Genomic DNA, 576716 nt, shown 5'->3' on the forward strand with positions numbered 1-576716 from the left:
AGCTTTTTTGGGATTGAACCCTTAAATGCAAATCTTGCTATATTACTACACGCACAGTCATATAAATATCGGAAAAACCCTCCCAAAAAGGGTAATTTTTTATTCAGACAGTTGGTTGGTCTGGTATGAGTTAATTTGCATTCTCCCCTCCAAGCCTTAGGGTGCCGGTACACAGGTGTAGGGTAAGGTGCAGAAAATCAGCACAAATTTCTGTACAGATTTCTGTGCGCTTCTGCAACAAAAACCGCATGAGCAGAGCGGGCGCGATATCCGCCAGGGGCCTTCTGGCACCTGGGACTAATCGTAATGACCAAGAATAAAAATATTAGGTCAGTTTTAATGTATAGGAAACGGTGTTAAAAAAAAACTAATATAAAACTGTTGCAAAATTGTTTATTTTTTTATAATTCCACCCCATTTGAAATTTGTTTCCGCTTCCCATTCACATTGTATGCAACTATAAATGGCGCCATTAGAAAGTACATCTTGTACTGCAAAAGACAATACTTTTATTACCTAAATTGCCCAAATTGCTGTTGCAGAGATATCTTAATGAATATGCTAATTAGGGTCTCGCTGCACGATTTGGGAATACTTTTTATACTTCTTTTTGCAACCCTTTAAGAATCTCCATTGGGCTGAGACTACATGTACATTATTTATGTGACGACATCAACAAACTCTCAGAAAATGACAGAATGTTGGAAATTAGTGAGTGTCAGAAGTTGCAGTTGTCCAGTTCACTTAGCAAATGAAAGGTGAGGTGTGACAAGTTACAATGGACATCGGGGTCACTCGTTGTTTGATACAATATTGAGACATGGGGTCCATCCTGATAGACAGTATGTGTTAAAGAGTCCAACAACTGCTGGAATATTTATGTTTTCTTTATAATTCAGACACAATCTTCAGTCTCCGCAGTCTTCACAGAGAACCTTCTCACGGACCACAAGTTTCTATATATGGTAAATGTAGGCTATACAGTATGTACATAGGGGAAGTGTAGTCTACATAGTGTGTGTATATAAGGTAAGTGTAGTCTACATAGTGTGTGTATATAAGGTAAGTGCAGTCTACATAGTGTGTGTATATAAGGTAAGTGTAGTCTACATAGTGTGTGTATATAAGGTAAGTGTAGTCTACATAGTGTGTGTATATAAGGTAAGTGCAGTCTACATAGTGTGTGTATATAAGGTAAGTGTAGTCTACATAGTGTGTGTATATAAGGTAAGTGCAGTCTACATAGTGTGTGTATATAAGGTAAGTGTAGTCTACATAGTGTGTGTATATAAGGTAAGTGCAGTCTACATAGTGTGTGTATATAAGGTAAGTGCAGTCTACATAGTGTGTATGCAGGATAAGTGAATCTTTATAGTGTTTGTGCATAGGGTAAGTGTAGTGTATATATTGTATTATACGATAAGTGCAATGATTTTAGTGTATGTGTAGGGTAAGTGTAGTCTATGTAGTGTGTATATAGGATTAGTGTAATCTATAATGTGTCTGTATACTAGATAAGGCTAGTGTATATAGTGTATATATAGGGTATGTGTAGTTAATATAGTGTGTACACAGGGTAAGTGTAGTGAATAGAGTGTATTTGTAATGTAAGTGTAGTCTACATAGTGTGTACATAGGATAGGTGTAATCTATATAGTGTGCTTATAGGATAAGTGTAATATATTTAATGTCTGCATATAAGGTAAGTGTAGTATATTTAGCGTTTATATAGAATCTATATAGTGTCTGCATATAGGATAAATGTAGTGTATATAGATTATATATAGGGTAAGTGTACTGTATATAGTATATATATAGTGTAGTCTATGTAGTGTATATATAGGATAACTGTAGTCTCTAAGTTTTATATATAAGATAAGTGTAATCTTTATAGTTAGTCTGTATATTGGGTATGTGTAGAGTATATAGTGTATGTATAGTATATATAGTGTTTTTATAAGGTAACTATTGTGTGATTTATACAGTGCCTGTGTATTGGCTAAGTGTAATATATATATTGTATGTATATGGTATATGTAGTCTATATAGTGTGTACATATGGTAAGTAGTGTGCATATATGATAGTTATTCTACATAGTGTCTGTATATAGGGTAAATGTAGTGTATATATGTTATATATGTAGGGTAAGTGTAATGTATATATTGTATGTATAGAATAAGTGTAATTTATATAGTTTCTGTATATTGGGTAAGTTTAGTGTATATAGTGTATGCATATGATATGTCTCATCAATGCAGTGTGTATATACGGTAAAGTGTAGTGTGTATATATAGGATAATTAATCTATATATTGCCTGTATATAGGGTAAGTGTAGTGTATATAGGGTGTGTTTAGGGTAAGTGTAGTGTATATAGTGAATGTGTAAGGTAAGTGTACTCTACATAGTGTGCACATAGGATAGGTATAATCTATATAGTGTGCTTATAGGATAAGCCTAATCTATTTAATGTCTGTATATAAGATAAGTGTAGTATATATAGTGGTTATATAGGATAAACAATTTATATAGTGGCTGCATATAGGATAAACATAGTGTATATAGTTTATGTATAGGGTAAGTGTATTGTATATAGCATATCTGCATAGTGTATTCTATGTAGTATGTATATAGCATAAATGTAGTATTTATGTTTTGTATATATGATAAGTGTAATCTTTATAACTAGTCTGTATATTAGGTATGTGTAGAGTATATAGTAAATGTATAGTGTATATAGTGTTTGTACAGGGTAAGTGTTGTTTAATTTATATATTATCTGTATATAGGGTATGTGTAGTGTGTGTGTGTGTATATATATATATATATATATATATATAATATGTGGGGTAGGTGCAATGTATATATTGTATGTATAGGATATGTGTAATTTATATAGTTTCTGTATATGGGGTAAGTTTAGTGTATATAGTGTATGTATATGATGTGTAGTCATTATAGCGTTACATATGGTAAGTGTAGTGTATATAGTGTGTATATAGGATAATTCATCTATAAAGTGCCTGTATATAGGGTAAGTGTAGTATATATAGTGTTTGTATAGTGTGTGTATAGGGTAAGTGTAGTGTATACAGTTTATGTGTAAGGTAAGTGTAGTCTACATAGTGTGTACATAAGATAGGTGTAATCGATATAGTGTGCTTATAGGATAAGTGTAATCTATTTAATTTCTTTAAAAAAGGTAAGAATAGTGTATATAGCGTGTATATAGGATAAGCAATCTATATAGTGTCAGTATATAGGATTAATGTACTGTATATAACATATATAGTGTAGTCTATGTAGTGTGTACAGTATATAAGTGTAATCTTTATAGTTAGTCTGTATATTGAGTATGTGTAGAGTATATAGTGTATATATAGTGTATGTAGTGCTTGTATAGAGTAAGTGCTGTCAATATTGTGTGTATAGGGTATGTGTACAGTATATAGTGTATGTATAAGGATAGTATAATGTATATAGTGTACATTTAGGGTACATGTACTCTATGTAATGTATATATAGAGTAATAATAGTCTAGTGTATATTTACGGTAAATGTAATCTATATAGTATATATATCAGGTAAGTTAAATGTAATATATATATATATATATATATATATATACTGTGCATACACAGGGTAAGTGTAATCTATATAGTGTATGTGTATGTATAGGATAAGTGTAATTTTTATAGTGTCTGTATATGCTGTAAGTGTAGTGTATATAGTGTATGTATATGATATGTGTAGTTAATATAATGTGAGCATACGGTAAGTGTAGTGCATATAATGTGTATATATGATAATTAATCTACATAGCATCTGTATATATGGTAAGTGTAGTATATTTAGTGTATATAGTGTTATATAGGTAAGTGTAGTGTATATGCGTTAATTTCTTAACGATAATTTGTTTTCCCTTAGTCCTAACAGCAGCACATGTGGGGGTTTATCCGCCCCAGTGAAACTGGTAGGACAGACGGAATATTTAATGAAGTAAAGTAATCAAATAAATCCACGCCCCCATTACCTCACTATAAGAGGCCAAACCCCCCATACATCAGTGTGTCATAACAAGAAACTCTCAAAAAACAAAGGGAGGGATATTTGTGTGCTGCTGTTAGGACTAAGGGAAAACAAATTATCGTTAAGAAATTAACGCTTCCCTTACGTCCTAACCAGCAGCACATGTGGGGACTTAGCAAGAAGTTAGCCTAAAGGGTAGGGACTTCAATGCTGAATGGAATTCAAAACAGACCGCCCAAAGGCAGTGTCTTCTGATCCCCTGAGGTTGAGTCTATAATGGCTCACAAAGGTAGAATGTGAGCTCCAGGAGGCCGCGGAACAGATCTGTTCCAGTGGAATAAGAGACCTTTCGGCCCAACTAGTAGAGACTGCTCGGGTGGAGTGAGCAGTGACAAAGGCAGGAGGAGGTCTATTCTGGGAAGCGAAAGATTCTCTGATGGCCTCTCTGATCCATCTACTTAGAGTAGGCTTAGAGGCCTTCTTCCCTTTATTCCTGCCAAAGAACAGGATAAGAAGATTCTCTGACCTTCTGAACTCCCGGGATCTCTCAATGTAGATTCTCAAACATCTGGCCACATCCAGAGTATGGAGGGAAGTTTCTTCTGCAGAGGAAGAAGAGGAACATAACACAGGCAAAGACACAACTTGATTAATGTTGTGCACAGAGGGCACCTTAGGCAAAAAGGTGGGTAAAAAACGTAAAAGGACTCTGTCCGGTAAAAATAAAGTGTATGGCTCATACGCCGAAAAAGCCTGAAGCTCTGAAATGCGTTTGGCCGAAGTTACGGCCAACAAAAAGGTTACCTTCCAGGATAAAAACTTAAAGTCCACTTCTTCCAAGGGTTCAAAGGGAGGACCACTCAACCCTTTAAGCACCACTGAGAGATCCCACTGCGGTATAGGTCTTGAAATGCTAGGCTTAAGACGTACGGCTCCTTTAAGGAACCTCTTAATCAGAGGGTCTTGATGTAAAGATCTGCCAAAGGCGGCTGACAGAGCAGAGATCTGTACCTTGAGTGTAGAAGGGCTGAGGCCCTTATCTAGTCCATCCTGCATGAACTGAAGAATAGCTGATACTGGAGGATCCTGAGATGGTACTTGATGAGATGCACACCATAGAAGAAAAATGCGCTTTACCCTGGCGTAGGCCTTGACAGTCGCAGGAGCTCTGGAATGAGACATCGTTCTTAAGACCGCTGCTGATAGCCCTTCAGGCTCTAGAAGGGACTCATCAATCTCCAGGCTGTCAGATTGAGTCTGGATGGATCCAGGCAGAGCTGAGTGCCCCGGGACACCAGGTTCTGCATTGGGGGAAGCTTCCAATATTGCCCTCGGCTCATCTGCATGAGCAGGGTAAACCAAGACCTCCTGGGCCAGAATGGAATCACGGCTATTACTGAGGCTTGGTCCTGCCGAATCTTCATCAATACCCTGGGTATCATGGCGATGGGAGGAAAGATGTAGGCCAGCCTGAACTCCCATGGAATTGACAGAGCATCTACTGCCAAGGGATTGTCCTCCCGATACAGGGAACAGAACGTTTCCACTTTGGCATTGAATCTTGTCGCCATGAGATCTATGTCCGGGCGACCCCACCGGAGAGTGATCTGATGAAAGATCTCCTGATTCAGAGACATTTCTCCCAGAGCTGGGACTCCTCTGCTGAGCTGGTCCGCAACCACATTCAGGGACCCCCGAATGTGGACTGCTGAAAGGTGGGAAAGATTCTGCTCTGCCCAAGACAGAATTAGACCTACTTCTGAGAGTAGACTCTGAGACCTGGTGCCTCCCTGTTTGTTGATGTAAGATACCGCAGTAGAATTGTCTGAGCGAACCCTTACAGCCTTGTTTCTGATAAGGGGGAAAAAATGAAAGAGAGCCATCCGGATTGCTCTGAGTTCTCTCAGATTGGATGACATCAAACGCTCTTGAGGGCTCCAGGATCCTTGAACTTGAAGTTCCTCTAGATGGGCACCCCAGCCTAGAAGGGATGCATCTGTCGTCAACAGGATCCAACAAGGTTGGATCAAGGACCTCCCATCTTTGACCTGTTTCCACCACTTCAGTGAGCGGCGAGCTTGAGATGACAGGGAGCACTTTGTCTCTAGCCCTCTGGGAGTTCGATCCCATAGACTCAGAACTTCCGCTTGAAGAGGGCGAATATGCCACAAGGCCCAAGGAACCGCATCCACGGCTGCTGACATTAGGCCTAACATCCTCATCAATACTCTGATAGTTACCCGGCGGGGAACCATGAGTTGATCTGCAGTCTTGGAAATGCGTAACTTCCTTTCCGGAGAAAGGTAGAGCGTCATTTTGGCAGAATCTATTATGAACCCCAGAAACCTCCTGGTAGTGGAGGGAGAAATCTCTGACTTCTGCCAATTGACAATCCAGCCCAAGCGCTGGAGGAAGGACTGAGCCTGCAGAAGATGAAGATGAAGCGTCTCTACCGAGTGGGCTTTTAGAAGCCAATCGTCCAGATATGGAATGATCTCCAGGCCTCTCAATCTGAGGGGAGCTACTACAGCTATCACCACTTTGGTGAAGATGTAGGGCGCGGTTGTGATGCCGAAGGGAAGCGCGGCAAACTGAAAATGTTTCACCGTCCCTCTGAGACTCACTGCCACTCGTAGATACTTCCTGTGGGCCTGGCACACAGGGATGTGGAGATAGGCATCCCTTAGATCCAGTGTGACCATCAGGTCCCCTGGGCTCAGGATGCTGATTACCGATTTGATGGTTTCCATCCGGAACCGCCTTTTCTTTATGAATCGGTTGAGGTAGCGGAGATCTATGATCATGCGCCAACCTCCTGTGGCTTTGGGAACAAGGAAAACTGGCGAATAGACGCCGGATCCAATCTCTTCTGGAGGAACCTCCTCCAAGGCCCCTTTCCGCCTGTATTCCAGTATAGACTCCTCCAACACCGTTTGCTTCTCGCGTGGAAGTAATCTTGTCAAAACAAATTTTTCTGGGGGAACAGATAAAAATTCTATCCTGTACCCTGTCCTTATTATATTCAGGACCCAGGGATCTGGAACAAACTCTGTCCAGGTATTTAGAAAAAAAGTTAAACGGCCTCCGACTGGGAGGTCTGAAAGAATAGGAGTCAAATTTATGACTGGATCTGACGGAAGGGGAGGGCCGTCACTGGTCGGCTTTATTGTTTTTGTTCCCACCGGAACGATATGATCCTCCCCTCCTGGACCCACGGCCTCGCTGAGGCCTGGATTGGCCCTGAAAGGATCTGGACCCTCTACCCTGCCTACCCCTACCCTTAGGGGTTTGAGGAAGGCATTTGCCCTTTTTATCGGCAAGACCCTCCATAATGCGGTCCAGTTCAGTCCCAAAAAGCCTTCCTGGCTCGTAAGGGAGGCTGCATAAATTATACTTGGAGGCATTATCTGCCACCCAAGGTTTTAGCCATAGTGGCCTCCTACCCGCTGCAGAGAGGGCCATAGCTTTAGAGGCTAATTTTAACTGTTGTGGGCCAGAGTCACACAGAAATTCCACGGCAAGTAGAATGGACTTAAACTGCGCCAGGATGTCATCACGGGATATGCCAGAGTCGATATCCGACTGCACCTGTCGGAGGCGTCTTTGGAGGAAGACGGCTACCTCCGTAGAGGATATGGCCACAGATGCAGCAGCAGCAGCAGTGGAGTAAGACCTTCTCAAGGTGCATTCTACCCGCCTGTCCATCGGGTCCTGTAAGTTGGAGCCGTCATCAGCCGGGACAAGAGTCCTCTTAGACAATTTTGCAATTGCCAAATCAACTTTGGGCACAGTGCCCCACTGGTCAAATTGGGAAGTCACAATCGGGAACATGGACTTGAATCGCTTTGAGATGACCGGTGCCTTCTCAGGATGTTTCCATTCTAGCTTCATTAATCGAGACAGAGTCTCGTCCACTTTGAAGGCCCTTGGCCCCCTAGAGGTGGACTCTGAAGCTTCCCCGGGATCAACATCCTGGTCCCCCGACCGGATGGATCTAAGTAACCTCTGGGTCTTCTCTACAGGAAAGGCGTACCTTCCAGCCTCTTCTTCCTCCCCGCTAGACTCAGAGGAATGGACTTCGTCCACGGTATGGTAGGCTTCCTCCTGCATAGGAGTGGGTCTCAGAGGAGATCGGACACTGGGCCTTCTGGATGACACGGAATCCCTTAGGGTGTTCATTGAGGACTCCACAAAGTCCTTTACCCAGACTACTACGTCCCGTATGGTAGGCTCCGTATCAGGAGGCAGAGGAGGAGGACGGCAAGAGGGACACCTATTAAATTCATAGGAGTCCGCTAGAGGGGTGTCACAATCCCTACACGCCAAATGCTTGCGCTTGGATGACGTCTTGCGCCCAGTCCGATCCCCATCACCGGCAGAGGACATTATCTGCAGAGAAAGAGTTAAAAATGAATGAACAATGTCTATTCATTAGCTAACCAAGGAAGCAGCAAACCTACCAGACACAGGAAAGCTGGTAACTAAAGTAGTCTGCCTCAGAAACCAACCCAAGGCTGCAAACAGCACAGCCTGGAAGGACTGGAGGCTTTATATATTCAAATTTGGCGCCCAAAATGACGTCAGACGCCAGGTTTGAACAAACTTTAATCATTGTTGTTCAGCAACAAACCACCAGAGGGCGCTGGAACACAATGTGTGTAAGTCAAACAGGAAGCTGAAGGCATGAGCTCCGTGCATCCAACATGCCGGCAGCACCAGCTTCATCAGATAAGCTGCAACCCTGAAAGAGAAACACAAGGTTAGCATGAAATCTAAGAGTGTGGCAGCCAAATGGCTGCCCCCGTCTGTCCTGCAGTCCCAAGGACAGAAAAAAACACACTGATGTATGGGGGGTTTGGCCTCTTATAGTGAGGTAATGGGGGCGTGGATTTATTTGATTACTTTACTTCATTAAATATTCCGTCTGTCCTACCAGTTTCACTGGGGCGGATAAACCCCCACATGTGCTGCTGGTTAGGACGTAAGGGAAAGTGTATGTGTAGGGTAAGTGTAGTCTACATAGTGTGTACATAGGTATAATCTATATAGTGTGCTTATAGGATAAGTGTAATCTATGTAATGTCTGTATATAAGGTAAGTGTAGTATATATAGTGTGTATATAGGGGTAAGCAATTTATAGAGTGTCTGCATATAGGATAAATGTAGTGTATATAGTTTATGTATAGGTTAAGTGTATTGTATATAGTATATCTGCATAGTGTAGTCTGTGTAGTATGTATATACTGTAGCATAAATGTAGTATTTATGTTTTGTATATTTGATAAGTGTAATCTTTATAACTAGTCTGTATATTAAGTATGTGTAGAGTATATAGTAAATGTATAGTGTATAGAGTGTTTCTACAAGGTAAGTGTTGTTTAATTTATATATTATCTGTATATAGGGTATGTGTAGTGTGTGTGTATATATATATATATATATATATATATATATTATGTGGGGTAAGTGTAATGTATATATTGTATGTATAGGATAAGTGTAATTTATATAGTTTCTGTATATGGGGTAAGTTTAGTGTATATAGTGTATGTATATGACATGTGTAGTCATTATAGTGTTACATACGGTATGTGTAGTGTATATAGTGTGTGTGTGTATATAGGATAATTAATCTATAAAGTGCCTGTATATATGGTAAGTGTAGTATATTTAGTATATGTATAGTGTATATAGTGTGTGTATAGGGTAAGTGTAGTGTATGCAGTTTATGTGTAAGGTAAGTGTCGTCTACATAGTGTTTACATAGGATAGGTGTAGTCTATATAGTGTGCTTTTAGGATAAGTGTAATGTATTTAATGTCTGTAAAAAAGGTAAGTGTAGTGTATATAATGTGTATATAGGGTAAGTAATCTATATAGTGTCAGCATATAAGATTAATGTAGTGTATATAGTATATGTATAGTGTAGTCTCTGTAGTGTGTATATAGGTGTAATCTTTATACTGAGTATGTGTAGAGTATATAGTGTATATATCGTGTATATAGTGGTAAGTGTAGGGTAAGTGTTGTCAATATTGTGTGTATAAGATATGTGTACAGTATATAGTGTATGTATAAGGCAAGTATAATATATATAGTGTATATTTAGGGTATATGTACTCTATGTAATGTATATATAGAGTAAGAATAGTCTAGTGTATATTTACGGTAAGTGTAATCTATATAGTATGTATATATCAGGTAAGTGTAATGTAATATATATATATATATATATATACTGTGCATACACAGGGTAAGTGTAGTCTATATAGTGTACAGGTCCTTCTAAAAAAAAATAGCATATTGTGATAAAGTTCATTATTTTCTGTAATGTACTGATAAACATTAGACTTTCATATATTTTAGATTCATTACACACCAACTGAAGTAGTTCAAGCCTTTTATTGTTTTAATATTGATGATTTTGGCATACAGCTCATGAAAACCCCAAATTCCTATCTAAAAAAATTAGCATATTTCATCTGACCAATAAAAGAAAAGTGTTTTTAATACAAAAAAAGTCAACCTTCAAATAATTATGTCCAGTTATGCACTCAATACTTGGTCGGGAATCCTTTTGCAGAAATGACTGCTTCAATGTGGCGTGGCATGGAGGCAATCAGCCTGTGGCACTGCTGAGGTGTTATGGAGGCCCAGGATGCTTCGATAGCGGCCTTAAGCTCATCCAGAGTGTTGGGTCTTGCGTCTCTCAACTTTCTCTTCCCAATATCCCACAGATTCTCTATGGGGTTCAGGTCAGGAGAGTTGGCAGGCCAATTGAGCATAGTAATACCATGGTCAGTAAACCATTTATCAGTGGTTTTGGCACTGTGAGCAGGTGCCAGGTCGTGCTGAAAAATGAAATCTTCATCTCCATAAATCTTTTCAGCAGATGAAAGCATGAAGTGCTCCAAAATCTCCTGATAGCTAGCTGCATTGACCCTGCCCTTGATAAAACACAGTGGACCAACACCAGCTGCTGACATGGCACCCCAGACCATCACTGACTGTGGGTACTTGACACTGGACTTCAGGCATTTTGGCATTTCCCTCTCCCCAGTCTTCCTCCAGACTCTGGCACCTTGATTTCCGAATGACATGCAAAATTTGCTTTCATCCGAAAAAAGTACTTTGGACCACTGAGCAACAGTCCAGTGCTGCTTCTCTGTAGCCCAGGTCAGGCGCTTCTGCCGCTGTTTCTGGTTCAAAAGTGGCTTGACCTGGGGAATGCGGCACCTGTAGCCCATTTCCTGCACACGCCTGTACACGGTGGCTCTGGATGTTTCTACTCCAGACTCAGTCCACTGCTTCCGCAGGTCCCCCAAGGTCTGGAATCGGTCCTTCTCCACAATCTTCCTCAGGGTCCGGTTACCTCTTCTATTTGTGCAGCGTTTTCTGCCACACTTTTTCCTTCCCACAGACTTCCCACTGAGGTGCCTTGATACAGCACTCTGGGAACTGCCTATTCGTTCGGAAATTTCTTTCTGTGTCTTACCCTCTTGCTTGAGGGTGTCAATGATGGCCTTCTGGACAGCAGTCAGGTCGGCAGTCTTACCCATGATTGCGGTTTTGAGTAATGAACCAGGCTGGGAGTTTTTAAAAGCCTCAGGAATCTTTTGCAGGTGTTTAGAGTTAATTAGTTGATTCAGATGATTAGGTTAATAGCTCGTTTAGAGAACCTTTTCATGATATGCTAATTTTTTTAGATAGGAGTTTTGGGTTTTCATGAGCTGTATGCCAAAATCATCAATATTAAAACAATAAAAGGCTTGAACTACTTCAGTTGTGTGTAATGAATCTAAAATATATGAAAGTCTAATGTTTATCAGTACATTACAGAAAATAATGAACTTTATCACAATATGCTAATTTTTTTAGAAGGACCTGTATGTGAAAGGTAAGTGTAGTCTATGTATAGGGTAAATGTATGCAGTGTGTATATAGGATCAGTGTAATTTATATAGTGTCTGTATACAGGTTAAGTGTAGTGTATATAGTGTATGATATCACTTCCTGCGTAATATCCATAAAATGTTACATAGTAATAGGAGAAAAGTTCTGTTCTAAATTTTACATTTTAGAAAAATCAAAGCTTGGCCTCCGTCACATAATGCACCAAAAACAAAAAAGCTTTTTCTCTGCAGTGACTGACTATACAAACATTGCATGGTGTGACTGACTATTCAAACATTGCACTCAATATTGTTATAACATTACATGGGTTGAATTCTATTTCATATATTAAATTCACATCTGTTTTGTTAGCCCTTTTGCAGTGCTTAATCCCTCCTTGTTTAGGTGGGTCCCTACACTAACACGTTATACATATAAAGGATATATTGAGGGTAACTGGTGTTATCACTTGCAGTGTGCTCTTACATTATTTTATATACAGTAGTCAATTGTTATAGAGAAACACCAATATACTGCTTATCAGTTTGGCTTTTCAAATTAATAGTGCAAATCAGTGTAAATCATGTTATAAAAAAAAAAAGAGTCTTAGTGTAGGGACCTATCTGAATGAGGTCGCCTTGACGTGGCAGATGGGCTCACACAATGTCAACAGATTGTGTGCTAAGAACCTCATGTTTTTAAAAGTGTGGGTGACAAGATTCTTCTGAGAGTTTTTGAGCATCCATATGTTAAGGAATTAATCAGTTGTCCCTCTTGAAGCATAGAAATGTTCATAGAGATAGATGGCATTGTTTATTTTTATTAAGGCTACGCCATGAGTGGGCAGCACGGTGGCTCACTGATTGGCACTGGCTCGAATCTGACCAATAACAACATCTGCATGGAGTTTGTATGTTCTCCCTGTGCTTGTGTGGGTTTCCTCCAGGTACTCCAGTTTCCTCCTACACTCCAAAGACGTACTGATAGGGAACTTAGATTGTGAGCCCCATTAAAGACAGTTGGATGTTAATGTCTGTAAAGAGCTGCGGTATATAGCAGCGCTATATAAGTGCACACAATAAATTAGGTCTGGACACCTTGGGAGACTTTTTGAAGAGTATGGGTTTCTACTGTAAAATACCAGAAATGCATTTTCATTCAGACATAAGGTGCAGCAAATAATGACTGTTGGGCTCCACGTTTACCCCTATCTTATATACAGGGTGGCCCATGAAAAAGTAGTCCACCTCCAGCGATAGTATGACAAGATGAATGAGCAAGTGGATTGTTATTTTTTTAATTACCCACAAGTCACAAAAGATGCTGAAAGTGGTCCCTGTTCCGGTCTATGCATCTTTGGGCACATCGGATTATGTTGGCCGATACTGCTTGCAGCTCTACAGCAGTGATGCTGCAGAAACAAAAATGTCCTGCTCTTTCCAACAAGATGGGACAACATGCCACACCTCACTGGCACGGATTCATGACCTGTTGATGTAGGAGCAAACTGTGAGCAAGGGGTTATGGCCACCACGTTCCTCAGACTTGTCCTCATGCAATGACCTGTTGATGTAGGAGCAAACTGTGAGCAAGGGGTTATGGCCACCACGTTCCTCAAACTTGTCCTCATGCAATTTTTATCTGTTGGGAAATTCAAAACAGAAAATGTCCGCTAACAATCCACATCCCTGGATGAACTCAAGAAAAATATCACAAACACTATCCGCAACATTACAAGTAGTATCAGCCGACATAATCTGACGTGCCCAAAAATTCGTGGGCCACCCTGTATTACCACTTCTCAACATAGAGAAGGGATACATGATGACCTTTCTATGTGTGTCATTCCTATGCAATGACCTATTTGCGTATATTCTCCTACTAGTGAAATCAATTTTTCTATGAAACCCCACGGTTACTTGCTATGCCCCTGGAATGTACATTACATATAACAATTCTGCAAGCAGCTACATTCCGCCAGGAAGCTGTCAGAATGGCTAGAGCTGCTGCTCAGATTTAGGGGGTCATTTACTATGCTGAAATACTCCTAAATTAGGCTTATTTCAGGCGCAGATGGCGGGTCAATGCTTAGTTGCTGTTTTAGGCATAGAAAGTGGATGCGCTGAAGTTATGCTGAAGTTATGCAGAGGCATGCGCCTCTTCATAACTTCGGCGGATACCCCGCTAGCTACAGGCTTTTATTATGACCGGCGTCTAAAACGCCGGTCCTGATAAATGTGCCCCTTAATTTCAACAGAACTTAAAGAGAACCTGTCACCTCACCACCTGGTGGCCAGGATTGTGGGAGTGCACATAGGTCAGTGCCTTTTCCTATATTAATAGACAATTTAGAGGAGCTCACCAGCAACCTACTGGAGCCCAGTCTTTCAGATACCAGCTGAGAACCAAAAATATATTGAAACACAATTAGACTGGCTCACAGTATTTTTGCATTTATTACACTTAATAAAAATCACAATTATTTACTGTTGTAATTGTAAAATAATAAAATTCATAAAATTAATTGCCCACTAAATAGAAGACATGTCTTAGAAGTATATCAGAATAGCATAAATATATGGGTATTTTGAATGCGGAGCTCACGCATATACCCAACTAGCAGGAGTACTCCAAAGGGATAATAGGACCACTTGATTATGCTGTGTGGTATCGGTCAGTAGCGCATTGGATCCGTACTTTAACAATGTTCAGATGGTTATAGAATAACTTGCTAAATGTTCAACATACCAATCGGTAAGTAGATATCCACCCTGCGGCCCACGGAATGTTCTTATAGTAACCAGAGGGTACTTTGTACCTGTTCTCGTAGCGGTGTCTGCTAGCTACCTCCTGCCACGAGGTACAAGCACCGCTTCTCCTTCTCGGCGTCTCACGTGACCTGACCTGTAGATGGTTTTACTTGGTCGGTGATGACATCCACCTGCGCCTGTCGGAGTAGCGGGATATAGCAGAACTATACCGGTACGGGATTCGACTCCCCTTCACAGGGACTGTTTAGGTGGTGATTCAATCAGTCCTCTTTAGAGATTAAGTCGCTGCCGTTGCCGCATAGATTTTTCTCGGGTGGTTCTAAATGGTAAATAGCACGGATCCTTTTTTGTGTGCTTAGACAGAAATAGCGCACCACTGGCTGGGTCCTGTTCACACTAATTTATCCTAGACGCGTTTCAGAACCGTAGTTCCTTCCTCAGTAGGCATTTGCCTACTGAGGAAGGAACTACGGTTCTGAAACGCGTCTAGGATAAATTAGTGTGAACAGGACCCAGCCAGTGGTGCGCTATTTCTGTCTAAGCACACAAAAAAGGATCCGTGCTATTTACCATTTAGAACCACCCGAGAAAAATCTATGCGGCAACGGCAGCGACTTAATCTCTAAAGAGGACTGATTGAATCACCACCTAAACAGTCCCTGTGAAGGGGAGTCGAATCCCGTACCGGTATAGTTCTGCTATATCCCGCTACTCCGACAGGCGCAGGTGGATGTCATCACCGACCAAGTAAAACCATCTACAGGTCAGGTCACGTGAGACGCCGAGAAGGAGAAGCGGTGCTTGTACCTCGTGGCAGGAGGTAGCTAGCAGACACCGCTACGAGAACAGGTACAAAGTACCCTCTGGTTACTATAAGAACATTCCGTGGGCCGCAGGGTGGATATCTACTTACCGATTGGTATGTTGAACATTTAGCAAGTTATTCTATAACCATCTGAACATTGTTAAAGTACGGATCCAATGCGCTACTGACCGATACCACACAGCATAATCAAGTGGTCCTTTTCCTATATTGTTTAAGCACGACCACCGCTGCTGGATTACAGGGTGGTCGTAACCATGGAAATGAGCAGTGTATAATGTGACAGAAAAATGAATCAAGCCAGCAAAGGCAATATGGACAATAACAATACATTAGTAGTTGCCTTGTATTCAATTTCTCTACATAATAAATGCCATTTTCTGAAGTGAGGCAAGTGTTTTTGCCCAAAGAAAATTTGGTCCTTTTTTTTATTTAGTTTTGTTTGGATGAAACAATATAAAAGTGTTTTTGTGCTTCAGGATATTAAATATTGATTTTTTTTTTTATTAGCAGCCAAAGCAGCCCTCCTCTCTTCTTTATTTTTTTAATTTTTTTATTTTCATTACATAAAAGGAAACATATACATTCTAAACATATCAAATATTTCAATATCACCAAAAAATGTAATACATTTCCATTTTACCCAAACCAATTATTTTATACTACTTTTTTCCATTTACCCTCCCACCACCCTTATGGGGGGGAGGGGGGGACGTATATAATAAAAAATAAATAAATAAATAATTTCTTTCGTCAATCCAGCCCTAAAGTAGCCATTTTTTTCCAAAGTTCATCAATACTTTTTACTCTTTTACTATGGCCCTCCATCACTTGTTCTTCCTTAATCAAGTTATCCACCGCTTTCCTCCACTGTCCCACTGTCGGAGGATCTGCCCCTACCCATTTCTTAAGTATAAGAAGTCTAGCTTGAAATAACACTTTGCAGAGAACCACTCGTATATCTCTATTTAGATTCAGGTGTTCAATTGCCCCTAATATACAAATCACCGGATCTTCGGATATTTGGACCTTCAAAATTACATGTACAGTCTCCAGTATTTCCCTCCAATATCTAAACATCTCCAAAAGCAATGTATTAAATCGGCGTTCTCTCTCTTGCATTTTGAACATGTATCCAAGGCTCTCACACCCATTATCTTCAATAACCGAGGCGATCGATGCAACCTATGCACTACAAAAAATTGTGAGATCTTATGTGAGCCCCTATTGGAGACCGCTGAAAAGCTTCTGAGGGCATCTTTCCATTTATCTTCCGTAAAAGATTGAAGTTCATCCTCCCATTTTTTTCTAGTGAGTATTATAATCCGTTTCTTTTTGTTCTCCATCAATATCTTATATCTTTTTGCGGTTATACCTCCTTCAATTTGCCCTGTTCAAATATCTGACTAAGGTATTTCATCCCTTTTTTTTCCCAGTCTATGTAAATCTTAATTGTTTGCAGTTCCTTGAGATTTATATTTTTCCAAATAGGTGTGTAATACAGAAACCCTTTAATCTCTAATATTTTTTTAATCTCCACCCATATATACTCTAAAAAATTCAATATTCTATTACCTGTGCTCTTTTTACCCAATGTACCCGATTCCAACACCTCCAAGTGGTTCCATTCTTCTTTCCACCCAAATCTATTTATAACTTGTCTACCCGCCAAACCATTTAAAGTGCCTTTTATATGACCATATTGTGATATTAAATAGTAGAAAAACCAATTTGGAACTGCTAGTCCACCCTCTCTTACTGGGAGCTGCAGCACTTCTTTCTTTATCCTGGGGATAGCACCTTTCCAGAGAAAATCCCCCGTTAAGCTATCGAGTAGCTTAAAAATACTCTGCGGTAACCTTAATGGGGCATTTTGGAGAACATAGAGTATTTTAGGGAGAAAGATCATTTTTATCAAATTTACCCGACCCTGTATTGAGATTGGTAAACTCTGCCAGATATGTACTTTAGTCCTAAGTTCTTTTAGTAAGGGGAGTATATTTAATTTTTCATATTCTGCTATGTTTCCAGAAATTTGTATACCTAAATATTTAAAATTGTCATATTTCTCTAACACATGCACCCTTGAATCACTCTGTACTTGTGCATCGCCTAACATCAACATATGTGACTTCCCCCAGTTAATATTTAATCCAGAAAAAGAACCAAACTTATCTATTATATCAATGACTCTATTAAACTGATCCCAAGTGTTGTGCATAAATAATAAAATATCATCCGCATACATCAGAAGTTTTTCTTCTCCACCCTCATATTGAAAACCTTTAATCTCCCTATCATTTCTTATTATACATGCCAAGGGCTCAATTGCAATGGCGAATAGTAATGGTGAGAAAGGGCATCCCTGCCTAGTGCCCCGATAGACGGCAAGAGGCAGGGACAAGCTCCCATCCACCATCACCCTAGCCCTAGGATTATGATATATTAGCTGAATCCATCTTATAAATTCCTCCCCTATACTGACCCTTTTTAATACAGCCCATAAGTACTCTCATTCTATACAATCGAATGCCTTTTGGGCATCCAGTGAAAGTACCGCTTTCTCCCCAGATTGTAGTCTATTAACTTCGATATTTAAGAACAACCTTCTTATATTTGAGTATATCGTTCTCCCGGGTATGAAGCCTGTCTGGTCCTCATTTATAACTCCCCCAATCACCTTTGACAACCTCTCGGCCAAAACCTTTGCCAAGATTTTGACGTCCGTGTTTAGGAGAGATATTGGCCTATATGATCCCGGATCGAGATGCTCTTTATCCTTTTTTGGAATTAGAGTTATAATTGCCTCTTTCATGGATTCTGGTAGATCCCCAGTTTTTTGGGCCTCATTCAATGTTGTTTTTAACTCTGGTATTAACACCTGGGAGAACGATTTATATATTTCGAAAGGGAGCCCATCACCTCCCGGTGCTTTATCTGGTTTTACCTTACTCAGAACCTCTTTTATTTCCGCCATCGATATTTCTTTCTCTAAGTATTCTTTTTGAAGCTAAGATATCTCTTTAAGAGATATCCTATCTAGGTATAGGTCCAGATCTTGTTTTGCATAATGTGCCCTAGATTTGTAGAGTTCCTGGAAATATTCCAGAAACACTTCTTTAATTCCTTCCGGTGTAGTGATTATTTCGCCCCTTTTTATCTTTAATTGCCCCTATCCAGGATTTCCCTCTTTGATTTCTTGCTATACTTGCCAGAATTTTACCAACCTTTTCTCCCTCTGAAGCTAGGCGGATCCCTTGGAAAAGTAGTTCTTTCCTACTTCTCTCCATTTGGTATACCTTTAACTTTTCTTGTTTGTTGTTCATCCCATATTCTCCTATTGTGATCCGTAGGGTGTGCTATACAGGTCATTCTTGCTACTTCAACTTTTTTTCCCAGTACATTACCTATTTCTCTAGTACTCTTTTTCCAATAATTCACTTTTTTAAAGAGCAATCCTCTCAGATATGCCTTAGCAGTATCCCAAACAATTAGCCTACTAGCAGTGCCATTGTTCTCCCAAAAAAAAAATTATTTAGTTCTTCCATTATTGTCTCTTTATTTGTAATCATCATTAGCCAGTGGGAGTTAAACTTAAATAGTGGCAAAATATATATTTTTTTATCAGATTTAATTCAATTACCACTGCACTGTGGTCTGATAGGGCCATAGGCAGATACTTTATCTTAATCCTATTTTGGGATATTAAGTTTTTATTTCCCAGTACCATGTCTATCCTTGACCAAGTTTGATGTGTTTTAGAATAACAGGAATACATGGTTCCATCCGGGTTTTGAAGACACCGGACATCCACCCAGTTAAATTCTTGGGCTAATTTAAAAAAATACACTTTTAATGCTCCTCCACCTCAATACATTAGTAATTGCCTTGTATTAAATTTCTCTACATGATAAATGCCATTTGCTGAAGTGAGGCAAGTGTTTTTGCCCAAAGAAAATTTGGTCCTTTTTTTTTTATTTAGTTTTGTTTAGATGAAACAATATAAAAGTGTTTTTGTGCTTCAGGATATTAAATATTGATATTTTTAATTTAACATATATATTGCTATATCACATCTTTAATAAGAGGAATTAATGAAATTGCTGGACCAATTGATGGGAGGATCATGAAACCAGTCATGGAATGCCCAGTGTATAGGAGTCGAAGACACTCCTTTGTGAGTCCAGAAGACTGGAAAGCAACAAAATAGTCTCCCATTTGAAAGGCTGACCTTTCTCCCCTGGCAACTAGAAATGAGTGAGTTTTTCAAAAATTCGATTCGCCGTTTCGCCAATTAAAAAAAAAAAAAATTGGTTCGATCCGAAAAAAATCCCAGCTAATTACGTTAAAATACGTCTATTTCCTGGCTGCAGAGAGCCTTTATAGTGGTGTAGAACACTGTGCCTTGCAGTTACACGCAAATGGAGTCTGCTGTGGTAGTTAAATAATACTGTGAGTCAGTATGACATGCAGATGACAGGCGTCACTCTTAGAATCACTGCACACTTCACTTATTTGGGCAGTTACGGGGCCAAAACTGACCAAATAACTCAAGTATGAACTCAGCCTTACAGGTCGATGTTAGCGCCGTAGACCTGCAAAAATTAGATATCATGTCTTATTCTTGTCTGTTATGCTGACAAGAATAGGCATTTCTATAAAGGACCATCCGCAATTTGAGGACCGCAAAACACGGCACGTTTGTGTGAACAAGCCCTTTATCTGAAGATATGCTAACAAATCAGAGGCCTTTGGCTAAACCTTCTCAAAGGGGTATTTCGGTAAGTGAAAGTTATCCTGCTCTATCCATTTCTATGGAAGTTCCGGAGATAGGCGAGTACAGTGCTTGGCTATCTCCGGAACAGCTATCTCTGGCTGCCGGGGGTACAGGGCCCTGTTCTTATGATTGGTGGGGGTCCCACTGGTAGTACCCCCACTAACCTGATCTGATAACTTTTTTCCTACCGCAATACCCTTATAAAGGTATATAACTAAATTAGTACATACTGTATATCAACTAATGATTTAATACCTTGTGCAATCCATCTCTAAAAGGAGATGTTAGGATTAATATTAATAAATTATGGGTACACAGGGATGTAATGCCCTGCAAGGAATGGGAATTATGGGTACACAGGGATGTAATGCCCTGCAAGGACTGGGAATTATGGGTACACAGGGATGTAATACCCTGCAAGGACTGGAAATTATGGGTACACAGGGATGTAATGCCCTGCAAGGACTGGGAATTATGGGTACACAGGGATGTAATGCCCTGCAAGGACTGGGAATTATGGGTACACAGGGATGTAATGCCCTGCAAGGACTGGGAATTGTGGGTACACGGGGATGTAAAGCCCTGCAAGGACTGGGAATTATTGGTACACGGGGATGTAATGCCCTGCATGGACTGGGAATTATGGGTACACGGGGATGTAATGCCCTGCAAGGACTGGGAATTATGGGTACATAGGGATGTAATGCCCTGCAAAGACTGGGAATTATTGGTACACAGGGATGTAATGCCCTGCAAGGAATGGGAATTATGGGTACACAGGAATGTAATGCCCTGCATGGACTGGGAATTCTTGGCAAACTGGAATGTAATGCCCTGCAATGCCTGGGAATTTTGGGTACACACGGATGTAATGCCCTGCAAGGAATGGGAATTATGGGTACACAGGGATGTAATGCCCTGCAAGGTCTGGGAATTATGGGTACACAGGGATGTAATGCCCTGCAAGAACTAGGAATTATGGGTACACGGGGATGTAATGCCCTGCAAGAACTGGGAATTATGGCTACATGGGGATGTAATGCCCTGCAAGGACTGGGAATTATGGGTACACAAGGATGTAATGCCCTTCAAGGAATGGAAAGTCTGGGTGCAGAGATGTAATGTGAGGGGACTTGGTGCATTGGGGTGTAATGTCCTGCAGGGACAGGGACTCTGGGTGCTCTCTCCTAGAAATGCAATGTTCTGCAGGGAGATGAGGGTTCATCCCTGGGAAGACTGCGTACTTTGAGACCCCCACTGATATTCAGAACGAAGGGGACTGCTGGAGCCACCTTCAGAGATCTTCCCTGTAAGAGTCATCACTCCTAGAGGGTCATTTGCATATAGTAAAACCATATTTCTCAGCAGTGCGGGCACATATGTACATGGGTACAGATGCCTTCAGCTGCCAAGCGCACATGTAACAGGTCAGTCAGATTAACAGGTACAAATCTGCTGACAGATGCCCTTTAATGGCACCATTTAATATTTCATACAATGTAGTGGGAAGCTGGAAAAAATGTACATGGGTAAAATTGGGGGGAAAAAAATCCTTCCGCCATTGTTTTACAGGTTTTATTTTTACGGTGTTCCCTGGGCGCTAAAACGGACCTGTTTTCATTTTGTTGGTCAGAATGATTACAGTGATAACAAATTTTTATAGTTATATATATATATATATATATATATATTTATATATATATATACTTATGTTTTAATACTTTAAATGGGTTTCTAAGATTTTTGTTACTGATGACCAATCCTCCGAATAGGTCATCAGTATCTGATCAGTGGGGGTCCCAGGTTATCAGTAAAAAAAAAAAACTAAAAAACTTTTAACCACTTCCTGACGGCGCCATTGCCCACTTCCTGACCAGGCCTAATTTTGCTAATGTGACATATGTTAGATTGGAATTCTTTTACTTATCCAAGCCATTCTGAGATTGTTTTCTCTTGACCCATTATACATCATGTAAACCCTTTCCACCCTGGGCCAGTTCACCTTCCTGCCTACATGTGTCACTTTATGTGGTAAAAACGCTTTTTCTAAACCAGGCCATTCTGAGATTGTTTTTTTTGTCACATATTGTACTTCATGACAATGGTAAAATTGAGTCATAAAATTTCATTTTTATTTATAAAAAAATACCAATTGACCAAAAATGTGGAAAAATTAGCACATTTCAATTTCTCTACTTTTATAATAGTAATACCTCCCAAAATAGTTATTACTTTACATTCGCCAGATGTCTACTTCATGTTTGGTTCATTTTGTGAATGCCTATTTTTTTATTTAATTTTATTTTTTTTGGGGGGGGGGGGGGGACCCTCAAGGTATTCAAAACTACAAGAATTAATGGAAAATGGAGATGAAATGTAAAAATTTCACTTTTTGGCATATTATACATTTTAATCCATGTTTTTCCGCTTACAAAGCAAGGGTTAGCAGCCAAACAAAACTCAATATTTATTGCCTTGATTCTGTAGTTTACAGAAACACCCCATATGTGGTCGTAAAACTGCTGTACGGGCGCAGAAGGAAAGGAACACCATATGGTTTTTGGAAGGCAGATTTCACTGGGATAATTTTAAGTTGCCATGTCACATTTGAAGACCCCCTGATGCACCACTAGAGTAGAAGCTCCAAAAAGTGACCCCATTTTGGAAACTACGGGATAAGGGGCAGTTTTGTTGGTACTATTTTAGGGTACATATGTTTTTAAGGTAACAAAAAATAGCTGTTTTGGCACAGTTTTTATTTTTTGTTATTTACAGTGTTCATCTGACAGGTTAGAGCATGTGGTATTATTATAGAGCAGGGTGTTACGGACGTGACAATACCAAATATGACTTTTTGTGGTTGTTTGTTTCAGTTTTACATAATAAAACATTTTTGGAAAAAATGATTTTTTTTTGTGTCTCCATATTCTGAAAGCCATCGTTTTTTTTTTTACATTTTGGGCGTCATGAGATGACTGTTTGAATAGTACTATTTTAGGGTTTCTGTGACTTCTTGATCGCTTGGTATTACACTTTTTGTGATGTAAGGTGACAAAAAATTGCTTTTTAAAAACTTTTTTATGGTGTTCATCTAAATGGTTAGGTCATATGATATTTTTATATGGAAGGTTGTTACGGATGCGGAAATACCTAATATGTCAACTTTTTTAAATTTATTATTTCACTTTAGCGGTATAATAGCAGTTTTAAAGCAAAAAAAACATATTTTAGTGTCTCCATTGTCTGAGAGTGACAGCTTTTTTATTTTTTGACATATTGTCTTAGGTAGGGTCTCATTTTTTGCAGGATAAGGCGACTGTTTGATACTATTTTGGGGGGCATACGCCTTTTTTAATCGCTTGGTGTTGCGATTTTTGTGATGTAAGGTGACAAAAAATGTTTTTTTGCCACAGTTCATTTTTTTTTTACAGTGTCCACCTGAGGGGTTAGGTCATGTTGTATTTTTATACAACAGGTTCTTACGGATGCGGTGATACCTAATATGTATACTTTTTTATTTATTTAAGTTTTACACAATAACACCGTTTTTAAAACAAAAAAAATTAATGTTTTGCAATTGTCTTAGGTAGGGGATAATTTTTTGCGGGATGAGGTGACATTAGATTGGTACTATTTTGGGGGGCATATGCCTTTTTGATCGCTTGGTGTTGCACTTTTAGTTTGGTGTTAGCACAGTTTTATTTTTTTTTATTTTTTTAACGGTGTTCACCTGAGGGGTTAGTTCATGTGATATTTTTATACAGCCGGTCGATATGGACATGACGATACCTAATATGTCTACTTTTATTTTTTTCCTATTTTTGACATTTTTTTTTTTACTTTATTTTGGGAAAAGGACACTTTTTTTTTACTTGAAGCTTTTAATTTTTTTGTAAAACTTTTTTTGTTACTTTTTTGTCTCACTCTGGGACAACTTTTTGGGGTCTGATCCCCTTCACAATGCATCACAATACTTCTGTATTGTGATGCATTGGCTGTAAGTATATTACCAGAGTAATATGGATCTCACAGGGTTACATAGAAGGCAGCCACGATGCCTAAGGAAGGAATTGGGCTGCCTTCCCTGCCATCAGGTCCCCATCACAGCAGCGCGTGGACCTGATTGCTGCTCCGATCCCCGCACTGACATCACACGTGCCGTGGTCAGCGCTGACCGTGGCACATCAAGGGTTAATGCGCCGGCATCACAGGTGTCTGGCTATGAGTGACTGCGGGACCCCACCGCTGATCCTGCACCCGCCCGATCAGCGCGCCGTAATAGTACGGCGCTGGGCGCCAAGTCATGTCCTGCTGCGCCATAATAGTATTATTATGGTATTATGGCGCTGAGCGGGAAGGGGTTAATGGTAAATTTGAGTCAATATGTTTTACCTTTATTTATAAAAAATAAAATCTAAAAGTTATCAAAAATTAAAAAAAAATCACTGTTTTTGTAAATTTTAATCTCTTTGCTTTTAAGATAGATAGTGATACTTTTAGGCCTCATGCACACGACCGTTGTGTGCATCCGTGGCCGTTGTGCCGTTTTCCGTTTTTTTTTTTTCGCGGACCCATTGACTTTCAATGGGTCCGTGAAAAAATCGGAAAATGCACCGTTTGGCAGCCGCATCCATGAGCCGTGTTTCCTGGCCATGAAAAAAATAGGACCTGTCCTATTTTTTTCACGGCCAACGGTTCACGGACCCATTCAAGTCAATGGATCCGTGAAAATCACGGATGCACACAAGATTGTCATCCGCATCCGTGATCCGTGTCCGTTTTTTCCTATCATTTTAATGGCAAACTTGACTTAGATTTTTTTTTCATTTTTCATGTCCGTGGATTAGTCACTTTTTATCTCATTTTTGGGTGAGGTGAAGTTACAAAAAAAGCGGTTTGGTGTCATTTTTCTATGTATTTCTTTTGCACCGTTCACTTGATGGGGTAGATCATGTGATAATTTTATAGATCCGGTCGTTATGGACGCAACAATACCAAATATGTCTAGTTTTTTTATTTTTACATTTTACACAATAAGAACATTTAAAAAAAAAAATCATGTTTTTGTGTTGCCATTTTCTTAGAGGCATATTTTTTTTTGTTTTCTTGCTATGGTCTTGTGTGAGGTCTTGTTTTTTGCGGGATAAGGTTACATTTTTATTGCCATTTTAGGCTACATACGACTTTTTGTTTAATGATTGACAACAAAAAGAATGTGATATTGTTGTAGAGCTAGTTGTTACGGATGCGGAAATACCAAATATGTCAATATTTTAATTTTTTTTTTTAAAGTTTTACACAATAAGAGCATTTTTAGAAAAAAAAATCATGTTTTTGTGTTTCAGTTTTCTTAGAGCCATATTTATTTATTTTTTATTCTGGCTATGGTCTTGTGTGGGGGCTAATTTTTTGTGGGATGAGGTGACATTTTTATTTTAATATTTTAATATTTTGGGCATTTTTGGACACAGCAATGACACCGATGTTTATTTTTTTATTGTTATTTTTTTTTGTAAAATGAGGAAAGGAGGGGGATAAAACAAAATTTATTCTTAGTTTTTTTTCATATATGAATTTTTTGTTATTTTTAGGCTAATTTCACACAAGCGTGTTCAGTCCGGTAAACATGATGGCAGCATTTGCTGCATTGCCGGACTGAACAAAAACCAAATGGACCCCGTTAAATTAATGGGGTCTGTTCTGCTCTTGAGGTTTTTTTTTTTTTTTTGATGGGCAATGGAAATGACGAGCGCTGACTTGAACAGTGCCTAAGACAGATAATGATGCCACACTAAATAGTTAATGATTAACATTCACCGTGTATCTACTTCATTCTGTTCTCATTTTGTAAACGTCATTTTATAGGGACATTATAGATTTAACGGCAATTTTTCTAAAGTTCAAGGAAATTTCCAAAACCTACTTTTTGTAGGGACCAGTTCAGTTCTGAAGTTACTTTGTGGGGGCCTATATATCAGATTTCCCACACCATAAGGCTACATGTACACAAATGTTTGTTTCCGTGTCCGTTTCGTTTTTTTTTTGTGGATAGGATGCAGACCCATTCATTTCAATGGGTCCGCAAAAAATGCGGACAGCACACTGTGTGCTGTCTGCATCAGTATGTTCGTTATGTAGCCATGCAAAAAAAATAGAACATGTCCTATTCTTGTCCGTTTTAGGCATTGTTACAATGGATCCACAAAAAAAACCCGGATGGCATACGGATGTCATCCGTTTGTTTATGCGGATCCGCAATTGGCAGACCGCAAAACACATACGGTTGTGTGCATGTAGCCTAAGACCAAACTTTTTTTCCTCAAAAGTGGGGAGAAAATGTCAGTGCGTCTTATAAGGCAAATACTTGTGAATAGTTACATTATGGAAGTGTTCGTTAGTACACAGGATGTGCGGAGAGTGGTGAATACAGAGCTCCTTGTGCTGGCTGTATTCACTGCTCCCCGGTTTTCTTCCGCCACACGCTGTGCTGTGACCTGATGTTGCACAGTGTAAGGCCTCATGCAGATGACTGTTTTTTTTTAAGGTCCGCAAAAACGGGGTCCGTAGGTCCGTGATCCGTGACCGTTTTTTCGGCCGTGGGTCTTCCTTGATTTTTGGAGGATCCACGGACATGAAAAATGAAAAAAAATATCTAAGTCAAGTTTGTGTCACGGACGGTGTACGAGAAACAAGACAATGCAACATGCATATATGACTCACTGGATCCAAAGCTAAGGAACCAAGGGGAGACCCCTGCACAAGACCTAGCACTTTCCCTGGCTGCTCAGCCTATGCAAAGATCCCAGAGGTGGATGGTTGCATATCCACGTACCTCGACTATATAACCCCTGAACACCCTACAATAGTGAGGGGACACGACCACCGGCTCCCTACACCAGACACGGAGGGAGTCAGGGTCACCTGGGATCCAGCAAACAGAAAATAACAGATAAATGTACAGCACTTAACTTTGTAGCAGACAGCAAAACAGGATCAGCATGCACACACACTCCAGGAAGAAGTATAAGTCGCCCAGTAATGCATTATGGGGCGGAATTTAAAGGGATGCAATCAGTCCAACTACATGACAGCTGAGTGAGGCTAACGAGATGAGGAACTGAATACCACAACAAAGAGAACTCAAGGAGGAGGTTCTGAAAGGCTTCTGTCAGAGCTTCTCAGCTGTCTGGTTGTGACAGTACCCCTCCCTCTACGAGTGGACTCCGGACACTCAGAGCCCACCTTCTCAGGATGGGACCTATGGAAAGCCCTGATGAGACGAGAGGCCTTAATGTCCGTCACTGGGACCCACATCCTCTCCTCAGGACCATAACCCTCCCAATGAACAAGGTACTGGAGAGAACCGCGGACAAGACGAGAATCCACAATCCTAGAGACCTGAAATTCAAGATTCCCATCAACCATAATCGTAGGAGGAGGCAAAGGCGAGGGTACAATGGGTTGAACATAAGGTTTCAATAAGGACTTATGAAAAACATTATGGATCTTCCAAGTCTGAGGAAGATCAAGACGGTAGGCAACAGGATTGATGACAGACAGGATTTTGTAAGGCCCAATAAACCTAGGACCCAACTTCCAGGAGGGAACCTTCAATTTGATATTCTTGGTAGACAACCACACCAGATCACCAACATTCAGGTCCGGACCAAGCACACGTCTCTTATCTGCCACACGCTTATATCTCTCACTCATGCTCTTTAAATTATCCTGAATCTTTTACCAAATAGATGACAAAGACGAGGAGAATCTGTCCTCATCAGGTAAACCAGAAGACCCCTCTCCCGAGAAAGTCCCAAACTGCGGATGAAACCCATGTGCACCAAAAAATGGTGACTATTCAGAGGACTCCTGACGACGGTTATTTAAAGCAAACTCAGCATGGGACAAAAAAGAACACCAATCCTCCTGATTCTCCGCCACAAAACAGCGCAGATATGTCTCCAGATTCTGATTGACGCGCTCCGTCTGCCCATTCGACTGCGGGTGGAAAGCAGAAGAGAATGACAAGCAAACCCCCAAGCGAGAACAGAAAGCCTTCCAGAATCTGGAAACAAACTGCGTGCCCCTATCAGAGACTATGTCTGAAGGAATACTGTGCAATTTGACAATGTGATCAATAAATGCCTGCGCCAGCATCTTAGCATTGGGCAAACCAGGAAAAGGGATGAAATGCACCATTTTGCTAAAACGGTCCACCACCACCAGAATCACAGTCTTCCCCGAGGAACGAGGCAGGTCCGTTATGAAGTCCATGGACAGATGTGTCCAAGGTGGAGAAGGAATGGGTAAGGGAAGGAGAGGACCTGATGGCCGTGAATGAGGGACTTTGGCACGAGCGCAAGTCTCGCAGGCTGCCACAAAACCCTCAACCGACTTACGAAGCGCAGGCCACCAGAATCTCCGAGCGATGAGATCCAGTGTGGCTCTTGCCCCCGGGTGCCCAGCAAGGACCGTATCGTGGTGTTCCTTAAAAATCTTGTGTCTTAAAGCGAGAGGCACAAACAACCTCCCAGGAGGACAAAGATCAGGAGCCTCTGACTGGGCTGCCTGCACCTCTGCCTCCAATTCAGAAAAAAGAGCAGAGACCACCACCCCTTCGGCCAAAATGGGACCCGGGTCTTCAAAATTCCCGCCTCCCGGAAAACAACGCGACAGGGCATCTGCCTTCACATTCTTAACCCCAGGGCGGAACGTGACAACAAAATTAAATCTTGAAAAGAACAAAGACCATCTGGCCTGTCTCGGGTTCAGACGCTTGGCTGACTCCAAGTAGGCCAGATTTTTATGGTCAGTAAACACGGTAATAGGGTGTCTGGCTCCCTCTAGCCAATGGCGCAATTCCTCAAAAGCCAACTTGATGGCCAACAATTCCCTATCTCCCCCCTATTTCTCTCTGCGGAGGAGAGTTTTTTCGAGAAAAAGGCACACGGTCGCCATTTGGCAGGAGAGGAACCCTGAGACAAGACCGCACCCACACCCACCTCAGAAGCATCAACCTCAACTATGAAGGGTAAAGAAATATCAGGTTGCACCAAGATGGGAGCGGAAGTAAAACTCTCCTTGATATTAGAAAAAGCCTTATGCGCCTCTACCGACCAAGAAGAAAAATCTACCCCCTTTCTGGTCATATCAGTGAGTGGTTTAACAATAGAGGAATAATTCAAAATAAACTTCCTGTAATAATTGGCAAAGCCCAAAAAATGCATCAGCGCTTTCTGATTCTCAGGAAGCTCCCACTCAAGCACAGCGCGGACCGTCTCGGGGTCCATGCGAAAACCAGAAGCGGAGAGAAGAAACCCCAGAAATTGAATTTCTGGAACCGCAAACACACATTTTTCCAGTTTCGCATATAATTTATTCTCCCGCAGGATGAGCAAGACCTGACGTAAATGTTCCTTTTGAGTTTTGAAATCAGGAGAAAAAATCAAAATGTCATCCAATCACACTAAAACAAATTTTCCCATCAAATGATAAAAAATGCTGTTCACGAAATGCTGAAAAACGGCTGGGGCATTCATCAAACCAAAAGACATAACCAAATTTTCAAAATGGCCCTCAGGGGTATTGAAGGCCGTCTTCCATTCGTCTCCTTCTCTGACCCTGACTAGGTTGTATGCCCCTCTTAGATCTAATTTGGAAAAGACTTTAGCCCCAACAACCTGGTTAACCACCTCCCGACCGCTGTACGCAGATATGCGTCCGGGAGGTGGTTGCTTTACTCCTCCTGGACGCATATACGCGTCATCTCGCGAGACGCGAGATTTCCTGTGAACGCGCGCACACAGGCGCGCGCGCTCACAGGAACGGAAGGTAAGCGAGTGGATCTCCAGCCTGCCAGCGGCGATCGCTCGCTGGCAGGCTGGAGATCCGAATTTTTTAACCCCTAACAGGTATATTAGACGCTGTTTTCATAACAGCGTCTAATATACCTCCTACCTGGTCCTCTGGTGGTCCCTTTTGTTAGGATCGACCACCAGAGGACACAGATAGGTCAGTAAAGTCGCACCAAACACTACACTACACTACACCCCCCCCGTCACTTATTAACCCTTTATGAACCCCTGATCACCCATAATCACCCCATATAAACTCCCTGATCACCCCCCTGTCAGGCTCCGTTCAGACGTCCGTATGATTTTTACGGATCCACGGATACATGGATCGGATCCGCAAAACGCATACGTACGTCTGAATGGAGCCTTACAGGGGGGTGATCAATGACAGGCGGGTGATCACCCATATACACTCCCTGATCACCCCCTGTCATTGATCACCCCCCTGTAAGGCTCCATTCAGACGTCCGCATGTGTTTTGTGGATCCGATCCATGTATCCATGGATCCGTAAAAATCATGCGGACATCTGAATGGAGCCTTACAGGGGGGGTGATCAGTGATAGGGGGGTGATCACCCTGATCACCCCCTGTCATTGATCACCCCCCTGTAAGGCTCCATTCAGACGTCCGCATGTGTTTTGTGGATCCGATCCATGTATCCATGGATCCGTAAAAATCATGCGGACGTCTGAATGGAGCCTTACAGGGGGGGGTGATCAGTGACAGGGGGGTGATCACCCTGATCACCCCCTGTCATTGATAACCCCCCTGTAAGGCTCCATTCAGATGTCCGCATGTGTTTTGTGGATCCGATCCATATATCCATGGATCCGTAAAAATCATGCGGACGTCTGAATGGAGCCTTACAGGGGGGGTGATCAGTGACAGGGTGGTGATCAGGGAGTGTATATGGGTGATCACCCCCCTGTCATTGATCACCCCCCTGTCATTGATCACCCCCCTGTAAGGCTCCATTCAGACGTCCGCATGTGTTTTGCGGATCCGATCCATGGATCCGTAAAAATTATACGGACGTCTGAATGGAGCCTTACCAGGGGGGTGATCAATGACAGGGGGGTGATCAGGGAGTCTATATGGGTGATCACCCCCCTGTCATTGATCACCCCCCTGTCATTGATCACCCCCCTGTCATTGATCACCCCCTGTAAGGCTCCATTCAGACATTTTTTTGGCCCAAGTTAGCGGAAATTTTTTGTTTGTTTTTGTTTTTGTTTTTTCTTACTAAGTCTCATATTTCACTAACTTGTGTCAAAAAATAAAATCTCACATGAACTCACCATACCCCTCACGGAATCCAAATGCGTAAACATTTTTAGACATTTATATTCCAGACTTCTTCTCACGCTTTAGGGCCCCTAAAAAGCCAGGGCAGTATAAATACCCCACATGTGACCCCATTTCGGAAAGAAGACACCCCAAGGTATTCCGTGAGGGGCATATTGAGTCCATGAAAGATTGAAATTTTTGTCCTAAGTTAGCGGAAAGTGAGACTTTGTGAGAAAAAAACAAAAAAAATCAATATCCGCTAACTTATGCAAAAAAAAAAAAATTTCTAGGAACTCGCCAGGCCCCTCATTGAATACCTTGGGGTGTCTTCTTTCCAAAGTGGGGTCACATGTGGGGTATTTTTACTGCCCTGGCTTTTTAGGGGCCCGAAAGTGTGAGAAGAAGTCTGGGATCCAAATGTCTAAAAATGCCCTCCTAAAAGGAATTTGGGCCCCTTTGCGCATCTAGGCTGCAAAAAAGTGTTACACATGTGGTATCGCCGTACTCAGGAGAAGTTGGGCAATGTGTTTTGGGGTGTCATTTTACATATACCCATGCTGGGTGAGAAAAATATCTTGGTCAAATGCCAACTTTGTATAAAAAAATGGGAAAAGTTATCTTTTGCCAAGATATTTCTCTCACCCAGCATGGGTATATGTAAAATGACACCCCAAAACACATTCCCCAACTTCTCCTGAGTACGGCGATACCAGATGTGTGACACTTTTTTGCAGCCAAGGTGGGCAAAGGGGCACATATTCCAAAGTGCACCTTTCGGATTTCGCAGGCCATTTTTTACAGATTTTGATTGCAAGGTACTTCTTACACATTTGGGCCCCTAAATTGCCAGGGCAGTATAACTACGCCACAAGTGACCCCATTTTGGAAAGAAGACACCCCAAGGTATTCCGTGAGGGGCATGGCGAGTTCCTAGAATTTTTTATTTTTTGTCACAAGTTAGCGGAAAATGATGATGATTTTTTATTTTTATTTTTTTCTTACAAAGTCTCATATTCCACTAACTTGCGACAAAAAATAAAAAATTCTAGGAACTCGCCATGCCCCTCACGGAATACCTTGGGGTGTCTTCTTTCCAAAATGGGGTCACTTGTGGCGTAGTTATACTGCCCTGGCAATTTAGGGGCCCAAATGTGTAAGAAGTACCTTGCAATCAAAATCTGTAAAAAATGGCCTGCGAAATCCGAAAGGTGCACTTTGGAATATGTGCCCCTTTGCCCACCTTGGCTGCAAAAAAGTGTCACACATCTGGTATCGCCGTACTCAGGAGAAGTTGGGGAATGTGTTTTGGGGTGTCATTTTACATATACCCATGCTGGGTGAGAGAAATATCTTGGCAAAAGACAACTTTTCCAATTTTTTTATACAAAGTTGGCATTTGACCAAGATATTTTTCTCACCCAGCATGGGTATATGTAAAATGACACCCCAAAACACATTCCCCAACTTCTCCAGAGTACGGCGATACCAGATGTGTGACACTTTTTTGCAGCCAAGGTGGGCAAAGGGGCACATATTCCAAAGTGCACCTTTCGGATTTAACCGGTCATTTTTTACACATTTCGATTGCAAAGTTCCTCTCACACATTTGGGCCCCTAAATTGCCAGGGCAGTATAACTACCCCACAAGTGACCCCATTTTGGAAAGAAGACACCCCAAGGTATACCGTGAGGGGCATGGCGAGTTCCTAGAATTTTTTATTTTTTGTCGCAAGTTAGTGGAATATGAGACTTTGTAAGAAAAAAATAAAAATAAAAAATCATCATCATTTTCCGCTAACTTGTGACAAAAAATAAAAAGTTCTATGAACTCACTATGCCCATCAGCGAATACCTTAGGGTGTCTACTTTCCGAAATGGGGTCATTTGTGGGGTTTTTCTACTGTCTGGGCATTGTAGAACCTCAGGAATCATGACAGGTGCTCAGAAAATCAGAGCTGCTTCAAAAAGCGGAAATTCACATTTTTGTACCATAGTTTATAAACGCTATAACTTTTACTCAAACCATTTTTTTTTGCCCAAACATTTTTTTTTTATCAAAGACATGTAGAACTATAAAGTTAGCGAAAAATTTATATATGGATGTCGTTTTTTTTGCAAAATTTTACAGCTGAAAGTGAAAAATTTCATTTTTTTGCAAAAAAATCGTTACATGTCGATTAATAACAAAAAAAGTCAAAATGTCAGCAGCAATAAAATACCACCCAATGAAAGCTCTATTAGTGAGAAGAAAAGGAGGTAAAATTCATTTGGGTGGTAAGTTGCATGACCGAGCGATAAACGGTGAAAGTAGTGTAGTGCCGAAGTGTAAAAAGTGCTCTGGTCATGAAGGGGGTTTCAGCTAGCGGGGCTGAAGTGGTTAAACAGGTCCGGGATCAGAGGAAGCGGATAAGGGTCACGAATAGTGATACTGTTCAGCTCCCTGAAATCCAGACAAGGTCTTAAAGAACCATCTTTTTTCTTAACAAAGAAAAAACCAGCGGCAACAGGTGACTTCGAGGGTCGTATGTGTCCTTTTCTCAGACTCTCAGAGATATAAGCACGCATAGCGATCCTTTCAGGTTGGGAAAGATTGTATAAACGAGATTTAGGCAGCTTGGCGCCTGGGATGAGATTAATAGGGCAATCATACTCCCTCTGCGGAGGCAAATCCTGAACTCCACTCTCAGAGAAGACATCCGAAAATTCAGAGAGAAAAGATGGTACAGTCTTAGTAGCAACCTCAGAAACAGATGTCGTGAGGCAATTCTCTCTGCAAAAGTCACTCTAACCATTTATTTGCCTTGCTTGCCAATCAATGGTGGGATTATGTTTAGTGAGCCAGGGTAGCCCCAACACTAGAGGAGTAGGCAAACCGCTAAGGACGAAACATGACACATCCTCAACATGAGCATCACTCACAATTAAACGGATATTGTGAACTATGCCCTTTAATGATTTCTGAGAAAGTGGAGCGGAATCAATAGGCAAAAACAGGAATATCCTTTCCCAATGTGCGTACCTGGAAACCATGAGTTATCGCAAATTGATTATCAATGAGATTGACAGCTGCTCCACTATCCACAAAAATCTCACAAAAAATGCTCTTGCTCTCTAGCGCCACCCTAGCAGGCAGGACAAAACGGGAACTACAAGCAAACGGAAAACCTTCAATTTCTGCCTCAACCCTGCCAATAGTAACAGATGGAACATTTTTAAAAGATTTTTTCCTCGTTGTTTCTTTATTACTCCCAGAGAACTGCCTGAATCTCCTAGAGGGACAAAGATTTGCCAAATGATTTATACCTCCACAACAAAAACAAACCCTCCCATGCGAGCTGAATCTTCTATTGTCAGAAGCAATCAACCCCAGCTGCATGGGCTCCTGCTCAGAAGGGGCTGACAGCGACTGAGACCCCTGTGCACAGAATGGGACCGCTGCACTGTCCTGGGACTGAGTATGACAGGAAGGAGAGATCTCTCCTCTCTCTCTAAGACGCCTGTCAATACGAACGGCCTGAGACATAGCACAGTCCAAGGAAATAGGCCTTTCATGAAAGGCAAATGCATCTTTCAATCCCTCTGAAAGACCATGGCAAAATTGACTTCGGAGTGCAGCATCATTCCAACCAGTATCAGCTGCCCATCTCCGAAATTCTGAGCAGTATATCTCTGCGGATTGTTTACCCTGGCATAATAGACGTAGTCTAGCCAGAGCAATACGATCCGGATCATCATATATCTGACCCAGGGCTAAAAAGAATTCATCCACTGAACTGAGGGGCCGTGCCCCCTCTGGCAGCAAAAAGGCCCAGGACTGAGCGTTACCCCTGAGCAGCGATATAATGATCCCCCACCCTCCGTTCCTCATCACCAGAGGAATGGGGAAGAAGGCGAAAATGGAGTTTGCAAGCCTCTCTAAAACGCACAAAATTCTCACTACCCCCGGAAAACGTATCCGGGAGCGAGATCTTAGGCTCAGAACAAACTCCATGAACGCCAGCTGAACCGGTCACTTGAAGCTGAGAAAAAGTCCTGCGGAGATCAGAAACCTCCAATGAAAGACCCTGAAGGCGTTCAGCCAAAAGTGAAACCGGATCCATGCTTGAGACGGTTTTGGCGGCTTATAATGTCACGGACGGTGTACGAGAAACAAGACAATGCAACATGCATATATGACTCACTGGATCCAAAGCTAAGGAACCAAGGGGAGACCCCTGCACAAGACCTAGCACCTTCCCTGGCTGCTCAGCCTATGCATATGGTTGCATAGCCACGTACCTCGACTATATAACCCCTGAACACCCTACAATAGTGAGGGGACACGACCACCGGCTCCCTACACCAGACACGGAGGGAGTCAGGGTCACCTGGGATCCAGCAAACAGAAAATAACAGATAAATGTACAGCACTTAACTTTGTAGCAGACAGCAAAACAGGATCAGCATGCACACACACTCCAGGAAGAAGTATAAGCCGCCCAGTAATGCATTATGGGGCGGAATTTAAAGGGATGCAATCAGTCCAACTACATGACAGCTGAGAGAGGCTAACGAGATGAGGAACTGAATACCACAACAAAGAGAACTCAAGGAGGAGGTTCTGAAAGGCTTCTGTCAGAGCTTCTCAGCTGTCTGGTTGTGACAGTTTGCCATTGAAATGATAGAAAAAAACGGACACGGATCACGGACACGGATCACGGACGCGGATGACAATCTTGTGTGCATCCGTGATTTTTCACGGACCCATTGACTTGAATGGGTCCGTGAACCGTTGGCCTTGAAAAAAATAGGACAGGCCCTATTTTTTTCACGGCCAGGAAACACGGATCACGGATGCGGCTGCGAAACGGTGCATTTTCCGATTTTTCCACGGACCCATTAAAAGTCAATGGGTCCGTGAAAAAAAACGGAAAACGGCACAACGGCCACGGATGCACACAACGGTCGTGTGCATGAGGCCTAAGAGCGCATTATGATCTGATGCGGTGCAGTCAGATCACAACACAGTGCGAAGGCATTGGATCTGCAAGTGACTGCACTGTTGAAGCAGGAGAGGTAAGTTCATTCATTTATTTTATGTCTCATCTGGGGTCTGATGAGGAATGGGTGTCTGATCTGAGGTCGGATGAAGACTGGGAGTCTAATCTGAGGTGTGATAAAGATTGGCAGTCTGATCTGAGGTCTGATGAAAAATATATATTTTTTAATTATTTTCCTTCTCTAAAACCTAGGTACGTATTATCGTCTTATGGTGCAGGAAATACAGTATATTAGAAAATTACTATAAATAACCCATTTTAGAAAGTGCACCCCTCAAACTATTACAAATTAAATTTAAAAAACTATTAACCCTAAAAAACATTTTCTATTTTAATTCATATTACCAGACGTAACCGCAAAACAAACTTCAAAATGTATTTACCTGAAGCTTTTAGAAATATTCCATATAGGGTTCCATAGTACTACTTGATTCTAACACAGGTCTTAGAAATGAAGGTGAACTTTTAGGGCCTTGAGTTTTTACAGGCACCATGTCAGGTTTGCAGAAGTCTTAAAGTGGACCTTTCATGTTTTTTTTTTTCTTTTTTACATGGAGAGTACCCTCTGCTGATGCTGCCAGAATTTTTCTTTTTTTTAAAGACCCCTCGCAGCGGACCGCTACACAGCCAGGATGAAGGTGAGCTGTTTTTTTCTCAATGGCTGTGATGTGGTCTGCTGGGATTGCACCGTGCCACAGCCAGGGAGAAGGAGAGACCCACTGAAAAACATCTGCTATTTTACTGCACATGTCGGCTGGAAAGACCAATGGGAGGAAGAAGAAGGACGCTCACATGACCCTGAGAGGAAGTGGGGGAGGGGCTTGTCTTGATTGGCTGACAGGCTGACAGACAGCCTGGATGAGCCAATCAGTAGGGCAGCAAGCAGTGAGGTGCCCCAGCAGAATGACCACAACATAATTCTATTTTGGAGTGTGAAAGAGGGTGGATGGGTGTAGCAGTCTGTGGCAGAAAATGATCTTAGGAATAGGGTTGAGCGAACCCGAACTTTGCGAGTTCGGGTACCCGTACCCGAACCCAGACTTTTTCACTAAAGTTCGGGTTGGGTGTTCGGGTTATTTTATTATTTTCCATTATAACATGGTTATAACGGAAAATAATAAAAAATTTTAAGACAGAATGCTAAGTAAAATTGCCATTGAGGGGTTAAAAATAATTTAAAAAAAAACGAAAACTCACCTCATCTACTTGATCGTGCAGCCGGTATCCTCTTCTTTCTGTAGGACCTGCGATGACGTCACCGCGCTCACTACACTACGTGCAGAATTATTAAGCAAATGAGTATTTTGACCACATCATCCTCTTTATGCATGTTGTCTTACTCCAAGCTGTATAGGCTCGAAAGCCTACTACCAATTAAGCATATTAGGTGATGTGCATCTCTGTTATGTGAAGGGGTGTGGTCTAATGACATCAACACCCTATATCAGGTGTGCATAATTATTAGGCAACTTCCTTTCCTTTGGCAAAATGGGTCAAATGAAGGACTTGACAGGCTCAGAAAAGTCAAAAATAGTGAGATATCTTGCAGAGGGATGCAGCACTCTTAAAATTGCAAAGCTTCTGAAGCGTGATCATCGAACAATCAAGCGTTTCATTCAAAATAGTCAACAGGGTCGCAAGAAGCGTGTGGAAAAACCAAGGCGCAAAATAACTGCCCATGAACTGAGAAAAGTCAAGCGTGCAGCTGCCAAGATGCCACTTGCCACCAGTTTGGCCATATTTCAGAGCTGCAACATCACTGGAGTGCCCAAAAGCACAAGGTGTGCAATACTCAGAGACATGGCCAAGGTAAGAAAGGCTGAAAGACGACCACCACTGAACAAGACACACAAGCTGAAACGTCAAGACTGGGCCAAGAAATATCTCAAGACTGATTTTTCTAAGGTTTTATGGACTGATGAAATGAGAGTGAGTCTTGATGGGCCAGATGGCTGGATTGGTAAAGGGCAGAGAGCTCCAGTCCGACTCAGACGCCAGCAAGGTGGAGGTGGAGTACTGGTTTGGGCTGGTATCATCAAAGATGAGCTTGTGGGGCCTTTTTGGGTTGAGGATGGAGTCAAGCTCAACTCCCAGTCCTACTGCCAGTTTCTGGAAGACACCTTCTTCAAACAGTGGTACAGGAAGAAGTCTGCAAGGTAAGAAAAACATGATTTTCATGCAGGACAATGCTCCATCACACGCGTCCAAGTACTCCACAACGTGGCTGGCAAGAAAGGGTATAAAAGAAGAAAATCTAATGACATGGCCTCCTTGTTCACCTGATCTGAACCCCATTGAGAACCTGTGGTCCATCATCAAATGTGAGATTTACAAGGAGGGAAAACAGTACACCTCTCTGAACAGTGTCTGGGAGGCTGTGGTTGCTGCTGCACGCAATGTTGATGGTGAACAGATCAAAACACTGACAGAATCCATGGATGGCAGGCTTTTGAGTGTCCTTGCAAAGAAAGGTGGCTATATCGGTCACTGATTTGTTTTTGTTTTGTTTTTGAATGTCAGAAATGTATATTTGTGAATGTTGAGATGTTATATTGGTTTCACTGGTAAAAATAAATAATTGAAATGGGTATATATTTGTTTTTTGTTAAGTTGCCTAATAATTATGTACAGTAATAATCATCTGCACACACAGATATCCCCCTAAAATAGCTAAAACTAAAAACAAACTAAAAACTACTTCCAAAAATATTCAGCTTTGATATTAATGAGTTTTTGGGGTTCATTGAGAACATGGTTGTTGTTCAATAATAAAATTAATCCTCAAAAATACAACTTGCCAAATAATTCTGCACTCCCTGTATATGGTGAGCACGGTGACGTCACCACAGGTCCTTCTATCTTCATTCAGCAAGACCGGCAATGACGTCACCGCTCTTACCACGTGGTGAGCGCGGTGACGTCATCGCAGGTCCTTTATGCAGGTCCTGCAGAAAGAAGAGGATACCGGTTGCGCGATCAAGTGGATGAGGTGAGTTTTTATTATTATTTTTTAACCCCTCAATGGTCATTTTATTTATCATTCTGTCTTAGGAAAGCTATTATTTTCCGCTCTAACCATGTTATAACGGAAAATAATAAAGTGAAGTTCGGGTCCCCATTGACTTTAATAGGGTCCGGGTTCAGGTCAAGTTCGGGTCCCGAACCTGAACTTTGACCTGAAGTTCGGCCGGACATGGCGAACCCTAACTTCCACGGGTTCACTCATCCCTACTTAGGAATAATGTACAGTCACAATTAAGCTTCTATTCTAGTGTGAGGGACTGTGAAGGAAAACACTAGAAAGAATAATAATTGTGTAGGATAGGAAAGTGCAGGGAAAGCTGTCAGGGAGTGAGAAGCTGAGGCTTGGTGTGCCAGGCAGTGTCTCCTAGCTGGAGTTACTGCTGCAGAACTTCAAAAGCAGTCACCTGCAAGAACATTTGTTTTCCACCACGGAAATGGAATGTAAATTACACTGTGCACAGAAATCAAACTGCCTTCCCTGCACAGTTCAAGTGTTGGTGGGGAGGAATTACCCACACAGGTGTTACCCACATTTTCACCCCTCTGGCCCCTGTCATATGAGATGGATGGATTGTGCAGGGCAAGGGCTTGTTTGTTTACTTTGGTACAATGTTAGACAGAGGCTTCTGCCCAGCAGTGTATTCGGTGATGTCACCGTCTTTAATGGGCCGGCTTTTGAGCTACCCTAGCCGTTTTATAGGCAGCGCTAACGCCCGCCCATCAGTTCACCGGGCTCTTTTGGGCAAAAGCCAATGCCTGGCAGTCCTTATGGAGAGCCCTGTACGTCACCGGAACTCCATATAATGCCTTTGCCCTGCGCGATTTAGCACAGGGCATAGGAGATCTATGAACCCGGACAACCCCTTTAACCACAATAAAAGTGTACAACATGTGTTTTACAATACAGAGGGTACTGTTTTAAATCTGAGTGAAAACATCTGGAATAGTATCCCGAAATATGTGACAGGGCATCTCCAGACAGTTCAAGTGTTTGTGTGGGGTGAAAAAAAAAAACATAACACATGTGACAGAGCGGTGTGTTTTTAACACCTTAAGGACCCAGGACGAGAATACTCATCCTAAATGGCCGGTACTTTGTGCCCCAGGACAAGCATTCTCGTCCTGCGGTCCCCCCCCCCCCCCCATGTGCGGTACCGCAATCAACAGCACAGATACAGCTGTTACTGACAGCCGAATCCCTGCTGCATCCACCAGTATTGATGATAACGCTGATGCCGGTGAATTAACCCGTCATATGCCGCGGTCAGCACTGACCACGGCATATGGGAGGTTTGCGCTCCTTCTCCTTAGCCATGGCAGCCTCAAACCATTCCAAGGCCTTGGGGCTTGGCATGTACGGAGGCCTATGAGGCCCAGCCCCCAGGCTGGGTCTCATAGGCAAACTATCAGTGTATTACACTGTGTAATACACTGATAGTCAATGCAGTACAATACAGATGTATTGTGCTGCATTGAAACAGGGATTAGACCCTGTAATGTTGAAGTCCCATAGTGGGACAAAAATAAAAAATATTAACATTGAAATAAAAGTGTTTTTAACGATAAAATAAATTTAAGTTTGAATTTAAAAAAAGCCCCTTTCCCATAAAGAGACATATACAATTGTAAAAAATAGAACAAAAATAAAAAAACAGACATATTAGGTATCACCGCATGCGTAACAACCTGCTCTAAAAAAATATCACATGATCCACCCTGTCTGGCCAACACCATTAAAAAAAAAAAAAAAAAAAACTGTTGAAAAAAGCAATTTTTGGTCACCTTTTATCACAAAAAGTGTAATACTAAGTGATGAAGAAGTAGTATTTACACTAAAATAATACCAAACTGTCATCTCACCCCGCAAAAAATGATCCCATACCTAAGACCAAAAAATAAAAATAAACTATGACTCTCAGACTATGGAAACACTAAAACATGATTTCTTCTGTTTAAAAAATGCTTCTATTGTGTTAAATGTAAAAAAAGTAGACGGATATTGCTTTGTCCGTAACAACCTGCTCTATAAAAATACCACATGACCTAACCCCTCAGGTAAACACCGTAAAAAAAAAAAGAAAAAAAAAAAAAGCCATTTTTTGGTCACCTTACATCACAAAAAGTGTAATACCAAGCGAACAAAAAGTCATACACACCCCAAAATCATACCAATCAAACCATCATCTCATCCCGCAAAAAATGAGACCCTACCTAAGACAATCGCCCAAAAAATAGAAAAAACTATGGCTCTCAAAATATGGAAACACTAAAGCATGATTTTTTTGTTTCAAAAATGCTTCTATTGTGTTAAATGTAAAAAAAAAAGTAGACATATTAGGTATCGCCTTAGGTATGACTTCAGACCTGAACTGGTCCTTTAATAGTGGGTTTTGGAAATTTTCAGAAAAATTTCAAGATTTGCTTCTAAACTTCTAAGTGTAAAATGTGACTTTTTGAAATATCAACTTGATTATCTGCCTATTTCTCTTGATTTGCGACATTTTAATACCAATAGCACTAAAATTAGACTTTTTACAGTTTTACAGTATAGGAGGTCCTCTCGCTTCCAAACTTGGTTGGATACAGGTGATTAGTTTACTCCTGAGACATCTTTGACAAGTTCTCCAGTTGTCCCCCCTCTTTCCCGCCCTCCCTTCTCCCTCTTACCTTCCCTGTCTTTTGTCTGTCTATGTCTTGTCTTTGTTTGTTGCCTTGTCTATGTGGGTTGACTTTTTCGTGTTTCTTACCATGAGCCACGACTTTAGAAGCACTATATTCGCCTTACTACCATTATGTAATTCAGGTTCTTGACATGAGTGCTTGCTACATTCACTTTCAGCATACTTGGCCTACAACCTACACTCTATGTTCCCTGTTATTACTTTGCTGTTATAAGTGATTGCACTATATGGTACTCGAGACGGCCCACCTTCTTCAAATTGTACCTTGACTAGAGGATTATGCTGTAATGTGTATTAGTCTACTCACTGAAGTCTCTATGTGTACTTAGGGGGCATTTTTTGTTTACATTGCCTATAATGCTATGTTTACTTGCTTTGTCCTTCTTTGCAATAAAAAGAGATTCAATAATAAAATGTGACTTTTTAAAACTGAAATGTGCCTTTTCAGCCAACCCTGTCCAGACGACAGTTGCGACTTTTGAAGCATATTTGCGACATTTCCAGTGGTAAACTGCGACTTTTGTCTCAGACTTTTACTGACAAAACCCTGCTGTTTAGCTCATTTATATCATCCTGTTTTAAAGAGGATCAGTCACCACTCCTGATGTTTGTTTTATTAGCTTCATGCATTCCCCCTGTGATAACAATTCTGGAACATCTATTCTTATGTCTCTATGTTGTGCCGTTCCTTTATTATTTATACTAGAAGTTATGAATGAATTGCTAGCAGTCTGCAGTAAGGGTACAGAGGGGAGGTAACAAGTTGGGGCTGTGTACATGGACAGACTCACTCTATCCAATCAGTGCTGGCATTTTCAGACTGTGCAGGTACACCCTCCCCAACCTGTTACCACCCCTCTGTACCATTACTACAGACTGCTAGCAATTTATTCATAGCTTCTAGTAGTAATAATACAGGAATGGCACAACATAGAGACATAAGAATAGATGCTCCAGAATTGTTATCACAGGGGGAATGCATGAAGCTATTAAAACAGACATGTCAGGAGTGGTGACTTTTCACACAAAACACCACCACATAAGCTGGCTTAATTGTCTGCAACAATTTGAGACATTTCTGCCCATAAGAGGATGATAAATAAGGCGTAATATGCACCAATTTGCTAGCATCACCCACTTTGAAATGTATAACTCATTTCTGGCGGGATGCATTCTTTATGGTGAAAATTGTGGCGAAAGCAGTATGATATATAATATATTTGGTGCAAATGAAAGCACTATTGTTTTTGGCACATTTTACACCATAATTCTGGTGCAACATGCTTAATAAATGTCCCCCACAGTTCGTTAACGTTGTCAAACATGCGTTTACCCATAACTATGTATTTTAGTGTCACTGACATGATTTGCTATTGCTGTCATTGTGTTTAAGAGCTAAGGAACACACTGGTTTACTGCAAACCTTGACTCTCTAGACTTATTTCCCATTGGGATCCACCATGCCTTACCATCCCCTCTGGAGGGCAGCAACACGTGGTGACACCTCAATGATGTCCAGGGTACCCAGCGTAGCATTGAGGCCACTGCACATGCGGATTGGATTTTTAAATCTATGGCATGCCCTTTATCACATTGTTCCGTTTTCTTCAGATTAGCTTTACCAGAGTTTAAAGGGGTTTTCTGGGAGTTCGATATTGATGACCTGTCCTCAGGATAGGTCATCAATATCTGATCCAGTGAGCACCATAGCCTCTTCCTAGGCCAGTGATTTCACATGACCTTGGGGCAGCTCAGTCCCATTCAAGTGGATGGGGTTGAGCTGGAGTACCAAGCACAGCCACCATACAATGAACGGCATTGTGCTTGGTAAGCTCTGAGGAGGCCTCACCGAATAATCACAGCCTATTCAAACAGCTGATTGGCGCCGGGTGTCGGACCCCAACCAATCAGATATTGATGACCTATCTTGAGAATAGATCAATGTTGAAATCTGTAATTAAAAGGTCACTGAGGTTTTAGATATTTTTTTTTTATGTGTAACAGAGTCGTATCATCTGTGTGCTGAGACCCCCCAATTGCTAAAAACCAGAAGAGAGAAGCACTTTTCTATTGTACTCTCTCCTTATTGCAGGGCAGGGAATCCAGATGGGCCCATAGACTCTGCTGGGTCTGTCTCACTTCTCCTGGAGAGAGACAGCATGATATGCAAGTGCTTCTCTTTGTTCTAATGATCGGTGGGGGTCTCAGCACTCAGACTCCCTCCGATCAAAGAATTTAATATATCACTGTGACATATCAAAAGTTTTTTCAAAACTCTATTACACTTTCAATACGCAACTGACGTGTGCTTCAAATGTACTTACGGATTTGGTGCGACTTTTTATTTATGACAAATTCACAAAGTGTTGACTTACCCTAAGAGTTAATGGTGACCTGATGTTTTGGTTGGTTTCTCTCTTTATTGATAATGTTTTTGTGCCGGGTTAAAGGGGAGACCTCATAACAACCTCAATTCTCAGTTTGGTGTTATGATGCCCCATTTAATAAAGAAGAGAATATACAATTTTCATATACAATTCTTTTATTATTGCCATAAATATCTGTACATAATCAGCTTAATATTATATATACACCAAACCCAGTTACTGGCAAACTGTAAGAAAGCTCAGAAATAAGACAGACTGAATGTATAATAGCAGGCCTGCATCACATTCCCATCTGCTCATCTTCTTAGACAACCGCTATATACTGTACATATCTGTTTTACTGAATACTTATATTGTCTTATTAAAAGCAAAGGCTGTATACATGTATGATAAATTATTAAATAGAAAGTCTTTACTAAAATAATGAAGTCCAAAGTTCCTTTATCAAAGATCTATATTACAGCATTTCTATCTGTGATGGCATGTTATATTGTATATTGAGGCTGTCTTCTTTATAACTCATTTAATGCAAATAACTGCTGGCATTAAATTGTCCTTTGTGTCCAATGGCTTACATTATTACATTTCCATTCAGTACCACAGGGGAGCTAGATTCAGTTCTTGGTGATAGCATAGTAAGGAAACACACAATTACTGGTCTTATCAAGTCTTTCCTCAGATAAGATTGTATCCATACTATGCAACCAAGGCAGCAGAGAGTCCTATTCTCTGTCTATAAATATTCTCATTAAAAAGTGCTTATCTTGTTCTGGGTGTATGATAACAAAAGCACGGGATGATGGAATTCTTTGGAGGTTCCACGGTATGAATAGGGTCTTTGAAAACCTGGGAGATTTGACACATTAAAAATGGGAATCATTTATTCCATATTTTTTTGACAGTTGGTCATGTGGCCTTTTGACCACAAGGTGGAGCTGTTGTATAGTATATTATATGGAGCAAAGCCCGGTATAAGAGGCTGATAGACACACAGTTTATTGTACATCCTAAAACAAGGGTAGAAAGCTGTGATTCTGTGTTGTGTTCCATATGAGAATGGTATATACCTTGTCAGTGAACAGAGCCTTCTGCCTCCAGTAAAGGTTCCGATGCTGGCGACTGACACAAACAGTGGGGATGCTAGTTGTTGGACCCCCACCAATCTGATATTGATGATCTACAGAATCGTGAGAACAGATCAACAATATCTAAGTCCCAGAAAACCCCTCTAAAGTCTATGAGCTGTCTCTGGAATTGCAGCTCTGTCCCATTCAAGTTACCCCCCTTAGGGACTTTGGCGCCTAAATGTCCACATCAAAATGGCATCCTTTCAAAATAATACATTCTAAGGGCTCATTCAGACGGTCGTATGCTGTCCGCAAAAATGCGGATCCGTTTTTGGGCGGACAGTTCAGCATGTCCGCAAAAAAAAGGATTGTATTCCATTTTTTTACTGACCCATAGACTTCAATGGGGCCATGTCCTGAATGAGCCCTTAGGATGAACCTTTTTATGTGATTTTTTTTTTTTTTTTTTTTTTTAAGGCACCGATTTGGCTTTCATATGGTACCTAAACAAAACCAGCATCAGTTTAAAGTTTCAGATAGATAAAAATGGTCACAAATAGTATACTATTCAAATTATTATTTTTTTATTCCATTTGTAGCTTAATACAGCCTTAGCCTCAGCAGTCAAGTGCGGTGATTGGCTGCATGGTGAACAGAATTCCCCACTACAGCTAGGAAAGTGCATCATTGCTGCATGATGTGTGTAGCTTCTTTTGTTATTTTAGTGCATTTACTTTTGTTGAGCACACATTAATTCAACTTGGACAACCTCTTTAGTGCCAAAGAGCTATATGTTGAGATTTACCATTAAAGGAGTTCTCCGGGCTACAGATAGTGGTGACCTATGTTCAGAATAAGCCATAAACATATCTCCCAACCGTCCCAGATCCGGCAGGACAGTCCCGGATTTCAGTGACTGTCCCACGGTCCTGGTACGTGGAAGGTATGTCCCTCATTCTGCCAGCTGTCCCTGCTTCCGTAGGAACCAGAGACAGTTGCCTGTAATGAAGAAGCAAAAGCCGCCCATCGGTTCCCTGCTCTATCATTCCTCCCCCTGTCTACACTGCAGGTCTGGGCAGGAGGCAGGGCCAGATGGGAGCTCCCTGTGTCCTGCTGCTGCTGGGAACGAGGTGAATATATGGAGTTTATACCTTTTTTTTTTTACTGCTTATGAAGGGGGCACTTTACTGGGCATATTACTGTGAGGAGGTACAGTCCTGGGCATATTACTGTGAGGGGGGACATATCTGGGCATATTACTGTGAGGGGGCACATAACTGGGCATGACTACTGTGAGGGGGAACATAACTGGGCATAACTACTGTGAGGGGGCACATATCTCGGCATATTTCCTGTCAGGTGGCACATATCTGTCATAACTACTGTGAGGGGGCACATATCTGGGCATAATCTGTGAAGTAGGCACAATGCTGGTATAACTACTGTGTGGTGGCATAAAGGGGGAATAATTATTATGTGGGGGCATTTAGTGGACTGGGTGGGATTAGGTGTTTAGTTATGTTTTGGCCGGAGTTAGAAGCGTGGCCTAGTGCGGGAAAAATTTGCTGCTGCGCACATAGTGTCCCTCTTCCATCTTTTGTAAAGATGGAGGCTGTATATATGTATATATATATATATATATATATATATATATATTTATATATCTGATGTGAGAGAGTAATGGGACTGAGCTGAAATACATTACCTTTGACTGGACGTGACTGGTTGGGACATGGCTGGAAAGCAGCTTGGTTTCTCCCACAAACATTTTCACTGGGTGTTTCTAATAGGTGTTAAAATAATCCCGAACTACCTAAAATGACTATTAATATCACAGAGTTATATCAATTTCATCTGGTACTAGGACCAATGTGAATGAGTATATTATCTAGTGACTACTGGATTATATGTCATCAACGCAGTATGTGGTAGGCATCAATATATAGAATAGTCTGAGAAATTACCAATACTGCTAGATATTTCTAACATTTATAAAATTAAGCACACACATTTATAATGTCTGGCCATCAAGCTAATTCTTATACAGTAGTCCTTGAAGTTACAATATTAATTGTTTCCTGGATGAACATTGTATGTTTAAACCATTGTAACTTGAGTCCATATCTCTATGGAAAACTAGTAATTCCAAAGCCTCAAAAAGTCATCCCAAGTGTTACGACCACTGGTTGTGGAAGAACTAATCGCTTTGATGTTGGGGTATTCCTGAGAGCATTATCTTGGCAGTCCCCTAGTATTGACCATTTAACCCCTATATAGAGATCTGGTCTTTGCTGCAGGGGAAGAAAGGAAGATGGCTCCGGCAGCATGTAGCAGTATCAAAATTTCTTTATTCGTACCTCCAGACACAAATGGCAACGTTTCGACTGTTCACCAGTCTTTATCAAGCCTTTATCAGGCTTGATAAAGACTGGTGAACAGTCGAAACGTTGCCATTTGTGTCTGGAGGTACGAATAAAGAAATTTTGATACTGCTACATGCTGCCGGAGCCATCTTCCTTTCTACACATGTATTCCAAGGCCTGATGGATCAAGGGCCTACGGCTAGGCTGCTGCATTGATCAACGCATTATCTTGAGACCATAAGGTGCTGCTTCTACACTTTCACGCTTATCTTTTGCTGCAGGGGAGTCACCAGGTTGCTACCTCTTGGAATAGTCCTGGTGTAGTTGGCAGATGACCCATGGGCAAATCACTCAGTCCCAGGACAGGTGGCACAGGGGCAGAATAGGCTTGGGAGTCAGGCAGAACACGGTCCACATACAAATGGATCATAGCTCTTTCACAGGACCCAGCAGACTATAAGGACCACACAGAACCTGTTACTCAGGCACAGGGGTAGACACACCACGCTAAATATATAGCAGGGCTGATTCGCCCATTAGAAATTAGCTTTACACACAGAGCACGAGAAGTACTATAATCGAGGAGAGATAAAAAGAACAATAAGGGTCATTTATTCAGACCAGCACTTTAGACGCCGGTTTTAATAACCCCTATAGCTGGCGGATCCGCCAAAGTTATGAAGAGGCGCAGGCCTCTACATAACTTCGGCATATCCAGCGCCAGGCTAAATGTAAGCCAGCTTCCTTGCTGGCTTACATTTAGACCATTTTCTACTCCTGCCCTCCCGTCCCATTCCCTGTCAATTTTTTTAGACCTGGAATAAGCGGGGAGAAGTTGCAGATTGCAGTGCAAATTATCTTTGCTGTGTATTTCTGGCTGATAAATGACCCCCATTGCCCCTAATTCACACATACAAAGCTGACGTTCAAACGCCATGGACCGCCATTCTAACACCAAGATAAGAAAAAATGAAGATTTAAGAAAAATAGGCAAATAACTGGGAAAGGTAAGGCAAGTCCTTATATTTAACATACAGGAATAGCTGCTGGAACTTGTAAATCACTTTCTATGATGAGAACAGGAGGTTCTTTAGGGTCCTGTACAGTACACAGCGTACAAGAAAAATACCAGGGAACCACATTCAAAGGAGCAGCTCATCCTGCACAGACAGAGGGCAGTATATAGCACGTAGTACTGCACTGTACTATAAAGAGGAGCTACTAGACAGGTGTTTTATCAGGAAATGGCCATGTTGATTGGTTGGATCTGAATCTGAGGCAGTGGCCTACCCGGGGGGCGGCTCTCAGGGGGTGTCAGAGACTAGAAGCAATGAGCGCTTCCATCAATACATATGGAAGCGTTCATTGCTGGAGCAGAGGGAGCTATGGTCCTGTCACTCAGCTCCCTGCGCTCTGTCTCTCCAGCACTGAATGGTGAAGCAGGAAGACTTCTCCCCGCTCCACCATTCAGCCTGCAGGCAAAGATCGCGCTGCTGGCATGTGTGGGCGGAGCCTGCAGCCTGGAAATCTGCATAAGCTCCGCCCACACAGTGCTACAGAGCGATCTGTGTCTGTAGGGGAGAGAGGACTGTGAGCTTCAGGACCAGGATAAGGTGAGTAGGTACTGTGTTTTTTTTACAGAGGGCATTTCTACCATGGTGGGGGCACAGAGGGTATTTCTACCATGGAGGGGGCACAGAGGGCAAAATTACTACAAAGGGGGCACAGAGGGCATTTTTACTACAAAGGGGGCACAGAGGGCATTACTACTACAAAGGGGACACAGAGGGCAATGCTACTACAAAGGGGGCACTGAAGGCAATACTACTACAAAGGGCATCACTAGTATTAGGGGGGCACAATGGACCTTACTACCATGGAGGGGGCACAATGGGCATAACAACTATAAATGGGATACAATGGTCATTATAACTATGAAGTGGGCACAATGGGCATTACTACTGTTAAGGAGGCACAGTGAGCATTATTACTATGAAAGTGTACAATGGGCATTACTACTATGAAGGGAGTACAGATTGCATTACTACTGTGAAGGGGGCACAGAGAGCATTACTCATGTGAAGTGGGTGGGCATAATTGTTATGGTGCACCAAGTGTGCATTATTACTATGAAGGGGCACAAAGGGCATTATTACTGGTATGGGGGCACAGTTAGGGCATTACTACTTTGTAATGGGCACAGAGAGGACATAACTACTGTGAGGGAGGCACAAATTGGGCATTACAACTGTGAAGGGGGCACAATGAAGGGATAAGTACTTTAAAGGGGAACAATGTGGGCATAACTACTGTGAAAGTTGTACAGTGAAGGCATAACTACCTTGAAAGGGCACAATATGGCCATAACTACCACAAGAGGGCACATATCTGGACAAAACTACTGTGAAAGTTGTACAATGAGTGCAACACTACTGTAAGGGGGTACCATTTTTTTTAAAAGTATTGGTGGGGGGTGCCAGAGAAAGGACCCGCCCCGGGTGCCAAACACCCTAGGCACGCCACTGGTCTGAGGCATTGAATGTTAGGTCTAGTATCAACTTATGATGGCCCAGAAAATTGTAAGTTGAAAATATTGTATCATTAGGCCACTGTATCTCAAGGGACCACTGTATTTGATTTGACAGGGGTTTTTCTTTACAATGAAGCCTTAGCTATGCAACTACTTTGCTTATGGAATTCATGCCACAGGTGGAGCCCAAAATAAGTGAATGGGAAAAGATGTATAATTGATAAAACTAGGTTGCAATAGTTACACAACCTGGAACATTTGCAATTTTACCTTGAGCAAATATCAAGGTTGCTTTGTATTTCACTACAGACGGAAATAAATTATAGCCTGGCTCAGTAGTAGGAAGTGTCACCCTCTCTTACTGATACAATAGCAATTACTTTGCAAGCTATAATAAGAATTGGGCCTTTTGGCAATTTATATGAAATAGTTAATTAGCTGTTAGCAGGGCCGGATTAAGAGCATCATGGGCCTGGTGCTGAGGATTTTGCCGGGCCTTTTTATGGAAATATATACATAATCATTTAACATGAAGATTACTGTTTTCTAGCTGCTGTGGACTGTGGACAACAGCAGCTAGAAACAGTAATTTTCATAGAGCTGTGTTATGATTTATGGACACAGCACTCAGCATGCTTAGCCAGTCAGATAGAAGGCTGAGAGCTGTGTCTAAATAACATAACACATTAAAGGGATACCGTCACCAGGTTTCACCCCTGTTAGCTAAAAATATGCTGATGTTCAGGGCGTCTTCACGATTCCTAATGTGGGCTTATAAATGTCATCTGTGGGCTTATTTAGCTAAAAAACAGCTTTTACTAGCCTGTCAGTCAAACAAATAAAGTGCCCAAGGGGATGTTAATGGATGCAAGGTGCCGTCTGCACCCGCCGCCGTTCGTGCCCAGCGCCGCCTTTCCAGACTTCTGCGCCGCCTCCCGTCCTCCCCCTCCTGCTGTAAGATCTCGCGCATACAGGGGTTGAGTGAAGTGCCGGCGCATGAGCACTTCGCTGTAAGAAGCCAAATGGAGAAGTCCGCACGGCGCATCAGGCAGAGCCCTGTGCGCAAAATCTTACAGCAGAAGAAGGGGGAGGGAGGGAGGGCGAGAGGCGGCACAGAGGATTAGGAGGCGGCGCAGAAGTCCGGAAAGGCGGCGCTGGGCACGAACGGCGGCGGGTGCAGACGGCACCTTGCATCCATTAACATCCCCTTGGGCACCTTATTTGTTTGACTGACAGGTTAGTAAAAACAGTTTTTTTTTAGCTAAATAAGCCCACAGATTACATTTATAAGCCCACATTAGGAATCGTGAAGACGCCCTGAACATCAGCATATTTTTAGCTGAGGGGTGAAACCTGGTGACAGAATCCCTTTAAAGAAATTACTGTTTCTAGCTGCTGTGGACTGTGGACTAGCAGCTAGAAACAGTAATTTCTTTATGTGTTATGTTATTTAGACTGAGCTCAGTCTCAGCATGCTTAGGCTACTTTCACACTAGCGTTCGGCTGTCCGCTTGTGAGCTCCGTTTGAAGGGGCTCACAAGCGGACCCGAACGCTTCCGTCCAGCCCTAATGCATTCTGAGTGGATGCGGATCCGCTCAGAATGCATCAGTCTGGCAGCGTTCAGGCTCCCCTCCGCTCAGCAGGCGGATACCCGAACGCTGCTTGGCCGTGCGGAGGCAAATGGATCCGTCCAGACTTACAATGTAAGTCAATGGGGACGGATCCGTTTGAAGATGACACAATATGGCTCAATCTTCAAACGGATCCGTCCCCCATTGACTTTCAATGTAAAAATCTGGACGGATCCGTTCAGGCTAATTTCACAGACATTTTTTTTGACAATATAATGCAGACGGATCCGCTCTGAACGCTAGTGTGAAAGTAGCCTTAGCCAGTCAGTAATTTTCATAGTGCTGTTATGATTTATGGACACAGCTCTCAGCATGCTTAGCCAGCCTTCTATCTGGCTGTGCTTCTTGAGAGTCACAGTCCACAGGCTGTTTCTGAGCCTGCTGAGAGCTGTGTCCATAAATCATAACAGCACTATGATTGCCCTGATACACTCATCTAGTTGACTAGTTGGAAGGGAAGGCATCTCACACCTGCTGCAGCCTGCCTCCAGAAGCTCCTGCTGCTGCCTGCTGTCTCCGACTCTCCGTGTGGTGTGGGCTGCCTGTGGCCGAGCGCTGTGGCTGTGGGCCATCACCGTCCTGTGCTGGCCTGGTCGAAACTGTGGTGCAGGAGGGATAATCGCGGGCACACTGAGTTCATATCTGGCGGGCCGGCATTATTTACAGGAACCGCACTAGCTGCTCTGACGTCCTGCCTCCGGATATTCAGCTGTGACGTATATCCGGTGGCAGTGGCAGGACGTGAGAGCAGCTGGTGCTGTTCCTGTAATGACGCGGCCTGCCGGATATGAACTCAGTGCGCCCGCTGTTATCCCTCCTGCACCATGCGATGCCTGTACAAATCTAAGAGGACTTTTAGCGCCGCTCCCGACGGCCTTTTGCCTGGCACGGATGGGCCTATTTTATGGTAGGGGCCTGGAGCTGCAGCTCCATCAGCCCCTACGTTAATCCGGCCCTGGCTGTTAGCCTTCAGTAGATCACCTGTATTCCAGGCATCTCCCCTTAAGTAGTGTTTTATTCTCTAAAGTATTGTAGTCTTCGTGGCAACTACATGTTATTACAGAGTACCATAGTCTAAACTCATTATAAGGCCTAATGCACACAACCGCATCTGTTTTGCAGTCCGCAAATCTGCAAAATACGGACGAGGTCTGTGTGCCATCTGCATTTTTTCTGCATGCCCATTAAATTTGTGGTTTGCATTCTGCAGACATATTCTATCTCTTTGCAGAGTGGACATTCCAATGCGGAAAGGACATGGAAAATCTGTGTGCTTTCCACATCTTTATGTCAAAAAGACAGATCATGTCATTTAATTTCCTGCAAAATGCCGACCACAGGCCCATTGAAGTCAATAGGTCCACAAAAAATGCACATTCAACGTGGACGGTGTCCGTATTTTCAGATCCGCAATTTGCAGACAGCAAAATACATACGGTTGAATGCATGATGGTTAACTAGTAGGTGGAGTTTTACAAATGGCAGATATTGTACTGTTTTAAAGAGCCACTTTACTTTCACACTATTTTATTTCATGTAAAAATATGCCTGCATCCACTTGAAAAAAGCTGTAAATTCATGGCCACTAGCCGTCTCACTTCCACCTAAGGCCCCATGCACACGGCCGTGTTTCACAGCCGTGTGCGGGCCGTGGAACCGCGGCCTGGATCCCTCTTGAGAGCAGGAGCGCACGGCGTCACTGGTTGCTATGACGCCGTGCGCTCCCTGCTGCCGCCGCAATACAGTAATACACTGGTATGATCTATACCAGTGTATTACTGTACTGTGCCGGCAGCAGGGAGCGCACGGCGTCATAGCAACCAGTGACGCCGTGCGCTCCTGCTCTCAGGAGGGATCCAGGCCGCGGTTCCACGGCCCGCACACGGCTGTGAAACACGGCCGTGTGCATGGGGCCTAAGTTGCAGTCCACTGTCCACAGAAGGGATAGGCTCCTTGCTTCTGAGACAAATGCATCTGGCTGTGCAGCTGAAAAAGGGAATAACATGTCGGAAACAAACATTAGGGAAGCCCAAACATAACTGCTCCTTCAGAGCCAGCGTCAGTACCCAGCATACTCGGGCAAGTGCCGGGGTCCACTGCTCCTGGGGGGGGTCCAACTGTGTCTCCTCACTCCAGGGGCATCGCCAGGTCAAAATATTTGTGCTTGAAGCCCAGATGTTTTGACCAGGGCTTTGAATGTTATGGCTACTGGCCAAGGCCACCATCAGGGTAGTACTGCCGTCAGGGGGTGACTGGCTGGGCTGGGGGCTATGTTCATGTCTGTGCGTACTGGTAACAGAGCCTGAAACTGTACTTCATGCATCAGAGCGCTCACCACAGAAGCATCACATGTGGTCAGTCAGGCATCTATCAGGCTCCATGCTGCCCTACTAGTACTCTTTAATCACTAATGAAGTGAGTTAGTGGAGTCTGACTAACATTGGTCAGGCTCCGTCCACCCACATGATTAGTGAATACTACTAGTAGGGCAGCACTGGGGCCTGATAGACGCTGGAATGAGTGGATGTGATGCTGCTGTGGTGAGCGCTCTGACGGGGGCCCGGCAAGAAGTGCAATAACAGTTCCTGCCCCGTTACCACAAACAAGTGAGTGCAGACACAGGGAAAATCGCTATGGACACTATAAAGAGATTACTGAGGGCAGTGGGGGACATTACTATGGGCACTATAAGGGCTATTTAATCTAAGGTTCACATCTGTGTTTTGTTTTTTGTTCTGCTCTAACATGGAAGCAGAACAACGGAAATACCGGAATTGCCACAAGGGGTCCCACATGAATTTGGAGCCGGCCCTTCTTAACAGCTTTGATTGTACAAAGAAGCACAGCCATTATACAAACTTTTTTTTTTAAACTCAGGAATGCTTTAAGCATATGAAGTGGCATTCACATGTGTAAGGCTACTGTCACATCTGCGTTTTTGCTGGATCCGTCAGGGGATCAGCAAAAACGCATCCGGACAATAATACAACCGTCTGCATCTGGCTATATTATCTCCAAAATGAATAAGATGGATCCGGCACTAAAACTATTGTAAGTCAATGGGCACCTAGGACCATCGACTTACATTATGTTTCATGCCGCATCCTTCTTGCTCAGTATCCCATGATGAACACAAAAACTGCTTGTATTGATTTTGTTTTTTCCGGTGCACCCCATTTAAGTTTGTTCAATTGTGTCCCCATTGAAAATGAATGGGGAAAAAACTAAAGCGTTTTACTGTGGTTTTGAGATCCTGTGATGGACCTTAAAACCGTACAGCAAAACACAGATGTGAAAGTAGCCTAATGCTGTGGTCCGTCATGGTAATGTTTCAATCAAATATTCCCTTCTGTGCTTGTATGACTCATATATTCAGCATGGAGCCATTCATAAATAGCTACAGTTTTGGGGTCTTCACAGTAAGAATATTACCCTTTTATTTAATTGTCTAATCTCCCAGTATTTGTGACTTGTACTAAGTTTGTTCTTCTAAGCTGTTTGCATTAATGGCCATTACAGTTATGTCACAAAGACTGAACTGATTGATGAACCAAATTAAATCCTAAAGTTGCAGAAGACTTTAATATATGACTAAGTAGTATTTACTCTACCTAGGGGTGATGAACACAAAGCGTATTTCTTTAGCGAAGACTGTGCCTATGTGCACATCCTCATGTCTGGTCCAGGGGGTTTTGGTTGTAGGTAGTCCTTGTTCCCACACATTCAATATCGTAGATGTCCCTTTTTGAAGTGCACCTGTCAAATGATGCATGCTAACCTGCAGTATGTGTAAGTATACTATAAAGGCAACGGCTAAACTGTTCCAATATTCTACCAAATAAATGGCATATATTATTTTTACAGCACTTTTCTCATGGTCAGTTGTACGTTATTCTGATGTTTTTTACAAGCAGTATTAAGTATAACTTATCTCCTTTACAAAAATAATTCATTGTTAAAGTGTCCTAGGTGACAAAAGCAATAGACATATTGTGTCATCATTATGAGCATCAACCAACTAATGGATTAACAATTTGCTTTGATTATTCAGTCAGTAATTTGGACCCTATAACCTAGCTACTTGCTCCTTTTGTCCAGGTTTTCACACTCTTAAATAGCCGTATTGTGCTTCTATAGTGTGAACAGTAAAGGTTTATTGCCACAAATGACCCACAAGTGGACCCACCTAGAACGCCCAGACTTCCTAGTCATAGAAGTATAGCTTAAAGGGGTTTTCCGGAATTACTATGGTTTTTCACAGATATGATTATGTAGTTCCTTACCTCATGTACATCTCTCATGTTTTTTTTTTTTAAATTGGACTGTCCTAATCTGTTTTACCGTGTAAACACGTCATTCTGGTTTGTTTCAAACCTGTATGTAACACTTCCTATTGTGGTATTCAACCAAACCCATGATGCACTGCTCCCTTCTCTCTCACAGCTCCAGCACCGCCCCCTAACAACACTCAGCTAGTTTAAAGCTCCTCCCACCCAGCTAGTTACATAGACACTCTCATATCACTTTCTAATGCATGGACATGACACCAAAGGAAATATGAAAAAGCTGGATGGACATGGTCGTGTGAATGGAAAATAGGAGCAATAAAGGTTAAAGAAATACGAAATTACAGCTACCTTCATGAATGATTATTTTAAAGGATGTTGATGCAAACAGGAAAAACCCTTTAAGCTTAGGCTAAACTGATTATATGATTTCAACTCTATCAACTAGAATTATGATGACATGCCCAAGGTCTCCTGGTACTTGCAGAGCAGTAGTCACATGGAGGTACATTTAAAGGACTTAATTGTGTGCTATAAATCTATCAGACTTATTTTTTTCTTCAAGTATTGGATGATTTATAGTTTATTGCCATTGTACTTCGGGATCCATTACTTATTCACACCTAGACATACTAGGATTTATCTTTTCACTCAGTTTATGTATCAAGGTCGCTAATTCCTCAGTAGCTTGTGATTTGTCTTCTAGAAGTTCATAGCGAAGGCTTGAAATATCTTGCTTTATTTCTTTCAGTTCACCTGTAATAACAATACAAAAGTCATATGTATACATCATCTTTGGTTCTCCTCAAGTCATCCTCTGATCTGCTCAACGGCAGCATTCTGTTCAATGCTTTATTCACCAAAGCATATATGTTCTTTTATATGAACATATTACTTGCCCAGTATCAATGTTTGTACAAAAAAAAAAAAAACATATCTAAACTGCCCCTGTATTTAGTGAATAAACACTTTCTAAAATTCGCGGGTGCCAGAATATGCTAAAAATATTGATTAAACCTGAGCAGCATTGTGTGTTACAATGCACCCTGAGGTGTCAGATGAGTATAGCACCCTGTGGTATGTGACTTGTTATAACTCATTATAAAAATGAAAGTTCAGAAATGGCTCTGAGACAATTAAAAATGATTTGTGGCTCACTAGATCATTGCTGGTAAAATAATATCACATGGAAATAGCGTGAGCACTGCCTGGGGAACACAGTTAGTTGTTATCCACTGCTGGCTGTTAGGTGACTAATTCTATATTCATCAACCCATGTCGTTTGTTTAATTCCATGCTCCATATATGCGAAAAAACTATCTAACGTATTCCTTATTGTACCTAATATGGTATGGACTTATCAGACTGTAGCTTCTACCATCCTAGTCCTGTGTCTACAACTTGCACTATGATAGTGGACACTTTGCTATGTATGCACTCCATTTATTCTTCTTATGGGAGTGATACCCTCTATCATCAAGTGTCCTTCCTTTTTTATGGAAGCTCTTTGGTTTTCTATCAAGTTCTCCCCTTTATAATTTCCTTTTACTGTATTTAACATTAAACTGTTTCAACTGAGTCTTCCTGCCTCCTATCTTTTCCAATTGTTATATTTTTCCTGGCCTTGCTGTTGGCTTTAGTACAGTTCATACCATGTCAAGAACTTTCTGATCATGACACAACTGACACATATATAAAAAAAATACCTATTAACTGGGTTTTTGTTCATTAAATATAATGTAGTGAGTTATCCTTAAAGCTGGTCCATAAACATAAAATCTATATCGGTCAAATCCGCCAATTTCAGCATGTTCGGCAAGCCATCTAATGTGCATGGGCTCCCCAACTCACTGTCTACATCTTCTGTCATGGGCAATAAGGATCCTAAAAGTTGGATTTCATCTGCCCCTTTTGTTCCTAGGTAGATAAGATGTTGCCAGAGGTGTCTGGCAGTGTTTTTTCTTTTTTACCCATTTACTATAGATGCTTGGCGGAGCCTAGCATACATATGTGTGAGAGGATCGGGTGAGATAGCTGTCAAAGTGTTCGGCTGATGGTCATTTCATATGTTTGGCCAGCTTAATGCAGGCCCTAGACGGTGTTCTTTAAATTCCTGTGTCACACACTGCTCCCTCAAGCTCTCTTCTAGTATTTTCTGAAATGTAACTTTAATAAATCTTTATGATCAGTTGTAGTGAAATCTATCTTTTCTAAAAACCTGCTCCTTACCCAGATATATGGGCAATGTCTTCACCTACTGTGTGACCTATGTTTCTCTCATATCAATCTCTTACACTTGTTTTCACATTACCTATGTTTTGAAAGCCAAACAAGAGGGCATTTCATGCTCTGTTCTTATAAAGAGTGTAAGATAGACATGACTTATTGGACAAGCACATTCATGTTTCGGCTTCTCGTTAGTATTACTAGCCAGGGCCAGGATGATGGGCATATGGGGGTAGGCGCCCGCCTAGGGAGTTGTGTTACCTAGTTGTGTAGCCTAGTGTTGGCAGTGCAAAAACAATAGTTAAAAATTATCTTAAAGGAATTTTTAGGAGGAAATATTTCAGTTTGAATTAAGAAATGATTGACGCTTTGCAAGAATGGGTCAACATGTAGTTCTACTCTTCAGGGATTAAGAAGTTTTCCTGAGCGCTGGAATAAGTGTATTCCAGTAGGAGGAGACTACATAGAAAAATAGTGTAAGTCATTTCTTTGTATTCAACAAAGTGTAGCTCAATAATTCCTGTTAATATATAAAATACCGAACAAACTAACACTTCACTACTGGTCGGAGGACATAGCAGCCTGCACGATCTAGGACATAAGTTAATAAATAGCGGCACAGTGTGCTTCTTTTAGGTGGATGATCGGGAGATTCTCTTTTTGCTACTGACCAGACTAGATTTTACAGTACCCAGGTGTTAGTTTGTTTTGTATTTGAATTATATATGCGGCGGTGGCGGTACAGCAGCGGGAATTCAAACTGTTCAATAAGTCTTGCAATAAGTGTACATACAAGCACCCATTAGTCTTTATTATTGATTGAATCCTGTTAATATTTGAATGCTTCTTGTAACTTGATAAGTCAACCAACCAAAATGTGTTAGGTGGTCAATATGACAGGTGTAGGTGGTAAATGTAAAGCTGTGCGTTATTCTTCTTACCTTCATTCACTTCATCATTTTCTTTGTCCACTTGGGCTCTCACCACATATCGTTTTATAAGTCTTTTCATTATTTGCTGTCAGGGAAAGTGACAAGGAGATACAAAACATGAGTCTCTAGGGAAGTGACAAATTATCCGTGCTTCCTTGTATACCATCACTGATGTGAAGTGATTTCTGAAGGAATTTTTGTGAAATCATTTAGCTCTGCATACACAAGCGCATAATGTTTTTTGGTATACCCCATTATTAAGAATTTACTTACTGAACAAAATATATAGAGCTTGGAAGAACCACTTACTTGATAGCGAGTTGGCTGATTTAAAATACTGTTGAAACTCCGTGACTCAAAAACTTTGGCATTAGACTGGGAGAAGAGGTTTAACTGGAAGAAAAGATATGTGGGTTAGAAGAGACTCTCAAATGATTTTTCAGAGAAAAAATTATATACGTTATATGGCACAAGACCACGGCCTCCTCACAGCTTACCAAATACAGCTCCGTATATTGTATAGCTGCTGTGCTTGTTGCAGCTAGAGCCCCATTCACTTGAAGGAGAATGAGCTATTCTTAGGCCTTGTGATGTCACTGACCTAGAGTAAGCTATGTGAAGCTGCTCACTAGAGCGCCGCAGTCTCTTCAAACAGCTGATTGGCGGGGAGCCTGGGTGTCAGACCCTTGCTGATCAGATACTGATGACCTATACTAAGGATGGATCATCAGTATAAAGATCTATCAAATTAGCCATAATTATCTTAATAGGAAAACCCCTTTAAACCCATTTCATATCCTGCTGTGTAAAAAAAAGCAGTATACTTTAAAACCGATCCCTTTGCCACATTTCTTTATGAAAGACAGATGGAAAATAATGCCAATGTGCAAAGTAAATTCCAGCAACACACCAAAACTTGCCTGCAGCCCCCTTAACACATTAGGTGAGATTTATAATTGAAATCTGCCAGAATTCATGGCAGAATTTATGGCAAAAACAGATTTACATGCCTTGCAACACAATCACCAATTGTTTTAGACACTTTTTAAGCATTAACCAACATGGAGGTGTGACTTTCCAGAAAGGGCATGGTTTCGCAGATAATGGGAATAGATTAAATGCACAACATTTTTTGGTGTAAACTTGTTCTAAAGACGTTCCAGATTTATCCTCCAGCATCAGCCATTGTGACAAATCTGGTGTAGTCTCTTACTATTAAAGGAGTTGGCTAGTTTATATTACTAGCTGCACATTTGCTCATAACAGCACATGCATGCAGCTAGTAATAAGCATTATTAATGCACAGATGTCTGACAGTTTAATAAGAATAATTCATGTTTAAACGCAAATCCCCTGACCTGTGTGCCGGAGATACACTGAGAACATGGACAGAGTCCTCCATCAGAGGCCTCCACTAACTTACACTGGGGACTGACAGGGAAACTAGCACATGCTCCGTTCCTCCCCAGTATAAATACATGGAGCCGAGTGGTGGACGGAATCCTCCATCAGTGGCCATGTTCTCAGCGCAATGCCAGTGCGCAGGTCAGGGGACCTGCATATAAACATGAATTATTGATTTAAACTATCAAAAGTGCTGATAGTTTAATAATGCTTATTACTAGCTGTGTGTATATGTGGTTACCTTGACTTGTGCAGCTAGTAATATAAACTGGATAAACCCTTTAATACAATATTAGTAAATATGTCCCAATCTGTTTGCTATTTGAACCTTTTCATAGTCTCTACATCTCTATTGCTCATATACAGCCAGATACAAACATAAATACATTATGAATGTAAAAAATTGTATTACTGACTGGGAAATTATACTTAGAAAATCTTCTCAAATGATGTGGTCCTGCATTTGCAATTGTACAAAAGATTGTCTCTCACTTGGGAGGACCCAGCATGTTTGTGCATGACACAGACAGTCCATCGATTTAAATGAGAACTGCAGCACGTAACGCTTCATTTACAGTCACACTGCAGGGGAATTGGACGCCTCTTCACTAGAATTCATGCGAAGTAGCTTATATAAGAAGATGATTAAACACTTTAAAAATGTGATTTTGTTTAAACTGCATGTATAGGATTAATAATTTATTAAATTTATATGTAAAAAAGTACAATACATAATAAATATTAAAACTCAGAAGGAAATGCAGACAAGTGTGGATGAACAATACCCCCTAAGACCAGTATGTATATCCATACATGCTTGCAACAAATTGCCTCTGTCTGAGTGATACAGTGGGGACCCCCGCAAAACTGCTGCAGAAAGTGATGATGAATCACACCAGAAAAATACTGGATGCATCAGAGAATCTATCTATCAGCATAAAAGATTATTATGTAAATCTACTCCAAAAAAGGAGTCACCTCAGTGAAAAAATAGTCACATCACAGATGGAATACCACACTCCACACTGGAGGACTGAGGAGACACTGGAGCATGGAGAAGATGCAGCACAGCAGGGGCACCAGTGATCACACAAACAGCTAAGGCATAAAAAAGTACATAGCAATGAAAAGACCAACCTGGATAGGGGGAGAAAACCCGACGACCGTTTCGCTCTCTGGCTTTTGCCCTGTGAAAAAGCCAGAGAGCGAAACGGTCGTCGGGTTTTCTCCCCCAATCTATGTATTGTACTTTTTTGCATAAATGTTTAATAAAATATTTTGTATAAACATCACCGCTGGCATGTTGTGCATTTATAGGAGTTTGTGAATTTGAGGACGTGCGGTGCACACTTTGGCTGGCAGCAGCCTTTTTGTTTGATGTATAGGATTAATGCAGCATAAAATGAGAAATGCCATATGAATGGGCGTATACAGATGGGAAATGGCGAGAGGAAACACCCTGACTGAAACCAATGACCATCTACTGCTGTGACTATTACTATTACCTCACCATAATCTAATAAACTACTTGCATCCTTATACAATAAACTTTATCGGCACTGTCCACACTAGATGGAGTTGATAAAATGCTCGGAGAAATACCCCAGAAAGGAGTAGGGGGACCTCGCCGCCCCACGTGGCGGCCGCACCAATGCCAGACGGGACGGGTGGGGGGATGATGAGGGGGGGGGATGGGCTCCTGGGTTTTGACATTCATGCCAGAGAATTGACGCAAAAATTGAGTTATTCTGATTATAGATGTGTTTCCACATATGCATGTTCTCTGGTATGGCAGTGATACACTGTTTTAAATGATTCGATATACGTGTGTATTCTTTGTGATTAGATATCTGTTTTATCTTGTTTATATTTGGAAAAAAAACAATAAAGATATATTTATATAAAAAAAAAAATGCAGCATAAAATATAGCAAAATGATATATGGGGTGGAAGGATTTATACAATCCATTAGTTCTGCCGATACTAATATTCCTCCTGATGGACAGCAGGCTTTGGTGCCACTGACCTATATACAGGTGAAACTCAAAAGATTTGAATATCGTGCAAAAGTTCATTTATTTCAGTAATGCAACTTAAAAGGAGTTTCATTAATGCAACTTAAAATTAGAATATTCTGAAAAGATTCAATATTCTAGGCTCAAAATGTCACACTCTAGTCAGCTAATTAATCCATACCCCCTGAGCAAAGGGGACCTGAGATTGTGACTTTGGGGTTTCATAAACTGTAAGCCATAATCATCCAAATGATAACAAATAAAGGCTTGAAATATCTTGCTTTGCATGTAATGAGTCTATCACATATGTTAGTTTCACCTTTTAAGCTGCATTATTAAAATAATTATTTTCCGAGTTTCACCTATACATATAATTCAGAAGTCTGTGCTTTCCTCAATGTAAAACCAACAGATGAGAAATTGCACTGCTTGCTATGAGTCTATCATGTAGAATGCAGAAATGCTTTGACACTGAGATGCCAAAGTGATTATTATGAATAACACCAATTTGTGTATTTCAATGCAGGCCAAATCCTGTACTTCAGTAAATTCATTGTTTAATTACTTGGCCATGAATGAAGCTTTACCTCTGTGACCAGCATGAAACAAACATGGCTATATGCCAAGATGCTTTGTATTTGGAGATAATCTCATTAATTTTTCTTGTAGTTTAGTTCATACTGATATTTGACATAAACACACTAAACATTGCAGCACAAAAGAGGGACGGGGTGTAGAATAATTAGTCTTTTTGCAGTTAACAGTCTATTAATAAAATGCTATGTTAGGATGCTGCACGCTGCGCGCAGTTCAGTAAAATGGAAGCATTCAGTCTGTGTACCCTGTCAAATCCTTTTTTAAATATTTTTTTTTAAAAGAAAACATATTTTCTTGTCAATTAAAATAAAGTGACAAAGGGAATACTGATTGGTGTCTCAGATTGTTCTGAGATTTCCTGCTGTGATGGAGACAGAGAGAGCTGCATCATTTAGTGTTTGGCCAAAGAACTGTTCACATAAGTGCTACAGAGAGTTATGGAATGAAATTCTGGTAAACTTGATGTGTGGACAATGTGTTGTCTTTATGATCCCTATATTAACAGATATGGAAATTTCAAGAATTAGGCAACTTTTTTTTTTAAAGCAAAAGTTGTTTTTGTTTTTTTTAATACTCTGAAATTTCTCACTGTCTTTTACCTAAGTTATGTGATTCTTTTTCAAGTTATGTGATTCATTTACTGCATTTGCAAATTAGATGCCACATCTGATCTTATTGGAGGAAGCCAGCAGACCAATTAATTTGGGAAGCACAAAAATACAGGTCATATATTAATATAATTCACTTATATCACATATATAATATAAAGAAGAATAAGTAGACTGCTTTGCTATGTTACAGGGATGCTTGTAGCCCTCTTACCAGCATCACCAACATTGACTTTATAAAAAAAATATATTAAAAGCTTATTTAGTTATATATATGGATTTTTCACTATACGGTATATGTTTTTGTAAAAATGCTTTTGATATATATTTTTTATCTCTATATACTTTTTCAAAGCTTATATGGAAATGTCAGTAGACATGCAGTATTGTTAACTGAGGATCATTCTTTATAATATCACTTTTTGGAGAATATTTGAAAGGGATTTTTCATAATTTTACTACTAATCATAGATTAGACAAGGCCTACAGGAATGCAGTACCCCAAATTAGCACATCTCACACCCTTTACCAGTTTGTGAACACAATAGAACCTTCCTCCCTTAACAAAAGGCTATTTAAAATCACATCTCACACACAATGACAGCAACCTATGACAAGTCACTCAACTTGTTAGCATTTAGATTACCCTTGGCCAATATGTAAAATAACCCTTTCATGTATTGTATATAGCAGATACCAGTATTGTTTAACAAAGTTTCAACTGTATCTTGTTACACCCCCAATGGCCTAAAAGTATGTGCTGTGGAATAAAGATTTCAGATATCGGCTACCTGAGTTGAGTCTGGGTGGGGGGCTATCTCCTGGCCAGTGCAAATAGTATATTCACTTGCAAAGAGAAATATTCACGGGTTGGAGGTCTGATGCCTCATCGTATATCCCTCATAAACCTGCCTGAAGAAAAAATGCTTACAATGTTTTTTATTAATTCTCTGTAAAGGATATATTAGACAGGCAGATTTTCTGGCCGATAATCGCTAACGAGCGTTCATAGTGTTTACCATCTGGCTGTCTAGTACTGCCTCCGATTGCCTGATGAACGAGCAAACGTTCGTTCATCGGGCAATTCAGATCTTTCAGCATGCTAAAAGATCTGGATTTGCCAGTGGCAAATCGTGCAGTGTAATCACGATCTGCCGCCAGCACACCGCTGTCCTGCATGGGGACGAGTGATGGCATAGCGATCACTCCTCCCCATGCTGCAGAGGACATCACTGCATGTAATAACAGTGGTGTCCTCTGCTAGCTGTCTGATGATTGCTGGGAGGGAACGCCTTCCTTCCGACAATAGCTTGCATCGGGGTGTATAAAACACCAACACTTTGGGTCCAACACGGTTGTCCACCTTTTGCCTATTAAAGTGGATTGCATACAATAGAGAAACTGGGTCCAATAAACCAGTTAGACAATACAGCAATATGTTTGCGCTGCAGTGACAGAGGTAAGTTGGAGATAAGACAAGGAAATTGATAATGAAAAAAGTGAGAACATCATTTGTACTTGGAGCTTCCCTTGAGAACCCTATTAGGTAAAAAGAGCACCCATCCTGAGAAGGGAAAACCCATACAAAAATCTGGTTGATATTTTTGAGAAATAAAAACAGGCACTCACCATCCGTATAGTGAATTCTAATTTAAAGATACATTTATTGAAACATATATTTTAAATAAAATAGAAAAAATTAGGACAAAATGGCTAAGACAAAGCAACTAAAAACAATTCAAAATACCCCCCTAAAAATGAAAATAAAAATATAAAATTGAAATTTTTTTGATTTTGCAATTGGTGCATCTTCCACATCTGTAAAAGCCTTTTAGGTTAAACCATCCATGTGAGATAGAGTCTCTGTGTTTTTCCTTTCTTATTGTTGGTGCGACTTTGAGGGATAAACTAGGTGCTCTTCTGTATGTAATATAAGGACCATTAGTGAGTGAGGGACCTATCAATCTATCTTTTAATACATGATGCCAGTGTTTTTTTATAATAGCCCCTATTTTCCTATATTGTGCATTATAAGGTAATATCATCCTGATAGGTTCTTCTGGATTTTGAACTTGAATAAAGAATGTAACTATTTCTAGAAACTGATTTTTGGTAAGTATTACAGATTAATTGATTTGTTTGTATTTTAATCAAGTCTAAAAACTCAATTTGTTGTGTACTAATATTCTCAGAAAATGTCAAATTGTTCTGATTATTATTAATTGATTCCAAAAATATATTGAGTTTGGCTTCAGTTTAATTCCAAATGAAAAGAATATTATCGATATATCTATGCCAGAGTACCAGGCCCTCCCCCAGTCTAGGGATAATATGTTGCTGTTCCCAGTGTGCCATAAAGACATTTGCATAATTTTGGGTGAACCTGGTACCCATGGCAGTCCTTCTAGTCTGAAGATAAAAATTCTGATCCATACATTTTTTTAAATAAAACTCAACCTCTTCTGCCAAAAAATCGATTTGTTCTTTTGGGAGTTGACTATTTCTTTCTAATTGCGTTTGAGGGCCTTTATACCTTGTTCATGGTTTATTATTATATACAATGAGTTTACGTCAAGTGTTCCCAAAATCCAATGTGATTGATATTGCAAATTCTCTACTATTTTAATGATTTGTGCTGTATCTTTAATATAATAAAAGGTTCTCTTTACAGTTGGTTGTAAGATTATGTCTATATATTGTGATAAGTTTGATGTCAGGGAACCTATGTCAGAGATGATTGGCTTTCCGGGAGGGTTCCTTTGGTCTTTATGGATTTTTGAGATACAATAAAATACTGGTAATCGTTGTTATATACCCATTATGAATTAATATTCCTGTTCTTGTAGGATTCCTCTGTCCAAAACATCTCTAGCATATTCCCCAAGTGCATTATTGTATTCCCTAATGGGATCTCTTATTAGCTTTAGGAATGTAGTAGTATACAATAATTGTCTAGTACATTCCGCATCATTTTGCCTCTAAAATCACAATGGCTCCCCCTTTGTCTGCCGGTCTGATAATAATGTTTTCCTGTTTTTGCAACTGTTTGATAGCCTGTATCTCCTGTATATTAAGGTTATTTCTATTTCTTGAGCCATCTTTTAACTTTCTTATGTCCATTTCCAAATTTCATGTCCAATGTCCTGTCTAGGGCACATCTCAGTTTTTTAGTTTTAAATTGGTATGCACATAAACATTTTGTTTTGTATAATTCCTTACTATTGGGTTTTTCAAAAAATGTTTCTTAAGACATCATTTTCTAATACATTTTTCTATCCGAATGAACATGTCAAACTTATTTAGTCGGACAGTTGGTGCGAATTTTAGGCCTTTCTTTAGTAAGCTAGATTGTGCGGATGTAAGTTTTACCGCACTCAAATTTATTATAGCATCATCATTACTATCTATTGTTAATTCCTGTAATTAGATCTTTTTTCTCTTTTCCCTTCCCTCTTCTTGTTCTCTTCTTCTTGTGTCCTGTGCATATTGGTGATAGTGGTGGTTAGGAGTATATGTGTCCCCTCTCCCTTGATTCTGTTGTGTATTTTTCCCATAATACGTTTTTCTGTAATTGTGCTCCTTGGTTCTATTCTTGGTTGGTCTCCCTGTGCCTCAGATTGTATTTGTGTCCCATTGGTGGTGATTGGTAATCTCTTAGTTCTGGTGTCGGTTGTCTTGTTTGGCGTGTGAGAATCTTGTGGTGTGGTGGTGTTCGATAAAAAAAAAAATGGGGGTTAGAGAGAGTTTCATATCTGTTTGCAACTGGGACTTATAGCGAGTTTGATCCCAATTTTCATTAGGCTTCTGTGTAGTTAGAACAATGTGCTGTTCCTTCTGTTGATTTTCCACATGTGTTTTTTGTGAGTCAGTCTTCTTGTGAAGTTTCAATTTTTTTTTACTTTTCTTATCTCCTGTTCAATTGTGCCTAAACTTTTGCATATTCTTTCCTGCCAATTGTTAAACTCTTCATTTTGAGGAAATGTATCTATTGTTTCCTTAATTTTATTTATTTGTTCTGTGGTTTCTTCCAAGATTTAAGTTCTCCTTTTAATATTAAGTTGAATCAATGCTGTGAATTGTGTTATCAACAAGCTATCCCATTCTTTTTTTAAATTATCATTACAGAAATCCTGTGCTGGGGTTGGAGACCCTTTGGTATATTGCCGTTTTCCAAATGGCGATTAAGGGATTTGATTTCCCACCTTTGTTTAAGTTGTTTAATTAAAAGGGTCTCTAATTCTCTAAATATTTCCATCATAGGTCTTTCTTTAGATCTATCCAAATTTAATACATTTTGATCATCAAAAGAAAAGGTTTATACTCTCTGTTTCTGATTTCTATATAGTTCCAGATGTCCATAGTGAAAGGGTAAGGGGAGCTCAACTATATATGGGTGATATTGATTAATCCAGAAATATATATGGTGAATATAGTGGCTCACCCTTCCTTAAACTATGGTAGAGGTGCTCTGTTTTTGGTTACTCACCCAGTCACTGGGAATATAGTGTAGATATTTTTGAGAAGTAAAAACAGGCACTCACTATCCGTATAGTGAATTCTAATTTAAAGATACATTTATTAAAGCATATATCAAAAATATTAAAAATAAAGTTAGGACAAAACAACTAAGACAAAACAACTAAAGACATCTCAAATGCCTCCCTAAAAATGAAAATAAAAATATATCCTGAAGGTATGATTATTGAATGGTCACAAGTTATAGTAGTTGATAGAGCATATAATATACACTCACTGAAGTTGGTGGTTAGCTGTTAATTAGAGTTAAATTATTATATATACTCTATTTCCTCTTATGCAATGAATAAACAGTGAATGGCTTAATGGTGTAGCCTCTATAAACATTGAAACAAAAATAAGCAAATAGTAATAGTAACACAGTTCATAAATAATAGACAGAAAGTATTGCACATGTTTTTATAGATATCCAGATGAAAAAATAAAGATAGGTGTTCTTAATAAATTTTAAATAATAGATCGTTATAGCAAGGTCTTCTTGTGTTCTTCTTATCTTCTTGTGTTCAATATATTTGGAAAATATATATATATATATATATATATATATATATATAGACTGCTTTAAACTGGGTACATAGGAAAAATATTGTTCTATATAGTTGATGCAAAAAGATTAAAAAACTTTGTGTGGGACAAAAAAAAATTATAGATAGCTGCTCCAAGGATAATCCAATTCTCTGTTTAGTGAGGCATATAGTAAATGGTTTTCCATTTCTATTTTTAAGACATTACTTATCATTTTCTTACCACAATATAAATACAATGCCAACAAATATAAAAATATATAAATAAAAACGCAAAAAACACATTTGCGTTTTTATTGCTGTTTTCATACGTTTTTTGTAATTCTAATGCGTTTTTTATTATTTAGCTGCTTCTCCATACTTTCTTAACATTATGAACCACGTGGGACGCCAGCTCCGGCATGTAACCAGCACAGCAAGCTTACTAGCAAGAGGGCCGTCATACAAAGCTCCGTTTGGCAGAAACACAAGGCTGGGTGAGTGGCTGTGCATCAGGTGGGACACCCCTGATGTCAGCCTAAATACAGACCAGTCTCCAGTGAGTAGAGACTTAAAAACAAAACAACTAATACACTCACCCTAACCATTTACTATATGCCTCACTACACAGAGAATTGGATTATACTTATCTCTTGGAACTACTATCTATAATTTTTTTTCCCCCACACCACGTTTTTGAACCCTTTTGCATAAACTATAAAGAACTATATTCTTCCTATGTACCCAGTTTAAAGCAATATATCTATTCCAAATCTATGGAACACAAGAAGATAAAGACCTTGCTATAACAATCTATTATTTAAAATTTATTAAGATCACCTATCTTCATTTTTTCATCTGGATTCCACTATTCTGGATATCTTTTGAACATTTGCAATACTTTATATTATTTATGAACTGTGTTACTATTACTAATTGCTTATTTTTGTTTCAATGTTTATAGAGGCTACACTATTATGCCATTCACTGTTTATTGATTGCATAAGAGGAAATAGAGTATATATACTAATTTTAACTCTAATTAACAGCTAACCACCAACTTCAGTGAGTGTATATTATCCGGCATATATACTACTATAACTTGTGACTATACAATAATCAAACCTTTAGGATATATCTTTATTTTCATTTTTAGAGGGGTATTTTGAGTTGGTTTTAGTTGCTTTGTCTTAGTCGTTTTGACCTAATTTTATTTTATATATTTTAAATATATGTTTCAATAAATGTATCTTTAAATTCAAATTCACTATACGGCTGGTGAGTCACAGTTTTTACTTCTCAAAAATACCTACACTATATTCCCAGTGACTGGGTGAGTAACCAAAAACAGTGCACCTCTACCATAGTTTAAGGAAGGGTGAGCCACTATATTCACTATACTGTATATATTTCTGGAATAATCCATACAAAAACGTACCTCCCTATAACAATTCTCCTAAGATACCTGCCTCAACAGCTGTAAGTTGCTCTATTAAGAGCATGGCCATCATTGCCCTTTCATTACCCGGATGAGGGAAATAATACTTATCTTCTATCTTGAGTATTTTGTCATGGTTTGTTGTTCACTGCTTGTACTTTTTATCCCTTTTTGGTTCTTTATGAACCATCCATTTTTTGCACTCTGACATAGTTTAGGGATTTTAGGCTAGTGCAGATCCATTATATGTTTTCTTCCGTATGTACTAGATTGCTGGAGATGGGACATTGATCTAGGGATTTATATTTTTTTCCTCTAATATGTGGTTATTGGCAACCACCTCAATAAGGTTTTTTGCCTTCCTCTGGATCAATACAGTAGGAATATAGGATGGGTAAAATGGACCTATGTCTTAATTCAACATTATAGAATATGCACTTAAATGGGTTTTCCATGATTTTTTAACTGATGAACTATCCTCTGGATAGGTCCTCAGTATATGATTGGCGAGGCCTCTGACACCCGGGACCCCCGCAGTTCAGCTTTTTGAGAAGGCACCAAAGCTTGTTGTAGTGCAGCGGCCTTCTTGCAGCTCAGCCTAGGCAATATGATGTCACGTTCAGCTCCACTGGAGTGAACAGGGCTGAGCGGCAATACCAAGCACAGCCAGAATGTATGGCACTGTGCTTGGTGAGCTGAGAGAAAGCCGCTGCACTACTGCAGGCTCTGGTGCCTCCTCAAACAGCTGTAAGACCCCCACCGATCAGATGCAATCAGGTTGCATCTACGATCAAGGTTTTATAAGGATATATGATAGTTGTAATGATGCAAATATTCATCCACTTCTTGCAACCTATTGATTGTTAAATAGTGGTTTCATACATAACGCAGCTTTGGAATTTGGGCTGTAACGAACAGTACATTAGATAACACATATTCTACAGAAACAAAACATTCCCTGAGATGAATGAATTAGCATATATTACAGGAGGAGGCACAAAGGAAAATCAAAGATAAATGAACATTTACCCTGGATTTGGAATCGCCCATTCCTATTTCAATGTCTTTCTGCAGTTTTCTTGTTTTACACTTCAGCAAGTTGACAATCCTCATAATAAGATAGACAAAGGATTTAGGGCTTGGAACAATACTGAATGGAGGAGGAAGAGTTTTTCCTTCATCAAAATATGATAGCCATAACTTCGATCGGGCAAATTTCCATTCTACATCACTGTCATCCTAAATGTATAAGAGACACCAAATTTACTTATCATATCCATTACATGGGCTCAAATGACTCAATTTACAATGGAAGAAACAATAATCATTGCTAGTTTGCTGTTGTCCTCTGTTCGCTCTTGAAGAGAAATGTGTATGTGCTGCTTCGTCTTAGCTACGTTATATTCTTCCAGTGTAGTGCTCTCATTAAAGAGGACCTTTCACCAAAATATGCAATACAATCTGACATCACCGTATTATAGAGCAGGAGGAGCTGAGCAGATTAATACATATTTTGTAGGAAAAGATTCAGTAAAACCTGTAATTTATACATTTATATCTAATCTTTTTCTACCTTCTGCTAACAGCATAGGTACAGGAGGGAGGTGCTATCAGTGATAGACAGCACTGTGTGCATAATTGTACATAGAGAGATAGCTGTCAGTCACTGATAACACCTCATCCCTGTACTGATAGCACTTCACGGGACTGCAGATATAAATGTAAAAAAATTACAAGTTTTACAGACTCTTTTCCCACAAAAATATATATCAATCTGCTCAGCTTCCCCTGCTCTGTAACATGCTGCTTTCCGATTGCATTGCATTTTTTGGTGACAGGTTCTCTTTAAGAGAAACAAAATAAGAGTATTGCAGGTTTGATACCTTTTAACGGCTAACAAAAATAGAAGAAATGATGTTACATAGCGATCTTTCGAGACATCACCAGTCCCTTCATCAGGCATACTACAGGAATATATAAAGAAACAGCAATATACAGTCAGGTCTATAAATATTGGGACATAAACACAATTCTAACATTTTTTGCTCTATACACCACCACAATGAATTGGAAATTAAACGAACAAGATGTGCTTTAACTGCAGACTGTCAGCTTTAATTTGAGGGTATTTACATCCAAATCAGGTGAACGGCGTAGGAATTACAACAGTTTGCATATGTGCCTCCCACTTGTTAAGGGACCAGAAGTAATGGGATAATTGGCTTCTCAGCTGTTCCATGGCCAGGTATGTGTTATTCCCTCATTATCCCATTTACAATGAGCAGATAAAAGGTCCAGAGTTAATTTCAAGTGTGCTATTTGCAATTTGGAATATGTGCTGTCAACTCTCAAGATGAGATCCAAAGAGCTGTCACTGTCAGTGAAGCAAGCCATCATTAGGCTGAAAAAACTAAGCAAACCCATCAGAGAGATAGCATTAGGTGTGGCCAAAGCAACTGTTTGGAACATTCTTAAAAAGAAGGAACGCACCAATGAGCTCAGCAACACCAAAAGACCCGGAAGACCATGGAAAACAACTGCGGTGGGAATTATTTCTCTAGTGAAGAAAACGCCCTTCACAACATTTGGGCAGATCAAGAACACTCTCCAGGAGGTAGGTGTATGTGTGTCAAAGTCAACAATCAAGAGAAGACTTCACCAGAGTGAATACAGAGGGTTCACCACAAGATGTAAACCATTGGTGAGCCTCAAAAAAAGGAAGGCCAAATTAGAGTTTGCCAAACAACATCTAAAAAAGCCTTCTCAGTTCTGGAACAACATCATATGGACAGATGAGACCAAGAACAACTTGTACCAGAGTAATGGGAAGAGAAGAGTATGGAGAAGGAAAGGAACTTATCATGATCCTAAGCATACCACCTCATCAGTGAAGCATGGTGGCGGTAGTGTCATGGCGTGGGTATGTATGGCTGCCAATGGAACTGGTTCTCTTGTATTTATTAGTGATGTGACTGCTGACAAAAGCAGCAGGATGAATTCTGAAGTGTTTCGGGCAATATTATCTGCTCATATTCAGCCAAATGCTTCAGAACTCATTGTACGGCGCTTCACAGTGCAGATGGACAATGACCCAAAGCATACTGCAAAAGCAACCAAAGAGTTTATTTTAATTTTTTTTTATTAATTCTTTTTTTTTCAAGTTTTCAAATTTTTAAACAGACCAACAAGAGCCTGATGGCCAGAGTCTGACAATATATAAAGGTAACATCCGATATTCACCCCAACCAAGGGTTAATTACTTGTCCAAGTAATTGGTTAAGCCTATGGCAGCTATCATATATATATATATATAAACCTACACAGAAAAATGCCAGACTGCTTATACTAATCAAATTCTTTATTACAAAAATCACAATATGTTTGCATGATTAAATACAGACATGATTAAAACAAAGTGCAGGAGATAAAAAACGACATCACTGGAGGAGATCTACAGCGGATCCAAGTCCATTATTATTTAACATGATTCTCATTCACTAAAGTGCATGTGCAACAAAATTATGAATATATTATAAATAGTAAACATTTGGACATTTACCCATGCTGTTTCTCCTCCAGGATGGCGCCATCCTGGAGGAGAAACAGCATGGGTAAATGTCCAAATGTTTACTATTTATAATATATTCATAATTTTGTTGCACATGCACTTTAGTGAATGAGAATCATGTTAAATAATAATGGACTTGGATCCGCTGTAGATCTCCTCCAGTGATGTCGTTTTTTATCTCCTGCACTTTGTTTTAATCATGTCTGTATTTAATCATGCAAACATATTGTGATTTTTGTAATAAAGAATTTGATTAGTATAAGCGGTCTGGCATTTTTCTGTGTAGGTTTAAATATATAAAGGTAGTTTTACAGGTCATCAGAAATAACATAGAATAACATCTAATGTATAACAGCCATAGTTATTTCAAATCATAAAGTCTCCTGAGCCACTCCTATAGACTCAATTGTTTTCTGCAAGGTGTAGATTGCTGGAGTGTTCAAAGTGACGGAGGCTATCTAAACATAGGACATAAAATATATCAGAGAGAGAAATTAAGAGAAAAGAGAGAAGAGAGGGGCAGTGAAAAAGAGAAAAAGGGGGAGGGAAGGGGGGGAGTTTAGAGTTCTGCACTTAAAAGGCTAGTCAGGTGAGGCCAGGCAAATGAGATAAGCCATCTAGCCACCATCACAGAGTTTCCAAACACCCACTGTCTTCCAATGACTTTCAAGGTTGCCAGCTCATCATTTCTTCAAATTGGCAAATCTGATTAACTTTCGCCTTCCATTCTTGTACTGAGTGAGTGCTAGTGCTAAGCCAATGGAGGGGTATAATGGCTTTAGCAGCCGATATAAGATGAGCTGCTAAATTGCACTTAGACGGACGGTAGAGGTCAGTTGGTATTGAGAAGAGCACTATTTATATTGTGATCTTGAGTTCAGGTGTTAAGACCTTATTTATTACTGTGTTAACACCCTCCCAGTATGGAGTAATTAGTGGGCATATCCACCAAATGTGAGATAATAAATCTACTCCTTTGCCACATCTCCAGCACAGCCGAATCAGGGGACAGACCCCTCCTATATAGGAACTCCGGGGTTCTATAGCATCTGGAGAGGAGTTTGAAATGGTTTTCTTGAAGGCGTATACATGGTGAAAATCCATGTGAGAAAGCCAGGAGTTTTTTTTTATATACTGATCTGTAAAAACAATGTTTAGCTCTCTCTCCCATTCTCTAAGGTACAGAGGCTTTTTCGCCTCACCCTTGGCTCCCACCAGAACGTATAGTGCTGCAATTTTCCTCTGTTTGAGAAGTGGAGATAGTAATATCTTTTCGAAATCTGTCAAAGGTCTCCCAGAACTGCACTTCTTTTTCAACCCATCGCACACAGCACTTACATATGACTTTGTAAGGAAAAAACCTGGGGAATTTTTTACTCGCTCGGGTAGCCTGCTCATTATAGAGGTCTCTGCATCAGGGGTTAGCTCCCCCAATCTAACCTGTGCTAATGAGGACCAGATCTCCGGGAGGATATCCCTGTTGTTTCCTAAAAAGTCGGGGATAAGGCATGCTGGCAATAGAGGAGATGGGACAGGGGCTAAATCTTTACAGAGTTCTTTCCATGTCTCTTTAATCCCCTTTAACAGGGGATCAAGGTCTTTGTTTTTGTTTGAACTTATATTGGGAAGCCATAGGTGGCTTTGGAGTGAGGGGCTTACACTATAATCAAATATCTCTTTTACATCCGGTTGTCTTTTGGGATAAACCGACTCTAACCACCTAATCAGTTGTATTGCTTGGTAGTATCTTGACACATCTGGGACTCCCAATCCTCCCTTGTCCCTATATCTAACTAGGATGTTGTGTGAGATTCGAGGTCTCCTCCCATTCCACAGATATTTAGAGAAAATTCTCCTGATATCTAGAAGGAATGTTTTTGGTAGATGTATTGGTACCATTTGCATTAAGTATAGGATTTTGGGAAAGACATAAGCTTTAAGCACATTTTTTCTACCCATCCAGGATAGGTAGGGCAAGCTATATTTTTGTAAGATTTGTGTAATGTCTCTTTTAAGGGGTATATAGTTGCATTTGTATAGCTCCTCCAAGTCCTTTGGTATCAGTATCCCTAGATATTTTATTGGTCCCTTGGTCCAGTGAAAAGGAAGGTGGGTCTGTAGTGAGGTTGATCTTGACTCTGGCAATGAGATATTTAGTATTTCAGATTTTGAATGGTTAACTTTGAAGTCTGAAATCTGTCTAAATCAAAAAAAAAAATTAACTAAGTGATCTAGGCCCTTATCGGGGTTAGCCATTAAGAACAGCAGGTCATCTGCTAAAGCAATAAATTTTAGTTCCCTCTTTCCATAATTTATACCCTTGATTTCAGTTGTTTGTCTAACTAGCTAAATGAGGGTCTCTACCACCAGAATGAATAGGGATGAGGATAGTGGGCACCCCTGTCTTGTCCCATTTGTTATTTCAAATGTTGAGGAGAGTGCGCCATTAACTTTCAATCTGGCATGTGGTTGCTGGTATAAAGTGAATATCGAATGTATGAACAGATCAGGGATGGCAAATTTTTCCAGAGTCAATTTCATGAAGCTCCAATTGACCCTGTCGAATGCCTTCTCGGCGTCTATGCTCAGCAGGACCAACGGAAACCTCTTTATTTTTGCAGCGTGTATTGCATGAAAGATACGGTGAGAGTTGTCTTTTCCTTCCCTTCCTTCGACAAATCCAGACTGTTCTGGGCCTATTAAGGAGGGTAGTATTTTGCTTAATCTAGTTGCTAGTATTTTAGCCCAGATCTTTAGGTCTAGATTCAGGAGGGATATTGGTCTGTAACTTTCACAGTCCTGAGGATCCTTGCCTTCTTTATGAATTAGTGTGACATACGATTCTTCTGTCTGTTTAGGAAGATGACCTCCCTGCAATAATGCATTACACACATCAGTGAATCTGGGCATGAGAATATCCTGAAATTTCCTATAATACAGTAGGGGCACACCGTCCGGGCCTGGGCTTTTACCTGGGGGGGGGGGGGAAGCTCTGAATAATAAGACTGACTTCCTCCGTCGTGACTGGGTTAGTCAGTGATTCTGTAGCATCTGGGGGTACTGACGGTAGTTTAAGAGAGTGTAGGAGTTCTTTAATATATGTCTGTCTAATATTTTCTTGGTCTGGTTTTTTTATTTGGTTAAGATTGTATAGCGCCGCGTAAAATTCTTGGAAGGCTTTTGCTATCTCAGGCATATCCTGGGTAACAATGACATCTGTTCTTATTTTGGGGATGTATGTTACGTTTTTTGCCTTTTTCAGCAATGAGGACATCAGTTTACCCCCTTTGTTCCCATGGGCGTATACTTTATGTTGGAAATTTAACACCTGTTTCCTTACCCTCTAGGCTAGGAGTTTGTTGAGTTGAAGTCTAAGCTCTGTGAGTTCCCCTTGTTTCTTTCTGCTTGCAGATAGTTTGTTTAGCTTTTCCACCCTTGCTATTTGAGCTAGTATTGAATACAAAGCCTTTTGCTGCTCCTTTTTAACCCTGGTGCCCAAAGAACTAAAAGATCCCCTAACATATGCCTTGTGGACTTCCCATATGATGGGGGGGAGAGCTGTGTGCGGTGGAATTGATCCCAAAATACAGCTCTAATTGAGTCCTGACCTGTTCGGATTGTAGCCTGTTCAACAGGGACTCATTGAGTCTCTAGTTCCACTCTCTTCTTGGTAGAGATGCCAGGGTGAGGTTCACGTGGCAGGGTGCGTGGTCAGAGATGGTGATGTTCCCAATCTCGGCGACACTAGAGACAGACAAAAGAGAGGTAGATGTTAATATATGGTCTAATCTCTGGTATGAGCCATGTGGGTTGGAATACAAGGAGAAGTCTTTAATGGTGGGGTTGCGGTTCCTCCATATATCTATCAGTTGTAGATCATGCACCTTTTGTAGCCTACTTATATGTTTCTGCGCAATGTGTGACTTGGATGTGGATGAATCAATTTCTGGGTTTAATTCTAGGTCCAGACCTTCTGCAAAAAGTTTAATAGTGTCTAAGGCTTTAGGGAGCCATTGTACAGTGGATGTTTTCGGAGCGTACAAGTTAGCTAGGGTGAATTTACGTGACGCTATTTCTCCCTTCACAACCAAGACTCTACCTTCAGCATCTGTAAGCTGCTGATTTAGTATAAATGGTATGGAATGGTGTATGGCAATAGAGACTCCCTTGGAAGCTGAAGTGGGGTGGGTGCTATGAAACGATTGGCTGAATGGGCGGGATGGTAATTTTGGCATTTTCTTCTGACGTAGATGGGTTTCTTGTAAAAAGGCTATGTGGGAGCGCATTTTTCCGTAGCGCAAGCATCACCTGACCTCGCTTTTGAGGCGAGTTAAGACCCTTGACGTTGAAAGTGGTTATCTTAACTTCTGTCATCCATTGATTTGTTTAGCAGTGAGGATATGAGGAAGTCAAGGTCTCCGCTATTAGTGTGAGAAGTTTGTGTATCCTCTAGGGGAGGAAGGGGGAGGAGGAAGGAAAAATAGAGCAGGGGCTAAAGAGGAAAGAGATAGAAGAGAGGGAAAAAAAAGTATAAAAATGCAAATACTGAGGAATATAGCAATAAAATTATTCAACAAATAATTGTTATCTGGATCTGCTAATTCGGGAGGGGAGGAGGGGGGGAATAAAATAGGGGTGCACCACTTAGCCTGGTCGTTGTACCCCAAGCATGTAAACCAAGCTATATTTGAGATTCTGGTTAGTGACCATGCAATTTTTGCTGATCTTGTCTCCTTCCTTCTTGGGTAGTGGGGAGGGGGGGTAAGGGGGGGGGGAATGGGTAAGGGGGGGAATGGGTAAGGGGGGAGTGATATTCCCAATCTTAGAGTAAGGATTAACAAAAAGGAAGGGGAGGGTGGTTTCAAGCTAGACATACAATTAGGAAGGACAGCTGAAAGCGTGTGCAGGAGGTACACGCGACATTTCAATAGTAAACCAGAACTACAGTAATTTTTAAGACTATTAATAAGAACTGGCAAATTGGAAAGTATAGGCCCGAAGTTCAGAGCCCAGACCATCAATGTGGGTAAACCCCACGTGGGTTGGTGAGTAACAAGGGACAATTATGACTGTCCCGTTAATCTGAGATTTTTAACCCCTTGTTCCTTCTTCAGGGTGGAGGGGAGTGTGCTCTGGGTGCTAACTTGTTTATCTTGGATTTTGCCTTCAGTACTCTCTTTCAGGGCTCCACTTGTGTAAGGTGCGGTAAGTTTGCTGGCTGGGCTACCGGCATCCACGAAGGGACTTCTATCGGATGGATTCCTATGGCCTCCCAGGCTTTCTCCAGGTCTTCTGGGGTGTGGATTGCTATACGTCTCCCATTTTTCAGGATCGAGATGCCAAAGAGATAGAGCCAAATATACAGGATTTTTTGCACCTTCAGCACATCTAGTAGAGGTTTCATGATGCACCTTTTAGCAAGCATGGAGGGTGCGATATCTTGATAAAGGGCAATGTGCACTCCATCATATGTGATCTGCCTTCTGTCTCTAGCTGAAGACATTATGCGAGTGAGGGGTCCCGAGTTTCCACTACATCACCCAGCGAGCTGTCCACATCAGATTCCTCTCCTTCCTCAGTGCATGCTGCTGCCGCCGCCATCTTAGGGCCCGCGCCTGGTGAGTGAAGGGCTTTCTTCTTGAGGAAACGCTGCATAGCTTGTTGGCTCTTTTGGGTTCTCGTGTATCGGGGGGGGTCAGGACCCCTTTCTCTCTCGTACTTGACCATTTTGGAGTGGGTCACCGCTGTACAATTGGTTATATTCGCTTAGGTATGGAGGAGCCGAGGTTTCACACAGCCATCTGCATCAACGGCTAGGCTCCGCCCTCGCAGCCAAAGAGTTTTTTAAGGGAAAGAAGTGGAATGTTATGCAATGGCCAAGTCAATCACCTGACCTGTATCCGATTGAGCATGCATTTCACTTGCTGAAGACAAAACTGAAGGGAAAATGCCCCAAGAACAAGCAGGAACTGAAGACAGTTGGCCTGGCAGAGCATTACCAGGGATGAAACCCAGGGTCTGGTGATGTCTATGCGTTCCAGACTTCAGGCTGTAATTGACTGGAAAGGATTTGAAACCAAGTATTAAAAAGTGAAAGTTTGGTTTATGATTATTATTCTGTCCCATTACTTTTGGTCCCATAACAAGTGGGAAGCACATATGCAAACTGTTGTAAATCCTACACCGTTCACCTGATTTGGATGCAAGTACCCTCAAATTAAAGCTGACAGTCTGCAGTTAAAGCACATCTTGTTCATTTCATTTCAAATCCATTGTGGTGGTGTATAGAGCCAACAATGTTAGAATTGTCTCAATGTCCCAATATTTATAGACCTGAGTGTATATACAATAAGAACAGAGATATGGGGGAATGAATGGACATTTGAAAAAGAACAGAACAACATATCAAAGATCTTGAGAATGAGTCCTTAATTATCTAACAGATAAGGGGTGTGAAAGTTTTATGGCCTCTATGGAAATGTGAAGTGTGGTCAGCATTTCTCTTTTTGTAATTTTGCATTTCAAAATAGATACATCATCAACAAAACCATAGTATATGCACACATTGTGCACCTTGAGTTTAGTAAATTAGCCCAGATTTCTACCTTACCAGCAGAATATGATATATGAGTTTCAACATACAATGCATAAGGTTGGTTTGGTGTGTAGAACTGTTCAGTAATACAAAAAGAATATATGTTTTTTTAAATAAGAACTATTGAAATACTTCCACAAGCAGAGCAGCAGCAGAGTGCAAATGATTATATAATTCTGCATAATGTGAAACAACTAAGTACCAACTGCTCAGGTCACTGTAATGGCTGCCATTAATGTGTGTCACCATGGGAAATCCAGCGTATATTTGTTAGCTTAGAAACAGCTAAATATAATGAACATTTTCTCACTCCATGGTGTATATATACACTGAGATCAGGAATTAGTTCTCATGGTTTAATCTATACATCCTGGTGATTGGTTGGGCACAGCAGCTGTGTGCACAAGGTGCTTATGTGGCCCAAAGGTCCTAGGCTGTTCCCCAAGCCTGGGCCCCACTCATTCTTTACTGTCGAGCTCCCATTGCATACATTGCCTCCACTGACCTGATGGAGGCCAATAGAGTGTCCTATTGCCTCCATCTTTTCCTCATAAGAGAATACGTGGTGCACAATAAACTCATAAACGTAAAAGTTGGCACTCAAATCAGATGATGCATGCATTTACTTCAGCAATCGAAAGAAGAGCATATGAATCACAGTTCTGAACTAGGACCTTTTTTGGAAACTGCAAGACAATGAAGAGGCTATACAGTTGCAAGAAAAATTATGTGAACCCTTTGGAATGATATGGATTTCTGCAGAAATTGGTCATAAAATGTGATCTGATCTTCATCTAAGTCACACCAATAGACAATCACAGTCTGCTTAAACTAATAACACACAAAAAAATTTATGTTACCATGTTTTTATTGAACACACCATGTAAACATTCACAGTGCCGGTGGAAAAAGTATGTGAACCCTTGGATTTAATAACTGGTTGAACCTCCTTTGGCAGCAATAACTTCAACCAAACGTTTCCTGTAGTTGCAGATAAGACGTGCACAGCGGTCAGGAATAATTCTTGACCATTCCTCTTTACAGAACTGTTTCACTTCAGCAATATTCTTGGGATGTCTGGTATGAATCGCTTTCTTGAAGTCCTGCCACAGCATCTCAATCGGGTTGAGGTCAGGACTCTGACTGGGCCACTCCAGAAGGCGTATTCTCTTCTGTTTAAGCCATTCTGTTGTTGATTTACTTCTATGCTTTGGGTCATTGTCCTGTTGCAACACCGATCTTCTGTTGAGCTTCAGCTGGTGGACAGATTGCCTTAAGTTCTCCTGCAAAATGTCTTGATAAACTTGGGAAATCATTTTTCCTTCGATGATAGCAATCCGTCCAGGCCCTGACGCAGCAAAGCAGCCCCAAACCATGATGCCCCCACCACCATACTTCACAGTTGAGATGAGGTTTTGATGTTGGTGTGCTGTGCCTCTTTTTCTCCACACATAGTGTTGTGTGTTTCTTCCAAACAACTCAACTTTGGTTTCATCTGTCCACAGAATATTTTGCCAGTACTGCTGTTGAACATCCAGGTGCTCTTGTGCAAACTGTAAACATGCAGCAATGTTTTTTTGGACAGCAGTGGCTTCCTCTGTGTGTATCCTCCCATGAAATCCATTGTTGTTTAGTGTTTTAAGTATCGTAGATTCGCTAACAGAGATGTTAGCATATGCCAGAGACTTTTGTAAGTCTTTAGCTGACACTCAAGGATTCTTCTTCACCTCATTGAGTAGTCTGCGCTGTGCTCTTGCAGTCATCTTTACAGGACGGCCACTCCTAGGGAGAGTAGCAGCAGTGCTGAACTTTATCCATTTTTAGACAATTTGTCTTACCATGGACTGATGAACAGCCAGGCTTTTGGAGATACTTTTATAACCCTTTACAGCTTTATGCAAGTCAACAATTCTTAATCGTAGGTCTTCTGAGAGCTCTTTTGTGCGAGGCATCATTCACATTAGGCAATGCTTCTTGTGAAAAGCAAACCCAGAACTGGTGTTTTTTTTTATAGGGCAGGGCAGCTGTAACCAACACCTCTAATCTCATCTCATTGATTAGACTCTAGTTGGCTGACACCTCACTCCAATTAGCTCTTGGAGATGTCATTAGTCTAGGGGTTCACATACTTTTTCCATCTGCACTGTGAATGTTTACATGGTGTGTTCAATAAAAGCATGGTTACATTTAATTCTTTGTGTGTTATTAGTTTAAGCAGACTGTGATTGTCAATTGTTGTGACTTAGATGAAGATCAGATCACATTTTATGACCAATTTTTGCAGAAATCCATATCATTCCAAAGGGTTCACATACCTTTTCTTGCAACTGTAAGTACAGTGAGAAATGATGCAATATAGAAAATACTTTTAATCCATATGATGTCCCTGATGGAGGAATGAGTATAAAGTCCAGGCAGAAATATAACTGTGAAAGGTGTTAGTGCTAAAAATGCTCTGTATATATTAGCTCAGTATATACTTGCTAAAGAAAATATATAATGTACAATTGCATATGGGTATTCCATCATGAAATAAAGATTCGTTTTTTAATTATGTAGAATAAGGCTGTATATGTTTAATTTTTGGGGTAAAAAAATTCCATTAATCCATTCACAATGTCATGCTCTTCCATTTTTTTGTAAGATTATTGGGCAGTTTCTCTGCCTACAAGATATTATCACAGATGCTTGGTTTACTTTTGCAGTTCTCAAAACTGGATTTGACTCAGCAGAGATCACATGCCTCTTCTTCACAGCAAAAATGTTATAACATGAACAGAGTTGAGAAAAAGACCTTAATCCTAACTTCTACAAACCTATGAATATAGAATCAACCTAATCAAACTAATATGAAAAGTTGTTATTCTAAAAATCTTCATCTACTAGCATATTATAAGTTATACCAGCAAGAATTAGTCTTTATGTAGAAAACTATGATTTAAATCAAGCCTTACTGACTAGTGATTTAAATCGTGATTTAAATCAGTTTGATTTAAAGAGGACCTTTCACTAGTTTAAAAACTAAACTAACTATATCAGTGGGCAGAGCGGCGCCCAGGAGTCCCCCTGCACTTACTAGTATGTCTGGGCGCCGCTCCGTTCGCCCGGCATAGGCTCCGGTGTCTGCAGCTCCCTCTGTTGTACTGGACGGATTTTTTGTATTAGGCGTGTCCCTTGCTGCAGTACAACAGAGGGAGCTACAGACACCGGAGCCTATAACGGGCGAACGGAGCGGTGCCCAGACATACTAGTAAGTGCAGGGGGACCCCTGGGTGCCGCTCTGCCCACTGATATAGTTAGTTTTTAGTTTTTAAACTAGTGAAAGGTCCTCTTTAAATCAAATCCACCCTGGGTGACAAGGCAGCCTGATGCCGTGCAGAGGCTGTCCAATGCCTCTGCACGCACGGCATCGGGACCTGCCCTCTATGGGTGCCCAGGAGATCCAGCCTCAGGCTCATCTCCTAGGCAACCTGTTAGTGTATTACTCTGTGTAATACACTAACAGGCAATGCATTACAATACAGAAGTATTGTAATGCATTGCAGAGGGGATCAGACCCCCAAGAGTTGAAGTCCCAGAGTGGGAAAGAAATAAAGTAAAAAAAAAAGTAAAAAAAAGTGTTTTTAATAAAAAAATTAAGTTTTAAGAAAAAAAGAAAAAATCAACCCTTTCCTAAGATTTTATAATAAAAAAATAGAACAAAAATGAAAAAAAAAAACACACATATTAGGTATCGCCGCATCCGTAACGACCGGTTTTATAAATATATCACATGATCCTTCCCGTCTCATAAACACCATAAAAAATTAATAAAAACGATGTAAAAAAAAAGCCATTTTTGTCACCTCACATCACAAAAAGTGCAACACGTACAGTAGCGTAGGATTTGGAAGTGTATGCGCAAACAAATTAAAAAAGGTATTTTGGATGTGGAAACGTCACACAGGATATCCCGCAGATAATGTCAATGCTGTCACCAGCGGTAATGAAAAAAAATTACAGGGAATGTCACAGGTGTTTGGGATGAGGAAACGTTATACAGTAGAGGTACCACGGGTAATGTCACTGTCTGCAGCGTCTACGCAAAAAAGTACACTATATGTCACAGATAAATTTTTGAAGCGCACACGTTACACTGCAGATGTGGCCCTGGTAAGGTAACTGTCAGAAGCGGACATCATCTACAGAAAAAATACACTGTATGTCACCTAAAAACATTTTAAGGGCACACATTACACTGCAGATGTGTAACTGCAGTTAATGTCACTGTCCGCAGCGGACACCGTCTATGCAAAAAGTACACTGGATGTTACAGATATTTTTGGGATGCGGTTACAGGAAATATGGCTTTCAGCCAGAACCTCATCCTGATGACCACACAAATATGCCTAATAATTGGACCCAGTGGAATTCACCCATTAAGTATGGCCAGTAGCATTGTGTCCCTTGTTAGCATATCTAAGGCAGGAAGGGCACATTGTAAAAGCAGTTGAACAACATTCTCTTGGCCAAGAGATGGGGGAAGATATTTGGGTGGAGTCTATAGTGGGGGGCTGGGACACAGGAACATATAGGTGAAACTTGGGAGTCGGGCTCTCTCTTCTCTTCCTGGACCCCCTTGGATCAACAGCACTTCAGGAGCAAGCTAAGTCCCCTGAGGAAGGAATACAACTATTCCGAAACGCGTCGGAGGTATTGTGGACCAGAGACGCTTCCGTAGCTTCAGGTGTGACCTCACACGTTAGGTTTCCAGGACAACAACTAAACATTGCTTCCAGGAGTGCGCGCGAGCTACCGTCCGGAGCTACGCGCGTACAACGAGGTAAGCAGAAGACAGCACCAGGAGAGACACTGAAAGAATCTTAAGTGAACAACCGCAAGAGAATTATTGCAAGAAGCGAGGAATGAATCCAGCAGCATGAATAAGTATAATATCCCAGTAGACTTTATATGTGTACATATAGATATTTGTAGTCTGCAATTGTATTACCAGTAGATTATACAGTGGATATAAAAAGTCTACACACCCCTGTTAAAATGTCAGGTTTCTGTGCTGTAAAAAAATTAGACAAAGATTAATCATTTCTGAACGTTTTCCACCTATGTGACCTATAAACTGTACAAAATTGAAAAACAAACTGCAATCTTTTAGGTAGAGCGAAGAAAAAATATAAAATAATATGGTTGCATAAGTGTCCACACCCTTAAACTAATACTTTGTTGAAGCACCTTTTTATTTTATTACAACACTCAGTCTTTTTGGGTATGAGTCTATCAGCATGGCACATTTTGCCTTAGCAAGATTTGCCCACTCTTGGCAAAAACACTCCAAATCTGTCAGATTGCGAGGGCATCTCTTGTGCACAGCCCTCTTCAGATCCCCACAGATTTTCAATCGGATTCAGGTCTGGGCTCTGGCTGGGCCATTCCAAAACTTTAATCTTCTTCTGGTGAAGCCATTCCTTTGTTGATTTTGATGTATGCTTTGGGTCGTTGTCATGCTGAAAGATGAAGTTCCTCTTCATGTTCAGCTTTCTAGCAGAAGCCTGAAGGTTTTGTGCCAATATTGACTGGTATTTGGAACTGTTCATAATTCCCTCTAGCTTAACTAAGGCCTCAGTTCAAGCTGAAGAAAAACAGCCCTAAAGCATGATGCTGCCACCACCATGCTTGACTGTGGGTATGGTGTTCTTTTGGTGATGTGCAGTGCAGTTCAACCTTGGTTTCATCAGACCATAACACTTTTTCCCACATGCTTTTGGGAGTCTTCAGATGTGTTTTTGCAAAATGTAGCCTGGCTTGGATGTTTTTCTTCGTAAGAAAAGGCTTTCGTTTTGCCACTCTACCCTATAGCCCAAACATATGAAGAATACGGGAAATTGTTGTCACATGTACCACACAGCCAGTACATGCCAGATATTCCTGCATCTCCTTTAATGTTGCCACAGTTCTCTTGGTAGCCTCCCAGTTTTCTTCTCGTCTTTTCATAAATTTTGGAGGGACGTCCAGTTCTTGTCAATGTTGTGCAATATTTTCTCCACTTGATGATGACTGTCCTTACTGTGTTCGATGGTATAGCTAATGCCTTGGAAATCCTTTGTACCCTCTCCTGACTGATACCTTTAAACCTCTGTGGACCATGGCTTTTGCTGTGGGATGCGACTAAGAAAATTTCAGGAAAGACCAACTAGAGCAGCTGAACTTTATTTGGGGCTAATCAGAGGCACTTTAAATGATGGCAGGTGTATGCTGACTCCTATTTAACATGATTTTGAATGTCATTGCTTAATTCTAAACACAGCTACATCCTTAGTTAAAAGTGTGCACACTTATGCAACCACATTATTTTTTTTTTTTTTTTTTGTTTTCTTCCCTCCACCTAAAAGCTTTCAGTTTGTTTTTCAATTGAGTGGTACAGTTTATAGGTCACATTAAATTAAGTTCTGAAATTATTCATCTTTGTCTCATTTTTTTACAGCACAGAAACCTGACATTTTAACAGGGGTGTGTAGACTTTTTATATCCACTGTATATGCTGTTTATGCATGAGTCTCTATATGTACATGTAGTAATGGTCAGGTACTGGATGTGAGTTGGTTAGAAGAGTAAATCCAGTAGACTGTATATTGGTGGACTCTGGATATACTGTATATACATACACATTATTAGCCACATTTGCTTAGCATACAGGGTAGGCAGGAACGGAGGTGTCTGTGTGTGGTGGTGTCTTCTATGTATTGTGTTATCTGTATCTTTATGTATAATGTCCATTGCTTTGTCATCTCTATGTTATCAGTAAACTATTTTTATATATAAGTATCTGTGAGGGTTGTATGTTACTCCTGGGGTATATGAAGGACTGGAAGAGGTGTAATAATACACAGAATAATCGGGTTATATGGTAAAGAAGGGCAACAGTCTAGGAATAGAATAGAAGGGACGGAAAACGGAGATAGACATAAATCTCCAATTTCCAATAGGCAAACCTCCCTTCTTCAGATGCGCACACTTTACACAGGAGATGTGGCACGGATAATTTAACTGTCCACAGCGGACACCGTCTCCGAAAAAAGTACACTGGATGTCACTGATAATTTAGGGATGCGGACACTTTACACAGGAGATGTGGCGCGGATAATTTAACTGTCCGCAGCGGCCTATTAGATGCTATTTAGCACTAAAAATATATATTGCTGCTGTCACACACAATAGTCCTTAAAAGGATTTTAGGGTCTCTAAAAAGTTTTTCAAATAAAAAATCTTCCAATAACACTCCCTACACTGTCTGTCCCTTCCTATGCTCAGCTCTCCCTGACTAAGACTGAGCCGGACACGCGTCATCGGGTGCTATATAGCACCCGATGACGCGTTACGGCCAGTCAATCACTGTAATGCCACTAACCAACATGGCTACGGCATTACAGTGAGGGCAGTACTTAACTGCACGTTTCTTGGCTGCGTAGGAGGAGACTCTAGCATTGTGCTCGAGCTCATGCGGTACAAGGCCGAATACCGCCATGTGCCGAGCATCGAGATGCTCGAGCCGAACTGGTGTTCGGCCAAGCATGCTCGATCAACAATAAAAATGACATAGCTTGGCAGGGAAAAGGACCATTGCTTATCGTGTGCCAATGTGCTCTAAGTTTGCCCAATATGTTGCCTCAAAGCAAGCAAATCAATAGGTGGTGTAGTTAAACTAAACAGTTAAAAGATGCACCAAATTTATCATCCACGAGTCTCACTGATTAATTTGGTGCATAATTCTGTCTATAAATATACACATAGGGGGTCATTTATCAAACTAGTGTAAGCTAGAACTGGCTTAGTTGCCCATAGCAATCAGATTCCACCTTTCAAAAGAGTTGTCCAAAATGAATGGTGGAATCTGATTGGTTGCTATGGGCAACTAAGCCAGTTCTACTTTACACCAGTTTGATAAATGACCCCCATAATTCTGCTTAAATCAGTGTTTTGAACACTGGGAATAGCAGAAACAGGGGTTACAGAGCCAACAGTCAGAAAGCTCCTGTGATGGATTTTACTTATGAAGGGGGCAGAGCAGCCTGCATTAGATATCAAAAGGTGCTGTCTGCAGACAGATGATTTTTTTTATAAACACCTATTGGAAAATGTTTAGTTTTTTTTTTCAGCTAAAAATAAAAAAATAAAAAATAGCTTTTAAGCTCCTCAAATACTTATGGAATGGAGTCATTTATCAAACTGGTGTAAAGTAGAATTGACTTAGATGCCCATTGCAACCAATCAGATTCCATCTTTTATTTTGGGCGGCTCCTTTGGAAAATGAAAGGAGGAATCTGATTGGTTTTTATGGATAACTAAGCCAGGTCTACTTTACAAAAGCTTGATAAATGACCCTCTTAGTCTCTGCTGTATTTGTATACGCAATGGGAATATGAGTGAGTTGACATGAATTCAAGTTTCTTTTTATGTAATAACATTATATATATATATATATATATATATATATATATATATAATGAAAGAAGGCCAGCAGCACACCACGGATTTCAACGGAAAACGTGTAGTTTATTCACCCAGAGTCAGCAGCAACTTTTCAACAGCTTGTTGCTGTTTTTCTAAAGCTATGTGCACATGTGTTAGAAACATGCAATTTAAAGGTGCATCAATTGAAAATACAATTAAAACAATTTATCCATTCAAGGGAAAAATTCATAAGATCCATGGTTCATCGTACTAAACAAAATACATAAATTGTGTCCCAAAGTTACAAAATACAGTACATACATTAAGTGTCCGATAAAAATACATAGTGTTTATAATATAGGGCAAGTACTGTAAATATCCCTAATTAGTGCAGGTGTGTTATACATAATCACCACATTAAAAAACTCACAATCAGCTGATGTTCAGTGCAGAGCCGGTATCATGATCCCGGCGGCGTCCCAGTTCAGTCTCTGCGCATGCGCGAGAAATTCAAATCGTGCGATACTACGTGCGCAGAGAGACTGACCAAAAACTACAACAAAGATGGCCAGGTCTGTCCCCCGGTCAGTGTGCGCATGTCCATATGTAGGTATCGGCCTCCCATCAATGGTCACATGATACAGATCACATGATCGGATGTCAACAGATACATAAGCTGTATTAAGAAATCCACATGTTGAAAACTAGGTCTGGACGACTGTATACCCAGGACCCCCACAGAAGAACAAATGTGGGAATCCAGGACCCAGTGTCCTGTCAACCTAATCACTGGCCACACTAACACCCTAACGTGCACATATTGAGAAGGACTGGCGTCCAGCAGCAGCGGCTGTCCGTATCAGCGAACCAATCACTGTCAAGCTGAGGAGGTGGCAACGTCGCAAGGAGCCTCCCTGCGAACCGTCGCCCACTCCAATGGATCACCCCTCCTCCCAAAAAATAAAATAAAAAATCGCACAGGGTGTAAATGCCAGAACTGGATAAATGGGAAATAAAATAAACATTAACATTTTATAGAGAAAACCGTATAGATATAATATATGGGTACACTCCTGGCATTCTCTTGTTGAGCTTCAAGAGGTAGTCACCTGAAATGGTTTTCACTTCACAGGTGTGCCCTGTCAGGTTTAATAAGTGGGATTTCTTGCCTTATAAATGGGGTTGGGACCATCAGTTGCCTTGTGGAGAAGTCAGGTGGATACACAGCTGATAGTCCTACTGAATCGACTGTTAGAATTTGTATTATGGCAAGAAAAAAGCAGCTATGTAAAGAAAAACGAGTGGCCATCATTACTTTAAAAAATGAAAACTTTGAAATTGTCCCTAAGTGCAGTCACAAAAACCATCAAGCGCTACAAAGAAACTGGCTCACATGCGGACCGCCCCAGGAAAAGAAGACCAAGAGTCACCTCTGCTGCGGAGGATAAGTTCATCCGAGTCACCAGCCTTAACAGCAGCTCAGATTAGAGACCAGGTCAATGCCACACAGAGTTCTAGCAGCAGACACATCTCTAGAACAACTGTTAAGAGGAGACTGTGTGAATCTGGCCTTCATGGTAGAATATCTGCTAGGAAACCACTGCTAAGGACAGGCAACAAGCAGAAGAGACTTGTTTGGGCTAAAGAACACAAGGAATGGACATTAGACCAGTGGAAATCTGTGCTTTGGTCTGATGAGTCAAAATTTGAGATCTTTGGTTCCAACCACCGTGTCTTTGTGCGACACAGAAAAGGTGAACGGATGGACTCTACATGCCTGGTTCCCACCGTGAAGCATGGAGGAGGAGGTGTGATGGTGTGGGGGTGCTTTGCTGGTGACACTGTTGGGGATTTATTCAAAATTGAAGGCATATTGAACCAGCATGGCTACCACAGCATCTTGCAGCGGCATGCTATTCCATCCGGTTTGCGTTTAGTTGGACCATCATTTATTTTTCAACAGGACAATGACCCCAAACACACCTCCAAGCTGTATAAGGGCTATTTGACCATGAAGGAGAGTGATGGGGTGCTGCGCCAGATGACCTGGCCTCCACAGTCACCGGACCTGAACCCAATCGAGATGGTTTGGGGTGAGCTGGACCGCAGAATGAAGGCAAAAGGGCCAACAAGTGCTAAGCATCTCTGGGAACTCCTTCAAGACTATTGGAAGACCATTTCAGGTGACTACCTCTTGAAGCTCATCAAGAGAATGCCAAGAGTGTGCAAAGCAGTAATCAAAGCAAAAGTTGGCTACCTTGAAGAACCTATAATATGACATATTTTCAGTTGTTTCACACTTTTTTGTTATGTATATAATTTCACATGTGTTAATTCATAGTTTTGATGCCTTCAGTGTGAATCTACCATTTTCATAGTCATGAAAATAAAGAAAACTCTTTGAATGAGAAGGTGTGTCCAAACTTTTGGTCTGTACTATATATATTTAAATATATATATATATATATCTATATATATATATATGTATATATACACAGACACTGCTCACAAAAAGTTCGGGATATTTGGCTTTCGGGTGAAATTTATGGAAAACGTAAAAAGTTCACGCTACAGTGATCATGAAATTAGGGCATTTAAGTAGAAGAATGGTGATTTCCTCATCTCAAACAAGTTATTAAAATAAAAGCCAACAACAGTGGTGAGTATGCCCGTATGTAGAGTTGAGCGAACACCTGGATGTTCGGGTTCGAGAAGTTCGGCCGAACATCCCGGAAATGTTCGGGTTCGGGATCCGAACCCGATCCGAACTTCGTCCCGAACCCGAACCCCATTGAAGTCAATGGGGACCCGAACTTTTCGGCACTAAAAAGGCTGTAAAACAGCCCAGGAAAGAGCTAGAGGGCTGCAAAAGGCAGCAACATGTAGGTAAATCCCCTGCAAACAAATGTGGATAGGGAAATGAATTAAATTAAAAATTAAATAAATAAAAATTAACCAAAATCAATTGGAGAGAGGTTCCATAGCAGAGAATCTGGCTTCCCGTCACCCACCACTGGAACAGTCCATTCTCAGATATTTAGGCCCCGGCACCCAGGCAGAGGAGAGAGGTCCCGTAACAGAGAATCTGTCTTCATGTCAGCAGAGAATTAGTCTGCATGTCATAGCAGAGAATGAGGCTTCACGTCAGCCACCACTGCAACAGTCCATTGGCATATATTTAGGCCCAGCACACACACAGGCAGAGGAGAGAGGTCCCGTAACAGAGGATCTGGCTTCATGTCAGCAGAGAATCAGTCTGCATGTCATAGCAGAGAATCAGGCTTCACGTCAGCCACCACTGCAACAGTCCATTGTCATAAATTTAGGCCCAGCACCCAGGCAGAGGAGAGAGGTCCCGTAACAGACAATCTGGCTTCATGTCAGCAGAGAATTAGTCTGCATGTCATAGCAGAGAATGAGGCTTCACGTCAGCCACCACTGCAACAGTCCATTGGCATATATTTAGGCCTAGCACACAGGCAGAGGAGAGAGGTCCCGTAACAGACAATCTGGCTTCATGTCAGCAGAGAATCAGTCTGCATGTCATAGCAGAGAATGAGGCTTCAAGTCACCCACCACTGCAACAGTCCATTGGCATATATTTAGGCCTAGCACACAGGCAGAGCAGAGAGGTCCCGTAACAGACAATCTGGCTTCATGACAGCAGAGAATCAGTCTGCATGTCATAGCAGAGAATGAGGCTTCACGTCACCCACCACTGCAACAGTCCATTGGCATATATTTAGGCCTAGCACACAGGCAGAGCAGAGAGGTCCCGTAACAGACAATCTGGCTTCATGACAGCAGAGAATCAGTCTGCATGTCATAGCAGAGAATGAGGCTTCACGTCACCCACCACTGCAACAGTCCATTGGCATATATTTAGGCCTAGCACACAGGCAGAGCAGAGAGGTCCCGTAACAGACGATCTGGCTTCATGTCAGCAGAGAATCAGTCTGCATGTCATAGCAGAGAATGAGGCTTCACGTCAGCCACCACTGCAACAGTCCATTGGCATATATTTAGGCCCAGCACCCAGGCAGAGGAGGGAGGTCCCGTAACAGAGAATCTGTCTTCATGTCAGCAGAGAATTAGTCTGCATGTCATAGCAGAGAATCAGGCTTCACGTCACCCACCACTGCAACAGTCCATTGGCATATATTTAGGCCCAGCACCCAGGCAGAGGAGAGAGGTCCCGTAACAGAGAATCTGTCTTCATGTCAGCAGAGAATTAGTCTGCATGTCATAGCAGAGAATGAGGCTTCACGTCAGCCACCACTGCAACAGTCCATTGGCATATATTTAGGCCCAGCACACACACAGGCAGAGGAGAGAGGTCCCGTAACAGAGAATCTGTCTTCATGTCAGCAGAGAATTAGTCTGCATGTCATAGCAGAGAATGAGGCTTCACGTCAGCCACCACTGCAACAGTCCATTGGCATATATTTAGGCCCAGCACACACACAGGCAGAGGAGAGAGGTCCCGTAACAGAGAATCTGTCTTCATGTCAGCAGAGAATTAGTCTGCATGTCATAGCAGAGAATGAGGCTTCACGTCAGCCACCACTGCAACAGTCCATTGGCATATATTTAGGCCCAGCACACACACAGGCAGAGGAGAGAGGTCCCGTAACAGACAATCTGGCTTCATGTCAGCAGAGAATTAGTCTGCATGTCATAGCAGAGAATGAGGCTTCACGTCACCCACCACTGCAACAGTCCATTGGCATATATTTAGGCCCAGCACCCAGGCAGAGGAGGGAGGTCCCGTAACAGAGAATCTGTCTTCATGTTAGCAGAGAATTAGTCTGCATGTCATAGCAGAGAATGAGGCTTCACGTCAGCCACCACTGCAACAGTCCATTGGCATATATTTAGGCCCAGCACACACACAGGCAGAGGAGAGAGGTCCCGTAACAGAGGATCTGGCTTCATGTCAGCAGAGAATCAGTCTGCATGTCATAGCAGAGAATCAGGCTTCACGTCAGCCACCACTGCAACAGTCCATTGGCATATATTTAGGCCTAGCACACAGGCAGAGGAGAGAGGTCCCGTAACAGACAATCTGGCTTCATGTCAGCAGAGAATCAGTCTGCATGTCATAGCAGAGAATGAGGCTTCACGTCAGCCACCACTGCAACAGTCCATTGTCATAAATTTAGGCCCAGCACCCAGGCAGAGGAGGGAGGTCCCGTAACAGACAATCTGGCTTCATGTCAGCAGAGAATTAGTCTGCATGTCATAGCAGAGAATCAGGCTTCATGTCAGCCACCACTGCAACAGTCCATTGGCATATATTTAGGCCTAGCACACAGGCAGAGGAGAGGTTCATTCAACTTTGGGTAGCATCGCAATATAATGGTAAAATGAAAATAAAAATAGGATTGAATGAGGAAGTGCCCTGGAGTCCAATAATATATGGTTATGGGGAGGTAGTTAATGTCTAATCTGGACAAGGGACGGACAGGTCCTGTGGGATCCATGCCTGGTTCATTTTTATGAACGTCAGCTTGTCCACATTGGCTGTAGACAGGCGGCTGCGTTTGTCTGTAATGACGCCCCCTGCCGTGCTGAATACACGTTCAGACAAAACGCTGGCTGCCGGGCAGGCCAGCACCTCCAAGGCATAAAAGGCTAGCTCTGGCCACGTGGACAATTTAGAGACCCAGAAGTTGAATGGGGCCGAACCATCAGTCAGTACGTGGAGGGGTGTGCACACGTACTGTTCCACCATGTTAGTGAAATGTTGCCTCCTGCTAACACGTTGCGTATCAGGTGGTGGTGCAGTTAGCTGTGGCGTGTTGACAAAAGTTTTCCACATCTCTGCCATGCTAACCCTGCCCTCAGAGGAGCTGGCCGTGACACAGCTGCCTTGGCGACCTCTTGCTCCTCCTCTGCCTTGGCCTTGGGCTTCCACTTGTTCCCCTGTGACATTTGGGAATGCTCTCAGTAGCGCGTCTACCAACGTGCGCTTGTACTCGCGCATCTTCCTATCACGCTCCAGTGCAGGAAGTAAGGTGGGCACATTGTCTTTGTAGCGTGGATCCAGCAGGGTGGCAACCCAGTAGTCCGCACAGGTTAAAATGTGGGCAACTCTGCTGTCGTTGCGCAGGCACTGCAGCATGTAGTCGCTCATGTGTGCCAGGCTGCCCAGGGGTAAGGACAAGCTGTCCTCTGTGGGAGGCGTATCGTCATCGTCCTGCCTTTCCCCCCAGCCACGCACCAGTGATGGACCCGAGCTGCGTTGGGTGCCACCCCGCTGTGACCATGCTTCATCCTCATCCTCCTCCACCTCCTCCTCATCCTCGTCCTCCTCGTCCTCCAGTAGTGGGCCCTGGCTGGCCACATTTGTACCTGGCCTCTGCTGTTGCCAAAAACCTCCCTCTGAGTCACTTCGAAGAGACTGGCCTGAAAGTGCTAAAAATGACCCCTCTTCCTCCTCCTCCTCCTCCTCCTGGGCCACCTCCTCTTCCATCATCGCCCTAAGTGTTTTCTCAAGGAGACATAGAAGTGGTATTGTAACGCTGATAACGGTGTCATCGCCACTGGCCATGTTGGTGGAGTACTCGAAACAGCGCAACAGGGCACACAGGTCTCGCATGGAGGCCCAGTCATTGGTGGTGAAGTGGTGCTGTTCTGTAGTGCGACTGACCCGTGCGTGCTGCAGCTGAAACTCCACTATGGCCTGCTGCTGCTCGCACAGTCTGTCCAGCATGTGCAAGGTGGAGTTCCACCTGGTGGGCACGTCGCATATGAGGCGGTGAGCGGGAAGGCCGAAGTTACGCTGTAGCGCAGACAGGCGAGCAGCGGCAGGATGTGAACGCCGGAAGCGCGAACAGACGGCCCGCACTTTATGCAGCAGCTCTGACATGTCGGGGTAGTTGTGAATGAACTTCTGCACCACCAAATTCAGCACATGCGCCAAGCAAGGGATGTGCGTCAAATTGGCTAGTCCCAGAGCTGCAACGAGATTTCGCCCATTATCACACACCACCAGGCCGGGCTTGAGGCTCACCGGCAGCAACCACTCGTCGGTCTGTTGTTCAATACCCCGCCACAACTCCTGTGCGGTGTGGGGCCTGTCCCCCAAACATATGAGTTTCAGAATGGCCTGCTGACGTTTACCCCGGGCTGTGCTGAAGTTGGTGGTGAAGGTGTGTGGCTGACTGGATGAGCAGGTGGAAGAAGAGGAGGAGGAAGCCGAGAAGGAGGAGGTGGCAACAGGAGGCAAAGAATGTTGCCCTGCGATCCTTGGCGGCGGAAGGACGTGCGCCAAACAGCTCTCCGCCTGGGGCCCAGCTGCCACTACATTTACCCAGTGTGCAGTTAGGGAGATATAGCGTCCCTGGCCGTGCTTACTGGTCCACGTATCTGTGGTTAGGTGGACCTTGCTACAGATGGCGTTGCGCAGTGCACACTTGATTTTATCGGATACTTGGTTGTGCAGGGAAGGCACGGCTCTCTTGGAGAAGTAGTGCCGGCTGGGAACAACATACTGTGGGACAGCAAGCGACATGAGCTGTTTGAAGCTGTCTGTGTCCACCAGCCTAAATGACAGCATTTCATAGGCCAGTAGTTTAGAAATGCTGGCATTCAGGGCCAGGGATCGAGGGTGGCTAGGTGGGAATTTACGCTTTCTATCAAATGTTTGTGAGATGGAGAGCTGAACGCTGGCGTGTGACATGGTTGAGACGCTTGGTGACGGAGGTGGTGGTGGTGGTGTTGGTGGTACATCCCCTGTTTGCTGGGCGGCAGGTGCCAACGTTCCTCCAGAGGCGGAGGAAGAGGCCGAGGCGGCAGCAGCAGAATAGGCCGAGGCGGCAGCAGCAGAAGAGGTAGCAGGGGGAGCCTGAGTGACTTCCTTGGTTTTAAGGTGTTTACTCCACTGCAGTTCATGCTTTGCATGCAGGTGCCTGGTCATGCAGGTTGTGCTCAGGTTCAGAACGTTAATGCCTCGCTTCAGGCTCTGATGGCACAGCGTGCAAACCACTCGGGTCTTGTCGTCAGCACATTGTTTGAAGAAGTGCCATGCCAGGGAACTCCTTGAAGCTGCCTTTGGGGTGCTCGGTCCCAGATGGCGGCGGTCAGTAGCAGGCGGAGTCTCTTGGCGGCGGGTGTTCTGCTTTTGCCCACTGCTCCCTCTTTTGCTACGCTGTTGGCTCGGTCTCACCACTGCCTCTTCCTCCGAACTGTGAAAGTCAGTGGCACGACCTTCATTCCATGTGGGGTCTAGGACCTCATCGTCCCCTGCATCGTCTTCCACCCAGTCTTGATCCCTGACCTCCTGTTCAGTCTGCACACTGCAGAAAGACGCAGCAGTTGGCACCTGTGTTTCGTCATCATCAGAGACATGCTGAGGTGGTATTCCCATGTCCTCATCATCAGGAAACATAAGTGGTTGTGCGTCAGTGCATTCTATGTCTTTCACCGCTGGGGAAGGGCTAGGTGGATGCCCTTGGGAAACCCTGCCAGCGGAGTCTTCAAACAGCATAAGAGACTGCTGCATAACTTGAGGCTGAGACAGTTTCCCTGGTATGCATGGGGGTGATGTGACAGACTGATGGGGTTGGTTTTCAGGCGCCATCTGTGCGCTTTCTGCAGAAGACTGGGTGGGAGATAATGTGAACGTGCTGGATCCACTGTCGGCCACCCAATTGACTAATGCCTGTACCTGCTCAGGCCTTACCATCCTTAGAACGGCATTGGGCCCCACCATATATCGCTGTAAATTCTGGCGGCTACTGGGACCTGAGGTAGTTGGTACACTAGGACGTGTGGATGTGGCAGAACGGCCACGTCCTCTCCCAGCACCAGAGGGTCCACTAACACCACCACGACCATGTCCACGTCCGCGTCCCTTACTAGATGTTTTTCTCATTGTTATGGTTCACCACAACAACAAATATATTATTTGGCCCAATGTATTGTATTCAAATTCAGCGGGATATAAATTTGAGGCCTAGTATTTAGGCGCTGGGTGACCGGTATGGATTTAGTGACAGAATTAGACTTGGAAATGCACAGAAGCGTGTGTGTGAAGTTATTCTGAATGACCCTATGTGCACCTTCAATATGATCTACCCTTTTAGGGATAGATTTCAAATAGCTCTGATATAGAAGAAACCACTAAATTATGAAATTGCTAAATTGGGAATTGTATTTCAACCCAGAACAAGAAATGTGCTTTGACGGACACTAAATATCTTGCCCAGCAACAACAGTACAGCGGTAACGAGAGATTTAGCAGGATATAAATTTGAGGCCTAGTATTTAGGCGCTGGGTGACAGGTATGGGTTTAGTGACAGAATTAGACTTGAAAATACACAGTAGCGGGTGTGTGTGAAGTTATTCTGAATGACCCAATGTGCACCTTGAATATTATATACCCTTTTAGGGATAGATTTCAAATAGCTCTGATATAGCAGAAACCACTAAATTATGAAATTGCTAAATTGGGAATTGTACTTCAACCCAGAACAAAAAATGTGCTTTGACGGACACTAAATATCTTTCCAAGCAACAACAGTACAGCGGTAACGAGAGATTTAGCAGGATATAAATTTGAGGCCTAGTATTTAGGCGCTGGGTGACAGGTATGGGTTTAGTGACAGAATTAGACTTGGAAATACACAGTAGCGGGTGTGTGTGAAGTTATTCTGAATGACCCAATGTGCACCTTGAATATTATATACCCTTTTAGGGATAGATTTCAAATAGCTCTGATATAGCAGAAACCACTAAATTATGAAATTGCTAAATTGGGAATTGTACTTCAACCCAGAACAAAAAATGTGCTTTGACGGACACTAAATAACTTTCCCAGCTACAACAGGACAGCGGTAACGAGAGATTTAGCGGGATATAAATTTGAGGCCTAGTATTTAGGCGCTGGGTGACAGGTATGGGTTTAGTGACAGAATTAGACTTGGAAATACACAGTAGCGGGTGTGTGTGAAGTTATTCTGAATGACCCTATGTGCACCTTCAATATGATCTACCCTTTTAGGGATAGATTTCAAATAGCTCTGATATAGCAGAAACCACTAAATTATGAAATTGCTAAATTGGGAATTGTATTTCAACCCAGAAGAAAAAATGTGCTTTGACGGACACTAAATAACTTTCCCAGCTACAACAGGACAGCGGTAACGAGAGATTTAGCAGGATATAAATTTGAGGCCTAGTATTTAGGCGCTGGGTGACAGGTATGGGTTTAGTGACAGAATTAGACTTGAAAATACACAGTAGCGGGTGTGTGTGAAGTTATTCTGAATGACCCAATGTGCACCTTGAATATTATATACCCTTTTAGGGATAGATTTCAAATAGCTCTGATATAGCAGAAACCACTAAATTATGAAATTGCTAAATTGGGAATTGTACTTCAACCCAGAACAAAAAATGTGCTTTGACGGACACTAAATATCTTTCCAAGCAACAACAGTACAGCGGTAACGAGAGATTTAGCAGGATATAAATTTGAGGCCTAGTATTTAGGCGCTGGGTGACAGGTATGGGTTTAGTGACAGAATTAGACTTGGAAATACACAGTAGCGGGTGTGTGTGAAGTTATTCTGAATGACCCAATGTGCACCTTGAATATTATATACCCTTTTAGGGATAGATTTCAAATAGCTCTGATATAGCAGAAACCACTAAATTATGAAATTGCTAAATTGGGAATTGTACTTCAACCCAGAACAAAAAATGTGCTTTGACGGACACTAAATATCTTTCCAAGCAACAACAGTACAGCGGTAACGAGAGATTTAGCAGGATATAAATTTGAGGCCTAGTATTTAGGCGCTGGGTGACAGGTATGGGTTTAGTGACAGAATTAGACTTGAAAATACACAGTAGCGGGTGTGTGTGAAGTTATTCTGAATGACCCAATGTGCACCTTGAATATTATATACCCTTTTAGGGATAGATTTCAAATAGCTCTGATATAGCAGAAACCACTAAATTATGAAATTGCTAAATTGGGAATTGTACTTCAACCCAGAACAAAAAATGTGCTTTGACGGACACTAAATAACTTTCCCAGCTACAACAGGACAGCGGTAACGAGAGATTTAGCAGGATATAAATTTGAGGCCTAGTATTTAGGCGCTGGGTGACAGGTATGGGTTTAGTGACAGAATTAGACTTGAAAATACACAGTAGCGGGTGTGTGTGAAGTTATTCTGAATGACCCAATGTGCACCTTGAATATTATATACCCTTTTAGGGATAGATTTCAAATAGCTCTGATATAGCAGAAACCACTAAATTATGAAATTGCTAAATTGGGAATTGTACTTCAACCCAGAACAAAAAATGTGCTTTGACGGACACTAAATAACTTTCCCAGCTACAACAGGACAGCGGTAACGAGAGATTTAGCGGGATATAAATTTGAGGCCTAGTATTTAGGCGCTGGGTGACCGGTATGGATTTAGTGACAGAATTAGACTGGGATATGGCCAAAAAATAACCACACTATTGCTGGTTAAATGCACTTGGTGACGGGCGCAGCTTGCCCCTGATGTAGTATATGGCCAAAAAATGAACAGACTATTGCTGGTTAAATGCACTTGGTGTCACAGCTTGACCAACCACACTACTGAGGGTTAAATGCACTTGGTGACGGGCGCAGCTTGCCCCTGATGTAGTATATGGCCAAAAAATAAACAGACTATTGCTGGTTAAATGCACTTGGTGTGACAGCTTCACCCTGATGTAGGCTTTAGCCAGAAAACAACCACACCATTGAGGGTTAAATGCACTTGGTGACAGGCGCAGCTTGCCCCTGATTTTGTATATGGCCAAAAAATGAACAGACTATTGCTGGTTAAATGCACTTGGTGTGACAGCTTCACCCTGATGTAGGCTTTAGCCAAAAAACAACCACACCATTGAGGGTTAAATGCACTTGGTGACAGGCGCAGCTTGCCCCTGATTTTGTATATGGCCAAAAAATGAACAGACTATTGCTGGTTAAATGCACTTGGTGTGACAGCTTCACCCTGATGTAGGCTTTAGCCAAAAAACAACCACACCATTGAGGGTTAAATGCACTTGGTGACAGGCGCAGCTTGCCCCTGATTTTGTATATGGCCAAAAAATGAACAGACTATTGCTGGTTAAATGCACTTGGTGTGACAGCTTCACCCTGATGTAGGCTTTAGCCAAAAAACAACCACACCATTGAGGGTTAAATGCACTTGGTCGCAGCTTGTGCTGGCGCACCACAAGACACAAAATGGCCGCCGATCACCCCAGAAAAATGTGACTGACAAACGGTCTGGGCAGCCTAAAAACAGTGAGCAATTGAGGATCAGCAGCTCAATGATCCACAGCTGCAGATCGATCAGTTAATCAAGTCCTTTGGAGGAGTTAATCTGCCTAATCTCGCCCTACTGTCGCAGCCGCAACCTCTCCCTACGCTAATCAGAGCAGAGTGACGGGCGGCGCTATGTGACTCCAGCTTAAATAGAGGCTGGGTCACATGGTGCTCTGGCCAATCACAGCCATGCCAATAGTAGGCATGGCTGTGATGGCCTCTTGGGGCAAGTAGTATGACGCTTGTTGATTGGCTGCTTTGCAGCCTTTCAAAAAGCGCCAAGAAAGCGTCACAAAAGCGCCAAGAAAGCGACGAACACCGAACCCGAACCCGGACTTTTACGAAAATGTCCGGGTTCGGGTCCGTGTCACGGACACCCCAAAATTCGGTACGAACCCGAACTATACAGTTCGAGTTCGCTCATCCCTACCCGTATGCCCCCACAATTTTTTTTAATGTCTCAACAACTTGTCATGTGGCCTTGAGCATCAATTACAACTTGACAATGACGTCTCATGCTGTTCACAAATTGACATCCCACTCTTCTTGAAGGTAAGCCCTCAGGTGATTGATGTCTTGGGGTACAGAGTTATGAGCATTTACACTGCGACTCTGATCCCATAGGTTTTCAGTGGGATTCAGTTCTGAAGACAGTGCAGGCCACTCTTATTTGAGGTACCCTTGTTTCCAGCAGCCATTCCCTAATGATGCAACCTAGATGAGCTGGCGCATTATCATCATTAGGACTGTGTTGTTCATGCAGGTGAACAATGACTGGATTAATTATGTTATTTAAATAGTATGGGCTTGTCAATGTACCATTCACAAAGTGTAGGGCAGTTCTGTATTGACTAGACACACCTGCCACACTGTAACACCACCACCAAAGGCTTGTGTGGTTGGCGCTCTCCTTGATGTCTCCAACATCGTTGGTGGCCATCATTTCTGTTCAGCGTGAATCAACTTTCATCAATGAACACCACTGAGGCCCTCTATGCCTTTTTGTGACTCTTCCAGTCTTTTTGTATCCCTGTTGGAACCTGCTGACATTCTGTGACACTCTAAGCTCAGTGGCAACTTTTACCTGAGAACATTCTATTGAAGCCTCACAATGGCGAGGTACTGTTGATCAATTGTTAGGTGTCGTCTTGGTTTCATTATGTCAAAATGTGAACAGCATATTGAGGAGGACTGTTTAAATACCAATTCTAATTGAACCAGGAAATTTTGCTGTTAAGCTTCATTGTTATAGAACAGCAAGTTGTGCAAAAAGTACTGAAACATTCAACAGTTGGACATGTGCATTCAAAAATTTAGAGAAGGTCACATTAAGTTCACTTGTAAAGGTTAGAGTGCATTTTAGGTCTTGTAAATAGTGTGTATATATATATATATATATATATATATATATACACACACACACACATACATACATTTTTATTATCTTTAGGTACTGTAATATTTTCATCACTACTTGGTAAGACTGACCCTTTAATTGCTACATTTTAATTCATAGGCTATTTTCTCAATGTTCTACAAATGCACAATTTTCTACAAATGCAGTGCAGTACTCGCCACACAATGTCCTATTATGTATCTGTCAGCCTCGTTTACTTTGATAGCAGAAAACATTTCAAGTGAAATAAATTTATCCTGTCCTATCTAAAGAGACTTTCCCAGCTGACACAAATATAACTCAGATATTTGTTCTTTTTCCTGCCTTTAAAGCAACATTAGTGCTATGTGTGTGAAATGCATTTTGTACTGAACAAATTAAGTTTCTATAGCCAGAGATTTTTCCATTCAATTATTAAATGAAGAGAGGAATTTGGGGATTGTATTATTTGGTTATTGTTTATGTTGCATTTCAGTTTCACTCCCTACAATTATGCTCATATCCGTGAATCAATAGCATTTTATTATCAACAATTAACCAACCTGAAAAAGCACTTAACGTTCGGAAACTACTTTCCAGTAACATGGTTTCAAGCAATAATGGGTCCAAATTGGGTCTCAAACCTACACAATGGCAGAATGCTAATGAGAGTTTGGAGTACACTCAATTAAAAGATGTAATATGTATGCCAAAATACAAACAAGATACTTTAAGTGAAAATTAAAAAATGATGATCCTAGATATATCACATGAGTCAAAAAGTGTGTCACAGAGAGCATGGAACTCTTAAAACATAACTTTTAATAATTCCAAATAAAATCTATTATAGAATATCTTAAACTCCAATTTAAAGTATAAATCCAAATGTGAAAGTAGGTTAGTGGAAAGGGTGTAGAGTTAGCGAGGGAGACTCTTTCCCTAGACAGTACCTGACTACTCAGCCCAGAGACATACCAAAATGTTGAATGCGCTCTGTCCACATTACCTACGCTTACTCAACCCTACTATACCCTATGCCATCCCTAAGCGTTTCCCCCTACTGGGTTCTTCAGGGGATGAAAAGATGATGGGTATATAGAAATGATAATAAAAAATATACCGTATTTTTCGCCGTATAAGATGCACTTTTTCTCCCCCCAAAATGGGGGAAAAATGCCCCTGCGTCTTATACGGCGAATGCTGTCAGTTTTACATCGCAAGCTGCGATGTAAAGCGAGCGGGGACTCGGGGAGGGACTGGGAGGAGGAGCTGGGGGCCGGCAATAGCGGCGGGGCGGTGCAGTCACTGTACTATAGCCCTGCCGCTCCAGTATACTAATATAATATGTCTTATTCAATTAATAGTTATTAAATATGCCCCTTTATTCCTAATAGTACCTTAAATCCTAAGCGCTTCAGTACAATGCAGGCCGGGCGGACGGCAGCGTAACTCCCTGATGTCACGTGCCTGCGCCGCCTACTTTATGAATGAAGCAGGCGGCGCAGGCAAGTGACGTCAGTGAGTGATGCGCCGGCCGCCCGGCCTGCCTGCCTCCATTGTACTGAAGCGGATAGGATGTAAGGTACTATTAGGAGTTGGGTGGCATGTTTAATAACTATTAATTGAATAAGACATCTTATATTTGTATACTGGAGCGGCGGGGGATCTGTGGATGGCACAGTTATGGGCTGGGAGGGTCTGTGGATGACACATATATAACAGTGCCATCCACAGATCCCCCTGTAACAGTGCCAGCCACAGATCCCCCTGTAACAGTGCAAGCCACAGATCCCCCCATAACAGTGTCCATCCCAGATCCCCCCATAACAGTGTCCGTCATCCACAGATCCCCCCATAACAGTGTCCGTCATCCACAGATCCCCCCCAAAACAGTGTCCGTCATCCACAAATCCCCCCATAACAGTGTCCGTCATCCACAGATCCCCCCCCATAACAGTGTCCGTCATCCACAGATCCCCAGTAATAGTGCCATCCACAGACCACCATTAGTTCCAAACCCACCAAACACACAGCACACCTTTTGGTTACAAATATTTTTTTCTTATTTTCCTCCCCAAAAACCTAGGTGCGTCTTATGGGCCGAAAAATATGGTAAATCTCAATGGCGTCAATAACCATACAATATATCCCCAGAAAGCAAAATAGCAAGTAGAGGCGGATATATAAATAACTATGACACGTGTGGGTATAAATACCTAGTAATCATTATACAAAAAAGTCAAGGCTGATCCTAGCAAACAAAACAACAATGGCCAAAATGATACTAACTTGTCCGCATAGTTGCAGACAAGTTAGTATACAGCACGAGCCAAAGGACCACTCACGTGTAATACCAGAAGCTGGGGTGAGGTGACTCCTTGGCTGAGAGATGGTAGTGCAGCAAACATTGGTGGCATGAGTGGTTGTTAAGTATCGGCGGCAGGGCGGGATTTCCTCCCACCACATCAGGTGCATCCGGTCAGTTGGAACGCATGTGGAGATGTTGCTTTCCATAGTTCACAGTGAGTATAGAAGAAAGCGTATCAGGAGTGGTCACGTGAAGCGCTCCGTAATGTTTGTGCGCTCCAGTTGATACATGGCCAATCCCGATGACAGCATTCAATGACAGGCAATGTTGGGGGCAGGAAACAGAAAAGAAGTCACAGTTATAGCAGTATAAAGCGCTATATGAAGTACGTGCGCTCCTTTAATCATGTGACCAAATGTAGTGATGTAATCACTTACGTCCCGGCGCTGCGTTCCATAGGTAGGAAGAGCAAAAGACTGGAAAGTATAGATAAAATAAATTAAATAAAAACCACTATATATAATCAAATGTGAAAAATGCCCTGTGTTTAACCAGATTGTTGGGGCAGATTGTTGATGCTCCGGCCGTCTTCCAACATTTTGTGAACAGCATTTTTCATCATTCAATGGGGAAATTTGTACTGGTGTATCTGGATGACATTTAGATTTTTTCTCCTGATTTCAAGACTCATCGAGACCACCTACGTCAGGTCTTGCTGATTCTGCGGGATAATAAATTGTACGCTAAACTGGAAAAATGTGTGTTTGCGGCTCCGGAGATTCAATTTCTTGGTTTTCTTCTCTCCGCTTCTGGTTTTCGCATGGACCCTGAGAAGGTCAGCGCTGTGCTTGATTGGGAGCTTCCTGAGAATCAGAAGGCGCTGATGCGGTTTTTGGGTTTTGCCAATTATTACAGAAAGTTCATTTTGAATTATTCCTCTGTTGTTAAGCCACTCACTGATATGACTAAAAAGGGGGTAGATTTTTCTTCGTGGTCGATGCGCTTAAAGCCTTTTCTAGTATCAAAGAGAGTATTGCTTTCGCTCCCATTTTGGTACAACCTGATGTCTCTCTACATTTTATTGTTGAGGTGGACGCTTCTGAGGTGGGTGTGGGTGCGGTCTTATCTCAGGGTCCCTCTCCTGTCAAATGGCGACCGTGTGCCTTTTTCTCAAAGAAACTCTCCTCTGCAGAGAGAAATTACGATGTGGGAGATAGGGAGTTGTTGGCCATCAAATTAGCTTTTGAGGAATGGCGCCATTGGTTAGAGGGCGCCAGACACCCAATTACCGTGCTTACAGACCATAAGAATCTGGCCTACTTGGAATCGGCCAGATGGTCTTTGTTCTTTTCTAGGTTTAATTTTGTTGTTACGTTCCGCCCTGGGGTTAAAAATGTGAAGGCGGATGCCCTGTCACGTTGTTTTCCGGGAGGGGGGAACTTTGAAGACCCGGGTCCCATTTTGGCTGAAGGGGTGGTTGTCTCTGCTCTTTGTCTTGATTTGGAGGCAGAGGTTCAGGCAGCCCAGGCAGAGGCTTCTGATCTTTGTCCCCCTGGGAGGTTGTTTGTGCCTCTCGCTTTACGACACAAGGTTTTCTAGGAGCACCACGATACTGTCCTTGCTGGGCACCCGAGGAGCAGAGCCACAGTGGATCTCATTGCTCGGAGATTCTGGTGTCCGGCTCTTCGTAAGACAGTTGAGGGTTTTGTGGCAGCCTGCGAGACCTGCGCTCGTGCCAAGGTCCCTCATTCACGGCCATCGGGTTCTCTCCTCCCGTTACCCATTCCTTCCCGTCCTTGGACGCATCTGTCTATGGACTTCATTATGGACCTGCCTCGTTCCTCGGGGAAGACTGTGATTCTGGTAGTAGTGGACAGTTTTAGCAAAATGGCGCATTTCATTCCCTTTCCTGGGTTACCCAATGCTAAGACGCTGGCGCAAGCGTTTATTGATCACATTGTTAAATTGCATGGTATTCCTTCAGACATCATTTCTGATAGGGGCACGCAATTTGTTTCCAGATTCTGGAAGGCCTTCTGTTCTCGCTTGGGGGTTCGGTTGTCATTCTCTTCTGCTTTTCACCTTTCTCTTCGAATGGTCAGACCGAACGCGTCAATCAGAATCTGGAGACATATCTGCGCTGTTTTGTGGCGGAGAATCAGGAGGATTGGTGTTCTTTTTTGTCCCTTGCTGAGTTTGCTTTAAATAACCGTCACCAGGAGTCCTCTGATAAGTCACCATTTTTTGGTGCATATGGGTTTCATCTGCAGTTTGGGACATTCTCTGGAGAGGGGTCTTCTGGTTTACCTGATGAGGAGAGATTTTCCTCATCTTTGTCATTTATTTGGCAAAAGATTCAGGGTAATCTGAAGAGGATGAGTGAGAGATATAAGCGTGTGGCGGATAAGAGACGTGTGCCTGGTCCGGACCTGAATGTGGGTGATCTGGTGTGGTTGTCAACAAAGAATATCAAACTGAAGGTTCCCTCCTGGAAGTTGGGTCCTAAGTTTATTGGGCCTTACAAGATCTTGTCTGTCATCAATCCCGTTGCCTTCCGTCTTGACCTTCCTCAGACTTGGAAGATGCATAATGTTTTTCACAGGTCCCTATTAAAACCTTATGTCCAACCCACTGTACCCTCCTCTTTGCCTCCTCCTTCGATTGTTGTTGATGGTAATCTTGAATTTCAGGTCTCTAGGATTGTGGATTCTCGCATTATCCGTGGTTCTCTCCAGTACCTCGTTTATTGGGAGGGTTATGGTCCTGAGGAGAGGATGTGGGTCCCAGTGGCGGACATTAAGGCCACTCGTCTCATCCTGGGGGTGGGCTCTGAGTATCTGGAGTCCACCCGTAGAGGGAGGGGTACTGTCATCGCCAGTTCTGCACAAATCACGTGTTTTGGTGCTCAGCGGTAGGGTGATCAACCCAATATAGCGTAGAGAATACCTTTCACGGTGGGGCGTGGGGGAAAATGGTAAAAGGGAATCAGCCTGGCCAAAAGGAGTAACAAGGGAGCAGGTCACCTCCTACAACGTCCCTAATCCTCTCCCTGACTCCTCACCGTATGAGGGGACCCCGATGGTAGGACGACTCATACTCAGGATTCCAAGAGACCCTAAATCGCCCTGGTAATCCCTCACCAAGAAGCAGGGAAGAGATGAGGCCAGGCTGCAAGGAGAGGGGAACACATACAGCATAAGGAGATGGCAGGTAAGCGAAACCAATAACACACTTACCTGCCACAGACACACTGACTGGAACCCGTGCAGTAGTGCTGCTGTCCACACCAACATTAAAGGACACAGCACACACCACAAACCACACAGGAACCAGGGACACCCATAGCTGAAATAAACATGAGACAGGGGAATGTCTAGTAAACATGCTGGACACCAAACATCACCAGACATGTAACACCAAACTAGACATACAAACACCCTGAACATAACCTACTCCATACAAATAGGGACAGGAAGGGAAGGAGACACCGGGATAACACTGATGACCACAAGGGTGGCCCTCACTGGACAGATGGAACACCCTGGACTGGAGCAGAGCTCCAGCACCAACAACAGCTGAAGTACAACTGACTCCAGCCAGGAAACCACAGAAGATATAAGCCAAGTGACTGTCAGGGAGTTAACCCTTACAGCACCAGACAGAGGGAGGCTACAACTTAAATGGGAAGTGCACACACAAGCATACTAAACCACGTAACCACCGGCAACAGTATGTGTGGCAACCATGTCACGGCAGTCACCCAGAAGGCCGAGACACTGCCACCGCATGCTCTCACAGCAACATGTTGCCGCGGGCAACCGCAAGTGTGGCAACAGTGTCACAGCATACACCATAGGCCGTGACAATACCATGGCACTCAATGTAAATGCAAGATTAACAGACTTTTATTTATACATCCAGTTACATTTAATTAGGCAAGGCCAATGATTCGGTCCACCAGTACCTTGATCACGGCCTATGAACCTAAGAGGATCTGGAATTGCTGGATGTCGGCAGAATCTTGTCCTTGCTTAATTAAACGTATCCTCTGGGACCCGCACCTACAATGAGAACGGAGCAGGGAGAGCTGTGGCTGGAGGACCCTGGATTTCCCAAGTTCCGTCCACCACCAAGCGCTGCTCCCCGCTGCTCCCATAGAAGTAAATGGGAGCACGCGCGCGGCCGTTTCGGCGGCCCCATGGAAATGAATGGAGGGCAGCTGCGCATGCGCAGTGTGCCCTCCATTCATTTCCCCACTCCGTTCTCATTGTAGGTGCAGGTCCCATAGGTGGGACCCGCACCTATCGGACTATGGGGGCATATCCTAGCGATATGCCCCCATTGTCTGTGATGGGAATACCCCTTTAATCTTACATCTACATTGAGTGCCGTGGTATTCTCTATATGCTAATAATGCAGTTATTGACACAACGGAATAACTAAGACTACAGGGTATCTTGATGTAATACTATGCATCGAATGAAACTGTTGTATTAATGCAATTTTTCAAGTACAATACATTTGCATTAACTAAAACTGCACAGTATTGATGCAATACAGTGCATGGAATGAAACTGCTATATTAACCCCTTCACGGATTTTCACATACATGTACGTGATAAAAATATGAAAAACACTTAATTCACCATTTTTTATTCACCTTGTCCCCCCCCCCAAAAAAATTGAATAACAGTGATCAAAAAGTCATACATACCACAAAATTGGTACAAAAAACATACAGTTTGTTCTTCAAAGTCCTCATACAGCTCAGTGGTTAGAAATTTAAAAAAGTCATGGCTGTCAGAAAATGACGATGCAAAGAAATTTTAGATGTTTAAAAAAAGTTTATTTTTTGAAAAGTAGTAAAACAAAATAAAAAATATACAAGTTTGGTATCACCTTAACCATATTAACTTGCATACAAGGACGTCATTTTTAGCGCACAGTGAACATCGTATGTCAATTTTGTTTTTTGTTTTTCAATTTCAGCCCATACATTTTTTCCCCATTTTCCAATACAAGACATGATAAATTAAATGGTGCCATTAAAAAAATACAACTTTTCCCACAAAAAAATAAGCCCTTATATGGCTATGTGAATGGGAAATTAACAGAGGTTTTGGATCCCTGAATGTGGAGAGGAAAAAAAATAAAAAGGCAAAAACGAAAATGGGATTGATCTTGAAGGAGTTATTACAGCACAAAGCATTCACCAAAACTACATTTGACGCTATACAATGTGTGCAATGAAACTGCCATATTAATATGGTTTTTACAGTACAGCGGGTTAGCTATACCTGCATGGTATCTTGATGCAATAAAATGCATGGAATGAAATAGGTATATTAATGCAGTCATTGCAGTACAATGCGTTCACTAAAACTGTACAGTGTTCCGATCCAATAAAATACAATACAATGCATTTGCAGCAATATGTAAGCTGTTGATGCTGGTGTTGGCAATAAGCCTCTCAAACACTTATGAACTGTAGACACTTGAGGGTTTTAAGAATAAGGCTATCTGGCTGTTCATTTACAGAAACAAATAGGTTGCAGAATTTGCAGTGCAATGTGAATTTCTCAATTGCAGCAGCTGTATGAACTCTCCCAGTGAACAGTCCCTGCTGCCCTATGCTTTTCCTGATACAAAACACTTGTTAAATATGTCCCTACACTCTCCCTAACAAACCTAGATTACTGGCTTGTGTCTGTAACTGCTTTTTGGCAGACAAAGTCAACACATGTGCTCTCAGATCCCAAGCTAGGCTTAGAATGGACTCTTTCCAGCCCAGTGGCTGAAGGAGCTTCAAAAGTCCTGCCCTGATTGGCTCACAAGCTGTCTGTCAACCGCTGAGCCAATCCGGGACTAGCCCTCACCCTCCTAAGGTCATGGGATCCTCCATCTTCATCCTTCGTGTAGTTTTCCCTGCCAATGTTGTGTGGTGTGTGGAGGTCATTTTGTTTGATGCAAATCTCCAAAACTTCTGATTCATTCAGCAGTAGAATATTTGTGACATTTGTAACAAACTCTAGTTCTTTTTTATTTCGCCCTCATGTATATCAGCAGGGTAGGATTATAGGTTGGACCTGTGTCTTTTTTCAACCTTATCGAGTATGTAACTTCTAAGCATGTATAATTGTCAGTCTTTACAGTCATTCTAGCGTTATGAATCAGGAAGTTGATTATGAGCATTGCTACAATGCCTATGTAGATACAGTAGGTGAGTGAAATGAGCAGTAGAGCATATTAAAAGCCAGACTGTATATAGTAAGATGAATATAGAGAGACATTTATCAAACTGGTGTAAAGTAGAACTGGCTTAGTTGCCCGTAGCAACTAATCAGATTCCACCCTTCATTTTCCAAAAGAGCTGTGCTATGGTCAACTAAGCCAGTTCTACTTTACACCAGTTTGATAAAGCTCCTCCATTGTTTTTTTTTTTAATAGAACATAGAATGATCATTAGCAATGCAACTTTTGAAACTGCAATTTATAGAGACCTCCTGTTTGTGTTTAATTCTGGCAATTCAATGTAAATCGGATGATTAAATTAATAACTCTATCAAGATACAATAAACGTACAGGTTAAAACAAAGCTTACCAAAAGTAAACATATCCTAACCACGTATATGGATGATATTAATTTTTGTTTCAATACTTTGTCCTGTACCCTGACAAAAATAGACCTGGAATGCCATGGGAAATGTGCTCTCCTTAAAAGCTTTTGACATCTTACTTATAAATAAAATAAAAGCAGTATTGAAGCCATCATTTACGTCTCAGTGATTAAATACAGCAGGACCACGATGTGAAGTCATTCTTTTTAAAATACAGCAATAACTATGGAAAATGGCACATTCAGTTAGAAAACACAAGCAACTGAGAATAGAATTACCTCAATTTCTTGATATGAGCTGTTAATCATGGCAATCAGCATGTTCAGAAGGACCACCACCATTGTCACATTGTAGATACCATAAAGAACATAGCCGATGTTCTCTATAAACTTATGGTCGTATTTCAGAACCACAGATGTTACTTCAGACAAGCCGAATATGGACCAGAAGAGTGTTTTAAAGCTCTCCTCAACACTTAAAAGACAAGAAGACAATTAATGTTATGTACAACTTTGCTTACATTGTCAAGATTTTTTTGGTACATTTTTATTGATGAGTAAAAAATTATGAAAGTTAGCAAGGAAGGAAAATAAAGGCCTTACATGTGAAAATCAACCAGCTCACTGCTTTTACCTTTCAACTTGAATTAAATATTAGAGATGACACTTGAAGCATAGCTGTCGTTTAACAAGTCATATTAATAACTTTTGCAATATACTTTATTAAGGACATATATGTAATTTTATTTAAAAACTGCATCTAAAGTGTCCCCTTAGAAACACTCTCAGCATTCTTCTGAACATTGAATACAGCTCCTCAGGCTGCCTCCGATCTCTCTGCCCATCACTGCCTCCCCAAACCAACCTATTTTAATAATTACTATGATTTATATTGAATCCCTTCCCTGCCCTTCACCTATATATTCTGCCTCCAGCACTGAAGGCTGCAGCCTTGCTCCTTTCCCTATCTTCCCACTGCTAACCAGAAACGCACTGAAAAGTATAGAAAGTAGAGGAATTGCTGTGGTCAGCCCTGACAGCATTGTATGCCTTTGTTTAGTACTTACTGTATACTGCCAAGCTGTTCTCTATCTTCCTAGCACTTACTAGGTAATCAGGGACAGTGCATAGAAATAGAGAATCGTGCTGCAGTGAACGGTAAGTGCTAAACATAGACATACCATACATTTATTTCAGGGCTGATTGCTGCATATCTGTTCCTCTCTATATTCCTATTGAGTTTCTGGTTAGCGCTAGGAAGATAAGGAGAGGAGTGGGGCTGTAGCCTTCAGCACTGACTGCAGATGATATAGGCAGGGAATCAATATAAATCATAATAGACCCCTTATTAAAATTAACTTAGTTGCACATAGAATAGGGAGACAGTGACTGGTGCACAGAGAGCAGAGGCAGCCTGAGAAGCTGGCCTCTGCATCCTACAGTAAGTGGTATTCAATGCTAAAGGCGGAGGCTCAGAGTACTGCTAAGGGGGCATATCAGAGGTAGTTAATACATAAACTAATGCAATAATTGCATTAATAAACTTACACAAATTTCCCTAATAAAGTATATTACAAAAGTTAATTACATAACTGTCCTTACATATTTTTTAAACAAAGAAGTTTAAATGACAGTTACACTTTAATAACTAACTGCCAGGTTTTTGACAGTACACTCAAGTGAAATTATATATGAAAACTTAAAGGGGTTGTCTGAGTTATTTTTTTGTTCTTTGTAGGTTTCTAACTAGTCAAATCTCCAGTTGCTGGTTTCTCTGATTTCACTGAGGATCACATGACCTGTGATGTCAGCTTCTCTCTCTGCTCGGATGATGTTTCATGTACAAAGCCTAAGAGATCAGATATGAGCCTGTACACGAGACATCACTGGGCTGGCCACGCCCCCCTGCTCTGCCGTCTGCTTCTGCTCTTTGCCCTGTGTCTCCCTCCCATTGGATACTTCAGGAAAGATTAACCCTATCAGCTGCACAGACTCGGGGCTGAAGGCTTTACTGAGTAGCTGCAGGCAGTGAGGAGACAAATGCTAGGCACAGGAGCTCACAGACTAGAGGAGTTCTGTACAAGAACAGGTAGGGGGAAGATCCTGTGTGTATCAGGAGTGTCATTGTACATCTGGGACTTGTAGTTTTATACATACAACATGCTGCTGAGTATCCCAGCAGGCAGACATGTCACTCAGGGCAGCACTTATATTCACTCCCTTTGCAGAGCAGGGGGAGGGGCAGAGATTGTTGTTATTACAGGTAAACAAAGGGCCAGAAGAGATCCAGGAAAATGAGGAAATATATTTTTTTTACCTAAAACTTGCTTAGCTTAGTTATATATTGCTGCCCATCAGATTTGCAATGCTATATATATATTTTTCATAACTCAGACAACCTCTTTAAAGGGGTTGTGCAGCCAGTACACATTAATGACCTATTCTCAGAATATCTGAGAATATCTGATCAGTGGGGATCCAACTCTATAACATAAGCTAGACACACACATTAGATACATTGCAAACCCATCAATTTTGGATGGATGAGCTAACGATCAAGGCATGGGGTCAGCCTGTCTAACCCCCAACTGTATTTACCCAGAAAATACTTGAAAATACCCAGAAAGTGCTGTTACAGTGTATGTCAATTTTTTCCCTCTTGCCTAAGGGTGCTTTCACACAAAATGTTTTATTCGCAGCTCAGAATCCGTTTTTTGAGAAACTGGATCTGTTCCAAAAATTTATGTAAACTGATATCAATTTTTATGAAATACCTTTTTCAATTTCTACCTGAAAACAAGGCAAATATAGTAAAGAAAAAAAAAGTGGCGTTTTGAATGGTGTGAAATGTTATTGGTTGAATTTTGCCCTTTTTTGGAAAACATGTCAGTTGGAGATATTTTTTAAACATAAAAAAGGGAAAAAACTGAAACTATTGTATGCAGTTTATCAGATCTTCCTATTTTGCTGGATGGAATAGTGCAGACAACTTGCCTGCCCATCCAGTTAAAAAACAGGAATGCAAGCTAAACAAAACGTATGTACTTTTGGAATGTTTTTTCTACAGAAGGATGTGTGTGTCCATTAAAAGTGTCTGTTTTCTACTGTTTCTATGTAAAACAGATACATTTAATGGGAAATAAAAAACACTTGTGTTAACAAAGATTCACTCATATTTTCATTATAAATGTAGTATGCAAAAGGTAACGTTAAGAGATCTGAAAGACAACTTATCATAGGGAATAATGTCAAGTTTTATCGGGGAGTTTGCTTGACAGCCATGAGTGCTTTCTTCTCCATTCCAGAGGTGTCTGTTAAAGGGTTTTTTCCAAGTGTTTTATACTGATGATGGATGGGTCATCAATATGTGATTAGTGCCCTGCCAATCAATCATTTGAAGAGGTGTGGTGCTTCAGTTAGTGCTGTGACCTCCTGGCAGCTTAATAAGCACAGCATCGTTCATTGTATAGCGGCAGTGCTTGGTATTGCAGCTCAGCCCCATTCACTTGAATAACACTGGGATGTGCCAAGACCATGTCACCAATGAACTTGGCATCACTGGCCTAGGAAGAGGCTGCAGTACTCACTAGAGTGCTGCAGCCTCTTCAATCAGCTGATCATCAGGGGGGGGGGGGGGGGGGGGGGGGGGGGGGTCGGACCCCCATCTATTAGATACTGAAGACCTATCCTCTGGATAAGTTATTAGTATAAAACACTCAGACAAAACATTTAAAAAACATTACTGTATGGTTTATATTCCTATGTCTGTTATTCCAACATGGGCAAATTTGTAGATTATCTCCCATTAACAAACCATATTTTCTTCTTTAGAGTAGACTTGAGAAGTAGTGGGAGTCACTTTGCTCATGTTATTAATTCAGATCTTATTTCTTGAAATGTACATCTACCCATAGTTTGTATTCTACTCATGTGTCTAATTGTTGAACCAGAAAATGTGTTTTTATAAATAATAGAAAGCAACTTATAAAAAAATAAGCATTACGAAACCAGACAAAATATAATACTTACGTTGTGAAAGCAGAATTCACTTTAGCTCCAAGGTAGTAAGAATACAGGATAAACATCCCAATCATGAATGCCAGGAACACCATAATAAAGAGGACCATGAACTTAAAGATGTCCTTCACAGTTCTCCCAAGTGATATTTGTAGAGGCCCAAAACTTTCATTGGCTGGTAGGATGTAGGCTATTCTTGAGAAGCTCAGAACAACAGCTATTGCATATAGGCCTTCCGATATAATCTGTGGATCAGACGGCAGCCATTTATCTCTGGCTGGAAGAAATCAAATACATGGTAAGTAACTACAATAAATAATACTGGAGACAAATCTGATCAGTGTCTTAAGGGATGGCTTTAAGAGCAACATCCAATTTCCCTCTTCCTAGTTTACATTCTGGAAATATATGAGATATCTCTTCAGTGAGCGCTGGATGTCTAGCAAAGGATGGAAGATTTATGATGTGCTTGTTTAAATTAAATCCCATCAAAGTAGACTTAGATGTATGATGGTCTTACCAACCGTGATCTACATTCTTCCACCAAGCAGTGTATTCATTCAGAAAACATTTATTACACACAAGAGCATTTCTAAAGGTCACCATACTATAGAGTTAGAATGAACCACTGCACTCCTAACCAGTATATAAACATACAGATCATCTTTATTTGTAGACGACCATTTACCAATTTTCTATATTTGTTTCCATGCCATTTCTTCCTTTATGATCGTATGTCAACAATGACTAGTTTCCTTCCCTTGAAATCATTTTCTATATTTATTATATATCAAATAAAAGACAAAAATTCCTTTCCCCAAATGTTTATTTACTCTGATGTCTTCACAGTCACTTGAGGGGAACCTGTAAAAAGCTAAACCACTGCCAGAATGAAGTTCTGACAGGCTTATTGCTACATAGTCCAATAAATCGAGATGGAGGCAGCATGTCCGGTACAAAATGTCCCTTTATTGGGAGCCGCTACAGTGAATACATGTGCAAGAGGTAGTTACGTTTCGGCTGACCCACAGCCTTTATCAAACACTGTGGGTCAGCCGAAACGTAACTATCTCTTGCACGTGTATTCACTGTAGCGGCTCCCAATAAAGGGACATTTTGTACCGGACATGCTGCCTCCATCTCGATTTATTGGACTATGTATACAGGAGCCCTGATGGATCTTGGACTCCAGGTGGGCTGTTGCATTCCGGATGACCACAAGTTCTGGTGAGTGCGACTCCACAACATTTTTTTCACACAGGCTTATTGCTACAAACAGCTGTATTTTACTCTAAAATGCTGCAGTGCATACAATAATAAAGAACTGATACTGTGCAGTATCCATATGTACATGATACGACAAAATACTGAGAATTACACCCAGTATACAGGACAAGTGTCCATATATACAGAATAAGAGCAGATACAGAGAATTACACCCAGTATATAGAACAAGAGAAGTGGTACTGTGCAGTGTCCATACTGCATATACAGAATAAGTGCAGATTCTGAGAACTACTCCCAGTATACATTACCAGAGAAGTGGTACTGTTCAGTGTCCATGTATGCAAAATAAGAGCCGATACTGAGAATTACAGCTAGCATACAGCACAACAGAAATTGGACTGTACAGTGTCTATATATTCTGAAAAAGTACAGAAACTGAGAAGTACACCCAGTATACAGGACAAGAAATGTGGTACTGTGTAGTGTCTATATATACAGAATATAAGGCAGACACTGAGAATTACACCCAGTATATAGGACAAGAAATGTGGTACTGTGCAGTGTCCATATATACAGAATAAAAGCAGACACTGAGAATTACACCCAGTATACAGGACAGAAGTGCTACTGTGCAGTGTCCATATAGAGAGAGAATAAAAGCAGACACTGAGAATTACACCCAATATACAGGACAAGAGAAGTGGTACTGGGCAGTGTCAATATATACAGAATAAATGCAGACACTGAGAATTACACCCAGTGCACAGGAGAAGAGAAGTGGTATTGCACAGTGTCTATATATACAGAATAAAGGCAGATAATGAGAATGATACCCAGTATACAGAAAAATAGAAGTGGTACTGTGCAGTGCCCATATATACAGAATAACAGCAGATAATGAGAATGACACCCACCATACAAGGCAAGAGAAGTGGTACTGTGCATTTTCCATATACGCAGACTATCAGCAGGTAGTGAGAATTACACCCAGCATACAGGGCTAGAGAAGTGGTACTGTGTACCATCCATATTTACAGGATAAGAGCCGATACTGAGAATTATACCCCACATACAGGACAAGAGAAATGGTACTGTTCAGTGTCCATATATACAGGATAAAAGCAAATACTGAGAATTAGACCTTGCGTAAAGGGCAAGAGAGTGCAGTGTCTATATATACAGAATAAGATCAGATAAAGTGAATTACACCCCCCCATAAGTATATACATATTTACAGAGCAGATACTGAGAATTATATCCCACATACAGAACAAGATAAGTGGTACTGTGTACTCTCCATCTACTAAGGTGGACTTAGACGCTCAGTCCCATTCTTCAGTTGCCACCGGCCCCATCTACTGTTAGAAGTTACAGTTACAGGGAAAGGACACACCACTGAGACACAGTATAAAGCAAACATGATTCTTATATAGGTAAATCATAAGAGACCCCAAATCCCAGTTGTCATTTAATATACAACTTGTTCAATTCTTGTGGTTATGATAGCAATTGTAACTGGATTGAAAACTGGCTGAAGGACCGTGTCCAGAGAGTTGTGGTTAATGATTCCTATTCTGAATGGTCCCAGGTTATCAGTGGTGTAGCCCAAGGTTCAGTGCTGGGTCCCCTATTATATAACTTATTTATTAGTGATATAGAGGATGGGATTAATAGCACAGTTTCTATTTTTGCAGGTGACACCAAGCTATGTAGTACTGTGCAGTCTATGGACGTTGTCCATAAACTACAAGCTGACTTGAACACTCGTTGTGTTTGGGAAAAGGTGATCTTTTTTTTTCTCCCTGGCTGTGACGCTCTCCGCTGTGATTGAACGGCGCTACAGCCATTGAGAAAAAGGGCAGTCTCTTCCACTCTGTACCGATGCTATTCATTAGCATACCAGACCGGAAGGAACAGGGGGCACAGCGGGGGAACGGAGCGCCAGACAGAAAAGCTAGTAAGTGATCTGACATGCCTGCACTATGCCCCACATAACCCCCTACTTATTTCATAATGTCTGGACCTACAAAAGGTCCAGACACCAAAATTCACATCCCCTCCCTTCCCTTGGTTGAACTTGATGGACTTATTTTTTTTCAATTGTATTAATCATGCAATACTGGGAGTTGTAGTTCCATAGCAACTGTTGTAGTTAATACTGTGAAATCTTTTTAAAGATTCTACACAATAAATAAATCTTACTATTTTTTTAAGCAAAATGAATACACAAAAGACTAGCAACAAATATGCATTTATGTGTTCCCAATATCAGTTATTCTGTATTCAAAGAAGCGATCAATGACACTTCTTTTCTTGGACAATAGATTTAGTGGTATTGACCTTGAAGTTTGTCTAACATCATTCATCTGCTCCTTGTATATTCAGAATTTCTGAAATGCATGAGGAGCAAACTTTTCAAATGTCCTTGGCAATCTTTAATTTATGTAGGCTTTTATTTTCCCTTGGTAAAGTATTTAAGTATTATAATTTATTTTATTGTTTTTCTATTAATAATTTATCCTTTTACACTATATTAATAATTATGGATGTTGGGCATGTTTTCATTTCACTAGGCAGAAGCTATTTTCTTTACTATTATTATAGCAGCATTATATTTCTTCCATTCTACAGGACTCCAGATGGCGACTAAAATGGCGACTTAGAATTGCAAAATGGCGACAAGACTATATAGTCTAGACCCTCTGCTGCTCTGCCGCTTTAAGAAGAACGGGATTTCATACAGCAGCCAGACGGCAATCCAATAACAGAGCTCCGCACAGTACAGAGCTCTGTTATTAGTGAGGAGACTGCTGATTGGTCATAGTATGATCCGTGGGCTGCCCTGCCATTGGCTGCTCCTCTCACCCCACCCCCATTCTCCCGCACTGAACACAGTAGCAGCTTGCTCTTCAGTCATGAAAACGGGGAGCCCACTCCATGCCGACTGCTCCACAGAACAGGTTAGCTTGACAAGTTTTTCAGCACAAACTTAACATTCCACAAACAGTCACCCCTGCGTTGCCGCTGCTAAAGGCTAGGGTCTTTACGACCCTGATAATACTCACTGGGCCACTGCTGGTGCTATGTGTGAGCTCCCTGCATGGGCTCACATAAATTATCTTAATAAGGGAAGAAAAGGGTTAAAAGGAGCCCCACGCTGGTCAAGACACTAAAAAGCCAGTGAACCATATATCTCTTTCAATAGTCCGTGATTAGTAGGAGGAGATAACCTCCCCTCCTGCTAAGCACGGACTATTGAAAGAGATATATGGTTTACTGGTTATTTAGTGTCTTGACCAGCGCAGGGCTCCTATTAAACCTTTACATACTTACATTAGTGAGTGGCGAGATGACTGATGATCACCTCGCCACTTGATAATGGCTGCCGCTGCCCAGTATCCCCCCGCCTACCAAACTCTCTCTGCGCGTCTCCTATTTTATGCTGAAGTGTGTGTGGGGGGGGGGGGGGGGGGTGTCTTCTGGTGTGAGCCCAATAAGTGCGATTGTGACCAGTTAGATCAGTTGGCGCATGTGCAGTGGTATGAGGGAGCACTCCGCCATTTGTACAGCCTACGATGCGGAGATGCCACCACACTGTGGAGGCTCAGGTGTGGCTGGCAGTGAAGGTGTTAAGGCTGCAGGGCTGCCGGTCGTTAAAGTAACGAGCCTGCTATAACAGGCTGATATAAGGGGCAGCTGCGCAGCTCACCTGCTCCTTGCAGGACTCTGATCATGCACCCTCCCTATCCGCCCTTCCCGAACTATGGGCCCACTTACTGGCTACAGCCCCCCTACTACAAACCCAAGGGGCCCTACTGGAAGCCTCCCAACAAGGGGGCCCCAGGGCCCATGAAGTCTGCCCTTCCCTTTGACTGCCTGGATAACTACCGGTGGGCTGTAGGCCTTGCTCAGCCAGCTGGGGCCAGAGTTGGTGCTGACTAGGCCGCTCTTACAAAAAAGAAGTAAGGGTTCAGGTGAACCCCAGAGTGGACGCGTCTGTTCAGTGTTCACTGGGGCCCCGTACGCTGAAGAGCCGTAAGGGATGGCCCCTACTGTGCCGTGCCACACCTGGGCAGCATGCCGGACTGAGTATTGTCACCCCCAGTCCGCTTTCCCTGCACCGTAGCAGTGTACCCAGACTGTCAGACGGGAGACTGTTCACACTGCCCCCTGCCCAGAGGAAAGAGGGGGAGCAGCTGGAGGAAGACTGGGAGAGCAATACTGGGACCAAGAGACCCACAATCCAGGTGAGACTGCCGGCAGAGGACAGGAATTTCACAACGGGGGTGAAAGGGTACCCTAAAAAAAACTTGTATTCCTGCTTAGTAATTGCTCTGAAGTTACTGGTCATCACCTGTCCCCACCTGTCTACTGGTGGTAGAGTGCCGCTAAGTGGTCAACCCTGCATCCACAACTTCTACATCAGACCTTTCCTAGAAGTACACGTATAACCTGCACTGATCCTGTATTATACTCCAGAGCTGCACTCACTATTCTGTTGGTGCAGTCACTGTGTACATACATTACTTATCCTGTACTGATCCTGAGTTACGTCCTGTATTATACTCCAGAGCTGCACTAACTATTCTGCTGGTGCAGTCACTGTGTACATATATTACTTATCCTGTACTGATCCTGAGTTACATCCACCCCAGCTGCAGATTGCATCGCTCCGCTCCTTATTCTTTGCAGTCTCCGGTCTGGCACAGTCCTGCAAAGTGCCAGAGTCTGCTAAAACAGCTCTAAGTACATTTTTTAAGGCTCCTACAAAACAAAGCAAATGTAAATTATTTCCTTAAAGGGGTTTTCCCATCTCAGACAATGGGGGCATATCGCTAGGATATGGCCATTGTCTGATAGGTGCGGGTCCCATCGCTGGGACCCACACCTATGTTGAGAACGGAGCACCAAAAGTAAAGGAGGGCACACTCTGCATGCGCAGCCGCCCTCCGTTCATTTCTATGGGGCCGCTGAAAATATCCAAGTGCTGGCTCGGCTATATCCGTCTGCCCCATAGAAATGAATGGGAGCATGCGTGGTGCGCTCCCATTCATTTCTAGGGGAGCAGCGCTTGGTGGTGGACGGACCCCTTGAAATCCAGGGTCCTCCAGCCACAGCACTCCCCGTTTCGTTCTCGTTGTTGGTGCGGGTCCCAGCGGTGAGATCCGCGCCTATCAGACAATGGGGGCATATCTTAGCAATATGCCCACATTGTATGTGATGGGAATAGAGCTAACATTGTTCACACATATTGTGTGTATAAGACTGTCCTAAAACTGCCTCCTTTGCATTCATCCCAGACCACCACCCAGTGCCACCAAGCCACCCACTGCTCCCTGCCACAACGACCAGATGTCCCTGTTCAATTCTTACTGCATTAAGTTTTACAGAATCTACTGCTCCAATCCCTATGTGACAGATGTGGTGCTTCGAGAAAGGTGGATTCAGTCTGAGAGAGAAATTTTAATTTAAAATGGTCAAATTGTCAGGAACAGTGAGGGGGTGTAATGAAGTACGGTGAGCCTCAAGATTAATGGCTGGGGTGTGAAGGAGGAACAGTGTTCTTGTATATTATAATATATTCTTTATCCATAGGGAGTATCTTTAAGTAGCTCATCTAGACCAATCTCTAACACACAGCAGGAAAGCCTGCCACTGCTTGCAAAGCCCTGGCGATTACCGCCTTTGGCAAAGAGAACGTATGGCTTATTTTGGTAGTAGCTATATTTTTATCCATAGTGGGCAGTATTATAGTAGTCACATTCTTGTACATAGGGGACAGCAGGAAAGCCCGCCACTGCTCACCTACGCAGACAGGAAGGACCGCTGCTGCACAACCAGGAAAGCCCGCCGCTGCTCACCTGCGCAGACAAGAAAGCCGCCAGTGCTCACCCACACAGACAGGGAAGCCCACCACTCCTCACTTGCAAGTTACAGTAAGGAAGAATCTGGTAAGACGCATTACCAGTAGATACTGATTCTTGTGTATTGTCTGGCTATTACCGCCTTTGGCAAAGAGAACGTATCGCTTATTTTGGTAGTAGTGATATTTTTATCCATAATGGGCAGTATTATAAGTAGTCACATTCTTGTACATAGGGGGCAGCAGGAAAGCCCGCTGCTGCTCACCTACGCAGACAGGAAAGACCGCCGCTGCTCACCTGCGCAGACAAGAAAGCCCGCCAGTGCTCACCCACACAGACAGGGAAGCCCACCACTCCTCACTTGCAAGTTACAGTAAGGAAGAATCTGGTAAGACGCATTACCAGTAGATACTGATTCTTGTGTATTGTCTGGCTATTACCGCCTTTGGCAAAGAGAACGTATCGCTTATTTTGGTAGTAGTGATATTTTTATCCATAATGGGCAGTATTATAAGTAGTCACATTCTTGTACATAGGGGGCAGCAGGAAAGCCCGCTGCTGCTCACCTACGCAGACAGGAAAGACCGCCGCTGCTCACCTGCGCAGACAAGAAAGCCCGCCAGTGCTCACCCACACAGACAGGGAAGCCCACCACTCCTCACTTGCAAGTTACAGTAAGGAAGAATCTGGTAAGACGCATTACCAGTAGATACTGATTCTTGTGTATTGTCTGGCTATTACCGCCTTTGGCAAAGAGAACGTATCGCTTATTTTGGTAGTAGTGATATTTTTATCCATAATGGGCAGTATTATAAGTAGTCACATTCTTGTACATAGGGGGCAGCAGGAAAGCCCGCTGCTGCTCACCTACGCAGACAGGAAAGACCGCCGCTGCTCACCTGCGCAGACAAGAAAGCCCGCCAGTGCTCACCCGCACAGACAGGAAAGTTCGCCACTCCTAACTTGCGAGTTACAGCAAGGAAGAATCTGATTAGCCGCATTACCAGTAGATACTGATTCTTGTGTATTATCTGTCTATTACCGCCTGTGGCAAAGAGAACGTATGGCCTATTTTGTAGTAGTGATATTTTTATCCATAGTGGGCAGTATTATAGTAGTCACATTCTTGCATATAGGGGGCAGCAGGAAAGTCTGCCGCTGCTCACCTACGCAGACAGGAAAGACCACCGTTGCTCACCTGCACTGACAAGAAAGCCCGCCAGTGTCCACCCGCACAGACAGGTAAGCCTGCCACTCCTCACTTGCGAGTTACAGCAAGGAAAAATCTGGTAAGCCGCATTACCAGTAGATACTGATTCTTGTGTATTGTCTGGCTATTAACGCCTGTGGCAAAGAGAAGGTATGGCTTATTTTGGTAGTAGTGATATTTTTATCCATAGTGGGCAGTATTATAGTAGTCACCTGTGCAGACAGGAAAGCCTGCCACTCACATGCGAGTTACAGCAAGGAAGAATCTGGTAAGCCGCATCACCACTGATTCTTGTGTATTGTCATTTAGGCAGATCAGGTAATTATACATCATTGTTATTCACAGGCTACAACACTTATCTTAGTATGGAAACACGTAAAATCACAGACTTTTTCAAAGATCAATCCTCCAGAGAGTCTTGTACCTCTTCACTAGATCATCAAAATTCAAGTGAAGCCCTTTCATTAGTCACAGACAACAGTTCATCTGATCAACCATCAGATCAAACAGCCAGTAGTGGGACAAAAGGTTCTGCCAACAGAGCTGAGCGAAATTTTAAAAGTTTATGGCTTTAGGAATTTGCTTGGCTTAGATATAATAAAGAGAAAGAAATGATGTACTGTGAGTTTTGTTCTAAGCCTGGCCCAGATATTGCTGGCAAAACAGATTTTTATCAAAGGAACGCATAATTTCAAGAAAGAAACTATAAAAAAACACAGAGAGAGTCAGAAGCATAGAAATGCTCGTGACAGTATCATAGCCAGGTATGCCCCAACAGAGACACCTTTAGCCCATTCTGTATCTAGAGCCTGTGAAAAAATGGCCGAAGAAGATTTCACAGAAATGAAGCTTAAATCTAATGCAGCCTACATGATTGTACGTGAAGAGCTACCATTTACAAAGTTTGCCTCTCAAATCTTGCTTATGAAAAAAACCCGGAATGGATATATCCAAAACGCATGATAACGACACTGCATGCGCTGAGTTCATTGGTTGCATTGCGGATGAATTAGGGGCCCAAACAGTAAATAAAGCTAGCAAGGCCATTTACATTTCAGTCATAACAGACTGTGGAACAGATGTAACAGGAAGAGAAAATGTGATTGTGTACTTAAGGAACATTTTGTCTGGTATACCAGTAAACAGTCTTGTTGAATTAGCTGAGCTTCAGCATCGTCATGCGCAGGGATTATTTAAAGCAATAACATATATACTTACTAGTGCAGACCAAAGTAAGCCAAATTGGTGGCAAGATCAGCTCAGTGCTTTTGGTGCAGATGGAGCTAGTGTTAATATGGGTGCGACAGGTGGTGTAGGTGCACTGATAAGAAAAATATATACTCTCATGTCACTGCTTACCACACAGGCTGGAACTGGCCATGTTGAGCACACAAAAGTGTCCTCCTATCATTCAAAAAGTATATGACCTGTTGCATCTTGTTTGGAAGACTTATAATTTTAGTTCCAAAAGTCAAAGGGAGTTGAGAGCAATTGGCACAGAGTTAGGCTATAAAATCCGCTGTCCTGGGGCAGTGAAGACCCAGTGTTGGCTACCTCATATTTTTCGTGCACTCTCAGTCTTCATCTCCTTGGATCATGAAACAGGACAGTACACTGCTGTACATTATCACATGGAACACCTTGCTGCCTCGTCCAAAAACAGTGATATAGAAGAGCTAAGCACATTGTACAGCAAATGGAGAACATAGGGCCAGATTTATCATGACTCTGACAGCTCACTCCACTTTCACATATGGCTAAAGTTTTAGCCAAGTCAGATTTATGATCGGCCCTTTAAGACTGTAGTAAATGTGGTTTGACGGTAGCAGTTTATCCGTCAGTAAGCAGCTTTACAAAAGTCGCACGTTTTTACAAAAAAGTTGCATGTTCTATTAAAAAGTCTCATAGGATAAGCATGGTCCTCACTGGAGTGGAATTGCGCATTTTTTTGTGACTTTTTTTGTGATTTTTTAAATAGTCCCAATAGTAAATCTGTCTAGAGATTCATTTACATAAGAAAACACGCCCCACTTTCAGAAAACTGGCGAGCATAGTGCAGAGCAGAAAAAAGTCGCAAATTTGTGTGCAGTTTTAGCATATGCAGAGTTTTTTGAGACTTTTTCACTCCATTATTCTGACTTGAGCTAATGATAAATCTGGCCCATAGTGTTTGTTGGATTCTGTCACTTTCTCCATGACCTCTTTGGAGAAATCTCAAAGTTAAGCCTTAGTCTTCAGAAAAATTCTCTAATATTACCACAAGCTATCGCTGCTATTAAAAGTTGTATTATGACAATAGAAAGCATTAAAGAAAAGCCACTGAGAAATGGGAAACTGCAGAATTTTTTCCTGCAAATAGCTGGTAAAGAAATGCATACCCAGACAACGGTTGCTAAAAGGCGGGATAAAACCACAAGTTTTACATGCATTCAGTTTCAAAATATTCAACTGAAAGAAAGCCATTCCAGTTTTATGGATATCCTTAAAGAACATAAAAAAAAAAAAAAGCAGTAGCGGTAACAATTACAGAACTGGAAAAAAGATTTGGAATGATGATAGGGAAAGACCAGGAGGGTCAGAAATTATCCGATGTTTCTCTTGTCACGATTCTTGGCCTGAAGACTTCATCACGTATGGAGAAGAGGAAATTGACATGCTAATACAGTGGTATAAGCCCATCTTGTTAGAGATTCACTGTGATTTGGAGGCAATCCACAGTGAGTGGAGATTGTTAAAATTCTTAATTAAAGGCCAATTTGCAGACATGTCTTACAGCAATTTGTGGGAGGTAATCCTGACGAAAGAGCCTTACTCCACCGACTACAAAAATGTTTTACATTTGGTGAACATTATGCTTATATTTCCTATATCAGCTGCACAGTGTGAACGAGGCTTTTTTGGGCAAAACAGAATAAAATCACAAGTACGCAATTCATATTTCTATACTGGAGGCTTTAATCCGAATTAGCTCAGAAGGCCCTTCACTTGAGCTGTTTGATCCCGAGCCCTGTGTGAGATGCTGGTTTGGAGCCAAGAGGAAGAGGAGGCCTCATTATTCTGGATGGCCAAGTGACACTGACTCAGAATCGGAGCAATAAGTTGTCTATTAAAGGACAGTAAATAGTTTTAAAGTTTTTGTTGGCTGTAAGAAGAACGAATCCAAAAGAATATATGGGCAACTGCACAAGGTAAGACAAGTCTTTTATTTTTTATTATAATTATATGTATTTTACATTCGGCGACAAAAAAATTAATTTGGCTCCTAAATTTTTCAGATTAGGAGCCAATAGCTCCTTGAGATTTTTTTTTGGTCTGGAGCACTGTTCTATAGTCCCATATACTGAACAATTCTGTGTACTAGGGAATATATGTATCATATGGAGTCCAGTGGGACATGACACTTTTCTGTTATATTCATATATCAGGGGTAGGCAACCACCAGCACTCCCAACATGCTCGCTCCATTCATTTCTATAGGAGTTCTGACAAAAGCCAAGCAAGTGCGCATGCTGGGAGTCATAGTTTTACCACAGCTTGAGTGCCAGAGGTTGCTGATCCTTGTCATACAGTATGCTTTAGATTCTACCGTATAAAAGCTGAGGCATACAGAGGTTCAGAAGAGCCCCATAGAAGTACTGCATTTAGGTATATACATTAAGTGCCATATTACGACTCCAGACAACTATATTATACACCTATAATATGTCTTTCTAGAAAGCTATTCAGACTCTTTTTAAAATAATGTAAAGGAGTTGTCCCAAGAAAAGGTATTACTATACAATGAATAGGGCATTTAAAATGAAATAGAATTGTAATAAAAATAAGGTATACATTATATTTTCCACTTTGGTCCACTTTCTCCTGCATTCAGTGGTGGACCAGATGTGCTCTGTAACGTCCCTGATCCTTTCATCCTCTCAGTGCTGGCATACTGTAGTGATCTCATAGACCACCTTTCATGAATTTGTCCCTACTTGTAAATTTTTAGTAGGAGAATTGCTAAAACTATGTTTAAGTAACAATTTTCTATAAGGCGTTCTCTCCCCAAGGGGAGATAGTACCCCCTAAATCCTATGCAGGAGAGGAATGAGTTATAAAGAGCTGAGCACTCCTGAGAGATACAGATGCTTGATGGTCACATGTGACAAGCTGCTGCCCGTCATACAGTAGGGCCAAATTGGATGGTCATAAGATGGTACAATAGCTTTGGTTTAACTGGATGAATTTAGGACACGTAGAAACCACAAAGGTTGTCAATTTCTACATAAAGAAATTGATTCTTACTTGATACTGTCACTGTGCGGTTCACCGTCACGTGTGTTGCCGTGCAGGCTGGCTGCACGACTTTTGTGTACTGGCTGCGGGCGATTCCGTGCAGGCTGGTTGCTTTTGGCTGCGTGCTGGCTGCAGTGTCTAGGGATTCTCTGCCCGTGTACGTGTTTACCCCTTTGACTGTATCTGTATTTCTGTCCCAGTTCTGTATCCGTGTATGCTGGTTGCCAGGGTCTACGCCCATCCCTGTATTCGCCTGTATGTTGTTCCTGTGTATCTTTAATCTGGTTCTGTTGGGGTTAACTTTCCCTGGCTGCTGTGCCTGGGTGTGGCTTCCCAGGTGCTGCGTTACCCTGCTATATAGTCCTGTGAGCTGTGGTTCTAGGTTTAAGTCTTTGTCTGTCTGTTCTGAGTCCTGTCTGTGGCTGCTAGGTGTAGTACCTTGCTTCTTTTCCCGGAGGTTTTCACTTACCCTTCAGTGTGGCGTCACCTGGTTTTGCATCAAGTGTCTGTTCTCTAGTGTCTGTACTCCGGTTCCTGTCCTGTTATGTGCTTTGCCATGTTCTGCTCTGTACTTGTCTATCTTATGTATTATGTTATATGTTCCCTGTTTTCGCCTAGCAGAGCGTATCTGCATCTGAGCGCCTAGCAGTGTGTAACCGCATCCGTTATCTGTTCCTGCCCTGTACAGGTTTTCGAAAAATGAGAATATTGTGCAAAGTTCATTTATTTCAGTAATGCAACTTAAAAGGTGAAACTAATATATGAGATAGACTTATTACATGCAAAGTGAGATATTTCACACCTTTACGGATAGAGTAGAGTTAACACTCCTGTTTTCTGAGATTTCTGAGTTATGTTATCTAATCTAAGCAAACACCTTCAATTGCTTTTCAATTGCTTTTGTCTCAAGATAACGCGATGAGTTAAGAAATTTGAGTTAAGAGCTGGAGTGCTAACCCTGCTACATCTGTATTTGTTATAATTTGGATGATTATAGCTTATGAAACACCAAAGTCACAATTTTTAGGTACCCTTTGCTCATGGGGTATAGATTAATTAGCTGACTAGAGTGTGACACTTTGAGCCTAGAATATTGAACCTTTTCACAAAATTCTAATTTTAAGCTGCATTAATGCAATTCCTTTTAATTTGCATTACTGAAATAAATGGACTTTTGCACGATATTCTAATTTTTCGAGTTTTATCTGTATGTTTGTTTAATATCTCCTCCGGAAGGGGGCTCCTGGCTTCCCCGGAGGGGGAATCGCTAACCTGTGTGTACCTCTGATTCTGTTTGTCTGACCCGCTGGACGTTTCACCAGCCTGTTCCTGGCAGTTAGGGGCCAAGCATTCCGAGACCTTCCTGGAGGTGCGACCAGTGAGCCCTCGGCCCAGTCATCCCCACCATCTGTGAAGTATGGGGCTCACTGGTTCCGCCTTCCGGGTGTTGCTGTGGTCCTCCGGTACTCTTGATCCAGTGGTATCATTACCACTTCTGTTTACCTGCTTTTCTTTCATGTCTATACCTGGGGGAGAGAAACAGAACTGGATCGCACATCCACAATGCTATGCTTTGATCTAACTTGCTTATCAGCGCTATATTAAAGTGTACAGCCCCCCACACTGCATGCTGTACAAGAGGCATTCGTGTACATTTTGATCAAAAGGCATAAGCCCACTCACCACGCCAAGGTCGCCTCTTTGAGTGGGACCTACTCTGACAAATAGGCGTAGTACAGTGCGGCGACAACGTGGCACTGCCCTAGCAGGCGGCAGGACCCAGGAGTCAGACAGCAACCCTATCTGATAATGCCACCCATGGCACTGGGCCCTACTAACCCACCAGCACAGCACCAGAAAAACAAAGGCCACTACGCAGTACTGCACAATCTGAACAGTTGTCTAACACAACATGTTCTTTGCTATAGAGCCTCTAGGTGTAAGGGCAATGCCCCTGTTGCTCCTAAAAGCTCATTTGCATATATTAAAACATCATTTTTCTCAGCAGTGCAGGCACATATGAACATGGGACCAACAAAGATGCCTTCAGCTGCCAAGCACACACTGTATACAGGTCAGCCAGTTTCATAGGTAAAAATCTGCTGACAGATGCCCTTTAAACAGTGGGTTTCAGAGGTTTCTCTGATACCTGCCATTATAAAAGGGAGGCAGGGACCTAGCTTAAGTGATGTCTCTAAAATTGAATATTGGGGGCCACTAAGGGGTTTAAGAAGTTTTCTTTCCAAATACATTTATCATCTATGGTAGTACATTAGAAAAAAGATTGCACCACTCACCTCTTTATTCCAAAATAACGATTAAAAGCACCATAGCAGTATACGATGCCGGGTACATGGAAAGGCGATGGCCGTTTCACACACATGCAAGGCCCACAGGAAGCGCAGGTGCGTGAAGCGGCTGTCACCTTTCCATGTACCATACATCCTGTACCGCTATTGCGCTTTTAATCATTATTTTGGAATAAAGAAGATTTTTAGTGGTGAGTGCTGACATCACTGAACGCTTATACTGCTGATATGTGCACACACTCCAGGTCCAGATGAATGTGGTTGGAGCTGGTTGCTGTGCAGATCCTTGCGTTACAGTGCTGCAGTGACGCTCAATGTCTCTTCCTTTGCTAATACATTTATCATCTATGCACAGGATAGAAAATGAATGATCAAAGGAGGATCCACTGCTGGGACCTCCACCGATTACTAAAATGTGGGTCCCAAATCTGACCTGTCTGCTTAGTTATGCAGTGATACATCAACTGCCACCATTATCTTCGGATAACTATTCTATTCTCCAGAAATGTACAACAGAACGTAATGAAGTTTTCCATTTCTTTTTTGCCTGGATGCTATGAAATACAGCGTATGATAAATCTTTGTTGTACTAATATAAACACATGAACTAGTAGGACAGGATTTTTCACTTTCAAAAGGTGAATACTTTTCCATTTTCGTTCATGAAATCTTTTAGTAAGAGATAGTGGGAGTTTCCCAGCAGACAAATTTAGAAAAGACAAGTGGGAGGCTGATACAGTACATGAAGAGTGAGACACCAGCCTTGCACATTTGTTAGTGATTATTTTTTCTATATATTTTATGGGAATTTCCATTCAACCTAATACCCTTTTATTCCTCCCCATTTTAAGTGGATGGTAAATTTCCAAAATCTGTTGGACAGTAGGGCTTCAGAAATGAGATATCTGTCTACAAATTTGTGCATAATCTTTATTTCTTTGTTTTAGCACACTTGGTACACTGCTTGTGATCCAAAGCCTAACGTTCACTAGATCAGAGACTCCTGTCGTCTTATGTCTCTGTTGCCAAGTCTTGTTAATCTCACAACGTCTTAAAGTGAAGTCACATATTCAGGTTTCCTGATGCAGCTGTGGAAGCCAAAAATCAGGAATGGATGATAAAAGGGGAGAAAGTGTTAGGCCTCTTTCACACGACAGTATGTCCATTTCAGTGTTTTGCGGTCCGTTTTTCACGGATCCGTTGTTCCGTTTTTTGCTTCCGTTGTGGTTCCGTTTCCGTTCCGTTGTTCCGTTCCGTTTTTCCGTATGGCAAATACAGTATACAGTAATTTCATATTAAAAATTGGGCTGGGCATAACATTTTCAATAGATGGTTCCGCAAAAAACGGAACGGATACGGAAGACATACGGATGCATTTCCGTATGCATTCCGTTTTTTTGCGGACCCATAGACTTTAATGGAGCCACGGAACGTGATTTGCGGCCAAATATAGGACATGTTCTATCTTTAAACGGAACGGAAAAACGGAAATACGGAAACGGAATGCACACGGAGTACATTCCGTTTTTTTTGCGGAACCATTGAAATGAATGGTTCCGTATACGGACCGTATACGGACCGCAAAAAACGGCCCGCAAAACGGAAAAAAAAAACGGTCGTGTGAAAGAGGCCTTAAGGACAGATTCTACTTTTCTTCTTTTTTTAAATCACTCCAAGTTTTGGCTTTTAAAACTGTATCAGGAAACCTGAATGTGTGGTCGTACCTTTATGTGGGCTCCCAGACATATTCTCCACACTACTGAAATAACAAGCATGCTTAATGAGCGAGTTAAAGTTGATGGGTGAATGATTATTTGGCCAAGAGCAATACAATATCTAGAGCTTAAAAGAAAAGCTGTCTATTGAACATCATTTCAATTCCTTAAAGAAATTGAGTAATTTGAAAATTACTCAATTACAAATATATAGATTAACATGCAGAATATTGTAAATGTGTAAAAGCTGAATTTTTAGTCCATGTCCAGAGTTACACTTTCACAGACTGTATTTATCTTCTCTCTGTGACCAAATGGCTTCTCATCCTAACACCAGAATTACTGAAAACATCAAAGTGTAAAATGACAGAGTTCAGTATTCACAATGTTTGCCGTCAAATGAACCCAGTGGATTTTAAATGCCTTGTGGTAAACAAGAATGTGTTGCTTAAAATACTTTCTGTTCCCATGGGGCAGTATGTGTCTCATTATAGTGCTCAGTATAAATTAAGGAAATATCATGACATTTACAACATGTGTATATCTTCAGCAGATATCAAAAGCTGGATAATGTCAGAAAATCCACGCATAATCCAAGGATTGTCCCAACACTTACATTTTCATTTCTTCATTGTACAATTAACGCATATCTGTTGGTATACAGTGCTGACCTGTGTAACAAAGCTACTGGGTGCACAAATGGAATTGTATGTAGGACAGAGGAATTCCCAGTGCCCACTGTTCCCATTTCTGGCAAGAGAATACAAGACCAATTTAATTTAATTTAATTTTTTTACTGCTCACGGAGGAGAGTTTTATGTTACAGATAACAGAATTGTTATCTACAAGTGGTCCCTCCGGTTACAATAATAATTCAGTCTAGGACGACCATTGTGAGATGAGAATATTGTAACTTGAGACCATAATTCCATGGGACACTAGTCATTGGTTCTGGAGCCCTAAAATGTAATCTCAAAATAAGAAAAATATTAAGAAGTAATACACACAGAGCAAGCCCTTACATATAACAGCCAAAGATAGCTGCTGGAAGTTGTAAATTACTTTCCATGCTGAGGAGCTTCTTCTGAGTCCTGTGCCTTACACTCATTGGGAAATTTATCATGAGTGGAATTTTGCTCTGAGTCTGTGTTGGTGTAATTTGTGCCAAGTTTATAAAATGTCGCATGGTGTTTGATAAATTTACCATATCGTTAAACCCAACATTTTTTCCTAGAAATGACAATACCGTTTTTGTTTGCTACTCCCCTACTGGAGTAAGACTGTGCCCTTTTAAGGTTTTCTAAAAAGTCCCAGTTAATAAATCTGGTATCTACCTAACACAGCTCACTCATTTTACCACTTCCTTATGCAAAAGTCCTGACAGCAGCATAAAAACACAAAAAAAAATTGGGTGGGCAAACAAATTGCAACTTTATGATAAAAGTTTTCTGGTGCAAATGGATCAATTCTCTCTACAGTGTACCAAAAAAAACTAACATGTAGGTACCCTCACCTGGATTCTATAGGAGCAGTAGGTAAAGTGTGGTACAGAACAGGTAGTACTGCATGCTGAATGCTGGAGCACATGCCATGTGCCACACATGTAAGTGTCTTGTGACAAGTGGGCATGGGTTATCATTAAACAGGCATGTATTTGTGGGAAAGGGACATACCTTAAGTTGTACCACTGCATCCTAAAATTATGCCAAAATTTAGGTGTTAAATTCTGATGCAAAGTAAACCAACCGATAGCTGTATAAACTCGCACCAAATGTATCATTCAACATCAGCCACTGTGATACATTTGTCACATCTTTAGACTACGTTTACACTGTAAACTAAATCTAAATCTTAGCCAGTATTAGTAAAATCTGCCCACTGTGCAGTATATTGAAAATATTGCAACCTGAAAACATTGTACATTGAGGGACCATTTTTCTATGTGTTTTTGCAAGAGCTGGCAAACCATAAAATCCTACAAAGATGCGAAAGGAAGCACTCAAAAGTCTTTGTTCATGGAGTTATATCAAAGCCATAACTTGCTGCCATCCACCATTCATCACACAGCTACTGGATGTATCAAAACCAGAACCTTGGACTAAAAGCAACACATACTGAATGCTGGGATAGCTAATAAAGGCCTACACGCTTCATCTAGTCAGGGCACTAAAGCAGTTTTAGATAATCCCATCTCAGAAGCCCCTTTTGGAATGTCTGATTTACTACTTAAAAGAAACTAAACCTTAAAGGGCTGTCAGTTATCTTTTCTGACCACTCAATCTATAGATGTTAGCTTTACTTTTGTGACAGCTCATAGACACTTATTTAAAGGGTAAATACGTTTTAGAGCTTCTCACATATTAACTTCTACTTTTTCTGGGGGCAGAGTGAGGATCCATTCCATCCTCCCAATGCTCTGGTCTTCTCATATTCACTTCTACTGCCCTGGTTTGTTGCCCCTCACCCAGCAGTTCTCCTCAGGTTTGGAGGTGTGTCTAAATACAGGAAGTCTTCCAGTACTGTACTGGTCTAGACTTCCTTTTCCATACTTATAGGCCAATCACCAGTGAGCCTTATACTACTCCTTGCTCCTATCCTCAGCACACATGGTATGTAAGAGACAGTTAATGCTTACAGCACACAGATCTAGGACTCAGAATGCACATTATCATTACAGCATAGACAGGGAAAAATAATTGCAGGTTACAGAAGACAGTTTATGGAGGAGAGGGAGAGTTTATGAGGGGAACTCAAGGACACATTGATTACAGCACAGATGGGCAAGGACTATGTAAACTGATGCAGAGTCAGTCCAGTGAAGGATGCTGACTAAACATGCTAAAACCAACACATGCACAGGCACTCAAGCACTTCATAAATTAATTATATTATGACTGGAGTAAGAAATGCACTTGCTATATACTGGAGGGAAGATGTGGCTGTCTATACACAGAAAACAGCAGTCTGAGATGCTGTGCATTCTGCAGTGTTCAAGCGCTGACCCCTGGATGGGGTAGGGGCCTCTGCATTAAGCGCAGAAGCACACTGAGCTCTGGAGCCAGCCAGAGAAGAAAGACACACCCACTTCCTTCAGTCCATCTATGCTGCTAAGGACCAGATTCACCTAGTAACAGTTAGTGGACAACAAAATTGCTAGAAGGGAGACCCCTAGGAGCAGAGAGTTCCAAAGTTATGACCATTTTTTATCAAAGTGATTTACAGATTTGGTCAGGTTCCCCTTAAGTGACCTTTGAGAAATTGTTAAGTTAGTACCTATTTAAGCTAAATTCTTATTAGTTTGATAAGAATTTAACTTAAATGATTAGATAAGAAAAGTAAGTATAAGAGCTACAGATCAAGCAGTCAGAACAGCTCACTGATAAATATGCTGAGAAGGAGATGCAATGAAATGGAAAGCTGTAGAGGAAAAACTGTTGAAGGCCAATTAAAAATAAATAAATATTTTAGCTTAAAATAAATAGAATGTAATATTAAAAAATATCCCCAAAGATGTCTATAGCGTATAAGCTGAAGTTGAGATCAATAATGGGTGTAAGGTTACATTTTAGGAAAACTGACTAAATCTAAGAATAGTATTAATGTTACATGACTCTTGATTTAATATGAAGACATGCACTGGGCCTTGGTATCTTAAGTAAGGTGTATAAGGGGATTCATGGGACCACCTCTGTTGAAGAGGTTGGTTGATACCAATTCCTGCAGTTTTGCTGACAAAGAAATCTGCTTGGCTTTTTAACACACTAGTTATTTTACATTTGTAGTGAACGTATATTAAAAAGTGAATAGATTCTATTTTCTGTTTACAATTAGTTCATTCTTAACAGCTAATCCATTCTGTTATCCTGGGACACAGGATTGTAAGATGTATTGCTGCATAACTAGACAGATTTCCCATAGAGGAGGCTGGGAAAGTAGGGCAGAAACTCATGTGAAACCGTAATGGCTTCCACATGGATTATCAACCACATTTTCTAAGTATAATTTTTACAATTTGAAATAAGAAAACAACTCTATTTTATTTTATTTATTTATTTTATTGTAGTATTTTTATTTTAGATTAAATGTTTTCACTCTGGACATTTCGTATACCAAAGTAATAAAATATAATATAAAAAAGTAAAAACATTTTTGGTGAAGTCATCTAAGAACTCAGTTTAAAAGGAATCTGTTCAATTTTGCCCTCCAAACCCACTGCATTACCTTTATAGAAGGTTGATGTGGTCCTTGATGTTGTTCTTATACAGAGTAACATAGTATATAAGGCCGAAAAAAGACATTTGTCCATCCAGTTAGGCCTGTTATCCTGCAAGTTGATCCAGAGGAAGGCAAAAAAAAAAAACCTGTGAGGTAGAAGCCAATTTTCCTCACTTACCCTAAGTTCACACCTGAGCATTTTACAGCGCGTTCAAACGCGCTGTAAAACGCTCAACACGTGAAAACCAATGCTTCCCTATGGCCCTGGTTCACACTTGAGCGTTTTACAGCGTGTTTGAAGGCGCTGTAAAACGCCCGACGCATAAACAAGTTCTTGAGCTTTTTTTTGGCCGTTTGTCGCGCGTTTTGGCCATAGACTCATTGGACAACACTGCAGTCAATCACACAAACGCGCGTCAAACACGCGTTTACTATTGCAAAAAACGTGCATAAAAACGCGCGACAAATACGCGCGTAAAACGCGCGTCTCAGAAACGCTCAGGTGTGAACCCAGGGTTAAGGGCGAAAAAAAATCCTTCCTGACTCCAATCAGGCAATCAGAATAACTCCCTGGATCAACGATCCATCTCTAGTAGCTATATCTTGTAATATTATTACACTCCAGAAATACATCCAGGCCCCTCTTGAATAGTGTTGAGCGTGAATATTCGAATTAAGAATATTTATCTTGAATATCGCAACATCGAGAATTCGCGAATATAGTGCTATATATTCGCTATATCGAATATTCGTCATTTTTTTACATCTGAAAACATGATTCCTCCCTGCTTCTTGCTTGTGGGCCAATGAGTCATTGGCCCACAAGCAACTTAAGCAGGGAGGAATCATGACTTTAGATGGGAAAAATTAAGAATATTCTAAAAAACTAATATTTAGCACTATATCGAATATATTCGTTTTGTAGAATATTCGTATATATATTTTTTCAATCTTTACAGTTGTTCTACTTCGGCATACTCCTCCCAGACAAGCGTCCTCGTCACCATGGGAACGCCTGGGGGTTAGAATATACCATCGGATCTGAGTTTTCACGATCTCACTGAGAATATATAGCAATATAGCGAATATTCTAAAAACAAATGTAGAGCAATTTAGCTAATATAGTGCTATAATCTTCTCTGTCTAATAGTTGTAATTTTTTTCTCATCTGAAGTTCAGATTGGAAAAAAATTACTACTATAAAAAAAAAAGATTATAGCACTATATTAGCTAAATTGCTCTATATTAGTTTTTTTTTCCGAATATTCGCTATATTGCTATATACTCTTGTTTTAGAATATTACGAATATTCTGAAAAACGAATATAGCACTATATTAGCTATATTGCTCTATATATTTGTTTTTTAGAATATTCATAATTTTTTTTCATCTGAAGTCATGATTCCTCCCTGCTTAAGTAACTTAAGCAGGGAGGAATCATGACTTCAGATGGAAAAAAATTACGAATATTCCAAAAAACTAATATATAACACTAAATTCTATAGTGCTATATATTCGTTTTTGACCCACGCCTGTATTGATTGCGATATATTCGCATATTACGCGATCATTACCTTGCCGATTTTTCAAGTAAAAAAAAAAGTTTAATATAACGAATATTCGAATTCGCAAATATTCTACGAATATTCTACTAAATATTCATAATATTGCGAATTTGAATATGACCCCTGCCGCTCATCACTACTCTTCAACTCTTTTAGTGAACTCACCATCACCACCTCCTCAGGAAAGGAGTTCCATAGTCTCACTGCTCTTACTGTATAGAATCCTCTTCTATGTTTGTGTAGAAACCTTCTTTCCTCCAGACGCAGAAGATGTCCCCTTGTCACAGTCACAGTCACAGTCCTGGGGATAAATATACGATGGGAGAGATCTCTGTACTGACTCCTGATATATTTATACATACTTATTAGATCTCCCCTTAGTCGTCTTTTTTCTAAAGTGAATACCCTAATTTTGATAACCTTCAGGGTATGGTAGTTCCCTCATTCCAGTTATTTATTTAGTTGCCCTCTTCTGAACCCTTTCCAGCTCTGCTATGTCTGCCTTGTTCACAGGAGCCCAGAACTGTACACAGTACTCCATGTGTGGTCTGACTATTGATTTGTAGATCTATCCAAATCCATCTGTAGCAGTATTCTGTCCTCTTCCGTGTCAATTACTTTACACAGTTTAGTGTCATCTGCAAAAATGTATATTTTACTGTGCAAGCCTTCTACAAGATCATTAATAAATATACTGAAGAGGATAGGGCCCAATACTGACCCCTGAGGTAGCCCACTAGTGACAGTGACCCAATCCGAGTGTGTACCATTAATAACCACCCTCTGTTTTTTATTACTAGCCAGTTACTTACCCACATGCAGACATTTTCTCCCAGTCCGAGTATTCTCATTTTATATACCAACCTTTTATGCGGTACAGTGTCAAATGCTTTGGGGAAGTACAGATATACGACAACCATTGATTCGCCGCTGTTAAGTCTAGAACTTACCTTCTCATAGAAACTGATTAAATCTGATAATTGATTTAAACTGATCATTGAGGTGCTCCAAGATAGCATCTCTTAAAAAACCTTCAAACAGTTTATCCACGATGGATGTTAAACTTACCGACCTATAGTTTCCAGGCTCTGTTTTCTGACCCTTTTTGAATATTGGCACCACATTTGATATACGCCAATCCTGTGGAACACTCCCTGTCAGTATAGAGTCCTTAAATATCAGAAATAAGGGTCTGGCTATGACATTACTTAATTCTCTTAGGATACGGGAGTGTATGCCATCTGGTCCTGGCGATTTGTCCATTTTAATCTTTTTAAGATGCCGCTGTACTTCTTCCTGGGTCAGACAGTGCACTTTTAATGGGGAATTTACTTTTACATTCTGAATTTTATCTGACAGTTTATTTTCTTCAGTGAATACAGTGAAAAAGGTCTTCTTAGACTTTAGAATGTAGTAAAAAAAACAACAATATTCTGTTCTTCCAACGTATGTGGTGTCTCAAGTCAAGGAGGCCAGCAACTTCTCCTTGGAAGTCAAGGTAACCCTGCCCAAACCTTGCCCCTTCTCCTGTGATTGACATTACTAGCACTAAAATACGGGAGGCCAGTGGATTATGTTTGCAGTGCTGATAATCAGGGGTGGACTGGGAACTTAAAGTGGCCCTGGAAAAAATACTAAAAGTGGTGCCGTTTTGTAGTTAGGTCCAAATTAATTGAAGGCAGGGCCAGCATAACATTTTGTAGCACATTATACCACCCTAACAGAGCCAAATACCACAGTCCATCACAAAATACATCCCCAAAACCTTTCACTGGCTGGCAGTGAGGAAGGCCCTGGCATCCCTCCTGGCATTGGCCCACTGGGATATTTCCCTGTAAGGTCTATGGCCAATCCGTCCCTCCTGATAATGTCAAAAATAAAAGGGGCAGATCTTGGGCATAGTTATCTTGACTTCCGGAGAGAATTTATTGTCCTTTTTGACTGAAGACAACTCATTAGCCTACAGTGGGAGCACAGAATATATGTCTAAGAAGCTCATCATGGACCACATGAACCTACTATAAAGGTAACCCGGTGGGTTTGGTGGGCATAATTGGGCTGACACATTCCCTATAAGTATGTTAGAATTGCATCAAATAAAAAAAAAGAAGAAACTTGTTCCATATTTGCACATTTGTGCTTAGGTTACTTCATTATAACATCTGCAATAAATGTTCCCAAATGAGTGTAAAATAAATCTATAAAGATATGTCATGTTAACTACAAGTGTACCATGGGAATAATTGTTGATATATACGTGGTTGATACAGAGTGTTCCTCAATGAAGTGAACTTCTGCCGGTCAAGGGAACAGTCAATGATTACAGTTGCATACATTGTTTTTTTAATTATTATTTTTATACCAGCAAGCAGCTGAGTGAAATATCCCCTGGGTATACAAAAAGACATCAGGCAACCTGCTACTTCTACTTATCAGAAAAAAAGTAACAGTCAAATGCTTTGATCAATTCATTGTACGCTCAGAATCCATGTCGCAGAGCGTGGCCGAGAGCAGTTTGATTAATTACAAGCTTTTCCAATTGTGTTTTTGTGTCCTAGTCTAATGACAGCCAATGTAAGTAACTGGATACAGATTGTCTGTGATTTATTAACATAATAATTACTCGGGGGGTCTGCCACTCACTGTAATTCATAAAAAGCATACATTCAGAACATAAAACAAACAAATCCTGGATTCAGATATCAATAGACAAACGATCCCTGCCGTACATCATATAACGTTATTAAATTAGAGGGAGTGTAATAGGGGCTAATGCAGGAAATGGAGTGAGTGGTCTGATGTGGTCTATTTACTTAATGCTAATTTGATAATATTACTTCATCTTCCGACTGCACTCAGAATTACAGTGTTGTATGACATTTGCTGCTAGTACCTAGTGCCATCTTTCAGGGCATTTGTATTACTAATGCAGTTAAAATATTCTGTGTGTTGCCTGAGGCTCTGTTTACATTGGCATGATGGGTTCTGTTTTTACAGGAATCATAATGGATCCCTTTCATAATTGATCCCCTTGATGTAGAAGGGTCTATCAGATTTCTGTTTGGTTCTGTGTACTTTCGTCACTAACTTCCAACTGATCGGCAAGAGTGTGGGGTGTGAGACACCTGATGATTAGCTAGTGATGGCCTATCATCAGGAATAAATACTTTAATAATAAGTAATTTTTGTCAATTTATATTGCTGTAAAATACTGTGTTGTACATGCAATGCAATTACCTAGATACAGGGGCGGACTTTTTAACCATGCAAACCAAGCTAATGATTGGGGCCTCAGAGACCATGGAGGCTCCTGTTGCCCACATGCGGTTGACTGAAAAAATGTAAACCAGGAGCAGGGGCACAGTGGTGGAGGGGGTCCCTTCTCAGATGCAGAGAAGTAGCAGAAGTACTCAGGCTCACTGCTAAGTTGAGAATGGAGCTTAGTGGTGTAAATGGGTGCAGCTTAGCAGTGTGATGGGAGCCCCCAGATATAACTTTGCTTGGGGCACAGAAATGTCAAATCCTCTCCTGCCTAAATATCAAACTTAAAGCAAAATTTCAAGAGATTAAGAGTATTGCTAACCATTAACCCCTTCCCGCAATATCGCGTACATGTACGTGGTGGAATGTGGTGCCTTACCACATCCTCACGTGCATATACGTGATCTGATCAGGCGGGTGCAAGAGCTGCACCCGCCTGATCCGCAGCACGGGACAGGCTGTTACTGCTGCATCCACCGGTTTTGGAAATTTTCTTAAAAAATTTAAGAGTTGCTTCTAAACTTCTAAGCCTTCTAACGTCCCAAAAAAAGAAAATGTAATTTACAAAATGATCCAAACATGCAGTAGACATATGGGAAATGTCAAGTAATAACTATTTTCAGAGGTATCACTATTTGTTTTAAAAGCAGAGAAATTGAAATTTTTAAAATTGCTAATTTCTCCAAATTATTTGTAAATTTGGTATTTTTTTTATAAATAAAAATGAAATATTTTGACTCAAATTTACCACTGTCATGAAGTACGATATGTGATGAGAAAACAATCTCAGAATGGCTTGGATAAGTAAAAGCGTTTTAAAGTTATCACCACATAAATTGACACGTCAGATTTGCAAAAAATGGCCTGGTCCTTAAGGTGAAAAATGGCAGGGTCCTGAAGGGGTTAAGGGACTTTGAATCTCACACGCTGGTTCCCTGGGAATTGTAGTGTCCCAGCTCTCAAGCCATCATCAGAGTTATCATCTGACATGTCTTAAGGGAGTACTATAGTTTCAGCATTTCCAACTTTCCGATTTAGTGTTTCATTTACAGTGAACACCCATTTACAATGGGTGTTCAGTCACTCAATGTTTACGTCCAATGAGGTTTAACACTGACAAATGTAAGGTTATGCACATAAGAAGCAATAATGCAAATCACCCGTACATACTAAATGGTAAAACACTCGGTAACACTGACATGGAAAAGGACCTAGGAATTTTAATAAACAGCAAACTAAGCACTAAAAACCAGTGTCAGGCAGCTGCTGCCAAGACCAATAAGATAATGGGTTGCATTAAAAGGAGCATAGATGCCCGTGATGAGAACATAGTGCTACCACTTTAAGAAATCACTTGTCACCGCCAGATCTCTGAGAAGCTCTGACAGACGTTCTTCAGTACCTCTTGCTTGAGGTTCTTTTGTTTTGGTTTTGTTTTGTCATCTAGTTTCCCTCTCTCAGCTGTCATCTAGTTACACTGATTGCATCCCTTTATATCCCCTCCCATACTGCATCACTTTGCGGTTTATACAACTTCCTGGATTGTGCTCACTGCTAGATGCTGCAACTGCTGGTTCCACAGATAAGTCTTTTCCTTTATTTGTGTTTTCCTGTTGGCTTGATTCTAGGTGACCCTGACTCCCTCCGTATTAAGTGCAGGGAGCCGGTGGTCGTGTCCCTTCACTATTGTAGGGTTTTCAGGTGTCACTCAGTCTAGGTATGAGGGCATGCAATTTTCTATCATTAAGATCTTTGCATGGGCTGAGCAGTCAGGGAGAGCTCTAGGGCTTTTATAGGGTTCACCCATATGTTCCTTAGTTTGGGATCAAGTCAGTTGGATCTTTATTTGTGACTTCTAGTTTCCTGCAACACCATCCGTGACATCACTAGTCAGATCACACATGGAGTACTGTGTACAGTTCTGGGCTCCTGTGAACAAGGCAGACATAGCAGAGCTGGAGAGAGGGGCAACTAAAGTAATAACTGGAATGGGGCAACTACAGTACCCTGAAAGATTATCAACATTAGTGTTATTCACTTTAGAAAAAAGACGACTGAGGGGAGATCTAATTACTATGTGTAAATATATCAGGGGTCAGTACAGAGATCTCTCCCATCATCTATTTATCCCCAGGACTGTGACTGTGATGAGGGGACATTCTCTGTGCCTGGAGGAAAGAAGGTTTCTACACAAACATAGAAAATGATTCTTTACGGTAAGAGCAGTGAGACTATGGAACTCTCTTCCTGAGGAGGTGGTGATGGTGAGTTCACTAAAAGAGTTCAAGAGGGGCCTGGATGTATTTCTGGAGTGTAATAATATTACAGGCTATAGCTACTAGAGAGGGGTCATTGGTCCAGGGAGTTATTCTGATTGCCTGATTGGAATCATGAAGGAATTTTTTCCCCCTTAAGTGGGGAAAATTGGCTTCTACCTCACTTTTTTTTTGCCTTCCTCTGGATCAACTTGCAGGATAACAGGCCGAACTGGATGGATAAATGTCTTTTTGTTCGGCCATATATACTATGTTACTATGATAAAAGGGTGCATGGCTCGGTACAATACAGCTAACAGAAATTTCTTGTAAACACTAGCCAGAACTATATTTTTACCCTCTAGAACATGGATGTCAAACTCATGGCCCTCCAGATGTTGCAAAACTACAACTCCCAGCATTCCCTGATAGCTGCAGTATGCCCAGGCATGATGGGAGTTGTAGTTTTGCAACAGCTGGAGGGCCACGAGTTTGACATCCCTGCTCTAGAAGTAAACAATGAAATATACTATTTTATGACTGAAAGCAAAGCCCTTAAAACCCACAATGAAATGATATAGACAGTCCATTGGAAAAATTTTAAATGAGTTTTCTGAGACTATACTAAAGTCTTGTAAACCCCTTTAGTAATAAGTTTTATATGCTGTAACTGTAATACCCCTTTAAAGTGGATCTGTTAGCTTAAAGGGGTTTTTTGGATTCGTTATAATCATGACCTACTGTTATGACCAGCGGGTGAGAACCAGCTGCCCCACATGACCAACTCCCTCTTAGGACACCAGTCGTTCGTCACACGATACCACTGATGGTGAGGAGAGACTTTCCCAAGGGGAGTACCAGGTGGTATCTCAGAGGGGAATTGGAAAACAATGGAATAGGGACCAGAGTGTGAACCCACTGGACTGACCTCCAGGTGACAAAATAAACTGTGGATGCTGGGAGGCCAGAGACGGAAATGCAGTCAAGGTATGAAGGCAGAAGTCTGCACAAGGAACTCTGAGACAGACTGCAAGCTCTGCTCAGAGCCAGGAGAGAGATGCTGGCGGCAAGAATGTAGACCACAGCTAAGAACCCCACTGCCTGCTCCTGTCAACACGGCTAGGGTGGCCAGACATCTGGTTTTAGGGCGGACAGTCCAGTTTTCTGGCTGCCTGTCCGCAATCTGGCACAGGGCCTGGACGCAGGGATGTCCTCCTTTGTCAGTTGAAGCATTGTGCTGTATGAGCATAAGCTGCAACTACAAACTGATTGAGGCTTCTCTAACCCCAGTCACTCACTAGAGCCCATAGACATGGCTCTCTGTGGCTGACTGAGGGTAAGAGAAGCACTCCGGGCTGCCCCAAGCTCACCCCCCCCTCTTCCAATTCTCCCCCCCTTTTTCCGGCAGTAGGTTGGTGAGGTCCAGCTTTATGGGGTAAAGCCAGTGGCCACCCTAAGCATACAGCAGCGGAAAGGAGTGAAGAAGCCTGGTGCCTGTACCTGCATGTGGGGACAGAATAGCAGGTACAAGGAGCTGGGTTAACAACCAACCTTAGGATAGGTCATCAATATCAATATCCAATCACTGGGGGCTTGACACCCCTCATCCCCTTGATCAGCTGTTCCCTGCAGCCTCCAAAATGCAGTGACCATACCGAGTTACTACAGCTCAGCTCCTATTCAGTTCAATGGGAGCTGAGTTGCCAATACACTTTCAACAGAAATACAGTTTATGAGGCTGATGTTTTCATAAGGAGAGCTCCCACCGTCCTCACCACTTCCCGCTCTCCTCAGAGCTATCCCCCTGTCAGTCAGTGCTCTCCTTATGAATACACCAGACTGTCCGCTGTATTCTTTCAGAGCTTTTAGTAGCTAAATGGCTCAAGGTTTTTTGCGCCATTTTGTCTACTCGGAGTATGGATCTGTAACATATTGCTGCTTTAATTAATGTCAAATTAAATGCTTAATGTCAAAAGATCTAAAAACAAGTTAGTAACATGATTCCTCTGAAGCTGGTTATGTGTCTCTTTAACTTAATGGGCCAGATTTATCATGACTCTGACAGCTCACTCCACTTTAACATATGGCTAAAGTCAGTTTTAGCCAAGTCAGATTTATGATCGGCCCTTTAAGACTGTAATAAATGTGGTTTGACGGTAGCAGTTTATCCGTCAGTAAGCACTTTTACAAAAGTCGCACATCTTTACGAAAAAGTTGCACGTTTTTATGAAAAAGTTGCATGTTCTATTAAAAAATTTGTGCGCAGTTTTAGCGTTTGGGACTTTTTTACTCCATTATTCTGTTCTGAGCTAATGATAAATCTGGCCCAATGTTTGTAAGTCTCTTGAAGTAAGTCTTAGGCCGAATGCACACGGCCGTTGTTCACGGCCGTGAGCGATCCGTGGAACCGCGGCTTGGATTCCTCCTGAGAGCAGGAGCGCACGGCGTCATGGGTTGCTATGACGCCGTGCGCTCCCTGCTGCCGCCGCAATACAGTAGCACACTGGTATGATCTATACCAGTGTGTTACTGTACTGTGGCGGCAGCAGGGAGCGCACGGCGTCATAGCAACCAATGACACTGTGCACTCCTGCTCTCAGGAGGAATCCAGGCCGCGGTTCCACGGACCGCTCACGGCCGTGAACAACAGCCGTGTGCATTCGGCCTAAGGCTACTTTCACACTAGCATTTTTGGCGGATCCATCATGGATCTGCAAAAAAACTTCTGTTACAATAATACAACCGGCTGCATTCGTCAGAAACGGATCCAGTTGTATTATGTCTTCTATAGCCATGACGGATCCGTCTTGAACACCATTGAAAGTCAATGGGGGGGGGGGGGATCCGTTTTCTATTGTGCCAGATTGTGTCAACGAAAACAGATCCATCCCCAATGACTTACATTGTAAGTCAGGGTGGATCTGTTTGGCTCCACTTCGTCAGGCGTTTTAGTGTCCGCCTCCAGAGCGGAATGGTGACTGAACGGAGGCAAACTGATGCGTTTTCTATTCAAAATGCATTAGGGCAAAACTGATCCGTTTTGGACCGCTTCTGAGAGTCCTGAACGGATCTCACAAACGGAAAGCCAAAACGCTAGTGTGAAAGTAGCCTTAACTGCCATCACTGCCCTTGGCTTTGCAATTAAGGATAGAGCTACACTTTCTGCAGTAAGGGGTTATGCACACAAGCAATTAGGGCTGCAATGATCTATACCAGTGTACCACTGTACTGCGGCGGCAATGATCTATACCAGTGTACTACTGCACTTAGAAGAAATCCAGGCCGGTATCACGCGGTCCGTGTTCCACGGACGTGTGCATGAGGCTTTACATTGGCAAGTGACAACCTAGTATTGTTAAATACCTTAGGACACGGACTCACAAGTAAAACACGATCATGTATAAGAATTAACAGGTCGAGAATTATGAGATAAAATAATGTAGATTAAGGCCAATATACGTATAAGACTTCATCACTGTATTACTGTTCATTGTGTTATCCGTTTAAAGAAGTTGCCTGGGAACAAACTTCTGCTATTCATTGTGCCTCCTCAGCCAAACCTCTGACTTAAGCCTCATTCACACGTCCGTGCTCAAATCGGTGAGCAGGTGGTCAGTGATGCATCCGTGAAGCTGTCCGTTTTTTTACTGTCCATGTGCTGACACTGAACAGCTGAATAATAAGTTTCAAATAATCTCTTCTTAATCATCAGTGAAACGCGAATGCAACACGGATGGCATCCTTGTTTTATCCGTGGTTTTCACGGACCCATAGACTATAATAGATGTGATGGATCCGTGAACACGAACAAAATAGAGCATGCATCCGTGCTAAAAACACTGACCCATGGACCGTGCTAAAACACTGATGTCTGAATACACACATTAGAGTGAATGGGGACGTGTGCTGTCTGTAGAGAACACGTGCAGCACATGTCCGTGAAACACTGACGTGTGAATGAGGCTTTACTAATAGACTTGCTCTGCTCATATGTCCTAATATTTCAAGTTTCTAGTCACATAAGTGGTTCTTCCCCGCACTCTGCATTTATGCTGACATCACAACCAATACTCCTATCATGGCATGCAACAGAATCCCTAGCCAAATGTCATGATGTTAGAACATCTGACAGTAATGTGGGCTGAAGACTGGCTTCAAAGCCAGTGCTTACACCTCTGACCTCCAGGAAGTGATCACACTTGCTGGCTGAGTGTTGTGGCTACAGTTCAGAAACGCCTACAACCCAGAAATTCGGGTTGTAAGCAGCGAGATGGAGTGGCAGTGGTAGCACGGGGCTTGAAGAGAGGACGCAACAAAGGTAAACCTGTATGTTCTGCAGGTGACATAATGATGTTTGAAAACATAAGATTTTAAATAGTCCTGGACAACCCCTTTAATGCCTTAGTGACCACCAAAACGCCTTTTTTACAGTGGTCACTAAGGGGCCTTAGGCTGGGCGTCGCCGCGTTTTTACAGTGACCCAGTCTAAGTGATGCACGGGTCTCCTGTGCATCAGAAAATTGGGGCACGGCTCTAGCATTAGAGCCGCGCTCTTGCTCTAGGGGCCAGACAGGCAGGAGTGCCGATCTGGGGCATTTAACCCCCTATATGTTGCAGGCAATAGCGCTCATGGCATGTAAGTGTTTACAGAAGGCGCAGACTCCCTCTGTCTCCCGTCAGCTCCCCGCAAATGAGAATGCGGGGTGCCGATGTCAGTGCAGGCAGGCCCGGGCCTAGTGAAGACCCCAGGCCTATCTTGAGCATGGCTTTTGTGTCGTGATGTCACACTCAAGTTAAGATCTGCTACATCTGTACACACTATATATCGAAAATTACATAAATATGGGGTTCTTACCGTAAGTGAAATACTCTACTTCAGGAGGAAGTGTGACCAAAGTTAGATCATTTTCTTGGATATTTTTGTCCACATACTGTTGAGCTTTGGAGGCCTGCATGAAAGCTAGCAGCCTTGCAGTAAAAGCTGCAATAAAAATGGAGAGCATTCCAAAATCCAGGACATTCCACAGCTGCAGGACATATTCCCTGGGTCCTTCCAGCCACAGCTCCTTACACTCTGACCACATCATTCCTACAGAAACAACAAGAAATCCTCAGTGGTTCCATTATTCTGGATTGTGGAGCATGCTAACCTAAGCGATAACCTCAACATTTACAATGCATGTCTTTGATTCAACATCTGCATCTTAAAAGGGTTCAAATTCAAGCAAAAGTAAAATATCTGAGACATTTATTGATTTCAACTTAGAGGGTCACCTTGTGCATTATTTAAAAGATCTGAAATTCAAGCATACGAATGAGAGGGATAGCATCTGGATTGTATAAACTAGGCACCCCCAGAAATATAGAGCTAACCACTAAGGACAGCTTTATTATGACCTTAAAAAAGCTAATGCAATACATTTAGTAACATTTATACAACAGTACAATGCTGCCCTGCCACACTGCAAAATACAGAAGGAAAATGTAATTTACTGAAGCTGCCTTGTAGGACACACTTTTATTGCCTGATATTAAGACCTGATGGTATGAGAAGAAATAGTATGCTTCTGATTATTGTAAATGCCCAATATAAATCATCCAAATATAGGCAAATATGTCCCATCAAAAGTGGCCCCATGTTGTAGGTGGGTCCATACTAACAGAAGATGGGGCAACATAAGAAGGCATGGCCAACACAAGTACTGTAGGCAGGGAGAACACAATTAGATGGGGCCTGCAATACCATAGTGCAGCACAAAATACCACCCCAATAGAACCAAATATCATTGTGCGGCACAAATACTGCTTCATCAGAACTAAATACCACAGTGTAGCGGATGGTGGTACAGTTAAATTTAGGAGAGCATAGGTGCATAAGAACCTTATGTTCCCAGCATTAATGATGAGAGCATCAGATCATTATATAACTTGTCATGAGGAGGGCTCAGGTGGCCTCCTGGGTATCAGCCCACTGGGAAATTTCCCTGTAGGGACTATAGCCAGTCCATCCCTGAAGCAAAGCTGTGGGCCTAGAATGACAAGGAATTATTTATGGAGCCATAGTAAACAATGAGGAAGTGTAGGAATTCCAATTACATACTGGTAAAGGAAAACTGCACAGATTCACTCCATTTCTAGTGCTGAACACAGATCCTCCATGCAAAAACCCCATGAATAACATATTCGCAATTATAACAATTTATAAGATTTCTTTTAAAACTTTCTGTACATCTAAAATGGTGACTGTTTTCTAATTTCTGTAGTCTCATTTCCAACACTCAAAAAGTTGACGATTGCGTTTAAGATAAAATTAAATTTTTTGGACATGGCCCCCAAGTTGCTGTTTGTGTTTAAATGAACTAAACAAGATAAAAAGTAACCTACCTAAAACCCATACCATGATGAGCATTTCTGTCCATGTGAATCTTGTGGTTTTCACTCTGAAAATCTGCTTTGGGTATTCAATGACTGTGATGTTTGGTAGGGTTTTAATGCCTTCAAATCTGTCTGATGCATTGAAGACAAGCAGGCACAGGAAAATGATAAATGATGCAGCATGTGCCACAAACTTCATGAATGGACTGCGGAGAACCTTGCCTAGCTAGAAAAAAGAAATGTGGTTACTAGTTGACAGGCATAAAAGATAGGGCAGAGGAAGTGTAAAACATGTACTAATAGCAAAAATATATGTCGTAACATTTTATCAAGCTCTTCCAAGACACTAGTTAAACTTTCTCATCAATTTGAGAGCTAAGGTCAAAAGAACTAGAAATGTGTACACAAAAGGCAGACATGCATGAAAGTTTTTAAGTGTTTCACTGCTACTGACCTTTACATTCAATGAGAAAAAATAATAGTGTTGGACTCCATCTGTGCTTTATACAACAGATGTACATGGGTTTGGAAAAGGTCAGACATTTTTATAAGTATACAAGAAAAGATTGTATTCCCTTTCAAATCCTACACTAAGTTGGTGGCCGCACTACTAAGCATTTCTATATAAAGAGCATCTTGTGGGTCCTCTGGTGACTTTACAGCACTACCTTAAAGGGGTTTTCTGGGTTTAGGATATTGGTTGCTTATCCTCAGAACAGGCCACAAATGTCAGACCAATGTGAGTCCACCTCAGCACCTTTGCTGGTCAGCTGGTTGCTCTTCATTATTTACATGGGTCCATCTACCTCCCAACGGTGCAGGATATTGCAGCCCTGTCCCTATCAAGTGAAGGCATGCCACATGTAAACAATGAAGAAGCCACAGTGCACCCACAGATGATCGCCCCCCGCTTCGGACTAATATTAGTAGCCTATCCTTAGTATAGGCCATCAATATCACAATATACTTAACCCAGAAAACAACTTTAATGCCCTGTTCACACCACATGTTGAACCTACATTTGCCATGTATGAAGAAGATATGAAGAGATACTGTATACAATTCAAGAAAAGTCAAATGTAACTACTACTGAGTGATCAGTCTAGGTATTAAAGGCTATCATTAGAAGAAGAGGAATTAATTACCCGGCTGCATGGAGCAATCCAGTAACCAACAGCGAGAAATGGTAGGCCCAAGGCAACGACCAGTACAACCAGACATTTGGTGGCAATAACTTGTTCTCGTAATCCTGAGAGGTTTTCATACCAGATTGTTAAAAGCTGCTGTTGGCAATTGGGGTGTGCCACAAACTGAAACACAACAAAAATAATGATCGATTAACCATGGAGTCTGGATTTATCCAGGATATCTGTATTGTGAAAGTTTATCATAGAAAAATATGCATTGTCTGCAGTTACCATGTTTTAATTTAAATGTGATTACTATAGGAAATAAGAACATAAACTGTTGACGCAGCATCACGAAAAGCTGTGAACCATTACCATACAATATCCGTAATGTATGTGTCAAATATGCATGACTGCAGCAGCTAGGTTCATATGCACAATCCTGCTGCTTACCTAGTGCCGCCTTTAGGAAGATATATAAATTAGAAATGAGTTGCATGGTTTGAACAAATGTTTGAAGTAATGAGCGTGAGCAATCTACACAGAAGCATACGCTGGAATACATTTGGAATCTTTTCTCATCTATACATATTCACTATTTAAATAGTAGCTCCACATCTACAGTACACAGAAGCGAAAAGAAATTCATGAGACCCACCAGACTCAAACATCCTGATTGAAAGATGGAAATGACTTTTTATTAAAGCAATACTCCAGGCAAAAACTGAAAACACAACTATTGCTCAGACACCAGTACGCCCAGTCTCACAGGATCATGCAGCAAGTCATTTTCTATACAAGTGCCCAGGTGAATTATCAGGGACCTGAGCATATGGGCAAGCTGCAGGATCTGCCTTCCAGAAGACACCAACGAAACCCCTGATCAGTAGGGTACAGGTATGCAAGACTGAGGTTGTGGTGGCCATCTCTGCACTAAGCAACAGCTTTATTTTCAGACTGTGTCCGGAAGATTACTGATGAAAACCTGTCATGACTCTGACATGTCTGTTTTACTAGTAATTTTATTCCCCATACAATAATGATTCTGGAGCATCTTTTCATATAATTCCAGCCCACGATCGGTGGGGATCATAGACTCTCCCTACCCTATGTTGTCCCCAACCTGCGGCACTTCCTCATTCAGGTAAACAAGGTGGTGCTGCAGTTTCCTGCATAGCAAGTGGCTGGGAACACTAATGTGTAGGCAAGACCTTAAAGAGGACATAGCGGTAAAGCAGCCCTTTTATTCTCAGAATCACAGGATACGACTAAAACATATCCTAGTGTTGGGAATAACCCTTTACACTGTATCATATTGCCACATTTAAGTGCAGCTTATACACGGATGCCATTCAGGCCATATCACCTCTATTACAGGACGTTAAACACATGGAGGGAAATTTATCATTGTCTTTACCCGACTTTTGTGGCATTAAACAATCACGAATTATGGCACACGTCATATTTGCTCCATAGTTTGCAAGCTTATCAGGTTCTCAATTCTTTTTCAAAGTGATGAGAAAAGGGGCAGGGCTTATCAGGATGGGTGGAGCCCTTTCATGGACCTCTAGATTTACTTGCTCTAGAAATGGTGCAGGTTACATAAACACTAATGCCAAAGCAGCAAGATTAATCCCATTTATCACACTGCTAAATTAAAACGTTACTTTTATTAGAAACTTGATTAAGAAAATATTATTAAGGACAAAGAAAAAATGTTTTACGAAAAAGTATATATACAGGAGTATAGACACATCCAGCAGTTTTACTAGAACAGAATAAGAAACTGTGGAAGATATAGCTCATGCCTAAGCAGTCTGTGGCTGCTGTAGATTTGCCGAGGGCCAGAGATGTGCCTAATTTATGAAGTGGCATATTACTCCAGCACAGGAAGATCAAGACTGGCTTATGGGAACACCACGGTGGGGCAAAAGACCTGCCATGACATCTTCAGCTTTGTTGGCTTTGATTTTCAGCTTGCCTTCATAAAAATAAGTTAAAGGGGTTGTCCGGGTTCAGAGCTGAACCCGGACATACCTCCATTTTCACTCAAGCAGCCCCCCTAACTTGAGCATTGAAGCTTCATGCTCCGATGCTCTCCTTTGCCCTGCGCTAAATCGTGCAGGGGAAAGGCATTTTACGGAGTTATGGTGACGTACCGGGCTCTCTATGGGGCTGCCAGAAAGCTCAGTGACGTCAGCAGCACTGATGGGCGGGTTTTAGCGCTGCCCTAGTCTGTAAAACGGCTAGGGCAGCGCTAAAGCCCGCCTCAGCAGAGCCGGTGACATCACCGAACACACTGCTGGGCGGAAGCTTCCGCCCAGCAGTGTGTTATTGTAAACAAAAGAGCCCTTCCCCTGTGTGATCTAGCGCAGGGCAAGGGAGCGCATCGGAGCATGAACTGCTCCAATGCTCATGTCAGGGGGGCTGCCTAGGTGAAATTATGGGTATGTCCGGGTTTAGCTCTGAACCCGGACAACCCCTTTAATACTTAAACGGCACTGTCACACATACTTAACTAGAGGTGAAAAAGAGAATTCAAATTGTGTTTTTTTTTTGCCATATGTGACTGATCAGACCAGAAGGTGCATTACATATATATAGTTTTTAGTTTAGATATTTTTTTCATCAACAGATTGGAAAGATGGATTGAAAAACTGAAATTTTGAAATGTATGGCATAAATAGGTGTTACAGTTTCATTAAGTGTTAGGCAATTGTAAATTGCCGTGTTTGTAAGAGGGGAGGCGGGGCCCTACAGCCTATTTATACCTGCAGGCACACAGCCACAGGTGCGGTACGTCGACGTTACATCCCTCCCAAACCCCCCCTCCCTTTTTCTTAGGGCACTTCATATTAGGGTTGCCCCCTTTAGGCTGCCCTTCTACAGCAGTTCCGGTGTAATCCTGCTGCTAGTAGGTTGAGTTAGGTAGAGTGTGTTCTTTCATGAGGCGATCCAAGCACAAATAAAGGTTAATCTTTCTGACATTACAAATTTCCACAATTCTTCCTATACCATGTACTCATGGTTTTCACAGGTACTAGACCAATTACAGATCTAGCATGTGTATCAGAGCTGCTGTGAACAACCTTTGCACCTGTCTGTCCATCACATGACCATGGACAGATTCTTATCTACTGAACGAAACATTCTACAGAATCAGACATCTTGAAAAATTTACACAGGAAGTAAATTAGTAAATGGTATAACCTTTTATACAAGTCATAACATAACTTTTTTTATACATAACATCCCTTTGGCTGCCTGGCCAATTTTTCACACTTTTGTAAAAAAAACTAATAAAACCTGAATAAAAACAAAAATTATATTTTACCCCATAACCATATTTTAAGGTAGACACCTGGTACATTTTGAAAATAGCAAGAAAAAACTAAAGAAAATTTTGTGCACAGGTCCCCCTAAATTTGCATAGTCAGGACACTCCTGTAATATGAAGAAAAAGGCAGCACGGATGACTCCCCCGGATCTGGAGTCATGAGAGACTTCAGTAACAAATTTTTAATAGGTCCAGTGCCTTGGAATTTAAAGTAAAACATAACCTTTATTTACATGTATATATAAAAAAACTCCATGGTGTCCTCTGAGGGCTTGATGAAGCGCAATCTGCACGAATTGCGTCCCCCCCCCCCCCTCCCTGCGAGGACACCATGGAGTTTTTTTTATTCATGTAAATAAAAAAGTTATGTTTAATTTTAAATTCCAAGGCGCTTATCTATTGAAAATTTGTTACATTTTAAAAATACCACACTGAACCTAACTTCACAGGCGCCTTCATGTGATTTACATCAAAACATAGTGTTTTGTATAAAATGCAAACAAACTCATATTTGTGACTAAATGTGTGCACACTCAAGTTTGAGGTGTCCAGAACTCCTGCATGTCACTTATGCCCATGATTATATGCACATACCTTCTGTGACATAGCAAGGGTTTTTTTTTTGGGAAGGCAGGTATTTTCCTCCCAACATGGGCGGCTGGGCTGATTTCCAGCCAGGTTGAGATCAAATACCGGACCGGAGTTTAAGTGTCGGTGTGGATTTTGGCAGCACCTGGCTGTCCTTTAATTTCACCTAGAATAATCAGTCTGGTATAATTTGAAAGTTATGAATAAAGGGAATGCATCATATATATTTTTTTTTATGCTAAATCATGCAGTTTTCACACTGATCTCTAGGCCTAAATTATGGGAAGACTTTCTACTGTGTGCAGGTAACTCTGCAGTAGCCATCTCATTTTCATCATAGACAGGATTACAATGACAGATATCGCCTGTGTATAGATCAAGTATAATAGGATCAGTTATTTACAACAGGTGACATCTATACTTCCTGACCTCTACACAGGTCACAGAGCATGCTTACATGCTACAAAAATCAGGTGTGTACACAAAAATCATGGGGCCCCATAGCAGAAAATAAAACTTGCAGAATTGGGCCCCTCTCTCTTTCTCTCTCTCTCTATATTTAAGTATATATATATATATATATATATATATATATATGTATGTATATACACACAGTCGAGTTACATTATTATGATTACTTCTTACTTTTCAACGTTGACAATGCATAGCTGGGTATATAAGGTATGTGATGGACTGTCTGCACACATATCCCTAGTGGCAGTCATGGGTACAGGGGGCAAATTAGCATAGTTGCAAAAAGGGATGATTATTGGCTTTTGTGCCAAGGGTAGCAGTATTTTTGAAACTGCGCAGTTTGCGCATCACTGCAAATAAGCGATATGGAAACTGCAGAGCACCACGTGTCATTCATGTGAGAGGTGAATGTCAGCTATGAAGGTGTATCATGAGGGCAGACCAACATGATACACTGGAGTATCATAACCCCAAAATAAACCGGGGGCTACCAAAAGGGTGTCTAAAACAACAGTTCAGTGAACCCTACTGCATATGTGAGTCCTTGCACCTCTGCTAACAAAGTCAGCAAAAAGGGCTTCAATTTTCATGGTAGTATCAGAATTGGACCTCTTGATTGGCAAAGGGTTGCCTTCTCCGATGAGTCACATTTCCTGCATTGTTGAATGGATGGACATTGGTGTGTTAGATGAGAAAAATCAGAGAACAAACACCGTGCAACCATTGCTCAAAGAACACAAGCTAGTGGTGGCAATGTTATGGTTTGGGAATGCTTTTGTGAATGAATGAATCCTTCCATGCATATCACGTTTACCCATACATGCTGATTCTCTTCCCTGAGGCAGATGGGATCCTCCAGCAAGACAATACAACATGTCACGCGGCTTGAAATATCCAACATTGGTTGGAAGATTGTGGCAAAGATTTTCAAGTACTACCCTGGCCCCCTAATTCCCCAGACTTGAACCCAACTGAGCATATGTGGAACCATCTTAATCATTATGTTCGCTTTATGGATCCTCCAACATGCGCCCTCTAGCAGATGTGAAATGCACTGCAGTCGGCATGGCCTTATTGAGTCACTCCCAACCCGTCTAGCTGCTGTCCGTGCTCCAATCTGGATATTAGCTAGTGGTCATAATAAAGTGATGCAACTCTGTGTATATATACTGTATATATGTGTATATGTGTATATACACATACACTTCTCAACATTGAATTCAAAAGTTATGGAATTATGGAAATCATAGGATTGATAGACATGCTAATGATATGCAAATACTAAGAAATAGAAAAAAAAATATTCTAATCATCTCCATTTATTCAGTTTTATTTATTTATTCATCAAATATGAGCGCCATGCGCAGAAATGCACGCACTTACTGTAAATGCCTTGGCATGCCATTAATGAGGTTAACACTGGTTGTCTGGGGAATGTTCTGCTACGCTGAATGCACTTGGGTATGCAAATCATCAAAACTCACTGCTGGCAGGTTCCTTTGCAATTGCCGTCAATGACGTCCCAGATGTATTTAATAAGAGAAAAGTGCTGAGATGCTGCATGCAGTGGCGTACCGCCCATAGAGGCAGACCACGCCATTGCTATGGGGCCCGCGGCACTGGGGGGCCCGTAGCGCAGAGAAGGCCCCGCCCACACTATTTGGCCCCGCCCACTGACATGCCGCTATAGCGCTATGCGGCTGCTTTTATTCTCAGCCTGCCCTGAGCCAACTATTCTTCCCCCCCAGCTCCCAGGGCCCCCTCAACCCAGGAGAAGTTAGAACGCAGCCGGATAACTAAAATAAGATTTACAGGGGGCGGAGCGGAGGACGGCGAGAGGAGAGGCCCTGCGTGACGCGGCGAAGTGAGGAGGGGCCTGGGGGAGCGGCTTCAGTTGAGGTGCGACGCAGGACTTTTAGTCACGTACCTCACTGTGACCTCCTGCGTCGGATCTCGCGAGATGACGCGATGACGCGGCGCGGGAAGGCACAGTGAGCGATCCTGTACCAGGATGCCACAAGCTGTCCTTAGAGAGGTAAGTATTCATTTTTTTATTTTTTTATGTACCCTACGTTCTACCCTTATTGCAGAGGCACTGGGGGCACGAGAGGAGGACCACTGACAGTACTCAGTCAGTGGTCCAGTGGACATCATAGTATTAATAAGAGTGGAGAGGGGGACATTATATTAATAATAAAGAGGGGGACATTATATTATTAATAAAGAGGGGGGCATTACATTATTATTAATATAATGGCCCCCTCTTTGTTATTAATATAATGGCCCCCTCTTTGTTATTAATATAATGGCCCCCTGGGCCCCTCTTTATTATTAATATAAGGGCCCCTCTTTATTATTAATGTAATGGCCCCCTCTTTGTTATTAAAGTGGGGGCCATTATATTAATAATAAAGAGGGGCCCTTATATTAATAATAAAGAGGGGCCCATTATATTAATAATAAAGAGGGGCCCATTATATTAATAATAAAGTGGGGGCCATTATATAAATAATAAAGTGGGGGCCATTATATAAATAATAAAGTGGGGGCCATTATATAAATAATAAAGTGGGGGCCATTATATAAATAATAAAGTGGGGGCCATTATATAAATAATAAAGTGGGGGCCATTATATAAATAATAAAGTGGGGGCCATTATATAAATAATAAAGTGGGGGCCATTATATAAATAATAAAGTGGGGGCCATTATATATAATAAAGTGGGGGCCATTATATAAATAATAAAGTGGGGGCCATTATATTAATAACAAAGAGGGGGCCATTATATTAATAATAAAGTGGGGGCCATTATAATATACAGGGGGAATAATATTATGGGGAATGGGGGACTATCTGTCTGGCTCTAGCACAATATTGGGGGGCAGCAGGAGGAGTTGTTGAGACACCAGGAAGGAGAGGTTTATAGTAAAGTGAGGAACCTAAATTTTTTTCTGTGAAACTCTGCAGAGACGAGAAGCGGCTGAAAGAAGGTGTCATGGCGGTCTTATCTCTGGATGAAGACGTTGAGAAAAGTCTACATCACAGGAGACGTCACTGGATGTAACAGGTATGGGGCGGCATTCTCCTGTAATAATATTATCCATGCACATATCTGTTTCTCGGTAGGGTAAGGGGTAGATAGAATTTGACCCACACTGCCTCAGCCCGGCCCCAGACTTCAGGTCACACTGTACGTGTTCTGAATTCTGGGGCCTCACCCATCTACAACATTATCTGTACTCAGAGAGTTATCACTGTGTTACATAGGATTGCTAGTGATCTACTACAGTATTTGTTAAAAGGGGCGTGCCCAGGGTGGGGGGGAAGTAGGAAGAAAGCACACTGTCCTGAGAATTTTGGGGGGGGGGCATTAGGGGTTGGGGGGCTCATAGAGGACAGTGTGCTTTCCTCCTACACCTACTAACCCCTCTAACTCCTTGCTGCTAATGCTGAGTGTGCACATAGCCACCAAATGATATTTCACCAACCAGCCAAACCCCCCGCCCCCCCCCCCCCACACAAACACATGCGTATATGTGCACACTCAGCAGCAAGGTGTTAAAGGGGTTTGGGGTAAGAGAAGTGATGACAAAATGGCGCAGGTAGCAAAGGGGTTAAGATGTGGGGGATGGCTTACGTCCGGCTTTAGCACAGTGGACAGAGGCAGGAGGAGTGATGTGTATGCGCTCCTGCGCTGCACTCGGTCAGTTGTGTGGCATACATATTGTGCCCTGTGTCCACTCTGCTAAAGCCTGGCAAGTGACATGCCCATTATATGAAAATATAAAAAAATAAAAATATTTATCCCTAACAGTTTCTGTAGGTCATGTATAAATTTATTTAATGGGGGTGTGGCATGGGAGGAGCCAGGTCAGGAAGTGGGAGGGGCCATGGTGGGTAGTGGGCGGGGTTAAGGGGCCCAATTCAGATTTTTGCTATGGGGCCCAGTGATTTCTATGTACGCCCCTGGCTGCATGCCATGGTGGCACATTTCAGCCATGCACACTGCTCACAGTAACAGTAACATAAGACCTCCTTATGCCCTTTCTTCTTTAGTCTGAAGTCTTGCAGACATTCCTATAGGGAAATTCTCTGAGCATGGAACATGTCTGCTTGAAGCTCCAAGGACTCAGTGACACATTGGATGGTTTCAGAAAGACCATTTCCATTGACGCAGGTCACCACCAAGGGTTTAATCAGGTGCTGGGAGGTTCATCAAGGCCTGATACAGAAAGCTTCCTGCCGAACCAAAATCTATAAAGGGTAGAACGGTAAACTGTGTACCACCATAGGGCAGAAATACTGGCAAGATCAACTTTGGAGAGAATTGGTCTCCACCCAGACCCATCTCCTCTATGGTCCCTAGGCTCAAAAGTCCGGCCTTGAAAGGCCAAGTGCAGACATAATGTGCCTTGGTACCACAATACAGACAGAAGTCACTGGAGCTCCCGCGTTGGCGCTCCTCTTCAGACAATTTGAGGCTATCCACTTGAAAGGGCTCCAGGACTGAAGTAGAAGATGGATGAGTCAGAGATCTCTGGAATTGTGGTACCAACTGAAGAGACTCTCTCTCACTATTTATTTATTATGTTCTTGGTGTAGTGTCCCACATATGTGTGTATGGTCCACTCCAAATTGTTATGTATGGTATGATGTCATTTTACACTATTTCTATGCTGCTGAATCCATATTACAGACTGGTAACATGCATTACATACTTCCACCACTAGGGGTCAGCATCACACCATTTATATAGTGCAGTTACAGGAAGTTAGAGGGAGATGAGGAGTTGGGAGTTAGAAGGATGGAGAGGAGACTAGCCCGGAGAACCAATTTACCTCAACCTTTGAGTCCAAGATTAGGGCTATCTGATCCTACACTGTAGATTACTCTTCCGGGCTTTAAAGTGGATTATCACTTTAAGGACTGCAATCTTTTAGAATAATGAAGCAGAGAGTTTGCCTGTCGTGAGGGAGATCGCCCTTGGGTGGCTGGATTACTGAACTATAGACAATTGGCAAAGGAAGATAACTGCCGTTTATCAGGTTTTAGTCACCTTCGCATTAGGTGGAGAGTTTCTAAGCTAAAGATTGCCCACCATAACCAAGGACAGAAAGGCCATCTGTCAGAATACTTACTTACAGAGGATCTAAACTACTATTGAAAGGCTGAGTGACAAAAGCAAGATCAGGAACCAAGTACAACTAAGAACATCACCTCTACTAAAGTGAGCTAGAGCTAACCTCTACACTTCATCTCAAGGAGCCTGCTAATTTGGACTTGCAGCTTTACCCTTTTTGCCATCTGTATGCAAGACAAAGTTATGATATTGGATGCCTTATTACATTTGACAAGTAAAGTCCCTGTTTTAACTACTGCCTCATTCTTCTGCTCCATAAAATGAACTACTACACCATGGGCTCACCACCACTACACTCACTATCCCCTTTCAGATGAACGAGTTCCACTCTCTGGACTTGCAGCATGAGCATTTAGCAGCTCCTGTCCTGACCTCCTAGTTCTGACAGAGTCGCATGGCATTATATTGATTTATGATGCTATGCAACCCTTAGGGCTCTTTCACATGAGCGGATGCCGTGCGGGTAATCTGCTGCGTGAAAGAAAGCCAAGCCCCGTCCCGGACAGCAGAGGCACGGAGCATTAACATGATTATTAATGCTCCATGCCTCTCTGTGATCTTTTTACTAGAAAATCACAGTGAGATAAAGTTGTCACCGTGATTTTGTAGTAAAAAGGTCACAGAGAGACACAGAGCATTATCAATCATGTTAATGCTCCATGTAGCTGCTGTCTGGAACGGGGCTTGGCACTCTTTCACACAGTGGATTACACGCACGGGATCCACTTGTGTAAAACAGCACTTAGAGTTCTGGAATGTATTCGATAACACTGACTGCATTATGTCAGTGTTATCCTCTGATGCCACACAAAATACCAGGGACTCCTTACACTGTTGGAAAATGGACTGGCTGGGCTCCATAGCAACCACGGGGTCTGCCTCCACTGACAGTATGCCTCTGTCTCCCACCATAAAAGCCCAAGAGTTCTCAACCAGTCTTCTTTCCATGGGGCTGCACTCAAAATACAGGAAATCTTCACATATTTTTGGCCTAGTGGCCAGTGAGAAAACTGCATGATTTTATGATTTTACAGTGACATGGGAAATAAAAAATAAAAAAATCTATAAACATATAAACTTAATTTAAACAACAGATCATTTTCTAATGATACATTCCCTTTAATGCCTTTGGCATGTGCAGTACCCCAGAGCAAGGGGATATCTGCAAATAGTTTATTTCTTTATGTTAGATAGTTAATACGGTTGAAAAAATACATAAGTCCATCAAGTTCAACCAAGGGATAGGTGAGGATGTGAATCCCAGAAGGAATTGAGACTCAGATTTCGTTTTCATAAGCATTAATGTTGTTTACTTTTAAGAATGCATCTAAACTAATGGATTCGTATCGCCCCATCTCTCTTCTCAACACCGATTTTAAAATATGTGCTAAATTACTTGCAAACCGCCTAGGAAAGGTTATCGCGAAGTTAATACACCCAGACCAATCAGGGTTTATACCCAAACGCCAGGCTCAGACGAATATTCGACGGACATTACTGAACATGCAGATGGTAGGGGAGGGTGCCCATTCCATCCTGTCCTTGGACGCTGAAAAAGCGTTTGACAGGGTGGAATGGGCATACCTATGGAAGGTCATTTACGAGTTTAATCTGGGAGAAAAATTTATCAAATGGGTACAGCTTTTATATAAGAACTCGAAAGTTAGGATAAAAATTAATGGAGAAATTTCAGAACCAATACCTTTGCAGAGGGGAACTCGTCAGGGGTGCCCTCTCTCCCCATTATTGTTTGCTATATTTGTGGAACCATTGGCTTGTAAGGTCCGGGTAGATGAAAAAATAAGGGGGTTTGGGGGAAATGGTGCATTGGATAAAATCTGCCTTTATGCAGATGATATTCTGTTTTTTGTGGAAGGAGGGGTACCAATGATACTGTATTTGATGGAAATAGTAAATCAGTTCGGCCTTATCTCCGGCCTTAGGGTGAACTGGACAAAGTCGGTATTACTTCCAATTGGCCAGGAAATTGGGCCAGAGGAAATCAAGGTCAAAATTCTGAAATCCACGGAGTCGTTTGAATATCTGGGCATTAAAGTTAGCTCAAGGATACAGGAGTATTTAGAACTTAACATTGAGCCTCTTCTAAAAAGAGTTAGGGAAAAAACAAGTACCTGGCAAAAATTGCTGATACGACAAGTGGACCGAATAGCGATAATAAAGATGGTCTTATTACCACAGATCCTGTATGTTATATCATCCTGCCCAGTCTGGATAGGGGATCACTTTTTCAATGCATTAGAAGGAGTGATAAATGATCTTATTTGGGGGAGAAAAAGGGTCAGACTGAAACAAAAATATTTATGGCTAGATGAGGAAGATGGCGGCCTGTCCGTCCCATGCTTAGGGGTTATTATTTTGCATCCCAGCTTCAATGGTTAATGATGGCGGATGACAGACTGCGCCGCTTTTTGGAAGGGGAACTGAAGGGTCTCCAATATAATATCATTAGTACCTTAGAAACAGGAATGATAAAAATAAAGGGTAGGCAGTGCCCAATTAATAATATGATACACTTAATTTGGGTTAATGTTAAAAAATTATTAGGAATAAATCACTCATTAGAGATCTCCCCCATCTGGGGAAATATAAATTTGAAGGAATTTTGGAAGTTTGAAGACTTTGTATTTTGGGATAAAAAGGGTGTTAGGTTTGTGCACCAGATGGTGGTGGAAGGAAAGTTGAAGACACCAGAGGAAATGGGTCTAAATATAGATAAAGATTGTCTCACATGGCTTAGATATGCTAGATTAAAACATGCTTTCGATAAAACGGAGAATAGAGAATATTTTATCACGAAACACTCAGATTTTGTTGAATTTTGTTATCAGGGAATAGGGAGTAAAGTTTCAATCTCACAGATTTATAAAACAATAAAGAAGGGATTGGGAGTGGTGATTAGATTTAATAGTGAAAAAAAATGGACACGAGAGGTCGAACCCGCAATTTTAGATTGGCGAAGTATATATAAAAATGTTAAAAGGAGTACAATTTCCAGTGGCTTCCGACTGACGCAGTTTTTTATCCTTCACCGGACCTATGTTACCCCCATGGTATTGAGTAAGATGTACAGAACAGGAGAGGCAAAATGTTGGAAATGTGGAGAGGAAAGGGCTGATTTTGTGCATCTGATCTGGTTCTGCCCGACTGTACAGGGGTATTGGGTTAAAGTTTTTGAGGACCTTGAGAGAGAGACAGGGAGACCTGTACCTCTGGGGATCATAACGGCAGTCCTGGGTGACATTAGAATAATGGGGGGAGATAGAGAAAGCAAAAGGAAATGGGAAAAAGGGCTAATGCTGGCACGTGTTGTGTTGGCCAGAGGATGGGGAGCGGATCGCCCGCCAAGTGTGGTAGAATGGAAAAATCTATATGAAAGGGTGATGAGCTATGAGAAAGTCAGGCAGGTGAAACTAATGGGTAATTAAATGAGGAGTAAGGAGGGGGAAATATAGAAATAGAAATCTAGATATAAGTTTTAGAAAAGAGGCCATGGAAAGGAAATACTTTGAGGACACTCCCAAGACAACCAAGTGGGTGGGGGGGAGGAGGGAGGGGAGGGCGGGCAAGGGGATAGGAGGGGGGGGAAAGCTTTTTCTTTTTTCTTTTTTTTTTCTTCAGGGTTACGGTATAATTAATAAAAAGGGGGAAAAGTTGCTAGGGTATGTTCTTATTGAATATGAGGATGTATATTTGTGATTTTTGTATTGACTATTTCCTATCTATGTTTTTCTGTTTTAATGAGAAGAAGAAAATGATAAATAAACTTTGAATTTAAAAAAAGAATGCATCTAAACCCTTTTTAAAACTGTCCACTGGTCCTGCTGTGACCACGTCCTGAGGAAGTCTATTCCACAGATTCACAGTTCTTACAGTAAAGAAGCTTTGATGCTTCCGGAGACTGAACTTTTTCTTCTCCAGTCGGAGGCAGTGCCCCCTTGTCTTTTGAGCACATTTTACATGGAACAGTTTTTCACCATATTTTTTATATGTCCCATAGGGGTGGGCGATATGGCCTACAATCTGTATTGCGATATAATTTTAAGCATGTGCGATATGCAATACAGTCCTGATCAAAAGTTTAAGACCACTTGAAAAATGGCAAAAAATTATAATTAGCATGGCTGGATCTTAACAAGGTTCCAAGTAGAGCTTCAACATGCAACAAGAAGAAATAGGAGTGAGACAAGACATTTTTTGAGCATTCAATTTAATGAAAACAACGAATAAACTGAAACAGGTTGTTTTTTAGCTGATCAAAATTTTAGGACTACATCTCCAAAAAAAAACTAACCCCCCCAAAACAGAAATCCAACTTCCAAACATGAACTCAGTAATGAATAGCTCCGCCGTTATTGTTTATCAATTCAAAAATTTGTTTCGGCATGCTTGATGCAAGCGTTTCCATGAGGTGAGTGGGAACATTTCTCCAAGTGGTGAAGACGGCCGCACGAAGGCCATCTACTGTCTGGAACTGTTGTCCATTTTTGTAAACTCCCCTTGCCATCCATCCCCAAAGATTCTCAATTGGATTTAGATCAGGGGAACACACAGGATGGGCCAAAAGAGTGATGTTATTCTCCTGGAAGAAGTCCCTTGTCCTGCAGGCATTGTGTACTGTAGCGTTGTCCTGTTAAAAAACACCCAGTCGTTACCACACAGACGAGGGCCCTCAGTCACGAGGAATGCTCTCTGCAACACCTGGACATAGCCAGCGGCCGTTTGACGCCCCTGCACTTCCTGAAGCTCCATTGTTCCCCTGTGGCGCGTAGAAAACATCTCAGGTGGGCTCTGCTTGTCATGCCAGTAACGTTGAAAACCATCAGGACCATTAAGGTTATATTTTTTCTCATCAGAGAATAAAACTTTCTTCCACCTTTGAATGTCCCATGTTTCGTGCTCTCTTGCAAAGTCCAAACGAGCAGTTCTGTGGCGTTCAAGGAGACGAGGTCTTTGAAGGTTTGAGGTTTTTTGTTTTTGAAGCCCTTCAGTCTCAGATGCCGTCTGATGGTTATGGGGCTGCAGTCAGCACCAGTAAGGGCCTTAATTTGGCCCTTACAAAAGTCGAAGATCGTCCAGTGTCTTGACAGACAGCCAATTGGATCCTCCGGCTCAGTGCTGATGAAATTTTTTGGGGTCTTCCACTTGACTTTTTTGTACCATAACCCTCAGGATCATGTAAGAAATTCCAAATGACTGTCTTACTGCGTCCCACCTCAGCAGCAGACTACCTGACAGAAAATGACAATTAATCCACATCTTTTCACAGATTTGGCCTTTTAAAGGCATGTGGTCCTAAAATTTGGATCAGCTGAAAAACAACCTGTTTCAGTTTAATCGTTATTTTCAATTAATTGAATGTTCAAAAAATGTTTTGTCTCACTCTCATTTCTTCTTGTTGCATGTTGAAGCTCTACTTGGAACCTTGTTAAGATTCAACAATGTAAAATATGATTTTTTGCCATTTTTCAAGTGGTCTTAAACTTTTGATCAGGACTGTATATTCTATATTTTGGGGGGGTTAAACTTTTTTGTTTTTTTACTTTTTATTTAATAACCCTTGTCCTATTCACCATAATAGAGCTCTATTACAGTGAGTAGGACTTCACACTCTCCCTGCTGCCCTGTGCATAGTGCACACGGCAGCAGGGAGCTGACTATGGTATCCAGGATTTAATCGTGTGGAGTGGTTGCCCGCAATTAATATAATACTTATAAGAGGGGGAGTAGAAGGGAGGGGCTGTGGCCACTGCGCCACCAAGGGAATATAGTTAATATGCCTGAATACAAACGTAGCCTGCATGTGCCGGCCATATCCCATACCTGGCCTCTATTGCTGGCCGCCGTGATCCGCCGCAATTAACCCCTCAGGTCTACAGTTAGCCAATTGAGTATATTACTGGATGTACTAACAGCCCCAGCAGACGTTATCTAGAGTCAACAAAGCGGCAGTAGGCCTTCGCCCATAATGTTTACGATGGTCAGCTCCCCTGCAGGCCCTCAAGAATAATTTTTTCAATGGTCAGCTAAGCAGAAGGCACTCTCCCATAAGAGTCTGGTCAACACAATCCTCACTGCCGGGGGCACGTAACTAATTAGCACGGAGGAGTCTCCTTGGTTATCGGAATTAACAAAACAAATCGCTCCACCAACTCAGAACGGCCATGCACCACCACCCACAGAATCGAGAAAGAGCTATCAATCCTTTCCGTGTCCGGGTGAGGTTTGCCGTGTTGAGTCAAATTAAGCCACAGGCTCCATTCTTGGTGGTGCCCTTCCACCAATTAGTTTAAGTTTCAGCTTTGCAATCATACTCCCCCCAGAACCAAAAGACTATGATTTTCCGGAAGCTGCGGGTCATGGGAATAACGCCGCCGGATCGTCTTCGAACCTCCGACTTTTGTTGTTGATTAATGAAAACATTCTTGGCAAATGCTTTTACTGTGGTTCGTCTTGCGCTGGTCTATGAATTTCACCTCTAGCGCCGCAATACGGATCCCTCTTAATAATGGCCCCAGTTCCGAAAATCAACAACATTTTTGGCAGAACTTGCACTTTATATACAAGTAAAAATACAGGAAAGGATGTTTTCATACAATTTTTTCTCTAAAATTGATTTAATCTTTGGTTTTGTGCATATTATTGTGAATCTGTAAAAGTGGCATACTAATCGGACAACATCGTACCCAGCAGCGACATGGGAGTCCAAGATGCATCCAGACATCCTCCCCATGCTGTTCCCGAACCATTTCGGTGGTGTTTCCACCAATTTCTGACCTTTTCCTATGAACCAGGCACCCACCCCTCTTCAGCGCAGGGGTTACCTGGTTTAATGCTCGGGTTCTCCCATTGACTTCCATTATACTCGGGTACTTGGTCGAGCACCCGAGCATCCCGACGTGTTCGGCCCGAGCCCCCGAGCACTACGGTGCTCGAGCAACACTAGTTTACAAACAATATCTCTTAACAACCATCAGTTAAAAACGCATTACATACGGACTTGCTTTCAGATGCAATGCGTTTTTCACTGAAGCCCCATTCACTTCTATGGGGCTAGGGCTGTGTGAAAAATGCAGAATATAGAACATGCTGCATTTTTCACACAACGCAGAACTGATGCGTGAAAAAAACGCTCATGTACACAGACCCATTGAAGTGAATGGGTAAGGATTCAATGCGGGTGCTACAAATTCACGTCACACATTGCTCCCACGCAGAAAACTTGCTTGTGTGAAAGGGGACGAAGATTTTGATATCTAAGCTCTAAACCTTATATTCTAGCCACGGCATATATTTAAAGTCATGATATATTACATATGTCTTTGGCAGAGTACAGGTTGAGGGACTGATGACTCTTCTAAACATTTTTTTTTTTTATGTAACCTCAACTATACAGTCGGAGAGATTTATAAAAACTGGTGCAAAGGAATACTGGCTTAATTGCCCGTAGCAACCAATGCTATGGTGGAATCTGATTGGTGGCTGTGGGCAATTAAAAAGCCAGTTTTCATTTGCACCAGCTTTGATAAATGTCCCCCAGTCTCTCTGGTCTGTCAGCATTTTAACTTGGAGATTTTAGAAGTGGCTCACTGAGGCCATGGCACATGTTTCGTGAGCACTTTTAATAGTGATATAAATTATTTCCACAATACTTCTGATATAATTGATTCCTTGATTATGGACCCATGGGGTAAAACTGTAAACTTGAGGCACTGTTTCAGAACTACAATGTAAGGCCTAGTTGACACTTCAGTGATTTGATCAGTGATTTCCATCAGTGATTCTAAGCCAAAACCAGGTGTGGGTCAAAAACAGAACAGGTACAGATCTTTGCCTTATAACTTATGATGGCAGTCTCACATTTGAAGCTGTAGTGGATGGTGAAATATGGAGCCTGAAAGTCAAAAGTTTAAAACATTGTTACCCTTTTTCTCAGTGTATATGCAAGAAAATGTAGACTAGCACATTCATAATTGCAGATGCATATCCATAAAGCTAACATGCCGGAAGCAAACAAAAAAGGTATGGCAGCACAACATTTCACATACAAACAATAAAACTAAGAAATAAGAATCATTCTAAATTAGAGTGCTATTATACCTACTATAAATGAAAAAAAATAGAAGCTTTTGACGCCTGGTAGATGGGCCCGACACATGTTTGATAAAAAATTGCGCAAAGAGCTTCTATTTTTTTCATTTAAAGTAGGTATAATACCACTTTAAGTTAGAATGATCCTTATTTCTCAGTTTTATTGTTTGTATGTGAAATGTGCTGGCATACCTTTTTTTTGAATTATCAATAAAGACTGTTACTTTTAAAAAAAATATTGGGTATAAAGTGTATGACAGCTCAAGATGTCATCGGCGCAGGCGCACTGAGGGAGTTCTGAGGAGACGAGCCTCCTCATCTCAGTGCGCCTGCGCCGAACGAACAGAGGCGCGCGATTTTTGAAATACTGACAGGGCTGGCCGGAAGAGGAGATCACGGCTGGCCCTGTCAATCAACACGACGAGGGGGCGGTTTTTTGCAGCGGCTACCAGCAAGTAGACGCCCTACTTGCTGGTAGAGACCTGATTTGCATATTATAAAACTTCGTTTTCTTAAGAAACGGCCGAATGAAAGTAAGTGACAACATTATATTCTCATATATCGCGCTATAAGTTATGTAACTAGCCCAAAAAAAAAAAATTGCTTTAGTGGGGTGACAGAAGCCCTTTAAGTACCTGACACTCCCATTCTTAATTAACACTGGGCATGTCTGGTCGTTATGTACCCAGCTGGCGACCGTGAGAAGGGTTTGGGCGACCCCCTGGACATCATCCTACTGAGAAGTTTCCTGGTAGGATCTATGGCCAGTCAGCCCCTGTCTGCAACAAATCTTCCACCTGTGAATACTGTATGTTCCTATATCGTCTGCAAATCCTTTGAATGTCCAGCACGTGATTCTACATTTCCCTTTTAGGGGAAATGTAAAAGCAGTCTCAACCTCTTTAGTAAATCACTGCTGTTCTCCAAGGGTTGAGAAGCTTAATCCAGCTGTCTTTAATGCTAAAAGGGATTGAGTACTATGTTAACAGCTGTTCAAAGTTCAGTCACTTTTCAAACTCCATTATTTTCTGAGGTGGTCCTCAAGCTGAGATCTTGGGGCTACTGCTGTAGGTGTATGCAGCATTTATGCAGGTGCACACAGTACAGCTTATGAACACGTTTTGACAGAGACTCGAATGCTGCACGTCCATAGAGTGTAGTAAAAACTGCTACAAATACATAGCCATAGACACTTTATACAGGTCATGACTAGAGTTGAGCGAACACCTGGATGTTCGGGTTCGAGAAGTTCGGCCGAACATCCCGGAAATGTTCGGGTTCGGGATCCGAACCCGATCCGAACTTCGTCCCGAACCCGAACCCCATTGAAGTCAATGGGGACCCGAACTTTTCGGCACTAAAAAGGCTGTAAAACAGCCCAGGAAAGAGCTAGAGGGCTGCAAAAGGCAGCAACATGTAGGTAAATCCCCTGCAAACAAATGTGGATAGGGAAATGAATTAAAATAAAAATTAAATAAATAAAAATTAACCAAAATCAATTGGAGAGAGGTTCCATAGCAGAGAATCTGGCTTCCCGTCACCCACCACTGGAACAGTCCATTCTCAGATATTTAGGCCCCGGCACCCAGGCAGAGGAGAGAGGTCCCGTAACAGAGAATCTGTCTTCATGTCAGCAGAGAATTAGTCTGCATGTCATAGCAGAGAATGACGCTTCACGTCAGCCACCACTGCAACAGTCCATTGGCATATATTTAGGCCCAGCACCCAGGCAGAGGAGGGAGGTCCCGTAACAGAGAATCTGTCTTCATGTCAGCAGAGAATTAGTCTGCATGTCATAGCAGAGAATGAGGCTTCACGTCAGCCACCACTGCAACAGTCCATTGGCATATATTTAGGCCCAGCACACACACAGGCAGAGGAGAGAGGTCCCGTAACAGAGAATCTGGCTTCATGTCAGCAGAGAATCAGTCTGCATGTCATAGCAGAGAATGAGGCTTCACGTCAGCCACCACTGCAACAGTCCATTGGCATATATTTAGGCCTAGCACACAGGCAGAGGAGAGAGGTCCCGTAACAGACAATCTGGCTTCATGTCAGCAGAGAATCAGTCTGCATGTCATAGCAGAGAATGAGGCTTCACGTCACCCACCACTGCAACAGTCCATTGGCATATATTTAGGCCTAGCACACAGGCAGAGCAGAGAGGTCCCGTAACAGACAATCTGGCTTCATGACAGCAGAGAATCAGTCTGCATGTCATAGCAGAGAATGAGGCTTCACGTCACCCACCACTGCAACAGTCCATTGGCATATATTTAGGCCTAGCACACAGGCAGAGCAGAGAGGTCCCGTAACAGACGATCTGGCTTCATGTCAGCAGAGAATCAGTCTGCATGTCATAGCAGAGAATGAGGCTTCACGTCAGCCACCACTGCAACAGTCCATTGGCATATATTTAGGCCTAGCACACAGGCAGAGGAGAGAGGTCCCGTAACAGACAATCTGGCTTCATGTCAGCAGAGAATCAGTCTGCATGTCATAGCAGAGAATGAGGCTTCACGTCAGCCACCACTGCAACAGTCCATTGGCATATATTTAGGCCCAGCACCCAGGCAGAGGAGGGAGGTCCCGTAACAGACAATCTGGCTTCATGTCAGCAGAGAATCAGTCTGCATGTCATAGCAGAGAATGAGGCTTCACGTCACCCACCACTGCAACAGTCCATTGGCATATATTTAGGCCCAGCACCCAGGCAGAGGAGGGAGGTCCCGTAACAGAGAATCTGTCTTCATGTCAGCAGAGAATTAGTCTGCATGTCATAGCAGAGAATGAGGCTTCACGTCAGCCACCACTGCAACAGTCCATTGGCATATATTTAGGCCCAGCACCCAGGCAGAGGAGGGAGGTCCCGTAACAGAGAATCTGTCTTCATGTCAGCAGAGAATTAGTCTGCATGTCATAGCAGAGAATGAGGCTTCACGTCAGCCACCACTGCAACAGTCCATTGGCATATATTTAGGCCCAGCACACACACAGGCAGAGGAGAGAGGTCCCGTAACAGAGAATCTGTCTTCATGTCAGCAGAGAATTAGTCTGCATGTCATAGCAGAGAATGAGGCTTCACGTCAGCCACCACTGCAACAGTCCATTGGCATATATTTAGGCCCAGCACACACACAGGCAGAGGAGAGAGGTCCCGTAACAGACAATCTGGCTTCATGTCAGCAGAGAATTAGTCTGCATGTCATAGCAGAGAATGAGGCTTCACGTCAGCCACCACTGCAACAGTCCATTGGCATATATTTAGGCCCAGCACACACACAGGCAGAAGAGAGAGGTCCCGTAACAGAGAATCTGTCTTCATGTCAGCAGAGAATTAGTCTGCATGTCATAGCAGAGAATCAGGCTTCACGTCACCCACCACTGCAACAGTCCATTGGCATATATTTAGGCCCAGCACCCAGGCAGAGGAGGGAGGTCCCGTAACAGAGAATCTGTCTTCATGTCAGCAGAGAATTAGTCTGCATGTCATAGCAGAGAATGAGGCTTCACGTCACCCACCACTGCAACAGTCCATTGGCATATATTTAGGCCCAGCACCCAGGCAGAGGAGGGAGGTCCCGTAACAGAGAATCTGTCTTCATGTCAGCAGAGAATTAGTCTGCATGTCATAGCAGAGAATGAGGCTTCACGTCAGCCACCACTGCAACAGTCCATTGGCATATATTTAGGCCCAGCACCCAGGCAGAGGAGGGAGGTCCCGTAACAGAGAATCTGTCTTCATGTCAGCAGAGAATTAGTCTGCATGTCATAGCAGAGAATGAGGCTTCACGTCAGCCACCACTGCAACAGTCCATTGGCATATATTTAGGCCCAGCACACACACAGGCAGAGGAGAGAGGTCCCGTAACAGACAATCTGGCTTCATGTCAGCAGAGAATTAGTCTGCATGTCATAGCAGAGAATGAAGGCTTCACGTCAGCCACCACTGCAACAGTCCATTGGCATATATTTAGGCCCAGCACACACAGGCAGAGGAGAGAGGTCCCGTAACAGACAATCTGGCTTCATGTCAGCAGAGAATTAGTCTGCATGTCATAGCAGAGAATGAGGCTTCACGTCAGCCACCACTGCAACAGTCCATTGGCATATATTTAGGCCCAGCACACACACAGGCAGAGGAGAGAGGTCCCGTAACAGAGAATCTGTCTTCATGTCAGCAGAGAATTAGTCTGCATGTCATAGCAGAGAATCAGGCTTCACGTCACCCACCACTGCAACAGTCCATTGGCATATATTTAGGCCCAGCACCCAGGCAGAGGAGGGAGGTCCCGTAACAGAGAATCTGTCTTCATGTCAGCAGAGAATTAGTCTGCATGTCATAGCAGAGAATGAGGCTTCACGTCACCCACCACTGCAACAGTCCATTGGCATATATTTAGGCCCAGCACCCAGGCAGAGGAGGGAGGTCCCGTAACAGAGAATCTGTCTTCATGTCAGCAGAGAATTAGTCTGCATGTCATAGCAGAGAATGAGGCTTCACGTCAGCCACCACTGCAACAGTCCATTGGCATATATTTAGGCCCAGCACCCAGGCAGAGGAGGGAGGTCCCGTAACAGAGAATCTGTCTTCATGTCAGCAGAGAATTAGTCTGCATGTCATAGCAGAGAATGAGGCTTCACGTCAGCCACCACTGCAACAGTCCATTGGCATATATTTAGGCCCAGCACACACACAGGCAGAGGAGAGAGGTCCCGTAACAGACAATCTGGCTTCATGTCAGCAGAGAATTAGTCTGCATGTCATAGCAGAGAATGAGGCTTCACGTCAGCCACCACTGCAACAGTCCATTGGCATATATTTAGGCCCAGCACACACACAGGCAGAGGAGAGAGGTCCCGTAACAGAGAATCTGTCTTCATGTCAGCAGAGAATTAGTCTGCATGTCATAGCAGAGAATCAGGCTTCACGTCACCCACCACTGCAACAGTCCATTGGCATATATTTAGGCCCAGCACCCAGGCAGAGGAGGGAGGTCCCGTAACAGAGAATCTGTCTTCATGTCAGCAGAGAATTAGTCTGCATGTCATAGCAGAGAATGAGGCTTCACGTCACCCACCACTGCAACAGTCCATTGGCATATATTTAGGCCTAGCACACAGGCAGAGGAGAGGTTCATTCAACTTTGGGTAGCCTCGCAATATAATGGTAAAATGAAAATAAAAATAGGATTGAATGAGGAAGTGCCCTGGAGTCCAATAATATATGGTTATGGGGAGGTAGTTAATGTCTAATCTGGACAAGGGACGGACAGGTCCTGTGGGATCCATGCCTGGTTCATTTTTATGAACGTCAGCTTGTCCACATTGGCTGTAGACAGGCGGCTGCGTTTGTCTGTAATGACGCCCCCTGCCGTGCTGAATACACGTTCAGACAAAACGCTGGCTGCCGGGCAGGCCAGCACCTCCAAGGCATAAAAGGCTAGCTCTGGCCACGTGGACAATTTAGAGACCCAGAAGTTGAATGGGGCCGAACCATCAGTCAGTACGTGGAGGGGTGTGCACACGTACTGTTCCACCATGTTAGTGAAATGTTGCCTCCTGCTAACACGTTGCGTATCAGGTGGTGGTGCAGTTAGCTGTGGCGTGTTGACAAAAGTTTTCCACATCTCTGCCATGCTAACCCTGCCCTCAGAGGAGCTGGCCGTGACACAGCTGCCTTGGCGACCTCTTGCTCCTCCTCTGCCTTGGCCTTGGGCTTCCACTTGTTCCCCTGTGACATTTGGGAATGCTCTCAGTAGCGCGTCTACCAACGTGCGCTTGTACTCGCGCATCTTCCTATCACGCTCCAGTGCAGGAAGTAAGGTGGGCACATTGTCTTTGTAGCGTGGATCCAGCAGGGTGGCAACCCAGTAGTCCGCACAGGTTAAAATGTGGGCAACTCTGCTGTCGTTGCGCAGGCACTGCAGCATGTAGTCGCTCATGTGTGCCAGGCTGCCCAGGGGTAAGGACAAGCTGTCCTCTGTGGGAGGCGTATCGTCATCGTCCTGCCTTTCCCCCCAGCCACGCACCAGTGATGGACCCGAGCTGCGTTGGGTGCCACCCCGCTGTGACCATGCTTCATCCTCATCCTCCTCCACCTCCTCCTCATCCTCGTCCTCCTCGTCCTCCAGTAGTGGGCCCTGGCTGGCCACATTTGTACCTGGCCTCTGCTGTTGCCAAAAACCTCCCTCTGAGTCACTTCGAAGAGACTGGCCTGAAAGTGCTAAAAATGACCCCTCTTCCTCCTCCTCCTCCTCCTCCTGGGCCACCTCCTCTTCCATCATCGCCCTAAGTGTTTTCTCAAGGAGACATAGAAGTGGTATTGTAACGCTGATAACGGTGTCATCGCCACTGGCCATGTTGGTGGAGTACTCGAAACAGCGCAACAGGGCACACAGGTCTCGCATGGAGGCCCAGTCATTGGTGGTGAAGTGGTGCTGTTCTGTAGTGCGACTGACCCGTGCGTGCTGCAGCTGAAACTCCACTATGGCCTGCTGCTGCTCGCACAGTCTGTCCAGCATGTGCAAGGTGGAGTTCCACCTGGTGGGCACGTCGCATATGAGGCGGTGAGCGGGAAGGCCGAAGTTACGCTGTAGCGCAGACAGGCGAGCAGCAGCAGGATGTGAACGCCGGAAGCGCGAACAGACGGCCCGCACTTTATGCAGCAGCTCTGACATGTCGGGGTAGTTGTGAATGAACTTCTGCACCACCAAATTCAGCACATGCGCCAAGCAAGGGATGTGCGTCAAATTGGCTAGTCCCAGAGCTGCAACGAGATTTCGCCCATTATCACACACCACCAGGCCGGGCTTGAGGCTCACCGGCAGCAACCACTCGTCGGTCTGTTGTTCTATACCCCGCCACAACTCCTGTGCGGTGTGGGGCCTGTCCCCCAAACATATGAGTTTCAGAATGGCCTGCTGACGTTTACCCCGGGCTGTGCTGAAGTTGGTGGTGAAGGTGTGTGGCTGACTGGATGAGCAGGTGGAAGAAGAGGAGGAGGAAGCCGAGAAGGAGGAGGTGGCAACAGGAGGCAAAGAATGTTGCCCTGCGATCCTTGGCAGCGGAAGGACGTGCGCCAAACAGCTCTCCGCCTGGGGCCCAGCTGCCACTACATTTACCCAGTGTGCAGTTAGGGAGATATAGCGTCCCTGGCCGTGCTTACTGGTCCACGTATCTGTGGTTAGGTGGACCTTGCCACAGATGGCGTTGCGCAGTGCACACTTGATTTTATCGGATACTTGGTTGTGCAGGGAAGGCACGGCTCTCTTGGAGAAGTAGTGCCGGCTGGGAACAACATACTGTGGGACAGCAAGCGACATGAGCTGTTTGAAGCTGTCTGTGTCCACCAGCCTAAATGACAGCATTTTATAGGCCAGTAGTTTAGAAATGCTGGCATTCAGGGCCAGGGATCGAGGGTGGCTAGGTGGGAATTTACGCTTTCTATCAAATGTTTGTGAGATGGAGAGCTGAACGCTGGCGTGTGACATGGTTGAGACGCTTGGTGACGGAGGTGGTGGTGGTGGTGTTGGTGGTACATCCCCTGTTTGCTGGGCGGCAGGTGCCAACGTTCCTCCAGAGGCGGAGGAAGAGGCCGAGGCGGCAGCAGCAGAATAGGCCGAGGCGGCAGCAGCAGAAGAGGTAGCAGGGGGAGCCTGAGTGACTTCCTTGGTTTTAAGGTGTTTACTCCACTGCAGTTCATGCTTTGCATGCAGGTGCCTGGTCATGCAGGTTGTGCTCAGGTTCAGAACGTTAATGCCTCGCTTCAGGCTCTGATGGCACAGCGTGCAAACCACTTGGGTCTTGTCGTCAGCACATTGTTTGAAGAAGTGCCATGCCAGGGAACTCCTTGAAGCTGCCTTTGGGGTGCTCGGTCCCAGATGGCGGCGGTCAGTAGCAGGCGGAGTCTCTTGGCGGCGGGTGTTCTGCTTTTGCCCACTGCTCCCTCTTTTGCTATGCTGTTGGCTCGGTCTCACCACTGCCTCTTCCTCCGAACTGTGAAAGTCAGTGGCACGACCTTCATTCCATGTGGGGTCTAGGACCTCATCGTCCCCTGCATCGTCTTCCACCCAGTCTTGATCCCTGACCTCCTGTTCAGTCTGCACACTGCAGAAAGACGCAGCAGTTGGCACCTGTGTTTCGTCATCATCAGAGACATGCTGAGGTGGTATTCCCATGTCCTCATCATCAGGAAACATAAGTGGTTGTGCGTCAGTGCATTCTATGTCTTTCACCGCTGGGGAAGGGCTAGGTGGATGCCCTTGGGAAACCCTGCCAGCGGAGTCTTCAAACAGCATAAGAGACTGCTGCATAACTTGAGGCTGAGACAGTTTCCCTGGTATGCATGGGGGTGATGTGACAGACTGATGGGGTTGGTTTTCAGGCGCCATCTGTGCGCTTTCTGCAGAAGACTGGGTGGGAGATAATGTGAACGTGCTGGATCCACTGTCGGCCACCCAATTGACTAATGCCTGTACCTGCTCAGGCCTTACCATCCTTAGAACGGCATTGGGCCCCACCATATATCGCTGTAAATTCTGGCGGCTACTGGGACCTGAGGTAGTTGGTACACTAGGACGTGTGGATGTGGCAGAACGGCCACGTCCTCTCCCAGCACCAGAGGGTCCACTAACACCACCACGACCATGTCCACGTCCGCGTCCCTTACTAGATGTTTTTCTCATTGTTATGGTTCACCACAACAACAAATATATTATTTGGCCCAATGTATTGTATTCAAATTCAGCGGGATATAAATTTGAGGCCTAGTATTTAGGCGCTGGGTGACCGGTATGGATTTAGTGACAGAATTAGACTTGGAAATGCACAGAAGCATGTGTGTGAAGTTATTCTGAATGACCCTATGTGCACCTTCAATATGATCTACCCTTTTAGGGATAGATTTCAAATAGCTCTGATATAGCAGAAACGACTAAATTATGAAATTGCTAAATTGGGAATTGTATTTCAACCCAGAACAAAAAATGTGCTTTGACGGACACTAAATAACTTTCCCAGCCACAACAGGACAGCGGTAACGAGAGATTTAGCGGGATATAAATTTGAGGCCTAGTATTTAGGCGCTGGGTGACAGGTATGGGTTTAGTGACAGAATTAGATTTGGAAATGCACAGTAGCGGGTGTGTGAAGTTATTCTGAATGACCCTATGTGCACCTTGAATATTATATACCCTTTTAGGGATAGATTTCAAATAGCTCTGATATAGCAGAAACCACTAAATTATGAAATTGCTAAATTGGGAATTGTATTTCAACCCAGAACAAGAAATGTGCTTGAACGGACACTAAATAACTCGCCCAGCTACAGCACTAGGGACAGATTTAGCGGGATATAAATTTGAGGCCTAGTATTTAGGCGCTGGGTGACAGGTATGGGTTTAGTGCCAGAATTAGACTTGGAAATACACAGTAGCGGGTGTGTGTGAAGTTATTCTGAATGACCCAATGTGCACCTTGAATATTATATACCCTTTTAGGGATAGATTTCAAATAGCTCTGATATAGCAGAAACCACTAAATTATGAAATTGCTAAATTGGGAATTGTATTTCAACCCAGAACAAGAAATGTGCTTGAACGGACACTAAATAACTCGCCCAGCTACAGCACTAAGGACAGATTTAGCGGGATATAAATTTGAGGCCTAGTATTTAGGCGCTGGGTGACAGGTATGGGTTTAGTGCCAGAATTAGACTTGGAAATACACAGTAGCGGGTGTGTGTGAAGTTATTCTGAATGACCCAATGTGCACCTTGAATATTATATACCCTTTTAGGGATAGATTTCAAATAGCTCTGATATAGCAGAAACCACTAAATTATGAAATTGCTAAATTGGGAATTGTATTTCAACCCAGAACAAGAAATGTGCTTGAACGGACACTAAATAACTCGCCCAGCTACAGCACTAGGGACAGATTTAGCGGGATATAAATTTGAGGCCTAGTATTTAGGCGCTGGGTGACAGGTATGGGTTTAGTGACAGAATTAGATTTGGAAATGCACAGTAGCGGGTGTGTGAAGTTATTCTGAATGACCCTATGTGCACCTTGAATATTATATACCCTTTTAGGGATAGATTTCAAATAGCTCTGATATAGCAGAAACCACTAAATTATGAAATTGCTAAATTGGGAATTGTATTTCAACCCAGAACAAGAAATGTGCTTGAACGGACACTAAATAACTCGCCCAGCTACAGCACTAAGGACAGATTTAGCGGGATATAAATTTGAGGCCTAGTATTTAGGCGCTGGGTGACAGGTATGGGTTTAGTGCCAGAATTAGACTTGGAAATACACAGTAGCGGGTGTGTGTGAAGTTATTCTGAATGACCCAATGTGCACCTTGAATATTATATACCCTTTTAGGGATAGATTTCAAATAGCTCTGATATAGCAGAAACCACTAAATTATGAAATTGCTAAATTGGGAATTGTATTTCAACCCAGAACAAGAAATGTGCTTGAACGGACACTAAATAACTCGCCCAGCTACAGCACTAAGGACAGATTTAGCGGGATATAAATTTGAGGCCTAGTATTTAGGCGCTGGGTGACAGGTATGGGTTTAGTGCCAGAATTAGACTTGGAAATACACAGTAGCGGGTGTGTGTGAAGTTATTCTGAATGACCCAATGTGCACCTTGAATATTATATACCCTTTTAGGGATAGATTTCAAATAGCTCTGATATAGCAGAAACCACTAAATTATGAAATTGCTAAATTGGGAATTGTATTTCAACCCAGAACAAGAAATGTGCTTGAACGGACACTAAATAACTCGCCCAGCTACAGCACTAGGGACAGATTTAGCGGGATATAAATTTGAGGCCTAGTATTTAGGCGCTGGGTGACAGGTATGGGTTTAGTGCCAGAATTAGACTTGGAAATACACAGTAGCGGGTGTGTGTGAAGTTATTCTGAATGACCCAATGTGCACCTTGAATATTATATACCCTTTTAGGGATAGATTTCAAATAGCTCTGATATAGCAGAAACCACTAAATTATGAAATTGCTAAATTGGGAATTGTATTTCAACCCAGAACAAGAAATGTGCTTGAACGGACACTAAATAACTCGCCCAGCTACAGCACTAAGGACAGATTTAGCGGGATATAAATTTGAGGCCTAGTATTTAGGCGCTGGGTGACAGGTATGGGTTTAGTGCCAGAATTAGACTTGGAAATACACAGTAGCGGGTGTGTGTGAAGTTATTCTGAATGACCCAATGTGCACCTTGAATATTATATACCCTTTTAGGGATAGATTTCAAATAGCTCTGATATAGCAGAAACCACTAAATTATGAAATTGCTAAATTGGGAATTGTATTTCAACCCAGAACAAGAAATGTGCTTGAACGGACACTAAATAACTCGCCCAGCTACAGCACTAGGGACAGATTTAGCGGGATATAAATTTGAGGCCTAGTATTTAGGCGCTGGGTGACAGGTATGGGTTTAGTGACAGAATTAGATTTGGAAATGCACAGTAGCGGGTGTGTGAAGTTATTCTGAATGACCCTATGTGCACCTTGAATATTATATACCCTTTTAGGGATAGATTTCAAATAGCTCTGATATAGCAGAAACCACTAAATTATGAAATTGCTAAATTGGGAATTGTATTTCAACCCAGAACAAGAAATGTGCTTGAACGGACACTAAATAACTCGCCCAGCTACAGCACTAAGGACAGATTTAGCGGGATATAAATTTGAGGCCTAGTATTTAGGCGCTGGGTGACAGGTATGGGTTTAGTGCCAGAATTAGACTTGGAAATACACAGTAGCGGGTGTGTGTGAAGTTATTCTGAATGACCCAATTTGCACCTTGAATATTATATACCCTTTTAGGGATAGATTTCAAATAGCTCTGATATAGCAGAAACCACTAAATTATGAAATTGCTAAATTGGGAATTGTATTTCAACCCAGAACAAGAAATGTGCTTGAACGGACACTAAATAACTCGCCCAGCTACAGCACTAGGGACAGATTTAGCGGGATATAAATTTGAGGCCTAGTATTTAGGCGCTGGGTGACAGGTATGGGTTTAGTGACAGAATTAGATTTGGAAATGCACAGTAGCGGGTGTGTGAAGTTATTCTGAATGACCCTATGTGCACCTTGAATATTATATACCCTTTTAGGGATAGATTTCAAATAGCTCTGATATAGCAGAAACCACTAAATTATGAAATTGCTAAATTGGGAATTGTATTTCAACCCAGAACAAGAAATGTGCTTGAACGGACACTAAATAACTCGCCCAGCTACAGCACTAGGGACAGATTTAGCGGGATATAAATTTGAGGCCTAGTATTTAGGCGCTGGGTGACAGGTATGGGTTTAGTGCCAGAATTAGACTTGGAAATACACAGTAGCGGGTGTGTGTGAAGTTATTCTGAATGACCCAATGTGCACCTTGAATATTATATACCCTTTTAGGGATAGATTTCAAATAGCTCTGATATAGCAGAAACCACTAAATTATGAAATTGCTAAATTGGGAATTGTATTTCAACCCAGAACAAGAAATGTGCTTGAACGGACACTAAATAACTCGCCCAGCTACAGCACTAGGGACAGATTTAGCGGGATATAAATTTGAGGCCTAGTATTTAGGCGCTGGGTGACAGGTATGGGTTTAGTGCCAGAATTAGACTTGGAAATACACAGTAGCGGGTGTGTGTGAAGTTATTCTGAATGACCCAATGTGCACCTTGAATATTATATACCCTTTTAGGGATAGATTTCAAATAGCTCTGATATAGCAGAAACCACTAAATTATGAAATTGCTAAATTGGGAATTGTATTTCAACCCAGAACAAGAAATGTGCTTGAACGGACACTAAATAACTCGCCCAGCTACAGCACTAAGGACAGATTTAGCGGGATATAAATTTGAGGCCTAGTATTTAGGCGCTGGGTGACAGGTATGGGTTTAGTGCCAGAATTAGACTTGGAAATACACAGTAGCGGGTGTGTGTGAAGTTATTCTGAATGACCCAATGTGCACCTTGAATATTATATACCCTTTTAGGGATAGATTTCAAATAGCTCTGATATAGCAGAAACCACTAAATTATGAAATTGCTAAATTGGGAATTGTATTTCAACCCAGAACAAGAAATGTGCTTGAACGGACACTAAATAACTCGCCCAGCTACAGCACTAAGGACAGATTTAGCGGGATATAAATTTGAGGCCTAGTATTTAGGCGCTGGGTGACAGGTATGGGTTTAGTGCCAGAATTAGACTTGGAAATACACAGTAGCGGGTGTGTGTGAAGTTATTCTGAATGACCCAATGTGCACCTTGAATATTATATACCCTTTTAGGGATAGATTTCAAATAGCTCTGATATAGCAGAAACCACTAAATTATGAAATTGCTAAATTGGGAATTGTATTTCAACCCAGAACAAGAAATGTGCTTGAACGGACACTAAATAACTCGCCCAGCTACAGCACTAAGGACAGATTTAGCGGGATATAAATTTGAGGCCTAGTATTTAGGCGCTGGGTGACAGGTATGGGTTTAGTGCCAGAATTAGACTTGGAAATACACAGTAGCGGGTGTGTGTGAAGTTATTCTGAATGACCCAATGTGCACCTTGAATATTATATACCCTTTTAGGGATAGATTTCAAATAGCTCTGATATAGCAGAAACCACTAAATTATGAAATTGCTAAATTGGGAATTGTATTTCAACCCAGAACAAGAAATGTGCTTGAACGGACACTAAATAACTCGCCCAGCTACAGCACTAGGGACAGATTTAGCGGGATATAAATTTGAGGCCTAGTATTTAGGCGCTGGGTGACAGGTATGGGTTTAGTGCCAGAATTAGACTTGGAAATACACAGTAGCGGGTGTGTGTGAAGTTATTCTGAATGACCCAATGTGCACCTTGAATATTATATACCCTTTTAGGGATAGATTTCAAATAGCTCTGATATAGCAGAAACCACTAAATTATGAAATTGCTAAATTGGGAATTGTATTTCAACCCAGAACAAGAAATGTGCTTGAACGGACACTAAATAACTCGCCCAGCTACAGCACTAAGGACAGATTTAGCGGGATATAAATTTGAGGCCTAGTATTTAGGCGCTGGGTGACAGGTATGGGTTTAGTGCCAGAATTAGACTTGGAAATACACAGTAGCGGGTGTGTGTGAAGTTATTCTGAATGACCCAATGTGCACCTTGAATATTATATACCCTTTTAGGGATAGATTTCAAATAGCTCTGATATAGCAGAAACCACTAAATTATGAAATTGCTAAATTGGGAATTGTATTTCAACCCAGAACAAGAAATGTGCTTGAACGGACACTAAATAACTCGCCCAGCTACAGCACTAAGGACAGATTTAGCGGGATATAAATTTGAGGCCTAGTATTTAGGCGCTGGGTGACAGGTATGGGTTTAGTGCCAGAATTAGACTTGGAAATACACAGTAGCGGGTGTGTGTGAAGTTATTCTGAATGACCCAATGTGCACCTTGAATATTATATACCCTTTTAGGGATAGATTTCAAATAGCTCTGATATAGCAGAAACCACTAAATTATGAAATTGCTAAATTGGGAATTGTATTTCAACCCAGAACAAGAAATGTGCTTGAACGGACACTAAATAACTCGCCCAGCTACAGCACTAAGGACAGATTTAGCGGGATATAAATTTGAGGCCTAGTATTTAGGCGCTGGGTGACAGGTATGGGTTTAGTGCCAGAATTAGACTTGGAAATACACAGTAGCGGGTGTGTGTGAAGTTATTCTGAATGACCCAATGTGCACCTTGAATATTATATACCCTTTTAGGGATAGATTTCAAATAGCTCTGATATAGCAGAAACCACTAAATTATGAAATTGCTAAATTGGGAATTGTATTTCAACCCAGAACAAGAAATGTGCTTGAACGGACACTAAATAACTCGCCCAGCTACAGCACTAGGGACAGATTTAGCGGGATATAAATTTGAGGCCTAGTATTTAGGCGCTGGGTGACAGGTATGGGTTTAGTGCCAGAATTAGACTTGGAAATACACAGTAGCGGGTGTGTGTGAAGTTATTCTGAATGACCCAATGTGCACCTTGAATATTATATACCCTTTTAGGGATAGATTTCAAATAGCTCTGATATAGCAGAAACCACTAAATTATGAAATTGCTAAATTGGGAATTGTATTTCAACCCAGAACAAGAAATGTGCTTGAACGGACACTAAATAACTCGCCCAGCTACAGCACTAAGGACAGATTTAGCGGGATATAAATTTGAGGCCTAGTATTTAGGCGCTGGGTGACCGGTATGGATTTAGTGACAGAATTAGACTGGGATATGGCCAAAAAATAAACAGACTATTGCTGGTTAAATGCACTTGGTGTGACAGCTTCACCCTGATGTAGGCTTTAGCCAAAAAACAACCACACCATTGAGGGTTAAATGCACTTGGTGACAGGCGCAGCTTGCCCCTGATTTAGTATATGGCCAAAAAATGAACAGACTATTGCTGGTTAAATGCACTTGGTGTGACAGCTTCACCCTGATGTAGGCTTTAGCCAAAAAACAACCACACCATTGAGGGTTAAATGCACTTGGTGACAGGCGCAGCTTGCCCCTGATTTTGTATATGGCCAAAAAATGAACAGACTATTGCTGGTTAAATGCACTTGGTGTGACAGCTTCACCCTGATGTAGGCTTTAGCCAAAAAACAACCACACCATTGAGGGTTAAATGCACTTGGTCGCAGCTTGTGCTGGCGCACCACAAGACACAAAATGGCCGCCGATCACCCCAGAAAAATGTGACTGACAAACGGTCTGGGCAGCCTAAAAACAGTGAGCAATTGAGGATCAGCAGCTCAATGATCCACAGCTGCAGATCGATCAGTTAATCAAGTCCTTTGGAGGAGTTAATCTGCCTAATCTCGCCCTACTGTCGCAGCCGCAACCTCTCCCTACGCTAATCAGAGCAGAGTGACGGGCGGCGCTATGTGACTCCAGCTTAAATAGAGGCTGGGTCACATGGTGCTCTGGCCAATCACAGCCATGCCAATAGTAGGCATGGCTGTGATGGCCTCTTGGGGCAAGTAGTATGACGCTTGTTGATTGGCTGCTTTGCAGCCTTTCAAAAAGCGCCAAGAAAGCGTCACAAAAGCGCGAAGAAAGCGACGAACACCGAACCCGAACCCGGACTTTTACGAAAATGTCCGGGTTCGGGTCCGTGTCACGGACACCCCAAAATTCGGTACGAACCCGAACTATACAGTTCGAGTTCGCTCATCCCTAGTCATGACACAAGAGTACATCATGGTAACAATATAACTTTCTGTTCACATTACTGTTTAAACCAGAAAGCATAGTAACAGGACTTACCCCTTTAAATATTTCTGATGAAATAAATAACTAAATGCGCTTCCCATGTCCTTGTTTTTACAAACATCCACTCTAGAGCGCTCCCATATTTAGGATGCCTTGTGGTTTTTGTGTTGTCTCTTTCAATTACTGTACAAAGGAAGGCCGCCCTGTATATTTCAAGAACTTGTTTGATCTTAGCTGTGATAAACAGTTCATTCTGTTCCAGGAAGAGCATCCTTGTACTTGGTCTTACAATGCCAAACATTTCTCACATCATCTCTTATTGTCCAGTCATTTACATTCATGTGCCCCGTGTCCTAACAAAAACTGCAGTCTTACCAGACAAATTCCTGTAAAATCCATACTTCTCTGCACAAAAATGCTTTTCATGTGCAGGATATTAGGCTATGGATGTTCAAAGCAAAGATATACAAAAAAAATCTAATTTGTTTCAAATAACAAATGGTATGATGAACATAAAAGCCTAACTCCTTAATGCACAGTAGCTGGGAGATGGCAAGAATGGATAATCTGAGCTATATATCAAAGTCGCATAGTGCTTTTGCATAGACTTAGTCTGTTGCCGTAAAAGCTTCCATTACATACAGCCGGTGACCTGTTATCTGAAAATTAATTGTCATGTTATATAAAGTGCATCTCTCATGATTACAGTCATCTGTAAGACCAGTGAACAATGACAGGGTTGTCACAACCACTTTCTATGGGGCCTATCATAGAGGGGTTTTCCAGGATTGGAAGCCCCCAGAATTAACCAAAGGGTAGCTTCTGCTCTGGCATTGCTATGATTATGTCATCCATCGTGGTCACCCTGAGTATGTCTATTTTTCCCAGCAGTGCCCCCAGTAGTTATATTTTCCCCAGTTGTGCTTAAAGTACTTTTAATTTCCCCAGTAGTGCCCCCAGTAGTTCTTATTTCTCCCACGGCAGGTGCCCGTGTATTGTGGACATTGGTGTGCAAGAAGCCTTACATTTAGAACTGGCGCTGGATGCGCCCCTTCATAACTCAGGCAGATCCACCACTAGCTTAGGAGTTTATTAACACTGGCCTCTAAAACGCTGGTCTTAATAAATGTGCCCCATTATTTTCTACCACCCATATTCTACAAACAGTTCATCTGAAGAGGGGTCTTATGGGACTAACCAGGACTAAGTTTTCTCTCTTAAGGGGTCCCTGTATGATCTGCCTCTTTTATACTTTATGTACAAACTTGGTTTCCACCTACTAGATGAACTGGCTAACTTGACTTGCCTATGCACAGCTAATCAGCACTGTAGATCAGGGGTAGGCAACCTACAGCACTCCAGCTGTTGTGAAACTACAACTCCCAGCATGCTCCATTATTTTCTATGAAGGTTTCTGATCCCTGCTGTAGATAGTCTTTGAAACAAACAAGATTTCTGATAATAAGTTACTAAAGGTAGATTTATACTGGCAGATTATTGAGTAGATTATCAGGAATGAATGTTCCTGCGAACGTCCGTTCCTGACAATTTACCTGTCTGAGGGTGCAGCAGATCTCCTCCACTGAACGAGCAGCTTGCAGCATGTGTAAATGTGCCTTTATTCTGTGCAACCCATTTAAATGCAGTTCTGCACAATTAGTGCCCATTTTAAATTACCATATTTAGAGTGTATCTGTCTCATAAAAGATACACATGAAAAAAAAGTCACCTGTTTAAGCTATGTTGCACTCATATCCAGCTGCGTAGTACACAGCTTTTCATGTTATAAAAACTACTGAACTGATCAGTCAACCCACCTTTTATTCTGATGGTGTCAATTTAAAACCAGTACAAAATGCTGTTATGGCCTCCTGCACACGACCGTAGGTGTCCCGTTGCCGTATTGCGGACCGCATTTGTGGATCCGCCACACATGGGCATCGTTCCGTGTGCATTCCGCATCACGGATGCGGACTCATTTACTTCAATCGGTCCGCAAATCCAGAGATGCGGAATGGTGCGGAACGGAAGCACGGAACGGAACCCTACGGAAGCACTATGGAGTGCTTCCGTGGGGTTTCGTCCCGTAAGTCTGTTCCGCAAAAAGATAGAACATGTCCTATCTTTTGGCGGAATGGCCGGATCGCGGACCCATTAAAGTGAATGGGTCCACGGTCGATGTTTGTGCATTGCGGCTCGCATTTTGAGGGCCACACACGTTCGTGTGCAGGAGTCCTAATAAGCAAATTGTAGCAGTTTATAGTAATGTGTGCTTTGTTTTTGCCAACAGCTTTTCAAAGCACCTTTACTAAAAGCAAAATGTTTCTTTAATAATGAAAGATTACAGCTTTTCCATGTTTTCTGAAGCTTCCTGGTGAGATACATAGGGAAAGTATGTACTAGAGAGAGAAAACAATGGCTGTTTTATGAGTTTATGATTTTTGTATTAGAAGCAGAAGGGAAGTACAACCACAAGATCAGAAACTAATCAGGGATCTGAGTAATGGTGGGTTCGCATATGCGTTCATAATTCTGTTATACTGTTCCGTTATAACAGGGTTATAGCGGAATTTAAGGACGGAAAGCAAAACAGAACCCTTTAGAGGCAATCCGTTTTGCTCCGTCTTAATACATGTCTATGGGCACAAATAATGTCCTTTTTTTTCCGTCATACATAATGGAACAAAATGGAACCGTTATTTGTGACCATAGAAATGTATTAGGATGGAGCAAAATGGAATGTCTCTAAAGGGTTCTGTTTTCCATTCCGTCCTTAAATACTGTTATATTCCGTTATATCCTGTTATAACGGAACAGTATAACGGAATTACGAACGCATATGCGAACCTAACTAGGATCTGGGCTATAATGAGTGTGTATTGTGGATATGGATCCCTTCAAAATGCACCATCTAGTCAAAGTGGATAAATCTATTAGTATGTAACTACATTTTGAGGATTCAAACAGATTTCAGAGCAGACCAACACAATCATAGTAACATATACTACATATGCAGACCCATCCACAAAGTGGTTGATTTAAACTCTGTACAGGGTCCAGGACAAAACACAATTCACAAATGGTGATATGACACATATTACACAGTACCTACCTTCTTAACTTCATACTTAATGGCTAGTTTAACTCGGCTCAGTGAAGGTCTGTGTCTCTGAGGTTCCGCTGGTTCAGCATCCACATCTCCATTTAAGATAGCCTCGACCTCTTCAGAATCCCTGCACAAATCAAGGACTCCAACCACAAAGTCTTTGCATTGCATAGACAATTTGCGATAGTCATTCTAAAAAAATCATACAAAAAATAATGTTATATAGGGGTCTTGTGAAATTATCTTACATAACACTGCTTACTGTTTGAACATAATAAAAATCTAAAAAAAAAGCATATTTATTAAAGTGATATTCCTATCTTAAAGGGCAGGGGTGTCCAACCCGCAGCTCTTTGCCGCTTCAAGTGCGGATCTTGCAGTGGAGATGGGAAGCAGCTGCACAGCCTAATAGAGAACATGGCATGCACCGCTCTCAGTGCGTACAATGCTCTCTTTACTAGCACAGTGGAGAAGGAGGGAGTCCCTCCCTCCCTCTCCACTGTGACGCGGCTGCCGTTGCCACCAATGGGGAGATAGCAGGGGTGCGGCACCTGAGGGGTTAATTGCCACGGTTCGGCAGATCGCATGCCCTGTTATTGAGGCCGGGTATGTGATACCGCCGCCGCCACCCGCTGCCTCCCATAATTGAATTAATGTGTTAATTACATTCATTGGTGGCGCAGTGCACCCCCCCAAGTATTATAAATTCTAACCATTGGTAACGCAGTGCCCGCCCTTCCCCAAACATTAGTATCATTGGTGGCAGTGGCCACATTGGTGGCAGTTCTGATCGGAGCCCCAGCAGTGTAATCCTGGGGCTCCGATCTGTTACCATGGCAGCCAGGATGCTACTGAAGCCCTGGCTGCCATGGTAAGCTCCCTTATGCTGTGTGTACTATGCACAGGGCAGCAGGGAGAGTGTGAAGTCCTATTCACCCTAATAGAGCTGTTCTAGCCCCTAAGGGGGCTAATAGTAAATAAAAATTGAAAAAAGTAAAAAAAAAAAAAAAAAGTTTAAATCACTCCCTTTCCCAATTTTACATATAAAATTTACAAACAATAAAAAATAAACATATTACATATCGCCATGCCCCAAAAAGTGTGAACTATTAAAATATTAAAAAATATTTTCTATGCGGTAAACACCGTAAAAACCACAACCACGCCATGTATAGCTTGTGGCTCCTGGTAGTCATACTTTTTTTCTGGCTCTTTGTGTCCATAACGTTGGCCACCACTGTTATAGAGTGATAGTATAACACAGTGATGGCTAACCTCTGGGACTCCAGCTGTGGTGAAACTACAACTTCCAGCATGCTCCATTAAGTTGTAGTTTTACCACAGCTGGAGTGCCGGAGGTTAACCATCACAGTATGCCATCACTTTATGATCAATCGGTTGGGCCTCTGGGACACCAACCAATCCTGAGAATGAATCAGCTGCAGTTATGATTTAGAGCTATATCCCCTTCATTAGTTTTCATAGCCCAATTCACTTGAACGGTGGGTATCTAAATCCGTGTAGAGCTGAGTGTCAGAAAGCTCTGTTGTGCAAGGAAAGCAGCGTTAAAGTAGCTTTGCATCCTCTTCATTAATTGCATCAGTGAGCATCCCAAATGTTGGGCTGCCACCGACCATAAAGTATTAACATATCCTAGTGATATGCCATGACTATGAAAGAAGGATTTTTTTTTAAATTATTGGACAAAGTTAAAAAAAAAGAGTCATCCACTAAACAGAAAAAGTCTGCCAATTTAACGGATCAGCTACGGTATCAACATCATAAAAACACGTTAGAGTTCTCTGGGAATTAGGACTATGGCCTCTTTCACACTACCGTTTTTTTTTTTCCGTTTTGCGGTCCGTTTTTTGCGTTCCGTATACGGTCCGTATACGGAACCATTCATTTCAATGGTTCCGCAAAAAAACGGAATGTGTTCCGTATGCATTCCGTTTCCGTATTTCCGTTTTTCCGTTCCGTTGAAAAGATAGAACATGTCCTATATTTGGCCGCAAATCACGGTCCGTGGCTCCATTCAAGTCAATGGGTCCGCAAAAAAAACGGAACACATACGGAAATGCATCCGTATGTCTTCCGTATCCGTTCCGTTTTTTGCGGAACCATCAATTGAAAATGTTATGCCCAGCCCAATTTTTTCTATGTAATTACTGTATACTGTATATGCCATATGGAAAAACGGAACGGAACAACGGAACGGAAACGGAACCACAACGGAAGCAAAAAACGGAACAACGGATCCGTGAAAAACGGAACGCAAAACACTGAATTCAACATACTGTAGTGTGAAAGAGGCCTATTTCTGTAATTCCCACAGCCTACCTCCCTAAATACCTACCTCCCTCCGCTCCGGATCACACGTGTTCATGTTTTGGTCCTCGGACTGTTTACAGTTGGCGGTGCATGGACATGCTCACATGCTCCACTACAGCCAATAACTGGCTTGAGCAGTGATGGTCCACTTGTGACCACATCACCACTGAAGTCAGTTATTAGCTGCAGTGGAGCATGTCATTGGCTGCAGCTGCAGATAGAACCTCAGTCACCTTTTAGAACCCCTTTCGTTCCAGTGCTGTGGATCCCAGCGTGGCACTGGAATGGAAGCAGTAGCATACCTCCAATATAGGCAGAACACGTAGCTTCTATGGGGCCCATGGAGAAAAGAGGTCTGCAGTGGAGGATAGGCCCTGCCCCCTAATTACACTCAGAAAATCTAGCTCCAGTATAGTATCCCTACCATCAGTGGAGAAAGCTAAAGGATCTATGATGATCTCATCACTGGTTCTGTACATCTAGTTAAGGAACTGCATAAAGAATAGTGTTCAGATGGTGTCAAGCGTGTGTGGTGGCAACCAGTTAAGGAGTCAAGTGTGTCTTGCCTACAGTCAAGCATGGTGCTGGGAGTGTCATGGTTTGGGGCTGCATGAGTGCTGCCGACTATGGGGAGCTACAGTTCATTCAGGGAACCATTAATGACTACATGTACTGTGACATACTGAAGCAGAGCATGATCCCCTCCCCTCGGAAACTGTGCCACAGGGCATTATTCCAACATGATAATGACCCCAAAATCACCTCCAAGACAACCACTGCCTTGCTAAAGAAACTCAGGGTAAAGGTGCTGAACTGGCCAAGCATATCTTCAGACCTAAACCTTATTGAGCATCTGTGGGACATCCTCAAATGGAAGGTGGAGGAGTGCAAGGTCTCTAACATCCACCAGCTCCATGATGTCGTCATGGAGGAGTGGAAGAGGATTCCAGCAGCAACCTATGAAGATCTAGTGAACTTCATGCTGAAGAGAGTTAAGGCAATGCTGGAAAATAATGGAGGCCACACAAAATATTGACACTTTGGGCACAATTTGGCCATTTTCACTAAGGAGTGTGCTTACTTTTGTTTAGACATTAACCCCTTCCCGACCGCAATCCGTATATATACGTGATAGCTGCACATACCCCGTGCAGCTACTACGTATATAAACGTTCTGGCAGCTCTTTAATCCAAGCGCTGCAAAGCGCTTAGATTAAAGCTTCTGCCCCTGCCCTGTATGCTGTCACGGACAGCATACAGTGCAGTAATGCCGGCAAGGGACCAATCAGAGTGGCCCCTTGCCGGCAATCGATCCGATTGGTTAGTCTGTGCAGACTAACCAATCGGATCGCGGCAGTGAAAAAGTGCCGGTTTCAGGCTCTGATCTGCGCTCTGCAGATCATAGCCTGAAATCACAGTGTCCTCGTGCCCCCCGATCCGTGCAGCCCCCCCCGATCCGTGCAGGCCCCCCCGATCCGTGCAGGCCGCCCCCCGATCTGTTCAGCCCCCCATCTGTGCCCCATCTTGTGTCCACAGTGCCCCTCCTTGAGTCCGCCCCCTCCCCGCCCCGTCCTCCTGCTGGCCGTGATACCCTCCCCCCCCTTCCAGCGCTGCCCCCCGCTCGGTCCCCCTGCTGTGTTTGATGGCGGCGGCTCCATTCCTGAGCCGCCGCCATCATCAGAGTGTCAGCTCTATGCTGACACTCTGCTGTAACCCCATAGATGCCGCGGCGGCGGCATCCATGGGGTTAATAGAGGGAGAGGGATCCCTCTCTCCACCATCGGGGCTTCTGCCATGGCAACCGGACGCTTTGCAAAAGCGTCCGCCGTTGCCACCTACAGGGCATCTGATCTTATTACACTTTGCAATGCAAGAGCATTGCAAAGTATAGCACAGCCCCACTGGATCTTCAAGATCCAAGAGGGACTTGATAAAAAAAAAATTGAAAAAATAAATAAAAGTAAAAATAAATAAATAAAAATTTAAAATTTAAAAAATAAATTGCCTTTTCCTATAAAAAATGAAAAATAAAAAAAACTACACATATTAGGTATCACCGCGTCCGTAACGACCGTCTCTATAAAGATATCACATGATAGACCCCGTCCGATAAACACCATAAAAAATAAAAATAAAAACTGTGTAAAAAAAGCCATTTTTGTCACCTTACATCACAAAAAGTGCAACAGCAAGCGATCAAAAAGGCCTATGACCCCCAAAATAGTACCAATCAAACCGTCACCTCGTCCCGCAAAAAATGATAACCTATTTAAGACAATCGCCCAAAAAATAAAAAAGCTATGGCTTGCTGCTTTCCAAAGACTGCTTTACCAAGAGCTGATCTACAAGAGCATTGGAGATATTCAGGAGACTAACAGTCTAACTCAGAGTTTTTCCACTGTAGCAGAACTTCAGTGGTGTTTCTGGTGAATACTCAGACACTGTGTTTCAAAAGAGACTGCTTTACCATTAGCTGATCTACAAGAGCATTGGAGATATTCAGGAGACTAACAGTCTAACTCAGAGTTTTTCCACTGTAGCAGAACTTCAGTGGTGTTTCTGGTGAATACTCAGACACTGTGTTTCAAAAGAGACTGCTTTACCAAGAGCTGATCTACAAGAGCATTGGAGATATTCAGGAGATACTCAGGAGGTAATCTGGAGGTGGACACAATCTAAACAAGTAAGATTTGTTGGTTTAAAATCTTTCCCCTCTTTACAATGGCAGACCTGGTTCTGTGCAGGAATTGTTGTGCTTTTATTTCAGGTTCCACTCTTCAGAGGTTTGGATACTGTCTGATCCGTAGACAGCTCTCCATAATGCAGCAGGAAATTACCTTTTTGAAATATGAGATTTTTAAATTAACCACTAAACAAACTCAGGCTGAGAACATTGCAATGCCACTGCCACAGAGGCCCCCTAGAAATGGAAGATGGGTTACTGTAGGTTCTGGTAGACTGAGAGTTGTGGATAGAAGGCATGTCCCACAGTCTGTGGCTCTCCATAATTCATTTGCAGCACTTTCAGAGTGCAAGAGCAACATGGAGGATGGCTCAAGCACAGTGGGTGAGAAACAATCATCTCCCATGCCTAAAGTATGTAAGACTGCAGCCAAAGACAAAAAGGAGAAGGTGAGGATTGATAGTAAGCAGCTGTTGGTGGGCGATTCCATCATAAGAGGTGTGAAGTTTGAGGAGAATGGTGTTGTGAGATGTCACCCTGGTGCTACCGCTAGCAGGGATAGACGATGGATCCTTAATATTGTTAGGCAAGCAAAGCAGGAAAGGGAAGTGGATGTTATTCTCCATCTTGGGACAAACGATCTGGCTTGCAATGAGGTTTCAAAGGTGAAAGAAGCTTTTCACACACTTGGAAAGGATATACGGGAGGTTGCATCAACTGTTTAATTCTCTGCAGTTTTGCCTGTTCATAACCTTCAGCATGACAGGAAGATGCGCATTAAGGAATTCAATGTATGGCTTGGTGAATGGTGTCTGAACCAAGGGTTTGGCTTTGTGTCTCATGTTAGCACTTGTTGGAATGGAAAAGAACTGTACAAGAAAGATGGTTTGCATCTTTCTCTCAAGGAAACGAATGTCCTCGGTGAACAGTTCCAAGTATTTGCTAAGAAGCATTTAAACTAGGAAAGGGGGGCAAAAGAGTGATAATCCAGCAGCCCAACTGCCCCCCGAAACAATGCCAGAAGAGGCCAGTAGCACAAAGGTTAAGAAATGACAAGCTCAGAGTCTTGTCTACAAATGCTCGCAGTCTAGGGAATAAGATCAATGAACTTGAGGCTATAATGGCATCTGAGAATATTGATGTAGTGGCTGTTACTGAGACGTGGTTCAAGGGGAGTAATGACTGGGATACATCAATACCAGGGTTCTCTCTATACAGGAAAGACAGAGAAGGCAAGAAGGGGGGAGGGGTGGCCCTGTATGTGAAAGATAGCATAAAATCTAATTTGATACAAGTTAGCAAGAACAATTTAGAGTCAGTTTGGGTTACCTTGCAGCTTGATAATCATAAGGTAACTCGTGTAGGTGTGATATATAGACCACCTAGCCAAGTCAAAGAATTAGATGATCTACTAGTTGAGGAAATAGCTAAAATGACATTGAAGGGGGAAGTTATCATTATGGGAGACTTCAATCTTCCAGATGTAAACTGGAAAACCAAAATAACTAGTTCTGCCAGGAGTACAGATATTCTAAATTCTCTACTGGGATTATCTCTACAGCAAGTAGTGGAGGAGCCAACCCAGAAGGAGGCCATTTTAGATTTAGTATTCACAAATGGGAATTTGGTATCTGATATTACTGTAGGGGAAAGCTTGGGATCTAGTGATCACCAGTCAGTGTGGTTTACTATAAGTACAATGACTGAGTCACACCACACAAAAACAAAAGTTTTAGATTTTAGAAAAACTGACTTTTCTAAAATTAGATTAGTGGTATACGAGTCCCTATCAGACTGGAACAGTTTCATTGGAGTCCAGGAGAAATGGGACTTCTTAAAAGTGGCACTATTGAAGGCAACAGAAAATTGCATTAGGCTTGTCAGTAAAAGCAAAAAAGGGAAGAGACCACTGTGGTACTCAGCAGAAGTGGCCAAAATCATTCAAAACAAAAAGATAGCATTTAGGAATTATAAAAAAAAAAAAACGAGGATGACAGACAAATTTATAAGATTAGGCAGAGAGAGGGCAAACAAGTTATAAGAGCTTCTAAAGCACAGGCAGAAGAGAAATTAGCTCAGTCAGGGAAAAAAGGCGATAAGGCATTCTTCAGATACATAAATGAAAAAAAGGAAACTAAAACAAGGAATTGCCAAATTAAAAACAAAAGAAGGAAGGTATATGGAAGAATATAAAGAACTAGCTGACTGCCTCAATGAATACTTCTGTTCAGTTTTTACAAAGGAAAATAAAGGAGAAGGACCTCAGTTAGGAAAGGAAGAGGTTCTAAGTCAACTGTCTAACATTAATACAAATAAGTCACAGGGGCCTGATGGGATACACCCAAAGCTATTAAAAGAGCTCAGCGGTGAACTAGCAAAACCATTAACAGATTTATTTAACCAATCACTGGCAACAGGAGTCATCCCAGAAGATTGGAAATTAGCAAATGTTGTGCCCATTCACAAGAAAGGTAGTAGGGAGGAATCGGGCAACTATAGGCCAGTAAGCCTGACATCAATAATGGGGAAATTAATGGAAACCATACTTAAGGAGAGGATTGTGGAACATCTAAAATCCCATGGATTGAAAGATGAAAAACAGCATGGGTTTACTTCAGGGAGATCATGTCAAACTAATCTTATTGATTTTTTTGATTGGGTGACTAAAATAATAGATGGAGGAGGAGCAGTAGACATCGCTTATCTAGACTTTAGTAAGGCTTTTGATACTGTCCCACATAGAAGGCTTATCAATAAAGTGCAGTCTTTGGGCTTGGACTCCCATATTGTTGAATGGATTAGGCAGTGGCTGAGGGACAGTGTTGATAAGTGCAAGATAATGCACCTGGGACATAAAAACCTAAGAGCAGAATATAAAATCAGTGATACAGTCTAACCTCAGTATCTGGGGAAAGGGATTTAGGGATCATTATTTCAGAAGACTTAAAGGTAGGCAGACAATGTCATAGAGCAGCAGAAAATGCTAGCAGAATGCTTGGGTGTATAGGGAGAGGAATTACCAGTAGAAAGAGGGAGGTGCTCATGCCGCTCTACAGAGCACTAGTGAGACCTCATTTGGAGTATTGTGCTCAGTACTGGAGACCATATCTCCAGAAGGATATTGATACTTTGGAGAGAGTTCAGAGAAGAGCTACTAAACTGATACATGGATTGCAGGATAAAACTTACCAGGAAAGATTAAAGGACCTTAACATGTATAGCTTGGAAAAAAGACGAGACAGAGGGGATATGATAGAAACTTTTAAATACATAAAGGGAATCAACAAGGTAAAAGAGGAGAGAATATTTAAAAGAAGAAAAACTGCTACAAGAGGACATAGTTTTAAATTAGAGGGGCAAAGGTTTAAAAGTAATATCAGGAAGTATTACTTTACTGAGATAGTAGTGGGTGCATGGAATAGCCTTCCTGCAGAAGTGGTAGCTGCAAATACAGTGGAGGAGTTTAAGCATGCATGGGATAGGCATAAGGCCATCCTTCATATAAGATAGGGCCAGGGGCTATCCATAATATTTAGTATATTGGGCAGACTAGATGGGCCAAATGGTTCTTATCTGCCGACACATTCTATGTTTCTATGTTTCTCAGACTATAGAGACACTAAAACCAAATTTTTTTGGTTTCAGAAATGCTATTATTGTGTAAAACTTAAATAAATAAGAAAAAGTATACATATTAGGTATTGCCACGTCTAACGATCTTCTCTATAAAACTATCACATGACCTAACTCCTCAGATGAACGCTGTAAAAATAAATAAATGAAAACTGTTCCAAAACCTTACTACCTTACCCCATAAAGTGTAATAATGAATGATCAAAAAATCCTATGTACCCAAAAATGGTACCAATAAAAACCTCAACACTTTCTGCAAAAAAACTATCCCCTGCACAAGACGATCGGCAGAAAAAAAAAAAAAAACATATGGCATTCAGAAAACCAATCCAGCACAATCTGCCTTCCAAAAACCGTATGGCATTCCTTTCCTTCTGCGCCCTGCCGTGTGCCCGTACAGCAGTTTACGACCACATGTGGGGTGTTTATGTAAACCGCGGAATCAGGGTAATAAATATTGAGTTTTGTTTGGCTGTTAACCCTCAATGTGTTAAAAAAATTTTTATAAAATGGAAAATCTGCCAAAAAAGTGAAATTTGGAAATTTCATCTCCATTTTCCTTTAATTCTTGTGGAACGCCTAAAGGGTTAACAAAGTTTGTAAAATCAGTTTTGAGTAACTTGAGGGGTGTAGTTTCTACAATGGGGTCATTTATGGGGGTTTCCACTATGTAAGCCCCACAAAGTGACTTCAGACCTGAACTGGTCCTTAAAAAGTGGGTTTTGGAAATTTTCTTAAAAATTTTAAGAATTGCTTCTAAACTTCTAAGCCTTCTAACGTCTGAAAAAAATAAAATGACATTTACAAAATGATGCCAACATAAAGTAGACATATGGGGAATGTTAAGTAATAAATATTTTATTTTATTAGGTATGACTTTCTGTTTTAGAAGCAGAGAAATTGAAATTTGGTAAATTTGGGATTTTTTCATAAATAAAGGTGAAATATATTGACTCAAATATATGACTATCATGAAGTACAATGTGTCACGAGAAAACAATCTCAGAATGGCGTGGATAAGTAAAAGTGTTCCAAAGCTATTACCACATAAAGTGACGCATGTCAGATTTGTAAATTTTGACCTGGACACTGGGGCATCAATGACCCTTGGTCATGAAAGGGTTAATGGCTGTGTGTTGTGTTAGGCTACTTTCACATCTGCGCTTAACTTTTCTGGTATTGAGATCCGGCAGAGGATCAATAACGGAGAAAAATGCTTTAGTTTTGTCCCCATTCATTGTCAATGGGGACAAAACTGAACTGAACATTCCGTTCTGTTCATTCCGTTCCGTTTGGTTTCTTTCCCATATCAGTGTACTGATATGTGAGGCACAACTTGTAATTTATACCTCATATCTGACATATGAGTGCACTGCTGGCCAGCAACGGGTAGTGGGAGGGGCTATGAATGGGGCATGGGGACCCAAATTAGATTCTTGCTATGGGGCCTAGTGACTTCTATGTATACCCCTGAATGGAAGTGATAAGGTCCCATTCTTGGTCACAAGACCACTTCAGACAATATTGGCCTCAGGAGTGTGCAAAAGCGGAACATGACAACTCATTTCTTAAAGGGAACCTATCAGTATGAAAATTTAAAATAATCTGCAGGATGCCTGTGATAGAGCAGAAGCAGCTGAGCAGATTGATATATAATTTGGTAGGAAAAGATTCAGTCTAACCTGTATCTCATTCATTTAAATTCCTGCGCATTCTGGGCTTTGAAGTCAAGGAGACAGTACTATCAGTGATTGACAGCCTTCCTTCTGTGTATACAGAGATAACTGTCGATCATTGATAGGACCGCCAGCTTGACTTCAAACCCCAGAATGCGCAAAAATTTAAATGAATGAAAAACAAGTTATACTGAATCTCCTCCTGCTCTATAACATGCTGCCTGCAGCTCAAACACCATGCTCAACATGACAGGTTCCCTTTATGTTCTATGCAAGAACATGCTTATGAACTGCCAGCGATGTTTTATACAGATCGTCCTTGAACAGTGAGATTATATCGTAACAATTCAAGTATTAAAGGGGTTGTCTGGGTTCAGATCTGAATCCCGACATATCCCCACCATCTTAACCCTCCGGCAAATCGCACAGGGCAAAGGCATTTTTTGGAGGTCCGGTGACATACCGGGCTTTTCATAGGGACTGCTAGGCGGAGGCTTCCACCCAGCAGTAAGCTCCGATGCTCATATCAGGGGGGCCAGAGGGGTGAAGATGGGAACATCATTGAAAACATCATCAGGAGGTAGGATGTTGTAAGGTCTATCTCTGTCTTGTATCACCATGGGGTGTCGACTAGGGCTGAAATGAGTCATCGATTTAATCGATGTAATCGAGGCAAAAATATCCTCAATGAAGTTTCCCTGCATCGAGGATTCATTTAAATCACATGACCACGAAGGCCTCCCGACTCGGCACTGCGCTGCAGAGCCTTGCGTTCACACATCGTCAGCGCACTGGCTAACGCTGTGTGTGATGTCAGGTCCCTCCTAGTGCATGCTGGGATGAAGATGTGTCTCCTGCGGACTCCATGTGTCAGGAGGGGGGGAGGAATGGGGGCACCTGTGATTTGGCATGGGCGGGGGGAAATGGGGGCACCTGTGATTTGGCATGGGCGGGGGGAAATGGGGGCACCTGTGATTTGTCATGTATAAAATTATTAGGGGGGAGAAGGGTTAATGGGGGCACCTGTGATTTGGCATGGAGGGGCTGATCTGGGGGAGTTGGGGACATGGTGGATGGCATGGAGGCACTTTTAAGAAGGTTTTTCTTAGATTAAATTACTCGATTAATCGTAAAAAATTATCGATAGAATACTGCAGTCCTACCTACAACATTGCGGTGGACGTCCCCTATATTATATTGTGCAGGCTATGTGATTGATTATTATTTATTCTGTATGTAATTTTTTTCTGTTATACCTTATATTTAATTACACTTAGGTTACATGCACACGACCGTATGTGTTTTATGGTTCGCAAATTACGGATCCACAAAAAAAATGGATGACGTCCATATGGCATCCGTTTTTTTTTTGCGGATCCATTGTGACAATGCCTAGCCTTTTGTCCGCAAACCGGACAAGAATAGAACATGTTATATTTTTTTTGCAGGGCTATGGAACAGACATACGGATGCGCATAGCACACAGTGTGCTGTCTGCATTTTCTGCAGTCCCATTGAAATGAATGGGTCAGCATCCTATCCGAAAAAAAAAAACGCAACGGACACGGATACAAAATACGTTCGTGTGCATGAGGCCTTAGTAAATATTTTTAGCACTTAGCCTGTTAAGCCTATTTATTCTCAAAACATTGAATTCACATTGAAACATTGTAGCATCTTTGAAGGCAAGAATAGAAATGGAGAATCCACAATACTTGCTGTTGAAAATAGAAAAATGCCCAGTAGAAACCTCTGATGGAGGCTTTACATGCAAATATCAACAGATATTATGGATTCAATGCCAAAGTTGTAGCATAAATCTACATAATGGTAAATGGACACTCATTTTGTGATGGTCAGGAAAAGGCTATTGTAAAGTGAAAAAACTGTAATGTATGGGAGGGAGGGCTGAAAAGTGAGGGCTAATATTAGTAAGGCACCTAAAGTCAGTTCCTTCAAACCTCATTTCATGTTTGTAAGTGCCATATTTCAAGATGATCTGTAATAGCCATGACAAGTTACAGACACTGTTATGTGGGAATTGTGTTTAAACAACTCAGCCCTATCCACACACCAATTCTTTTTTGTTTTACAAGCCGTGCTCTTCTGAGAGCTGTCAAGTCTTCAAGAAGATTACTTGCCATTATACTGGACTTCAACAAAGGAATCATAAATCCTGAGAGACCTTTTCAGATCAACAGCAAATGACACATACAGGAAAGCAGTGTGGAGCCTTATCCCAGGTTTTCTGAAATACATCCAAGATTTGTCATAGAATTTTTTAAACATTTTACAGTGTTTTAACACTTACTTCCATGTTACTTTAAGGGTGCCTGTCAGCTCCTTTCTCCCTATAAAACTAAATCCAGCATCAGGTATTAGATGAAAACTGTTTTACAAGAATACCTTTGAACAGAGGCCCAAGCAGCGAGAAAATGTACTTTAAAGTGATATGCAATGAGTTTGCAAATGCCCAGTAGACAATCCTGAGTCTGATAAGTGATCTCTCCTCACTACAACTTGCGCTGCGCTGCACTGTCCCCTTGGCCTTGATCGACAGCTTCAGTGCTGGATGTGGCACTTGTACAGTACAGTCACTGATTCCAATGCTCATAGATGGGAAAGTACTGTACATGAGCAGTCTTGAGATTGTATCTCTCATGCTTGGGATTTCAATGCAGAAATCTAAGAAGTAAGAGAGTAATGGAGCTGTGTATCAATACCAGATGGGTGGCGTGGGGTAGGATGCAGTGAGGTAGAGTCTGAGGACTCCTGTGGCTTGGGACCGCCCACTGGACACTTAAAACCTCATTTGTGCATCATAGCAAGATTCATTTTTGGCAATAGGACCTCGGAGACCTTGGGACCCAAAGGCATTCTTGTGAAAATGTTTCAGTCTACTACCACTCTCCCATTGTAGAAGTGGGTAATAAAGGACAGAAAAATACTTTTACTTTTACATCGACTCACATATTTAAAGGGGTTGTCCCAGACTTAACTATTGATGACCTATCTGCAGGATTGGTTATCAATGTCTGATCGGTGTGTAGGGTTGATTACCGGTATCCGACCAATTAGCTGTTCTTTGGCCTGTGACATCACATACATTGGTCACATGGTCTTTGTGCAACTCAGTCCCATTCAGCGTCTAGTGCTGTAATACCAAGCACAGCCACTATACAATGTACAATACTGTGGTTTGCTATACTATGAAGGGACCGCATCACTAGTGTAATTTTGTTACATGTTCTTCCATACTACCTCTTGTTAGAAAATTACAGTGTCTGTAATGAAGTATTCAATTTTCTCATGCATTGTGTAAACCTTTGAATATTTGGCTGATGCAGTAAATTCAATAGCCTTATTGTCTGTGGCTCAAGACATCCACTTTTTTCCAGTACTTCCAGGACCCTGTCTGTGACCTACGGTACAATTGCTGCAATAAGTAACAACCTCTAAGGGTGTCTTTGGGATTACCAGTAATTAAAAATTCTAGCAACATCAAATTGGCAAAACAGTCTTTATGATATAGCATCCTATAATCATGTATGTTCTCTGTATCTGATACTAAGAAGTCATGCTTCTTAGATATTTGATAGCAGTAGCTATAAATGGCAAAAACTATAAAAGAATTTTAATTTCAGCTGCCTAGTAAATACCCACCTTTTTTTTAACTAGTCTTACAGTTTTGGACTGTATAATTTCTTAAAGGAATTTTCCAGGACTCCTATATCGATTACCTATCCTCAGCCTGTATGTCACGCCCTGCCCTGTGAGTGATCTGAGAAGTTCTGTCAGACTTGCTGCACATGAATCTATCTGACAGATTGCTTTGTTGTGGCTTTGGGCAGGATCCCACCCCTCACAGGTTCTGCTCATTAGTTTGTTAGTGATGATATTTATACCTTCCTCTTACTATAGCCCTTGCGGTTTATAGTTTCTCCTGGAGTTCTCTGCTGGTGTTTTGTAGATCTCCTGCTCCCAGTTCGTCTTCAGTTAAGTCCTCCTTCTTTCCCTTCTGTTGGTTTGTACTGGCTAGGCCTTAGGTAGAAGCGGGTTCCTTCATCTTGTGCAAGGAACCAGTTGTCTTTTCGCCTGCTCCCTAGCTGTGGGTTTGTATCAGTTGCAGCAGGGCTTAGGTTTGAGTGCATGAACACTTCTACCATCGAGATTTGCTTATGTTGTTAGCAGTCAGGGAAAGGCTCAGGGATTGTCAGGAGGTGACCTTTCCCTGTTCCCTGGCTTTGGGGCCTAGCATGTTGTTTTGTGTAATTTTGTTGTGTTTGGTTTGCTTCCCTTCCCTCACCTTCCGTGACATTATAAACCGCCCATACAGTCATTTTTTTTCACTTGCTCTGTGCAAAATGGAAGCTGTTGATTCTCTGGTTGATCGCATGCAGGAATTATCTTGGGAGGTAGCAGACCTCCGTAATTCAGTTAATCTCTGGCATCTGGCGCCGCTGGTGGGAACCAGGTCAGCCTTGAACAAAAGGTCGCTCTCCCAGATAGGTTTTCCTGGGGAAGTGATAACTTTGTTCAGTTCAGGGATTAAATGATATTTTCGTCCGATTTTATCTGGAGATGAAAATCAAAGAGTGGGGATTATAATTTCTCTGCTAAAAGGTGATGCTCAGTCCTAGGATTTTTCTCTGCCGATCGGTTTGCAGTCCCTCCGATCAGTGGACGAGTTTTTCAGAGCCCTGGGCCTGATTTATGATGACCCAGACCGGGTCTCTCTGGCCGAATCTAAGCTACGTCGCTAGTGTCACGTGGAACATACGGCTGAGTCATATTGTGCTGAATTTAGAAGATGGGCGACTGACTTGGGGTGGAATGACCCTGCACTCAGTCAGTTCTGTCAGGGGCTGTCTGAGAAACTAAAAGACGCCCTTGCGTTTCATGAAAATCCGGAATTCTTTGGAGGCGGCCATGGCTCTAGCTGTAAGGATTGATAGACGTCTGAGGGAGAGGTGCAAGGTTCCACTCAGGCAGGAGACACTGTCATTTGGGGAATCTGTCCCTCGGGTTACAGTGACACTTGAACCTGGGACTGGAGAGGAACCTATGCAGTTAGGTCAGGTCTCTTCTTGCCATGGTAATAGGAACTCTAAAGTGCAGAGTGGTATTTCTGTGGTAAAGAAGGACATTTTGTTAATGTGTGTCCTTTTATTAAGCCTCAAAGTGTTAACGAAAAAAAAAAAGGAGGGTTCTTTCAAAAATAAAACAAGTTCCCTTACTCTTTGTAGCGTGTAGAGTCAGAACAGGTATATTTGTTTTCTACCTGCAGTACCCGATTCCTCCTGCCTGCCATGGTTGCACTAGACTCTGAAAATATTGAATTAGAAATATTTGTTGACAGTGGCGCAGGGGTTAATCTTGTTGATTATCAATTTGTTCAGAGTCATGGTTTTAGAACTAGCGCATTAAGCAAGGAGATATCAGTGTTTGCTATAGATTCCGCTCCTCTCTCGCAAAAAAGTCTAACTCATATTATGCAGGATATTTATTTGAGGGTGGGTGATTCTCATGTTGAATCTATTTCTTGTTTTGTTCTTAAAGTTTTGCCTGCTCCGCTGGTTCTGGGTTTACCATGGTTGACCAAACATAATCCGACCATCGACTGGCAAACTAGACAAAATCAGTAATTGGAGTGATCTTTGCATGGACAACTGTCTCGGCGCATCTATTTCTGGGGTATCCACTAAGGTGTTACCTCCGTTTCTTTCAGATTTTTCTGACGTATTCTCGGAGGATGGAGATCAGGAGTTGCACCCCCCACCGAGAGTATGATTGTCCGATCAATCTTATTCCCGAAGCAAAATTGCCAAAATCTCATTTATACAATCTTTCCCAACCCGAAAGAGTAGCTAGTGTATGCAGAAGTATATTGCCGAGAGTTTGAGAAAAGGACATAATAGACCATCTAAATCACCTATGGCAGCGGGCTTCTTTTTTGTAAAAAACAAACAAACTGACGGTTCCCTTAGACCGTGCCTAGATTTCCGGGAATCTCATTACTGTTCATGACCCTTATCCCCTTTACTTGATTCCGGATCTATTTGATCAGATTGTCAGTGAAAAGGTGTTTTCTAAATTGGATTTAAGAGGAGCTTATAATCTGATAAGAATCAGAGAAGGGGATGAATGGAAGACGGCCTTCAAAACCCCTGAGGGTCACTTCGAGAACCTGGTTATGTCCTTTGGTTTAACTAATGCCCCGGCAGTCTTTCTGCACTTTATCAATGACATTTTTTTATCATTTGGTGGGGAGGTTTATCGTTGTTTACCTCGATGACATACTGATTTACTCACCCAATATGGAGACTCATCAGGATCATTTAAGACAAGTATTATTGATTCTTCAGGAGAATAAATTGTATGCTAAATTGGAAAAATGTGTGTTTGCTGTTCAGGAACTGCAGTTTCTGTGTTAATTACTTTCTGCCTCTGGTTTTCGCATGGATCCCGAAAAGGTCCGTGCGGTACTAGAATGGGACCGGCCGGAGAATCAGAAAGCTCTGATGCGGTTTTTAAGATTTACTGATTACTACAGGAAGTTCATCTTGAATTATTCCACTATTGTCAAACCTTTGACCGACTTCTCTGTCTGGTCGGAAGAGGCATTACAGTTTTTTTCTGCTATTAAGGAATGTTTTGCTTCCGCTCCCATTCTGATGCAACCCGATGTGTCTCAACCCTTCATTGTGGAGTTTGACGCATCAGAAGTGGGAGTCGGAGCAGTTTTGAAACTCTCTGCTGCCAAAAGGAATTATAATGTTGGGAATATTGAGTTGTTGGCCATCAAATTGGCCTTTGAGGAATGGCATCATTGGCTAGAAGGAGCGATTCATCCACCATAAGAATCTGGCTTACCTGCAATCAGCTAAGCGTCTGAACCCTAGGCAGGCCAGATGGTCATTGTTCTTTACCAGGTTTAATTTTGTAGTCACTTATCGTCCTGGGATTAAAAACGTCAAAGCAGATGCTTTGTCACGTAGCTTTCTTGGGGGGGCGGGGGGATTCAGAGGATCCCGTCTGATTTTGGCTTATGGGGTGGTGGTATCCGCTCTTTATCCCGAGCTGTAGGCAGAAGTGCTGGGGGCTCAAGGTGAGGCTCCTGATTCCTGTCCTCCAGGGAAGCTTTTTTCCCAGAGATTCTGGTGGCCAGGTTTGCGTAAATGTGTTGAGGGCTATGTAGCAGCTTGTGAGACCTGTGCACGCGCTAAGGTAGCTCACACTCGACCATCAGGATCTCTTCTTCTGTTGTCCATTCCATCTCGTCCATGGACTTCATCACTGATTTAGTTCCTCTGGAAAAACTGTGATTTTAGTGGGGATGGACCACTTCAGTAAGATGGCTCACTTTGTACCATTATCAGGTTTTCCCAATGCTAAAACTCTCGCTCAGGTGTTTAATGATAACATCGTGAAATTACACGGCATCCCCTCTGATGTGGTGTCTGATAGGGGGACGCAATTTGTTTCCAGGTTTTGGAAGGCGTTTTGTACTTGTTCGGGTATTCAGTTGTCTTTCTCTTCGGCTTTCCATCCTCAGTCGAATGGACAAACTGAGCGCACTAACCAGAACCTGGAGACTTATTTGAGGTGTTTTGTCACTAAGAATCAGGAAGAATGGTCCTCGTTTTTGTCCTTGGCTGAGTTTGCCTTGAATAACCGTAGACAGGAGTCAACTGATAAGTCACCATTTTTTGGCGCATATAGTTTTCACCGTCAGTTTGGTACTTTTTCTGGGACTGAATCTTCTGGTATACCTGAAGAGGAGAGATTCTTTTCTTCATTGTCTTCTATCTGGCGGAAGATTCAGGTTAATTTGAAAAAGATGGGCGAAAGATATACACGGATGACTGACAAGAGACGTATGACTGGTCCAGACCTGTGTGTGGGTGATTTGGTGTGGTTGTCCACTAAGAACATTACGTTGAAAGTACCCTCTTGGAAGTTGAGCCCAAGATTTATTGGTCCTTACAAAATCTTGGCCATTATTAATCCGGTGGCGTTTCGTCTGGAACTTCCGCAGGCCTGGAAGATCCATAATGTGTTTCACAGGTCCTTTTTGAAGAAGTATGTTGAACCTGCTGAACCATCTCCTTTGCCTCCTCCTCCTGTCTTGGTAGATGGTAATCTGGAGTTTCAGATCTCCAGAATACTCAACTCACGTGTTCTTCAGGGTTCCCTTCAGTACCTGGTGCATTGGAGGGGATACGGTCCTGAGGAAAGAATGTGGGTTCCGGCTACCGATGTCAATGCTAGCCGCCTTGTGAACGCCTTTCACAGGGCACACCCGGATAAAGTTGGTCCTGGGTGCCCGGAGGTCACCCGTAGAGGGACGGGAGTACTGTCACACCCTGAGTGATCTGAGAAGGTCTGTCAGACTTGAAGCACGTGAATCTATCTTACAGATTGCTTTGTTGTGGCTTTGGGCAGGATCCCACCCCCTCACAGGTTCTGCTCTTTAGTTTGTTAGTGATGCTATTTATACCTTCCTCTCACTATGGCCCTTGCGGTTTATAGTTTCTCCTGGAGTTCACTGCTGGTGTTTTGTAGATTTCCTGCTCCCAGTTCATCTTCAGTTAAGTCCTTCTTCCTTCCCTTCTGTTGTTTGTACTGGCAAGGCCTTAGGCAGACACGGGTTCCTTCATCTTGTGCAAAGAACCGGTTGTCTTTTCGCCTGCTCCCTTGTAGTGTTTGGTTTGCTTCCCTTCCCTCACCTTCCGTGACACTGTATCTCAATCACCATGTTCAATGTGACAGGTTAATGTACCTTTATGGTGGTACCTTCAACTGATCAACACAGAATTTTAGACTTAAAACGACATCATGAGAAAAGATAGATATTCACTTTAAGAGTGTGCACTGAAATAACATTTCTTTAGGACCCATTCCTTTAATATACTGAAAGTGTAGTTTGCCTTTTGGAGGAAATATTTTTATTGCACTTCTGACTAAGAGCCAGAGACAAGACTAGGTTGCAGTCAATTAAAAAATTTCACGCATGCCATATGTAGCAACTTCAAAGGGAAAATACGGTTGTAACTCATCATTCACATCTTAATACCTAGACCGAGGATGACACTGAATAAAAGGAAAACTAGAAACATTCAGTCAATCCTGTAAGTGTGTTTAATTTAGAAACCCCAGAAATTAATGTAAGCACAAGATGGTTGTAAACATATGTCAGTGAGGAATAATCCCATGGAATGCACAGATGTGCGGAGCATGACTTCAGCTGTCTCTTTACCTGTTGATTGACCAAACCCAGCAACAGACTACATCAACTACCGTAGTTATATATATTTAAATTTATGTGTATATATATATATATATATATATATATATATATATATACACATAATACTAATGTCTATAGAAAGCCACTCTTTTATCTAGTTGCGATTACATGAGCCAAAGGGATAATGGAAAAGGTTGTATTTGATGTACATGATTATCAACAATGAATGCATTGTATGTGTCAGCCAAACTATAGAGAGGGCCTCTAATGTGGTATATGCAGTCTTAGCTACAGGAAGCATGTTATAGAGCAGGAAGAGTTGAGCAGACTGATATATAGTTTTATCTGATATATAGTTTTATAAAAAGTCAAAAAAAATTGCGGCATAACATATTTTATTAATTTACCTTCCTACTCTTTCTATGCTACAGAATCCAATGGGCTATACTACTGAGTGACTGACAGCTGTCTCTGTATGTGCACACATACAAACAAAGGCTGTGAAACACTAAGGCCGAATGCACACAGCCGTGTTCCGCGGCCGAGAGCTGTCCATGGTATGTCGGGCTGGATTCCTGTTCAGAGCAGGAGCGCACGGCGTCATTGGTTGCTATGACGCCCAACCAATGACGTTGTGCGCTTCTGCTCTGAACAGGAATCCAGCCCGGCATACCACAGACCGCTCTTGGCCGCGGAACATGGCCGTGTGCATTCGGCCTAAGTACGACCACATGTAAATGAATTAATTACAAGAATAGACACCATGTTCATTACGACAGGTTTGCTGCAAGGAAGCTGTTCCTTGGTGGTGATAGGTCAGAGCCTATAAGACCTATTACAGGTATATTCAAATGTACGCCTGCAGGCGGGAGTACTGCATTGGATTCTACTGAATTTTCCATACAATATTGTATTAAATGACATTAGTGTATGGGCAAAGCAATCTAATCATTGCATGTTCAGGTCCTCTAGGGGGGCCTAAAAAAGTTATGAAAAAAGATTTAAAAAGTTTTCTAAATGTAAAAAGGAAACATACAAATTCACCTTCCTTTCATCTGAATAAAAATAAACAATAACAAAATAAAGATCATATGCAGCGCTGCATCCCACAATGCCAAAACTACTAAAATATAAATGTGTTTATCCCATACAGTGAATGCTATAATGGACAAAAAATAAAAATGGACGTTTTGGGTTTTTTCATTGCTTGACCTCCTAAAAACATTTAATAAAAAGTGATGACAAAAGCATACACAAAATGGTATAAATAAAAACTACAGGTCGCCCCCCCCTATAAACAAAATTAGTTCTCACACAGCTCCACAGATGAAAATATAAAAAAGACATGGAGATCAGAATAGAAATATACATTTTTCCAAAGTTTTTTTTTCTTTTCAGTATTAAAACACAAGAAAAACTATACATGTGGTTTTACCACATAGGGAACGCTGTAAAAATGAAACCCGTAAAACTATGGTACAATTGTGTTTTCTTCCAATTCCACCCCATTTGGATTTTTTTTTGTTCAGCTTCCCACTGCATTGTATGCACTATAAAATAATGACATTACAAAGTTAAAATACCAGTGGCCTACTGCATATAGGGTTAAATTGTGTCTTATTTCATTTCCTTTCTAAAGGCTGTAAATAGATTTAGATGGGTAAGGTTAGGTGGGGCTGCTCTACCCATTGCCTCCTGGGGAGGGGCTGAAATTCAGTAAGTTAGTTACAGCATGTGAGAATAGAGAGGAAGTAAAAGCATCCCTGGGGAGGTCAACCTGCCAAGGGAAGTGGTACAGAGCCTAATACCAAGCCCTTAGGAGTTATAGCTGCCATTAAGAAAAGGTGAATGCTAACCCCTTCTCGACATCTGCCATACATGTATGGTAGATGTTCATTCTTTAAAGATGGTGCCCGCTCCGGAGCGGAGAGAACACCATAGCTAGAGGGTGCCTGCTGTTTCATAAGCAGACACCCGCAGCTAATGTAACATGTGTCCAGGACATCTGACAGGCCAGAAACCCGGAAGCGCGGGCTTCATAAGCAGGAATGCCTTCCCTGGACGGAGATCAGGTAAATCATTCCTGGTAAGTAATGAGCCAGAGCCTGTACTAGGCTTCTATAGTCTCAAAATAAAGGACCACTCAACTCCGTGCATGACGTTTATTACATTGTTAAATTATTTACAGTTAGTCTTTATGACTATAGAACGTCTATTTACACGTGCTCCAGTAGCTAAGGCATAACTTAGAATTTATATTGCTTTTAAAACATAACTAAACACACAAAGTGAGACTGATTAAAAATCTCAGTAGTTGTCAGACTTTTGCCCCATATTGTGTCCAGTCTCCAAATGGTTAATTTAGCTGCTGTCAGTATTTCTCAGGCAGCTGATTAAATAGGAAACACTGTAGCCAACTAGTTGTGCACTTCACTGGCTACATAGCTATCTTGTTTCCTACTTTTTACTTATGTAAAGTCAGATCATGATGCAGGCTGTCTGTACCTAACTCCTGTGTCTAAAATACACAAACACATTTACTGCCTCCCGACATGTTTCACCAGCGTCTTCAGGGGATCGGGCAGGTATGTCTGTGGGGGCGGGGACCACCTTTTATTACATAGGTAAGTGCTGTCACAGCGCAGGGTTCCAATATGCAGGGATCTCTTTTCTGTAGCGCTCTAGGGAGGTATAAGGTTAGCGGTAATTGGCCATCTCCTCTCCATAAATCACCCGCTTACCCGCTGGTACCTGCATCATTACGGCTGTTTTGTCTGTAGCGGAGTTTCACGCATGCGCACCTACTTAAAGTTCTCCTTCACTACCTGGCTAGTACTGCGCATGTCACAGGACTTTACTTCTATCTTCTGCTTTTAGCAATAGATCCAAGGGTAATACTCATTTCCATTATACAGTCAGGTCCAAAAAATACTGGGACATTGACACAATTCTAACATTTTTGGCTCTATGCACACCACAATGGATATGAAATGAAACAAATAAGATGTGATTTAACTGCAGACTGTCAGCTTTAATTTTAGGTTATTTACATCCAAATCAGGTGAACGGTGTAGGAATTAGAACAGTTTGCATATGTGCCTCCCACTTGTTAAGGAACCAAAAGTAATGGGACAATTAGACAAAAAAATTCCACTGAAAAAACTAAGATAAAAACATCCTGCACCATATTATATACAAATGTCTGGATGTCCCTGGCCATATTATTGAAGAAAACCACAGAAATAAGATAATAATGCACTTAGTAAAGTAGATGCAAGCACTATATATGGACAAAGTCCTCACTCTGATATGATAATATCTGAGACACTTAGTCAATATATTTTGATCAAAACACATCTAAGCCCGCCTACCGAACGCCAAGGTGGTCTCAGGTCAGGCGGGTCCTACGCTAAACCTACCTAAGCCGTTGGGCTTCTATGTTCAGGAGCGCAGACGCCGCACATATGGTGTGCTGCTCCTAGTCACCTCCATGTGCATCAAGCAACCAATGGGAGGAGGAGCAAGCACACCCATATGTACCACCTAATCAAGGCGCTCTATTGGCTAGGAAGGGCAAAAGTGCAGAGGAATGCTACTCCCAAGATAAAATAGGTGCGCATTCACACTTGAAGGTGCCACTCCCTCAAGCAAATACTACATAGACAAAAAAATTCCACAGAAAAAACTAAGATAAAAACATCCTGCACGATATGATATACAAATGTGCAGATGTCCCTGGCCATATTATTGAAGAAAACCACAGAAATAAGATAATAATGCACTTAGTAAAGTAGATGCAAGCACTATATATGGACAAAGTCCTCACTCTGATATGATAATATCTGAGACACTTAGTCAATATATTTTGATCAAAACATCTAAGCCCGCCTACCGAACGCCAAGGTGGTCTCAGGTCAGGAGCAGCACACCATATGTGCGGCGTCTGCGCTCCTGAACATAGAAGCCCAACGGCTTAGGTAGGTTTAGCGTAGGACCCGCCTGACCTGAGACCACCTTGGCGTTCGGTAGGCGGGCTTAGATGTGTTTTGATCAAAATATATTGACTAAGTGTCTCAGATATTATCATATCAGAGTGAGGACTTTGTCCATATATAGTGCTTGCATCTACTTTACTAAGTGCATTATTATCTTATTTCTGTGGTTTTCTTCAATAATGGAACAATTAGCCTCTCAGCTGTTCCAGGGCCAGGTGTGTGTTATTCCTAAATTATCCCAATTACAATGAGCAGATAAAAGGTCCAGAGTTAATTTCAAGTGTGCTATTTGCATTTGGAATCTGTTGCTGTCAACTTTAAAGATGAGATCCAAAGAGCTGTCACTATCAGTGAAACAAGCCATCATTAGGCTGAAAAAACAAAACAAACCCATCAGAGAGATAGCAAAAACATTAGGCGTGGCCAAAACAACTGTTTGGAACATTCTTAAAAAGAAGGAATGCACCAGTGAGCTCAGCAACACCAAAAGACCTGGAAGACCACGGAAAACAACTGTGGTGGATGACCAAAGAATTCTTTCCCTGGTGAAGAAAACACCCTTCACAACAGTTGGCCAGATCAAGAACACTCTCCAGGAGGTAGGTGTATGTATGTCAAAGTCAACAATCAAGAGAAGATGTAAACCATTGGTGAGCCTCAAAAACAGGAAGGCCAGATTAGAGTTTGCCAAACGACATCTAAAAAAGCCTTTACGGTTCTGTAACAACATCCTATGGACAGATGAGCCCAAGATAAACTTGTACCAGAGTGATGGGAAGAGAAGAGTATGGAGAAGGAAAGGAACTGCTCATGATCCTAAGCATACCACCTCATCAGTGAAGCATGGTGGTGGTAGTGTCATGGCGTGGGCATGTATGGCTGCCAATGGAACTGGTTCTCTTGTATTTATTGATAATGTGACTGCTGACAAAAGCAGCAGGATGAATTCTGAAGTGTTTCAGGCAATATTATCTGCTCATATTCAGCTAAATGCTTCAGAACTCATTGGACGGTGCTTCACAGCGCAGATGGACAATGATCCAAAGCATACTGCAAAGGCAACCAAAGAGTTTTTTAAGGGAAAGAAGTGGAATGTTATGCAATGGCCAAGTCAATCACCTGACCTGAATCCGATTAATCATGCATTTCACTTGCTAAAGACAAAACTGAAGGGAAAATGCCCCAAGAACAAGCAGAAACTGAAGACAGTTGCAGTAAAGGCCTGGCAGAGCATCACCAGGGATGAAACCCAGTATCTGGTGATGTCTATGCGTTCCAGACTTCAGGCTGTAATTGACTGCAAAGGATTTGCAACCAATTATTAAAAAATAACAAGCAAAGTATCTGTGGATCACTACAGCTGAATAATTTGGATCAGGTGCTCTTGGTCTTGGTGACCCACCTAGTCACAAAGAAGTAATCAATATATACAGGTCCTTCCAATTTTTTTTTAGCATATTGTGATAAAGTTCATTATTTTCTATAATGTACTGATAATAAGGCTAACAGCCTGCATTTGTGGGAGGGGCGTCTGGCTATTTATCCCCCCACCTGCCGCTCAGCCAGGCGCCCGAGCCTCACGCATACCTGCAGTATACCTCCACTTCCGACCCGAGTCCTTGCTTCCGGTATCCCGTGCGCACGCACTATCCCGTGCGCACGCACCGCCGACGTCCGGACTGCCGCTCGCCAGGCTATCAGGGGCACAGCTGGCTCCGCTCTAGCTGTGCCCCACGCCTGGCCTCTGGCCCCTGGAGGTTCGAGTTAGGGGCTGCTCTTCCCCGGCATGATCCGCACGCATGTCGGGGAAGCGGCATCTGGTTTGAGCTGTTCTGCCGGTCACACGCCGACACGATTTGGGGAATCATAATTGAGTCTCATTTTAGGTTGGCAGTTTGCGCTTCACTTGCACCATTCAGGTACTTACCGGTTTGCCCCCTGCTGGTGCACGCTTTGTTCACCGCCCCCCCCGGCATGTTGCGCTCGCACGAGTGCGGGCGGCAGGGTTGGGGGAGCGGCATGCTAGTCAGGGAACCGCCGGTCACATGCCGGCTCAGCATGAGAGCCTATGGTGATAAAATTAGTGTCAGAGGTTGTTTGTGCATGTAACCATGCTTTTTGCACGCCTTTAATTCTGGTTTTGGGATGCAGGTTGGCCTCCCGCTTTAGGAGGGGCGCAGTTTATTGGGGTTCCCTGCCAAATCACCTGGGGCTCTGTACGTTTAATTTCAAAGCTTACCTGCCCTGCATCACTATACCTGAATTAGCGATTCGCATGCTTTCACTTTTTCGGTCTCAGGAAACAGTAGTTCTCGTTTTCTGGTTCAAATCTGCTTCTGTCTCCTGGTCTTTACGTATGGCCGGGGTCCCCTGTCCCCCCCGGGATCTCAGTGCCTCCTGGATCGCCCAGGTTGTCAGTTTTTCCTGGATCGTCCAGGTTGTCAATGTTCCTGGATCACCAAGGTTGTCGGGGTCCCTGGATCGCCCAGGTTATCAGTGTCCCTGGATCGCCCAGGTTGTCAGGGTCCCTGGATCGCCCAGGTTGTCAGGGTCCCTGGATCGCCCAGGTTGTCAGGGTCCCTGGATCGCCCAGGTTGTCAGGGTCCCTGGATCGCCCAGGTTGTCAGGGTCCCTGGATCGCCCAGGTTGTCAGCGTCCCTGGATCGCCCGGGTTGTCAGCGTCCCTGGATCGCCCGGGTTGTCAGCGTCCCTGGATCGCCCGGGTTGTCAGGGTCCCCGGATCGCCCGGGTTGGCAGGGTCCCTGGATCGCCCGGGTTGTCAGCGTCCCTGGATCGCCCAGGTGGTCAGCGTCCCTGGATCGCCCAGGTTGTCAGCGTCCCTGGATCGCCCAGGTGGTCAGCGTCCCTGGATCGCCCAGGTTCTGTCTTCGTTTAAATGTCAGTGTCTCTGGATCGCCCAGGTTGTCAGTGTCCCTGGATCGCCCAGGTTGTCAGCGTCCCTGGATCGCCCAGGTTGTCAGCGTCCCTGGATCGCCCAGGTTGTCAGCGTCCCTGGATCGCCCAGGTGGTCAGCGTCCCTGGATCGCCCAGGTGGTCAGCGTCCCTGGTTTGCCCAGGTGGTCAGCGTCCCTGGATCGCCCAGGTTCTGTCTTCGTTTAAATGTCAGTGTCTCTGGATCGCCCAGGTTGTCGGTATCCCTGGATCGCCCAGGTTGTCAGTGTCCCTGGATCGCCCAGGTTGTCAGTGTCCCTGGATCGCCCAGGTGGTCAGTGTCCCTGGATCGCCCAGGTGGTCAGCGTCCCTGGATCGCCCAGGTGGTCAGCGTCCCTGGATCGCCCAGGTGGTCAGCGTCCCTGGTTTGCCCAGGTGGTCAGTGTCCCTGGATCGCCCAGGTTGTCAGCGTCCCTGGATCGCCCAGGTGGTCAGCGTCCCGGGATCGCCCAGGTTGTCAGCGTTCCCGGATCGCTCAGGTTGTCAGCGTTCCCGGATCGCTCAGGTTGTCAGCGTTCCTGGATCGCTCAGGTTGTCAGCGTTCCCGGATCGCCCAGGTGGTCAGCGTTCCTGGATCGCCCAGGTTCTGTCTTCGTTTTCTAAAGCCACCCTTCGGGGTATTCAAAAGGAGGGGAAGGGGTCCGTGAGCCATAGGCAACCTGTGTCCGGTAAATTGTTCAGGGATCTTTTTTTTTTTCGTCATTGGATGGTAATCCTTTTTGGGCCCTTCACTAACCTGATTTTGAAAGCGGCCATGTATCTCACCTTTTATGGATTCCTCCGGCCCGGTGAGGTTCTGGCGGGTTCAAATCGCCATAACCATCCTCTGAAGCAGCATCTGTTATGGGGCCAGGGCCATTACACTCCCCTGCTACCTTCCACCAAAACCATTCAGACGGGACCCCCTTCTGAGGTAAATTCTATCCCACGGTGAACGATTGGTGCCCAGTTCAGGTGCTGCATCAACTGCTAGCCCTCATCCAAGGTTCATCACCAGATAGCCCGCTCCTGCCACACGCAGGCAAGCTTCTCAGCACCCTCAGTTTATATCTTTCGTCCGTGCCCTCGCCCAGGGTCTAGGCTATGACCCCAAGGTAAATTCGGGCCACTCATGTCGCTAGGGGCAGACTCCGCTGCTTCTCGGCATCAGGTGCCAGCTCATGTCATCCGGTCCATGGGGTGGTGGCGGCCCTCCTGCTTCACTAGGTATATACCCAATCCTCGAGTAGAGATATCTCGTGCCTTTCGATCACTGGCTTTGTAGTTTGCAAAAAGTGTTGTACCTAACTGATGTTTTTTGCCCCCTTTTTTCACTGGTGTACCCGCGCCGTGGCTCCCGGCACAATTCAGCCACTATGTTCAGGGCAGGTGTCTCTGCGTGCGCCGACGTTGTCCTAGCCCTGACCATAAATAAACATTAGACTTTCATATATTTTAGATTCATTACACACCAACTGAAGTAGTTCAAGCCTTTTATTGTTTTAATATTGATGATTTTGGCATACAGCTCATGAAAACCCAAATTTCCTATCTCAAAAAATTAGCATATTTCATCCGACCAATAAAAGAATAGTGTTTTTAATACAAAAAAAGTCAACCTTCAAATAATTATGTTCAGTTATGCACTCAATACTTTGTCAGGAATCCTTTTGCAGAAATGACTGCTTCAATGCGGCGTGGCATGGAGGCAATCAGCCTGTGGCACTGCTGAGGTGTTATGGAGGCCCAAGATGCTTCGATAGCAGCCTTAAGCTCATCCAGAGTGTTGGGTCTTGCGTCTCTCAACTTTCTCTTCCCAATATCCCACGGATTCTCTATGGGGTTCAGGTCAGGAGAGTTGGCAGGCCAATTGAGCACAGTAATACCATGGTCAGTAAACCATTTACCAGTGGGTTTGGCACTGTGAGCAGGTGCCAGGTCGTGCTGAAAAATGAAATCTTATCTCCATAAAGCTTTTCAGCAGATGGAAGCATGAAGTGCTCCAAAATCTCCTGATAGCTAGCTGCATTGACCCTGCCCTTGATAAAACACAGTGGACCAACACCAGCAGCTGACATGGCACCCCAGACCATCACTGACTGTGGGTACTTGACACTGGACTTCAGGCATTTTGGCATTTCCCTCTCCCCAGTCTTCCTCCAGACTCTGGCACCTTGATTTCCGAATGACATGCAAAATTTGCTTTCATCCGAAAAAAGTACTTTGGACCACTGAGCAACAGTCCAGTGCTGCTTCTCTGTAGCCCAGGTCAGGCGCTTCTGCCGCTGTTTCTGGTTCAAAAGTGGCTTGACCTGGGGAATGCGGCACCTGTAGCCCATTTCCTGCACACGCCTGTACACGGTGGCTCTGGATGTTTCTACTCCAGACTCAGTCCACTGCTTCCGCAGGTCCCCCAAGGTCTGGAATCGGTCCTTCTCCACAATCTTCCTCAGGGTCCGGTCACCTCTTCTCGTTGTGCAGCGTTTTCTGCCACACTTTTTCCTTCCCACAGACTTCCCACTGAGGTGCCTTGATACAGCACTCTGGGAACAGCTTATTCGTTCAGAAATGTCTTTCTGTGTCTTACCCTCTTGCTTGAGGGTGTCAATGATGGCCTTCTGGACAGCAGTCAGGTCGGCAGTCTTACCCATGATTGCGGTTTTGAGTAATGAACCAGGCTGGGAGTTTTTAAAAGCCTCAGGAATCTTTTGCAGGTGTTTAGAGTTAATTAGTTGATTCAGATGATTAGGTTAATAGCTTGTTTAGAGAACCTTTTCATGATATGCTAATTTTTTTAGATAGGAATTTTGGGTTTTTATGAGCTGTATGCCAAAATCATCAATATTAAAACAATAAAAGGCTTGAACTACTTCGGTTGGTGTGTAATGAATCTAAAATATATGAAAGTCTAATGTTTATCAGTACATTACAGAAAATAATGAACTTTATCACAATATGCAAATTTTTTTAGAAGAACCTGTAAAAGGTAGACCAGGCACTCAAGATATGCAGGCAAAAATAGAGATTAATTAAATGTCGTTTATTGAGCTTCCTAAAATATCATTAATTCATATAGATAGCAATATTAAAAACATATAAAAAATGGCAGCAATACTTCATAAATATAAACAATTCATAGATGTAGCAGCATGAACATTTATCTGACTAGCAGCGATGGATACTAAAACAAAATCCGATGGTGCAAATTATAGCAGCAATAGTTATCAAAGTCCAAATTAATGGGCAACCGCAATATAGTAAAATGCAACGGTGAAAATATAGCAGCAATCGCTCCCAAAGTCCACCTATGGACAGCCGCAGTCCATGCGCTAAGCAAAGTGCGACAGTGCAATTAGTGACAGCAGATCATCAAAGTCCAACCTATGAACAACCACACTCTATCCCTCTAAAACCCCAATATATAGAGTGCGATTGTCCATAGGTTGGACTTTGATGATCTGCTGTCACTAATCGCACTGTCGCACTTTGCTTAGCGCATGGACTGCGGCTTGTCCATAGGTGGACTTTGGGAACGATTGCTCTTATATTTTCACCGTTGCATTTTACTATATTGCGGTTATAAAGCTGACAGTCTGCAGTTAAAGCACATCTTGTTTGTTTCATTTCAAATCCATTGGGGAGGTGTATAGAGGCAAAAATGTTAGAATTGTGGTGATGTCCCAATATTTATGGACCTGACTGTATGTGTATCTGCTAATTAAGCAGCCCATAATCTTTTACCTCATTACTGTAAATTACACATGATTATGATCAAATCTTATTTTTATGAATTTATCTACTATTATGACTTGTGATCTTAAACAGTACTTCACAGTCATGATTATTGACTATATATCACATTTATGTTCATAATTGACCATAAATATACTGTATCCTTGATGGTTATCAAGTTTGGCCCAACTAGTCAATCACTCCGGCCAAACTAGTCAACTAAACTAAGGAAAATAATACATTAACACAAAATATAACATTTGATAAAATTCTTATCAATTTTCAGGTTCACCATAATCTTTATTATTTATAGTTGATCTTATCAGCTGCATGATTGTTACAACAAATCAATGTATGATAACTATGGACAATTATGGACATGATTGTGGTGTATAGTTAATAATCATGACTATGATGTGCTAGCTATATCATATGTTATAACAGTAAATTAATTCATGAAAACAAAAATTTATCAAAATCATGTACAAAATACAGTTTAGGCTACTTTCACACTCGCGTTTGGTGCAGATACATGCAAACGCTTGTATCCGTTAATGACGGATCCGTTTTCATTATTCATTCAAAAATGTCTAAGTCAAAACTGATCCGTCTTGACTTACATTGAAAGTCAATGGGGGACGGATCCGTTTTCAGTTGCACCATATTGTGTCAGTGAAAAACGGATCCATCCCATTGACTTACATTTCAAGTCTAGACGGATCCGTTAGGCTCCGCATAGTCAGACGGTCACAAAAATGCTGCAAGCTGCGTTTTAGTGATCGTCTAAAAAACGCAACGGAGGCTAAATGCAGCCAAAGTGATGCACTCTGAATGGATCCTCAGAATGCATTAGGGCTGAACTGATCCAGTTTGGGCCACTTGTGAGAGCCCTGAAACGGATCTCACAAGCGGACCCAGAAACACCAGTGTGAAAGTAGCCATATTTATAGACAGTTAATCGACATGAATGTGATATATACTCAATAATCATGACTGTGAAGTACTTGTGAAGATCACAAGTCATAATAGTAGATAAATTCATGAAAATAATGGTTGATCATAATCATGTGTAATTTACAGTAATGAGATAAAAGATTATGGGCTGCTTAATTAGATGATAAGGAATCAAAGGTGACTAGAAATCATGAGAATGAGAGATCCACATATAATGGCAATGAGTATTATCCTTGGATCTATTGCTAAAAGAAAGAGAAGGAGATCTTTAAGTAGGTGAAACTCCGCTACAGACAAAACAGCCATAATGATGCAGGTACCAGCGGTTAAGCGGGTGACGCATGGAGAGGAGATGGCTAATTACCACTAACCTTATACCTCCCTAGTTCGCTACAAGAAAAGAGATACCTTCATATTGGAACCCTGCGCTGTGACATCACTTACCTATGTAATAAAAGGTGGTCCCCGCCCCCACAGACATACCTGCCCGATCTCCTGAAGACGCTAGCGAAACATGTCGAAGGCAGTAAATGTGTTTGTGTATTTTATAATATTTCAAAGTGACCCACTAGACACAGGAGGTCAATTGTACGGTTCCAATAGTCAAAGACTATAAATCCTGTTTCTGGTCGTTTTTATTGTTAAAATATAACTTTTATTTGTGGTAGGGGCTGAGGTGTACATTGGCGTGGAGTCGGGAGGGATGCCTATCACCCTCCGAGATCTATCTGGCTGAACTGTGCCTGGAGCCAGTGCGGGGTAGGCCTGAATAAGTGGGCCACCCAAGAGAGTGGAATGAAAGAAGAAGGGTCGGGAGGGTGGGGCATGAAGCAACCGTCCTCAGGGTGAGGACGCGTGAGAAATATATAGTCAGCAGCCCCGCCCACAAATACAGGCTGTAACCAGCCTTAATACTTGTGGTAGGGGCTGAGGTGTACATTGGCGTGGAGTCGGGAGGGATGCCTATCACCCTCCGAGATCTATCTGGCTGAACTGTGCCTGGAGCCAGTGCGGGGTAGGCCTGAATAAGTGGGCAAGAAGACTACCCACGCTGTAGGAGGGAAATAGTTAATCGGACCGACCGACGTGGGAGGTAACAAGGGCCTGAGTGATTCAGGCCGGAGCTGGGCTGATAAATGACCTGAGCGATTCGGGAAGGCACAGGGTAGTTAGAGCCGTGACGTGCCAGGAGACGGCGGAAGAGCAAGCTTGGGTGGTCCAGGATGAGAGAGGCAACGTGGGCCTGGGCGATCCAGGATGAGAGAGGCAACGTGGGCCTGGGCGACCAAGGATGACTGAAGTAGAGCGGGCCTGGGTGATCCAGGATGACAGAGACCGAGCGAGCCTGGGCGATCCAGGAGGATAGAGGGAGAGCGAGCCTGGGCGATCCAGCATGACCGAGATAGGGCGAGACTAGGGGATCCTAGACGACGGAGGCAGAGCGAGCCTGGGTGAACCAGGATGACAGAGTGGCAGAGTGACAGAGTGGCAGAGTGAGCCTGGGCGGCAGAGCGAGCCTGGGGGATCCAGGATGACAGAGGCAGAGTGAGCCTGGGCGGCAGAGCGAGCCTGGGCGATCCAGGATGACAGGAGCAGGGCGAGCCTGGGCGATCCAGGATGACAGGAGCAGGGCGAGCCTGGGCGATCCAGGATGACAGGAGCAGGGCGAGCCTGGGCGATCCAGGATGACAGGAGCAGGGCGAGCCTGGGCGATCCAGGATGACAGGAGCAGAGCGAGCCTGGGCGATCCAGGATGACAGGAGCAGGGCGAGCCTGGGCGATCCAGGATGACAGGAGCAGGGCGAGCCTGGGCAATCCAGGATGACAGGAGCAGGGCGAGCCTGGGCGATCCAGGATGACAGGAGCAGGGCGAGCCTGGGCGATCCAGGATGACAGGAGCAGGGCGAGCCTGGGCGATCCAGGATGACAGGAGCAGGGCGAGCCTGGGCGATCCAGGATGACAGGAGCAGGGCGAGCCTGGGCGATCCAGGATGACAGGAGCAGGGCGAGCCTGGGCGATCCAGGATGACAGGAGCAGGGCGAGCCTGGGCGATCCAGGATGACAGGAGCAGGGCGAGCCTGGGCGATCCAGGATGACAGGAGCAGGGCGAGCCTGGGCGATCCAGGATGACAGGAGCAGGGCAAGCCTGGGCGATCCAGGATGACAGGAGCAGGGCGAGCCTGGGCGATCCAGGATGACAGGAGCAGGGCGAGCCTGGGCGATCCAGGATGACAGGAGCAGGGCGAGCCTGGGCGATCCAGGATGACAGGAGCAGGGCGAGCCTGGGCGATCCAGGATGACAGGAGCAGGCCGAGCCTGGGCGATCCAGAATGACAGGAGCAGAGCGAGCCTGGGCGATCCAGAATGACAGGAGCAGAGCGAGCCTGGGCGATCCAGGATGACAGGAGCAGAGCGAGCCTGGGCGATCCAGGATGACAGGAGCAGAGCGAGCCTGGGCGATCCAGGAAGACAGGAGCAGAGCGAGCCTGGGCGATCCAGGAAGACAGGAGCAGAGCGAGCCTGGGCGATCCAGGACGACAGGGAAGACAGACAAAAGGCGTATGCATGATACCTGAAGAATCCGGGAAGCTGATGAGCAGCTACCTCTGAACGGGAGGACTGAATAAATGACAGCACTGCAGCCCTGTTTGTTATAAGAAAAGATTGCCCAAAATGGTACGTTAGGAAGCCGGAAAAAGGCACAGCAACAAAACCCCGCGACTAAACAACATCCATGGAGTTAGCTACCCCGGAGGGGAAGACCTGTGTTACATCTGGCAGCAGCAGTGGGAGGTGCAGTTTCTGGTTCCAGTCGAGGAGGCATAGAGCGATTGTGCAGCGATTGAAAGGCACTTGTGGGACTAGGGGTCCACTGTAGGTTCGAACCTACTTAACCTGGGCCAGCAGTAGCACAGACGATTGGAACCGCAGCAGCGTCCGCGAGGCAGCACCTTAATGATCACCCCAGTGTCCGGTCTGTCCGCTGCGTTCCTAAAGCTTCTTTCCTCTTCCCCTTTTTTTTTTTTTTTTTTTTTTACCGGAATGGAGAAACAGGCCGGCCAGTCCCGTGCCTGCCAACCAAGGCTTCTCGGCTGGAATGTCCTGCAAAACAAATGAAAAATAGAAAACAATACATGCCATTATACCTAATTACAGTTGTGGATGCCCCCAGGTCCGGTGTACTAAAGAAGAACTTGTACCACTTAGATTTAATATTGTCATTAATCTTAAACATCGCCTTAGGAGAGCAGGGAAGAGCAGGAAGATGCGGGACCGGAGGACCGGGCGGGGAGCAAGGAAGGATGACAGGGGCAGGATGGGCCTGGGCGAACCGGGATGACAGAGGCAGAACGAGCCTGGGCGATCCAGGATGACAGAGGCAGAACGAGCCTGGGCGATCCAGGATGACAGAGGCAGAACGAGCCTGGGCGATCCAGGAAGACTACGGATGATGAGGGAGAGCAAGATAAGAAGCATGGAAAAACAGACAAAAACATGTGTGCGCGATACCTGAAGAAATTCGGGAAGCTGAGCCGCTACTTGGCTGAAACGGGAAGACCGGATATCAGACGGTACTGCAGCCCTGTAAAGAGGAGGCTCCCCCTGCCTGTTCATGATGGAAAAACTTATCAGCACTCAAGTATGGACAATAAGCAATAATCAGCACCCAGGTGCAACACGCCGGTGCCACACGCATGTGCACAGAAGGGGCGGGGCGGGACAGTTCGTGCCAACCCTGAGCATGGGAGGGCGGCACTACAGCGGTGCCACACGCAGCGCCCAGGAGGGCGGCAGACACAGCCGCCAACACGTGTGCACAGGAGGGCGGCACCACGCCACTGCGCCATACACAAATGCACAGGGGGCGGTAGACATACGGCGGATGCACAGGTGCAGGAGGCGGCATGGCGGGTGTCGCAGACATGCGCACAGGACAGCGGCTGAACATGGCCGAGCCGTAAAAAAACGTGGTGTAATGCACCTGCCTGCTGGTCGCACAAAAATCATGCAGAGGCATTTTTTTTTTTCTTTTTTTTTTAACAATTCCATCTTGCTGAGAACAAACAAATGAGTTACTGATTGACAGGATACTCGTCCAATCATAGTCGAGGCCGGATGGGCCTGGGTAGGGTGAGGAGGAGGCCCAACACGATTCGGGGATATATAAATCCCCCTCATCAGGGGAATAAACACTTTATGGCTAGCTGGTTGATTTAAAACCGAATATGGCGCCAAAGACAGTGTTGAAACGTCACTTCCGGTCCGCGTGTGTCCATGCGTTCCAACATGGAACGCAAACCGGAAGTGAGGTGTACAAAATACGGAGCATCTCAATCTATGTAATTTATAATCATTCACCTATACCAGGCTACTATACAGGATAGGCTTTGATCAGTGGTTCTTATTAAAAAGACTGTGACCGGCGGCCGTGGAGTGACGTCACCCCCAGATCTCCGCCCACTTCCGCTCGTTGGGACGCAAGTGGCAGAGCTACGGGGAAAAGGCATCCGTAGACCTAAAATAAAGGATAAAGGGTAAGAATAAACGATACATCTGCTACCTGAGTGAGGGATCCGGCGCGCGCCCCACGCTGGAACGCACGCCGGGCAGGTGACCGAGGGCCCGGGCCCGGCTGGATTCCGGCGTGCGCTCCAAGCTGGAACGCACGCCGAACACATGACCGGAAGCCCAGGCCCGGCCGAGAAGCTCCGCCGGAACACACGCACGCCGGCCCGGGACAGCGCCCAACCCAGAGGACGGGTGGGACCCAGAGAAGAGGAGTACGTGACCGCCGCTCGGAGGAGCCCCGGAAGTGACGCGCTGCGAACCGGAAGTGACGGCCGGACCAAGGAAGCTGCATGAAGCAACCGTCCTCAGGGTGAGGACGCGTGAGAAATATATAGTCAGCAGCCCCGCCCACAAATACAGGCTGTAACCAGCCTTAATACTTCTCTTTTATTAAACAAACATTGCCACAAAAACATAAAAAATCTAAAAATAGATATGGAGGGCAATATAGTGTTAGGGGCTAGGGGTGTACTATCACTACTTTCCAGTAGGTCAAATGATATTAACTCTTATATCTGCAGATAGTTTGCGTCTGTAGTGTCGTCCGACACCAGACACTCTGTGACTTATACTGCACTCAATCCGATTGTTGCCCTAACTAAAGTGCTGTTTATCCAAGTGTCTGATCTCTGCTCAGTCACTCTTAGCGGAATCTACCACCTGCACTTAATCCTTCAATCTGCCCCAATGATTACAGAGGTACACGGCGTCTGCAGATCGCCGTGCGGTTATTCATTCATTTGCCCTACCATCATTTTTAAAAGGCTAAAGATGCAGCTCCCCCGACATGTTTTACCGATAGGTGCGGCGTCTTCAGGGGGATAAGGAGCTAATATCAACACGATTGTTACGTTTACAAGGTCTTTTATACCTATAGGGAGCTCCTATGGCCTGAAATACGGCGCCTCAATTCCTGGATAGTATTGCCTACGTAAATTTTGGGACATGGACAAGATGCTATATATATTACTCCTTTTGTCTTGCAGGTGATCAATTGTCTAATCACATATTCCTTTCCATCAACAGGGTTTGTGATTTTTTTTATGCGTGGGACGTATTTGCAAAAGGAGCAATCCCCACATGGTGTTGATCCACAGTATTTTTCTCTAATCTGATTTTTTTCAATTCCTTTTTCTTTCAGGTGGCTGTGTACTAGATTGTCTTTTAGATTGGAGCCTCTTCTATAAGTGACGCTTGGGTTGACGGTAAGAACTTCTCTAAGATCTCTATCTGTATAATATGCCAGTATTTTAGCAAAATACTGTATATCTCTCTATTATACCCGTCAAACGTTCCAATGCACCGAAAGGTCTCATTTTTCTTGGGGGGGATAGTTGTAAGTAGTTGATCCCTATTTGTGTCTTTTGCTCTATTGTAGGCTCTTTTTAGAGGGGCTGCAGGGTAGCCTCTTTTTTTTAAATTCTCATAGAGATGTCTGCTCTCTTTTTCAAAAGTTATTTCATCAGAGCAATTTCTACGAGCCCTCAAATATTGGCCCGTGGGTATTCCTCTCTTGAGTGGCAGAGGATGCCAACTCATCCAATGTAGATAGCTATTAGTGAAGGTTGGTTTTCTGTATACCTCGGTACCAAGATGTCCATTATCCATAATTCTTATTTTCAGATCTAAAAACACAATTTCTCTATCCTGTAGTTCATATGTAAATCTCATTCCTATGTTATTTTCACTCAGAACCTGGGCGAATTCCCTGAAGAGTGTTTGTCCACCATCCCAAAGAATAAGGATGTCATATATAAAATGTGACAGGTATATGACGACATCCCCTCCGTGAATACTGTGTCATTTTCCCACCACCCCAAAAATAAATTAGCATACGTGGGGGCACATGATGTCCCCATAGCGGTATATTTCCCTTGAAATATACAAAATTGTGCTCTAAAACAAATTCTAACATAGATATTACAAAGTGATTGTGCTGGTGAAAGTTACTGCTTTTTGTGCTAAGAAATTGGTGAACTGCGTTTAAACCCAGTGAATGTTGTATATTACTATACAGGGATTCGACATCCAGGCTGGCTAATATAGTATTTGATGTCATTATCATATCATTAGTTTTCAGGAGGAGATCTTAAGTGTCTTTGATATAAGATGGTAAAGTAGTCACGAAAGGCCTCAATATTTGATCAACATACTCACTAATCCCCTGTGTCAAATTATCATTCCCAGATACTATCGGTCTCCCTGGGATTGGGATTTTTATGCACCTTGGGGAGTGCATAAAAGGTAGAGATAGTAGGATCTTTTTTAACCACCTCCCCACCGCCTAACGGAGATGTGCGGTCCGGAGGTGGCGGCCCTGCGCAGAGTCACGCATATATGCGTCATCTCGCGAGGGCCGGGATTTCCTGTGAACGCACGCGCGGATCCGATCCATGGATCCGTAAAAATTATACGGACGTCTGAATGGAGCCTTACCAGGGGGGTGATCAATGACAGGGGGGTGATCAGGGAGTCTATATGGGTGATCACCCCCCTGTCATTGATCACCCCCCCCTGGTAAGGCTCCATTCAGACATTTTTTTTGGCACAAGTTAGCGGAAATTTTTTGTTTGTTTTTGTTTTTTCTTACAAAGTCTCATATTCCACTAACTTGTGTCAAAAAATAAAATCTCACATGAACTCACCATACCCCTCACGGAATCCAAATGCGTAAACATTTTTAGACATTTATATTCCAGACTTCTTCTCACGCTTTAGGGCCCCTAAAAAGCCAGGGCAGTATAAATACCCCACATGTGACCCCATTTCGGAAAGAAGACACCCCAAGGTATTCGCTGAGGGGCATATTGAGTCCATGAAAGATTGAAATTTTTGTCCTAAGTTAGCGGAAAGTGAGACTTTGTGAGAAAAAAACAAAAAAAATCAATTTCCGCTAACTTATGCAAAAAATAAAAAATTTCTAGGAACTCGCCAGGCCCCTCATTGAATACCTTGGGGTGTCTTCTTTCCAAAGTGGGGTCACATGTGGGGTATTTATACTGCCCTGGCTTTTTAGGGGCCCGAAAGTGTGAGAAGAAGTCTGGGATCCAAATGTCTAAAAATGCCCTCCTAAAAGGAATTTGGGCCCCTTTGCGCATCTAGGCTGCAAAAAAGTGTCACACATCTGGTATCGCCGTACTCAGGAGAAGTTGGGCAATGTGTTTTGGGGTGTCATTTTACATATACCCATGCTGGGTGAGAAAAATATCTTGGTCAAATGCCAACTTTGTATAAAAAAATAGGAAAAGTTGTCTTTTGGCAAGATATTTCTCTCACCCAGCATGGTTATATGTAAAATGGCACCCCAAAACACATTCCCCAACTTCTCCTGAGTACGGCGATACCAGATGTGTGACACTTTTTTGCAGCCAAGGTGGGCAAAGGGGCACATATTCCAAAGTGCACCTTTCGGATTTCACAGGCCATTTTTTACAGATTTTGATTGCAAGGTACTTCTTACACATTTGGGCCCCTAAATTGCCAGGGCAGTATAACTACGCCACAAGTGACCCCATTTTGGAAAGAAGACACCCCAAGGTATTCTGTGAGGGGCATGGCGAGTTCCTAGAATTTTTTATTTTTTGTCACAAGTTAGCGGAAAATGATGATTTTTCTTTTTTTTTCTTTTTTTCTTACAAAGTCTCATATTCCACTAACTTGCGACAAAAAATAAAAAATTCTAGGAACTCGCCGTGCCCCTCACGGAATACCTTGGGGTGTCTTCTTTCCAAAATGGGGTCACTTGTGGCGTAGTTATACTGCCCTGGCAATTTAGGGGCCCAAATGTGTAAGAAGTACCTTGCAATCAAAATGTGTAAAAAATGGCCTGCGAAATCCAAAAGGTGCACTTTGGAATTTGGGCCCCTTTGCCCACCTTGGCTGCAAAAAAGTGTCACACATCTGGTATCGCCGTACTCAGGAGAAGTTGGGGAATGTGTTTTGGGGTGTCATTTTACATATACCCATGCTGGGTGAGAAAAATATCTTGGTCAAATGCCAACTTTGTATAAAAAAATAGGAAAAGTTGGCTTTTGCCAAGATATTTCTCTCACCCAGCATGGGTATATGTAAAATGGCACACCAAAATACATTCCCCAACTTCTCCTGAGTACGGCGATACCAGATGTGTGACACTTTTTTGCAGCCAAGGTGGGCAAAGGGGCACATATTCCAAAGTGCACCTTTCGGATTTCACCGGTCATTTTTTACACATTTCGATTGCAAGGTACTTCTCACACATTTGGGCCCCTAAATTGCCAGGGCAGTATAACTACCCCACAAGTGACCCCATTTTGGAAAGAAGACACCCCAAGGTATTCCGTGAGGGGCATGGCGAGTTCCTAGAATGTTTTATTTTTTGTCGCAAGTTAGTGGAATATGAGACTTTGTAAGAAAAAAATAAAAATAAAAAATCATCATCATTTTCCGCTAACTTGTGACAAAAAATAAAATGTTCTATGAACTCACTATGCCCATCAGCGAATACCTTAGGGTGTCTACTTTCCGAAATGGGGTCATTTGTGGGGTTTTTCTACTGTCTGGGCATTGTAGAACCTCAGGAATCATGACAGGTGCTCAGAAAGTCAGAGCTGCTTCAAAAAGCGGAAATTCACATTTTTGTACCATAGTTTGTAAACGCTATAACTTTTACCCAAACCATTTTTTTTTTTTGCGCAAACATTTTTTTTTTATCAAAGACATGTAGAACTATAAATTTAGTGAAAAATTTATATATGGATGTCGTTTTTTTTGCAAAATTTTACAGCTGAAAGTGAAAAATGTCATTTTTTTGCAAAAAAATCGTTACATTTCGATTAATAACAAAAAAAGTAAAAATGTCAGCAGCAATAAAATACCACCAAATGAAAGCTCCATTAGTGAGAAGAAAAGGAGGTAAAATTCATTTGGGTGGTAAGTTGCATGACCGAGCGATAAACGGTGAAAAGGAGTGTAGTGCCGAAGTGTAAAAAGTGCTCTGGTCATGAAGGGGGTTTCAGCTAGCGGGGCTGAAGTGGTTAAGAGGGTATACCAATTCGTCTTTTGTTATTATATCTCTCAATTTAGCCTCTAACAAAAGGTTCTTCAATTCAGCGGTATATTCCTTAGTGGGGTCATTGGGGAGTATTTTATAGGTCTTTCTGTCTTTTAGGAGTCTCTGTACCATGTCTACATAGTCATCTCTATCCTGGATGACTATGTTGCCCCCTTTGTCGCTGGGCTTAATCACAATATCCTCATTGCTCTTACGTTCTTCTAGCGCTTTCAATTCTTGGATGTTCATATTATGGTCTATGTGATCTTTTCTCATTTTTAAAGCTTTTATATCCTGCGTCACCAGGCTAACAAATCAATCTCTTTAAACTGTGCAAATGGTGGAGAGATCTTTGATTTTGGTTTTAAAGTAGAAAAAGGGGGGTCAGGAATGACACACTGCCCTTCATTCTCTCTTAAGAGATCCTCTAGGGTCTGGACACATCTCTCCTCATTTTCATGCATTTTTCTCAGATTCCATTCTGCTTGTTTGTGTACTTTGTATAAAGCTAATTTGCACGCAAAGAGATTGATATCCTTTATCCATAGAAACTTGTCGCTCTGTGGAACTGGAGAGAAAGTGAGACCTCTATCCAAGAGTGTTCTCTGGGCTGTTGTAAGGGGGTACCTGGACAGATTGATGATCCGTTTATCATTGTCCTCCTCTATTGGTGCACATATTACTATTTGCTGTATCCCCATTTCTCCCGATCCCGCAATTGGATCCCTGCCTGCCCTAAAAAAAGGGGGGCTATAGGTGCATTCATCTGTGTATTTCCTTGTGCTGTTGTAATTGAAGTGGTGAGTGGATTCTGGTTCAAATTGGTTGTCGCATTTACTGACTGCCCAAAGGCAAAGGGTTGTGCAGAAGTGGAGGTGGAACATGATCCAAAAAGTGGACCAGTATTTATATTGGTCATTGTTGTGTTTAGACCTGTATGATGATGTTTTTCCATTGTTGGGGGACATGTTTTTGACGTTTGTCTAATTTCTTGGGTGGGTCTTTTTGGTGGCTGGTATCTCCCTTTGTTTTACGTTTTGTCCCTGTCCTCAAATTCTGAAAACTCCCACTTTGTCTTGAACCCTCTGTCCGAGGTGTCAGTATCAGAGTTCTCTGTATATCTCTGATGAGTATTCCTAATGTTACTTCTATTTTTCCAGATGTAGACCTTAGCTGTCTCGAAATCCTGACGATCTCTAATATATTTTTTGTGTTTACGTTCCTTAATTTCGTTTGGAAAAGATCTATACTTTTCTTGATTTTTTGTTCCAGATTAATAAATTCCGAATGTTGACTAAAATCCTGTATCTCCTTTATTTCCTTCTCCAACTGTTGGTCTAATTTAGTAAAGGAGCTCTTTTCGTATTCCAGTAGATAACTTATTAATCTTAATGAGCATTCAGTTAATAGCTGCTCCCAGCCTTTAGTAAATACCGTGTCTTCCAGATGTGTATTTGGTCGTAGGGGGATGCGTAGTCCTCTGTATACTATTCCCTGCTGTAAATATGTATCAAGGCTAGCTATTTCCCATCAAGCTCTAATATGTTGACTATATGTTTTGTTCAGATTCCTGAACGCAATATTAATATCGGTTTGATTTAATGGGATATTGGTGTTAGAAAATACTTGGTTAGCCTCTATAGTCAGATTTTCCACTTAGTTTCTGTTTCAGAAACCCTGCCATTACGATGTGATAGAAAAGGGCTTGTGATCCAAATTGAGGGATACAGTCATGTGAAAAAATTAGGACACCCTTTGAAAGCATGTGGTTTTTTGTAACATTTTTAATAAAAGGTTATTTCATCTCCGTTTCAACAATACAGAGAGATTAAAGTAATCCAACTAAACAAAGAAAACTGAAGAAAAGTCTTTTCAAGATCTTCTGTAAATGTCATTCTACAAAAATGCCTATTCTAACTGAGGAAAAAGATAGGACACCCTTGCCCCTAATAGCGAGTGTTACCTCCTTTGGCTGAAATAACTGCAGTGAGACGGTTCTTGTAGCCATCTACCAGTCTTCGACATCGGTCTGAGGAAATTTTACCCCACTCCTCAATGCAGAACTTTTTCAGCTGTGAGATGTTTGAGGGGTTTCTTGCACGTACAGCCCTTTTCAAGTCACCCCACAGCATCTCAATGGGATTCAAATCTGGACTTTGACTTGGCCATTCCAGGACTCTCCATTTCTTCTTTTTCAGCCAATCTTTGGTTGATTTACTAGTATGTTTTGGGTCATTGTCATGTTGCATGGTCCAGTTCCGCTTCAGCTTTAATTTTCTAACTGATGGTCTCACATGTTCTTCAAGCACCTTCTGATACACAGTAGAATTCATCGTGGATTCTATGATGGTGAGCTGACCAGGTCCTGCTGCAGCAAAGCAGCCCCAAACCATGACACTTCCACCTCCATGCTTCACAGTTGGTATGAGGTTCTTTTCTTGGAATGCTGTGTTTGGTTTACGCCAAACATGTCCTCTGCTGTTGTGTCCAAATAATTCAATTTTGGACTCATCTGTCCAAAGAACATTATTCCAGAAGTCCTGGTCTTTGTCAACTTTATCTCTGGCAAATGTCAGTCTGGCCTCGATGTTTCTCTTGGAAAGCAAAGGTTTCCTCCTTGCACACCTCCCATGCAAGTTAAACTTGTACAGTCTCTTTCTGATTGTAGAGGCATGTACTTCTACATCAACAGTAGCCAGAGCCTGCTGTAGTTCTCGAGATGACACTTTAGGGTTTTTGGAGACCTCTTTTAGCATCTTGCGGTCTGCTCTTGGGGTGAACTTGCTGGGGCGACCAGTCCTGGGCATGTTGGCAGTTGTTTTGAAAGCCCTCCACTTGTAGACTATCTTCCGGACAGTGGAATGGCTGATTTCAAAATCTTTTGAGATCTTTTTAAATCCCTTCCCAGACTCATAGGCTGCTACAATCTTTTTTCTGAAGTCCTCTGACAGCTCTTTTGCTCTCACCATGGTGCTCACTCTCACTTCAACAGTCAGGAGCACACCAAACTAAATGTCTGAGGTTTAAATAGGGCAAGCCTCATTCAACATGCAGAGTAACGATCTACTAATTATGTGCACCTGGTGTGATATACCTGTGTGAGATCTGAGCCAATTTAAGAGGGAATACATGTGAGGGTGTCCTATCTTTTTCCTCAGTTAGAATAGGCATTTTTGTAGAATGACATTTACAGAAGATCTTGAAAAGACTTTTCTTCAGTTTTCTTTGTTTAGTTGGATTACTTTAATCTCTCTGTATTGTTGAAACGGAGATGAAATAACCTTTTAGTAAAAATGTTACAAAAAACCACATGCTTTCAAAGGGTGTCCTAATTTTTTCACATGACTGTATATAGGGATCCCTTTAGTGATTCATGTGGGGTTAAGCAACTGAAAATTTCACTCTATAAGGGGGGTCATTAATTTTGAGGGTTAACCTCAACTACAACTATAATATTTCAAAGTGACCCACTAGACCCAGGAGGTCAATTGTACGGTTCCAATAGTCAAAGACTATAAATCCTGTTTCTGGTCGTTTTTATTGTTAAATTATAACTTTTATTTCTCTTTTATTAAACAAACATTGCCACAAAAACATTTGTGTATTTTAGACACAGTAGTTAGGTACAGACAGCCCGCATCATGATCTGACTTTACATAGGGAAAGAGTAGGAAACAAGATAGCTACAGTGGGATGCGAAAGTTTGGGGAACCTTGTTAATCGTCAAGATTTTTCCTGTATAAATCGTTGGTTGTTACGATAAAAAATGTCAGTTAAATATATCATATAGGAGACACACACCGTGATATTTGAGAAGTGAAATGAAGTTTATTGGATTTACAGAAAGTGTGCTATAATTGTTTAAACAAAATTAGGCAGGTGCATAAATTTGGGCACCACAAAAAAGAAATGAAATCAATATTTAGTAGATCCTCCTTTTGCAGAAATTACAGCCTCTAAACGCTTCCTGTAGGTTCCAATGAGAGTTTGGATTCTGGTTGAAGGTATTTTGGACCATTCCTCTTTACAAAACATCTTTAGTTCATTCAGGTTTGATGGCTTCCGAGCATGGACAGCTCTCTTTAAGTCACACCACAGATTTTCAATTATATTCAGGTCTGGGGACTGAGATGGCCATTCCAGAACGTTGTACTTGTTCTTCTGCATAAATGCCATAGTGGATTTTGAGCAGTGTTTAGGGTCGATGAAAGATCCAGCCCTGGACATTGGTCTCCAGAATCTGCTGATACTGAGTGGAATCCATGCGTCCCTTAACTTTGACAAAATTCCCAGTCCCTGCACTGGCCACACAGCCCCACAGCATGATGGAACCACCATCGTGCTGCCTTCTGGTGACGAGACTGTGAGATCCAGCCGCCTGGATCTCACAGGCCGGAAGCTGTATGAATAATACTCACTGTATTACTCATACAGCCAATGCATTCCAATACAGAAGTATTGGAATGCATTGTAAAGGATTAGACACCCAAAAGTTCTAGTCCCAAAGTGGGACAAAAAATGTGAAAAAAAAGAAGTTGAAAAAATAAAGTTTTCCCCCCAAAATTAAAATTTTCAAGTAAAAATAAAAAAACGGCATTTTCCCTAAATAAAGTAAAAAAAAAAATGGTAAAAAATAGGGGGAAAAAAAAGTATACATATTAGGTATCGCCGCGTCCATATCACATGACCTAACCCCTCAGATGAACACCGTAAAAAATAAAAAATAAAAACTGTGCTAAATAAACCATTTTTTTGTCACCTTACATCACAAAAAGTACAACAGCAAGATATCAAAAAGGCGTTTGCCCACCAAAATAGTACCAATCTAACCGTCACCTCATCCTGCAAAAAATGAGCCCCTACCTGAGACAATCGCCTAAAAATAAAAATACTATGGTTCCGAATATGGAGACACTAAAACATCATTTTTTTTGTTTTACAAAAAGCTGTTATTGTGTAAAACTTACATGAATAAAAAAAAATGTATACATATTTGGTATCGCCGCGTTCGTATCGACCGGCTCTATAAAAATATCACATGACCTAACCCCTCAGATGAACACAGTAAAAAATAAAAATAAAAACTGTGCTAAATAAACCATTTTTGTCACCTTACATCACAAAAAGTGTAATAGCAAGCGATCAAAAAGTCACACACACCCCAAAATAGTGCCATATAGTGCCAATAAAACAGTCATCTCATCCCTCAAAAATCATACCCTACCCAAGGTAATCGCCCAAAAACTGAAATAATTATGGCTCTCAGACTATGGAAACACTAAAACATGATTTTTTTTGCTTCAAAAAAGAAATCATTGTGTAAAACTTACATATAAAAAAAAGTATACATATTAGGTATCGCCGCGTCTGTATCGACCGGCTCTATAAAAATATCACATGATATAACCTGTCAGATGAATGTTGTAAATAACAAAAAATTAAAACGGTGCCAAAACAGTTATTTCTTGTTACCTTGCCTCACAAAAAGTGTAATATAGAGCAACCAAAAATCATATGTACCCTAAACTAGTACCAACAATACTGCCACCCTATCCTGTAGTTTCTAAAATGGGGCCACTTTTTTTTGGAGTTTTTACTCTAGGGGTGCATCAGGGGGGCTTCAAATGGGATATGGTGTCAGCAAAGTCCTTTCCTTCTGTGCCCTGCCGTGTGCCGGTACAGCTGTTTACGACCACATATGGGGTGTTTCTTTAAACTACAGAATCCGGGCCATAAATATTGAGTTTTGTTTGTCTGTTAACCCTTGCTTTGTTACTGGTAAAATTAGATTAAAATTGAAAATTTGCCAAAACATTTAAATTCTGAAATTTCATCTCCATTTGCCAATAACTCTTGTGGAACACCTAAAGGGTTAACGATGTGTAAAATCTGTTTTGAATACCTTGAGGGGTGTAGTTTCTTAGATGCGGTCACTTTTATGGAGTTTCTATTCTAGGGTTGCTTTAGGGGGGCTTCAAATGGGACATGGTGTAAAAAAAAAGTCCAGCAAAATCTGCCTTCCAAAATCCATATGGCATTCCTTTCCTTCTGCGCCTTGCCGTGTGACCATACAGTAGTTTACGACCACATATGGGGTGTTTCTGTAAATTATAGAATCAGGGCCATAAATATTGAGTTTGGTTTGGCTGTTAACCCTCGATTTGTAACTGGAAAAAAATTATTAAAATGGAAAATCTGCCAAAAAAGTGAAATTTTGAAATTGTATTTCTATTTTCCATTAATTCTTGTGGAACACCTATTTCTATTATGTAAGCCTCGCAAAGTGACTTCAGACCTGAACTGGTCCCTAGAAATTGGGTTTTTGAAAATTTCTGAAAAATTTCAAGATTTGCTTCTAAACTTCTAAGCCTTGTAACATCTACAAAAAATAAAATATCATTCCCAAAATGATCCAAACATGAAGTAGACATATGGGGAATGTAAAGTAATAACTATTTTTGGAGGTATTGCTATGTATTATAGAAGTAGAGAAATTGAAACTTGGAAATGTGCAATTTAAAAAAAAAATTGGGTAAATTTGGTATTTTATTTTATTTTTTACTTCATTTTACCAGTGTCATGAAGTACAATATGTGACGAAAAAACTAACTCAGAATGGCCTGGATAAGTCAAAGCGTTTTAAAGTTATCAGCACTTAAAGTGACACTGGTCAGATTTGCAAAAAATAGCAAAGTCCATAAGGTGAAATAGGGCCGAGTCCTTAAGGGGTTAAAGGGCATCTCTCAGCAGATTTGTACCTATGACACTGGCTGACCTGTTACATGTGCGCTTGGCAACTGAGAACATTGCTGAGAAAAGTTTTAATATATGCAAACGAGCCTCTAGGGGCAATAGGGGCGTGCCATTACACCTAGAGGCTTAGCGCTCTCTCTGCATCTGCCACGCCTTCTCTACTTTGATTGACTTTCGGAGAAGTCCCTGTGAATCAAAGTGGAGAGGGTTCAGCAGTTCAGCCCTGTCGGTATTTCAAAAATCGCGCGCCTGTGTTGATTCGGCGCAGGCGCTCTGAGATGAGGAGGCTCGTCTCCTCAGCACTCCCTCAGTGTGCCTGCGCCGATGACGTCTTCTATTTCGGTGATGTCATCGGCGCAGGCGCACTGAGGGAGTTCTGAGGAGACGAGCCTCCTCATCTCAGAGCGCCTGCGCCGAATCAACACATGCGCGCGATTTTTGAAATGCCGACAGGGCTGGCCGGAGGAGGAGATCCCGGCTGGCCCTGTCAATCAACACGACGAGGGGGCGGATTTCTGCAGCAGCTACCAGCAAGTAGCCGCCCTACTTGCTGGTAGAGACCGAATTTACATATATTAAAACTTCGTTTTTTGCAGAAACTGCTGAATCAAAGTAAGTAACACAATTATATTGTCATATATCGCAATATAACTAATTTCACTAGCCCAAAAAAAAAAATCACTTTAGTGGGGTGACAGAAGCCCTTTAACAAACAATGGCCTATTCTCCTTATGGACCCTGACATCAGGCACACAATATATGAGTACCCACAGCTTTTTATTTTTATTTTTTATATTAATCTTTATTAATTATATTAAATACAGATATATCAAAAAACAGTCTTTTTCCCAATTTTCTTATTCGTTGCAGTATAAATAGTAAACATCAATGTACAATTACATACCCCACTGTGCCTTCCCTGTTGCTTGGTCCTCTCCTGGAGGAGGGGAGGAAGAAAAAAAAAAAAAAAACATTATATATATATTCATCCTTGCTTCTCCCACTACTCCCACCTCCCACACCCACCACGTTTCGCCCCCCCCCCTGCCGCCCCCCGAGTCCACCACCAGCCAAGCCCTCTATTTCAACAATTTCTGCCATTTTTTAGCAAATGCATATTTTTTCTTAATTGATACCAAGTGAAATTCCTCTCTGTCAAGCGAGAGTCTGGTCAAATTCTCCCATTCATTAACTGTTGGCATTGTTCTGGCTCCCCAATGTGCTACAATACATTTTCTTGCAAAAAATAAAAGTTTGGCTGCTACTTCTCGATCTTGAACAACATCTACTTTGGCCATCACTCCCAAAACACAAACCTCAAAGCAAGTCGGGACTTTAAACACATGGTACCTCTCTATTTTTTCGTTCACCATCCTCCAAAATTGCTGAGTTTTTATACATGTCCAAAGTATATGGACATTGTCTACTTCCTCTTCCCCATATTTTTTACAGCTAAATTGTTTTGTTTTATAACATTTTATTAATATCTTGGGGGAGTAGTATAGACAATATAGTATGTTAAATTGCATAATTCTATGAGAAAAATTATTTGACACACTATTTTGGGACTGTATAGCCTTTTCCCAAAATCCTTCCTGTTGCAAATTAGATACCTCTTGCCATCTATAATTTAGAGTAATAACGGCTCTTTTTTTTTGTCTTCTGATTAAGTAAACCTGCATATATCCTGGAAACCAATTTCTTCCTTGCAACTAGCTTGGTGATATTAGCTAAGGGTAATGGAAGGGGGACAAAAAAAAAACTCAAGTCTCTATTTCCAAATAAATATTCATTCTTAAGGTCTTGATAAGTAATTATATCTACCTCTTTCCATATCTGGCCCAGTTTAAAAATTCCATATTTCCATCAGACTTTTTGTTCTATTAATTTTAATTCCCTTAGATGAATATTGTCCCATAGTAGCGTATCTGAATGTAGCCCCTTCTGGGACCATAATTCCTTTACCCTATTCCAGGATTTAATCCACAACTCAAATAAGGGTAGTTTGTTAGCTTGTTGTTGTGAAAAAAAATATCTGCTTCTAGTAATTGAAAAATGCTACAATTTTCCACGTTTTTGTTGAACCCCGCTATCATACTCTTATAGCTATGTGACTACTCCACATTATCATATTTTTGATCTGTCCAGCGATAAAGTAAAGGTCCAAATCGGTAACTAATAGTTCACCCTCTTTTTTTAATCCCCTATTTGTACCTCCTACCCTCCCTAACCCACCCTGCCTGAATGGCCATGGATAACATCAGAACCTGGCCCTCTCTCTTGCATTGCTCCCTCCAGACTAAGCCCAGCCCCACTTCCTCAAATTTTTATATTTTCTTTAATCCATTCTTGTGCCGCCTCCACTGTGTCAAAGAACCAAGTTTTATTCTCCCACTCAACTCTCAACTTAGCTGGAAACATCATTGAATATTTTACGTTATTTGAGCGCAGCATTTTTTTATGTCAATAAATTGACTTCTTTTTCTTACTGTTTTTTGTGCATAATCAGAGAACAACATTATTGCTATACCCGCATATTCTAGTTTGCCCTTAATTCTTGACCTGCGTATAACCTCCTCATCTCTAACCGACAAAAAGTTTATTATAATTGGTCGTGGTCTCATTCCCGGGAAGGGGGAGGGGGAGCCTTGCCGACAATCTATAAACTCGCTCTATAAAGTTTTTATAATCTGAAATATCTAGGCCCAGTTGCTCCCTTAACCAGGTTTGTATGAAGCCGCAAGGATCCCGTCCTTCCACACCCTCCGGAAACCCCAAACATCTCAAGTTGGGCCTCATGGATCTATTTTCCAAATCCAATAGTTTATTTTTAAGTTCTCTATTTTTTCCTTTAGTACACTTTCTTTTGCTATTGTCTGTAACAGGTCCTCAGCCTCAGATGTCCTTTTTTCTACTTCTACCAGCCTGTCTTTATATTTTTGTAAGTCTGTCCTCAGGAGTCCCACCGTTTCCTTGATATTTCCAGTCTGGAGAGAGAGATCCTGTATTGCCAGGTTAATTTTTTTTATTTCTTGGAATATATCCTGCAAACTTGGCCCCTGCTCTTCCTGGGCAGAGGTAATTCTCTTCACCTCTTTTAACTGATTGATACAGCTCCCTCCAGACTGGAGTTCACCTACCAGTGGTATCACATTATATTTCTCTATTAAACAAGTAGGTTCCCCCTCAGGAATTTGAGCTATATCGTCCTTCTTTCTCCTAGGGGGGCTAATCTGTCCGCTTGTGTTAATCAACAATTGTTGTTTCGGTCTGTCTGCTCTCTTAAACATAGGAGAGATCGAGGTATTTAATTCTGGTTGGGTTCTCCCCTTTTTTCCTACCCCCTGTCTAGACAGTTTTTTTTTTTCCTTCTCCACTTTACTTTCTATCCCTTTTTTTTCCTTTTTTTTTCCTTTCCCTCTTTTCCTTTTCTTCTTTACTCATATTTTCTCTTCCCCCTTTCTCCTTTCTTTTCCTTTTTCCCTTTTTCCTAGACTATCCCTCATACCTATGAGCTCCAACAATTGTCCCAATTTTACAATATTAGGCTAAAGTCTCGGCTGATTGTTCAGGGCCAATGTGACAGGACGTCCACAAGCATTAAAAATATGTGTACTCAATCCTCCTTTTTCTTAATGGGCAGCCGGTCACAAAGAGGCCAATAGTTTACCAACACAGACTACTGGAAAATTGTATCCATACATATATACACAATCCAAAGAAACTCTCCTCCAATAATATAAAAATGGCAGCTTTACAGTTATATCTCAAGCAGTCCGTTAGTAAATTGCTCCATGCCGCCCCGTTGATGTAATTAACACAAGTGGAATCACAGTCCTATTAATGTGATCAGCACAAATAAAGTCCCCCTCCAAATAGGGGGACTTAATAAAGTTGCATAATTAAACCATCCCAAATATTCTCAGGTGTTAAAGCATAACGGCTTTCACAGTTATATAGCAGGCAAACAGTTATATAGCAGGCAAACAGTTGATTAGCTTAGTTCATATCATGCGATTAGTATAATTAGCACAGCTGAACTCTCACACCAATTAGTATAACCAGCACCGCTGCGCCCCCAACCAATTGGTATGGTTGGCTCCGTTGGTCAACCCCTGATGTCTCCACGATCATGAAAAATAACAGAACACGTAGTTAGTTCGGTTAATTCATGCCGCAATTTTCATTTCTTCCATCCTCCATCTCTGAGTATTTCAATGCCAGGCCAATTATAATGTACCACTTTTCCACATTTCAGTATAGCTCCCATCCAATCACTACAAACTCCCCTCCAAGCAGAGACAATCTGCACAATGAATGAGTCTCATGCTTACGCACAGTTAGTAAGAGGAAAAGAGTAGTTCTTGTACTTATGCAACCAGCAGCAGACGTCCAGGATTACTGAATAGCAGACCACGTTAGCAAAGGAAAAAGGCAGAGGGTTCAAGGAACTCAATGGGGGGACTTGCCTCTCACCCTCAGGTTCCCACTGGAAAAACCAGCCTGTGCTTCAGAGCAAAAGTAGCAGATATACCCCTCGCCTGCCGCAATCAGTTCTTCCCACTCCGGTTGCCCGCTGACCTGGGGGGGGGGGGGGGGGGGAGGCCGCCCAATGCTCACACCTTAGGGCTAGTTACTTCGCCATCCCATCCTCAGTCCCCCACTCTTGATCACTGGGTCACTCCTGGCACAACAACCGCGGCTCCAATCAGGCTCTAGCCAAACCAGCAGAACGGGAGGATGATGAGCCGCGGCTAGAGCGGCATCTTCTCCGACGCAGTACAGGCTGGAGCTCAACAGTCTAGAGGGAGGTGCGCACGTTACCTACGTATGTCCGCACGCATGCTCCCACCTGGGGGGTGAGTACCCACAGATTACATTCCGAAAGGGCAACAGCCTCAGGGATCTGTTGGTCTACAGCCACTATACTTCTGTCCCCCGTAGTGGGGCTTGGCTGGACCGAAAAACCCAAGGGCTGCTTCAGATGCAGTGGGTGTGTGGCCGGTGGCACCATGCAATGTGGTCCTTTCATAGCACCAATTTACAACGCACTTTCCCAATACGGGACTTTATCAACTGCCGTACCAGGGGAGTAATTTATAAGATCACTTGTGAGTGCTTAAAGGAGTATATAGGAAAGACCAGACGGGAATTCCGCAGATGTATAGGGGAACATATGGGCGACATTAAAAATCCCAGGGACACGGCCATGTCAGGACATGTACACGAATGCAACCCCAGGTGTATCAAGGTGACAGGCATAGAGGTGGTCCAACCCCCGATTTGAGGTGGGCATTGGGACCGCACTCTACTGCAGCGTGAAGCTCGCTGGATTTTTATCCTAGACACCGTAGCCCCCTTAGACATTAATGGACAGCTGAATTTCAGCTGTTTGATTTAACCTATATTACCTTTATCTATTTTTGGATATATATAATTGATGAATCCCCCTCCCCCTCTTTTCCATTTCTTCCATTTATTCATATGTATTTCTTTCATAATTTTTCTTGTCTGGTCACCTCATAAATTATTTTTGCATTCTCTTAGAAAACGCTCCCTCATAGCCATGTGACCACTAAGTGCCGTGGCATAATTCCCCACATATCTTCGGTAATTATTGTGCAGCGATGCCATGGTTACTGTTACTGTCAAGATTGAAATAGCGCAGCCCTACATCAAGGACCACGCATCTACCTGGGGCCGATGAAGCGACCCGGTTGCTCGGCAACCAGGGCAGAGCTGACCGCGCATGTCTCTGCGCGGCCCCGGCACGGTGATGTCATTATTGAGTCACTCGTGTCACCACGTACGGAGCCAGGCCTCGTTCGTAGACCACTCCAGGTTTAAATACAGGCGGGATCTAAGGCCCTATCATGGCCAGAAATTGCCTGTGGCTTAAAGTAGACCTGCGCAGACGGAGAAACAGGGCTTCTACCTACGGCCACCTTCTCTTTTTTGTGAGAGCCTAGACCATATCATAGGTTGTTCCACTCTATTATTGAGCATACTGGCGTTTGGTTTATATACTAATATCCACACGCCTGCTCACTTGTTTTTGACCGGTACCTATAAGTTTCTCGGATGAGTCTTTTTTTCTCATCTAAAAGCGAAACATGCATGTAGGGAAAGGATAGCATAGGGTTAACTAGGGTCAGTTCATTAACCCCTTAAGGACACATGACGTATCGGTACGGCATGTTTCCCGAGTCCTTAAGGACACATGACGTACCGGTACGTCATGTGTTGTTCCGATCACTGCCGTGCGGCCAGCTGTGATCGGAACAAGGTGCCTGCTCAAATCATTGAGCAGGCACCTCAGCTAAATGCGCGGGGGGGTCCCGTGACCCCCCCATGTCCGCGATCGCAACAAACCGCAGGTCAATTCAGACCTGCGGTTTGTTGCGCTTTCTGCAGTTTCTGATCGCTGCGGTCCCTGACCGCGGCGATCAGAAACTTTAGTGTGGCGAAAATATATATTTATCACCCCCCCCCTGCACCTCTGAATGATTTTAGCCCGGTGGGAGGTGCAGGGGGGGTGTTGCGGGCGGTGGGGGCGGTGCGGGAGGCGGGCGGTGCGGCAGGCGGGATCGCGATCCCCCGCCCGCCTCCCATTGAATAATCGTTGGTGTAGAGTGGGTATACCAGGGTGCCAGCACATTGCTGGCACCCTGGTATAAACGGCTGACATCGGTGATGCGATGTCAGCCGTTTAACCCTTTCCATACAGCGGTCCGTACGGACCGCTGTATGGAAAAAGTTAACAGTAAGAGGGAGCTCCCTCCCTCTCCGATCGGGGGGCTGCAGTGCCTTTGCAGCCCCCCGATGGAGAGGGAGAGAGCCCCCAGACAGCCCCCCGCAGCCCCGTCCTTACCCTTCCCCGTCTGCGCAGTTCTGACCACTACTGAGCAGACGGGGAAGGTTCCCATGGCAACAGGACGCCTGCTCAGGCGTCCTGCTGTCCATGGTGCTGAACAGATCTGTGCTGAAAGCATAGATCTGTTCAGGCAAACTGTAAGTAAAATACAGTACAGTACTGTATAGTATATAGTACTGTACTGTATTATACAGACATCAGACCCACTGGATCTTCAAGAACCAAGTGGGTCTGGGTCAAAAAAAAAGTGGAAAAAAAAGTAAAAATCAAAAAAAACACATTTATCACTGATTAAAAATTAAAAAAATAAAATTCCCTACACATGTTTGGTATCGCCGCGTCCGTAACGACCTGATGTATAAAACGGTCATGTTACTTTACCCGAACGGTGAACGCCATAAAAATAAAAAATAAAAAACTATGATGAAATTGAAATTTTGTCCACCTTACTACCCAAAAAAAGGTAATAAAAGTGATCAAAAAAGTCGCATGTACGCCAAAATTGTAACAATCAAACCGTCATCTCATCCCGCAAAAAATGAGACCCTACTTAAGATAATCGCCCAAAAACTGAAAAAACTATGGCTCTTAGACTATGGAAACACTAAAACATCATTTTTTTGTTTCAAAAATGAAATCATTGTGTAAAACTTACATAAATAAAAAAAAAGTATACATATTAGGTATCGCCGCGTCCGTATCGACCGGCTCTATAAAAATATCACATGACCTAACCCCTCAGGTGACCACCGTAAAAAAATAAAAATAAAAACGGTGTAAAAAAAAGCCATTTTTTGTCATCTTACGTCACAAAAAGTGTAATAGCAAGCGATCAAAAAGTCATATGCACCCCAAAATAGTGCAAATCAAACAGTCATCTCATCCCGCAAAAAATGAGACCCTACTTAAGATAATCGCCCAAAAACTGAAAAAACTATGGCTCTTAGACTATGGAGACACTAAAACATTTTTTTTGTTTTAAAAATGAAATCATTGTGTAAAACGTACATAAATAAAAAAAATTGTATACATATTAGGTATCGCCGCGTCCGTGACAACCTGCTCTATAAAATTACCACATGATCTAACCTGTCAGATGAATGTTGTAAATAACAAAAAACAAAACGCTGCCAAAAAAGCTATTTCTTGTTACCTTGCCGCACAAAAAGTGTAATATAGAGCAACCAAAAATCATATGTACCCTAAACTAGTACAAACAAAACTGCCACCCTATCCCGTAGTTTCTAAAATGGGGTCACTTTTTTGGAGTTTCTACTCTAGGGGTGCATCAGGGGGGCTTCAAATGGGACATGGTGTAAAAAAAAAACAGTCCAGCAAAACCTGCCTTCCAAAAACCGTATGGCATTCCTTTCCTTCTGCGCCCTGCCGTGTGCCCGTACAGCGGTTTACAACCACATATGGGGTGTTTCTGTAAACTACAGAATCAGGGCCATAAATAATGAGTTTTGTTTGGCTGTTAACCCTTGCTTTGTAACTGGAAAAAAAAAATTAAAATGGAAAATCTGCCAAAAAAGTGAAATTTTGAAATTGTATCTCTATTATCCATTAAATCTTATGCAACACCTAAAGGGTTAACAAAGTTTGTAAAATCAGTTTTGAATACCTTGAGGGGTGTAATTTCTTAGATGGGGTCACTTTTATGGAGTTTATAATCTGGGGGTGCATCAGGGGGGCTTCAAATGGGACTTGGTGTCAAAAAACCGGTCCATAAAAATCAGCCCTCCAAAAACCAAACGGCGCACCTTTCACTCTACGCCCCGCTGTGTGGCCGTACAGTAGTTTACGGCCACATATTGGGTGTTTCTGTAAACGGCAGAGTCAGGGCAATAAAGATACAGTCTTGTTTGGCTGTTAACCCTTGCTTTGTTAGTGGAAAAAATGGGTTAAAATGAAAAATTAGACAATAAAATAAAATTCTCAAATTTCCTCCCCATTTGCCAATAACTCTTGTGCAACACCTAAAGGGTTAACAACGTATTCAAAATCAGTTTTGAATACCTTGAGGGGTGTAGTTTCTTAGATGGGGTCATTTTTGGGTGGTTTCTATTATGTAAGCCTCGCAAAGTGACTTGAGACCTGAACTGGTCCCTAAAAATTGAGTTTTTGTAAATTTCTGAAAAATTTAAAGATTTGCTTCTAAACTTCTAAGCCTTATAACATCCCAAAAAAATAAAATATCATTCCCAAAATAATTCAAACATGAAGTAGACATATGGGGAATGTAAAGTCATCACAATTTTTAGGGGTATTACTATGTATTACAGAAGTAGAGAAACTGGAACTTTGAAATTTGCTAATTTTTCCAAATTTTTGTTAAATTAGGTATTTTTTGGTGCAAAAAAAATAATTTTTTTGACTTCATTTTACCAGTGTCATGAAGTACAATATGTGACGAAAAAACAGTCTCAGAATGGCCTGGATAAGTCAAAGCGTTTTAAAGTTATCAGCACTTAAAGTGACACTGGTCAGATTTGCAAAAAATGGCCTGGTCCTTAAGGTGAAAATGAGCCCGGTCCTTAAGGGGTTAAGGGAAAGGTTCCGGACGGGGTCGCCCTTGTCAGGGCGGGTGATCTGTGGTTAGAATATCAGGGCCAGTATAGCACTCGTCTTGCACGGCAATTCTAGGGATAATCTCTCCCATACTCAGTCATCCTTTCAGCATCACTATCCAATACAGGGACAGTGTTTTGTCACTTTTCCGGGATCATGCATGCACCACGGAACCCACCAACAAACTGGTAGTACAAACAGTCTTATTTTGATGTGCCGCCGTGCACCTACCTAAGGTCCTACCATTATATTTTTGTGTTATTATATTTTCATTCTCTATCTTTGATTTATCTTAAGGACCATCTGTTTTAAAGATAACAATAATAAAATGTTATGTTTTATCTTCTTACTAATTTTGGATGACTTTCACAGTGTAGCTTTGGTCAATTATAGGTGATCCCCAAGTTACCTCTTTCTCTTTATTCCAAATTGGGTGGAATTGTAAAAAAAAACAATTCTGACAGGTTTTTTTTATGGTGTTCAATATGTAATATTGTTAGATGTTAATAGCACAGGCATTTTTGCACGTGGGGATGCCTATGATGTTTATTTTTTTTATTGGATAAGCATTTTTTTTTTTTTGGGGGGGGAAAGGTGAGTGATTAGAATTTTTTACTTTTTATTAATTCACCCTGGGTGACTATAACTGACAAAAATTAGATTTCCCATTGTGTTCATTGATAGCTATACAGTTATTATTGAACACTTCAATTTCAATATAAGAATACAGTGCTGCAACCTAGTAGCCTGTACTGGTGTATTCACTAATAGTTGGCAAAGCTTGCTTGAGGCTTTAATTTATTAGAGAAGTGTAACAGGTTCCTGATCCCAGCCAAGGAACACTGTTACGGGAGCGGGAAACTCTCAGATGGCATGTTCATTTAACCACGGTATCTGAGGGATGAAATGTATACAATCAGCCTTATAGCTGATCTAACACATGCGCCATGGGTATCTGCTGTTTGAAACTATGGTGCCCACTACACTAGCGAGTAGGCGTCATGTTTAGACACAACGTCCGCCTTGCATGTATGGCGTAGGTTAGCAAAGCGGTTAATATGGGCCAATATGGGTAAATGTGGACCAGTGTGTTCCAAGCATATTTTGTTTCTTATACACTAAGTAGTCTTGTTACTTGCTGTGGTTTTCTCTTGTTATATCTAGAAGGTGCTCCTGTTATTTATCAGCTTTGGAAATCCCTAACAGCAACTCACATCTAGATACTTACAAGACCAGGATCTAATGAGACTGGGGTTAGCTACCATAGAACAGTGTATATTTTGGTACATAACTTTTTAGTGGCCTAACAAATAACATTAATGAAGATTAATGATGTATAAAGACATATTTAGCCCCTATTGGCATCAGTTGACTGCATGTATTACAAGAATGGTTCCTGCATTCTCTAACTGTCCTCAGAAAATCTATTTATTACTAATTCAACAGAAAAAAAAGGATCATGTATATGACGGAAAAAACATAAACCTGACTTTTCATTACCCCAGACCTGGGGGTATCTGCAATTGTATATAGTTATGTATTGTAATGTTATGCATTTTTGTTGTTTGGGTTGTGCATTTCAGCCAGCGGAGGAATGGTCATCAGTGGTTGGCAGGAACACGGTTAACCACTCTGTTTCTCCTCTTGGTAGGAGTGGCCTGGTCCTGCTCCCTTCCAGGAGGGGGAGTTCCAGGAGATAGAGATAGAGAGAGGAGAAGAAGCACATGCCAGTGCTCTTACTCCTAGGAATCCAATATTCTCCTGTGAGACCAACACTCTAGAGAGATCAGCAAATTCTGCTTACAGAAAGCATCCATGAGACAACACAGCAGAGTGATCAGCGAAATACAGCTTTACAGAGACTGCTGCAAGGTGAGGGAGTGTGGCTCAGACATTCATCACCTATACCATCACTAGGCCAAACAATGCTCAAGTCTGAAGCTGACAGTGGACACCTATATCCACAAGTTCCTGCTGGTGCCAATCTGTAATCATCCATAACACCCTAACTTGTGCCAGAAACTATACTTTGCTGCTTGGTGTATCACAAGTTATATTTTGCATAGGAGAGTGTTATATGTTTACTTCTGGTCGGATTCTTGATACTACATACATTTCCACGGCCTGAGGGAGTACACCGCGACATAACACTTCATCAGGGCCACTACCACCCATCCTACCATCCTCTGCACTGGCTTCTCAGGGGCTCACTGCAACTTAAAAACCCATTGTAAGCACCATGTGGGTAAGGCTGCTATCACACAGTCAGTCTTTGATTGGTGTTTTCCATCAGTGACACTGAGCTAAAACCAGGTGCGAGTCAAAAACAGTGAACAGGTACAAATCTTTCCATTATATCTTATCTCTTGGGAGGCTCAACTCCTGGTTTTTGCTTATCATGTCTGAAGGAAATCACTGATCAAATACTGATCGTGAGAATCCGGCCTTAGTTTGAGATAGAATTTTACGCCAGAATTGTGCCAATTTTGGCACAAAATTTAGCATTTTAGTTTATACCTCTTTCTACAAATCCATGCCCTTTCATATTAAGCCATACCCCGATTCAGACTAGGCACAGATAACTTCTCTAAACCTAGATACGCCAAATTCTGCCACATTATTACACAATGTATAACAAAATCTAGGTGCACTCACAATAGCAAAATGTAGGTCAGTGTTTAACACGTCTAGCAAGGTACAACACATTTATCATGCAGTGCTCACTGCTGTGAAAAATATGGTGCACTTTCTACCTGCCTAGCATCCTGTCTAACTTTACGTCATTGGTAATAAAGGTCTTCCACTCTGTACTTTCAATTAGACCATTTTTATTGAAACCTGAGTATCTCTTTTAAGCCAGTCTAACATCGACCTCCACTTTGTTCTGTACTGCAATACAAGCAAGAAACCAGTAAGAGGTCACCACAAACTAGGGAAGCCCTATATGCCGCTCATGAACTGTGCATTTTAATAGCTATAAATGGGAGCTATTTTAGGAACTGTTAGACGATAAGCACCATGAAAGAACAAATGTTTAAAAGCATTATTTTCAGAACAATTGGACCATAGAGCAAATGGAAATATCAGGAGACTTGTTTGCTGAAGCATTTCTTACTGTGAGGAACATCCTGCAGTGTTCACCTTTTGTTTTATAAATGCTTAATATAAAAATCTAGCCCAGGTCAGAGTTATTAATATAAAAATTTTAATAATAAAGGGAACCTGTCACCATAAAATAATCTGCAGGGAGCATGTTATAGAGCAGGAGGAGCTGAGCAGATTGATGTATAAATTTATGTGACAAGATTCAGTAAAACTTGTATTTCATTCATTTTAATTCCTGCTCATTTTGGGGTTTGAAGTCAAGGAGGCGGTCCTATCAGTGATTGACAGCTATAGACACAGCTATAGAGGGACAGCAGTCAGTCATTAATAGGACCGCCTCTTTGATTTGAAAACCCAGAATGAGCAGGGATATAAATGAATTAATTAAAAGTTATACTGTATTTTTTCCCATAAAGATATATATCAATCTGCTTAGCTCCTCCTGCACTCACCCAGACACCATGTTCAATGTGACAGGTTCCCTTTAAACTTAAAATAGAATTAACCTTTGATGAATTTAGGAAATTATATGAATGTAAATTCTGTAACATTACAGATCCCCACTAGAGACCCTATAGTTTTAGAAGGACTTATTCATACACAGGTATCCGTGACCATGTCAACTGCACTGCCAGGCTGGAGAAGAAATCTCCTACTAAGTGTGCATTTACACGACCGTAAGTGTTTTTGCGGTCCGCATATTGGATACCGGCGGTGTGCGTTCCGCATTTTGTGGACTGCACCTGGTCGGTGCTATATAGAGAATGCCTATTGTCCACGATTGTGGACAAGAATAGGACATGATCTATATTTTTTGCGGGGCCACAGAACGGAACAACGAATGTGGATATCACACAGCATGCTGTCTGCATCTTTTGCGGCCCTTTTGAAATGAATGGGTCTGCACCTGTTCCGCAAAATTGCGACATGGATGTGGACCGATTCATATGGTCGTGTGAATTATGGTTAGTCAAAAAAAATGACAGTTTAGTCTGCAACATGCACCAAAGTAGTACATGCCTACGTTGTTTTTCCACTGAAGCTCTTGAACACAATGACAACAATAGCAAATAATGTCAGAGTGACACTGAGATATACATGCGTATCTCAATAAGAATATTATGGAAGGATAATTTATTTCAGTAATTCAATTCAAAAAGTGGAATTTATATTTGATATAGATTCATTACATAAAGAGTGATCTATTTCAAGCGTTTATTTCTTTAAATGTTGATGATTATGGCTTACAGCTAATGAAAACCCAAAAGTCTGTATCTCAGAAAATTTGAATATTGTGAAAAAGTTCAATACTGTAGACTAATGGTGTCACACTCTAATCAGCTAATCAGCACAAAATACCTGCAAAAGTTTCCTAAGCTTTTAAATGGTCCTTCTGTCTTGTTCAGTAGGCTACACAATCATGGGGAAGACTGCTGACTTGACAGTTGTCCAGAAGACAGTAATTGACACCCTTCCCAAGGAGGATAAGTCACAAAAGCTCTTTGCAAAATAATCTGGCTGTTCACAAAGGGCTGTATCCAAGCATTTTAATGGAAAGTTGAGTGAAAGTAAGCATAAGAACAGGATAATGCTTGAAATAGATCCCTCTGTGTGTAATGACTAGGGACTTTCTCAAAACTTTGATTTGGCTTTGTGAGTTACGCCGACCCCATCAGTGAACCCTTCAGATGCCGCATTCATTGCTGATCAAGTCATCTAAAAAAAATAATTATGAAAAATATTCACCATTTTATAGCGAAGAGCTCGCTGTGCCCATATTGGTGGAAGATTCAGCACAAAATTGCCCCTTTTTCCCAATTTTACATATAAAATATATAAACAAAACAAAAAAAAACATATCAGGTATCACCTCATTCAAATATGTCACTGCACACTTATGGGGCCAAAACTGACCAAATAACTCAAGTGTGAACTCAGCCTTACAGGTCAATGTTAGAGTCAAGAAGAAGGGCACTCCTTTTACACCGTTGGCAACTGATTCCACATAGATGTCTACAGAACCTGTTCTATTAAACGCTTGTATAAGTAGAGCCCTTCCTCTAAACCGTCAGAACAATAACCCCAAAAAAACAGATCCTGTCTGTGGAGCATCTGCCTTCACTCAGTCAGCATTTTGTCAGTAATCCATCAATATTGCTAAATCCCCAAAAAACAGGAGTGGATCCAAAACAGAGATTGCACGTGAATGGAATATGTGCATGTCTTCTGTGTTTTGTACCCACTCCTGCTTTGGCTACCAAATCATAAGCCAATTCTGATGCAAAATAGGGACCATGTCATGCAGACCTTACAGCTGTTACATAGACAGGATCCGTTGTGTGTCTCATTTTTCCTTCCTTCTGACAGATCAGAAGAAGGGTCAAATCAATGATGATGTCAGCCAGGCCGAAAGGCAAAAGAGTGGCCCAGTCATAAAGTGGGGAGGGTGGGAACAGCATGAGAAGTCTACAGAGTGGCCCTATGACAGTGTCTGGAGGTGGCAGCAGCATCAGGAGGAGGCCACAGAGTGGCACAATGACAGTGTGGAGGTGGCAGCAGCATTAGAAGGCCACAGAGTGGCACAATGACAGAGAGTGGAGGTGGCGGCGGCAGCAGAATCAGGAGGAGGCCACAGAGTGGCACAATGACAGTGTGCAGGTGGCAGCAGCATCAGGAGGCCACAGAGTGGCACAATAACAGAGTGGGGAGGTGACAGCAGCAACATCAGGAGGAGGCCACAGGGTGGCACAATGACAGTAGGGAGGAGGCAGCAGCATCAGGAAGCCACAGAGTGGCACCATGACAGAGTGTCGATGTGGCGACAGCAGCAGGAGGAGGCCACAGGGTGGCACAATGACAGTGTGGAGGTGGCACCAGCATCAGGAGGCCACAGAGTGGCAAGGTAAGAGTGTGGAGGTGGCAGCAGCATCAGGAGACCACAGAGTGGCACAATGACAATGTGGAAGTGGCAGCAGCAGCATCAGGAGGCCACAAAGTGGCAAGGTGACATAGTGTTGAGGTAGCAGCAGCATCTGGAGACCACAGAGTGGCAAGTTGACATAGTGTAGAGGTGGCAGCAGCATCAGGAGACCACAGAGAGGCAAGGTGACATAGTGTGGAGGTGGCAGCTTCATCAGTAGACCACAGAGCGACCAAGTAACAGAGTGGGGTGGCAATGCCAGTACCAGCTGAAGATGGTGGGTGAAAGGAGGAGCACTTGGCATCAGATGTGTGGCATCAGGTGGGTGGCAGCATCAGAATAGTAGCTGAGGCAGGTAGCCAGAAGAAATTGGTCTCTTTTGTTAAAGTGTTGGTGTGGCACCATGGATGATCTAATCTGATGCATCAGGCATTGGTGGGTGGAAATCCTGGCTGATCCACACCTGATTTATCTTGACAAAGGTCAGTCTCTCCACATTGTGGGTGGACAGGCAAACTATTCTTGGGGTAACTATGGCCCCCGCTGCACTGAACACCTGCTCTGATGCCACACTACTGGCCGGGAAGGACAGCTTTTCCAAGGCAAACTCTGCCAGTTGCGGCCACAAATCCAGTTTGGCTGCCCAATAGTCCAGCGGATCTTCAATGTGGGGTGGCAGGGTGCTGTCCAAGTATGCCACCACCTGCTGGTTCAGGCCCTGCTCCAAGTCTAGCTGCTGCTGCTGCTGGTGAGCAGGGTGAAGAAAGCTGCTCATCAGTGACTCTAGAACCAAGTTGCTGCTGATAGAGCTGGAACTGCTCCTACCCCCCTGCCACAGCAGCCATATAAGAATAACGTGAGCACAGAGGGCCCCCCGGACAGACCTGCGAGAGAATGGACTACATAGGATGTCTCTATAGTAGTTCAGTTTATCCGCCCTCTCGGTGGGTGCAAAAAAAAAGCCATTTTGGACTGGTAGTGAGGGTCCAACAAGGTGGAGAGCCAGAAGTCATCCCTTTGCAGAATGGTGATAATTCGGCTGTCACTACGCAAGCAAGTGAGCATGCATCGGGACCATTTGTGCAAGTGACTCGGAGGGACTCCCTGCCTCCATCTCCACTGCATACTGCCACTGTGTATCTGGGTCCTCTACCTCGTCTTCCTCATCGACCTGTAGCTCCTATGGATGCTCCTGCTCCTCCTCTCCTGTCACCTGTGTAAAAAAAACACCAATGAGATCTATGCGCCAAGTCTGCAGTCCCCTGACCAGACAGATTTACCAGCATCTGTTCCAGGACATGAAGCAGTGGAATGATGTTGTTCATCCCATAGTACTGGCGACTGACAAATAACGTGGCATCCTGAAAGGGCCTGAGCAAACGGCAGGTGTCACACATGAGATGCCACTGGCTGACATTGAAGTTACATAGAAGAGTACTCCTGTCCGCTTGGATCATCAAAATATCGGTCCAACATATGGAGGGTGGAATTCCAACAGGTGGAAACGTTGCATATCAGCCTATGTTGGGGGGTGCTGTTCTGACGCTGCGGCTCAAGGAGGGCGTGATTTGCGGTGTACGAGTGGCTGAAGTGCATGCAAATTTTACTGCCCATTTATGGGATGTCTTGCAGATGGGTGGAAGAATTCAGGAACCGCTTGACAACCAGATTGAACACGTGTGCCATGCAGGGCGCTCAGCCCTCCTTGACGCAGTGCCAACACCATGTTCTTCCCGTTGTCGGTCACCATGATTCCGATTTTGAGTTGTCTTGGAGAAAGCCAGGATTCGATTTCTTGGTGAAGGACACGGAGCAGTTCCTCCCCTGTGTGACTCCGTTCGCCCAGGCAAATGAGGTGCAGAACAGCGTGACACTGCAGTGCCCTGCACATGTGGTATGCTGGAGGGACACTGTGAATTGTCCCTGCAGTGGAGGATGAGGAGGCCGAGGCAGACATTGACGCAGGACGAATGGCATGAGAATGTGGAGGCAGAAGCAGCGTCACCTTGACAAGTTGCAGGTGTGGCTATGCAGGAACCACATTCACCCAGCGGGCCATAATGAACATGCAATGTCCCTGACCGTAGTTACAGCACCGTGCACTTTGGTAGACACCGACAGGTTCAAGGACTGGCCCATCTTCTATTCTACATACGTGTGCAGGGCTGGTACTGCCTTTTTGGCAAAGAAATGACAGCTTGGCACTCTCCACCTTGGCTTGGCACAAGCCATCAGTTCTCTGAAAGGTGCAAAGTCCACCACTTGGAAAGGGAGGGACTGCAGCACCAGCAACTTAGCCAGGAGCACATTCAGTTTCTGCGCTGTTGGATGAGTATACGCATACTGTTATCTCTTCGCAATCGCTTTGGTGATGAATTGCTGACGGAATGACTAACGAGGAGGAGGAGCAGGAGCATCAGATGATGGGAAGGACAGACAGTTCCCTTCGGCTGAGGTGGTGGAGCCTTAACTGCCTGAAATCTGGTGCGTGATGCAGCGGTTGCTGTGGCAGGCTGGACCACTACATCGGAGCCACGTTTCTCCCAGGCCACTTTATGGTGACGCTGCATATGTTGATGCATAGCCGTGGTGCCAATATTGGCACTCTAGCCACGCTTCAACTTCTGCCCACAGATTCTACAAATGGCCATGTTCACCTCCTCCGACGGCTTAACAAAAAATTTCCACACCACCGAGTGAGTGATTTTAATCCCAACACTCCGCACTGACTGACTGCTACTGCCGCTGCTTCCATAAACCCCCAGCACCACTACTTTCCTAGCAGGTAGGCTCCTGCGAAGCGGGTGTTCTACCCCGGGCACATTTTGCTCCCGACCTCCCACTGCTGCCACCCTGCTGACTCCCGGCCACGCTAGTGACTTGCTGGCTCTGCCGCTGCCTCACGCACAAGCTGCCACCTTCTTCTCTCGATGATGATGAAGCCCATAATTCACAGTCTACCAAGTGCGATCAGCTACATCATCATCGAGTACTGTCTGCACGTCACTGATGTCCTCCTCAATGGTTTTTGGGTCAGGAGCCTGACCACTCACAACACCAGTTTCCACGCCACTCTCCTCATCACTACTTGCTCGCCTAGCGGAGGAAGCGGCGGATGACTCCTCCACATCTTGACTGGCCAGTAGATGCTGACTTTCCTCTAGTAGCTTGTAGTCACTGTATAGTGGAGCTGAGCCCACAGCATATAATACTTCTCCGGCTGAGGGAACAGAAAAGGCCAGAGGCAAGTGGAGGACAGGTGAGGGCACAGGGCCTGCGCCCGGGCCATGCCAAAAAAGGGTTGTGTCTGACGAACCAACCGACTTGGCTGGGGGTGTCTGATGTCACTTGGGACGAAGTGGATGACCGAGTCAACCAGGTAAGAACCGATAGGTTGCTGGTCGAGACACGACCGCTAGATGACACCGGGAGCTCAGGCCTCTCGCTGCGACTCCTGCTGCCACGACCCATACTCTGCTGCAAACAGTGCTTGCGCCAGAGACATTTAGGCCTCTGCCACTCGCCGGAACTTCGCCCCCACCCCATTATAGTCAATGGGGACAGAGCGGCAGTCCGGAGGCACACGGTCACTAGCGGCAGGACGGATCCGGACAGGCTGTTCACTCAACGGAACAGCCTTCCGGAGGTCCGTGCCTGCTAGTGTGTAAGTAGCCTTACCCAAAAAAAAAATGTTATAAAATGTCATCAAAAAGTCACGCAAACTCCAAAATGGTATCAATAAAAACTACAGATTGTTCTGCAAAAAATTAGCACCTAAACAGCTCAGTAGACATAAGTATAAAAAAAGTTATGAGGGTCAAATATGGTGATGTAAAAAAAAAAATAAAAAATTTGCAAAGTTTACATTTATTTTTACACTATTTAGAAATAAAGATCCTATACATATGGGGTATCGTTGTAATCGTACTGACCCAGAGAATGAAGGGCATGGGTAAACAAAACGCTGTGGGAACAAAATGTTTTCACCACTTCCCAATTTATGCCATAATTAATGGTGGCATTAGAAAGTACAAGCTGTCCCACAAGAAATAAGCCCTCAGACAGCTATGTGACCAGAAATATTAAAAAATTATGGGTCAAGGAAAATAGGGAAGAAAGATGAAAATGAAAAAACTTACGGTATCCTAAGGGTTAATACCTGGACCCCCTAAGGGGTTCATAAACAAAGAATGAGTTCCACATTCTACTAAATACTACTTCCATAGTCAACTACATGTAATGGCAGAGACTGTAGTACCAGTAACTTGGTCAGGTGCACATTCAGCTTCTGCAACGTTGGATGAGTGCATGCATACTGTTGTCTTTTTGCAATCACTTTGGTGATCAATTGCAGTCGAAACAAGTAACGAGGAGAAGGAGCATCAGGAGGAATAGACGACATTGAAGTCGATGGGAAAGAACGATAGTTTCCTTCTGCTGATGTTGACGAGCCCTGACTGCTGGAGTGGAGGGTGCAAGTGTCACGACCATGTTTATGGCATTGACTCCTTGGGAGCCGCATACAGTTGCCCGCGGTTTGAGTTGTAGTGTCAACCGCAGCTGGAGGCATAATGTTGTTAGCCTCAAGTGCGGTTGCCGCGGATAACAGCTATGTGTGCGGTCCCCTTGGAGTTGTGTGCGTGTATGTATGCACTTTTGTATGTCTGTGTGCACTCTGTTTTGTGTTTGGTGTGCACTGACATCTTCCCTTCACTGTGGCTGTCCGTGGCAACGTTTGGTTGTATTGTGTACATGTGGTGGCAGTGTCCCGGCCTTCGGGCTGACTCCCAGGACATGGTTGCCACCCATGTCGTTGCCTGAGGCAACAGCCACAGTGTGTTCTTGGATTTGGACACTTCCCCTTTAAGTTGTGTTTTCCCTTCTGTGGTATTGGAAGGGTTAACTCCCTTTCTGTGTGTGTGAGTCACGGGGTGTGTCTGACTGTTGGGGGTGGCCTCTTGGCCCTATAAAGCCTCAGTTGTAGTGGGGGCCATCCTTCTGGTCATAGCAAATATACAGGGAGTGCAGAATTATTAGGCAAGTTGTATTTTTGAGGATTAATTTTATTATTGATTCCCTGGATAAGATGTTTTCCCCTTTTCTGTGGAAACACCAGTCCCCTCGCATTGCTAGGAAATCTTTGAAAGCCTCAAGGGAGTTTGAGACTACCAGACATGTATTTGTACTACATTGCTGCCCAATTAGTGTATGCCTCTTGGTGGATCAGGGCAGATGCCAATATTCCTGCAGTGGCATTAGAGACGGCTCTGGTGGGCTCTTATGAGGCATTGGCCAACTTGGTGTATCGGGAGGGAGCGACCTCAGCCTTGCATTACACTGAAGCGATGGCGACAGTGGTGATGGCTTGGAAGCAGTTTGTGGTGACGCACATTGAGGGTGAGGGGAGTGCTACTTGATCCCCGTATATACAATTGTGGCGCACTCAGGAGAAGTTGGGGAATGTGTTTTGGGGTGTCATTTTACATATAACCATGCTGGGTGAGAGAAATATCTTGGCAAAAGATAACTTTTCCCATTTTTTTTATACAAAGTTGGCATTTGACCAAGATATTTTTCTCACCCAGCATGGGTATATGTAAAATGACACCCCAAAACACATTCCCCAACTTCTCCTGAGTACGGCGATACCAGATGTGTGACACATATTCCAAAGTGCACCTTTCGGATTTCGCAGGCCATTTTTTACACATTTTGATTGCAAAGTTCTTCTCACACATTTGGGCCCCTAAATTGCCAGGGCAGTATAACTACGCCACAAGTGACCCCATTTTGGAAAGAAGACACCCCAAGGTATTCCGTTAGGGGCATGGCGAGTTCCTAGAATTTTTTATTTTTTGTCGCAAGTTAGTGGAATATGAGACTTTGTAAAGAAAAAAAAAAAGAAAAATCATCATTTTCCGCTAACTTGTGACAAAAAATTAAAAATTCTAGGAACTCGCCGTGCCCCTCACAGAATACCTTGGGGTGTCTTCTATCCAAAATGGGGTCACTTGTGGCGTAGTTATACTGCCCTGGCAATTTAGGGGCCCAAATGCGTGAGAAGTACCTTGGAATCAAAATCTGTAAGAAATGGCCTGCGAAATCCGAAAGGTGCACTTTGGAATGTGTGCCCCTTTGCCCACCTTGGCTGCAAAAAAGTGTCACACATCTGGTATCGCCGTACTCAGGAGAAGTTGGGGAATGTGTTTTGGGGTGTCATTTTACATATAACCATGCTGGGTGAGAGAAATATCTTGGCAAAAGATAACTTTTCCCATTTTTTTTATACAAAGTTGGCATTTGACCAAGATATTTTTCTCACCCAGCATGGGTATATGTAAAATGACACCCCAAAACACATTGCCCAACTTCTCCTGAGTACGGCGATACCAGATGTGTGACACTTTTTTGCAGCCTAGATGCGCAAAGGTGCCCAAATTCCTTTTAGGAGGGCATTTTTAGACATTTGGATCCCAGACTTCTTCTCACACTTTCGGGCCCCTGAAAAGCCAGGGCAGTATAAATACAGCACATGTGACCCCACTTTGGAAAGAAGACACCCCAAGGTATTCAATGAGGGGCATGGCGAGTTAACAGAATTTTTTTTTTTGCATAAGTTAGCGGAAATTGATTTTTTTTTTTGTTTTTTTTCTCACAAAGTCTCACTTTCCGCTAACTTAGGACAAAAATTTCAATCTTTCATGGACTCAATATGCCCCTCACGGAATACCTTGGGGTGTCTTCTTTCCGAAATGGGGTCACATGTGGGGTATTTATACTGCCCTGGCTTTTTAGGGGCCCTAAAGCGTTAGAAGAAGTCTGGAATATAAATGTCTAAAAATGTTTACGCATTTGGATTCCGTGAGGGGTATGGTGAGTTCATGTGAGATTTTATTTTTTGACACAAGTTAGTGGAATATGAGACTTTGTAAGAAAAAACAAACAAAAAAATATATATTTCCGCTAACTTGGGCCAAAAAAATGTCTGAATGGAGCCTTACAGGGGAGGTGATCAATGACAGGGGGGTGATCACCCATATAGACTCCCTGATCACCCCCCTGTCATTGATCACCCCCCTGGTAAGGCTCCATTCAGACGTCCGTATGATTTTTACGGATCCATGGATACATGGATCGGATCCGCAAAACACATGCGGACAGTCTGAATGGAGCCTTACAGGGGGGTGATCAATGACAGGGGGTGATCAGGGAGTGTATATGGGTGATCACCCCCCTGTAAGGCTCCATTCAGATGTCCGTATGATTTTTACGGATCCATGGATAGGATCTGCAAAACACATGCGGACGTCTGAATGGAGCCTTACAGGGGGGGGTGATCAATGACAGGGGGTGATCAGGGAGTGTATATGGGTGATCACCCCCCTGTCATTGATCACCCCCCTGTAAGGCTCCATTCAGACGTCCGTATGATTTTTACGGATCCATGGATACATGGATCGGATCCGCAAAACACATGCGGACGTCTGAATGGAGCCTTACAGGGGGGTGATCAATGACAGGGGGGTGATCAATGACAGGGGGTGATCAGGGACTGTATATGGGTAATCACCCGCCTGTCATTGATCACCCCCCTGTAAGGCTCCATTCAGACGTCCGCATGTGTTTTGCGGACCCGATCCATGGATCCGTAAAAATAATACGGACGTCTGAATGGAGCCTTACAGGGGGGTGATCAATGACAGGGGGGTGATCAATGACAGGGAAGTGATCAGGGAATCTATATGGGTGATCACCCGCCTGTCATTGATCACCCCCCTGTAAGGCTCCATTCAGACGTCCGTATGTGTTTTGTGGATCCGATCCATGGATCCGTGGATCCGTAAAAATCATACGGACGTCTGAACGGAGCCTGACAGGGGGGTGATCAATGACAGGGGGGTGATCAGGGAGTTTATATGGGGTGATATGGGGTGATCAGTGGTTCATAAGGGGTTAATAAGTGCCGGGGGGGGGTGTAGTGTAGTGTGGTGTTTGGTGCGACTTTACTGACCTACCCGTGTCCTCTGGTGGTCGATCCTAACAAAAGGGACCACCAGAGGACCAGCTAGCAGGTATATTAGACGCTGTTATCAAAACAGCATCTAATATACCTGTTAAGGGTTAAAAAAATCTGATCTCCAGCCTGCCAGCGAGCGATCGCCGCTGGCAGGCTGGAGATCCACTCGCTTACCTTCTGCTCCTGTGAGCGCGCGCGCCTGTGTGCGCATGTTCACAGGAAATCTCGGCCCTCGCGAGATGACGCGTATATGCGTCACTGTGCGCAGGGCTGCCGCCTCCGGACCGCACATCTGCGTTAGGCGGTCCGGAGGCGGTTAAAGGTTAGTGGTTTGAATACTGAATGTGCACAAGCAGACCGCAGTGCTAGGTGGAGGCTTTGAGGTACCACACTTTGTGCTATGGTGCCAGAGGAATTAGGCCCTGATTGATCAAGACCGGTGTGTGCTATGCCAGTCTTGATAGGGCCTAGTCATAAATTACATGCCTCCTCCAGCTGTCCGAGCACAAGTCTGAGATCTATAGCAGCTCATAGTTTGCATAGATTTCAGTAATTATTTATGCCAGTTTCTGGCATAAATAATTATAAGTGTCCCAGGGCAAATTACTCCATCCCCACTATACCCCCTGTTCAGAAACCTGGTGAGGGCAGCATAAAAATGGCAGTTGCAACTGAAATAGTTGCAATGACATTTAAAAAGTCACAAAACCGGGTTTAAAACCTTGTGATAGTATAAAAAACAAAGCAAGCAAAATTCTGAGCCCAACAAAGGATTAGTGAATAATGTTCAAATATTGTTCGTTTTTGGCAACAGAGTGTTGACAGTTAGATAGGGAATTTGTATCGACCCTGCTCTGTTGCCAAAAAGGAAGAATATTTGAACACTGTTCACTAATCCTATGTTGGGCTCTGAAATTTGCTTACAGTTTTTGCGGCTCGGATGCGGACCCATTCACTTCAATGGGGCCGCAAAAGATGCAGACAGCAATCCGTGTGCTGTCCGCATCCGTTGATCCGTTCCGTGGTCAGCACGAAAAAATATAACCTGTGATATTCTTGTCCACATTTTGTGGACAAAAATAGGCAGTTATATTAATGGCTGTCCATGCCGTTCCACAAATTGCGGAACGCACACGGACGCCATCCCTGTTTTGCTGACCGCTGTGTGAATTCTGAGACATAGTACCCACTTATGGCTCCTACTGAATGCAGCAGTAATATTGCCATGTGCATGAGGCCTAACAGTACCCTTTCTTTCTAAAGTAACCATATTAATAATTATTTTATTTCTCATTGCTGTTATGAATCTATGAAAAATAAAATCTACAATATCATAAAATAAAATAAACGTCAAATGTCAATTTAAAGCTTATCTCTAATCTCTTGTACGAAAGCAGAACATATTGAATAAGCACCCCCTCACTCAATTCAGGGGGTTTCCTTGTATACGTAGTCATTGTCAATTAGCCATGTAGGCTGACAGACCCATTGTAAATAATATCACAAGAGACTGTCCACCTGCTCCATTCACTGTACTCTCCGGCTTCTAGCATTAAATGCCTTCACAAGTCTGGAAAAGGTTTATGACTACCAATTTCCTGTGTGTTATGGAGGAAGCAGCAGTTTCAGGACACATCAATAATTTTTACTACAGTAAAAGATGTAATCACGCTATCGCAGTTAAGGCTGAAAAATTCAGTGCTTGGCATTTTTACACTGTTGCCTGTTGTTCCTGTGTGTTTTCTATGAGACAGGGTTTATAATAGTTTTAAAATTGTCTGGTTTAATGTACAGAAAGACAAATGGCAAATGATTGTGCATAAATTAAAATGTTGACTATAGAAGTCTGCATGTATAACGTATAGTTGCAGGATTTACATGTAGCATGCACAAAAAGATTTTGGAACAGATCTTGGAATGTTTTATAGAACAGTTTCTTTAAAAAACAAAATAATGGGAAAAACCGACTAGCTAGGAACTCTGCTTCTGTGTTATGACGAAGACCTAAAGATTTTAGTCAGCCAAAATCTACAGAGCCTATCACACAGTTTCCCATCTACAACATCTACCATTAGGGGAAACATGGTTCTGACAAATTGGATTTTCAATGTCCACTTCTATTGGAAGGGATGGCTGACGACCTGCAGTATAGGAGAGAAAAATCATCCTCTCTCATGATAACAATTATCACTAGAGAGGAATCTATTAGCCCTCACATCATTATGTCGTCAGAAAAATAAAAATGTTCTAGGTCTTGGAATGCAGAGACACAAAAACAGATTATTTTGTAAAAACAAATTTTTCATTATCAAGTTAAAAAGTAGTAAACATAATAAAGAAAATATAAAACTATATAAATTTGGCATCATCGTAATTGTACTGACCCAAGGAATAAAGTTATCATATTACTTGTACCACACAGTGAATGTCGTAAAAATAAATCTCACAAAATCCTAAAATTCCTACACCCTAAAAATAAAATAATTAAAGTCATTTAATATCCCATATGGACCTCAGAATGGTTCTTCAAAAAACTACAACTCGTCCCACAAAATCCAAGGTCTCATATAGCTAAATTGAAGATTTTTTTTTTTTTTTTTATTTTTTTTTTAAATATGACCAATGGAACAGAAAGGGGGTAAAATGTTACTGGTCCCTAAAGCTAAAATTAGTAATGTCATTAAGGGTGGGTTCACATCTGCATTCTGGATTCCGTTAACGGATTTCCGGAATCCAGACGGAAGGACGGATTCATTATACTGCCCATAGACTTCTATTATGACGGAATGCAAAACGGAAGACTTTAAAAGGCATTCCGTCTGAATAGAAGTCTATGGGAATCATAACGGATCCGTCCAGATTCTTTTAGTCAGAACGGAGAAAAAAGTCCTGTCGACAGGACTTTGTTTTCTGTCTTGCATAATGGGAACCAGACTGATCCGTTATGATTCCCATAGACTTCTATGAAGACGGATCAAAACTGAATGCCTCTTAAAGGCTTCCGTTTTGACTTCTGACTTATGGATTCCGTTATTTTCCATTATAACCATGTTATAACGGAAAGCCATAACGGAATCTAGAACACAGATGTGAACCCACCCTAAGAGGTTAAAATGCACTTCAGTCACCTGAGTTGTGTGTCAGATATATTTACCTTAGATTAGACAGAAATTTAAAATCTCGAATTAAGAAACTAACATTTTTGGGAGGGTTTTTCCAGTTTTAACGTGACCGTTGGTGATGTGGGGATTCGCTCTGGTAGTTAGGATTAGCTGGTGCAGCACAGAGGCAAAGTACAAGTTCTTGGTTCAAAACATCAGTGTTTATTCACATGTAAAAGCAAAACAAAAATGCACCTGCTTAGTGATCGTTCACATACATGAAAAGTTCAAATACAAAACAGTCAGCTTTTCTCCTGGGTGTTACGTCACAAATTGTTGGAAGTTCTGCCTTGTCAAGTCCACAGGCAGGCTTTAGGCGGCCTGTTCGCCCTCACAGAGGTCTGAGCCCTCCAGGCGGCTCAAGCCACGGATCCCAACACAGCCCTTAGATCACAGCACACAGACCTCCTGAGCTTCACTGTCAGACGGAGGTAATCCTCATCACCTGGCAGTGCTGGCTGGTTTGTATGCCTGGCAAAACCCGGCCTGGAACATGGGGAGTAGTCACCCACCCAGCACTTTGACTACTCCCAGTAAGAGCCATCCCGGATCAGCTATTACAGCCATACTAAGTATCAAGGTGTCAAACAGCAACTGGTGCTGACACATAAAAATCGGATCTTACTCCACTGAGGCCAGGAACCTCAGTGACACGTATCTATCATCCACGATGATTCCTTGTACCTTCTTACATACCTCACCCCTTTGTTCAACCCTGAGGGGGTGAACACATGCAACACCGTATACTCGGTACAGGGCATCCGCATTTCCCTGCAACCGGCCTGCCCTGTGTTCTACGGACAACTTAAAGTTGTGTAAGGACAGGAACCACCTGGTGACTTGGGCATTTCTCTCTTTGGCCTGGCTCATCCACTTGAGAGGGGAGTGGTCAATCACCAGGTGGAATGTTCTCCCCAACAAATAATAGCAAAGAGACTCGAGTGCCCACTTGATAGCCAGGCACTCTCTCTCCACTATACTGTACCTCGTCTCGGCTGGGGTGAGCTTGCGGCTTAGGAAGTCAACGGTATGCTCCTCCCCATAAATTCCCGCTTGAAGTTGTGTGCCACCAAAACCGGGGACCCACACAGGCAGACTTCAAAGCGGAGAAAGACTCTTCCGCCTGGTCATTCCAGTGAACCATTACTGACTTGCGTCCCTTCAATAACCTTGTCAATGGCGCGGTTACAGTAGCAAAGGTACCCGGTATGTTTTCAACCGGATTCTGGCCTGAGGCTCAGTGACAATATCATGCTGGATTATGGAAGTGCGTCCAGGGAGGTCTGAGAACACGTCCATGTTCCTGCCGATGAACTCCCTGGCCTCCTGAGTCTGTTTAGAGGAGAGGCTGTCAGCAATCTTCACTGTGGCAACCGCTTCCCTTACATCAGACTGAGAGGCCGGAACCTCTCCTCCTAAAAAAACTCGTCCGCGGGCTATCGTCAGTACTGGTCTCCCTATCTTTCCAAGGTTTCAGCAAATTCACATGGTACACCTGCTCCGACTTCCGCTGCCCTGGCTGGTGTACCTAGTAGTTTACTTCTCCAACCGTTTTGAGTACCTCGTAGGGTCCCTAGCACCTAGCCAGTAACTTACTGTCCACTGTCAGTACCAGAACCAAAATCCGATCTCCCGGGTTAAAGATCCGGACCCAAGCCTGCCGATTATACACCCGACTTTGAGCTTGCTGATGTTCCTTTACCAGCAGCAACACAGTTTCCATACATTCCTGCATCTGGTTAACATATTCAATAACACTTTTTTATATGGTTTCGCTATTTCTAACAAACCACGTGGATGTCTGCCATATAGAAGGTCGAAGGGCAAGAACCCAGTAGAGGCCTGTGGCACTACTCGCACTGCAAACATAAGATAGGTCAGAAGGAGGTCCCAGTCCTTCCCATCCTTAGACACTACTTGTTTTAACATGGTTTTTAACGTTTTATTAAACCTTTCTACTAGGCTGTCAGTTTGCGGGTGATAGACGGACGTCAGTATCTGTTTTATGATCAGCAACTTACAGAGTCCCTGCATGACCTTGGAAATATAAAGGGTCCCCTGGTCAGTCAGAACCTCTTTAGGTAGCCCCACTCTGGAGAACATTTCCATTAACTCCTTTGCTATGAGTTTGGCCGATGTATGTTGCAGTGGCACCTCTGGGTACCGAGTGGCGTAATCTAGGACTACCAAGATATGTTGGTGCCCTCTAGCGGACTTCAGTACTGGGCCTACAAGATCCATAGCGATTCTTTCAAATGGAGTCTCGATAATCGGGAGAGGTACTAAGGGACTGTGGAACAGGTGCTGGGGGCTAGTTGTTTGGAAAAGTCATCAACCTTTCTAAACACACCTTTCTAAAACCATTGTAGTATCCGGTCCTGTGTCTTCTGCAGTCCCAGGTGACCCCTGAGAACATGTTGATGGGCTAACTCTAACACAAGTTTTCGATGAGCCTGCGGCACCACCAGCTGTTCAATGGGTTCACCCCGCAGCTGGTTTACTCGATATAGCATATTTTGGTTGACCACAAAACAGGGAAAGATGGACTCTGCCCCAGGTTGTTTGGGTACCCCATCAACTATTACCACATTCTCCCAAGCCCAGGATAGGGTTGGGTCTCGGCTTTGGGCTGTACTGAAATTCTCCCCAGAGACGTTGAGGTCTGCCAACTCAGGTCCCGGTGGCAATTCCCCCACGTCTCCCACCATTACCCTATGCAGGGTTGTCTCCCCCTCTTCCACCAAGGTGGCGGTCACCCCTACTGCTGGCCCTTCGACCTCAGGTTCCCAGGGTTCTGGTCGTCCTCCTGAACAAGGCCAATCTCCTGGGCTCACCCCTGACTCAGGGGCACCAGTTACTCTCACAACCGGCCATAGGGCCAGAAAACCTGGAAAGTCTCTCCCTATTATGAGTTCGTAGTGCAAGTTTGCAGCGACTGCCACTTCGTGGGTTCACCTGCCGGCTACCGTGGTTAAAGTCACCAGCGCTGTAGGATAGTCTTTTAAGTCTCTGTGAATTCCCCTCCCGTCAACTTAGCGGACCGCACTAATGTAGCCCTTACTAGGGTCATCAATCTCCCTGAGTCTAGCAGCGCCTCAGCTTGAGTATCTCCCACATCCACCTGGCACAAGTGGTCTAGAGCCTCCGGGGTACATGTGGCACACAGTTTCATAGCATACAGTGACTGAAGGTAACCACAATTAGTGTCCATGGGCTCAACCCGATGGGGACACTCAGCCCTTATATGGCCAGGTTCCTGACACCGCCAGCAGATTACCTGGGTCCGGCCCATAGTGGGAACCTCCCAGGTGGGTTTTTACATAAACCAATCACATGCAGTTACAGGCAGAAAACACACACATGTGATACAATTAATCAACACAATGGAATAACGTAATCACTCACAGGCAGACAATACCCACCTATGATACAATGAACCAACACAATCACTCACAGGCAGACACTACCCATTTTTCCCTTTGTAGAATAATGATCCGGGTGGGGTGGGGTTCGGTAGATTCCGCTACCGAACTAATAAAACATAACATGGCCGCACACACAATGGAAAGTTAATATAACACAAGTCACCTTGCTGGCAGTTCTGCCTTTCTGTAGTCCACAGCAGGCTTTAGGGGGCCTGCTTCCCCAGAGTGCGGCTCTCAGCCCTCCAGCATGGCACAAAGCCTCAGATCCCGAAAAACAGAAACATCTCTGCTGAGCCCAGCTGCCTATTTAAGGACAGCCAGGTGCTGCCAAAACCCAGACCGGCACTTAAACTCCGGTCCGGTATTTGACATCACCTGGCTGGAAACCAGCCCAGCCGCACATGCTGGGAGGAACATACCTGCCTTGCCAGACACGACCCCTCACTGTGTCACAGTATGTATGTATGTATGTATGTATGTTCCGTGATCACTCAAAAACGCAACCAACCATTGATTTCAATTAAAGTTGGTATACACATCCATTGCTTCCTGGAAAGAAATCTTGGGGTCAGAGCTCTCTAGCACGTACCGTTCCTAAGATATTCCCCAAAAATGCAAATATGGCACATCACATGACCTACATTAGCCAATAGAAGCCTGCAGGTCTTTATCTTCATATCTCAACTGCCATACACACGGTCACCCTCAAAAGACAGACTTAAAAAACCCGTCCCCAGGTCCGCTAATCTTGTTAGGCCATGCCCCCTCCCACTCTGCAGCCGACGGGGATTGAAAAAATGAAGGTAAGGTGACTTTCTCCCTGCAGCCCATGCTCAGACAGCACAGTGCTGCTGTCTGAGAGTGAGCTGTTCAAAAGAACATCCCTGTGTCCGTCCAGGCAATGTGCCAGACGGAGGACAGGGAGTCTGACAGTCAGAATATCCGGCCTAAAACCGGACCTCTGGCCACCCTAATGGCAGGCTGCTGTGGAGGTCACTGTTAAGGGGTAAGGGAATGGTCCGCTATGGAGGTCAGTGTTAAGGGGCAGATTCCTATAGAGGCCACTGTTAAGGGGACGGGGTGTTGTGGAAATCACTGTTAAGGAGGTGGGGTACTGTGGGGGCGACTAATGAAGGGGCGACCGCTGTGGAGGTCACTGTAAAAGGGGAAGGCTGCTGTGAAGGTCACTAATAAGGGGGTAGGATGCTGTGGAGGTCACGGTTAAAAGAGGCAGGCACTGTGAAGGTCTCTGTTAAGGGGACAGGGAACTGTGGAGGTCACAGTTAAAGGGCTTCTGTCAGCCCACTAAACCCTTATTTTTTTTTCCGTTAATATTAATCCCTACACTGCAAGCTCCCTGTACATATGCTAAATATTCATTTTCATTCAGTAGATATTGTTAAAAATCAAGTTTTATAATATGTAAATTACCTTGCTACCAGCAAGTAGGGCGGCTACTTGCTGGTAGCAGCCGCATCCTCCTCTCATCATGACGCCCCCTCCTGCCGTTTGATTGACAGGGCCAGGGAACGGGTTTGTTCTCTACTGGCCCTGTTCGAATTCAAAATATCGCGCCTGCGCCGTACCTTTCTTTAATCGGTGCAGGCGCACTGAGAGGCGGCCTCTCTCCCGGCCGCTCCATCCTCAATGCGCCTGCGCCGGGTGTTGATGTGACGTAAACGGGATTAATATTAACGGAAAAAAAAAATAAAGGGTTTAGTGGGCTGACAGAAGCCCTTTAAGGGGACGGTCTGCTATGGAGGTCAGTGTTAAGAGGCGGGGTGCTGTAGAAGTCACTGTTAAGGGGGCAAGGTGTTGTGGAGGTCACATTTTAAGGGAACAAAGCAGTGTAGAGGTCACCGTGTACAGGTTATTGTGGAAATGACTGTTAACGAGATGGAGTACTATGGAGGTCACTAATAAGGGGGCAGGCCGCTATGGAGGTCACTGTTAAAGGGGCGGGGTACTGTAGTTCTCACTGTTATAGTGGATACTGTCAATATCTTTTAATAACATACACAAACATTAAATGAAATATACCCGTGCGACTTTTCTTCTTCTAATTGTAATACACCTAATACCGACTTGTTTCATCATCTATGGAGCTGCTCGCATATTCAAAACTTGTGGGGGATGGTACAATCCTATATATGAACCACTTAAAATATAATTTTTATTGCTACTCCTCAGTGGCCTATTTTTAAGATATTATTGTTTGGGCAGCTGCTACTAGAAAGAGCATTTTACATCGGTGGCTAGACCTAGAAATTCCTTTTATCCCTTTTATTCAGTCTAAGATAACATTCCTGTTTAATATGGACTGGATTTTTACTTTATCTGACAAAGAAAAACCGATCAACTTTATACTCTCTCTACATCTGTTTAGTCTAAACTTATTTCTCATTTCAAACACACCTCCTGGCAGGGGCGTTGCTAGGGTCTGAAGACATCCGGGGCACGAGCCCACGTGAAGCCACGCCCCCATCCCATGAAGCCACGCCCTCATCACCACTGGGGGGGCCTTCACAGTAGTTATTAACCCCCTTCAGTGAATGGAGGACTGCTGAATGGGGTTAATAACTACAGTGAAGGGCCTAGCCGTCTGGGCAACCCCACAGATCATCCATAACAGTGCCATTCACAGATCCCCCTCCCCATAACAGTGCCAGCCACAGATCCCCCCGCCCCATAACTGTGCCATCCACAGATCCCCCTCCCCATAACTGTGCCATCCACAGATCCCCCTCCCCATAACTGTGCCATCCACAGACCCCCCTCCCCCCACTCACAGGAGTGTACAACTGTACATTATTAACATTTTAAACTGTAATCCTAGTAATCTAATCGATATCCTGAAAGTGAAAATTAAACTTTTGCTCATTCTAGTCTTACTCACAGAGTCACAGGCTCTCTCTCAGCTAGTCAGCTCCAGGCAGTGCTCACTCACTGACGTCATGCCTGCGCCGCCTAGTGGGAGGAGCAGGCACCTGACGTCAGTGAGCGAGCGCCGCCCCCACACTGCCTGCTGTTACCGGAGCTGTAAGACTCTAGTGAGATGAGCGGCTGCAGATGATTTTTCAAGTTAAAAGTTAAGTCTGCAGGCTGGGCAGGCTGATTATTATTACACATACAGTTTTTTAGGGTTAAATATATGGCGTGAGCGGCGGGCCGGCAGCAATACATTCGGAGCACTGGTCAAAACATCCGGGGCTCAAGCCCCGAATGTTTTGACCTAACGACGCCCCTGCCTCCTGGTATCTCTACGAGGTATTACATGGACCTGCTGTACACCTCTTTTAGTATCAGCCAGTATTTGTGCATGGAGTGAGCCACGTCTTAGCTCAGCTCTGGCGCTACAGCTCTGGGACGCCGGCTCAAAGCACATCATCTCACTCGGTTATGACGAAGAATCGGAGAAAGGCGGCTATGGGCAAGGTAACAGTTTTTCTCTGCAACAAATGCTCCACAAGATGGTGGCGGTGGTGCGCTACGAAGACAAGATGAAGCAGCACGTGCAGCAAGCTCTCCTGCAGGTATCCAGCCACGCTCATCTCCTACACAGGGGCCCTTACTACAGTACCCTGCTTCCTCCCCCAACGGCTTTACCTAATAACATGCAGGGAGCCAGTGTGGCAACACCACGTATCAGCCATGAGTCTTCTCTAGGGCAGTTCTTTGTAGAGGATAGGAGACCCCTAGAGTTGTTGCGATACCAAATTTTTTTATTCGGTTTCGATACCATGAAAAAGTATTGCGATACTCGATACCATTCGATACCACGCAAAAAAAAGAAACCAAAAAAAGCCATGTGCATACCGCATTTTAAAAAATGGCGAATCGCACAGTTTTTATTTATTTTTTCTGTTCCGGCGTTCACCGCATTGATTTTTTTTTTATATTTTAATAGTTTGGACTTTTCTGACGTGGCAATATGTAATATGTTTATTATTTATACATTTTATATGTGAAATTGGGAAAAGGGGGTGATTTATACTTCATATTTTGGTGGAGTTTTTTTATTTTATTTATTTATTTTCATACTTTTTATTTAATAACTATTTCCCCCCTTAGGGGCTAGAACCTGATATTTTTCTCATCCCTTGTCCTATTCACCCTGATAGAGATCAGGGTGAATAGGACTTCACACTGTCCCTGCTGCTCTGTGCACACAGCATCAGGGATGTTACCATGGCAGCCAGGGCTTCAGTAGCGTCCTGGCTGCCATGGTAACCAATCGGAGCCCCAGGCTTACACTGCTGGGGCTCCGATCAGAAGCTGCCACTGCACCACCAATGAGGGGGAGGGGAGAGGACCCTGTGGCCACTGCCACCAATGATTTTAATACTGGGGGGTTGAGGGAAGGGAGGCGCACTGTGCCACCAATGATAATTACAGGAGGTGGGTACTGGCAGATCAGCGGCAGTTAACCCCCTCAGGTGCCGCACAGCTCCCTGTCAGAGGCAGGTTGCCGGCAATGCGATTCTGCTGCCGGCACCCGCCTCCTGTATTATGTGTTAGACTACTTTTCCTGGGTCCAAACTCCAGACTTTAAGTATTAGGCTACATAGAGCAGCGCCCAGCGATGTCCCAGCACTTACTATTAGTCCTGGGTGCCGCTCCGTTCACCCGCAGTGCCCTATTACTGTCTACTCTCCTGCTCCACATGCTGATTACTATCGGAGCGATGGGGAGGAGACATCAGCTTCACTAGTGGGGGTTCCTTCTCCCTGGCTGTAGCGCTGTCCAATCGCAGCGCAGGAAGAAGCATTAGTGAAGCTGATGTCTCCTCCCCATCGCTCCGATAGTAATCAGCATATGGAGCAGGAGAGAAGACAGTAATGGGGCACAGCAGGCGAACGGAGCGGCGCCCAGGACTAATAGTAAGTGCTGAGACATCGCTGGGCGCCGCTCTGTGTAGGAAAAGTCGTATCATTGGTGGCGCAGCGCGCCCGCCCCTCCTCCGCCCCTCTCCTCGTTCATTGGTGGCAGTGGCAGCAGCAGCAGCACAGGGGGGAGGGAGGACAGCTTCCTTCTCCCCGTGCTGCTGAGAGAACATGAACGCGCCGACAGCAGCGCACTCATGTTCAGAGATACTAGACTGCGCAGAAGCGCAGCCCAGTAGTCGAAAAAAATGGAAATCCCGGTATCGTATCGATACCGGGACAAAAGTATTGATTGGGTATCGAAATTTCGATACCCGCAACAACCCTACCTAGTACAAGCAGTGCCACTGGATCAAAGATATGGGGAATGTTCAAATGCAATGTACCCACAGCAATATTCTAATTTTAATAACACTGGCACAGATAGACGAGTTACAGAATCACTCCTTAAAGCACTAATGAGTGAACTGAGGTCCTCTTTGCAAGCGGACTTTCATACTATGTTAACACCTTTACAGAAGGAAGTCTCAGAAGTGGGAAATCGCACATCCCATTTAGAAAATAAAATGTCTGAATCTGCTAAAGCTCATAACGAGGTGGTGGATACTACCAATGAAAAAGATGAGGATTTGGTGGCACTCCGTGCAAAAGTGATAGATTTGGAAGACAGGTCTCGTCGCAACAATATAAGATTTTGGGGGATTCCGGAAGTGGTGAAACCTCACCAACTGCACAAATTTCTGATAGACTTTTTTACAGTTCTGTTACCTACAGCATCTCAAACTGAGCTCTTCATCGATAGGGCTTACAGAATACCGAAACCTAAAAGATTGCCAACAGAAATCTGTAGAGAGGTTATAGCACGTATTACTTGGATCTACGCCAGCATCAAAACCTGTTTCACCTACGCAGTTGGAAGAAGAATGGACTACAGTCAGGCAGAGGAACACTTCCAATGACTGAACAAGATCGTGAGCAACTAAGTCTTCCTCAGGTTTCCCTCAGGGAATTTCCTTTCATTGTCTCAGGCCTGTTTGGCTGATTCAGGGACCCTTCTGTATTTCCTCCCTAGTAACGCCACTTTCCATCTGAATTAGGCGTTAGTTGTCCCTTGAGATGGGACCCATGTTCCTTAAGCTATTTCTTGTTGTTTATCTACGTGTTTTGTTTGTTTTTCTTATTTTTTAGCCGGAGAAAATGCTTAATCGCAATTCAAAAATATCTGATAGGATGTACTACGCCAGTGGTTTGGGTAGGTGGGGGTCACCCGCTAGCAGTCTTCTTGACATACCATAATGGTAATTAAATTTACTTCAATTAATGCTAAAGGCTTAAATAGCCCATTTAAAAGATCTCAACTAAGGTGTGATGCACTTAAAACTAAATCTGATATCCTTTGTGTACAGGAGACACACTTGCTTGTGGATGACCTTCACAGGCTCAGGCACAAGCGCTTCCCTGTTAAAGTTTCAGCAACTGCAAATTCCAAAAAGAGAGGAGTTTCTATAGCAATAAGGGATACTATAGCACTTTAGGATTATAGACTCCTACATATATGAAGGGGGTAGATATGTGATCTTAATTTGTGTACTTAATAATGTGTTTTATACTTTAGTAGCTGTATATGCTCCCAATAAGAAACAAATTCTTTTTTCAAAAAGCTTTTAAATTAAAGTAGGGTTGTTTGGGAGGGGGTCTCTCCTTTACATGGGTGACTTCAACTCTCTTATGTAGCCAGAGTTAGATTCCTTAGCGGTCTCTACATCATCATGCCCATCTAAGTTATTCTGGCTCACGCGAAAAGAAGGGTTAGTAGATGTATGGCAGTTGAAACAGTCTACCGAAAGGGATTATAGTTTTTTCTCATCTGCTCACAAGACCTATTCTAGAATAGACCTCTTTTTAACAGACCATATCACCTTTCAAAAGGTATCTTCATGCACAATAGGACACATAGAGTAGTCTGGTCATGCCCCTATTTTGGTTATGATCACTGAGCAATATAACTCTCCTCCTACTATACCCTGGGAAATTAATGGAAGGATTTTGCACTCTTCCAAATATTTACCTAAGTCACAAAAGGCTCTTGAAGAGTACTTCTCCTTTAATAAATTTGTGGGAATCGGGCATTGCCCCTATTTGGTGTGCTCAAAAGGCATTTACACGTGGTCATTATATTAGTATAGCATCAAGAGATACAAAAGATCGGGAAGCACAATATGTGCATCTTACTGACTCTATTATCAAACTCACCCAAATGAACAAACAAGCTTTTGATCGGGGAAGGGAACAGGAAATTTAAGATCTGCATCATAAATTACATCTCCTTCAGCTACATAAGTACAATCTAGCTTTGAGAAGACTCAAAGCAACCTGCTTTAGTCATAATAACAAATCTACGGTACCTCTCTTTTGGCTTCTAGGCTAAAGGACTTACAGGCCAAATCTAAGATACCCTACATATTTGACTCTAAAAGAAATAAGATTTAAAGGGATAGCAGGTTCCATAGCCAGGTTTTACTCCAAATTGTACAATCTAAAGGAGGATAATAAAACTACTCAACCAGGTCAAAAGGCTATCGAAACGTTCCTTAGTTCGGTAAACCTCTCACTAATAACAGCACCCTATTTGGACTCCTTATTGTCAGAATTTACATCAGTAGAAATCACTGCTGCAATTAAATCCCTGAAATCTAATAAAACTCTAGGTTAAGATGGACTTTCTAATGATTATTCTAAACAATTCTCCATTTTAACACCATACCTCCATAAACTTTGAGCATCTGTATAGAACGAGGTGCTTTTAAAACCAGCACTTATTTTAAACCAACTGACACAACACTACGAGCTGCCATTACAAACCCTGGTTGAAAAATATTCCTAAAGGCCAGTTTAAAAGAATATATCAAAATTGTACTAAAGTACAAGATTATCACCAACAGAGTGCATTGATTGAAGGGAAGTTTCTTGAAAATGGATATAAAAAAGTTTTTGGAAGGAATGTAAGGAAGAGGTTATAAAAGAAAGTAGACAAAAAATAGGTGAAAAACAAAAGGAAAAGCAACCGACCCCTATGGAAATGAACAATAAAGAAATGAAACTGTCCTTTAATACACAGTTCAGTAACAGTGCAGGCCTGAATAAAATCACTGTATGTAAAAATTGGTCCGTTTAAAAAAATTATCCAGTTCTTGGAGGGTTGATTCCAAACAAGCCCACTATTATCTATAGAAAAGCTCCTAATATTAAAAATAGATTGGTACACAGCTGTCTACCCACCTGTCAACAGAAAAATAAGAAGTACTGATTCACATGGTGCGTTTTTGTGCAGCTTTCAAAAATCGCACAAATGGAAATAAGCAACTTCGGATTGAGGAGGTAACCTCCAAAAGTGAATAACTTCTAAAATAGAAGGTGAACTAACTTGTGAATGCATGGGGGTCATCTACATGCTGGAGTGCCCATGTGGCCTCCAGTATGTGGGAAGAACTTTGAGAAGATTTTAAAACGCTTATGCAAGAACATATCCATAACATTAAAAAAGGACTAGATACGCATAGTGTATCGCCCCATTTTAAAAGGGGCACAATAAAAATCCACAAGGTTTAAAATTTGTAGGCTTGGAAAAAGTGTGGATGAAATGGAGAGGGGAAGATCCTATTATAAAAATGTATAAAAAGAGAGGTCGAATGGATTTACCGTTTGGGCACATTACAGCCAAACTGGTTTAATGTGGAGTTTGATATTAAGACCTGTCTTAAGGAGGGATAATGGATGTATTGTAAAAATATTTGGGAGTTACATGTAATATAGTTTTTAGGAAGGATGCGTCTTTTTTACAAATGTGAATGCTGTTGGATATGCAGGAGTGTGATTCATGCATCACATGTGTGAGTTGTAAGGGGTTTTCTGAAGTTTTTTTCTTATATGTTAATGAAAATGTTTTATAGTCTGATGTCGGTGGATATACGTTGGATAGGGGTGTCATGTGGATGTGGATAAACTGAATTTATGTAAAAACACAAAATGCAATCGCACACTGCAACCAGCACTCTGCCTTGCCTTTATGCTGGATGTTGAATAAGGCATTGGTGTACATTTTGGCCAAAGCGTAATAAGCCACTCACCGCGTCAAGGTTGCCTTCATGAGTGGTCCCTAACGCTAGTTCCTACCTTTTATGGGCCATGACAGCCACATAAAGTCCAGGGAGCGCGGGTACAGCATGCATGCCAAGCACACTCTGCTTTTAACCCCGTCCGGTGCCATTACAGCTTTCATCGGATCCAGGGATGCAAGTACTCACATGCATCCCTGTGATCTCCAAGCAGTCAAGCACACCTGTCCAGTTAATCTACCCCCTGGAGGCTGGTTTTAAAGTCAGTATAAAACTGAGTCTGCTTATACAGCACCTACCAGTAACCATTAGGTTCCAGGAGAAGTATAAAGTGGGCTCAGCATGCATGTGAGTACTTGCATCCCTGGATCCGATGAAAGCTGTAATGGCACCGGACGGGGTTAAAAGCAGAGTGTGCTTGGCATGCATGCTGTACCCGCGCTCCCTGGACTTTATGTGGCTGTCATGGCCCATAAAAGGTAGGAACTAGCGTTAGGGACCACTCATGAAGGCAACCTTGACGCGGTGAGTGGCTTATTACGCTTTGGCCAAAATGTACACCAATGCCTTATTCAACATCCAGCATAAAGGCAAGGCAGAGTGCTGGTTGCAGTGTGCGATTGCATTTTGTGTTTTTACATTTATATCTTTATTTCGCCATAGGAATCTGCACCTGCTAGGGGTTGTGCGGGCTGAAATTTTCCATATTTTTCTCTTTGTAAACTGAATTTATGTTGATTTTATAGTATAGAAAGATTATCTCTGTTGTATTTTAACTATGTTTTTTTTTTAAAATCTTTTAGCTAATGCCCACCTGATTATAAAAGGGTGGGTTGTAAATTTAGTATAGAGTAGCCCCTGACGAAGCGAGAGCGAAACCCGGGTCGGGTAGGCAAGTAATCAGCAGCACTCCTCATGATTTTCTTTACATTGAATTGTTTTAACAATGTGAGTATAATAAAGTGTGGTTACTGAAAGGTTGGCAGTACTTCACTATGTTCAGTTCTCTTGTATAACATCCAGAAGATAGAAACATTGACCGTGGAGAGAGCCCAGACCTGGAACCCGGTGATCAATCACATCTGAAAGACACTTTCTACATACAGTACCTTCATTTACTGCCACTTCTATGGAAGAATTTTGAGCTGTGCAGTCTTATATATGAAATTGAGGACTGAGTGCGAATTTGAACCTACTTCACCATAGACCTGCTGAGCTCCAAGCAACATTGCGGTTTGAGACTTTTTATCTGTTGAGACCGTTGTGTGCATCCGTGGCCGTTGTGCCGTTTTCCGTTTTTTGTCGCGGACCAATTAACTCTCAATGGGTCCGTGGAAAAATCGGAAAATGCACCGTTTGGCAGCCGCATCCGTGATCCGTGTTTCCTGGCCGTGAAAAAAATAAGACCTGTCCTATTTTTTTCACGGCCAACGGTTCACTGACCCATTCAAGTCAATGGGTCTGTGAAAAAACACGGATGCACACAAGATTGTCATCCGCGTCCGTGATCCGTGTCCGTTTTTTCCTATCATTTTAATGGCAAACTTGACGTCGATTTTTTTCTCATTTTTCATGTCCGTGGATCCTCCAAAAATCAAGGAAGACCCACAGACGACAAAACAGTCACAGATCACGGACCTACGGACCCCGTTTTTGCGGACCTAAAAAAAAACGGTCGTGTGCATGTGGCCTTACAGTTAAATTATATTTATTATTGTAAATTGTCCCCTTCTCAACCTTGGTAGATTACTTTCAGTTGTCCAATAAAGAATTCTACAAATATCTACAATTACGATCCTTTTGGGGCTCCCTTTCGCAAGCCCCGAGAAAGGCTACTTCAACTTTTGAAAGGTCTTTTTTTGGTGCATCTGACTGAACTCAAGGCTTGTCAGAAATGTATAAATTACTTTTAGACCATAAGTCTACAGATAAAGTAGCGGGGTTGGGGAAATGGACATCTGAACTGGATCTATCCAATGAAGAACAAATTTGGCATATAGTATTCACGGCAGCAAATATATTTTAAACCTGTGCAACTCATCTCGAATCTACATGTAAATTGTTATACAGATGGTATATGACACCCCAATGTCTTTCTCAGTTCTATACGGAAGTGTCAGCAAGAGATGTGAGAAAAGTCTAGGTGACATTAAACACATTTTTGGGGATTGTGAAGCTCTTATTAATTAATATCTGAGATAGTATATTATGATTATTGAACGACATTTTGGGTTATCCTATATCCAGAAACCCAGCACTCTGTTTATTACTTATAGGGATTGATGATTTCCCAAGAATAGCTAGGGTCATTATATTGCATGTACTCACTTCAGTGAAGATATTAATAGCTAAACAATGGCCCTCCACTCAAGCCCCTACACTCAATGATGTGATTCGTAGAATAGGCTATAATTGGTTAATGGAAGGTACAATGGCGTCTTGTAGTGGTTCTTATGATTCCTATTTGAAATATTGGAGTAAATGGCTGAAAGTATACCCAAATTAACACCTTACCACTTATTTGGCTCTAATTAAATTATCTCAGTGGTTATTCCATTCCATAACTACTGTTTGTTTTTTCCGGTGCTAGTTGTGTTGATGTTTTCTGTTTTCCCTTTTCTTTGCCCCTATCCCACCCTCCCTACCTTCCCTATTCTTTCATCTATATCAACGGATCTACCCATCAATCGAAGGCCTCATGCACACGACAGTATTTTTTCACGGTCCGCAAAAACGGGGTCCGTAGGTCCGTGACCGTTTTTTCGTCCGTGGGTCTTCCTTGATTTTTGGAGGATCCACGGACATGAAAAAAAAAAGTCGTTTTGGTGTCCGCCTGGCCGTGCGGAGCCAAACGGATCCGTCCTGAATTACAATGCAAGTCAATGGGGACGGATCCGTTTGACGTTGACACAATATGGTGCCATTTCAAACAGGATCCGTCCCCATTGACTTTCAATGTAAAGTCTGGAGTCCCTTTTATACCATCGGATCGGAGTTCTCTCCAATCCGATGGTATATTTTAACTTGAAGCGTCCCCATCACCATGGGAACGCCTCTATGTTAGAATATACTGTCGGATATGAGTTAGATCGTGAAAACTCATTTCCGACAGTATATTCTAACACAGAGGCGTTCCCATGGTGATGGGGATGCTTCTAGTTAGCATATACTACAAACTGTGTACATGACTGCCCCCTGCTGCCTGGCAGCACCCGATCTCTTACAGGGGGCCGTGATCAGCACAATTAACCCCTCAGGTGCCGCACCTGAAGGGGTTAATTGTACTATCATATCCCCCTGTAAGAGATCAGGGCCCCCCCCCTCCCCAGTTGGAATATCATTGGTGGCCAGTGCGGCCCCCCCCTCCCTCCCTCTATTGTAATAATAGGTTGGTGGCACAGTGTGCGGCCCCCCGCCCCCCCTTTCCTCCCTCTATTGTAATAATTCAATGGTGGCACAGTGTGCGCCCCCCATCACCCCCCCCTTCCTTCCTCTATTGTAATAAATCGTTGGTGGCACAGTGTGCGCTACCCCCCGCCCCCCCTCCCTCCCTCTATTGTAATAATTCGTTGGTGGCACAGTGTGCACCCCCCTTCGGCCCCCCCTCCCTCTATAGCATTAACAACATTGGTGGCAGTGTGCGGCCTCCCATCTCCCCCCCCCCCCGATCATTGGTGGCAGCGGAGTTCCGATCGGAGTGCCAGTTTAATCGCTGGGGCTCCGATCGGTAACCATGGCAACCAGGAAGCTACTGCAGCCCTGGTTGCCATGGTTACTTAGCAATAGTACAATAGTAGAAGATTCATACTTACCTGCTGGCTGCTGCGATGTTCGTGTCCGGCCGGGAGCTCCACCTACTGGTAAGTGACAGGTCTGTGCGGCGCATTGCTAAATGAACTGTCACTTACCAGTAGGAGGAGCTCCCGGCCGGACACAGACATCGCAGCTCCCAGGTAAGTATGAATCTTTTACTATTGTACTATTGCTAAGTAACCATGGCAACTAGGGCTGCAGTAGCGTCCTGGTTGCCATGGTTACCGATCGGAGCCCCAGCGATTAAACTGGGACTCCGATCGGAACTCCGCTGCCACCAATGATGAGGGGGGGGGGGGGGAGATAGGAGGCCGCACACTGCCACCAATGTTGTTACTGCTATAGAGGGAGGGGGGCTGATGGGGGGCGCACACTGTGCCACCAACGAATTATCACAATAGAGGAAGGAAGGGGGGGCCGGGGGGGCGCACACTGTGCCACCAACGAATTATCACAATAGAGGAAGGAAAGGGGGGGCCGGGGGGGCGCACACTGTGCCACCAATGATTTATTACAATAGAGGGAGGAAGGGAGGGGGGCGGGGGGCCGCACACTGTGCCACCAACGATTTATTACAATAGAGGGAGGAGGGGGGGCGGGGTCCGCACACTGTGCCACCAACGATTTATTACAATAGAGGGAGGAGGGGGGGCGGGCGCACACTGTGCCACCAACGATTTATTACAATAGAGGGAGGGAGTGGGGGGTCTGCCCCCTGCTGCCTGGCATCCCTGATCTCTTACAGGGGGATATGATAGTACAATTAACCCCTTCAGGTGCCGCACCTGAAGGGGTTAATTGTACGGATCACGGCCCCCTGTAAAAGATCGGGTGCTGCCAGGCAGCAGGGGGAAGTCTTGTACACAGTTTGTAGTGTATTCTAACTAGAAGCGTCCCCATCACCATGGGAACGCCTCTGTGTTAGAATATACTGTCGGATATGAGTTTTCACGAAGTGAAAACTTAGATCTGAAAAAGCTTTTATGCAGACGGATCTTCGGATCCGTCTGTATGAAAGTAACCGACGGCCACGGATCACGGACTCGGATGCCAATCTTGTGTGCATCCGTGTTCTTTCACGGACCCATTGACTTGAATGGGTCCGTGAACCGTTGTCTGTCAAAAAAATAGGACAGGTCATATTTTTTTGACGGACAGGATACACGGATCACGGTCTCGGCTGCAAAACGGTGCATTTTCCAATTTTTCCACGGACCCATTGAAAGTCAATGGGTCCGCGAAAAAAAAGGAAAACGGCACAATGGCCACGGATGCACACAACGGTCATGTGCATGAGGCCGAATACTGCAAATGTATGCTTACAATACCTAATGTACTGATGTTATAATATGGGTGGCTGGGGCCCCCGTCTGGGCCTGGTCATCTGGGGGGGGGGGGGGGGGGGGTCTGTAAGTGCTCTGTATCTTAACAGAACTCATATTAAGGCTCCAGTGCAGTGTCTGTCTTTAGCTGTTTTCTGTGGAGAGCACTCCACTGCCTCAGTCCGTCAGCATCCGGGCACAGGCAGTGAATGGTGACCTGTGACCTGGACAGGAAGCAATGAATATCAGAAGCTGTAGCAGCGGAGAAGCCTAGAATATCATCTTCCCCTGCTTCATCTGCACCAGGTTAACCTCCAGCATGCCTGTAAGTACAGTGCATAGCTCTGTGTATACATGTCTGTGTATATACTGTGTGTACATGTCTGTGTATATACAGTACTGTATACACATGTCTGTGTATGTATATATTGTGTATACATGTCTGTGTATGTATATATTGTGTATACATGTCTGTGTATGTATATATTGTGTATACATGTCTGTGTATGTATATATTGTGTAAACATGTCTGTGTATGTATATATTGTGTAAACATGTCTGTGTATGTATATATTGTGTAAACATGTCTGTGTATGTATATATTGTGTACACATGTCTGTGTATGTATATATTGTGTACACATGTCTGTGTATGTATATATTGTGTACACATTTCTGTGTATGTATATATTGTGTACACATGTCTGTGCGTATATATTGTGTACACATGTCTGTGCGTATATATTGTGTACACATGTCTGTGCGTATATATTGTGTACACATGTCTGTGCGTATATATTGTGTACACATGTCTGTGCGTATATATTGTGTATACATGTCTGTGTGTATATATTGTGTATACATATTGTGCATACATGTCTGGAAGTTGGGTAAACAGCCCCAGGCTTATGATACACTTAATCCGCCCTGAGTGGCGGTGTAGGTCAAGTGCAGACTCTTCTATTAGATACACAGTCTGAGCAGCGAAAGATATTTCTCTAATATCTGTTTTTTAGCACAAAGGGCACTGGGGAGCAGTGAATTTCACATTACTTTTTATTTCAAAGCCAGTGGCCAGCAATAAAATGATTTGTATATATCACTGTTAGGGCCCTTGCACACGACCGTATGCCCTCCGAGATATACGGCCCGTGAGCGGGCCATATGTCCTGGAGCGGCATTGATCGTGCGCACGGGAGCACAGAGCATCATAGATTACAATGATGCTGTGCACGTCGGGCCACCCGCGGGACTAGTGTCCCGCACTCATAAGATCGGATCAATGAGGGACAATAGCACTGCGGGTGGCCCGACGTCCACAGCATTATTGTAATCTATGATGCTGTGTACTCCTGTGCGCACGATCAATGCCGCTCTGGGACATATGGCCCGCTCACGGACTGTATATCTCGGAGGGCATACGAGGCATAGAGGCCTTAGTGTAATAAAGAAGTTCCCAAGCCACAAACTGTTGATGTATTTAAAGACTGATTTGTATCTAAAAGTATGTAAGAAATGTATCTTTATTCAGCACAAGCTTCTGATTAAATATACTATGCTGCATTAGTGCTAATATTCCTTATTGCTGAGTTGCAGTGTTTGCTATATTCATTATTTCCCAGTGAAGAGAACTGTACAGTGATACATTTTGGGGCCAAATAGTCAGTTTTTTTCAATACAACAGGCGCAACAAAACAAATGGGAAGAGTTCCCCCTTCAGCATCATAAAAGCAAACCTAATATGCCTAGGTGAAATATGCCAAAGTTCATAATAAGGACTCCAGTGCTCCTACTTTAGGTATTACCTTATGACATTAAATGGGTTGTGCAGGAATCCTAAAATACAAACACAGAGTCAAATACCAGAAGCGGTCAGTGCCAGGAGATCATATCAGGAAATAAACGGCAGCCAGGAGCAAGGTCAGGGACAATCCAAAAGTCAGAATACCAGGGATCCAAACAGCATGACAAAACATGCCAGTGAGGCTTAGTAAACCAATCACAGGCACTGATTGCCAGCAGCTGCCTGTTTAAATCTCCCTGACAGAGCATGTGATGCTGGAGGCCCCCTGATTGGTCTGATGCCTCAGCTCATTGATATGCTGAGCAGCTCCCATGTCAGTGCGGCTTGCTGCCATGGCAACAGAACTATGCCATCAGCGCCGCCACAATGGGGCCTGCCACAGAAGAACTGCCAGGTGAGTTCATGACATTTTTTCTCAGAAATGCTGCAATCGGTACCAGGCAATTTTAAAGGGGTTGTCAGAGTTAAAGACAAATATTACACTCTGCAAACCTGATGACCAGGAAAATATACATTAAATACGTGAGGTCTAGCAAAAGAAAAAGTGACATGTAACATTCTGTGCCATTGTTCTCATGAATATTTGGGGGTGTCAGCTAAGACTGCCTTTCCCCTCCTTCTGCCCTATCTTAGTTCTCGTTGCTGACAGATCCATCTTCTTATACTGCAGCTCTTCCCAGTAGTCACTGACCTAACACATACATTCTTTCTTCTGGTTACTCCCCTGGCCATTTACATATTTCTGCTTCTTACATTTATACAGGTAAAATATTTTAACAGTTACAGTCCAGTAAACCATACCCCTACCGTGTTAGCTTTCGCTGTGACTGGAATTCCTCTTCTGCTTATTGGGTTATAAAAGTTAATGCTGAGCCATTCCCCATTGTGCCTCCAGTAGCATGAAGGGGGCGTAACTTCATGCTGATAAGCTCGGCCACCTTTTGTACCTCATTTACGTTCTGTGCACAGAGGCAGACCTGCTCCCTCTTGCAGCCCTAGGCTGGTGCACTGAACGTTATCAGAGCAGGCAAAGAAGCTGATGTCACAGGTCATGTGACACTCAGTGAACGGGGCCACTGTAGAAGTTGTTAATCAATTGAATATCCATTACTTTTGTTTAGCTAGAAACATACAAAGAATAAAAGAATAACTTGGACAACCCCTTTAAGTTTGAGGTTTCTAGTAGAAAGACACATTTTCTCATGAAGTGAGAATACTGGATCAGAAAAGCGCACCCTCTTCTGCTTGCTGTGTCCTCAGTATTCTGCTGAACTTGAGCCAAAATCTGCTCCGACTGCTTTGAATACAGGACTGTACTTCAGAAGTGTTGGACTCAATAGAAGGGCAAGAAGCAAAACAAGAACTGAAATCATAATTACATAAAGAGGAGAGGTTGGGTTAATGTTGGATTATTGAAACCAGATGCAAACTCGGCTAGAGAAGGGAATGACACCCAGTCTGTCTGACAGTCCAGAGATATAACATCTCAGGATCTACTCCACTGTCTACTTAATATTCAGTTTGCCCACTAGACTCCTGGGAAGGGGGATTAAGCAGATGAGAATGCCAAGTTCACCTTAAGCCTGGTGCTAAACACAGTTCAAAATCTGGACACAAACTGTGTATCCACTGCTAGGCTTGGCATTGGCTACCTTGTTCAACAAGAGCTGACAAATTTGACCCACAACAACCCTATAACTACAGGGATGCGTCTACAGTGGAATAGCCTCCCCGATAGGTTAATGAGAAAGATCTCCCCTATCAAATCCCAAGCATTATGTTAAGGTGGTATGGACACCAGTATTGCATTCACTAAATAGCTGCTAGCCGGTTGAGTGGACAGGTCGAGTAGTCGTATTAGGTGGGGTCAAAAATAAAGTAGTCCGACAAAAGTACAGAGAGGCAAAGGCAAGAAAATTGTCACTAAACAGTCTGAGGTAAAATACAGTAGCAAGAAAATAGAAGGCAAATTGTAATTGCGAAACCCAGCCAGGTCAAAAACAAGAATACTCTCAAAATGCACAAAATAACCTACTACATATAGGTACTAGGTAGAAGGTACAATAACTGACAATGAGTAGTCTCACAGCAAGATTTAACTAGAGCACAGATCTTAAAAGGGTTGGCCACTTTCTGGTTATTGTTGACCAATGTGTTTGTAAGATGATTATATGACGCTTACGAATATAGTCTTTTTTGAGATTCTGTGTAATTTTCTATACTTTAGAAAGGTATGCCCCCTTGTTTACACAGATTTTTGTAATGTGCATGCAGAGGTCCTGTCCATAAAATGGCTGCTGATGGAGGGTCATGTGACCAGGCAAATCATATCCATGTGATGTCTTTTCTGTTCAAACACACTCCATCTGCACTAAATTCCTAACAGAACAAGTACAGATGGCAGGTGCAGTGTATCTGAATCGAAGAGACATCACATGGCATTGATTTGCATGGTCACATGACCCTCCATCAGCGGCCATCTTATGGACAAGACATCTGTGTGGATGGCACAAAAGACATTGGAACCACATAAAATATAGAAAATGGTGCAGAATTTCAACAAAGACTATATTAGTAAATGCCATTTAATCATCTCACAAACACCTTTGTCAACAATAACCAAAAGGTGGCCAACCCCTTTAATGATTGGCCCCCAAGCCAAGCTTCCTTCTGCCTTTCTGCTTTGTCAGGAACTGCTGTACAACAGGTGGGATCTTTACAACTCAGACTGCACATTCTCCTACCTCTTTCCCTGACTTCTGGAGCACAGATTGGTACAATGAAGTATTGTTAATTTATTTTTAGTTACTTTTTAAATTTGATTCCAAATATAGAAATCAGAATATATACCTGGATTAATTGACTAATCTCCTTAATATAATACATAAACCATCTAACATTAAAGGGATTTTCAGAGATTTAATACTGATGACTAGTGATAAGCGAAGTTATCAAAAATTCGATTAGGCTGCTTCGCCTAATTTCACAAAGAAATTAGCTTAGTGACAAATTACTTCTATATGAAGTGCATTTCTTTGTAATTAGGGGAACGGCAGTTGTACTGCCCCCCTGTCATTCAACAGATTCTTCGATAGATCACTTTTATTGGCCTTTGATATTTCCACATAGTAACAAGTCTGCTAGGATTCAGGCTCAGCTCTTTTGACTCAGTTACTGGACAGCTCCCCTGCTGAATAGTCTGATTCCTTGCCTGTTTGCACTTCCTACTTGCCAGATTATTGTTTCCACCGCTTCTGTTCTCCAGTGTCTCTTCCTGCATGTAAATCGCTATGTCAGCCTTTTGTCACTTTTTGTCCTTGTCTGAGAGATACCAGTTCTGCTTTGATAGCTATACAATGTATCATACAATAACTACTGGTAATTCACTAGCTGCAGAAAAAGGCATAAAACCCACAGCTCCTAAGTAAAGGCCTAACTAACCCACTCCATGCCCTATCATTACACATCCATTTCTAAAATCATGACTTAATCCCATAAAAGTAGGGGCTATTTCTTATCCAGCAAGCATATCTTGTGTAATACACTGTGTCATCAGAAATGAAAGTATTTCAAAACCAAAGTAATATTGAGCAATATGAAGTAATTGAAGTAGCAAACCAAGGGATACCTTAATAATGGTGAATTGAGTGTGCTCAATGGTGCTAACTCAGTGAGAAACATATGTCTGAAAAACCTATAAATCCACAACCATTGCAGGATTTATTAATACTCCATGTCTAAGGAGAAAATACCTGCCTGCCTTCACCATAACAGGATACCAATGAGCAATAAAACACAAAACCGGAATACAGTTGTACAACACGAATAAAAAGTGTCAAAAAAGTGTCAAAAATGAATTGCTCCTAAATGGGACAAACCCAGACACTCAGCATATACAAAAATATAATACAAAAATAATATCCAAAAATATATCTTTATTCAAATCGATAAAACAAGATGCATAAATTGGCAAAGACAAACACAACCACATGGAGAGTGCACAAAACACGTCGGGACATCCAGTTATAGCATTGCAATAGTAGTGGAAAAAGTTGGATGGCGAAACAAGTATAAATAAATACAAAATCAAACCATGTGGCTCCCCCACCAAGATAAAAAAAAACATGATTCCCAACATATACGCAATACAGACCCGGCTATTGGCACCTCCAAGAGACCTCGACACGTGTTTCACAGCTCCCTCAGGGGGAATATCACCATAACAGGTCAAAGATGTAAGCTATCTTCTGTCATTTTGCTTTACATGTTGTCATGGTAGAATTTTTGTATGATCCCTAAACAAAGGATCTAACCAAGTTGTCTACAATGTTCCAAATCTTAAAATTCAGTCTAGGTGTAAAATATCGAGAAGACATGACTCATGGTGGTATGTGAGTCTTCCTTTACCCCTTCCAAATAGCTGAAGACCGCTTTTATTAGCAACACCTGGGTGTTACCCTTACATTCTAAAAATACAAATGAACCAATAGGATTGTGACGTGTGCTTTAACAAAAAGTGATGTACTGGTATATAACCTCATAGTTTGCATCTGGACTCAATAAGGAAACTCAAGGCGGGAAAACCAAAGCTAAGGAATTCCTTTTTCTAGATACATGATGTCACCTCTGTAGCCATCTAGCTTTCATACAAATATTGCAACGAGGTATATCCAACATTTAATTATGTTTAATTAATCCTACTATATCAAGGTACTAAAAGAAAAGAAAAGCTAGCTTTGATTGTTAAAGGGGTTGTACAAGATTAGAAAACTATGGCTGCTTTCTTCCAAAAATAGAGCCACATCAGTCCATTGCTATGTGGTATTGGGGTTCAGCTTCATTCTAGTGAAATGGGCTGAAAATACAGCAAATAACCTGCAGACAAGTGTGGTGCCTTTTTAGAAGAAACCAGCCATGCTTTTCGAACCCTTGATAACCCCTGTGACTTGATAACAATGAGCTGACACACCACAAGTGCAGGAAGTGTTGCCATAGGGTTAAGTCACAGAATTGCTTTTTGTGTCTGTAACTTCCCTTTCCTGAAATTCTAACCCTCAGAAAGAAACTGCTTTTCTGAGCAGCAATAGTAATAACACACTATGATTAGGTACTGTATGTGTCTCATTATATGAAGTGTCTATGCATCTAACTCCAGATGAGATTTTGTAATTAACATGAACTTGATTTAGGCCTCTTGCACACAACCGTGGTTTGGTTCCGCATCCGAGCCACATTTACTGCGGCTCGTGTGCAGACCCATTCACTTCAATAGGGCCACAAAAGATTCAGACAGCACTCCGTGTGCTGTCCACATCCGATGCTCTGCTCCGTGGCCCCGCAAACAATATAGATCATGTCCTATTCTTGTCCGTATTGAGGACAAGAATAGGCATTTCTATAATGGCCCATCTGTTCCGTTCCGCAAATTGCGGAAGGCACGCGGGCGGCATCCTTGTTTTGCGGACCTCAAAACACAGCATATTCGTGTGCAAGAGGCCTTAGGCTTCATGCACACAAATGTATTTTGTTTGTGTGTTCGTTCCGTTTTTTTGCGGATAGGATGCGGACCCATTCATTTCAGTGGGGCCACAAAAGATTCGGACAGCACACTGTGTGCTGTCTGCATCAGTATGTCCGTTCAGTAGCACTGCAAAAAAAATAGAACATGTCCTATTCTTGTCCTTTTTGCGGACAAGGATAGGCATTGTTACAATGGATCCGAAGAAAAAAAACTGATGACATACGGTCCGGACATCATCCATTTTTTGTGCGGACCGCAAAACACATACGGTCGTGTGCATGTAGCCGTATGCTAAGCTATTTGTAGTCTGCTGGTGCAATCAGATGTTTTATGATATGCGTTCTTACGTCACTCAGCCTGCAGGAGGAGACCATGCTGTGTACTTTTGTATATCAGGAATTTACAATATGTACTGTACACTGTGAGCTTAGCTAGATCTCTGTGTCAATCAAACACAATTCTGACTCCCAGCCAACTCATTCTCCCTCTGCTCCAGATTTCCTTTTCTACATTCAGCACATCTGGTGTGGTGTTTCTTCCAGTCGTGAACATCATTAACCTGTTCATCTTGTCCATCCCTTGCTCACAACCAAAGGCAATCTGCCAGTCTCTTCACTTTCCATCTGCTAGTTCAAACTGGCAGGCGGGCACTGCATAGGATACTGGATCTAGATTCTTTTAAGTGCAATGGTCCGTCATATAAAGTTCAAGACTCTTGGAAATATTGGCTGTGTTAACTTTCATCAATGCCATGATTTTAAACAATTGTCTGTATGAAATGACAATAATGTTATGATAGGAAATATCAAGTACACCTTATGCCTTTCTAGAACAGATTGTACAATAAGAGGTCATGTAGTTACAACTGCTGTTCATCAATCTCTTTTCACCTACAAATGCAGCAAGAAATGGTAGTAAAAACAATGTACCAATAACTGTCAAAGGAAAGCTAAAAAGACTTTTGTGGACATATATAGAAGGTTTTGGACTACAGGACACTTGTTATTTTTTCCATTTTATATATTTTTATTTTTATTAATATAATTCTTATATATATATATATTTTTAGTTGATCAACTAATTTGTGAAGTTGAAATGAGAGCTTCAACATGCAACAAGAAGAAATGAGAGTGAGACAAAAAAAATCTGAGCATTAAATTAATTAAAAATAACAATTTAACTGAAACAGGCTGTTTTTCAGCTGATCCAAATTTTAGGACCACGTCCCTTTAAAAGGCCAAATCTGTGCAAAGATGTGGATTAATTGTCATTTTCTGTCAAGTAGTCACACGTTGTGATGGCAAAGGCAAAATAGCTCTCCCTTTTTAAACGTGGTGGGGTTGTTGAACTGCATAAGCAGGGTCTCTCACAGCGTGCCATCACTGCTGAGGTGGGACGCAGTAAAACAGTCATTTGGAATTTCTTAAATGATCCTGAGGGTTATGGAACAAAAAAGTCAAGTGGAAGAACCCAAAAAATGTCTTCAGCACTGAGTCGGAGAATCCAATTGGCTGTCCATCAAGACACTGGACGATCCTTGACCCAAATTAAAGGGAACCTGTCACCAGGATTTTGTGCATAGAGCTGGGGACATGGGCTGCTAGATGGCCACTAGCACATCCGCAATACCCAGTCCCCATAGCTCTCTGCGCTTTTATTGTGTTAAAAAACAGTTTTGATCCATATGCAAATGACCTGATATGAGTCCTGTATCCGGAGATGAGTCAAACGGAAAGGAGCCCAGCACCGCCCCGCGTCCTCCGAATCTCCTCCTTGCTGGCTGACGTCACAGAGCTGGAGCGCCGAAATCTCGCGATGCGCGAGCTAGCGTATGCGTAGTTCGTTCCCTGTGCTGATGCCACTACAGGGAATGAACATGATGCCGACACTGCACATGCGCTAACTCACGCATCGCGAGATTTCAGCGCTCCAGCTCTGTGACGTCAGCCAGCAAGGAGGAGATTCGGCGGTGCTGGGCTCCTTTCCGCTTAACTCATCTCCGGATACAGGACTTATAACAGGTCATTTGCATATGGATCCAAACCGTTTTTTAACACAATAAAAGCGCAGAGAGCTATGGGGACTGGGTATTGCAGATGTGCTAGTGGCCATCTAGCAGCCCATGTCCCTAGCTCTATGCAAAAAATCCTGGTGACAGGTTCCCTTTAAGGCCCTTACTGGTGCTGACTGCAGCCCCATAACCATCAGACGGCATCTGAGACTGAAGGGCTTCAAAAACAAAAAACGTCTTCAAAGATCTCGTCTCCTTGAACGCCACAGAACTGCTCGTTTGGACTTTGGAAGAGAGCACCAAACATGGGACATTCATCTGATGAGAAAAAATTCAACCTTGATGGTCCTGATGGTTTCTATTCGTTACTGGCATGACAAGCAGATCCCACCTGAGATGTTTTCTACGCGCTACAGTGGAGGGGGCGCCCAAAGGTCTGGGGTGCTTTTTCCTTCAGTGGAACAATGGAGCTTCAGGAAGTGCAGGGGCGTCCAGATGTTGCAGAGAGCATTCCTCATGACTGAGGGCCCTCGTCTGTGTGGTAACGACTGGGTTTTTCAACAGGACAACGCTAGAGTACACAATGCCCGCAGGACAAGGGACTTCTTCCAGGAGAATAACATCACTCTTTAGGCCCATCCTGCGTGTTCCCCTGATCTAAATCCAGTTGAGAACCTTTAGGGATGGATGGCAAGGGAAGTTTACAAAAATGGACAACAGTTCCAGACAGTAGATGGCTTTCGTGCGGCCGTCTTCACCACTTGGGAGAAATGTTCCCACTCACCTCATGGAAACGCTTGCATCAAGCATGCCGAAACGAATTTTGGAAGTGATAAACAATAACGGCGGAGCTACTCATAACTTAGTTCATGTTTGAAAGTTGGATTTCTGTTTTGGGGGGGTTTTGTTTTTATTTGGAGGTGTGGTCCTAAACTTTTGATCAGCTTTTCAGCCTGTTTCAGTTTATTTGTTGTTTTCATTAAATTGAATGCTCAAAAAATGTTTTGTCTCACTCCCATTTCTTCTTGTTGCATGTTGAAGCTCTACTAAGATCCAGCCATGCTAAATATGATTATTTGCCATTTTTCAAGTGGTGTTAAACTTTTGATCAGGACTGCAGTACAATTTAGTCTTTCTCATACATATGCCAGATATTTGAGTGCCTCCCATTCTTCATTTTATTTTTCTATATATAGTTTTTATATATGGTGGGTGTGCCATGGGGTTGTGCACCAAGCAATTATTTCCTATGTAGGTTGAGCCACTAAAACCTCGTTTTAAAAAGACAAAATGTGACATCACTGTTATGGCTCATGCACACGAACGTATTTTCTTTTCGTGTCTGTTGCGGGTTTTTTTGCGGACCGTATGCAGAACTATTCACTTCAATGGGTCTGCAAAAAAAACAAAAATGGAAGTTACTCTGTAAGCATTCTGCTTCTGTATGTCCGTATTTCCATTCCGCAAAAAAAAAAAATAGAACATGTTCTATTATTGTCCCCATTACGGACAAGGATAGTACTGTTCTAGTAAGGGCCAGCTGTTCCGTTCCGCAATATACGGAATACACACGGATGTCATCCGTATTTTTTGCGGATCCTTTTTTTGCGGACCGCAAAATACATACTGTTGTGTGCATGAGTCCTTATGCTGTAGTCTGCCACTCCTGTCCAGGAACATAATTAGGCAAAAGACAGCGCCTATGGAACATATGATGGTGACCATATTGGTTGTGAGTTAGCTTTAAAGAAACGGATATAACTAAATAACTAAGAAACCACTGAATATAACTGAAAAGAAGTAAAGTTAATATATATATACTGTATATACAGTATATGTGTACGTGTTTTTAACTAGAGGTCTTTGAAGGCAAAAACATTTCTGCAAGAGCCACAGAATGTAATAAAGTAGTTGGGCCAGGAACATGGCTTGATCGTCATCCCCTAGGCATGTTTAAGTGCGGGACCTGTAAAATATGCCAGTTCATGCCCACTGGGAAGACCATAACATGCTCAGCCACCCAAAGGGTGTTCACCATTCTGGACTTCATAAATTGTAAACGCAAAGGGGTAATTTATATATGTCAGTGCCCTTGCCCCAAGGACTATATTAGAAAAACCTTCAGGGAGCTAAGGAAAAGGGTGGGAGTCACGTACATGAGTGGCGAGTCACGTACATGAATATCATGCAGGGGACCCTCGCGCACTTAGTTTTTCGGCACTGGAACTTGTCCCAATATCCCAGAGAAAAGGAGACTGGAACAACAAGATATTGCGGAGGGAAGCGGAATGGATCTACAGATGCCGCTCCCAAGCCCCCTCTGGCCTTAACGAAAGACTTACCTTTACCTGTTTTTTGTAAAGTAATCATACCCCCTAGTAACGGAATACGGAAATTAAAGTGGGAGAATCTCTGTTCTCCACGCTTCCCTCTACATTCCTTGAGTAAATAAACACAGTCCGAACTGGTCATGAGTACACGAAGTACTCAATAAACTATATCATAAGGGGTTCTAGCTAGACCATGCTTCACCCAAGTCTCAATATCTAAATTTATCTTAATACATTCTATTGTTCTGATTAGGTGATGACTTTAATCAATAAACTGTGCATCCCCTGACCAGAAGAGCTACTAACTAAGAACAAATTATTTCCTGTTTGATTATTTTTTTCTTTTATATATATATATATATATATATAAGAAAAAGTTCTGGGGCATGATCGAATTTGGGTGTCCTGGGGGAGGAAGTACATAAATAGGCAAATATTAATAGCAAGTTTATTAAGTCATTAATAAAAGTACATTTTAGCCCATCAAAATATATATGACACAAAAAAAATCATCACCCACCCCTCTCTTCTTATCCCTGTGCCCAAGAGCGACCTAATAAGTTAATTTTATGGGGGTAATTTGGTGCTAAACCTCTATGCACCTCCCCTATACCATAACTATCCGGGGAGAAGCTGGAATGCCGTAGCATCGCTAAACCGGAAATGACGTCTGCGGTCCAGCAGACCGGAAACGATGCTTGCGTTCCAGGATATCGGAAGTTGCGGATGGTGTGCGTTCCACACACCGGACATTCGGCTCCCGGAGGTGAAAAACGCGCGCCTGTGCGCTCATTTAAACCAAGCCAGCACAGGGAAGCCCCAATGCCTTATCAAGCACGGCAGGTGGCAGTCCGGACACTATTGGGGCATATCACCAGTAAGTTTTTTTCACCTAGTCTATATGAGTTTCCTTACCCCATATATGGCCTGCCCTACAGTATCATCCAGGACGTAGTATTTACATCTTGTATTATCTATCTAATCATCCTGCTTTGATCCATGATGTTATTCATAACAACTATCAATATTTAACCGACCCCCTGATAAACCATAGTGGGGAAACGCGTCAGGGTTAAAATCGACATCAATATATGTGTTAAAAATTTCCAAGGTACAGGGCTGTACAGGGCAAGACAGGGTAGGCACGGGGACAGGTTGATCCCACCATCAGGGTTAATCCCTGGGCAAAGGGTTAACCTAGGGCAGGCACAGGGAGAGAACCATCCCCAGTACCCACAATAAGTGCCCTAACCTCTTTCCATTCCCCACACCTCCCATAAATGTCATTAGTGCCCCTGGAATTTACACTATCTTATCTATTATTTTTCACCAATTCACGGTGGTAGCTGGGCGATATCTTGTCCTGATATATGTTTTTTGGTCACCCAGTTATCATGGGGTGTTACTTTTTGCTTTTTTAAATTTACATTTTAAAAGGGTCCAACCTCTAGGCTAATATTCACTTCTACGGACACTTATACTATCGTATATCTAATTTTTCTTGGAGCTTTTTTCTGAGGTCTAATGAACCTGCTAAGTGAGGCCAATTTCACATAAGTGTATTCAGTGTGAGCAATACTCTCTGTGTGTCAGAGGTATTTCCCATCCTGAATGCTGCTCCTATGGCACGGCATTATAATGATTTACAATGCTGTGTGTTCCTGCCCCAACCTCAACTCTAATAATTCCTACTGAGAGCATTATAAGGCCCCTTTCACATGAGCGAGTTTTCCGTGCGGGTGCAATGTGTGAGGTGAACGTATTGCACCCGCACTGAATCCGGACCCATTAACATGAGCGGCATCACTTGTGCGTTGCGTGAAAATCGCAGCAAGCTCTATATTGTGAGTTTTTCACGTAACGCAGGCTTCATAAAAGTAAATGGGGCTGCGTGAAAATCGCAAGCAAGTGCGGATGCGGTGCGATTTTCACTTATGGTGGCTAGGATGAAAGTCTATTCACTGTATTATTTTCCCTTATAACATGGTTATAAGGGAAAATAATAGCATTCTTTAATACAGAATGCTTAGTAGAAGGTCAATTGAGGGTTAAAAAAATAAAATTTACTCACCTCTTCCAATTGATCGCGTAGCTGCCGGTCTCCCGTTCTTTCTTCAGGACCTGTCAAATGACCTGTGGTGACATCACTGTGCTCATCACATAATACATCACATGATCCATCACCATGGTGATGGACCATGTGATGAGATCAGTGACGTCACCGCAGGTCCTTTGACAGGTCCTGAAGAAAGAACAGGAGACCGGCAGCTACGCGATCAATTGGAGGAGGTGAGTTAATTTTATTTTATTTTTTTAACCCTCAATTGACCTTCTACTAAGAATTCTGTATTAAAGAATGCTATAATTTTTCCTTATAACCATGTTATAAGAGAAAATAATAAAATTTACAGAATACTGAAACCAAACCCGAACTTCTGTGAAGAAGTCCAGGTTTGGGTCTGGGTACCAAACATGCTGTATTTCTCACACTGAATAAGCTCGTATGAAATTGGCCTAAAGATGTTAGAATCCCTTTAAATGCAGAGTTCATCTGAGCAGTGTTGTTTAGGTGGCAAGCACATTAATTTCCTCAAGAACTATTCAGAGGAATGAAATTGATTATCAGTGGCAGAAGTTTCTGCAACAGAATCTGCTGCACGTGAAGGCACCCTTAGGCCTCTTTCACACGGGCGTCATGTTTTTTGCCCGGATAAGAGCCGGGTGCGTTGCCGGAAAATGCGCAATTTTCCCGCGCGAGTGCAAAACATTGTCATGCGTTTTGCACTCGCGTGAGAAAAATCGCGCATGTTTGGTACCCAAACCCGAACTTCTTCACAGAAATTCGGGCTTGGGATTGATGTTCTGAAGATTGTATTATTTTCCCTTATAACATGGTTATAAAGGAAAATAATAGCTTTCTGACTACAGAATACATAGTATAATAGTGCTGGAAGGGTTAAAAAAATATAAAAGTTAGGTCACCTTATCCTCTTGTTCGCGTAGTTCGTTCCCGGTCTGTTCTTTGCTAGCTGTGGGCTTGGGCTGAATGACCTGTGGTGACGTCAGATCACATGCTCCAATCACATGGTCCATCACCATGGTGATGGAGCATGTGATCTGACGTCATCAAAGGTCCTTTAGCCCAAGCCCACAGCTAGCAAAGAACAGACCGGGAACGAACTACGCGAACAAGAGGATAAGGTGAGTTAACTTTTTTATTTTTTTAACCCTTCCAGCACTATTATACTATGTATTCTGTAGTCAGAAAGCTATTATTTTCCCTTATAACCATGTTATAAGGGAAAATAATACAGTGAATAGACTGTCACCTAGAACCCATGCGTGAAAATCGCACCGCATCCGCACTTGCTTGCGGATGCTTGCGATTTTCACGCAGCCCCATTCACTTCTATGGGGCCTGCGTTGCGTGAAAAACGCACAAAATAGAGCATGCTGCGATTTTCACGCAACGCATAAGTGATGCGTGAAAATCACCGCTCATGTGAACAGCCCCATAGAAATGAATGGGTCAGGATTCAGTGCGGGTGCAATGCGTTCAACTCACGCATCGCACCCGCGCGGAATACTCGCTCGTGTTAAAGGGGCCTAAGGCCTCTTGCACACAACGTTTTTTTTTCTGTTCCTGTTCCGTTTTTGCGGATTCCGTTTGCGGTCCATATGCGTAAACATTCATTTCAATTGTTCCGCAAAAAAAACGGAATGTACTCCATGTGCTTTCTGTTTCTGTATTTTTGTTCTGCTAAAAGATAGAACTTGTCCTATTATTGTCCGCATAACGGACAAGAATAGTACTGTTCTATTAGGGACTGTTCTGTTCCGCAAAATACGGAGTGCACACAAACTGATCCGTTTTTTGCGGGCCGCAAAATACAGAAAATTACATACGGTCATGTCAGAAAGGCCTTAGACTTCTATCACACACAAATTTGGTCTGGCATTTTATGCCAAAGCTACTGGTGTTTTTTTTATACACCACCTGCATTTTTACAGCGTTTTTGTGTTATGTCTGAATGCCTTTTTTCCAGGTGTTTTTCCCTATAGAGGAGGGGTTGGAAAAATGCTTGCAAAATGAAGCCGTTCTTTAAAATAAGCCTATTTTACAAAATGGCAGACACAAAAAAAGGCCACCAAATGTGAAAAAAAGCCAAGTAGCAAAAAAAAAGCTTGGGTGTCCTGCATTTCATAATTCCCATAAACTTTCAGGTAATATCTGGACCTGGATTTTTTTTTGCAAAATAACTCATCAAAAAAAAAGACAAAAGTTCAGAAAGCCATCACTAAAAATCTATGTGAACTGAGAATGTACAGTTGACAGTGTTAAAGAAATAGATATAGCTGAGAAACAGCTGGATAGGACTGTTCAGCAGGTTTTTTTCCTTAAATTTTTTTCACATAGAAAATGATCTTTGAGGGCAAAAACATTTAGTAAAAGCTACAAAGTGCAATAAAGCACTTGGCTGAGGTCTCATGAATCTGCCAAGTAAAAGATAACAGTTTAAGCGGATCTCTTGCCAACTGCTGCGCCATTCACTAGACTGCTGACACCTAGTAGCAGGCACCAACAGTCTATGGAGAATGCTATACTCTCAAATGCCGCTCTTCCTGGCCTATGGCAGCTATTGTATAAACTGTCAGTGAGAAATGTAACTATATTGACTGTGATACACTGTTCAGTTGACAATCTCTCCCCCACCTAATTCTTTCTCTGATAGTACTCATCATTTTCTCTTTTGCTGATATGCATTATTTAATAATAATAATTTAACAATTACTGGTGACACCATTTTCTATGACTCATGAAGAAAAGGCAGTGTGAGGCATTTCAATGGAATGTAAATGTACAGTGAGTATAGTGTATCTATTTTTGCCTATTGTGTTGCTTATGGAATTCGTTCTGAATTTCTGTCTGCTGAAAAAATAACAGTTAAAAATTGTAAACCAACCATCTACATGAGATTTATCATTCTAGGAGAATTCAGCCAAAGCCTGGACTTTCACAATCCACCTCCCTCATTCACCAGTGTAGACTTGGCAAAGCTAGCAGAAGTCTAGCCAATTTTATAGTAAGCTGAACCAAGAATGATGTGAAAAATATTACTATTGAGAAACTGAAAATATAACTGGAGAATGAAATTACTATATTTTATGTGTAGGCAACGCAGTTGCCATATTTGTGGGAGGGGAGGCTCCCACACATCGTATTTATAGCGCTGCTTCACCCTCCCCCCTGTCAGCTACGTCGCACCACGTTCGCAGCAGCGTTGTGCGCAGGTGCAGGTTTACTTCCGGGTCTCGAGCGGGGTCAGCGTCCTCAGCGCTGCGACGCACAGCCTGCAGTGTTCCCCGTTCATCGGTGCGTGTGTCTGGTTCGGGTTAGGGTAAGTTCGGCACTCGCGTGCTCTACCCTCTCACAGCCGAGCCCCACGTCTGGGCAGCAATCAGCTCCGCTACATGCAGCTCGGCACATTCGGCTCTCTGAGCAGCTTAGTTAATCACATGCATACGGCGGAATACCGGCGCTGATTTCATGTTTTACAGTATGGGTGGCAATGATGTTGCTTAGTCGAAAAGGAAAAAAAGGGGGGAGCAGTAGGTCATGTTTGTATCATGTTCCAGGTGTAAATGTTCACTCATTTGTTCCAAACAGGTGTCAGCCTGCGGACTGGGGTTCAGCCTGGTTCTGTATTTCTGTATTCCACCAAAGTCCCTGCACAGATATATATAGGTGCTGTGTTCATGTCAGGTCTGTGGTTTTAATAGGATTTTGACCAGGCTCTATATTTTGGTGTTTCAGTTGCAGTGCCAAGAGGTTACCATCCTTCAAGATCTGGTAAAGAAAATCAAAAAGAAAAAAAAAACACACTTTCAGTCACCACGGGAAAAGGGTGCAGCCATAATTAGATATCACTCAGCCCAAAAAAATAAAAAATAAAATCTTATCATATACAAGGTATGCCTGTGGGTATACGTTGATGTGTTAATACACGCTTACATGCACACACATACACACAGCAAGGACACTCAACAATAGATCCAGTTTCAGGTCGCTTGCCACGTTATTGGCAGATACACCTCATAGATTCAGTTCACAGCAAGTCAGCAACCACTAATCATCTCCGCACACATACCACTACGGTTGACATGACCAGTAGGTCCGGCGTGTGTGCTGACTTGATTGGTCCTGTCACGAGTTCAGGCACGCATAAGTCTGTCACGTCTTCAGACATGATAAAACCCTGTCACGACATCAGGCACATTCGTCAGGTCTGTCACGTCCTCAGACTCGTTTAAGCCCTGTCACGACTTCAGGCACACTCGATAAATCTGTCACGTCCTCAGACTCTATTTAGGTCCCGTCACGACTTCAGGCACAATCGACAAGCCTGTCACGTTCTCAGACTCATATTAGGTCCCATCACGAACTCAGGAACATTCAATAGACTCCTGTCTCTAGCAAGTAGTTCTCCATTACTAGGCCCAGGTTCAATCGGTTGCATGAGCACGCTAGTCACGGCCATCTACAGTCCGGGGGTATATTCCTTTAGTCAGTTTAGTAAACATGGCCATTTAGTAGTCAGTCCACGGGCAGGTAGTTGCGCCTCCCCACGGTAGAGTGTTAGCTATTATGGCTGAACTTATCGTTCCCAAGTGTTACACAGGACGTCACAGGGTGGATAAGGGTTACACAGGGTGGTTTTCCTTTTAGGTAGCACTTATTGTCACCTTGGGCGCGGTGCTTGAGTTCCGTCCACGCTAGGGTTCACCTGAGTGCACGGGACGTAGTCACTTGACCTACATAGATTAGGACAAGATTCACATGGGTCATGTCATTTTAGATAGATCTGCCACAAGATCAGGAACCACTGGGATCAGTTTTCATCCCAAGCAAGCGGAGACCTTCAGTCGGATAGAGATGCCGCCCCATCATTAAGGTCTTGGACTGTATCTAAGATCACGACGGAGCTATAATGCAGAGCGATTCCATTCCCAGCAATCGCCAGGAAGGCTGAACTATTTTGTCTATTACAGTCTGAACCGGGGCCCAGCCAAGAATTATTTTCCATGAACACTATACAAACATTTATTACGCAGTTACATGCCGCGATCAACAATATCGCTTCTTCCATGTCTAGTTTCCAATCTAGACTTGAGGCCATAGAGAACAGAGCCACCACCTCCAGCGCCGCAGTTCAGAGACCACCGACTCAGTCAGTCCCTGAAACCACCTCTGCAACTCTTCACCCAAACTTCCCCAATATTGCGCCATCACACTTCATACCGGCCAATATTAGGCAGGATATCCTAGACCAGTGATGGCGAACCTTTTACAGACTCAGTGCCCAAACTGTAACCCAAAACCCACATATTTATCGCAAAGTGCCAACACAGCAATTTAACCTGAATACTACCGTCCAGTATAGTATTATACCTTCCATGTACTTTATCATTTAGCTATAATAGCTGCCTACATTCAATGTGCTGCCTGTGCTGTTCATAGTGCGCCCTATGCTGGTGAATGGCAGGAAAAGTCTAAGGCATACTGGTACATCATAGACTATTTCCAGGGCGTGGGTGCCCACAGAGAGGCACCCGTACCATAGGTTTGCCATCACTGTCCTAGACGGTAAGGTTGTGAAACTAGCCTCTTTGCTCATCGCTACACGCGAGGTACCGGACAATAAAACCATCGCCTGTGGCGAGGTATCAATCTAAAGTCACGGATGTCAGATTAAACCGCAAGCTCAGCGTCACGGAATTTGTTCTGGCATTTAGCTTGTACCGGGACGTAGTCTGTTCTGTGTCTCCCAATCGTCGCGAAGAATTGGATTTATACCTATATAAAGTAGTGGATTAAGGCCATAAATACAGGGGAACGGCATTCTAGGATTACATAGATCTTTCTCCGCAAAGGCAGCTGCGTAACTCGCACAGTTCCGGCACACGGTTGACTGGTCAGTTATCGACACCGAGCTATTCTGTTGCCATTTTGCTGGGTTAAAAGCCCCCGCTTTTTCCACCTGTGGTTCCCACTCCCATACCGCAGAATGGTGTTCCACTAGCAACCCTAAGTATTCATCCGATAGCACATTGCCCAAGTCCACGATAGGGGTGGACAAGTTAGGCAGGCCTATCAAATACCTAGGTAAGTCGCAGATTTACAATAACTTTAAACCTACAAAAGAAAAACCTCTCTGTCTAGTCTAAACAGAACGCATCACTTGATGTCATCTAATCTATAAACAAAAAATTCAAGTGGAAAAAATATATATAGCAAAATATCACTTTATTCTCAAATAATAAATACGGGAAAAGACAGGGTGGAAAACAGTATACAGAGAGCCATAGGGCAATACACAGAAATGGAATCATGTATAACCATGCAATTAAGCATGGATAACCCACAGGTACAGATAATAGTGGTACATGGATGATCGGAATCCTGGGTGCAAGCATAAGAGGAAATGCCACTAGATAAGTAAGCACCCTACCAAATAATCCCATACAACAATCTCAAAGGGACTTCCGATCACTCATGAACCTCACATCAGCAAGAATTGTACAGGCATATATACACTTGCAGGGATCCAGTATAAATAATATGATAGATATGGTCATTAAATATCATAGTAATGACATCCCACAACTAATGATGTGGATCTGGTGTGGATGCCAGCTGGAGCCAGACGTGAGCACGCCCTATATTATAGTACTAGACGACAACCGTACCTGAGGACATGATGACCATGAGTGTAAGCCCTTAGAGCGCAGACCTCGACGCGCGTTTCGCCTGAACGGCTTCGTCAGGAGGTATTAAGAAACAGATTAGCAGGGTATATATAGTCTATGTGGCTGTCCAATCAAGGTACCTGGATTGTATGCACCTGCGGTCCAGTGTAGTCGGCGCGGAAACATCATGATGTGCGGCGCCATCTTTCAGCGCATCACCGTCCACCCGCCGCGCATGCGCGGCGCATGTGGACGTCACGGAGCGCATTCAGATGACGTCGCACAGCGCATGTATGGGCCGCGACCCACTGGAACGCAGGTGAACCGCAGTAAACGGGGGGTGGATCCTTTGACTACAAAGAAATTATAGTCGATAAAGTGCATATACGACCGTATTGATCCAGAGGGAGGTGATGACATGTGATCCATTTCCCATCAACACCAGATCCACAATCCACCGCAGTGTGACAATGAAAAAACAAATACAAGAATCCAAAAAAACATTGCATCATAATATATAGATTGCAATGATAATAATATAGACCCGTGAGCCATTATAAACATACATAAGACCATCTCGATGTGCAACATTATAATATGTGAAAGGACAACACTAAAACAGTGTAGTATAGAATCACATTAATCTTGTGACAACTCACGTATCATATACAATGCATCAATTATCTATAACTACACATTCAGAAAAATAAATAATAAAGATGAAAAAAAAAAAAAAAAAATAATAAATGATAAATGATAAATGAAAAATAAAAAATATATTAAAAAATATTATAAAAAATAATAAATAGAAATTATTAATTGAATAAAAAATAATAAAAAAAAAAAAAAAAAAAAAAAATTATTAATCATCTGTGTTATACATATAATAATATCATGGCGAAACTATCACCAAGTGGATAATAAAAGGCAAAGGGAAGGATTACATCCCAATAGCCCAAAGTGCATCTATAAGTGATAATGTCATCTGCACCCTAAACGGGTGCCAACATACATGTAAAATCGTGACCTATATACGTCACCAACAGATGTGGGGGTGAGATGTCAAGGATGACCAAGCAGGCCAAAAAAAAAAAAAAAAAAAGAGAAGGCCCGGAGGGCCTCAGAAGGTCATGTGTATCATGAACTAGCAAGTGGGATAGGGTATGGTGCGTTGAGCCCAAAAAACCGCCCATAATGGTTGGATAATGATATTCTATAATGTGGTAATGCGGTCAAACTATACATCGCAGCATCAAGAAGTCACCCCAACCACCCTTCAGTATGAAACAGAGAAGGCAGAGAAAAACACACACTCAAGGTGGCCCATAGATAATGATGTTCTATAATATAGTAATGCAGTCAAACATGCATCATAACATCAGGGAGTCACCTCAACCACCTCTCATTGTAGAAAAAGAGAACCAGACAAAACACACTCAAGGTGGGTAGGCAGGGAGTGTCCAGGGCGCCGCCACAGGCAGCAATGGCTGCCGATGGGGGCGACCGGGACACTCCCTGTCAAGGACAAGGAGAGAGGGAGGGGGGGAAAAAAAGAGAAGAAAAGAAGAAAAAGAAAAGGAAAAACAGGGAAGGGAAAGAGAAGAAACAAGGGGCTATGCACATCACATCCATCTAAGATAATCATATCGGCTGTCACATCAAGAATATGTATACAATATAAATATGCATGGAGCGTGCATGAGAAGCATAACATGAAGGTACAATTTCCTAGAGATGCATCGTGGAGTATCCATCCATGGTAGACCTTTCGTCCCAAAAGTAACTTCTCCAATAGGACCCACCAACAAATCCAAAGTACACCAGATTAGGACAATCTCAAAGAAAGAAAAGAAAAATATTATAATATGAATAATAAAATTAACTATACCCTGATGATTAAAATTCGCGCTACTTATAAAAAGGAGGAGAAGCTATTCGATTCATTCAAGCCGTATGGGGTAACAGTGTCCAAGATGACGATCCATCTCGTTTCTTTCCGGAGCAGCGCTAATTTCACATTGCCTCCCCTGGATCCTAAGTGGATTCTGTCTATTCCCCTTACTGTAAGGCCCCGCGGGTCAGACCCGTGAAACCTACGAAAGTGCCGTGGAACTGCTTGTAATGTGTCATAAGGTATTGCTGCAGCTGCTTTGATTTTGTTAACATGTTCTAAAATACGAACCTTAAGGGCCCTAGTCGTCATGCCAATATAAATCAATTGGCATGGGCAAGTAATCAGGTATATAACTGCTTCGGTGTTGCAGTTAACATTGTGCAGGATCTTAAAGTTCCTGCTACCTGATGAGTTGCTGAAGGAAGAGGAGCGAACCATATATTTACATGCAGTGCATGACCCACATGAAAACGATCCCCATTTGGAACCTTTACTGCCAAATAGGCCACCCAATGTTTTGGGGACATAATGGCTTTTGGTCAGAATGTCCCGTAAGTTACGGGATCTTCTCCATGTAATCTGGGGATATGGTGTCAAGCATACTGCCAAGTCTCCATCCGTTTGTAAAACTGGCCAGTGCTTACGTAGGACATATTGAATGAACCGCCATTTATGGTTAAAAGGGGTAACAAAACGAACCTCAGAGTCCTTATTCTTTTTCTTTTTGATCTTACTTACCAGTAAGGAATCTCTTGTGGTATTTCTGGCTCTTTTATAACCCTGCTGAATCATATGCGTATGATACCCTCTATCAAAGAATCGCCGCGATAGTATAGATGCCTGCTGTTCAAAGTGTTCTTCAGTAGAACAAATCCTGCGTGTCCGTAAAAACTGCCCTGTAGGTATAGCCTGGATTGTTTTAGGGTGGTGTGCAGAGGAGGCATGGAGAAGGGCATTGACAGCTGTAGTTTTCCTAAAAAGGTTAGTGGACAAAAATCCATCAGACCCCTTGATGATCATTATATCCAAGAATTCAACATTGGTAGGGCTGTATTTCCAAGTAAGCTTGATATTGAACTCATTAATGTTAAGACGGCTCAAAAATTCCTCAAGTGCAGGAACCGAGTCCTGCCACAGAAAAAACACATCGTCTATATACCTAGACCATAGGAGTACGGCGTCATATCCAGGGGTGTTATGTACGACCTCTCTTTCCCACAGCCCCAGGAACAGGTTGGCATAAGATGGTGCGCAAGATGCACCCATAGCTGTTCCCTGGAGCTGTAGGAAGAGGCGGTCCTTAAATAAAAAATAATTATGTGTCAACATAAATTCTAATAACACCAAAATAAACTCGACCATGTTGTTGTCATAATCTGTCATGGATAGAAAAAATCTCGACGCCCGCACTCCCTGGTCGTGGCATATAGACGTGTATAGAGACTCGATGTCGCAGGTGACAAGCACCACATCAGCATCAACATGGATCCCATTGAGACGTCTTAACATATCGGTGGTGTCCTTCACAAATGAGGGCAGTGTCTCCACACTCTTTTGAAGAAAAAAGTCAATAAATCTGCCCACATGAGTGCATAGACCCCCTATCCCGGAGACGATAGGGCGTCCGGGTGGGTGGGTCTGACTTTTATGGACTTTGGGAAGTAAGTACAGAGTCGGTTTGATGGGAAAATCGACCTGTAAACCCTGCATCATATTGAGACTGATGATGCCCTGATCGTGGGCATCCCTCAAAATATCATCCAACTCTCTTTTATACATAGATGTAGGGTCTCTATCAATTTTCCTGTAACATTGCTTGTTGTTAAGTTGCTTAAAAGCCTCCTTCTCATACATCTGCACCGGCCATATCACGACATTGCCCCCCTTATCGGCGGGTTTGATAACTATATCACTGAGATCCTGTAGTTCCCTCAGTGCCTGCCTCTGCAGTTTGGTTAAATTGTCTCCCCTAATATGGGTATCCTCGATATTCAGGTCTCGTTTGACCAGTTTTACGAAGACATCCACCGCAGGACACAAGGTCTTGGGGGGAAAAGTACGTGAATGACGGTGCAGATGTATGGGGAGAGAATGAGTCCCAGTCTCAACCTGGTCCTCCAACAGAGATTCTAAATCTCTGATAGCTTGCCTCTCGGCAGGTGACATGGTTGCCGTCATCCCATGACCACGGTTAAAATATTTTTTGTAAAGCAACCTACGAGCAAACAATTCAAGGTCCTTAACCACCTCAAAGTAATCAAACTTACTTACTGGGGAAAAGGACAAGCCCTTTTGTAAAACCTGTTGTTGTGGTGTGGTCAACTGAATAGCGGAGAGATTAATTACCTTTAATTCTTTACTTTCTTCCCGCGGCCATTGCCGTTCCAATATTTTCGTTTCTTTGCTGGGGTGCGCAGATTGTAGCATGTCTTTTCTGTGTCTGGGCCTCGTCCGGTAGCCGAGCGCCCGTCTAAAAAAGACGATGCGCCACATTCCTCTTCAGATATAGAAGATGCTAAAGATTGAGAGCGTGAACGTGGTTCAGATCTCTTGTTAGTTCTCTGCCACCTAAAGACTTTATTCTGCTGATAATCCCCCAAATCTCGCTGAAACTTCTTGGTTTTCATAAGCTGTATTTCTTTCTCCCACTTAGCAAGATCTTCTTCTAAGCTTTTATCAAACGTATCCAGATCTTCCCTAGTAAGGAGTTGCTGGATCTCCTCCTTACAGCCGTCAATGTCCCTCTCCACAGCCTCCAATGATCTCCGATCCACACCAATCAGCAACTCGATAAGGGTTTGTGAACATTTAGTTAAAGTTTCCTCCCATTTGTTCATAAATGTAGGATCCTCTACCTCCAAGGTTGGAAATATTTGTACACGAAGGCCCCGTGGTATGATGTTTTTATTCAAATAATTCTCTAATGCAGCTTTGTTCCACCACAGCTTCGTACGCTTTTTTAAAGCCTCTCTGATCTTATATTTTAACTCCTTAATATCACATTTCTCTGAATCCTGTGCCGTATTTTCGCCGAAAACTGATCCCAGTTGTGACAGCCAATCCTTGTCACGTGATCTAAAATCCATATATGAGGTATTGCCTAAAAGCACAAGATACTATTAAACCTACAAAAGAAAAACCTCTCTGTCTAGTCTAAACAGAACGCATCACTTGATGTCATCTAATCTATAAACAAAAAATTCAAGTGGAAAAAATATATATAGCAAAATATCACTTTATTCTCAAATAATAAATACGGGAAAAGACAGGGTGGAAAACAGTATACAGAGAGCCATAGGGCAATACACAGAAATGGAATCATGTATAACCATGCAATTAAGCATGGATAACCCACAGGTACAGATAATAGTGGTACATGGATGATCGGAATCCTGGGTGCAAGCATAAGAGGAAATGCCACTAGATAAGTAAGCACCCTACCAAATAATCCCATACAACAATCTCAAAGGGACTTCCGATCACTCATGAACCTCACATCAGCAAGAATTGTACAGGCATATATACACTTGCAGGGATCCAGTATAAATAATATGATAGATATGGTCATTAAATATCATAGTAATGACATCCCACAACTAATGATGTGGATCTGGTGTGGATGCCAGCTGGAGCCAGACGTGAGCACGCCCTATATTATAGTACTAGACGACAACCGTACCTGAGGACATGATGACCATGAGTGTAAGCCCTTAGAGCGCAGACCTCGACGCGCGTTTCGCCTGAACGGCTTCGTCAGGAGGTATTAAGAAACAGATTAGCAGGGTATATATAGTCTATGTGGCTGTCCAATCAAGGTACCTGGATTGTATGCACCTGCGGTCCAGTGTAGTCGGCGCGGAAACATCATGATGTGCGGCGCCATCTTTCAGCGCATCACCGTCCACCCGCCGCGCATGCGCGGCGCATGTGGACGTCACGGAGCGCATTCAGATGACGTCGCACAGCGCATGTATGGGCCGCGACCCACTGGAACGCAGGTGAACCGCAGTAAACGGGGGGTGGATCCTTTGACTACAAAGAAATTATAGTCGATAAAGTGCATATACGACCGTATTGATCCAGAGGGAGGTGATGACATGTGATCCATTTCCCATCAACACCAGATCCACAATCCACCGCAGTGTGACAATGAAAAAACAAATACAAGAATCCAAAAAAACATTGCATCATAATATATAGATTGCAATGATAATAATATAGACCCGTGAGCCATTATAAACATACATAAGACCATCTCGATGTGCAACATTATAATATGTGAAAGGACAACACTAAAACAGTGTAGTATAGAATCACATTACAATAACTTTAACTCTGCAGGGTGCTTTTATAGCCAATGTATGTTATTGCATCTGTGCGCTAATTGTTTCAGGGCTCACCCCAAGACAGCATGCCCCCAGAAAAGCCATAATACGGCATGACCAGGCAGAGTACATGTGGACGCGCTGGCTACCTATTTTGCAGACCATCCGGACAAACAATGGGTGCATTTCCTCATCAGTGGTCTTACCGAAGGCTTCCATACAGGTCAGGTATCCTTACCACAAACTACATGCGAATGCAGGAATTTACTGTTAGCCATTAGTAGTCTCATTCAGTCGGAGTTGGAGAAAGGGTATCTGATAGGACCTTTGTGTCAGACCCCATTCAAATGCGAATCAATCCAATAGGAATGGTCGTTGGTAAATTTTCTAATAAAAAACACCTTATTTATGACCTGTCAGCTCCACATTCTTCAGACATTCCAAGCCTCAACGCTCTAATTCCCTCCGAGGAATTTGGTATGAAATATTCATCTATAGACGAGGCAATCCAAGTGATACTGTCTTTGGGCAAGCGTTCATGGCTGTCGAAGGCAGACATAACTGATGCTTTCAAACTGTTATCTATTCACCCCCAACTGTGGCAGTGGCACGGCATTAAATGGGATGGTCTGTACTATTTTGCTAATAGTCTCACATTCGGTTCCAAATCAAGCCCATGGCTGTTCCATCAATTTGCCAAAAGTCTGCACTGGATACTCGAAAACACCTTCAGTGCCTATCACGTAATACATTATTTATACGACTTTCTGTTGATCGAACCTCCATCTCGGCCTCCTAGGGATTTAGGGGTATTAACTGAAGTCTTTAGGAATCTCGGAGTACCGGTAGCTGATCACAAACTCGACGGCCCTCACACTAGGTTGACCTTCTTAGGCATCCAGATAGACACAGAAACATTACAGGCTAGTTTGCCTCAGGACAAATTGCAGAGAGTCAGAGACACGGTTCATAAGTTAGCCCAGGTATTTCTTCTAGAGCAGATCTTCAGAATTTACTGGGGATGCTCAATTTCACCATGAGGATTATCCCGCAGGGCAGGGATTTTATCTCTAGACTCTGACCAAGATAGCCAGGTGAGTTTAGATCAACAGGCTTTGGCTGATCTGATCATGTGGGACTAGTTCCTTTCCAATTGGAACGGCATTTCGTTTTTTACTCCTGCAGTATCTAGCGAGTCTCCGATCCTCCATTCTGATGCTTCTTCGGCAATAGGGTTAGCGGCCATTTACGGCAGTCACTGGCTAGCCAGCTCTTGGCCATCCAAAGTCACGACCATTCCCGGGTTTTCCTGATCTTCCTCATTATTCGACGTCTACCCTATTGTCGCTGCAGCACAGGCATGGGGAGCTCATTGGAGCAAGCACACAGTATTAATATTAACTGATAATGCAGGTCTGGCCACCCTGCTAAAAAAGGGTAGATCAGCGTCCAGAAAAATCATGTCGTTCATAAGGCAGTTCATTTGGTTGGCTTTGGAGCACCAATTCCATTTTCAATGTGTACACATTCCCCGGAAGGTGAATTTAGCAGCAGATGCACTGTCTAGGTGTAAGTTTCAGTTTTTCTTTCAGATCTCACCGGAAGCGGACCCAACACCAACTCCAACACCATCGCACAACCTGTTAGTCATGGATTGAGGGGGCACCTGGATACAGCCAGGGTTCTTATTCAGAAGTCATTATCCAAGAACACGGCAAGAACTTACGAGACGGCTTGGTCCCATTTTACTAGGTTTCAACAGTCTTTTCCGCAGCAGGGTTTGGATCACATACCTATTAGCGTTCATAGCATTTTGCCACTCAGATCTTAAACTTTCCCACGCAACGATCAAGTTATATTTAGCCGGTGTACAACACTATTGGCATATTTCCTATCCAGACAGGTCGTCTTTATTCTTAGCACACCCTATTAAAGCAATCCTAAAAGGAATACATAATACATCAACGGCGATTAAGATTTCCAGGAAACCATTCTCAGGTGAAATGTTTAAATCCATTTTGGTAATGTTAAGTGCAAACCCCTTTGGTTTATAGACTAGCACATTGTTCAAGACAGCCCTTTATTTATGTTTCTACGGGTTCCTGCGACCTGGGGCATTTAAGTGCCCTATCAATGGCAGTAGCTTTGTGCAAAAACAACAACTGAAATGCCAAGGTTCCAACTACGTCCTTACACTTGATCATACAAAAACCACATGACCAGGTGAAACTGTAAAGGTAAAATACTTCCCTGGTGTCCAGTGGCAGTCTTTAATGAATGGTTGGAATTGATCAAATGCCTCCACCTAATTCCCCTCTTTTAGCATACAACTCCGGCCCCCTAAGTATTCAAAAATTCCTAAAGTACATACGTGTTTTATTTCCCAAGTTAGATGTCGATCCGTTAAGAGTAACCGGCCACTCATTCAGAATAGGCGCCGCCTCCGCCGCGTCAAAGAACAACGTACCGGTTCACATTATTAAGAAACTGGGTCGTTGGAAATCGTTATGTTATACTCGTTACATACCCAACCCTAGTCTAGAGATGTCATTGGCTTTTCAGAATTTGCTGTCATAATGTTATTGTAATACAGTTCCTTGTTTTCCTCTACTACTGAGTCTGGTATTTTTGGCCCCTTTAGGCTACCCTTTACAGCAGTTTCGCCACTACTCTTCTGCTATTTTAGATTACTATCACTCTGATAGTCGATCCGAGCACAAGTGTAGGCAACGCAGTTGCCGTATTTGTAGGAGGGGAGGCTCCCGCGCATCGTATTTATAGCGCTGATTCACCCTCCCCCTGTCAGCTACATTGCACCACGTTCGCAGCAGCATTGTGCCCCTCCCACCCAACCCTCATATCATCCTTACTTACAGGGTGGCCCCCTTTAGGCTACCCTTTACAGCAGTTTCGCCACTACTCTACTGCTATTTTAGGTTACTATCACTCTGATAGTCGATCCGAGCACAAATGTAATTAAACAAATACAGGATGGAGCATCTCAAGTGCACTTTATTCTTAGAAGTATGCACTGTTTTACTACATGGTACATAACACATCTCAACAACTTATATTCATAAATGATGTGCAGCTATACTAATTTATGCTGCTATTTAGTAACATAGTACATAAGGCCGAAAAAAAAGACATTTGTCCATCCAGTTCGGCCTGTTATCCTGCAAGTTGATCCAGAGGAAGGCAAAAAAAACAACCCTGTGAGGTAGAAACCAATTTTCCCAACTTTAGGGGAATAAAAAATCCCTTACCTGACTCCAATCAGGCAATCAGAATAAATCCCTGGATCAACGACCCCTCTCTAGTAGCTATAGCCTGTAATATTATTACACTCCAGAAATACATCCCTCTTGAATTCCTTTATTGTACTCACCATCACCACCTCCTCAGGCAGAGAGTACCATAGTCTCACTGCTCTTAGCGTAAAGAATCCTCTTCTATGTTTGTGTACAAACCTTCTTTCCTCCAGACGCAGAGGATGTCCCCTCGTCACAGTCACAGTCCTGGGGATAAAAAGATGATGGGATAGATCTCTGTACTGACCCCTGATATATTTATACATATTAATTAGATCTCCCCTCAGTTGTCTTTTTTCTAAAGTGAATAACCCTAATTTTGATAATCTTTCAGGGTACTGTAGCTGCCCCATTCCAGTTATTACTTTAGTTGCCCTCCTCTGGACCCTCTCCAGCTTTGCTATGTCTGCCTTGTTTACAGGAGCCCAGAACTGTACACAGTACTCCATGTGTGGTCTGACTAGCAATTTGTAAAGTGGTAGGACTATGTTCTTATCACGAGCATCTATGCCCCGTTTGATGCAACCCATTATCTTATTGGCCTTGGCAGCGGCTGCCTGACACTGGTTTTTGCAGCTTAGTTTGCTGTTTATTAAAATTCCTAGATCCTTTTCCATGTCAGTGTTACTGAGTGTTTTATCATTTAGTATGTACGGGTGACTTGCATTATTCCTTCCCATGTGCATAACTTTACATTTGTCAGTGTTAAACCTCATCTGCCCAAGCCTCCAATCTATCCAGATCCCTCTGTAGTAGTATATTGTCCTCTTCAGTGTTAATTACTTTACACAGTTTAGTGTCATCTGCGAAAATTGATACTTTACTATGCAAGCCTTCTACAAGATCATTAATAAATATATTGAAGAGAATAGGGCCCAATACTGACCCCTGAGGTACTCCAATAGTGACAGTGACCCAATCTGAGTGTGTACCGTTAATAACCACCCTCTGTTTTCTATCATTGAGCCAGTTACTTACCCACATACAGACGTTTTCTCCCAGTCCGAGCATTCTCATTTTATATACTAACCTTCTATGTGGTACAGTGTCAAATGCTTTGGAGAAGTCCAGATATACGACATCCATTGATTCGCCGCTGTCAAGTCTAGAACTTCCCTCCTCATAGAAACGGAATAAATTAGTTTGACATGACCGATCCCTCACGAAGCCATGCTGATATGGCGTTATTTGCTTATTTCCGTTGAGATGCTCTAAGTTAGCATCTCTCAGAAAACCTTCAAACAGTTTACCCACAACAGATGTTAAACTTACCGGCCTATAGTTTCCAGGCTCTGTGGACATCATATGCCTATAATGATACATATGTGTGACAATTGGCACAACTACCCTTTGTCTGTATACAAAGCTTCCTGGGGAGGATTTATGGTGTAAAGGAAAAAGATACAAACTATACTGCACGATGTAATAAATCAATATGCAGATGTGCATGGCTGCATTTATAAAAGAAAAATCACAGAAAATAATTGCATTAACACAATAGATGCAAACATTATATATGGACTAAGCCCTCATTCTGATATGATCAAATCTATGACTCTCACCCAATATATTTTAATCAAAACACATCTGTGCCTGCCTACCTGCACCAAGGTGGTCTCAGTCAGGCAGGACCTACTCTAAACCTACCTATGCTGTTGGGCATCTACATTCAGAAAAGCAGATTCTGCACATATAGTGTGCTGCTCCTAGTTACCTCCATTCTGTGTCTATATTCTCCTGGGTATAATGTCCTCCTTTTTGGGGTTATAAAAGTGGCCACCCTATTGCCAGTAATAACAACTGTGTGTGCGCCCAGGCCAGGATGGTTGTCATCCATTACGGCCCAGGCCTCATTCCTCACCGTGCTCTCTCCAGCAGTTGCAATCATTGCACCTGCTGCACTGAATAGGAGAGTGCACATGCTGAGCTTCATCGCTTGTCCTCGTGTACTTATCCCAGCAGATGCGGTTAAATCACTGCGTTGGGGAAGGGGGCATGTCTAGCAGTCGACAATCTCTCACCAGGTGGTACACTACCCAAAAGTAGCCTTTGTTAGTCTTTTTATCGTGATGTGGAGGAATATGTTTTACACCCTCTTATGGGAAGACCCAGTGTCTAATCTAACCATGCTATTAACCTACAAAAGGCCACCTGTCGACTAGACAGTTTACAAATACCACTTGTATGACATCCAAGGTAAACCAAAACTAACAAGTGGAGAATGGTATAAAAAATGTAAATTTATTGATAAAATACAAAAGATGGAGCTACTACAGAATTACAAGAGTACGGAGAAGCACAGGGTCACGGACGCCACAGTTCACCAAAGTGTCTATGAATGATGACACATTAACAGGTACCGAAATAAAGTGCTGATGTGCGTTTAAAGGTGACCAAAATGGCCCAATATGAAGGTTCTACACAATATCTACAAACAAATAATGCAATCAGCCCTGTTGATGGCAGGGGAGAGGCACAGCGTATCCACACATGGCATTAAAACCGTGAAACAGCAGACCATGGAAGTGAAATACTCTGATGGAGATCACAATATAGACAATAGTTACCATGGATGTATGGAGAGACTCACTATGGATACGTGCAGAGTCACTAGCAGGAGTTAGGACAGAGAGATATAAGTGTAGAACGTACCTGAAGACATGGTGGTGAGTGGGCGTGAGGACCCTGAGCGCACAACCTCGACGCGCGTTTCGCCCTACGGCTCCTGACGAATGCATTCCGTTCCGTTTGGTTGCGTTCCCATACCGGAGAGCAAACGCAGCAAGTTTTCTTTCCATCATGGGATGTGGACACAATAGAAAACGGATCCGTCCCCCATTGATTTTCAATGGTGTTCATGCCGGATCCATCATTGCTATTTTAAAGATAATACAACTAAATACATTCATAACGGATGCAGACAGTTGTATTATCAGTAACGGAAGCATTTTTGATGATCTCTGCCGAATCAGGCAAAAATGAAAGTGTGAAAGTAGCCTATATCAGCTGAATAACATAATATGTGAAAACCGCAAAAGAGGTAATACCAAATATTTAATAGTTGCTGAATTGCATACCTAATATGAGTAAAAAATGGAACATTACTTTAAAATATTTCAGAGCTTTGGCAACAACCAGTTTTCCTGACTCAACAAACGCCAAAGAGTATTCTGCTCTGCCAAAAAACAACTCAAACAACTCCCATAGAGCCGAAAACCATTAAGTATAATAGGTCAAGAAGGTTTTTATTAAATGTACAGGGTTGCTGTTGCAATGTTCTCCTTAAATAAACTCACATTTATATAATATGTAATAAAATATTACAAATTGAAGAATAGCACATTGCAAACAAAATTAAACAAGCTGGTGCAAATGTTGGCCTATTAACAAAGTAAGAGGCCATGCAGTTATACACAATGAGGCAGATTTACTAATGATGTCCTACTTGACACTAAGAATGAATATGAATGATTGTAAATTTGGAGTATCATTAATCCTGCCCAAGATTTAAGTTAGATTTCTATCCATGGGCCAAAAATTTGTATGTGCCCCAGAATTGTATCTGTCCACCAAAACATGTGTCTTCACGCAAAAAATAAATAAATTGGGCGCACAGGGACACATTCAGGCCACTCCCCTTTGCTATGAAGCAACACCTATTTTCTGCGAAGCCTTGCCCTTTCTTGGCCATGGTGTAAAAGGCTTACAATAGTGTGTAAAACAGTTGGTAAATTTGGTGGAAAGCAGGCATGCCAGTTTGTTTTATGCAAAATGAAAAAAAATGGTGCATTTTCAATGTAAATCTGCCCCAATATCTCTATTTTTGAAAGTGTAAATGTCAGATTCTTCACAGATATTTTGACTGGCATGTGTTGCACATCTGTCAGCAGGATCAACTCTAAACTATGCATCTATTTGGCTGATTCTGCTGATTAAAAGCCTACCTCTCTTGTAAAGATTTGTTGCACTGTTTTAATTCTGATGCAAATGAGGGTTTAAATGCGCTGAGCCATGCTTGAGGACGGTGTCGATCCCTTGCACTCTGAATTAATTTTAAGATAGAGTGGCCAGTGCCTCAGAGCAGAAACGCTAAGGTGCAGTGCTCAGCTATCTATGGCACTCCATTGAAATTAATGGAGCAGCGGTGGGCATTTTTAACCAGCTGCTCCGTCCATTTCAGGGGGGCTCTACAGGGTATGGGGCCCCTGTTCCCGTGATTAGTGTGGGGATAGAGGATATGGGATAAGGGGATAACTTGTTAGGAATGGAATACCCCTTTAAGGGAAACCTTCTATCTGAAAGGGGTATATTTTCTAAACTCCGTATTCATAGAAATAATTTTTCTTAGAATTTTGGGCTGTTTTCTTTTTTGTTTCGGAAGTACTATACCATTGCAAATGAAATACAAAACATTGTCCTATTGTAGCAGTCATCACAGAGATATAAAACTCCTATATAGATAAGTAACCCGTGTTATTTTACTACTGCGGAGAGAGAGGATGTTATCTGTTAGTATAATAGTACATTGTATAATCAGTGTGACAGTATGACAACTCTGCTGGTCTCTTGATTGATGTCTAGATATAAATGGCCACATTGCACTTATCAGTGTAATGTGTAATGCTCTAATTGAGTTACGTATCCCCCTTCTTCTCTGGTTGGAGTGAGACTGTTTGTCGCATCAGCTCAGCAAATTGTTTTATAGTTTTGTGGGAAAAGATTCAATAAAACTTTAATTCCCATATTTAAATCTCTGCTTTATAACTGTCGATATAAATGATAAGTTTTGATAAATCTTTTCCCGTAATACTACAGGGTGACCAACGAAAAAGCCAGTTTCCAATATCTCCAAATCAAACTACCTAATAGTAAATCTGTCTTAGTTGTCCATAGCAACCAATCAGAGCTCAGCTTTCATTTTTTCGGAGTCCTGTAGGAAATCTGAGCTCTGAACAATGGACAACTAACATAGATTTCACTATTAGGCAGTTTGATTTGGAGATATTGGAGACGGCTACTTTTTTGTGGGCCACCCTGTATATACTGTATATCAATCTGCTCGGCTCCTTCTGCTCCATAACATCCTGCCTGCATATTGCATTGCTTATTGTATCAACAGGTTCTCTTAAAAGAACCAAGAAAGAATGCATAATACATGGACTTCAAAATATGACACATCCAGAAAACTATCCACTCATTTATTAAAAATATGCAAAATATTCGGATATGATCTTTTACGTTAGTGAAAGATCTTCATAGCTGGACATCAATGGCATACACTAACAATTTGCAAGTCCTTCTCACTATCCCAGAATGAGGAATAATTTCCTTGTGTGGTAAGTGCTTTTGGACTCTCCTCACCCTAACCTGTTATGTGCTTGGGAATACAAAATACATCATTTGGTTTAGCTTTCCTAGTAACAGTACTCTTTTTGGTGACAAGTAGAGCCCTGGCGCTCTCTAAAGTGCTGAAAGTTTTATTTTTGTTTCATAATTTTATATTTACTATTAAAAAAAATTTCAGGACTTAGTCATTAATTTCAGATTGGTGGTGGTCTGATATCCGAATCTGTTATCGATCCATTATTTCAGGGAACTGCAGGCACCAGAGACTATACCGTGGATAGCGCACCACTGGCAGCTCAAAACAGCAAATGATTCTGGGTGCCGGGTTGAACCCCAACCAATCTGATATTGATGACCTATCCTAAGGCTAAATCATCACTACCTAAGTTCCAGAAAAAAACTTTTATAAAGGCCTCATGCACACGTATGCATTTTGCGGTCCGCAAAAAACGGATCAGCAAAAAATACGGATGACATCCGCGTGCATTCCGCATTTTGCTGGCCCCTGATAGAACAGTACTATCCGTGTCCGTAATGCGGACATTAATAGGAAATGTTCTATTTTTTTGTGAATTGGAAATACGGACATACGGAAACAGAATGCACACAGAGTAACTTTCGTTATTTTTTGCGGACCCATTTAAATAAAATGGTTCCATATACGGTCTGCAAAAAAGAAAAAACTAAACGGACACGGAAAGAATATACGTTATATATGTGCAGGAGCCGAAAAAAAGAAAAAAGGATCTGGTTTGGAGCCACTTTATGATGTTACGGAATAAAATCAAATTCCCAACCCCTTCTGCAGCAGGTATCAAAAACACAATTCATGCTCAACAGTAAATTATTGCAACAGAATCTAAGAGCAGATAACTGCTTCCGATAAAGAGGAAATTACTAATTATAAAGGGTAATTAAATAGCTCCAAACCATGGCTGCGCTGAGAGCATTACATAACTTTCCAATCCACGTTTCCAAATCTATTTACTTGAGGAAATGTCACAGATCAGAGTGTACAAAAAAGTACGGACCCAGGGAATAACCAGAAGGGGGGACAGTGAAAGCCACGATTCTTGGAACTCTTCGCTATAAAATGAGGCATTCTTGGCTGAGAAGATGTTTTGACTACATATCCAAAACTCAGCATCGTTCTGAATTTCAATAATCCTTGCATCACTGTAATTTCATTTGCTCTACTCATTCAGATTTTAAAGGAGATGCTGAAGAGAATGCAGGTTGAACTGGAGTAATCTAAGAGCTGTATTTACATGACTAAATATGTTTATCTCTTAGCTCTGGAATTTGTCTTTTTTATAAAAGCGGAGATGTAATTTCAAGTAGCTCTAATTATATTCTGCGTGACTGTACTGGCATCGAACCAGCTCCTATTGCACAAGTCTACACAGTCTTAATTCTCCAGTACTTGTCGCTCATCAGTTATTCTGTTCATATTCCATTGAATTGTACAATTAAAACTGCACAAACAACACTCAGTGGGAAAGGAGGCTTTGACATATTTCAATTTACATGAAATGCAATATGGTTCTCACATTTGATTTCATAATATATTAGGAAGACAAATTATAGATGGATTCAAGGATGTAGTGAGCAAACTGCTGCATTGCTAGCTGGCTTCTCTGTAAAGGATCACAATTCCCTATACAATAAAGAGGCAAATTTACTAATCCCGTAAATGGCATTAACTTAGGTTTTCTAGACCCGCACCAGATTTACCACAGTGGCTCAGGCTAGGACACGTTTGTCTAACTCTATACCAACTATTGGTTGACTCTAAGCCATGATTGTGTTGCAATTATGATGCTAAATGTTGCATCTTTGGCCCCGTTCCATTTTGCTCTAAAGCCATTTCCCTTCTCACCAAACCACATCCCCTTTTAGAGTAAAGAAAAAAAATATAGAAACCCTAGTTGCATCAAACTCCGCCAATATGCCCCACTTTTTAGACATTCTAGGCACATTAGTAAATCTTGGTCAGTGTGTCTAAAATGTAAAAACTAGTACAGACGAAAAAATCCTTGGTAATTAAGCAAAATAAGCCAAATTGCCTAACAATGGCTGACTCCCCCCCCCCCCCCATTAATAACATAGTTACATAGTCAATACGGTTGAAAAAAAACATAATCCATCAGGTTCAACCAAGAGATAGGTGGGGACACGTATCCCAGAAGGAAGTGAGAAATTTACTTTTAAGAATTCATCTAAACCACGGGTGTCAAACACAAGGCCCGTGGGCCGAATCCGGCCCGCCAGACCTCGTCATGTGGCCCGCGTAGCAGACAGTGTTTGTCCGACCTAAGCTTAGCTGCTGTCACTCACTGTGGCAGCCGGGCCAGGTGATCAGCTGAGCGCAGCCAGCGCTCCTCCCAAGCCTCCCCGAGTCCCTCCCCTCCCTCCCTCCTCTAGTCTACACAGTCACTACACAGTGAATGATTCCAGGCAGCGCAGCTGCTCACTCACTGTGTTCAGTCTCCGGTCTCCAGTCTTTTCTCCTCCTCGCTCCTCCCAGACTAGTCCCTCCCTCCTCCTCTCTGATAAGGAAGTCAGGTCCATACAGGAAGTGACATCAGAGAGAAAGGCAGGGAGGGAGAATTGAAATCATTCTTCTCCTCTCCAGTCCAGCTCCAGCGCCCAAGTAGTGCCCAGCCGAGTGCCCACTGTGCCCTGCCTGCAGACAGTGCAGCAGTGTTTTTTCTAAAAAGGTATAAATATAAAACATTTGAAGTGTATTGTAACAGTGTCACCCCACTAAAGTCTTTTATATATTTTTTTGGCTACTTATAATCCTTAACTGCGATTTATCAATACATAATGTTATATATCATTTTGGTTCAGTAGATTCTCCTAAAAACATACCCGTATTTTTCGCCGTATAAGACGCACTTTTTCCCCCCCAAAAGTGATGGGAAAATAGCAGTGCGTCTTATACAGCGAATGCAGCTTATTTTGCGATTTGCGAATTTTCATGCAAATTTCCGCGCGATTTTTTGCGCAAATTTTTTGCGCAAATTATTTTGTGATTTTCAATGATACACCCGCCGCGATGCCGCGCGGCGGGTGTATCAGCTGTGAGGGAGGAGGGGCTGGGGGCCGGCGTCTGCTTTTATAATGACAGCGGGGCCCGTGCAGTGACAATTCTACTACACGGGCCCCGCTCACTGTATAATCATATGTCTAATAGTAAATAGTTATGTACATAATCGCATAATGAGCGGAGTACTTACAACTACAAACGCTCGCCGAGAGGAGGGAGGAGGCAGGCTGGGAGGACGGGCGCTGGCAGTGTGTGAGTCATACGTCACGCGCCTGCGCCGCTCACTTTATGAATGAAGCAGGCGGCGTGGGCGCATGACGTATGACTCACGCTGCCAGCGCCTGTCCTCCCGGCCTGCCTCCTGCCTCCTCCCTCCTCTCGGCGAGCGATTGTAGTTGTAAGTACCGGTAATACACAGCGCTCCTTATGCGATTATATACATACGGTAACCATTAACTATTAGAGATACGATTATACAGTGAGTGGGGCCCGTGTAGTAGAATACAGTCACTGCACGGGCCCCGCTGTCATTATAAAAGCAGATGCCGACCCCGGCCCTTTGAGGGTGACCAAACTGCTGATGCGGCCCCCAATGAATTTGAGTTTGACACCCCTGATCTAAACCCTTTTTAAAACTGTCCACTGTTCCTGCTGTGACCACGTCCTGAGGAAGTCTATTCCACAGATTCACAGTTCTTACAGTAAAGAAGCTTTGACACTTCTGGAGACTGAACTTTTTCTTCTCCAGTCGGAGGCAGTGCCCCCTTGTCTTTTGAGCACATTTTACATGGAACAGTTTTTCACTGTATTTTTTGTATGGCCCATTTATATATTTGTATTGGTTAATCATGTTCCCCCTTAGACGTCTCTTCTCAAGACTAAATAAATTCAATTATTTTAATCTTTCTTCATAACTAAGAACCTCCATGCCCCTTATCAGTACCTTTTCCAGCTCCAGGGCATTCTTTCTATGGACTGGTGCCCAGAACTGAACTGCATATTCCAGATGAGGCCGCACCAGCACTTTGTAAAGTGTTAGTATTACATTCCTGCCCCGCGAGTCCATGCCTCGTTTTATGCATGACAATATCCTGGTGGCTTTAGAAGCAGCTGATTGACATTGTATGCTGTTATTTAATCTACTATCTACAAGGACACCCAAATCCTTCTCTATAAGTGACTCTCCCAGTGTTACATCGCCTAGGACATATAATGCACAGAGATTATTACTACCAAGATTTATAACTTGATGTTTATCCACATTGAACCTCATTTGCCAAGTTGATGCCGAATCACTCAGAGTGTTCAAGTTAGCTTATAGTATATGGACATCTTCTATAGACATTACAGTACTACATAGCTTAATGTCATCTTCAAAAATAGATATAGTGCTATTAATCCCATCCTCAATATCATTAATAAATAAATTACATAATAGAGGACCCAGCACTGAACCTTGGGGTACACCACTTATAACCCAGGACCATTCGAATAGGAATCATTGACCACAACTCTCTGGACACGGTCCTGCAACCAGTTTTCAATCCAATTACAAACCACACCTTCCAAGCCTATAGACCTTACTTTACCTATTAAACATCTACACATGTAGCAGGGTTAACACTCAAACTCTTAACTCAAATTTCTTAACCCATCATGTTATCTTGAAACAAAAGCCATTGAAAATAAATTGAAGGTGTTTGCTTAACGCATTTAATTTAGATAACACGTCTTATAAAGCATGTGTGTTTACTCTACTACATCTATGAGGGACAGTATCAAAAGGCCTTGCAAAATCCAGAAACACTACATCCACAGCCGCCACTCTGTCCAGGCTACTACTCACCTCCTCATAAAAACAAATCAGGTTAGTCTGACAACTTCTGTCCTTGGTAAACCCATGTTGTTTATCACTTATAATATTATTTACAGTCACATACTCCTGTATAGAGTCCCTTAAGAGTCCTTCAAACATTTTTACTACAACAGAAGTTAAACTACTGTAACTGATCTATAATTACCTGTGGAGGACCTAGATCCTTTTTTGAATATGGGCACCACATTTGTCTAGCACCAATCACTTGGCACTGTAGCAGTACCTAGAGAATCTATAAAAATTATAAACAGGGGCACAGAAATGACTGAAATGAGCTCTTTAACCACTTCAACCCCGCTAGCTGAAACCCCCTTCATGACCAGGCCACTTTTTACACTTCTGCACTACACTACTTTCACCGTTTATTGCTCGGTCATGCAACTTACCACCCAAATGAATTTTACCTCCTTTTCTTCTCACTAATAGAGCTTTCATTTGGTGGTATTTCATTGCTGCTGACATTTTTACTTTTTTTGTTATTAATCAAAATGTAACGATTTTTTTGCAAAAAAATGACATTTTTCACTTTCAGTTGTAAAATTTTGCAAAAAAAACGACATCCATATATAAATTTTTCACTACATTTATTGTTTTACATGTCTTTGATAAAAAAAAATGTTTGGGTAAAAATAAAATGGTTTGCGTAAAAGTTATAGCATTTACAAACTATGGTACAAAAATGTGAATTTCCGCTTTTTGAAGCAGCTCTGACTTTCTGAGCACCTGTCATGTTTCCTGAGGTTCTACAATGCCCAGACAGTACAAACACCCCACAAATGACCCCATTTTGGAAAGTAGACACCCTAAGGTATTCACTGATGGGCATAGTGAGTTCATAGAACTTTTTTTTTTTGTCACAAGTTAGCGGAAAATGATGATTTTTTTTTTTTTCTTACAAAGTCTCATATTCCACTAACTTGTGACAGAAAATAAAAACTTCCATGAACTCACTATGCCCATCACAAAATACCTTGGGGTGTCTTCTTTCCAAAATGGGGTCACTTGTGGGGTAGTTATACTGCCCTGGCATTCTAGGGGCCCAGATGTGTGAGAAGAAGTTTGCAATCAAAATCTGTAAAAAATGACCGGTGAAATCCGAAAGGTGCACTTTGGAATGTGTGCCCCTTTGCCCACCTAGGCTGCAAAAAAGTGTCACACATCTGGTATCGCCGTACTCAGGAGAAGTTGGGGAATGTGTTTTGGGGTGTCATTTTACATATACCCATGCTGGGTGAGAGAAATATATTGGTCAAATGCCAACTTTGTATAAAAAAAAAAGGGGAAAAGTTGTCTTTTGCCAAGATATTTCTCTCACCCAGCATGGGTATATGTAAAATGACACCCCAAAACACATTCCCCAACTTCTCCTGAATACGGCGATACCAGATGTGTCACACTTTTCTGCAGCCTAGGTGGACAAAGGGGCACACATTCCAAAGAGCACCTTTAGGATTTCACCGGCCATTTTTTACACATTTTGATTGCAAACTACTTACCACACATTTGGGCCCCTAGAATGCCAGGGCAGTATAACTACGCCACAAGTGACCCCATTTTGGAAAGAAGACACCCCAAGGTATTCTGTGAGGGGAATGGCGAGTTCCTAGAATTTTTTATTTTTTGTCACAAGTTAGCGGAAAATGATGATTTTTTTTTTTTCTTACAAAGTCTCATATTCCGCTAACTTGTGACAAAAAATAAAAACTTCCATGAACTCACTATGCCCATCACAAAATACCTTGGGGTGTCTTCTTTCCAAAATGGGGTCACTTGTGGGGTAGTTATACTGACCTGGCATTCTAGGGGCCCAGATGTGTGAGAAGAAGTTTGCAATCAAAATCTGTAAAAAATGACCGGTGAAATCCAAAAGGTGCACTTTGGAATGTGTGCCCCTTTGCCCACCTAGGCTGCAAAAGTGTCACACATCTGGTATCGCCGTACTCAGGAGAAGTTGGGGAATGTGTTTTGGGGTGTCATTTTACATATACCCATGCTTGGTTAGAGAAATATCTCGGCAAAAGACAACTTTTCCCATTTTTTTATACAAAGTTGGCATTTGACCAAGATATTTATCTCACCCAGCATGGGTATATGTAAAATGACACCCCAAAACACATTCCCCAACTTCTCCTGAGTACGGCGATACCAGATGTGTGACACTTTTTTGCAGACTAGATGCGCAAAGCGGCCCAAATTCCTTTTAGGAGGGCATTTTTAGACATTTGGATCCCAGACTTCTTCTCACGCTTTAGGGCCCCTAAAAAGCCAGGGCAGTATAAATACCCCACACGTGACCCCACTTTGGAAAGAAGACACCCCAAGGTATTTAATGAGGGGCACGGCGAGTTCATGGAATTTTTTTTTTTTGCATATGTTAGCGGAAATTGATTTATTATTTTTTTTTCTCACAAAGTCTCACTTTCCGCTAACTTGGGACAAAAATTTCAATCTTTCATGGACTCAATATGCCCCTCACGGAATACCTTGGGGTGTCTTCTTTCCGAAATGGGGTCACATGTGGGGTATTTATACTGCCCTGGCTTTTTAGGGGCCCTAAAGCGTGAGAAGAAGTCTGGAATATAAATGTCTAAAAAATGTTACGCATTTGGATTCCGTGAGGGGTATGGTGAATTCATGTGAGATTATTTTTTTGGACACAAGTTAGTGGAATATAAGACTTTGTAAGAAAAAACTAACAAAAAAAAAATATTTCCGCTAACTTGGGCCAAACAAATGTCTGAATGGAGCCTTACAGGGGGTGATCAATGACAGGGGGGTGATCAATGACAGGGGGTTGATCACCCATATAGACTCCCTGATCACCCCCCTGTAAGGCTCCATTCAGACGTCCGTATGATTTTTACGGTTCCACGGATATATGGATCGGATACGCAAAACACATACGGACGTCTGAATGGAGCCTTACAGGTGGGTGATCAATGACAAGGGGGTGATCACCCATATAGACTTCCTGATCACCCCCCTGTAAGGCTCCATTCAGACGTCCGTATGATTTTTACGAATCCACGGATACATAGATCGGATCCGCAAAACGCATACGGACGTCTGAATGGAGCCTTACAGGGGGGTGATCAATGACAGGGGGGTGATCAATAACAGGGGGTGATCAGGGAGTGTATATGAGGTGATCACCCCCCTGTCATTGATCACCCCCCTGTAAGGCTCCATTCAGACGTCCGTATGTGTTTTGCGGATCCGATCCATGGATCCGTAAAAATCATTTGGACGTCTGAATGTAGCCTTACAGGGAGGTGATCAATGACAGGGGGGTGATCAATGACAGGGAAGTGATCAGGAAGTCTATATGCGTGATCACCCCCTTGTCATTGATCACCCCCCTGTAAGGCTCCATTCAGACGTCTGTATGTGTTTTGCGGATCCGATCCATGTATCCGTGGATCCGTAAAAATCATACGGACGTCTGAATGGAGCCTTATAGGGGGGTGATCAGGAAGTCTATATGGGTGATCACCCCCTTGTCATTGATCACCCCCCTGTAAAGCTCCATTCAGACGTCCGTATGTGTTTTGCGGATCCGATCCATGTATCCGTGGATCCGTAAAAATCATACGGACGTCTAAATGGAGCCTTACAGGGGGGTGATCAATGACAGGGGGGTGATCAATGACAGGGAAGTGATCAGGAAGTATATATGCGTGATCACCCCCTTGTCATTGATCACCCCCCTGTAAGGCTCCATTCAGACGTCCGTATGTGTTTTGCGGATCCGATCCATGTATCCGTGGATCCGTAAAAATCATACGGACGTCTGAATGGAGCCGTACAGGGGGGTGATCAATGACAGGGGGGTGATCAATGACAGGGGGGTGATCAGGAAGTCTATATGGGCGATCACCCCCTTGTCATTGATCACTCCCCTGTAAAGCTCCATTCAGACGTCCGTATGTGTTTTGCGGATCCGATCCTTGTATCCGTGGATCCGTAAAAATCATACGGACGTCTGAATGGAGCCTTACAGGAGGGTGAACAATGACAGGGGGGTGATCAATGACAGGGAAGTGATCAGGAAGTCTATATGCGTGATCACCCCCTTGTCATTGATCACCCCCCTGTAAGGCTCCATTCAGACATCCGTATGTGTTTTGCGGATCCGATCCATGTATCCGTGGATCCGTAAAAATCATACGGACGTCTGAATGGAGCCTTACAGGGGGGTGATCAATGACAGGGGGGTGATCAATGACAGGGGGGTGATCGGGAAGTCTATATGGGTGATCACCCCCTTGTCATTGATCACCCCCTGTAAGGCTCCATTCAGACGACCGTATGCGTTTTGCGGATCCGATCCATGTATCAGTGGATCCGTAAAAATCATACGGACGTCTGAACAGAGCCTGACAGGGGGGTGATCAATGACAGAAGGGTGATCAATGACAGGGAGGTGATCAGGGAGTCTGTATGGGGTGATCAGTGGTTCAAAAAGGGTTAATAAGTGACAGGGGGGGGGTGTAGTGTAGTGTAGTGTTTTGTGGTACTTTACTGAGCTGCCTGTGTCCTATGGTGGTCGATCCAAACAAAAGAGACCACCAGAGGACCAGGTAGCAGGTATATTAGACGCTGTTATCAAAACAGCGTCTAATATACCTGTTAGGGGTTAAAAAAATCACATCTCCAGCCTGCCAGCGAACGATCGCCGCTGGCAGGCTGGAGATCCACTCGCTTACCTTCCGTTCCTGTGAGCGCGCGCGCGTTCACAGGAAATCTCGGCTATCGCGGGAGGACGGGTATATGCGTCCACCCAGAAGAGCAGGGTCGCCGGCAGGACGCAATCCTGCGTACGGCGGTCCTGTAGCGGTTAAAGGGAATCTGTCACCAGAATCATCACCATTAAACTAAAACTATTGTCTTGTACCACTTACTACCTCCTTTCCAGATGTGCTTTTCTTTCCTTGCTGCTTGGTTTCTATCTTATTATTATTTTTTATTATTTATTATTAAAGCGCCATTCATTCCATAGCGCCGTACATATGAGAAGGGGTGCACATACATAATACAGACAATTGCACTAATCATGAACAAAATGAGTTACAAACTGGTACAGAAGGAGAGAGGGCCCTGCCCGTGAGGGCTTACAATCTACATGGTATGGGAGAAGGACACAGTAGGTGCGGGTTAAAGAGGACCTTTCACTACGGTACAAACTAAAAACTAACTGGATCAGTGGGCAGAGCGGCGCCCAGGGGTCCCCCTGCACTTACTAGCATGCCTGGGCGCCACTCCGTTCGCCCGGTATAGGCTCCGGTGTCTGCGCTCCCTCTGACTGATTTTTTGTAGGAGGCGTGTCCCTTGCTGCACTGCTGGCCAATCGTAGCGCACAGCTCATAGCCTGGCTATGAGCTGTGCGCTGCGATTGGCCAGCAGTGCAGCAAGGGACACGCCTCCTACAAAAAATCAGTCAGAGGGAGCGCAGACACCGGAGCCTATACCGGGCGAACGGAGCGGCGCCCGGCATACTAGTAAGTGCAGGGGGACCCCTGGGCGCCGCTCTGCCCACTGATCTAGTTAGTTTTTAGTTTGTACCGTAGTGAAAGGTCCTCTTTAATTAAGTTGGTCATGGCGGTATAGAGGCAGCAGGGTCATTGGTTGTAGGCTTGTCTGAAGAGGTGGGTTTTCAGGTTTCTTTTGAAGGATTCCACTGTAGGTGAGAGTCTTATATGTTGGGGTAGCGAGTTCCAGAGTATAGGGGATGCACGGGAGAAATCCTGGAGTCGATTGTGGGAAGAGGCAATAAGAGGAGAGGAGAGAAGGAGGTCTTGTGAGGATCGGAGAGTGCGTGTGGGGGTGTATCGGCAAATTAGCTCAGAGATGTAGGGAGGGGACAGGTTATGGATGGCCTTGTATGTATTTGTAAGTACTTTGAAGTGAATTCGTTGGGCAATGGGGAGCCAGTGAAGGGATTGGCAAAGGGGAGAGGCAGAGGAATAATAGGGTGAGAGGTGGATTAGTCGGGCAGCAGAGTTGAGGATAGATTGGAGGGGTGCGAGAGTGCTAGATGAAAGGCCACAGAGAAGAATGTTGCAGTAATCTAGGCGGGAGATAATGAGGGCATGTACAAGTATTTTCGCAGATTCAAAGTTAAGGAAAGCGCGGATGCGGGAGATGTTTTTGAGTTGGAGACGGCAGGTGGTGGAAAGGGCTTGGATGTGCGGTCGGAAGGAAAGGGCAGAATCCAAGATCACTCCAAGGCAGCGGGCTTTGTTGACTGGGGATAATGTGCAGCCATTGATCGTGATAGATAGGTCTGTTTGGGGGGTTAAACAAGATGGGGGAAAGATTATGAATTCTGTCTTATCCATGTTAAGTTTAAGAAAGCGAGAGGCGAAGAAGGGTGATATAGAAGATAGACATTGTGGGATTCTAGATAGATGATATAGAAGATAGACATTGTGGGATTCTAGATAGTAAGGTGGTGATGTCTGGACCAGAGAGGTAGATTTGTGTGTCGTCAGAGTAGGAGTGATACTGAAAGCCATAGGACTCTATGAGCTGTCCCAGGCCAAAAGTGTAGATAGAGAAGAGCAGGGGTCCTAGGACAGAGCCTTGCAGGACACCAACAGAGAGGGAATGAGACGAGGAGGTGGTGCGGGAGTGGGAGACGCTAAACGTCCGGTCTGTGAGGTATGACGTGATCCAGGAGAGGGCCAGGTCAGTGATGCCATGCCAAGAGATGAGAGAGTTTGCAACAGAAGGGAGTGGTCAACAGTGTCGAAGGCAGAGGACAGGTCAAGGAGAAGGAGGACAGAGTATTGTTTCTTGGTTTTGGCAGTGAGTAGTTCATTGGTGACTTTGGTAAGGGCAGTCTCGGTCGAGTGGTGGGGTCGGAAGCCAGATTGTAAGCAGTCAAAGAGGGAGCAGGAGGAGAGGTGGGAGGACAGTTCTGAATGGACATGTTGTTCAAGTAGCTTTGAGGCATACGGAAGAAGTGATATGGGGCGATAACTGGACAAGGAAGATGGGTCAAGTCAAGGCTTTTTGAGGATGGGTGTAATGGTAGCATGTTTAAAAGCAGAGGGGAAGACACCAGAGTTTAGTGATAGGTTGAAGAGATGAGTTAGGGCTGGGATAAACACTGCAGTGAGGTTAGGGATGAGGTGGGATGGGATTGGGTCAAGTGCACAGGTGGTCAGATGAGATTTGGAGAGTAGAGTGGAGAGTTTACCTTCTGTAATGGTAGAGAAGTGGGTTTTGGGAGAAGAGGACCGAGCAGTTGTGTAGAGGGTCTGTGGGGACTGTGTAGTAAAGCTTTCTCTGATGTGGACTATCTTTTGTTTGAAATATTTGGCAAAGTCCTCAGCTTAGAAGAGAGGAGAGGGTGGGGGCGCTGGGGGACGGAGAAGGGAATTAAAAGTGCTAAAAAGTTGTTTAGGGCTGTGTGACAGGGAAGATATGAGAGATGAGAAGTAAGCCTGTTTTGCATCAGCGAGTGAGGATTTGAATATGAGGAGGGATTGCTTGTATGCGGTGAAATGATCTTTAGAATGGGATTTCTTCCATCGCCGCTCAGCAGCCCTGGAAGCTTGTCTGAGTTTTTTGGTCAGGTTGGTGTGCCAGGGTTGTCTGTTGATTTTCCGGATTTTGTTGTGTGTGAGGGGGGCAACAGTGTCCAGAGCTGTACTTAATGTGGTGTTAAGCTGGTAGCAGCTTCTGGGTCTTGGAGGCAACAGATGGTAGAGAGTGGGAGAAGAGAGTCAGAAAGCAAGCGAAAGTCAAGCTGTTTGAGGTTCCTGCGGGGGTGTGCTAGTGTGTGGACCGGGGGAGCTGCAGAAGAGACCAATGAAGAGAAGGTGAGTAGGTTGTGGTTGGATAGGGGGAGAGGCAAATTAGAAAGGTTAGATAGGGAGCAGAGGCGGGAAAAGATCAGATCCAGAGTGTGACCATCTCTGTGGGTGCGAGCTGAAGACTACTGTGATAAGCCGAAGGAGGAAGAGAGCGACAGGAGTTTAGAGGCGGCCGAGTGGCATGTGTCAATAGGGATGTTGAAGTCACCCATGATGATAGTGGGGATGTCGGCAGAAAGAAAGTGTAGTAGCCAGGTGTTAAAGTGGTCAAGAAATATGGTGGCTCGGCCTGGGGGGCGGTAAATGACTGCTACTTGAAGGTTGGAGGGAGAGTAGATGCGAACAGAGTGTACTTCAAATGAGGTGAGCGTAATGGAGGGTGGCAGTGGAGTTGGGCTGTAGGAGCAGGTGTCTGATAGGAGAAGACCAACTCCTCCACCATGTTTGCAGCCAGGGCGGGGGGTGTGAGTGAATTGAAATCCACTATAAGAGAGTGCAGCAGGGGAGGTGGTGTCTGAGGGTGTCAGCCATGTCTCTGTGAGACCCAGAAAGGAAAGGTTTTGAGAAATGAACAGTTCATGGATGTACGACAGTTTGTTACAGACGGAGCACGCGTACCATAATGCTCCTGCAAGAGGAACTAAAGGCGCAGGGGTCAGAGGAATGGTAATTAGGTTTAAGGGGTTGTAGAAATTTGTAGACGGAGATTTGTAGTGGGACATGGAGGTGATAGTGGGGATTTGCTGAGGGGGTCCTGGATTTGGAGAGATATCACCAGCAGTAAGGAGAAGCAGAGAAAGTGTTAATAGATGAGAATAGGAGAGGGCATGAGGTGTCTGTGTGTGTTTGGGAAGGAAGTGTTTTATGTTGGCAAACAGGTTTGTGCAAGCGATCAGATGAGAAGGTAAGATGGACGAAGAGATGAATAGTTCCTTGCTGGGTGAATGGATGTGGGGGTATTTCAGGAGGTTATGGACAAGTAGGAGGAGTAAGAGGAAAAATTTAAACATTGTTTGCATTGACTATGTCTGTAATTATCTGTGGTCCCCTTCTGGTCCAATTCTGGTATAATTCAGTCTCTGCACTTAAAGAGTTGCACTTGAGAGATGTTGCATGTGGAAAGACCAAGGTCTGGAAGACCTATGAACTTAGATTTATACCACTCAGTGATCAATCAGGTGTGACCAAGAGGGGAGGGGGCTACATATGGCCTAATCAAGATAGGACCAGATACAGGGGTGAAATAGTCAATGTAAACAAATACCCAATAAATCCAGCAGGAAAAGAGACATTAATAGTTCAATGCAGACATACCAAGATTTAGAAGGAGAGATGAGAGGGGGTGGACAATATCAGACTGGAAAAGCTGGGTGTAGCAGTAAGGTTCAATGCAGACATACCAAGATTTAGAAGGAGAGATGAGAGGGGGTGGACAATATCAGACTGGAAAAGCTGGGTGTAGCAGTAAGGTTCAATGCAGACATACCTGGAGATGAGAGAATTGGGTGATGGTCAGTAAGCAGTGATGAAAAAATCCACTTTATTCCTTATGCAAATGAGCCAGTAAGGTGCCCAGAGGGGCGTTATTTTTGTTCAAAGGTGCCCAGGAACACCCCCATTGAGTGCCCAGGCCCACCCTCCAGCAGAGCCCAAGCACGCCTCTCCTAGGCTCATACTCTACGCCCCCAGCAGCGCCGTTGTCCCCCCCACACACACACTATATCCTTAACAGCAGAGAACCCGCCCACCCTTGCCTTCAGTGTCACTGACAAATCTCGTCACGATCTTCCAGCAGAGGATGAAACCGTCACTGGGCTTGGCGCATGCCCAGTGAAACATTTAAGGATCATGCCCTCAGTTCCGAACACTGCTTGTGCCTCCACTCTTCCTGTTCAACTGAGAGAATGTAACAGGTTCTTGTTACCAGCAGCTCTATTTTTCATTGGTGTACAGTTCCCCCCAGTCTTCTCCCTACTATCCTCACTAACCCCAGCCCCCACTAAATCCCCACTGTCCCCTCCGATATACCACTCTCTATCTACACTATCAACCCCCATATTTGTATGACCCCCCAGATCCTAGTTTAATAGCTTCTCCAGCCATCTAACCATTTTTTCCCCCATGGCAGTTGCACCCTCCCCAGTTGTTTGGCTTAAGTATGCGAAAGTTGGGAGGAATGACAATTGGTCAAACAAGTTATAAGAGTGTTTGTTCTCATCACATCACCCAGTATCACGCTATTACATAAAAAGGTAAAAGTATATGTAGTGCCCTGGAGCAGGGGTACTTTGAAGTCTGGACCTTTGTGAACATTTGCTCCAGTTTCCCCTATGCAAAGTCATCAACTCCTTACTTTAATTTGCTTTAAACTAAGGTTAACTTGCACTGACTTATACTGGTTAATACTGTGTAACTTCATTTTATATATATTGTCATATATATCCTGCTAATTTGCATGGCACTGTAGAAAGGGTTAATGAACACTGGGAGACTTGTGGGACTTTCTAGCTATTATTCAGAAGCTGGTAATTTTCCACAGCTACCATAGGGTTCAAAGAAGAGCATATTTTGGAGGGACAAAGTCAGACTTGTTTACCACCAAAATCAGACCTTTTAAATGTCTGGTTTAGCTTTGTTATGTCTGAAAACATGTCTCGAAAAACTGCTGTGTCATTGCTATTGAATATTTTGAAAGCTCTAATGCACATTTATGAGAGATGGGAGTTGTAACATTGTAACTGTTTGTGCTGAGTTTCTACACTCCACCCCTCACAATAGAAGGTTTTACTTTAGCCCTAAACTGTATATAAGGAGAGCAGTCAGAGCTCCTAGTGTGCTGCAGTTAAGGAACACTGATTAGAAGAGAAGACTAGACTACTCAAGTGATCAGAAGAAGACGCTGAGATGGGGATACTCTGCCACAGATCCTGGATCACCAGCCTTCTGAGAGAGAGAGAGAGAGACAGCTTTTTCAGGCCTTTCTTCTTCAGTATCAAACCCTTCTTCTGCCAGGGAGGGGAGTGGAGAAGCAACCCTATGCCTCGTCTGTATTGTTTTTGCATCTGAATTTCTCCAGTAAAGAAGCACACTGGTTAACTTCAGAAACTGACTTTCTGGACTTAATTACCATTGGGGTGCACCAGGCCTTACCATCCCTTCCGGAGAGCAGCAACACGTGGTGAAACCTCGACAAAACCGGGTCACTGCATATACTGCATGCTATATGTTCTTTTTATCAACTTTTTATTTTATCCCACAACATAGTGTGAAATACTTGAATTATGCATACTTTTTTTTTTATAACTTACACTGTCACGTAGTGCTATAACTGCATCTGATGAGCTATTTGTTGGCTTCAAATTCCAGTTTTTTATTTTTTTTCTATGTCCAAAACCAGTTTGTATGTCCGAGCTCAGTATTTACTCATCTGCCTTAGGTTCCCCCACCCCCCAAATAATGTTCTTGTATTTTATGTTTTACACTATAATGACCAGAAAAGACATCACATAAGTGATTTCATACTTGTTATTTCTAAGATGTCTTGATATACCTATCTAATTGTGATACTGCAATAACGCCTTCTATTGGAGATGTACATCAGGAGATTATTCTGACACATATGTCCAATGTAGGCAGAAAATACCAGCAGAGTCTAATGTAGACATTATCATCCAGACTTATAAGAGTCTTCCAACTCTTTACAACTCATGACCTATCCTAAGGGTGGTTTCTCAAACAAACAGCTGATAGGCAGGGGTCCCAGGAGTCAGATCCAACTGATCAGATACTGATTACTTACCCAAAGGAAAGATCATCAGTATAAAAATACTGGAAAAGTCAGAAAAATACACTAGATATATTGTTTCAACCAATGTTTTGACACCCCTTAAGTCCTGCATATTACAATAAAATGATAAAAAAATATGGACTGTCTAAGTCAACATAATCCTAAATTCTAATAAGAATTGTTTGCTTAAAGAGGACCTTTCACTACAATAAAAAATCTAAACTAAGCATACAGATATGGAGAGCGGCGCCCAGGGATCTCCCTGCACTTACTATTATCCCTGGGCGCCGCTCCGTTCTCCTGGTATAGGCTCCGGTATCTTCATATTTTCGGCTCAACTGGGTGGAGCCTGCTGGCGTCTCCTTCTCCCAGGCTGTAGTGCTGGCCAATCGCAGCGCTCAGCTCATAGCCTGAGAGAAAAAAACAACAACTCTACAGCCTGGGAGAAGGAGACGCTGGCAGGCTCCACCCAGTTGAGCCGAAAATATGAAGATACCGGAGCCTATACCGGGAGAACGGAGCGGCACCCAGGGATAATAGTAAGTGCAGGGAGATCCCTGGGCCCCGCTCTCCATGTCTGTATGCTTAGTTTAGATTTTTTATTGTAGTGAAAGGTCCTCTTTAAAGAGGTTTTCTAGGATTTAGATATTGAAACTTAACCTCAGGATAGGTCATCAGTATCAGTTCAGTGGTGGTCTAGCACCCCCAACTTATTAGCTGATTTAGGCAGCCACCGATGATGGAAACTATACAGTGGACAGAGCCAGAAGCCAAAGGTTCGGTCCCCAGTGTAGCTACTGGAATTTGGGTACATCAGCTCAACTCCTATTCACCAGATGGAAAGATGAGTTGCATTATCCCACCACAGCCTTCTGCTTCTGGCTCTGTCCCCTGTTCATCGTTCGCTGCCCAAATCAGTGGGGATGTCAGGTATCGGACCAACACCAATATTATGCTGATAACCTATCCTGATGATAGGTCATCAATATCTAAGTCCCATCAAACCCCCTTTAACATAACTAAACTTTATTATAATCTGCTACATGTGTAATTGTAATCTTCTCTTTACATTATGACTGTCCATAGTGCTCTAGATTTTTTTCCTAACAAAATACAAAACTTGAAAAGAGAAAAGATATTGATTTCTTTATGCAGTAAAGGTGCAATCAAAATCATTACATACAATTATGACAAAGACTTTCAATCACTCTCCTGACTGCCAAAGCTAATGGATGTAATTACTGTAGTATTTATCTCAGGCTTTCATTATGGATTTTTGTGTTCTAGTTAAAGAGAAACTGTCGCATTGTCCATCCTCAAACTAGTACTTGTCTTCTGGTAGCCACATACATTCATTTAAAATTAATCAAAACAAATTGTAGATTGTAAGCTCTGGTGGTTATGACACTTACTCTTTTTGTTTAAACTATTGATTAGTTTATTACTCTGTTTAGTCTGATTTTATCTGTACATGTACGCTCTGATTGTAAAATGCTATGCAGTATGTTGACGTTATATATACAAATACAGATTATTGTTACATACAATTTCAAACCAAATTGATTACTCATTGGATAAAACTAATGCATAAAATTGCAAAAAATGCATAAAATGTATCAATGAACCATCATTTTAGCTGAAAAGAAGTCAGCTGCGTATTAAATTTTCATCTGCTAGTCAGTAGTCCATGGACAATCTTTCTGTGAAAGAATGTCCCTAAGGCTACTTTCACACTAGTGGCAAGGAACTCCGGCAGGCTATTGCACGCCTGCCACCGGACTACCGCTCCAGCCCCAATATAGTGCATATAACCAACGATCAGACCCCCACCGACCATATACAGATGACCAACTCAGAGGATAGGTCATCAGTATTAAAATCTCGGAAAACCCTTTTAAGGGTCCATTCACACGTCCGCATTTTTCCTTTCAAGATTTATGTTCTGTTTTTTGCGGATCCATGTCTTCGCAAAAACCTTTCATTTTTTTTTAAAATGCATCCGCATCTGTTCCCTGTTTCCGCAAAAAAACAGAAGGAGGAATAGATGTTGCTAGGGTACCAAAGAAAAAAAAAGATGTTTAAAACAGAGGACATGTGATAGTACAGGCGCCATTTTATTGTGCTTTTGGTGTCGTTCAGAGCTGTGTGAGAAACCTTTGCTTGGCTAGCATAGTTTTCTTCCTATTTCTCAGCGATCATCATGGCACACCTTATGGATAAAATACTATTTCACATGATTCTTTCTCGGCGATTCGGATGGCAGTCAGCGATGCTGGACGAAGAACCGGGGAGGAAGAGGAGATGGCAATGGGTCCATCCCATTGTTGCTCAGCACTTTCACAAGGGACAATTTCATACCTGGTATAACGAGCTGCGACATGACCCCATCAAATTCAAGAACTATTGTCAGATGTCCGTGGAAGCATTTGATCACCTGCCGGTCTGTCTTCATCCTGACCTGACTTTCATGGACACCAGTATGAGGTGCAGCATCGCAGCAGAGCAAAGGTTGATAGTCACCTTGAGGTAAGTTAATTTTATCATTTTAATTAATACTATATATTGAATATTAACTTATGTAAATTAATATTAAAACATATATATATATTTTATTCCTTGCAACCAGAAACTCATTTGCATCTTTGCATTTCGAGTTTCTCCCTGGGATCTCAACAATTTCTGGGATCATCTGTCATACCTGCAAAGTCATCTGGCAGCGACTCAGAGAAGCGGTGATGCCCACCCCCAAGGCGGAAGATTGGCTTTGTATCGCCGAGGGATTTCACCAATCTGCGCAGTTTCCTAAATGCATTGGGACACTGGATAGAAAACATATTCGTGTAAAGAAGACACCATACTCAGGGTCCTGGTAGTTCAATTACAAACAAAAAAAATTCTGTAGCGCTGATCGCCTTGGCTGACAGTAATTGCAAGTTTGTAATTGTTGATATCGGGGCCTATGGGAGCACTTCTGACGCCTGCATCTTTAGTGCTTCCAGAATGGGTCAACGGCTTCAGACAAACCAGCTTGCCCTTCCAGAGCCCATAAGACTACCCATATCTGCAGGTCCATTTGTGTTTGTGGCAGATGAAGGATTCACATTCTCACCCCACATGATGCGGCCCTTCCCTAGACATGATCTGGATGACCGGAAGCGCATCTTCAACTATCGATTGACTTGCGCCCATCTGTATGTGGAGTGTACTTTCGGAATACTATAAACAAAGTGGAGAGCGTTCATGTCATCCAGACAGATGAATCCGGACAATGCCACCCTGGTGATACAGGCCTGTGTACTGCTACACAACTTCACCAGGATTCACAATGCTTCCACAGATGCAGAATTGGGCCAAAATATGACATCTTCTTTCATTTTAGACCTGAGCTGCCCTGGAATAGTGGACTAGCTGTTTGGGAACTCTATGCCAACTACTTCTGCAGTCCTGAGGGGCTATTGTCGTGGCAGTTGTACGCCATCCATGGAAGTCGTTAAATTCAGCTGGAATCTGGTTTAGCATTTTATTTAAATTAATATTTTCTTAGTTTAGTTAGATCCCCTGTTGTTAGTTTAGATTAGGGACTCGTAAGAGAATGAGGACCTTTGACGTGGGCTTGCGGACTGAGGTATTTAGTAAAATCATTTTTTTTTTATAAATTTGGTGTGAATACCTTCTAATACCTTTTTTAATTATGTCTGAAAAAATTATTTTATCATTTTCATATTATTTTAAATTTGTGTATGGCTTCACAGCTAAACATGAACATTTTTATAATAAAAAAATGTATATGCCTGTGTTCAGCTTTGAACAAGGACAACACAAGACGTAATCAGGCCCTCAATCCACAAAGAATAAACATCATCATTTTAACCCAGGCAGACCCTGCGATATGAGCATCGGAGCAGTTTATGCTCTGATGCTCTCCCTTGCCCTGCAGAAAGGGATCTTTTTGTTAAAGCAACCCACTGCTGGGCACATGCCTCCGTCAAGCAGTGTGTTTGGTGACGTCACCAGCTCTGATGGGCCCGCTTTAGAACTGCCCTAGCATTTTTACAGGCTATGTCAGCGCAGAAGCCCTCACAGTGACATCACCAAACAAATTGCTTGCCAGAAGCATCTGCCTGGCAGTGTGTTGTTTTAACAAAAAGAGCCCTTTCCCTGCGCGATCAAGCGCAGGGCAAGGGAGAGCATCGGAGAATGAAATGCTCAGATGCTCTTGTCAGGGGGGGGGCTGCCTGGGTGAAATTCTGGGTATGTCCGGGTTCAGCTATGAACCCGGACAACCAATTTAAGGGGAGGGGACATGATAACGTCTACTGTTTACTCAAGCTCAATGCTGCTCAAGCATTGGTGTGATAAAAAAAAAAAAAAATAGAAGTAATTATGTACCTTATCATCCAAAAGATGATTCTCCGCTGTGCGGCCGTCCAATGCACTGGGGACAGCAATTTGAGACCCATTCAACTTGGGTCACCAGAAGGGTCCGTGATCCGTCCGCACCACAAAAAAATAGAACATGTTCAATTTTTTTGCGGTGCGGAGGCACGGACAGAAACACCATTCGAAGCACTCCGTAGTGCTTCCGTGGGGTTCTGTGCCTCCATTCTGCACCACAGCTCCGGATTGCAGAACTATTCAAGTGAATAGGTCGCCTTCCGTGATGTGGGGAGCACATGGCCGGTGCCCGCATATTGCAGATCCGCTGTTAATTTTTAATATATATATATTTGTTTGAAATATTATCTAATAATAATGACCTAAACAGAAAATAGGTCATCAATATTAAAAACAAACATACATTTTTTTTAAATTACATTTTAAAAATTGTAATTCAAGAGAAAATGGGCCAGGGGAATGAACACTAGGGGGATCTGGTCTATTCAGATGTGATGGAGGGGTTTCAATGTTTAACATTTTATCTCGTGAATGTTCCAAAAAATTTACAACATTGTGCAGCTCTAGAGGCCCAGCAAATTGATCTATCAAAAGAGCCACCACAGAAATGCAGCGCATTTGCCGATCATCTGGCACACGATGCAGGGAAGGAACAAGGCCTTTTAAAGCCACTTCTTCCTTGGTGGCTGATCGATTCCGATTTAGATATTCAACCAGAGTATCAATCTTGCCTCGAACATCTAAATCAGAATCATTCAGAGGACGTCGCCTTCGTCTGCCAGATGAACGGCAAACTGGTGCTGCACCAACAGGGGTCCTTTCTGCGTTGGCTTCTATGATGTCTTTCTCCATAGCCTGTGCAGATGGTAATTCTTCAAGGCTGTAGTGGTTCAGTTGTAGACGCCTCTCCTGTAATCTTCTGTTGTGTATCTGCATCCACATCTGTAGACTGAGGTCTTGAGCCAGATTTATCATGAGACAGATTGTCTAAAGTTCTGTAAAAAAAATATATAGTAAATTTTTTATATATAAAAATTTATATAAAGTATAAAAATATCATATTAAATTTACTTACGTTCATAACTCCATTATAGGTTTTAAGAATAGAAGATATTTAGTATACATATAGAGTTTCTTCTTTAACCCGCCATCTCCACTGCGCTGTTTGGCATTAATCTCCCTTCTGAACTGGTCTCTGCAGGTTTTCCACTGTTTTTTTAAATATGTTTTACTGAAATGAAAATAATATTTTAAAAATGTAAATTCTAAATTTTTAATTATTAATTAAAATGTACAAGAAAAAATTTGAATTAAAGCTCAAAGTGTGAATTTGCTCCTGTGCACATGATCAATTCTGTTCTGGGACATATGGCCGGCTCACAGACCATATGTCTCGGAGGGCATACGGTCATGTGTACAGTTGCGTTCAAAATAATCGCAGTGTGTTTAAAAAAGTGAATAAAGCTCAAAATTAGAGTTGAGCGAACACCTGGATGTTCGGGTTCGAGAAGTTCGGCCGAACATCCCGGAAATGTTCGGGTTCGGGATCCGAACCCGATCCGAACTTCGTCCCGAACCCGAACCCCATTGAAGTCAATGGGGACCCGAACTTTTCGGCACTAAAAAGGCTGTAAAACAGCCCAGGAAAGAGCTAGAGGGCTGCAAAAGGTAGCAACATGTAGGTAAATCCCCTGCAAACAAATGTGGATAGGGAAATGAATTAAATTAAAAATTAAATAAATAAAAATTAACCAAAATCAATTGGAGAGAGGTTCCATAGCAGAGAATCTGGCTTCCCGTCACCCACCACTGGAACAGTCCATTCTCAGATATTTAGGCCCCGGCACCCAGGCAGAGGAGAGAGGTCCCGTAACAGAGAATCTGTCTTCATGTCAGCAGAGAATTAGTCTGCATGTCATAGCAGAGAATGAGGCTTCACGTCAGCCACCACTGCAACAGTCCATTGGCATATATTTAGGCCCAGCACACACACAGGCAGAGGAGAGAGGTCCCGTAACAGAGAATCTGTCTTCATGTCAGCAGAGAATTAGTCTGCATGTCATAGCAGAGAATGAGGCTTCACGTCAGCCACCACTGCAACAGTCCATTGGCATATATTTAGGCCCAGCACACACACAGGCAGAGGAGAGAGGTCCCGTAACAGAGAATCTGGCTTCATGTCAGCAGAGAATCAGTCTGCATGTCATAGCAGAGAATGAGGCTTCACGTCAGCCACCACTGCAACAGTCCATTGTCATATATTTAGGCCCAGCACACACACAGGCAGAGGAGAGAGGTCCCGTAACAGAGAATCTGGCTTCATGTCAGCAGAGAATCAGTCTGCATGTCATAGCAGAGAATGAGGCTTCACGTCAGCCACCACTGCAACAGTCCATTGGCATATATTTAGGCCCAGCACACACACAGGCAGAGGAGAGAGGTCCCGTAACAGAGGATCTGGCTTCATGTCAGCAGAGAATCAGTCTGCATGTCATAGCAGAGAATCAGGCTTCACGTCAGCCACCACTGCAACAGTCCATTGTCATAAATTTAGGCCCAGCACCCAGGCAGAGGAGAGAGGTCCCGTAACAGACAATCTGGCTTCATGTCAGCAGAGAATTAGTCTGCATGTCATAGCAGAGAATGAGGCTTCACGTCAGCCACCACTGCAACAGTCCATTGGCATATATTTAGGCCTAGCACACAGGCAGAGGAGAGAGGTCCCGTAACAGACAATCTGGCTTCATGTCAGCAGAGAATCAGTCTGCATGTCATAGCAGAGAATGAGGCTTCACGTCACCCACCACTGCAACAGTCCATTGGCATATATTTAGGCCTAGCACACAGGCAGAGCAGAGAGGTCCCGTAACAGACAATCTGGCTTCATGACAGCAGAGAATCAGTCTGCATGTCATAGCAGAGAATGAGGCTTCACGTCACCCACCACTGCAACAGTCCATTGGCATATATTTAGGCCTAGCACACAGGCAGAGCAGAGAGGTCCCGTAACAGACAATCTGGCTTCATGACAGCAGAGAATCAGTCTGCATGTCATAGCAGAGAATGAGGCTTCACGTCACCCACCACTGCAACAGTCCATTGGCATATATTTAGGCCTAGCACACAGGCAGAGCAGAGAGGTCCCGTAACAGACGATCTGGCTTCATGTCAGCAGAGAATCAGTCTGCATGTCATAGCAGAGAATGAGGCTTCACGTCAGCCACCACTGCAACAGTCCATTGGCATATATTTAGGCCCAGCACCCAGGCAGAGGAGGGAGGTCCCGTAACAGAGAATCTGTCTTCATGTCAGCAGAGAATTAGTCTGCATGTCATAGCAGAGAATGAGGCTTCACGTCAGCCACCACTGCAACAGTCCATTGGCATATATTTAGGCCCAGCACACACAGGCAGAGGAGAGAGGTCCCGTAACAGAGAATCTGTCTTCATGTCAGCAGAGAATTAGTCTGCATGTCATAGCAGAGAATCAGGCTTCACGTCACCCACCACTGCAACAGTCCATTGGCATATATTTAGGCCCAGCACCCAGGCAGAGGAGGGAGGTCCCGTAACAGAGAATCTGGCTTCATGTCAGCAGAGAATTAGTCTGCATGTCATAGCAGAGAATGAGGCTTCACGTCAGCCACCACTGCAACAGTCCATTGGCATATATTTAGGCCCAGCACACACAGGCAGAGGAGAGAGGTCCCGTAACAGAGAATCTGTCTTCATGTCAGCAGAGAATTAGTCTGCATGTCATAGCAGAGAATGAGGCTTCACGTCAGCCACCACTGCAACAGTCCATTGGCATATATTTAGGCCCAGCACACACAGGCAGAGGAGAGAGGTCCCGTAACAGACAATCTGGCTTCATGTCAGCAGAGAATTAGTCTGCATGTCATAGCAGAGAATGAGGCTTCACGTCACCCACCACTGCAACAGTCCATTGGCATATATTTAGGCCCAGCACCCAGGCAGAGGAGGGAGGTCCCGTAACAGAGAATCTGTCTTCATGTCAGCAGAGAATTAGTCTGCATGTCATAGCAGAGAATGAGGCTTCACGTCACCCACCACTGCAACAGTCCATTGGCATATATTTAGGCCTAGCACACAGGCAGAGCAGAGAGGTCCCGTAACAGACAATCTGGCTTCATGACAGCAGAGAATCAGTCTGCATGTCATAGCAGAGAATGAGGCTTCACGTCACCCACCACTGCAACAGTCCATTGTCATAAATTTAGGCCCAGCACCCAGGCAGAGGAGAGAGGTCCCGTAACAGACAATCTGGCTTCATGTCAGCAGAGAATTAGTCTGCATGTCATAGCAGAGAATCAGGCTTCATGTCAGCCACCACTGCAACAGTCCATTGGCATATATTTAGGCCTAGCACACAGGCAGAGGAGAGGTTCATTCAACTTTGGGTAGCATCGCAATATAATGGTAAAATGAAAATAAAAATAGGATTGAATGAGGAAGTGCCCTGGAGTCCAATAATATATGGTTATGGGGAGGTAGTTAATGTCTAATCTGGACAAGGGACGGACAGGTCCTGTGGGATCCATGCCTGGTTCATTTTTATGAACGTCAGCTTGTCCACATTGGCTGTAGACAGGCGGCTGCGTTTGTCTGTAATGACGCCCCCTGCCGTGCTGAATACACGTTCAGACAAAACGCTGGCTGCCGGGCAGGCCAGCACCTCCAAGGCATAAAAGGCTAGCTCTGGCCACGTGGACAATTTAGAGACCCAGAAGTTGAATGGGGCCGAACCATCAGTCAGTACGTGGAGGGGTGTGCACACGTACTGTTCCACCATGTTAGTGAAATGTTGCCTCCTGCTAACACGTTGCGTATCAGGTGGTGGTGCAGTTAGCTGTGGCGTGTTGACAAAAGTTTTCCACATCTCTGCCATGCTAACCCTGCCCTCAGAGGAGCTGGCCGTGACACAGCTGCCTTGGCGACCTCTTGCTCCTCCTCTGCCTTGGCCTTGGGCTTCCACTTGTTCCCCTGTGACATTTGGGAATGCTCTCAGTAGCGCGTCTACCAACGTGCGCTTGTACTCGCGCATCTTCCTATCACGCTCCAGTGCAGGAAGTAAGGTGGGCACATTGTCTTTGTAGCGTGGATCCAGCAGGGTGGCAACCCAGTAGTCCGCACAGGTTAAAATGTGGGCAACTCTGCTGTCGTTGCGCAGGCACTGCAGCATGTAGTCGCTCATGTGTGCCAGGCTGCCCAGGGATAAGGACAAGCTGTCCTCTGTGGGAGGCGTATCGTCATCGTCCTGCCTTTCCCCCCAGCCACGCACCAGTGATGGACCCGAGCTGCGTTGGGTGCCACCCCGCTGTGACCATGCTTCATCCTCATCCTCCTCCACCTCCTCCTCATCCTCGTCCTCCTCGTCCTCCAGTAGTGGGCCCTGGCTGGCCACATTTGTACCTGGCCTCTGCTGTTGCCAAAAACCTCCCTCTGAGTCACTTCGAAGAGACTGGCCTGAAAGTGCTAAAAATGACCCCTCTTCCTCCTCCTCCTCCTCCTCCTGGGCCACCTCCTCTTCCATCATCGCCCTAAGTGTTTTCTCAAGGAGACATAGAAGTGGTATTGTAACGCTGATAACGGTGTCATCGCCACTGGCCATGTTGGTGGAGTACTCGAAACAGCGCAACAGGGCACACAGGTCTCGCATGGAGGCCCAGTCATTGGTGGTGAAGTGGTGCTGTTCTGTAGTGCGACTGACCCGTGCGTGCTGCAGCTGAAACTCCACTATGGCCTGCTGCTGCTCGCACAGTCTGTCCAGCATGTGCAAGGTGGAGTTCCACCTGGTGGGCACGTCGCATATGAGGCGGTGAGCGGGAAGGCCGAAGTTACGCTGTAGCGCAGACAGGCGAGCAGCAGCAGGATGTGAACGCCGGAAGCGCGAACAGACGGCCCGCACTTTATGCAGCAGCTCTGACATGTCGGGGTAGTTGTGAATGAACTTCTGCACCACCAAATTCAGCACATGCGCCAAGCAAGGGATGTGCGTCAAATTGGCTAGTCCCAGAGCTGCAACGAGATTTCGCCCATTATCACACACCACCAGGCCGGGCTTGAGGCTCACCGGCAGCAACCACTCGTCGGTCTGTTGTTCTATACCCCGCCACAACTCCTGTGCGGTGTGGGGCCTGTCCCCCAAACATATGAGTTTCAGAATGGCCTGCTGACGTTTACCCCGGGCTGTGCTGAAGTTGGTGGTGAAGGTGTGTGGCTGACTGGATGAGCAGGTGGAAGAAGAGGAGGAGGAAGCCGAGAAGGAGGAGGTGGCAACAGGAGGCAAAGAATGTTGCCCTGCGATCCTTGGCGGCGGAAGGACGTGCGCCAAACAGCTCTCCGCCTGGGGCCCAGCTGCCACTACATTTACCCAGTGTGCAGTTAGGGAGATATAGCGTCCCTGGCCGTGCTTACTGGTCCACGTATCTGTGGTTAGGTGGACCTTGCCACAGATGGCGTTGCGCAGTGCACACTTGATTTTATCGGATACTTGGTTGTGCAGGGAAGGCACGGCTCTCTTGGAGAAGTAGTGCCGGCTGGGAACAACATACTGTGGGACAGCAAGCGACATGAGCTGTTTGAAGCTGTCTGTGTCCACCAGCCTAAATGACAGCATTTCATAGGCCAGTAGTTTAGAAATGCTGGCATTCAGGGCCAGGGATCGAGGGTGGCTAGGTGGGAATTTACGCTTTCTATCAAATGTTTGTGAGATGGAGAGCTGAACGCTGGCGTGTGACATGGTTGAGACGCTTGGTGACGGAGGTGGTGGTGGTGGTGTTGGTGGTACATCCCCTGTTTGCTGGGCGGCAGGTGCCAACGTTCCTCCAGAGGCGGAGGAAGAGGCCGAGGCGGCAGCAGCAGAATAGGCCGAGGCGGCAGCAGCAGAAGAGGTAGCAGGGGGAGCCTGAGTGACTTCCTTGGTTTTAAGGTGTTTACTCCACTGCAGTTCATGCTTTGCATGCAGGTGCCTGGTCATGCAGGTTGTGCTCAGGTTCAGAACGTTAATGCCTCGCTTCAGGCTCTGATGGCACAGCGTGCAAACCACTCGGGTCTTGTCGTCAGCACATTGTTTGAAGAAGTGCCATGCCAGGGAACTCCTTGAAGCTGCCTTTGGGGTGCTCGGTCCCAGATGGCGGCGGTCAGTAGCAGGCGGAGTCTCTTGGCGGCGGGTGTTCTGCTTTTGCCCACTGCTCCCTCTTTTGCTACGCTGTTGGCTCGGTCTCACCACTGCCTCTTCCTCCGAACTGTGAAAGTCAGTGGCACGACCTTCATTCCATGTGGGGTCTAGGACCTCATCGTCCCCTGCATCGTCTTCCACCCAGTCTTGATCCCTGACCTCCTGTTCAGTCTGCACACTGCAGAAAGACGCAGCAGTTGGCACCTGTGTTTCGTCATCATCAGAGACATGCTGAGGTGGTATTCCCATGTCCTCATCATCAGGAAACATAAGTGGTTGTGCGTCAGTGCATTCTATGTCTTTCACCGCTGGGGAAGGGCTAGGTGGATGCCCTTGGGAAACCCTGCCAGCGGAGTCTTCAAACAGCATAAGAGACTGCTGCATAACTTGAGGCTGAGACAGTTTCCCTGGTATGCATGGGGGTGATGTGACAGACTGATGGGGTTGGTTTTCAGGCGCCATCTGTGCGCTTTCTGCAGAAGACTGGGTGGGAGATAATGTGAACGTGCTGGATCCACTGTCGGCCACCCAATTGACTAATGCCTGTACCTGCTCAGGCCTTACCATCCTTAGAACGGCATTGGGCCCCACCATATATCGCTGTAAATTCTGGCGGCTACTGGGACCTGAAGTAGTTGGTACACTAGGACGTGTGGATGTGGCAGAACGGCCACGTCCTCTCCCAGCACCAGAGGGTCCACTAACACCACCACGACCATGTCCACGTCCGCGTCCCTTACTAGATGTTTTTCTCATTGTTATGGTTCACCACAACAACAAATATATTATTTGGCCCAATGTATTGTATTCAAATTCAGCGGGATATAAATTTGAGGCCTAGTATTTAGGCGCTGGGTGACCGGTATGGATTTAGTGACAGAATTAGACTTGGAAATGCACAGAAGCGTGTGTGTGTGAAGTTATTCTGAATGACCCAATGTGCACCTTGAATATTATATACCCTTTTAGGGATAGATTTCAAATAGCTCTGATATAGCAGAAACCACTAAATTATGAAATTGCTAAATTGGGAATTGTACTTCAACCCAGAACAAAAAATGTGCTTTGACGGACACTAAATATCTTGCCCAGCAACAACAGTACAACGGTGGGTAACGAGAGATTTAGAGGGAATTAAATTTGAGGCCTAGTATTTAGGCGCTGGGTCACCGGTATGGATTTAGTGACAGAATTAGACTTGGAAATGCACAGAAGCGTGTGTGTGAAGTTATTCTGAATGACCCAATGTGCACCTTCAATATTATATACCCTTTTTGGGATAGATTTCAAATAGCTCTGATATAGCAGGAACCACTAAATTATGAAATTGCTAAATTGGGAATTGTACTTCAACCCAGAACAAAAAATGTGCTTTGACGGGCACTAAATAACTTTCCCAGCTACAACAGGACAACGGTAACGAGAGATTTAGAGGGATTTAAATTTGAGGCCTAGTATTTAGGCGCTGGGTGACAGGTATGGGTTTAGTGACAGAATTAGACTTGGAAATACACAGTAGCGGGTGTGTGTGAAGTTATTCTGAATGACCCTATGTGCACCTTCAATATTATATACCCTTTTAGGGATAGATTTCAAATAGCTCTGATATAGCAGAAACCACTAAATTATGAAATTGCTAAATTGGGAATTGTACTTCAACCCAGAACAAAAAATGTGCTTTGACGGACACTAAATATCTTGCCCAGCAACAACAGTACACCGGTGGGTAACGAGAGATTTAGAGGGAATTAAATTTGAGGCCTAGTATTTAGGCGCTGGGTCACCGGTATGGATTTAGTGACAGAATTAGACTTGGAAATACACAGTAGCGGGTGTGTGTGAAGTTATTCTGAATGACCCTATGTGCACCTTCAATATTATATACCCTTTTTGGGATAGATTTCAAATAGCTCTGATATAGCAGGAACCACTAAATTATGAAATTGCTAAATTGGGAATTGTACTTCAACCCAGAACAAAAAATGTGCTTTGACGGGCACTAAATAACTTTCCCAGCTACAACAGGACAACGGTAACGAGAGATTTAGAGGGATTTAAATTTGAGGCCTAGTATTTAGGCGCTGGGTGACAGGTATGGGTTTAGTGACAGAATTAGACTTGGAAATACACAGTAGCGGGTGTGTGTGAAGTTATTCTGAATGACCCTATGTGCACCTTCAATATTATATACCCTTTTTGGGATAGATTTCAAATAGCTCTGATATAGCAGGAACCACTAAATTATGAAATTGCTACATTGGGAATTGTACTTCAACCCAGAACAAAAAATGTGCTTTGACGGGCACTAAATAACTTTCCCAGCTACAACAGGACAACGGTAACGAGAGATTTAGAGGGATTTAAATTTGAGGCCTAGTATTTAGGCGCTGGGTGACAGGTATGGGTTTAGTGACAGAATTAGACTTGGAAATACACAGTAGCGGGTGTGTGTGAAGTTATTCTGAATGACCCTATGTGCACCTTCAATATTATATACCCTTTTTGGGATAGATTTCAAATAGCTCTGATATAGCAGAAACCACTAAATTATGAAATTGCTAAATTGGGAATTGTACTTCAACCCAGAACAAAAAATGTGCTTTGACGGACACTAAATATCTTGCCCAGCAACAACAGTACACCGGTGGGTAACGAGAGATTTAGAGGGAATTAAATTTGAGGCCTAGTATTTAGGCGCTGGGTCACCGGTATGGATTTAGTGACAGAATTAGACTTGGAAATACACAGTAGCGGGTGTGTGTGAAGTTATTCTGAATGACCCTATGTGCACCTTCAATATTATATACCCTTTTTGGGATAGATTTCAAATAGCTCTGATATAGCAGGAACCACTAAATTATGAAATTGCTAAATTGGGAATTGTACTTCAACCCAGAACAAAAAATGTGCTTTGACGGGCACTAAATAACTTTCCCAGCTACAACAGGACAACGGTAACGAGAGATTTAGAGGGATTTAAATTTGAGGCCTAGTATTTAGGCGCTGGGTGACAGGTATGGGTTTAGTGACAGAATTAGACTTGGAAATACACAGTAGCGGGTGTGTGTGAAGTTATTCTGAATGACCCTATGTGCACCTTCAATATTATATACCCTTTTTGGGATAGATTTCAAATAGCTCTGATATAGCAGAAACCACTAAATTATGAAATTGCTAAATTGGGAATTGTACTTCAACCCAGAACAAAAAATGTGCTTTGACGGACACTAAATATCTTGCCCAGCAACAACAGTACAGCGGTGGGTAACGAGAGATTTAGAGGGAATTAAATTTGAGGCCTAGTATTTAGGCGCTGGGTCACCGGTATGGATTTAGTGACAGAATTAGACTTGGAAATACACAGTAGCGGGTGTGTGTGAAGTTACTCTGAATGACCCTATGTGCACCTTCAATATTATATACCCTTTTTGGGATAGATTTCAAAGAGCTCTGATATAGCAGGAACCACTAAATTATGAAATTGCTAAATTGGGAATTGTATTTCAACCCAGAACAAGAAATGTGCTTGAACGGACACTAAATAACTCGCCCAGCTACAGCACTAGGGACAGATTTAGCTGGATATAAATTTGAGGCCTAGTATTTAGGCGCTGGGTGACCGGTATGGATTTAGTGACAGAATTAGACTGGGATATGGCCAAAAAATGAACAGACTATTGCTGGTTAAATGCACTTGGTGTGACAGCTTCACCCTGATGTAGGCTTTAGCCAAAAAACAACCACACCATTGAGGGTTAAATGCACTTGGTGACAGGCGCAGCTTGCCCCTGATTTTGTATATGGCCAAAAAATGAACAGACTATTGCTGGTTAAATGCACTTGGTGTGACAGCTTCACCCTGATGTAGGCTTTAGCCAAAAAACAACCACACCATTGAGGGTTAAATGCACTTGGTGACAGGCGCAGCTTGCCCCTGATTTTGTATATGGCCAAAAAATGAACAGACTATTGCTGGTTAAATGCACTTGGTGTGACAGCTTCACCCTGATGTAGGCTTTAGCCAAAAAACAACCACACCATTGAGGGTTAAATGCACTTGGTGACAGGCGCAGCTTGCCCCTGATTTTGTATATGGCCAAAAAATGAACAGACTATTGCTGGTTAAATGCACTTGGTGTCACAGCTTCACCCTGATGTAGGCTTTAGCCAAAAAACAACCACACCATTGAGGGTTAAATGCACTTGGTCGCAGCTTGTGCTGGCGCACCACAAGACACAAAATGGCCGCCGATCACCCCAGAAAAATGAGACTGACAAACGGTCTGTGCAGCCTAAAAACAGTGAGCAATTGAGGATCAGCAGCTCAATGATCCACAGCTGCAGATCGATCAGTTAATCAAGTCCTTTGGAGGAGTTAATCTGCCTAATCTCGCCCTACTGTCGCAGCCGCAACCTCTCCCTACGCTAATCAGAGCAGAGTGACGGGCGGCGCTATGTGACTCCAGCTTAAATAGAGGCTGGGTCACATGGTGCTCTGGCCAATCACAGCCATGCCAATAGTAGGCATGGCTGTGATGGCCTCTTGGGGCAAGTAGTATGACGCTTGTTGATTGGCTGCTTTGCAGCCTTTCAAAAAGCGCCAAGAAAGCGTCACAAAAGCGCGAAGAAAGCGACGAACACCGAACCCGAACCCGGACTTTTACGAAAATGTCCGGGTTCGGGTCCGTGTCACGGACACCCCAAAATTCGGTACGAACCCGAACTATACAGTTCGAGTTCGCTCATCCCTACTCAAAATCCTTCTAATAGCTTTTATTTCCATACACACAAATGCATTGGGAACACTACACATTCTATCCCAAATCAAAACATGAAGAAAAATCTAATTTGTGAATATTAGACTGTTCAAAAAAATTGCAGTGTTTGTATTCTTCTTTACAAACTCAAACATTCACTATATAAACTGAAAAATGTTTAAAGATTTTACTTTCCTTTGAATCACTTAACTAATATTTAGTTGTATAACTACTGTTTCTGAGAACTGCTGTACATCTGTGTTGCATGGAGTCAACCAACTTCTGGTATCTGTGAACAGGTATTCCAGCACAGGATGATTCCACAGTTCTATTTCTTGGTTTTGCCTCAGAAACTGCATTTTTGATGTTACCCCACAAGTTTTCTATTGGATTAAGATCCGGGGATTGGGCTGGCCACTCCATAACGTCAATCTTGTTGGTCTGGAACCAAGATGTTGCACGTTTACTGGAGTGTTTGAGGTCGTCGTCTTGTTGGAACACCCATTTCAAGGGCATTTCCTCTTCAGCATAAGGCAGCATGACCTCTTCAGGTATTCTGATTTATTTAAACTGATCCATGATCCTTGGTATGCGATAAATAGCCCCAAAACCGTAGTATGGGAAACATCCCCATATCATGATGCTTGCGCCACCATGCTTCACAGTGTACTGTGGCTTGAATTCAGTGTTTGGAGATCGTCTGACAAACTGTCTCCGGCCACTAGACCCAAAATAATAATCTTACTTTCATCAGTCCACAAAATGTTGCGCTATTTCTCTTTAGGCCAGTCAATGTGCTCTTTGCCAAATTGTAACCTCTTCAGCACATGTTTTTTTTTTCAACAGTGGGGCTTTGCGGAGGCTTCTTGCAGATAGCTTGGCTTCACATAGGCGTCTTCTAATTGTAACAGTACTCACAGGTAACTTTAGACCTTCTTTGATCTTACTGTAGCTGATTGTTGGCTGAGTCCTTGCCATTTTGGCTATTCTTTTATCCATTCGAAAGGTAGTTTTTCGCTTTCTTCCATGTCTTTCAGGTTTTGGTTGCCATTTTAAAGCATTTGCGATTATTTTAGCTGAGCAGCCTATCATTTTTTGCACTTATTTATATGTTTTCCCTCTCCAATCAACTTTTTAATCAAGGTATGCTGTTCTTCTGAACAATGTCTGGAATGACCCATTTCCTCAGAATTTCAGAGAGAAATGCACTGTAACCAGCATGTACAACATTTGCTGCCTTCCTTCCTTAAATAAGGGCAATAATTGCCACCTGTTTTTCAAAGAATGAATGACCTCACTAATTGAACTCCACACTGCTATTATTTTAAACATGCCTCTTTCAATACGTGATTCAATTACAGAGAATCAGCAGCATGCATGTCATGACTGTTGGGTCTGTTGGCTTTCTATTACTCTACTACACCTGCTAGTAAATTATTTGCCATGTAGAAATATAATTTTTACCAAAAACAGTGATTAATCAGGTTAGTGATGTCTGACTGCTATTATTTTGAACACAACTGTATGAGGCTGATACAAACATCTTTCTAGTTTTAGGGCTCATGCACACGGCCGTTTCCCGGCTATGGCCGTATTGCAGGCCACATACGGCGGGTCCGCAATACATGGGCACCGGCCATGTGAACCCCGCATCACGGATGCGAACCAATTTACTTGAATGGGTTTGCAATCCGGAAGATGCGGTGCCGAACGGAAGCATGGATCGGAAGCCCACGGAAGCACTACAGAGTGCTTCCATGGTGTTTCTGTCCGTGCTGCCGCATCTCAAAATATATAACATGTTAACTATACTATTTTTTTATGGTGCCCGTGCATTGGGGACCGCAATTCGTGGTCCCCATTGCACGGAACGGACACACAACGGCTGTGTGCCTGAGCCCTAATAATCACATTTGTGAAAGAGGCCTATCATCAATTCATATCAAAGACATTTGGAAATATAGAATAAAATGTGGTTATTAAAGAATAAAACATCATTTTTTTTTACATGTTAAAGACATCGGTTGCTATGCAATAAGTTATGCATTGCAGAAAGGGAATTTTAAATGTATGCAATACAAGACATTTTCAGACTAGGCCTCTTGCACAAAAAAATTATAATTTACAATATATACACTAAAGTGAGTTGGCATATGTCATGAAGAAGCAGAAATGTGTGCAAATGAGCATATAAACTATTGTATCACTCAAATGTACAACATCTATGCTGTTCCAGGACATATGGCCCAGTCGCAGACCATAAGTATGAAGCAATACTTTAAAATACACATTATAAATTTCAATAAATTGATATACTCACACATTTTTTTCTTTTTTTTTATAGAAGCTGAATGTAAGACACTCTCTTGTTCCGCGATCCACAGGGGTCCTCGTGGGGCTCGGCCTGCAGGGGACCCCATAGGAGTAGCAGGACAGGTCACGCATGTGCCTGGGGAGTCTTCGGTTCCGACCTTTGCGGACAGATGTGGTAGTGCGTCTGCATGGTCGCCGGAGGGGAAGACCTCCGGGGTCTCGGAGGCAGATTGACCGGACTGATGGCGGCACGCAGCGGCCGATCCTGGATACGTGGCCGAACGTACGCACATCTTATTCGCTACGCTGGCCGCTGACGGGGAAAATACCTGTACGTAAATTCTAGTAGATCAGAGGGCAGGCATGGGTTAAGTGAATTAGGACCAGCCTAGGCCGCACAAGTGTCAGGGATTAGGATCATTATATGACCTATGAAGAATAGACACATGGCACTTTGTGATTGGCTAGCAGGTACTTAAAAGGTGATCTCCCTGGCTGGTCAGTGCCCACTGTTGTTTTGACAACCCGGGTGTATGTTGTGGTTCATATTCTCCCAGACTTACCTGTGCATGACCTCTGCCTCTGGATACCTCATCTTTGCTGAACAGTTTGTCTCGTGTATGACCTTGGATCGGACCCTGGAAATCCTGAAGTCTCATTCCTAGGTACCAGTTTACACAGACTAATACTGCGCATAACAACTTTGGCCTGGTCACTGGCTGTCCCCTTGGTGTTTCCCTGCACTGGATATTATTCAGGTTGGTTACCTGTATATGCTTACTGGTTTGGACTGTACTGCCGTTTATTTAATAAATCCACTATTGTTTAACCTCTGTCTGGTTGATTGGGGTTCTGCACCATTACACTGTGCTTACCAATTCTGTCGTGATCTCCTCCCATGACCGATCCTTTTGGACACGGTCATAATACACCTCTGACCGGGTGTCCCATAGGGATGGGCGCTCCTGTATAAGAACAATACATTTTTCTACATCAAAAGATGACATTTTGACTGTACTCTCTTTTCTCCTTTTCACTATTCTGCTTTCCTGGGTTCTGAAAGTCACAGGGGGCAGGCCTATTTTTTTTCTATTTTCTGCGGATCTGCAATTGCGGATGACATTGCACCTTTCCGCATGTCATCTGCATTTTTGCGGACCCATTGACTACAATGGGACCACGGCTATTTGTGGACTACAGTAGGACATGCTCTATTTTTTTTTGTGGATTCGCATAACGGAACAGAACTATGGATGCGGACAGCACACTGAATGCTGTCCGCATTTTTTGTGGTGCCTTTGAAATGAATGGGTCCACATCTGTTCCACAATTTTGAGGAACAGATGCGTATTTCAAAATGCGGACGTGTGAATGGGCCCTAAGGTGGTTACATGCATTAGTAGAAGTAAGTTAATTGAACAGAAGTCCTCCTGTGAGCGTTTGTTACTACTGGCTACCAAGCATTTACTCATAGGAATATATGTCATTGTCACTTTGACATGACTAATGCTGTTAAAAAGCTTGAGAGGGGTTGGATACAGTCCTAGGAGATGACAGTGCCATACATGACTTTTCAGGTCAATCAAGGCACTTTTAATTGGCTTAAATTTATTTGGACCTGAATCATATCTAACAAATTGCTTAGCTCTCGCAGTTCGTACAAATTGTACCCAAAACTAATTTCAAATAATTCGCTCATCTCCAGCATACATGTTATCTAAACCTAAACTAATATTATTGACATAAGATCCAAGGTTCTTAAACTGAAAACACGATCTGTTTTATTCTTCAGCCACATGCATCTCTAAGGAGAAAGATTAACTTGCTTAGAAGTTACTAGACTTCAAGAACATAGAGCTATGATTAGGATATGTTTTGCATATAATCTCATCAAAGTTATGGAACAGAATGGAGGCAATATTGTTCCCTGGGGAATCATCTGGTTGAAGTCCAGTTATGCAATGTTAGTAATTGGCTTTTCATAAAAAAATGTGTATTCTTTTGCTGGCTGCTTGCAAGCCTTGGGAGCTGCAATGTAGGAAGGAACTAAAAAAATGGGTAAAATATACAGTATGCCATTAACTCTTCATGGCTAAGCAATTTTCCGTTTTGTTTTTCTTTGTTTTGATTCATTACTTTTTTAATTTTCTGCCATATAGGGCTTGGTTTTTTTTTTTGGGACAAGTTGTACTTTCTAATAGCACCATTAAAAAATTCCAAATGGGGTGGAATTGGAAAAAAAACCCCACACTATTCCTCCAGATTTTACAGGTTATGCTTTTACAGAGTTCCTTATGAGGTAAAACTAACCTGTTACATTATTTTTCTTGGTCAGTATTAGGGATGAGCGATTCGACTTTGGATGAAGCATCCAAAGTCGATTCGCATAAAACTTTGCTTCAATACTGTACTTAAATTTTTTTTTTACAAACTTTGCAAAAACTTTTTTTAATTTTATTTTTCATTGCATCACCACATTCTGAAGCCCATAACTTTTGTATTTATGTCTATGCAGCCTTGTGATCTGTAGTTTCTATTGATATTATCTTGGAGTGTGTAACTTTTTATTCAATTGTTTTTCAGAGATGAAGCAATGAAAGAATGGTAAGTCAGCCATTTTGATTTTTTTTTCCATGTTATGGCATTCAAGTACATTTATATTTTAATAGTATGGGCATTTTGTGACATGGCGATACCAATGATCTGTATTTTTTTAATTTTTAATATGGGGAAAAATATGGTGATTTGAATTTTTATATATTTAAAAACTTTTTTTTTACACCTTTTTAAGTCCCCCTAGGGGACTTTAACACACAATCATCAGGTTGCTTCTTTTCTCCCATAGACTGTAGTGAATTATCATTCAGCCTATGGTACTTAATGTTTATATGGAGCCACATAGGCAGAACTCCATAAGAACATCACTGCGGTAAGCCTATTAGTCTCTAGCAGGCTCAAGGATACCACAACGAACAAAGATGGTTGGGCCCCAGGAGCACAGCACTCATAGGTTTAACCGCTTAGCTGTCGGGGTCACAATTCATCACGGCATCTGAGGATGTAAATGTCAGTGATCAGTATTATTGCTGATCGCAGACATTGCTTCCGGCTATCTGCTGTGTAAAACAGCAGGCATCTGGCAGCTATGGTGCCTGCTCAGCTTCTGAGCAGGTACCATCTTTAAAAGACCGCACCTTGATGTACAGTTATACCCAGATGTGGGAAGGAGTTACAAATGGTGGTAATATAGGGAAATAATATAGGGATTATCATAAAATAACAATGTAATAGACTAGTAGGTTATTTATACTACCAGTAAGATAAATTGAGCCAAGATCCTCTATTCATTGCTATTTATTCTTCATAGATTAAACAACTTGTACTTAATTTTAACTGGGTTGTCCGAGATTGACATTGATGGCAATCCTCTAAATATGTCATTAATATCAGATCGGCAGCGATCTCCAGCCATGCCCTCCGATCAGCTGTTTGAAGAGACCATGGCGTTCCGGTGAGCACCTTGGCCTATTCCTAGGCCTGTGACGCCACTTTCATTGGTCACAGGGCCTAAGCGCAGCTCAGTCCCATTTAAGTGAATGGGGCTGAGCTGCAATACCAAGCACATATGCTATCTAATGTATGCAGCCATGCTTGGTGAGCTGTGAGGAGGCTGCAGCACTCACAGGAGTGCTGTGGCCTCCTTAAACAGCTTATCGGTTGGGTGTTGGATCTGATCTGGTGATGACCTATACCAGTGGTGGTGAACCTATGGCACGGGTGCCTGAGGCGGCACTCATAGCCCTCTCTATGGGCACCCATGCCCTGGAAAAAGTGTATGGTGTACCAATATGCCTTAGACTTTTCCTGCCATTCATATGCGCAGGGTGCACTATGAACAACACAGGCAGCACATTGAATGTAGGCAGGCTATTATAGCTAAATGATAAAGTACATGGAAGATATACTATATTGGACTGTTCAGGTTAATTTGGCATGTTGGCACTTTGCGATAAAAAGTGGGTTTTGGGTTGCAGTTTGGGCACTTGGTCTGTAAAAGGTTTGCCATCACTGACCTATACCGATGAAAAGGCATCAATATAGAAGACACTGAAACTCCCTTTAAATTTAAAATTATTAAATATAATAATATTATACAGACGTGGACAAAATTGTTGGTACCCTTTGGTCAATGAAAGAAAAAGTCACAATGGTCACAGAAATAACTTTAATCTGACAAAAGTAATAATAAATTAAAATTCTATAAATGTTAACCAATGAAAGTCAGACATTGTTTTTCAACCATGCTTCAACAGAATTATGTAAAAAAATAAACTCATGAAACAGGCATGGACAAAAATGATGGTACCCCTAGAAAACACAGAACATAATGTGACCAAAGGGACATGTTAATTCAAGGTGTGTCCACTAATTAGCATCACAGGTGTCTACAACCTTGTAATCAGCCATTGGGCCTATATATATGGCTCCAGGTAATCACTGTGTTGTTTGGTGATATGGTGTGTACCACACTCGACATGGACCAGAGGAAGCAAAGGAAAGAGCTGTCTCAAGAGATCAGAAAGAAAATTATAGACAAGCATGTTAAAGGTAAAGGCTATAAGACCATCTCCAAGCAACTAGATGTTCCTGTGAGTACAGTTGCACATATTATTCATAAGTTTAAGATCCATGGGACTGTAGCCAACCTCCCTGGACGTGGCCGCAGGAGAAAAATTGATGACAAATCTAAGAGACGGATAATCCGAATGGTAACAAAAGAGCCTAGAAAGACTTCTAAAGAGATTCAAGGTGAACTTCATGCTCAAGGAACATCAGTGTCAGATCGCACCATCCGTCGTTGTTTGAGCCAAAGTGGACTACATGGGAGACGACCAAGGAGGACACCATTGTTGAAAACGAATCATAAAAAAGCAAGACTGGAATATGCCAAACTACATGTTGACAAGCCACAAAGCTTCTGGGAGAATGTCCTGTGGACAGATGAGACAAAAATCGAAGTTTTTGCCAAGGCACATCAGCTGTATGTTCACAGACGAAAAAATGAAGCATATCAAGAAAAGAACACTGTCCCTACTGTGAAACATGGAGGAGGCTCTGTTATGTTCTGGGGCTGCTTTGCTGCGTCTGGCACAGGGTGTCTTGAATCTGTGCAGGGTACAATGAAATCTCAAGACTATCAAGGAATTCTAGAGAGAAATGTACTAGCCAGTGTCAGAAAGCTTGGTCTCAGTCGCAGGTCATGGGTCTTGCAACAGGACAATGACCCAAAACACACCGCTAAAAACACCCAAGAATGGCTAAGAGGAAAAAATTGGACTATTCTAAAGTGGCCTTCTATGAGCCCTGACCTCAATCCTATTGAGCATCTTTGGAAGGAGCTGAAACATGCAGTCTGGAAAAGGCACCCTTCAAACCGGACACAACTGGAGCAGTTTGCTCATGAGGAGTGGGCCAAAATACCTGCTGAGAGGTGCAGATGTCTCATTGACAGTTACAGGAAGCGTTTGATTGCAGTGATTGCCTCAAAAGGTTGCGCAACAAAATATTAAGTTAGGGGTACCATCATTTTTGTCCATGCCTGTTTCATGAGTTTATTTTTTTACATAATTCTGTTGAAGCATGGTTGAAAAACAATGTCTGACTTTCATTGGTTAACATTTATAGAATTTTAATTTATTATTACTTTTGTCAGATTAAAGTTATTTCTGTGACCATTGTGACTTTTTCTTTCATTGACCAAAGGGTACCAACAATTTTGTCCACGTCTGTATATTATAAGATGCAAATGCAAAAGGTAAAATAAACTTTTAGGTGCTAATAGAATATATTTTGACTGTAACCTGTATTTCTTACCAATTTAAAGGTCTTTTCTGCAAAAATAAAGAAACACACATTATAACCATAGAAAAGACTATCCTGTTTTTTCTTTAGATTGTGCTTTTGGTTTAGGATGTATGCCCTTTGATAGATTTCTATCTATACTAGGAAGAGTTTGATTCATTAACTGTCACTGATCTTTTCACAACCTCGACAGGAAGCTTGTTCGAAGTCATTATTACTCTTTCAGTGAAAAAATAAGCTGTTATTTCAGAGTTGTCATCCTAGTTTGAGGTTTTGCCCTCTGTTCTTTAGCTTATTTAAAGGGAATCTGTCACCTAGTTTTACCATATAGAGCTGCGGACATGCGCGGATAGATCTCCGCTAGCATGTTCGCAATATACCTTTCCCATAGCTCTGTGTGGTTTTATTTTGTTAAAAAAAATATTTTATAGAAATGTAAATTGGCCAAGTAAGGTGCCCAAGGCGTGGTTACTTACGGTTAAGGAGCCCAGCCACGCCCCCTGTTTAGGAGCCCAGCATTGCCTGTATCCAGGAATCTCCTCCTTGCTCACAAAGTTACAGTGCCGTAATCTCGCAATGCGCGAGCTGGGGCATGCGCAGTTCGTTCACTGAGGCTGATGCCAGCAAAGGGAGCAAACACTTTGCCGGCACTGTGCATGAGCTAGCTCGCGCATCGCGAGATTACGGCACTGTAACTTTGTGAGCAAGGAGGAGATTCCTGGATGCAGGCGGTGCTGGGCTCCTTCACAGGGGGCAAGGCTCAGCTCCTTAACTGTAAGTAACCACGCCTTGGGCACCTTACTTGACTAATTTACATATCTATAAAATCAATTTTTTAACTAAATAAAACCACACAGAGCTATGGGAAAGTTATATTGCGAACATGCTAGCGGAGATCTATCCGCGCATGTCCGCAGCTCTATAGGGTAAAACTAGGTGACAGGAATCTTTTCTTTTTTTACTTCATATGATTATACAATAGGAAATCACACCATTTTCTAATACACATATACATTATTTAAATTGCTGCTCCTATGGGTCAGTCCTGTGTTATGTAGCCAAAGCCTAACTGATACTCTTTACATCATGTAACTCTGACATTTAGTAAGCAACAGTGTTAGATGACATAGATCTGCTGGGTCAGCATTCGGGGCATATTCATGGGATACCTAAATATGGAAGATTGTGGAATAATGTTTTTTATTGTGATTAAGTGTATAAAAATCACACACACAGGAGACACAGGAAGAAAAATGTTAGATCTGCTTCTATGCAGACACTAACAGACATGAGATACTGCTGCAGGCAGGTAGTAATACTGTATATAGTGCATATGTTCTGCTTCTCAATAAACTAGTATTCACCTGTTAGATACCTGGGCAGTTAACAAAATGCCAGGGGTCACATGTCATGTGTAATTGTCACATGACTGATGCCATGTTTAGTGCTATTTGGCTCTCCAATGGATTCATTACACCGGACCAAAGTGGGCCGTACCTTTATTTAGGGAGAGGTGACTGCATGGATATAGGGGGGGGGGGGGGGGGCCTTTAAAACAACCAATAACTATGAAAACAACCACTAGAAATGTGCTAAAACGTTATTAAAAAAGTGAAGCCCTTTTCTTTGTACGTGGCTGAGATGTTCTAGTAGCAAGATCTGAATTTTCTCTGTTCCATCAACCAGCCTGATCTCATAAACTCTCATTATAGCTCAATCCTTATCTTACTGATAAGAATGTGGCTTAAATAGGTTATTCCATGACTAATGTAAAAAATGTAAATCAGACATCATATAGTACATGGCAATATCTTTCTAAGAAAGTCAGAACCAGCCCTGTACCTCACATGGCTCCAGATCTCCACATTCATTGCTCTGCTAGATTTATATCAAGATGACAGCTCAAGGGAGTGTCTTTTCTTCTGCAGCTAAGGGGGCGTGTCTCAGCTCTCCCTATCACAACTCAGGAAGCAGTTAAAGGATAAAACTGAGCATGTGCGGCCTTAGTTAGTGAGCAGGACAAAGAAATAAGGAATTATTGAATAGTTCTCTGGCTGTGCAAAATTTTTAATTACATGCAATTACAAAAGAATTCAGATCCAGGTGCTGGTTTGAAACAGGGTGGATAAAAATCAATGATTTAAAAAAAAAAAAAGGATTTTTTTATTTTAATCAAATTTTTTTATATAAAATGCCTTTTGAGGAAAAATATATTACCATCCTAAGGTTATTCCATCATGAAATAAAGATTCTTTTTTATTATTATGTAGAATAAGGCTGTATATGTTTAATTTTTTGGGTAAATAAATTCCATTAATCCATTCACAATGCCATGCTCTTCCAGAGGTTTTTGTAAGATTATTGGTCCGTTTCATTGCCTACAAGATATTATCACAGATGCTTTGTTTACTTTTGCAGTTCTCAAAACTGAATTTGACTCAGCCGAGATCACATGCCTCTTCTTCACAGCAAAAATTAACATATAACATGAACAGAGTTGAGAAAAATACCTTAAGCCTAACTTCTACAAACCTATGAATACAGAATCAGCCTAATCAAACTAATATGAAAAGTTGTTATTCTAAAAATCTTCATCTACTTGCATATTATAAGTTATACCAACAAGAATTAGTCTTTATGTAGAAAACTATGATTTAAATCAAGCCTTACTGACTAGTGATTTAAATCGTGATTTAAATCATTTTGATTTAAATCAAATCCACCCTGCTTCCAAACATATGACATCATCATATGGGCAGTCCAGAATTGTTTAAAGGCATAGTAATCTTAGTGTATGTAAACTTTTGACATTGCAGAAAGTAATAAAAATGCTTTAAAACATTCTCTCTCTCTCATTATTCTTGACCAAAAACAGGAAAGGTGTATTTTGATTTCATGTCAGATATTGGGAAAAATATCCCCCCCCCCCCCAGACACTAGTTATCACTACTCATGAAATGCACAGAAGCATGAACCTTATTGAGGGATGAAATAGTCAGAATAGGGTGTGGTATCAGTCCTGTCCGATACCAGTTATATCGGATAGCATATTTGTTCATTAATTTTCATACATAGGATGAGCTCCTGAGGGCTGCTGCCAACTTTACCACTAGGCCATTGAGGTGGATATCTGTTCCCAATCACTGTAGCCTTTTTTGATTTTTTTCTAATATCTCTTTTGGTAATGATATTGTTATTTTTGTGTTTTAACGCTAGACTAAAATTAAGATTTCATTTTAGAATGTCTCTTTCACCCATGACGGATTATTCTTTTTATTTTTTATTTATTTTTTATGCATACATCTGGGTAATAGAATTATTGTGCAGCCACTCTGACTTACAGATACAACACACTAACATAACTTACTACCATACGTTTAAGTGTACAGATTTTTACAATTAATAAAAAAAAAGTATAGCTAAACTTTATTCCGAAATTTGGTATGAACAGATGTAATAGTAAAAATAGTAGAAGAACAAGCATATTATACTTTTCGTTTAGAGTAGCCATAGGAAAAAATTTTAAGTTCGTTTTGTGCTTTCTTTACATAGTTTATAAAAAATTTAAAATAAAACACATTAAATATAGGTCAGGGAAAAGAACGCTACAAATGATAATATTGGAATAAATAAGTACTATAGAACTTCTTAAAGCTAGGACGTTTTCTCATCATGTATTAAAAGTTGCTATTTAGGGTGTGCTGCAGTTTTTTGCATACCCAAGTGTGACACTAAAACAAACAGTCTTACAAATTAGAAGGAAAAGTTTTACCTCTACAAACATTTTATAAACTAGCATGATGCAGTGAATATATGGACCCAGAAGATGAAAGGAAGCCACAGTAGTAGTAACGTAAGCAGTTTGAGTGGAGGAAAGGAGCTGTCTGTAGACACTGCTGACTAGGAGCACACAGACAAAGCTTACAGGAACACTTTGCTCTCAGACTAGAAATTAGGTATTACTGAATTGATAGTTCAAGCTTTTATTTGACGTGATCACATTAATTATTCCACAATCTTCCATATTTATACATATATTACTTAGATTTTGGTGGCGTACTAACGTTGTAGATAAGTTCCATCTGCCATTGGAAAACATTATTGCTGAACTTCTCTTAATTTTTACGTATAACATTATAAAAGTTATAAAGTTTTATTTTTAGAGGCAATAGAAATTTACTCAAGATTATAATATTATATAAAGTTGAAGGATTTGCCTCATCCTGAAAACCCCTTTACATTATGCCCTATGTGGATATGAAACAGGGGATTTGATCTGCTTTGTATAAGCCAGAGTGGAGAGCTGATAATAAACAGCTAGTCCTACTCTGATGGACACAGCCCATCCATGTACTACATGGAAGGAAATTAGGTGAATGTTCCAGCTAATAAACAGCCCAAAAAATATTTTCGTGACAGCTCTTTGACGAGGTCTGAGGAGCTGGACTCACGGGGATCAGCTGATTGTCGCTGCGACTCCCATGTTCAAGTGGTTGTCTGTCAAATGTGAAAATCTGAAATGACTACTAGCATTAGGGTCATTTTATCTGAAAATGGCTAAATAACATTTGGAAATATGGTAGAGGGTTTAATAAACTCATTTTAGAGAATTCTTAATTAGTTAATAGAGGAAGTCTAGAACTTTAATCTATTGGCCAGAGTTTAGAGCAGTTACAAATAGTTCATACCCTGTCCTGTATTACACCCACAAACCATATGAACACTATGTACTGTTTAAAAGGTGTATTCAAGGAAACTGAAACTGTATTGCAATGATTCCCTATAGATTACAGTTGATCGCTGGGGTGCCAACAGAGGGTATGCACTTTAATCTGCACATTATTAATGACCCTGCCAGCAAGTAAAGCCTGTCCAAAGCAGCCAATGCCTTTAAAACTATGGTAACCATTTACAGTACACTAAAGTTGGACAACCAATAGAAATACCAATAGAAATTATGAAGGGGAATCTTAGTATTACACAGAAGCCACAGCAAGTCTTCAACGTAAGCATCTCTCTTTGTATCAGTTCTGTGCTCTTCTATTTTTTGGGTACATAGATAGGGGATGTCACCTGCTACTGACAGCCAGGGGACAAACTACAAGCTGCTGCTGATCTGGACAAGATGCTGGATACAAAGGCCGCAGCTTGTACTGCAGCTAGCAGCCTGCAACCACCAGAGTTACGGAGAGGTGACCATCACTGAGTCACGGCAGCAGCTGGAGGACAACAGATTAAAAGCAACATTAGTCAGACAAGGGTCTGTGCTGTGACTTTCTTAGGCTTTATTAGTGATGTAATCCTCCGACTCTCCCAACTGCTAGAGGCCTGATGTTCCAGCACATGTAAGATGTGACTAAAATATACTAATAGGTGATGTCTTTGTCCTGCCTTTAAAGGAGGATGGTTGGGCTATAATGAGTCTCTTGAGCCCCAGGCAGCTGCCCAAACAGCCCTTATTATAATCCTCAACTGGTTTCTAGGCAAACCTGGCAGCGCACTTACATAACCAATTACACTGCAACACTGAAGACAGCAGAAGCAGTAAAATCTCTGACAGTAGAGTGAAAGTAACTAAGGTAAAAAGTCAACCTTTTTAACACCTGAAACATATATTTCTGCAAATGTGGCAAACATAAGGAAAATAATATTATAATAGTTCATGAACATCCGTTATTACCTTGCAACGCTAAACTCTGGAAAATTCCTTAAAAGCACAAAACCATTCCATTAATATGAGCTTACTACTCTTCTAATATAATACAATATATTATAGACAAAATAGTATGATAAATAATATAGTATATATTATATTACAGGCCACAATTTGTGAAATGAAACAGAATATATTGCCACACACAGTAGGTTCTGCAACCTGCTATAATTTATGTTTTGATAAATGGTGCCGTATGCTTGAGCACAGATTTTCACATTCAGGACATTTTAATTAATGGTCCTATTAGTCCTTAATGAAAACAAACCACCATACAATTACTCTTCAGCTACACTATTGAAAACTTTCTCCAGAACATGTTTAACTCTGATCTGTGTTTCAGAATTACATATATAATATTTATGGGAAAATATAGATGATTTGCAACTAAAGCCCTATATAGAGATACTTTAATGAGATTTCTGTCATGGTCATTTTAGTGTTTGACCGTGACGCAGTTGCCGCGCAGACTTGTTGCCTGTGGCAACGTGTAGTTGGTTATTTGCACGTGCACTTTCTTTTTATATGGTGTTTTCCTTGTTTTGGTTGGCACAGGTTTAATTACTAGTGGTGTGGTGGGTGTGACCTCAGGACTCCTAATATATTGGTGTGTTGGAGCCTGTGGTCATAGTTTGTTGGTTGTCAGTCTGTGTAGGAGCTTTGCTCCCTGGCTGAATGTTGTGTCTGTGTGAGTCACCCTTATTTATTATATTGTTTACCTTGCCCTGGCTGTGTGTCCCCTCCGGTGTGTTTCTGTTATTCCTCCCCCACCTGGTGTATGTTGTTTTGGTGTGGTCTTTGTTTGAAGGTTTATATGTTGGTGTGCCTGCTCCGAAAGGGGCTTGATTTCCCGGAGGGGTTTAAGCAATAGCAAGACTGTGGGCTTCCCAGCCTGGAGCCATCCTTCCATCTCGGCTGCGGTAGGTAAGTGTGGATAGCATTTGTTTTGCTGCTGTGTTACTTACCTGCCGTACTGCTAATCCCATAGTCTTGCATCCTGCCAGCTACTGGGCCTCTGGGGACACCATTCATCCGTGGTGAAGGATGGATGGGTGGTCTCTGCCCTGTCATCAGGCCTAGGGCATAGCAGGAATTCCTAGGGTATTAGGTTGGTGAGCATGAGCCCCCTTACCTTCAGAGGCGGCTCATGCACTAGGAGTCTAGGGAGATTTCAGGGTTGCATTAGGAGATGTCCTGCTCCCTGCTATCTGGCATTGCAGCCACTGTCATTGCACGGTGGGAGGTTTTCCCCACTCCCCGCCGTGACATTTTCATTGTGTCTCATTTGTACTACTGATTTTAATCTGCAGTCATTTTTTTTCTTTATTGGTCTATAGATGCTGAATTACCAGAGGCAATGACCAAAACTGGCATCTGTTATAGTGTCCTTAGGAGTTGTCAGATAGATTTTACCAGGGCCAAAGTCATGTGCCTTTCTACTCTCTCTCCCCTCATAGGAATACAGTAGTTCACAGTAGTTTATTAAAGTGCACTGATTTGTAGAACTGGGGAATTACACTTGTAACGTACATATATTTAGTAATGGTGTCTGAACTGAACTGACTGATTAATAATATTGTTACATGCATACAAAGGTTTTACCTTAAATTCTTTTTCAATATTGGCAAGTTTGGCTAATTCGTTGCTCAGCTCCAATGCAGTGTGAACAGGATCCTCACTGGAAAGAGACAGATAGGCAGGGCTGGCCAGTCCCTTGTAGGCATTTATCCTGGATCTTGAGTGGCTGAAAGAATCATGCTTTTGCTTTTCCATACAGTCATTACACTTGCAGAAGTAATCATGTGGTCTTTCTATCTTTGCTCCTTTTATCAACAGCATATGCACAACCTCATATTTTTGGCAGTGTGCAGCAAGAATGATAGGTGTGATATCTGGGGAGAACCTAGTGCCATCTTCATCATAGGAATAAAAATCATCATCCTGAAGCTCTTGCTCACATGGGCTAAGGGTTAGTCTTTTGCTTGCTGCAAAAGCAGAATGATTTAAGATGGCTTCAACAATCCTAACATACCCCTTGCTAATTGCAAGAAGCAAGGCGTCTCCAATTCGAGCCAAATTCTCCTTTTTTAGCAAAAGTTCAGTCACTTCTAAATGTTCATTCCCTACTGCCAACTGTAGGGCATTTTGTCCCATGTAATCCACACAGTTGACATTCAAAGTTTTTGACTCTTCTAGCATCTTTCTTACCACAGGAATGTTCCCATACTCTGCGGCATCCAAGAAGCGCTCCTCTTCTGCAGTCAGGTTTGGTCCTCGGTTGTTAAACATAAAAGCGGGGCCACGGACGGCCTGTCTCCTTCCCTTCTCTCTCATCATGGTTACTCTTCTCATAGATGGGCTCCCTTCACCTGCTCTGAAAAAGAAAGAGATACTAGTTACCCCAACAATCCATAATTTATTCACAGCTTACTAATTACTTATAGTATTAACTATTATACTATACAACTGGTCATTAAAAAACCCAACCCATCGTAAAGATGCCCATACACATTAGATGAATGTCAGCTGACCACCCAATGTGCATGAGGATTTCCTTACTAGGCCCCAAAAGCTGATGACAAAGGAAAGAAGGATCGGGCATGCTGGATTACAACAGGCCTGATTCTTTCATTACATGAGAGATAACCTGCCATCAAGGGAGTCTAGGAGTGTTATTAAAAAAATACGATCAGTTATTGTATTGAAAATCTTGCTGGTGTTTTTCATGTGGAAACATTATTTATATATGATGGGAAAAATCATATTCAAATTCCTCCCAAAAAATCGACACTCAGTAAAAAGGGATTTATATTCATTTGCATGAAATTTGCATCTTCTTATACCATGCTGCAATTTCAAATGTGACTTTTCATTAATGTCAAACAGTGTAATCTTAGAGAAAAATTATTACCAGAAGTTAGTTATGCTCAAATGTATTACATTCTGATGCTCTTTAATAATCTAAGGGTTATTTCCAAATATCAGGTGCAACCAGCTTTGGAAATGACATGTAAGGTAACATTAAAAGTGGTTACATGGATTGCCAAAAAATAAGTAATCATCAAGATCAGTCTCTCTCAAATCCGACCATCCAGAGAAAACTGACTCGCGATCGTGTCTCATCTTTTTAATATATCTATCAGTGTTTACAGTAGGACAAGTTAATTAATTTATCTGTCGGCAGTGAACTACACATTACATTATTATTATTTTTTTCCAGTTAAAAAATAAACCTTGGAAATGTATAAGATATAGATTAGGGTGGTGAGCAAATTTCTTGAAATTCATTTCAGGTCCGATTCTAAGGAAATCAGTCAAAAAATTTGGTTCAGGTCCAAATTGATTCTACTTGAATCAAAAGTGCTCCAATTCCCCTGAAAAGTTGTATACAACACTCTACAGTCTCTTGTGAGTCATATCTTTTCTCTCTTGTCTTTCTTTCGTTTTAATTTTTTTCTAATTATTTTTCTTTTTCTCTGCCACCCCCTTTTAAGCTTTTTAAAGCAATGAGCATTAGTAAATAACTGTTCCATCATGTATCAAATTGAACAAGCTTCTGCTACTTGTACTGGGTGATTTGGATTTTGGTTAAGACACAGAACTGTGCCTCATTTGGAGAACAATGAGACACATTTTATGGACAGCTGGCCAAAAGTATGAATCGGATAAAGAAGAATAACATTTATTTGAAGGCGCGGAACTGTTCCACATTTTTGGAAAATGATGAGAAAGCTGGTAAAAAGTACTGCCTGCCTGCTGAATCAAGTTTTGGTGAAGGCGACACATTTACCACAAATAAGTGGTATGGCAGCAACTGCACTGCCAGCAACTTGGCCAGGTGGGAGTTCAGCTTGCTAACAACCTGAGTTTTCTGGCCAAACATTCCATTATCAACTGTACTGGTTGTGGATGCGGCTTGGCTGCCACAAAGACGAACTGGTAAAAGAGAAAAATCTTATTCAGATTGCTATCCAGTTCTATTTTGCCACTATCTTCGGTGATGCCGCCTCTTATGCGCAGAACTGCATGATATTTTAAAAATAAGACCATTTTAATAGACAGTTTGCCAGAAATAGTAATATTGTAGAAGAAAATCTAATTTGGGTGAAGCACAGAACTACACCGCATTTACCACAACTAAGTGGTATGTAGCAACTGCACCACCAGGCATTTGGCCCAGTGGGATTTAAGCTTGCACACAAGCTAATTGCTGGTTGCAAATAGTTGCAAATAGTATTCCGTTTTTGGATGCCACAAGGTAGAGTGGAAAACAAGTAGGAGGAGAAGAAGCAGCTGATGATGATGACAAGGACGCTGTATTGTTTGGCGATGCGGCTTCCACAAAAAAAGACTGGGAGAAGGACAACAGACTTGTTCCGAATGCTGGCCAGTACTATTTTCCCACTGGATTCAGTGATACCCCCTCGTTCTACAATAGAGCTCTAATACCAATGTTTGTGTTTGAATGCACACGGCTTATTTTCATCCTGCAGATCTTGAACAGTGGTTTTATGTGCTGGCTTTGTGGAGAAAAACTTCCATAAGGGAGATACTCGCACAGAGCTGGCAGTAGCCAAGCTTTGCCTAGATATGGCCCATTTTAAGCCCTGCCGAAGGTATCAGTGGCACCATCAGTTTCTGCACTCACCACAATCAAAGCAGATCTGGCCATGGCAGTTTTTTGGGAGTTTTTAGCCAAACAGTGCCTCAGCTCTTTATTGCTTACACAGCAAAATTCTCCTCCTCTGATGTCACTTTTTTCTCAGCACACCAATTCAGCTCCCAGATTCTGTCCAACACATAATCATTGTCATAGTCCTCACATAGTCCTATGATAAGTTATTGTGAGCTCCTTTTGCCCCCCTTCCTCCTCTGTATTTGCTCTAAGTGCCACTGTGTCCACAGCTAATTATGGCCCTACCAACACCACCAGACCTATATGTGTCACTAATTCTACCACCGCCACCAACATAGCTATGCATTGGGTTCCCCAACCTAAGCCTGAACCTCTTCCTCATTGTGGCTCAAACACTGGTGCAGACGCTTCTCACACAAGTCATCAATAGAAAGATTATCATGAGTATTTTCCATAGCACATGCGGTCTTGTTGCTTCTTCTTAGGAAAAAAGAAGGGGCATAAGATGATTCAAGTAATAAACTTCTCTGGGGCTGCAAGGAGGAGGAGCAGGAGGAATGAGCTGATCCCTGGCTCAAAGGCACAGTTCAAAAGTGACACGGACATCATCCTGCTGTGACTGAGAGGTGGAGTGAGCCATCCAGTTCACAATCTCATCCTCTTTATCCTCATAATAATCTGGAACCTACCGGAAGTGAGGGAGAACTGTGGCCTGCTGCTACTATTTCTACTGGTTGAACAGCTGGTGCTTCTACCGCTGTTTGTAATACTACAGCCACCCCCAAATCACAGGTCTTTCATTTCCCACTCTTTGGTTTGCCAGACATTTTATTATGAGGCCTATAAATGAAAAGTCATTGGTTTGGTACACAGATTGTTAAACGGTAGCAAAATTGCAAGTATTTTTTTTATGTAATTGACAGACAGAGGCACAATTAAACGTCTCCTCCCTTCTACGTACACACTGTACAGTGGAATTGACAATTTGCAATGGTATATTAACTCAGAACAATGTGTTGAATTAACCTGGATGGAATATTAATGCAGCACATTGCAGTTAATTAAATTGGACAGTATATTTAGGCAGAACAATACTTTGAATGAAACAGGTATATTGTTGCACTGAAATGTAATTAACACAGGTACATTTAAACATTCCCTTCTACAAACACTCGGGTATTGACACACTGAAATGCGCTGAACTGTTTTATTATAAATGGCAGCACAAATACAGAGATTATCTTTGCTTGCTGTCCCTAGTGGAGCTCACAATCTAAGTTCCCTATCATTATGTCTTTGAAGTGTGGGGGAGAACTAACAAACTCCATGCAGATGTTGTCCTTGGTTGGATGCAAACCTAGGACCTCAGCGTTTCAAGTCATCAGTGCTAACCACCGAACCACTGTGCTACCCTAAACTATCCCTATAATAGAATAAGATTGATGGCTTGTGTCTAATTGCTGTCTGCCAGACACATCCAACACTTCTCACATGGCAGGCTAAGCTCAGAATGGCATCTGTGCTTCTGAGCTAGCCTACAGCCTGAAGGACCTGCAAAAATATTGCCCCCTGATTGGCTCACAGGCTGTCAGCCTGTGAGCCAATGAGGGTACGCCCCTCCCTCCCAGGATTATGTGATCCTCCATCTTCATCCTCCCTGCGTGGTTCCCCTCTAACTGTCACAGTAAAATGGCACAGGCACTGTTTTGAGTGATATATCCAAAGCGAATCTCCAAAACTTCAGATTTATTTGGCAGCAGAATTTTTGTGAAATTTTTAAAGAATCTGATTTGTTACATTGGAATTGGCTCCATCACAGCCAATATGGCTGACAGGAAGTAGCAGTCAAACAGTTTTGATCTGTCAAATGAATAAAAGAGGGGAAAATCACAGTCACTTTTTGTTTTGGCTGGAAAAATGCTGATATTGTAGAAAGCCCATTTATACTGATGGCAAAATCACCTTCCCACAAAACAGCCTTTTGTACAGCATGACTTTCTGAAGCACCGAGCCTCCACACATCTTGGAAAATCAGCATTAATGAGAACTGCAATAGAAAGATTTATGCTCCCTGGACGTTACTCCAGGCATCACTTCCTGGAGAATTTTCTATCTCAGCCATAATGCCAACAGACTAGCTATCCATTTAAGACTCTAGGTCGCATTGCCGGCAGTGGAGTGACCTTGTGAATGAACATAGAACAAAAACTGAAAATACAAATGACAGCTCCTTGGGGCCTCTCTATGACTAGATAGTGATAGGCAAATATTACTGGTAAGATCCTAGATATAAGTGGACATCCTCTTTAGGGGCACGATTGGCATAGAAAAATAACACAGAGGTTAGTAGCTTTAAGTACAGGTTGAAGTATACTTTAAAATAAGACAAATGTTGAATATTCTCTTTACACACTCAGAAACATTGTCATTTTTAAAGGAGCTTTCTGGGAATAATTAACTATTTACTGATGACACCTAGCCTGCATTGCCTTTTAAAAGATTCACACTTGCTCCCTGATGCTCTGGTCCTGCGTGCTGGCTCCTGTTCATCTGTATTTCAGTCAAATGACTGGCTTCAGCTGTGATTTGTCGCTTGCATATGTGACCATGTCTATACCTTGATTAGAAGATGGATGAATGGGAGTCATTGTGCAGGACCAAAGCAGCACGGAGCTGGTAAGTAGAAATCTTTCAATCAGTCATTCAGTCTATACAGCAAATATTCCCTCTGCCCCCCCCCCCCCCCAAAAAAAAAAACATTTAACCTTTAAAAAGTGACACTTCCACCAAAGAAAAAAATCATGCATTAACAAGCAGTATGCGACTTGTATGTATCTACTTTAAAAAAGCATGGTTCGCTTTTGTTTTAAATAATTTTGTAAGTATAAAAATTACACAGCTGGGTTCCCATTGCACTGGTCAAAACCAGAGATAATTTTTCCCTTAGGCTACTCTCACGCTAGCGTTTTTTGCAGATCCATCATGGATCTGCAAAAACGCATCTGTTACAATAATACGACCGCATGCATCCGTTATGAACGGATCCGGTTGTATTATGTCTTCTATAGCCATGACGGATCCGTCTTGAACACCATTGAAAGTCAATGGGGGACGGATCCGTTTTCTATTGTGCCAATTTGTGTCAGAGAAAACTGATCCATCCCCATTGACTTACATTGTGTGACAGGACGTGTGCCATTTGGCTCCGCTTTGTCAGGCGGACAGAAAAAAGCTGCAAGCAGCATTTTGGTGTTCGCCTCCAGAGCGCAATGGAGATGGAACGGAGACAAACTGATGCATTCTGAGCGGATCCTTTTCCATTCAGAATGCATTGGGGCTAAACTGATCTGTTTTGGACCGCTTTTGAGAACCCTGAAAAGATATCACAAATGGAAAGCCAAAACGCTAGTGTGAAAGTAGGCTTAGATGCCACGGTTAATAGCACCCACAGCTTCTAAAGGGCATGATAGAGTGACACTCCTATCGCCCCACTCTGCAATGTGATCATGGAGTGCCAATAGATTGCTCAGGTATCCAGGGGTCTAACACTGGTCCCATGTCTGCCATTTTACAACTCTTATTAGGCCCATATGTACTACATTGCAATGTATTACACTCGTGATGCATAGACCATAGTGTTGAAGTCCCCTAGGGGTAAAAAACTGCAAAGAAATATGACTGAAAGGGGTCATTTACTAATCTGAAAGATGCCTAAATTAGGCGTATTTCAGGAGCAGATGGTGGCGCAACGGTTAGTTGCACCTCTATTTGCGACTCTTACCTGCCTAGGTCACGACACAATTTTAGACCTGGCGTGAGCAGGGAAGGGGACTCATTCATCATTCATTTTCTATACCTGTTTTAGGTATAGAAAAAGGTCTAAATGTAAGACAGCTCGGAAGCTGTCTTCCATTTAGAACTGGCGCTGGATGTGCCAAAGTTATGCGCCTCTTCATAACTTCGGCAGATCCACCTCCAGCTATGGACTTTCATTAAGACCGGCGTTTAAAACGCTGGTTTTAATAAATGTGGCCCAAAATGTTTAAACATCTAAAAATAGAAAGCTGAAAAAAACACAATTCTTTTCTTCATTAAAATGTATTATTATGTAAAAAAGAAAAATTAAAGTACACATAATAAAAACTATTGAATTGTCCCATTAACCTGAACACTATGAAAATGTAAAATTAAACAGTGCCAGAATTGCTACCTATTCCGCCTCCCAAAAATGGAATAGAAAAAAAAACTAAAGAAAGAAACCTCACACAAATTCAATGATGAAAAATCTATAAGATCTAAGAATCTTAGAAATAGTTTTTATTGTGCAAATGTAGCAAACATAAAAAGAATATATATATATATATATATAGACGAAAACGGACAGCAACTCCAAATAGTACAAAAAAGATAATTTATTGAGCCACAGTGGCACAGAGGCGACGTTTCGGCTCAAAATCCAGAGCCTTTCTCAAGCATCAAAGACACAAAGGTGAGTGCACATATAAATAGGTGTACACAATTACAACATTATAATTAATTGACATTCACAATTAATATAAAAATAGATAAATACATCAATGAACAGTGTTTAAAAAAGTGACAACATACAGAGATGAATCCAGTGATACATAATTATGTGTATAATCCATAATGAATACATATAGAGTAGCATAATCCATAGTATAAACATAAGTGGCTCCAATATAAATCATCTGTTTCAAATCTTCTTTAATGATCTACAATAAAAACAAGGAGGTGCCAGAGAAATAAGGGTGACATACCACAGAGTCCGCATGTATCCACATCTCAATGATGGCCACACTTGGCGTCTAGCTGGATGGAGTGCGCAGGCGCCAGCATCCGTCCCTACAGAATCGCGTCACATTACGTCCTGATACGGCGCGCCTGCATCATACCTTGCGCCATCAACTACACGCCATTCACTCTACTCCAGTACGCATGCTCAAAGCGTTTTAACTAGAGATACGCCATGTTTGGTACTGGACGGATTGCCCATAGTTCCTAAATCTATATTTAGGGTGGCTAGCTGGAGGCAAAAGTAAGAGAACCATAATCCTCTGTCAGGGGATCATGGTAATCCTATGTGGGGCGTGCATTGTAGTCCCGATCGACACCCCAGTATCGGCCGTATACCAAGTGCCGCCCCCATCATGCCACCTATAGCCACCCAACAAGGGTTCTCCTTAATAATACATATTCTTCGAAGAAACAGGTATGTAAAATGTGTCGGAACATGACCCGACCCCAATACACAATCCAATCCAGATATGGCCAAACATGTGGATACCGTCGGACGTGGGATACAGCTTACTTCCATGTGGCAAAACGACACCTAGATTTCATAGCTCCTTTTCTAATATTCATTAATCATCTGAAATATAATGACAATGAAAATTAATAATATTCAATTGAGAAGGAACAAGTTCAAGTTAAATCTCATAATAACCTTTGTGTAAAATCAACACCTACAGTCAGTTCCACAGTAGTTCTCTCCTTTTTAATAATAAATTCCTATTGCCCCCCCCCCCCCCCCCCCGTCTGGGCATAGGGATATGGTCTATGATCCAGCATTTTAGTTAGTATTCTGTATGATCCATCTCAACAAAATGTTTAGGGATAGGTAGAGCCTGACGTTTTTTTCTAATGGTGGAGCGGTGATTGTTTAGTCTAGTTTTCAAGTCGGTGGAAGTCTCACCTATATACAGTAATTTGCACGGGCAACTCAAAACATAGATCACATAATTCGAATTGCAAGTGAGATAGAAAGGAATAGGGTATCTCACATTGGTCTTCGGATGTGTGAAAATTTTTCCTTTACAGATGTATTTACAGTTCACACAGCAGAGACATGGAAAACATCCCGTACTCTGCTGTGTCAATGTTCTCTGTGTTAAACCAGGTCCTGCACCTATATCCGCATGTACTAGTTGGTCACGTAAATTTTTTGATCTTTTGTAAGAAAACAATGGAGGGGATTTGAATTCAGGTATTTGACTGAGGCATCCCCCCAGAATGCCCCAGTGTTTGATGATGATACGATTAATAGTGCTACTATGTTCTGTATATTTTGTAATAAAAGGGATCCTATTATGAGGACCCTTTCTTGTCTTTCTTACCAATGTATCATCCCTATCCAGATCATGGACACGTTCTACTTGGGATAATAGTAGCTCAGTGGGGTAACCCCTATGTCTGAATTTATCAACCATAGTCTCCAATGATTTCTCTAGTACATCAGGGTCCGAGGTAATCCTCTTGGCCCTGAGGAACTGAGAAAAGGGAAGATATTTCACCATATTTCGTGGATGACTACTCTGGTAGTGTAAAAGGGTATTCTTATTCGTAGGTTTAGTGAATAACCTGGTTGCTAGACGTCCTTCATCATATATGACAGTAGTGTCCAAAAATTGGATTTCAGTGCTAGAGTGCACAAGAGTGAATTGCAACTCTTTATTGACACTATTCAAATAGGGGGGGGGGGCAATAGGAATTTATTATTAAAAAGGAGAGAACTACTGTGGATACACAGGCTAAACACCTTAAAGCCAAATGGTCTCAATGTAGATTTCAATTTAGAGGTGTGTACTTGAAGAGGTGGTTTGCCCCTGTTATGTCTTGTGTCATTTGCTACACGTCTTTCACTTGACTGTAGGTGTTGATTTTACACAAAGGTTATTATGAGATTTAACTTGAACTTGTTCCTTCTCAATTGAATATTATTAATTTTCATTGTCATTATATTTCAGATGATTAATGAATATTAGAAAAGGAGCTATGAAATCTAGGTGTCGTTTTGCCACATGGAAGTAAGCTGTATCCCACGTCCGACGGTATCCACATGTTTGGCCATATCTGGATTGGATTGTGTATTGGGGTCGGGTCATGTTCCGACACATTTTACATACCTGTTTCTTCGAAGAATATGTATTATTAAGGAGAACCCTTGTTGGGTGGCTATAGGTGGCATGATGGGGGCGGCACTTGGTATACGGCCGATACTGGGGTGTCGATCGGGACTACAATGCACGCCCCACATAGGATTACCATGATCCCCTGACAGAGGATTATGGTTCTCTTACTTTTGCCTCCAGCTAGCCACCCTAAATATAGATTTAGGAACTATGGGCAATCCGTCCAGTACCAAACATGGCGTATCTCTAGTTAAAACGCTTTGAGCATGCGTACTGGAGTAGAGTGAATGGCGTGTAGTTGATGGCGCAAGGTATGATGCAGGCGCGCCGTATCAGGACGTAATGTGACGCGATTCTGTAGGGACGGATGCTGGCGCCTGCGCACTCCATCCAGCTAGACGCCAAGTGTGGCCATCATTGAGATGTGGATACATGCGGACTCTGTGGTATGTCACCCTTATTTCTCTGGCACCTCCTTGTTTTTATTGTAGATCATTAAAGAAGATTTGAAACAGATGATTTATATTGGAGCCACTTATGTTTATACTATGGATTATGCTACTCTATATGTATTCATTATGGATTATACACATAATTATGTATCACTGGATTCATCTCTGTATGTTGTCACTTTTTTAAACACTGTTCATTGATGTATTTATCTATTTTTATATTAATTGTGAATGTCAATTAATTATAATGTTGTAATTGTGTACACCTATTTATATGTGCACTCACCTTTGTGTCTTTGATGCTTGAGAAAGGCTCTGGATTTTGAGCCGAAACGTCGCCTCTGTGCCACTGTGGCTCAATAAATTATCTTTTTTGTACTATTTGGAGTTGCTGTCCGTTTTCATCTACATACAAGGGTAAGCAGTGAATTCCCTGGACCTAGCACCCTCTCTCTCTTTTTGGTGTAAATTGGTGCTGCCATACGTTTTTTCTTTTATATATATATATATATATATATATATATATATATATATACACAGTACAGACCAAAAGTTTGGACACACCTTCTCATTCAAAGAGTTTTCTTTATTTTCATGACTATGAAAATTGTAGATTCACACTGAAGGCATCAAAACTATGAATTAACACATGTGGAATTATATACATAACAAAAAAGTGTGAAACAACTGAAAATATGTCATATTCTGGGTTCTTCAAAGTAGCCACCTTTTGCTTTGATTACTGCTTTGCCCACTCTTGGCATTCTCTTGATGAGCTTCAAGAGGTAGTCACCTGAAATGGTTTTCACTTCACAGGTGTGCCCTGTCAGGTTTAATAAGTGGGATTTCTTGCCTTATAAATAGGGTTGGGACCATAAGTTGCGTAGAAGTCAGGTGGATACACAGCTGATAGTCCTACTGAATAGACTGTTAGAATTTGTATTATGGCAAGAAAAAAGCAGCTAAGTAAAGAAAAACGAGTGGCCATCATTACTTTAAGAACTGAAGGTCAGTCAGTCCGAAAAATTGGGAAAACTTTGAAAGTGTCCCCAAGTGCAGTCACAAAAAACATCAAGCGCTACAAAGAAACTGGATCACATGCGGACTGCCCCAGGAAAGGAAGACCAAGAGTCACCTCTGCTGCGGAGGATAAGTTCATCCGAGTCACCAGCCTCAGAAATCGCAGGTTAACAGCAGCTCAGATTAGAGACCAGGTCAATGCCACACAGAGTTCTAGCAGCAGACACATCTCTAGAACAACTGTTAAGAGGAGACTGTGTGAATCAGGCCTTCATGGTAGAATATCTGCTAGGAAACCACTGCTAAGGACAGGCAACAAGCAGAAGAGACTTGTTTGGGCTAAAGAACACAAGGAATGGACATTAGACCAGTGGAAATCTGTGCTTTGGTCTGATGAGTCCAAATTTGAGATCTTTGGTTCCAACCACCGTGTCTTTGTGCGACGCAGAAAAGGTGAATGGATGGATTCTACATGCCTGGTTCCCACCGTGAAGCATGGAGGAGGAGGTGTGATGGTGTGGGGGTGCTTTTCTGGTGACACTGTTGGGGATTTATTCAAAATTGAAGGCATACTGAACCAGCATGGCTACCACAGCATATTGCAGCGGCATGCTATTCCATCCGGTTTGCGTTTAGTTGGACCATCATTTATTTTTCAACAGGACAATGACCCCAAACACACCTCCAGGCTGTGTAAGGGCTATTTGACCATGAAGGAGAGTGATGGGGTGCTGCGCCAGATGACCTGGCCTCCACAGTCACCGGACCTGAACCCAATCGAGATGGTTTGGGGTGAGCTGGACCGCAGAGTGAAGGCAAAAGGTCCAACAAGTGCTAAGCATCTCTGGGAACTCCTTTAAGACCATTTGTGTTGGAAGACCATTTCAGGTGACTACCTTTTGAAGCTCATCAAGAGAATGCCAAGAGTGTGCAAAGCAGTGATCAAAGCAAAAGGTAGCTACTTTGAAGAACCTAGAATATGACATATTTTCAGTTCTTTGACACTTTTTTGTTATGTATATAATTCCACATGTGTTAATTCATAGTTTTGATGCCTTCAGTGTGAATCTACAATTTTCATAGTCATGAAAATAAAGAAAACTCTTTGAATGAGAAGGTGTGTCCAAACTTTTGGTCTATACTGTATGTGTGTGTGTGTGTGTATATATATATATATATATATATATATATATATATATACACATATTGTTGACATCCTTAGGATAGGTCATCAATATCTGATTGGTGGGGGTTCAACTCCCAGCATCACCGTCGGTCAGCTGCTTGAAGGAGGCAGCACTTGTACGAGCTTGTCTGTCGTCTTGCTTGCAGTGTAATTAGAATTGAATGGAACAAGCACTTGTAATTACACTGCGCCTCCAAGACTGCCTCCTGCTCAAACAGCTGATTGGAGAGGGTGTCAGGAGTCAGACCCCCACCGATCAGATATTGATGACTTATTTTGAGGATGGGTCAATATGTACTGGCTGCACAACCCTTTTAAAGGGACTGTCCACTTTTTACTATTGATGACCTATCCTCAGGGGATGTTGGGAGTCAGACTACCGCCAATCAGCTGTTTAAAGAGAAGGCAGCACACATATGAGCAATGCCTTCTCCATACTGTTTTCCCATTCGCCGCAACAATTGCTGTGGTGAGCAGATGTAATTACAAGTGTGGCTTCCTCATTCACTTCTATGGGCCTTAGAAGGGAATGAGGACACCATACCTGTAATTACAGAAATAAGTGGGGTAGACGGCTCTACTTTTCAACAAATGGTAGAGGTGCAGAGACTGCTGAGTCTGACTCGCCCAGTCAGAAGAGTAAAATTAAGAAATGGAAAGATAAGCAGGCACACTCTTATTTGGGTCAATCTATTGATTTATTTATAATATTAAAATATTGTAGTAGTTGTAGAGTATTTTTTTTAAAGAAAATTATATATTAAGATATGAATGAGTGCTAGCAGTAAAAGTCATAAGATCAATGGTTCAAGGTTAAGAGTCTATGTAAAATATCCTTTATGATAAAAATGGTAAAATGTAGAAAAATAATATATAATAATAATAAGTGGGTGATCACCACTGGGTAGAGGATGAATAATCGCAACTGGATAGAAAATAAATGATGTGCCTTTTATAGTGACATCTGGAGTATGATGCGGGCGGTCACGTCATCGCTTCTCAATGTTTTTCCAGAGCGATCCTTTTGGTCTGGTCTGGATGGTGCACCGTAGTTAAGAAGCCTATAGAGAGAGAGGATTGTTAGAACACTAACTACGGTGCACCATCCAGACCAGACCAAAAGGATCGCTCTGGAAAAACATTGAGAAGATCGCGATCACGTGACCCCTGTGTCATACTCCAGATGCGCAAACCATGCCCCCCTGGCGTCCTAGGCAACACACTGACGACTTCTCCAAGCTGTGCTGGACTCCAGACACTCTCCCAGGAACAGCCGACCGTCATTAGAGGACCTGATACAACAGCGCCAGGTGAAGGGTAAGTGACCTCTGTAGCCAGAGACAGTGCGGGACACCGCACTCAGGCACAGAGCATCCCTTCTTCACACAGCATTGTACAAAGATACAGCGACTTGTACCACTTATATATTGTCACATATACCTTGAAGTCTTGACCCAAAGAAGATCATCTTTAGCTCAATACAAGATTACCAATGTATATCTTCATTGACTTATGAAAGACTATTCCACAAACAGAGGCACCACTATAAAAGGCACATCATTTATTCTCTATCCAGTGGCGATTATTCATCCTCTACCCAGTGGCGATCACCCACTTATTATTATTATATATTTTTTTTATATTTTTCTACATACCTCTAATTACACTGCTCACCACTGCAACTTCTGCGGTAAGCAGATAAACAGAGCAAAGAAGGCAGCACTTGTACGAGTGCTGCCTTCTCTTCAAACGGCTGGTCGGCAGGGGTGTCGGGAGTTGGACCCCTGCCAATCTGATATTAATGAGCTATCTTGAGGATAGGTCATCAATAGTAAAAAAGCAGACAACCCTTGTAAGGCCCAAACACGTTCAGTCCTTAAAGAGTGAGGAAACCAAATAAATATCAGCCTACAATTACAATAGTAGCAAGTGTTACATTACTAAAGTGTCATTAAAGGTAACGTATCACCGATATTTGTTTTTTATTTATTCAAACAGATATTGAAAGGTACAATGGGCAGAAGATGACTCACTGACTTCTATGTGAGAGTTTTCTAGACATGTCCTATGGCCTGGGCAGAGGTAATTTTGCAGGGAGGGGAATAGATAAGCTGAAACGATCACCTATTGAGAATTCATTGTAATCCTGTCTATGATGATATTGATATGACTGCTGAAAAGAGAGCGGCTAGTATGAGAATTGCAGGATCTTAAGAATAAGAATTGCAGGATCTAAAGACATTTTTAGCAGATCGTAACATGGGAAATTAAACCTCACCAAAAAATCTTAAAAATATGTCTAACATAAAAACTTGACTGCAATTATAATTTTTGACTAACTAGACACCTGCTTAATGGAAGACTCTGCTTTGAGGTCACAATTTACATAATTTGACAGTTGAATCAATGTAAAGTGTTAAGTAATTGAAGAAACTTGCACCAATTTTGAGCTACTGTGCTCTTCTGCTCTACTCATGGGTAACGTTAAATCCAGAAATCTGCTGGTTTCCTGTTAGTTATATAAACACACAATAACTACGGCATATTTGGGTGCCTTGTGTCTGTCACTGTACTTGGAGGCCTGTAGCACTGGTATTATAAGTCCCTAAAGTTATCCCTGTTATGGGGATCCTGTACCACTGCCTCTTGAAGAAAATGGCTGAATGACAGAGATCTCATCCTCAAACACAATCCATTTTCAAGGACTGCAGCAGTGGAAGGCAGAACTGCAGCAGAACTATTTTCCACTTTGAATCATTTATTTTTATGCTGCTGTGTATAGATATTGCTATTACATACTTATTATGACGCCCCTGGTGTTCTGCTAAATCCCTTTTAGAAAAACCACCAAATGTTTCCAGTGAGAAGAAGCCCTTCTATGCTCACTTTCCCATTGGCTAGTCTGGACAATAGTAGTAGTCACTCCCCCATGTACAAGCAGGTCCAGACAGTGGGACTGGGCATTTACTGTATAACTACTACCTCAGGTACATTAGATGGAAGCTCTGAGAGGGAATCAAAACAACGCATAACAAGTAGGTAACAGCAATATACAGTATTGATATAGCTATTTCTTTTTATAAAAAATATATTTTGAGAAAACTCTTCGATCCTTTAATAGATATTTTATTTACATGTGACAATGGTGCTTTTTTTTATTTGCCTCCCATATTATTTTATAGTTATACATTAAAATTTGAATGTTCCTGATACTAATACGTGCATTGTCTTTTTACCTTTGTATGTTTGGTATAAACACATCGGTTTTTTTTTGTTCTATTTTTCAGATTTTCTTTGTCTGTTTTGGAAATCTAGACTCACAGCACAGGGCTCCAGATGGCGACCAAAATGGTCACCAATGCGACTTAGAATTTATAAAAATGGCGACAAGACTTTTTAGTCTTGTCGCCATTTGTGACTAGACCCGCAGCTCTGCAGGGCAGCGGAGATGATGGTTCTCTGCCCCGCGGCCGATGTTCTTCTCAGCAGCGCAGTGGAGAAGGAGTCTCTCCCTCCCCCCTGTGCTGCTGCTGCCGCCGTTAATGAGAGGAGAGACGGGAGGAGGAGGGGCTGTGGCCACTGCGCCACCAATGAAGATAACTGACCTGTTAATACAAATACAGGAGGCGGATGCCAGAATCAAATAGTGTGTCAGTGTAATTGCGGGGCTCCGATCGGTTACTATGGCAGCCAGGACGCTCCTGAAGCCCTGGCTGCTATAGTAAGCTCCCTGCTGTCGTGTGCACAAAGCCCAGGGAGAGTGTGAGGTCCTATTCCCCCTGATAGAGCTCTATAAGGGTGAATAGGACAAGGGTTCCAGCCCCTAAGGGGGCTAATAGTAAGTAAAAAAAAACAAAAAACACAAACACTAAAATTTTAATCCCCCTTGTTTCCCAATTTTACATATAAAATATATAAACAATAAATAAATAAACATATTACATAGCGCTGCGTCCGAAAAGTCCAAACTATAAAAATATAAAAAAAATATTTCCTATGCGGTGAGCACCGTAACAGAAATAAATAAATAAAAACCATGCGATTTGCCATTTTTTAGTCACCTTGTCACCCCAAAAAATATGATAGGACTGTTCTAGCCGAACGTTTCATAAAATGCGGAATGCACGCGGCTTTTTTTTTTATTATATATTTTTTTTGCGTGGTATTGAGTATCGCAATACTTTTTTATGGTGTCGTAAGCGAATCCAAATTTTGGTATTGAAACAACCCTACACCAATCTGATCGGCGTAGCGTTGTCACGATACCCAAATTTTGATTCGGTTTTGATTTGCCAACTAAAAATTTAATTTGGCTCCTAAATTTTTCAGTTCAGGAGCCAATGGCTACTAGGTATTTGTTTTTGTCTGGAGTACTGCAGCAACTATGAATGTCCAGGTGGCAGGCACATGACACAAGGCTTTTCTACATTGCCACTATAGATCTCTCCTTTGTTTCTACCCTGTCATCGACTGTGATCAGTATTGATTGTACGGCACAACGGGTCAAATGGCAGACATCAGAGAAGTTTGCAATGTGGCAAGATTTACATGCATATCTGAATTTGGAATTTAAAGGGGCTGGCCTCCTTCTGGCTACTGTTGACCTACGTGTTTGTAAGATGATTTAATGGCACTTACTAACAGTGATGGTCAGTTCGCAGTGTTCGCCAGCGAACACATGCGGGCTGCCATCTTTAGTAAGGTAGACTCACCCGTCCGGCGATGCACAGGTAAGCCCTTGCCTGTGCCGCAAGCCGGTCTGAAATCAAATGCGGTCACCGGGAGCAGTCAGTTCCGAGAACTGCCCGATGAAGGCCCCCGGCGGCTGTTCTCGGAACTGCCTGGTGACCGCATTTGATTTCAGACCGGCCCCCGACACAGGCACAGGTAAGGGCGTACCTCTGCATCGCCAGACGGGTGAGTCTACCTTACTAAAGATGACAGCCTGCATGTGTTTGCTGGCGAACACTGTGAACTGACCATCACTGCTTACTAATATAACCTTTGCTGATATTCTGCACCATTTTCTATATTTTGTAAGGTATAGCCCCTTGTTTACAATGTCTTTTGTGCTGTCCACACAGAAGTCCTGTCCATAAGATGGCTGCTTATGGAAGGTCATATGACCAGGCCAATTACTCCATGTGATGTCTCCGCTTTTCAAATACACTACAACTGCCCATGTTGGGAGTTTAGTGCAGGTACAGTGTGTTGGAATGCAGGAGACATCACATGGAGGTGATTTGTCTGGTCGCATGACTCTCCATCAGTGGCTATCGTATGGACAGCACAGAAGATAAGCCTAACTAGGGCATGGATTATGAAATATAGCAAACGGCACAGAATATTTAAGGGAACCTGTCACCTGGATTTTGTGTATAGAGCTGAGGACATGGGTTGCTAGATGGCTGCTAGCATATCCGCAATATCCAGTCCCCATAGCTCTGTGTGCTTTTATTGTGTAAAAAAACCGATTTGATACATATGCAAATTAACCTGAGATGAGTCCTGTCCCTGACTCATCTCACGTACAGGACTCATCTAAGGTTAATTTGCATATGTTTAAAATCGTTTTTTTTACACAATAAAAGCACACAGAGCTATGGGGACTAGGTATTGCGGATGTGCTAGCGGCCATCTAGCAACACATGTCCTCAGTGCTATACCCAAAATCCCATTGACAGGTTCCCTTTAACAACGGCTATATTAACAATTGTCATCATACAAACATGCCCATCACAAGTAGCCAAAAAGTGGCCAACCCCTTTAAACAATGTATAATTGAAAGAAATGACTTGCATTTGTTACTGATAATGTACTTTATGATACCGTGAGATACAACATGTTCTCCTCTTCTCTTATAAAAATAGAAACATGAAACCGAAAATGATTGACAAGATTACAGATAAGTAACTTACGCAACCTTTTATGCTGATTTATGTCATTATCCTTGTGTAATCTTAGCATAAACTAGTAATTACAAAAAGTATTGTACATGAATAATGTTAGAGATTCTGTACCATAAAGAGCAAACTGTCAATAATGTGTTAATCAGAAGGAGGAGGAATGGATAAAAGTGCTAGGCAAATTAGTCTTGATGTGTAGAACTGCACAGGGACAAAAAAAAACTGGCTATGGTAGGAAATCTGTTACATCTATACCTAAGAGAGAATAGATAATGGAAAAAGCAAATGACACGAGTGTGTTGGGAAAAGCAGTTTCAAATAGCTCACAGTGAAGTTTCTTAGGCCCTTGCCACCATTTTAGAAAACAGTCTTTTATCAAAGCCCTAAGAACAGACACACAAAGACCATTCATTTGGTTGTCCGGTAGAAAGGAGACACAAAGGCTTGAGAGACGGGGCAGAAATAAGAGCACAGTCATAATTGTTGAAAATCTGTAGCGGCAAGTGTTTAGTGAAGCATGCTTTGACAGAGAAGCAGGGCACACACAATAGAAATTTGTGGCTTACAAAAGACAACGCTCCTCACATAGCCTGCAGATTACAGAAGGCATAGCACGGAACAATAGCAGAGATGTCAGGATCGATATCTGGCTATAGTTCAGCGCTTCAGCTGCTTGCAGAAACTATCAGAATTATGTTAATAGCGTACTGGTGTATTAAGTAGCCCCAGGTCGTCAAGCGAATACTCGCCTTAATGACTGAGGCACAAGGATAGCAGTTCTATCATAGCATGCCTCTAGTGCCTAGTTCCACATGACAGGGTAGATTTACTCTGTCTAAAATGTCGATGGAGTAAATTTAGACAGGATGCGCCACATTTATCACAGTGGCTGAAGTTAAATTCAAAATTTTGTTTGGTTTGGTTAGCGACATAATTTTATACCAAAATTTGCTCAAATTGTCACATCTTGGGTCATGTTCCTTTTCACATTAAGTCGCACCTCTTTGGTGAGCCCCTTCACATATGCCAGGCAATCGCGCTCAGTTTCCTTCCGGTGCAGTGTAGAAACACTGATGGAATTGTTCATATTCATCCGGCACGTCAGCTGTGATGCTGGATGACAAAAAATGTGCACATACACATATATCAGTCCGTCTCAGCAAAAAACAAAACTAGCTGGACACAACTGATATCCAGCCTTTTGGTCACATTTGACTCATAAATAAGTCAAAAAGTAGGTGCGCCAAAAGCTTTAGTGCATTCTGTGACAAGACCTAAGTGCAATCACATTAGCAAATGTGGGCCAATGCATCTACACACTAATGCAGTTAGCATCTATGTACCAATTTACAATTAATATAATGTGTTCCATTTACTACCAGGTGCAGAGTTTAAACCATATGATCCTCCTTTCCCATAGTACTCATTACACTGACAAGTTCCCAGCTGCCCCATGACTGACACAAAAGGCGGTTTTGTTCGAGCTATGTACTCTGCTTACCCTGGGGATTGGAGAGTAATAAGCCGCAGCTAGGACTAGTGTACCAGGAGCACCAAGGTGTCTGTGACAACAACTTAGAAAGAGCAGAAACAGAGAACTCAAGGGACGCAAAACCGGGCGACAAGGAGACGGTTACAGCCCAGACGTAGGCGAGCAAGCAGCAGGTATCAGTGCAGAAGTTTGGCCAGCAGGCACTAAGATTGCCAAGGTCAAGGCTGGTGGTTTTCAGTAATAGGCAATTATAGCAGACAGGAGGATTGTGAAAAGCAAACTGAGAGATCAGGTGCAAGGGGGCAAGTAATATCAGCTATAAATGCTATTAGAGGTAAGCTGTTGGGTCTGATGAGAAAACGAAGCACTGTCTTAAAGGGGTTGTCCAATCCTTTACTATGGATGTCCTATCTGATCGCACCCCTGCCCTTGTATAGTGGATGGAGCTGGTTACTGCAGTGCTGCTTACACTCACTTCTGTAGTTACCAGCACCGTCCACTGAACAATGGACAGAGCTGTGTAATTCCTGCACAGATTTCCAGCTACCCTGAAACCGCAAAAGTGCAGAGTGTAAGAGGCCTGCCAATCGGATATTGATGGCCTATGCTAAGGAAAGGCTGTCAATAGTAAAGAAGTGGGCAACCTTTTTAAGGAACAGCAACCTATGGTGCATTCACCTTCATTCACTGTGCACAATGCAATGAACTCCAGATCTGGCTTGGTCATACACACACAGTAGCTCAAGAGGAAAGCAAGTTAAAGGCTATTGCTAACACCTCGAATTCTAGATGATTGATCCCAAGAAAATGCCAAATCTAAAGTTTTGATATGCTCTTATATAGGAGGGGCCCATCTGACCACTTACTAAAGCCTCGAACATGACAAAGGTTATAGCTTAATGCATCTAATCCAATGAGGGACAATTATCAAGACTGGTGTTTCCATACGCCAGTCGTGATCTCCCTGCGCTGCAGTAAGATGCGCCTAATTTATTAAAAGGCAAATGCCTCTTTGTGTGCCAGAAACTCAAATATACGCCAGCCAGGGGCAGGCATTGACTTCAGTTATATCTTATGCCAGCTTCTGGGGTATAACATAGTAAATCCAGTGGAACGGGATAGGATCCACCCCTCCCATTAAACACTTCCATCTTTTCTTGCTACTTATCTAAAATTATGCACCATAATTTGTGACATTTTTAACGCCACCATAATGGCATCAAACGCTTGATAAATGCCCCTCAATATTTCCCTGGGAGAAGTGGCAACTAAAGTAATAACTGGAATGGGTGGACTACAGTACCCAGAAAGATAATCAACATTAGGGTTATTTACTTTAGAGAAAAGACGACTGAGGGGAGCTCTAATAATTATGTATAAATATATCAGGGGTCAGTACAGAGATCTATCCCATCATCTATTCATCCCCAGGACTGTGACGAGGGGACATCAACTGCGTCTGGAGGAAAGAAGGTTTGTACACAAACATAGAAGAGGATTCTTTACGGTAAGAGCAGTGAGACTATGTAACTCTCTGCCTGAGGAGGTGGTGAAGGTGAATTCTCTAAAAGAGTTCAAGAGGGGCCTGGATGTATTTCTGGAGTGTTATAATATTACAGGCTATAGTTATTAGATTTCTGTAGAAGGGTCATTGATCCAGGGAATTATTCTGATTGCCTGATTGGAGTCGGGAAGAATTTTTTTTCTCCTAAAATGAGCAAAATTGGCTTCGACCTTAAAAGCATTTTATTCTCTTCCAACTTTGCAGGATAGCAGGCTGAACTGGGTGGACAGGTGTCTTTTTGTCAGTCTAATAAACTACTGTATATTTCTATGTAAGCGGTGACAGAAATGTAGAAAAGTGATACATACAGGGAGATTTATTAAAACTGGCACTGATCCCCCTGATCTGGAGTAAGATGAGTCTAATTTATTAAGAAACACAAATTTACTCCAGCTAGGGGCTGAAGTAGACCTTTTATACTATAGTAAATTGGGCCATGCTGAAGCCCCACCCCTCCTGCTAACCGCCACCTTTTTTCTTGCTACTTTAGAAAAGTGATGAGACGCTCAAAAAGTTGCAAATTTTGATGCAAATATGCTGTGTGCCATAATTTGCATCTTTTTATGCCATAATAGTGGCATAATAGCCTTCGATAAATGCCCCTCAAATTGTACTTATCCCTCTCACTCACTCTGTATTAACTGAATTCATTGTTTAAGTAGAATCTACATGTTCATGGGAAACAGGGTTGCCAACTGTCTGTAAATTTATAGAGTGTCCTTAAAATGAGGCGTTTTCTTCTGCTGTCTGACAACAACTAAAAATGTGATTTCCCACCAAATTTCCCAAAGTTTGCACTGTGCATGCACCAGAACTGAGATGCCCAGTGCAACCAACCAGGAAGGAGCTCCCAATGAGGTGCCAGACACCAGAAGAAGGAGGAGGATGAGAATTGTGCACATCCATTTTGCGGACAAGAATGAGCATTTTTACAATTGGGCCCTCAAAGTACAGGATGCACATGGACCACAACCATATTTTGTGAATCCCCGATTTGTGGATACGATCGTGTTAATGTAGCATTAGTTATGTAAAATGTGAAAGATGAAGGTCTATGTACTTGAACTGGAATATAATTTCCCTATAGTTTATAAATTCTCCCGGGAGAGAGCTATCTGAGGATCTTGCACACAACTATTTCGGTCTCAGCTTATGTTATCACTGCCTTATAAGACAGTATTAGAAAATAACAAATCTTTATTCTAAATATTTATTAAAACTTGGCTAACCCCCTATCTAGATATAGATGGTTGGGATATCGCTTGAATGAGGGTTCAATTGGGTTTGTATAACCATCATGTGATGGCTATAGGCTTATAGTACACTGCTTGTGGATGTCCGCTGTGATCACACACTCATACATGTGTCCCACACCGTTAGGGTTGACAATGAGCTGTGCTGTTGTGTGTAATTAAAGCCACAGTAATGCCACCACCTAACGCCGATACCAAACCTGGAACATAGACATTGTAGGTTGGTATCATCCTTTACAGATGTAAGGAGTCCCTGTCAAGCAGATTTCAAGGACAACCTGTCATGGAACCATGAACCAGACGTACAACAAGAGATAAGTGGAAATAAGAAGGTTTTATTGAAAATCAAGCTGTAAGGCGAAAGTCCAAACGGATGGCTAAACTGAAGCAGGGTCTTGCGAAGCCAGAGGTCAGGAACCAGAAGGGTAGTCAGACGAAGCCTGGATCAGGAACCAGCAGGGTAGTCAGACGAAGCCAGGATCAGGAACCAGAAGCAGCAGCAGTCTTAGAAGCATGTGAACACAGGAGGACCAAGCAAGGAACTGAAGCCACAGACCTCCTATATATATGAGCTAGGCATCCAGCTCCTCCCAGTGGGAAGGAGAAGCCGCAGGGTGGGAGGCTACAAGAAACCCAGAAACCAAGATGGCCGCCAGCACATGTCAAATGAAGGAGAACAGCAAGAAGGTAAGACCATGACAGTACCTCCCCCTCAAGGGCCCCTCCTCCGCGGAGTAAAGAACGGTTTCTGAGGGAAGCGTGCGTGGAAGGCTCGGAGCAAGGCAGGAGCATGGACATCTGCGGAGGGAACCCAGGAACGCTCCTCTGGACCATAACCACGCCAATGGACCAAAAACTGCACCCGACCGCGGACCAGGCGTGAGTCCAGGATATTGCTCACCTCATACTCCTCACGATTGCCCACTTGGACCGGACGAGGCCGAGGAACCGAGGAAGTGAAACGATTACACACCAGTGGCTTCAACAGGGAGACATGAAACACGTTGGAGATCCGCATGCCAGGAGGAAGCGCAAGGGCATAGGCTACCGGGTTTACCCTGCGAAGCACTCGGAAGGGACCAACAAAGCGAGGCGCCAGCTTGGGAGTGGGCACTCGAAGGTTGAGGTTGCGGGTGGACAACCATACGCGGTCTCCGACCTGGTAGGAAGGAGCGGGCGCTCGTCTGCGATCAGCCTGGAGTCTCTGGCGCTGCGCAGAGACCTCAAGGGACCTCTGGATCTGTACCCAAGAAGCACGTAGGATGGAAAGGTGATCCTCCACAGCCGGAATATCCTGGGGAGAGAATACCTCCGGTAACACGGCAGGTTGGAACCCATAATTGGCCATGAAGGGAGACGTCCCAGAGGAAGAGTTCACCGCTGTGTTCCTGGCAAACTCAGCCCAAGGCAGGAGGTCAACCCAATTGTCTTGGTGATCGGAGACATAGCAACGAAGGAATTGCTCCAAGGCCTGATTGGATCGTTCTGCGGCCCCATTGGACTGAGGGTGGTAGGCCGAGGAGAAAGAGAGATGAATCCCCAACTGGGAGCAAAAGGCGCGCCAGAACCTGGACACAAACTGACTCCCCCGATCCGACACAATCTCCTTGGGCAAACCGTGCAACCGGAAGACCTCCCTGGCAAAAATTGTGGCCAACTCTTGTGCAGAGGGTAACTTCTTGAGAGGAACACAGTGGCACATTTTGGAAAACCGATCCACAATCATGAGAATGACCGTATGGCCTCGGGATGCAGGGAGGTCCACAATGAAATCCATCCCCAGGTGTGACCATGGACGCTCCCCGGTGGCTATGGGTTGCAAAAGGCCCAACGGAAGGTGCCGAGGGGACTTACTCTGGGCACAAACGGAGCATGCCGCTACATATGCGGCGATGTCGGAACGTAGAGAAGGCCACCAGAACAGACGTGAAACAGCCCAGGACAGCTGATTCTTTCCAGGATGCCCCGCGGCCTTGGAGTTATGGTAGGTTCGCAACAACCGAGTGCGCAACTCCTCAGGCACAAAACATCTGCCGTTGGGTCTCCCAGAGGGAGCACCAGATTGAGCCGCCAAAATCTGCTCACCCAGGGGAGAGGTCAGGCTGGTGCGAATGGCGGCCAGGATCTGATTCGGAGGTATGACCGAAGTCGGAATCGACTCCTCCCCGGACAGCTCGGAGTACTGCCGTGATAAGGCATCCGCTCTGATGTTCTTGGAACCGGGTAGGTAGGAGACCACGTAATTAAAACGTGACAAGAACAGAGCCCATCTGGCCTGACGTGGTGTCAATCTCTTGGCCTCAGAGAGGTAGGTCAGATTCTTGTGGTCCGTCAGGATGAGAACCGGAACCACCGAGCCCTCGAGCAAGTGCCTCCATTCTTTAAGGGCCTGCACGATGGCCAATAACTCCCTGTCACCAATCTGATAGTTGCACTCCGCGGAAGACAGTTTCCGGGAGTAAAACCCACAAGGAAGCAGAGGACCCTCTGGTGTTCTACGCTGAGACAGAAGGGCGCCTACTCCCGTCTCAGACGCGTCCACCTCGAGGACAAAAGGCAACCCAGGGTTGGGATGCGACAGAATCGGAGCCGACACAAAGGCGGACTTTAGAGCCTCAAAAGCTCGGATGGCCTCGAGCGGCCAGACCTGGGGATTGCCGCCCTTCCTGGTCAGATCCGTGAGAGGCTTGGCTAGCATGGAAAAGTCCCTGATGAACTTCCGATAATAATTGGCGAAGCCCAAAAAGCGCTGCAGGGCACGAAGACCACTGGGCTGAGGCCACTGTAAGACAGCCGAAACCTTCTCAGGATCCATGGAGAACCCCTCAGCGGAAATGATGTAACCTAAGAAGGTTACCTGGGATCGGTGAAATTCGCATTTCTCAAGCTTACCGAACAGCTTGTTCTCTCGTAACCGTTGCAACACTCGTCTGACATCCAGAATGTGGGCCTCCATGGATTCAGAATATACCAAGATGTCATCCAAATAGACCACCACACACTGCTGCAACAGGTCACGGAAAACATCGTTGATGAATTCCTGGAAGACTGCGGGCGCATTGCACAACCCAAAGGGCATAACCAAGGATTCATAATGACCGGTCCTGGTGTTAAACGCGGTCTTCCACTCATCGCCCGCCTTGATCCTTACCAGGTTATATGCCGCCCTCAGGTCGAGTTTGGTAAAGACCGTGGCCCCTTTGAGGCGATCGAACAGCTCGGAAATCAAGGGTATCGGGTAAGCGTTCTTGATCGTGATGCGATTGAGACCCCTGTAATCGATGCAAGGCCTCAACTCACCGCCCTTTTTTTTCACAAAGAAAAATCCGGCCCCTGCCGGGGACGAGGATTTGCGAATATGTCCGCGTGAAAGCGCCTCCCTCACGTACTCCTCCATGGCCTCATTCTCCGCTACCGACAGTGGATAGACTTTGCCACGAGGAGGAACGGCACCAGATTGTAACTCTATGGCACAATCGTATGGGCGGTGCGGAGGTAGGGCAACCGCACGCACCTTATCGAATACATCCCGGTACTCCTCGTATTCAGGAGGCAACAGAGAGTCCGAGGAAGTACACAGCAACTTGACAGGCCCATGGATGCAACTAGCCCCACACTGCGGTGACCACGAGAGGATCTCGGCCGATCTCCAATCGAAAGTCGGATTATGCTTCTGGAGCCAGGGGTACCCCAAGACCACCGAGTAGTGTGGAGACGAAATAACCTGGAGACAGACCGACTCTCTGTGAACGGCACCAATGGCCATCCCCACTGGAAGGGTCTCCTGAGTCATGTGTGGCGGCAGAAGGGGTCTGCCGTCTATCGCCTCAAGAGCCAGTGGGGAACCTCGAGGCTGCAGAGGAATGGAATTGGCGGCAGCGAACACACTATCAATGAACAAACCACCAGCACCAGAGTCCACCAACGCCTGGGTCGTCACCGAGCCCCCGACCCAGGAGAGGACAACAGTAATCAGTGGTTTGTCAACACGGGAAACCGGGGACGAGGAGACTCCACCCAAGATCTGCCCCCGACAGGATCTCAGGTGCGAGCGTTTCCCGGACGGTTCGGGCATGCCAACCGAAAATGCCCACCGAGACCACAGTACATGCATCGGCCCTCGCGTCTCCGGAGTACCCTCTCCCCCTCGGACAGGCGAGCAAACCCCAGCTGCATGGGTTCACCCCCAGACAAGTCATCCCCAGGAGGCGTGGGAGGAGAGGGAGGCACGGGTGGGACAGCAAACGTAGGCGCCAATCTGTTAGAAGACCTCCGCAGGCTCTCCTTAAAGGAAGGTCTCTCCCTGAATCTGGTGTCAATCAAAATCAGGAAAGAAATAAGAGACTCGAGCTCCACTGGTAGGTCCTTAGCTGCAACCTCATCCTTCAAGGCATCCGAGAGACCATGAGAGAAAGCAGCGACCAGAGCCTCATTATTCCAGCCCACCTCTGCTGCCAGGGTACGAAACTCAATGGCGTATTCAGCTACGGATCGTGAACCCTGTCTGATGGACATAAGGAGCTTCGCAGCAGAGGCAGCACGAGCCGGCACATCGAATACCTTCCGAAGAGAAGCAACAAAACCGGAAAACTCGGCAACCACCGGATTGTTGTTCTCCCATAAAGGGCTGGCCCAGGCCAAGGCCTTGTCCGAGAGCAGCGAGATCAAGAAGCCCACCTTTGATCTCTCAGTAGGAAAGGCATGTGGCAGCAACTCGAAATAAATGCCCACCTGGTTAAGGAAACCTCGGCACTGAGTTGGCTCTCCCCCAAAGCGCTGTGGAAGGGGGGCAGAACCGGTCATACCCCGAAACACCGCAGGCGCAGCAACAGGTGTCGGGGTAGACTCTGGCGCAACAACCGGAGCGGCAGTAGGAGCGGACCCAGGAGCGACAACCGACCCATCGGCAACGGAAGCTAAATGAGCCGTGCGTTCAAGCAGGGTTTGCAACGCCACAGCGAACCGACCCAACAGGTGATCCTGCTGATCAAGTCTGGCAACCAGCATAGGTAGCGAGGATGGCCCTGTACCGTCAGAATTCATGGCTTGGTCCTAATGTCATGGAACCATGAACCAGACGTACAACAAGAGATAAGTGGAAATAAGAAGGTTTTATTGAAAATCAAGCTGTAAGGCGAAAGTCCAAACGGATGGCTAAACCGAAGCAGGGTCTTGCGAAGCCAGAGGTCAGGAACCAGAAGGGTAGTCAGACGAAGCCTGGATCAGGAACCAGCAGGGTAGTCAGACGAGGCCTGGATCAGGAACCAGCAGGGTAGTCAGACGAAGCCAGGATCAGGAACCAGAAGCAGCAGCAGTCTTAGAAGCACACAGGAGGACCAAGCAAGGAACTGAAGCCACAGACCTCCTATATATATGAGCTAGGCATCCAGCTCCTCCCAGTGGGAAGGAGAAGCCGCAGGGTGGGAGGCTGCAAGAAACCCAGAAACCAAGATGGCCGCCAGCACATGTCAAACGAAGGAGAACAGCAAGAAGGTAAGACCATGACACAACCCCACTGGTGCCTGTATTCTTACTAAAATGACAACACGGTGATCACCTAGAGACTCCTTGCTACCTCAATAGTAGAGCTACCTAAAAGTACCCAGCCCTCATTCAACACGTTTCTGGCTACCCTGTGTCGGGCGCCTCTTCAGGAGTGATAGGCACGGGGGCACTGAGTAAATGGTAAGCTGCCTACTAACTGGCGGAGGGCGCTGCACGTGTATAGTGCAGCCGTATCGGCTCTGGTGTGGCCGGTCTCAGCTTATGTACACATTTTTTCTCGGAAACCACTGTTACTGCACAATAAGTTATCGGAATCGGGCTACATAAAACACAGCTTGTACTGTACCACGTTTTAGCATCAACTATACAAGTTTATCTGCTTCTATTTAATTCAGTTATGTCTGATTATCCCAAACAACTAACCCATCCATCTGCGCGCAACAGAAATGTGCTGTGAAACAGCTTTATCTAAGAATTTTTGGTGATTTTATGAATTTCCCATGGCACTGTCTATATAAAAAAAAAAATCCTGACTACTGAGTCACATTATAAACTCACACATGATCTCATGGTCATCACAGGCAAGATTAAAGTGAACGTTAACACCTGTATACATAACACAGGATCATGCCAATCACAGTCAGTGATAAACACAACTCATCTCCTCCCCTCCCTGCACAATGACCTCTACACAGATCTCAGAGCATGCCTAGAGCACGCTCTCATAGAAGTCAGTGAGTCATCCACATTCTACGAGTTCCTACGTTTCATGTGTCTGCTGTAAAGCATATATCTGAATACTGTTAACAACAGCTCAAAATTGCTACCCTCAAAATCATGTGAGGAAAATAAAAAATATGCAAAAATGTAAAACATTAAAAAGTAAAAAAATAAAAATATATGATATATATATATCTATATATATATATATATATATATATATATACAGTGTGTGTATATATATATACAGTACAGACCAAAAGTTTGGACACTCCTTCTCATTCAAAGAGTTTTCTTTATTTTCATCACTATGAAAATTGTAGATTCACACTGAAGGCATCAAAACTATGAATTAACACATGTGGAATTATATACATAACAAAAAAGTGTGAAACAACTGAAAATATGTCATATTCTAGGTTCTTCAAAGTAGCCACCTTTTGCTTTGATTACTGCTTTTCACACTCTTGGCATTCTCTTGATGAGCTTCAAGAGGTAGTCACCTGAAATGGTCTTCCAACAGTCTTGAAAGAGTTCCCAGAGATGCTTAGCACTTGTTGGCCCTTTTGCCTTCACTGTGCGGTCCAGCTCACCCCATACCATCTTGATTGGGTTCAGGTCCGGTGACTGTGAAGTCCAGGTCATCTGGCGCAGCACCCCATCACTCTCCTTCATGGTCAAATAGCCCTTACACAGCCTGGAGGTGTGTTTGGGGTCATTGTCCTGTTGAAAAATAAATGATGGTCCAACTAAACGCAAGCCGGATGGAATAGCATGCCACTGCAAGATGCTGTGGTAGCCATGCTGGTTCAGTATGCCTTCAATTTTGAATAAATTCCCAACAGTGTCACCAGCAAAGCACCCCCACACCATCACACCTCCTCCTCCATGCTTCACGGTGGGAACCAGGCATTTAGAGTCCATCTGTTCACCTTTTCTGCGTCGCACAAAGACAGTGGTTGGAACCAAAGATCTCAAATTTGGACTCCTCAGACCAAAGCACAGATTTTCACTGGTCTAATGTCCATTCCTTGTGTTCTTTAGCCCAAACAAGTCTCTTCTGCTTGTTGTATGTCCTTAGCAGTGGTTTCCTAGCAGATATTCTACCATGAAGACCTGATTCACACAGTCTCCTCTTAACACTTGTTCTAGAGATGTGTCTGCTGCTAGAACTCTGTGTGGCATTGATCTGGTCTCTAATCTGAGCTGCTGTTGACTCGGATGAACTTATCCTCAGATAAGAGGTGACTCTTGGTCTTCCTTTCCTGGGGTGGTCCGCATGTGAGACAGTTTCTTTGTAGCGCTTGATGGTTTTTGTGACTGCACTTGGGGACACTTTCAAAGTTTTCCCAATTTTTCGGACTGACTGATCTTCATTTCTTAAGGTAATGATGGCCACTCGTTTTTCTTTACTTAGCTGCTTTTTTCTTGCCATAATACAAATTCTAACAGTCTATTCAGTAGGACTATCAGCTGTGTATCCACCTGACTTCTCCACAACGCAACTGATGGTCCCAACCACATGTGTTAGTTCATAGTTTTGATGCCTTCAGTGTGAATCTACAATTTTCATAGTCATGAAAATAAAGAAAACTCTTTGAATGAGAAGGTGTGTCCAAACTTTTGGTCTGTACTGTATATATATATATATATATATATATATATATATCTTTTCACTGTCTAAGCAGATTTGTTCATGGGAAGAACAGTTGCTTTACATTGCTGTTGACGTCAGATTGAATTTAATAAAGTTTATTGTGATTAACAAATGTTTACCTTTACCAACACTGTAAGGCCTCATGCACATGAACGTATTTTCTTTCCGCGTCCGTTCTGCGTTTTTCGGGACCATTCATTTCAATAGGTCCCCAAAAAACTGAAGTTACTCATTGTGCATTCCGTTTCCGCATGTCTGTATTTCCGTTCCGCAAAAAAATAGAACATGTCCTATTATTGTCCGCATTACGGACAAGGATAGGACTGTTCTATTAGGGGCCAGCTGTTCCATAAAATATGGAATGCACATGGACGTCATCCGTATTTTTTGTGGACCGCAAAATACATATGGTCCATTAAATAGCAATATATTTATTACATCATATTACATGCACATACAGTAAATATAGTAAAGCAGAGGAAAATCATTGCAGACTTTAGTTGCCAGCTGTACCACTTTTTTTTTTTTTGTAGTCAAGAAAGACAAGCACAATTTTTAGACATGAAAAAATAACAACCCCCAACAGATATAGTAAGTACCAGAAGCAAAATTCCAATCAGCTGCTGCAGGTAGAATTTAGCGTTAAATAGTGACTATTAAAATAAATGACCACCCATGTAATACATGGACAGGTTTGAACTGCTATTTTTTCTGGTGTTTGATATAATTAGCTGGTCCTATCATTATTATATGATGCCCTTAAATAGCATATTGTTATGACAGATCTGCTTTAATGAAGATGAGTTGTACAACTTTCATAACTTTCTGCAGTCACTAAGTCATGACGGTTGTACAACTAAGCTTAATTACATATCCATGTCCTTCAAACCATGTAATGTTTCTCTAATAATGATGTATTATAACAATTATTATAAAGTGAAATATATTAGAACAATACTGATGCTATGACCAGCAAAACTACTTTTCAGGGAACTAAACTAGATACAAAGGGAACCTGTCACCATGAAAGCAGATTGATATATAGTTTTGTGGGAAAAGGTTCCATATAGCTTGTAATTTATACATTTAGATTCCTTCATATTTGGGGCTTTAATAAAAAGGAGGAAGTCCTGTCAGTTATTGACAGCCTTCCCTCTATGACTGTATACAGAGATAGATGTCAGTCACTGATAGGACCATCTCCTGGATTTCAAAGCCCAGCATGAGCAGGAATCTAAATGAATGAAAAACAGATTATTATTTTTTTAAACAGGAGATATTTGCATAGCATTTGCAACAAAATGTATGCCATTGATGCTGATGCTTGAGGTGCTGACTAAAAGCTTCTAAAATGCTTATGAACTGTACAAAGGTTTTTTTTTTTTCTACATGGCTGTCTGGCTCTTCATTTATAAAAATTACGGTCGGTTGTTGCAGGAACTTTTTACTTGCCAGCAGCTGTATGAAAACAGTATGAAACACAGAACTCTGAGTGACCAACCCCTTCCTCCCTATGCTTTCCCCGATAAAACCCTGTACTTTCTACCTATTGATCAAATCTACCTAATTAACTATGTCCCTATACTCTCCCTACACACCTAGATTACTGGCTTCTGTCTGTAATTGCTTTTTGAAAGACACAGCCAAATCACATGCTCTCAGATTCCAGGCCAAAGGCTGAAGGACCTGTCAGAATCCTGCTCCTGATTGGCTCACTGGCTGGCTGTCAGCCTCTGAGACAGTCAGGGAAAGCCCCCTCCCTCTCAGGATCCTCTATTTCCATCCTCACTGTCCTTTTCCTTGCAAATTTTCATGGTAAAATGGCTCGATCGCCGTTTTTCTCGATTCGTTAGAAGTGAATTGCCAAAACTTCATCTGGCAGCAGAATTTTATTCTATCAGCTCTACGTTAGTTTTTTTTTTTCTGCATAGTTACTTGTGAGCCAGTTATGTTGCTCAGTGTGCTCAGTTATGACTATTAAATGTATTTATAATGATCTGTTTGGGGACACATTTATTTCATCTTTTAGTGATGACTTTCTTTACATCCACTGTAGTCTAATAGATTCTAAGCTTTTTTTTACGCCGTTTTACTAACTTGGATTCCCCAGGTCTTATGGACAAATGTTATCTTTATAGACATATGTTTCTACGTTAAATAAAAACTGTCAGACAATAGTCTCCATTTACGACAATCACTTTCTTAGCTGCTTTAATACAATCCAGGGTCTTTCAGTAAGTAGGAGGTGGAGAATTATTAATGCACCTATTATTTTTTAGCAGGAAGACACATTAAGTTACCCAAAGAAATTACAAACACAAAGAGAAAAGAGTTAAAAATAAGCTCTCTACATAATGAACCTTATCCAGAAACACAGAAAATATTATAGACTGGTGCCATAATGGGACAAGGTCTTTAGAGGACAGTATTTGAAATGATTAAATCTTTTTGATGATAGGTTTTGCTATTTACTATTCAGTTGCATGGGCTGACAACAATCAGAAAGGCATTTTATATGCACAGGGCATAAAATCACAGTGATCAATTAATGTTTGCGTCACAGCCTAAAATAATCAGAAGCCCGCCCGTGCTCTGACTCAGAACTTTCTTGTAGAGGACACTGAAAACAAAGTTGCAGATTCCTGAAGTAAAAGCTAACATTACTTTTAATTAAACTTGGCACTGTATGCAACTGGTTCAATAGAGACTTGGATTAGCAGAATGCAAATTATCTGTCAACTAAATGTTAGATAAATTATGTTAGAATGATGTGACTATAAAGACCTGACATCCACCATCCATACAGAATATATATGGTGCCTGCTCAGGAGCTGAGTGGGTGCCATAGCCGCCTGGTTTCTGTCGTTTTAAACAGCAGTCACCTGGAGGCAAAGTTTGTCTTTTAACAGATGCATCTAAGAGGTCTTTCCCCGGGAGCACTGCGAGATTGAGGGAGTAGTTAATTTTGTAAGTCGGCCTCAGGCCCTCTGAAGGATCAGAGGCCTGCCATAGCAAAGACAGGGCTCCACAGAAACATAGACTGCAAGGGTAATTTGACTGGAATCTCCCATAGACTGCAATGGTAATTTATTGCAGTCTATGGGAGAAAAATCACTGAAAATAACTGCACCAACACAATAGATGCAAAAAATATATACAGACTAAGCCCTCATCCTGATATGATAAAATCTGAGATTAGTAGCCTAGTATATACTTGAAGGAGTGGCACATTCAAGTCTGAATGCGCTCCTATTATCCCACCTTGGGAGTAGAATTTTTTGGGCACTTTTGCATTGCCTATTTCACAGGTGACATTGATTAGGTGGTACATATAGCTGTGCATGCTCTTCCTCTCATTAGATGCCTGACTGTAGGGCTGAAACGATTACTCAAATTAATTGATTAACTCGACACAAAAAAATCCTCAATGCAAATCCTCGATGATTGGTTTGTGCCATGTGACCACAGAGTGTGAGTGAAGAGCTTGCTATTACTCACGCTCTGTGGTCACCCACCTGCCCGCACATTGCTGCACTGGATCTTGACGTACACACATCAGAAGGTAGTGCACGTAAGTGCGCACTATGACCTGATGCTGTGTGGCTCAGATCCCAGTGCAGCACGTGAAGAAGCTGCGGCTGGGCACTTATGGCTAGGAGGGGGAGTGGGGGAGCTGGTGGCATTGGGGGAGGAGCTGGTGGCATTGGAGGGGGAACTGGTGGCACTGCTGGATGAACAAATTGCATTGGAGGGGGAACTGGGGGGAGCAACTGATGACACTGGGGGGGGGGAGCTGATCGCACTGGGAGGAACTAATGGCACTGTAGGGGAAGCTGATGGCACAAGGGAGGGGGGGCTGATGGCACTGGGGGAGGGAGACTGATGGCAGGGGGGCTGATGAGTTTTTATAGAAAACATTCTTTTAATTAGTTTTTTCTGATTAGAGTATTCAATTAATCATTGGATTAATCGGTAGAATACTTGATTACTAAAATAATCAATAGCTGCAGCCCTACTTGACTGCATACAGAGGTAACAAGTAGCAGCACATTATATGTGCAAGGTCTGCTCTACTGAATGTAGATGCCCAATGGTTTTAGAGTAGGTCCTGTCTGACCGAAATCACCTTGTCCCAGGTAGGCGGGCACAGATGTGTTTTGATTAAATGGATTGGCTGAGAGTCTTAGTCCATATTTAGAGGGAGTCTGTCACCTCCATATGGCCATATACAGCGCTTACGTTGTCCTATAGCACACCTATACAGGATTGTAACGGTACCTTTGTCTTTAGACTTGCACCAGCAGGAAAAACTGAGTTTAATTCATATGCACATTTGCATATGAATTAAACTTCGTTTTTCCTGCTGGTGCAAGTCTAAAGACAAATACAAAGCTACCGTTACAATCCTGCATAGGTGTGCTACACAGCCATGTAAGCACTGTATATGGCCATATGGAGGTGACAGACTCCCTTTAATGTTTGCATCTATTGTGTTAGTGCAATTATTTTCAGTGATTTTTCTTCTTGAAATGAAGCCATGTACTTCGACATATTTATTTATCACATCATGCAGGATGTTTTTTTTATTTATCTTTTTCACCGTTTTTTCAGTCTATGGGAGAAACAATAAGATGATTGCATGTTCAAGTCCCCTATATTGAATCTAAAAATAAACAATAAAAGAATATTGGCAATGCATCTCAAAATGCCCAAACTATAAAAAAAAAAAAATTATCCTGTATGGTAAACGCCATATGGTAAACTCCTTATAGGAAAAAAATGGCCGATTAACAATTTTTTTGTCACTTACTCTTCAATAAAAATTGATCAAAAAGTCATACACAACAAAATGGTATCAATAAAAACTAAAGATTGTCCAACCAAAAATTAGCCCTCAAACAACTTTGATGTAAATATGAAAAAGTTATGGGGGTCAGAAGATGGCAATGAGGCCGACTTACAAAGTATTAAAAACAAAAATGTGGTATTGCTGTAATCACATTGACCCGGAGAATGAAGTTTACATGTCAGTCTACCACATAGGAAACTTTGTAAAAATGAAATCTATAAAAGTTGGAATTTTTTTTTCAGCTTCCCATTATATTATATGCAATATTAAATTGTGCCAATAGAAAGTACAACTTTTCCCACAAAAAACAAGCCCTAATACATCTATACATCTACAGAAAAACTAAAATGTTATGGCTCCAGGAAGGCAGAGAGTAAAAAAATTAAAATCGCTATGTCAAGAAAGTGGAAAAATATTATAGTAATAAGGTTTATTTGTACATTAACATAAACACTAGTCTCAAATAAAAAAATTATTAAAACATACATTCCTTTTAAATACAGAGTACATATGTCAGTGGTTTGGCTTTTGTTTTGTCATTAAAAGAGCCAAACACCAGCTTGCGGTTGCGGTATAATACCAGGATTACACATGTATTAATATTTTAAGCTTTAAAAAAAGTAGACTTCCATCAATATGTCTAGTGCATTCAATGTGAGCCAATAAATGGTAGGGAAATACTGGAAAGTCATAATTCATAAAAACTAAATATAGTAGGTTTATGGTACTTAGATGATTACTATATTGCGAGAAAACCAAGCTTAAAATGATGTCTAAGGTATGCCATTTTTAAGCCTTTGCCACAAAGAGGTCAGGGAATAATTCTTGAGCGCATTCGGATATATAATGAAACTGCAATTGGTTTCTGGCCTTTATAAATCATACTGGAGCTAAAATATGTTTCCAAGGCTGACTTGGAAAAGAGCTTCAACCCTAAGCAGCTGAACGGCCTGTGTCCAATCTGTCGACTGAAACATATTCACTAACAAAAACAACAAAATAATTTAAAGGGCAAGGACATTTTGGCATCATAGAAACAATACTCAGTCAAGCATTATGCCCATTCTTTCTTCTGATCTCAGCCCTCTGGAAATAACATTTAAAAACTGAATCCATTAGGCATAATCCACTGTTTTGAGCTTGAGTATTGTACACTGTAAAAAAAAAAAAGGCCATGATTAAAGTGAGCACTGGGCAAAGGTATTTTATGGAGTTCCGGTGACGTACCAGGCACTCCATAAGGACTGATAGGCGGAGGCTTCCGTCCAGCATTGAGTCCGGTGACGTCACCGGCTGATGGGCAGGCTTTAGCACTGCCCTAGCCTGTAAAACTTGCTAGGGCAGTGTTAAATCCCGCCCATCAGAGCCGGTGACGTCACCGTGAACACTGCTGGGCAGAAGTCACCGCCAGTAGTGTGTTGTTATAAAGTACAAAAAAAGCCCTTGCCCTGTGCGATCCACCATGAAATGCTCTGATGCTCATAACAGGGGGCTGTCTGGGTGAAATTTTGGGTATGTTCGGGTTCAGCTTTGAACTCTGACAACCCCTTTAAGGGCTAAAAGTGAGATTAGACCTGGATTATGGCACATTCATTATGTTAATTTTTGCAAAGGTCGCAAAAAAAGTTACAACTCCACGCTACGCAACCCCCGATGTACTTTAACACATATAGGTAGGAATCACATTGCACTCATCCCAAATATATTAAGGTAAGCCATATCATACATTTGGTACAGGCACACAGAGCAAAGACAGACTTAAAAAGGACCTGTTGCAAAAAAATGCTGTGCAATCTGTAAGAACCATGTTATAAGGCCAAAAAAGCCGAGCAGATTGATATGTAGTTTTGTGGGGAAAGATTCAGCAAAACCTGTAATTTATACATATGTATCCTTGCTTTTTTTTCACTTCCTTAACAATTAAGTTGTCAGTGATTGATAGCAGTGTGTATACAGAGAGAGCTGTCAGTCACTGGTAACACCTCCCTCCTGTACCAATAGCTGTTCACAGGAGGTAGAAAAAGCAGAGATACAAATGTATAAAAGAATCTTACATTTACAAAACTACTGTATATACCAATCTGCTCAGCTCCTCCTGCTCTATAACATGCTCCTTTCAGAATGCATTGTATTTTATGGTGACAGGTTCTCTTTAAAAGGAAATGTGTCACAATTTTTTTTTATCTGCCAGTTTAAACCAGATAGCAGCATATCTCTTTTTCTTCTAATCTGTTTTTACTTTGTTTGCAGATTTATTTATTCTATTTCCTGAACTTGACTATGGGGCGGCCATCTTACCTGAGCTGTTCTTAATAGCATTAAGAAGACTGCTTTATGGCAGCCCCATGGACCATAGATACAATGGTCTGGAGCTGACCCTATTGACATCTACGGGAGAGTTTTGCTCTGTGACCTGTGCAGGTCATTGTACAAGGAAAGAATAGATGCGCTCTGACAATCACCTATTGTGAATGGTGGATCCTGTCTTATCTGTCATTAGACCACGGTCCGTGAAAACCCGGCCTGCCGCCCTGCTCAGTGCACGAGCGCACTGCGTCATTGGTTGCTATGACGCCGTGCGCTTTGTGCCACCGCCGCTGTACAGTAATACACTCGTATGATCTATACGAGTGTATTACTGTACAGCGGCTGCAGCACAAAGCGTACAGCGTTATAGAAACCAATGACGCTGTGCACTTGTACACTCAGCGGGACGGAGCGTCAAGAACCGTGGTCTGTGAAAATCCACGTATGTGTGAATGAGGCCTAATCCTGTCTGTAATTCTATCAACTCTGTGCAGAGGTCGCAATAACGCCGGTACAAGCGTCATAGACATCTGTTCAGGCTGTTTTACTCTCTGAAAAAAGTCTAAGGAGTACCAATACACTTTAGACTTTTCTCCTACATTCAGCAGCACAGGGAACGTCACAGGCAGCACAGTGATGCTGCCTGTGCCTGAATTAACCAATAGCAAAGCTCCATGCAGTAAGGAGCTTTGCTATTGGTTAGTTCGGGGGTCCGGGAGCGATACAGTGCCCTGCAGCAGGGGAAGCCGGCGGGAGCTGAAAGGGGGAGGGGCCGGCTCCCGAGTCCAGATGTATGAGGAGAGCAGGGGCAGCGCTGCACTGGCAAACATGGTGTGGAGCTGAAGAGGAATGGAGTGCTGGACAACTGCAGGGGAGCCTGGACATCCAGTCTGACCTGCACCACAAGGTGACAGTGCAGCCATGTATCCATATGTGTAATGTATGTAGTGCAGTGTGTGATCTACACACTGCACCACACACATCACACACTGCACCATGCACATCACATACTGCACCACACACACCACACACTGTACCACGCACATCACACACTGCACCACGCACATCACACACTGCACCACATACTGCACCACGCACATCACATACTGCACCATGCACATCACACACTGCACCACATACTGCACCACGCACATCACACACTGCACCACGCACATCACACACTGCACCACATACTGCACCACGCACATCACATACTGCACCACACACATCACACACTGCACAACGCACATCACACACACCACACACATCACACACTGCACCACGCACATCACACACTGCACCACATACTGCACCACGCACATCACATACTGCACCACACACATCACACACTGCACAACGCACATCACACACACCACACACATCACATACTGCACCACGCACATCACATACTGCACCACGCACATCACATACTGCACCACGCACATCACATACTGCACCACGCACATCATACACTGCACAACGCACATCACACACTGCACCTCACATCACATACTACACCACACACATCACACACTGTACCACGCACATCACACACTGCACAACGCACATTACACACTGCACCACACATCACATACTACACCACACACATCACACACTGCATCACGCAAATCACACACTAGACCACGCACATCACACACACCACCACGCACATCACACACTGCACCACGCACATCACACACTGCACCACGCACATCACACACTGCACCACGCACATCACACACTGCATCACATACTGCACCACACACATCACAAACTGCACCACACACATCTCACACTGCATCACACACATCTCACACTGCACCACGCACATCACACACATCTCACACTGATGTATGTAGTGCAGGGTTTGTGATGTATGTGCTGCAGTGTGTAGTAAATGGACAGCAGGCTATTATAGCCAAGTGATAAAGTACAGGGAAGATCCGTCACATTGGACTGGACGTTATCACTTCACCATAATTGCTTCATGTCACTTAGACCAGTAATGGTTTCTTGCATACCCACCTCTTAGGCCCCATTCACACCATCACTATTTCTGTTATTCTGCTCCATTAGATGAGAAGAACAATGACTATAATGGAAGTGTTGGATTTTTGTCATATGTTTAACGTATACAAAAAAATCTGTATGTTAACAGACGCCTCAGACAGATGCAATACTGTGGCATCCATCACCATACAGTTCCATTGTAAAAACAAAAACAATAAAAAACATATATGCTGTTTTTTTTGTTGTTTTTTTGTGCAGGAGGGGAAATCATAGTGTATCACGTCTTCCCATCCTGCAAAGTCCAGAAGAAGGCATCCGTTACAGTATAAGTTTTTTCATGTATCATTAAACGTATGACCGAAATGTGATGGGAACCCAGACTAAGGCTACATGCACACAACCGTGCCGTTTTTTGCAGTCCGCAAACCGCGGATGCGCAAAAAACAGAAGCCGCCCATGTGCCTTCCGCAATTTGCGGCGGCTCGGATGCGGACCCAAACAACGGCCGTGTGCATGAGGCCTAACTGACAGAAACAGAGCTGAACAGACGCCAATGAATATGATGGGGTCCGTTCAGTTTCTGTTTGGGATCCTCTCTTTTTACCAGACAAAAAAGTCCTGCATGCAAGGATTTTTTTGTCCAGTCTTGTTAACAAAATCTGTGATGGAGGCTCCAAACGCAGCCTCCAAGACAGATGTGAACAAGTGCAGGCTACGTATTATGTATTTAAAATTACTTCAACTTTCGTACTCCTTCTCGGCTAAAAATAAGAGGCAAGAGCAGTATTTTTACTCTTCCGGAAAAAATGTACTGCGTCCTCTGCCTCTGCGTATAGATAAGCAAATAACTGCAGTAATGTGATCTGTAGAGACCAAGAAGTGACGGCTGACGCCTATTATTATTCTTAGTGGCCAATGCAAAAACTGCAAGATTTTATGGTTATTGTTAATATATAGATATTGACATGAAAAATAAAAAATATCAAAAACTCGTTAAAAATATGTTAAAAATAAAAATAGTACATTTTCTGATGACACATTTCCTTTAAAACTGACACAAAAACAACTGCAAATAATAATGTCCCCCTAGATGCCTAAAAGTAATGGCTTTTGTGATGTACAATATCTCTGCTACCTTCTGCTATCTATTATATTATAGTCAATTAAAATGTATTTAACCTCATAAAAACAAACATAGTCGGAACATTTCTGAGTGAAATGCAGTGGCTTTTTTTGCTGTTCCTGTGATCTCTTTCAGTCACTGCTGAACAAGCACATATTTCCTGACAAATAATATAGTTGATAATTTGAAACAAGACATGGGTTTCAGCAGAACTGTCAGAAACTTCAGTAAGCGACTAAGCAGATTAGTCTACTTCCTCTGGATCAACTTGCAGGATAACAGGCCGAACTGGATGGACAAATGTCTTTTTTCGGCCTTATGTACTATGTTACTACGTTATAAATGCACAGCACCTTGAAAAATGAATGTTTTCTAATGTTAATCATTACCAGCTCAAAATACAGAGAAACTCATGATTGAAGAGCATTTGTCATTTTTTCAGCACCGACAGGTCTTGACACTACACTGAACCTCAAGCAAATACGAAGTGCAGTACCCTAGACCTGAGGGTATCTACAACTGTTTAATGTGTGTATATATATATATATATATATATAAAGGAGAAAAATCCACAGCACATCCAAGTTGTAAAAAGTAAAAGACGGCTTTATTCACCAGACACGCGACGTTTCGATCCGCTCAATGGGATCTTTTTCAAAAAGATCCCATTGAGCGGATCGAAACGTTGCGTGTCTGGTGAATAAAGCCGTCTTTTACTTTTTACAACTTGGATGTGCTGTGGATTTTTCTCCTTTATATCCCTGGAGGTGGATCGCCTCCTCAGCCGCTGGCACTCCGACCGTACTGTCCAGATAGCTGTGCTGCCCACACCTTTCTACCTTTATATATATATATATATATATATATATATATATATATATAAAGATGAAATAACGAGGCAGCACTTCCAGCTTTTGGTGTACGGGTGAAGACCCCAAACTTTAATCCAAGCGACGTTTCGGCCTGCTCAATGAGGCCTTTATCAAAGATAATCACTTTGATAAAGGCCTCATTGAGCAGGCCGAAACGTCGCTTGGATTAAAGTTTGGGGTCTTCACCCGTACACCAAAAGCTGGAAGTGCTGCCTCGTTATTTCATCTTTGTATATCGTGGAGGAGGGGCCTACCTCTGTGGGGATTTGCACCCAGTTCACCAACTCTGACTGTGCTGCTGCACTATCTGTGTTTTATATATATATATATATATAGATAGAAAGTGTGGGCAGCACCACTATCTGTAAGGTATATGCGGAGTGCCAGCGGCTGGGTAGGCGATCCACCTCCAAACGTATAAAAATAAGAAATTCCGCAGCACATCCAGGTTGTAAGAAAGTAAAAAAAGACTTTATTCACCAAGCATGCCATAGCATGCTTGGTGAATAAAGTCTTTTTTTACTTTCTTACAACCTGGATGTGCTGCGGAATTTCTTATTTTTATATATATATACCCACAAGGTACCATTTGCAGCCATCCAACCTGACTCCATACTTCTTCAACTGGTGGCAGAAACTGCACTTTGAATTTGCTGCCATTGGATGCACCAGAAGTTATATTTTGCAATTAGTAAACAGATCATACATCCACTTCTGGCCTCATTATTCAAATTACATTTCCACTGCACCGATCTCCAGTGGCCTCAGGTAGTACACCCTGACAAACATTTCATCGGGGCCACTACTACTCCCATCCTCTGCACTGGCTCGCTGCATAAGCACTGTTCTACTGAAGTTTTAGTTCTGGCAGTGTATGAATAATGTTGGTATAGTTTTACATTATTTAAAGAAAAATTGTCATGAGAGAACGGTAAAGGGAGTCTGTCACCTCCCCAAGGCGCAAATAAGTGCAGGATTATATGAATAGTAAGTACTGCTAGCGCTCAGTCTGGATTGCTAACTTTTACTTCTCCCTGTTTCCCTGCTGTGCTGCTGTCAATTGCTAAAACACATTGGTCCTGAAGGCAGCAGGACCTGTCTCTCCCAGTGTGATCATGTGACGTCACAACGCTGGGAGCATCAGGTCCTGATGCCTCCAGTGCGGAGCAAGTGTTCCAGCGGGTGCCTGTTGGTAACGTGATTATTATTTTTTTTCACAGTGTGCCAGTTTTTAACGGCTGCTGGACGGTACATTTCTGTCTAAACGGACGTTAAAAACGGGCACATTGATTTCAATGGAGTCCGGTTAGCTGTCAAAATGGACAAAAATAGGACATGTTTTATTTTTTGATGGCCACTATTCACTGCCACATAGCCTATTTTAATAGAGAAGAGCAGTGTACGGGAGGTAACATGCTGTGTAACATTCTTCTCTGTTAAAATCATAGAAGATATCCTTTGACTGTTTTGGGGGATTTTACAATTTCCTTTTAGAAAAATAGGAAGTAAAACTGATGCAGCCTGTTAAGAGAATCTCATTGTGTGCTGCCTCTGTCAAATACCAACCAGAGTCAATATAATAAGGCCAACCATATTGCACATGTATAATAACATTGCCAGGAAAAACAGTGCAAATGTCAAAAGTCACAGATCGCATGCTGCATACTGATCAGCCATAACATTAACACCACTGAGAGGTGAAGAAAATGACACTAATTTCTGTGTTACCTGTCACTGGGTTATATACGTAAGGCAGCAAGTGAGCAGTCAGTTCTTGACGTTGATGTAAAAAGACTGCACGAATGCTAGAGGCTTGGGGTATGAGCGGCCTGCACTTAGCGGCTTCTCCTGTTCTAGACATAGATTCACTGCATTTTCCATCAGCCACCATTAGGGGAAGCTCAGTGCAAATTGATTATTTACAGCTTCTATTGAGGTCACTGATAACTGTACAAATTCCTACGCACTGAGCTCCCTCTAATGGTGGCGGCAGGCTTCATAATATACTGGCCCAGATTTACTAATCCTACAGATGGTGTAAGCTTTTACAGGCTGTCTAGACTTGCTCTAGATTTATCACAGGGGAGCAGTGATAGACACTTTTCCCTAACTCTGTACCACCTATTGATTGGTTTACTTTGAGAGTTGAGACAGATTTTTACTCCAGCATTGTGGAGCAATTTTGATGCTAAATGGTGCATCGTAGGCTTTGCCCCTTTCTGCTAAGCCTTGCTCCCTTGTTGGGCATGTCAGAAAAATAGTGTTGAAAGTGTAGATGTACCAATTGCGCCAATTTGTGCTACTTTTTAGACAGATTTCTAGCACAAGCACATCAGTAAGGGCTTTTTCACAAAAGCATTTATAATGCTCCATGCCTCTCTGGGATCTTTTTACTACAAAATCACAGTGAGATAAAGTTGTCACCGTGATTTTGTAGTAAAAAGGTCACACAGAGGCACAGATCATTATCAATCATGTTAATGCTCCATGTCTCTGCTGTCCGGAATGGGGCTTGGCACTCTTTCACGCAGTGGATTCCACGCACAGGATCCGCTCGTGTGAAAGAGCCCTAAGTCTGAGCCACTGTCTTAAGGGAAGATTATTCAATGTATTTTTGTTTGGTATAAATACATTGAGAAATATGGAGTTAAGAATGAGTGCCATGTTTATGAAGCACCTGTTCCCCTTTTGTTCTGACACAGAAGTTGGATAAAGTGAGTGAGGGGCATGGTGATTTTCTTTATTACAATTTTTATTAAAAAAAAAATTCACTTAGCCCCCATTGACACCACCGTATTTTTTGGTCACATTCGATTTGCGTTTTTTTGTGGATTGGATGTGGACCCTTTAATTTCTATTGCGCGTCAAAAGGTGCACTTAGTAAAAGAGACTTTGTTATGTTTAACCCTAGTCTCATTCTTTACTACTATATTTCCACTTCACCAATCCTCAGGGAGAAAAAGGCCTGAGGGAGTACAATGTGACACAACACTTCAACAGGACTACTACCACTCTCATCCTCTATTATATATCATATTTGCGGGACAGATTGACACTGTGGAACATTTAGGCTGGTTTCACACGGGCGTTACAGGAAAAGATGCGGGTGCGTTGCGGGAACATGCGCGATTTTTCCGTGGGAGTGCAAAGCATTGTAATGCGTTTTGCACGCGAAGTTCGGGTTTAGGTTAGGTGTTGTGCAGATTGTATTATTTTCCCTTATAACATGGTTATAAGGGAAAATAATAGCATTCTTAATACAGAATACATAGTACAATAGGGCTGGAGGGGTTAAAAACACAAAACTCACCTTAATCCACTTGTTCGCACAGCCCGGCTTCTCTTTTGTCTTCTTCTTTGAGGAATAGGACCTTTGATGACGTCACTGAACTCATCACATGGTCCATCACATGATCTTTTTTTACCATGGTGATGGATCATGTGACGGACCATGTGATGAGCGCAGTGACGTCACCACAGGTCCTTTTCCTGTGCACAGCAAAGATAAAGACAGAAGAGAAGCCGGGCTGCGCAAACAAGTGGATTAAGGTGAGTTAAATTTATTAGATTTTTTTTAACCCCTCCAGCCTTATTTTACTAAGCATTCTGTATTAAGGGAAAATAATAATGATCGGGTCCCATCCCGATCGTCTCCTAGCAACCGTGCGTCAAAAGCGATTTTCATGCAGCCCCATTCACTTCTATGAGGCCTGCGTTGCGTGAAAAACGCACAATATAGAACATGCTACGATTTTCACGCAACGCTCAAGTGATGCACGAAAATCACCGCTCATGTGCACAGCCCCATAGAAATTAATGGGTCCGGATTCAGTGAGGGTGCAATGCGTTCACCTCACGCATTGCACCCGCGCGGAAATCTTGCCCGTGTGAAATGGGCCTTAGAGATGAGTATTTAGCTATGTAGGTATTACTGAAGAATTGGGTCTTACTCTACTTTTTACCATGACTGCAGAAGAATCCCTTGAGATTTATAATGAACCACCAGGCAGAGCCTCCACTGAAGACGAGAAGCTAGTCTTATCATCACCCACACAGGCATTTGAACATTTTAATGCTATATTTTTAAAGTATATGTATTTTATAACATAGCTCAGATCAAGTAAAGATTATGGCCATTTACTAACCAGAAATACACCTATATTATATGTATTTCTGGCACAATTTGCGACTTTTCCCCACTCACACCAGGTCTAAAAAAAGTCGGGCGTGGCATGGGTGGGGAAGGGGGCGATCTGGCAGGCCCGTCTCATTTATCATTTTCTATGCCTAAACATCCCTAAACTGAATGAAAGACAGCTAGGAAGAACATTTAGAAGCGGCGGTGAATCTGCCAAAGTTATGTAAAGGCCTGCGCCTCTACATAACTCCAACAGATCCACCACCAGCTATAGGGGATATCAAAATCGGCATCTAAAACACCGATCTTAATAAATGACCCCCTCTGTCTCCCTGGATTATTTATTGTAATTTATTTCACTATATTTCCTAATGAAATATAAAATAAGCAATGAACTGTGTATATCAATCATTACCATTAAAAATATTGACAGGTATAAAGGAATGTAGTGAAAGAAAACAAATTATCCAGGGAACTTCACTTTATCCCCACCTCTTTCCCCTCCCTCTTCCTTTACATGCTTGTCACATAGGGTCAAGCCACACATTCAGGTCTCCTGATGCAGTTTTGGAAGCCAAAACCAGGAATGAATTCAAAAAAGAGAAGTTGTATCTATCCATAATATTTTCTTTACTTATATAATATACTTTTGATTTTGTATTCCAAAATGTAATTGGTGCTGATCTGGAGCATACACAATGCAGGGAAATTATCATGAGGGTAATATTAGAAGTCAGTTTTGCTAAGTCTGTGTTGATGTTCTTTGTGACCAATCTATCAATCATTGTAAGCTATTTGTTAAATTTGGAGCATCTTTAACCACCTCCGGACCGCCTAACGCAGATGTGCGGTCCGGAGGTGGCAGCCCTGCGCACAGTCACGCATATATGCGTCATCTCGCGAGACGCGAGATTTCCTGTGAACGCGCGCACACAGGAACGGAAGGTAAGCGAGTGGATCTCCAGCCTGCCAGCGGCGATCGCTCGCTGGCAGGCTGGAGATCCGAATTTTTTAACCCCTAACAGGTATATTAGACGCTGTTTTCATAACAGCGTCTAATATACCTCCTACCTGGTCCTCTGGTGGTCCCTTTTGTTAGGATCGACCACCAGAGGACTCAGGTAGGTCAGTACAGTCGCACCAAACACCACACTACACTACACTACACTACACCCCCCCCCCGTCACTTATTAACCCCTTATAAACCCCTGATCACCCATGATCACCCCATATAAACTCCCTGATCACCCCCCTGTCATTGATCACCCCCCTGTCATTGATCACCGCCCTGTCATTGATCACCGCCCTGTCATTGATCACCCCCCTGTCAGGCTCCGTTCAGACGTCCGTATGATTTTTACGGATCCACGGATACATGGATCAGATCCGCAAAACGCATACGGACGTCTAAATGGAGCCTTACAGGGGGGTGATCAATGACAGGCGGGTGATCACCCATATACACTCCCTGATCACCCCCTGTCATTGATCACCCCCCTGTCATTGATCACCCCCCTGTAAGGCTCCATTCAGACGTCCGCATGATTTTTATGGATACATGGATCGGATCCGCAAAACACATGCGGACGTCTGAATGGAGCCTTACAGGGGGGTGATCAATGACAGGCGGGTGATCACCCATATACACTCCCTGATCACCCCCTGTCATTGATCACCCCCCTGTAAGGCTCCATTCAGACGTCCGCATGATTTTTACGGATCCATGGATCGGATCCGCAAAACACATGCGGACGTCTGAATGGAGCCTTACAGGGGGTGATCAATGACAGGCGGGTGATCACCCATATACACTCCCTGATCACCCCCCTGTAAGGCTCCATTCAGACGTCCGCATGTGTTTTGTGGATCCGATCCATGTATCCATGGATCCGTAAAAAATCATGCGGATGTCTGAATGGAGCCTTACAGGGGGGGGTGATCAGTGACAGGGGGGTGATCACCCTGATCACCCCCTGTCATTGATAACCCCCCTGTAAGGCTCCATTCAGATGTCCGCATGTGTTTTGTGGATCCGATCCATGTATCCATGGATCCGTAAAAAATCATGCGGATGTCTGAATGGAGCCTTACAGGGGGGGTGATCAGTGACAGGGGGGTGATCACCCTGATCACCCCGTCATTGATAACCCCCCTGTAAGGCTCCATTCAGACGTCCGCATGTGTTTTGTGGATCCGATCCATGTATCCATGGATCCGTAAAAAATCATGCGGATGTCTGAATGGAGCCTTACAGGGGGGGTGATCAGTGACAGGGGGGTGATCACCCTGATCACCCCCTGTCATTGATAACCCCCCTGTAAGGCTCCATTCAGACGTCCGCATGTGTTTTGTGGATCCGATCCATGTATCCATGGATCCGTAAAAAATCATGCGGATGTCTGAATGGAGCCTTACAGGGGGGGTGATCAGTGACAGGGGGGTGATCACCCTGATCACCCCCTGTCATTGATAACCCCCTGTAAGGCTCCATTCAGACGTCCGCATGTGTTTTGTGGATCCGATCCATGTATCCATGGATCCGTAAAAAATCATGCGGATGTCTGAATGGAGCCTTACAGGGGGGGTGATCAGTGACAGGGGGGTGATCACCCTGATCACCCTGATCACCCCCTGTCATTGATAACCCCCCTGTAAGGCTCCATTCAGACGTCCGCATGTGTTTTGTGGATCCGATCCATGTATCCATGGATCCGTAAAAAATCATGCGGCTGTCTGAATGGAGCCTTACAGGGGGGGTGATCAGTGACAGGGGGGTGATCACCCTGATCACCCCCTGTCATTGATAACCCCCCTGTAAGGCTCCATTCAGACGTCCGCATGTGTTTTGTGGATCCGATCCATGTATCCATGTATCCGTAAAAAATCATGCGGATGTCTGAATGGAGCCTTACAGGGGGGGTGATCAGTGACAGGGGGGTGATCACCCTGATCACCCCCTGTCATTGATAACCCCCCTGTAAGGCTCCATTCAGACGTCCGCATGTGTTTTGCGGATCCGATCCATGGATCCGTAAAAATTATACGGACGTCTGAATGGAGCCTTACCAGGGGGGTGATCAATGACAGGGGGGTGATCCGGGAGTCTATATGGGTGATTACCCCCCTGTCATTGATCACCCCCCTGTCATTGATCACCCCCCCTGTCATTGATCATCCCTCCCTGTAAGGCTCCATTCAGACATTTTTTTGGGCACAAGTTAGCGGAAATTTTTTGTTTGTTTTTGTTTTTGTTTTTTCTTACTAAGTCTCATATTCTACTAACTTGTGTCAAAAAATAAAATCTCCCATGAACTCACCATACCCCTCACGGAATCCAAATGCGTAAACATTTTTAGACATTTATATTCCAGACTTCTTCTCACGCTTTAGGGCCCCTAAAAAGCCAGGGCAGTATAAATACCCCACATGTGACCCCATTTCGGAAAGAAGACACCCCAAGGTATTTGCTGAGGGGCATATTGAGTCCATGAAAGATTGAAATTTTTGTCCTAAGTTAGCGGAAAGTGAGACTTTGTGAGAAAAAAACCCAAAAAATCAATTTCCGCTAACTTATGCAAAAAATAACAAATTTCTAGGAACTCGCCAGGCCCCTCATTGAATACCTTGGGGTGTCTTCTTTCCAAAGTGGGGTCACATGTGGGGTATTTATACTGCCCTGGCTTTTTAGGGGCCCGAAAGTGTGAGAAGAAGTCTGGGATCCAAATGTCTAAAAATGCCCTCCTAAAAGGAATTTGGGCCCCTTTGCGCATCTAGGCTGCAAAAAAGTGTCACACATCTGGTATCGCCGTACTCAGGAGAAGTTGGGGAATGTGTTTTGGGGTGTCATTTTACATATACCCATGCTGGGTGAGAAAAATATCTTGGTCAAATGCCAACTTTGTATAAAAAAATGGGAAAAGTTGTCTTTTGCCAAGATATTTCTCTCACCCAGCATGGTTATATGTAAAATGGCACCCCAAAACACATTCCCCAACTTCTTCTGAGTATGGCAATACCAGATGTGTGACACTTTTTTGATGCCAAGGTGGGCAAAGGGGCACATATTCCAAAGTGCACCTTTCGGATTTCACCGGCCATTTTTTACAGATTTTGATTGCAAGGTACTTCTTACACATTTGGGCCCCTAAATTGCCAGGGCAGTATAACTACGCCACAAGTGACCCCATTTTGGAAAGAAGACACCCCAAGGTATTCTGTGAGGGGCACGGCGAGTTCCTAGAATTTTTTATTTTTTGTCGCAAGTTAGTGGAATATGAGACTTTGTAAGAAAAAAATAAAATCATCATTTTCCGCTAACTTGTGACAAAAAATAAAAAGTTCTATGAACTCACTATGCCCATCAGCGAATACCTTAGGGTGTCTACTTTCCGAAATGGGGTCATTTGTGGGGGTTTTCTACTGTTTGGGCATTGTAGAACCTCAGGAAACATGACAGGTGCTCAGAAAGTCAGAGCTGCTTCAAAAAGCGGAAATTCACATTTTTGTACCATAGTTTGTAAATGCTATAACTTTTACCCAAACCATTTTTTTTTTATCAAAGACATGTAGAACAATAAATTTGGCGAAAAATTTATATATGGATGTCGTTTTGTTTGCAAAATTTTACAGCTGAAAGTGAAAAATGTCATTTTGTTGCAAAAAAATCGTTACATTTTGATTAATAACAAAAAAAGTAAAAATGTCAGCAGCAATAAAATACCACCAAATGAAAGCTCCATTAGTGAGAAGAAAAGGAGGTAAAATTCATTTGGGTGGTAAGTTGCATGACCGAGCGATAAACGGTGAAAGTAGTGTAGTGCCGAAGTGTAAAAAGTGCTCTGGTCATGAAGGGGGTTTCACCTAGCGGGGCTGAAGTGGTTAAAGGGGTTGTGGCAGGATAGGTGATAACTGATTTCTGGGGGTTCGACTGCTGGGACCCCCACCAATCATGAGAATGGAGGTCCCGTTCCCCATTCTGATGGACCAGCAGACACTACATTCTTCTATAGGAGCGCCAGAGATAGCCAAGTACAGCACTCAGCTATCTCTGTGGCTCCCTATAGAAGTTATCTATGTTCTAATTCATTATATCATTAATCTTGTAACTCCTCTTCTGTGAGCTCACATCCTGTGTCCTTCAGTCTTTTTGTATTTGTCAGACATGCTGAGCTGGAGAGAAGTTTTTCCTTTGATCTCTATCATCATTTCTCAAGGTTCATTCAGTAAATTACCTACAGGCATATCCATTGCATTTACTTCACTGGAATTCCACATGCAACTGGTATAGCTAGGGAAATGATTATGGCGCGTTCACTATCTTCCATTACTTATACAAGAGATTTACAATAGAGATAAGCGGCACTCCAAATGAGTCAAAATAATTCCCGAAAATCCGGATACCTGGTATAGTCCAAGTAATAGTGGTGCACTCGGCAAAGGGTCCTGGCTCTCAGATTCAAATAGAATAAATTAGCAGCACTCGTCCAATTCAAGAAAAAGGTGTCTATTTAATAATCAAGCAGCATACATTGCGACGTTTTGACTGGGAAGGCTGTTTCAAGTAAAAAAAAAACTTCACAGTCGAAACATCGCAATGCATGCTCCTTGAATTAAATAAACACCTTTTGCTTGAATTGGACGAGTGCTGCGGCCCTTTCTACAGCTTTTGTTCAAAAGATTGCCACCCGCAATCATCAGAGCTCTCTCACATACATCGACTTACAGTGACAAAGCAGGTTTCTGAAGGGTGCTTGGGATTTTCTGTCCACCATTGCCAAGATGGCAGTCAGTAATAGAAGTTTTCACAGAACAAGGGCTCATGCACACGAACGTATTTTCTTTTCGCTTCCCTTCCGGGTTTTTATGTGGACCGTATGCGGAACCATTAACTTCAATAGGTCCGCAAAAACAACGGAAGGTAATCCATGTGCATTCCGTTTCCATATTTCCGTTCGTCAAAAAAGTAGTGCATGTCCTATTAATGTCCGCAAAGCACAGTCCGAGGCCCCATTCAAGTCAATGGGTCCGCCAAAAATACGGAACGCACACGGAACACATCCGTATGTCATCCGTATTCCATCTGCATTTTGCGGATCCATACTGTAGAAGTGCTATGCCCAGCCCATATTGCTCACGTGTTTGGTGATTAATAAGTTACTGTTTCCGATCCTCAAAAAACGGATCGCATACGGAAACCACACAGATATGTTTTGGGGAATAATGGAACGGAAGAGGACTTAAATCAGAGGAAAAAAAACTCAGATACGGAACAACGAATCCGTGAAAAACGGACCGCAAAACAACAATGGTCACAAGCCAATTTGCTCTAGGGGCGGGCGTAGACAACAGAGGGCCCCTGTGCAAAAATAGTACGTGAGACTCTTGCTTAATTTATTAAGAGTAAGGCTAGGTTAGGGGTGAGCGATATAAAGGATATACAATATTATCGCCATAAATTCAGGCAACGATATAGATATTAGCTATATCGCCATATTGCGATAGATAACCACGGAGTGGTAATGAATTGAAGAAGCTTCTAATTCACTGCTCCGTGGCCTCCCGACTCTGCCATGCGCTACACTGGCCAGGGCCTTGCGTACACACATCGTCAGCACGCTGGCTGATGCTTTGTGTGACGTCAGGTCCCTCCCAGTGCATGCTGGGCAGAAGACGCGGTCCGTCTCCTGCGGACTCCAGCCTGCCAGCCAATGGCATGGGGCTGATGGCACTGGCTGGGGATATGATGATGGTGGCAATGGCATGGGGCTGATGTCGCTGGCTGGGGGACATGGATGATGGCATTGGCATGAGGCTGATGACGCTGGCTGGGGGACATGGATGATGATGGCCATGTAATTTGTAAACATACAGAAGAAAATAATATATTGCGATATATCGTTATATCGCACATGCTTGAAATTATATTGCGATATAGATTTTAGGCCATATCGTCCAGCCCTAGGCTAGGTCTACACGACGACATGTGTTGCGCGACAATTTTTATAAGGGTAGTCTATGGTGTCGCACTGCAACATGCAACATGCTGCAACTGCGACGCGACAGTCGCAGAAAAATCCATCTTGACTGGATTTTCTGCGACTGTCGCAGTCGCAGCATGTTGCATGTCGCAGTGTGGCGCTAAAGACTATCATTATAAAAACTGTTGCACGACATTGGTGCGACAAAATGTCGCGTGACAAATGTCGTCATGTAGACCTAGCCTAAGGGTCTCACCATAGTGCTCCTTGTCCCTTACTATGGCTCTCTAGACCCTTCATCCAGTTCATTAGAACTGTAATTTAAGCCAGTGTCCATTTTAATAGTGCTATGGGACCCTTTGTCTGTAGGGCCCCTGTGTGGCTACACAGGCGGCACCAACGATGAATTGAGTTGCCCATAAGAGCCTTGCAGGCTGTCTTGCAGGGTACTAGTTCATTGCAGCAATGCAAAAGTCATTTTACAGTACTAGAGAATTGCTCATAATGCAATTCCATAACATTTCAATTGCTTCCATAATGGAACTAGAATACAAATGTTCTCACCTTTGAAGGATAACAGACTGTGAGCCACCCTGTTCTACATTATCATGCTCATCATCTCAAGTATTTTGTTTTTTATTACTCAACAGGAGACGTGTGAAAGTATGTGAAAGTAAGCCTTCAGTCCATTCAAAACGAATTTCTAATATTTATGTAAGTGCTGTGCAATAAGAGCTTAGGTTCAAAGGAAAGGTCTGTAAATGTTTGACAGATTCTCTTATTTTTTTTTTTGCTATTTCAGTTGGAACACAGACTTGCTAAAGAAGGGTAACATTAGAAAAAAAGGACATTGTGTTACAGCACAGAAAAGATATTCACTGCTGGAAAATACAGCAATTCTAAATTCTGAACAGTTTATAATCCCCCTGCTATATAAATGCAGGTGTTAGGGATTCAACACAAAGTAACAATATATGCTATAATAATGTCATTTCTCCACAGAACACTGTGCAGTGCACAATATATTAACCTACTTTTCTCTCTCTCCCAGATTTGCATGCAGCAAATCCATAGAACAAATAGGTATTACAGCACATTGTATAGTGGGATTTGCACTCTTATCAGGAATGGGGAGAAGAGATTGGCTTCTAAGAAGTTGCAAGAACTTTTAGCAGCAGCAAAAGAATATTTTAGAGTCTTTTTATGACTTGTGTGACAGGTGGTTTAGAGGAAAGTGGATGTGGCCTATCGGGAAAGGGGGTATGGATTATGATAAGGGATGAGCGAGCGTTAAGGTTTTAAGTTTGAGTATATTCTGAATTGCGTTATGGATTCCACTACCATGGACCAGAACAGAATGCTTCTAATGCAATTTTCTTAATGCTTTCTAAATGCTGTTAAGAACAGCTCAGGCAAAATAGCCGTCCCCATAATCATGTTCAGGAAATATTATAAATAAATCTGCAATTAGAAAATAAAAACGATTAGAAAAAAAGGAGATGTGTTGCTATCTGGTTTAAACTGGCAGAAAAATAATTTGTGAGGCGTTTCCTTTAAATCAAAAATTTTTGTCTAGAAATACTACTCCAGTTTTCTACACCGCCACCTACCGGAGTAGCCTTGGGACGTTTTTTGCACATTTTTAAAAAGTGCAAGGCTTGATAAATTCCTCCCATAGTAAGTGTTTACTTAGCCGCTGCATATTCAGGTAGATTTGTGTCTCTGGCTGTCATGTCATAGGCAGTGTGACTCAGCTTCTAGAAGATAGGGCCCTATTTATTACAAAAGTCACACATTTTTGTGCAAGCGCTGATTTATGCAAAATTTTCACCATTTTTGTACTGCAACTTATCGTATTTTTCGCACTGGACTATAAGGCCTCATGCACACGGCCATTGTTTGGGTCCGCATCCGAGCTGCTGTTTTGGTGGCTCGGATGCGGATCCATTCACTTCAATGGGGCAGGAAAAGATGCAGACAGCACTCCATGTGCTGTCCGCATCCATTGCTCCGTTCCGTGGCCCAGCAAAAAAAAATATAGAACATGTCCTATCCTTGTCCGTTTTGCGGACAAGAGTAGGTATTTCTAAAATGGGCCGCCCATTCTGTTCTGAAAATTCCGCAAAAAAACGGCATGGTCGTGTGCATGAGGCCTAAGACACACCTAGGATTTGGAGGAGGAAAATAAGAAAAAAAAAATTTTTCCATCAGACCTCAGAGCAGACGCCTATTCTTTATCAGACTTCAGATCAGACCCTCACCAGACTAACAATCCTCATCAGCAGGGGCTGACTGGCAACTTTTGGCCCAGGGGGCAAGTAACACGCAGAGGCCCACTGAGCCCCCCTCCTGCTTACCCATTTCCCCTGCCTCCTCCTGACCCCCCCTTGACACTTTCGTCAGCCATGTAAATTACAACACAGAAAATTACAAAACAAAATAAACTAAGGATGCGCCGATATATCAGCCGCCGAAACATATCAGCCGAAAATGGCATTTTTGGTATAATGCCGAAAGTGTCATTTTCTGGCTGATACAGTGTTGCATCCGTGTATTCTCTCCTCCCCGCTGGGCGCTGCTCTGTCCCCCCCCCCCCCCCATGACACCTGATGACTTTTGCAGAAGAAACTGTATATTGTGGGGTACGGTATATGCTATGTGTGTATAACATAAACATATTTCATATGAAAACTTACAATTACTTGGCTTGACCCTTGGGGATCTCGGACACCTCCACACTTGGCCGGGGGCTCGGCGGAGTTGATGATGTGTTTTATCCTAATGAGAAAAATATCATAATAAGGATTTGGAGAAGGGGGAGAGGGACAGCAGAGCAGGGAGAGGCTGGTGCTGCTACTAGGGGGCTCATACCATGGGGGAGTAATAAAGCCCACCATAATGCCCCCCCCCCCCCAGTAGTAATAATTCTCCTTATAATAGACAGTGCCAAAAATACACCCTTGTAATGTCCCCAGTTGAGCTAATGTCCCCATAGTGCCCCCTATAATGTGCCAGTAGCCAATAGGCCCCCTATAATCTGCCAGTAGCCAATAGGCCCCCCTATAATCTGCCAGTAGCCAATAGGCCCCTCTATAATGTGCCAGTAGCCATAGGCCCCCCATAATGTGCCAGTAGCCATAGGCCCCCCTATAATGTGCCAGTAGCCATAGCCCCCCCATATAATGTGCCAGTACCCATAGCCCCCCATATAATGTGCCAGTACCCATAGCCCCACCATATAATGTTCCAGTAGCCATAGGCCCCCCTATAATGTGCCAGTACCCATAGCCCCCCTATATAATGTGCCAGTAGCCATAGCCCCCCTATAATGTGCCAGTAGCCAGATAGGGCCCCCCTATAATGTGCCAGTAGCCATATAGGGCCCCCCTATAATGTGCCAGTAGCCATAGCCCCCCCTATAATGTGCCAGTAGCCATAGGCCCCCCCACTATAATGTGCCAGTAGCCAGAGAGGGCCCCCCTATAATGTGCCAGTAGCCAGATAGGGCCCCCCCTATAATGTGCCAGTAGCCAGATAGGGGCCCCTTATAATGTGCCAGTAGCCAGATAGGGCCCCCCCCCCCTATAATGTGCCAGTAGCCAGATAGGGCCCCCTATCAGTGACAGAAATGAGAAAAAGAAGGAAAAAAAGCCAGTCAGACTTATACTTACCTCCTACCTCCAGCACCTTCACTGAAATACTCCCGTCCCGCCTCCAGCGCTGCTGTCGATGTCCTTACTTTACGGCCGCGCAGCGGCTCAGTCAGGCAGCGCGATGACGTCATCGCGTCACCTGCGCCGATCCAGCGGCCTCTCTGATAGGCTGCCGGCCGCACGCCTCCCCCGCTCCCTGTCTCCCTCTGCAGGCTGCAGACAGTCACATATCATTCCGGCCCAGCCGGCCGGGACAATGAGCTGACAGAGAGGCCCGGGGGGCAATTGCCCCCCCGCCCCCCGGCCCAGTCCGCCCCTGCTCATCAGACCCCTAAATTAGACTCCCATTCTTCATTAAACCTCAGATCAAACCCCAAAATCAGACCTCCAAGCTCCATCAGCCTTAGGTCAGACCCCTCATCCTCCATCAGTGTCAGATAAGACCACCCCAGTCTCAATTAGCTTCAGATCAGCTTCCCATCAGATCCTCCAGCCTCTATTAACCTCAGATCAGCCCCCCAGCGTCAGATGGGACACCCCAGCCCCAATCAGCCTCCCAGCCCCCATCAGACTCAGATTAGACCCCCAATCAGACCCTATGAGCCTGAGATCAGACTCTCCAGCCCCACTCAGCCTCAGATTGCACCCCTCAGACCTCAGATCAGACGTTTCAAAGAAAAACTTACTTTGCTTGCTCAGGATGGTGCCGCATATTCAGGATTTACTGCTCCATCTGGTCCCGCTGTGTACCGTGACCTGACAGCTCACAGTGTTAGTTCATAGTGCACAGCTACGTGTGGTCAGGACACCACAGTGGGACCCAGAAGACTAGAGAAAGTGGGTACAGCCAGTGCAGCGCTGCCCTCACCTTCTCGTGCCTCCTGCATGATAATGACGGTTTCCATAATGCATTAGCATTGACTATAAGAGACACTGCCACTTTTCCCCCATTTTGGGGGGGAAAGTGTGTCTTATAGTCCGAAAAATATGTTATATATTATTCTGGTAATTATTTATTTTTTAATGGAAAAATCTATTTTTGATATTGGCGCTAAGTCGACAAGATTTTAGAGGACTGTCCAGAAATCAAATATCATTCTCTGTTGGCAGTTTCATTAATGGTTGATTCTTATCAAGTCCTGTACACCAGGCTTTAAAAATGCTGGCTTTAAAAAGTCGCAAGGAGTGCCAGAGTGAGTTGCACCTAATTTATTATTATTATTATTTATTTATTATTAAAGCGCCATTCATTCCATAGCGCTGTACATATGATAAGCGGTGCACATACATAATACAGACAATTGCACTAATCATAAACAAGACGAGTTACAGACTGGTACAGAAGGAGAGAGGGCCCTGCCTGTGAGGCTTACAATCTACATGGTATGGGAGAAGGACACAGTAGGTGCGGGTGAAGCTGGTCATGGCGGTATAGAAGCAGCAGTGTCACTGGTTGTAGGCTTGTCTGAAGAGGTGGGTTTTCAGGTTTCTTTTGAAGGATTCCACTGTAGGTGAGAGTCGGATATATTGGGGTAGCGGGTTCCAGAGTATGGGGGATGCATGGGAGAAATCCTGGAGGCGATTGTGGGAAGGGGTGATAAGAGGAGAGGAGAGAAGGAGGTCTTGTGAGGATCGGAGAGCGTGTGGGGATGCATCTGGAAAGTAGCTCAGAGATGTAGGGAGGGGACAGGTTGTGGACGGCCTTGTATGTATTTGTTAGTACTTTGAAGTGAATTCGCTGGGCAATGGGGAGCCAGTGAAGGGATTGGCAGTGGGGAGAGGCAGAGGAGTAATAGGGTGAGAGGTGGATTAGTCGGGCAGCAGAGTTGAGGATAGATTGGAGGGGTGAGAGAGCGCTAGATGGGAGGCCACAGAGGAGAATGTTGCAGTAGTCCAGGCGGGAGATGATGAGGGCATGTACAAGCATTTTCACAGATTCAAAGTTGAGGAAAGCGTGGAAGCGGGAGATGTTTTTTAGTTGGAGATGGCAGGTGGTGGAAAGGGCTTGGATGTGCGGTCGGAAGGAAAGGGCAGAATCCAAGATCACTCCAAGGCAGCGGACTTGGTTGACCGAGGATAGTGTGCAACCATTGATCATGATAGATAGGTCTGTTGGGGGGGTTGAGCAAGATGGGGGAAAGATGATGAGTTCTGTTTTATCCATGTTAAGTTTTAGAAAGCGAGCGGCGAAGAAGGATGATATGGAAGATAGGCATTGTGGGATTCTGGATAGAAAGGTGGTGATGTCTGGACCAGAGAGGTAGATTTGTGTGTCGTCAGCATAAGAGTGATACTGAAAGCCAGGTGCATTCTGCCATGCCCTGCACCAGAAATTCTAATCTACACCAGCTAGCTAGCTATTGGGCCACACAATGTCCTGACCCCTCTGCTCAGCCCTGCCCATTTTCTCCTCACATTAGGAAAGTGACAAGAAGCTAAGGGTACTTTCACACTAGCGTTAAAGTTTTCCGGTATTGAGTTCCGTCACAGGGGCTCAATGCCGGAAAGAAAACGCTTCCGTTTTATCTTAAGGCATTCTGTTCAGTATGTCTTCAGTCCCTCTTACAGTATTTGGCTGGAGAAAATACCGCAGCATGCTGCAGTATTTTTTCTGTCCAAAATTCCGGAAAACTTGACGGAATGCCGAATTCTGCATTAATTTACATTGAAATGTATTAATGCCGTTTCCGGTACCAAGTGTTCCAGAAAAATGGACTCGGTTTACTGGTCTGCGCATGCGCAGACCTTTAAAAATGCTAAATAAATAAATACCGGATCCAGTTTTCCGTATGACACCGGAGAGACGGATCCGGTATTTCAATGCATTTGTTAGACGGATTTCTGGATCCGGCAGGCAGTTCCGGCGAAGGAATCCTATAACGCAAGTGTAAAAGTACCCCTAAAAAGTTGCAAATATGGAGTGTGTCATAATATGCTCATTTTTTACACCTCAGTAGTAGCATAATATATTTGATACATCTCCCCCTTTGACCCACTATTAAAATCGGAATAGGAATATTTATCAGGTGCAGAGAATGCTGCAATGAAAAAAAAAAGTGTTTTGGTCACTGAACACTGAACAAAAAGTTGTATGTACCCCAAAAATGGTGGCAATAAAATTACAGCTCACCCCACAAAAAATGAGCCCTCACACAGAGCTGTAGATGGCAAATTAGAAATGTTATGGCCATCAGAATATGGCAATGTAAAGTTTTTTTTTATTTTCCTTTCTAGTAGTAAAAATTAACAACACTATATAAGTTTGGTATCGCTGTAATCCTACTGACCCGCAGAATAAGGCTTTCATGTCATTTTTAGTGCACACAAAACCCCCAAAAAACATTGTGGAATCACAATTTTTTTAATTTCACCCCACAAAGGATTTTTCCCCCCATTTTCCAATACAAGCTATGGTTATGACACCACAAAAAAAAAAAAACAATCCTCCCACAAAAAAGTCCTCATAACAAGGTGATGTGAATTTGAAATTTTAAAATGTTCTGGCTCTTGGAAGGTGGGAAGGAAAACAGGAAAATGCAAAAATGAAAATTGGCTATGTTTTTTTGGGGTTAATGGGTGTGTGCCCCGTTGTCGTGCTGGGGCCCGCAAAATGAGGGCTACAATTCACGAGCACAGTCCGTGGGGCAGCCGCAGCGGATCATGGACTTATTCACTTGAATGGGTCCGTGATCCGGAAGTTCCGCAAAAAGATAGGACATGTTCTATCTTTTTGCGAAACGGAAGTACGGAACGGCACCCGTGCAAATGCGGTCCGCAATATGGCATTTGCGGATCCGCAATACGGCAATACGGCAAGAGTCACACGTGACTGATTAGCTATGGATTTCTCGTGGCTTTGTGCACTGCAAATCCGCAGTTTTGTACAGTACCAGCAAAGTGGATGAGGATTTCTGAATTTTCATCCACATGCTGCATTAAAAAAATTGCAGCGGAAAAAGTGCAGCATTGTAGATTTGAAATCTCTTACAGATTTTACCCTTTGCATTTGAGATGGCGAAATTCAATGTCTTTTCTGCAGCTTTGTTTAGTATTTTTCACTGTGGATATGAGGTAAAATCTGCAGCAGATTTTTCTGATGGATTTTCAGTCACTTGTGAGTACAGATCTGTGAGTGCAACCCGCACCTATCTTTAGAAAGGATCCTGCAAAGTGAAGGAGGGTGCACCGCACATGTGCGGCCACTCTCGATTCATTCCTATGGTAGTGCCAAAAATAGCCGAGCACCGCACAATCGCAGCCACCGCTCCATTCACTTTTATTTGGGTGTTGGAAATTTTCGGCGCTCCCTCAGGAATGAATGGAGGACAACCGCACATGCACTATGAGCCCTCCTTCATTTTGCGGGCTCCGTTCTAAAGATAGGTGCAGGTCCCACCTCTAGCAATGTCCCCCAATGTCTGAGGTTAGACAACCCCTTTGTTGGTCCAATGTTATAAGGGAAAATAATAGCATTCTTAATACAGAATGCTAAGTAAATTAGTGAGGGGTTAAACATTTTTTTTTTTTTTATTAAACTCACCTCATCTACTTGTTCGCGCAGCCCGGCTCGCCTTCTTTCTTCTTCTTTGATGACCTGGGAGTAAAAGGACCTTTGGTGACGTCACTGTGCTCATCACATGGTCCATCACATGATCCATCACCATGGGGATGGCCATGTGATGGCTCCGCACACAACACGTGGTCCATCACCATGGTGATGAGTACAGTGACATCACCAAAGGTCCTTTTCTCCCAGTTCCTCAAAGAAGAAGAAAGAAGAGAAGCCGGGCTGCACGAACAAGTGGATGTTTTTTTTAACCCCTAATTTACTTAGCATTCTGTATTAAAAAATGCTATTATTTTCCCTTATAACTATGTTATAAGGGAAAAGAATAGAATTTACACAACACCGATTCCAAACCCGAACTTTCTGTGCATTTACTTCTTTGCACTCGCATGGAAAAATGGCACATTTTCCTGTGAAGCACCCGCATCCTATCCTGCCCTCACACGCGACGCCCATGTGAAAGAGGCCTAATGCTCCTAGAGGCTCATTTGCATATATTAAACACCATTTTTTGTGCAGAAATGTGGGCACATATGAACATGGTTCCAACACAGATGTCAAGTGCACATGCAACAAGTCAGCCAGCTTCATAGGGACAAATCTGCTGACAGATGCCTTTTTAAAATAATTTAATATGGGCAGCTTTCTGGAAAAAATTTTGATCACCATGTTGATTGGAGCTAGTTAATTGCCGTTTACACATGGCAGTCATCGTGAGTATGGAGACAAACAATGGTTAATAGTGTACAATCATGCGTTCTCATACGGTTTTCATTTGTCTGCAGCATATCCTGTTTGTGCTTCTGAAAAACCATTTTTAGCTCCACATATAACATGAAATGTGATTGTTGCTAGTTTGCTAGATGATCATCATGAACAAACAATTTCATTCTCAGACATTTTTATGATTCAATAAGGTGCCTTTGGTTTGCTACACTTCTGCATCTACAGTATCTCACAAAAGTGAGTACAATTTTGTGAATATTTTATTATATCTTTTCATGGGACAACACTGAAGATATGACACTTTGATACAATGTAGTCAGTGTACAGCTTGTATAACAGTGTAAATTTGGTGTGCCCTCAAAATAACTCAACACACAGCCATTAATATCTAAACCGCTGGCAATAAAAGTGAGTACACCCCTAAGTGAAAATGCCCAAATTGTGCCCAAAGTGTCAAAATTTTGTGTGGCCACAATTATTTTCCAGAACTGCCTTAACTCTCTTGGGCAGGCATCCTCAAACTGCGGCCCTCCAGCTGTTGTAAAACTACAACTCCCACAATGCCCTGCTGTAGGCTGATACCTGTAGGCTGTTCGGGCATGCTGGGAGTTGTAGTTTTGCAACAGCTGGAGGGCCGCAGTTTGAGGATGCCTGCTCTTGGGCATGGAGTTCACTAGAGCTTCACAGGTTGCCATTGGAATACTCTAACATCCACCAGCTCTGTGATGTCATCATGGAGGAGTGGAAGAGACCTTGGGCTCCTCCACCTTCCATTTGAGGATGCCCCTAAGATGCTCAATAGGGTTTAGGTCTGGAGATATGCTTGGCCAGTCCAGCACCTTTACCCTCAGTTTCTTTAGCAAGGCTTTAGTATGTCACAGTACATGTTGGCATTCATGGTTCCCTCAATGAATTGTAGATTTTCACAGCTGGCAACACTTATGCAGCCCCAAACCATGACACTCTCACCACCTTGCTTGATTGTAGGCAAGACACACTTGTCTTTGTACTCCTCATCTAGTTGCTGCCACACACGCTTGAAATTATGCCCTTAGTCTGCTTGTACGGTTTGCAGGCTTTTTTGTGCATCATCTTTAGAAGAGGCTTCTTTCTGAGGCGACAGTCATGCACACCAATTTGATGCAGTGTGTGGTGTATGGTCTGAGCACAGACAGGCTGACCCCCCCATACACCCCTTTAACCTCTGCCACAATGCTGGCAGCACTCATATGTCTATTTTGAAAAGACAACCTCTGGATATGATGCTGAGTACATAAAATCAAATTCTTTGGTCGACGATGGTGAGGCCTGTTCTGCGTGGAACCTGTCTTGTTAAACAGCTATATGGTCTTGGCCACCGTGCTGCAGCTCAGTTTCAGGGTGTTGCAATCTTCTTATAGCCCAGACCATCTTTATGTAGAGCTACAATTCCCTTTTTCCGATCTTTAGAGAGTTCTTTGCCATGAGGTGCCATGTTGAACTTCCAGTGACCAGTATGAGACAATGTGAGAGTGATAACACCAAATTTAACACAACTGCTCCCCATTCACACCTGAGACATTGTAACACTAATGAGTAACATGACACCGGGGAGGGAAAATGGCTAAATGGGCACAATTTGGCCATTTTCACTTAGGGGTGCACTCACTTTTGTTGCCAGCAGTTTCGACATTAGAGGCTGTGTGTTTAGTTATTATGAGGCCTCACCAAATTTACACTCTTACACAAGCTGTACACTAACTACTGTACATTGTATGAAAGTGTCATATCTTCAGTGTTGTCCAATGAAAAGATATAATAAAGAATTTACAAAAATTTGAGGGGTGTACTCACTCTTGTGAGATACTGTAGATGCAAAAGTGTAACAAACAAAAGGCACCTTATTAAATCCTAAAAATGTCTGAGAACAAAATAGTTTGTTCACTGCCACTTGATGCATTACATTAATGTAACGTTAATGACAGTTGAAAAAGCTAAAAACAATAAAAATGTACTTTCCAACTCTAGATATTGTACAACATTTGAGATTCTTTTTTTTATTTTATTTAAAGAGAACCAGTCAGAAAAAGTGAAACAAGCTCTTGCTTTAACTGACGCCGCTCCCCTAAAAGCCCTGTTGTTATTTTTATGCATCAGGTCTCCCCAGTTCATGAGATATGGCCCCCAGCTTTATTGGTGCCCTTCATATAAATAAAGCTTTGGATGTCCAAAAGGGCATTTAGGGACACATTTCCTCTGAGGCTGAGACTTTCCAATAAGCAGGGGCAGCGTCAGAGTGATATCTTTCAGCCAGTATGGAAATGCATGCTCACTGCCTGGGGTAGGGAATTTGACATGGGAACTGATTTGTCTTGATTGCTCATTGCAAAGGGTTATTATAGCCCCTTTTGTGACTGTGGCATGTACAAAAATAGATATACCCTCATAAAGGGCACACTTAACTGGCAGCACTGCAGATCTTCAGGTTCTGCTACTGGCCATGTGCTAGATGCTCTTTTACTCGGCTCTGCGACACACCACTGAGTCCTGCTCTCTGTAATGCAGTGAAGCCTGTCCCGAGTATACTAACAGCATGATCTTATGAGATTTGTCTGATATTTCAAGACCAAACTATTTTCATACCCATACTGACTAAATGTCACTCTGACACTGTCCTCGCTGTATGAGATAGCCAAGATAATTGTCCATAAAATGATGGTAGTCTCACATTCAAAACTGTAGTGGATGGTGAGATATGGGCCTGAAAGTCAAAAGTTCAAAACATTGTTACCCTTTTGCTCATCAGTGTATTGCATGTACAGGAGCTTTTATATCATCTCATTTTAAATCCATAAGCATTAATGGAGTTGGTCCTCAATTGCAGCTAAAACAGCTTCCACTCTTCTAAGAAAGTTTTCTACAAGATTTTGTAGTATGTCTGTGGGAATTTGTGTCCAATCACCCAGAAGAGCATTTGTGAGGTCAGATACTGATATTGGATGAAAGGGTCTGGCACGCAATTTTCATTGAATTTCATCCCAAAGTTGGTCGATGGGTTTGAGGTCAGGGCTTTGTGTAGGCCAGTCAAGTTCTTCCACAACAAACTCACACAACCATGAACCTTGCTTTGTGCACTGTGGCACAATCATCCTAGAACAGAAAAGGGCCTTCCTAAGGCCCCTTTCACGTGGGCGAGTAGTCCGTGTGGATGCGATGCGTGAGTTGAACGCATTGCACCCGCACTGAATCAGGACCCTTTCATTTCTATAGGGCTGTACACATGAACAGTGATTTTCACGCTTCACTTGTGCGTTGCGTGAAAATCGCAGCATGCTCTATATTGTGCGTTTTCCACGCAACTGGAAATTCCATAGGAATGAATGGAGGACAACCGCACATGCACTATGAGCCCCCCTTCACTTTGCGGGCTCCGTTCTAAAGATAGGTGCAGGTCCCACCTCTAGCAATGTGCCCCAATGTCTGAGGTTAGACAACCCCTTTGTTGGTCCAATGTTCATATGTGCCCACATTGCTGAGAAAAATGAAGCTTTAATATATGTAAATGAGCCTCTATGAGCAGCGGCGGCATTGCCATTACAATCAGAGGCTCTGCTCTCTACAACTGCTGCACCCTCTCCACTGATTGACAGGACCTGGCAGTGAGAACATCACTGTTTTCCACGCGTGTGCAATGCGTGAGGAGAATGCATTGCACCCGCACTAAAACCGGTCCCATTCATATCTATGGGGCTGTGCACATGAGCATCACTTGTTCGTTGCGTGAAAATCGCAGCAAGCTCTATATTGTGCGTTTTTCACGCAACACAGACCCCATAAAATTTCGGAAAGAAGACACCCCAAGGTATTCCGTGAGGGGCATATTGAGTCCATGAAAGATTGAAATTTTTGTCCCAAGTTAGCGGAAAGGGAGACTTTGTGAGAAAAAAAAAAAATCAATTTCCGCTAACTTGTGCCAAAAAAAAAAAAATTCTATGAACTCGCCATGCCCCTCATTGAATACCTTGGGGTGTCTTCTTTCCAAAATGAGGTCACATGTGGGGTATTTATACTGCCCTGGCTTTTTAGGGGCCCTAAAAAAATTTACGCATTTGGATTCTGTGAGGGGTATGGTGAGTTCATGTGAGATTTTATTTTTTGACACAAGTTAGTGGAATATGAGACTTAGTAAGAAAAAACAAAAACCCCCAAAAAACAATTTCCGCTAACTTGGGCCAAAAAAAATGTCTGAATGGAGCCTGACAGGGGGGTGATCAGGGAGTCTATATGACCATACATATGGGTTAGATGTCGTCGATGTGGCCCTGACCGACATGGGGCTCTCCCCGGGTGTGTGCCGATTTGTCCTCCGCCTCTTGGAGGTGGTCCTGAAGAGGAGTTACTTCCTATTCGGGGACACCTTCTATCAGCAGCAGCGGGGTGTGGCCATGGGGTCCAATGTGGCCCCCACCTACGCTAACATCTTTATGGCTGAGGTGGAGGACAAACTCGTGTATCACTCCCCTTTCTCTGGGAGAGTCCTATGTTGGTGGCGCTACATCGACGACATCTTTATGATCTGGACAGGCACTTTGAATGAACTTGATAATTTTCATCTTCATTTGAACGCGGGTGTCCCGGGTCTGCAATTCACTATAACTGTTTCTCCTAGTGAGTTGCAGTTCCTTGATGTGCGAGTCTATGTGATGGAGGGTCTTTTGGCTACGGACCTCTATCGGAAGCCTACTGACCGCAACACTTTACTTATGCATGATAGCTACCACCCACATAGAATGCTTGACTCCCTTCCATGGAGCCAACTCTTAAGGGTGAAGAGAATTGTCTCTGATGAAGAAACGTGTGCACAAAGGATTGACACGATGTGCACACGTTTCTTGGAACGAGGTTACCCGAAACCCCTACTCACTCGAACCAAACAGAGGGTGAGGCTGGTTGACAGGTGCACGGCATTACGGAAATCAACAAAGGCGGTCCCTGAGACTAGGGTTCCGTTTGTGTCCATCTTCGGCCGGGATAGCGGCAACATTGCCAATATCCTCAGAAAGGAATGGCATATACTCCAACGGGGTTTGCCAGATATAGAAGAGTTCAAATCCCCGCCGCTGATGGCATACAGACGGAACCCTAGTCTCCGTGATAGACTGGTTAAATCCGATGTAGGTGGCCAGTCACCGACACAAAAACTTCTTGCACCGCGCAAAAACGGGACTTATCCATGTTTATCTTGCTGTAATTGTGGTAACGTTCTCAAAGGTGAATATTTCTCCCACCCTTACAGTGGGAAAAAATATAAAATCAAGGGCTATTATACCTGCAGGTCACGGGATGTGATTTATGCCATCCAGTGCCCCTGCAGCCTTATTTATGTGGGAGAGACCACCATGGAGATTAGAGAGCGTATTAACAAACACAAGAGTACCATACGCAAGATGAACATGGATAAGCCCGTTGCGAAACACTTCGTGGAGGCGGGTCACTCTGTTAACCAGCTTCGCTTTAGAGTTATTGACAGTGTGGGCCCCTTACGGAGAGGGGGTGACAGGGATGCGGTATTAAGGAAGAAGGAACTCAAATGGATCTACACACTGAAATCCCTACAGCCATTTGGTTTAAATCTCGAATTTAATGTGGCTGGCATCAGCTAAAATCTGGATTTAAGCAAGATATATTCTTTATATGGCTGACTTCATATTTCTCCTCTGTTACAGTATTTTTTGCTTTGTTCTTTTAATTATGTGCCTTAATCACACCGCTTTATAGCATCATGATGATCATTGTAGTTTTGTCTACACACACCTGTGTATGATATATTATTTATCAATGGTAACCTGTGCACAGTGAAAATACTATTTGTCACCAATATCTAGTGATTCCTGTTCTTTTTATTATGCCTGCTGTACCTATGTGATGCCTATATGTTTTTGCATATCTCCCTGTTCCTTCCTTGCGCTAGTATTAATGGCAGTGCGCTTTCTATGCCTTATTGTTGTTATCCTTGGAGAGCGTTTTTGCACACTGTTCATGTGCTACAGTGGTGCGATCGCCCTCCATGTACAGCCCCATTTGAGTCCTCATGCATATTCCAATCCGTAACGCCAGGTGGGTGTGGCCTCGTGACGTCAGTCGGCCGCCGCCTGATGATGTAAGTTGTCCGGCGTGGACTATGCATTCTGATTCACTTGGGCACGTCATACGCGCGCCGCCGCGTGGTGGCGCATGCGATGACGTATGCAGACATGCGCACTGCCGATCATGGGACGCTGGAGGGACGGAGGAGCTCTGTATATGATGGCCTCACATAGGTACGTTTTGCTACAGCTGGCTAATCTATTTCAGCATGTCGGTCCCCATTGATTTCATACACAGGTGTGTTATACATAAATTTGAATCTTATTGGCTGCTTAGCGGTGTGGGTGGGCCTGTCATGTGCTACTTATAGGCTGTGATTTTAACTTGTTAACATGCTTGACAAAGGCTACTCCTAGCCGAAACGTTGCTGCAAACTATTTTTTATATGCCTTGTTGTGAGGAGTGTTCCTGAATAAAGAAGTTTTCTGGTGAGACGCTGCTGTGGCCCTCCATTCTTTTTTACATGCCATTGGACCGCTTTGGATCTGCGTTCCCCTGCCCAGCTGCTGCGTATTCACCATTTCTGCTCTTCATAAGCCGTTTGTGTTGCTGCTCCTGAACCAATCTGGAGTCTATATGGGGTGATCACCATCCTGTCATTGATCACCCATATAGATATGGGTGATCACCCCCCTGTCATTGATCACCCCCCTGTAAGGCTCCATTCAGACGTCCGTATGCGTTTTGCGGATCCGATCCATGTATCCGTGGATCCGTAAAAATCATACAGGCGTCTGAATGGAGCCTTACAGGGGGTGATCAATGACAGGGGGGTGATCAATGACAGGGGGTGATCAGGGAAAGTATATGGGTGATCACCCGCCTGTCATTGATCACCCCCCTGTAAGGCTCCATTCAGACATCCGTATGTGTTTTGCGGATCCGATCCATGTATCCGTTGATCCGTAAAAATCATACGGACATCTGAATGGAGCCTTACAGGGGGGTGATCAATGACAGGGGGTGATCAGGGAATCTATATGGGTGATCACCCGCCTGTCATTGATCATCCCCCTGTAAGGCTCCATTCAGACGTCCGTATGTGTTTTGCGGATCCGATCCATGTATCCGTGGATCCGTAAAAATCATACGGACGTCTGAACGGAGCCTGACAGGGGGGTGATCAATGACAGGGGGGTGATCAGGGAGTCTATATGGGGTGATCATGGGTGATCAGGGGTTCCTTATGGCGTTAATCAGTGACAGGAGGGGGGGTGTAGTGTAGTGTAGTGTTTTGTGGTACTTTAGTGAGCTGCCTGTGTCCTCTGGTGGTCGATCCAAACAAAAGGGACCACCAGAGGACCAGGTAGCAGGTATATTAGACGCTGTTATCAAAACAGCGTCTAATATACCTGTTAGGGGTTAAAAAAAATCACATCTCCAGCCTGCCAGCGAGCGATCACCGCTGGCAGGCTGGAGATCCACTCGCTTACCTTCAGTTCCTGTGAATGCGCGCGCCTGTGTGTGCGCGTTCACAGGAAATCTCTGCTCTCGCGAGATGACGCGTATATGCGTCACTCTGCGCAGGGCTGCCGCCTCCGGACCGCACATCTGCGTTAGGCGGTTAAGCCCGCTCACTGCAGCAAGCCCAGCCTCAGTAAGCCTCATCAGGACTCACTTTGTAGAAAATTATTTTTATTTTTATTTTCATTGTGATATTCTGACCCTTATAACTTTTTAAAAGTTATATCTACGGAGATGTGTGAGGGCTAATTTTTTGCGGGACGATCTGTCATTTTTGACAATACCATTTTGGGGTGTGTATGACTTGATCACTTTTCATTCAATTTTCTTGGGAGATAAAGTGATGAAAAAATGGCGATTCAGCCTTTTTTTTTTATTTATTTCTGTTACTCCATTTTTTATATCTTAATAGTATGGGCTTTTTCGCATGCAGCAATGCCCATAATGCTATTTATTTTTTTATTTTGGGAAATAGGGAGTGATTTAAATCTTTTAGTTTTTTTATATTTTCAAAACATTTTTTTTTCTTTTTAAGTCCCCCAAGTGGACCACAACTTACAATCATCAGATGTAAATTGCTCCATTATTCTGTATAGAAATCAATATATCACAGTTCAGTGCTGCCATCTAGTGGCCTGAACTGGGATATACTAACAATGAGCCTGGAACCCTAGTACAGGCTGCAGCCTATTTATAAATATCTATAGAACAGGGTCCTTTCCCCGATCTCCACAGGGGGAAAGCGTGCCTGAAGAGGAATCCCACGCAATGGAAAGTATAAGTATTGCTGCTCCTCAACTGTGCGTTGTGTGCCATATAGTGAAGCATATGAAAAGCATGCTTCTTCATGGTCACTTAACGTGTTCGTTTTGCGGTAACGTGACGCACTGCATGCATTGGCCTTTATTCTTACAGTAGAGAAGTACCGTATTTTTCGCAAAAGTGGGGGAAAAAAAGCAGTGCGTCTTATGGGGCGAATGCTGCGACCGTCCGGTGAATAGGCTGAGAAGGAGGAGGGGCTGGGGGCCGGCATCTGTTTCTGTATTGGCAGCGGGACCCGGTGCAGTCACTGTATTCAACTACACCGGGCCTTGCTCACTGTAGTATATGGTAATCATATCTAACTTGTGGGTATTGTTAAAGTATTCCAATCATCTTAAATCTAGCGCTGTACTACTTATTACTAACTTCTTGGCAGTCAGGAGGCCGGGCGGGCGCTCGTAGCGTAGCTCACTACAACACGCGCCTGCTCCGCCCACTTTATGAATGAAGCAGGCACCGGGCCCCGCTGCCATTACAGAAACAGATGCCAGCCCCCTTTCACTACACAGGGACACTGTTATGGGGGGGATCTGTGGATGACACATAAGATAAGATGCTGTATATGTGTCATCCACAGATGCCCCCACAATGATCCCCAATAACAGTACCATCCACATATGCCCCCATAACAGTGCCATCCACATATGCCCCCATAACAGTGCCATCCACATATGCCCCCATAACAGTGCCATCCACATATGCCCCCATAACAGTGCCATCCACATATGCCCCCATAACAGTGCCATCCACGTATGCCCCCATAACAGTGCCATCCACGTATGCCCCCATAACAGTGCCATCCACGTATGCCCCCATAACAGTGCCATCCACAGATGCCCCCATAATAGTGTCATCCACAGACCACCATTAGTTCAAAACCCACCAAAAGCACACCTTTTGGTTCAAAATATATTTTTTCCTATTTTCCTCCTCAAAAACCTAGGTGCGTCTTATAGGGCAAAAAATACGGTAATTAATTATAACTTTTTGTGAATTGGGACATTTAAACTTGCTTTTTTATTTTTTTTATTCCAATTTAAATCTAGTAGGAGTCAGACCCCAGGTACCCAAAATTGCCTCCTACTCCCCGACTCCGACTCCACAGCCCTGGGGGCATGTGGTGTATTCTGTGGTCATGAGGGTGCAAATCTGTGTGAGGAGCTTTATGGGGTGCAAATCTGCAAATGGGGTGCGAGGGAGGGCCGTAATCGACAGAATGTAAATGTAACTGTAACTGCATGTGAGAGTCTGGCTGTGAGTTGGTTTCTAGCACTGTTCACACCCTGTTCACATAACACGGGCAGTTGAGTGGTAGGACCCCATGCGTGCTGAATCACCGTGACATGGTGTATGAGGGGCTCCGATATTATCCTGACTGGAAGATATTGGCAAAGTTCTCAGCTTTTAACATCGGCCTGAGGAATTAGCTAGTATTATCAGTTGGGTATCATTTTGGTGCATTTTTTTTAAGTGATTTGTAACTGTGTTGTTAGTACATTATTACAAGATTTGGGGCCCCACTTTTGATTTTGCTCAGGGCCACATTTTGTCTAAAACCGGCCATGCTAGTAAGGAAGAAATTTCATGAACTGACTTGTTGTAATGGTGGCATCAACGAATGTAAAGGCAGATTGCATGACTAGGTGCTGGATTTTATACACCTGTGGCAATAGAAGTGATTGAAACACCTGAATTTAATAATTAAATAGTGTGTATCAATATGTTTGTTCATATCTTGTATTTAAATAATTTGACAGTGAGTGAAGGAGTTTGGCTTTTGGCATGCTCTCTTATGTCTAGGGTATTTTTTCAGTTAGGACATTTAATACTCTCTCTCTCTATTTTATAGTATCAACAATCAATTGATTAACAATTGGAGAAACAACAATGTAGATATAACAAACAAGCATTAGACAGTGAGGCAAAGGAGAGAGGACCTTGCTCATTAGAGCTTGCAATCAAAATAGAACAGCAAGAGGGACTTAATCGATGCATATATTTGTGTCCAGGGGATCAGTCCATTCCCTTGACAATGGGGGGGACATACGGTAAATAAAGCTCAATAAACCAGTCACTCAGCAGTTATATAGGCTAATACGGATACAATAAAGATGTTGTGTGGAGATTTACCTGTGATCAGGTCAGGTTGTAAAATGGCAGTAGCTGAAATCAACTTATGTGACATAGGTGTCCTTGAAGAAATTCATTTTCAACAAGTAAAGATCTCAAAATCACAATTTATGATTCACTATTTTCATGCAGTGGCTCCATTTCCTTGCATTTTCTGATAGTTTTGAACAATTCCATATAGACTTTTCTTCACTATAGACTATTTCTAGGTCTAGTAGGTGACCATTTTCAACAATCTCACATTTTCTGTTTCCTGCCTGGGAAAAATAGATGCTTGGTGAACAACAACTACTACTAGATCAGACTGTATGAAGGCAAAACCTTCTCCAGCCCGCTTTCTGATTTCCCAATAAAAGATGTTTTAAAGGGAACCTTTCCCCACAATCCTGGACTATTATCTGTAGTAATACATGCACAGTACTGCAAACAAGGAGTCCAGATTGCAATTTTTTTAATTTTCTTACTACCCCCTTTCCCACGCTGTTAGTGCTCAGAGGTGCACTGAAAGACTATGGCTCCATTCACACGTCCGTATAATAGGTCCGCATCCATTCCGCAAATTGCGGAACGGGTGTGGACCCATTCATTCTCTATGGGGACACTATGTGCTCTCCGCATCCGCATTTCCGGAGCGTGCCCCCGATCATCCGGTCTGCGGCTCCAGAAAAATATAGAACATGTCCTATTTTTTTCCTGCAATTGCGGATAAGAAAACCGTCTTCTTCTGTGAGGAATAGGACCTTTGATGACGTCACTAAGTTCATCACATGGTCCGTCACATGATCCATCACCATGGTGATGGATCATGTGACGGACCATGTGGTGAGCGGAGTGACGTCATCAAAGGTCCTATTCCTCACAGAACAAGACAGAAGAGATGCCGGCTGTGCGAACAAGTGGATTAAGGTGAGTTAAATATTTTTATTTTATTTTTTTAACCCCTCCAGCCCAATTGTACTATGCATTCTGTATTCAGAATGCTATTATTTTCCCTTATAAAATAACCATGTTATAAGGGAAAATAATACAATCTACACAACCTTGAACCCAAACCTGAACTTCTGTGAAGAAGTTCAGGTCTGGGTACCACATTCAGTTTTTTATCATGCGCGTGCAATGCGCCCGCGTGCATTGCACCCGCGCGATAAAAACTAAACAACGCAACGCAATCGCAGTCAAAACTGACTGCAATTGGGTACCTACTCTTGCGGGTTTGCCGCAACACATCCAGACCTTATCCGGACACGCTCGTGTCAAAGAGGCCTAACATAGATTGCACACATTAAATCCATCAGATGACGTAGTCAAATGTGACCATAGCATCTGAAAGCACGAAAACCCGTGAATGCAGGCTCCCCCTAGCAGGGAGAGGGGGATATATATAAATATTTATCCCGCACAGCAAACAGCAAAATAGAAAAAAATAAATCAAAATGGCTGATTCACCCTTTTTTGGTCACTTCACCTTCCCCACAATTTGAATAAAAAATTATCAAAAAGTGATACACACCCCAAAATGGTATAACTGAAAAGTACAGCTCGCCCCGTAAACAATGAGCCCCCACAAAGCTCCGTACAGATAACTGAAAAGATATGACTATGAAAAAAAAAGATTTTTTTTATTTTATTCCAGTATTTAAACCCAAGTAGAACTATATTCTTGCTATAACTATATCGGCTGGACAAAAACTGTTGTGCAAAACAATATTTGTCAGACCAAATCCCAGCATAAATGCCGGGGAGTGACTAGATTCCCGCCAAATCCCATTATAGTCTAGGGCTTCCAGAGGGCATGCAACACTATCTGGCTATGCCTGATCTGGATTGATCTGGCGCATGCAGTATCATGTATAGCAACAGAAGACAAACTATCATTGAACTGTAAAAGGAATAGTAAAGAAATAGTTTCTTTGGAGCCGTGCAGTCCGGGGTTGGCACATAAAGACGTTAGTAATAGGTGTGAATAGTATGTACAGCAGTACCCGGTATTGGACTCCTTGGGAGAAGCAACGGAAATACAAGCATACACACAAGGCACCTATCTTCTTACAAGAAGGAAATTCTATACTTTGAAAACAGAGATGAGCAAATTGATTCCAAAGTTATCTTGAATTCCCCAGAAATCTGAATTCCACCCAAATACGAATATTTTCTGATTCAATTCAGACGAATCTGTCAAACAGCGGACAAACATTTTACAGGGGAGAAGACAGAGATGACAAAACTAAAATGTGTTATTAGACAGGCAGTTTGTAACCCCTAGCCATATATGTCACTGTCACTCTGATATTACCAATGCTGCGGTACAGTCCTCAGTGTCAGGGGGACCTGAGCATATCGGATTCTGGTCACATTTAGGCCTCTTTCACACTACCGTATGGCTATTTCAGTGTTTTGCGGTCCATTTTTCACGGATCCGTTGTTCAGTTTTTTTTTTTTCCATTGTGTTTCTCTTTCCGTTCAGTTTTTCCGTAAGGCATATACAGTATACAGTAATTGCATAGAAAAAATTGGGCTGGGCATAACATTTTGAATAGATGGTTCTGCAAAAACGGAACGGATACGGAAGACATATGCATTTCCGTATGTGTTCCTTTTTTTGCGGACCCATTGACTTGAATGGAGCCACGGAATGTGATTTGCGGGCAAAATTAGGGCATGTTCTATCTTTCAACGGAATGGAAAAACGGAAATACTGAAACAAAATTCATACGTAGTACATTCCGCTTTTTTTGCGGAACCATTGAAATGAATGGTTCCGTATATGGACCGTATACAGAATGCAAAAAACGCCCCACAAAACGGAAAGAAAAAACGGTAGTGAGAAACAGGCCTTATTCATACCCGAATAGGATCTGCCAACCGATTCGTTAGAATGGGACCCAAAATGAATTTCAAGAAAATTGTTCATCTATTTGCAAAAACCCATTAGCATTTATTATTTGCAAATATAACATAGCTGCTTAATCTGTGTCGTATGAAATCATCGGTTTAGAGAGCAAAGGTTATATAGTTATACATATATTTTTATCAGCGCTGTTAGTTTAGTTATCAAAATGTTCAACCACATAAAGTAAAAGCACAAATCTCTAGATAAAGCTATTCACCGTCATTCACCAGCGCTGAGAGAAAAGCATCATGATCTGTACAGCAGGGGGCGCTGTTGCTAACTCAAACTTCAAACGGCATCTCCTGTACATTACTCAGATAATGACTTAATTATCAGATTGACACACAGCAGACCCAGCACTGCTCATTTAGCTTCATTTTATAATGACTAGCTGCTCAGTTTTAACATGAGTATACGTTATAATCCACAATAAATTCAGTAAAACTCAAACAATATGCTATGATACTTATAGTAGAATGTTTAAAGGGCTTCTGTCACCCCACTAAACTAATTATTTTTTTGTGTGTACTTATAATCCCTATCCTGCGATATTGCTATACATTATGTTATTAATAATTTTCGTTCAGTAGATTTGGCAAAAAACTTACTTTTATGATATGCTAATTACCTGTCTACCAGCAAGTAGGGTGTCTACTTGCTGGTAGCAGCCGCAGAAAACCGCCCCCTCCTCCTGTTAAATTGACAGGGCCAGCCGCGATCTCCTCCTCCGGCCGGCCCTGTCAGCATTTCAAAAATCGCGCGCCTGTGTTGATTCGGCGCAGGCACTCTGAGATAAGGAGGCTCGCCTCCTCAGCACTCCCTCAGTGCGCCTGCGCCGGTGACGTCTTCTCTTTCGGAGGAGACACCAGGGTTTCTCAATGGGCGTCTCCTTCTCTCTGGCTCTAAAGCTCTCCGCTATGATTAGATTGCGGCACAGCCAGAGAGAAGGAGATGCCCATTGAGAAACCCTGGGGTCTCCTCCTCCGTTTACCGATGCTCAGTATTAACATGCTGAGCGGGAAAACTAGAGGGGAACACAGCGGGGCGCAGGAGCAATATTTTTAAAAATCAGGCAGGGTGGCAGCATCAGCGAGTAAAGGTATTTATCTTAATTAATAAAAAAACATGAAAGGTCCTCTTTAAAGGGGCTACCTGAGACTAAGGCTACTTTCACACTCGCATTTTGTGTAGATTCAGATAGTACAACTGTCTGCATCCGTTCAGAACTGGTCTGTTAGTATTATCTTTAACATAGCCAAGACGGATCCGTTTTCTATTGTGCCAGATTGTGTCATAGAAAACGGTACGTCCCCATTGACTTACATTGTGTGTCAGGACGGATCCGTTTGGCTCAGTTTCGTCAAGCTGCAGGCAGCGTTTTGGTGTCCGCCTCCAGAGAGGAATGGTGACTGATCAGGGGCAAACTGATGCATTCTGAGCGGATCCTTTTCCATTCAGAATGTATTAGGACAAAACTGATCCGATTTGGACCGCTTCTGAGAGCCCTGAACAGATCTCACAAGCGGAAAGCCAAAACGCCAGTTTGAAAGTAGCCTAATACAGACCTGCCAGAGTGGCTGACCCGCGGTGGAGATCATACTTACCTGGGTTCGGGGTCTAACGCTCCCGATTCTTCTTCTTCCTGCAGTACTGAAAACATCAGTTGACGGGGGAACACGTGGCTGCTGCAGCCAATCACAGGTCACTGTGGTGACCTTGTGTCACAACAACTGGTCACGTGACACAAGGGGAGCAGGTCACTGCTGCGGCCTGTCATTGGCTGCAGCGGTCATGTGTCCCCCATTGACGGATATGTTTTCAGTGCTGCAGGGAAAGGAAGAGCCGTCCTGGGAGAGACAGACACTGAACCCAGTGACGGGGACCAGGTAAGTATAGAAGGTCTTTATAAGTCTTGGATAACCCCTTTAATGTCAAAAATGAAAATTGGTGCTAGCTTGTACACATACCCGCAGCCATACTGCTATGCCAGGACAGGAGAGCAAGACAATTGTTCTGCTCACCATCACATCCCATGCCATGGACATTATAGTGGAGAAGACCAAATACACAAGAACATTTATCTGATATCTATATGACCCAGTCAATCAGTGAAATATACAGGGATTATGACTACATTCTTACTAACAGGGCACTGTGTACTGTGGACACAAGGTCACTATTAATGACATAAGAGTACTATTCTGCCACAAACACATACAAAGACCATCCAGTAACATAGGAAATGACCATGTCTACCACTGATTGACAAAACCTAGTATATTCTATGGATTGTGGAGCAGACTGACAGACCTGAAGGCGGTGATTGGAGAAAAACGGAGGTGAGATGTCTTAAAGATAGAGTCTACTGCTCATAGAAGTTTATGGAAGATTTCACAGTTTTAGAAAATGGGAAATGTAATATTATCCCCTGCAATCTACCCTAGTAAATGACCATCATAGAAACCCACACCTCCAGTAAAACCAATGAACATAGACATCTAAAAGGTGGCCATACAAGATGAAAGTTGTTGAACAAACATCTAGTGAACGTTCCTTTCAGACACGGCCTTACACATTTGAGTCCATATTGGACATTGCAACTGTACAAGCTGCCAATACACGTTCAATGAAAAAGAGCCATGGACAAAAGATCTTTCAACTGAGTATCGGACGCAAATACTAAACATGGCCGACTTCTTTTCATCTGATAATGGTCTATCGTTGGTCGGCTAAATTTCAGCCAATGAGCGTCTGTTTCTCAGATCATCTTTGGAGATGTACAGGATGCTGGTTGTTGACTCGATACATGACCATCCAAACATGTACATCAATTAAAAGCAATATAAAGTATATGACCATCCAAACCTTTACACAAATGTACATAGTATATAGTATATGACCAATCAAACATTTACATAATTGATTACCGGTATATATGGCCACCAACCCGTTACATAAATGAGTATCAATGTATATATATATATATATATGTATATCACCGGAGCGCAGGACCCATACAAATCAGACACATTTGGAAAGTAGAAGAAAATGTTTAATTTCCCATCCTGTAATAAAATCAGCAAGGCGAGCAGAAATCCTGCAGGACCTCAGCAGGTAGACGCTAAGTGACCGGGTGACTTTTCTCCTGTTATTTGATTAACAGGAGCCAAATCTCAGAATGGCAGAATTGGGCATTGTGCTGAATGTGAATGGCTGCCTCTGAGGATTACCTTACATTACACCTCCAAGCCGGAAGATACACAGAGGTGTATGATACCATGTGGCCACACGCTGTCTCATCCCTCTCCACCACATCTCCCCCAGCATTGCACTGAACCTCCACCAGGTCTCCCCAGCATTGCACTGAACCTCCACCAGATCTCTCCCAGCATTGCACCGAACCTCCGCCAGATCTCCCCCAGCATTGCACTGAACCACCACCAGATCTTCCCCAGCATTGCACTGAACCTCCACCAGATCTCTCCCACATTGCACTGAACCTCCACCAGGACCCCCCCCCCCCAGCATTGCACCGAACCTCCGATCAGATCTCCCCCATCACTGCACCGAACCTCCACCAGATCTCCCCCATCATTGCACTGAACCTCCACCAGATCTCCCCTAGCATTGCACTGAACCTCCACTAGATCTCCCCTAGCATTGCACTGAAACTCCACCAGATCTCCCCCAGCATTGCAATGAACCTCCACCAGCTCTCTTCAGCATTGCACTGAACCTCCACTAGATTTCCCCTAGCATTGCACTGAAACTCCACCAGATCTCCTCCAGCATTGCACCGAACCTCCACCAGATCTCCCCCATCATTGCACTGAACCTCCACCAGATCTCCCCCAGCATTGCACTGAATCTCCACCAGCTCTCTTCAGCATTGCACTGAACCTCCACCAGCTCTCTTCAGCATTGCACTGAATCTCCACCAGCTCTCTTCAGCATTGCACTGAACCTCCACCAGCTCTCTTCAGCATTGCACTGAATCTCCACCAGCTCTCTTCAGCATTGCACTGAACCTCCACCAGCTCTCTTCAGCATTGCACTGAACCTCCACCAGATCTCCCCCAGCATTGCACTGAATCTCCACCAGCTCTCTTCAGCATTGCACTGAACCTCCACCAGCTCTCTTCAGCATTGCACTGAACCTCCACCAGCTCTCTTCAGCATTGCACTGAATCTCCACCAGCTCTCTTCAGCATTGCACTGAACCTCCACTAGATTTCCCCTAGCATTGCACTGAAACTCCACCAGATCTCCCACAGCATTGCACTGAACCCCCACCAGATCTCCCCCATCATTGCACTGAACCTCCACCAGATCTCCCCCAGCATTGCACTGAACCTCCACCAGCTCTCTTCAGCATTGCACTGAACCTCCACCAGCTCTCTTCAGCATTGCACTGAACCTCCACCAGCTCTCTTCAGCATTGCACTGAACCTCCACCAGCTCTCTTCAGCATTGCACTGAACCTCCACCAGCTCTCTTCAGCATTGCACTGAACCTCCACCAGCTCTCTTCAGCATTGCACTGAACCTCCACCAGCTCTCTTCAGCATTGCACTGAACCTCCACCAGCTCTCTCCAGCATTGCACTGAACCTATACATGCTCCTGATAACCCTCGTATCCAGCTGTGGCACACATAATGGCAGTTTAGTAATAGCTGCAATGTTTTATAGAGCTCTGTGTATAGGACTGATGGCTGACATCACAGGAAAGGAGTAAGAAAGTTCCCCTATAACTCCCATATATAACAGGAGTGCATGCCCCTCATAGAAGCCTTATTGTAAGATGGGGTCAAGAGCAAAAGAAAACTGTGCTGCCATATAGTTACCCATGTGTGCGGTAATATGAAGTAGTATACTCACAGAGAGTGGAGGTGGTAGTCACTGTGGGACCCTCCGGCAATGAAGGAGCTGCTCTCCGCAGGTAAGACCAGCACTCCCTGGGGCTGAGGCAGTGGCGCCCACTGACCCCCATTCTTTGCCAGCCATCCCCCGCGCTCCCCCAGGTCCGGGAAACTGACCCTGCCAGAGGGCAGCTCCTTGCATTTCCTGCCCTTCGCGGACATACAGGACTCCCCAGGGCTTGTGAGGTAGCGGAGGGCAGAAGGTTAGCAGGCTGGCTCAGCTGTATGCCGGGCTCCGTACAGCTGTGCACCGAGAGAAGAACTGAAGAGTGATGCTGAGGAGAAGGAGGAAGAAATGCAGGAGCAGCTGCCCGCCTCCCAGCCGAGCTCTCCTCCCTCCCTCACTGGCCTCTCACGTCTCCCACCATACCTCACATAAGGGAGGGACAGCACACGGGACGCTGAGGGGGTGATGTCCACCCCACTGTGTATGCCCCCACTAATGTTTAACCCCTGAGCTGCTGGCATGGGCCCATATACATGTACACTTGACTCTTCACAGGTGAAGTTTCTCCTCAGAAAGCAGAAGAAGTCTCCAGTCAGACAGGTGTCATAAAGATGGCCTCAGACAGACCAGATTTAGTTCATACTGTACCTAAGTTGTAAGTGAATAATATACATCGATGACACAGAAGTTATTATGCAAGTATAGTGAAAGCAATCATATAGTACAATATCCTATGTGTCAGTCCACCACAGCCTGAAGAGAAGTTATGTAATAAAAACCTAAACTAGGGAGGAAAAAAAACATGCAAAGTTAAGCTGAATTGGCGAAAGACAAGTCACTCTATCTCCACAAATCCATGCCCCTGGGATACTGCGTCCCTGGCTGCTAAAAGGAAAGACCAAGTTAGTCATCCTGTAAAATGAAGTGAAGGTTCAGGTACACATCACCATGGCCGAAACTTCAAAAGTAGAAGCAAACACAATAAACAGCACCCTGCAAACATAAAATATATGAACTAATGCTATATTCACTATATCAAATAAATGTGAGGTACTTAGGAAATATATTTTGATCAAAAATATTTGTGCCCATCCGCCACAGCAAGGTGACCTCCTTCGGGAGGGGAACCTACTCTATGTGGTACCTAACCTCTTTCCATCATACTTCAAATGTGTTCAGTTGGAGCAGGCTCACCATATATACTGAATCTGCTCTATATGGTTGCTACTCCTAATACTGGTCAAAGTTTAACTTTATACAAATGTGAACCAGGACATATATGATGTAAAGTGAGCCTTCTGTTTAAAGGGGTTATACAATACTAAAAACTGCTCCCCCATAAATTCGGGCCCCTCACAGATAATATACTTACCCTGCTCCCCGCGCCACTCCTGGTCCCCGCACCGCCGCAGCTGCTTCTCCCCATGCGCCTATGAAAACATCCGGTGTCGGGGGGAGCAGCCATTGGCAGGCAGGGACGGGATCGAACCTCCCTAGCATCACCCGCTATGCTAGGGATGCTCATGGGCATTATTCCTACTGGGGGCACTAATGGGGACATTATTGTTAATGGGGGCATTATTCTCACTAGGGGGCACTAATGGGGACATGATTAATACTGGGGCACTAAAAGGGGCATTATTCTTACTGGGGGCACTAATGGGGGCAATAGTATTACTGGGGGGGCACTAATGGGGGCATTATTCCTACTGGCATTATTCATTCTGCGGGGCAATAATGGGGGCATTATTCATTCTGGGGTGCATTAATGGGGCAATTACTCTTACTGAGAGGCATTAATTCTGGGGTGCACATTTGTCAGTGTTACCCAGTGTTTTACCATTTAGTATGTAGGGGTGACTTGCATTATTCCTTCCTATATGTGCATAAGCTTACATTTGTCAGTGTTAAACCTCATCTGCCACTTCTCTGCCCAAGCCTCCAATCTATCCAGATCCCTCTGTAGCAGTATACTGTCCTCATCACGTTAATTACTTTACACAGTTTAGTGTCATCTGCAAAAATTGATATTTTACTGTGCAAGCCTTCTACAAGATCATTAATAAATATATTGAAGCGAATATGGCCCAATACTGACCCCTGTGGTCCCCCCTAGTGACAGTGACCCAATCTGAGTGTGTACCGTTAATAACCACCCCCTGTTTTCTATCACTAAGCCAGTTACCAGTGCAAATATTCATATGGAATTAAGTAATAAACAAAAAAGTGTTAAACCAAAATGTGTTTTATATTTTAGATTCTTCAGTCGTCCCCTTTTGCTTTGATGGCAGCTCTTGGCATTCTGTTAGTCATGTTCATGAGGTGGTCACCTGGCATGGTTTTCAGTTAACAGCTACAGTATGCCTCAAGGGTTTCTTGCATAATCTGTCCGGGACCATCAGTTGGGTGGTGAGAGGTAGGATTGGTACACAGCTCCATACAGTGTTTAGCCCTATTCTAATCCACCTTATGGCAAGAACCACCCAACTAAGTCAAGAGAAATGACATTCCATCATTATTCCAAGACATGAAGGTAAGTCAATGCAGAAAATTTCCAGAACTTTCACGTTATCCTCAAGTGCATTTATGAAACCCATCAAAACCGCCCCAGGAAAGGAAGGAAAGAGCTACCTCTGCTGCAGAACATACGTTCATTAGAGTTATCAGCCCTGGAGACTGGAAACGGCCCCCCAAATTAGAGACTACATAAATGCTTTACAGAGATCAAGTACCAGACACACAACATTTATCAAAGCTGGTGTAAAGGAGAACTGGCTTAGTTGCCTGTAACAACCAATCAGATTCCACCTATCACTTTTCACAGCTCCATTGGAAAAGGAAAGGCGGAATCTGATTGGTTGCAACTAAGCCAGTTTTCCCTTACACCAGTTTTGATAAATCTTGCCCATCAACTTTTCAGAGGAGACTGCAAGATTCAGGTATTTATGGTTGAATTGCTGCAAAGAAGCCACTAATGAGAAACTAGAATAAGTTAATTGTTTGAGCCAATAAACACAAAGAATGGGTGTCAGACTAGAAACCTGTACTTTGGTCTGATGAGTCAAATGTTAAGCTTTTTGATTCCATATGCCATGTCTTTGTGAGATACAGAAAAGGGGAGAGGATGGTTTCTATATGTGTTAGGCTACTTTCACACTTGCGGCAGTGTGATCCGGCGGGCAGTTCCGTCGTCCGAACTGCCCGCCGGATCCGCCGATCTGCATGTGACTGAAAGCATTTATGAGATGCATCCGGATGCGGATCCTTCTCACAAATGCATTGCAAGAACGGATCCATCTCTCCGCTTGTCATGCGGACAGACGGATCCGTCTTGTATCTTTTTTCACATTTTTACCGGTCTGCGCAGGTCGGATGCGGCATTCTGGTATTTTGAATGCCGGATCCAGCACTAATACATTCCTATGGGGAAAAATGCCAGATCTGGCATTCCAGCAAGTCTTCAGTTTTTTTCACCGGAGATAAAACCGTAGCATGCTACAGTTTTATCTTTTGCCTGATCAGTCAAAACGACTGAACTGAAGATATCCTGATGCATCCTGAACGGATTACTCTCCATTCAGAATGCATGGGGATATGCCTGATCAGTTCTTTTCCGGTATAGAGCCCCTGTGACAGAACTCTATGCCGGAAAAGAAAAACGGAAAAACGCTAGTGTGAAAGTACCCTTATTCCCAAAGTGAAGCCTGGAGGAGGTGTGATGGTGTGGGTGTACTTTGCAGCTGACCCTGTTTTATTTAAAATTCAAGACACAGTTAACCACAGCATTCTGCAAGGTCATGCCATCCCATCTGGTTTGCACTTAGTGGAATATCGTTTGCTTTTCAATAGGACAATGACCCCCAAACAAACCTCCAGGCTATGTATGAGCTATGTGACCAAGAAGGAGAGTGATGGAGAGCTACATCAGAGGACATGTCCTCCACAATCACCTGACCTTAAAGGGAATCTCTGGGAAACAAGAAAAAAAGTGAAAAAGAAGAAAAAAACATATTGTAAATAAACTCCTAAATGTCTTTAATTATTTATAATGGCTCATTTTGTCTAGAGGGCAATCAGTTGATGAATTAAAATAGCTGCTGTTAAATTCCTGAACATGGAATCCATCCTAATTACACAGAGCAGTAACGCTATGTAAGCTCCGCTCATTGCCTGGATCAGCTCTGTGAAGCAATATTTTTTTCTATAGATCACAGCTGAGATAATCTCTCATCTGTGTCTGTCTGCCCTCAGAACAGAGCTCACCTCTGGAATGAGGACTAGACAAGCTGCTATGGGGAAGGTTTGTCATTAGAAAACACTTCAGCTTGTGAGTAGGTGGTGATCTCTGTAAATAAATATATTTGTATTAATCGTGCAGGGCAAAGACTTTTTGAAGATCCGATGACGCACCTGGCTTTCCATGGGTAAAGCTAGGCGGTGAGCCCAATGACATCACCGGCACAAATGGGCGGAGTTTAGCACTGCCCTAGCCTGAAAAATATACATAACAAAAAAGTGTGAAACAACTGAAAATATGTCATATTCTAGGTTCTTCAAAGTAGCCACCTTTTGCTTTGATTACTGCTTTGCACACTCTTGGCATTCTCTTGATGAGCTTCAAGAGGTAGTCAGTCACCTGAAATGGTCTTCCAACAGTCTTGAAGGAGTTCCCAGAGATGCTTAGCACTTGTTGGCCCTTTTGCCTTCACTCTGTGGTCCAGCTCACCCCAAACCATCTTGATTGGGTTCAGGTCCGGTGACTGTGGAGGCCAGGTCATCTGGCGCAGCACCCCATCACTCTCCTTCATGGTCAAATAGCCCTTACACAGCCTGTTGGTGTGTTTGGGGTCATTGTCCTGTTGAAAAATAAATGATGGTCCAACTAAACACAAACCGGATGGAATAGCATGCCGCTGCAAGATGCTGTGGTAGCCATGCTGGTTCAGTATGCCTTCAATTTTGAATAAATCCCCAACAGTGTCACCAGCAAAGCACCCCCACACCTCCTACTCCGTGCTTCACGGTGGGAACCAGGCATGTAGAATCCATCCGTTCACCTTTTCTGCATCGCACAAAGACACGGTGGTTGGAACCAAAGATCTCAAATTTAGACTCATTATACCAAAGCACAGATTTCCACTGGTCTAATGTCCATTCCTTGTGTGCTTTAGTCCAAACAAGTCTCTTCTGCTTGTTGCCTGTCCTTAGCAGTGGTTTCCTAGCAGATATTCTACCATGAAGACCTGATTCACACAGTCTCCTCTTAACAGTTGTTCTAGAGATGTGTCTGCTGCTAGAACTCTGTGTGGCATTGACCTGGTCTCTAATCTGAGCTGCTGTTAACCTGCGATTTCTGAGGCTGGTGACTTGGATGAACTTATCCTCCGCAGCAGAGGTGACTCTTGGTCTTCCTTTCCTGGGGCGGTCCGCATGTGAGCCAGTTTCTTTGTAGCGCTTGATGGGTTTTGTGACTGCACTTGGGGACACTTTCAAAGTTTTCCCAATTTTTCGGACTGATTGACCTTCATTTCTTAAAGTAATGATGGCCACTCGTTTTTCTTTACTTAGCTGCTTTTTTCTTGCCATAATACAAATTCTAACAGTCTATTCAGTAGGACTATCAGCTGTGTATCCACCTGACTTCTCCACAACACAACTGTTGGTCCCAACCCCATTTATAAGGCAAGAAATCCCACTTATTAAACCTGACAGGGCACACCTGTGAAGTGAAAACCATTTCAGGTGACTATCTCTTGAAGCTCGTCAAGAGAATGCCAAGAGTGTGCAAAGCAGTAATCAAAGCAAAAGGTGGCTACTTTGAAGAACCTAGAATATGACATATTTTCAGTTGTTTCACACTTTTTTGTTATGTATATAATTCCACATGTGTTAATTCATAGTTTTGATGCCTTCAGTGTGAATCTACAATTTTCATAGTCATGAAAATAAAGAAAACTCTTTGAATGAGAATGTGTGTCTAAACTTTTGGTCTGTACTGTACATAATATTAAAAAAAAACAAGTACAATGTGCATGAACATAGTAACAGATAGATACAGAGGGGAAGAGGACCCTGCACATGAGAGCGTACAATCTACAAGAGAAAGGAGAAAGACATAGTAGGTGATGGTAAAGGCGGCTTGCTCATCTTGCTGTGTGGTGGCAGCATGCTTATTGCTGATGGTAGGATTTCCTAAATTGGTGAGGTTTGAGGTTGCTTTTGAAAATATAGATATTGGGGGAGAGTCTGATGTGCTGGGGTAGTGATTCCCAGAGTATGCACTGTAAAAAATCTTGGATGCAATTGTGCGAGGAACAAACAAGAGAGAACAAAGAAAGAGGTCCTGTGACAATCGAAGATTATGTTTGGGGATGTATCTGGAAATAAGGTCACAGATGTAAAGAGGAGACAAATAGTGGACAGCCCTATACGTAGTTGATAGTATATTGAATTGAGTTCTCTGGGCAAGTGAAGGGATTGGCAGAGGACAATTGAGATGAGAAGTGGATTAACCAGGCAGTGGAGTTGAGGATAGATTGGAGGGGTGTAAGAGTGCTAGATGGGAGGCTGCAAAGGGGGATGTCGCAGTAGTACAGGCACGAGATGACAAGGGTGTGCACTACCATTTTCGTTCACTCAGGGGTGAGGATTAAATACAAGTGATATTCTTGAGTTGAAAGCGACAGGTGGATGTAATGGTTTGGATATGTGGTTTGAAGGACAGTGTAGAAGCAGATGTTTTTTTCTCAGGCAGTGGACCTGTGAGACTGGAGAAAGCATGGTGCAGTTACTGTGATGAATAGGTCTGGTAGGGGGACTAAGTGAATATGAGGTAAAGATAATGATTCTGTTTTCTCCATGTTGAGTTTTAAGAAGCAGCAGGAGAAGAATGAAGATATAGCTAATAGACATGTTGAAATTCTAAATTGAAGGGAAGTGAGATCTGGGCGAGGTAGATTTGACTGTCTTCAGCATAGATGTGGTATAGGAAGCTATGAATGGAGAAAAGTAGGGGACACAGGATAGAGCCTTGTGGGACACCAACAGAGAGATGGCATGATAAGAGAGATGGTGCAAATGGAATGTAAGTTCCATAATGCTCTGGACAGAGAAACTGGGGGAGCAGGGGTGAATGGGTATGAGCAAAACAAACAAGTGGAAATAATGTATCAAAATATCATTTATTATAAAATACAAAATATGGGGAGACAACAGGATGGTATACAGTGTACGGAGAAGCACAGGGCCAATGACACCAAAGAACTACCAGTATATCTGTGCAGTGTGAAGCACAACCAATAAATCAAGGCGTGAAGCTCAAGGATAGCCAGGACGGTATGACACAGGAGGGTCGCCCTGATGGGGCTATGTACACAAGGTACAAAAGACCATACCTGGTAACCCATGAGCCATCACCCACATGCCAAAATACATGAGCCCCGAGACTGACCAATATGATAATGAGTCCAAGGTAGGAATCGATGTCTTAGGCCTCTTTCACACTTGCGTTGTCCGGATCCGGCGTGTACTCCACTTGCCGGAATTACACGCCGGATCCGGAAAAACGCAAGTGTACTGAAAGCATTTGAAGACGGATCCATCTTCAACATGCTTTCAGTGTTACTATGGCACCCAGGACGCTATTAAAGTCCAGGTTGCCATAGTAGGAGCGGGGAGCGGTATACTTACCATCCGTGCGGCTCCCGGGGCGCTCCAGAATGACGTCAGAGCGCCCCAAGCGCATGGATGACGTGCCATGCGATCACGTCATCCATGCGCCTGGGGCGCCCTAACGTCACTCTGGAGCGCCCCGGGAGCCGCACGGATGGTAAGTATGCTGCTCCCCCGCTACACTTTACCATGGCTGCCAGGACTTTAGCGTCCCGGCAGCCATGGTAACCATTCAGAAAAAGCTAGACGTTTTATCCGGCAATGCGCCGAAACGACGTTTAGCTTAAGGCCGGATCCGGATCAATGCCTTTTAATGGGCATTCATTCCGGATCCGGCCTTGCGGCAAGTCTTCAGCTTTTTTGGCCGGAGCAAAAAGCGCAGCATGCTGCGGTATTTTCTGCGGCCAAAAAACGTTCCGTTCCGGAACTGAAGACATCCTGATGCATCCTGAATGGATTTCACTCCATTCAGAATGCATGGGGATAATCCTGATCAGGATTCTTCCGGCATAGAGCCCCGACGACGGAACTCTATGCCGGAAGACAATAACGCAGGTGTGAAAGAGCCCTAACTCTCATAACATGCGCCTAGATCTGAGGGACCCACTGTGGATATATGCAGGGGTACCCTATAGGGAATGTGGGGCTGTGCTAGTAGCAGGACGTACCTGAAGGCATGGTAGTAGAGTGGATGTCAGACCCTGAGCGCGAGACCTCGACGCGCGTTTCACCTCAGCGGCTTCATCAGGTATGAGGTTTGAGGAGTGAGAACAGCTTGTGGTAGAGGCTCGGCGATAGAAAGGAGAAAGAATAGTAGGGATAAGTTGAGGGGGCCCAGGATTAGGGCATATGTCTCCAGCAGCACTGGAGTAGAGATCGCCATAGCAGCCATAGCACTGGCTATGGGGCCCTACGCCACTGGGGGCCCGGGCCCCCAGCTGAGGATTTTTTTATTTTATTCATGTGGCGAATGCGCTGGTGGAGTGTGGGCGGCTCGGCGCGCAGACTTTCAAGTGGCTAAGGTGAGGGCTGGCTGACTCTGGCTGGCGAGTGGGGACTGGTAAAACTGGTGTTATCCAATTGGTGGAGCAGCAGTGAGCGGAAGCTGCTACTCCACCAATCATTTCAAGCAATACTTAAGTCACAAACATGGCCCGCTCCCAGACTCCTAGAAGCACCATATGGACCCTGGATGTGACCGTCCGCGCGCCTGCCCACCTGGCAGGCTGTCTCTCTTACCTGCCCACCTGCCTCACTTGTAGTGCCAGCTGACCTGCTGCTCAGCCCTCTGAGCATTGCTGCAGCCTGCCTGCCAGCCAATGCTGCTGACCTTCAGACTCACTGCCAGCCTGACCAACAATGGTGAGTCTGTGCCCCCTGCCCTGTACTATGCCCCCTATGCTGTATTCTGCCTCCTGCCCTGTACTATGTCCCCTATGCTGTATTCTGCCCCCTATGCTGCACTGTGCCCCCTATGCTGCAATGTGTGTGCCCCCATGCCCTGTACCGTACCCCCTATGCTGTATTATGCTTCCTGCCCTGTACTGTACCCCCTATGCTGTATTATACCCCCTGCCCTATACTGTGCCCCCTATGCTGTACTGTGTGTGCCCCCTGCCCCGTACTGTGCCCGCTATGCTCTACAGTGCCCCTTGCCTTGTACTGTGTCTCCCTATGCTGCACCGTGTCTCCCCTGCCCTGTACTGTATCCCCTATGCTATATTGTGCCCCCCATCATATACTGTACCTCCTATGCTGTATTGTGCCCCCTACCCTGTACTGTGCCCCCTGCCCTGTACTGTGCCTCCTATGCTGTGACCCTTATACTGTACTGTGCCGCCTGTCCTGTACTGTGCCCTATACTATGCTCTATGCCCCATTATAATACCCTGTAGGAGGCAGATTACAGAAGCATAAGGGTATATCCCTGTACTATGCCCCCTAACCTCTACTATGCCCTCTTATACCTATACTGTGCCTACTAACTGGTACTATGCCCTCATACCCTGCAATGTGCACCCTTACCATAGCCTGTACAGTGACCCTAATCATACCATGTACTGTGCCCTCTTATACTCTATACTGTGCCCCTGGTCACATACTGTACTGTGTCTCCTTATATCCTGTTATCCAGTCACTGTATGGCGGCGTTATCCAGTCACTGTATGGCAGTGCTATCCAGTCACTGTATGGCGGCATTATTCAGTCACTGTATGGCGGCGTTATCCAGTCATTGTATAGCGGTGTTATCCAGTCACTGTATGGCACTGTTATCCAGTCAATGTACAGTGGTATTATTCAATCATTGTATGGTGGTTATCAAGTCACTGTATGGCGGTTATTCAGTCGCTGTATGGTGGTGTTATCCAGTCATGATATGGAGCTATAATGTTACAGTGTTTTGTTATCCAGTCATGGTATGATCTATTATCCAATATGGTGGTATTATTTAGTCTCTATATGCTGGTGATTATATAGTCACTAAATCTATTATTATTCGGGGGTAGGGCTAATATCTTTACAGTATTTACTGTAGATTCCAGTACATGATACTGTGGAGTGAGTCTTGTAGAATACAGTCCACACCACTGATCACCAGGACCAGGCTGTGCGCTGTGCCAGCCTTCTGCACTATAGCATGCAGTACATTGCAGCCTCCCTTCTCTGCCTCTAACACTTGGCACTATCATGGCACACTAAGGCCGGTTTCACATCACGTTTTGCCATTCGTCTAATGTACATACATAAAATGTATATGTTAACAAATGCCTCAGACTGACACCATACAGTGGCATCCGTCACCAAAGAGTCCCATTATAAAAAAAAATATAAAAAATTATATGTTAACGTATAAGTTTTTTTTAACAGACTTTGCAGGATACAAAAGCAAAGTGTGCTGCGCTTTTTTTGTATCCCTTTTTTCCAACGTATACATCAAATGGAAGGCAAAAATGTGATGTGAACCCTCCCTTACATATGCACGCATACGATGCCAGGATAGTCATGGAGGAGGGGCCATACAAAATTTTGCTGTGGAGCCTAGTCAGTTCTAGCTACGCCCCTGTCCAGAAGTTAGAAAAAGTAGAATGAGAGATAGTAGGCGTGAGTAGGATAGGGCATGAGGTGGCTAAGTGTGTTTAGAGGGGATGGTTTTAGTGCTTAGGAGGCCTGCGGAAGTAACAAGGTTAGAGGATAGAAGGGATGGTGAGATAGGAAGGTTTAGAGTAGGACCTACCTGACTGAGACCACGTTAGCACAGGTAGGTGGGCACAGATGTGTTTTAATCAAAATATATTGGCTGAGAGTCTCGGATTTTATCATATCAGAGTGAGGGCTTACACACAGGGTTAACACACAAACTCAACTCAAATTTCTTAACTCATCGCGTTATCTAGAAACAAAAGCCATAGAAAATCAATTGAAGGTGTTTGCTTAATTCATTTAGTTTAAATAACACATCTCATAAAGCATGTGTGTTAACTGTACTACATCTGTATAATGCTTGTATCTGTTGTGTCAGTGCATTATTATCTGTTTTCTGTGTTTTCATAAATGTAGCCATGGACATCCACATATTTATTTATCATATCATGCAGGATGTTTTTATCTTTGTGTTTTATCTTTTCTCTGTAATTTTTGTTTAGTTTGTAGTATAAACTTTTTTTTTTATTTAAATTTATTTATTCAGTTTTATAACATAAAATTACAAAAAGGAAATTTGACAGTGCCGAGTCTAAGTGCATCAGTACAAGTTCTGCCGACATGGCAGACATAATACATTATATTTCACATTATACAGATAATGGAATAAGAATCAAGTACATAGTCTGTATTAATATTAAGGCATTCGCAAATCTTCCCATTCCCTTCCATATTACATTAGACTTGTTCTCCCACTGTCCAGACTTATCACCCCTATCCCCCCCCCCAAGGTGGTTATCTCGGTGATCGTCACCATTGGACACTCCAATCCCCCCCCCCCCCCCCACTCACCCGGCCTCTCACCCAACGGTAAAGGCAATCATGCAGCACCTACAGGGTATTCCTCATATCTCTCGGTCCTTGTCAGAAGATTTTTCCATTCCCTAATGCTAGGTGCTGTTTTTGCTCCCCATTCTCTTGCGATAATGACTTTTGCCACCATTAGACCTCTTGTCCTGATCCTTTTTTTTCCTTTTTCCCTAATTGATGATGTAGAACACCCTAGGACAGCCACTTCCGCCTTATATGGGTGGGAGAATAGGGACTCTGCACTTAGGGAGCTATTGGCCCCTCGCCAGTACGATTGCATACTTGGACAGGACCATATCATATGGATATAATCAGCAGGCTCTTGACTACACCTCCAGCATTTTGGTTTGCGTTCTTTGTAGCTCTTACTTAATAATATTGGAGTCAAATATATTCTGTGTATCATGTTAAAATAAATAATCCTAAAATTAATGGATATCATTGTCTTTTTTATATTTCTGTATATATTGCCCCATTCAGTTGTGTTTAATCCTATATCCTTTGCCCATTTTTCTTCACTATTAGGGTCCATTCACACGTCCGTTTTTTCTTTCCTGATCTGTTCCGTTTTTTCAGGAACAGATCAGGACCAGATCTGGACCCATTCATTTTCAATGGGTCCTGGAAAAAATCGGACAGCACAATGTGTGCTGTCCGTTTCCGTTGTTCCGTTCCGCATGTCCGTTTAAATATAAAACATGTCCTATTCTTGTCCTGAAAAATCGGATCCTGGTACAATACAAAGTCAATGGATCCGCAAAAAACGGATGACATTCGGATGTCATTCCGTATGTCATCCGTTTTTTGCGGATTCCGTTCCTGGAAACACATAACAGATTTTTATTTTTATTTTTTTCAATTTTTTTTCAAATAAATCCAAACAACTTTATTTGATTATTGAAATGTATACATGTTCCCGTTTTTTGCGGATCCGCAAAAAACGGATGACATACGGATGACATACGGAAACATTTTCAGGAACAACGGATCCGCAAAAAACGGACCGTTTTTCAGGATGAAAAAAAACAGGACGTGTGAATGGACCCTTAAACTTTAGTGTTCTCCCCAATCCCTTCCTTATTATCCTGTACACCTGAGAAATGTTCACCTTTGTTGTCGTGTGTTTATTACAGAAATCAATAAATTCGTGGTTCATTGTGATAAAATAATCCCTATTTTGTGTAGCTTCAAAAGCGTGTTTTAATTGATAATACCGATATTGACTCATTAAGTCTATGCTAATTCCAGGGCATAATTCTTTTAGTGTTCTTATTATCCCATTTTTAACTTATTGTGAAGCATAAATGATGCTGTGATTTACCCAATATTTAAAATCCGTGATTGATTGGAATTCTACAATGTTGCTGTTAGAAAATTCCCTCATTTTTTTTATCTTTCCCCAAGACAAATCCACCATTCGACAAATTGGGCTTTTTTACCTTTATTTTTGATAAATCCTGTCTCCAATAAACTGTCTTTAACCTGCTCACGACCGCCGTACGCAGGATTGCGTCTTCGCGGCGGTCGTGCTGTTCTGGGTGGACGCGCCGGTGCGTCCTCTCGCGAGACGCGAGATTCCTGGGAAAGCCGGCCCGCGCATGCACATCGCGGGCCGGCAAAATTCAAAGGACAAGTTCGTCATCAACCTGCCAGCCAATGATCGTGGCTGGCAGGTTGGTGATTTTCAAAAAAATGAATCAGCAGCCAGATACCACATCATATTAGTAAATATGATGTGGTTATATGGCTGCTGTGCTCCTCTGCTCCTTCTTTTGGTCGGTTGGTTCCAGCAGAGGAGCAGAGGAGCACACATCACTGTGAGTACCCACCAACACCACACTTAGCCCCCAGATCACCTCCCAGCACCCAATTAACCCTTTGATCACCCCTTCTTGCCCCTGTCAATCACTAGTGAAAAGGAAAAAAGTGATCAGTGCAAACTGTCACTTTTTTTTTTTCACTGGTATTGACCGTTAGGTTTTAGGATAGTTTAGGCCCCTTGGTTAGGTAGTTTAGCGATCAGTTAGCGCCCAGCCCACCGCACTGCAGTCCCTTATTCGCTGATTAGCGTATCGCTAATCAGCATTTATACTTTTATAGTATCTGGAAGTGATCATAACTGATCACGGTCAGATCTATAATAGTATTAGTGTCACTTTAGTTCGCCCTCCACCCAAAACGCAGTGTTTGCCCGATCAGGCCTGATCGGTCGCCCACACGTGCGTTCACCCACGCCCGCCCCACCGCAGTGACAAAAAAATTATTATTTTTTTATCACTGCACATTCACTTTACACGCACTGCGGCGATAAAAAAAATCAGTTTTGATATTTTTTATCAACCGCAGCGGCCTCCGGTACTTTGCTAGCCTCCCCTTTGTAAGACAGGCTTGCTTTTTTTTCTTGGGTAGTCTCAGGGAATACCCCTAAATTTAGTTGCCCAAATGTCAAACAGGGGGTATTCTTCTGAAGAGGCCTACAGGCTTCTGATCCAGTCGGATGAGGAATGGGAACCCTCATCTGACGAATCTAGCGGGTCAGAATACGAACCTGTAGAAAGCAGTGGCTCTCTGACCCAAAGTTCGGACGAGGAGGCTGAGGTCCCTGATAGCACCAGGCGTACCCGGCCCCGTGTCGCTAGACCGCAGGTTGCGCAGGATCCACTTCAAGAGCAACAGAGTGGGGCTGGTGCTGTCGGATTACGTGGTGAAGCATACACCAGCAGCCCAGCCCTTCCTGGACCTAGTACCAGCACTGCCGTACAACCTGGTGAAGTGGCGAGCACCAGAAGGGCAGTTGAAGCTGGTACGGTGGCACGAGTAGTAGTGACCCCGTCGCAAAGAGCAGAGCCCCTAGAATCCCTGAGGTGCTGGCAAACCCTGATTGGCAGTCCCCAACTTCAGCCGCACCTGTAGTTTTCCCTTTCACTGCCCAGTCTGGAGTTCGGGTTGAGACAGCTCAGATCGGTTCGGCCCTGGGATTTTTTTAGCTGTTCTTGACTGCGGAGCTCTTGGACTTAGTCGTGGCCGAAACAAATCGGTATGCCACACAATTTATATCCGCCAACCTGGGAAGCTCTTATGCCCAGTCTTTCCGGTGGAAACCAGTCCAAGTTTCCGAAATTAAAACTTTTCTGGGCCTCCTCCTCAACATGGGTCTAACTAAAAAGCATGAATTGCGGTCATATTGGTCCACGAACCCAATTCATCACATGCCCATGTTCTCTGCTGCTATGTCCAGGACACGATTTGAGACCATCCTGCGTTTCCTGCACTTTAGTGATAACAGCACCTCCCGTCCCAGAGGCCACCCAGCTTTTGACTGGCTCCACAAAATTCGGCCCCTCATAGACCATTTCAACCTGAAATTTGCAGATTTTTATACCCCTGAGCAAAACATCTGCGTAGACAAGTCCCTGATACATTTTACCGGGCGCCTTGGCTTCAAACAATACATCCCAAGCAAGCGCGCCCGGTATGGGGTCAAATTGTATAAGCTCTGTGAAAGGGCCACAGGCTATACCCACAAATTTCGGATCTATGAGGGAAAAGATCAGACCCTGGAGCCGGTCGGTTGCCCTGACTACCTGGGGAGCAGTGGGAAGACAGTCTGGGACTTGGTGTCACTTATTCGGCAAGGGGTACCATCTTTATGTGGACAATTATTATTATTTTTTTTATTTAAATATCTTTATTAATTAATATATCAAAACATTACAAAATAGAAAAAAGGATGCAATTCCCCCCCAACCCCAATTCCCTAACCCCTCCCCTCTCCCCCTGCCTGTGGTGCGTCAAAGAAAAAAAAAAAAAAAAAAAAAAAGAAGGAAAAGTTTATCACAACTAATCAAGTCCTCCAACCACCCCATATCTTAGTCCACTTCTCCTCAGCTTCCCTCTGTTTATACATGATTTTCTCGTAATTTTTTACCTTATCAATTAGATTTATCCATGTATTTATATCTGGAGTATATCGAGCGAACCAGGTCCGACTGACCAACACTCTGGCCAACATCAGTATCCTACTCAGGAGGAACTTTTGATATTTATGATTATCTATTTTGGAAAGATCATTAAGCACGAATACTTGTAGTTCAAAAGGGATTCGTATTTTTAGTTTATACATAATACAATTATTTATAGTATTCCAATAGTTTATGAGTTCTGGACAAGTCCATATCATGTGCAGATAATCCGCTCCTGCAGTGTCGCATTTAGGGCAGTTAGACGTGTCTCTTAATCCACATTTATTCATCCATAAAGGAGTGATATATAATCTATGGCAAATATAAAATTGTACTAAAACATGGTTGAAGTTCTGGGATAGTGATCCTAAGTTCCCAAAAATATTCTCCCACCATTCTAATTGTAAATTCGGACAATCCACCTCCCACGCTCTTTGTCCTGGTGACTGTGTATCACTAAACCGTGCCTTAAGTAGTAACTTATATATATTTGAAATCTTTATTCTAGACAATGTACCCCCTACCCAATCATTCAAAAAAGATGAATTATCTATATCCAACACCAGTTTATCGTCCAGACTGGATAGTACTGAGCGCAATTGAAAATACCTAAACCATGAAAGGTTTTCTATATTGTGTGTCATCTCTATAAATGGTTTAATATCTCTATCCTTAACTACCTGTGAAATATACAAAATTTTATTCTTCTGCCAAAATGTGTCGGCTGCAATATCATCTAGCCTTTGTAAATACACATTATGCCAAAGAGGCGTAAATGTAAGTGAACACTTAACCTTCAACCATGTCCTAGTTATAGCCCACACTTTCAAGAGTAGTTTTATAGTCTCTCTATAGCCTCGCTCATAGCTCTTCAATAGCCCGGATTCCAACAGGGTAAATATATTATTGTGAGCGTGACTGGTTACCAACTTCCCCAGCAGTGCGCTGTTCTCTGATTCATAACACATCAATAACTGGGCTGCGATAAAATACCCTTTAAAATAAGGGAGATTTAAGCCCCCGCACTCCAGTGATTTATACAAATATTCCAACTTTATTCGAACTCGCTTTCTTCCCCATATTAAATCATTAATTATTCTTTCCATGAGTTTAAAATACTTATCTTGTATCCAAATAGGTGTATTCCTGAGCACATAAAGAAATTGTGGTAATATCACCATTTTAACCAGTGAAACTCGGTCAGCTCTGGATAGGGGAAGTCTCAGCCAGATCCCTATTTTAGCTCTAATCCTTACCATTATGGGGATCAAATTAAGTTGTACAAAATTTTCAACCCGGGGTGATATAGTCAAACCCAAGTATTGAAAAGTGTCAACAATGTCCAACTGTGTCACAAGAACCTCTTTCTGTGGCAGGGGATCTATTGGCATCAAACTGGTCTTGGCCCAGTTTATAAGAAGACCGGACACCTCACCAAATGCTTTAACCATTTGAATAATCCTAGGAAGAGTAATTTCCGTATGGTCTATAAAGAAAAGAACATCATCCGCATATAAGGAGATACGGTCTTGTGATCCTAACGTACCAAATCCTTTAACCTGATCGTCCTGCCTAATGGCCATCGCAAGGGGTTCAATATAAATATCGAATAACAAGGGGGATAATGGACAGCCCTGCCGCGTGCCTCTATTTAAATCAATACTTCTACTCAGGATTCCATTAAGACTCAATTTTGCCCTAGGAGATCTATACAATAACTTGAGAGTACCTATAAACTTTTCCCCAAAGCCCATCCTTGCCAGAACCTTCCAGAGGAAGCGCCACTCCACCCTGTCGAAGGCCTTAGAGGCATCCAATGACAGGATGGAGCGAGCGGTCCCCCCAGGGGCCTGAATATTAGAAAAGAGCCGATGTAAATTATAATGTGTGCCCTTGTTTTGAATAAAGCCACTCTGATCCGGATGGACAATAGAGGAAATGACCCTAGAAAGCCTTGTAGCCAGAACCCTCGCAAGAAGCTTTACATCTGCATTAAGCAGTGAGATTGGTCTATAAGATTCTAAATCTAAAGGGTCTTTGCCTTTTTTTGGAATTAATGTTATTACGGCTTCCATCATTGAATCTGGCAACTTCCCATCCTCCATTGATTCAGAAAAGACTTCCAACAGTCTAGGGAGAATACAGTCCCCATATTTACTATAAAATTCATATGGGAGTCCATCTGAACCAGGAGTGGAATTGGCTGAGCATAATTTAATAGCTCCCTCAAGTTCCTGAATTGAGACCTCTAGTTCAAGTGCTTTCTTTTGCGCCTCAGTAATAGTTGGAAAAACGATCCCATCAAGATAGGAATCCATCTTATCATCTGTGATCTTGGATTCAGCTTTGTACAAATCAAGGAAATAGTCCACGAAGGCCTTCTCTACCGGACCCTGTCTAGTGACCATCCTACCATCAATCAGTCGAACCTTATCTATATATTTTTTGGATTGTTGGCTTGAGATTACTCTGGACAAAAATTTACCAGGTCGCCCTGACTCCGTAAAGTATTTTTGCCCTTTAAAAAAAAGGCTCTGTTGGGCCTTGTCCAATAAAATATTAGAATATATTTGTGTGGCTCTTTGCATGTTTTCCCTATTCTCCTCCGTCTTATTCATATAGAAGGATTCTGTCGCCAGTGATGCACGTTCTTCTAAATCTTTCTGTTTTTTCCCGTACTCCTTTCTGAGGTTCGCGATGTTACTAACCATCAATCCCCTCATATACGCCTTGAAAGTATCCCATACCACTTGAATTTTTGCTGAGCCATAGTTATTATCCCAAAATCGGCCAATTTCGTTTTGGATTATTTCATGTGTCTTTATAACTGATAACCAATAAGGATTTAGTCTAAAAGGAGGTTTTTGTGTGTATCTTTCCTGAGATAAGCAGAGTTCAAGTAGTAACGGAGAGTGATCCGATATTGACCTCGTTTCATATTTCATTCGCTTTACCAGTTTCACATGTTTACTACTTATCAGTGCAAGATCTATTCTAGACATCGATTTACCTGCTTTACTAAAACATGAAAAAGCCCTTTTCCCCTGTCCTAGATATTCCCAAACATCTTCAAAACCAGCCTCCAGGCAAAACCGTGCCAGGGGAGACCCCTGCACCGGACTATCACTCCTGACACTCGTAGAGACCCTATCACGTAGAGGATCAATGACACAGTTGAAGTCACCAATAATCAGTGTTGGACACTCTGGCCATTTATCCATAAATAATACCAAAGAGTTAAGAACCGAAAAGGAAAATGGCGGTGGAATATAGACAAAGGCCAGAATACATATCTTCCCCCTTAACCTACAATATAAAAAGATAAATCTCCCCTGATGGTCGACAAAGGATGCCTCACAAACGAAATCAATAAGTCTATGTATCAAGACAGTAACACCTCTCGAGTAACTGGAGAAAGTAGAATGATACGTGTGCGCAGCCCATCCCCTGTCGACCACCCTAGAGGTCTCTTCAGTGAGATGGGTCTCTAACAAGCATACTATTGCTGGTAAGTGGACCTGAGTCAAGTCAAAAACCGCTTGTCTTTTTCCTCTATCCCCCAAACCGCGTATATTCCAAGCAATAATTCTAGTCGACATTATCAACAGCGGTTAAATGGGAAAGAAGGAAAAAGAAAAAAAATATATAATTTGACGCACCACAGCCCAACCCCAACCCCCACCCCCCAACCCCCCGTACAGGTAATCCACCACATATTGTAGTAGATTTCTTTCCTATGACCATCCCTCCCGCACTCCCCCCACTCGGCCACCCCTATTAGGAAGCGGAGAGAAATAAATTTAGGGGTATAGGCCCCTTATAACAATTATTGTTCCCATCACATCCTAAGCCAATTAAATCATAGATTATTTTGTTCAAGCCAATCCACGGCTTCTTCCGAGGTGTCAAAAAAAAAAATTTTGTCATTGAAAATAATCCGCAATTTTGCTGGGAACAAAAGAGAATATTTAATATCCCTTTCTCTTAGCCTCTTTTTAACAGTCATAAATGTGCGTCTCTTTTCTTGTATGTCTTTTGAGAAATCTGGAAAGAAGGCCAATCTGTTACCATTATATACAACCGGTGAACATTCCCTCGCCCTTCTCAAAAGGGTATCTTTATCCCCTGTGGCCAGTAACTTAACAAGAACTGTCCGAGGTTGTCTCCCTGGAATTGGTTTACCCCCTGGGACCCGATGAGCTCTTTCAATCATAAAAAATGGGGAAAACGAATCTTTCCCAAAATTCTCAAAAATTAACTTCTGTATGAATTGAGTTGAGTTCTTCTCTTCCGCACCCTCTGGGATCCCTATTATTCTCACGTTATATCTTCGTGACCTATCCTCAAGGTCCACCACCTTTTTCTTCAGAAGGTTACACTCTAGTTTAAGTGTGGAGACTTCAGTGTTTATTTTTTTAGATTCATTCTGTATCAGGGCAACGGAGCTCTCGAGGTTGTTAACTCTGTCTCGCATTTTTGACAAGTATTAAGGCATTTGCCTGGATTTGTGGGAGGGGCTGAGGTCCGCCTCCAGCCTATTTAGGGCACCCCCCTTACCTGGCTCCTGCACCGTCTGAGGTCTGAGCTTTGTGAGAGGAAGTCGCTTGTTGGAGTTCTGAGGAATTTACCTACGAGCCGCTGATTTTCTGAGAGCTTTTGCGTCGCCGTCTGGGTCTGGTTTTGGAGCATTGCTGTTCTTTCCCAGCTTCACTCGGTTTCACTGTAGGGTCGCGTTTGCCCGTCAAACTGTGAGTTATTCGTACGGGTCAGCAGGGCCTCACGGTTGCCCCAGTACTGGTTCAGCTCTTTTCATCATGACGCACCAATGTCACGGTTTCAATACAAGTCACTGGCCGTGGGCGGACTCCGGGCGCATGGGTTCGCCGCCAGGGGGTAGTCACCGATGTCGCTCCCTGCGGCCACCATCAGTCAGGCCCCCCCCTTCCTCCCCCGTTCATGTCATCAACAGGCTTGCGCTCCCCGCCGCCTCCTGCGCACACCACACCCACACACGCTCATCCCCCCCCCCCGGTCATTTACGGGCGGCTCATTTCACCTTCACAGGGCTCACCGCGGCCCTGTCGTCCCCTCCCCGCTACCTCCTGCTGGATCACCACTCCTCCTGCCGCGCGGCCGGTGGCGCCCGCCCGCGTCCTGGTGCCTGGTCTGCGCATGCGCGGTGTCCCGGCGGCCGTGCGAGCCGCATCTGGTGCGGGGGGCACGCCGGCGGACGACGGGAGAGCCTCCCAGCACGCCCCATCATCATACTCCCCAGCAGCCCCCCCTGTTCTCCATCATGGGCACTACCATCATCATGAAGCCAGTAATTTGCATATTCACAATCATCCTCCTTATCTGTGTTCACCAGGGATTCATCATGTCCCACGGATTGCAATGGATTTCAGTACCAAATGTGAATCTCATCAGTTGAACCAGCAGTGTGATGCATGTTTTATTCCCCTTTTGATAATCAGATCAATCAGGGGACACGGGAAAAAAAAAATAAAAAAAATCTCACATCGCTGCTTCACACACAAAGGGACAGGTGGAATGGCTGGGGCACGGTCCCAATGCGCCATCCAATTGCAGACACGCACTTTCACCTGGGCATGGCCACACGGCACGCACCGGCCCCCCCTTTCATACCAGGCGCAAGCTGTCATTTCACGGACAACCGCCATGATCCTCCTGGTCATGCACATGTACTACATGCTTTACACTTTTTCTCACACTTTGTCATATCTACCCCCCCCCCCCTTTGTGTTTTAGGTGGTTAACCCATACTGTTTACACTACCGTGTAGCCGGAGTATTTTTCTTGGTACCAGGTACGTTCACCTGCTCAGTTACCAAAATCTTCCTCACATTTCGGACGGTCCCGTTAGGGTCAGCGTGCTGGCTTTAGGGGCACCATCATCCCACTAGGTACCCCCCCTTCTTTGGCTTCGCCAGCAGTTAGTGGTCCCGCGAGGCCGACACCCCGCCTCAAACGTACGGAGGCACCTGCCCAACGCGCCATCTCGTTAGTAAGCCGCCTCGCATGTTGCATAGAGAGGGCCTCACCTGTCACTCCCTTCCCCTAGTCCTGTCTTACAGTCACCGAGAGGCCAACGATCCTGCCGCTACCACGAGTGGCCTCATTATCCCCTCGCGCCAAATCATAGGTAGAGCCTCTTAAAGCCGCTTGGCAACTAGCAGGGCCTCATCTGTCACCATGCAAATGTAATTTTTTCGCCGTTCGGCCTAGCTAGCCAGCACGTTCCTGCGTGGCCTCAAATTAATCAACTTTTTTATTGTAGTATGTCACTGGATGGGTTAGAAAACTTCTCCCTACCTGGCACCCGGCTAGATCTGTCACTGCTACTCCGGGAGACGATCTAGCCAGTCCTGCGTCCATCCGGTCCTGGACGGTTCCACGCATCACGGCGGAGTTAAGGAAACGTCACGTTCCCTTCCCTGCCACGGCGAGAAAGGCGGAGCTGTTCCGGCTGCTGCGCGCATCATCCAATCCTGGGGATGCGGGGGAAGGACCCAGCCAGTCCGGCACCGGGGACATCCACGCCATGCTGGCCTCTCTGATGACATCCATGTCAACAGTCAATGCCAGGCTGGAAAGGCTAGAAGCGGTCACCACGACCCTCTCCTTGGCGGGTCCACCACCTGCAGCATCACCAGCACCGGCCGGTTTACCGGTGATCACTCCATCCACTAGCATGGAGGACCGGGAAGTCAACCCGGCGCATATGATTCCTGAGCACTTGAAACGGGATATCCTGGAAGGTAAGGATGTAAACCTGGCCTCCCTTCTGATTGCCTCCCAGGACGTGGTCGAAAATACGACGTACGCCTATGACGAGGTGTCAGTTGTAGTCAAGTCCAGGGATGCCCGGCTCAATAGGAAATTGACCATTCCCGAATTCGTTTTGGCCTTCGGAATCTACAGAGAGGTCATCTGTGCGGTCCACCCCGACAGAAGGGAGGAACTCGACCTCTACTTGCACAAACTGGTGGACATGGGCAACAAATACGGAGGATCAGCATTTTATGACTATCACAGGTCTTTTTTGGCGAAAGTGGCGGGGGCTTTCTCCCAGTACGGAGTCCGCTCCAACTGGGCAAGAATTGACACGGTCATATTTTGCCGCCACTTCGCAGGCCTTAGGACCCCAGCCTGTGCGCACTGCTCCTCCACGGCCTCGCATGTTGCATAGAGAGGGCCTCACCTGTCACTCCCTTCCCCTAGTCCTGTCTTACAGTCACCGAGAGGCCAACGATCCTGCCGCTACCACGAGTGGCCTCATTATCCCCTCGCGCCAAATCATAGGTAGAGCCTCTCAAAGCCGCTTGGCAACTAGCAGGGCCTCATCTGTCACCATGCAAATGTAATTTTTTCGCCGTTCGGCCTAGCTAGCCAGCACGTTCCTGCGTGGCCTCAAATTAATCAACTTTTTTATTGTAGTATGTCACTGGATGGGTTAGAAAACTTCTCCCTACCTGGCACCCCGGCTAGATCTGTCACTGCTACTCCGGGAGATGATCTAGCCAGTCCTGCGTCCATCCGGTCCTGGACGGTTCCACGCATCACGGCGGAGTTAAGGAAACGTCACGTTCCCTTCCCTGCCACGGCGAGAAAGGCGGAGCTGTTCTGGCTGCTGCGCGCATCATCCAATCCTGGGGATGCGGGGGAAGGACCCAGCCAGTCCGGCACCGGGGACATCCACGCCATGCTGGCCTCTCTGATGACATCCATGTCAACAGTCAATGCCAGGCTGGAAAGGCTAGAAGCGGTCACCACGACCCTCTCCTTGGCGGGTCCACCACCTGCAGCATCACCAGCACCGGCCGGTTTACCGGTGATCACTCCATCCACTAGCATGGAGGACCGAGAAGTCAACCCAGCGCATATGATTCCTGAGCACTTGAAACGGGATATCCTGGAAGGTAAGGATGTAAACCTGGCCTCCCTTCTGATTGCCTCCCAGGACGTGGTCGAAAACACGACGTACGCCTATGACGAGGTGTCAGTTGTAGTCAAGTCCAGGGATGCCCGGCTCAATAGGAAATTGACCATTCCCGAATTCGTTTTGGCCTTCGGAATCTACAGAGAGGTCATCTGTGCGGTCCACCCCGACAGAAGGGAGGAACTCGACCTCTACTTGCACAAACTGGTGGACTTGGGCAACAAATACGGAGGATCAGCATTTTATGACTATCAAAGGTCTTTTTCTTAGGCCTACCTCATCCTCGGTTTCGGCACACCACAACCGACTGCATTTCTTTCCCTGCATTCCAGGGCTCTTCTCTGTACTACCGTAAGCACCTAACACAAGTATTAAGGCATTTGCCTGGATTTGTGGGAGGGGCTGAGGTCCGCCTCCAGCCTATTTAGGGCACCCCCCTTACCTGGCTCCTGCACCGTCTGAGGTCTGAGCTTTGTCCCTCCCACCACTCCACTCATTTACAACTCATTTCTTTTATGTCTTTTCCTTGGGTGGGCCCTCTTCTTTCTTAGGCCTACCTCATCCTCGGTTTCGGCACACCACAACCGACTGCATTTCTTTCCCTGCATTCCAGGGCTCTTCTCTGTACTACCGTAAGCACCTAACACAAATCATCTTTTATTAGTCCCACATCAGCTTGGATAAACCCAAGTTTGGTTGTAACAACCTGTATTAAATCCCCATTTTGTTTGACCGCTAGCAGTATTTCTTCTAGCGGAGAGGAGTTGTCATTAGGGATAACTTCCCCCATTATACCATCTTCCTCTTCGGGGTATCTGGAGGCTTTTTGTGGTTCTGTCTCAGACACCTCTGAATCGTCATTTTTTTTAGTGGCATGTTCCTTTTGTCCGCCCCTCGTATTAACCCTCGGAGACCTCAGAAACTGGTCTATTTTTGTTGTTTCAAAAGTTTTGGACCCCAGTTTCTGACTGGAGAGGTCAACCGAGCGCCTACTAGCTTTTGGAGCCATACCCTGTTCCCGTATATCCCTTTTTTTTTTTTTTTCTAATTTTATTCTCTTTTTACTTTTCCTTTCCCTTCTTTTTCTTCTCCTCCTTTTCCTCCCCTTTTTTTTTTTTTTTTTTTTTTTCCGCCTCTTTCTCTCCTTTTATATTTGTATCTCTTCTTTTTCTTTTTTTTTCTTTTTTTTTCCTTTCCTTTTCCTCTCCTTTCTTCTTCCTTCTTTGTTCTCCTTTTCTTTTCCTTTCCCTCCTTTGCTCCTTATCCCTCTTTCCCCCCTTCCTTTTTATTTTTTATTTTTTTTATTTTATGTTCCTTTCCCCTTTTTTTTTTTTTTTTTTTTTTTTTCTCTTCTTTATGCTCTTTCTCCCCTTTTTTCTCTTTTTTTCCACTTTCCACCTTATACTTTATAGTTTATTCCTTTTATATTTGTAGCCACCTCGGTTTTTTCCTCAGAAGTGGGAATGGGTAACAATAAGCCTTAAATATGTTTTAAGATGGTAAAGTAGTTTAAGTTGATAAGTATCATCCGAGGGAGAGGACATATGGGAGACAAAAGAGGGAGAACAAAAAAAAGGAACAATCTCACCGGTTTTCAACCTTCCCCGATCATCCCAGGATTGGAAAGTCATGAAACGGACCGGCAGCAAAAAAGAGGAAATCACAATCTCCAACAGCCTGTCAAAGTAAGATTTGTAAGGTTGATCCCAGCAGTGCAAAGGAGGAGGGGGGGGGATGGTCAACAAAATCTAGAGGCACGAGGAGGGGTTCGGATATAACAAGGAGATCATACAAAGCCCCCTGAAGAATCCTCAAGCAGCCCGTCAATCTCCACACAGGATTAGTCACAATCACAAGGAGGTTAGTCACAACGGTAGTCAAGGAGGAGGGGAAACGGATCGGTAGAGACTGGAGACACGAGGGAGAGGTCAAGTATATGTCGGACGATCAGCAGAGGTCCCCAATGAATTCCAACAACCCGTCCTGCAGTCCGTCAGCCGAGGGAAACACAGCAGGGCTAATCACAGCAACACAGGGAGGAAGAGGGAGGATCTGCAGAGACTGAAGACAAGCTCCACGCACATTCAGCGATCAGGGCAACACAGGACTAACCACAACGGCACGGAGAGGAGGAGAGAGGATCGGCAGAAGCTGAGGACAAACTCCACGCACGTTCAGCAGTCGGGGCAGCAACACATGCCCCACGGCCATAGAGAGGACACAGCCGAAGATCACCACGAAGACGCCAGGAGATTCAGGGTAGCCGGGCCGCGGGGAGGGCGGAGAGCGTGACGTACTATGTGGACAATTTTTACACAAGTGTGGCCCTCTTTAGGCATTTGTTTCTAGAACAGATTGGCACCTGTGGCACCGCGCGAACTAGTCGCGCGGGCTTCCTCCAACGGCTCGTTGCCACCCATCTTGCAAGGGGGCAGAGGGCCGCACTGTGTAACGAAGAACTGCTCGCGGTGAAATGGAGAGACAAGCGTGACGTTTACATGCTCTCCTCCATTCACGCAGACACGACAATCCAAATTGAGCGAGCAACCCGTGTCATTGAAAAGCCCCTCTCAGTCCACGACTATAATTTGCTCATGGGAGGGGTGGACTTCAATGACCAGATGTTGGCTCCATATTTAGTGTCCCGCAGAACCAGACGCTGGTATAAGAAGGTGTCTGTATATTTAATTCAATTGGCTCTGTATAATAGTTTTGTTATCTACAGTAAGGCTGGGAGAACTGGATCCTTCCTCAAATTTCAGGAAGAGATCATCGCGAACCTCCTGTACCCAGGAGGTTCCGTGGCCCCATCCACCAGTGTAGTTAGCCGTCTACACGAGCGACATTTCCCCAGTGTCGTTCCTGGTACCTCAAACCAACCGCCACCCCGAAAAAAATGTCGTATCTGTAGCAGGAGTGGAAAAAGGCGTGACACCCGCTATTTCTGTCCTGACTGTCCTGACCACCCTGCCCTATGCTTTGGAGAGTGTTTCCGGAAGTACAACACACGTACACCTAGCATAGGGATCATCTCACCAGGACAGGCACACAGGGCTATTAGGGCCCATTCACATACAGCTGCTGCAAACCTCTCCTTTCACCTGGGACAAAGTGCATAACGGACTTCGCCACATCTTTGGGCGATTTGCGCTTTGCACATTGACCCATGGGGAAGGAGAGGTTTGTTCTATAAAGGTAAAAAAAAAAAAAAAAAAACACCAGTAAGCAAAAAGGTTAATGTTTAGTTCAAAAAGTTAAAGTTTATATGTTCTGTTCCAAAGTTAATAAAATTATTGCGTTGCGGCCTGGTTTTTTCTTTTATTTTTTTTTGTTTTTTTACCTTCCAGGTGGACCAACCGATCGACTAGCTGCAGCACTGATGTGCATTCTGACAGAAGCATTGCGCTGCTGTCAGATTACACGCAAGTCGGTGTATGCGGCGCTGCAAGACGAGATTTCTCCTCTGCAGTAACAGATACGTTTGCCAAGGCATACGAGCTGAGGAGGAGGCGGCGTTCCTATGCTTTGGCAAACACTTTGTATGTAAAAAAAAATAAAAAATCCCGGCAATGATTTATTCATCCACATCGATTGATGTGAATGGAGAAATCTGGTTTGCCAGGGCATACGAGCTAAGTGGGTATGAATGTTGGGCGGAGCTCCTATGTCCTGGCAGACGCCTTTCCCCTCCTTTTTTTTTTTTTGGCAGAGATTTTTTCATCCACATTGTTCGATGCGAATGAAGAAATATGTTCCGTTCATTTTTTTCTTTCAGCCCAGAGGCTGAACGGAAAAAAAAAATCCCATTACCTGTATGCTCAATATAAGGAGAATAGCAGAAACTCCTAATGCTGGCCATACATGTGCAACACGCCAGACCTGCAGGGTATGACGAAGTGAGGTCACAGTTATGGGCGATCGAGGGTACTCACTATATTTGAAGAACCCTGGGCAGGCGCGTGGCAGTGAAGGAGAGGTAGACACAGTTCCTCTGGGGCACGCTCTGTAGATAGGGACCAGGCCTGATGGTAGTTGAGGTGCCCTGGATGTTACAGGTATTTTGTGTGCCTGGGGCAAGGTCCCTGTGGTATTCGTGACGCCAGTGCCTTTGGACGGTGGCACGCCGGTTGGTGGTTGGAATGATGAAGGTACACAAGCATGCAGTGAACCAAACGTAAACTTTACTGGACAATCCAACTTTGTACAGCAGGTGTAGTACAGTCTTTATATTACAGTTCCACAAAGGGGCTTATTCACAATATGGCAGGCAATAGTCATGCAAGATACGCTGAGGGTAAACTTTACAAGCACTAGGCAGCAGGTTGTACCTTTCTCAGAATCAATGTACAGTGTCCCTTATAGAACTCCTGCTCTGGCTTTATATCTCCCAAGGCCCGGATGCCTAAATGGGTGGCTTAAATCCTTGGTTACTTCCTTCCTCAGGTATTATACTCCTTGCTATGATTCCTAAAATCCTCTGCCCATCAGGGTCACTTTGCTTACCCTGGGTCGCCTCCTCCTATCAGGTGGATAACTGTAGGTTTCTCCCAGGAGGTTGGATCCTGCAACTGGGGTATCTCTTCAGAGCTAACTTAGGCTCTCTTGTTCTCAGGCAGGCTGGAGCTTCTCAACAGCCTCCTGGACATCACTAGCAGCCAGGGCTATCCAGCTGCATGTCAGGAGCAGGCTTACTGGCCTCTGTCTTCTCAGACTCCTGACTCTGCACACTACTTCTCCCTATGTGGGCCTGGACATTTATACTAGGGGCTCCCTATCTCCCTCTAGTGTCTGGGATGTCTAACTACACCCAACTAGGCCTGCTGTTGCATCATACAGGGGTACATTGAATGTAAAAACACATTAAAACATACATTAAATGCACAATTAAACATAACACTTCTGTTCCTTGTGAGTAGGAGTAACGCGCACACCAATTGACCCTTGTGTAGTGCCCACCCCTACCTAGTGGGACACTACACATGTAATGATTGCGGAGACCCTCAAATGCCAGGGCAGTACAAACACCCCACAACTAACCCCATTTTGGAAAGAAGACACCCCAAGGTATTCACTGAGGGGCATATTGAGTCCATGAAAGATTAAAAATGTTGTCCTAAGTTAGCAGAAAGTGAGACTTTGTGAGAAAAAATCCCCAAAAAAATCAATTTCCGCTAACTTTCTATGAACTCGCCATGCCCCTCATTGAATACCTTGGGGTGTCTTCTTTCCAAAGTGGGGTCACATGTGGGGTATTTATACTGCCCTGGCTTTTTAGGGGCCCTAAAGCGTGAGAAGAAGTCTGGGATCCAAATGTCTAAAAATGCCCTCCTAAAAGGAATTTGGGCACTTTTGCAGCCTAGATGCGCAAAAGTGTCACACATCTGGTATCGCCGTACTCAGAAGAAGCTGGGGAATGTGTTTTGGGGTGTCATTTTACATATACCCATGCTGGGTGAGATAAATATCTTGGTCAAATGCTAACTTTGTATAAAAAAATGGGAAAAGTTGTCTTTTGCCAAGATATTTATCTCACCCAGCATGGGTATATGTAAAATGACACCCCAAAACACATTCCCCAACTTCTCCTGAGTACAGCGATACCAGATGTGTGACACCTTTTTGCAGCCAAGGTGGGCAAAGGGGCACACATTCCAAAGAGCACCTTTCGGATTTCGCAGGCCATTTTTTACACATTTTGATTGCAAACTACTTCTCACGCATCTGGGCCCCTAAATTGCCAGGGCAGTATAACTACGCCACAAGTGACCCCATTTTGGAAAGAAGACACCCCAAGGTATTCCGTGAGGGGCATGGCGAGTTCCTAGAAATTATTATTTTTTTGTCGCAAGTTAGTGGAATATGAGACTTTGTAAGGAAAAAAAAAATAAAAAATAAAAATCATCATTTTCCGCTAACTTGTGACAAAAAATTAAAAATTCTAGGAACTCGCCATGCCCCTCACGGAATACCTTGGGGTGTCTTCTTTCCAAAATGGGGTCACTTGTGGGGTAGTTATACTGCCCTGGCAATTTAGGGGCCCAAATGTGTGAGAAGTACTTTGCAATCAAAATGTGTAAAAAATGGCCTGCGAAATCCGAAAGGTGCACTTTGGAATATGTGCCTCTTTGCCCACCTTGGCTGCAAGAAAGTGTCACACATCTGGTATCGCCGTACTCAGGAGAAGTTGTGGAATGTGTTTTGGGGTGTCATTTTACATATACCCATGCTGGGTGAGAAAAATATCTTGGTCAAATGCCAACTTTGTATAAAAAAATGGAAAAGTTGTCTTTTGCCAAGATATTTCTCTCACCCAGCATGGTTATATGTAAAATGACACCCCAAAACACATTCCCCAACTTCTCCTGAGTACGGCGATACCAGATGTGTCACACTTTTTTGCAGCCTAGGTGGGCAAAGGGACCCACATTCCAAAGTGCACCTTTCGGATTTCACCGGTAATTTTTTACAGATTTCGATTGCAAACTACTTCTCACAGATATGGGCCCCTAAATTGCCAGGGCAGTATAACTACGCCACAAGTAACCCCATTTTGGAAAGAAGACACCCCAAGGTATTCCGTGAGGGGCATGGCGAGTTCCTAGAATTTTTTATTTTTTGTCGCAAGTTAGTGGAATATGAGACATTGTAAGGAAAAAAAAAATCATCATTTTCCGCTAACTTGTGACAAAAAAATAATAATTCTAGGAACTCGCCATGCCCCTCACGGAATACCTTGGGGTGTCTTCTTTCCAAAATGGGGTCACTTGTGGGGTAGTTATACTGCCCTGGCAATTTAGGGGCCCAAATGTGTGAGAAGTACTTTGCAATCAAATGTGTAAAAAATGGCCTGCAAAATCCGAAAGGTGCTCTTTGGAATATGTGCCCCTTTGCCCCACCTTGGCTGCAAAAAAGTGTCACACATCTGGTATCGCCGTACTCAGCAGAAGTTGGGGAATGTGTTTTAGGGTGTCATTTTACATATACCCATGCTGGGTGAGAAAAATATCTTGGTCAAATGCCAACTTTGTATAAAAAAATTGGAAAAGTTGTCTTTTGCCAAGATATTTCTCTCACCCAGCATGATTATATGTAAAATGACACCCCAAAATACATTCCCCAACTTCTCCTGAGTACGGCGATACCAGATGTGTGACACTTTTTTGCAGCCTAGGTGGGCAAAGGGACCCACATTCCAAAGTGCACCTTTCGGATTTCACCGGTCATTTTTTACAGATTTTGATTGCAAACTACTTCTCACACATATGGGCCCCTAAATTGCCAGGGCAGTATAACTACGCCACAAGTGACCCCATTTTGGAAAGAAGACACCCCAAGGTATTCCATGAGGGGCCTGGCGAGTTCCTAGAATTTTTTATTTTTTGTCGCAAGTTAGTGGAATATGAGACTTTGTAAGGAAAAAAAAAATGAAAAAAAAAATCATCATTTTCCGCTAACTTGTGACAAAAAATGAAAAGTTCTATGAACTCACTATGCCCATCAGCGAATACCTTAGGGTGTCTACTTTCCGAAATGGGGTCATTTGAGGGGTTTTTCTACTGTTTGGGCATTGTAGAACCTCAGGAATCATGACAGGTGCTCAGAAAGTCAGAGCTGTTTCAAAAAGCGGAAATTCACATTTTTGTACCAAAGTGTGTAAACGCTATAACTTTTACCCAAACCATTTTTTTTCCCAAACATTTTTTTTTTATCAAAGACATGTAGACCAATAAATTTGGCGAAAAATTTATATATGGATGTCGTTTTTTTTGCAAAATTTTACAGCTGAAAGTGAAAAATTTCATTTTTTTGCAAAAAAATCTTTACATTTTGATTAATAACAAAAAAAGTTAAAATGTCAGCAGCAAAAAAATACCACCAAATGAAAGCTCTATTAGTGAGAAGAAAAGGAGGTAAAATTCATTTGGGTGGTAAGTTGCATGACCGAGCAATAAACGGTGAAAGTAGTGCAGTGCAGAAGTGTAAAAAGTGGCCTGGTCATGAAGGGGGTTTTAGCTAGCGGGGTTGAAGTGGTTAATAAATCCTGTCTCCAATAAACAAAATATACCATATTTGGGACCATTAAAGCCCCGTTCCAAAAGTTATTTTATGTTGTTTCCCCCCTGACTTTATCCACTGAACTTAAGCAGCCAAGTAATATCCCTGAAAAAAGGAACCGATAACCCTCCGTCCTCTTCCGCTAACCACAGATATTTTTGCTTAAGTTTTACTTTTTCTTCCCCAGATTAAGTCATTCAGCAGCCGTTCCAAATGGTTGAAGAAATAATCCTCTATCCAGACTGGACATGACGCCAAAATATACAGAATCCGGGGGAGCAAAATCATTTTTATTAATGCAATTCTGTCCGCTTGTCAGGTAGCTTCTGCCAGACACCAATTTTACTTTTACATCTGGACATCAGAGGGATGACGTTCAGTCTCACAAAATCTAATATATTTGCACTTAGCTTTAGGCCTCTTTCACACTACCGTTTTTTTTTTCCGTTTTGCGGTCCGTTTTTTGCGTTCCGTATACGGTCCGTATACGGAACCATTCATTTCAATGGTTCCGCAAAAAAACGGAATGTGTTCCGTATGCATTCCGTTTCCGTATTTCCGTTTTTCTGTTCCGTTGAAAAGATAGAACATGTCCTATATTTGGCCGCAAATCACGGTCCGTGGCTCCATTTAAGTCAATGGGTCCGCAAAAAAAACGGAACACATACGGAAATGCATCCGTATGTCTTCCGTATCCGTTCCGTTTTTTGCGGAACCATCTATTGAAAATGTTATGCCCAGCCCAATTTTTTCTATGTAATTACTGTATACTGTATATGCCATACGGAAAAACGGAACGGAACAACGGAACGGAAACGGAACCACAACGGAAGCAAAAAACGGAACAACGGATCCGTGAAAAACGGAACGCAAAACACTGAATTCAACATACTGTAGTGTGAAAGAGGCCTTATACCCAGATAGTCCATAGATTCCGTAGTTTTTAATACCTTAATACCTAGGGGGTTCAGTGGATTTTTCTGGTCCAGTGGTAGCAATACTGATTTTGCCCAGTTGACTTTATATCCCGAGATATCACTGAACTTATTTATTAGCTCCATAAGATAAGGCAGCTGCGATGTTGGGTTCTCCAAGAAGACAAGAATGTCAGCTGCGTACATACTTATCTTATCAGAGGTCCCATTCATACCAAAGCCAGAAATCCCATCATCCGACCTAATTTTAGCAGCTAATGGTTCTATGAATAAGGCAAACAGTAAGGGTGAAAGGGGACATCCCTGTCTTGTTCCTCTATGCAGCTCCACTTGTTCCGACCATACCCCATTGATGTTGATTCTGGCCTTAGAGTGATTATATAAAATCTGCCAGCAAGTCTGCTAGCAAATATTTTTGCGCAGATTTTATAGTCTGTATTTAAGAGGGAGAACGGGCAATAAGCACCGATCTCTCTCTCATCCTTACCCTTTTTTAGAATAAGTGTTATTACTGCCTCGGATAGGGATGCGGGTAAATGACCTATCTGATAGGTATTATTTATGACCTGTAATAGCATTGGCAGGATTATATCCCCATATTGGCGATAGATTTCAAACGGGAGCCCATCAGTCCCTGGGGAGGAGTTTCCCTGAATAGTCACAAGGGCCTCGAAAACTTCCTTTAATTCTATAGGTCGGTTTAGTATTTTGCATTCCTACTCTGTTAATTTAGGGAGGTCGATGTTCTCCAAGAGCTTTTCGACTTCTCCATCCTGCTGGTTTTTATTGTTAGTATATAAGATATTGTAATACTTGACGAATTCTCGCTCGATATCCTCACGTGCCGTGATTTTTTGGTTTTGGATCAGAAGTGACAAGGGTTTCCAGGTTTCCCTAACATAGTACATAAGGCAGAAAAAAGACATTTGTCCACCTGCTTGGGAAAAGTATTTAGCTCCTAAACAAACAAAAAAAACTGTGTGTGCAAGAGGCCTTAGCCTATATATAATGCTTACATCTGTTGTCTTAGTGCATTATCTGTTGTTTTCTGTGATTTTCTGAGATAAATAGTTCCTTGCTTGGTGTTGGGTAATGAAATATTTTGAGGGATATGGATGTGATAAGATGTGGAGGAAAAAGATGAAACAATGTGTATGGGTATTGGTGTTATCTGTTGTTCACTTCCTGGTATAATTCCTGCTGTACTTAAATGTTGCATAGAAATGTCCAAATGTGAACAAAATCTGGGAGCAGTGTTAGGCCTAAGGCTACTTTCACACTAGCGTTCGGGCGGATCCGTTCTGAACGGATCCGCTCATAATAATGCAGACGGAGGCTCCGTTCAGAACGGATCCGTCTGCATTAAAATGGCAAAAAAAAAGCTAAGTGTGAAAATAGCCTCGGACGGATCCGTCCAGACTTTCAATGTAAAGTCAATGGGGGACGGATCCGCTTGAAGATTGAGCCACATTGTGGCATCTTCAAACGGATCCGTCCCCATTGACTTACATTGTAAGTCTGGACGGATCCGCACGGATCCGCACGCCTCCGCACGGCCAGGCGGACACCCGAACGCTGCAAGCAGCGTTCAGCTGTCCGCTAGAGTTGAGCGAACACCTGGATGTTCGGGTTCGAGAAGTTCGGCCGAACATCCCGGAAATGTTCGGGTTCGGGATCCGAACCCGATCCGAACTTCGTCCCGAACCCGAACCCCATTGAAGTCAATGGGGACCCGAACTTTTCGGCACTAAAACGGCTGTAAAACAGCCCAGGAAAGGGCTAGAGGGCTGCAAAAGGCAGCAACATGTAGGTAAATCCCCTGCAAACAAATGTGGATAGGGAAATTAATTAAAATAAAAATTAAATAAATAAAAATTAACCAAAATCAATTGGAGAGAGGTTCCATAGCAGAGAATCTGGCTTCCCGTCACCCACCACTGGAACAGTCCATTCTCAGATATTTAGGCCCCGGCACCCAGGCAGAGGAGAGAGGTCCCGTAACAGAGAATCTGTCTTCATGTCAGCAGAGAATTAGTCTGCATGTCATAGCAGAGAATGAGGCTTCACGTCAGCCACCACTGCAACAGTCCATTGGCATATATTTAGGCCTAGCACACAGGCAGAGGAGAGAGGTCCCGTAACAGAGAATCTGGCTTCATGTCAGCAGAGAATCAGTCTGCATGTCATAGCAGAGAATGAGGCTTCACGTCAGCCACCACTGCAACAGTCCATTGGCATATATTTAGGCCCAGCACACACACAGGCAGAGGAGAGAGGTCCCGTAACAGAGAATCTGTCTTCATGTCAGCAGAGAATTAGTCTGCATGTCATAGCAGAGAATGAGGCTTCACGTCACCCACCACTGCAACAGTCCATTGGCATATATTTAGGCCTAGCACACAGGCAGAGCAGAGAGGTCCCGTAACAGACAATCTGGCTTCATGACAGCAGAGAATCAGTCTGCATGTCATAGCAGAGAATGAGGCTTCACGTCACCCACCACTGCAACAGTCCATTGGCATATATTTAGGCCTAGCACACAGGCAGAGCAGAGAGGTCCCGTAACAGACAATCTGGCTTCATGTCAGCAGAGAATCAGTCTGCATGTCATAGCAGAGAATGAGGCTTCACGTCACCCACCACTGCAACAGTCCATTGGCATATATTTAGGCCTAGCACACAGGCAGAGCAGAGAGGTCCCGTAACAGACAATCTGGCTTCATGACAGCAGAGAATCAGTCTGCATGTCATAGCAGAGAATGAGGCTTCACGTCACCCACCACTGCAACAGTCCATTGGCATATATTTAGGCCTAGCACACAGGCAGAGCAGAGAGGTCCCGTAACAGACAATCTGGCTTCATGTCAGCAGAGAATCAGTCTGCATGTCATAGCAGAGAATGAGGCTTCACGTCACCCACCACTGCAACAGTCCATTGGCATATATTTAGGCCTAGCACACAGGCAGAGCAGAGAGGTCCCGTAACAGACGATCTGGCTTCATGTCAGCAGAGAATCAGTCTGCATGTCATAGCAGAGAATCAGGCTTCACGTCAGCCACCACTGCAACAGTCCATTGTCATAAATTTAGGCCCAGCACCCAGGCAGAGGAGAGAGGTCCCGTAACAGACAATCTGGCTTCATGTCAGCAGAGAATTAGTCTGCATGTCATAGCAGAGAATCAGGCTTCATGTCAGCCACCACTGCAACAGTCCATTGGCATATATTTAGGCCTAGCACACAGGCAGAGGAGAGGTTCATTCAACTTTGGGTAGCATCGCAATATAATGGTAAAATGAAAATAAAAATAGGATTGAATGAGGAAGTGCCCTGGAGTCCAATAATATATGGTTATGGGGAGGTAGTTAATGTCTAATCTGGACAAGGGACGGACAGGTCCTGTGGGATCCATGCCTGGTTCATTTTTATGAACGTCAGCTTGTCCACATTGGCTGTAGACAGGCGGCTGCGTTTGTCTGTAATGACGCCCCCTGCCGTGCTGAATACACGTTCAGACAAAACGCTGGCTGCCGGGCAGGCCAGCACCTCCAAGGCATAAAAGGCTAGCTCTGGCCACGTGGACAATTTAGAGACCCAGAAGTTGAATGGGGCCGAACCATCAGTCAGTACGTGGAGGGGTGTGCACACGTACTGTTCCACCATGTTAGTGAAATGTTGCCTCCTGCTAACACGTTGCGTATCAGGTGGTGGTGCAGTTAGCTGTGGCGTGTTGACAAAAGTTTTCCACATCTCTGCCATGCTAACCCTGCCCTCAGAGGAGCTGGCCGTGACACAGCTGCCTTGGCGACCTCTTGCTCCTCCTCTGCCTTGGCCTTGGGCTTCCACTTGTTCCCCTGTGACATTTGGGAATGCTCTCAGTAGCGCGTCTACCAACGTGCGCTTGTACTCGCGCATCTTCCTATCACGCTCCAGTGCAGGAAGTAAGGTGGGCACATTGTCTTTGTAGCGTGGATCCAGCAGGGTGGCAACCCAGTAGTCCGCACAGGTTAAAATGTGGGCAACTCTGCTGTCGTTGCGCAGGCACTGCAGCATGTAGTCGCTCATGTGTGCCAGGCTGCCCAGGGGTAAGGACAAGCTGTCCTCTGTGGGAGGCGTATCGTCATCGTCCTGCCTTTCCCCCCAGCCACGCACCAGTGATGGACCCGAGCTGCGTTGGGTGCCACCCCGCTGTGACCATGCTTCATCCTCATCCTCCTCCACCTCCTCCTCATCCTCGTCCTCCTCGTCCTCCAGTAGTGGGCCCTGGCTGGCCACATTTGTACCTGGCCTCTGCTGTTGCAAAAAACCTCCCTCTGAGTCACTTCGAAGAGACTGGCCTGAAAGTGCTAAAAATGACCCCTCTTCCTCATCCTCCTCCTCCTCCTCCTGGGCCACCTCCTGTTCCATCATCGCCCTAAGTGTTTTCTCAAGGAGACATAGAAGTGGTATTGTAACGCTGATAACGGTGTCATCGCCACTGGCCATGTTGGTGGAGTACTCGAAACAGCGCAACAGGGCACACAGGTCTCGCATGGAGGCCCAGTCATTGGTGGTGAAGTGGTGCTGTTCTGTAGTGCGACTGACCCGTGCGTGCTGCAGCTGAAACTCCACTATGGCCTGCTGCTGCTCGCACAGTCTGTCCAGCATGTGCAAGGTGGAGTTCCACCTGGTGGGCACGTCGCATATGAGGCGGTGAGCGGGAAGGCCGAAGTTACGCTGTAGCGCAGACAGGCGAGCAGCGGCAGGATGTGAACGCCGGAAGCGCGAACAGACGGCCCGCACTTTATGCAGCAGCTCTGACATGTCGGGGTAGTTGTGAATGAACTTCTGCACCACCAAATTCAGCACATGCGCCAAGCAAGGGATGTGCGTCAAATTGGCTAGTCCCAGAGCTGCAACAAGATTTCGCCCATTATCACACACCACCAGGCCGGGCTTGAGGCTCACCGGCAGCAACCACTCGTCGGTCTGTTGTTCAATACCCCGCCACAACTCCTGTGCGGTGTGGGGCCTGTCCCCCAAACATATGAGTTTCAGAATGGCCTGCTGACGTTTACCCCGGGCTGTGCTGAAGTTGGTGGTGAAGGTGTGTGGCTGACTGGATGAGCAGGTGGAAGAAGAGGAGGAGGAAGCCGAGAAGGAGGAGGTGGCAACAGGAGGCAAAGAATGTTGCCCTGCGATCCTTGGCGGCGGCAGGACGTGCGCCAAACAGCTCTCCGCCTGGGGCCCAGCTGCCACTACATTTACCCAGTGTGCAGTTAGGGAGATATAGCGTCCCTGGCCGTGCTTACTGGTCCACGTATCTGTGGTTAGGTGGACCTTGCTACAGATGGCGTTGCGCAGTGCACACTTGATTTTATCGGATACTTGGTTGTGCAGGGAAGGCACGGCTCTCTTGGAGAAGTAGTGCCGGCTGGGAACAACATACTGTGGGACAGCAAGCGACATGAGCTGTTTGAAGCTGTCTGTGTCCACCAGCCTAAATGACAGCATTTCATAGGCCAGTAGTTTAGAAATGCTGGCATTCAGGGCCAGGGATCGAGGGTGGCTAGGTGGGAATTTACGCTTTCTATCAAATGTTTGTGAGATGGAGAGCTGAACGCTGGCGTGTGACATGGTTGAGACGCTTGGTGACGGAGGTGGTGGTGGTGGTGTTGGTGGTACATCCCCTGTTTGCTGGGCGGCAGGTGCCAACGTTCCTCCAGAGGCGGAGGAAGAGGCCGAGGCGGCAGCAGCAGAATAGGCCGAGGCGGCAGCAGCAGAAGAGGTAGCAGGGGGAGCCTGAGTGACTTCCTTGGTTTTAAGGTGTTTACTCCACTGCAGTTCATGCTTTGCATGCAGGTGCCTGGTCATGCAGGTTGTGCTCAGGTTCAGAACGTTAATGCCTCGCTTCAGGCTCTGATGGCACAGCGTGCAAACCACTCGGGTCTTGTCGTCAGCACATTGTTTGAAGAAGTGCCATGCCAGGGAACTCCTTGAAGCTGCCTTTGGGGTGCTCGGTCCCAGATGGCGGCGGTCAGTAGCAGGCGGAGTCTCTTGGCGGCGGGTGTTCTGCTTTTGCCCACTGCTCCCTCTTTTGCTACGCTGTTGGCTCGGTCTCACCACTGCCTCTTCCTCCGAACTGTGAAAGTCAGTGGCACGACCTTCATTCCATGTGGGGTCTAGGACCTCATCGTCCCCTGCATCGTCTTCCACCCAGTCTTGATCCCTGACCTCCTGTTCAGTCTGCACACTGCAGAAAGACGCAGCAGTTGGCACCTGTGTTTCGTCATCATCAGAGACATGCTGAGGTGGTATTCCCATGTCCTCATCATCAGGAAACATAAGTGGTTGTGCGTCAGTGCATTCTATGTCTTTCACCGCTGGGGAAGGGCTAGGTGGATGCCCTTGGGAAACCCTGCCAGCGGAGTCTTCAAACAGCATAAGAGACTGCTGCATAACTTGAGGCTGAGACAGTTTCCCTGGTATGCATGGGGGTGATGTGACAGACTGATGGGGTTGGTTTTCAGGCGCCATCTGTGCGCTTTCTGCAGAAGACTGGGTGGGAGATAATGTGAACGTGCTGGATCCACTGTCGGCCACCCAATTGACTAATGCCTGTACCTGCTCAGGCCTTACCATCCTTAGAACGGCATTGGGCCCCACCATATATCGCTGTAAATTCTGGCGGCTACTGGGACCTGAGGTAGTTGGTACACTAGGACGTGTGGATGTGGCAGAACGGCCACGTCCTCTCCCAGCACCAGAGGGTCCACTAACACCACCACGACCATGTCCACGTCCGCGTCCCTTACTAGATGTTTTTCTCATTGTTATGGTTCACCACAACAACAAATATATTATTTGGCCCAATGTATTGTATTCAAATTCAGCGGGATATAAATTTGAGGCCTAGTATTTAGGCGCTGGGTGACCGGTATGGATTTAGTGACAGAATTAGACTTGGAAATGCACAGAAGCGTGTGTGTGAAGTTATTCTGAATGACCCAATGTGCACCTTGAATATTATATACCCTTTTTGGGATAGATTTCAAATAGCTCTGATATAGCAGGAACCACTAAATTATGAAATTGCTAAATTGGGAATTGTACTTCAACCCAGAACAAAAAATGTGCTTTGACGGGCACTAAATAACTTTCCCAGCTACAACAGTACAGCGGTAACGAGAGATTTAGAGGGATTTAAATTTGAGGCCTAGTATTTAGGCGCTGGGTGACAGGTATGGGTTTAGTGACAGAATTAGACTTGGAAATACACAGTAGCGGGTGTGTGTGAAGTTATTCTGAATGACCCAATGTGCACCTTCAATATTATATACCCTTTTTGGGATAGATTTCAAATAGCTCTGATATAGCAGGAACCACTAAATTATGAAATTGCTAAATTGGGAATTGTACTTCAACCCAGAACAAAAAATGTGCTTTGACGGACACTAAATATCTTGCCCAGCAACAACAGTACAGCGGTGGGTAACGAGAGATTTAGAGGGATTTAAATTTGAGGCCTAGTATTTAGGCGCTGGGTCACCGGTATGGATTTAGTGACAGAATTAGACTTGGAAATGCACAGAAGCGTGTGTGTGAAGTTATTCTGAATGACCCTATGTGCACCTTCAATATTATATACCCTTTTAGGGATAGATTTCAAATAGCTCTGATATAGCAGAAACCACTAAATTATGAAATTGCTAAATTGGGAATTGTACTTCAACCCAGAACAAAAAATGTGCTTTGACGGACACTAAATATCTTGCCCAGCAACAACAGTACAGCGGTGGGTAACGAGAGATTTAGAGGGATTTAAATTTGAGGCCTAGTATTTAGGCGCTGGGTCACCGGTATGGATTTAGTGACAGAATTAGACTTGGAAATGCACAGAAGCGTGTGTGTGAAGTTATTCTGAATGACCCTATGTGCACCTTCAATATTATATACCCTTTTTGGGATAGATTTCAAATAGCTCTGATATAGCAGGAACCACTAAATTATGAAATTGCTAAATTGGGAATTGTACTTCAACCCAGAACAAAAAATGTGCTTTGACGGACACTAAATATCTTGCCCAGCAACAACAGTACAGCGGTGGGTAACGAGAGATTTAGAGGGATTTAAATTTGAGGCCTAGTATTTAGGCGCTGGGTCACCGGTATGGATTTAGTGACAGAATTAGACTTGGAAATGCACAGAAGCGTGTGTGTGAAGTTATTCTGAATGACCCTATGTGCACCTTCAATATTATATACCCTTTTAGGGATAGATTTCAAATAGCTCTGATATAGCAGAAACCACTAAATTATGAAATTGCTAAATTGGGAATTGTACTTCAACCCAGAACAAAAAATGTGCTTTGACGGACACTAAATATCTTGCCCAGCAACAACAGTACAGCGGTGGGTAACGAGAGATTTAGAGGGATTTAAATTTGAGGCCTAGTATTTAGGCGCTGGGTCACCGGTATGGATTTAGTGACAGAATTAGACTTGGAAATGCACAGAAGCGTGTGTGTGAAGTTATTCTGAATGACCCTATGTGCACCTTCAATATTATATACCCTTTTAGGGATAGATTTCAAATAGCTCTGATATAGCAGAAACCACTAAATTATGAAATTGCTAAATTGGGAATTGTACTTCAACCCAGAACAAAAAATGTGCTTTGACGGACACTAAATATCTTGCCCAGCAACAACAGTACAGTGGTGGGTAACGAGAGATTTAGAGGGATTTAAATTTGAGGCCTAGTATTTAGGCGCTGGGTCACCGGTATGGATTTAGTGACAGAATTAGACTTGGAAATGCACAGAAGCGTGTGTGTGAAGTTATTCTGAATGACCCTATGTGCACCTTCAATATTATATACCCTTTTAGGGATAGATTTCAAATAGCTCTGATATAGCAGAAACCACTAAATTATGAAATTGCTAAATTGGGAATTGTACTTCAACCCAGAACAAAAAATGTGCTTTGACGGACACTAAATATCTTGCCCAGCAACAACAGTACAGCGGTGGGTAACGAGAGATTTAGAGGGATTTAAATTTGAGGCCTAGTATTTAGGCGCTGGGTCACCGGTATGGATTTAGTGACAGAATTAGACTTGGAAATGCACAGAAGCGTGTGTGTGAAGTTATTCTGAATGACCCTATGTGCACCTTCAATATTATATACCCTTTTAGGGATAGATTTCAAATAGCTCTGATATAGCAGGAACCACTAAATTATGAAATTGCTAAATTGGGAATTGTACTTCAACCCAGAACAAAAAATGTGCTTTGACGGACACTAAATATCTTGCCCAGCAACAACAGTACAGCGGTGGGTAACGAGAGATTTAGAGGGATTTAAATTTGAGGCCTAGTATTTAGGCGCTGGGTCACCGGTATGGATTTAGTGACAGAATTAGACTTGGAAATGCACAGAAGCGTGTGTGTGAAGTTATTCTGAATGACCCTATGTGCACCTTCAATATTATATACCCTTTTAGGGATAGATTTCAAATAGCTCTGATATAGCAGAAACCACTAAATTATGAAATTGCTAAATTGGGAATTGTACTTCAACCCAGAACAAAAAATGTGCTTTGACGGACACTAAATATCTTGCCCAGCAACAACAGTACAGCGGTGGGTAACGAGAGATTTAGAGGGATTTAAATTTGAGGCCTAGTATTTAGGCGCTGGGTCACCGGTATGGATTTAGTGACAGAATTAGACTTGGAAATGCACAGAAGCGTGTGTGTGAAGTTATTCTGAATGACCCTATGTGCACCTTCAATATTATATACCCTTTTAGGGATAGATTTCAAATAGCTCTGATATAGCAGAAACCACTAAATTATGAAATTGCTAAATTGGGAATTGTACTTCAACCCAGAACAAAAAATGTGCTTTGACGGACACTAAATATCTTGCCCAGCAACAACAGTACAGTGGTGGGTAACGAGAGATTTAGAGGGATTTAAATTTGAGGCCTAGTATTTAGGCGCTGGGTCACCGGTATGGATTTAGTGACAGAATTAGACTTGGAAATGCACAGAAGCGTGTGTGTGAAGTTATTCTGAATGACCCTATGTGCACCTTCAATATTATATACCCTTTTAGGGATAGATTTCAAATAGCTCTGATATAGCAGAAACCACTAAATTATGAAATTGCTAAATTGGGAATTGTACTTCAACCCAGAACAAAAAATGTGCTTTGACGGACACTAAATATCTTGCCCAGCAACAACAGTACAGCGGTGGGTAACGAGAGATTTAGAGGGATTTAAATTTGAGGCCTAGTATTTAGGCGCTGGGTGACAGGTATGGGTTTAGTGACAGAATTAGACTTGGAAATACACAGTAGCGGGTGTGTGTGAAGTTATTCTGAATGACCCAATGTGCACCTTCAATATTATATACCCTTTTTGGGATAGATTTCAAATAGCTCTGATATAGCAGGAACCACTAAATTATGAAATTGCTAAATTGGGAATTGTATTTCAACCCAGAACAAGAAATGTGCTTGAACGGACACTAAATAACTCGCCCAGCTACAGCACTAGGGACAGATTTAGCTGGATATAAATTTGAGGCCTAGTATTTAGGCGCTGGGTGACCGGTATGGATTTAGTGACAGAATTAGACTGGGATATGGCCAAAAAATGAACAGACTATTGCTGGTTAAATGCACTTGGTGTGACAGCTTCACCCTGATGTAGGCTTTAGCCAAAAAACAACCACACCATTGAGGGTTAAATGCACTTGGTGACAGGCGCAGCTTGCCCCTGATTTTGTATATGGCCAAAAAATGAACAGACTATTGCTGGTTAAATGCACTTGGTGTGACAGCTTCACCCTGATGTAGGCTTTAGCCAAAAAACAACCACACCATTGAGGGTTAAATGCACTTGGTGACAGGCGCAGCTTGCCCCTGATTTTGTATATGGCCAAAAAATGAACAGACTATTGCTGGTTAAATGCACTTGGTGTGACAGCTTCACCCTGATGTAGGCTTTAGCCAAAAAACAACCACACCATTGAGGGTTAAATGCACTTGGTGACAGGCGCAGCTTGCCCCTGATTTTGTATATGGCCAAAAAATGAACAGACTATTGCTGGTTAAATGCACTTGGTGTGACAGCTTCACCCTGATGTAGGCTTTAGCCAAAAAACAACCACACCATTGAGGGTTAAATGCACTTGGTCGCAGCTTGTGCTGGCGCACCACAAGACACAAAATGGCCGCCGATCACCCCAGAAAAATGAGACTGACAAACGGTCTGTGCAGCCTAAAAACAGTGAGCAATTGAGGATCAGCAGCTCAATGATCCACAGCTGCAGATCGATCAGTTAATCAAGTCCTTTGGAGGAGTTAATCTGCCTAATCTCGCCCTACTGTCGCAGCCGCAACCTCTCCCTACGCTAATCAGAGCAGAGTGACGGGCGGCGCTATGTGACTCCAGCTTAAATAGAGGCTGGGTCACATGGTGCTCTGGCCAATCACAGCCATGCCAATAGTAGGCATGGCTGTGATGGCCTCTTGGGGCAAGTAGTATGACGCTTGTTGATTGGCTGCTTTGCAGCCTTTCAAAAAGCGCCAAGAAAGCGTCACAAAAGCGCGAAGAAAGCGACGAACACCGAACCCGAACCCGGACTTTTACGAAAATGTCCGGGTTCGGGTCCGTGTCACGGACACCCCAAAATTCGGTACGAACCCGAACTATACAGTTCGAGTTCGCTCATCCCTACTGTCCGCCTGTCCGTGCGGAGGCGAGCGGAGCGGAGGCTGAACGCCGCCAGACTGATGCAGTCTGAGCGGATCCGCTCCATTCAGACTGCATCAGGGCTGGACGGCTGCGTTCGGGTCCGCTCGTGAGCCCCTTCAAACGGAGCTCACGAGCGGACCGACGAACGCTAGTGTGAAAGTAGCCTAATAAGGACAGACTCAGATGCAAAGAAATACAGATCTATACAGCTTGCCTATATACACAGCTGGAATACACAGATGTAGCAAAAACAGAGAGGTGTGAATATGAATCAAATCAGTTTTAAGACAGAATTAATGGTGTCAGTGGTGCTGGACAGAGAATAAACATACCAAAAAGAGACAAAGAGGTGTGAAATCAGTAGTTCGCACATTGTGCCATACATGTAAGGTGCGATGATCAAGTGGGAACAGGAATTGTGCTCGCTTGATCACAGCAGAGGCCTGGCTGTTACTGATAGCCAGGCTTCTGCTATAACTGTCGGCATCAGAGAGAAAAATTTAAAGTAAAAGAAAAATCTTTTCCCCCATCAAAAATATCATATGATCTATCCAGGTGAATTTCGTAATATCGAAAAATTAAAATGGACAACTTGTCTCCCAAAAGACATAATATCGTTCATATGTACCTCAAAATAGTAACAATGAAAATGTCAATTCATACCACAAAAAGCAAGCCCCCACACAAGACCATCACAAAAAAAGAAAAAGACTCTCAGAAAATGACGACACAAAAACATATTTTCCAAAAAGGATTAATTGTGCAAAAGTAGTAACATAAAACACATAAAATAACACTATATAAAATTATCTCTGTAATCATTTTGACCAGCAATATAAAGTTAATATGTTATTTTTACCAGAGAGTGTACACAGTAAAAATAAAACCCAAAAGCAATGGTGGAATTGCTGCTTTTTCTTTGTCCTGCTTTCCAAAAAAATTAAATAAATTGTGAAAATAAGTGATCAAAGCATTCTATGCACCCCAAATGGCAACTCATCCCGCGAAAAATAAGCCCTTATGCAGCTCTGTGAAGGGAAAGATAAAAAAAAACTAAAAAAAAATATGATTCTAAGAAAATAGCTTTAACCCCTTAAAGACCTGGCCAATTTTCACCTTAAGGACCAGGCCATTTTTTGCAAATCTGACATGTGTCATCTTACTTGGTGATAACTTTAAAACGCTTTTACTTATCCAGGCCATTTTGAGATTGTTTTCTCGTCACATATTGTACTTCATGACAGTGTTAAAATGGAGTTAAAAAAATTATTTTTTATTTATAAAAAAATACCAAATTTGCCAAAAATGTTGAAAAATTTGCAAATTTCCAAGTTTCAATTTCTCTACTTCTATAATACATAGTAATGCCTACAAAAATAGTTATTACTTTACATTCCCCATATGTCTACTTCATGTTTGGATCATTTTGTGAATGCCATTTTATTTTTTGGGGACGTTACAAGGCTTAGAAGTTTCAGAAAATTTCTAAAACCCACTTTTTCAGAACCAGTTCAGGTCTGAAGTCACTTTGTGAGGCTTAATAGAAACCACCTAAAAATGACCCAATTTTGCAAACTACACCCCTCAAGGTATTTAAAATTGCTTTTAAAAACTTTGTTAACACTTTAGGTGTTCCACAAGAATTAATAGAAAATTAAGATAACATTTCAAAATTTCACTTTTTTGCCAGATTTTCCATTTGAATCCATTTTTTTCCAGTTACAAAGCAAGGGTTAACAGACAAAAAAACTTTTTTAAACTATTTATGGCCCTGATTCTGTAGTTTACAGAAACACCCCATATGTGGTTGTAAACTGCTGTACAGGCACACGGCAGGGCGCAGGAGGAAAGGAACGCCATATGGTTTTTGAAAGGCAAATTTTGCTGGACTGGTTTTTTGACACCATGTCCCATTTGAAGCCCCCCTGATGCACCCCTAGAGTAGAAACTCCAAAAAAGTTACCCCATTTTGGAAACAACGGGATAAGGTGGCAGTTTTGTTGTTACTATTTCAGGGTACATATGATTTTTGGTTGCTCTATATTACACTTTTTGTGAGGCAAGGTAACAAGAAATAGCTGTTTTGGCACCATTTTTATTATTTACAAAATTCATCTGACAGGTTAGATTATTTGGTATTTTTATAGAGCAGGTTGTCAAGGACGCGACAATACCAAATATGAATTTATTTTTATTTTTTAGTGTCTCAATATTCTGAAAGCCATAGTTTTATTTATTTTTTGGGCCACTGTCTTGTGTAGGGGCCCATTTTTTGGGGGATGAGATTGCGGTTTGATTGGCACTATTTTGGGGTACGTATGACCTTTTTGATCACTTGCTATTACACTTTTTTTGATGTAAGGTGACAAAAAATGGCTTGTTTTACACCATTTTTATTTAATTATTTTTACGGTATTCACCTGAGGGGTAATGTCACGTGATATATTTATAGAGCAGGGTATTACGGACGCGGCAATACCTAATATGTAAACTTTTTTTAAGTGTGGGTTTTGTCAGTTTTTTTCAGTTTTTTATTTTAAAATAAGGGGAAAGGGGTGTTTTTTTTTCTTGTTTTACTTTATTAATTTTACTTTATTAATTATGTTACTTTATTAATTTTATTAAAAACACTTTTATTTTACTTTTTTCTTTACTTTATTTCTGATGTTCACTTGGGAGATCTGATCCCCTCTGCAATGCATTACAATACATCTGTATTGTAATGTATTGCCTGTAAGTGTATGACACAGAGTCATACACTAACAGGTTGCCTAGGAGACCCAACCCCAGGTCCCGATGCCGTGTAAGGCATTGGGCAGCCTCTGCATGGCATCGGGCTGCCTTCTGAGACATCAAGTCCCCACCATAGCAGCGCGGGACCCCCCTCGGCATTGACCTATGGTGCCTGCTGATTGATTTCAGCAGGCACCCAGTTCCGATCACTGCCCGCCGTGCGGCAGTGATTGGAAATACACAGGGCGTACAGGTACGCCCTGTGTCCTTAACCACCTCCAGACCGCCTAACGCAGATTCGCGTTCCGGAGGTGGCAGCTCTGCGCAGAGTCACGCATATATGCGTCATCTCGCGAGAGGCGTGATTTCCTGTGAACGCGCGCACACAGGCGCGCGCGCTCACAGGAACGGAAGGTAAGCGAGTGGATCTCCAGCCTGCCAGCGGCGATCGCTCGCTGGCAGGCTGGAGATGTGATTTTTTTAACCCCTAACAGGTATATTAGATGCTGTTTTGATAACAGCGTCTAATATACCTGCTACCTGGTCCTCTGGAGGTCCCTTTTGTTTGGATCGACCACCAGAGGACACAGGTAGCTGTGTAAAGTACCACCAAACACCACTACACTACACTACACCCCCCTGTCACTTATTAACCCCTTATGAACCCCTGATCACCCATGATCACCCCATATAGACTTCCTGATCACTTCCCTGTCATTGATCACCCCCCTGTCATTGATCACCCTCCTGTAAGGCTCCATTCAGACGTCCGTATGATTTTTACGGATCCACGGATATATGGATCGGATCCACAAAACACATACGGACGTCTGAATGGAGCCTTACAGGGGGGTGATCAATGACAAGGGGGTGATCACGCATATAGACTTCCTGATCACTTCCCTGTCATTGATCACCCCCCTGTAAGGCTCCATTCAGACGTCCGTATGATTTTTACGGATCCACGGATACATGGATCGGATCCGCAAAACACATACGGACGTCTGAATGGAGCCTTACAGGGGGGTGATCAATGACAAGGAGGTGATCACGCATATAGACTTCCTGATCATTTCCCTGTCATTGATCACCCCCATGTCATTGATCACCCCCCTGTAAGGCTCCATTCAGACGTCCGTATGATTTTTACGGATCCACGGATACATGGATCGGATCCGCAAAACACATGCGGACGTCTGAATGGAGCCTTACAGGGGGGGGATCAATGACAAGGGGGTGATCACGCATATAGACTTCCTGATCACTTCCCTGTAATTGATCACCCCCCTGTAAGGCTCCATTCAGATGTCCGTATGATTTTTACGGATCCACGGATACATGGATCGGATCCGCAAAACACATACGGACGTCTGAATGGAGCCTTACAGGGGGGTGATCAATGACAGTGGGGTGATCACCCCATATAGACTCCCTGATCACCCCCCTGTCATTAATCACCCCCTGTAAGGCTCCATTTAGACTTTTTTTTTTGGCCCAAGTTAGCAGAATTTTTTTTTTTTTTTTTTTTTTTCTTACTAAGTCTCATATTCCACTAACTTGTGTCAAAAAATAAATCCTCACATGAACTCACCATACCCCTCACGGAATCCAAATGCGCAATTTTTTTTATATTCCAGACTTCTTCTCACGCTTTAGGGCCCCTAAAATGCCAGGGCAGTATAAATACCCCACATAGTGACCCCATTTCGGAAAGAAGACACCCCAAGGTATTCCGTGAGGGGCATATTGAGTCCATGAAAGATTGAAATTTTTGTCCCAAGTTAGCGGAAAGGGAGACTTTGTGAGAAAATACAAAAAAAATCAATTTCCGCTAACTTGTGCCAAAAAAAATAATAATTCTAGGAACTCGCCATGCCCCTCACGGAATACCTTGGGATGTCTTCTTTCCAAAATGGGGTCACATGTGGGGTATTTATACTGCCCTGGCATGTTAGGGGCCCGAAAGCGTGAGAAGAAGTCTGGGATCCAAATGTCTAAAAATGCCCTCCTAAAAGGAATTTGGGCCGCTTTGCGCATCTAGGCTGCAAAAAAGTGTCACACATGTGGTATCGCCGTACTCAGGAGAAGTTGGGGAATGTGTTTTGGGGTGTCATTTTACATATACCCATGCTGGGTGAGATAAATATCTTGGTCAAATGCCAACTTTGTATAAAAAAATGGGAAAAGTTGTCTTTTGCCAAGATATTTCTCTCACCCAGCATGGGTATATGTAAAATGACACCCTAAAACACATTCCCCAACTTCTCCTGAGTACGGCGATACCAGATGTGTGACACTTTTTTGCAGCCAAGGTGGGCAAAGGGGCACACATTCCAAAGTGCACCTTTTGGATTTCACCGTTCATTTTTTACAGATTTTGATTGCAAAGTACTTCTCACACATTTGGGCCCCTAAATTGCCAGGGCAGTATAACTACGCCACAAGTGACCCCATTTTGGAAAGAAGACACCCCAAGGTATTCCGTGAGGGGCATGGTGAGTTCCTAGAATTTTTTTTTTTTGTCGCAAGTTAGTGGAATATGAGACTTTGTAAGGAAAAAATAAAAATAAAAACAATCATCATTTTCCGCTAACTTGTGACAAAAAATTAAAAATTCTAGGAACTCGCCATGCCCCTCACAGAATACCTTGGGGTGTCTTCTTTCCAAAATGGGGTCACTTGTGGCGTAGTTATACTGCCCTGGCATTCTAGGGGCCCAAATGTGTGAGAAGTACTTTGCAATCAAAATGTGTAAAAAATGGCCTGCGAAATCCGAAAGGTGCACTTTGGAATATGTGCCCCTTTGCCCACCTTGGCTGCAAAAAAGTGTGACACATCTGGTATCGCCGTACTCAGGAAAAGTTGGGGAATGTGTTTTGGGGTGTCATTTTACATATACCCATGCAGGGTGAGATAAATATCTTGGTCAAATGCCAACCTTGTATAAAAAATTGGAAAAGTTGTCTTTTGCCAAGATATTTCTCTCACCCAGCATGGGTATATGTAAAATGACACCCCAAAACACATTCCCCAACTTCTCCTGAGTATGGCGATACCAGATGTGTGACACTTTTTTGCAGCCAAGGTGGGCAAAGGGGCACACATTCCAAAGTGCACCTTTCGGATTTCACCGGTCATTTTTTACAGATTTTGATTGCAAACTACTTCTCACACATATGGGTCCCTAAATTGCCAGGGCAGTATAACTACGCCACAAGTGACCCCATTTTGGAAAGAAGACACCCCAAGGTATTCTGTGAGGGGCATGGCGAGTTCCTAGAATTTTTAATTTTTTGTCACAAGTTAGCGGAAAATGATGATTGTTTTTATTTTTATTTTTTCCTTACAAAGTCTCATATTCCACTAACTTGCGACAAAAAAAAAAAATTCTAGGAACTCGCCATGCCCCTCACGGAATACCTTGGGGTGTCTTCTTTCCAAAATGGGGTCACTTGTGGCGTAGTTATACTGCCCTGGCATTCTAGGGGCCCAAATGTGTGAGAAGTACTTTGCAATCAAAATGTGTAAAAAATGGCCTGCGAAATCCGAAAGGTGCACTTTGGAATATGTGCCCCTTTGCCCACCTTGGCTGCAAAAAAGTGTTACACATCTGGTATCGCCGTACTCAGGAAAAGTTGGGGAATGTGTTTTGGGGTGTCATTTTACATATACCCATGCAGGGTGAGATAAATATCTTGGTCAAATGCCAACTTTGTATAAAAAAATTGGAAAAGTTGTCTTTTGCCAAGATATTTCTCTCACCCAGCATTGGTATATGTAAAATGACACCCCAAAACACATTCCCCAACTTCTCCTGAGTATGGCGATACCAGATGTGTGACACTTTTTTGCAGCCAAGGTGGGCAAAGGGGCACACATTCCAAAGTGCACCTTTCGGATTTCACCGGTCATTTTTTACAGATTTTGATTGCAAACTACTTCTCACACATATGGGTCCCTAAATTGCCAGGGCAGTATAACTACGCCACAAGTGACCCCATTTTGGAAAGAAGACACCCCAAGGTATTCCGTGAGGGGCATGGCGAGTTCCTAGAATTTTTTATTTTTTGTCGCAAGTTAGTGGAATATGAGACTTTGTAAGAAAAAAAATAAAAAATCATCATTTTCCGCTAACTTGTGACAAAAAATAAAAAGTTCTATGAACTCACTATGCCCATCAGCGAATACCTTAGGGTGTCTACTTTCCGAAATGGGGTAATTTGTGGGGTTTTTCTACTGTCTGGGCATTGTAGAACCTCAGGAAACATGACAGGTGCTCAGAAAGTCAGAGCTGCTTCAAAAAGCGGAAATTCACATTTTTGTACCATAGTTTGTAAACGCTATAACTTTTACCCAAACCATTTTTTTTGGACCCAAAATTTTTTTTTTATCAAAGACATGTAGAACAATAAATTTAGCAAAAAATTTATATATGGATGTCGTTTCTTTTGCAAAATTTTACAACGGAAAGTGAAAAATGCTATTTTTTTGCAAAAAAATCGTTAAATTTCGATTAATAACAAAAAAAGTAAAAATGTCAGCAGCAATGAAATACCACCAAATGAAAGCTCTATTAGTGAGAAGAAAAGGAGGTAAAATTCATTTGGGTGGTAAGTTGCATGACCGAGCAATAAACGGTGAAAGTAGTGTAGTGCAGAAGTGTAAAAAGTGGCCTGGTCATTAAGGGGGTTTCAGCTAGCGGGGTTAAAGTGGTTAAGTACCGGGACATCAGGGCGTACCTGTACGCCCTATGTCCCCAAGAGGTTAATAGTACCCCAGAGACTGTCCAAAAACAACATGGCGCCTTCAAATCTATCAGAATCTGTGCTACAAAAGCCAAAAGGTGGTCTTTTCCTTCTGAACCGTGCTATGTACCCAAAGAGCAGTTTGCGTCCACATTTATGGCATTTCCATGTGCAATCCTCGGTGGTGGAAGGACATGCGCCAAACTGCTATCTGCCTCAGGCCCAGCCGCCATAGAACTGCCTAAAAATGTAATGGGTATTTTATGAGTCTCAGATGGCACAAGCTGGACACAACATATTGGGCGCTGAAATGCTATATATGTTTAAAACTTTTCATTTTGAATGGTCCACTGCTCATTCATTTGTGCCAAATACCTGTGGCGTCAAAATGCTTACTCCACCCCTTGATAAATACCTTGAGGGGCATAGTTTCCAAAATAGGGTCACTTATTAGAGGTTTCTACAGTATGGATGCAACAGAATCCACACTCCAAAGCCCTGCAAAGTGTCTACACAGCAGTTTACATCTACATTTATGGAATTTCTCTAACCAGTTTTCAAAATACCTGTGCTCACTTCACCCCTTAATCAATAAATGTAGGGTGCAGTTTCCAAAATTGGGTCACTTCTCGGGGGTTCCATTTATTGTTTCACCCCAGAACCTCTACAGTTGTCCACAGTTAACCAAGGTGTTTGAAGAGATGTCACAGTCACTCCTCAAAAGCAAAGCAGAAGAGCTATTTTTCTCCATAAAAAGTACATGCATCCTTATCTTCTTACGTATCTAAATCAGGAGAAATTTTATCCAGTTGGTCTGACTCAGATGAGCCTGATGACTATTATGTATTACACAAAGTTCTACACAGCCTGCTGAACGCCATTAAATAGACTGTGGAGTTAGACAAGGATGTAGATAATCTTCCTAAAAGATAGATGCTGTTTTATTTTCCTAAAACCAAAGAAAAAGATTTTCAAGGTCAGCATGCTCTTAAAGAACAACTAGCTAAAGACTGGAATAAGCCAGAAAAAAGATCTGATTCCAGAGTGAGATTCAAGAATACTTATAGATTAGCCTCTAAATATTCTGAAGAGTGGGAAAACATCCCTAAATTTGATCTGGCAGTGGCAAAATTGTCTATAAAATAAATTTGTCCTTCTGTGCAAGCTGCTCTGTTAAATGATGCAGTGGACAGGAAACCTAAGTCCTTGTTCAAAAAATACTTTGTGTCCTCCTCTGCAGACTGTAAGACAGCATTATCATCTGTTTGGTGGCCAGGGCACTTTGTATTTGGCTTAACCAGCTATGCCATGATTTTAGGACAGGACACTGAAGGAGGAAATTCTGCATAACATGCCTATGCTTAAAGGGGTTTTCCGATATTTTACTACTGATGACCAATCCTCGGGATAGGTCATCAGTATCTGATCGGTGGGGGTCCGACACCCAGGACCCCTTCCGATCAGCTATTTAAGACAGCACCGGTGCTCCTGTGAGCACTGCGGCCTTCTCTCAGCTTTTCCTAGGCCAAGTGATGACACATTCATTGGTCATGTGGCCTAGGCACAGCTCAGCCTCATTGAAGTGAACGGGGCTGAGCTGCAATATCAAGTATGGCCTTTATACTATGTAAGGTGCTGTGCTTGATAAGCATGGAGAAGGGTACAGCATTCACAGGAGCTCCAGTTCCTTCTCAAATAGCTACTCTCTAGAATTCAAGGCTTTCCCTCATAATCACTTTTTTGTCAACCCCACCACAAATCCAGTGGTAGTAAATATTCAGCAAAAATGTCTATTCAAAAGAGCCCTTGAGGGAGTCCCTGTGTCTCAGAGAGCCTTAGTAGTGTAATCCAGAGTGTTTCTGGTACCAAAGCCAGGGGGTAGATGGAGATTAGTCATAGACTTACCCTTTCTAAACAATTTTCTCTTCAAGAAAAGGTTAAAATGGAGATAATCAGGTCTCCAGTTCCATTGTTAACACAAAATTCCTTTATGGCTTCCCTTGACTTAATGGATGCTTACCTACATGTTCCAATCGATCCAAAGTACAGAAAGTTTTTGCGGGTAGCTCTCTGAGTCAAGTCTCGAGTTCACCACTTTCCGTTCCTTTTGGTATATCTTCTGCTCCCCGGGTCTTTATGAAGATTACAGTAGTTTTCACAGCAGCCCTGCAATTGAAAATAATTTGTGTCATTTAATGTTTAGACGATTGGCTGATTATAGCCTATTTGAAACAACAGCAGCTGTTGGATCTGCAAGCCACTATCCAGTTACGGAAGTCCCATGGCTTCCTGATCAATTGCCAATGTCTGAATTTGTTCCTGAATTTGTTCAAGAGATTAGGTTTCTTGGTAAAACTTAAGCAGATAACAGTTTCTTTATCCCCAGACAGAGTATTCAGCATCCTGACTGGTGTCAGGAATCTGATAAGACACCCTCATACTACTATCTGGTACGGTCCAAAGAATAGTGTACGGCAGCTCTCACCTTCCCTTCTGCTAATTGAGCACGGATAACGCACCTGGATGCGAGGATAATTGATAGTAGAAAGGAGAAAAATCCAGCTCCAAAATAGCAAAATAATGTTATCTTTATTCACAGTTATTTAAAATCTTCAAATCACAGGAGATTCTTGTTACGCGTTTCAGACCATAAACAATTATAGGTCCTTCCTCATGACACGACCTGTAATTGTTTATGGTCTGAAACGCGTAACAAGAATCTCCTGTGATTTGAAGATGTTAAATAACTGTGAATAAAGATACCATTATTTTTCTATTTTGGAACTGGATTTTTCTCCTTTCTACTACTATCCGGTACGCAATGAGAATTCTAGTATTGCTGACATCCTCTTTTGACGCGGTGCCCTGGGCCAAAGATCACTTCTGTGTCCTACAAGAGAAAATCCTTTCAGGTTGAAACAAGGGCTGGGTTTCTCTGGACAACTCTCTCTGGATCTCCCGGACAATGCGTTTGGATCTAATGTAGTTGTTGCAGCTGTATAGCCTTCAGCAGCGAAAGTCTTTAGTGCCTCTTCCCCCAAAAATCCTCAGTACAGATGGATGGGGGATTACCTGGAGCATCCCTGGGTGTACTAAAGGTGGAGCCAGAAGAGCAATCTGTCATCCAACAGAAAGGAACTTTGGAGCTTACATTTCCAGCCCCTGCTGACCAATCATCAAGTCTTAGTCCAGTCTGACAACCTACCCTCAGTGTATTATATAAACAAACAGGGAGGTACAAAGAGTTCTGTTAGCCAAGGAGTGCAAGCGAATTATGGATTGGGTGGAAACCTTCACTCTGGGCATTTCAGCACTCCACATCAGAGGTGCCCTGAATCTGGAGGTCGACCTCTTCAGCAGAACAACTCTCCATACAGGAGAATGGGAACTCAACCCAGAAGTATTTTCTCAGATCAGATGGAACATCCAAAATAGATGCCATGGTGTCAGAGCTCAATGCGACGCCTCCCAATTACTGTTCCATCAACAAGTCTCATTTGGCCTTGGCAAGAAACAGCCTCTCTATCTCTTGGTCAGGAAGTCTTGTCTATGTTTGACCTCCTCTCCCATTTATCCCAAGGGTTCTAAGGAAAAAGCTTCCCAATTACTGTTTTATTCACAAGTCTCATTTGGCCCTGGCAAGAAACAGCCTCTCTATCTCTTGGGCAGAAAGTCTTGTCTACGTTTGTCCTCCTCTCCTCCCATTAATCCCAAGGGTTCTAAGGAAGATTGTGGATGACCAGGCAGAAGCCATTGCCATCCTCTCTTTCTAGCCCTGAAGGACATGGTTTGCTCTAGCATAGACACTGGCACAGGGCAGAATTTTGGGATTACCCAGCAGACTAGATCTTCTGTTGCAGAAAGGGGGACTCCATCCACATTTTCACAGATTGCAATTTTTGGCTTGGAAGCTGAAAGGGAGTTCTTAAAGACATCACGTCTGTCAGATCAAGTTGTTTTAGACCATTCTGGCTGCCATAAAACGAGCCACTGCCAGAGTATACAACAGTATACAAATCATGGTGTGATATCCATTCAGCTGATTGTTATTCTCTGAATATTGTTATTTACAAGACAAGGTGAACAAATATGTATGTTTCAATACGCTAAAAGTCTATTTCTTGGCAATCAATGCCCAACCAAGAGGCAAATTTTCGATCTTTAATTAGGAAGGATTTTTGTCAAAGCCCTGAACATTCTACGGCTGTTTTTTCTTTCTGCTGTTCCCTCCTGGGACTTGTCTTGTTTTATCTTCCCTTATGAAATCTCCACTTGAACCTTTGCAGGATTCTTCTCTGAGATCTCTGAAACCTTCTGCAAAAAGGGTTAGCGAACTGCAGGCTCTTTTCATCAGGGAACCTAATTTCAGAGATCAAGGTGATTGTCTGGTTCTGGGACTATGCCTGGGTTCTTCTTCAAGGTGGCTTCAGAATCTAACATTAATCAAAAAATATTTTTTTCAGTCTTCTTCTAAAATCCACAATGTTCTTAGCAAGCGGCATACTCTAGATGTCAGGAGGTGTATCCTTTCTTATACAAAACAGACTGAGTCATTTAGGAAGTCGGAAGCTGTTTACACCAAGGAACTAACAAAGGCTGCAGAGCTAGCAATGCTACCCTGACCAAGTGGCACAGACAGACCAGCCAAGACTGTTATGCTCTTAATAATCTTGACTTGCCACTTCTGCTTAAAGCACATTCTACTACAGTTACTGATTCTTTCTGGGAGGAGTTCAGTCACATACCGTTGGATCAGATTTTCTTGGTAGCTACGTGGCATGACTTTCATGCAAAGGAGAGCTCCAAATTTAGCAAAAGAGTGCTAGAGAAGGTGTAGGCCTCCCACTTGAGATATTACCTTCCAAATCCCATTGTGTGCTGCCTTAGGATGTTCCTGGAGTCTGTAGGCAGCACAGCCTTCTTCCTCTCAATAAACTGTTATTGCTAAATTACAAATACGCTTGTGTGGTTCTTTTGTGAGGTTATATGGCTCTTATGGTTTATGATTGTTTAATTGTCTTATTTCTCATTAACATGTTCTCTTATAATTCTACCAAAGGGGCAATTAACCTATTGTGTGTTGCTTATGGACTCCAGGAAAACAAAATTTCAGGTAAATAATTTAATTGTTTTGATTTTCACAGCCAAGCGTTTCTAAATTATATGTAGGGTCAAAGAACTCACTACAATCCTTGATAATTTCCTTGAGGGGTGTAATTCCAAGATGGGGTAACTTTTTGGGGGTTTCCTCTGTAGAGGCAATTCAGGGTTCCTTTAAATGAGAGACCAGGGCATTAAAAATGAAGGGACCACATGCATGACACTTGTGGTTGCAGCAGCGGGGTAAAACGAACTTTTATTTCTTGGTCATGCAACCTACATGACCATCACTTTAGATCTGTCTGCACCCCTCCCCCTGTCATCTGTATTGTGCTATCAGTGGTTTCAAAGGCTCAAAACTGATACTGATTTTATTAAAAATTATGAGAGGAAAAAGGATAACTTTTAAAATTATGTTAGTATACATTGGTATCTACTTAACTACGATGACCTTCTCTATGTTTCACTACGCTGCACCTTGAACATCCTGTATATCTGTATCTGTAACTGGGAAATAATGTCATAAAGTGACTTGTTGCCTGCTGGCTTACAAATGATGTTGCAATAAACAGAAAAGGCATCTACAGTGATGAAGTATGGGTCTTTTGAGATCACAGTGGTGCTGAGATAATATTTTCACTACTGCCTTAGAAATTAAAAACGCGGAGGACTTATTAATGCAGGAAATTCACTTCTTAAATGACAAATATTCCTACCAGATGCCAGGACTAAAATTAATTAACTTTTAACTGATTTTCTTTTTGTTATTACGGTAATGTAAGTATAGTTTATTTTGGGTGCCACTGTGTATGTTGGCCACAGTATCTGCATGCAGACAAAGATTCGAAAACAACAAGATGCAGCCTGAAAAGTACAGGCAATTGGTGTCAATCTGTCTTTTGATGCAACTGCAACTGTACTGCACTTCGTATAGGCACCTTTTATCAGTTTATAAGCAGACATAAATTGCAGATAAAATTTGTAATGATAAGGTATCCACAGTTTATGAAGACTTGTTTTATAGATTGGAAGCACTACTCAATGTCATTCAGAATCAGCACTCCATTTTATATTATATCTGATTACATAGCTTATGTTGGTATTTTTTTCTTTGTTTTATTGGGGTGAGGAAAACCTAATTTTTCACCTTAAGGAACAGGCCATTTTTTGCAAATCTAACATGTGTCACTTTATGTGGTGATAACTTTAAAACACTTTTACTTATCCAAGCCATTCTGAGATTGTTTTCTCGTCACATATTTTACTTCATGGCAGTGGTAAATTTAAGTCAAAATGCAAATTTTCATTTTAAAAAAATACAAAATTTGCCCAAAATTTTGAAAAATTTGCAATTTTCTACATTTTAAATTCTCTGCTTTTAAAACAGATAGTGATACCTCCTAAAATAGTTATTACTTTACATTTCCCATATGTACACTTCATGTTTTTGTAAATTACATTTTCTTTTTTTGGGACGTTACAAGGCTTAGAAGTTTAAAAGCAAATCTTGAAATTTTTTCAACAATTTTCCAAAACCCACTTTTTAAGGACCAGTTCAGGTCTGAAGTCACTTTGTGAGGCTTACATAATAGAAACCACCCATAAATTGCCTTATTTTAGAAACTGCACCCTCAAGGTATTCAAAACTGATTTTACAAACTCTCTTAACCCTTTAGGTGTTTTACAAGAATTTAAGGAAAATGTAGATAAAATTTCAGAATTTCGCTTTTTTGGCAGATTTTCCATTTTAATCTATTTGTACAGTAACAAAGCAAGGGTTAACAGCCAAACAAAACTCAATATTTATTGCCCTGACTCTGTAGTTTACAGAAACACCCCACGTAAACTGCTGTATGGGCACACGGCAGGGCGCAGAAGGAAAGGAACGCCAAATGGTTTTTAGAGGGCAGCTTTCACTGGGATAATTTTTTATTTGCCATGTCACATTTGAAGACCCCCTGATGCACCCCTAGAGTAGAAACTCCAAAAAAATGACCCCATTTTCGAAACTAAGGGATAAAGTGGCAGTTTTTTGGGTACTATTTTAGTGTACATATGATTTTTGGTTGCTCTATATTGCACTTTTTGTGAGGTACCATTTTTATTTTTGTTATTTACAATGTTCATCTGACAGGTTAGATCATGTAGTATTTTTATATACCAGGTACCAGGTTGTTACGGACGCAACAATACCAAATAGGACAATTTTTTTTTGTTTGTTTCAGTTTTACATAGTAAAGCATTTTTGAAAAAAAAATCTTTTTTTGTGTCTCCATATCCTGAAAGGCATCCTTTTTTTTCAGTATGAGATGACGGTTTGATTGGTACTATTTTGGGGTGCATATGACTTTTTGATTGCTTGGTATTATACTTTTTGTGATGTAAGGTGACAAAAAATGGCTTTTTTGAGACCCTTTTTTTTTTTTTTTACGGTGTTCACCTGAGGGGTTAGGTAATGTGATATTTTTATACAGCAGGTTCTTACGGATGCGGCGATACCTAATATGTATACTTTTTATTTATTCCAGTTTTACACAATAACAGCATTTTTTAACCCCTTTAGGACACAGCCTTATTTCACCTTAAGGACCAGGCCATTTTTTGCAAATCTGACCAGTGTCACTTTAAGTGGTGATAACTTTAAAACGCTTTGACTTATCCAGGCCATTCTGAGATTGTTTTTTTTGTCACATATTGTACTTCATGACACTGGTAAAATGAAGTCAAAAATATTAATTTTTATTTATAAAAAAATACCAAATTTACCCAAAAAAATTTAAAAAGTTTCCAAGCTTCAATTTCTCTACTTCTGTAATACATAGTAATACCTCCCAAAATAGTTATTACTTTACATTCCCCATATGTCTACTTCATGTTTGGATCATTTTGGGGATGATATTTAATTTTTTGGGGATGTTACAAGGCTTAGAAGTTTAGAAGCAAATCTTGACATTTTTCAGAAATTTTCAAAAACCCAAATTTTAGGGACCAGTTCAGGTCTGAAGTCACTTTGCGAGGCTTGCATAATAGAAACCACCCATTCTAGAAACTACACCCCTCAAGGTATTCAAAACTGATTTTACAGACTTTGTTAACCCTTTAGATGTTCCACAAGAATTAATGGAAAATAGAGATACAATTTCAAAATTTAACTTTTTTGGAAGATTTTCCATTTTAATCATTTTTTTCCAGTTACAAAGCAAGGGTTAACAGCCAAACCAAACTCAATATCTATGGCCCTGATTCTGTAGTTTACAGAAACACCCCAATGTGGTCGTAAACCGCTGTACGGGCACACAGCAGGGCGCAGAAGGAAAGGAATGCCATACGGTTTCTGGAAGGCAGGTTTTGCTGGACAGTTTTTTTTTGACACCATGTCCCATTTGAAGTCCCCCCTGATGCACCCCTAGAGTAGAAACTCCATAAAAGTGACCCCATCTAAGAAACTACACTCCTCAAGGTATTCAAAACTGATTTTACAAACGTCATTAACCCTTTAGGTGTTCCACAAGAGTTATTGGCAAATGGAGATGACATTTCAGAATTTCAATTTTTTGGCAAATTTTCCATTTTAATCCATTTTTTCCAGTAACAAAGCAAGGGTTAACAGCCAAACAAAACTCAATATTTATGGCCCTGATTCTGTAGTTTACAGAAACACCCCATATGTGATCATAAACTGCTGTACGGGCACACGGTAGGGTGCAGAAGGAAAGGAATGCCATACGGTTTTTGGAAGGCAGATTTTGCTGGACTGTTTTTTTTTTTTGACACCATGTCCCATTTGAAGCCCCCCTGATGAACCCCTAGAGAAGAAACTCCAAAAAAGTGACCCCATTTTAGAAACTACGAGATAGGGTGGAAGTTTTGTTGGTACTAGTCTAGGGTACATATGATTTTTGGTTGCTCTATATTACACTTTTTGTGAGGCAAGGTAACAAGAAATAGCTGTTTTGGCACAGTTTTTATTTTTTGTTATTTACAACATTCATCTGACAGGTTAGATAATGTGGTATTTTTATAGACCAGGTTGTCACGGACGCGGTGATATCTAATATGTATACTTTTTTTATTTATGTAAGTTTTACACAATGATTTCTTTTTTGAATAAAAAAAAAATCATGTTTTAGTTTTTCCTTACTCTGAGAGCCATAAATTTTTCAGTTTTTGGGCGATTACCTTGGGTAGGGTAGGATTTTTGTGGGATGAGATGGCGGTTTTATTGGCACTATTTTAGGGTGCGTTTGACTTTTTGATCGCTTGCTATTACACTTTTTGCGATGTAAGGTGACAAAAAATTGCTTTTTTGACACTTTTTTTTTTTTTTTTACAATATTCACCTGAGGGGTTAGGTCATGTGATATTTTTATAGAGCAAGTTATTGCGGACGCTGTGATACCTAATATGTACACTTTTTTTTTATTTATGTAAGTTTTATACAATAATAAAAAAATTTAAACAAAAAAAATAATGTTTTAGTGACTCTATATTCTGAGAGCCATAGTTTTTTCAGTTTTTGGGCGATTGTCTTAGGTAGGGTCTCATTTTTTGCGGGATGAGATGACGGTTTGATTGGCAGTATTTTTGGTGCATATGACTTATTGATTGCTTGCTATTACACTTTTTGTGATGTAAGGTGACTAAAAAATGGTTTATTTAGCACAGTTTTTATTTTTTATTTTTTACGGTGTTCATCTTAGGGGTTAGGTCATGTGATATGTTTATAGAGCAGGTTGATACGGATGCGGCGATACCAAATATGTATACTTTTTTCCCCCTATTTTTTACCAATTTTGGTTGAACTTTTAGGGATCTAATCCCTTTACAATGCATTCCAATACAGTGAGTATTACTCATACAGCTTCCGGCCTATGAGATCCAGGGGGCTGGATCTCACAGGCTCGTCACCGGAAGGCAGCGCAATGCCTTCCTTAGGCATCGTGCTGCCTTCCATGCCATTGGGTCCCCCCTACAGCCTCATGGGGACCCGATGGCACCGGCGCCAGCCGCCGCAACCGCAGGTAAAAGCCTGAAAAGTCTGAATTGACCTGCAGTTTGCGGCAATCGCCGACACGGGGGGGGGGGGGGTCACGGGACTCCCCCCGCGCATTTAGCCAAGGTGCCTGCTCAATGATTTTGACACTTGCCAGGAGCTATTCAATTTTGACACTTGCGTTTTTTTCATGCTGTACAACCGTATTCCGGTTTTGTGTTTTATTGCTCATTGGTATCCCAACATAAGATATGAAAAAACTGATTTGCAAATAATTGGAGTTAAAGGCTATGGACACCTTTGTGTACTAAAAATCAATAAACCATTTCTTACTGTAATGCAGCACATAATAAAATAAGCTTTGCTTCACATGTACTCAGAAATGCCCTTTTATGAGTTTTGCTGACTGCTGTTTTCACCTGTGAGGCTCTGTGTGCGTTCCTGTTGATTTCACATACACCAGCACAAACTCTGCTGCCCCGCCCCCACATCCTGTTACATAGCTCAGCTAGCAGTGACTTGCATATAGACTGCTGGAACTACCAAGTAACTTGGTAGTGAGATTTCATTCCAATCCACAACATGGTGAGTCTTACAGTATGCTACAGCCTGTAATCAGCAGATCTATTTCTCACTTTTCATTCTGTAGAAAGTCCATTATTTGTAGACACAATAGATATTTCTGCTGATAATATTATTGCTGTGATCTCCAGTCAGAACCATGGCATTATAAGCAGGATATAGATCTCATTACAGACAGCTCTCACTATCTTACTACATGCGCTCTCTTCTGAATACAGTATTGTGTGCATTCCGCAAAGTGAGTGGTCACTTTTCCCACACAGATTAGTACAGTGTGATGACACACAATGCTATGTACACATAGAAGTACACGGTGGGGGAGATTTATCAAAACTGGTGTAAAGTAGAACTGGATTAGTTGCCCATAGTAACCAATCAGATTCATCCATTCATTTTCCAATGAAGCTGTGAAAAATGGAAGGTGGAATCTGATTGGTTGCTATGAGCAGCTAAGCCAGTTCTACTTTAGCAAAAACACAAATGCAATCGCACTCTGCAACCAGCACTCTGCCCTGCCTTTGTGCTGGATGTTGAATAAGGCATTGGTGTACATTTTGGCCAAAGCGTAATAAGCCACTCACCACGTCAAGGTCGCCTTATTGAGTGGTCCCTAACACTAGTTCCTACCTTTTATGGGCCACGACAGCCACACAAAGTCCAGGGAGCGCAGGTACAGCATGCACGCCAAGCACACTCTGCTTTTAACCCCGTCCGGTGCCATTACAGCTTTCATCGGATCCAGGGATGCAAGTACCAACATGCATGCTGAGCCCACTATATACTTCTCCTGGAGCCAAATGGCTACTGGTAGGTGCTATATAAGCAGACTCAGTTTTATACTGACTTTAAAACCAGCCTCCAGGGCATACTAACTGGTCAGGTGTGCATGACTGCTTGGAGATCGCCACGCCTCCACCTGCGCTCCCTGGACTTTGTGTGGCTGTCGTGGCCCATAAAAGGTAGGAACTAGTGTTAGGGACCACTCAATAAGGCGACCTTGACGTGGTGAGTGGCTTATTACGCTTTGGCCAAAATGTACACCAATGCCTTATTCAACATCCAGCACAAAGGCAGGGCAGAGTGCTGGTTGCAGAGTGCGATTGCATTTGTGTTTTTGCATTTGTATCTGTATTTCGCCATAGCAATCTGCACCTGCATAAGGTTGTGCGGGCTGAATCCCCCATATTTTTTCTTTGCAGTTCTACTTTAGACCAGTTTGATAAATTATATGTATATATATATATAAATATATATATATATATATATATATATATATATATATATATATATATAACTATAATGACAGCACTCTAAAACACTTTATTCACCCCTGTGGTCGCATTGTTTTCAGCTCATTCACAGAGTCTCTTTTCAAGCTATGAGCTAAAACGTTGCGACTAGTGTTAAGTGAACTTGTGTTTCAAGTTCGCCGTACAAGGCTCAGGTTATCTAAGAATTTTGTTCTGGATTCCGCTACCACGGACCATAAGGGCCCATTCACACGTCAGCATTTTGCGGACCGCACATGGCCGGCACTATAATAGAAATGCCTATTCTTGTCCGTGGCTGCTGACGAGAATAGGACATGCTCTATATTTTCTTTTTTTATGAATGGTTCCGCAACCCTTTAGCTAAATTGCGAAACAGATGCGTACCCATTATGCGGATGTGTAAATGGATCCTTAGTTATGGTCAGTGGTAGCAGAATCTATAACGGAATTCTTACCCAATCGGAACCTGAACCTTGTACGCCAAACTTGAAATTCAAGTTCTCTCATCCCTAGTTACGACCACAGGGGTGAATAAAGTTTCTTTTTCACTCATTTTTTTGTGAGAGTGCTGCCATTTATTTTTATTTTTATATTGTCTTGGATTTGTTGCCGGATCTATTGGCCTGCACCTCCATATTTATATATGGCCTGATGTGCTGCCGTTGTTATAAATATATATATATACAGTATATTGTAAGAAGGTACCTGGAATCATTGTGGATGGAAGGTATGTGTCACTGAGCTTTCTTCCCTCGGTGAAGTAAGAGCCGTTATTTTATTTGTCAGCAGCAGCTATTGCTAATTGACACCTTGAGATTTAGCATGGCTGTCATAGCTGATCCGGGACGGCTCTAACTGGGAGTAGTCAATGTGCTGGGATTTGAGGTTTGAGCCGGGCTGGAGGACTCAGGCCCCTCTAGTCAAACAGGCCGCCTATGGACTGCTAACAGGGTGGGAAATAGGGTGACTTTTATTGTTTATGGACTTTCCTTGTGAGTGAACAAACACTATGCCACCTGTGTTTTGTGATACACCTTATCTGCATTTTGTTATACACCAATGTGTGAATAAACACTGCTGTTTGATTCAAGAACTGTGTACTTTGCCTCTATACTGCATCCGCTAGTCCTAACTACATGAGCGAATCCCCACAATTGGTGGAGGATGCGGTCAAGCGCAGTGAGGCTGGCGTGAATCCTGATATATTTTTGGGTTTGCATTTTTGGGCACAGTTGTATGTTGTACATCAAACCAGCTGTATTTCAAACCGTGCCCCATGACAAAATGGAGGCTGTTGTGAAAGCACTCATGGAGGCTAATTTGCAGCAGCAAGAGACCAATATGCACCAATGGGAGGCTAATAAGCAACAGCAAGAGACCAACCAGTTGCTGCTACAACACGTGATGGCTTTGCAGACAGCAGGAGCAACCCCAAGCGTCCACGATGCCCAGAAAAGCCGTCCGTGCAGCGATCCCTAAGATGACACCTGCAAACGACATCGAAACCTACCTGGCAATGTACAAGATAGTGGCCATTAGGGAGAAGCTGCTCCAAGACCAGTGGGCTGAGGTCGTCTCTCCATTCCTGGCATCCGATTCCCAGCGGGTCTATTTCGACTTGCCGGACGATCAAGCGTCTGACTACCAAAAAGTAAAGGGTGAGATTGTGGCAAGACTGGGGGTGAATGTCTTGGTCCGGGCCCAGCGGGTACATCAGTGGGGGTTTAAGCTGGCTGAGTCAGCGAAACCCCAGTATTATGACTTACTCCACCTTTTGCAAAAGTGGCTAACGCCTGATGTGCTGAGTCCCACGACTATGCTGGATAGACTATTGGCTGACATATTCTGGAGGGCGCTGCCACCCCCTCTCCAGCACTGTATCGGCCAGGTATATCCTGGAAATGGTGGACCTGGTGGAATGCTATGAGGAGGGCAGGCAAACTCTAGAACTCCCCACCCCAGGCCCACCGGTATGCTATTTTTATAGAGCAGGTTGTTACGGACACAGTGATGCCTAATATGTGCATTTTAAAAATTTCATTTTACACAATAAAAACATTTTTGAAACAAAAAAATCATGTTTTAGTGTCTCCATTTTCTGAAAGACATATTTTTTCATTTTTTTGACGATTATGTAGGGGCTCATTTTTGCGGGATGAGATTGATTGGTACCATTTTGGGGCACATGACTTTTTGATCGCTTGGTATTATACTTTTTGTGTTGTTTAAGGTGAAAAAAATGGCTTTTTGGCATGGTTTTTATTAACATTTTTTTTACGTCATTCGCCACACGGGTTGGCTCATGTGATATTTTTATAGAGCAGGTTGTTACGAACACGGCGACACCTAATGTGTCTGTTTTTTTTAAATATATTTTGGTTTTACACAATAAGACCATTTTCTGAAAGCCATATCTTTTTTATTTTGTGGGCGATTGTCTTAGGTAGGTGATCATTTTTGGCAGGATGAGACAATGGTTTGATTGGTACTTTTTGATCACTTTTTATACCATTGTGTGGGAATTGCAGTGGGAAAAATTTTAATTCCATTATAGTTTTTCTTTTTTCTTTTTTTTATGGCGTTCACCATGCGGTAAAAGTACATGATCCTTTTATTGATCAGGTCGTTACAGACGCGGCGATACCAAACATTTTTAGTGTTTTTTATTTTTTACATTTTTAATCAATTATATGTGCGGATATAAGAAGACGTTATTTTTTTTTTACTCTTTTTCACTTTTTTTTTGACTCTATAATACACTGCAGTACACTGTATAGTGTATTGCAGTGTATTGTCATCCACAGTAAGCATGATCAGGCTCCTGCCTTCAGCGGCCCAATGGGGGAGGGCGATCCCTCCCTCAGTTTAACCTTCAAGCATCGGGCTGCTGCCACAGCATAGCAGCAGCCCGATGGTTATCCCCTCCTAAGAACCGTGGCATGAAAGGGGTTAAACATCCGACATCGGTAGATTGTTCCGTCACCGACCATTCTGAAGGGGGGGCTTGTTGCCTTGCCATCCATCCTGAAGGAACGGGGAGGTGGGCAATGGGGCTTGTTGCCGCACTGGCCATCCTGAAGGGGAGGGGGGGTGACGGCATGTATGGAGGTGATTGTTAGGTGGTGAGGACTGCTTGTATGTGGATGAGGACGGCCATCCTAAGCAGGGGAAAGAGGGGGAGGAGGACGGCATTGGGCTGCTGCCACAGCAGAGCCGATGGTTAGCCCCTTCCATACAGTGGCCTCTAAAGACCATGGTTTATGTCTGCAGTTTGAAGCAGACTGTCAGCTGTATGCACTGCTCTGCAATCCTGGGGGGGGAAGGGGAGGGAGACACTGCGCGCTTCCGTGTGGAGACAGGAGGAGTTACAGAAAATTCATCAGATAACGGATTCTCTGTAAACTCAGAGAATAGTAAGCACAGCAGGCTGTAGAACAAAAATGAAGAAAGATAGATAAATAGAACCTATTAGAAAAAGGTGTCCATATCCTTTAACACCAGCTTCCCTAGTGATCTCGTGTACTGGAGAGGTTAAAGCTAGCTTCACTGATGTTCTAGAGGGGTGGAAAGGTTAAGGTGGCCATACACATTAGTCTAAAGTTGATCTAAAGGGTCAATTTCAACCAAAATCATTTTAGCTGACCGAGGACAGATCATTATTGTTTGAAAAGAAGTTGGTCGTGTTTACTATTTTTGTCCAAAAGTTAAATGGAAGATTTTTCATTCAAAAAAAGATTGTTCTTGAATGAAAGATCTTTCTTTGAAATTATGCAGCGACCGGGTCTGCAGGGGCAACACGTGAGGCATGGTGGGCCGATGGGGGCAGTAGTTGATTTACTCACGGTTAGCAGAACCTCCCTGGGCCGGCGTGCAAGGGAAGGATGGCACGAAATCACTTGGGGCACTCTCTATTTGTCCAGGGATCCCCAGCCAGATGAAAGTTAAGGTGCCCTTGATGGTGTAGATGCTTTGAGTGCCTTGGTGGCAGGGTCCCTGGTGTTCGTGACCCCAGCACCGTTAGTGCAAAGGAAGGTGGTAGAAAGGGTGAGGAGTCAATTGTTGTAAACAACAGAACTTTTACTTGATCAGTGGTCTCAGGGTAGTCAGTACAGTTTATGTACTGTAGATAGCATAAGTAATAATCCAAATATTAGTTCAGCTGTAATCCTTGTAACAGGCTTGGCAATTGTAACTTGAGGAGTTTTCCTTCTCTCTATATCTGTCTGCACTATGTCCACACTCTAACACTCAGGTATTGTATATAATAACTTAAAGGGATTCTGTCGCCAGGTTTCACCCCTCCAGATAAAAATATGGTTATGTTCAGGGAGCTTTAACCATTCCTAATGTGGCATTATAAATGTAATCTATAGGCTCATTTTGCTAAAAATGCGCTATTACTAACCTGTCAGTCATAAAAATAAGGTGCCCAAGGGGATGTAAATGGCTCCAAGCTGCCGCCCTCACCTGCTGCCGTTCGTGCCCAGCGCCGCCTCATAATCTTCTGTGACGCCTCCAGCTCTTCTGCTGTAACATCGCTGTGAAAGCCTCCCTCCTCCCTCTGTAACATCGCTGTGAAAGCCTCCTGCTCTCCCTCCCTCCCCCCTCCTCCTGCTGCTGTAACATTGCGATGTTACAGCAGGAGGAGGGGGGAGGGAGGGAGAGCAGGAGGCTTTCACAGCGATGTTACAGAGGGAGGAGGGGGGAGGGAGAGAGAGCAGGAGGCTTTCACAGCGATGTTACAGATGGAGGAGGGAGGAGGGAGGCTTTCACAGCGATGTTACAGAGGGAGGAGGGAGGCTTTCACAGCGATGTTACAGAGGGAGGAGGGAGGCTTTCACAGCGATGTTACAGCAGGAGAGCTGGAGGCGTCACAGAAGATTATGAGGCGGCGCTGTGCACGAACGGCAGCAGGTGAGGGCGGCAGCTTGGAGCCATTTACATCCCCTTGGGCACCTTATTTTTATGACTGACAGGTTAGTAATAGCGTATTTTTAGCAAAATGAGCCTATAGATTACATTTATAAGACCACATTAGGAATGGTTAAAGCTCCCTGAACATAACCATATTTTTATCTGGAGGGGGTGAAACCTGGTGACAGAATCCCTTTAATAACTTCTTACTTGTAATCAGCAATCCCCAGGGCGGTCACCCTAACGGCAGGCAAAATCCTTCTGCTCCATTATTTGTACAGGATGTTTCCATAAAACTCAGGTCCACAATGTCCATAGAGGTATGTGGTAATGAACAACTTGGCGCCTAGTCGTCCGGCTGTGTCCAGGTGCTTTTAGGCTTCTCCTGGTCACTGGTGCTGTGGAGTCCATAAATTAATGCAGTTTCTACCTCCACTAGACTTGCTCTATATCCAGATATTGACTCGGGAAAACCTCTATCACTATTTTGCGGAAGCTGATATATGGCAGGCCTCAATCAGTTGTTAGTTGAAGCAGGTACGGTATATCAAATCCCGCAATCTGTATTTTGTGGACGCAGGTATATGGAAAACCTCTATCACTATTTTGTGGAAGCTCATATATGACAGGCCTCAATCAGTTATTAGTTAAAGCAGGTATATCAAATCCCACAATCTGTATTTTGTGGACGCAGGTATATGAAAAACCTCTTGTCCCGGGGGTGCTGGCTTCGCGATCCTTCCCTTCAGTGCCGCCGGCGCCCTGCGATAAGGCCTCCTTCTCTCCCCTATTTAACAGGCAGCCTGCTGGCCAGAGGTTGCCTGTGATTAAGGTCCTATACTTTGAATTTGACTTGTTCTCGCCTGCTGGTATTTACTCTCGGTTTGTACATTGATGCTGCTTCTGCTTGTCCCCTGGTACCGCCTTGACCTCCTGGTTTTGAACTTGCTAGTTCAGCCTCTTTGTATTTGTCTGTTCTGTTTGTCTCTCCGCACTTACCCAGGTTAGGGATTGCCACCCAGTTGCGCTCCGTTGCCTAGGACGGGTAAGTGCAAGTAGGCAGGGACAGAAGTGTGGGTGGAGTCAGTTTGCACCTTCCCACCCCCTTCTCGTGACAGAATCACAGGCCTTATTACCATATCATGGATCCGTTGCAAACTCTCACAGATCATGTCCAAAACCTGGCCCAGATTGTCTAGAAGTTAGGGGAGAGGTTACAAGTACAGGAAGCTGCCTAAAACCTCTCTGTTTCTTATTCATCCGCACTACAGGCGGAACCACATGTTAAGCTTCCAGAGCGGTTCTCGGGGGATCGAAATAGTTTTTTAGCCTTTAAGGAGAGCTGTAAACTGTATTTCCGTTTGCGCCCAAACTCTTCTGGTTCTGCTCAACAAAGAGTGGGAATTATTATGTCTTTATTATAAGGCAATCCCCAGAAGTGGGCTTTTTCGTTACCTCACGATTCTCAGTGTCTTAGATCTGTTGACGCGTTTTTTCAAGCCCTTTGGGTTTTGTATGATGAACCTGACAGAGCGTCTGTAGCGGAAAGTCAGTTAAAATCTCTTGTGCAGGGGGACCGACTGGTAGAAGACTACTGTACTAAATTTTGTAAATGGTGCATTCCCTCTGGTTGGAATGAACCTGTTCTTAAAAGTTAGTTCAGGCAGGGCCGGCCTTAGGTGTTCAGGCGCCCTGTGCGAGCTAACCTTGTGGCGCCCCCCAAAAAAAAAAAAAAAAACACTGCTTGTTGCTGGCATCATGGCATAGGCTGGCTGACTATCCAACCAAGTAGTTACCAGCCCTCACACCCCAAAGGCCGGTGTAATGTTATACTTCCCTAGTTCGTGAGATTTCCCTACCCTCGTCACTTCCGGTCGCACCGGACATGACGTGAGGAGGTGTGCAGCGCCGCGCAGGCGCACAACGACAGGTTAGGGAAATTTCACAGCAGAGTGCGCATGCGCCAGGAGCCTCGCCGGCGGTTAGGGTAGGGAAAAACTATGGGCCAATGCGCAGTGATCGGATGGATGTTTTCAGCTGAACACCGGCCGACACTGCGCATGCACCGGGAGCCTCACCAGCGGTTAGGGAAGGGAAAAATTACGTACGGGCCAGTGCTTTTTCCCTACCCTAAACGCTGGTGAGGCTCCCAGCGCATGCACAGTGTCGGCCGGTGTCCAGCTGAGAAAATTTGTTTCCAATGTAGTATTAATAACTAAACAATTAAATAATAAACATATTGCATTGTCTACTTACCACCAGGACAATAAGATGATCTGGACTCTGGCTGCAGTCTGGCTCTGGGGACTCCATTGTCATTCTCTCCCCCCCCCCCCCTTCCCTTGTCACTCTCATTATCCCCCCTCTCCCTTGTCACTCATTATTCCACCCGCCCTCCCTTGTCACGCTCATTATCCCCCCCCCCATCACTCTCATTATCCCCCCCCCCATCACTCTCATTATTCCCCCCCCATCACTCTCACTATTCCCCCCCCATCACTCTCATTATTTCCCCCCCCCCATCACTCTCATTATTTCCCCCCCCATCACTCTCATTATTTCCCCCCCCATCACTCTCATTATTTCCCCCCCATCACTCTCATTATTTCCCCCCCATCACTCTCATTATTCCCCCCCCATCACTCTCACTATTCCCCCCCCATCACTCTCATTATTTCCCCCCCCCCATCACTCTCATTATTCCCCCCCCATCACTCTCATTATTTCCCCCCCCATCACTCTCATTATTCCCCCCCCCCATCACTCTCATATTTCCCCCCCCCCATCACTCTCATTATTCCCCCCCCCCATCACTCTCATTATTCCCCCCCATCACTCTCATTATTCCCCCCCCCATCACTCTCATTATTCCCCCCCCCACTCTCATTATTCCCCCCCCATCACTCTCATTATTTCCCCCCCCCATCACTCTCATTATTCCCCCCCCCCCATCACTCTCATTATTTCCCCCCCATCACTCTCATTATTTCCCCCCCCCATCACTCTCATTATTTCCCCCCCCCATCACTCTCATTATTTCCCCCCCCATCACTCTCATTATTTCCCCCCCCCCATCACTCTCATTATTTCCCCCCCCCCATCACTCTCATTATTCCCCCCCCCCCATCACTCTCATTATTTCCTTCCCCCCCCATCACTCTCATTATTTCCCCCCCCCATCACTCTCATTATTCCCCCCCCCCCCATCACTCTCATTATTCCCCCCCCCCATCACTCTCATTATTTCCCCCCCCCCATCACTCTCATTATTTCCCCCCCCCCATCACTCTCATTATTTCCCCCCCCCCCCATCACTCTCATTATTTCCCCCCCCCCCATCACTCTCATTATTTCCCCCCCCCATCACTCTCATTATTTCCCCCCCCCATCACTCTCATTATTCCCCCCCCCATCACTCTCATTATTTCCCCCCCCATCACTCTCATTATTTCCCCCCCCCCATCACTCTCATTATTTCCCCCCCCCCATCACTCTCATTATTTCCCCCCCCCCATCACTCTCATTATTTCCCCCCCCCCCATCACTCTCATTATTTCCCCCCCCCCCATCACTCTCATTATTTCCCCCCCCCCCCATCACTCTCATTATTTCCCCCCCCCCCATCACTCATTATTTCCTCCCCCCCCATCACTCTCATTATTTCCTCCCCCCTCCCCCCTTGTCACTCTCTCTCTTCCCTCCCCCCTTGTCACTCTCTCTCTTTCTTTCCTCCCCCCTCGTCACTCTCTCTTTCTTTCCTCCCCCCTTGTCACTCTCTCTCTTTCTTTCCTCCCCCCTTGTCACTCTAGTGTACCTCTAGTGTAGCGTGGCCGAGCTCTGTTCGATCCGCGGTACAGGAGCATTTGTTTCCTGTACCCGGCCGGACTGACAGGAAGTGCACACTAAGTGAGCACTTCCTGTCAGTCCGGCCGGGTACAGGAAACAAAAGCTCCTGTACCGCGGACCTAACAGAGCTCGGCCACGCTACATTAACAGGCGCAGGCAGGATTCTTTAGAGCGGCAAGCCACTCAGGCGGCGCAGAATGAGGGGCGCCGCCAGCCGCCCCCAACTTATATAAGCAACTTTTTTTTTTACCGCAACGGGCGCCGGGCGCCCCCTGCTGAATACTTGGGAAAACATAAGTGCCGCCTCGCCTGCCCATATTACATTGCGGGCTGTCGGCCGCCCGGCGCCCCTGTTGCTATGGCGCCCTGTGCGGCCGCACAGCCCGCACACCCCAAAGGCCGGCCCTGAGTTCAGGTCTGGCCTATCTGAGACTCTCAAAAACATGCTAGTATGTTATCCGTCTCCTTGGACCTTAGAACAAACCATGAATCTTGCTGTGAGACTGGACAGACGCATTAGGGAGAGACAGTGGGAGCATTTGTTTTTTCCACAGGTTATGTCCAAACGAGAGACCAATCCTGTGGGGATCAAGTCTGAGCCTTGTACAGATGAACCTATGCAACTCGGTTTGACCAGAAGAGACCAACGTCGTCGCCGTGGTACATGTTTCTGGCAATGTCCCAAGGTCAATCCTTTCGGAAGATCACCCAAACCTGAGGGATCTAAAGACAGGTTGTCACGTCCGTGACAACCTGCTCTATAAAAATACCACATGATCTAACCTGTCAGATTGTTATTGGTACCTATTACTATTTCATTTGGATTAAACAGGGGGTCAGGTAGTGCCTTTATCACTATTTTGTGGATGCTGATATATGGCAGGCCTCAATCAGTTGTTAGTTGAAGCTGGTATATCACCCTCAAGCAGTAATTTTGTTGATGCAGGTATATGGAAAACCTCTATCACTATTTTGTGGAAGCTGATATATGGCAGGCCTCAATCAGTTGTTAGTTGAAGCTGGTATATCACCCATAAGCATTAATTTGTGGACGCAGGTATATGGAAAACCTCTATCCCTATTTTGTGGAAGCTGATATATGGCAGGCGTCAAACAGTTGTTAGTTGAAGCTGGTATATCACCCTCAAGCAGTAATTTTGTGGACGCAGGTATATGGAAAACCTCTATCACTATTTTGTGGAAGCTGATAGATCGCAGCCCTCAATCAGTATTTTCTAGAAGCATTCAAATGCAGTACCCTGTTTCCCAAAAAATAAGACATGTCTTATATACATTTTTGCTCCCAAAGATGCGCTAGGTCTTATTTTCAGGGATGTCTTATTTTTCCATGACACAGGGGGATCAGAGGGGGGAATCAAAATGACACCGGGGGATCAGAAGGGGGAATCAAAATGGCACAGGAGAATCAGAGGGGGGATTACCATTTTAGTACCCCCTTCTGATGTGTCATTTTGATTCCCCCCTCTGATCCCCCTGTGTCATTTTAAGTGATCCCCCTCCCTGTGCCAGTGGATTATTTAGTCTCTCCCCTCCTCCCACCTTCACTAGACATCCCCCACCACTTTATCATACATTCCCCCCCCCCACCTCAGTCACCCCTGTGTGTCCGTGCTGGCCAGATTCCACACAATGTGCCCGACTCCTGCCCCGCGCGACTCACTCACTGTCTAATTGTGAGTCAGCTAGACTCCGTCAGGGCAGAGCGAGCAGCAGGCGGCAGCTTGTCCTGGCGGCGGCGTGGGCTCTCTGATTTAAAGATACCTCGCACTGCCTGAACAGTTCTGGCTGCGCTGCGGCCAATCTGTGAGCTGCGCGGCGGCACCCGCCGCTACGGTCCAGAGGAGTCAGACACCTTACGGTAGCTTTGGGGCCTTATATTCCGGGGGGGGGGGCTTATTTTCGAGGAGATCTTATTTTTAGGGGGAATTCCTTATATTACAGCGGGAGGAATAATTGGAAGTAGGTCTTATTTTCGGGGGATGTCTTATTTTCGGAGAAACACGGTATAATATACTTTCCATGTTAGAAAGTATATTATAAGTATATCACACCCCTCTGTGTATCACGCCTATCGATAGCAAAACGTTACTAGTCCTTAAAAGGACTTTTGTAGCCCTATTAGCTAGCGTTTGGTGTCCCTTAAGTTCCTAACAGCCTGTCCCTGCTCCAAAATGCAACCTCTCCCTACACTGGCAAAACACATAATGTGAAATGGATGCCAGATCTAGTTCTGTTATAGGGTTGGGGGGGTGTCCATATGCTGAAATGTCTCAATTGGCTGTCCTTTCCTACCTGATGGATGTGTCATGGATCAAAGTTCGGCGCAATTCAAAAGAATATGTCTCGCGCGGACATTGCCATATGTTCGCATGTTTGGCGCAAAGTTCGCCGTGAACCGACCACACGGCGAACATCGAGGCCATCACTATTCACAATACCCCTGATGGTGGGGATATACTTCTGTGACAAACTCCCCTCTTTTGAGGTTGTCACGAGTGCTTGGAGAGGACTACTTGCCAGCCTCTTACCATGTTATTATGGTCCCATGTTGTATGCACCAGTTTTATGCAATAGCGGCATAGTTATATAAGTTCATGTATTTTTCTGTCTTTGGAATTGTATTGTATGTTATGTGTGGGTACCCAGATAGCTAATTTTTGTGTATTCGTGTAGTCTGAGTGCCATTCACCTAATAATATGCACTCAGACTTGAGCTACCTGGGGATATGTTAAATGTCTGTGTTTACTGTAAGGGTTGTGACATTGTATGTTTAAATGGTGATTTCTGTCCTGTTGTCTCCACGTGTGTATTGGCGATTTCCCTTTGTCCTGAGAGATAATTTAATTGCTCCTCGGGGTCTCCAGGGCAGAGAGGAGAAAACCATGATGCATTGTGGGGATGTATTGTGTCTGTGTATCCTGAATTGCTGCATATCTGTCCTGTGTCACAGTTTTCCTTCTGGTCTCCTAGGGGCGTGTCCACCAGATGGGGACCTGCATAAATTCGGGCGGGTAGCCCTCAATAAAGAGTTCCTATTTTCCATTCAACATAGAGCCTCGTCTCATGTGTGTGGGGATTGCTATACGTGTATACTCCCCTGGCTATTACTACTAGCTCTTGTAAGAGCTGTTCCTGCTCTCTGGATGTAGGAGAGGTTCACCCACTGGAGCCTTGTCGTAGGTCCAGGGTGGGTAGGAGACGGTGAGACCTCAATCACGCTTCGGCGGTTCGTGGGGTCTGCAGCGCTTACGGTGTCAAGTGGAGTGCTTGGTGTCTTCGGGACACTAGGAGCATCATTCGACGAAGGTACCCAGTCGGGGTGCCAGGAGATCCGTTACAACTTCCCTGAGGAGAACACAGGCACCTGGGAAGAGGGCACCACTTATATAGTTGCAGGAATGCTGGAATTGCTCAGAAGGTCAGCACAGGTCACATGTGCTTAAAGAGGTTCTACAGTTTGTTTTAACTGATGATCTATCCTCTGGATAGATCATCATCATCTGACCGGCAGGGGTCCGACCCCCGGGACACCCGACGATCAGCTGTTTGAGAAGGCAGAGGCGCTCCAGCAGTGCCGCGGCCTTCTCACTGTTTACTGCTGGCCCAGTGACGTCACGACTAGTATTAACTGGCCGTGGCGGGGTCAGACCCCCGTCGATCAGATGCTGATGATCTATCCAGAGGATAGATCATCAGTTAAAACAAACTGTAAAACCCCTTTAACCCTTAAATCACAGGAAGTGACGCGCCCGTCCTTAACCACTTAAGGATTTAGGGCGTACCGGTACGCACTATTTTCCGAATCCTTAAGGAGTCAGGGTGTACCGGTACGTCCTAAGTTTAAATCGAGATTGCGGAGCTTCGGGGGTTAATCCGAACAGGATGCCAGCTGAAATCCCCCTGACCACGGGGATCAAAAAGGTTAAAATGCCCAAAATGTCGATTTTGCACCCCCCTTGCACCCCTGCATGATTTTATGTCATGTTACTTTCCCCACATGGTAAACGCCATAAAAATAGAAAAAATAAAAACTATGAGAAAATTAAAATTTTGCCCACCTTACTTCCCAAAAAAGGTAATAAAAGTGATCAAAAAAGTCGCATGTACGCCAAAATAGTACCAATCAAACCGTCATCTCATCCCGCAAAAATCACACCCTACCCAAGATAATCGCCCAAAAACTGAAAAAACTATGGCTCTTAGACTATGGAAACACTAAAACATGATTTTTTTTGTTTCAAAAATGAAATCATTGTGTAAAACTTACATAAATAAAAATAAAGTATACATATTAGGTATCGCCGCGTCTGTATCGACCGGCTCTATAAAAATATCACATGACCTAACCCCTCAGATGACCACCGTAAAAAAATTAAAAATAAACTGTGTAAAAAAAGCAATTTTTTTGCATCTTACATCACAAAAAGTGTAATAGCAAGCGATCAAAAAGTCATATGCACCCCAAAATATTGCCAATCAAACCATAATCTCATCCCGCAAAAATTTGACCCTACCTAAGATAATCACCTAAAAACTGAAAAAACTATGGCTCTCAGACTATGGAGACACTAAAACATGATTTTTTTGTTTCAAAAATGAAATCATTGTGTAAAACTTACATAAATAAAAAAATTGTATACATATTAGGTATCGCCACGTCCGTGACAACCTGCTCTATAAAAATACCACATGATCTAACCTGTCAGATGAATGTTGTAAATAGCAAAAAAAAAAATGGTGCCAAAAAACTATTTTTTGTTATCTTGCCTCACAAAAAGTGAAATATAGAGCAACCAAAAATCATATGTACCCTAAACTAGTACCAACAAAACTGCCACCCTATCACGTAGTTTCTAAATTGGGGTCACTTTTTTGGAGTTTCTACTCTAGGGGTGCATCAGGGGGGCTCCAAATGGGACATGGTATAAAAAAAAAACAGTCCAGCAAAATCTGCCTTCCAAAAACCGTATGGCATTCCTTTCCTTCTGCGCCCTGCCGTGTGCCCGTACAGCAGTTTACGACCTCATATGGGGTGTTTCAGGGCCATAAATAATGAGTTTTGTTTGGCTGTTAACCCATGCTTTGTAACTGGAAAAAAAATCTAAAAATGGAAAATCTGCCCAAAAAGTGAAATTTTTTAATTGTATCTATATTCCATTAAATCTTGTGCAACACCTAAAGGGTTAACAAAGTTTGGAAAATCAGTTTTGAATACCTTTAGGGGTGTAGTTTCTTAGATGGGTCACTTTTATTGAGTTTTTACTCTAGGGGTGCATCAGGGGGGACTTCAAATGGGACATGGTGTCAAAAAAAAACAGTCCAGCAAAATCTGCCTTCTAAAAACCATACGGCGCAACTTTCCCTCTACGCCCTACTGTGTGCCCGTACAGTAGTTTACGGCCACATATAGGGTGTTTCTTCAAACGACAGAATCGGGGCAATAAATATATAATTTTGTTTGGCTATTAACCCTTGCATTGTTACTGGATAAAATGGAAAATTTGCCAAAAAATCTAAATTCAGAAATTTTAACACCATTTGCCATTAACTCTTGTGGAACACCTAAAGAGTTAACAAAGTTTGTAAAAATCAGTTTTGAATACCTTGAGGGGTGTAGTTTATAGAATGGGGTCATTTTTGCGTGGTTTCTATTATGTAAGCCTCGCAAAGTGACTTCAGACCTGAACTGGTCCCTAAAAATTGGGTTTTTGAAAATTTCAAGATTTGCTTCTAAACTTCTAAACCTTGTAACATCCCCAAAAAATAAAATATCATTCCCAAAATGATCCAACCATGAAGTAGACATATGGGGAATGTAAACTAATAACTATTTTTGGAGGTATTACTATGTATTATAGAAGTAGAGAAATTGAAACTTGGAAATTTGCAATTTTTTTTACAAATTTTGGGTAAATTTTACCAGTGTCATGAAGTACAATATGTGATGAAAAAACACTCTCAGAATGGCCTGGATAAGTCAAAGCGTTTTAAAGTTATCACCACTTAAAGTGACACTGGTCAGATTTGCAAAAAATGGCCAAGTCCTTAAAGGGTTTCTACCACTTGCTTTGCACCCATTTCGTTTTCAGACACTAGCGATCCGCTAGTGTCTGATGTACAATACAAGCTAAGTATTATCTTATTCTGTCCGGCCGTTTTGTTTAAAAAAGCACTTTTATATTTATGCAAATGAGCCTCTAGGTGCTATGTGGGCGTCTTTCCAGCACCTAGAGGCTCCGTCTACCTTCCTAAACTGCCGCCCAGCTCGTCGCTCCAGACCGCCCTTCTCCTAGCGAATTCGATCCTCCCCCTGCTCCTGGCGTCTGAAATCTCGCGCCTGCGCCGTCCGTCTCTGCATTCGGCGGCATTCGGCGCAGGCGCAGTGTAAATGTCTGAGCGCTTCCTGCTCAGACATTTCCACTGCGCCTGCGCCGAATGCCGCCGAATGCAGAGACGGACGGCGCAGGCGCGAGATTTCAGACGCCAGAAGCAGGGGGAGGATCGAATTCGCTAGGAGAAGGGCGGTCTGGAGCGACGAGCTGGGCGGCAGTTTAGGAAGGTAGACGGAGCCTCTAGGTGCTGGAAAGACGCCCACATAGCACCTAGAGGCTCATTTGCATAAATATAAAAGTGCTTTTTTAAACAAAACGGCCGGACAGAATAAGATAATACTTAGCTTGTATTGTACATCAGACACTAGCGGATCGCTAGTGTCTGAAAACGAAATGGGTGCAAAGCAAGTGGTAGAAACCCTTTAAGGTGAAATAGGGATGAGTCCTTAAGGGGTTAAACAAATGTGCTACATGGAACAGGCTAGAAGGCATGCTGTGCCCAGGGCTGGAAGGAAACCATGGTGGTGGCATCTGGGGAGGACAGCGCCTGGAAGGACAGAACCCGGGTCCGTGGTGGTGAATAGGGAGACACTAGCAGCTGACCACCACTGCTACTTGCCACGCAATGCGGCTGGACGTGGACAATGACAAAGGCAGCCAGGAGGACAGAGGGGTTTGTTACTGCTGGTCCCTCCCCCTAACTTTGGACTAAAGGATGCATACTTTTTTCAAGATTTTTTTTTAAGTATGTCTTGTAGTTGAAAAAGATGGGGTATTATTATTGTAGCCAGGGAACTTGGTATTATGGGAATATAAAATATTACTAGAGTTAATAACTTGAACTACAACACAGGAGATCTGCCATGCTATTGAGATTGAAACCTCATTAGCAAAAGGAGTGTCCATTTTTAGGGACTTGCATGAATTTTTGTCAGCAAACATTGTAGAATAAGAGAATTCCGCTCTGGATTATAAAAATGCTTGGTAAAAGGAAGGTAGATTACATTGCATTAAATAGTAATAAACCCAAAAGTAAAGAAATGAATTAATAGGCATTTCTTAGAAAATCTCTTTATTTCAGAAAAGACTGTAGTCAAAGAAGATTAACTGACTGCAATAACACCCTGGCACTTTTCAATTGATTTTCCATTTGGATGTCAATTATTTATTGAACTTACCTATCCCCCACTCAATTTGCAGCTGTGTGACAGTACATCTTTTGAAAATGAAGTCTTATAGTTTATTGATGGAACCTATTCTACACAAAAGCCACATTAACTCAAATGCATGGTCTCCTATGAACTTCTTTCACACCTACAATAGGTTATATAGTAGGTGGATCCTTGTCAATTGACATATACTAAGAAACCTTTCCATTTTATTTAATTTATACTAGGTCATAAGGTCAAGCCGTATCTTATTATGGTTTTTATGGCTAAAACTGTAGTTTGACTATCCAATTTGGTCTTAGACTTCAAGAGGATTTAAAGTTTTATTAGTCAAAAGCTTGGTTGGAACACCAGTTTATTAGGAATATTGGAAATATACTAGATTGTTCCTTTCTTTGTTGCTAAAATAGCCTGAATCTATTTGTACTTGTATAGATTACAGAAATCTTTTGTATGGGCATTTGTAAATGTCAAGATTAAATCATTCCCTAGTTATATCTAAATGTTTAGCATCACAAAAATCAAAAGCATGCAAAGCCCAGAAAGGAGTCAACGTGCATAATGTACAAATGTAGATTTGTGCATAATCAAATTGCAGCTGTCTCTCAGGTGAAGTAGCTGCAGTAGAAGGCACATGATAAGGCTAAATTCTCATCTCCGAAAGAGGTTCCAGCAAAAAATAAAATAAAAAAAAGAATGAAATACTGCTACATGCAACTGGCAACCAGAATAACTCCCTGGATCAATGACCCTTCTCAAAAATTCTAGTAACTATAACTCTTAATATTATATGTCATTATGTTATTATGCCGCGAACCCCGGAGGAGAGGAGGGTTGGAGTGGTAATGGAGTCAGCAACCAGGCCAGTTGCCAAAAACAAAGATCTCTCTTTACTAAAGTGGAAAATGGGAGTTGCAATACATCCAACAGTATCAAAAAACAGTTCCAAACAATTCTCATTGCAGATCTTCACAGATAGCAATGTATGACTATAAAACATAAGAGAGATTGTAGTACTCTTTCACTCTATCTCTCCAAAGTCTCTCTCTGCAGAATCTAAGGATGCCGATATTATTTCTGCAATGTCTGTGATTCCCAGCTGAGGGGTAAAGGATTAAGATATGATGGGCCAGACTGTCTTAGCAGTGTCCCTCTCACTGCAATAAAGTCTTACTGACTCCATTGTTCGACCTTTTAGATTATGGACCTTTTTGGTTTGTTCTTTTCTCTTTTCCTGGAGTACTGTGAAGTAGAGAAGTTTTTCTCTCAGTAGTTCTCTCAGAGATAAAGGTTCTCGTAAGCTTAAGCCTAGTTCTCTGAGGAGTGAGCACATGTAGCTTCCTCTCACTTCCTCCACTAGCACAGTACACAATGAGCTAGGACAGACTTAAGTTCAATACCTAATTTAGTACCTAACTGGGCACAATACATCAAGTAGCATTAAATAACAATAACAATGGGGTACTGAAATTATAGTCTAGAAAATTGTGGGGTACTGAAATTATAGTCTAGAAAAACATCCAGGTCCATTTTGAACTCTTTTAACGAGGTTGCCATGACAACCTGCCCTGGCAGAGAGTTCTACAGTCTGCTATCACAGTAAAAAAATATCTCCTTCTATGTTGATGTAGAAACCATCATTTCTCTAGATGTAGTGGATGTCCCCTTGTCACAGTCCTTGGTACAAATAGATCATGAGTGATATCTTGGTATTGGCCGTTTTATACACTGACATGCAAAAGGGTAACGTTTTGAACTTTTGACTTTCAGGCTCCATAACTTACTATCCATTAAACGTGAGACTACCATAATTTAATGGTGAGACTACCATAATTTTAGTAGAAGATTGGAAATAAGTGATTTGGAGCGATGAGACAAAAGTAAATAGACGGGGCTCTGATGGGTGCAAATTGGTTTAGAAGAAACAAGGGAAATGGGGGTTAACAGATCGAGAAATTTAACCAAATGTCAAGTTCGGTGGAGGAAGCCTGATGATATGGGATTGTTTAACAGCCAAGGGTGTTAGATACTTGACCAGGATTGATGGTGTTCTCAGTGCTGAGTTATATGTGAGTATCCTACAAGACGAGTTACTTCGAACACTCAAGTGCTATGGGTATGAAAAGGATGACATAGTGTTCCAGGAATACGACCAGATGCATACGTCGAGATTGGCGAATAAATGGTTCAATGATAATGAAGGAGAGGTGCTGGATTGGCCCCCACAATCCCCAGACCTCAACTCAATCGAAAGCTTTTTGGTAGACTTGAAGAAAAAGCTGTACTTGTAGCCAAGTGAGTCGACCAGTATGCACCAACATTGCGAAGGTGTAGAAGAGACCTGGGAACAGATTTTGGTTGAGACATGCTTGAATCTGATCGATAGAATGCCTCTGCAAAACATTTTAATGCTGTACAGAGACAGGTCTCCAGACAGAATTAAAATTAAGTGTTTGAACAAATAACTTTGGATCTATGATCCGAAGCTCATTTCGCTCAACACTAGTCATCACTATCAATGGGGTTCGTACACCCTGTAAGCTCACCGATCAACTATTCTGCAGTAGTTCTGGTGCTGGGAGATGTGACCAGAACTACAGAGCTGTGTCCACTGTGTAATGGACAAAGCAAGTTACTGCAGCACTGCTACTATTGAATTGAACGGGAGCAGTGATGCAGTTATGAGTTCCAACCACTACATAATGCACAGAACTGTGCAGTTCTCAACTGAACTACTGCAGAACAGCTGCTCAGCAGGGGCATAGTGTGTTGGACCCCTGCCAATCTGATCCCTCGGGTGACTGATGTCAGGAAATCAAGGAGATTGGCTGAGCATGGAGGAATCTAACAGCCTCCTTGATTTCTCTTGATTCAGTGTTGATAGTGTTAATGACCACTTCCCTTTTCTCAACTGTTGCTCAGTGGTCATCACTTCTACCCTTTATAGTCTGGCCGCACCCTTCTGACTATGCGGTAGATAGCTTCATTTGGGTTTGGCTGGCTGGTGTGCGTTTGTCTATGGTGTGCCTGCTTGTCCATCTCTACAGAAGTTAAGTGTTGGGTTTGTTTGTGTTTGTTATATTCTCTGTTGTTTGTATCTGGGCCTGAGACAGAGACTCCCATTCATCCATCTGGGGAGGAATGGGTTGTCTCTGGTCCTAACCTTTTCCAGGGCCTAATAAGGATATAAAGGCCTAGGTATCCTGCATATGAATATTCCTACCTTCAGGGTCTATTTATATTTATAGATAGTTAGGGCCCGGATAAGGGTTGTCTAGGAGGTGACCTGTTTCTTCCCCAAGTTACTGTTCCCCTTTCCTCTTGTGTTCCGTGTGTCGTCGTCGTCGTCCCCCCCCCCCCCCACTGATCACGACAGATGGCCTATCCTAAGGACAGGCAATTACTTGTAAAATAACTGGACAACCCCGGTCATTAACTTACTTGTCTGAGCTCCAGTGGCGTGCTCCTCAGCCTCCCTGGTGACGCAACATTATTAGCAACAGTATGCAATGCTCTGTTTCTCTTTGCAGAGGGAAGGTGCTGGAGGAGATTAGCAGTGGGTTGATCGCTCAGCTGCCCATTTTAGGAAAGCCAATACATTCTAATTGTGTATTTACTTTTTCTATATATGTAAATTATTTTGTTCAAACCCATCCTATTTGTCCCACATAAATTAACAAACTAATGGTATAGACCCTACGCCAGAAGACCATTGATGTACATGCTGTGTTTGAAGGCACTGTAAGCTGGTGCATTCAGAGCCATCTTCGGGATCAGGCTGCTGAACTGGTGCAGTAGGACCTCTACCAGTCAGAAAGTGATGGCATATGCAATATTTAGAAACTTTTTTCATTACACATATAAACATACATACTGCGTTGTTTGTCTGTCTCTGCACCTTAGTAGCATAGGTCTTGCTACCTAGGGCATAGACTGCAAGTAGGTAGGGAAAGCGGGCTGGGATCTAGGTTAGGGCTCACTGTGCATGTCTGTCTGCAGTAAACTGCACATTCTCACCCACAAAGGTTTCCACAGTGCTCCCACATCTTCTCCCTCATTTCTGTGTCTAGCCAGTGACTTACAACTAACGTCCATCATAATCTAACCCTCTCACTCCCATCTTCAAGACTTCTTCCGAGCTGCACCAGTTCTCTGGAATGTCCTTTGACATAAGCTTAATTGACAACATCCACAGTTTGTAGGCAGTCCCTGAAAACACATATTTTTAGGTTAGCCTATAATCTAACTCTTCTCCATTCACTCTTCCCCTTCCTTCAATATCATTCTTCTGAACCTGATCCATCATCAAATATCCACACCCCATGCACTCAGAAGCAATACAGATATTGATCGGTGACATGCAGCTTTATTTCTACTCCCCTATTGTGTAAGATATCTGGAACATTGTGCAAAATAAGCACTTTTTACCTTCTGTGTCACCCCTATCTCCTCATAGATTGTAATCTCTTGTGAGCAGGGCTCTCATTTCAATTGTTTTAATTGTTGATCGGTTTGCTGCTATGTTATTTATGACATTGTTTGCACATGGACCCCCTGATTGTAAAGAAACATAGAAACATAGAATGTGTTGGCAGATAAGAACCATTTGGCCCATCTAGTCTGCCCAATATATCTGAATCCTATGAATAGTACCTGGCCCTATCTTAAATGAAGGATAGCCTTATGCCTATCCCATGCATGCTTAAACTCCTTCACTGTATTTGCCGCTACCACTTCTGCAGGAAGGCTATTCCATGCATCCACTACTCTCTCAGTAAAGTAATACTTCCTTATATTACTTTTAAACCTTTGCCCCTCTAATTTAAAACTGTGTCCTCTTGTGGTAGTTTTTCTTCTTTTAAATATGCTCTCCTCCTTTACCGAGTTGATTCCCTTTATGTATTTAAAAGTTTCTATCATATCCCCTCGGTCTCTTCTTTCTTCCAAGCTATACATATTAAGGTCTTTTAACCTTTCCTGGTAAGTTTTATCCTGCAATCCATGGACCAGTTTAGTAGCTCTTCTCTGAACTCTCTCTAGAGTATCTATATCCTTCTGGAGATATGGCCTCCAGTACTGCGCACAATACTCCAAGTGAGGTCTCACCAGTGTTCTGTACAGCGGCATAAGCACTTCACTCTTTCTACTGCTTATACCTCTCCCTATACATCCAAGCATTCTGCTGGCATTTCGTGCTGCTTTATTACATTGTCTTCCCACCTTTAAGTCTTCTGAAATAATTACTCCTAAATCCCTTTCCTCAGATACTGAGGTCAGGACTGTGTCAAATATTCTATATTCTGCCCTTGGGTTTTTACGCCCCAGGTGCATTATCTTGCACTTATCCACATTAAATTTCAGTTGCCAGAGTTCTGACCATTCTTCTAGTTTTCCTAAATCCTTTTCCATTTGGCGTTTCCCTCCAGGAACATCAACCCTGTTACATATCTTTGTGTCATCAGCAAAAAGACAAACCTTACCATCGAGGCCTTTTGCAATATCACTTATGAAGATATTAAACAAAATTGGTCCCAGTACAGATCCCTGTGGAATCCCACTGGTAACATGACCTTGTTTTGAATGTTCTCCATTGACTACAACCCTCTGTTGTCTGTCACTCAGCCACTGCCTAATCCACTCAACAATATGGGAGTCCATGCTCAATGACTGCAGTTTATTGATAAGTCTTCTATGTGGGACAGTGTCAAAAGCCTTACTAAAATCTAGATATGCGATGTCTACTGCACCTCCACCGTCTATTATTTTAGTCACCCAGTCAAAAAAATCTATAAGATTTGTTTGACATGATCTCCCTGAAGTAAACCCATGCTGTTTTTCATCTTGCAATCCATGGGATTTTAGATGTTCCACAATCCTATCCTTTAATAGGGTTTCCATTAATTTGCCTACTATTGATGTCAGACTCACTGGTCTATAGTTGCTCGATTCCTCCTTACTACCTTTCTTGTGAATGGGCACGACATTTGCCAATTTCCAATCTTCCGGGACGACTCCTGTTACTAATGATTGGTTAAATAAATCTGTTAACGGTTTTGCCAGCTCACCACTAAGCTCTTTTAATAATTTTGGGTGTATCTCATCAGGCCCCTGTGACTTATTTGTCTTCACTTTAGACAGCAAACTTAGAACATCTTCCTCTGTAAAGACACATGCATCAAACGATTTAATAGTCATCCTTTCTAGTGGAGGTCCTTCTCCTTCTTTTTCTTTTGTAAAAACTGAACAGAAGTATTCATTAAGGCAGTCGGCTAGCCCTTTATTCTCTTCTACATACCTTCCGTCCTTTATTTTTAATTTAGTTATTCCTTGTTTTAATTTCCTTTTTTCATTTATATATCTGAAGAATGTCTTATCCCCTTTTTTCATAGACTGAGCTAGTTTTTCTTCTGCCTGAGCTTTAGAAGTTCTTATAACTTGCTTGGCCTCTTTCTGCCTAATCTTGTAGATTTCCTTATCTTCATTGCTCTGGTTTTTTTTTATAATTACAAAATGCTAGCTTTTTATTTTTAATGATTTGGGCCACTTCTGCTGAGTACCACAGTGGTCTCTTCCTTTTTTTGCTTTTACTGACAAGTCTAATGCAATTTTCTGTTGCCTTCAATAATGCACCTTTTAAGTAGTCCCATTTCTCCTGGACTCCATGTAATCCGTTCCAGTCTGATAAGGACTCATTTATGACTAATTTCATTTTTGAAAAGTCTGTTTTTCTAAAATCTAAAACTTTTGTTTTTGTGTGGTGGGACTCTTTCACAGTTCTTATATTAAACCACACTGACTGGTGATCACTAGATCCCAAGGTTTCGCCTACAATGACATCATATACCGAATCCCCATTTGTGAATATCAAATCCAAAATGGCCTCCCTCCGGGTTGGCTCCTCAACCATTTGTTGTAGGGATAACCCCAGTAGGGAATTTAGAATATCTGTACTCCTGGTAGAACTTGCTATTTTGGTTTTCCAGTTTATATCTGGAAGATTGAAATCTCCCATAATGATAACTTCTCCTTTCATTGTCATTTTAGCTATTTCTTCAACTATTAGATCATCTAGTTCTTTAACTTGGAGTCCACAAAGCACTGTGGAATATATTTGGTGTACATAAATAAAAATTGTAATTATTTTAGAGTTCTTCAGTTTTTCTATTTTATCTTAGGAATTAACTGTTGTGCATGGTTAAAGGGAACCTGTCACCTGGATTTTGGGTATAGAGCTGAGGACATGGGTTGCTAGATGGCCACTAGCACATCCGCAATACCCAGTCCCCATAGCTCTGTGTGCTTTTATTGTTTAAAAAAAAACGATTTGATACATATGCAAATGAACCTGAGATGAGTCAGAGCTTGAAAATATGACTCTTCACTGGTCACTCAAGTAAGATATGACTCTTTTATATTAATTTGCATAAAAGGCGGGAAGTACAAAAATGCATAATACTTATTGAATTTGTCTGCAAATGAAATTAAAAGTGTAATTTATATGTTTAGGGTAACACAAGGAACAATTAGAAACACTCAGTGAGGGTAGTGTAATGGGGTGCCGAAGGCGCACTCGGTCTCCCATCAGCCGCAGACCTGCTGCTTAGCTTCGGGAGCAAGGATCTGTGTTTGACCTCGTTCCCAGGGGCGGCTTTGCTAGCTGGGAGGCTCCCTGCTCCTAGGTCTGCCTTGAGCGCCGAGCTGATCACTCAGTGCTCGACTGGTCGGTCTGTCGGTCATGTGACGCTGGCCACATCACATGACCCTCACTCCCCACTATAAATACAGGCAGCCTGCTGGCCACAGGTTGCCTGTTAATTTAGGTTCCTGGCGTTTGTGGGATACCTGTATACTTTCCTGATCCTGTTCCATGACGATCCTTTGCCTGCTCCTCCTGTACTGCGCATCCCTCTTGGTATTTTGACCTCGGCTTCCACCTGACTATTCTTTGCGGACTCCTATGGTACTTCTCGACTCTCCTAGTATTTATGACCCAGGCTTCTCCTGACTATTCTTTGCTTATCCCTCTGTACTGCGTTGTCCTCTTGGTTTTGACCCGGTCCGTTCACTATCCGTTATTTGTCTTGTCTGTCCTTCCCGCACGTATTCTAAGTTGAGGACTGCCGTCCAGTTGTCCCCTGTCATCAGGACTCGCAAGGCAAGTAGGAAGGGCCAGGGGTGAGGGTGGAGCGCAGTGGTCACTATCCTCCCCCTGTGTGTGTGTGTACGTGACCATTACAGGTAGCATAGTAGAGGTGACAGGTTCCCTTTAAGGCCCTTGTAGCTTGTACCCTTTTGTTAAGCCCACACAGCGCCATTTTTCCTATTTTAATCTGTAAATCATGCTGGTAGAAATGTTATGGTTTTGGGCAGCTTTGCTGACAGATCCTTGTCAGGTCATCATCATATAAATGACTATGAAGTATTTTATCATGAAGGTAATATTCAATAATATTTAAAGTCAGTTTTGGTTTCTGTCTGCATTTGCATACTTTGCAACAAATGTATCAATTGTCACATGATCTTACATTTGGCACATCTTTAAACTTAACACTTTTATCTGGAAATGATCGTCTAGTTTTTATTCCACCTCCCTACTAGACCTCCGCTACTGCACTAGAGATGAGCAAATTAATTCTAATGAAAGAATTAGTTAAAAATTAGCTTTCTTGCATTGACATAGTTAGGTCTTATACACTAGCGTTGTTAGAATCCGTCAGGCAGTTCCGTTGCCGGAACTGTCTGCTGGATCTGGCAAACCGTATACAACCGGATATAATTGTTTGCTGGATCTGTTAGATGGATCCGGTGAAATAACAGATCCCCTGTCTCATCCAGTATTATCCGGTTTCAAATGGAATGCCGGATCCGGTATTTATTTTTTAGATCAAAGGAATCAATTTTAGATGCAAATTGTACAGTGGCTATAAAAGACAACCGAAGGTCACATACCCCTCATATGCTGCCTCAGAAGATAGCAAAGATGATGCCGGACCACATTCAGTTTGGATTTCAGGCTCTAATCCTTGTTTCCTGCTGGAGGAGACGTCTTTGAGCTAGAAGGTGCTGTCGCTATTGGGTGCATCCGATCACTTCTGCCAGAATGAGAAGGGGAGCATTCTAAGTTCTGTTTCCCGAATTATCCGGACAAGTTCCTTAACTAACTACGGATGAGTGTCTCCAGTTTTGATGATCTGCTACAAACGGTGTCTTATCGCATCGAAAGACAGGACACCATTTTCCGTCAATGTATTTCACCTGCAGAATGGTTAAAGCTTACCATAAGGTAATATACAGTACAGACCAAAAGTTTGGACACACCTTCTCATTTAAAGTTTTGTTTATTTTCATGACTATGAAAATTGTAGATTCACACTGAAGGCATCAAAACTATGAATTAACACATGTGGAATTATATACATAACAAAAAAGTGTGAAAAAACTGAAAATATGTCATAGTCTAGGTTCTTCAAAGTAGCCACCTTTTGCTTTGATTACTGCTTTGCACACTCTTGCCATTCTCTTGATGAGCTTCAAGAGGTAGTCACCTGAAATGGTTTTCACTTCACAGGTGTGCCCTGTCAGGTTTAATAAGTGGGATTTCTTGCCTTATAAATGGGGTTGGGACCATCAGTTGCGTTGTGGAGAAGTCAGGTTGATACACAGCTGATAGTCCTACTTAATAGACTCTTAGAATTTGTATTATGGCAAGAAAGAAGCAGCTAAGTAAAGAAAAATGAGTGGCCATCATTACTTTAAGAAATAAAAGTCAGTCAGCCTGAAAAATTGGGAAAACTTTGAAAGTGTCCCCAAGTGCAGTCATAAAAACCATTAAGCGCTACAAAGAAACTGGCTCACATGTGGACCGCCCCAGGAAAGGAAGACCAAGAGTCACCTCTGCTGCGGAGGATAAGTTCATCCGAGTCACCAGCCTCAGAAATCGCAGGTTAACAGCAGCTCAGATTAGAGACCAGGTCAATGCCACACAGGGTTCTAGCAGCAGACACATCTCTAGAACAACTGTTAAGAGGAGACTGTGTGAATCAGGCTTTAATGGTAGAATATCTGCTAGGAAACCACTGCTAAGGACAGGCAACAAGCAGAAGAGACTTGTTTGGGCTAAAGAACACAAGGAATGGACATTAGAGCAGTGGAAATCTGTGCTTTGGTCTGAGTCCAAATTTTAGATCTTTGGTTTTAACCACCGAGTCTTTGTGCGACGCAGAACAGGTGAACGGATGGACTCTACATGCCTGGTTCCCACCGTGAAGCATGGAGGAGGAGGTGTGTGGGTGCTTTGCTGGTGACACTGTTGTGGATTTATTCAAAATTGAAGGCATACTGAACCAGCATGGCTACCACAGCATCTTGCAGCGGCATAAAGACACAAAACCTCCCCCTTTTCAGAGGGATAACAGCCCATATTACGGCTGAAACTGTACAGGACGCACCTGGCATAACAAGGACATTATAGACTGGATGGACACTTTGAATGCTACATTGGAGATGTATACCCTCTAACGCATCATTCCAGCAACTATCGGCTTGGACACTATAACACACAGAGACACTCTGTAACAACGCTACGGTTTTTGTCGCTGACATTGCTGGGGAAATCGCTCTGACTGAGCTAGCTGCGATCTAATCAATCACCCCCACAGGGGAGATACGGATGCAGACATCCCGATCAAGCAAATTTGATATTTGATATTCCTGCATAGAATTTTTTATTAAATTTTTTATTTAATATTTTAACATATATTTTATTGTGATTGTTTGATCTAGACAGACATATGTGTATTTATTATTAATAATAATAATAATAATAAACTGTAATACTTTTCTCCACGTGAATACAAGTGTTTTGAGTGCCGGCTCCATCTTTTTGCCAAAGAAGATTATAGCACTATATTAGCTAAATTGCTCTATATTCGATTTTTTTTAGAATATTCGCTATATTGTTATAACTTTATTTTTTCGAATATTTGTAATATTCTAAAACAAGAATATATAGCAATATAGCGAATATTCGAAAAAACGAATATAGAGCAATTTAGCTAATATAGTGCTATAATCTTCTTTCTCTAATAGTTGTAGCTAAATTGCTCTATATCAGTTTTTTCGAATATTCGCTATATTGCTATAACTTTGTTTTTTCCGAATATTCGTAATATTCTAAAACAAGAATATATAGCAATAAAGCGAATATTCGAAAAAACGAATATAGAGCAAAATTCACAAACACTACTACTCCTAAAGTCAAGTATATTGCAGTCTTCTTATTGGCCCACAAGCTAGGAGCAGGAAGGGATCATGTGTACTGATAAAAAAAAAAAAAAAAACGAAATTACGAATATGTATAACTAACTACGGTATATTCGCGAATTTTCAAAGTACCTATATTCGCGATAAAAATTTGAAATTCGAATATTCGTGATAAACACTATTGATGAGGTAGTAAAGGCATGGGTGGTGTTACACAACTACCTCCTCATAAAAGAACCGCTAAATGTCCTGGACATTCCTGAAGACAGCGATTTGGCCAGTCTGAAAATTTTGGACTAAGGACCACTGTAGCAGTTTCCCGGATGAGAGACTTTTTTGCAGAATATTTCTGCTCCGCTGCTGGAAGAGTGGAATGGCAGGACCAAATGATTTAAATACTTTTTAATGTAATTTGAATCTATTCTAGATGCAGTTTAGTTACGTGGTTATGTGGGTGGATAAAGTTGTGTTTTTTTTACAGTATATACTGAGTCTTTATGCATATATTGATCTCCCCACACTGGAGGAGCGACAAATACTTGTGTAGCTCCGCCAGCATTGGGAGATTATGTCAGGCCTCTCTTCTCCACAATAGTCTTCAACATACTCTCCCCACGCTGGAGGAGCGAAACATACTTGTGTCGCTCCGCCAGTGTTGGGAGATTATCTCAGGCCTCTCTTCTCCACACTAGTCTTCAACATACTCTCTTCATGCTGGAGGAGCGACAAATACTTGTGTCGCTCTGCCAGCATTGGGAGATTATGTCAGGCCACTCTTCCCCACACTATTCTTCAACATACTCATCCCACACTGTAGTAGTGACACATACTTGTGTCGCTCCACCAGCATTGGAAGAATATGTGAGCACTAAAGCCCTCCATGTCCCAATGCTGGAGGAGCGACAAATACTTGTGTCGCTCCGCCAGCATTGGGAAAATATGTGAAAACTAGAGCCCTCCATCTTCCTTACACTGGTGGAGCGACAAATACTTGTGTCGCTCCGCCAGTGCAGGGAAAATTTAAGGGTTCCAAAAGAACGTATTTTTTTTATCCCCAACTCAAAAAACCCTAAAAAAAAATACAAATAGATTTTCAAAAACAAATAACATTTATTAACATATAAAAAATTTCTGAAAATATTATTAAATAAAAACCATATTAAAAACTTATTTACAATTGCCTAAAAACAGGCCTGGGGGAACTAGAAGACTGGGAGGTGGAGGGCAGTGCGTGGTTTGGGACCCCTCTGTCCTGTTGCTCTTCTGCCACTGTGGACAAATAAGTGTGCGTTGGGTTAAGTACAACAGTGGGAGTGTTTAACGTGGAGGATTGGGCAGGAGATGGAGTTTGACAAGCTATGGAAGAGGGAGTGGTGAAAGAGGTTGGAGGACAATAATAATGAGGAGGAGAAGAAGAAAAGTGGTGAGAAAATAGCTCAGGGGTTTGGGATGGGGGTTGGACATCGGAATGGGATTGTGTTTGGAGCTGGGAAGCGGGTTGGGGAGGCTGGGAAGGGGGAGAACTGTGGGGCGGTGGATAGACCTGGGGTGGGGGAAAGGATGTGGCGTGGTGTTGCACTTGCCACAAGGAGCAGTCTACTAGTCTTCTGGCCTCAACAATTGGTCAGGCGTAAACTGTTCTATCACGAGGACTAGCAAATTCAAATAAAGTTGCACCGGACTCATTTGCAACGTCAGTACCGCCCCCTCCTGAAGACGACACAAATTATCCTCCAATCTCGCAACTCTATTTGTGAATCCCATCAAGGACTCGTAAAACGAGGCTTGTGAGATCCTCATAGTCCGCCTGACGGCTCCTACCTGCCCTCTGGCGACGAACGATGGCCTCAAATAATGGGGCTAATTGGGCCATCTTTGCATCACCAGGGGGCAGAGGTAGGGGAACATGGGAGTCCTGACCAGTTGCTTGAGCAGGGCGAGAGGGACCTGCGGTGGCTGGCTCAGCAGGGACCGCCTCCTGAGGAACTTCGGGCGCCCGAGTACTGCTTAATATTTTGTAAAGCAAAGAAAAAAAATCACAATTAGCAATTGGATTTTGGTGGAAAACCTCTGGAATAGAGGTGAGTAAAGCGACTTCTGATGCTACATAGGAAGTTGCATTACAAAAAATTTCATACAAATACTGTACATAGTTAAAGCCCATACATTCTATTAGTGTAGAGAAGTTTATATGCACAGTATGAATTTTTTTTTGTGAAAGCAACTTCAGATGTATAATCTGAAGCATGCTTGCTCTTCTCTACTCCATAAAATACTGTGTGAATGTGCCAAATGACAGTCTGCCTGGGCCATACACATAGATTGGATAACATAATTCAGAATCTCTATAAACATAATTGCCTCTCTGATTTCGTGCCAGAGGAGCCGGGTTGCTTGATGGTCTGCGTAGCGACGGTTGGTGTGGTCCCATAATGGTGGCCACACCTCCACCATCTGGATGAGGAGGTCCTTATTAATAAAAAAAAAGCCGAACTCCTCCTAATCCATTCTGGTGGAGACTCTGGAACCCTAAAAAAATAAATAAATGGAAAATACAGTTTGAAAGTTTTTAAATTTAAAACACTTTAATTGCAAATTCTGGCATGACCCCTACTGCCACGCGTTCCCCGACTTCCTCTGGTAGAAGCTTAAGGAACTCTCTGAGAGGCAATGGGACGAGATGATTGTAAAATTTTATGATTTCAGAGCATACAATAACATGTATTTTTGGGGACAAATAATTAAAAAGTAAACACCTACCATTTGCGGTTCTCCACATACACTTTCCCCTCTGAAATTTCTTCTTGGCCAGGATGCATCTCCTCCACAGACAATGACTGCGAGAGAAAATAAAAAACATAATTAGAATAATGGCAAAATATTACAGGGGGCTTGCTATAATCCAACTTGGCATACTGTATCATGTCGGCGATGAGGAGAGCTACCGGCCTCACCTGAAGAAGATATGTGTATTAAAAAAATATATATATGTAATTAATATTTGAACTTTACTCACGACATGCAGATCCACGTAAAGATTACTTACTTTCCATACTATTTTCCTGTCTGGCAGGCGGGCGGACAGCCAGGCGAGCTGTCAGGCAGGCGGGCGGATAGGCAGGCTGTCTGGCTGTTTTGTTTTTTTTTCTAAAAAATGAATACGAGGAGTGGTAGTTATAATCTTGTAACTATGACTACTACTCCTATCATCCCCTATGTACTTATACTACCTGAAGTCCCTATGCAATAGTACATAGGGACTGCAGGTAGTATAAGTACATAGGGGATGAAAGGAGTAGTAGTATCCATGACTACTACTCCTAGCATCACCTATCTACTTATAACATACAGCTCCTATGTATAAGTACATAGGAGCTGCTTATATTTCATTTTTGTTGCACAACAAAAAAAGAACAAAAAACTTTATACTCACCTTTTTCCTCCCTCGCAGGCTGGAGCAAAGACGCAAAGTAGGAGTAGGAGTACATATGACTACTATTCCTAGCATCCCCTATGTATTTATACTACCTGCAGTCCCTATGCAATAGTATATAGGGACTGCAGGTCGTATAAGTATATAGGGGATTCTAGGAGTTGCAATACCCAGGACTACTACTCCTAACATCCCCTACGTACTTATGCTACCTGTAGTCCCTATGCAATAGTACATAGGGACTTCAGGTACTAAAAGTACATAGGGGATGCTAGGAGTAGTAGTTCCTAGGTACTACTACTCCTAGCATCACCTATCTACTTATAACATACAGCTCCTATGTATAAGTACATAGGAGCTGCTTATATTTCATTTTTGTAGCACAACAAAAAAAAAATAATTTATACTCATCTTTTTCCTCCCTCGCAGGCTGGAGCAAAGACGCAAACAGGAACCTGTGAAATCAGCTCCTCCTACATCCTGGCGCAGACCAGTGATGCGACAATTTCCGGACCATTTGGTATCAGATCCGGCGTTAATAGATCTGAATGGAAATTAATGCCGGATCCGACAAGTGTGGCATTCTTAGGGTATTTTGGCTGGGAAAGAAAACGCAGCATGCTGCGGTATTTTCTACGGTCAGATACCATAAAAGGGACGGAACGGAAGACATTCTGATGCATACTGAATGGATTGCTTACTATTCAGAATGCATTTGCCACCGCAAAATGTCTATAAAGACCATGCCACTAAGCCTGGAAGCCAGGATAAGGGAGCTGGACACCTCCTATGCATCCCTAAATACAATCCCTGACCTTCTGACTGTATGAGCCAACCCTAATGGTGAGATGTCTCATACCCGGAACCTTGGATCCTAATTCGCCCTGATGATCCCTGATATTATTGTAAGGAGAAAGAGACAACCGCTTCCTCCAAGACACGGAAGAACCGGAGTCTCCCACAGGGCTAGCAAAAATGAAGGAGCAGAGAGCAAGCATAAACACATAACGGCAGGTAAGAGCCCAGCACAAACGACATGCACTGGAACAACCATCACTTACCTGCTACAATGACTGGGAGGAACAACTACAGCTTGCTGAATTGTGGTTCACCCCTCCGGGAAACCATGGAGCCCACTTCCGCAGACACAGACAGACAGGGGAAATGTCAAACAACCATGCTGGACTACAAACACCAAATAGACCAGACATGGAACAGCAAGTGACATACAACAAACACCCTGTACATAAACCCACACCAAACATCATAAACAGGTGAGGAAGGGACACTGGGAAACATCATCGGGATGACATTGCCAAAGATCTTGATGTTCCACAAGGAGGCCCTCACGGACAGGTGACACATCCAGAAGGGAGCAAAGCTCCTACTCATACAAAGACAGACATACAACTCACCTCAATCTCACAACTCCAGTATAAGGAGAGCCATGAGGCCACACCAAGCTCCACCTTGCACACACCATTAACTAAAAAAAAAAAAAAAAATGGTAAGGAACACAAGCCTTAACCTCTTAAGGACACAGGGCGTACAGGTACGCCCTGATGTTTGAGTCCTTAAGGACACAGGGGGGTACAGGTACGCCCAGTGTATTTCCAATCACTGCCGCGCGGCGGGCGATGATCGGAACAGAGTTCCTGCGGAAATCATTCAGCAGGCACTCTGTGACAATGCCGAGGGGGGGTCCTGTGACCCCCACTGTATCGGCGATCACAGCAAACCGCAGGTCAATTCAGACCTGCGGTTTACTGTGTTTCCAGGTCATTCGGGTCTCCGGTGATCTGATAACCCGGAATAGGATGGTGATCGGTGGTGTGATAATACACCACCAATCACCATCCTTAGATCCTGAGAGGTAGCGGTGACATCACCTCTCAGGATCGCATCCTATTGGCTAGACGGGAAGGCGGGAGTTAACTTCCCCCAGCTCTGCTCTCCTCCTCCACACTGCTTCCGTGGAGAGAGGAGCCCGTCTGTCCACCTCTGAGGCTAGCACCCCCACGTGCCATCTGGCACTGAAAAGTTTGCAGGGAAAGGTTTAGGGAAAGGTTAGATTAGGCAGAAAGACTGAGGGATAGTTTTAGGGGAAAAAAAAGGGCTTCACCCTGATCGGGTGTCTGGGGTCCACAGCACACTCAGCTGTGCGACCCTAGACCCCCCAGGGGTGCTGCATCTTGCCCCCCTCCCTACACACAAATATTTATTTTTGTGTGTGTGTGCGCTGACTGTGGCCGGCACACTTAGCGTCCGGCCATTGTTAGCGGATTTCCCACCCCACCGCTGATCAGCTTCGGACCGAATTTTTGGGGCTTTCATTTTTTTTATTCATTTTTAATATTTTTTTCGGTTAGGTTTAGGGTGGGTTAGGGTAGTGAACGTGAACATACGTCCCCACACACACACACACTAAATAAAGTTTTACACACACGCACACACACACTCCCCTATGGCCCACGAGATGTTCTCGGCCAAGGAAGCATACTCCCTGCTTGTCTCTGACTCAGAGAACGCTCCAATGAGGACGAGGATGACCCCACTTTCCTCTTGCAATCCGCGTCCTCCTCATCATCTAGTGATGATGATGAGCCCCCAAGGCAGCTGAAATGCCGCCAGCCGGAGCTAGGGGACCCCCATGCCAGGGACCCTGTGGCCCACACTAGTATGAGCTGCCCTGGGGCTCGTACTAGTTTCCACCAGATAAGTCCACCTGAGCCCCCTACCGGTGAACTTGCCTGGTGTACCCCAGAGGATTTTGAGCCCTGACTTTCTTGGCCAACCAGGAATCCAGATTCCCACAGTCGGATTCACTGAATATGACTTTTTTAGTTTTTTTTTCAGTGACCACTTTGTGAATCTGATGGTTGAGCAAACTAACTTGTTCGCCCAACAGTTCATTGCTCAACACCCGGGCTCCTTTTTGGCTAGGTCCGGTGGCTGGACTCCGGTCAGTGCAGCCGAGATGAGGGGCTAGTCAAAAAACCCAGTATCAAGCAGTACTGGAGTGGGGACGTCCTCTACCAGACCCCACTCTACTGTATGGCCATGACACGTTCCCGTTTTGAGCCCATTCGGAAATGCCTGCATTATGCAGATAATGCAGCATGTCCCCCCCCCCCCCCCCCCCGAGGTGATCCTGCCTATGACCGCCTGTACAAAATCAGGCTGGTCATTGATCACTTCAGGGCCAAATGTTTGGAGGCCTATGTACCCGGAAGGGAGGTCGCTGTTGATGAGTCTCTCATTCCTTTTTAAGGGGAGATGCATTTTACGCCAGTATGTTCCCTCTAAGCGGGCGAGATATGGCGTGAAGCTGTACAAACTTTGTGAGAGTACCTCAGGGTACACTTACAAGTTTTTTGTGTATGAGGGGCGAGATCCCCGTATTGAACCCCCAGAATGTCCCCCCACTCTGGGTGTCAGCGGGAAATTTGTGTGGGACCTTATGCACCCACTGCTAGATAAGGGTTACCACCTGTACGTGGATAACTTTTATACTAGTTTCCCTTTGTTCAAGTCCCTCGCCACCAGATCCACGTCCGCTTGTGGGACTGTGCGGAAACATCAACGTGGCCTCCCTACTCACCACCTCCAGGTACCTATCCCCAGGGGTGAGACCTATGCTCTTACCATTGGAAACCTGTTGCTGGTCAGCTATAAGGACAAGAGGGATGTCCTTGTACTTTCCACAATTCACGGTAACGGCATCACCCCTGTTCTTGTGCGAGGTACCGAGGCAATGGTCCTCAAGCCCGATTGTATCGTGGACTACAATCGATATATGGGAGGAGTTGATCTCTCTGATCAAGTCCTCAAGCCATATAAGGCCATGCCCAAAACCCGGGCATGGTACAAAAAATTTGCGGTCTACTTGGTACAGGTTTCCTTGTACAACTCTTTTGTGCTGTCCCGGAGCGCTGGCAACCCAGGGAAATTCCTGCAGTTCTATGAGGCAGCCCTCAAGGCCCTGATCTTTTCTGACCGGGAAAGAGCAGGCCGGAGTACCTCGGGAACTGGAGGCGCCAAAAAAAGGGCAGAGTGTGTCACAGGTAGGGGATACGGAAGGACACCACCACTCAGTGTGAAAGGTGCCCCGATCATCCGGGCCTCTGCATTGATGGTTGCTTCAGGGAGTACCACACTTTCATGGAGTACTAAATTTATAATCCTCTTCCCCAATTTTTATTCTATTTGGCCACAGACAATCGCCCAGAAAAAAAAAAAAAAAACTATGGCTCTCAGACTTTGGAGACACTAAAACCAATTTTTTTTTAAATATTAGGTATCGCCGCGTCTATAAGAACCTGAACTATAAACATACCACATGACCTAACCCCTCAGATGAACACAGTTTTCAAAATGGGGTCACTTTTTTGGAGTTTGTACTCTAGGGATGCATCAGGGGGGCTTCAAATGGGACATGGTGTAAATAAACCAGTCCAGCAAAATCTGCCTGCCAGAAACCATATGGTATTCCTTTTCTTCTGCGTCCTTCAGTGTGCCCGTACAGTAGTTTACGACTAGAGTTGAGCGAACACCTGGATGTTCGGGTTCGAGAAGTTCGGCCGAACATCCCGGAAATGTTCGGGTTCGGGATCCGAACCCGATCCGAACTTCGTCCCGAACCCGAACCCCATTGAAGTCAATGGGGACCCGAACTTTTCGGCACTAAAAAGGCTGTAAAACAGCCCAGGAAAGAGCTAGAGGGCTGCAAAAGGCAGCAACATGTAGGTAAATCCCCTGCAAACAAATGTGGATAGGGAAATGAATTAAAATAAAAATTAAATAAATAAAAATTAACCAAAATCAATTGGAGAGAGGTTCCATAGCAGAGAATCTGGCTTCCCGTCACCCACCACTGGAACAGTCCATTCTCAGATATTTAGGCCCCGGCACCCAGGCAGAGGAGAGAGGTCCCGTAACAGAGAATCTGTCTTCATGTCAGCAGAGAATTAGTCTGCATGTCATAGCAGAGAATGAGGCTTCACGTCAGCCACCACTGCAACAGTCCATTGGCATATATTTAGGCCCAGCACACACACAGGCAGAGGAGAGAGGTCCCGTAACAGACAATCTGGCTTCATGTCAGCAGAGAATCAGTCTGCATGTCATAGCAGAGAATCAGGCTTCACGTCAGCCACCACTGCAACAGTCCATTGGCATATATTTAGGCCCAGCACACACACAGGCAGAGGAGAGAGGTCCCGTAACAGAGAATCTGGCTTCATGTCAGCAGAGAATCAGTCTGCATGTCATAGCAGAGAATGAGGCTTCACGTCACCCACCACTGCAACAGTCCATTGGCATATATTTAGGCCTAGCACACAGGCAGAGCAGAGAGGTCCCGTAACAGACAATCTGGCTTCATGTCAGCAGAGAATCAGTCTGCATGTCATAGCAGAGAATGAGGCTTCACGTCAGCCACCACTGCAACAGTCCATTGGCATATATTTAGGCCTAGCACACAGGCAGAGCAGAGAGGTCCCGTAACAGACAATCTGGCTTCATGTCAGCAGAGAATCAGTCTGCATGTCATAGCAGAGAATCAGGCTTCACGTCAGCCACCACTGCAACAGTCCATTGTCATAAATTTAGGCCCAGCACCCAGGCAGAGGAGAGAGGTCCCGTAACAGACAATCTGGCTTCATGTCAGCAGAGAATTAGTCTGCATGTCATAGCAGAGAATCAGGCTTCATGTCAGCCACCACTGCAACAGTCCATTGGCATATATTTAGGCCCAGCACCCAGGCAGAGGAGGGAGGTCCCGTAACAGAGAATCTGTCTTCATGTCAGCAGAGAATCAGTCTGCATGTCATAGCAGAGAATGAGGCTTCACGTCACCCACCACTGCAACAGTCCATTGGCATATATTTAGGCCTAGCACACAGGCAGAGCAGAGAGGTCCCGTAACAGACAATCTGGCTTCATGTCAGCAGAGAATCAGTCTGCATGTCATAGCAGAGAATCAGGCTTCACGTCAGCCACCACTGCAACAGTCCATTGGCATATATTTAGGCCTAGCACACAGGCAGAGCAGAGAGGTCCCGTAACAGACAATCTGGCTTCATGTCAGCAGAGAATCAGTCTGCATGTCATAGCAGAGAATGAGGCTTCACGTCAGCCACCACTGCAACAGTCCATTGGCATATATTTAGGCCTAGCACACAGGCAGAGCAGAGAGGTCCCGTAACAGACAATCTGGCTTCATGTCAGCAGAGAATCAGTCTGCATGTCATAGCAGAGAATCAGGCTTCACGTCAGCCACCACTGCAACAGTCCATTGTCATAAATTTAGGCCCAGCACCCAGGCAGAGGAGAGAGGTCCCGTAACAGACAATCTGGCTTCATGTCAGCAGAGAATTAGTCTGCATGTCATAGCAGAGAATCAGGCTTCATGTCAGCCACCACTGCAACAGTCCATTGGCATATATTTAGGCCCAGCACCCAGGCAGAGGAGGGAGGTCCCGTAACAGAGAATCTGTCTTCATGTCAGCAGAGAATCAGTCTGCATGTCATAGCAGAGAATGAGGCTTCACGTCAGCCACCACTGCAACAGTCCATTGGCATATATTTAGGCCTAGCACACAGGCAGAGGAGAGGTTCATTCAACTTTGGGTAGCCTCGCAATATAATGGTAAAATGAAAATAAAAATAGGATTGAATGAGGAAGTGCCCTGGAGTCCAATAATATATGGTTATGGGGAGGTAGTTAATGTCTAATCTGGACAAGGGACGGACAGGTCCTGTGGGATCCATGCCTGGTTCATTTTTATGAACGTCAGCTTGTCCACATTGGCTGTAGACAGGCGGCTGCGTTTGTCTGTAATGACGCCCCCTGCCGTGCTGAATACACGTTCAGACAAAACGCTGGCTGCCGGGCAGGCCAGCACCTCCAAGGCATAAAAGGCTAGCTCTGGCCACGTGGACAATTTAGAGACCCAGAAGTTGAATGGGGCCGAACCATCAGTCAGTACGTGGAGGGGTGTGCACACGTACTGTTCCACCATGTTAGTGAAATGTTGCCTCCTGCTAACACGTTGCGTATCAGGTGGTGGTGCAGTTAGCTGTGGCGTGTTGACAAAAGTTTTCCACATCTCTGCCATGCTAACCCTGCCCTCAGAGGAGCTGGCCGTGACACAGCTGCCTTGGCGACCTCTTGCTCCTCCTCTGCCTTGGCCTTGGGCTTCCACTTGTTCCCCTGTGACATTTGGGAATGCTCTCAGTAGCGCGTCTACCAACGTGCGCTTGTACTCGCGCATCTTCCTATCACGCTCCAGTGCAGGAAGTAAGGTGGGCACATTGTCTTTGTAGCGTGGATCCAGCAGGGTGGCAACCCAGTAGTCCGCACAGGTTAAAATGTGGGCAACTCTGCTGTCGTTGCGCAGGCACTGCAGCATGTAGTCGCTCATGTGTGCCAGGCTGCCCAGGGGTAAGGACAAGCTGTCCTCTGTGGGAGGCGTATCGTCATCGTCCTGCCTTTCCCCCCAGCCACGCACCAGTGATGGACCCGAGCTGCGTTGGGTGCCACCCCGCTGTGACCATGCTTCATCCTCATCCTCCTCCACCTCCTCCTCATCCTCGTCCTCCTCGTCCTCCAGTAGTGGGCCCTGGCTGGCCACATTTGTACCTGGCCTCTGCTGTTGCCAAAAACCTCCCTCTGAGTCACTTCGAAGAGACTGGCCTGAAAGTGCTAAAAATGACCCCTCTTCCTCCTCCTCCTCCTCCTCCTCCTGGGCCACCTCCTCTTCCATCATCGCCCTAAGTGTTTTCTCAAGGAGACATAGAAGTGGTATTGTAACGCTGATAACGGTGTCATCGCCACTGGCCATGTTGGTGGAGTACTCGAAACAGCGCAACAGGGCACACAGGTCTCGCATGGAGGCCCAGTCATTGGTGGTGAAGTGGTGCTGTTCTGTAGTGCGACTGACCCGTGCGTGCTGCAGCTGAAACTCCACTATGGCCTGCTGCTGCTCGCACAGTCTGTCCAGCATGTGCAAGGTGGAGTTCCACCTGGTGGGCACGTCGCATATGAGGCGGTGAGCGGGAAGGCCGAAGTTACGCTGTAGCGCAGACAGGCGAGCAGCAGCAGGATGTGAACGCCGGAAGCGCGAACAGACGGCCCGCACTTTATGCAGCAGCTCTGACATGTCGGGGTAGTTGTGAATGAACTTCTGCACCACCAAATTCAGCACATGCGCCAAGCAAGGGATGTGCGTCAAATTGGCTAGTCCCAGAGCTGCAACGAGATTTCGCCCATTATCACACACCACCAGGCCGGGCTTGAGGCTCACCGGCAGCAACCACTCGTCGGTCTGTTGTTCTATACCCCGCCACAACTCCTGTGCGGTGTGGGGCCTGTCCCCCAAACATATGAGTTTCAGAATGGCCTGCTGACGTTTACCCCGGGCTGTGCTGAAGTTGGTGGTGAAGGTGTGTGGCTGACTGGATGAGCAGGTGGAAGAAGAGGAGGAGGAAGCCGAGAAGGAGGAGGTGGCAACAGGAGGCAAAGAATGTTGCCCTGCGATCCTTGGCGGCGGAAGGACGTGCGCCAAACAGCTCTCCGCCTGGGGCCCAGCTGCCACTACATTTACCCAGTGTGCAGTTAGGGAGATATAGCGTCCCTGGCCGTGCTTACTGGTCCACGTATCTGTGGTTAGGTGGACCTTGCCACAGATGGCGTTGCGCAGTGCACACTTGATTTTATCGGATACTTGGTTGTGCAGGGAAGGCACGGCTCTCTTGGAGAAGTAGTGCCGGCTGGGAACAACATACTGTGGGACAGCAAGCGACATGAGCTGTTTGAAGCTGTCTGTGTCCACCAGCCTAAATGACAGCATTTCATAGGCCAGTAGTTTAGAAATGCTGGCATTCAGGGCCAGGGATCGAGGGTGGCTAGGTGGGAATTTACGCTTTCTATCAAATGTTTGTGAGATGGAGAGCTGAACGCTGGCGTGTGACATGGTTGAGACGCTTGGTGACGGAGGTGGTGGTGGTGGTGTTGGTGGTACATCCCCTGTTTGCTGGGCGGCAGGTGCCAACGTTCCTCCAGAGGCGGAGGAAGAGGCCGAGGCGGCAGCAGCAGAATAGGCCGAGGCGGCAGCAGCAGAAGAGGTAGCAGGGGGAGCCTGAGTGACTTCCTTGGTTTTAAGGTGTTTACTCCACTGCAGTTCATGCTTTGCATGCAGGTGCCTGGTCATGCAGGTTGTGCTCAGGTTCAGAACGTTAATGCCTCGCTTCAGGCTCTGATGGCACAGCGTGCAAACCACTCGGGTCTTGTCGTCAGCACATTGTTTGAAGAAGTGCCATGCCAGGGAACTCCTTGAAGCTGCCTTTGGGGTGCTCGGTCCCAGATGGCGGCGGTCAGTAGCAGGCGGAGTCTCTTGGCGGCGGGTGTTCTGCTTTTGCCCACTGCTCCCTCTTTTGCTACGCTGTTGGCTCGGTCTCACCACTGCCTCTTCCTCCGAACTGTGAAAGTCAGTGGCACGACCTTCATTCCATGTGGGGTCTAGGACCTCATCGTCCCCTGCATCGTCTTCCACCCAGTCTTGATCCCTGACCTCCTGTTCAGTCTGCACACTGCAGAAAGACGCAGCAGTTGGCACCTGTGTTTCGTCATCATCAGAGACATGCTGAGGTGGTATTCCCATGTCCTCATCATCAGGAAACATAAGTGGTTGTGCGTCAGTGCATTCTATGTCTTTCACCGCTGGGGAAGGGCTAGGTGGATGCCCTTGGGAAACCCTGCCAGCGGAGTCTTCAAACAGCATAAGAGACTGCTGCATAACTTGAGGCTGAGACAGTTTCCCTGGTATGCATGGGGGTGATGTGACAGACTGATGGGGTTGGTTTTCAGGCGCCATCTGTGCGCTTTCTGCAGAAGACTGGGTGGGAGATAATGTGAACGTGCTGGATCCACTGTCGGCCACCCAATTGACTAATGCCTGTACCTGCTCAGGCCTTACCATCCTTAGAACGGCATTGGGCCCCACCATATATCGCTGTAAATTCTGGCGGCTACTGGGACCTGAGGTAGTTGGTACACTAGGACGTGTGGATGTGGCAGAACGGCCACGTCCTCTCCCAGCACCAGAGGGTCCACTAACACCACCACGACCATGTCCACGTCCGCGTCCCTTACTAGATGTTTTTCTCATTGTTATGGTTCACCACAACAACAAATATATTATTTGGCCCAATGTATTGTATTCAAATTCAGCGGGATATAAATTTGAGGCCTAGTATTTAGGCGCTGGGTGACCGGTATGGATTTAGTGACAGAATTAGACTTGGAAATGCACAGAAGCGTGTGTGTGAAGTTATTCTGAATGACCCTATGTGCACCTTCAATATGATCTACCCTTTTAGGGATAGATTTCAAATAGCTCTGATATAGCAGAAACGACTAAATTATGAAATTGCTAAATTGGGAATTGTATTTCAACCCAGAACAAAAAATGTGCTTTGACGGACACTAAATAACTTTCCCAGCCACAACAGGACAGCGGTAACGAGAGATTTAGCGGGATATAAATTTGAGGCCTAGTATTTAGGCGCTGGGTGACAGGTATGGGTTTAGTGACAGAATTAGATTTGGAAATGCACAGTAGCGGGTGTGTGAAGTTATTCTGAATGACCCTATGTGCACCTTGAATATTATATACCCTTTTAGGGATAGATTTCAAATAGCTCTGATATAGCAGAAACCACTAAATTATGAAATTGCTAAATTGGGAATTGTATTTCAACCCAGAACAAGAAATGTGCTTGAACGGACACTAAATAACTCGCCCAGCTACAGCACTAAGGACAGATTTAGCGGGATATAAATTTGAGGCCTAGTATTTAGGCGCTGGGTGACAGGTATGGGTTTAGTGCCAGAATTAGACTTGGAAATACACAGTAGCGGGTGTGTGTGAAGTTATTCTGAATGACCCAATGTGCACCTTGAATATTATATACCCTTTTAGGGATAGATTTCAAATAGCTCTGATATAGCAGAAACCACTAAATTATGAAATTGCTAAATTGGGAATTGTATTTCAACCCAGAACAAGAAATGTGCTTGAACGGACACTAAATAACTCGCCCAGCTACAGCACTAGGGACAGATTTAGCGGGATATAAATTTGAGGCCTAGTATTTAGGCGCTGGGTGACAGGTATGGGTTTAGTGCCAGAATTAGACTTGGAAATACACAGTAGCGGGTGTGTGTGAAGTTATTCTGAATGACCCAATGTGCACCTTGAATATTATATACCCTTTTAGGGATAGATTTCAAATAGCTCTGATATAGCAGAAACGACTAAATTATGAAATTGCTAAATTGGGAATTGTATTTCAACCCAGAACAAAAAATGTGCTTTGACGGACACTAAATAACTTTCCCAGCCACAACAGGACAGCGGTAACGAGAGATTTAGCGGGATATAAATTTGAGGCCTAGTATTTAGGCGCTGGGTGACAGGTATGGGTTTAGTGACAGAATTAGATTTGGAAATGCACAGTAGCGGGTGTGTGAAGTTATTCTGAATGACCCTATGTGCACCTTGAATATTATATACCCTTTTAGGGATAGATTTCAAATAGCTCTGATATAGCAGAAACCACTAAATTATGAAATTGCTAAATTGGGAATTGTATTTCAACCCAGAACAAGAAATGTGCTTGAACGGACACTAAATAACTCGCCCAGCTACAGCACTAGGGACAGATTTAGCGGGATATAAATTTGAGGCCTAGTATTTAGGCGCTGGGTGACAGGTATGGGTTTAGTGCCAGAATTAGACTTGGAAATACACAGTAGCGGGTGTGTGTGAAGTTATTCTGAATGACCCAATGTGCACCTTGAATATTATATACCCTTTTAGGGATAGATTTCAAATAGCTCTGATATAGCAGAAACCACTAAATTATGAAATTGCTAAATTGGGAATTGTATTTCAACCCAGAACAAGAAATGTGCTTGAACGGACACTAAATAACTCGCCCAGCTACAGCACTAGGGACAGATTTAGCGGGATATAAATTTGAGGCCTAGTATTTAGGCGCTGGGTGACAGGTATGGGTTTAGTGCCAGAATTAGACTTGGAAATACACAGTAGCGGGTGTGTGTGAAGTTATTCTGAATGACCCAATGTGCACCTTGAATATTATATACCCTTTTAGGGATAGATTTCAAATAGCTCTGATATAGCAGAAACCACTAAATTATGAAATTGCTAAATTGGGAATTGTATTTCAACCCAGAACAAGAAATGTGCTTGAACGGACACTAAATAACTCGCCCAGCTACAGCACTAGGGACAGATTTAGCGGGATATAAATTTGAGGCCTAGTATTTAGGCGCTGGGTGACAGGTATGGGTTTAGTGCCAGAATTAGACTTGGAAATACACAGTAGCGGGTGTGTGTGAAGTTATTCTGAATGACCCAATGTGCACCTTGAATATTATATACCCTTTTAGGGATAGATTTCAAATAGCTCTGATATAGCAGAAACCACTAAATTATGAAATTGCTAAATTGGGAATTGTATTTCAACCCAGAACAAGAAATGTGCTTGAACGGACACTAAATAACTCGCCCAGCTACAGCACTAGGGACAGATTTAGCGGGATATAAATTTGAGGCCTAGTATTTAGGCGCTGGGTGACAGGTATGGGTTTAGTGCCAGAATTAGACTTGGAAATACACAGTAGCGGGTGTGTGTGAAGTTATTCTGAATGACCCAATGTGCACCTTGAATATTATATACCCTTTTAGGGATAGATTTCAAATAGCTCTGATATAGCAGAAACCACTAAATTATGAAATTGCTAAATTGGGAATTGTATTTCAACCCAGAACAAGAAATGTGCTTGAACGGACACTAAATAACTCGCCCAGCTACAGCACTAAGGACAGATTTAGCGGGATATAAATTTGAGGCCTAGTATTTAGGCGCTGGGTGACAGGTATGGGTTTAGTGCCAGAATTAGACTTGGAAATACACAGTAGCGGGTGTGTGTGAAGTTATTCTGAATGACCCAATGTGCACCTTGAATATTATATACCCTTTTAGGGATAGATTTCAAATAGCTCTGATATAGCAGAAACCACTAAATTATGAAATTGCTAAATTGGGAATTGTATTTCAACCCAGAACAAGAAATGTGCTTGAACGGACACTAAATAACTCGCCCAGCTACAGCACTAGGGACAGATTTAGCGGGATATAAATTTGAGGCCTAGTATTTAGGCGCTGGGTGACAGGTATGGGTTTAGTGCCAGAATTAGACTTGGAAATACACAGTAGCGGGTGTGTGTGAAGTTATTCTGAATGACCCAATGTGCACCTTGAATATTATATACCCTTTTAGGGATAGATTTCAAATAGCTCTGATATAGCAGAAACCACTAAATTATGAAATTGCTAAATTGGGAATTGTATTTCAACCCAGAACAAGAAATGTGCTTGAACGGACACTAAATAACTCGCCCAGCTACAGCACTAGGGACAGATTTAGCGGGATATAAATTTGAGGCCTAGTATTTAGGCGCTGGGTGACAGGTATGGGTTTAGTGCCAGAATTAGACTTGGAAATACACAGTAGCGGGTGTGTGTGAAGTTATTCTGAATGACCCAATGTGCACCTTGAATATTATATACCCTTTTAGGGATAGATTTCAAATAGCTCTGATATAGCAGAAACCACTAAATTATGAAATTGCTAAATTGGGAATTGTATTTCAACCCAGAACAAGAAATGTGCTTGAACGGACACTAAATAACTCGCCCAGCTACAGCACTAGGGACAGATTTAGCGGGATATAAATTTGAGGCCTAGTATTTAGGCGCTGGGTGACAGGTATGGGTTTAGTGCCAGAATTAGACTTGGAAATACACAGTAGCGGGTGTGTGTGAAGTTATTCTGAATGACCCAATGTGCACCTTGAATATTATATACCCTTTTAGGGATAGATTTCAAATAGCTCTGATATAGCAGAAACCACTAAATTATGAAATTGCTAAATTGGGAATTGTATTTCAACCCAGAACAAGAAATGTGCTTGAACGGACACTAAATAACTCGCCCAGCTACAGCACTAAGGACAGATTTAGCGGGATATAAATTTGAGGCCTAGTATTTAGGCGCTGGGTGACAGGTATGGGTTTAGTGCCAGAATTAGACTTGGAAATACACAGTAGCGGGTGTGTGTGAAGTTATTCTGAATGACCCAATGTGCACCTTGAATATTATATACCCTTTTAGGGATAGATTTCAAATAGCTCTGATATAGCAGAAACCACTAAATTATGAAATTGCTAAATTGGGAATTGTATTTCAACCCAGAACAAGAAATGTGCTTGAACGGACACTAAATAACTCGCCCAGCTACAGCACTAGGGACAGATTTAGCGGGATATAAATTTGAGGCCTAGTATTTAGGCGCTGGGTGACAGGTATGGGTTTAGTGCCAGAATTAGACTTGGAAATACACAGTAGCGGGTGTGTGTGAAGTTATTCTGAATGACCCAATGTGCACCTTGAATATTATATACCCTTTTAGGGATAGATTTCAAATAGCTCTGATATAGCAGAAACCACTAAATTATGAAATTGCTAAATTGGGAATTGTATTTCAACCCAGAACAAGAAATGTGCTTGAACGGACACTAAATAACTCGCCCAGCTACAGCACTAGGGACAGATTTAGCGGGATATAAATTTGAGGCCTAGTATTTAGGCGCTGGGTGACAGGTATGGGTTTAGTGCCAGAATTAGACTTGGAAATACACAGTAGCGGGTGTGTGTGAAGTTATTCTGAATGACCCAATGTGCACCTTGAATATTATATACCCTTTTAGGGATAGATTTCAAATAGCTCTGATATAGCAGAAACCACTAAATTATGAAATTGCTAAATTGGGAATTGTATTTCAACCCAGAACAAGAAATGTGCTTGAACGGACACTAAATAACTCGCCCAGCTACAGCACTAGGGACAGATTTAGCGGGATATAAATTTGAGGCCTAGTATTTAGGCGCTGGGTGACAGGTATGGGTTTAGTGCCAGAATTAGACTTGGAAATACACAGTAGCGGGTGTGTGTGAAGTTATTCTGAATGACCCAATGTGCACCTTGAATATTATATACCCTTTTAGGGATAGATTTCAAATAGCTCTGATATAGCAGAAACCACTAAATTATGAAATTGCTAAATTGGGAATTGTATTTCAACCCAGAACAAGAAATGTGCTTGAACGGACACTAAATAACTCGCCCAGCTACAGCACTAGGGACAGATTTAGCGGGATATAAATTTGAGGCCTAGTATTTAGGCGCTGGGTGACAGGTATGGGTTTAGTGCCAGAATTAGACTTGGAAATACACAGTAGCGGGTGTGTGTGAAGTTATTCTGAATGACCCAATGTGCACCTTGAATATTATATACCCTTTTAGGGATAGATTTCAAATAGCTCTGATATAGCAGAAACCACTAAATTATGAAATTGCTAAATTGGGAATTGTATTTCAACCCAGAACAAGAAATGTGCTTGAACGGACACTAAATAACTCGCCCAGCTACAGCACTAGGGACAGATTTAGCGGGATATAAATTTGAGGCCTAGTATTTAGGCGCTGGGTGACAGGTATGGGTTTAGTGCCAGAATTAGACTTGGAAATACACAGTAGCGGGTGTGTGTGAAGTTATTCTGAATGACCCAATGTGCACCTTGAATATTATATACCCTTTTAGGGATAGATTTCAAATAGCTCTGATATAGCAGAAACCACTAAATTATGAAATTGCTAAATTGGGAATTGTATTTCAACCCAGAACAAGAAATGTGCTTGAACGGACACTAAATAACTCGCCCAGCTACAGCACTAGGGACAGATTTAGCGGGATATAAATTTGAGGCCTAGTATTTAGGCGCTGGGTGACAGGTATGGGTTTAGTGCCAGAATTAGACTTGGAAATACACAGTAGCGGGTGTGTGTGAAGTTATTCTGAATGACCCAATGTGCACCTTGAATATTATATACCCTTTTAGGGATAGATTTCAAATAGCTCTGATATAGCAGAAACCACTAAATTATGAAATTGCTAAATTGGGAATTGTATTTCAACCCAGAACAAGAAATGTGCTTGAACGGACACTAAATAACTCGCCCAGCTACAGCACTAAGGACAGATTTAGCGGGATATAAATTTGAGGCCTAGTATTTAGGCGCTGGGTGACAGGTATGGGTTTAGTGCCAGAATTAGACTTGGAAATACACAGTAGCGGGTGTGTGTGAAGTTATTCTGAATGACCCAATGTGCACCTTGAATATTATATACCCTTTTAGGGATAGATTTCAAATAGCTCTGATATAGCAGAAACCACTAAATTATGAAATTGCTAAATTGGGAATTGTATTTCAACCCAGAACAAGAAATGTGCTTGAACGGACACTAAATAACTCGCCCAGCTACAGCACTAGGGACAGATTTAGCGGGATATAAATTTGAGGCCTAGTATTTAGGCGCTGGGTGACAGGTATGGGTTTAGTGCCAGAATTAGACTTGGAAATACACAGTAGCGGGTGTGTGTGAAGTTATTCTGAATGACCCAATGTGCACCTTGAATATTATATACCCTTTTAGGGATAGATTTCAAATAGCTCTGATATAGCAGAAACCACTAAATTATGAAATTGCTAAATTGGGAATTGTATTTCAACCCAGAACAAGAAATGTGCTTGAACGGACACTAAATAACTCGCCCAGCTACAGCACTAGGGACAGATTTAGCGGGATATAAATTTGAGGCCTAGTATTTAGGCGCTGGGTGACAGGTATGGGTTTAGTGCCAGAATTAGACTTGGAAATACACAGTAGCGGGTGTGTGTGAAGTTATTCTGAATGACCCAATGTGCACCTTGAATATTATATACCCTTTTAGGGATAGATTTCAAATAGCTCTGATATAGCAGAAACCACTAAATTATGAAATTGCTAAATTGGGAATTGTATTTCAACCCAGAACAAGAAATGTGCTTGAACGGACACTAAATAACTCGCCCAGCTACAGCACTAAGGACAGATTTAGCGGGATATAAATTTGAGGCCTAGTATTTAGGCGCTGGGTGACAGGTATGGGTTTAGTGCCAGAATTAGACTTGGAAATACACAGTAGCGGGTGTGTGTGAAGTTATTCTGAATGACCCAATGTGCACCTTGAATATTATATACCCTTTTAGGGATAGATTTCAAATAGCTCTGATATAGCAGAAACCACTAAATTATGAAATTGCTAAATTGGGAATTGTATTTCAACCCAGAACAAGAAATGTGCTTGAACGGACACTAAATAACTCGCCCAGCTACAGCACTAAGGACAGATTTAGCGGGATATAAATTTGAGGCCTAGTATTTAGGCGCTGGGTGACAGGTATGGGTTTAGTGCCAGAATTAGACTTGGAAATACACAGTAGCGGGTGTGTGTGAAGTTATTCTGAATGACCCAATGTGCACCTTGAATATTATATACCCTTTTAGGGATAGATTTCAAATAGCTCTGATATAGCAGAAACCACTAAATTATGAAATTGCTAAATTGGGAATTGTATTTCAACCCAGAACAAGAAATGTGCTTGAACGGACACTAAATAACTCGCCCAGCTACAGCACTAAGGACAGATTTAGCGGGATATAAATTTGAGGCCTAGTATTTAGGCGCTGGGTGACAGGTATGGGTTTAGTGCCAGAATTAGACTTGGAAATACACAGTAGCGGGTGTGTGTGAAGTTATTCTGAATGACCCAATGTGCACCTTGAATATTATATACCCTTTTAGGGATAGATTTCAAATAGCTCTGATATAGCAGAAACCACTAAATTATGAAATTGCTAAATTGGGAATTGTATTTCAACCCAGAACAAGAAATGTGCTTGAACGGACACTAAATAACTCGCCCAGCTACAGCACTAGGGACAGATTTAGCTGGATATAAATTTGAGGCCTAGTATTTAGGCGCTGGGTGACAGGTATGGGTTTAGTGCCAGAATTAGACTTGGAAATACACAGTAGCGGGTGTGTGTGAAGTTATTCTGAATGACCCAATGTGCACCTTGAATATTATATACCCTTTTAGGGATAGATTTCAAATAGCTCTGATATAGCAGAAACCACTAAATTATGAAATTGCTAAATTGGGAATTGTATTTCAACCCAGAACAAGAAATGTGCTTGAACGGACACTAAATAACTCGCCCAGCTACAGCACTAAGGACAGATTTAGCGGGATATAAATTTGAGGCCTAGTATTTAGGCGCTGGGTGACCGGTATGGATTTAGTGACAGAATTAGACTGGGATATGGCCAAAAAATAAACAGACTATTGCTGGTTAAATGCACTTGGTGTGACAGCTTCACCCTGATGTAGGCTTTAGCCAAAAAACAACCACACCATTGAGGGTTAAATGCACTTGGTGACAGGCGCAGCTTGCCCCTGATTTAGTATATGGCCAAAAAATGAACAGACTATTGCTGGTTAAATGCACTTGGTGTGACAGCTTCACCCTGATGTAGGCTTTAGCCAAAAAACAACCACACCATTGAGGGTTAAATGCACTTGGTGACAGGCGCAGCTTGCCCCTGATTTTGTATATGGCCAAAAAATGAACAGACTATTGCTGGTTAAATGCACTTGGTGTGACAGCTTCACCCTGATGTAGGCTTTAGCCAAAAAACAACCACACCATTGAGGGTTAAATGCACTTGGTCGCAGCTTGTGCTGGCGCACCACAAGACACAAAATGGCCGCCGATCACCCCAGAAAAATGTGACTGACAAACGGTCTGGGCAGCCTAAAAACAGTGAGCAATTGAGGATCAGCAGCTCAATGATCCACAGCTGCAGATCGATCAGTTAATCAAGTCCTTTGGAGGAGTTAATCTGCCTAATCTCGCCCTACTGTCGCAGCCGCAACCTCTCCCTACGCTAATCAGAGCAGAGTGACGGGCGGCGCTATGTGACTCCAGCTTAAATAGAGGCTGGGTCACATGGTGCTCTGGCCAATCACAGCCATGCCAATAGTAGGCATGGCTGTGATGGCCTCTTGGGGCAAGTAGTATGACGCTTGTTGATTGGCTGCTTTGCAGCCTTTCAAAAAGCGCCAAGAAAGCGTCACAAAAGCGCGAAGAAAGCGACGAACACCGAACCCGAACCCGGACTTTTACGAAAATGTCCGGGTTCGGGTCCGTGTCACGGACACCCCAAAATTCGGTACGAACCCGAACTATACAGTTCGAGTTCGCTCATCCCTATTTACGACCACATATGGGGTGTTTCTATAAACTACAGAATCAGGCAATAAATATTGAGTTTTGTTTGGCTGTAAACCCTTGCCAATAACTCTTGTGGAACACCTAAAGGGTTAAAAAAGTTTGTAAAATCTGTTTTGAATACCTTGAGGGGTTTAGTTTACAAAATGGGGTAACTTTTTGGAGTTTCTACTCTAGGGGTACATCAGTGGGGCTTCAAATGGGGCATGGTATAAATAAACCAGTCCAGCAAAATCTACCTTCCAGAAACCATATGGTGTTCCTTTCCTTTTTGTTAATTTGGTATTTTTTTATAAATAAAAATGCATTTTTTTTACTTAATTTTACCAGTGTCATGAAGTACAATACGTGACAAAAAAACTATCTCAGAATGGACTGGATAAGTAAAAGCGTTTTAAAGTTATTCACACATAAAGTGACACATGTCAGATTTGCAAAAAATTGCCTGGTCCTTAAGGTGAAAGTGAGCCCGGTCGTTAAGGGGTTAAAGGGGAAGTGTAAAATCATGCTAACAACACATTGCCACCAGCAACAAGCATGCACAGCAAAAATGTCATGGTCCACTACCACCAGACCATGACAGCCGTGACAGCATTAGGGATAAACTGATGCGTTTTTTTCAGTTTGTGAGATAACCCTTTTAAAGGGAACCTGTCACCAGGATTTTGTGTATAGAGCTGAGGACATGGGTTGCTAGATGGCCGCTAGCACATCCGCAATATGTCCTTAGCTCTATACACAAAATCCTGGTGACATGTTCCCGTTAAGGATAATGGGAGATGATGTGTCAAATCCAAAATGCCTGTAAGTAGTTCATTCTGCTAAAAGGGGAAATACTAGATATTAGAGACTTTTTCCATCCAAAGAAATTACATATCCTGGGATGCATGCATATAAAATGTCTTTGAAAAGTCAGTTTGTTACTGTTTTGTGTAAAGTTTTTTGTTAAATTAAGCTCCTTACTGTTTATTCTTCAAATTTAATACCATTTTTAAATAGGTATTCGAAGTCTGCTTCAGTACCAGTCTCCCGAATTTCCCTTGCCAGAGCCCATACATTTTAATGCTGTACAGAGATGGATCACCATATTGCATTAAAATTAAGTTTTGAGCAAATCGACTTCAGATCTTGGATCCAAGGCTTGATTCGCTCATCCTTAATTTCTAAACCTAAACTTCGGTAAAACTTTAGTGTAAATTAAAGTTTTTAACCCTATCCTGTGGGACTTGTCTGTCTCCCGACGCTTGGTTCTGGTCCCTAGGATCCACTACTGTCTGCCTCTAAACAGGTACTGCAGTGTGGGAAGAGGGTTTTAAAAACTGATATGGGGTCAGACAATTCCTTTTTAAGTAATATTCTTAAAATCAGAATGTGTCTAGGTGTAAAAAGGAGGCACCATATCAAAATGTCAAATGAGAACCCTTCAGATTCTGCTTTAAAGCAAAGGTGCTAACCTGGGAAAAACAATGCTTTTTAATCCATAGCCTTTTAGATCTTTTAAAGGGATACTTCCATCAAATTTTTTATAACATATTAATAACCTATTGTTATTGGCAATGGTTGTGGACCCACTGTGCCAACCAACTGGTTTGATTTTGGGCTACACCTAAAGGGCATTATCCTGGTATTCTCATTTTAACCTCTATACAAGGATCTGGACTTCACTGCAGGGAAGTCACCAGGCAGCTACCTCTTGGAATAGTCCTAGTGTGGTTGGCTGCTGTCCCACAGGAATCAGACACTGATGCATGGCACAGAGGGAACAGGCAATACATGTAGTCAGGAAACATGAAGAAGTCAGTGCTGTCAGAGTTTGTGTGAATTCATAAAACAGCCTGCAGATCAGCGAGCAGGAGGCACAGGTTTAGTACAATGAACAGGCACAGGTCAGAAACCAGGAATTAAACAAACAGATGCTAACTCTTTTACAGGCTCTAGCTAGCTAGATGCAGTATAAAAAAATCCTAATATAATATTAGGCATTTCAGTCAAAGACCTTCTTCAGCCATATGAGCCTGTCTGCCATAGTATGAAGCATGGATGCTTCTGGGCATCCAAAATTATATGAGCATTTCTTGATACTGCATGATTAATTAATCTGGACACTATACATGTATTTGCTTCTCTAAAATTACTCTTTGAGCTTTAATGCTTTGAGTGACATAGATTCTACTGTAATTGGATACTTAGCTTCCACTGGCACCACTATCTTCACATAAACGGATTGGAGGTGTCTTCTCTGGTTCTAATTGGACACAGCCATGCAGCAGCTTAAAGAGCAGAAGATTAACCTTAGCAGTGCTGAAGACAGAGATACAATGGAAAAAAATGTTTTCTATAAATACTGAGGCATATGTCAGTTTTGTTAAAATAGTGCTAGGGTAATATGCACTGAATTCATTAAGAGGCACAAAATTTTAATTCCGCACATCTCCCAGCAGTCCCTGTGCCAGAGTTCAAATCTATGAATCTCAGCCTGATAATGAACGTTAAAACAAAAAACTGTATTTATTGATACATTAATGATTAAACATAAAACTGGGGCATAAAACCCACAAGTTATGCCAAAAAACAGGTTGTGGGTGCAAACAGGGGTGAGGGGTGTATCAACAAATATCACCCACAGTCCAATTGCTCCCCACCAAAATGTTTGTTTGGGGTAACAAACACAGCCAAGCTGAATCCACAGAGTTGGGAACCACAGCTGCTGCTGAAGGCTCAACAATCAAAGCCAGCCATTGTGGCTGGATAGCCCAGGATGTGCAGATGGGCTCCTATTATAGCAGTCAGCCAGCGCACTAGCTGCACAATAGTGTCTGTACTATTGGCTGTCAGTGTACACTCTAAGTACTAACTGACTGCCAGTGGATCAATCCCTACCTAACTTGAATCCACAGTGACTGGTTAGGCTGTGGATGCCCAAGCTGCTCAACGAGTTTCTACAAGGGGTATAGTACCCCTGTGTCATCAGGAGCAGATAGTTGGCTGCTAGGAGCAAGTACTGTCCGCCGCTGATAGTGTGCAGGCAGTGTCTGCGGCACTAGTTCAAATCTATGCCAGCTATAAGCTGGTGTAGATCTGAACCATAATTCACACTAGTTTCTGGCATAAATTATAGTGACTCTAAATCTAGCAGGTCGTGACTGTCCCTTACGCCTCCCGCTAACTCCTGACTATATCCTCGCCCCTCTTGAAAATTGTTAAGAAGTACAAAAAGTCTAATTTGAAAAAATTGTTGCACTTATTGAGAGAGTGAATATGTCTTCAAGTTTTAGCCTGATCAGGGAACATGGAGGACGGCAACGATGGCCCTGCACATTCTTTATATCATACTTGCACCAATTGCTTCCTAAGCAGAGCGTTTACCATTTTATATACGATTTAGCTTTGGTTATGCAAATAAAGACATTACCGAATTACTTTACTTTTGAATTACTTAGCCAATGTGTCAGGTAAAACGTTTTCTAACTTTTTGTATCATCTTTTGGGGAGTTCTAAGTTACAAAACAAGGAAAAAATAAACCTTTGACTTGCATATTGAAAACCTTGCAAGATCTCTGTTTGCTTCACTGTAGGGAATTTTCATAGCTTAATTCTTACAAATGATAGAATTTCTAATAGAGACATAAGTATCATGTGTAACATCTGTGGTAGAGGCTCAGCTGTGAGATATTCTGTTACAGTTTTCTTTTATCCAATCCACATATTCTACAGGCAGGAATATGTTTGCAAAACAGTCATTTTAGACCCTTAATACACTGATCTCTTTCTATATACTGTATCTTGTCTTTGTGTCACTGTTAAAACATTTTCTGATGCTAATCCAAGTTTTCCCACTGTTTTCTTTGATCATTGCTTTGAAAGGCTACACAGGCCTGCTTTGACTCATTCCATTCACCTTCAGTCAGCGATCAGTTTGGATTCACAGCCTCTCACTTCAGACAGTTTTTGGAAGATAAAGTACATACTTTTGCAACAATCTGTGACCTATTTATTAGTTTAGGGGTGGACCACCAAGCAGCAACAATAATTACATACATTAGTTAACCTAAATTTGAAAATGACTTGCATCTATCTACAGGCAGACATGATTGTTCTTTATTAGCTAAAAACATGATATAAGTTATGTATAACATTAGATTTTTAAAGCACTAAAATATCTCACAAAAATATAAGGCTATCCAGCATTATATAATTTTATGAATCCATTTATGGAATTAAAAAGTGTTCCTTCGAAATAGAGTATTATTTAGGGCCACTACTAGTGTTGAGCGAATCAGGTTTGGATTGCTGTATCCAAACGTGATTCTTTTAAAAACGTAGTTAAGAATATTAGCTCCGTCCAACTATAAAATGTATTGCCTCCACGGAAGTCTTTCCGAAGTTTCAGCTAATATTGCAAGACTTACTTCGTCTCGCCTCTATCACATGTCTCTTTGTTCATTCATATAAATTACTGTATCAAAATACTAATCCAAACTCGGTTTCGTGCCCCATTATTAAAGCAGAGTTCAACTTTGTATTTTGATACAGTAATTTATGCAAATAAACAAAGCGACATGTGGTAAAGGTGAGACAAAGTAAGTCTTGCGTTATTTGCTGAAACTTCGGATATACCTCCACAGAGGCAATACATTTTACAATAGGACGGAGACAATATTTTTAAAGAAGAACTCCCGCAAAAAATTGTATTCTCTAACCTGCTAGAAAGGTACATGATATAATCTGTAGTGAATGTAATCTTCTCAGCAGTGTATTTATGACCTATGCCCTAATTTTTAGCTGTGTCATGTAACCAAGTCTCTGATCTCCAACTGACACAGGACAGGAAGTCAGTTACTTCTCCATTCATTCCTATGAGACTGACATTGAGGCTCCCATAGGAATACATAGAGAAACTTCCCGTCCACATATAAGATGCTGTGTTATTTGTAAAGTCTGATTGCTGGTCACATGACGCAGCCAAGAAGCAGAAGGGAGGGAATAGCTCACAAATACAGTCGCTGGTAAGAAGAATCCTTCACTACAGATTAAATCATGTACCTTTCTAGCAGGTCAGAAAATAAACATTTTTGCTGGAGTTCTTCTTTAACGTATTTTTTTTTAAAGAATCAGGTTCAGATTGTTAAACTCTAGCCCCTACACATATGAATTTGCTCTGGTGTTTTTTTGGCAGTAAAAAAAACTATAGAAAGATTTTGTGTATTTTACAGCGGTTTTGAAAAACAAATGTGCAGATGGTGTTTTCTGTGCAAGTTTCATACCCTATAGAGAAGGGTATGAAAATTTTAGCATGCTGCATTAAAAAAAAAGAAAGAAAACAAAAAACGGCACCAATTAGAAAAATGCCACTGGGTAAAAAAAACTTGTGTCCTGCATTTCATATTCCTCATACACTTTCAGCTAAAATCTGAAGCTGGTGCCTTTAGCACAAAAAAACGCACCAAAAACAGCATGTTCAAAAAAGCACACCATTAAACCTGCAAAAATGCTGAAAAAAACACCACAAAATACCTATGTATTTGCCTTAACCTCTTCACTAAATATGAGTGAATCGACTCCGGATGAAACATCTGAAGTCGATTTGCATAAAACGTTGTTTAAGTACTGTACGGAGCTCCGTACAGTATTAGAATGTATTAGCTCAGATGAGCCGAAATTATTACTTCACGAAGTCTCGTGAGACTTCAGGTAATAACGTCAAAACTAAATTTCTACTGTTAAAAACCTTTGCAAAACTCGGGGTCGTTTCCAAGGTACCACTTGGAACTGAACCTGAGTTCAGGAAAAGGGTTTTTACAGTAGATTTTAATTTTTTAAGTTATTACCTGAAGTCTCGCGAGACTTTGCTAAGTAATAACTAATCCAATACATTCTAATACTGTACGGAGCGCTCGCTCCGTACAGTATGCAAACGAAGTTTTATGCGAATCAACTTCAGATGTTTCATCCAAAGTCGATTCGCTTATCCCTACTCTTCACTTTATATGATGGACATATCCATGTGCATGTAAGGAATATATAGAGTGAGCTCACAAGGTGAGCCCACTAGATACACAGTGAGAGCCAACTGTGTATTAGGGCTGATACCCCAGTAAGGAACAGTATCAGAGATGGCTCTGATCCTAGTCATGTAACTCTCTCAGATGCAGCAGTCATTAGTGACCACGGCATCTGAGAGGTTAGTTTTAGGGAGGGGGCTCCAGAGTCCCAGAGCTGAAATTGCGGGTCTTCGAAGAGTTGCTATGACCACCTGGGGCCTTGTAAAGGTTCCCAGACCTGCCATAGTAAACTGCCTGTTGAAGGGCAACTGTCAGCGCATTTGTACATATAAAACTGTACCCTCTGCACTTTGATTGACAAGGCCAGGCAGTTTAACACGATCAAGCCTGGCCCTGTCAATCAAAGTTCAGAGGGTGTGGCAGTTGCAGAGATTGCAGAGCCCTAGGTGTATTGGCAACACCCTGTTGCTCCTAGAGCCTCATTTGTATATATTAAATGTGGGAACATAGGAGCACAGATGCCGTCAGACAGTTTCTTAGAGACAAATCTGCTGACAGATGCCCTTTAAGCCCTGCCTCACACAAGACTTAATATGCAAAATAGTTGTGGAGCCCCAGTTATGGGTCTTCAACACAGTGATAGCCAGATATCCCTCAAAGGAAGGAAAACCGAGCAAAGGTTTTCCTTCCTTTGAGGGATATCTGGCTATCACTGTGTTGAAGATCCATAACTGGGGCTCCACAACTATTTTGCATATTGCTGTTTCCGTATCCATTCAGAATGAATTGGGCGAAACTGATCCATTTGGGGCCGCTTGTGAGAGCCTTGAAACGGATCTCACAGGCGGACCCTGAAACGGCAGGTAAAGTAGCCTTAGGGTGCGGCAACTCTAGGTGCAATATTTATTAATCAACCTGCGCCAAAAATGTAATGCAAAATGCTTAAAAATAACACAAAAACTAGATTTTGACAAATTTATCAAATACCAACGTCAGTATTCCTTCATAAAAGAAAGATTCATACCAAAATAGAAAGCAGCTAAAAAAAAAAGTGGTTGTGGTTAATATACTGGTGTTAGGGCCATCACATTTATGAATTAGACAAAAGGTACAAGTATGGATGATGTAGTAAGCATGCCCCAGACAGCCATTGAGAAGATTCTTGAGACAACTCTTCTTGGAAAGGCAGTAAAAGTTATTTTTGAGATAAAGGACAGAGCAGGATACAGAGTCAATTGAAAATTCAGGCAGAGGGCGGAAAGCTGGGTGCAGAATAAAATGCTAGAATGGTCTTGGATGTTATGTTGATATAATGGTAACATCTCTCTGAAACAATAGATTCATATACCCCAGATGGCAAAAGCATATCATTAACATAGCTTAAAATGCCGCAAAAATGCATTCACTTCAATGTATTTCATACATTACATCATTAATACAATATTATTCATTCACATTATGACCCCAATACATTATTATTTAAAAGGGGAGTTACACCTCTTGTATACTTTGCCATTCTTGATTGGGTAAAAGTTCTGTTATATGACAACACGCAAACATCAATATGCATAAGAGGAACTACATCTCTGATTACACTTTATGATTCTTAATTAAAAGTTTCCTAGCATGTTAGAGCCTGTGAATATCTATGATAATCTATGTGGGACCATATAGCACTAACCCTTGACCTTTGTTCCTTTTAGCTTATTTTTCCTAAAAGCATTTGTTTGACAATTATACAATATCAGGCACAATCATACATTTTATTACACCCAGACGATAAAAAATAGTCTGTTAATGGAATGCATTAATCTATCACTGGACACCATTTCCAGTCCTAAGAATATCTTTCTTTTCATAAAAATCAATATTAAGACTTGGCTTTTTCTATTAGGAGACTTTACTTATAATTAATTACTCGGAGAATTCAATTCTCCACCAAGAACACAACACATCAGAAAATACATACCAAAATTAAATCTTGCTAAACACTGAGATAGCAATACAAGATACACATATATAACTTTGAAGAAAATGGCTACTAAAACTTCATTATCTAACAGCCACGTTTGACAAATTTGATGCAAGTAATGGCAATGCAGACTCAAGCAAAAGAGCTGTGAAAAAATATAACATGTAATCTGATTGGTTGTTATGGGCAACTAAGCCAGTTCTACTTTCCACCAGTTTGATAAATCTCCCTCTAATCTCCCTGCAGAGAGCTGTAAAATACTTGTATACACCCAGCCTTCTGCTTAATTTGTGTAGGCATCAATTCTAAGTAGATCTGCTCATTTCTTTATTGTTCTGTGTGCCTGTAAGGGCTCATCCACATCCAATCCACATTTTTTGCAGATAGTATATAGACTTAATGATTTTTATGAGGCAGCATACGCATGTCCTTTCCTCAAATTAGGTCCTAATTTTGTCTATATTACAGATTAAAATGAGGCCTTAGAAATGGGTAGGCTGGCGGTGGGGATGTGTGTGGCCTATTTCGAAGTCACAGGTGCTCCAAGCAATTGCATACCACAGTTATAGCACAACATAACTGCTTCTTGGCTGGCTTCATGGGCAGTCCAGAATAACTACATATGCTGTTTTATCATATATATGCCATATGGCAGCCAATACATAAAGCTCAGCAGTTAATTCTGTGTTATCATGTAGTAAGTCAAGCTACACTCGTTTAGATCCAATTGTTCAGGCACATCCAGTTTCACTATTGTTGGCTGGGTGTACAATGTGGTGCCCACATACAAGATGTGATCAACAACAAACAAGTAGGGATGAGCGAACTCGAACTGTATAGTTCGGGTTCGTACCGAATTTTGGGGTGTCCGTGACACGGACCCGAACCCGGACATTTTCGTAAAAGTCCGGGTTCGGGTTCGGTGTTCGTCGCTTTCTTCGCGCTTTTGTGACGCTTTCTTGGCGCTTTTTGAAAGGCTGCAAAGCAGCCAATCAACAAGCGTCATACTACTTGCCCCAAGAGGCCATCACAGCCATGCCTACTATTGGCATGGCTGTGATTGGCCAGAGCACCATGTGACCCAGCCTCTATTTAAGCTGGAGTCACATAGCGCCGCCCGTCACTCTGCTCTGATTAGCGTAGGGAGAGGTTGCGGCTGCGACAGTAGGGCGAGATTAGGCAGATTAACTCCTCCAAAGGACTTGATTAACTGATCGATCTGCAGCTGTGGATCATTGAGCTGCTGATCCTCAATTGCTCACTGTTTTTAGGCTGCACAGACCGTTTGTCAGTCACATTTTTCTGGGGTGATCGGCGGCCATTTTGTGTCTTGTGGTGCGCCAGCACAAGCTGCGACCAAGTGCATTTAACCCTCAATGGTGTGGTTGTTTTTTGGCTAAAGCCTACATCAGGGTGAAGCTGTCACACCAAGTGCATTTAACCAGCAATAGTCTGTTCATTTTTTGGCCATATACTAAATCAGGGGCAAGCTGCGCCTGTCACCAAGTGCATTTAACCCTCAATGGTGTGGTTGTTTTTTGGCTAAAGCCTACATCAGGGTGAAGCTGTCACACCAAGTGCATTTAACCAGCAATAGTCTGTTCATTTTTTGGCCATATACTAAATCAGGGGCAAGCTGCGCCTGTCACCAAGTGCATTTAACCCTCAATGGTGTGGTTGTTTTTTGGCTAAAGCCTACATCAGGGTGAAGCTGTCACACCAAGTGCATTTAACCAGCAATAGTCTGTTTATTTTTTGGCCATATCCCAGTCTAATTCTGTCACTAAATCCATACCGGTCACCCAGCGCCTAAATACTAGGCCTCAAATTTATATCCAGCTAAATCTGTCCCTAGTGCTGTAGCTGGGCGAGTTATTTAGTGTCCGTTCAAGCACATTTCTTGTTCTGGGTTGAAATACAATTCCCAATTTAGCAATTTCATAATTTAGTGGTTTCTGCTATATCAGAGCTATTTGAAATCTATCCCTAAAAGGGTATATAATATTCAAGGTGCACATTGGGTCATTCAGAATAACTTCACACACACCCGCTACTGTGTATTTCCAAGTCTAATTCTGTCACTAAACCCATACCTGTCACGCAGCGCCTAAATACTAGGCCTCAAATTTATATCCAGCTAAATCTGTCCCTAGTGCTGTAGCTGGGCGAGTTATTTAGTGTCCGTTCAAGCACATTTCTTGTTCTGGGTTGAAATACAATTCCCAATTTAGCAATTTCATAATTTAGTGGTTTCTGCTATATCAGAGCTATTTGAAATCTATCCCTAAAAGGGTATATAATATTCAAGGTGCACATTGGGTCATTCAGAATAACTTCACACACACCCGCTACTGTGTATTTCCAAGTCTAATTCTGGCACTAAACCCATACCTGTCACCCAGCGCCTAAATACTAGGCCTCAAATTTATATCCCGCTAAATCTGTCCTTAGTGCTGTAGCTGGGCGAGTTATTTAGTGTCCGTTCAAGCACATTTCTTGTTCTGGGTTGAAATACAATTCCCAATTTAGCAATTTCATAATTTAGTGGTTTCTGCTATATCAGAGCTATTTGAAATCTATCCCTAAAAGGGTATATAATATTCAAGGTGCACATTGGGTCATTCAGAATAACTTCACACACACCCGCTACTGTGTATTTCCAAGTCTAATTCTGGCACTAAACCCATACCTGTCACCCAGCGCCTAAATACTAGGCCTCAAATTTATATCCCGCTAAATCTGTCCTTAGTGCTGTAGCTGGGCGAGTTATTTAGTGTCCGTTCAAGCACATTTCTTGTTCTGGGTTGAAATACAATTCCCAATTTAGCAATTTCATAATTTAGTGGTTTCTGCTATATCAGAGCTATTTGAAATCTATCCCTAAAAGGGTATATAATATTCAAGGTGCACATTGGGTCATTCAGAATAACTTCACACACACCCGCTACTGTGTATTTCCAAGTCTAATTCTGGCACTAAACCCATACCTGTCACCCAGCGCCTAAATACTAGGCCTCAAATTTATATCCCGCTAAATCTGTCCTTAGTGCTGTAGCTGGGCGAGTTATTTAGTGTCCGTTCAAGCACATTTCTTGTTCTGGGTTGAAATACAATTCCCAATTTAGCAATTTCATAATTTAGTGGTTTCTGCTATATCAGAGCTATTTGAAATCTATCCCTAAAAGGGTATATAATATTCAAGGTGCACATTGGGTCATTCAGAATAACTTCACACACACCCGCTACTGTGTATTTCCAAGTCTAATTCTGGCACTAAACCCATACCTGTCACCCAGCGCCTAAATACTAGGCCTCAAATTTATATCCCGCTAAATCTGTCCTTAGTGCTGTAGCTGGGCGAGTTATTTAGTGTCCGTTCAAGCACATTTCTTGTTCTGGGTTGAAATACAATTCCCAATTTAGCAATTTCATAATTTAGTGGTTTCTGCTATATCAGAGCTATTTGAAATCTATCCCTAAAAGGGTATATAATATTCAAGGTGCACATAGGGTCATTCAGAATAACTTCACACACACCCGCTACTGTGTATTTCCAAGTCTAATTCTGTCACTAAACCCATACCTGTCACCCAGTGCCTAAATACTAGGCCTCAAATTTATATCCTGCTAAATCTCTCGTTAACGCTGTCCTGTTGTGGCTGGGAAAGTTATTTAGTGTCCGTCAAAGCACATTTTTTGTTCTGGGTTGAAATACAATTCCCAATTTAGCAATTTCATAATTTAGTGGTTTCTGCTATATCAGAGCTATTTGAAATCTATCCCTAAAAGGGTATATAATATTCAAGGTGCACATAGGGTCATTCAGAATAACTTCACACACACGCTTCTGTGCATTTCCAAGTCTAATTCTGTCACTAAATCCATACCGGTCACCCAGCGCCTAAATACTAGGCCTCAAATTTATATCCAGCTAAATCTGTCCCTAGTGCTGTAGCTGGGCGAGTTATTTAGTGTCCGTTCAAGCACATTTCTTGTTCTGGGTTGAAATACAATTCCCAATTTAGCAATTTCATAATTTAGTGGTTTCTGCTATATCAGAGCTATTTGAAATCTATCCCTAAAAGGGTATATAATATTCAAGGTGCACATAGGGTCATTCAGAATAACTTCACACACCCGCTACTGTGCATTTCCAAATCTAATTCTGTCACTAAACCCATACCTGTCACCCAGCGCCTAAATACTAGGCCTCAAATTTATATCCCGCTAAATCTCTCGTTACCGCTGTCCTGTTGTGGCTGGGAAAGTTATTTAGTGTCCGTCAAAGCACATTTTTTGTTCTGGGTTGAAATACAATTCCCAATTTAGCAATTTCATAATTTAGTCGTTTCTGCTATATCAGAGCTATTTGAAATCTATCCCTAAAAGGGTAGATCATATTGAAGGTGCACATAGGGTCATTCAGAATAACTTCACACACACGCTTCTGTGCATTTCCAAGTCTAATTCTGTCACTAAATCCATACCGGTCACCCAGCGCCTAAATACTAGGCCTCAAATTTATATCCCGCTGAATTTGAATACAATACATTGGGCCAAATAATATATTTGTTGTTGTGGTGAACCATAACAATGAGAAAAACATCTAGTAAGGGACGCGGACGTGGACATGGTCGTGGTGGTGTTAGTGGACCCTCTGGTGCTGGGAGAGGACGTGGCCGTTCTGCCACATCCACACGTCCTAGTGTACCAACTACCTCAGGTCCCAGTAGCCGCCAGAATTTACAGCGATATATGGTGGGGCCCAATGCCGTTCTAAGGATGGTAAGGCCTGAGCAGGTACAGGCATTAGTCAATTGGGTGGCCGACAGTGGATCCAGCACGTTCACATTATCTCCCACCCAGTCTTCTGCAGAAAGCGCACAGATGGCGCCTGAAAACCAACCCCATCAGTCTGTCACATCACCCCCATGCATACCAGGGAAACTGTCTCAGCCTCAAGTTATGCAGCAGTCTCTTATGCTGTTTGAAGACTCCGCTGGCAGGGTTTCCCAAGGGCATCCACCTAGCCCTTCCCCAGCGGTGAAAGACATAGAATGCACTGACGCACAACCACTTATGTTTCCTGATGATGAGGACATGGGAATACCACCTCAGCATGTCTCTGATGATGACGAAACACAGGTGCCAACTGCTGCGTCTTTCTGCAGTGTGCAGACTGAACAGGAGGTCAGGGATCAAGACTGGGTGGAAGACGATGCAGGGGACGATGAGGTCCTAGACCCCACATGGAATGAAGGTCGTGCCACTGACTTTCACAGTTCGGAGGAAGAGGCAGTGGTGAGACCGAGCCAACAGCGTAGCAAAAGAGGGAGCAGTGGGCAAAAGCAGAACACCCGCCGCCAAGAGACTCCGCCTGCTACTGACCGCCGCCATCTGGGACCGAGCACCCCAAAGGCAGCTTCAAGGAATTCCCTGGCATGGCACTTCTTCAAACAATGTGCTGACGACAAGACCCGAGTGGTTTGCACGCTGTGCCATCAGAGCCTGAAGCGAGGCATTAACGTTCTGAACCTGAGCACAACCTGCATGACCAGGCACCTGCATGCAAAGCATGAACTGCAGTGGAGTAAACACCTTAAAACCAAGGAAGTCACTCAGGCTCCCCCTGCTACCTCTTCTGCTGCTGCCGCCTCGGCCTATTCTGCTGCTGCCGCCTCGGCCTCTTCCTCCGCCTCTGGAGGAACGTTGGCACCTGCCGCCCAGCAAACAGGGGATGTACCACCAACACCACCACCACCACCTCCGTCACCAAGCGTCTCAACCATGTCACACGCCAGCGTTCAGCTCTCCATCTCACAAACATTTGATAGAAAGCGTAAATTCCCACCTAGCCACCCTCGATACCTGGCCCTGAATGCCAGCATTTCTAAACTACTGGCCTATGAAATGCTGTCATTTAGGCTGGTGGACACAGACAGCTTCAAACAGCTCATGTCGCTTGCTGTCCCACAGTATGTTGTTCCCAGCCGGCACTACTTCTCCAAGAGAGCCGTGCCTTCCCTGCACAACCAAGTATCCGATAAAATCAAGTGTGCACTGCGCAACGCCATCTGTGGCAAGGTCCACCTAACCACAGATACGTGGACCAGTAAGCACGGCCAGGGACGCTATATCTCCCTAACTGCACACTGGGTAAATGTAGTGGCAGCTGGGCCCCAGGCGGAGAGCTGTTTGGCGCACGTCCTTCCGCCGCCAAGGATCGCAGGGCAACATTCTTTGCCTCCTGTTGCCACCTCCTCCTTCTCGGCTTCCTCCTCCTCTTCTTCCACCTGCTCATCCAGTCAGCCACACACCTTCACCACCAACTTCAGCACAGCCCGGGGTAAACGTCAGCAGGCCATTCTGAAACTCATATGTTTGGGGGACAGGCCCCACACCGCACAGGAGTTGTGGCGGGGTATAGAACAACAGACCGACGAGTGGTTGCTGCCGGTGAGCCTCAAGCCCGGCCTGGTGGTGTGTGATAATGGGCGAAATCTCGTTGCAGCTCTGGGACTAGCCAATTTGACGCACATCCCTTGCTTGGCGCATGTGCTGAATTTGGTGGTGCAGAAGTTCATTCACAACTACCCCGACATGTCAGAGCTGCTGCATAAAGTGCGGGCCGTCTGTTCGCGCTTCCGGCGTTCACATCCTGCTGCTGCTCGCCTGTCTGCGCTACAGCGTAACTTCGGCCTTCCCGCTCACCGCCTCATATGCGACGTGCCCACCAGGTGGAACTCCACCTTGCACATGCTGGACAGACTGTGCGAGCAGCAGCAGGCCATAGTGGAGTTTCAGCTGCAGCACGCACGGGTCAGTCGCACTACAGAACAGCACCACTTCACCACCAATGACTGGGCCTCCATGCGAGACCTGTGTGCCCTGTTGCGCTGTTTCGAGTACTCCACCAACATGGCCAGTGGCGATGACACCGTTATCAGCGTTACAATACCACTTCTATGTCTCCTTGAGAAAACACTTAGGGCGATGATGGAAGAGGAGGTGGCCCAGGAGGAGGAGGAGGAGGAGGAGGAAGAGGGGTCATTTTTAGCACTTTCAGGCCAGTCTCTTCGAAGTGACTCAGAGGGAGGTTTTTGGCAACAGCAGAGGCCAGGTACAAATGTGGCCAGCCAGGGCCCACTACTGGAGGACGAGGAGGACGAGGATGAGGAGGAGGTGGAGGAGGATGAGGATGAAGCATGGTCACAGCGGGGTGGCACCCAACGCAGCTCGGGTCCATCACTGGTGCGTGGCTGGGGGGAAAGGCAGGACGATGACGATACGCCTCCCACAGAGGACAGCTTGTCCTTATCCCTGGGCAGCCTGGCACACATGAGCGACTACATGCTGCAGTGCCTGCGCAACGACAGCAGAGTTGCCCACATTTTAACGTGTGCGGACTACTGGGTTGCCACCCTGCTGGATCCACGCTACAAAGACAATGTGCCCACCTTACTTCCTGCACTGGAGCGTGATAGGAAGATGCGCGAGTACAAGCGCACGTTGGTAGACGCGCTACTGAGAGCATTCCCAAATGTCACAGGGGAACAAGTGGAAGCCCAAGGCCAAGGCAGAGGAGGAGCAAGAGGTCGCCAAGGCAGCTGTGTCACGGCCAGCTCCTCTGAGGGCAGGGTTAGCATGGCAGAGATGTGGAAAACTTTTGTCAACACGCCACAGCTAACTGCACCACCACCTGATACGCAACGTGTTAGCAGGAGGCAACATTTCACTAACATGGTGGAACAGTACGTGTGCACACCCCTCCACGTACTGACTGATGGTTCGGCCCCATTCAACTTCTGGGTCTCTAAATTGTCCACGTGGCCAGAGCTAGCCTTTTATGCCTTGGAGGTGCTGGCCTGCCCGGCAGCCAGCGTTTTGTCTGAACGTGTATTCAGCACGGCAGGGGGCGTCATTACAGACAAACGCAGCCGCCTGTCTACAGCCAATGTGGACAAGCTGACGTTCATAAAAATGAACCAGGCATGGATCCCACAGGACCTGTCCGTCCCTTGTCCAGATTAGACATTAACTACCTCCCCATAACCATATATTATTGGACTCCAGGGCACTTCCTCATTCAATCCTATTTTTATTTTCATTTTACCATTATATTGCGATGCTACCCAAAGTTGAATGAACCTCTCCTCTGCCTGTGTGCTAGGCCTAAATATATGCCAATGGACTGTTGCAGTGGTGGCTGACATGAAGCCTGATTCTCTGCTATGACATGCAGACTAATTCTCTGCTGACATGAAGCCAGATTGTCTGTTACGGGACCTCCCTCCTCTGCCTGGGTGCTGGGCCTAAATTTATGACAATGGACTGTTGCAGTGGTGGCTGACGTGAAGCCTCATTCTCTGCTATGACATGCAGACTGATTCTCTGCTGACATGAAGCCAGATTGTCTGTTACGGGACCTCTCTCCTCTGCCTGTGTGCTAGGCCTAAATATATGCCAATGGACTGTTGCAGTGGTGGCTGACGTGAAGCCTGATTCTCTGCTATGACATGCAGACTGATTCTCTGCTGACATGAAGCCAGATCCTCTGTTACGGGACCTCTCTCCTCTGCCTGTGTGTGTGCTGGGCCTAAATATATGCCAATGGACTGTTGCAGTGGTGGCTGACGTGAAGCCTCATTCTCTGCTATGACATGCAGACTAATTCTCTGCTGACATGAAGACAGATTCTCTGTTACGGGACCTCCCTCCTCTGCCTGGGTGCTGGGCCTAAATATATGCCAATGGACTGTTGCAGTGGTGGGTGACGTGAAGCCTCATTCTCTGCTATGACATGCAGACTAATTCTCTGCTGACATGAAGCCAGATTGTCTGTTACGGGACCTCTCTCCTCTGCCTGTGTGTGTGCTGGGCCTAAATATATGCCAATGGACTGTTGCAGTGGTGGCTGACGTGAAGCCTCATTCTCTGCTATGACATGCAGACTAATTCTCTGCTGACATGAAGACAGATTCTCTGTTACGGGACCTCTCTCCTCTGCCTGTGTGTGTGCTGGGCCTAAATATATGCCAATGGACTGTTGCAGTGGTGGCTGACGTGAAGCCTCATTCTCTGCTATGACATGCAGACTAATTCTCTGCTGACATGAAGACAGATTCTCTGTTACGGGACCTCCCTCCTCTGCCTGGGTGCTGGGCCTAAATATATGCCAATGGACTGTTGCAGTGGTGGGTGACGTGAAGCCTGATTCTCTGCTATGACATGCAGACTAATTCTCTGCTGACATGAAGACAGATTCTCTGTTACGGGACCTCTCTCCTCTGCCTGTGTGTGTGCTGGGCCTAAATATATGCCAATGGACTGTTGCAGTGGTGGCTGACGTGAAGCCTCATTCTCTGCTATGACATGCAGACTAATTCTCTGCTGACATGAAGACAGATTCTCTGTTACGGGACCTCCCTCCTCTGCCTGGGTGCTGGGCCTAAATATATGCCAATGGACTGTTGCAGTGGTGGCTGACGTGAAGCCTCATTCTCTGCTATGACATGCAGACTGATTCTCTGCTGACATGAAGCCAGATCGTCTGTTACGGGACCTCTCTGCTCTGCCTGTGTGCTAGGCCTAAATATATGCCAATGGACTGTTGCAGTGGTGGGTGACGTGAAGCCTCATTCTCTGCTATGACATGCAGACTGATTCTCTGCTGTCATGAAGCCAGATTGTCTGTTACGGGACCTCTCTGCTCTGCCTGTGTGCTAGGCCTAAATATATGCCAATGGACTGTTGCAGTGGTGGGTGACGTGAAGCCTCATTCTCTGCTATGACATGCAGACTAATTCTCTGCTGACATGAAGACAGATTCTCTGTTACGGGACCTCCCTCCTCTGCCTGGGTGCTGGGCCTAAATATATGCCAATGGACTGTTGCAGTGGTGGGTGACGTGAAGCCTCATTCTCTGCTATGACATGCAGACTAATTCTCTGCTGACATGAAGCCAGATTGTCTGTTACGGGACCTCTCTCCTCTGCCTGTGTGTGTGCTGGGCCTAAATATATGCCAATGGACTGTTGCAGTGGTGGCTGACGTGAAGCCTCATTCTCTGCTATGACATGCAGACTAATTCTCTGCTGACATGAAGACAGATTCTCTGTTACGGGACCTCCCTCCTCTGCCTGGGTGCTGGGCCTAAATATATGCCAATGGACTGTTGCAGTGGTGGGTGACGTGAAGCCTGATTCTCTGCTATGACATGCAGACTAATTCTCTGCTGACATGAAGACAGATTCTCTGTTACGGGACCTCTCTCCTCTGCCTGTGTGTGTGCTGGGCCTAAATATATGCCAATGGACTGTTGCAGTGGTGGCTGACGTGAAGCCTCATTCTCTGCTATGACATGCAGACTAATTCTCTGCTGACATGAAGACAGATTCTCTGTTACGGGACCTCCCTCCTCTGCCTGGGTGCTGGGCCTAAATATATGCCAATGGACTGTTGCAGTGGTGGCTGACGTGAAGCCTCATTCTCTGCTATGACATGCAGACTGATTCTCTGCTGACATGAAGCCAGATCGTCTGTT

At 43.2% G+C, this 576716-nt stretch overlaps 2 protein-coding genes across 3 annotated transcripts; both read right to left on the bottom strand.

Annotated features, from left to right (window-relative positions):
• Nucleotides 1-4115: 4115 nt before the first annotated feature.
• LOC122921725 lies at nucleotides 4116-8525 on the bottom strand. Its single transcript, XM_044271962.1, has 2 exons — nucleotides 8063-8525; nucleotides 4116-5197 (listed from the first exon to the last, which is right to left on the bottom strand). The coding sequence occupies exons 1-2, from the start codon at nucleotides 8413-8415 to the stop codon at nucleotides 4234-4236; spliced, it is 1317 nt and encodes a 438-aa protein (XP_044127897.1). The 5' UTR covers nucleotides 8416-8525; the 3' UTR covers nucleotides 4116-4233.
• A 45568-nt stretch (nucleotides 8526-54093) lies between these two features.
• TRPC3 (transient receptor potential cation channel subfamily C member 3) lies at nucleotides 54094-444420 on the bottom strand. 2 transcript variants are annotated; one of them, XM_044302077.1, is made up of 12 exons: nucleotides 444138-444420; nucleotides 363885-364656; nucleotides 188479-188664; nucleotides 151372-151536; nucleotides 150236-150452; nucleotides 148707-148940; nucleotides 115968-116232; nucleotides 112218-112413; nucleotides 71735-71944; nucleotides 59914-59997; nucleotides 59614-59689; nucleotides 54094-57202 (listed from the first exon to the last, which is right to left on the bottom strand). In XM_044302077.1, the coding sequence occupies exons 1-12, from the start codon at nucleotides 444338-444340 to the stop codon at nucleotides 57060-57062; spliced, it is 2751 nt and encodes a 916-aa protein (XP_044158012.1). In that variant the 5' UTR covers nucleotides 444341-444420; the 3' UTR covers nucleotides 54094-57059. The 2 variants fall into 2 exon arrangements, with proteins under 2 accessions (XP_044158012.1, XP_044158021.1); XM_044302086.1 differs by having other exon boundaries at nucleotides 363885-364651; nucleotides 444138-444390.
• Nucleotides 444421-576716: the final 132296 nt, after the last annotated feature.

Source organism: Bufo gargarizans, chromosome 1, assembly GCF_014858855.1.
Source record: "Bufo gargarizans isolate SCDJY-AF-19 chromosome 1, ASM1485885v1, whole genome shotgun sequence".
Taxonomy (NCBI): domain Eukaryota; kingdom Metazoa; phylum Chordata; class Amphibia; order Anura; family Bufonidae; genus Bufo; species Bufo gargarizans.

Excerpts from the sequence above, each read along its gene's own strand:
- LOC122921725 (XM_044271962.1), bottom strand. The coding sequence starts at position 8,415 with ATGTCCTCTGCCGGTGATGGGGATCGGACTGGGCGCAAGACGTCATCC. Across the intron at positions 5,198-8,062 it reads GAGGAAGAAGAGGCTGGAAG|AGCTCCTGCGACTGTCAAGG; the intron begins GTACGCCTTTCC and ends GTCTCATTCCAG.
- TRPC3 (XM_044302077.1), bottom strand. The coding sequence starts at position 444,340 with ATGTCCGCGAAGGGCAGGAAATGCAAGGAGCTGCCCTCTGGCAGGGTC. Across the intron at positions 59,998-71,734 it reads TGGGCGATTCCAAATCCAGG|TTAAACCTCTTCTCCCAGTC; the intron begins GTAAATGTTCAT and ends CTTTTCTTCCAG. Across the intron at positions 59,690-59,913 it reads ATCAGCCAACTCGCTATCAA|CAAATAATGAAAAGACTTAT; the intron begins GTAAGTGGTTCT and ends TTTCCCTGACAG.